Source organism: Triturus cristatus, chromosome 4_2, assembly GCF_964204655.1.
Source record: "Triturus cristatus chromosome 4_2, aTriCri1.1, whole genome shotgun sequence".
NCBI classification, from domain to species: domain Eukaryota; kingdom Metazoa; phylum Chordata; class Amphibia; order Caudata; family Salamandridae; genus Triturus; species Triturus cristatus.
The window spans coordinates 31,740,550-32,279,292 of record NC_140586.1 but is presented as its reverse complement, the minus strand read 5'-3'; the positions used below and the strand labels follow the sequence as shown (position 1 = coordinate 32,279,292).

The following is a 538,743-nucleotide window of genomic DNA, read 5'->3' as shown; positions in this document are numbered from 1 at the left end:
GAGGGTGGACCAGGGAGAGAGGGGACCTGCTGCCAGGGGTTACCGCCACATAGGCCTGTGTGCTGGGCCCTGAGCCTACCTACCCCCCCCTACTGTCCACAGGGCGAGGGAAAGATATAGTTGTGGCAACGCAGACCTGGAGAAGCCCTCGCAGGAGTTTTAGGCGGTAGGATTAGTCAGGGACCTATGCCTCTGAAAGTGACAGGGCTTAGGTGCTGCCTTTCAAGTGAGTGAGGGATCCTGACCTACCCACTGATCTGGCCCGGCGAGAGGAGAATCCAGGGACGACAGGCAGAGACTAATTAGTCCGCCTTCAGCCACCAACGCAATTTCCCCCCTCAAGAAACCCTCAAACAAGGGGCAGGAACCAGAGAGCGCTATTCACAAGCTGCCCCTAGAAGGAGAGCGCTATTTACAAGCTGCCCCTGGAAGGAGAGCGCTATTTACAAGCTGCCCCTGGAAGGAGAGCGCTATTTACAAGCTGCCCCTGGAAGGAGAGCGCTATATTTGGTGAGCGCTATCTGTGAATTGACTGTGCACTGCCCCTAAAGCTGGTTGGACTACCTAGCGCCTGTAAAGCGCTATACATCCTGGCCAAAAGGAGGTGAGGAGCGTGTGGCCAGGGAGAGCTGGGTACTTAAAACCACAACGGGAGCCTACCCCGCATGATGCCGCCTTTAGTGGGTGCCTACCCCACCTTAGGCTTGTGGGAGTAGCGGGAGCCCACCCCGCGTGTGTGCTGTACCGTCAGAGGGAGCCTACCCCCCATCGCAGGACCGAGGAGCTCACCGGATCACCGCCACCGCCGGTGTCCACCAAGGAGGGGAAGCGCTGTGCCCCGGTACGCTGCCGTGGCCCCTGAGGCCAAGGGAGGGCCGCCGCGGCTTCAGCGAAGGCCGTTGAAGTACTGGGTTTTTCAGAACCCAGCGGTGCCAGGGAACACACCCTAAGACTTCGAGTCCTTCCTGTTTCAGACTACAGAAACACAGAGTCTTCTTGGTGAAGTCAAAGATCGTATTTATTGGCTGCAGCCAGTAACAGGTATCCTAGAAGTACAACACGGTGTATATTCTCAGGAGACTGCTCAACCTTACAAAGCCAGCCTTCTCTTTTTATACAAAATATTATGCTTTAGGCAAACATTCCTTATTTTACAGTTGACTATTCACATATTTTCACTACAAAGAAAAAGCAGAGTCATGATGACAAGCCCATATTTCAGTTTGTCCAGCCCTCAATCAATTACCCGGCAAGGCTCAGTACTTTCATCAGATATCGACGGACCCCCAATAAAAACGGGCACCTCCTCCTCGTAAAGCAAGTCATAAGAAAAGAAACAGGGACAGGTGTGTGTGTAAGATTAGGCATGGTTTGTGTGTGATGAAAGGTTTTATGATATGTTGTGCCTTGATACTAATCTCATTCGGCCACTGGGAAAGGAACTGGCCGAACAGGTTTGGCTTCAGGCAGTGGAGTCAGCTTGCCCAGGTCACAGAGGAGTTAGCAAAGGTGCATGTGTCCTTCAGACTCGTTTTTGGCCTTAGTCATTGGCCTATGTGAGGGCAATCACAAAATGGCTGCCGTTCAAATGGAAACCGAGGGTTCAGGACGGAAACTCTGATTTCAGGGTGATTTCGTCACCCGAATATGACGAAAATGCTTGTGCATAGTATTCTAATCATTCTCGGTCTGCTGATACCAAAATCGTCATGATACGACGATGTTTATAATACGGGTCCAGAATTTTCAGTACCACACCGTGCTAGGCCTGAGACGCGCGAGCAAGCGTTGCCCGGCAACCGGGGCGCCGGCTGTGTCAGTGGCCGCGCCCCCTGGAAGCCGCGACGGGATTTGCTTTCGGGATCAGGCCCGGGTGAAGACGGGAGGAGCGCCGCCTACTGCCGCGACTGAAGCCCGCGAGGGAGCGGGATCCTTGCCAAAGCCCCGGGTCCCAGGAGGGGGCCCGGGTGAAGTCCAGCGAGGCGCTGCGGCTGCCGACGGGGCTCTCCTACGCTGAAGAGAGCCCCGCGTTTGTAGCAGAGAGCCGGAAGGAGGGGCTCGAGGCGCATTGTCGGCGCCTGCCCCACCGCCTGGGTGAAGACGTCAGGAGCCCGTCAGTGAGCCGGTGAGTGGGACTCTAAGGTCGTGTAGGACTGGTAGTGGAGGAGGGGGGGCAACGGGGTACATTGCCGGTGCCCGCCCCTGGTGCCAGGAGCCTGCACAGCTGCCCCACCTGACAGCGGGCAGCCTTAGTCATTGGCCTATGTGAGGGCAATCACAAAATGGCTGCCGTTCAAATGGAAACCGAGAGTTCAGGACGGAAACTCTGATTTCAGGGTGATTTCGTCACCCGAATATGACGAAAATGCTTGTGCATAGTATTCTAAGCATTCTCGGTCTGCTGATACCAAAATCGTCATGATACGACGATGTTTATAATACGGGTCCAGAATTTTCAGTACCACAGACCCTCCTTTTGCCCTTACATAGGCAATAACCTATACTCACGCTAATCTAAGTCCAGGTCTATATTCATAAAGTCGTTGAGATGTTGCTGTAGCATCATCCTATTACTTAGCTCGTCTCTTGATACAGGTTTCCTTACACACGATGTAGCACAGAGGCCACATATTGCAGGAGCACACTGTACACACAGACAGGACAGGAAAAGAATGGCTAAGATCATCCCAATGACTATCAGAATCTTCCATCCCCAGGCGGATCTCAGTTCCCAGAACCACCCCATCAATGACCAATCTCCTTTATCCACGTGAATAGATTCGGAGATCTTATGCAGTTTGGAAATGGCCTGGTAAACTGTCGGAGCATTATCTGGAATGAAAACACAGCAACTTGATTGGATCACTTTACATAACCCACCTCGGTCTGCAAGTATGACGTCTAATGCGACCCTGTTCTGAAGAGTCATAAGGCGATCCGACTGGAGCTCAGCAGTCAAATTACTAAGGGCACCGGCGGTTTCATCTACCGTGGATTCAACCACCCTTGTCAATTGCCTTATGTTCCTGCTGTTAACCATAGGCCCCCAAAACGGCAGAAAACCCTTTAGGAAATCTCCAAGTTCTTGTCCTGTAGTGTCTTCTTTACTGATGACACCTCTAACTATCCTTGTCTTATGGTAATCTGCCGCGGCCGTGTAGGTGGGAGGCAGCAGGAACGAAACAAAACATGTGCCTGAGAAGTCATGGGGCAACCATGAATAGGCTCTATTATGGCAGATGAAATGAGTACCCTTAGCTGCTAAGAACGAAGGGAAAGTCTGAGACGCAAAAACATATGTTTCAGGGCAGATACTTTTCCCTAACTGAGCTCTGGGATTCTTGCCATTACCTTGCAGACATAGGTGACCCTGATGGGGTACAATCCAAATCGGGGAGGATCTCTTTGCTCTCTGGTTCTCACTCAGAATAACTCCATATCCTGTTATGTTCCATCCAATATATGCTAGTGTTTCATCTCTCGGGATAGTCTCATAGGAAATATCTTCCCTAATCATATCTACTATACCCTTAACTAGAGCACTATTCTTAGGATTATCTTTCACAGAACGTAGGGGGTTGGCTTCATGAGCGTATATGAATATCGTTCTATATGCCCACACAGAACCATTATTGCTGAAAGGCAGGACCAGATAAGGGATACCTTTATCAGTAGTATGCGGCATAAGACCACACACCCAACAGTTAGTTGTGTTCACTACTAATTGGTGTTGGTGTAGAAGCGGAACGAATGAATTATTGACAAATTCTAATCTTCTAGCGGACTCGTGTTCAGGCAGAGGGTGAAAAGAATGTGAGGAAACAGTAGAAGGAGGTATGGGCTGTGTAGTGGGTGCAAATGTCACTTGAAAAGAGAATAAAACATATCCTATTAAAAACGTCATTACACTAAGCAACATGAAAATACATAATATCAAAAATCGTTTCTTTGTCATCATTATACACATTCTGGCTTTAAAGTCCATCTGTTTGGCAGGTCTCTCATTCTCGAAAAACTCCATCCTCTCTAATTGCTGCTCGCGGTGGTAGGGTGTTCTATGCTAAGGAATGCTTCTGTCAGTCCAGGGCAACTCCCTTAGACCGACCAGAACTGTTGACCTAACGTCTTCAGCTGCACTCCAAAGACTTGGGCAACCACGATCCTACAGCTGAACCCGGATGGCGGTTCGAAAAATAAAAATAAGAAAGTTTCTCAGATGAGAGAGCTGCACTTTCAAAAATAGCAAAGAAAAATAATTTTTATTTGTCCATAGTTCTCGGCCTCAAATTATAACGGCTTTTTCCAGGTACTGTCTGGTTCTGGAACAAGAGTTCAGGCTCTGTAGTGTTCAATCGAATTGACGGTGGCACAGCTTCTTGCAAAATATTGTCACTTTCGCGTTCAGAAAGTGTTCCTTTTACACGTGCATTGCTAAAAGGCAGAAAACGAGGCACGGTCTCAGTCTCAGAGTCAGCGATCCCCTTCTGGACCCACCGGTCGTACGGTAGAGGCAAAGGGACCCTCTTGCAGTGTACGCCGTGGATCCAGTTCTTTTTCCCTTCCACTCGAACAGCTGATCTTGTTGAGAGAAGGGCAAGGTGGGGGCCGGTCCAACGGGGTTGGTCATTCTTTGTCCGCTGGAAGTTCTTGACCAGCAACCATGATCCAGGATCGATAAGATGTCCTGGAGCTTCAGAGACCTGAGGCAGAGTATCGTGAACCTGTTAGTGTAAAACACGCAATTTAGCCGTCAATTCATACAAATAATCAAGCAGTACAGGGTGTTCGATCTCACTGAATTTTGTCGGCCTTGGCACTCCCCATATGTTGGCCGGGCGGCCGAACACAATTTCATAGGGACTAAGTCCCACTCGCGAATGCACAGTCATTCTTGTTGATAGGAGTGCTAAAGGCAGAGCGTCAGGCCATTTAAGACCAGAGCTCGCTTGTATCTTTGCCAATTTCAGTTTTAGCGTGCCATTATAGCACTCTACTAGTTCAGCTGATTGGGGTGATTTGCAGCGTGGAATTTTTGCTGGATACCTAGCCCCTCAGATACTTTTCTCATCACTCGACCCACAAATTCACTCCCATTATCACTCCAGACCATTCTCGGCATTCCAAACCTAGGGAAGAATTCTTTGGCAAGGGCTTTAGCTGTGGATAAGGCAGTGTTGTCTTTTAAGGGATATGCTTCTATCCATCTTGAAAAGGCACAAACAACAACGAGTACTTATTTCATATTGTTGCACCTTTCCATGTGGATGAAATCTAGCTGCAAAACCTCGAACGGATACGTTGGGGGCGCAAAATGACCAGCTGGAGTTGGTGTTCCCCTACCAGGATTGTATTTCAGGCACACAATGCAATTCTTGACCACATTCTCTGCACATTTAGGAATTCCAGCATTTTGCCATACTGGAGCCAACAACTTACAAATACCTTTCACACTGATATGGGCCATTCCATGAGCCGTTGTCACTACTGCAAGCACATACGCATCGGGTAACAACCATCGCTGATGTTCTGACAAGTCAACCCAACAACCATTTTCATCCAATTTACCCGTACTTTCTCTCCACGCACTCAACTCTTTCTCTGAAGCTTCAGCTTGAAGAGACTTCACACTCTCTATCGTATCTTCACACATTCCAACGTCACCAACCCATCTTGCAGGGCCTGCAACATACATTCGATTCATCACATCTTTTGCTGTTTCTTTTGCGATTTCGTCAGCAAATGCATTGCCACGACCAACATCATCAGTAACCTTCTTGTGTGCACTGCATTTCACAATCGCAACTTGTAGCGGCAAGGTCAGTGACTCAAGAAGCTCATTCACCAACTGACCATGCTGAATCTTAGCTCCATGCGAAGTCAGGAACCCACGTTCTTTCCACAATTGTCCAAAACTATGAGCCACACCAAACGCATACTGGCTGTCGGTATATATGGTCACCTTCATTCCTTTCGATAACACACACGCTCTCGTAAGTGCAATCAACTCTGCTGCTTGAGCTGAATGATGTGGTATACGTGCAGCTTCAACAATCGTATGCAAAGTCGTGACAGCATATGCTGCAGTCGTATCACCATTCGGAAGCTTGAAACATGAACCATCCACCCATAAGGTACCATCACACTTTACAAGAGGTGTATCTTTAAGATCTACTCTCCCTTTCGTTTCTTCTTCTGTCCTAAGAAAACAATCATGCTGTTCAACATCATCTGTCTCTACTGAAATCGGCAATAACGTGGCTGGATTCAACGTATTGCACCTCTTTATGTGCACATGACTCGCTAACAGTGTCAACTCGTAACCTGACAATCGAGCACTAGTTAAGTGCTGTGTCTTGGTCCTGTTTAACAACGTGTCCACTGCATGTGGAACCATCACAATCAACATATTATTCATCACTAACCCAGCAGACTGTCGAATAGAAACAGCTGCTGCCGCTGTGGCTCTCAAGCAACTCGGCAATGCTTTAGCTACCGGATCCAAAGTCGACGAAAAATACGCGCATGGAGGCTGCTTGTCTCCAAAAGCCTGTGTCAGCACTGACAATGCACAACCCTCTTTCTCATGGACATGCAGTGTAAAGGGATTACTGTAGTCGGGGGTACCCAACACAGGAGCCGAACACAATGCATTACGCAATTCGGAAAAACTTTTCTGACAATCTTCAGACCACGGAACAGGATTCGGTGTATCTTTACAGGTCAATGCTACCAAAGGTTTGGCCAGCAAAGAAAAATTCGGTATCCATTGTCTGCAGTATGATGTGATGCCCAAGAAAGCACGTACTTCTCTCTGTGTCCTTGGCACACTCAATTTTGCAATTGCCTGAATTCTTTCTGGGGTCAGTTTCCTTCCCTCCTTCGATAAGAGATGACCTAAGTAGGTCACTTCTTGTCGACAATATTGCAGTTTTGAAAGAGACACTTTGTGATGTAAATCAGACAAATGACACAACAACGACAAGGTGGCTTCTTTACAAATCTCCTCAGTATCTGCAGCTATTAGCAAATCATCGACGTACTGAATAAGGGTAGCGCCATCAGGTAAAACAATTGCATCAAGCTGTGTTTTTAAGGCCTGACTATATATTGATGGACTTTCACAGTAGCCTTGAGGAGCGCGTTTGAAGCGGAAGCTTCGGCCTCCTAAACTGAAGCCAAAAATATCCCTGCTCTCCTCGGCAATCGGGATGCTGAAGAAAGCATTCTTCAAGTCAATCACCGAGAACCAAGTGGCGTAAGCTGGAATCATAGTCAATAGGGCAGTGATATCAGGAACAACTGGAAACTGTGGCACAACTATTTTATTGACCTCTCTAAGATCAATCACGAACCTGTAAACAGGTGGCTGAGAAGGGTCAGTACGTTTCAAAACAGGCAGAACAGGACTATTACAAACGTTGCCTCTTGTCTCTTCAATTACATCTTTTTCAATCAAATCATAAATGATCGCTAGCAACGCCTTTTCACCTTCACTAGAGATCTTGTATTGGGGAATGCGTGGCAATTTAACATTGGCTTTCAATGTCACAACATATGGCGGTATTTCCAAAAGACCCACATCATTAGGACCAGTAGCCCAAAGAATATCAGGAAGAGACGACAATTCGGTTGGAAGTTTATCCTTCGACAAATACATTGGAGAGATCACTTTCCTACCCAGTGTAAGTTGTACTCCCGAAGGAGCACAATATAATGTCGCATACAATCTTTTCAACAAATCCAATCCTAACAGGTTTTCACCACAACCTGTCGTCAGAATAAGGGGTGCTTCCAATTCACAAGGTCCAACAGAAAGGGACATAGGACTGGAAATCGGGTTCCTAACCGGGGCGCCAGAAAAACCTACTGAAACATTCATCTTGCCAGACAAAGGTGCGCCAGGGAGTTTTGAGTGCATAATAGAACTCTTTGTAGCACCTGTATCCAACAGAAAAGGCTCTGACACACCTGATGTAATCACCTCAACATAAGGTCCACTCTGGTCTACTGGAACTGAAACAACTCCCTCTCTTTGTCTATGGCTGTCCTAGCAATCATTACCTTCCATATTCTCATCTTCTGCATAGTAGTCGTCAGCATAGTACTGAGCCGTCCTACCAGACGCGTTATTTTGCTGGTCAAAACTATTCATTGAATTCTGAGACGGAAGGGAACGCGCGTTCTGGGCGAAACTTCGACGTCCTCTACCTCTAGGAGCTTGTTGAACACCTCGACCTCTTGCGCCAGAAGCACCATTCGTACGCTGTAACAAAATAGGACAACTATACTTGAAATGACCCTCTTCTTTACAATATGAACACTGATTGAGACCTACAGGAACACGTGGTTGAGAAAACTCGAACCTTTGCGAGTTTCTCTGAAACTGTTGAGGTTGCTGATAGTTACTCTGACCACCACGTGGCGGATACGCCTGTTATAAAAGCACCTTCGTCTTTAATTCTTTAGTTTTCTTTTCTGCTCTATCCTTCTCATCTTTATCCCTATTTTCGTAGTACTGTGCAGTAGCCAATATTTGTGCTGAAGAGGAACCGGCCCAAGAACTCTCTGAATCTTTCAATTTCTTACACTGCTCGGGAAGCAAATTGTGCACAAACTTGTCAACGAACAACCGTTGACCACCTTCTGTACTCATATCTTGACCACTGTGGTCGATAAACGTTTCCTCAAACCTGGTGAAGAAATCAGACACTGTTTCATCTTTCTTCTGTTTACACGCAGACAATTTATCCCAATTCACACGCATCGCAGGCATTAAAGTTTTCATGTAAGTAATGATCCTAGCAGGAAGTTCTGCTACCAAAGGCTCAGGCTTGGCACCACCAACTTGTCTATCATTTGCAGTACTAATATTAGCCCATCACCTAACTCTTGCGCATGATCTGTATGGCGAATCTATCCCCACAAAGGCTGTGGAACAACATTCCCAAATAACATGTCTATGTCGGCTAAATTCATAATGCATGAGTCTGCAGTCTGTGATAATTCCTTATAATACCCTGCAGGGTTTTTACGGGGGTCAGGCAAAGTCTGCTTAAGGGCTAAAACTTTAGCTCGCTTCCAAGGAACATGTACCCAAACACGCTGAAAATGAGCTGGAACAGCATCAATTTGATTAGCGGCATCAGCCGCAACGGCGTCCTTCCATACCGGAGGGACTTCTCTCATTGGGTACTGTCGCACTTTTTTCCTAACAGAGGAGTCATGTTCAAATAGTGACTGAGAAGGATCCTTATTCCTAAAGGACAACAACGTCGCAACTGCTTTCTCAACATCGGAACCCACAATCGTGCCCTTTGAAAACTCAAACCGTACACGGCACAAATCAGGCGGATTTGTTTCCAAATCATTATCCTCCAATTCCTCACAAAGGAAAGCACACATTTTCTCAAAAACGTATCTTTGTTTCGGTGCTTCCCATTGACGGAAGACATCCATAACAGACTCCACATCATATCTTAAAGGGTAAATAACCCATTTACGCGCCATATGGTCAAACGCTTCTCTCTCTCTCGAGAGAGAGAATCAGGCAGTTGACTACGCGACTGCTTACGCTCCGAATCAGGGGTCACACCAGATGACCCAAAGAGAGGAAATATAAGGCTAGCAACAGTATCAGTCATTCTCTGTCGGACAGAAGGAGAAGTTGACGAAAGAACAGGGGGAAAAACAGAGGGAGGTAAGGCAGACGCAGATGCAAACGCAGAGTCAGTATCAGGAAGAACACCAGAGGAGGCAGCGGATGTAGTAGACAAAGTCGTAGGAAGTACAGATGGAGCAGGTAGCAAAGTCGGCGGCCCTTGAGGGGGCTGCGCCATAGGAGTAGGAGCCAACTGAAGAGGAGCTGGCGGCTGTGGAAGAACCTGAGGCACAATAACCGGAGGTTGCACAACTAAAGGTTGCGGAGGTGCTGTAGCACTCTGCGCATAAGGGGGTGGCGAACTCAACAAGTGTGACATTAAAGGATCTTTCTCAAGTTCTTTTGCTGTATCTTGCTGAAGAAGCGGCAAAACAGGATAACATTTATCGATCACCATTTTACGTAGCCTGTGCAACTTCTCACTCATCTGTTCTTCTTCATTATCTTTAAACTGCATAGCAGCTTGCATTATCGAGATACCCTTTTCTCTCTTATTTCTCTTTGCTAATTTAATTTTCTTCTGTTTGGCTTCCTTACGCCATAGGCGGAAAGAGTCAAACATCGCTGGCTGGGCTTTCTTCTTAAAAAGTTTAACCTCCAGATTATCCAGAATCTCTGTCAAAACTACCATATTGGGGCCATTTTAAAACACCATCTTTCCTGGTGTATCGAATCCATACTTCATTATATGTGATGGGGCCTACGCCATGTTTCACATATAGTTCATAGGTTGGAGTTCCAATCGGAGGAACCGGACACGAGTCCTCCAATCGGGAATCCCTATTACAACCAAGACAAAACAAATTTCCAAGTCTGCTAAGACCAGGCATCTTCGCTCTTTTAGTCTCGTGAATAAACGAGTCCCTTGGCTTTGGTACTTGCAAGTTCCAAATCAAAGATCCCAAGGGGATACCAAACTAAGAACCAAACTAAGGACTGGGAGACGCTCCACTTATACTTAACTGAGGTATCAATGACGTCACCAGAAGGCTCGTCTATCGTTTCGCTCTACCAATCATCAAGGGTCGATAGTCAGGGCTGCAGTCCTTCGTAGCCGTCGGGAAGCGGGGAACCTCGCAGGAAAGACTTTCGGACCACGTCGACATACACGGATCGATGAAGTGGCGGCCTTCCTCCAGAATTTTCACACGAAGCTCCTCACGAACCTCTGCTTGGACCAGTACCGCTGAAATTGCCCCCCGTTGGGCGCCAACTGAAGTACTGGGTTTTTCAGAACCCAGCGGTACCAGGGAACACACCCTAAGACTTCGAGTCCTTCCTGTTTCAGACTACAGAAACACAGAGTCTTCTTGGTGAAGTCAAAGATCGTATTTATTGGCTGCAGCCAGTAACAGGTATCCTAGAAGTACAACACGGTGTATATTCTCAGGAGACTGCTCAACCTTACAAAGCCAGCCTTCTCTTTTTATACAAAATATTATGCTTTAGGCAAACATTCCTTATTTTACAGTTGACTATTCACATATTTTCACTACAAAGAAAAAGCAGAGTCATGATGACAAGCCCATATTTCAGTTTGTCCAGGCCTCAATCAATTACCCGACAAGGCTCAGTACTTTCATCAGATATCGACGGACCCCCAATAAAAACGGGCACCTCCTCCTCGTAAAGCAAGTCATAAGAAAAGAAACAGGGACAGGTGTGTGTGTAAGATTAGGCATGGTTTGTGTGTGATGAAAGGTTTTATGATATGTTGTGCCTTGATACTAATCTCATTCGGCCACTGGGAAAGGAACTGGCCGAACAGGTTTGGCTTCAGGCAGTGGAGTCAGCTTGCCCAGGTCACAGAGGAGTCAGCAAAGGTGCATGTGTCCTTCAGACTCGTTTTTGGCCTTAGTCATTGGCCTATGTGAGGGCAATCACAAAATGGCTGCCGTTCAAATGGAAACCGAGGGTTCAGGACGGAAACTCTGATTTCAGGGTGATTTCGTCACCCGAATATGACGAAAATGCTTGTGCATAGTATTCTAATCATTCTCGGTCTGCTGATACCAAAATCGTCATGATACGACGATGTTTATAATACGGGTCCAGAATTTTCAGTACCACACCGTGCTAGGCCTGAGACGCGCGAGCAAGCGTTGCCCAGCAACCGGGGCGCCGGCCGTGTCAGTGGCCGCGCCCCCTGGAAGCCGCAACGGGATTTGCTTTCGGGATCAGGCCCGGGTGAAGACGGGAGGAGCGCCGCCTACTGCCGCGACTGAAGCCCGCGAGGGAGCGGGATCCTTGCCAAAGCCCCGGGTCCCAGGAGGGGGCCCGGGTGAAGTCCAGCGAGGCGCTGCGGCTGCCGACGGGGCTCTCCTACGCTGAAGAGAGCCCCGCGTTTGTAGCAGAGAGGCGGAAGGAGGGGCTCGAGGCGCATTGTCGGCGCCTGCCCCACCGCCTGGGTGAAGACGTCAGGAGCCCGTCAGTGAGCCGGTGAGTGGGACTCTAAGGTCGTGTAGGACTGGTAGTGGAGGAGGGGGGGCAACGGGGTACATTGCCGGTGCCCGCCCCTGGTGCCAGGAGCCTGCACAGCTGCCCCACCTGACAGCGGGCAGCTGCAACGGGTTGAAGTACTGGCTTAAAGCCCCTGGAGGGCCGGCTCCCCCACGGACTCTCCAGCGGCCCCGCCTGACAGTGGGTCGCTGCAACTGCACCGAGGGGGCAAGACTGAGACTGAGTCCATGAGAGAGACTCATACCGAGCCCCTGATGGGTTGGCCTGATGCAGCCCGGTTGCAACGTTAGGGGGACCTGTAGACTGTGAAGACCCCGCTTATGGCCCCGTTGTGATCAATTGGCTGTGTAGTGCCTGGGTGACATGCCATATTTGAAGCGCTGTTGATTCCCTAGGTGCAGCGCCATGTTTATTTGCCCTGTTTTCACGCGCTATTCAATTGCCATGTGCAGCGCTATGTTCCTAGGCCTGTTTTCACACGCTATTCAATTGCCATGTGCAGCGCTATGTTCCTAGGCCTGATTTAAAGTGCTAGTCATTTGTTATGTGCAGCGCTATGTTAACAGGCTCTACGTGAAGCACCATTGATTCGTTATGTGCAGCGCTAGTTTTAGATGCCAGGGTTTGATGTATTGATGCACTGCCTACCCTAATTTCTGCCTCAGGCTCAGGAGTCAATCATATTGATGATGCATACGGGAATGCCATGATGTGTTTTATTCCAGGTGTCCCGGACTCTTGCTGATGTTGTGCCATGATGCTTTTATTGCAGGATTGAGGCTGATGGATTTATTTTCATGGTTTTCTAGGTCGCAATGATTCCGGCAGGGGCCCGATTGGCCCTGCCCTGTACATAATTCCTCCCTGTAAATGTTAACCGAGCGCCAGTTGGCGCAGTACAGAGATTGCCTATTGACACCTTGTGGTTTTGGACAATACAAAAGTTCTTTTTACCTAAACTGGTGTAGTGTCTCTTTTTGTAGTGGGCCTTGTGTGTCGCCTGTGTGTACTGCGTGGATGCTTTGCACATTTCCTCCGGAGTTTGGCCCGCCCGCTCTGCCCCACGCTACCCGTTTCCAACATTGGTGTTCAACGGTGGGATAGAACTTGTGTTTGCGCAGTACCACAGCGACAACGGGTTGCACTGCAAATTGACCGTTTAAGGTGATCTCAGGTTTTGGGGAAGTATTTTTTTTTTTCCTGATTGTGATTTCCTCCTAGAAGTGTGTTTTTAAATTGTGTCCCCTTGTTGCACTGTGGGTGGTGTGTCCCGGGTGTACCGTACCAGGATGGGGTCAACCTACAACGAGGATGATCTTATGGAATACACGGAGCAGGAAGTGATGTATTTCTGCAGGGAGAGAGGGATACCCCAGTAGGCAACACGCGCAGGAAGCTCTTTCTCTATGAGGCCCTCAAAAGGGGGGCACCCTTAGAGATTGGTGGGGACCTGTCAGATTACCCCTCCGCATATTTAAAGGGTGGATTTAGGGGAGACCCGGAGGAGGACCTCCAGTGTAGGGAGGACTCAGAGAGTGAGGGGGCCGAGTCCATAACCCAGGAGGGGGGTGACACTGACGAGGAGGAGAAAGATGACCGGGGGAGACGCCAGCAGCGAGGGAGGACACCAGAGGTAGGGAGTCCCGCGCTGGGTCCAGTCCCGGGGGCACTGCCCCGTCCCTTTCCCTGTCCCCAGAGGAGTGGGTAGATAGGAGGGAAGGAAGGGAGCATCAGCTGGCGCTGGAAAGGCTCAAGGTGGAGCTAGCGCGGCTGAGGGTGGAGGAGAAGAGGCTAGAGACGGAGAAGGTCCTAGCGCAGGAGAGGATGGCGGAGGCAGATAGGGCCTTTGCCAGGGAGAGACCAGCTCGGGAGGGTAGGTTGTCCCCGGAGAGTGGTTTTTGTGGTCTGGATTCACCAGTAAGGGTGGGATCCAGTGGTGGCAGCGAGAGTGGATCCAATGTAGGGTGTCCCACTCCCAGAGCCCAGGAGATGATGCCTGATTCCCAGGAAGAGGGGGACAGGTTAGAGTTCAGGGGCAGGGGAAAACTGTCCCACCAGTCCTGGGGGGAGTTTGCGGAGGTGTGTGGGACGGCATTGGAGGATTGGGTGGTGAGGAGTGCAGTGAATGAGTGGGAAGGGCTATGCCAGGTACTCATCCGGGAGCACATGCTCAGAAATTGTTCTCCCAGGTTGCGTCACCACCTGTTACAGTGCGGGTTCTCCTACCCCAGGGAGCTTGCACAGGAGGCAGACCTCTGGGTGAGGGCCAGGGTGTCTGAGGAGGCATTGGGGAGTGACCCTAAAGGGGGTGGTGCAGGGATCTTCCAACCCAGCGAGGTGGGAGAGGTGGTGAATAGCCCAGCTAGGTCCCCGGGAAGAGAGAGGGTTGTAGGGCCTCACGACCTATCCATAGAAAGGAGTGAGACGGGGAGGTGTCCCGAGGTGCCCCAACCGCAGTCTCAGGGCCTGGAGAGTTCCATAAGGGAGCCCCAGGTTGGGAGCCTAGGCAGTCCTGATGTGCCGCCCGGTGAGGGGGAGCCCCTAGTGTTAGGAGGACTCGGGGCATCTGTAATCAGAGCTCCTGAGGTTCTGGGGTTGGCCCAGTTGCAGGGTTTAGATCCTGGGCTGGGATGCCAGGTTCAGGGGTTGCCTGACCTGGCGGGTGGGGCATCTGTTAACAGTGTCCCCCCAGAATTGACTTCCAGGGGTACTTTTCCAGGTGGGAGGGTGCGGAACTCTGGAAGGGGGTGCAGAGGGAGGAAGGTCTCGCCTCGGGCACCGGCTCAGCCACAGGGCTTAAATCCTGGGTTGGGAGGCCAGGGATGGGTACTGCCTGACCTGGCGGGTGGGACATCTGTTAGCAGTGTCCCCCCAGAATTGTTTTCCAGGGGTACTACTCCCGTTGGGAGGGTGCGGAACTCTGGGAGGGGGTGCAGGGGGAGGGAGGACTCGCCCCAGGCACCGGTGCAGCCTAAGGGTTTAGACCCTAGGTTGGGGAACCAGTTGCAGGATCAAGGCCCTGGACTGGGGAGAGAGTGGTGGTCTGAGGGTGCCTCGCATAGGAGTAGGGTGAGGAACCCCAGAAGGAGAGGTAGGGGGAGGAGAGCCTCGCCCCTGAGGGCTGGTCAGCCTGAGGGTGCGGACCCCAGGTGGGAGGACCAGTGGCGGTTTGGAACTGCAAGGAGAACGAGGAGAGTGGTCAATGGGTACTACGGGCCTGGGGTTACTGCCCCCACTCTGTGAGACCGCAAGGGCCAGGGACATCTGGAGGGCCTAGGGGCCAGTCTTGGCCACAACCAGCTAGGGAACCCCCGGGTGGTGGCTTAGTCGGTCGAGGAAGGTCTGAAAGAGGGAACCATGGGGTTCCAGAGTGGAGGAGAACCTGCGGGTGCTCCTGCAGTTGCGGGCCTGCGTCCACCTTTTCTCGCCCTAAGCAGGGAAGCCCATCAAGGCATTGATCGGTCTACCCTGGCTTTTGGCTGGAAGGGGGTTGTGTTGGACTTGGCCCTTTTCCCAGAAATTTTTCGCTTTTCTGGGGAACCCCATGTGTAAATGCAAAGATTGAATGTGTGCAGACTGAGTTTCCCCATTTTAAAAATGTAATTTAAAATGGATGCCAAAGCTGTGTGGTTGCGCCGTTTGACTGAGCTGGGTTGACAGTCTAGGCGTTATTTCCCAGCAACCCCAGCTTTTGGAGGGAAGCCTGGCACCCAGGGTGCTCTACCCCTCCCCCTAGGCCAGTTAGAGCCAGTTTCCCCAGACGCTTCTAGAAGCTTCTGGCACTGTCTGGAAGGTGGGGTGAGGGGCGTATAAAGGGCAGAGCTGGGTTGCCATGCAGTCAGTCAGAGGGTGGACCAGGGAGAGAGGGGACCTGCTGCCAGGGGTTACCGCCACATAGGCCTGTGTGCTGGGCCCTGAGCCTACCTACCCCCCCCCCCCTACTGTCCACAGGGCGAGGGAAAGATATAGTTGTGGCAACGCAGACCTGGAGAAGCCCTCGCAGGAGTTTTAGGCGGTAGGATTAGTCAGGGACCTATGCCTCTGAAAGTGACAGGGCTTAGGTGCTGCCTTTCAAGTGAGTGAGGGATCCTGAACTACCCACTGATCTGGCCCGGCGAGAGGAGAATCCAGGGACGACAGGCAGAGACTAATTAGTCCGCCTTCAGCCACCAACGCAATTTCCCCCCCAAGAAAACCTCAAACAAGGGGCAGGAACCAGAGAGCGCTATTCACAAGCTGCCCCTGGAAGGAGAGCGCTATTTACAAGCTGCCCCTGGAAGGAGAGCGCTATTTACAAGCTGCCCCTGGAAGGAGAGCGCTATATTTGGTGAGCGCTATCTGTGAATTGACTGTGCACTGCCCCTAAAGCTGGTGGGACTACCTAGCGCCTGTAAAGCGCTATACATCCTGGCCCAAAGGAGGTGAGGAGCGTGTGGCCAGGGAGAGCTGGGTACTTAAAACCACAACGGGAGCCTACCCCGCGTGATGCCGCCTTTAGTGGGTGCCTACCCTACCTCAGGCTTGTGGGAGTAGCGGGAGCCCACCCCGCGTGTGTGCTGTACCGTCAGAGGGAGCCTACCCCCCATCGCAGGACCGAGGAGCACACCGGATCACCGCCGCCGCCGGTGTCCACCAAGGAGGGGAAGCGCTGTGCCCCGGTACGCCGCCGCGGCCCCCGAGGCCAAGGGAGGGCCGCCGCGGCTTCAGCGAAGGCCGTGCTATGCCTGAGACGCGCGAGCAAGCGTTGCCCGGCAACCGGGGCGCCGGCCGTGTCAGTGGCCGCGCCCCCTGGAAGCCGCGACGGGATTGGCTTCCGGGATCAGGCCCGGGTGAAGACGGGAGGAGCGCCGCCTACTGCCGCGACTGAAGCCCGAGAGGGAGCGGGATCCTTGCCAAAGCCCCGGGTCCCAGGAGGGGGCCCGGGTGAAGTCCAGTGAGGCGCTGCGGCTGCCGACGGGGCTCTCCTACGCTGAAGAGAGCCCCACGTTTGTAGAAGAGAGGCGGAAGGAGGGGCTCGAGGCGCATTTTCGGCGCCTGCCCCAGCGCCTGGGTGAAGACGTCAGGAGCCCGTCAGTGAGCCGGTGAGTGGGACTCTAAGGTCGTGTAGGACTGGTAGTGGAGGAGGGGGGGGCAACGGGGTACATTGCCGGTGCCCGCCCCTGGTGCCAGGAGCCTGCACAGCTGCCCCACCTGACAGCGGGCAGCTGCAACGGGTTGAAGTACTGGCTTAAAGCCCCTGGAGGGCCGGCTCCCCCACGGACTCTCCAGCGGCCCCGCCTGACAGTGGGTCGCTGCAACTGCACCGAGGGGGCAAGACTGAGACTGAGTCCATGAGAGAGACTCATACCGAGCCCCTGATGGGTTGGCCTGATGCAGCCCGGTTGCAACGTTAGGGGGACCTGTAGACTGTGAAGACCCCGCTTAACGCCCCGTTGTGATCAATTGGCTGTGTAGTGCCTGGGTGACATGCTATATTTGAAGCGCTGTTGATTCCCTAGGTGCAGCGCCATGTTTATTTGCCCTGTTTTCACACGCTATTCAATTGCCATGTGCAGCGCTATGTTCCTAGGCCTGTTTTCACGCGCTATTCAATTGCCATGTGCAGCGCTATGTTCCTAGGCCTGATTTAAAGTGCTAGTCATTTGTTATGTGCAGCGCTATGTTAACAGGCTCTACGTGAAGCACCATTGATTCGTTATGTGCAGCGCTAGTTTTAGATGCCAGGGTTTGATGTATTGATGCACTGCCTACCCTAATTTCTGCCTCAGGCTCAGGAGTCAATCATATTGATGATGCATATGGGAATGCCATGATGTGTTTTATTCCAGGTGTCCCGGACTCTTGCTGATGTTGTGCCATGATGCTTTTATTGCAGGATTGAGGCTGATGGATTTATTTTCATGGTTTTCTAGGTCGCAATGATTCCGGCAGGGGCCCGATATGCCCTGCCCTGTACATAATTCCCCCCTGTAAATGTTAACCGAGCGCCAGTTGGCGCAGTACAGAGATTGCCTATTGACACCTTGTGGTTTTGGACAATACAAAAGTTCTTTTTACCTAAACTGGTGTAGTGTCTCTTTTTGTAGTGTGCCTTGTGTGTCGCCTGTGTGTACTGCGTGGATGCTTTGCACATTTCCTCCGGAGTTTGGCCCGCCCGCTCTGCACCACGCTACCCGTTTCCAACAGCAACCTATCTCCGAATGCTTGCAATATGAAGCTATTGGTTTCGTACATTTGATTTAAGCGACATACTATTAACATGACGCGATCAGTTGATACGCTTAGCATGAATATAGATTAATACGAACTCATTTCTTGACATTACAAGATGGCCGCTGAGTTTACTTACATTTTACCACAGATTATGCCGTCCTTGATTTTTACCACTCATCAGGTGTTGCGCATTCCGCAGCGGGAGTTTAAGAACGACCGCTTTCGTGAGCTCGGTTTACACTCTTGAAGAGACCGAGAAATACGGGCAACCATGCCACTTTGGTGAGTTTATTGATGATAGAAAATCCGCTGATAGCATTAAATCTTTCTTTACTTATACGTAAGACACGATATAGATATTTCCTTTACTTATATTTTGTTTTGTTTCTTATTTTCAAAATATGAGTTTGGCTACACTTATTTTACATGTTTCACAATGCGTAACAATTTTTGTCAACAAGCAAGACATTGTGATTTAAACATGTATTAGGCTCTACGGAGTCGGTCCCCTTCTTATGTTTCTTATTATTGAAACATGAATATGGATGCATTGACGCGATATGCATTATATTACGCGTCTATATATTTGAGATTATACCTCTTTTCTTGTTCAACATAACAATCGTATTTGGTTGTACTTTCAAGTTTCATTAATTTTGAAGTGATTATCGTTTTTCGTTTTTTCGACAGATAATGCACAATAAAGAGTGGAGGCTTATATATATCCTCGCTTAGGTGCTTGATTTATCTTTTGACCGTAGATACCGACGAAATAGGTCACCGCGTTACTTTGGTGAGTCTTGTTTGGGAAATCCAATTATCATATATCAGATTCTATAGAACCGGTTCTCATTGATACATTGACTCAATATGTATTGCCTTATGGTCGTCTTGTTTAATTTAATATTTAAATGTGTTTTTCATTTGCACGTTTTATTCTTTTTGTAACAGTTATCGCTTTCTATTATTTTTTTCTTTTCTTTTTTTTTTGATAGTGCACATTAAAAAATTGAGGCTTATGTACATCCTCGAATAGATGCTCGGTTTATCTTTGGCCGAAGACATTGAAAGAAATAGCTCACCGCGTTATTTCGGTGAGTTACATTAGGAAATATTATTACTCTGGTATTCACAAAACAAGATAGCGAGAATCCTTTATCAAAAAATAGGATTATGTGCTTTCTAAATATTGTAAAAATAATAGGTGACCATATATTGATCAATGGTTGATTTTGGTGGCCTCAGATCAGTATAGGATATGCACAAAAAACCTTTTGGGGTATATGGTTCCTGTTAACAAGTCTTGGGATCAATATTGATATCCCTTTGGTTTTAAACATTGCTAATAGGGTTACTTGTGATAGCGTTATGAAGATGTTGACCTAACGGTTTTGGATATATAAATTCTAATGTGTTCTTTTAGACGTTGCTCTCATTTCTGGTACTCTTTGAATCGTTCTGATTTTGAGTTTTTTTTGTAAAAGATGCAACTGTATAGTAGCTTATGCTAAATTAGATTTTTGGTTATTGTATTAAATGTACATGTGTGAGAAATAATACAGTGTTTTTGTAGAAATGTATTTATATATGGTGTAAACATTGTTTGAAGCCATTTCACTGGTTGGATGTTTAATCAACTTTTTAGATATACTCTTATAAGAAGCCTATTGAAGCTCTGGATTTTGATAACTAACCTGAAACATTTTGCTATACTGTTTCTCGAAGGTATGATTTTAATTATCATATTACTGATTTTGACAATGTTTTCTTGATAAACAAATGAATATGTACTCAGGGTGTAAATATTTGTATTGCAAACTTTTGTGACCTATCTAGTTTTATTAAAATGCATAAAATATATTCAAAGAAATCTTTCTTGTTATATAGGCCCTCTTCTCTATGATAAGAGCAAATCATTGGCCTTTGATTACATATGGCCATTATGCAGCAATCTTGTACTACTAGATTTATGGTTTTTTAATGTTTTGATTTTGTTTTTGTATATTTGTCAGTAATTCTGGGAATTAAATCACATTTTGTATATGTTTTTTCCATAGCCCTGAAGAAGTCTCGGTATAAGAGACGAATCGCGTCGGCTATGGCTTTTTCACGATTATGAAGTTTTTGATCCTCTATGTCTGTGAATACATGGAATAAAGAAAAGAATTTTGTATGAAACAACACATCTACGTTTTGGACATTCCTTTATATATTTGTTGACTCTTCATGGATAAGTGCTGAACCCCTTCAGGCTCAACAAGTTGATGAGTAAGAATAGTTGTCCGAATATTTTGATGATCCATTTAGGGGAGAATGACATGGTAGTGGAGAAGGGTCTAGCGCTCTTACAATCCATGGAACAGGATTTGAGAGAGATGAAATTGCAACGGTCAGGGTGTTTCGTAGACTGGACAGAGTTTATCCCCCAGAGGTGTTGGAGAGGATTGGTCAAGCCATCAGCCATAGATAAAGCTAGTAGAAAGGTGAATAGAAAAATGCAACGCTTTTGTAGGGACAAGGTTTTGGGAAGGCCACAGAAAGTTGACCTACAAGGATGACGGAGTGCATCTTTCGGACTATGGAATGAGATTATACTTGTTGGAGTTGAGGGAGTTTTTGGTTAGGGCCTTGAGGAGAGAGGAATGATTTAGCGACATGGAGGGAGGGGTCAGAAAAAGTCAATTGAACCTTTTTCTGGTGGCAGTTGGGCCACAAGTTTGCAGGCCTTTACTTAAGGTTATTTTGGTTACTATAGGCTAATAAGGCAGAAAGGGAGGGTCTCGATAAACCCACACCAGACACGCTGGAGTTAAAATGTTACATCATAGGAATATCAAGATGAGGCCAGATTAATTTGTTCATTGCTAAGCAGAAGGGGAAGTCTAAAGTGAGACAATTAGAATATTACAATAGGTCATGATGTCAAAGTTCAAAGGGTATGTATGAGGGGGCGGGTTAGGGGAGGGGGTATGGAATGTAGGATATTGAATGTTTAGTGAGGGTTTACTTTGGTGAGGCTTTAGGCTGAGGATGTTTCTGTGATATGCACCTGTTTCAATAAAGCGGCCTTTTCAGCACATACAAAGAGTCAGTGGTCTGCAATGTGCCACATTTAACCCATAGCCATACATTGGTTATAACTATCATCCTTCATTTTAACGTTTATGACTCTGATGGAATCTTGTTTGCCAGGAGAGTGTCTTGGGTGGGTCCTTCGCGGCAAACCATGGAAGGGGACTGTATTGTTGTTAATTTCCGTAGGACCACTTTCGTGTGTACCTTACTTGCACAGCGCAGATATCATCACAAGCACAAATTCCATATTGAAGTTCTGCCCTTGGTTATTTCTACAAGCCCCAACAAGTACAGCATGACATCAGGAAGGTCATCCCAAGATGTACGCCACCTAGTTTAATGAAGAATGGGATTGTCACAGAGAGAATACCCAATTTAATTTCTACTTTGAACATTCTAAGCTGGAATATTGCTGGCCTAAACGCTAAGGAGCCTATTAGGATGGCGGTCTGATTTTTTCCGGCTGCCATCGTAGCGAAGATTGGGTTCGACCGCCATGCGTGCGGCGGTCCCGCCCATGGTATTATGATGTGACCGCCACACGCATGGCAGTGATTGGGTCCATCTGCCATGCTTCCAGCGGTCCGTTGTATTATGATGGGCCTGCCACTGCAGCGTTCGGATTCCTCAGATTTAACATTGTGGTGGGCAGTGCTGGCAGCAGCACCGCTGCGTCGCGAAAACAAGCATGTTATGCATTTCACTGCACTACGTGGCAGGCACTGCACTGTGCCTCCCACTTGGTGCAGTGAAAACCCCCAGTTCACCCACACCACCCCCCCAACACGAGGGGGGCCCGCAACGGGCCCCCAACCACAATCCTCACCAGTCTTTCCATAGCGAGACCGCCGCGGTAAAGCTGGCTTCCGCATGCATCCTAATCCGGATGGTGGAAAAAGCTAGGCACCGGCACCATTTTGGCAGTCCAGCTCCGCCCGCCAGCCAGGCCAGGCCAGCGGGTGGATTGCTACCGGCAGAGAAGTGTCGGACGGATTTTCACACAGCTGCGGTCACCACCGCCATCATAATCTGACCGGCAGTTTTCAAGGTTACTTTCACGGTGCGGAGACCACTGCCGGCCCGGCGGTGGTGATCCAACCGCCATTGTAATGGGCCCCTAAGCTGGGTCTTGAGGAGTGGATACTTCATATAGATTCATACGAAATTGTCCTATTTCAAGAAACTTGGACTGTAAACAATTCTGTATGCAATGGCTTTGACCTCCACTCAACCACAGCTGTCCCTTCCGACTTGGGCAGGACCAAGGGTGGCCTTTCCGCATGGTTTAAGTTTTCCATGAACATATCGTGACACAAACTGCCTCTTGATCCAGGGGTTTCAGGTTACATGCTCAGAAGGTTTCGTTTTCTATTTAATTAATTTTTAGAATGATGATTTTCTCATTCTAACATTTCTCATTTTAAATTGTTGTTCAAATATGTGGACAATTTGATTGTTTCCAGGTAATCTCTGGATGGTAGGGGACACTTGCAATTTGTGGGGGGGAGGTTCCATCTTCAATTATTTGTACTTCCTTCTCAAAGACACACCTACCTTGTTGACTACATTAGATGGGAACAGGTTGGAGTGGAGAATAAAAAAACAGATGGAGTATTAAAGTATTTAGTTTGTTCATTTGGAACTTCACCTGATGCCCAAAGTTAATAAGGTTAAGTTGATCACCAGATTAACCATATCTCCCAGGGAATTAAAGCATCCCAATTAAAGCCTAAGTGCAAAAGGGCAACACTACCATTAAATGAATATGGCTGTTTACCACGCATGCGCATACATCGCATGCCATTACAACGTGGTCGTTACAACAACCGCGTTGTTAGAACGCATACCATTACATTGCAAGTCATTACAACTTGTTGTAGTGGGCGCGTTGGAGTTAGGAATAGTATTATTTACTATTCCTACTCCAGTTTGCGCAACAGCATGGAAGGTGTTGGATTTTGAATCCAATACCAGTGCGCCCCCTACAGCAAATCGTTGAAACGACTTGTGATGTAATGGTATGCGTGGTAATGACAGCGTTGTAATGGTACCGCGTTGTGGAGACAGCATTGTAAACGCTGTTTCCCCCTTTAAATGATTTGATGCAGCATGTTGTCTGCAAGAGGACGTTTATGAGAAGCATTGCAATCCAAACCAAGGAACACCAGATTATTGCCTGTCCTGCTGCTTACAAAGCAAGGCAGCAATCAAATGTAGAAAGAGGAAATTCAAAGAATTCAGGTGGAATCAAATGTTTGTGGCCTTTATCTATCGTAATTCCAAGGCTTTATGGAGCACTGAGGATACCTTATGGGACAGCGATGCTACGTCAACTAATTTAAGCGCTCATATTACATCTGATCAATGATTACTCACTTCTCTGATATATACCAACACAATCCCTGTGACAATAATTACCTGGATGATCTATTGAGCTGGGGGATGTTGGAGCTCCTCATCTATATTCAAATAAGAGAATTGCTTACAATCAGGGTGTTACAGGCCTATTTCTCTCATTGACTCCATGGTTAAAATTCTGGGTGCAGTCAATGTTAATGGGATCAGAGCATGTATGAAGGATAATGACATAATTAACCCTTGTCAGTAGAATTTCCGTGAACGCCTATGTACTTTGGAGCAATGCTTGAATATCCAATTGATTTTGGGCAAACATGTTGCCGCTAAGCGTTGTCCCCTTTACTTGCCCTTCATGGATCTATCCTGTGAATTTGATTAGGTTAATCAATCAAAACTCTGTAAAGTCCTTCTAGAGTTGGGTCTTGATGCCCCTTTGGTGTAGTTCCTTTCTGTATTACATCTCTAGGAGTCCCCACCAGCGTATTAGTGAGCCAGGGTGAATCAAATCCGCATTCCGCGGTCTCCTAATGAGGGGTGAATTTACCTGCCCAAGCCAATCCTGGCGTTGCTTTCATGCTGTGTAACAGCAAGGGAGCAGTGTCGGAATTGGCTTAGAAACGCGGTTACCAGGCCTCCTGGTGCAGTGGTGTGCATGAAGCAGCAAGGGGGTGGGAGGCTCCTGTCCATGGAGCTACATGACCACTCACGGTATGGCTTACTTGAGAAGCCATGCAGTGATGGGCCATTTTTAGGTCGAGCATTCGAGACCTCTTGTACATACTTTAGTATATACTTATTATATACTTATATGTGTATGTACTATGTGGGCTCTGGAGATCAGCCGTAGGACTTGTCTGCTTCCGCTTACGGACTTTTTTTTCTGGTCAACTGCATCTATTTAACTGTCTTGTTAGAAAACGACCAGCAGTGGTCAGTAAAATACCAGAATCACTTTAGCATTCTCTAGATTCCGGTCCATAGAAATTGTCTTCCACGAGCACCCATAGACAATAATATTTTTTTCAAATCTTGTATTTTCACTGATATGACCACCGATGGCCCTGATTTTATATTAAAAACAGACCTTTGAACTACACCTTTTTCCACTGAAAGGCAATATTTCTCTCCATGTGGTCCCATACCTGGAGTGTCACGCAGTTAGGTGCTTACTTTCCCTCCATGTTGAAGAACAGTGGATGTTTCAGCACCCAGGCTAATGTGCCGCATAGCTAAATACATATAAGGTCCCGAAGGCGAGACCGATTGCATTTCAAATGCTTGTTGTTCTTGCTGCTCGGTCAGCCTCTCAGTCTCTCCCCTCTTTGTGCACCATGTGTTGCTAATGGCACGCATTACAGAAGGGAGCGGTGGAGAGATGACAAGCGAGACCACACCTGACCTCGTGGCCTCGCACTTAAATTGTCCTGACTCTGAGCCTTGTGATTACGTAGATCTCAGCGCAGATCCCCTTTTGTCTGGAGTGGCATTGAGTGGGAAGCAGAGTGAACGCATCTACATCATGCATCCTGCCGAACAGGTCAGTACATTATGGTTTGCTAACTGCTAACGTGTTTACTGCAGTGATAAAAAAAACTATATAAGGATGTAAATAAATGAGGAATCTGTTGTGGCTGATTGTGTTGAAATTGCATGTGGCGCTGCCCGAGATTTTAGTCATTGTTGATGCAATGCCGGTGTACTTTATTGTAAGAAACTGAGGCATCAAACGTGGGGCCTGTATTTCCCTTCATTAGCCCGTTTATTTTTTATTTTTAGGTCTCGCCTACGCAGCACGCATGCGCTTTATTGTAAGAAACTGAGGCATCAAACGTGGGGCCTCTTTTTCCCTTCATTAGCCCGGTTCCTTTTGATTTTTAAGTCTCGCCTACGCAGCACACATGCGCTGCATAGGAGGTCCTTTAGCCGTCGTTCAGCTCTTTTTCGATGCACATACTCATGCTTGTGGCGGCATACACCTTGCAGGAGTGCACAGCGGCGCGCCACAAGCACGAGTATGTGGTTCGAAAAAGCAGACTGCGTGCGCACTCCCTCTCTGACGTCCCTTCATTGCTTTCACCGGGAATTCATCCCAGAGCAGACTGCGCACGCACTCCCTAATTGTTGTAAACACATGGCGGTCGCGCTTTCACTTTTGCGGCCCCGCTTGCAGTGGCATGCTAGGACACGTGCGCACTTGTTGTTTCCTGCGCTTGTTGTTTCCTGTTTCTACTTCCCACTTTCCCCACAATAGGCAAATTATATCCTTCACTCTGTAGAGAACTGTAGCCCTACCGAAGTAAAAGTGACTGATAGAGAGGCTAGCCAATGATCCTTTAGGAATCGTTTGACTCTCAACCTATGGGTGCTCTTGATCTAGAAGCTGGGTGTGTGCTTCCTGCGTTCGGGTGACGTCTAGCGGTCGTCTGGCCTCGCGCTTCATTTCCCTCGCTGGCTGTTGGCAAGGCATCATGAAGGCATCGGGGAACGTAGGGGCGCTTTTATTTTGACGGTGTTGCAAATGCTAAGGGTCGTGCAGTGTGTCTTTGAGTGTGGACCAACTTTTGTGCTGCCCGGAGTTTTCTCTCAGATGCCGGGGGGTGAAGGCGTCAGACCACGCTGTGTGCACGGGCGAGAAATCTGCAGCATGGCGGCGTACCATGAGTGGGCCAGGTGTGGTAGCGTCTCTGATCAGCTACTGGCCTTGTATGTTGTGTGGTCTGCACGTACGACATACTGCTGCACTGGCTACTGAAAACCAGTTCGCTAGCTGCTCAGGTGATCCAATGCCTCCGCTACCTTAACTGTGTTTATTAGTATGCCCGCTCGGTGTATTTCTGTTGTCCAGGCTCAGTTCTACGTGGCTGACTAGAATGAATGTCATTGAGATGATGCTTGTCTTAGTTTAACTTATTCCTGAATGTCATTGAATGAGGTGAATGTCTTGGCACTGGCAGCCTAGGTTTATGATGTGAATAGATGACTTTAACTTTCTTGGTATATGCAATTCCTACTTCAGATTTCGAATCTATTTTTGACCTATGAAATGGGCAAACAACGCTTTTTGTGCCTAACAGAACATGTTTGTAGTGCATAGGACTCCCAGAATTTTTTATCTTTCAATTTTTTAACTCCGTTCGGTCACTAGGTTGAAGTGAGGTAATTTTTGGCAAATAGAGGTGAACTTTTTCTTTATTGTGATTTAGCATGGATGAGCGGCTTATCTCATTGGCACATACAAGGGCATAACCTTGCTGGTTAATAGGGCTTAAATGTTTGACTTAAAGCAAGAATTTAATTGCAAGCATTCACTTTCAGTATATTTAACCTACAAAATACAACATTTACCGTTAAACATTTTGGCAGTATTTTGTTTATTCACTCTTAATGTTATGTACTCTTTATTAGAAGTTGGCGAGGCAGGAAAGTGATGCTGCGATCCATGCTAGAGCCAGTCTTTAACACCAATTCACCACAATGCCATAGGTAATGTGACTTTACATACCTTATGACCCTAATGACCTCGGAGACGATAAAATATGACCCCTAATCTTCCCAGGAAGTAATCACTTTAACTCTAATAACATCACAGTAATAGACATTGCTGAAGTGCCTTAATAGCTAAGCTGGATGATTAATATAACTACACTAAACAAACGTGTATTCTAGTTATCACATGTTGTAGGGTGCTTATATGGTTTTTGAATGTGGTGGGATGTTGTAATGAAATGTTTCTAGGACATGCCTCTTTTAGGCGTTTTCATTGAGAGGTGTCTTCTCCTGCGTACAATAAACAAAAATATGGGGTCATAGTGCATATTAAATCAGTTTTCCCATAGATTTGTAAATGTATTTATGTAGCCCTTTAACCTCCGAACCCAAACATTGTTGCCCATATTATACACACTATCCCATTTTCATTGTTATATATTTTTTTTTCCATTCAAACACGCTTTCGTATTTGAAAACGTGTGGTACATCATAATAACACCTCATCTGCCACTGTAAACACACCATAAAAGTAAATCTTAATTTTGCTGTCACAGTAGTAGGGCAATAACCACAAAACTAGAGATCATTTTTTATGATAATTATTCTTTTATTAAGGTCGTTCAGTTGTACAAAATGTCTTTTTGGTTATATATAAGGTAACAAAAATGCTTATAAGACTTTTTTATTCTAACTTTTCAACGTGCTGCACAGCAGCCACAATGCTCTACAACATAGCTTGAACACAATGGCAAAGCCAATAGCTCTGGCGAAACACTTATAAGGTCCCAAAGGCGAGACCTATTGGCTATGCCAATGCTTGTTACTTTAATGTGATAAGAACTTTTGGCTATTTCTCCTATCTCAATACAGATCAAAACACTGTTTAATTTCTGAGAAACCAGGAGCTGGGAGAGGATGAGAGAGGGAGAACAGATATTCTCTCAGCCAGGAGAGCTACTGTGCATGTTGACAGCCCTGCAGGGAGCAGTGCACACTAGCATTCCTGCACATGTGCAATCCTGTGCAAGGCTGCTCTGTGCATTGGTAGGTTTGTACAGCGCTAGCTCTGTGTATGGTAGCCCAGAAAGCAAATGCGCTCTCTTGCATACTAACTGAGGCAGACGCCGGCACAGCAGGCTCTGTGGACAGCTAGTTTTGTGCACTGACAGCCTTAGAGGCAGTTGTGCACTCTGCTAACCATGTGTACAGGTAGCGCTGCGCTGCAGTCCTGACCACAAACTGCACTGAGCACTGCACCCCCGCAGACTGCCCCACTTGTGCAGTAGTCGTCCTGTGCACTGGCAGCTCAGCACATTTAAGACATTGCAGCGTGCAGGGACCCTTGTGGGCTGACATAGTTAAGTTCAGTGCAACTTGTTAACATTTTGCTCAAAACATAATTTACATTTTGCAGTATCCATGCTTGTTGTTAAGATAATCAATAAGAGGAAGATTTTCAGCTTTAATTAACAACCAGATGCAGTACAGAGACAAAACAACCCTGTGTCCAGGTAAGATTATTACAAACCTTACTTGTCGCACTGTACAATTTGAATTTACACACTACACTGACCGGTAAATAATTTTAATTCAGTGAGATATGGAGCATTTTTATGTGTTTCAATATTTTAAGTCTACACTTTCATAATTGCTTTAGAACCTTCTTGGTTTCTCAAATTTGCTTGAAAAATGCACCATTTGCGCACTTCTTTTTCAAACTTTTCCGGGGGGGGGGGTGCAGAACCCCCTCGCCCACTCACCACAGGGCACTCATCCCGAACTTCTATGCCCCAGCACTTTCAAATGTGACCAGCAGCCACTGACATGCATATGAATTTGAAGGTTAGTGTGTGCTTCAAGCCTAAAGGAGAATATTCCTCTGCTTTTAGGCTGGAGTGCAGAGTCTACCAGGGTTGGGTGTCATTGGCGTAACACAGGCCCCCGCAGCCACTGCAGTGCTGGTGGGTCACAAGCTCCAGGAGCCCCCTCAGCACAGTATCCTGACCTGAGAGTTCCTGATTAAGTCTGGAGGGGGACTCCTCCATGTAACTTGGAGGGGGGGGGCTCAAGTTTTGTCTTCATATTAATAATTTAAATAAATGCCAGAGTCAGAGTGACCCAGGTGAAGCTACAATTAATTGTATGCTGATTTCAGCTCTTCTTCCTGTGGATGACACAGATTTGATTGCGCATACTCCCACGATCTTAGAATGCCTGCTGACAGCCTTCTCAGATTTTATGCGTGAGTTAGACTTAGAAACGAATTCCCTCAAATCATGGTGTGTGGGCCACACGGTTCCAGACTGAAAAAGTTGAGAACTGTAACCATTCATGGAAACAGTTTACAGAGGGTACATCATTTTCCCTAATTGGGGATGTTTTCTGGTTTATCATATTTCTGGAGCAGAAACGTTTAGATTCATAGCTAAAAATTCCACTAATTTGTGGGCACTTTATTTAACATTTCATCAGAAATTGGCAGTAGGTCACTTCCTCCCATGTTAGAAATGTATGGACATCAATGTGCACCAGTGGCTTCCTATGGGGCCGGAGTCTGGAGCTATGCTAATATTGGTACCCTACAAATGGACGTGAATCGAGGACGTTGTCGTCTTCTGTGTGTCCTCCCTTCTTGCCCCAGTTATATGAGTTATGAGGAATTGGGCATCCTGTTTTTAGGGAACTCTATCAAAATGGCTCTTCTCATCCTTTGGATCACAGTATGGCAGAATTCCCAAGCAAGCCTCAACCGTCTTACTATTAGCGATTGCCTACAACGTGAAAAGGGTCTCAGCATACCCTGGCTCTTTAATGTTAAAGGAGCTTTAGAAGATCTAGTGCTGTTTCACTTTTCTATAATCCTTCTGTTGTAAGTAAATATGACAGATCTATGGTGAAATCATCATTCTTGGCTAAAAGGAGAGTTGAAAGAGAGCAGGGGGGCATTAAAAAAAAACACTCTATAAGGAATACGTGGTGTTCCAAACATCTTCAGCTCGGAGCCTTATCTGCTTTGAGTAGATTAGCATTGGGGTAGGTCCCAGTCAAATATTTTAGACTGGGGTGGTCATATGTTCTCAACTGTGTTTTCCCCTGAGCCAATACGACAGCCCTTCCATTTGCATTTGTCCTAGTGATGGGTAATCAGCCCAATCCTTGTTGCACATGGTCTTCCTTTGTAGATTTTATTGCAATTTTTGGAAGCGTTTTTTAATACCTTTGCTGAGACGGCATAATTTTAGGCAATGGAGACCCGCCCTCTAGTTTTTACAGCTGCTGACAGTGGTACACACAGTGGCACACTTACAAGGAAAGAAACATGATGCCAAGCAATTCTTCTGGATCCACTGTCTGGTTGCCAAAGGACTCAGCTTTTGTCCTACAAGACTTCTGTCTCTGGGTTAATTGTGGCTAGAATTGCTGCCCAAAACTGGTGCATTAGGATTACTATAGCATACTCCCTGCACAGACTTTCAGTCCTCAGAGTCTAGGTTTTGTGTGGCAGAAGACTTTCACCATGTTGAAAACGTCCAAAGTGAGTAGGGTTGGCCCAGGAAACTTTTACCCTATTGGTTAGGGCATGCCTAGAAGTCATTTCCACCCACTGCCTAGTGTCAGACATAAATGTGGTCCCTCCAGGCATCCACTTCAGAACACTCCTTGACCTAGTGAAGCAGAAGAGGGCTGGACCTGCTGTCTGTGACCTGAGAGGAACCCTGAAGGACTGGATCTGCACCCTCTTGTACACAGGACAAAGAATAGTACTCCAAGGGTGATAAAGCCGCCTTTAAAACCTTCTTTTGTTTTAATTTCCAAAAAGAAAATCTCCCACAGGGAGGGGGCAGTAGACTGTTTTCACAGCCCCTTACCACCAGGGCTTTTCTGGTGGTAAGGGGCAGTGAAAACTGACCTGTATGTCCGCCCACCTAAATTAGGTGGGGCATAGAGGACATCCAGGGGTGTAGTAACTATAGCGGATACGGAGTAGTCTCCACAATGGTTACACCTACGGTCCACCCGCATCTAAATTTGGAAGGCAGACCATCATCTTGGTAGCAAGGATACTCTGCCACCATTGCAACGGAATATCATTACTGCTAAGATTTAAATCTGCTCCAAAGTCAGAAGATAAAATCTTTAACTAGGATGAGCCTGGTTGGTGTATCTGGCCCATATTCGATCGTGGTCTGCCTCAAATTGTGCCCAAGTCCTGGTCTACCACAACCATAAACTATCATTGGTGCTTTGTGGCTCTTTTTTCATTAACTTTTTAAAAATGTATAACTCCGCTTCCCCTTAGAGAATTTTTGTCATTTGGCTTAATTAAAATTTTGTTTTGAAAATGCATTAAAAAGATTGACCAAGAAAAAGAAAGATTTTTCTCCATTTGTCTACTTTAGTTTGTTATGTTTATTGTTTTGAATTCTGACATCATTACTGTTTTGGTACTACATATTAGTGCCCTTGTGGGCACTGACATGAGTTGTGATTATTCTTTGAGATGGTTAGTCACTGACCCCAAACAATAATCTAATTTCTTACGGCTCACCTTCTGGTGTCAGTTTATTTGTCAGAGCTCGGGGGGTCCTGTGGATCGAGGCGTTTCTCACTTTTTCTCGGCATACCGACCAGAAGTGACTTTTATTGCCAAATTGGTGGTATGTGTTTGGCGTCACTGGGCACACGCCCAAGTGTGGGGAACAAAACCCACATCTGAAGCAGGTTCATTTACGTGAAGAACTTAGCTGGGCCAGAGCTGAGATCTCCACAGCAAGCCACCTCTCTTGAATCCAGCTTACAATTTGGCTGTTGAACCATGAATGCTGCAGCGCCTCGTCATGCATAGGAGCTAGCGTTGAGATAATATGTGCCAATTGCATTTTAGTGTGGTGAAGAGCACACCAACACTGGCAGGGCTGAAGTGTACCGTTACTGCATCATGAAGTAGTGATCTGTATTGTGGGGATGTGGTGTGAGTGTGAGTAGTCTAGATCTGGGTGTAATTGTGGGGATGGGTATTGTGGGTGCTGTGCTAGGTACACAATGATATTGTGCTTGCTCAATGTGGTGCCAGTTGAGCAAGTGTTCTGAGTTAAGGACCTTCCTGGCTCTAATAGATAACAATCTTGTCCCTGCCCATTCCTAGCTGAGGATACCCAGGTGGTGGGACGCACTGAGCAGTTGACTAAAGTAGGGAGGAGGCAAGAAGTTTCAGGTTGAAAGCAAAGTCACTTCCTGAAGTTGTGGATGCTAGGGAGTGCAGTGATGTCACTTCCTGAAGAGGTGGATGTTTCAAATAAGGTCAGCTTCTCTGGCTTTGGAGGGTAACCAGGAATGTTACGTCAAACTAGGTGGATGCTGGAAGACCGAGTGATGGCACTTACAGCACAGGTAGATCCTCTTGGAGGCATCTGATTGATGAGTTGGGGTGTGAGACGTGTGACCCTCTTCAGTCACTGGTGATCTAATGGTGTTTTTGAAAGAAATAAGTCTTTCATGCACTTAAGGTAATTAAGTGGATCACTAAAGGATAAGTTTAGCAAATTCAAAAGGGGGGGGGGTGGTCAAGGTTTGAGGGATTTCTCTCTGTGTCCTGTCGATCTGGGTATACTTTCAAAGAGATAGGAAGCATTTTAGTCTTCACATTCATTGTAGATTGGTAGTCTGAGGCCGTTATTTGCAGGGAGACTGGACATTTTACTCAGAAAGCCATCTGTATGACACATTGTGCCCTGAACATTAAACTTTGGTGGACGTACTAAAAGCTAGCAGAGGGACAGCATAACATGTTGTGGCAGTAAATATTTTGATTCAGGCACATTCTAGACATACGATTTTGGATTTGAGATTTATTTGACCGCTTTGATGATATTGCTGCAGTTCAGTCTTGATAAGACTAAGGACCAGGGCCCACATGCATCAAGGAAGAAACCGGTCGCAAACGGGCAGATTCTCAGAGTCTGCCCCTTTGGGACCGGTATTTTTGCATTTGGGATGCATCATCCAAAATGCAAAAATCGCAAATTGCAATTGCATTTAAGGCATCGCAAATTGCAATACCTTGAATGCAATGCAAGATGCCATTTAAAATAGCAATTTCGCTATTAGGGTCTGCTAATTACCGAAAAATTATACCCGGTGGTAATTAGCGAACACTGTGAAAAATGCACTAAAGAGCATTTTTCAAAGTTACATGTTACACACACACATGCACTTGGGGCATGTGTGTGCGAAACATGGGTTCGCATTACAATTTCAGGGGTGCAACAGGGTGTCCTTTTGGCACCCTTGAAATTGCATGAGCAATTTGCGAGTACCTAATGGGTACTCGCAAATTGCGCATGCAATTTCCATGTAGGCCCATAGGAATGAATAAGCCATTCCTTAATTGCGACTCGCAATTAAGGAATTTGTAGGAATTGCTATTTTTTTTTACATTCCTCCCTGCATAGGCATTTGTGATTCCTTATTAGCGAATCCTTTTAACCTTTATTTAAGTTTTTATAGGAGCATACAGTCAATACAGCTTTCGTATAATGCACAGGTAAGACACAGTGACAAATTGAAGAGAGAGCGTGATATCAGTTAAATATAGTACGATGCCTGGATCCACATATAAAGTGATAATTACTGTAGCACTGTTCATATGCGACAAATCCACAACTGTAATCAGGGAACATAGTGATGCCAGTGGAATCCACAATCTCTACTCATAGTGTGTATGAAGCATAAAGGGGAGGTCAGAAGTCTGTCATCTCGTTACGGTGGTAGTGTCACAGATGGGTGTCGCGGCATCAACGGGATGAGCAAGTAAATATGCCTTTAAGGGGTCCCAAATATCGCCAGGGTGTGATGTGGGGAGGAGAAGTTCTGCAAATGTGAATGTTTAGTCCCGCCAAAATAACATGTCACTGATCCATTCCTTAAATTTAGGCGCCCGACCCCATCTACAGGCCACTCTCCTTTTAGCCAAAAGGAGGTCAAATGTTATGAACTTCCGATGTGCCACAATCAACTTCTCTGTGTATCCTAATAGGGCCAACAAAGGGGACAATGGGAGCTGTAGGGAGGTCATCTGTTCCAACGCTGAGAGCACCGGACGCCAGTATATGTACACAGTGCGGCAATCCCAGGCCAGATGCAGGAAATCAGCCGCCTCCATACCGCAGTGGTCACATCGATCACTGTCGCGCAATCTATACCTACGCAGTTTGACAGTGGTGTAGTAAGTGCGATGTAACAATGTATAATGGGTGATGCGTAAGCAACTACTAGATGAAATTTGCTCTGTCTGAATGCAACAGTATGTCCATTGATTGTCAGTGAGTTTGTGTCCCAACTCAGCTGCCCATTTGTCTCTAGCTGCGCAGTGGATTAAGTCCGGACTGGTGTATAAGCTATGATATGGTGTAGAAACCAAATGTGAGGCAGCGTCAGTGCGTAAGATCGTGCTTAGTGGGGCGACCTCTGGAGGCTCCAGAGGGTATGCAGGTGTGTGCTCTTTGATGCCTTGTCGCACTCAGACATATAGAAAAATTTCCACAGGAGAGGGAGGTTGTTTTGCAAACAGCTGATGTAGTGTACAGAATTTGCTATTTAAATAGAGATCCCCCCAGCAAGTGATATCGTATTTAGCTGTATTTTTTTCAAAAGGCCTTCCTGCAGGACCGGCATCTTAGGGTGATATACCAGAGGAAGTAAGGGGGAATAAAGCATGGGGGCCTGCAGACCATTGGCAATACCTTGCCATGCCTTCACTGTGCAGACGACCAGCAACAGGGCAATCTCTCGTGGCATAGTTGCAGTCAAAAGGGCACCCTCTCGAGGTATGGGATCAGACAACCAATGCCATTGGCAGGCAGACCAATATGTTGGCAGTAATCATACTCTGTCGCCGTTGGGATGGAGTATGCTTACGGTCAACATTTAAACGAACCCTAAATTTCATGTAAATTCTATGAAATGGCTAGCTTGTACTAGCAGATTACCTTTTGTCAGCATATATAGCTAATGGTTTGTGCTTTTTACAGGAATTTATCCTGGTAGCAAAAGACATCCCAGCACAAAACAGGATTACTACAGGATTTGTTTTCAGAGTGAACACTGGGGATCATCCGCCTGTGGAAGGTCATTTTATGGGTAGGAGTAGGTGGTCACTCCCAAAGATAAGAAGTCATGTTTTTTCGCATTTTTCGCATTCAGAGAAATGAAGGTTTCCTTCCTGTTGGGAAGTATACGTGTTCCAAGCATTTAGTCATGTCACTATGATCACCCAAAATCCAGTCTTGCTGGAGATGGAGCAGAGTGTTGTCAATATACATTTAAAAAGAGGATGGGGAAGTAGACAGCAGTGATCCAGGTGAAAGGACACATGCGTGCATTGATTAGAATCAAGGATAGCAGTGTTGTGCACGGATTTGAGCTGGCATTAAAGACGGTGCAAAAGAGACTGAGCCAAAAGAGCAGCCAATATATTGTTCTGGTGCAGTACCCAGAGTTGTATCTGTGCAAAATGCAGACGGTCCATTTCCAAGTCTTTGAAGTCCAATTTACATTGTAAACATGGCTAAACATGTCTGCTAAGTACCAACATTCCCCATTGCCACATTTCAAAAGTTCCATGTTCCATCGCTGGAGGGAAATCAGGGTTGAAGTAAAATGGTGTGTATGGGAGGGGTAAGTTGTTTAGGTTTCGCAATTGCTAATCGTGCCCCATATGTGCACTGTGGTGTTCACTGTGGTACTAAGGTAAATCTTTTGCAGTCTATGATGTTTGTGAAGCCCAACCAAGTCCCTCAAGGGGCATGTAACTACTGCTCAATCCATGCAAAGGCCACTGAATCTCTACTACAGCTTTGGAAAATCCGACTATAATACCCAGCTGAACCAGATAGTTGTAGAATTTGCAAACTCTGTGTGGACGTGGGTGAAGGGACGACCGTGACACCAACCGTAGGGTTTAAGGAAGGTTTTATTTTTATAGTTCTGACAGGCTTATTAACCAACGTCTTTCGAGTCCTGAAAGTTAGTCTCTCCCGGGCAAAGGTACTGGAGTCCGTGGCGCTGTTCGTCTATAGGCGTTTTCCCCAGGAAGTGGCGTTATTTCTTCGGGCTTCGGGAATCTCTCCACATGTAAGAAAGAAGACCAACAGGACGGAAAGCCGTTAGGTCACAGTCCTCTACAGGGTTTGCACCAAGGGGGCCCAGGGAGTGTGTGGTTTACACCCGGTGTGACTATTCGTATCTACAGTGCTCAGTGCAAGAGGGGTACAGTAAGAAAAGGTAGGGTGAGGGTAAGGGGGGGATGGAGTGGAAGGTCGTGGAGGAAAGATTTATATACAGCTGCGCACTACACGCTATCGTTACGCTTTCCTAGCCAAGCCGCCAAACGCCGCCGTACCTGTGTCAGCCACACTCCTCCCTCGGGAGTGTGGCACGGCGGTCCGCAGGGTCGTTGGCCTCCTGGCTCGCCTTGTGGTTCAGCTTCTCCTCCAGCTCCTCTGGAGGCTCCTTCTTCGGTCCTTCCGGTTTCTGCTTCCAACGTGCTCCGCTTCTCCGTCTCCTCGGGTTCCGCCTTCCTCCTCGCGGTGTCTCCACCCCCTGTGTACAGGACTTCCCCTGTTTTAACCAATCCAGAGCCAGGGACGTCACGGAGGGTCAGGGCTTCACCCTCGTATGCCGACGCCCACTTAAAGGGCCCGCTGTCTTCGTATTCGCTAGCAGTCTCGTTTCCGTGTACCCACTCGTGATCCTGTGGAGAAGCCGGAAATGACAGATCAGAAGAGGTCGGACTCCACCATTCCCGCCGGGTAAGGTCACCAGTTTTACACTCTGCTTGACTTTTATCTTGTTGCAGCAATTTCAATAGGACCCTGGGATTAGAACCTCACCATATAAATGTGTTTATCCTGGCTTGCAGGGTGACGAAGAAACTTTCCTCCACTAAAATTGGAAGGGCATGAAACAGGTACAAAACTCTGGGTAAAATATTAGTTGTCATCACATTGATGCACCCCGTCCAGTAGAGAAGTAGGAGCGTCCATTTACGGAGGTCATGTTTGACATCAGAAAGCAGTGAGGGATAGTTAGCCTGATATAGGTACTGAACATTTGGAGTAAAGATTCACCACCAGGTATTTTATCAGACAGAGTAGAGGTCAGTGTAAAGATAAAAGAGCTTTCAGGGCTTCAACTGTGGCCCTAAGAATATTGTTTTACACTTCCAATATAGTTTTGTTAATTTTACACCTTCTCCATGAGGAGAGAGGTGTTTCCCAATAAGGGGTCGGAATCCTCCAGGGTAAGAATTAGGTCATCTGCAAATAAGGCAAGTTTATTGGTTTCTATGCCAAACTGCATTCCCTGCACATTCTCCGAAGCTCTGATATGAGGGGCAAATGGTTCAATGCTGAGAGTGAATAGGAGGGAAAACATGGCGCACCCCTTCCTGATGCCTCTGGATAGCCGGAACAACTGAGATACCAGGCCATTAAGTGCTTTTCTAGCCTGAGGGGGCATGATAGTTAGCCCTCAGCATGGATATAAAGTGACCAAGATTAGACTTAAAAACCCCAGTCCACCTGGTCAAATGGTTTTTCCACGTCCAGGGTCACAAGGACCGCAGGAAACTGTTTCTTCCACACCTTTTCTATTATGTATATCGCTCTTCAAATATTGTCATGTGCCTGACTGCCTTTGACAAAGCCTGATCGGTCAGGATGAATAATCCCAGGCAGTAGATTCTTCAGCCTGTTTGACAAAATTATAGGGCAAAATTTGACATCAGCATTTAGCGTGTCCGTCTGTAATGCAGCTGGTGGTCATGTAAAGTGCTCTGATACCTTTAGATCGAGTTCATGCTATATGAAATTAAAAAACAAAAAATTAAATAGTCAGTATGAGCCACATTGCCTGGGATCCTTGCCTGGTTTTAAGATAACAGAAATGACAGCCTGTGAAAGGGAAGGAGTTCTGAGCCTGCAGAGAAAAAAAGAGTTAAACAGACACGTCATCTGGGGAAGTAGTCTGTACTGGAAGTCCTTGTAGAAGGCCCCAGTGAACCCATTTTGATTCCAGATCTTTAATATTTTTTAGATGCTTTATGGCTATGGACACCTCTGCCCACTGTATTGGAGCATCTAATTACTCCGCGTATGTACTTGGAATTTTGGTTAGGCGTGCGTCCTGAATATAATCCTGTTGGGAAGAGAGTATGGTGTTCTGCATTATAAATGCTTATGTAAAAGGTTCAGAATTCTTGTAATTTTTGGGAATCGGACTGCAGCATTCGACCATCGGGTGAGTGAAGTTCTTTTATGGAGGAAGTCACTAGTTTTTCCTGAGAAGACGAGACAGATTGGTCCCTATCTTATTATGGGTTTCATTAGTCTGCCGTTTGAGATGTAAGAATGGAGTTCCACTTTAGTAACCATTATGGTACAGAGTTTTCTGCTAAGCATTGTCAATTGACTCAAAAGAGGCAATAAAGAAGTATGTTGGTATAGTCGAGCTAGTTTGTATCTCCTTCTCAAGGTCCTGGGTTGCTATAAGACACAACTTTCTTATATTTGCCATCATTTAAATGAATGTCCCCCTAAGTGTGGGTTTACAAGCATCACACAGAGTGGCTGGTGAGACTTCTGGGGTATCATTGGTTTTGAAATAGCTACCTATACATTCCTTTATGTCTTGTCGGAGTATAGGGTCTTGTAAAAGAGAGGGGTGGGGACGCCATCTGGTGGTGTCTGGCAAGGCCAAGGTTGATATGGAGAGTGATAGGTGCATGGTCTGAGATTGAGATCTTGTCAATCTCGTAAGCGATGACCTGTGAGGGCAAGATATTACTGGTTAGACACTAGTCTATTCTGGAATGTGTACGATGGACGTGCTAGAAGAAGGAGTAGTCCTGGTTCTAACCATGCTGTTGCCACCATATATCTCACAGCCCCATAGAATGGAGTTTGCCTTTAAGTGTTTTAGAAATGGTAATCGATCAATAGACTTGCTAGGCTCCACTCTTCAAATCAGGTTTGTTCCTGGAAGGGATTTTTGGCAAATGTACGTTCGTTACCAAAACATGCCACCGAACTCTGGGATCTGGTGAGCTCGGAATGCCCAGATCTCAGTTTTTTAACAGAAACGTGGCTTAACCCCTTCAGTGCCACGCCCTTTCCCCGCCCTGTGCCGGGCGTTACATTAGCGGGCGGGGTTCATGACGAGATAGTCTCGTCATGGGCACAGCGCAACCGTGCTCCATGACGAGACCATCTCGTCATGGGCACTGAAGAGGTTAAACCCACCTCTCTGCCTGATATTGCCCTCGCCCTCCCAGAGCACTATCGGATCGTTAGACTTCACAGAGTTGGGAAAATGGGTGGCGGGGTTGCCATAATATACAGAGAGGCAGCGGAAGCCACAGTGATTGATTCCATCTTGGATAATACGATGGAAATGTGCATATTTAAAATCGAGCTGACACCCCAAGAAACTTTAAAGGGCGCTCTTATTTATCGCCCGCCATTAAAAGACTGTAATCTAAAAATTATGGAGAAAATTGGCCCTTAATTACATCCAAGCACTTCCTGTTACTTGGAGATTTTAATGTCCATATCGAAGAAAGTGAGAATGTAGAGGCTGCTAGCTTTTTAGCTGACATGGCCACCTTAGGCTTAAATAAGATCGATTCTGGACCCAAACACTCAGCTGGTCACACTTTGGATATTATACTTTCCACATCCTCATATATTGTTGCTGACCCCGCTTGCCCATTGATATGGTCAGATCAATTTAGGATTCCTTTTAGGATCAACAGCAGTACTAGACCCCTAATGGCTGGACGCCCTTTGTATGGGCTCAAAAGGTGTTGGCACAGAGTCACATCCGAATCATTTAGTCAAATATATATACCCCCTGCTTTTAATGAGCATATGGACAGTACCACAAAACCGAGGGTTTTCAATGATACCGTCTGTGATATGATTGACAGGTTGGCTCCCATGACACATCAACTCAGTAACTCCCATAAAAAAAGTGAAGAATGGTACAATGATGACCTACGTAGTGAAAACATCTAGATGTAAGCATCTAGAAAATTCTGGCGTAAATCCCAGCTGGAAACAGAAAAACTTAAATGTAAAGTGGCCCTCACTACTTATCATAAGAATCTAAAAAGGGCACGTAAAGATCATATTACAACTAAACTCAATCAGGCAGGAAATTCGGCAAAGGATCTCTACAAAATTTTGAATTCCTTTACCAAGCCAACAGCATGGTCGCCCCCTCTCAGGGACTGTGTGACAACATTGCCGTATAATTCGATGATAAAATCAACCGGATTTATAAACAATTCCCTCAAAACATCTGCCAGGTGCCACTTACAAAATCCGATTTAGCGCCGCTAGTAGGCTCAGGTGAAGGTTTGACACACTTTAAGGATATTGAGGTCTCTAAAGTGGAAGCTATGCTAAAAAAGGCGAAATCCGGATCTCCTTTGGATTTAATGCCCACCCACAAATTTGCTCTCCTCGCTCCTCTTCTGACCGCCCCAATTGCTGAGATCTTGAATTCATCGTTGAGTGAAGGCAGTGTGCCTTTAGATTGGAAAGTCGCCCAAATACTACCTATCAAGAAGAAAGATCAGATACCGGCCGAAGAATTCTCCAATTACGTCCCATTTCGCTCCTTCCGCTTATGGACAAATTGGCGGAGAGCTATGTTAATACTCAATTAATGGACTATCTTGAGGCCAACGGCATCCTTCATCCTTCAGTCGGGGTTTAGATTCAACTACTCCACCGAGACAACTCTCATCGGGGTCACGGATTATATAAAAATTGCTGTGGATGATAACAAAGGAGTGATGTTGGTTTTGTTGGATCTAACAGCAGACTTCGACACAGTCTCTGATCAGAAACGGATATTTCGACAGAGAGGCCGGTTTGCAGGGGATAGCTCTCGATTGGTTGGTCAGTTTTCTCGTTCATCGCACGCAAACCATCAATCTAGGCCCTTTTCGATCCCAACCTGTGAAGCTTAGTAAGGGGGTGCCCCAGGGCTCCTGTCTGAGCCCTTCTCTGTTTAACATCTATGTGGCCCCCCCTTGCTAAAGTCATCCGACAGTACGGCTTTACGCCGTTCTCTTACGCTGACGACACACAATTACTCCTGTCCTTCGATAAGGACATGGAGTTTGTCGATCAGCGCTTTGCTAATGGCATGTCTGCCATAGCAGAGTGGATGACTGAACACTTTCTGCAGTTAAATGCGGCCAAAACTGAAATCCTGCTGTTTGGTACTGCACTAACTTCCAGGTCCCCTGAGTGGTGGCCGACAGTGCTAGGCCCCGCCCATCTACCAACTTCGGCGACAAAAAAATCTAGGGGTCCGGTTTGATGTACAGTTATCGATGAAGGATCAAGTAATGACCACTGCCGGGACTTGCTATCATACTCTGAGCCTGCTGTGCAGTGTGTTCATGTGGCTACCCCTAACTGCGCACAGAACCTTAATTCAGACTTTGATTATAGGTCGCCGGGACGATTGTAATGCTTTATTGGCATCTGCGAACGAGTCTTCTCTTAGCAGACTGCAGATTGTCCAGAATGTGGCTGCACGCCTAGCTCTTAACAAACCACCCCGCACCTCCCCCGGGCCATTATTGAAATCTCTCCATTGGCTTCCAATCCGCCAGAGAATAAAGTTTAAGCTCTGTTGCTTTGCTCACAGAGCTCTTTATGGCACTAGCCCGAGTTATCTGGCGGACAAGTTCAAAGTGTGCTGCCAGAACGGGTGTCTCAGATCGGAAGCCAAAAAGTTGTTGGTGGTCCCTCGTTTTAAGATAACACGATCTGGAGGCAAAACTATTGCCTATCTGGTGCCAATATACTGGAATTCTCTGCCAGAGGATTTACGTAAATGGTCTAGTCTTCCCTGCTTCAGAAAACTCCTGAAGATGGAATTATTCAAGGCTTGAGCTATGGGAATCTGTGCCTGACTGACCTGTTTTTATGTTAGCGCGTAGATACCCCTTTGGGGGTGATTCCAGCGCTCTATAAATTCCCTACATACATACATACATACCAGTGTCTCCCCTGCTGGTCCAGATCTGTCTCTCAGACTGCCCCATACTATATCAAAGCCTTCAGTTGTAATTATTTCCCCTTGAGCAAAATCACCCAGATGTGTGTATAAGCCTAATAGGAATGTATCTTGGCCTTTATTGGGAGCGTATTCTGTGGCTAAGGTCATGGGGAGACCCTCCTAGTTTCCTTGCATGAGGATATACTGCCCGTACTTGTCTTTGACGGAATCCTCAATATGAACGTGTGAATCCTTATGGATAAAAATGGCTACTCCATATTGTGTTTCGTTGTAGAGGAGGAATACAAAAGTGTGGGGTATAATTTTTGTGTCATTGCATGCTGGTCTAATTTCAGGGGCAACTGCCATAAACGAAAGGTGGTGAGGCGCAGCCGCCGTCCGTGCAGGTAACAGCGGTGGGGCAGTGAGGCCAGGTAAGGGGGATTTCGAGGGACAACGCTGAGAGAAAATTTTATAAATAATTAATTTTCCCTCTGCATCTTCCCTTGAAACCCCCCCTTACAAGGCCCCACCACTGTTACCTGCACGGACCGCAGCTAGTGGGGAGGGTGCGGTCGCGTGGGGAGGTGGAATACAATATACAAAAAAATAAAACTTGCCTTTTGCCGCTGGCTGCTCCAGCGTCACGTCTTGTCACGCTCCCTCTACTCTTCCTGCCTGCTGGTCCAAGCAGCCCCTGGGTGAGACTCCCTGTCAAATCTGCAGTGCAGGTGTTGGTCTGAGCAGGCAGGAAAGAGACCCTGCTCACACCAGGGAGTCTGTGGGGTTTCTCTAGCCCGGCGGCTCAATGCAGCTGGGCTGGAGAAAACCTAAGTGTGTATGTGTGTTTTGGTCGGCCTGAGACGAACGGCCAAAACACATATGCGCACTTAGAGAGTGGAGTGTACATAGCACCCCTCCTTCCCCCCTTCCAGGCCTCGGCCCTGCCCCTCCCAACACCACTGGCTAAGAGCCGGCAAATGTAAATTAAAATGATGCAAGAACATAGTTTCAATTTACATTTGCTGGCTCTGAGCCAGGCAGTGGGGCGACGCTCCTCCGCCATTCCGGAGAAGCCGTCATTGTCCAATTTTGTCAGGTGTGTCTCTTGAAGGCAAATGATTGCTGGGTTATCTGCAATAGAGCTTTCCATATGAACACTCTCTTGGTTGGGGCATTAAGGTCCTGACATTGTAAGAGATAATTAGCACCATCTATGTCATTGCGGTGTCTCCTCGACAGCAGGGCAATGTGTTAAACTTGGTCAAATAGTAGTAATATCCATCAAATTTGGATGGACGAAATACCCAGTGAGCTGCGATACGTGTGCAAGAGACCAACGATATCTGGGTAGGAAAAACAAATATAGTTACAAGAAACAAAAACTTATTATACCTGGAATAATGACATACGATCAGCAGGAAAGATCTAACAAACACATACATAGATGTTGCACTATGGTCCTGGAGGAAGAGAAATATATCCCCCAGGCCCAAGCAGAGTTCAGAAAATATGTCTTAACCCCTTCAGTGCCACGCCCTTTCCCCCTCCTGTGCCGGGCGTTACATTAGCGGGCGGGGTTCATGACGAGATAGTCTCGTCATGGGCACAGCGCAACCGTGCTTCATGACGAGACTATCTCGTCATGGGCACAGAAGAGGTTAACACACGTTTAGTGACACCGTGTGAAAGAGAGAGATGAGATCCCAGAGGCCCCAACCCACCCCCTGCATCCCCAGCTACAGTTTAATGTCAGCTGGGTACCCTCAGTTTTATGAAGAACATGCTTTGGCGTGTTATCCCCCTGGACTTAAGGGAGAATAGCTGAGATGTGCGCACTAGGGTTACGGGCCTGTACAGTACCAAATTTACCTCAATTATACCATTGTAAGAATCAGAGCGTGTACCTGTAGGTGTGATGACTCCACCCAGTGATAACTGTGTCCCTGCAGGAGTACAGCAAGGCCAATATGGAACGCTGTAGCCGCCCTTGGGGAATGTCCATCAAGGCACATGAGTGTCACAGTTATTCGGTTTTTAATTTTGTCTCGTTGTTCTGTCTTTCGATGGATCAGAGCCTTAGTTTTGTTCCAAGTTGAGTCCTTGGGGAACCCAGGTGAAGAGGCGGGATGGTCATCTGTCCCGGAAGACACAACCATCGAGGAACGGTCCTGGAGGCCCAGACCAAATGCTATAATGGCCTCATCTTTATTGGCGAAATGAAAGGTTTTACTGTCTTTCTCAAAATGAATTCCAAAAGGAAAGGTCCATTTGTATCAAACTTTCTGAGCTCTCAATTTACCTATAATATGTCGGAATGTCTGCTTCTTTTGTAAGGTCTTGGCAAAGATTTCCTGGAACAGCTGGCACTCCTGGAAGGACACCTTTCTCTTGCTCCCTGCCGCCTTCATGATCTTTTCTTTGGTAGTGAAGTGGTGGAGTTTCACCAGGACATCTCTGGGCTGTGTATCAGAAGTCTATTTTGTGCGGTTCCACCCTGGGTACTCTTTTGATCTTAGGTGGGTCACTGTGTTCACCCAGCAGAGAGGAGAAAAGGCCTGTGACAAAGGCCTCCAGGTCTGGGCCCCCAGCGTCCTTGGGCAGGCCTCTTATATGAATGTTCAGCCTGTATGAGTGATTTTCCAACTCCTCGCATTTGGCCAGCGCGTCTGTTGCTGCAGCCGCCATTTTCTCAAGTTCAAGCGCCATGTTTCCAGTAGATGTCTCTTGGGTGTCCATTTTGATTTCTGGTGCCCAGGGAGTGGAGATTTCATGCGCAGAGCATGTAATTTTGGGAGCAGCTCATCTCTCAGTGAGTGTAGCCCTTAACAAGTACCCTCTTTAAATTATCTTTAAGTTCCCTGCGGAGGGTAGCCAACCCCTCAAGAAGGTCCGCTTTTGATGGCCAGTGCCATAGCCTCTGTTAGTGACAGCTGTGATGTTTCTACTGAGGAAGTTGAGGTCCTCAGGAAACCCCGTAGCTCTCGCTGGTTTGTTTTCATGGGTGGCATCTGCTCCTCCCAAGTACCCTGAGTAGGGGGTGAAGAACCAACTTGGGCAAGCAGGCAATCACTTTCGTGCAAAAGAAGAGATCAGATGAGGGCGAGGTCCAATCCCAGATACAGCGAATACACAGCTGACATCAATGTTCGGGGATCCCAACAACAAATGTCCAGGTTTTGCACTTAATGATTATAGGTCCCATCTATGGTCACCATGAGCGTGCTTAGGTACCGGACAAGTGCTGGCACCAAAGTGAGGAGGAGGTACCCACTGTGATTAGGTCTCTCCTCGAGCAACAGACCGTGACGCAGTCTCGACCGAGGCGTCCTGCTCCGGCCCCTCCCATCCATATCTCCTGTAATGGGTGCGCCTGGCCTCCTCTCCACTCATGGAACAGCCTCTTTGCCAGTCGCCATTCCGTCTATGAGGGTGGCAGGCCCAGCACTCCTTGCAATGCTCTGGCCTCAGCATGCGGCACAGACCACAGGGATCAACCCCATCGCTCGCCCCGGTCTGTCTGGGGTCAAAGGCGAGGGTATTGGCCCCAGGGTTCCATTAGGGGATCGTTTAGAGGTGACTGGAGAGGAGCAAGCGGGTGATGCGTTCGCTCGGGCTGCCATCTTGACTCTGCCCCCTAAATAGAGCACTTTTAATTGTACTAAATCTAAAGCTGGCTTTGATAGAGACTTTTCTGGGGACTCTCAGAGTCTCCTCCCATTCCTCGCCCTTCATCTTCCCCCACCTCTTTCTCCCATTTGCAATAAATGCATTATATGTTAGGGATATTGTCCTACTGGCCAGATATCCATTCAGTGATTTTCTTTTGAATGGAGAATCTCCTTTTGTTTCGTCCTTTGCTCTGATCATCTTGGTTAGTATGTGTTTCAGTCACAGGTATCTGAATGCTTAGGATAAATTCAAATCATATTTAGTTTGAAGATATTCAAATGGTACCATCCAATTGGCATCCTACACACATTTGCTGCAATTTCTAAACAAAGCAGGTGTTATTCAACTGCCTAGACTGTACATGACGTCCCAACTTTATTTTACTTCACATGACCATCGGTGGAAACTTAAAGAATTCACATAAAGTAAAATCAATAAAACCTATTACTGCGACCATATCATACCCACTATCCTAACAAAGTTAAACACTACAACAGCATGGCAGATACAGTCTCAAGTAGCAAGCAAGAGCTTGGTTAAGTCTGGTGAGTCCGTTTAGTGAACTACTTAATTAACTGATTGTGGTGATTTTTTATCTTACCTCAGATTGCTCTGCATGACGTAAACTCTCATCACGTCACACATTCCAGAACAGCTGATCCTGTGAGGAGTTCTGGAGTTGGCAGCTGCTGGATTGCTAGCTGTGGAGGAGGTGCAATAAAACTTCACTTGACATATTTATAGGATCACGGCACCTTATTTCACTGATCTAGGCATCAATTGTCAGGCCTGGCCGCTTATCCCTCAGCCGCCTCTGGGGTAAATGATAACGGCCATGAATGTCCGGATCAGCTAAAAGAGTACTCTTAACATATGTCCTTCAGAGAGAGAGCATAAAAGTAATTCAAAGGATTGTACATTTCTCATACATATAGTACATATTGTTTATTTTTTAAATAATCATCCAACAAAAACTCTAAGACATATTGCACGCCCATGGTTGGAGAGAGCGAGCCAAGGCCTTTACACTGCCTTGTACACATTCTAATGTTCACCCTCAGCTGTTAACCATGTGTTAACACACACTCTGTCTATGCACATTAAGCCATTACACGCGGTGTCTCTGGGAGAACTCAAAACTTCAAATAGTTCGCAGGTTGTATTTCATGTATTCCTATTTTAGGAAACCTGTATAGCAATTTTGTGACAAGTGTATGCAGGGCATGCATTAGATTCGGATTCTGCCACGTCATTCTGTAGCTATAAGTAATCTTTCTGTGAGGGTTCTGAATGAGGCAGTTGCTGGGGAGCTGGCTGTGGGGGAGGTGGAATAAAGCTTTGCATGAGAAACTCATCTCAATGTTGGCACCTTATTTCACTGGTGAGGAGTGACTGGCTAGGAAGCAGTTCAATTTCAGCTCAGCACATCAGACTGATTAGGGCCTGACCCAAGAGAGAGTGGAGGCAGAGCTGGAGACCTTTGACCTGGTATTGTTGTGAGGGTCTGGGTTTTTCGCCAGTTCGATGGAGGTCACACCCTGGTCACAAGGCCCGGGAGTAATGTCGTTTCCAGTGTAGGTCTTCCCAGTCTGGGTTCATGGGCGATATCACTTACGAAGTTTGGGTTATGCGTACTTAAGGCTTCTCTCTCATTCCCACGCTCTCTTCCTGCTAAATTCTTTTTACGTTTTACCTAGAGACATCGAAGACCTATTATGTAAAATACCAAAACTTAAAGCGGGTAGGCCTTTGCTTATCATTTGTTGGCTTTCTTGTCAATCTGATTTGCCTACATGTCATTAACTGAAAATAAAACATTGCTTACTTACTATTACTACTTATTTGTCGTTTGACAGCTTTCTTTCCTTTTTTGGGTTTGCTCCTTCAGTGGTGCATATCTTCTTTACCACCCTTTTTATTAAGTAAATTATAACAATTAATGGGCTGAGGGAGGGGCAAGCTGGTGCACCCATTCGGTCTGTGTTTGAGGCAGAAATGTAATTGGAAAATGTTTCTTCTCCCGTAGGCCCATAAATCTGCCTCCTGTGCTACTTCAGGCATCAAATAGCTAACGAATTTGTTCCAGTTACTAGTCATTTGGAAAGTTAATGGAATTTAAAGGAGAATGCTTACCAACACTTCGTTAGACAACTGTTATGTTCTTTAAATTACACGCAACAAGTTCTCTTTTTGGTTTTAAGCTTCATCACATGCAATAGGCGTTTTAAATTCTGTTCAGAGTTTTCGGAGTGAAAAGCATTTTACTGAGATTGAAAATATTGAATTCAAATGTTCAGTTTCAGTTACTTTAAGAAAAGCACTTACTTTGCCACCAGAATTTTTATATTTTTCTTTTACTTCTTTTTAACAATGGCTACTGTTGGCCCATGAGAACTTGGTGTATTGGCCCTCGAATTACTTACCTTGTAAGTGGCTTGCTTGTAGACTTCCTCGAAGTAACGTAAAACTTTAAAAATCCAACCGCGACTTGCTCCATTGAAACCAATAGGGAACCCGCGGCTGTGTGTTCTTACACTGCACGCGTCTCTCGTGGGTCTTATACTTACCTGCCTTGGGTGGATTAGTGAAGCCCCAGCGATTCCACAGGCCCTAGGCCTTGTCCCCTTGCAAGTCGACTTTCCTAAACCTCTTTTTTAGTATATAGTCTGGTACGCCCCTAGGGCCCCAGCCATATTTGTGCTTAACTTATTGTGAAACGTTGATATTTGAATGTGTTCCTGACTTCTAATCTCATAAAGAGATTAGTAGAGTGTGTCCAGAAATAAATACATATATATTTGATATGTATACCTGTGTGGTGTCCTTTCATTTGGTAATTCAAGAGATTATAAGGTAAAACAAGCTGCTTTACATTCCTCTGAGACTTAGCCTGAAGGCTGCTCTCCACAGCTACCACTAGGATAGCTTTCTTTAAAAGGTTGTCTTAAACCAATCTACCATAAGAGTCGAATTGGACTAGTGCAAGGTGGCCACTATAACTAGTGACCAGCATATGCCAGGCCAACTTCTCACAGGGGCACCCAACCCTCCCTGATCCATGGGCAGCTGCAGCTTGGCGAGGGCGATTCGTCTGCGTCCCGAACCCCAGATAAGGGTTCCAAGGAGCGTGTCCAATTCCAGAAAGAAGGAGCGTAGGGTTACAACCGGGAGGTTAGCAAAAAAATACAATAGCAGCGGAACGAATATCATCTTGGCAACTGCTATTTGACCAATGAGAGGCAGGGGGAGATCCTTCCAGAAAATTCACGGAATATCTGATTACAGTCATTGACCTGCGGTAATTTCCTTCATATATGTCTTGTGGCGTGTGATACAAGCGGACACCTAGGTATCGTACTGCCTGGGGGATCCACGATACACAAACTCCTCCCAATTGCACTGCCCAGGGGGGAAGATCCCCTGTGAGAGGATAGATTGTGGTCTTGGACTAATTTCCTCTGAGACCTGTCACTAATTCGAATTCTTGCAGAGAGTTAAGTATGGGGTTAGAATCAGCGTGAAGTCGCGGATGTAGACTAGCACGTTGTCCGATTATAGTGACACCGAGTGCATAGTGTCTGCAATGGTGATACCCCAGTTTTTGCACTTTGTGGAGACATATCGCCAGCGGTTCCATCGCCATGGTGTAAAGCAGAGTGGAGACCCCTGGCGAGTACCTCGAAGTATTGGTAACGAGGGCGACATAAGGTGTCCGAGTAACTCTGGATATTAACTTGGTGTAGGCAAGTGAACGGGGTCTCACCCCCATCCGCTGTATGACCTGAAGCAGATAGGGCCAAAGGAGGGTATTGAAGGTCTTTTCCAGGCCCAGGACCAGACACGCCACCCTAGGGAAGCGATACCGGATCCAATCCTGGACGTGGAACAGGCGCTGTTAGACCTGGCACCACTGGCGTGGGTCTCCCTTCCATTTTTTGCTGTTGCCTCACATTTATTTTGCTGTTATAGATACTTTGGGCACTGTGCCACTGCTATTCAGTGCCACAGTGCAAATGCTCCCTATGGTAACATGATGTATGGATTAGTGACTCCATGCTTGGGTTATTTGATTTACTTGTCAGACCCGAATACAGTGCACCATGGGTGCCCAGGGCTTGTAAATCAAATGCTGCTGGTGGGCTTGCAGCACTGGTTGTGCCACCCACAGAAGCAGCCTGTAAAGTGTCTCAGGCCTGCCATTGCAGAGCCTATGCGCAGTCTGGTACTGCCATGTTGACTGGCCAAGTGCACCCACTTACCAGTCCCTAAACCTTCCCTTTTCTTCATATCGGACACCCCTAAGGTAGGCCCAAGGGCAGGGTGTATTTTTAGTATAAGGTAGGACATACCCTGGTGTGTGTGGCATGTCCTGATAGAGAATTACAGCCATTTTTGTTTTTCATTATTGCAAGGCTACCTGTTTCCCATAGGCCAGAATGGGCCGTTTGATTATTACATCTTATAATCCTAACTGACTCCGGGAACAAGGTAGAAATTCAAGTTTAGTATGTCTGAACTCAGAATGATAAATACACCTTTTAGTGAAGTTGGTTTTAACATTCTGTGTTTGAAAATACCACTTTTAGAAAGTGGGTATTTTCTTCCCTAACTATCCAAGCCTGCCTCTGCTAGGTTGTGTATTCCATGTCTGGAGTTTGAGTGACAGGGGCTGGGGGATTCCAGGAGACAGGGTGAGTCAGCACAAGGCTGAATAGAGAGGTCTACATGGAGAGTGGTGGGAGGAGTGCCACCTGGGACCTGAATAGGGCTGTGCCTGCCTTCCACAATGCTGGCTCCACCTCCTGTGGTGCGTCTGATGTCCCTGGCCCATACTGTCAAAGGAAAGGAGGAGTCATGTAAACAAAGTGCTCCAGAACTAGGAACTAGGCAAAGGCCTCTCTGCCTTCAGAGAGCAAAGAGAAAATGAGTATAAAAGGGGGGACCCAGACCCCAGAATTTTAAGATCACATTTGGGAAACAAGAAGAACCTTTGCCGAGGAGATGGCCCAGAGAGAAACTGAGGAGGAGACTATCCCTAAGCGGAGTGCTGTTTGGGGGATTGGCCTGCAGTGGTCGCCTGACTGCCAAAGAAAGGAGAAAGGAACTTTGTGCTACTTTCATCAACTTGTAAAGGATCTCCAAGGGCTTGAAGATAGAGCTTGCCTCCTGCTGATGTCTCAGGGACAACAGACTTCACCAACCAGCTCCCCTGAATTCCCTTGCTGGGAGTTTGAAGTGCCTGCTGTTGTGCTGGGCCTTCTGAGAGACTGCGTGTCGCTGGGAGCTGGAAGCGCGACTCATGAAGAAAAAGCGTGTTGCCACCGCAACCGCATCACTGAAGAAGGGTGTCGCCGCTGCCGCATCACAGAAGCACCTCGCATCGCCTAAGAGTGTTGCCGGCGCAGCAGACACCGTCAAATCACTGGAGAAGCGTGTCGCCACCGCAGCTGCTGTCGTCACATCACTAAAGAAGGGTGTCGCCGCATTGCATCACCGAAGCATCTCGCATCACCGGAGAAGAGTGTCACCGTTGCAGCAGGCACTGTCGCATCACCGGAGAAGCGTGTCGCAGGGCCGGAAGATTCGTTGAGTCACCGTACGGCCGTCGTGCGTGCACGCATCGTTGTCGCATCAAGAAGACACCATTTTTAGGTCTCAGCTAGCGATGGCTGCGCTTGCGCAGTCTCGCTCGCGAGACATAATGACTTGGAGAAGAGGGGCTTGAACCCGCCCCTCTTCTCCATTGGCTGGCCTCTTGAATGCTGGCCAGCCATTGGAGAAGAGGTCCGTCACTCCGAACAGGCCCCGTCCTTTTCGGATTCGGGGGCGTGTTTTTTCCAACTTTTCTAATTATCTCCTCCAGCCAATGGCAAGAGGAGAGAACAGAAAAACACGCCCCCGGAAACGCCGCTGCCTTTCTCCGAGGCATTTCTGCTTCGCCTCGGAGAAAAACGGTGATGGCGTATCAGGCTCTTCAGCCCCTGAAGTTGTGTTGCCAAAACAGGTCTGTGCTGTGTGCTACGAGGCCAACCCACAGGAGTCGATGAGGTGAGCCATGTCTTTAATTTGATCTTTTTATGTTACTGACCAGATCTTAAAGGATTGCAACTTCAAAACCAGGCTTTGTCATTTCTGCGCGTTTTCATTTGTTACATCTCCATCTAACTTGCCGTAGCATCACTGCTGTTAGTTACTGGCGAATGGCTCATTAGGAGATAATACGTACTCTGTGCCCCTCGCTCCCTCTCTTTCTTAATGTTCCCTCACCGGGCTGTCGCCCCTCCGCCACCGGCCAACAGTTTCACCTGAAAGGTCACCCCGAAGGGTTGGAAGCATTTACTTCGACTCGTTCGAAAGCAGAGGGCGCCTGCTCAGATTTGCATAACTTCAGCTCCTGCCTCGATCAGCGTGGAAAAGTTTGAGACCAAGTTGTGAAATGTTTTTACCACACACAGCAGGATTTTTTAACACCACGGATTACTGTTGAGTAGTCCCGTAAAAAAACAGGTGTAGCGTTTCCCAACCGTGTCATACTTGTTTCACCTTCCGAAGCATACGAGCTCAACATACCTGGAGGCTGATTTCACATCTCAGCAACAGGTGCCTTACCCGATGTGCTGTCTCTATATCTTAATTGAATTACTTTAAAATGAAATCAATTTAATATAAATTATCTTGTGTTGTGTGTGCTTCAGGTGTTTGACAAAATCTCTTCTGCTGATGCTTTCGGTTTCGTTTGATTTGGTTGGGCTAGCGCCCCGCCCCCCCCCGCTTCCGCGCACACACAAATTGTGTAAATACCTTTGTTATTTATTCCTCGTCAACTGTTTAGTAATTATTGGTACTTTTATGTGACATTAGCTTGAACATGATTGCATTTAGTTCATTGGGGATGGCAAAACAATTTCGTTAAATAACATGAATAACACCAGTTTTTCAAGTGTAATTTTCGAGTCTATTGTGTTTTAAATGTACAGGTGATTTTCAGATTTTTTCAGTACAAACTGCTATCTTGAATTAAATCCTATAATTGTTTGTTTGTGCTTGTGATCCTTTGTGCGGTGTTGATTTCACGTGTCGGTTTAGCCCCCAATATTTGGGCCTCCGCCGCCTTCAGTCAGCCTCGTTATCGCCGTCTGTGCTTTGAAAGGACCGTCCAGAAAGTGTTTGTGCTCAAGTGGCCACTAGAGGGCGCCAGAGCAGTTGAGATTAAACCTTCCTATCTGTGCACGCCTTTCAACCTGTTTCAATAACAAACTTTTCAACAGGTCCGGCTAGGGCGAAGTTCATATTGTTTATTTCGGTTTTTAAAACCGAGCTACTATATTTTGTGGGTAAAGTGCATTCACTTTTCTGTGACTGGATACTAGTAGCTGTTGTGAGTAGTGGCGAAGGCGCTAGACCTCGGTTCGAACATCAGCCATGTCACTTAAACACAAATGTTTGACTTCACCAAACAGCCACCTCTCAGGGCTTTCTGTGTACGTGTGATAGAAAGGTAGAGCCAAGTGCAGGCCAGAGCTGTTTCAATGACGTGCCCTCGTCACCTCCTTGTTTGTTGCCCTGCCTCCGCCTCGCCCTGACTCGCACAGACCTTACCCAGCTCGTGCCCCTGGTGTTCGCTGCTAAGTGCTCGCTGTTTGTCCGACTTCGGTAACTACCCTGCCAAGCACCTATGCAGGGAGCCTACCTTGATGGTAACTAGGAGTTTTAATCTTTGCATCCTTTTTAATAGCCGCAGTAGACTGTGTGTGTGAGATATTACAGTATTACACAATTGTGGTACAGTATAAAGTGTGAGTGGGTACCTCAGTCTATTTGCACTTCTAGACTCAGGTACCCACTCATGCGTAGGGAATTGCAGGTGTGAATTTACTTTTATCATCACCGTATATTTCTTTATTTCGGTTTATAGACCTTAAAAGAACTGACGCAAGTAGGTACAAACATTGCTAAAACAGTTAACAAGGCTAAACATCATGGTAAAAACAATTATAGGTTAAAATGGTACTAGAGAATAAAGCAATGAGAAGGTCAATCACATAGCCCAGTCCGTGGTTAAACTTTAAGAAAATTCATCCGTGCCCACCACATTGAGCTTAGAAAACGTGATACCGCATAGACAATGTGCAGTTCATTGTTATATTTTAGGAGCCTGAATGCTTCTTTACAATGTGTTGTGCCAAGGTTCCTACACAACTGGATCAACGATCTGTGTCTAATTCTATGGTATCCCTGGCAATAGTAGAAAACATGGAGTTCAGACTCCTCACCCAAGCTACATGCTGGACACCCCAATGAAGTGCCACTTGACCATTTGTTGGTGAAGGAACGCAAGGGAAGGCAGCCATGCTGAAACTGCACATACAGTTTCCTATTGACATTGTAAATAATGCAGTTTCTTTAAATGTTTTAAAAACAAAAACATAAACAAAAATAATGTCATGAGCAATGCCAATAGCTCTAACTTTAACAATGCCGAGACCATTGCATTGTAAATGCTTGTTTTTCATTGTACCGGATCTTTATCGCATCATGGCTCTGCTGCTCGCATCGCCCCGGAAGCACAGTAAGAAACCGACGCATCCCCTCCCCACGCTGAGAAGAATCAACACATCATTGTCCCCTACGCAGTAGTAGGGAACAGACGCATCACCGTTCATGCGTGTAAGTAACCGACGTATCACCTTCCCTGCAACACTTTCGTTGTATACCGTTACGCATCCAAAAGGTACATTGAACTTAAAAGTGTCGCATTTACCATCTAAAGAGAACTAAGCTACTTCTACAATTTTCAAAGTACAGTATTCTGGATTTTTGTCGTTTGTGGTCGTGTTAAGTCTATATAAAAATACTTATTTTTAATATACAACCTGGGTGGTGTCCATCTGTAGTGTTGTCACTGTATTACTTTTATGTGCTCACAAATGCTTTACACACTGCCTCTGAGATAAGCCTGCCTGCTCGTGCCAAGCTACCAAGGGGGTGAGCAGGGGTTATTTTAAGAGTGTACCCCCTTACCCAGACTAGACGCAAGGGTCCCTATTTGGTCAAAGGTACCTACCTCTGCCAACTAGAGAACCCCAAATCTAACAGACGCCTTATTTTTTAGGAGGTATTTCTTCCCGGTACAAACCCACACTGATCGGGGTGAATTAACTTTGGGAGGATTGTGGCGTATCTATCCGCCAATACTTTCCCGTATACTTTATAGTCCGCTGGTAAGAGAGCTATGGGCCGGTATGAGCCCATTTGCAGCGGATCTCGGTCCAGTTTGAGAAACGTGACTATAACCGACTCGCACATAGATTGTGGTAACCCACCCTCATCTAGCGCAGCCTGGAACTGCATTACGTATTGGGTAACTAGCTGCGCAGCAAACGTACGGAAAAATTCTAGCGGAAGGCCATCTAGCCCGGGCGCCTTGCATGTGGCCAATGCCTGCAGTGCTTGCTTGGTCTCGGTCAAGGAGATTGGCTCGTTGAGGGCACATCTGTTGCTGCGCGCTATGCGAGGTAGGGGATACTTATTCAGGAACCTGGTGAGGGGCTCTGCGTCTACAGGGACCGGGGGCCTCACTTTTGTCTGCTGCTTGTGTCAATGTGGCCAGTGCACGTTCTTTTTCGTGGATGCTGCGCTCAAGGGTTTTACGTACTCCCGTGATGTGTTGTATACATGTGCCCCTAATAACGACCTTGAATGCATTCCATTCCGCCGCTCGGGTGGTGGCCGTGCATGCATTCTCACGGAAATAATTTTGTATGTGGTCTACTTGGGCTTGCCTAAATATTGGGTCATCCAGACATTCCTTGGCAGACGCCAGGTGGGGACCGGTGGCCTGGGCGGGCGCCATGCCGGAGTGATCATATGGGCGTCATGATCTGAAAGAACCCTACCTAAGTATTCAGACTCCTTGAAAGTAGGCAACATGGGGGGAGAACAGAGGAAACTGTCTAGTTGGACCTTGAGATGGTGTGAGATTGAGTGGAATGAATAGAGCTGTGTATCTGGGTTTTTAGATCGCGAGGCGTCTGTCAGTGAGCGGCCCATGCTGCAAAGCGTTTGTCTTGTACGATTATCGGAGAGGCCGGGTGGGGAATAGGATCTATCTAATATCGTGTTTTGCACACAATTATAGTCCCCTCCCAGGATCCAAGGTGCTGGAGTGTGTGAGCTTAAAGCGAGTGAGAGAGTGTCCCATAATTTGCTCTGGTCCATGTTAGGCGCATACATGCTGCCTGGGACAATCGGCTGACCATCCAGGAGTCCCTGCATAAGGGCGTATCAGCCATCGGGGTCTAGTTTCCTGGATAGTTCTTGAAATGGGACCCCTGGACGTACCCATATAAGGGTCCCTCGTGCATTAGCTGAGCATATGGTTGCACAGAATATACCTCGCCAGCGTTAGCGCCGTTTTTCCAATTCTCCGGAGGTAAAATGGGTTTCATGCAACAGCGCATTCTGCTGCTTTATGTAAGCATAAACGGAGTATCGCTTGCGCGCTGTGCGCATACTTCGCACGTTTAGTGTGAGGATGGTAATAGTTCTCTTATGTGCCATTGGGAATGTGGAGGTTTTGGGAGGATAGGCGAGGAGGGGCGCGCAGACTAGGTTTTACCCGTCCTCCTTCCCCTCTCCGTCTTTGTTTGCCTATGTCAGTCACAGCCCTCTGATGATGGCGATATGGTAGCACAGTATAGTGTTGTGTAACAACATGGGGAGGGACAACTGTGTTAGGGGAACAGCCCCAATACAGGGGACCCATTGCAACAAGCAATACGTCCAAACTTACTCTTATACAAGATGAGTGCTCTAAGTGTGGGGGTGGCGTTGCATGCCGGCAAAGTGGTGCTACGCTAGGGCATTTGTATAATCATTGTGAGGCCTACGAACCTGTGGTAAGAACATATGGCTATTGAACTGGCATCACTATACATTTCACATTGTAAAATTTAATGGTCCAGCACCCAGCCGCCTAATCCAATTACTATTTCTAGTTTTGGGCGCCATGTTTACATAGGTGACTTGTCATACCAACTCCTCGTTGTTTTACTCAAGGGGATACTTTTATTTTTTCATCATTTATATAATTTATTCGGTGCACTTATGCTCACTTCTGGAACCCAGCCATAAATAGAATTAAATGTACCTCTCTGCCTTGTTCATAAAATATTTCCATTTTTTGGCGCCATGTTTGAATGGGTCACTTGCCCTATTTAATCCTTATTGTTATCTTTATCGTAATTACTATAATTTGTTTAGTGCACTCTTATTCAGATGATGGTGGATAACACCACGAAGCCTGTGTGTATATATATACTTTTTTGTCTAAAAAGACTTAAAGAAATTCTTTTTAAAATGGTAAACAAACAATAATATCTTTTTTGTTAGATATAACAAAACATATACAGCAAATAGACTACCCACGACCGTAAGGAAAGAGCCCAGACCAGAGAAAAAACAAAGCCACTATTTTATGGTAAGCCTGAGGGAATTGATAGCACGTTTCCACTACTCTAGCCAAGGTTGTTGCGATGCTCTAATATGAGATTATGCGTTGATGTGAAATGCTTATGGAATTTTTAAACATATGAAAATACTTTAGCAATATTATCTACATAATTGTCCCTCTTTGCAATTTGGAATTCAGCAGAGTGATTAGGATCCAAAAGGAGATGTATTGTGAAATGGGCAAAAGGAAATAACTTTTTAAGAGTACTTTTGCTTTATTCTTTCATGCTAAAAGAACTGTTATAGTTATAAATGTTTTAATCATGAGCAATGATTGTCTAAACTGTACATAGTGTAATATAAAATGAGAAATTGTGTGTAAATAATGTATATTAATTTTATGTATATATATGTATTGTTTATAGCCCTGAAGAAGTCCGTGAGGATGAAACGCGTTGGCTATGGTCTGTTTTAATATGTTGAAAGAAAATTTCTGAATAAAGGATCAAAAAAAGACAAGAATCATCTCTGCTGAAAGTCCATTTCTTGAAAGATTAACTATCGACATCTATTCATGTCATGTACAAATGTCTAATATGTGTTGCTTCTTGGGTGCTGGACCATTAAATTTTGCTTTGGTTGTTTGAAGTGTGTAGCTTCAGGAGATTTAGAGGCTTTGGATCTCCGGTCATTAGCACCATTTATTTAAATAATCTCACTAGGGATAGGTGCGGTTGTGCTTTGCCCCAAATCCTCTCCTCTTCTAAACATTTCACATTGTAGATTACATCACAGTTCAGCTTGCAGGGTCACCCCGCTTGCATGATCAGCTAGTGTCCAGTTCATATCAGGGTGTCAGCCGTCTGAGTTGTGTGACCTGTGGCGGCGTCAGAGTCCACTTTTTTTTTTTTTTTTAAACAATTTTATTGATGAAAAACAAAAAGGCTACGACAATACAGGCATCATATGATCATTAGTGGCAAGGAGAATTTCAGTATGAGTGAACAGGCCATCGGTGATACAGAGTAAAAGTATACAGAACATTGTACTTTGTGCAATAATCGGATAGCATGACAAGAAACACTATTGGGACAGGGCACAGGAGACCACGGGGAAATAAAGAACACCCCCCGCCCGATCGAGTCTTAGAGGTGGGCACCCGGTGAGGCAATTTCCCCTGGTTCATCTCGCAGAGCAAGAATCGTCTGCCTCTCCCTCCGCAGTTCCACCATGGGAGAGATACATACATCACCCCTGTATTTGTTCCATTTCCCCCACTTACAATCCCACTTTTTGGGGTATCCACGCCCTTTGAACACCGTCTTTTCAGCCACCATAGCATAATCCATATCGGTCGCCCAGTCTCTCACCCGTGGCAACACCTCCGAGCCCCATTTTTGAGCGATGTTACGTTTAGCTATGGTCCAGCCCATTGTCGCCCACAATTGCTCCATCTGGGTGAGGTCAGTTGCGTCCCAGATTTTGAGAAGGCAAGTCTTGGGGGATGGGTGTATGCGTTTGCCACAGGCCCTGGATAATTGCTTGGTGAGATCCATCCAGTAAGTATGTATGTGCGGGCAGTCCCAAAGTATGTGAGTGAAAGTACAAGTCGGGTTGCAGTGCCGTAGGCAGAGTGCATCCTCCCTCCTACCCAACCGACACAGCAGTGGAGCATCAAAGTAGACCCTATGGAGTATCTTTAGTTGAATCAGTCTGAGTCTCTGTGGGATCGCCACCTCTCTGGGGGAGGCGAGCGCCTCCCTCCAATCCTCCTCCTCCTCCATCACACCCAGGTCACGCTCCCAGCTCGCTCTCAGTTTCTGCATCGGGTCCGACCTATTATTTACTAACTTTTTATAAGTGAGAGAGATTGCCATGCGGTCCTCCAGGTGGGGGAGAAATCCAGAAGGGGACAGTCTCGGGGCAGGGCCGAGTCAATCGCATGGCTGATTTGTAGGTAGCGAAAGGTCTCCGTGGGGGCGAGGTGGTATTTCTTTTGTAGGTCTTTAAATGTGGCTGTCTTCCCTTTAGCCCATAAGTCGCCAACCCTGGAAATGCCGATCAGTTCCCACTTGTCAAATCCCGGGCACGTGCTAAGGTGTTCCAAGAGATCAGGCTCCCACAGCGGAGTAGCTTTTGTGAGACGGTTATGCCACCCCAACCTGCGCTGTACCATGTGCCACGCCTTGACCGTACAGGCGGTGGGTCCTGTGAGTCGCAGTTTGCGGTGATTGGTGTAAAGAGCTCTGTTATATCCCCCCTTCCCCATCAGCCAGTGATCTGTGCGAAAGTTAGGGTCATCGTGCGGGCCGAATGCCCATCTATTGATGGGGGCGAGTTGTGACGCCTGGTAATAAAGGCGCAGGTCTGGCAAACCTATCCCCCCCCGTCATACCACCCCATGGTGAGTTTGGGGAGAGCTATTCTTGGGGGGGGTGGGGGCGACCATCCCAGAGCAACTCACGCACCACCCCTTCGATCTGAGAGAAATAGGAATCAGGGATTGGGTAGGGAGCGTTTTCTAGGGCGTAAAGGAAGCGCGGAAGAGCGAGCATCTTGAACAGCGATGCACGGCCCAGCAGGGTAAGGGGCAGCGACCGCTAATGCGCGACGTCCGACCGCAGACGTTCCAGGGGTTTCTTAAGGTTCCGTTCGTAAAAGAGATTCTCGTCGGGCGTGAGGAAAATGCCTAAATATATAAATCCTTGGTTCACGACCGGTATATCATAACCCCTCGGGCTGGGAGGGGGGTTCGCCCCGTAGGGCATATATTTGCAATTTGGACCAGTTGATCCGATATCCCGAGTGTGCCCCGAATATGTGAAAATGTGAAGAGCTCTACGTAGGGATCATGCCAGGGAGGCCAAATACAATAATACATCGTCCGCGTAGAGCGATATACGGTCCTCATGATCATGGGTCCACTTGAGGCCCCCGATATCGGGGTCGCCCCTCACCCATACAGCCAGGGGTTCCAGCACCATGGCAAAAAGGAGTGGCGACAGAGGGCATCCCTGTCTCGTACCCCGCCGGAAGGGGAAAGAGGTGGATCGGTGGTGATTGACCGAGACATGTGCCGTGGGATGGCCATATAATAGCCTAATCCACCCAATCAGTTTGGGACCCAAACCCATCCGGGCGAGCACTGCAAAGAGATATTCCCATTCCACTGTATCAAACGCCATAGTGGCATCGAGCGACAGCAAAATTGCGTCTTCGTCAATGGTATCAGCCCTTCCCAGTACCCACTGCACTCGACGGAGATTCCTGGCGGTATTTCTACCCGGCATGAAGCCGGACTGATCCAGATGGATCAAGTCAGGCAGGTAAGGGAGCAGGCGACTGGCAATTAGTTTGGCAAGTATTTTTGCTTCCACTGGCAACAGTGAGATAGGACGGTATGATTTGCAGTCATCCACCGGTTTACTGGGCTTATGGATGACTACTATTGCCGCGTCACGGATTTCAGGCGGCTGACGGCCCAGTTCATAGCACTCGCTATACAGGTTCAGCAAATGGGGCGCCACTGCCCCGGCTAAAGGCGCTCGATAGGCAGCCCATTGGGACCCATCGCTTTGCCCGAACGGACATCCGATATCGCTTTCTGGACCTCTTGCGGTGATATACAGGCCACCTTAATATTGGTGAGGAGGTCAGCTGCCCACTGGGCCTGAGAATTCGGGGGGGACCCGATAGACATCCTCAAAATAAGCCGCAAACAGGTCCGCTATCCCTTGTGGGTCCGTAATGAGCGCACCATCGGGACCCGCGATCACTGTGACCCACCGTGCCGCCTGTTCTTTGCGCTCCAGCCATGCTAGGAGCTTACCCGTATGCTCGCCGAGTTCATATATACGGTGCCGTGTGGCCAAGGAGCGCTGAGTAGCGTCCTCAAGCAAGAGCTGCTTATATCATGTCTCTTAGGACCTATAGTATGACGTGCCTCGGAATTCGGGTCTGAGGCTAAGGCCCTTTCTATATGCACAATTTCCGTTTCCAACTCAGCCACTCTCTTCGTACGTTCTCGTCTATGGCCCACCATCCGCGCCAGAGTGCTCCCTTTAATTACCGCACCATATGCCTCCCAGATTGTGACCGCCGACTTGACCGAGCCCACGTTGTCTGTGAAGTAAAATTCGGTGTCTTGGCGAAGACCCTCCCTAATATGAAGAATCTTCAAAGCCCATGGCTGTATTCTAATAGTGCCAGGGCGCCGGACCTGCGGGTACCAAAGACCGCCAGTACAGGGGAGTGGTAAGATATACCACGTGCCAGAGTCGTAGGTTCAGCAAAGTCTTGTATGTCTTGTGCATGCGTGAACAGATAATCGAGCCGGGAGTGACTACCATGGACACCTGACTGGAGAGTAAAGTGTGTGTGCTAAGGGTTCTACCACCGCCATACATCCACTATTCCCAGAGCGTCAGCGAACCCCTGAAGTGGAGAGCCCCTTTGTGGGTCGTGTCGAGGCGGGAGTCTATCACGGAGGCCGTCCATGACTAAGTTGAAGTCCCCCCCCCAATATCAGGGAGCCCACCGGCAGTTGCAGAACCAGCGTACCAATCTCCTGCAGGGTCGGGCGCTGTAAACCAGGTGGGGCGTATACAGAGACAACATTAACCACCCTACCTTCCCACAGTCCTGAGGTTGCTGCATATCTGCCCTGCTCATCAGTCCAGGTGCAAAGTATAATATACGGACAACCCTTACGGAGAAGTATCCCCACTCCTCTGGAGCCCATTGTAAACCCAGAATGAGCGCCCATGCGGTAACCCCTGTTGAGAGCCATACAGGTATTGCCTATCATATGAGTCTCCTGCATCAATATAATATCGAGGGCCGAACGGTGAATATATTGCAGGACTATGCCCCTTTTGATGTTGTCCCCCAGGCCATTCACATTCCAGGTAGCTACTCTAAGACCCTGTCTGGAAACCATAGAAGAACATCGCAGCCATCGACATCTGAGGGCAATCCCAGCCACTCCTCAGCTCCGCATTCAATTGGGACTAGAGTACCACTGACTAGCATCTCGTTGTCACATAGGACATTAAAAAGCAAGAAATTGAGATTGCCTAAAAAACATCCCCAACAAAAGGAATTCAACTGTGCCCCAACCCTTGAACACATATCCCCCCCTCCCTGCTCACAACCCCGAATTCGTGCTAACACACCCTCCTCCCTGCATAACTGGACTAGAACCGCCCACCACCCCCAACATGCAGAGCGCCTGTCGCCCACCCATGAACAAATCGAGGAAACGTGAACTGCTCCACCCCCAACACATGTACAGACAGTTCATCGGTACCCCATCCCCCAACCCGACCCCACTCTCATCTATGTAAAGGACACTTAAATCAGTTTGGGTAGCCAATGAATATAAAGCATGGTCCCGGCTCAGCGGAGCCCACGGCCACAATCCCTCAAGTAAAAGAGGACCACGAAGAAAGAAAACATCACAGTCACATTGTAAGTGAGGCAAGCAAACACCCAGTCAGTGTGACCCAGCTATGGGCAGTGGTGACGATACGCCAGGGGGGCGGTCCCCACCCACATTACAGGTAGTACCCATTAACGTCACCGTTGGATGGCCAGACTTCAGAGTTTGTCACGTGACGTGACCTAGGGAGCTTCCAGGATTCAATAGTAATCACACCCCTCTTACCAGCGTCCAGAGTCAGTGTCCCCCTGTGTGTCCCTGGGAATCAGAGTCCGAGTGTGGAGGAGATCGTCTTTGCTGACGCCAATCATCGGCCTTAACAGCCGCGGAGGATCCCTTGCTTTTCTTCTTGTCCACTGTGTGCCAGCCCTCCAGCCAGTCCCATGCATCCTCAGGGCGAGTGAAGAACCATGATTTCCCATCAGCCTCCACACGCAGCTTGGCGGGGAACATCATTGCATATTTTACTTCTCGTCGCGGAGAGCCTTTTTTACCCCCAGGAAGCTGCGTCTTTGTTTCTGAACTCGTAGTGTAAAATCGGGAAAGAACAGTATCTTGCTGTTGTCGACAGTGATGGGCGGGGCCGCTCTAGCAGTTTGAAGAATGGCATTGCGATCCCGGAAATTAAACACTCGAGCAAGAAGTGGTCGAGGGGGCGCTCCGGGCCGAGGGCGCCCCGGACCGAGGGCGGCCACCCGGCACCCGATGGGCTCTTTCAATCGAAAAACATTTGGAGAGGCCCCTGGGCTGTAGGTGCTGGAGGATCAAGTCCTCAACAAAGAGGTCCGCCGCCTGCCCTTCCGCACGTTCCGGAACACCTACGATGCAGACGTTGTTCCGGCGCATTCTGCCCTCAGTCATCCAGCTGTTGGGCCATTGCTTCATGGGAGGCGCGCAGGTCAGTGACCTCCCGCTTGAGAAGGCTAGTGTCGCTGCTCAGTTCTTTAGTAACACTCTCCATCGTACTTACGCGATCGGCGATTTTCTTCATGTTTTCGCAAATCAACCCCACATCAGTAGCCACAGTGTCAATTCTTGTTTCGAGGGACGTTTTGACAGCTGTGATCGCGTCAAGAAGGTCTTTATACGTGGGCTCTGCCGTGTCGGTCGTGTTCAGCACATTGTCGCAATCAGCACTCTGTTGTTTTTGCCAGGCAAATTTCTCAAGTTTGGCTTGTGCCACCGTTCTGCTGTTCCGTCCGGTCGCCATGGTCTCATCCGCAGATGGTGCCACCCGGCCTCTGGGCGCAACCGCTAGTCCCCGCCGCCCGCAGTGGAAGGTACCACCCGGCCTGTCAGCTTTTGTGGACTGCTCCCCAGTCGGGGGAGGGGGGGGGGGGGAACGGTCCTCCGGTGACCACCCCAGGCTCACACACCCACGAAAAAGGGGGGGCCAGAGTAGGACAGGCCACACCCCTATAGCGTCTGTCGGTTTCACCCATGCGGCTCAGGCCGTACAAGTCGTCACCTCGGCCCAGGAAGGGGGCAAACGCTAAGGTCCGGCGATCCACGGCTGCGCAGGACCGTGTAGGGATCAAGCGTGCGGAACCGTGGGCAGGCTGGGTATCCTGCGCTCCGTAGGCCGCCCAGGACTCACCATCAGCGTGCACCCGGAGTCCGTCAGCAGGCGGGGCGCATGGAGCAATGGGCCGTCTCAACAAGTTCAGTCACCATACGTGTGGGCAGCGCAGCGGGGGAGCCGGGCACAACCCCCCAAGATTCAGGCACCCCAGAAGTCCCCAGGCTATTACAGACGGGCCCACCTCTGGAATGCAGGCAGGGGTCCCTTGGTGCAGGGCAGGAGTTGATGGGACTCTGTCCGGGTCCCTCGCACTCCGTCACTGATCTGGGTATTGGTGGTCCCGGGGTCATGGCCACTGGGCGCCAGGCAGGACCTGGGCGGCTGGTAGTGGGTCGACTCCAGGATCAGGGCAGGAGTTACGGGGCTCTCCGCAGCGCCGCCCACCAGGGAGGTCCGGCTGGAATCCCCCCCCACCGCTTTTAGGGCCCCCACCTCACTCAGGGCCGGTCGTAGTGTGGGCCGCAGGGCTCCGCTGGTCCACGCCAGGCCCAGTCGCGGCACTGGCGTCCCACACACGTTTATGGCACCAAGAAAGAACAGGCCGCGGTCTCGCGCTGTTCCGCACCCCCGCCGAGGCGTGCCCCCCTCAGCCAGGCCGCCGGCGGGGACGCGGAGTATGGAGCTCACAGCCGGCACCTCCACCAATCGGCTGCAAAGTCACCCACGATGTCGCCGGGAGTCCCCAGGCCGCGGGGAAGTGTGGGTCGGATCAACTGGACGGGGAAAAACCAGGATAATGCTGGAGTGGCGTTTCAGAGCTAAGCTACTGAGCGGCCATTCCCGTCGGCAGCAAGCCACGCCCCCCAGAGTCCACTCTTGATTGTGTCTCCTCGCTTCCATCTTCACCGTCAGACAAAAAGAGGCGTGGGCCTCTATCTAGATCCGTTGTGGGGGAAGATGGTCTGAGTTCTGCCACGGTCTGCAGGGCTTTGCGGCGTTCCAATATGATTTGTTCCAGGTCCGGTGATCCCAGAGAGCGGAGGGGTGCCTCAGTGTCCTTCCTTCTGTTGAGCTGTCTTGGGCGCAGTGTCTTTGGGTGCCGAACGTACTTGGCCTCCGCGCTTGGGTGTCGTTTGCAATGTTGGTCTGCCCAATCATGGGCTTCTTCTGCATCCGTAAAAAAGACTGTGGAGCCCTTGTGTATGATTGAGACTAGCTGGGAACAGCAGGCAGTATTGTATGCTCTAACCGTAGGCGGCGCTTCACTTCTATGAACGAAGAGCACTGTCGTTGGACTGCCCGGGAGTAGTCCAGGAAGAGAATGATTGGTTTATTCTTGACGTGGGGAGGGCCATGTTGTCTGGCTGCTCTGATTCCGCGTAGTGGTCTCTGAAGTGTAGAAATGTAGCCAACATTGGTCAGGCGAAGCACCAGGTGGGGGCCTGTGGGCTGGGACCCGATGGGCTCTTTCAATAGAGAAGAATGTTGTATGGTCCGTGCTTGGCGTGAAGGATTTGGTCCATGTTTCAATGTACTCCACAGGGTTAGCATCCTCAAAGCCCTCTGGGAGCATCAGCACTCGAATGTTGCAGAGCCGCGAGCAGCCTTCCAAGTCGTCTATGCGCTCCTCCATTGTGGACATGCGGCTTAGTAGGGTTTGCAATGTTTATTGGTGTGTACTGATCGCTGGTTGCATGGTGGCTATCCGTTTCTCTCCGTCCAACACTGTCTGCCATCTTACGGTGGTCATCTCGGAGTAGGCTGATGTCTGTTGTCAGGGTGCCCAGTCGGTTTTCCATGGATACCCTGGAGTGTTCAATTGCTGCAAGCACTTTGTCCAATTTCTCCGAGAGGGATTGATCTGGTGGAGCTGCGGCTTCTTTGGACGGTGGTCTGGTGCTTACAGAGCTGTCCTGTGAAGTCCCCAACATAACTGTGTTCCTCGCGGTCCGTGGTTTTCCCATTGTGGTGACTTGGGTGTTGTGCAGGAATCGGAGTGTCTTTTACTCAGTCAATTGGCACAAGGACGTGTTCGGGAGCCCTGACCAGCGCAGTGTTCTGCTGGTCGTCCCGGGTAGTGACACTGGGATTGTAGCTGTCCGTTTCAGTGGGATAGGTTTGAGGGGGAAGAGGCTCCTTGGTGCCTGAAGTCACTTGTTTGCAATGTCCATGGCCGGCGTCAGGCCGCTCCGGTTTCAGGTGCAGGTTGTCCGTGTATCTTTTGACCGCTCTTGTATCCAAAATTGTACTGGTGTCGCTTTCTGCGGCTAGGCGATCAGCTGCCCCTGTCTCCACAGCTTCTGCCCTGCAACTGCTGTGGTGTACTTCCAGTATTGGGGTTGGATCTGCAGCATTATTGCCATAATCAAGGTTCCAGTTATGCACCTCATCTTATGCTCCTTATGGCCTTGCCTCTGCGTGCCCTTGTTAATAGTACACATCACGCGGCGAGGGCTATTCCGCCATTTCCCCAAAGATGGGAGGGTGGGGTGATGCCTGTTTACCGGGTGGGCAGCCAATTAGAGGTGTTGGTTGCTCCTCACAATACTCTTGAGAAGGCACAGGGGAAAAAGAGGGGGCCCGTTGCACTTTTTAACTGTCCCGCTGGTTCCACAAATGCTCGTTTCCACTCATGTCCAGCCTCACGCCCAGGGTACTGCTCGTTACCTCAGGCTTTAGGGTACCGTCACTGAGGCCCTGCTTCGTGGTTGCCTCTGTGCTCACTCGGTGTTGAGGTTGTGCAGGGGAAAGCACCGGCCATCTTGTGGTGCTTTGTGACTCCCGCTGGGCCTTCTCCGGGCATTACGGGTGTGTCGTGTAGACCCGCCCTCCACAGCGGTCTTCTCATCAGTAGGGATCTGCAGTGGTCGTAAATACTCGGGTGGGGGGAAGAGGATTTCCCGTCCGATGCAGTGGTCCAGTTCTCCCTGCCTGCAGCAGCCTGTCCGTGATGTGCCTGCACTACTCCTGCGCACTGGGTCTCAGTGCTCTCTCCCTCTTGAGCTATCTCTGGGAGGCACCATTTTAAGGTCAGGCATTTGCGAAGATGCAGCGCCTCAGTGGTCCCACTAATTTCTTTGGAGAAGGCCCCGCTCAACTCAGTCTTACGGTGCAGGGTCTCTTATCGTCATTTATGTCACATGCAGCAGGGATCAAAACCGCCACCTCTCTCTGCTATTTGGCAGGAAAGGAAGAGGCAAGGCCGCCATCCCAACCTGCACTTGTGCCTTGCTGGAGGAGGGGGAGCGGGGGGGGGGGGTATGGGGGGAGAGTCATCGTCGCTTTTAGGGAAGCAGCAGCCTTTACTCCACTCCAAGGTGAGCACCAGGCCCTGCGATCAATGTCGGGGGCCCAGCAGTCAGCCGCGGGCTCCACCGATCAGGAGCTGGCTCCGGGTATCGGAAGCCGCCATCTTGTTATCGGCGTCCCTCCTGTGACGGGCATCGTTCCTCTGGAAATAGCCCCGAGAGCAGGGTCGGCTAGCAGCCACTGGGTTCACTTATTTTCTGGTCACCCTTAGGTCTGTTTTGCGGCCGATTTGGCGCAGGATTAATGGAGAGTTTCATGTCCAGAGCCTCAGCACGACACGTCCGCCATCGTAGCCTGCTTGGCCACGCCCCCCCTTGGCAATGTAACCCATTCTTGTGGTATGTATTCTGGCTTCAGAACTATTGATCTATGTGGGAAACCTAGATCAAACTGTCTTCAGGAGCTATGCTTCTAGGCTGAGGGTACCCAGTTGTAGGTGGTACACCTTGTCCCTTTGGGTTGTGAGCCTTTCCTTGTGCAATTATTATCTCACTCTGCCCCATGTCATTTCCACTAAGTGAGAAAACCAGGTTTGTCAGAATTAGTGTCACCTGAGCTGGTTTCCACCTGTCAAGTACTAGTGGTATAAGCAGGAATGGTGGAGAAGTGTAGGAAAATTTCCCTGACAAGTCCATTGATAGTGTATTCCCTAGCATCTGGTGGTGTGGGTACCTGGATGTGAAGCTCTGACATTTCACATTCTCCAGGGCTGTAAAGAATTTCACTTGGGGTGTGGCCAATAGCTTACATTTTTTTTATCTGTTGCTTTAGCTCTCACTTGTGAGACACACTGGTCTGCCCTTGTTCTGGACCACTGGCAGGTAAATAGCGATCAGGGTCATCTTTCTCTGTATGGCTCATTTCGTTATCTCCTGTACCAGTCAGAACAGTGGTTGACTTTGCACAGGCCCTTTTATGAGATAAACGTTGTGCTGTCTGTTTGGACCTCAAGTGCCCCCCCCCCCCATTTAAGCTTGGAATGCCTCCAGGGATAAAGAGACTCTTCAGTTCAAACACAACTGCATCTTTCAGGCTCTAAAAACCTTGACATTGAGTTTTCCCATGTCAGCCCCCCTGCTGTGGGATGCATCTCCTGCAATGGTTGCAGTAGTTTGGAGTTTTAATGGCCTGCCCAACGCAAAATACCCTATGCTCCACCACTGTATCCACCTCTGCATTTTCATTCTGACAACCACTAGATCCCCAACCTCCCTGCTGTCTTGGACCACTGATGTTGTAGCCAGCCCTGGAGTACTGTCATGCACAACCCAGCATGGGAAACTAGTGGAAAGCAAGACACCATCAAGCTCAGTAGTTTCTCAACTGTCAGAGCTTGCCCTTTCTGGTAAAGGTGAGTCTGCTTTATTGCCCAAATCCTTTTTCCAACTGGACAAGCTTCTTTCCCCTTTGAATTTAGTTTTAAAACTTTTTTTTTTGGTCTGGAATCTGCCTCCTAAAATGTGCAGCAAGCCCTGCTACACAGATAAAATCTGCACCAACGGTTTTCACAAAGGGAAGCACTTTGACTAATGTACCTTATTTACAACAAAAGTGAGGAACATTGTGTGCGCTGCGTTCAAATACACATGCAGGTAGGTTTCTTTGAGGTCTATGGCGGCCATGTAGTCCAATTTCTGTATCGAAGGATGAACTCTTGCAATGTAAGTCTATAAGAGTTTGTACAAGTTCCTTACGTCAAGAATTGGCTCAAGCTTCTGGTCTCGCCACCAGGAAATAGGTCGAGTACACTTGGTGTATTCCTTTTCTTGGAACCTTCTGTATTGCCTGCTTCTTTAGCAGATCCTGGACTTCTTGCTGGAAGCACAGCTGCTCTTTGCTGCATGTTCTAGTCTTGGTCCTGATGTTTGTTGGCTTTTGTGTTGCCTCTAAACAATACCTGTGTTTTATGTTGATTAGCTCTTAGAATTGGAGGTTTCCTTTAAGAACGGTCTCTTACTGGCATTGTGACTAGGGTGGTACCGCTTCCTCTAACCCCGCCTCGAAAGGCGTTTTTGCCTTGTTAGTCCTAGATATTGCCATTGTGCTAATGCACTTTGTGAGCTATTTTATGGTGTGAAGGTGATGCGTGGGGTAACTGGTTGCAATCCTCCTCGTCCCTGGGTTGGTCTTCTGGGGGCAAATTCCTTCCTGAATGGCCCACTAGACTGCAGTGGGCCTCATTCTTCTATAGTGTTGTCTTTTTCATGTCTAAAGACCCTTTCAGCACTGAATGGCATATTGACCAGTTGACTATTTTGCTTTATTGGATAATACTGATTGCCCTTTGACGTGCACGGCTTTAGGAGGATGTGGACAAGTACCTGCTACTGCTGGTTCCTTAAAAACTTCACACCCCACTGGGTAGCATTAGCGGGGAATTGATTTTCTTGTTAACAAAATTGCCTCAAATAGGAAGGCATATGCTACTTACCAGTATGCATCTGTTCTTGACATGTAGAGCTGCAGATCTATACACTGTGCATAGATCGCCATCTGGTGTTGGGTCCAGATGTTTGCACTTGTTTTTGTTTTGGAAGTCACGAGGTATGCAACTCCTCCTTTGGATCCTAGTGTGCATGGGCATCTGCTCCATCCACAGATTGTTTTTCGCCAGCAGGGAAATGATGGAGCTTAGTAAGAAACAGGAAAGATGCCCATGTTTGGTGTATCTAAGAGAATACTGAAACAGATAAAGGTAGCCGGGTGGGCGTGTAGATCAGCAGCTCTACATGCCAAGAACAGATGCATACTGGTAAGTAGGATATTCCGTTCGAGGCACATGAGCTGCAGATTACACACTGTAGAGATTGTAAAGCAGTATCCACCCCTAGCGGCGACCTCCAGTATCTGTTGCAGTAGTTTGAAATAGTGTTTTCAGTACAGACTGGCCCACACTAGCCTGTTTAGTTTGCACATCAACACAATAGTGTTTTGTGAATGTGTGCGGTGTAGACCATGTAGCTGCTCTGTAGATATCTAAAGGAATGTTTCCTAAATATGCCATTGAAGCCCCCCATCTTTCGTGTAGAGTGGGCTTTAGGAGGAACAGATATTGTACGTTTTGCTTTATGGTAACAAGTCTGTATGCATTTGACAAGCCACCTAGCTATCCCAGATTTTGATATGGGGTTGCCTTTGTGTGGTGGTAAGAAAGTCACAAATAGTTGTTTGGTCTTACGAAAGGGTTTTGTTCTCTCTTATGTAGTATAGTAGTGCTCTTTTGAAATCTAAGGTGTGAAGAGCTCTTTCTGCGACGGTTTGTGGCCGCGAGAAGAATACAGGCAGCTATACAGATTATTTGAGGTGGAAGGAAGAAATGACTTTAGGGAGGCATTTAGGATTAGTTCGGAGAACAACTTTATTAAGATGCATCTGGAGAAAAGATTCTTGAATGGTTAGTGCTTGTAGTTCACCAACTCTTCGTAGAGAAGTAATGGCTACGAGGAAAGCAGTTTTCCATGATACGAATTGTAGCTCACATTTATGTAGAGGTTCAAATGGAGGCCCCATTAGTCTTGTGAGAACGATGTTTAAATTCCACACAGGGGAAGGTGGTACTCTGGGGGGGAATTATTCTCTTGAGTCCCTCCATAAAGTCCTTTATGGCAGGTACTCTGAAACGTGAGAGGTGCTGTCTATTTTGTAGATATGCTGCTATGGCAGCAAGATGCAATCTGATAGATGTATAGGCTAGGTGGCATCTTTGGAGGTGTAGTAAGTAGCCTATGATGTGTTGGGATAGACACATCTAGGGGATTAGTGTTGTTATGGCAGTATATTACGAATCTCTTCCACTTGGCTGCATAGCATGCACTAGTGGTAGGTCGTCTAGCTTCTTCGAGGACGTTCATACAGTAAGGAGGTAGGTTAAAGTAACCAAATTCTAGGATTTCAGCTGCCAGATCGCTAGGTTGAGCTGAGCTGGTGTTGGATCACTCCATGGTTCTGGGTTAAGAGACGTGGAGACAGGTGTAGTTTTTGGTACAGAACTACTGAGAGTTCCAGCAGTGTGGTGTACCATGGCTGTCTGGCCCAAGGTGGAGCAACTAGAACAGAGGTCTTCAAACTTTTGGATGCCGGGAGCCCCCTGTCAAAAGTTTCAGGCGTAGGGACCCCCTCCTCATCATTGCCAACTATCCAGCGGCGGCCGGTCAGGTAAGCGTGGTGGAGCGGAGTAGGGCGCTGTAGGGATGGAAGCAGACAGATGACGGAATAAATAGGTATTATTCCTTTATTTAATTATACCTATTCCGTCGTTTGTCAACTTCCCCACCCACCCCACCTCGCTTACCCGAGCTGGCCACCGCTGCAACTATCGACAACAATAAATGCCCCCTGTTCCCACAGCAAATCATTTTTACATTGGGGAAATAAATTAAACTATGTTTAGCAAACCAAAGGTCAATCATGGGGGGGGGGTTCCTCTTTCAATGTGTGCTGCAGAATGCAGCATACATGGAAAGAGTAAAAAACGGGGAGAAATGAAAACATTTCTTCTCATTACGCCTGCTGTGGGGAGGCATAAGGTTTTGGCGCTGCCACAGTTTTACATGGTTTTCAAATCTGGGGTAGCGTCAAAATCCATGGGTGTTGCGTGGGAACACCCACTGCAATGCCCATGGAATGCCTACTTGACATAGAGTAAGGCAACGCAGCGACTCGCGCTGCTTTGTCTTACTCCATATCTATAAGGCCATGCAAAGCCACGCAGGGTGACTTTGCCTCGCCTCATAGATATGATTGAAACGCTTGTGCCACCGAAGCTTAAAAAAAAAAAAAAAAGACACTCCGGCAGCACAAGCCTCTCATAAATCAGCTCCAAAGTAATATCAGACCATAAGTAATGCATTTCTTTTTTGCATAACAGTCCCTCAACTCCTCCTCGGGGTACTAAGCGTTCTGTAAATACAGTTATGATTAAAAGCACCCACTTCACATCTCAGTTGATAAACACCAGGCAAAAAAACTAAAACACATCTTTGCCCTCACAATGCTTGGAGTGAGCAACTAAAGCCAGAACCCCTCCCAAGCATCCTTTACATATGCAGATTAACTTCTAGCACACATTTGCTTTTCATTCAGGCAAGCAGGCACCCTGGAAAGAAGGCTTGTTAGAGGGATTGTTTAACCTGTCTGCTGGGCCTCTTCCTTTTACAGCACATGAGAGTCAAGTTACTTCAGCTGAAGTGTTTTAACGATCGTGGTGTTTTTGTCCAAAGGAAGAGCACATGTTTTGTATACCAGGCAGAAGTTAGGCCTGGAAATGCGCGACCCCCTTCCCAGGACTCTGTGGCCCCCTTGTGGGTCACGCCCCACAGATTGAAGACCTCTGAACTAGAATGAGTGTTGCTTCAGTTTGCACACCACTACCGGAATGAGTGGGAGAGGCGGAAAAGCATACGCAAATCTGCCTGACCAGTTCATCCATATCACATTGCCTTTGGACAATGGGTGAGGATACCTGGCGGCGAAGTTTGGGCATTTGGCGTTTTCTTGGGTGGCGAAGAGGTCTATCTGTGGTTGCCCCAAAATCTGAAAAAACGGTTGAAGAACTTGTGGATGAAGTTCCCACCCGTGGATTTGTTCTGTTTGACGGCTCAAAAGATCGGCTATTGTGTTTGACTCCTGGGACATGTTGGGCTAGGAGAAAAATGTTGTTCTGAGGTATAGCCCACCGCCATATGCTCTGTGCAAGTTGAGAGAGCTGCAGAGAGTTTGTCCTGCCTCTTTTTTGGATAGAATACATGGCTGTCATGTTGTCGGCGTGGACTAAGACAATCTTGCCTGATATTTGTTTTTGAAATGCTTTTAAGGCTAGGAATATAGCTAGTAACTCCAAGTGGTTGATGTGGAGTAACTTTTGTTGGTGTCCACCTGCCCTGCATGGTGTGATGTAGTAGGTGAGCTCCCCAGCCGGAGAGCGATGCGTCCGCTGTCATGACTATTTGAGGAACTGGCTCGAGGAACAGTCGTCCTTTGGAAAGGTTCTTTGTGTTCAACCACTGCAGAGAGCGATGGGTACGACTGTCTACCAACACCAGATCTGTTAGCTGACCTTGAGCCTGGTTCCATTGGCGTGCTAAGCACTCTTGGAGAAGACGCATCTGGAGTCTTGCCTGAGGCACTATGAATATGCAAGAGGCCATCATCCCTATGAGTTGCATGAACACTCAAGCTGGAAGAGTGTGTTGCGGCTGGAATCTGATGAGAAGAGCTTGGATGCTCGCTATCCTGGCGGGACTGGGATAGGCGAGCACTCTTGAGGTGTCTATTGTGGCACCGAGGTATTGTTGCGTGTGGGACGGTTGCAGCTGGGACATGATTTATTGTGAACCCCAGGTTGTGAAGTTTTTGAATAGTACCGTGTGTTGTACACACGGATTGTACGATTTGGCTTTTATAAGCCAGTCGTCTAGATATGGGAAGACATGTATGTGTTGACGTCTTAGATGTGCTGCCACTACTGCTAGGCACTTGGTGAACACTCTTGGTGCTGTGGTGACTCCGAATGGGAGTACTTTGAATTGATAGTGCTGACCGTCCACTACGAATCAGAGATATTTTCTGTGAGCGCTGTGAATGTGGAAATAGGAGTCCTTGAGGTCTAGAGTAGGAAGGAAGTCGCCCTGGGAAAGCAGAGGGAGGACCTGCTGAAGTGTGACCATGTGGAAGTGGTCTGAATGTATGTATAGGTTTAGGGGCCTGAGATCTAAAATAGGCCTTAGAGATCCGTCCTTTATTGGTATGAGAAAATAGAGGGCGTAGACTCCCTTGTTTTGTTGGTGCAGGGGAACTTGTTCTATTGCACTTTTTTTGTAGGAGGGAGATTACCTCCTGCTTTAACAGACGTTCTTGTGACATTGGACGGTGTTTGGGTGGTTTGTGGGGGGGGGGGGGGGGGGGGGAAGAGAGAAGAGATGTTAGTTCGAGACAGCCTGATTGAATGATTTCATGGACCCACCTGTCTGAAGTGATGTTTATCCAGGCAGGGAGAAATTGGTGGTCTTCCCCTGACAGGAGTGGAATAGTCGAGGGGAAGTGGAGGGAAGTCATGGGGTAGGTGTGGAGGCAGAGCGGGAGTTTGTTTTTGCCTTTGTTATTGCCCCTGTAATCACCCCTTTGGTAACCTCTAGTAAAGGTGGATTGTGCGGGAGCTTTGTAAGAGGAGGAGGGGCTATCAGAGGAGTAGCCTCGGGTGCTTCTAAAGGATGACTGACGAAAGGACAGTCTGGGAGCTTGCGATTGCAAGGCTCCCATAGATTTGGCGGGGTCTGTATCCTTCATTTTTTCGAGGGATACGTCTACATTGGGCCAAAATAGGTGTTGCTCATCAAAAGGCTGATTGAGTATAGAACTCTGTACTTTGGGTTTAAAACCGGATATACATAACCAGGCATGCCTGCGCAAAAGGATTGCCCTTGAGGCGGTATCTGCTGCATCTAGGGCACAGTGAATGGTTAGTGATGGTCTTACCCTCTTGGATTAGTTCACCAGTTGCCAGAGGCAACTAGGAGTTTTGATTCCTTGTCTGGTGGTGGTGTTTCACCTGATGTTTGGGAATTTGCCCTCTTCCTGGCATTAGAGGCTACTAGGGAGTCTAGTGGTGCGGGCCCTTAATGTATACTGGGTCAGTAGGGGCAGCTTTATATTTCTCTTCTATTCTTGGGTTGATGACCCAAGCCCTGACAGGGTCTTTAAAGATCTGATGCGTGCTTAATTACCCCTTTAAGCATGGGTAGTGTTGAGGTGGACCTTTGTGTGGTATCAAAGGTATCCATAAGAAAATCCTCTACTGGGTCTGTATGCAGGGCCCCCCCGTGGTATTGGGCAGCTCTTTGAAGGAGCTGGTTGAATCCAATATTGTCCTCGGGAGAGGGGCGGGGGGGCGGGTGTGGCTGGAGGGATAAATATCTTGTGGGTTGTAAGGGACATCTGGGACACTAATCATCCCAGGGTTCAGGGGAGCAAGTAGGAGTAGGGTCCCCAAGGGGTTGATCGTCTGCACCTCCCCCTGCATCATCTGAGGTGTTGTCATCTTCATCATCTATTGGGGTAGGTGATGGTGTGGGAGAGTGGTGTGGTGGGGAGGAAGAGGAGAAGGAATCCTCAATGGAGAGGTAGCAAAGTCTCTTCTTTAGTGGCGGTGTGGGCGCAGGCATGTCTAGTGGTCTTTTCTTGATGCTGAGCATTAAATGACCAGTCTTAGGATCCTTCTTTAGTGTCTTTTGGGTAGGATCTGGTCGAAACAGTTCATCTGTGGGAGACAGATCCTTCGGAGCCAAGGGCTTCAGTGCCGTAAGTTTTTTGGGCGTCGACTCAGTAGCGGTTCTAGGCTTGGAACCATGTAGTTTTGAAGTGTCTATCAGTTGGAACCGGTTGCTGTTTTTCGGTTCCGAGGTCTTCGGTTTGGAAGTATCGGGGCCTTTCGGCAGGCGTTTTTTAATCCGCTCCGAGGGTGTTGTCGGTGCCGAGCAACTGGTGCTAGCCTTCGACGCAGAGTGCTTCGATGTGGGAGCAGCGGTCGGCGTGGATGAGGTCGATGACGCCTTTTTCTTCGGTGCCGGATGTTGCTTTTCAGTACAGAGGGTAGGCTGACTCGAGCCCGAGTCGCTTAAAGGCTTACTAGGCTTCTTTACCGGGCACGAAGGCAGGGCATGGGAAGCAGTGTCTCGGCGTGCACCTGGGCCCGAAGGTGGAGGTGGTATCGAAGCCTTTGACGGTGTTGAGGGGGTGGGTGAGTCGGGGTCAACGTCTGTACTCAAGGCACTTTGAGCTGGAGTGATGTCTTTGACATCAGAATAATCTGATGATGGCTTCCTCGACTCGACCATGCTCTGGAATAGACGCCCTCTTGAAATATGTTGTCGGGGATCGAAGAGGATGAGCATGCCATTGTTCTTCAAGCTAGTCGGTCCCGGATGGTCTTTTTTGAGCGGAAGGAGGCACAAGCTGGACAGTCTTTGGCCTCGTGCTCCGGTGAGAGGCAGAGGTTGCACACCTCATGTAGATCAGTGTGGGGAAACTTTAACCCACATCGAGGACACTTTTTAAATGGCGTACTTTCCATGAGCTGGAGGAGAGGCCCGGGTAGGCCCGAAGGCCTTTGTCGACGACCAGAATCGAAGACTTCGAAGTTGAAGGGTCGCATGTGGCTGGAAACGCGATCGAAAACAATAACGTCGAGATGGGAAGGCTTGCACGTCTGAAGAGAAAACCGTTAACGGTTAAGAACTGGAACGCGAGAACACATCCGAGCCCAATGGCGGAAAAAAAAACTGAGGATGGAGCCGATGCCCATGCGCACTATGATCCAAAGGAGGAGTCACATACCTCGTGACTTCCAAAGACTTTACAAAACAAAAACAAGTTCAAACATCCGGGCCCAACACCAGATGGCGATCTATGCACAGTGTGTAATCTGCAGCTCATATGCCTCGAACACATGATTCCATCTGCTCATCTTCCAACTGTACCTTGTTGGGATAAGCAGCTCTTTAGATTAGAGCGATGTTGACCCCCTAAATCATCTGGAGGAGAGGTCCTCAAGGGAATACAACTCCACCTCTTACTCGTGGGACATTAGTGCCTAGGTCCTGCCACTCCCTAGTCTGTTTCAACAATGAGGTACTGGCCTTCATTCTAGCCCTTCAGGTCACCTTACTAATCAACTTCCTCTTCTCTGGAGACTCCTGCATCACAGGATGATTTACCTCTGTGGGCTTCTCAAATTATAACCAGAGTTTTCTTTACAATTTAGTAATCCCTAAAGGAGTTGCCAAAGCCTTTTTTCCTTTTAATCAGCCTCAAGGGGGCACTTATTTTCAACATAGAAGGCATTTTCTTCTGTATCGCGGTCTTTTGTCAACTCCCCGAAACTCCATGTAATCTTGATACCCCTTTTGAGTTCAGTTCAAAGGGTTTTCAACCAACAGTCTATTGTTCTTTAGGTTAGAGGTTTTGCTCAATCAATGATAGCTTCAGCACCAGGGTACTCATCGAGGGCCTCGAGTCCAAAGTGTTACCTGGTGTTTTTTTGGCTTGTGGAAAGTTTGTCCTATGCTAACTTCTATTTCTTCCTGGGTTTACTGTACAAACTCTGATCCTTAAAAATAAAAAATAAAAAAAAAAAAGCAAATGTGTGCTGGGATTACACCATTGCAGTGTGCCTGCCTTTTTCAGGTCTGGCTTGATAGCACAGCTGTCACTAGACAAATAAAAAAAACAAAAAAAAAAAAAAAAAACACACTTTCCGGAATACTATAGAAGGGCTTTGGCTCATCCCACTAGTTGGTAGCCAGGACTACGTTTTAATTGAGCAGAAGCTGTGTGCTTCCACAGGAGAAAGAAGTGCTTTCCCTTCACACAGTTGGAATTTTGTAAACATGGTACTGTAATGCGATAAGTGTCTTAGATTAGTAACAATGAAGGTGGCGGCCTGCCATACTGACTGAAAGGCATATGGTTAAGTCAATAGACATTTATGGGTGGATTGCTATTACTCTGAATTAAAAGGATTCAGAAAGCTTTTTGGTTATATGGAATCTCAAATTACGAATAGTTTCTTACCTGTCGGTGTAGTTTTGCAGCTTGAAGATCTTTCTGGATTCACTATGCTGTGCATTATTCTGCGATCTTGTGGTTGGGTCCGGATTCGTAGTCTTTTTTTTTTTTTTGTAGCCCAGGTGGGCGTCGACGTCCACCATTTGGTGCACCTCCCGTGACGTCGTCGTGCTTCCTGCGGAAGTCCCACCTTTGGGGCGCCATCTTCGGGTTCTTTTTTCCTTTCCTTTTTTTTTTTTAACCCTAGGCGATTGATTAATCCTTCTTGTCCCTTTATCTGTATGTTTTCATTTCTTTGATCTTTTCCATTTTACCCCCTCTTCCTCCAGCCTCATCTTCCTGGCGGAGGTGGGTGGGTTCGCTAGTGAATCCAGAAAGATCTTCAAGCTGCAAAACTACACCGACAGGTAAGAAACTATTTGTTTTGCAGCGTGAATCTTTCTGGATTCACTATGCTGTGCATAGACTTTGTAGCGGTTTTCCTAATTCCGTGGCGGCTGGGTGGTAGATGAGCGTTGGTCGTTGAAAATGTGCTGAAGCACCTTCTGTCCAACCTGTGCTTCCTTGTTCATCTGAATGTCCACGCAGTAGTGTTTCGTGAACGTGTGCACAGATGCCCAAGTTGCCGCGAGGCATATGTCCTGGATGGGCGTGTTCGCCAGGAAGGCCACGGTGGCCCCTTTCTTCCTTGTGGAGTGAGCCTGCGGCCCCTCCGCTAGCTCCTGTCCAGCCTGTTTGTGGCAGAATTGAATAGTGAGGGCAATCCACCTTGCGATGGTGCCCTTAGTCACTGGCCTACCCATGAAGCTAGTAGCAAAGGACACAAACAGCTGTTTCGACTTCCTGAGTTCCTTGGTTCTCTCAATGTAGTGCATCACCGCTCTTCTGGCATCGAGGGTGTGCAGTGCCTTTTCTGCGTTTGTAGTCGGGTTTTGGAAGAAACTTGGTATCTGGATACTCTGATTCATGTGGAACGCCGACACTACCTTGGGCATGAAGTGTGGGTCCGTTCTCAGGACTATTCTATCTTTGTGAATCTGAATGTAGGGTTCCTGCAGCGTTAGTGCTTGAAGCTCGCTCACCCTGCGTAGTGAGGTTATGGCCACCAGAAAGGCCGTTTTCATAGTCAACATCTGCAGTGTGGCCTTGTGAATGGGTTCAAACGGTGCCTTCATGAGCTCCGTCAGGACCACATTCAGATTCCATGCCGGCGGCGGCAACCTTTTCGGGGGGCCATCCTTTTGGCTCCTTCCATGAATCTCCTCACCACCTGCGAGCTGAAGAAACTTCCACCTTTTTCACCTCTGGTGTAGGCCACGATGGCCGCTAGGTGTACCCTTAGTGAGCTCGAGCAGAGGTTACTCTTTAGAAGGTGTGTGAGGTACCTCAGTACTGTTGAGTCTCTTGTCATTTTGTTTTGCAGGCCCTTTTTCCGGCACCACACAGTGAACCTCTTCCATTTTGCGCTGTAGCATTTTCGTGTAGTTGGTTTCCTCGCCTCCCGTAGCACTCGCATCGTGCTGGGCGGCAATCTTAGGTGTGCGAACTCTAGGTCTTCAGGAGCCATGCCGCCAGGTTGAGGGTCTCTGGCTCTGGGTGCAGGACCTCTCCGTTTTGCATTGAGAGCAGGTCCTTCCTCCTCTCGAACCTGTATGGGTCGCCTTGTGCCATTTCTTGAATTTGTGAGAACCATGTCTGCCTCGCCCACTGCGGAGCCACCAGGATCAGAGTCATGTTGCTGGTTCTGCACTTGTCGAGCACTCTGTGCAACAGGGGTATCGGTGGAAAGGCGTAGGCAAATGTCCTCGACCAGCTTATCCATAGGGCATTTCCCTTGGATTGCTGATCCTGGTTGCCTGGACGCGAAGCTTTGGCATTTTGCATTGTGGCGTGTTGCAAATAGGTCTATTGTGGGAGTCCCCCATCTCCGGAAGAGTTTCTCCGTTTCCTGGCCATTGAGCTCCCACTCGTGTGATGCTGAGGTCTGCCTGCTTAGCCAGTCTGCCTCCACGTTGTCCTTCCCCGGTAGGTGAATTGCCAGTAGATCTATCCTGAGAGGTATGGCCCATCTCCAAATCTCCTGAGCTAGGGATGAGAGTGGGAACGACTGTGTCCCCCCCTTGTTTGTTGATGTAGAACATCGCCGTGGTGTTGTCTGTTTGGACCAACACCCTCTTGTTGAACAGGTGTCTCTGGAATGCCTTCAGGGCTAGCAGGATTGTTTTCAACTCGAGGTAGTGGATATGGCGGACCGCATCTGCTGGGGCCCATAGACCCCTCACTCTGAGGTTGTCCATGTGCGCTCCCCATCCCTTCTGCGATGCGTCCGTGGTAATGGTCACTGTTGGGATTGGTGGTGTCAGGCTTCTCCCTGTTGTTATGTTGTCTCTGTTCCACCAAGTTATCTCCTCCTGCACTGCGTGCGTAACAACCACTAGATCCTCCCAACTTCCGTTTGCTTGTGACCATTGCTGTTGTAGCCATTCCTGGAACGGTCTCATGTGCAGGCGTACATTCGGCACCAGCTGGATACAGGACGCCATCATCCCCATCATCTTGCTCACAGCCCTCACTGTCAGAGCTCGCCCCTTCTGGTAGAGCTTCGCCTCCTTCAGTAGAGCCTCTGTCCTCCTGTCGCTGGGCACTACTGTACTGTTGCGGGAGTTGATCTTTGCCCCCAGGAAAATCTTCACCTGCTCCGGTTCCATCGATGATTTTCCCCAGTGGATCGAGAATCCCAGATTCGTGAGGGTGTCTGTTACGCGTTTTGCGTGCCTCTCGCACTTTCCGCGTGAGTTTGCCTTGACCAGCCAGTCGTCCAAGTAGGGGTAGACATGTATTCCCTGCCTTCGTAGGTGCGCCGCTACCGCCGACAGGCATTTTGTAAAGACCCTTGGTGCTGATTTTAATCCGAAGGCCAGGGTCGTGAACTGGTAGTGTTCTTGTTCGATGTTGAATCTTAGAAGGCCCTTGTGCCTTCTGTTTATTGGGATGTGAAGGTAGGCATCCTTGAGGTCCACGGTGACCATGAAGTCCCCTTCTCTTATCTGTGGCAGAACCTCCTGCAGTGAAGTCATTTTGAACCTTTGCGTTCTGATGAACTTGTTTAGGTAACGGAGGTCTAGTATGGGTCTGAGGTCTCCGTCTACCTTCGGAACCACGAAGTAGTTTGAGTAGACCCCTTTGTTGCGTTCTCTGAACGGCACTGTCTCTATGGCTCCCTTTTGCAGGAGTTTCCGCGTTTCTTCTCTGAGTATTGCCAGTTCTTGGGCCGATCTCAGTCTTCCCTTTGGTTTCCTGTTTGGCGGTCTTTTCTCCAAATCTACGCAGTATCCGTACTGCACAACGTTCCGTATCCACTTGTCTGTGGTTATACGCCGCCACTCCTGAAGGTAGAACCTCAGTCTTCCGCCTACTGGTGTCTTATGCTCGTAGGCTCTTGAATCTTCTCTTCCCCCTGATGACACTTGTTTGCGCCTCACCCTTGGGGTCCTGACAAGGGTAGGCGTCCTCTTGCGTGCTGAGTCACTTCGTCGAGGGCTGTTCGCCCCCTCTCCTCCTTTGGCCACGTCCGTTCCCTCTCCCGCGAAAGGACTGGCCCCGAGGTTGATATTGCCAGTTTTGCTTCTGCTGACCTTGTCCGTGCCCTTCACCCTGCTGACTTTGTTGGAACGCCTGGTGCGACGTCCCCTGCTGGCTTCCTCCCCTACCGTAGGGTCTCCTCGAGGGATTTCCTCGCCTCATTCCCCTCAGCTGTAGGGCCCCCATGGACCTCGCCGTCTCGTTTTCTTTTTTCAGCTGGGTGAGCTTGTCGTCCACTGTTGCTCCGAACAGTGTCTCTCCGTTGAAGGGGGTGCCAAGGATGTTGTTCTGCACTTCCGGTTTGAATCCCGAGATTCTTAGCCATGCATGCCTCCTCTCTGTGACCCCTATGGCCATGAGTCTTGCTGAAGTCTCTGCCCCATCCAACGCCGTCTTTATACAGGAGTTGGCGATGTTCTTGCCTTCGTCTATCAGGTGAGAGGCTCTCTGGCGGTATTCTTCGGGGAGGTGCTTTACTAGCTCCCCCATCTCATCCCAGTGCTGGTATTGGTGTCTATTGAGGAGTGCATTTGAATTCGCCATGCGCCAGTGCATTGCGGCGTTCCTCTCGACCTTTCTTCCTGTGAGGTCAATCCTCCTGCTCTCCTTATCCGGAGGTGGGCCCGAAGTTGCTGGTACGTTGGCCCTTCTCCTGGCCGTGGAGGCTATGATGGAGTCCGCGGTCACGCTACCCTTGATGTAAGGGGGGTCCAGGGAGGAGTGCTTATATTTCTTCTCTGTCCTGGGCGTGATCGACCAGCAGGTCGCAGGTTCCTTGAAGGCTTCTCTCCCCTGATTCATCACGCTTTGTAGCATGGGGAGGAACTGGCTCCTTGTCTGGATGGGGAGCAGTGTCTCGACGAGAAAAATCGGCTTTCGGTTTCTCCTCGTCGAGTTTGACGCCGAAGGCCATTGCTGCGCTCCTGACCACCATATTGTAGACCCCGATGTCGTCGGGTGGCGAAGGCCTCGAAGGGTACGTGTCCACGGGCTCCTCCGGGTTTTCGGTGTCGAGATCGTGCCATTCGACGTCGTTGCTGGTAGATGCCGCCGATTCGTAGAACGACCGTTGGTCTTCTTCCTCGGCTTCTCCCTCATAATAGGGCTCTTCTTCCTCTTCGAGATCCCTTGTCAGCCCTTCGGCGTCGAACTCGTCTTCGACCTCACCGACGTCCGCCGATGAAACCGTTGGAATCTTGAATTCCTTCATCCTGGCGTCGAACTCCTCCTTCCTTTGAAGGATGTTCTCCATTTCGGCCTCGAGCCGCCTCTTCCTTTTCTCCATCTCGGAGATGCTTTCGGCGTCGACCGCGGGTCTTTTCGATGAAACTTGCGTCGACGTCGAACGTTCTTTCTGCGTCGATCGGCCCGTTTCATGGGATGCTTTCGACGACCCTTGCCTTTCGGCGTCTTTCGGCACCAGGGAGTCCTTTTCTAAGGATCCGCTCGGCCTCTTGTCCGTGGTTCCCCCTTTGGACGTCGAAGTTTTCGGCGCCGGGGCTCCCTTCGTGGACTTTGACTCAGATTTTCTCGAGTCACCCTCGTGTTGTCGAGGTACTTTCTGTTTTGCGCTCGACGATTCTCTTACCTCGTCTTCTTTTTTCTTGTCGGTCTCTACGACCGTGAAGTTTTCGGCTGTCTCGGCGACGTTGTCCTAGTCGTCCGTGGAGAGGCCCAGATCGTAGAGCGTCGGGGGCTTCCCCTTGCCATCCATGTTGGCGTTGGCTCTTCTCTGCCGCTCTCTCACCCTGAGTGTCTTCGGCGCGAAGGCTGAGCAGGCGTTGCAGTCGATACTCTGGTGATCGACCGGTAGGCAGAGGTTGCAGACCGGATGCTGGTCTTCCTGCGCGAACTTGTGGTGGCAGTTTAAGCAGAACTTGAATGGCGTCTTGTCCATTGCACTCAGGGTCTCTGAGCGTGCATTCTCCAAGGCCGTCGAAGAAAAGGGGCGCTGGTCCTCCTTTCTTCGCGCTCCTGATGAAATCTCTTCCTTTCCTGATATCTTCTAGTGATTCTATCGACGAAACTCGCTTTTCTTCCTTCTTCCTTCGAGTGTAATTCTGGAGCTTCCCGATGACGATCCAGACCCAACGGCGGAAAAAAGAATCTGAAGATGGCGCCCCAAAGGTGGGACTTCCGCAGGAAGCACGACGACGTCACGGGAGGTGCACCAAATGGTGGACGCCGACGCCCACCTGGGCTACAAAAAAAACAAAAAACAAAGAAAAGACTACGAATCCGGACCCAACCACAAGATCGCGGAATAATGCACAGCATAGTGAATCCAGAAAGATTCACGCTGCAAAACCATGGGTTACCACCCAACAAACCAGAGGATTTGCACTATGAGAATACTTGTTAAGATTTCTAAGAGGGCATTTTGCCAAACATTATTTGGTATAGAACTGTATGCCTAATGGTTGCCTTGTGGGAAAGCTTACGCTAAATTACAGTAGTGCGCTTGATTATTGCAATAAGCCAATGATAGCTATATGCTTGAAATGTTATGTCAGATGCCATTGCTCTGCCAGTTTATATAATAAAAAAAGTATTACAAAGGCAGTAGGGCTGCCTTACTGTGAAAAGTGCATGGTAAAGCCAACAGGTCCCTAACAGGTTCTCATTATGTTACAGTCCGTAGAAAGGTACTTGGTTATATGTAATCTCAGATTGCCATAGTAGGCATAAAATTTAGCATGGTTACCCACTCCGACAAACCACGGGAGTAGAGTTGCACTGAATTTGTTAAATTGAGAGCAGGGGAATGCTGTTGTCAAATGTAATTTTGTACGTTTGTAATTTTAAACTTATGTCTGACAGATGGCAGCTTATGTACACTTCAGTAGGTCAGTGTATATTGTCAAACCACAGGCTAAGGCGTAGGGCCTCATTGGTTCAGATCCCCAAGGTATCTGTTTATAATGCAAAGCTATAATAAAAAGTAAGTAGGCCTTACTGCAAAAAGCATGTTGGCCGCAATAAGCTTTTAAGGGATTATTACTCTGTGCTAAGACTGGTAGTTATTTTGTTACATAGAATCTCGTTAATTATCACAGTAGGCAAAGGTTTTGGTGCTGGGTACCTCCTCTGACAAACAGTGGGTATAGAAGATGTGTGTGCATGGTCAGAATTCTTGTTGGAACTTAAGACAATATAATAATTTGCTTTGCCAACAGTAATTTGACAAGCAAATAAGAGGCATGCTTGGTTCACTAGCAAAAATATTCCCAGTGCTATAGGTCTGATCAGTTTATAATGAAAAGGTTTGATAAAACACCTCTGACAAAGCCTAGGTAGGATATTTGCACTGCAATCATTCTTGCTATAATCTTTCAAGCTCTTGGAAAGCACAAAAGTCATTAAATACATCCATGTATATACATATATACAGCTACATAGAGGGAGTGTTCTGTTTGAGTGTCATTTACACTTCACGCCCATCCATGACAGTGTACTGCAGGGGGGAATGGTTCAGTCATAGCCTCTTTCCTTGTGAAGGAATGCATTTTCTGATCACGCATACATCCATCTGAAAGAGTACGCTTCAAAGTAAGCGCTATTAGGCCATTCCTTCAGTTTTCTCCTTTAACAGATGTAACTTTTTTTCTCCTTCTCTGTATTTTTTTATTTTTAAGAGGATACTACAGCTCTCAAGGCACTGCTTATGGATCACTTGCTTGCAGCTCATTTTATCTGCAGTGCGCTGCATCCGACGTGGCCACTTCCTCTAAAGTAAAACATTATGAAATGCTGTTGTCTGAAGTGGATTATTTTGCCATTTGAAGATGGCCAACATGGGATGGGTCTCCATGTAACAGCCATGCTGAAACTTTTAAAAGAGACTATGCACAATACTTCTGCAGGACATACATCTACTTCTGTTTGCTTTACCACTGCAAGCATTTGCCTACCAGGATTAGACAGTGGCATTTATTTTCTACTTGCACTCTAATTTATCTTGTATTTTTGTTGAGTTGGTGTCTTGTTGTGCCAGAAGACGAATACAAGAACGAGTCAGCAGACGACAAATGGGTGCAGAGAAGATTAAAAGAGTGCATGTATGGCTTATCAAGAGCATAAAGCTCAAAAGCTCTTTCAATTGTAAGCAAAACCCACTGGCATTGCCAATGCTTGTTAATTCATAAGTTTAAGGTGTTCAGTCGCAACAACGCACATCACAGCAATCTGCAATGTTATCGGACAGCCAAGTAAGATTACACACCTCACAGCTGTCCACTTGGGGCAAAAGGCCCTTCTCTCATTCTCTGACTGACCCGAACAAATTTTGGTGAAAACCCTTAAACTTTCAGCTTTCTTCAGCGCTCTCCTAATTCCCTAGTGTAACCTCAAAGACCTTAAACTCTTTAATGCTTTCTTTTAACGTTTTACTCAAAAAACTCAATTCCCCCACTTCCAAAATTGAGCACTCAATCGTGCTTCAAGACCCAAAGCAACAAAACGAATCTGCAGGGACTATTGAAGGATGCACATGACATCAAATGGGGCCTGATATCTGTGATGTGCGCCCCCCCCCCCAAAAAAAACTGCAAACCGAACCTCTTGATGGCAGAATTATGCACAGGATGTGAATTAAGGAAAGCTTTATGCTGCAAAACAACCTACAAACTTCTGTGCCCAACACTAGGTGGCAGGAATATACAGCCACACATGCTATATTTTACTTGATGTATATCTATATTACATTATATAAAAAGCACACCGCACAAGCAGTCCCATGTACTGATGAGGACTATTCATCATGCAGATGTGCAAATTGGGCACGAGCAGAAAGCCATCACACAGACTGGCAAACCAGTGGCTGAAGTGAGCTGCCCCCTGCGGCCATACCGTAAGCTATAGTGGATGAAAGCAAAATGTGAACAGTACAGCAGACCAACGGATGAAGAGTTGACCAAAAGCCCAGTATATTTTATGAATAAAAAACTCCTCACCAACGTAAGAAGGCTACAACAAAACTGGAATGTACAGCTTGAGGAACTGCCACCCCCTCACCATCTTGATCGGCTATCCTACACATTCTCTGCAGAAGCTACAGTGGCGCAATTACAAAGGAAAACCTATCAATAATTAATTAGGCCAGCTATCGTACCAAGAAATAAATTCCACAAGCCCTACTATGCCAGTATCACACCACGTCAGCCTCTAGTGCACACACCTTGCTCAAAGAAAGTATTTACCCATTTGCGTATTAAAAAAGGTCCAATAGTATAAAATTAAACATTACTGAAATTAAAAAGAATGAACTGTCCTACTTATTTAGAGCTCCACTCATGTCCATGTGACATTCTCAAACCATTAGAGGATAGGCTTTGCGATTCATATACATCTCCCAGACAAAACACTGCACACATTAGATGTAGTATTCTGATCACAGAGACATCACTTTACAATGCCTTTATTTGAAGAAAAATGCTGGTACAATGCTAAAGTCCCATTTCATATCATACCCAACAAGTGTTTTACCCCAGCAAGTAACAGAGAAGAAAATGATTCCAACTGCACCATTTCAAAAGTTAAAAAATGTGTTTGGTCGGAGACACGTTTTTACTTTTCCTTCATACAAAGTATTGCTCGGAGTGTAAAGTTTAATCTTAACGTGCCTGCTGTGCTCTTCTGTAGACCAGCAGGTCCAGTGGCCCGGCCACATGATCCTGTAGTTGATAATCCAAAAGATGCAAATAAATCATATCATAACACACTTGGAAATAAAGCTCATTACAGTTAGGGCTGGGGTTCATTCTTCTCAGGACACATATCTAGAGAAAGGGGATTGCAAGCAACAGGTAGAAAGAACCAAAGGCACTGGTCACAAGACAACGTATCAGAGTATAACGAGTGACCGTAAGAGTGGAGGAGGTAAAGCAAAGGCAACAATGGCCATTTGTCTCACAATCTTCCATCAAAGCTTTGTCTAGATTGGAAATCTGGGATCATTTAAGCCAAAATACCATCAGCATTTCCACCACCCAGGTGTATATTGGTCAATAAAATTATGAACGACTTCCACAAGATTAATAAAGATCTGCTAAACAAATTCACTGCCCCAAGTTGGCGTACCTGGCAAGAGGTAGGTTTTTGTGATGTCTCAGATGGGACATTAGAGATTTGAAGTTGTTCTTTCTTTGAACAGCATCCCATCACATGGGTCAGCTGGGATTCCGATAGCACCAAATTAAATAGGAGCACTGTACCACCACCACAATTACCATACCACTCCCAAGACAACAATGTTTGTGCAAAGTCTTAAAACTACCATTAACAAAACACAAAATGAAGTCAAGGACTAAAATAAATAGCACGGTCGAAGAGCTACTACGTCCCTCTATAACCTTCAAATTAGGAGACAAGCGTATCAACTGCAGTAGATTTCTGATTGCTGCTGATGTCGATGTGATAGTAGAGAAATCTTCAACTTGGAACTTCTGAACAACAGCCAAGCTACACAAGTTATCGCAGATACCTAAAAGTAAATTGCTATTTGCAGAAGAGACCGGTGCAAGGAGCAACATCATCCTGCAACTCCAAAGAACTCTGCCGTTATTTTTTAAGACCACAATATGTGCAGTCATCTTTAAAAAAAAAAAAAAAAGAGACAAAAAAACGTTTCTCATTGGAAAAAAAGCTGCACCAACGCGTAATCCTTGCTCGGTTTAACAATTAGTCTGGTCAATTTGCTACCTACAGTTGGAGGAAGACTGCTCAGTTGAAATTCCAAGTCATCAGCGACCACCGGTTAGACTCCCAAAAGCCATGGAACTTAAAACAAAACACCATCTAAAAAATAAAAAAAAAAGCAGGGGCCCAAAGACAAGATTGGCACGGACAGATTCGGTTGACGGACAAAAAAGCAACACATTTCAAATTCAATTTCCTTTAATAGACTTCACCTTTGGTACTTTTATAAATGCATTTCTGTTCATGACAATGTTGCAATAACATGGGCACTGCCCATGCCTCTGAAAAAAGGGACTCGCATTTCAGAGTGATATAGCCACAGCTTGATAGCTGTTAAGTGCTTGGATTCCAAGACAAACCCTGATGCGATGTGCTGGATCAGACCCAGCGAAGGGGATAAACTGCTCCAGTTATGTACAAAACAAACAAAAAAAAAAAACAAAAAAAAAAAAAATCAAAATCACAGCAGAGTGGCCTTAAAACTTTTTTCATCAAAGACAAAGGAGGAGGGAGCGTGTGTAGTGAGTGCCTTAGTCAGTACCAGATTCTTTACACCTGTATGTTTAATTACACCCACAAAAAGGAAAACCCACAGTGCAGAGACCTAATGCAGTGTCAAACTGCCAGCAGCTGCCAAAGGACAAAGATCAGACCATGTCAATTCTATATTAAACAGCTGGAGGTTCCAAGCGTTGCTTGAAGATGCAACCGGTGAACATTTCGGAAGACTTCAATATTTAACACACTATGCCCTATTGCAATACGCAATAGCCCACTCAAAAGGTTATAGTCATGAATCATTACAGCTTCCCATCCTCTCCAATACCAAAGTGATGTCAGAACTATAATTATGAGATTAAACTTTTAACCCACTGACTGACTACTCTCTGGGTCCTTTAAATCCCTGCCTTGTGCCTACAACAGCAAATTGCTCTGAATACAGCTGGGGCTGCAAAATAATGTTCTGAAGACAAGTGGGCTAGAGCAGAACATTTCCTAGTTTCCGGGGCAGCAAGATGGAGTTGCACATCGCACAGACAAGAATTTCAGAAGGGTTCTTAAAGACAGTTGTTGAGTAAGCGCCTGAGAATGCTCAATGTGGCATTGAAAGATATATGGGCAGGAAAAGCCTACTTCACTTCTGAGAACAAGACAAGGGCTTAGGAAGAGAGCAGTTTTAGACTGCTTTTTTTTTTTATTAATTCGTGTTTTTAAATAGCCTGAAGTAGAGCCACCTCCCTCAGTGTCCACAGATGCCGACTGTACGCAGTGGGAAGTCCGAAGCTCATACGACAAAACAGGCCCCCTTTGTTGTTTCTTCGTGAAAGGGGAGAAAGAGGGACAGGGTGGATGCAAAAACTACAAAACCACTGGCAAATTGGAGTGAGGAAATTGGGAAGGGCCTCAGTCAGTGGTTTCAATCTCTTCGGCATCTCCACTGGTGGCATTTTCTGCATTCTTGGAGGCCTGCAAAAGCAAACATGCAATATCAGATAATGCAAGGCAACCAAGTACTTTATGCTGCATTTGGCTCTAGTTCGTGGTAAAGACTTTGCAGAATCTAAGCTGAGGCAGTGCAGACCTCTGGAAAAACAGAAGCAGACCAACTGCTCAAATGCAGCTTTTTACAATTAAAAAGGCATATTTCAGCATATCTTCGATTACAATGTTTTGAGCTTTCGACAAACTTGTTAATCAAATATTGCTTGGTAGAGATGGACATGGTCAGAAGGCAGCATTCAATGCAATGATTAACTAAACAGTTACTGAGTGACCATTTCAGAGCTTCATACATCTTATTTCTACAGCAATAATGCGCCTTTAGTGCACGTGCCACTTAAAGCCAACCCTATCCCTTTGACTACAGCTTATTTTAAGCAACAGTATTTGAAATTCAGATCAAAAAAGTACATTTTACCTTTCACAAATAGCCAAGGAAAAAAAACATACCTTCTTTTTTTTCTTTTTCTGGGTTTTCCGGCTTGCGGAACTCAGCAATAGTGCCTGACAGAAAGAGCAAAATTGATTAGACGTTCTGGAAGACCACAGAAGCACATAACAGCTAAGGGAGTTTATCTGGTTACCTGCGCCAAGCATATCTGCAGACAGAGGCAAGCCTGCAATTCCAGTCATTCAAACTAACATCAACAGCAGCCATAAGCAAAGTAAAGAATGTATAATATTAAAGGGCCGAATCCACAGACCTTCAGCTCGATATCCTGCACATCCAGTTCAGACTTGTATAATTCAGGCTCCTGTGGGCCGCAGGTGATCCTCATAGGGCCATTCACCATCAGCAGCACCGTGAACTTGAACTGGGCCACAAACTCCCCTGCAAAATGAGAAGTGTGTGAGCAGAATCTAACACACTGGCCAATAAGTGCTAAAGCAATTACCCTGCACTTGCTTTGTATAAGATGGCTGCACAGTGCCCGGCCCCAAACACATTCCCAGTGTGCATGGGTAGCGATTCCATGGGCCTTTCAGATCTGTGCGCATTAACAGCATCCCCCCCACGTGATGGTACTCCAATGCATTGGCTTCTTCTGCCATTAAATAAGGACACGAGAAGCCCCCCTGCCATTAATACACTGAGATCAAGTGCATAGCCTCACCTTGTTCAGTATACACGAGATCGGCTGCATGCACCCACTACTCTGCGAGTTAAAAGTTTGTCTCCAAAATCAGGTTAAATAATGAAAGTATTAAATTCCTCAAAGATAACGTGAGGGTTAGTGCAGTCTTAAAGTGGCTTACCTTCCTTCTCATAAAGGACATTAAAGGGCTGCAACAGGTCGTGTTTGGCACATTCAACCACACCCATTCGGGCTTTCTTCTCATCCTCAAACGCCCTGCAAGAGATAGGGTAACCACGAGTAAGCATGCAGCAGCCCATGTATAAAGTATGAAGACCTAAGAGGGGCAAGCACTCACGGCCCTATATAATCAAACTGACAAACTAGTTCACAGTTTGATTCGATTTGCTGTAACAAACTAGGCTAGGAGAGCTGAAATGGTCCTGCATTAGTGAGGTATGCCTGAACACAACCAGAACTTGTGGATACAACTTTCTTCTTCAGGTGTGGGGTGGCATTATGCCGTGCCAGCGTATACCTGGCTTTACATTTCGACATGCTTGACCATGCCGGTCTAGAGTGTGGCTCGCTCAGAGAATAGAGCCACCAGAGCTGACCAAGACGCGCAGTAAAGACAGCGATTCCGGAGACAGTCGGCGGGTGCAGGTAAGGCTTGTGCCAGGGTTACCCATGTTTGGTGCAGAAGTTTAGGCCAGTGCGGCTTGTGCCATCGGAGGCCCGCCCCTGCAGCCGACTGCCTAAAAGCCTGGGCCTCCGACTATTGACTATTTGACGCTCTGCAAAGGAAACTTAATTTTGTCACAATCCAAATAGCAATTTGGTATTCAAAGCCAGGTCAAAGGTTTGAGACGGTCATTTTTTTATGCCTATGATCCCCGCCCCCAGGCTGAAGTGAGTTTTTTTTATTTTTTATTTCCTGCCTCGGAAGTAGCAGAGTTGGGTGCCTGGGAAGGCACTTAAGCTCTGGGTAGCGAATAAGTGTGGTGCTTAGAGAAAGCGTCTCCCAAAACAACTGCCACTGCAAACTTCATTCTTTGAGCTATACTGCCAACAAACACCGGCAACTAATCAAAAACACCTACTATTAAACTCAGCATGCACTCAGGGAGGACAAGGGGGCTCCAGCAATTGCCCCGCGCAGACAGAAGATCGTGTGAATTTTAAATAAAGATCCAAATGAGCCAATAGTGGCCAGAACAGCTACTGTAGAACAAGCGGTGGTGGTGGTGTTCTTTTTATTCCACCAGTGGCTACGATCTTCAGCCAAAAAGCACGGGGGGGGGGGGGGCGGGGGGGGGGGGGGGGGAATGCAGACGAAACCTGGCTTCTTAAAGAACCCTGTGGATACTCTGCTTTCATGCAACAAAGATGCAAAGCCCATTACAACCATATCTTCCTGGTGCTCCCAATGTATCTAAACTTCTATGGGAACTCCAGGAGTTGATACTCATGTAAAATATAAACAAAAAAGCCTGCCTTTCAGTAGGAGGACTAGGCTACAAGGAGCATCAAAGTGCTGGAGATAAGGAGATCTCAGGTGTCAAGCAACCCGAGTTGGATAAGGTTTTGGTGGGTGGGGTTCACAGCCATAATGGTACAGAACTAGCCAAATGCAGTATGGAGCCTAACAAAGCACCAACACAAAACCAAGGACACTCGGACAGCAGTCTAGGTGCATCATTACAATAATACTAGCTACAAGGCTCACTTGGCAGGATTGGTTGGTAACAATCCCATTACGGGTCCTGTACAGCTAACAGTAAAGGGTGTATTATTCACAGCCCTGCTAAATAGAAAACCTTCAGAAGCGGTGCAGTTGGATGAGGTCTCTCCGGTGGAGTCAGCGGTGTTACAGGAGAAAATTTCCCATGGCTGGCTTTCATTTATCAGTGACCCCAGATCTCTCCACAAGCAGACACCTCGTACAGTAAATCACCCCAACAGGTAGGAAGAGATAGTAAAACATGGGACATCCTGCTTCGTACATTTCAAGCAGTAGTTGATGCTCTAACATCAGTCTAGTAAGTTAGACCTACACATCAACTTTCTTATAGCAATTGATTCAAAGATTGGCGTATTAAACTCACTGGTACAGAGGATACAAGTTACTGCTCAAATGGTTTCCTCCTGTGCATGCAGTTCAGTCCTAGATAAACTGGCATGTCTTACAGCTATTTTATAATCCGTGTCAGACATTAAACTGAAGTTAAAAACAGGTTCAGGACAGTGGATATAACAACGTCAATCAACTTTGCCAAAAGGTACCTCTAAAGACCAACAGCAGGAAATTTTCTACAGAACCATGAGGAACAAAAGGTTGTCTGGCCTACAAACCCTGGGAAACCAATGAAGCCATCTGCAATAGCAAAGCAATTTCTAACAAATCACCCGCTAAAGATTCTACAGGGGATATCGTTTAGGTGGAGCGTTTTGGATCTGAAACTGAGTAATCCAGCCATAAGGCCATCTACTAGCAAGCACCTCAGTAATCCAGATTGCAGTAACAGGACTGCTTCAATTACTCTTAAACAAAAATTCGGGGCCTAGCAAACTTGTAAAACATTGCCCAAATGTCTGTTCCACCTGTAGAGCCTGTTCAGACTACAAAAGGACAGCGCAAGAGGCTTAGGAAAGCCCATAATAAAAAGTCTAACTCTGGCACGGGGGAATTATATTCTGGACTGAATGGTCAAGTTTACAGTATAGACAAAAGAGCCAGCTGACATTATGGGAGTCAAAGAGGTCCAAACAGAGGAGACCGCTACAGAAAGATATGATTAACGTGTTACCAAAGTCAAGATGGACTCCGCAAACAAAAGCGTAACCAAGTTATGTTGACTTTCACTCCGCATTCAATGCAGTGCAGACAAATATCCAACGGGCAAAGCTGATGAGCTGGGGAATTTCTCCTCTCCTTAGAGAGATACAACTATTGTAAAAAGACGCTTGGGAAAGAGTTAGGATGGCAAATGGTTCAACATTTTCAAGAAAAATCCCTACAAGGAATGGTCTAAAAACAACCCTGTGTACTACACCCCCCCCCCCCCCCCCTTTATTCAATGTATATCTTGGCGTCATCACCCCTGCTCAGAGCAATATTAATACACATTCACCGACTGCTGCAAAGTCATCCTGTGCCCCCCCCCCCCCCCCCCCCCCCAACGTTTTGCTGACTGGTGGTAACGGACTGACTGACTGACATGCGTGGGCTCTGCCTAACCAGGCACAGTGCTATGCTGAAAACTTAGAATACAGTGAACATACACTTACGGTTGGGGTACCCCTGTGATTGGCATGACATACCCCATAGGGCCCTAGTACCCAATAGGGCAGGGGGATTGAAACTACCTACCAGTCCCTAGTATATAATAGTGCATGGCAGTTTAGAGGCCAGCATCCCTTTCTGCACTTGCATGTGTGCACTGCTGAAGCCGGAGGTCAGTTTAAATGTGGCTCTGGGCTACAGGACTGCTTTTAAAAAGTAAATTGTGCCTAAACTCGTGTTTGGGGCACTTGAAAATGGTTAACCTACAATGTTTGGGCATATTAGGTACCCCCAGGGTCTCCCCTAGGTGTACCAAGGGCGGGTGTCAGGTAGCTATAAGGTGGACCCTTACAAAGTCAGTTTTATATGCCCTGGGTAAAGTAAATTGCACATTTCACTCCCCACATTGTGATTAAGCGCTGCCCAAAATAGACTTTGGTGGTAGGAGCACTGTGGAGGGAGGATGCGCAATATTTTTACACATTCAGAACCCCCTAAAGTCTCCCCTAGGTGTTCCTGGGGTAGGGGTCCTGTGGATATATGTAGTGTACTTATTAAATATGTTTTTATAAGCCCTGGTGCTGGAACAATGGCCCAAGTCACACTTCCCATTGCAAATCCCATGCCATATGTTAACATTGGAAAAGGTTATTAGTTAACTGGAGCAAGTAAAGCCATAAAACTGGGATTAAAGGACTCCGTAGAATGGTAATGATCAATCAAACAATATGGTATTGTTGAGTTTATTGTAAAATGTACAGACAAGTTAAAATTCAACCCTGTACTGCTCTGCCCGGATCGGTCAGAGATAAGTGGGTGAGCCAGGCTGCTTTGAAGGGGTGATAGATGACCCCTGGGGTTAGGAAGCCTCTAGGGGAAGATAGTTTGCTGGGCATAGGAATGCCAGAGCAGGGGGAGGAGTCGTAAACCATGGACTTCAAGAGCAGTGGAGGAACCCAGTGCCATTTACAACCATACCCTGTTCAACTCCAGCCAGGAGTGAGCAGATGCAAGGTGGAGAGAGATTGAGATTAGCCATCCTAGGGGTGTGTTTAGCCAGCTCTTCTCTCCCTGCTGAAAATTCGGACATTGAATTTTGGAAGAATAGTGGTTTCTGGGTTAGCATTTTGCCACACTCTGCAGGAAGTGGTCAGACCTTTGGGTGGAACCCTGAAGCTCATTTGACAGGCTTGACCCCAGATAACACTGAATAAGTATCTGAATAGGTATCTGAGAGTGGTGGTGCCTCAGACCTGCTTTAGAAACCGAAGAGAAACAGAAGGGCCCATGCTGAAGAATTGGATGTGTATTCACCAGGCCTACACTCTGGAGATTACGCCTTTAGGCACCATTTGAAACTACAGCCCTGTGGCTCAAACCTGCCTCAAAAGGACCCAAAGAGCGGACTCCCTGCAAGCTACAGGTTAACAGAGCTCACCTGGATCATCACCACAAAGAATCCCCAGCCTGGAGTACTACCAGTGGATTTGTAAGGGTTTGTCCAAGTGGATTTGTAAGGGGTTTGTCCAAGTGGATTGCGGTAATTAAAGTCTCACACTTCCAAGGACCCTCTTGGAGATTATAGAACCTTGGACTGTGTTTTGGGATACTTTGGGACCCGCAAGATCTTCAGGAAGGCGTTCTAATACGACCCAGCCTGCTAGAGGGGGCTGCACAAGACTGGTGAGAGCCTCCAGAACAATTGATAAAGGTGACTGTGTCCCTGTCAGACAACAAAATGACCAAAAGGGGCACTGTTGGTTTCTAAGCACTAGAAAGTGACTAATCTTTAAAAAAAAATGAATCTCTGGTTCCCTACAGTGGATTTGTCGTTTAAAAGATACAAATATTTCCTATTTTTATAAATTGGTGTCGGATATTTTATGTTGTGTTTATTATTTACTGAATTGGTGTTTTTAAATGCTTTACATTTGAAGTTAAGCCTGCCTGCTCGTGGCCACATTTCCAAGGGTTAAGCATAGGAATAATTTAAGACCTATTCTGAGCCCTATACTGTGTAAGTGGCTTTATTGCCAGTGGTAGACCTACATTTGCCCCTATCAATAATCCACTTTCCAACACTGACAGTGGCTGGTTTTAATGTCTCCCACCTGTTGTACGCTGAGGATAGTGTCCAGATTAGCTAATCATAGGTAGGGCTTCAGCACTTAATAAAACTGCACAGTATGCGGAGGATCATGGGTTAAGTCTATCTTAATAAAACCAAAACCATGCTAGTTTCAAAGGGAAGAGCTTCCCTGCCAACATTTTATATAGACGGGACAACTCTGGAATCTGTATCAGATTACAGATATTTGGGGGTGATTTTTGATTCCAAAGGCTCATTTAAGAATTAGTGTACTGCCATTTTAAGAAGGAATAATTAATTAGTTGTTGGGGTTGCCTCACTGGGGAATTCCTTAAAAAGCTCGTCTCTTCAGCCACTGTTGCAAGTAATGGCAGATAAACATGCACCTTTTTAGACGTATGGTGTGGCAATATTAAGAGCAAAAGTGGATAAAAATTATAGACGTCATAGTAAGAACTTGTCTGTTCAATTTACCTCGGCAGGCTTCACCAGCCCAAATCAGTTTAGAGTTTGGCTTCAGGAGACCGAACATAAGTAGCCTTGGAGCATATTTGAAATTGTTACAAGTTAAAACAATTATACAAGATCTACGCTTAGCAAAATTGTGTGGGAAGCAATAATTGATCCTAGAAATTCTGCAGCACATGAACATTTTAAGTTGGCTGTAACACTTTTAAGGCAGAGGAACTGCCACAAAGGTTTTATCTTTGATGGAGCGATGTGTTAGCTAATATAGCTCATGCATGGATGGTCAAGGCTTTATTTGGCCCCTTAAAATTTCTGAAATATTTAGGAGGCTTAAATGGATTGAATCCAAAACTAAAAATTTTCTGGCTTGGAAACTTCAAATGTAGTTGTAATTCACAAGCTTGGAAGAGGACGACTAAAGAGACTTCATGCTGGCAAGCAGTTATAGCTTTTTTTAAAAAAAATCGTTCGGCCTAAAAGGGCCGATGCAACTTTGAATATTTAATGTAAAAAAAAAAAAAAACTGTCAAGTGTGAAAGTGATTTGATGTAGCAGAGCACCTGTCAAAAAAGTGGCAGCTGGAGGGCACGCCAAGAGACAGTCAGTGGGGAAAGTGTTCGGGTCATTTTATAAAATAAAGCTGGAGTGGGCGTCAATACTGCACGGGGGGAGACGGCAACACAGAGGACAGGGCGGCACAGCAATTAGAGAGCAGCAAACAAGGGAGGCACCTTGGAGCATATGGGGGAATGGAAGAAGCACACAAGAGAAAGCAATACAGTGCGCAGATACGTTGGGTGCTTAAGGGAAGAAAGTAGCGCAACAAGGGAGAGCTAGAAAACCCATGCACAGCCAGTAGTGCTAAAAGAAAAAAGTAGTTCCCTAAATGTGAGCAGGGGAAAGATGCAAGCCATACAATTGAAAGGGTGCTAAAGTGGCTATGCTTCAGGTAAAGGGCGAATAGAAGGGAAAGGCAAGCCATCATAAAAGCAATCAATTGCCTGGGAAGTAGAGGTCTTGGTATTGAATAATAGGGGCGGCTGCACTGTGACTCCCTGAGAAGGTGAAATGCTCCGACAGCAGGGAGGGACAGGAGTGCAGTTTACCAGAGGTCCAAAGTAAGCGTGAGGGGGGGGGGGAGGGCGCATCGCATAGCACAGTCACCAGGATTGAAAAATCAGCTTCCAAAGCCAGCACAGCTGAGCACGCCACGTATCAAATTGTGCACATTACCGAATGTAGCAAGGTTGGATTCAAAGCCCGCTTCGCTGCCTCATGACATTGTGTGACCCTGGACAAATAGCTTAGCGCATTATGCTTGCATCTCTTAACTGTTGCCTATGTGGAACCCTAAGAGAATAAACACCAGTATTGGCTTAGAATACAACAGGGGAAAGAACACTGCCCGTGAGGTGATAAGTAGATGGCTTGCACGAAAATAGCTAGGATGTTATAACTGTGTTTACTGTATATAGAATATGTACACACGTAAAGATAAAAGTTGATGCATTTATAGTCATACATAGAAAGTGGACATAAAAAAAATCTATTTTTTTTGTGGACATGTAGTTATTTTCAAGGCGCAGTCTTTGCTATGGTGTAATGATCTGCAATTCAGCTAGTAGAGTTGGCCTGAGTGCAATGTACCAGTGCTAGGGGGACAGCACGGCCCTAGGAGACAGAGCGGTTGCATAGCTGAAGTAGAAAGATTCACATCAAGCAATCAGCAACACGAACACGGGCGCCTTGCGAGGCAGCGTGGTGCTGAAATCATCAACAAACAAGTGAACGAGAAAGCACGTAACCTGACCCACGAGGAATGCAGCAGCCAGCCTGTGCGCCGCTGCTTGCTCCTGAGACCCAAAAGCCATGGGAGTGAACCTTTAGAGGAAGGGCGGAACATACACCCGACTTTGGCCATTTGCATGCTTTCATTATTGAAAACAGCACGCAAAGGCCAATGGAATCTGTGGGAGGAGTCCGACCCACACGGAGAAGTCTCTGGGAAGTTTTGAGTGCTTACAAGAAGCCTCCCTATAGAGCAGCGCCTGGCTCAACCTAAAAACCAAAATGTCACCAACGTGGAATGGACTTATCAGGAGGGAACAATCAAGTGTGTGCAGATGAAGACCAGTAATTGGAAGGAACAAGATTTTCCTGTATTTAGAGAAAACCAATCGGAGACTGCAGCCCAAAGTAGGATGCCATTAAGGAACAAAACCAGGTCCTCTGCAAAGGTTAAACACAAGTGTGAGGGGAAGCTAGCCCAACATAGGACACAGGAGGCATTTAATACAAAACACTGGTGGGACAACCATGGTGGCAAGATAATTCTAGCCAGGTCAGGGGGCTACAGGTGGTTTGTGTTCCTGGAGGAATTTTTTTGGAGCCTCCATACAGAGTGGGTGACATGAGTAAATGTACCCTGCTTTGTTAATGGCTGCAAGTTGTTTGAAACTAAATGGGGAGAAAACGGAGGTGACAGTAGTGGGGAACAACCTCTCCAGGTGGATGCAACTGAACTAGCCAGATTTTCTTGACGTCAACCCATCCCTAAATCGCAGGTCAAAAGTCAGTATTTGTGGCTTGACAACAAGCTTTCAATGGCAACTCAAGACAGAATACGGTCGGCAACATGCTTTGGAATGCTAAGAACTTTGATAAAGCTGCTGTGATGGTCACCTGAACCATCAAGGAGGATAGTATTAAAAGGCCTAGTCATTTTGTGACGAGATTATGGAAACTCCTTGTTCCTGGGTAGACCAAAATCCTTCAGAAAAAAACCTCCAATTCATTCAGAATGCCGCAGCCCACATATTGTTGAAAATCCCTAAATGACACTAACTGCAGCCCTGGCCAGCCCGCAGTGCTTAAAAGGATTAATTTCAAGCCACTGTGCATGGCTCATCGAGCTACGCAATAAAAGGGCCCCAGACTAATACATGACTACTTCCTCTTTACAACCGCACCAGAACGCTGTGGTCCACCGGCCACCAACTGTTTGTAGTACAGAGGACTATGAAAACCAGGAGTGCAGGACAGACCTACGCTTTCCGGGTTCCCAAACTCTGAAATTCTCTCCCATAGCATAGAAGGCAAACAAAGTCAGAACCAATATTCAGAAAGCTACTAAAAAACAGCTCTTTTCTAACCTTTGCATTCAGCATTAACAAAGTAACCTGTTAGCTATCTTGGCGCTGGGAGGACCTCCTGGTTAACAATGTGCTTTAGAAATTCCCATGAAAAGAATGGAGGGGAACCATCCTGGAGGTTGTCCACACGGGGGCTGCAGAGGAAGTCGCCCACAGTGAGTTAGTTGGGTCCTGCCCTTACTAAGAACCAAATGTTTGTTGAGCTGGCCCCAGAGGGTCTCCAACATGTCTTGGTACTGTTGTGATGTCAAACACAATTCAGGAAAAGGGTCAGGATCTGCAGCAAGTCTCAAAGAAACTCAGGCTTTTCCAGTTCGACAAAACCTTGTGGCTCTCTAATCACCTCTACTTCATTAATAGCACAGATTTGCTGCAATTTAGAAAGAATCGGAAACTGCAGTTTCCACAATACAATTTACATAAATGACACTTAATGCAGAAGATAGTGCAGGTCAGAAAAATGCTACACCTAATCATATGGCTAGACCCCTTAAAGATAACACTTAAATAAGAAGCATAATCAGAACAGATATCCAGTCCTTCCCCCATTACACTACCTGAGAGTAAACGGCATTGCATCAAATCGTCGTTCAACCTCACTGAAGAAGGCACGGGAGGTTTTCATCTTCAAACCGTATTGCTTGGAAGGATCCCTTTTGTATATGGTGGTCCTCTGCCCAGCATCCTTTGGCTGAAAAAATAAAACAGCTCCTGTTTAAAAAAAGGTTGCTTTTTTACTATGTTATTTTGGAGTTTTTAAATCGAAGTCACTTACTAGCCATTTCACAGTGAGTAAGGGGCGATGTGAAGTTGTAGTTAAGTAGATGAATAAAACAATCTCATTTATAACTGGGAAAACTACATATTTGAGCAGGGCCCGACAGGCAGCAAGAAGGCACCGTTACAACACTTGCATGCACAGACAAAAGGTCAGGTGACCTGGACAGAACGAGTCCTGTTCATAAAGTGCACCAGTGACAAAATCCAGCAAAAACAGGTGCTATGGATGATCAAGATATGTTCATTCAACAAACCTATCTCAAAAGACGTCAAATAAATAAGAATGTTTGTGAAAAGCATAGCTCATGATGTGCAGAAAGAAGAGTGCTGCAGTGTAATTGCACAAAAGTATGCCTGAGGAGGCGTCTCTAGCACTCAGGATATAAAGTACAACAAAGGAATGGAGTGTCTACTGGGACAAAAGGTCTGAGGCACAATGTGTCAGGGGAGGGGGAATACCTAAAAAAAAAAATGGTTCTAAAGATTTTTTTAACGAGGCACACAGTGCTGCAATCGGTCGTGTGTGTAGCTTCAAAGAGGCTTAAGTGTGCAGCCCCTCCTTACCTTTCCCTCTCCAGTGCTAACGAGGACATCTACGGCATAAACTTCATGCACCTCAAACTCAGCCTTTTCATGGTCCTTCCTATAATAGAAAGACAGTATAGAGATAGGTCAAAGACAACCAGACACAGGGTGAAAAATTCTAGCATGACATACACAGGCATCTTGATAGTTCAACTGGAAACCGGATTCACTTCCAGAAACTTTATGAAACATTAAGGAAACCAAGCTAAACAAAGGCCACTGTGCTAAAATATTGAAACTGAGCCCTATTTGCACTACATAGAAAGGTCTAGAGTCAAGCTAGACAACGATATTTAGATTAGCCATCAACAAGAGGAAATTACATTCAACGCTTCGGCACTTGGCATTGGCCGCCACATCTACCAATTTGCGATTACTGGAGGGACTAGCCCCACCTGAAACAAAATCAGGCCACAAACACAGGGTAAGCCTGATGTAGTACGGCTTTAAGGCTGCCCTCAATTTCTGATGTGGTCACCCTTAAGCACAACTGACTGGAGTCAAACTAGACCTCGAAAAATAAAAAAAAATGACCATAGATCTAGCACCTTGAATAAGCTACTCAACCTAACTGAAATCTACTTGACCTATAAGCTGGTCTCATTTTGTCATCCTAGGCAAATATTTTATTTTGAAGAGCCTTTATTTCTTCATTATCACATTAAAGAGCACCTTCCAATATGCAAATTCACCAAGACTGCTGTACAAAAAAACTATTTGGTTTGATTTAATACACTTAATGTTTGCTCCAAGCATAATAGAAATCTAGCTACACATGACCCCTGACTTGCCTCTTAGTTCACCAACAGCATTGCCATCAGGGGATGAATGTTCATCAGTTCATCTTTAAAAACTCTTAATAAGTATAGTACTAAAATGTGAGGTGGTAGATTACATTACCATTTACAGACAGCACATTTTGCATTGAAATAGCCAAAAGTGTTACCACTAACATGCAGTTGTACCAATCAATCTTTAGCGTATACACAATCTGTAGAAATTGGGTTTTCAGCAAACATTTATCTGTTCGGAATTGTTTCCATCCTATTAAAATATTTTCTCATCACAGAATTAGAAAACAAGGGCTTTCAGACCAGCAATTTATTTTGACATGTTTGTACAATTCACTTTTTAGCTATTTAAATGGGTGCTAGAATAAAGCATGACATCCTACAAGCCTTTCATTTCCCATTTTTTGTACAGCACGTTTGTCAGACAGTTCACTTTACAAAATCCTTCATCTTTGCAGTCAGATAAAGAAAAGTAATTTTAGATGTCGACTGCCGATTGACCCGCCTCTAAACACAGAAAGGGCGAGTAGGACCAAAATATAGCTTGCCCGGATATAATCTGACTCGCCATAACAGGTGGGCTGGCTTGTAGATTTGTCGAGGCCTGCAAACTCCTTATTAATACACACACTTGAGTAAAGAACAAGCACCATGAACATTACACATTTTTGAGGAGAATACCAAACATACTTTTGCTGGTCGGTTGGGTTTTGGATGATCGTTTTCTCGCCATCGATCACATGCTGCTTCAGCTGATGTGACAACATCCCTTGGAAGAAGAAACATAATTGCATTACCAGATTGTTCCACTGTACCACTGGAGAGCCAGATGGTTGCATATATTTTACTAGACCAGTCCATATTCACCCACAGATTTTCAATGGTGGCTTAAACCGTCAACAAAACAGTTTAAATTACTGGTCAAAAGGATTAAAATGAAGGGCAAGCAAGAGTACACCCAAAATAGAATATAAAGTGACTTTAGCCACTAATAAACACCCAGAGGGTTTAGTAACAGCGGATCATACCAATTTATGAAAAGGTTTCCAGTATGCTCCAAACTGCCAGACTAGAATGTTACCTGCATCACTGCCCCTAAACGCAGAAGGGCAGGCTTTCCAGTCATTCTTTGACCCCTCACTGTTTATCACAGAGCAGTCAATCCACATAACTATGAAAAAAGCCTAGCTTGTGGTCATTATGAGCCATATTTAAAGCGTTGTAGGACTTACCTTCAACAGCGGAACAGTTAAACGACTGAGCAATTTTATTCCAGGCCTCGGTTACCTGAGAGTTCTGTAAAACAATAATACAAATTAGTGGATCAGAGGCCACGAACAAATCAGTGTGTAAATGAAGCTGTTCTACAAACAGGAAACACTAGTTATTCTTTTTTTTTTACTGTTTTGGAGGACAGCAGAAGCAATACAAGGAAAGCAAAACTATTTGGACGAGGCAGCTCTGTTTACATGTATACAGCAAGGCCGCACTGTGACCTCAACATATCTTCAATTACTAGTTTGTCCCTCAAACCATAACTAAACAAGACATTTTTTGTTTAACAAACGGCAAAATAATAAGCTGAAAATGTATGTATTTTACTGCCAAGAGAGCTCTTTAAACAAACAACTGCCACTGTGCAGGATGTATGCATGTTAAAACGTGTCAACCAGCAGCAAGCACATACCAGACAGGTGGCCACTGCTGTGCTTGCTGCCAGTTTTAATGGACAGTATTACCCGACAACCCTTAAGAGACTGTTAGGCACTTCACAACTATTCTTACTGTTGAAGACGAAGCTTCACAGTACTGCAAGATGCAGGAGACTGCATCGTTATTTTTATCTTGATTCAAGTGACCAGTATCCCAGTTGCAGCCATGTTACCTGGTTCCCTGGTTTCACCAAACGCAATGCAGCCTCTGCACATAAGTGTGCTGCCTTCAGAACATCAGCTTTGCGTCCAATAACTGGAGTTTCCTGAAAAAAAAAATATATATATATGTATATATCTTTCAAATTACTGTCGTTGGTAAAATAAAGAAATTGGGCAAAAATGCACCCTGAAATGAAAAGCTGTGCATACACCCTGGACCACATCGTACAAGAATTATATAAGAGAAAATATACACAATAAAATTGAAAACTACGGTCACAGGGACTTTGATGGGTTCAGATTTTACACACAAAATCATAAAAATTCAGCAGTTATAGTTTTACTTATCTGAAGAAACTATACTTCATTGTGAGAAAATGGGGTTCTGTTGCGGTACCCGTACACCTTTTGCCTGGCTTTTGATCCAACTGACTGTAGAGTACTAGGTCCCTGCTGTCCAGGTTCCCAGTACCAATATTCAGGACCCCTATAAGTTCCTAGGTACCTGGGGCATTGGGACAGAAGAGGGTCCCCATGGGACCTCCTCACCTAGGCCATACAGAATGCCACTGCAGCATGCATGTCTTGGTGCAGACAAACAACAAAGTCGACATGGCACACTGCCTGTATGCCATGCCAACTAGCACCGCCTAAGGTACAAGTAAGTCACCCCTCTAGCAGGCCTTACAAGCCCTAAGGCAGGGTGCACTACATCTCAGGTGTGGGCATATCTGCATGCCTCTACAATTTGAGGTATATTCCTTAATATTGTAAGTGCCAGGGAAGCCAAGGATAGTACACTGGCTGGAAACTCGACAACTGAGTGTTGGGTGCCAAATTACTCCTCTCAAACCCACCAAACTACTCCTCATAATAAACACACAGTGATGCCAGTGTGGGATTTACTGAGGCATGTACTCAGAGGGTACCTCAGAGGTGCTCCCTGAAAATGTACCAACCCTGATGTGGATTTAGGCAGCCTGCCACCACTAGACATGTTTCTGGACCACTGGGTCGAGAGCTGCTGCTCTCTGGGACCAGAAACCAAGCACATCCTGGGCGGAGGTGTCACACCACCTCCCCTCGAACAGGCACAGTGCTCAAGCGGGAAGCTTCAAAGACCTGCCGCCCTGTGTAATGCGACCACCAACGTCTGCTGCTAGCAGTGGATGGTAGCCCCTGGTTTACAACACCACTTTGGGTAGGAAATCCGGCAAGAAAAACTAGGAAGAATATGAGGCATACCCACCTCTGCCAACTCCAACAATAAGGTGTAGGAGGAGAGGTGAGATACACCTTTCAGTCTCCGCATCTTGAAGATGAGAGGACTCCTCCAAACAGGTAGGACTATGCTCTCCCCCCCCCCCCCCCCCCCCGGAGGGTGGCCTATATGAGGGTGTAGACATCCCAGGTTAAAGTAAGGTTTCCATTGGCCCTGCTACTCTCCTAAAAACGCCCCTAAATTTGGTATTTAGGTGGCTCCCTCAGACCCTAAAGGTAGTTCAAGCCAACCTAAGAAGAGAAAGGATGAAGAAGACTGACGATGCCTACTGACTTGGCCCCCAACCCTACAGCAGACCTCGAAAATCCAGCAGGGAAACAAACAACATCTTTCAGCAGTCAGCGACCTCCACAAACCTTGGGAGGGCTGCCTGCCTCTGAAGAGGACCAAAAACTCCTGAGGACAGAGGCTCTATCCACAAAGAACACACTAAGGACTCTGGTGGCTTCCAGATCAGTTATTCTTGACCACTTTGCACCCGAAGCCTCAGGCCTGTGTCCAGGTGGCACACCGATCCAGAAAAGGTTACCCAGTGATGCAGAGTACAAGTCCAGGGTTGGCTGACCCCTTCTGGACTCCATGACGACGCACGTGGTGTGAATACAAAGGCTCCTCCTGATCGCGACCGGCAAGAAGAATGACATCAAAGGATACAACTGCACACGAAGTTCCAAGGCGTTAGGGAGCTCAATCGACTGTGTCCCTATGACCTACAGCACCTCAACTTACTGCTTTGGGTAGACTTTGCCAGACTTGTCCTCAAGTCTCCACCTGCAGCCTTTTTGTTACAGGTACCCTTGCATACGGCATCGCTAGTTTTAGGATAAATCTCAGCATTGTTTTTTAGGTCGAGGGACCGTCCGGTCTGCCGAAGGCAGAACCGAAAGTCCGGAGATCTTATGTTTCTTAGAGTGGCTATTTAGCCCGCCTATCTTTTTGCCTCTCCTCCATTGGCTGGCTTCCTAAACGGAGGCCAGCCATTGGAGGAGGGAGCCGTCCCTCCAAATAGGCTCCGTCTTTTTCAGATTCGGGGGCGTGTTCCGTGCTCTTCTTTCCACTTTTTAGCCACGCCCTTTTTAGGCGTGTTTCTCTCCTCCAGCCAATGGCAAGAGGAGAGAAAAAGAAACACTCCCCCGAATCCGAAAACGCCACTGCGTTTCTCCGAGGCATTTCTGCTTTGCCTCGGAGAAAGGCGGTGGTGTAAATGTCGTCCTCTCCCCCTGCTGTCAGCTCAATGCGTCACGTCGCAGCTTGCACGGGTATTAGCATATTATAGTTCTGGCCGTTGCGTGTTGGTAACTCCTAGCATGGGCCCAATAGCAGTCTAGCGTTCACAATATCGCACTCTCCCGCAGGATGCACTTCGCAACATGAGCGGTAAGCCCGGTTCTTGATTTGCCCTTCACAATTCCTTCCTGTAGTGTGAGCAGCAGCAGCAGCACACAGCACTTTCCAGTGCATGAGCTGGAACCCACGCTCACCCTGTGCTCCGTCTCCGCTCTGGATTTTGGTGAAGTTGCAGTGTGAGCGCGCAGCGTGTTTTCTAGCTGTTTCCTGCTCCCTACCATTTGAGCCCAGCGCAGGATGTTACGTTCAGCCTCCGTCTTGAGCTGCCTGACTCTGCACCGCACTCCTCATCCCCTGTTTAAACCAGCAAACGCGAGTAACCACGGGTTGTGGTAGCGCCTTACCCAGTGCAGGAGTAGTTAGGCCCCGTGGCACTAGTGACCATTCTAGAAGATGCCTCGAGTAACACGGGGTTGTGGTAGCGCCTTACCCAGTGCAGGAGTAGTTTAGGCGCTGTGGCATTGTAATGACACTGCCCAGTACCCTCAGACTGCCCCAGAACAGACGGTCTCATAAGTAGCATTGAAGCGGGTGATAACACCTGTTATTGACTTCACTTCCGAGACCTAGAGCTGTGACAGGAAGGGCTGTATCTCTAAATTATTTAATACAACCATCGTGTGTAGTGAGAAGGACGAACCTGCCCTTGCATCTTCTCAAGCCCCCCCTCCTCCAAAATCATTAAGGGGTGCCTCTGTGTGGGGGTGCCTCTGTGTGGGGGTGGGTGGCTCTGTGTGGGGGGGGAGGGTCTGTGTGCGTGGGTGGCTTTTTTGTAGGTGGCTCTATGCGTGGTGGGTCTGTCTGTGTGTGGGTAACTGTGTGTGTGTAGGTGGCTGTGGGTGGCTCTATGGGTGGCTCTGTGTGGGTGGGTGGCTTTGGGTGTGTGGCTCTGTGTGGGTGCAAATGCAATAGGTCTCGCATTTGAGAGTGATTAAGCTATTGACATTGTAAATAACAATGCCGTTTCTTTAAATGTTTTAAAAACAAACAAAAATAATATCATGAGCAATGCCAATAGCTTTAACTTTAACAATGCCGAGACCATTGCCAATGGCAAGAGGAGAGAAAAAGAAACACGCCCCCGAATCCGAAATCGCCGCTGCCTTTCTCCGAGGCATTTCTGCTTCGCCTCGGAGAAAGGCAGCGGTGTGTTTGTTACTCTTCCCAACTCTAAAAACGTTTCCATCTGTTGAGGAAACTGTTTTGCAATAATGCACCGCGTAACCGACGTCACGGACCCAATTTATAATATTAATTTTCTTCTGTGAAATTGAACGCATCCTCCTCGGATTGAGTTCACGTGCAACCGATTTATCAATTTTGATCAAAACCATCAGAGGGATTCGCTTTGAGGCGTGTTGGTATTTCTGCCAAGAATTGATCGCTGACCACTTCAAGCTTGAATGTTTCCACAAACAAAGTGATATTAACTTAAACAACATCGGAAAAGAACGCAGCGCGCGCCTCACGCCGAATCTGCTGAGGTGGAAAACCCCTCCCAAAAATGGATTGTAGCAAAAACGTGTAATGTTTTAGGAGCCTGGGGTATGTTTGTGTCAGAATCATAGTAAACAAACGGCTTTGCAACAAAAACACATTGTCTTCGGAAGAAGCAAACGTGTTGCGGCCCGCGAACTGCCAACTCTTGGGTGTAAAATACGCGCTAATCCTTGCGGAGGTCTGCACGTGCGCGCCGATACTGCTGCTGTTATTATACTCCGATTCATATTATTATCGTTGTTGTTTTCGTTGCTACTATTGTCGTTTTTATTATTGTTACATCAGTTCCATAGTCACGTTCTTTCTTCGTGGTCGGGAGTGAGTATTTTTATGTATTGGGGCTCTGTATTTGGCCGGAATCAGTGCACCATTGACCGGAAGCTGCGACTCAGCGGGTCCTTGGGCCGGAAGCGGTACCTCAGTGGATCGTTGGGCCGGAAGCAGACTGAGGCACAATGGGTCTTGGGGCCGGAAGCGGTACATCGGTGGTGCAGAAGGCCGAAAGCTGATTTTGGTGCAGTGTGTTCTGCGGCTGGAAGCGGGGACTTAGTGGGGGCTGGAAGCGGTACATACGTGGGGCTGGGGGCAAGAGGCGGGGCATCAGTTTGGCCATGGACGGATTTCTTATCGCTTGGATCAGTTTCCTACACACCATCATCCAGACTGCAGAGATGGCAAGCCGTGGCTTCTCATGCATCCAGCGTGAATGTGCAAACTTACCTTGCACAAACACTGCACATGAAAACAAGCAAAAGTTATACTCCCACCGGAGAAAAGTTCAGTAGCGTGTGTGCTCCTCATCTGCTCTGTGGATTTCTCATGGCCGCGTAGCTCGCCGCATGGGGCAGGGGCCCCGCTCGCGCCTGGACCTGCTGCGGAACTTGCTGACGGCGCTGGTGCGGCACGAGCGCATACATACAGACAACCTTGGCTCGCGCCGACGAGCTGCGCTTCTATGCCGAGAGGGTGAGCACGGGTCCGACGGATGGAAGCTGCAGGCTGGTTGGGGGGCTAAATGAGTGATTGGTGCACACGCGGGGGCAGGGGATCGTCTGCCGAGCTTGGAGCAGAAAGGCTGAGGCATTTGTAAAAGGCATTTCAATGTGATACATGTGCTTCGGTAAGGTAGATGGTTTAAGAGTGTGGTTATGGCGTCGGGGGTGGGGCGAGTTGCACTCGAGTTCATTCAAGTATATTATATTGGAATCGATGAGCCACACACTATCTCACTACCTCACTCTCTATCACTACATCACTATCTATTTCTATCTCACTACCTCACTATATCACAACACACTCTCTCAAAACTTCTTACTACCTCACAACTTCACTCTTTCTAAATCACTAATTCACTCTCTCTCTCAAATACACTAAGTCACTTACACTCACTTTCACTACCTCACTACCTCACTCTGTTTCTATCTTAATACCTCACATCCCTCACTACCTCACTCTCTTTCACTACCTCAATCTTTCTCTCACTACCTCACAACATCACTCACTGTTTCTATCTCACTACGTCAGAAAATACCTCTCACTCACTAACTCACTCTTTCACTACCTCACACTATCTACCTCACTCTCTCTCACTACATAACTCTCTATACAACACTACTCCCCTCTATCTATATCACTATCTCACTACTTCTCTCTCTAAAAAGATCACTACCTCACTCTCTCACTACCTCACTGCTAATGCAATAGGTATCACATATGCAAAAAAAAGCTAATGCCAATAGAAATGACAATGCCATTTATTTAGGGATACAAAAATGATAAAAAAAAAATAATGAGCAATACCAATAGCTCTACCTATAATATTGCCGAGACCATTGCATTGTAAATGCTTGTTTAATGTTGCTTTGCAAATTGCATCTGTAGTGGTAGGGCGGAGTTTGCGAGCATGCAACGGGAGAACCTGCTCTGACAAAAAGAGAGCAGCCATGTTCAAGAGGGGAGTTACATCCAGTGTGATGGACAATATCCTTTAGGAGGCTAGTCTCAGGTCATGCAGCTAGTGACCACAATTCCCAGTTTGTCACACTATTTGGGGATGACTTCCAGAGATTGTTGTCCAACCATAGTACTGTGCTCCCTGAACCCATTGTGACCAACAACTGTAGAAGAGTTTCTTAGCCAAAGGCTATGGCTAATGAGAAGCTCCACACAGATAAGTGGTTCATATTTTTTATCTAATTATGAGAATTTCCCCGAGGAGGCTATACCAATTAGATTTTTATGGTGGTTTCTTTGAAAATGCTAGAGTATTTTTTATAAGGAATCTTGTGGTAAAATACAAGCTCCTCCCAAAGACCCACAACTGTACTCTTCTGACTCTAAAAGCCAAGCAATCACTGAAAAAAGCACTATTAGGTGCTGTAACAGACTTAAGATTTGCACAATATATCGGGAATATAAGTATGCAATTGACCATGCTAAGAGCAAGTGGGAGGATGCTATCTGTCAAGACCTGCTCCATGGCCTCAGAGAGAATGATGGCCAGTCATTCTGGCATATCATTGCACATGGGACAGGCAGAAGCACCAACCCCAGAAGGAATAACATCCCGCCAGAAAGATGGGAAGAACTCTTCGACAAATTATACACTTAGGATAGCCCCACAACAGCCCTTCAATGTGGTTGATGAGTGACCCGAGGGTGATGTTACAAAATCGGGAAGTTTGATAACATCTTTTAGCTTGGAGGATACCTTTTCTGCTATTAATAGTTTAAAGGCACTAAAGGTCACTGGTCCCGATCGCTTACTTGGTGAGCTATACAAATCAGAACCTTGGTTGTGAGCTAGCTATGTGAATCTTCTTTCCAATGCAATTGCTGGGGGCGGGGTGATTCCGGACACCTGGAAAGGGGCAGAAATAATCCCAATCTTTAAATAGGGTGATGCGGATTGCCCGTCAAATTATAGGACCATAAGCGTACTAGATAACCTTCAAAAAATATTCTCTAGACAGGTCTTACACAGATTGCAAGAGGGGATGGATGATCAGAAGATCATAACACCCTTACAGGCAGGACTGTGTGCAAAAGTTAGTACATTCGATCAAGTTTTTAAGTTCACCCTACTTTATTGGAAATACGTCCTGTTGGGCAGCCAGAAACAACGTGGCATTTGTTGATCTGTGTGCCACATTCGAACGGATACCACGGGAGAAACTTTGGAGAGTACTAGCAAGCATAGAAATTCCAAGTGGGTTCATTGAACTATTGGCTAGGCTGCATGACAAGAACTATGCGCAGGTCAGTTGGGGTGATAGAGGGGAGCTGACATAGCGCATCCCAGTTGCAAGATGGGCCCGACGTACTTTTTGGCACCCATCTGGTTCAAATATACATAAATGAATACTATTCTGAAGGGGCGAAACACCCATACTCCTGATGCTGACTATTCCCTATTAATCTCCTAATGCCCGATGGGGTTGCAAAATCTGCTAAATAATTTCTGGAGTTCTGCAGCCACAGGGACCTGGATTTAAACACTGCAAAATCTACGTTTATGGTTTTTGTTAAGAAGGCTAAAAAGAGTTGTTCTGTAATGGCTGAACAGACAGATTGGAACGGGTTTTTATTTTTAACTATTTGGGGGTGACCCAGTCCACACACAATATTCCACAGATCAAAGGCCATGCTATGTTTTCAGAAGAATACATATACACCTTGTATCTCCCGTCCTGAAAGCACTCTCCTGGTACCATTTTAATTTGATATTGGCATGAACAGTTTCTGATCTGGCCCACATGAAACCATTTTTATTCTGGATTTGAATTTGAACAATGCCAGACTAGCTGAATATGGAGACTCGTTGAGAGATATAAAGAAACTTGAACATGCTTTGGAGGTACACTAAGATTTGTTAACGAATGGTGTGAAAAAAAAAAAAAATTGGGCTCGATTAATTTGTGGGGCTCCCCTGAACAAATTTATATGGCGGACAAGCTGGCCTTTAGATCAACCTATTGGTCTCGTGTGTTAAGAGGTAATAACCATGGGTACTCTTGGTCACTTAACCGAGCAGTTGTCATTTAAAACTTCCCCTGCCTTTGAAACCTATATGGATATTTTAACACAACTTTTGGCTAAGAGTTTGTATATTGGATTTAGAATAGGTTGTCTCCCCCTTCGATCATTCAGCGAGAATTCTTCATCCGATTCTTGCCCAGTGGGCGGCATGAATCCCGAGACTCTTGATCTTAGGTTTGTATATTCTGAACATCGTGGTGTGAACAGAAAATATATACACATACATATCCACACGCAATAGCCACCTCCCTGAGACATCTTAATGCCATGGGTGAATCATTAGGAAACTATAGAAACTTTGTGCTTGAGCTATGTCCACAAATGCACCAGTCCCTACCAAACTGCCAAACAGTCTCATGTTGCCAACCTGTAGCCCTTGTACCCCTTTACATGTACCTTATATTTTCCAACCCCCATTTTCTACAACCACCTCTGCCTCCTTGCAGTCCCAATTCCAAACTGCCATGTCCCAGTTCCGCAATTCTAACTCGATCCTTTTCTCCACAACGCACTGCTTCTTCGCCAACACTCATCTCCAGAGCCTTATTAGCATCTATTGGCTGAAATCTCACATCACGACTGCTGTGGCCTGCAAATAGTAAGTCATTGGCAGAAATGTTAAAGACTGAGCATCAGCAGGCCTTCCCCTCTTACACATGCCCATGAAATGTTGGCTACTTGCTTTTACTGTCCCCAGCTTTAAACCCCTTTCTCCATATCCTGCTAAATCCCTTGAGCTCCTGCTTAATCGCCCCTCCCCCACACTCTGCCAAATGTTTCCCCCTTCCCATGGCCACCCACAACTACTGCAAAGCCGGACCTAGCACTTGCCTTCTAATCCGATAAAGTCCATGAAGCCAAGTGTCAGATGCATCTCATAAGGGACTTCTCCACTTAATTCACACACAACAAATTTACTCAAAGCCAACTCTTGCCAGCCTCTGAAAATAGATTACATTAACAGTATGCCTCCACATTCCTAGATCATTCTTCAATGCTTTAACATCTGCCTTGATAACACCGAATGCAAGATACCTTCTCCTTTCACTTGAATTCCTAGATCTCCAACGAGGTTATGGTCCTACTCAAGCTCCAGGCCATAATCTAAAAGCTAGCTTGTTGAAATGGATGTTCTTGTCGCTTGGCAGGCAATTTGGACTTACCCCTGTGAAATGCCTCTCTGCACCAAGACACCTTTCAGGACCACAAGAGGATAAAGCACACCACAAAACAAGCAGAGTTGCCATTGACGCCCACGACTACCCTAAACTAGCTCCCCCAAAGACCTTGAGCCTAGTTACAAGCCATTTCTGCAATGGACTCCTCAGAGCCACTCTTCAGCCAATGGCTCTCACACACAAACCTCCTTAATACAAAGCAAACCTTAAAGGCCGTCCTCGGATCTCCCACCACGGATAAGGAAAAAATGATTTACAGAGTTACACGCAGTTTAGGATTTGTAAACGTAGATTAAAGAAAGCTAGAATCTTGAATCTCATCTTCATGAAAATCGTTGATAGCTTCCTTTTAAAGAGTCCACACTTTAAAGAGTTCCTCTGTCTGGCTATTAGACTTATTTCCAGGCCCCAGTCATCACCTACAGCAAAGCAGGACTGCCAGATGACCCATGCCCACTGACTGACTAGTAACTTTTTTCCAGTCTCCATCATACCAACACTGAGAGCCTTCTTGATCAGAACACAATCTTGCTTCATACAACATCTAAGACGAGAATAGCTAGATTACAACAACAAGCATTTACAATGCAATATGTCTCGCAATGACATTGTTCTGAGCTATTGGCATTGAAAATGTTATTGGGTTTGTTCCCCTTCCTGAAGCATTAATCAAGTAATTGCGTTGTAAATGACAATGTCCTTTACCCTCTGTTGACCCCCGCAAAGCTCATCAGCATGTGCCCATCATAAAAAGGAATATCTGACAATCGCATCTTAAAACATTTTGCAACAATTCTATAGCTGCGTAGGGTGCCATGAGCAAAGGGCTGTAGATATTACTAGTGCAGCAGGCGCAGTGGCACCGAAACCTAGAGGTCTGTGAGGGGCCCTCTGTACCTTAATGGTTGATTTTTACTATCAAAACAGAGGATGGGGGAGCAAATCTCATTTCTTACATTATTCAGTTAAAAATTAGCCACTGTGTCACCAAAAAGCAGATGATAAAACAGCTTTATGAGAGAGCTTTTTTATACCATTCTCTGCTTGGCCGAAAGGATCTTTGGCTGACAGAGGGGAGGGTTTTATTAGCACAAATTAAAACAGAGTTGAGCAGTGAGGAATGACAGCTCCTCTCCTCAGTGACGCGTGTGTAAACAAACGCCTGCATCACAACCTGTGCTTATTCTTAGAGTTTCGAAACTAGACAGCAGCTGCATCCTTCTGGATTGCTGGTAGTGTCTTCCTACTCCGTCTGGGAACCACGCAAAGGGTGCAACATAACGGGGCAGCATTTTAATGAAACGTTACAGAACAAATAGTTTACCTGTCGGTGTAGTTTTGCAGCTTGAAGAGCTTTCTGGATTCACTATGCTGTGCATTATTCCGCGATCTTGTGGTTGGGTCCGGATTCGTAGTCTTTTCTTTTTTTTTGTAGCCCAGGTGGGCGGCGACGACCCACCATTTGGTGCACCTCCCGTGACGTCGTCGTGCTTCCTGCGGAAGTCCCACCTTTGGGGCACCATCTTCGGGTTCTTTTTTCCTCTCTCTTTTTTTTTAACCCTAGGCGATTGATTAATCCTTATTGTTCATTTTTCTGTACGTTTTCATTCCTTCTGATTTTTTCCATTTTACCCCCTCTTCCTCCAGCCTCATCTTCCTGGCGGAGGTGGGTGGGTGGGTTCGCTAGTGAATCCAGAAAGAGCTTCAAGCTGCAAAACTACACCGACAGGTAAGAAACTATTCGTTTTGCAGCGTGAATCTTTCTGGATTCACTATGCTGTGCATAGACTTTGTAGCGGTTTTCCTATTTTTGTGGTGGCTGGGTGGTAGATGAGCGGTGGTCGTTGAAAATGTGTTGAAGCACCTTCTGTCCGACCTGTGCTTCCTTGTTCATCTGAATGTCCACGCAGTAGTGTTTTGTGAACGTGTGCACAGATGCCCAAGTTGCCGCTAGACATATGTCCTGAATGGGCGTGTTCGCCAGGAAGGCAACGGTGGCCCCCTTCTTCCTTGTGGAGTGAGCCTGAGGTCCCTCTGCTAGCTCCTGTCCAGCCCGTTTGTGGCAGAATTGAATAGTGAGTGCAATCCATCTAGCGATGGTGCCCTTAGTCACTAGTCTACCCATGAAGCTAGTAGCAAAGGACACAAACAACTGCTTTGATTTCCTGAGTTCCTTCGTTCTCTCAATGTAGTGCATCACCGCTCTTCTAGCGTAGAGGGTGTGCAGAGCCCTTTCTGCGTTTGAAGTTGGGTTTTGGAAGAAACTCTGTATCTGGATACTCTGGTTCATGTGGAACGCCGACACCACCTTGGGCATGAAGTGTGGGTCTGTTCTCAGGACTATCCTGTCCTTGTGAATCTGAATGTAGGGTTCCTGTAGCGTTAGCGCTTGAAGCTCGCTCACTCTGCGTAGTGAGGTTATGGCCACCAGAAAGGCCGTTTTCATAGTCAACATTTGCAGCGTGGCCTTGTGAATGGGTTCAAACGGTGCCTTCATGAGCTCCGTCAGTACCACGTTGAGGTTCCATGGCGGCGGCGGCAACCGTTTAGGAGGTGCAATTCTTTTGGCTCCTTCCATGAATCTCCTCACAACCTGCGAAGTGAAGAAACTTCCACCCTTTTCACCTCTGGTGTAGGCTACGATCGCCGCTAGGTGTACCCTTAGGGAGCTCGAGCAGAGGTTACTCTTTAGAAGGTGTGTGAGGTACCTCAGTACGGTTGAGTCTCTAGTCATTCTGTTTTGCAGGCCCTTCTTCCTGCACCACACAGTAAATCTCTTCCATTTGGCGCTGTAGCATTTTCGTGTAGTTGGTTTCCTTGCCTCCCGCAGCACCCGCATAGTGCTAGGAGGCAATTTAAGGTGAGCGAACTCTAGGTCCTCAGGAGCCATCCGCCAGGTTGAGGCTCTCTTGTTCCGGATGTAGGACCTCTCCGTTTTGCATGGAGAGCAGGTCCCTTCTTCTCTCGAACCTGTGGGGATTGCCCGGTGCCATTTCTTGAATTTGTGAGAACCAGGTCTGCCTTGCCACTAGGATCAGTCATGTTGCTGGTTCTGCACTTGTCGAGCACTCTGTGCAACAGGGGTATCGGTGGAAAGGCGTAGGCAAATGTCCTCGACCAGCTTATCCATAGGGCATTTCCTTGGGATTGCTGATCTGGTTGCCTGGACGCAAATCTTTGGCATTTTGCATTTTGGCGTGTTACAAACAGGTCTATTGTGGGAGTTCGCCATCTCTGGAAAATCTTCTCCGTTTCCTGGCCATTGAGCTCCCACTCGTGTGATGCCGAGGTCTGCCTGCTTAGCCAGTCTGCCTCCACATTGTCCTTCCCTGGAAGGTGAATTGCCAGTAGATCTATCCTGAGAGGTATGGAGAGAGGGAACGACTGTGTCCCCCCCCTGCTTGTTGATGTAGAACATTGCTGTGGTGTTGTCTGTTTGAACCAACACCCTCTGGTTGTACAGGTGCCTCTGGAATGCCTTCAGGGCTAGCAGGATGGTTTTCAATTCGAGGTAATTGATATGGCGTACCGCATCTGCTGGAGCCCACAGACCCCTCACTCTGAGGTTGTCCATGTGCGCTCCCCATCCCTTTTGCGATGCGTCCGTGGTAATGGTCGTTGTTGGGTTTGGTGGCGTCAGGCTCCTCCCTGCTGTCATGTTGTCTCTGTTCCACCAAGTCATCTCCTCCTGCACTGCGTGCGTAACAACCACTAGATCCTCCCAACTTCCGCTTGCGACCATTGCTGTTGTAGCCATTCCTGGAATGGTCTCATGTGCAGGCGTACATTCGGCACCAGATGGATACACGACGCCATCATCCCCATCATCTTGCTCACTGACCTCACTGTCAGAGCTCGCCCCTTCCGGTAGAGCCGCGTCTCTTTCAGTAGGGCATCTGTCCTCCTGTCGCTGGGCACCACTGTGCTGTTCAGGGAGTTGATCTTTGCCCCCAGGGAAATCTTCACCTGCTCCGGTTCCAGCGATGACTTCCCCCAGTGAATCGAGAACCCCAGGTTCGTCAGAGTGTCTGTTACGCGTTTTGCGTGCCTCTCGCACTTCTCGCGTGAGTTTGCCTTGACCAGCCAGTCGTCTAAGTAGGGGTAGACATGGATTCCCTGCCTTCGTAGGTGGGCCGCGACCGCCGATAGGCATTTTGTAAAGACCCTTGGCGTCGATTTTAATCCGAAGGCCAGGGTTGTGAACTGGTAGTGTTCCTGGTCGATGTTGAACCTTAGAAGGCCCTTGTGTCTTCTGTTTATTGGGATGTGCAGGTAGGCATCCTTGAGGTCCACGGTGACCATGAAGTCCCCGTCTCTTATTTGGGGCAGTACCTCCTGCAGCGAAGTCAATTTGAACTTCCGCGTTCTGATGAACTAGTTTAGGTAACGCAGGTCCAGGATGGGTCTGAGGTTTCCGTCCACTTTCGGGACCACGAAGTAGTTTGAGTAGACCCTCTTGTTGCGTTCTCTGAACGGCACTGCCTCTATGGCTCTCTTTTCTAGAAGTTTTCGTGTTTCTTCTCTGAGTAGGGCCAGTTCTTGAGCCGATCTCTGCCTTCCCTTTGGTCTTCTGTTTGGAGGTCTTTTCTCCAAATCCACGCAGTATCCGTACTGCATGACGTTCAGTATCCACTTGTCTGTGGTTATACGCCGCCACTCCTGAAGGTAGAACCTCAGTCTTCCGCCTACTGGTGTTGTATGCTCGTAGGCTTTCGAATCTTCTCTCCCCCCTGATGTTACTGCACTGCGCCTCACCCTTGGGGGCATGTCGAGGGTAGGCGTCCTCTTGCGTGCTGAGTCACTTTGATGAGGGCTGGTCACCCCCTCTCCTCCTCTGGCCACGTCCGTTCCCTCTCCCGCAAAAGGACTGGCCCCGAGGTTGGTACTGCCAGTTTTGCCTCTGTTGACCTTGTTGTCCGTGACTATCACCCTGCTGGAACGTCTGGTGCGACGCCCCCTGCTGGTTTCCTCCCCTACCGTAGGGTCTCCTTGAGGGATTGCCTCGCCTCATTCCCCTCAGCTGTAGGGCCCCCATGGACCTCGCCGTTTCGTTTTCTTTTTTCAGCTGGGTGAGTTTCTCGTCTACTGTTGCTCCGAACAGTGTCTCTCCGTTGAAGGGGGTGCTAAGGATGTTGTTCTGCACCTCCGGTTTGAATCCCGAGATTCTTAGCCATGCATGCCTTCTCTCGGTGACCCCTATGGCCATTAGTCTTGCTGAAGTCTCTGCCCCGTCCAACGCTGTCTTTATACAAGAGTTGGCGATGTTTTTACCTTAGTCTACCAGGTGCGAGGCTCTCTGGCGGTATTCTTCGGGGAGGTGCTTTACCAGCTCCCCCATCTCGTCCCAGTGCTGGTATTGGTGCCTATTGAGAAGTGCATTGGAATTCGCCATGCGCCAGTGCATTGCGGCGTTCCTCTCAACCTTTCTTCCTGTGAGGTCTATCCTCCTGCTTTCTTTATCAGGTGGTGGCCCCGAAGTTGCTGGTACGTTGGCCCTTCTCCTGGCCATGGAAGCTATGATAGAGTCGGCGGTGATGCTACCTTTGATGTAAGGGGGGGGGGGGGGGGGGGGGTCCAGAGAAGAGTGCTTATACTTCTTCTCCGTCCTGGGCGTGATTGAACGGCAGGTCGCTGGTTCCTTGAAGGCTTCCCTCCCCTGATTCATCACACTTTGTAGCATGGGGAGGAATTGGCTCCTCGTCTGGATGGGGAGCAGGGTCTCGAGGGGGAAGTCGGCTTTCGGCCTCTCTTCGTCGAGTTCGACGCCGAAGGCTGTCGCTGCGCTCCTGACCACCATGTTGTACACCCCGATGTCGTCGGGTGGCGAAGGCCTCGAAGGGTACGTGTCTACGGGCTCCTCCGGGTTTTCGGTGTCGAGATCCTGCCATTCGATGTCATGGCTGGTAGATGGCGCCGAGCTGTAGAACGACTGCTGGTCGTCTTCGCCTTCATAATATGTCTCGTCTTCCTCTTCGAGATCTCGTCAGCCCCTCGGTGTCGAATTCGTCCTCGATTTCGACGACGTTCGTCAGTGGAGCCGTTGGAATCTTGAATTCCTTCATCTTGGCATCGAACTCCTTCCTTTGAAGGATGTTATCCATTTCGGCCTCGAGCCGCCTCTTCTTTTTCTCCATCTCGGAGATGCTTTCGGCGTCGACCGCGGGCCTTTGACGGAACTTACGTCGACCGCTCTTTCTGCGTCGAGCGTCCCGTCTCATGGGTCGACTTCGACGATCCTTGCCTTTCGGCGTCTTTCGGCACCAGGGAGTCCTTTTCGAAGGATCCGCTCTGCCTCTTGTCCATGGTTCCCCCCTTGGTCATCGAACTTTTCGGCGCCGGGGCTCCCTTCGTGGACTTTGACTCTGATTTTCTCGAGTCACCCTCGGGTTTGAGGTATTTTCTGTTTTGAGCTCGACGATTCGCTTACCTAGTCTTCATTTTTCTTGTCGGTCTCTACGACCGTGAAGCTTTCGGGTCCCTCGGCGACGTTGTCCTCATCGTCCGTGGATAGGCCCAGATCGTAGAGCGACAGGGCCTTACCCTTGCCATCCATGCTGGCGTTGGCTCTTCTCTGCCGATCTCTCACTCGGAGCATCTTCGGTGCGAAGGCTGAGCAGGCGTTGCAGTCCTTACTCTGATGGTCGACCGGTAGGCAGAGGTTGCAGATCGGATGCTGGTCCTTCTGCGCGAACTTGTGGTGGCAGTTAGGGCAGAACTTGAATGGCGTCTTGTCCATTGCGCTCAGGGCCTCTGAGTGCGCATTCTCCAAGGGCGAAGAAAAAGGCGCAAAACTTCCTTTCTTCGCGCTCCTGATGTAATCTATTCCTTTCCTGTGATATTCTCGTAGTAGTTATCGACGAAACTCGCTTTTCTTTCTTCTTCCTTCGATTGTAATTCTGGAGCTTCCCGATGACGATCCAGACCCAACGGCGGAAAAAAGAATCTGAAGATGGCGCCCCAAAGGTGGGACTTCCACAGGAAGCACGACGACGTCACGGGAGGTGCACCAAATGGTGGGTCGTCGCCGCCCACCTGGGCTACAAAAAAAAACAACAAAAAAAAAGAAAAGACTAAGAATCCGGACCCAACCACAAGATCGCGGAATAATGCACAGCATAGTGAATCCTGAAAGATTCACGCTGCAAAAACAGGCTTACTGACTTGAAACCCATATCCATTGCAGGCAGCTGCGAGGAGGCGTGCTGCAATCCGACACCCAACTACTCTCATTAACAGTTTCACTCCTAGAAACGTGAGCAATAGTTCTTCCCCTACTTTTTCCTGTGCCACCCTTTCATAGGAGAAGCGGTACCTTCCGAACACAGCGTTCAGTATCTCTGCAGTCCGAAATTGATTCACAAACAGCAACAAACTGGTGCACCACTAGGACGCAGTGTCCGCTCAGAAGCTGCTGGGAGAGAGCGGGGCCGCGTGACATCTGGGAAAGGAACCGTTTTTTGGACAGCCAGATTAAAACCAGTGGTTAGCCTCCGTGTTTAGGTGTCACAGTGCTGCTTCCTAGTACCGCTGTCACCTGGTTTATGCCTCCCCTTCGCCTGTCTCACGCCCATGCATGACAGGCAGCAGATTAACCCAACCATATAGCTGACGGCCACTCTATGCGTTGTGCAATATTTAAAAACCCATGGCAGTGTGTACAGTGTATCGAACCATACTGCATTCTACGGTCGTGTTAATTCCTCTTTTAGACTAATTTATCACTTCGTGCATAGGTGCACATGTATTAACAGAAATAAAAGGCAATGTTTTAGATGCATGCTTTTACGATAGAAAGGTCGAACCAATTTTTAGTAGAAGGGTTATATAAGGAAAAACGCATTTGAAGGGTTTTGCAAGTGTGTGGTGGTGTTTTGTAGGCTCAGCCAACGCTTGTGCAGCTTTTTTTTTCTGTTTGACTCGAGCAGAAATGAGACTCCGAGGGGCGCAGCCAGCAAGGGGAGCTGAACGGTTCGCCTTATAAACCTCCATTTCACCGCTATACTTAACTTTGGAGCGCAGCCTGAGGGATGTTCACCAAGGAGAGCATGCCAGCAGTGCGGGAATAAATCCAGCTGAACTTGGGGTGTGCTGGGGGTACTAGGCACCTACGGGAGTCAGATCAAAGAGCCCGCAGAAACCTACCACAAGATCGGGTGCAAATATCCCCACGCGGGAAGCCAGGCCCACCCCACCTGTTGGTATTCGAAGCCAGTCCTTGGGCCCCAGGTCTGGGCCATGTTTGCCTGCGTCTCCACGCGCCGTAGCCTGTAACATGCGAATCGATGCCCAATCAAAGGGCCCTCGGGACAGCGAGTCTACAGCGTGTCTTGCTCACGCTGCCTGCACGCGCCAGTAGGCTCTCTTATTGGTTGATACGGTCCACCAATCACTGCTGATTTGCTAGTCGCCAACCAATCAGAGCCATCTGGCAATGATTCGGGGGAAGCTTGTTAAGAGGCCACAACAAGCATTAAAAATGCAATAGGTCTCGCCTTTAATTAAGTTTAAGCCATTTGCTTTGCTACACAATACCATTAGCAAAGCAAATGGCTTTAACTTAATGAAAGGCGAGACCTATTGCATTTTCAATGCTTGTTTTTCCAAGCATTGGCCGCACGCGCACACAACTCCCGCTTCTCCCCCACCACATATCGCGTCTCGCGGCCGCATCAATAAGATGTGGCCTAACGGCTAGAGCGTACGACCTCGAAGCTTGGTAACCAGGTTTGAGTCTCGGCGGCTCAACCTCTTGTGATTCTGGGCAAATCACTTCATCTCCCCACGCCTAACAAAACATGGATGTGCCCGTCTGGAACAGCTGGTGCTCGTGTAACGCGCCCCGATACCTCCGGGTTGAGTTCGAGCTATATAAACCTACAAGGCAAAACACGGCTCTGCGGCTCTCACGCGCCCTCACACGTGCACTCACTGTCACGTGCCTCAGTGGTACTCTTGTGCTCGTGGGGGATACACTCTCCCCTCCATAAGTGCCCCTCGCTCCCAGAAGATTCACGCACTTCCTGCTGGTTGGCGAAGAGTGAGACACAAGCTCTCACGTGACAATGTCAGGGTATAGCGCCCACGGTTGTTAAAGTCACCAGAGAAGCCAGAGACACTTCTCTTTTAGAGCCGTCCCAGTTGGACTGGCTCACCCGACTTACTTTTGTGCTAAAAGGTTTCTTATCTTTATGGGGCCATGTGTTTGGCCCCATAAAGATAAACCTTTTACGCCAGCAGTAAGTCGGGGCAGCCAGTCCAACTGGGACGGCTCTAAAAGAGAAAAGTGTACGTCACTGGAAGCTCTTTTCCAATGGCTGGCCACCGTTTACCATAAACGGTGACGCTAGCCAATGGAAATGAGGGGCGGGGCTTAATCCCCGCTAGTGAAAGCTAACCTAAATCATTAAATCTCGCCAGCGAGACTGCGCATGTCTGCGCAGCATACGCCAGGCAAGACCTAAAAATCAACTCAAGGTCTACAGTCAGTCAATCACAAAAAAAAGCAAATGCCCAGGCGGAGTTCCACTGACACCATGATCGCAAATAGTCTTCTGAACATGAGAAGACTCCAAGCTCCAGAAATGGAACACAAAGGTGCACCACACTAGTATAGGGTATCCTCTCAACACCACCGGTCTCACTTCACCAGAGCACTCTACTTCACATCTGCATTATACTGGTACAGAAGACAATGCCATAGATTGGTCTCCTTCCTCTCCAACCACACATACCATCTCAACCCATTTAAGATCCATTATCTACTCAATGAGGCATACCACAGGACTCAGACTGTTCAACATCTACCTCAAGAGACAGCAATATCTCAACAAATGTGTTTTACCTGAACTGCTTCAACTACGTAGAGCATTTGGATTAGTGCTCATTTTGGTGGTGTATTACTGGGGCCAGTGCTTCAACAGGAGAGGATCTAACGAGGTCTCAATACCCCCAATGCTCAAGAAAGGACACATGCATGCACCTCTAACATACATGTGCCATTCTTAGTTACTGAGAAAAAGATTATGCGATACTAGTTTCATCTGTACTTATTCATACAAATACCTTCTGCTTTAATCAGGATATGGTTCAGGCATGTTAACTTTTCATAACCTGCCCTTAACGCAACATTTTCCACTGCAATTCACCAAACTGCTCTAGGATTTGTTGTCCTATACGTAGACGTTTAAATGTTTCCTCATATAATCTGAAAATTGGTGATGTACAAAACAGCTGAGCAACTCTCTCTGGGTACTCTGATAAGAGTAAACTACTGCCCTAATATCTGTTCAAAATTAGAGACATCTGCCTGGAATTTCAAAAATAGCTGCACCAAATGAAAGCCTATTGCTTTGCATAATCTAGAGTACACCAGGTGCTGAAGAGGTTATGAGTTGTACTTTAACACTAAGGGGAATTAAAAATCTAAATCAATTCTGACTTCTATACAAGTCTTTGGGTCGAACCACCAAACATTTTGACTTGCACTACTCCATGCCTATGGTAGTAAAGTACGGCAGTGGTTGCTCCAAACATCTTTTGCCATTTGGGTTATGAAAACAGGAGTTTGGAGGTGGTAATGTAGAAAACTTTGTGCATATTTGTTGTGTGGAGTGCAAGTTGTGTTTTTTTTTTTTTAACTTCGAATTGCATTTGTTTTTGCAAGGTGATTTTGGTAGGTTATACTGTGATTGTTGCTCTAGGTTTGACTTTTGTGGTGTGCCTGGTTATGCTGCTTTGTGTATGATAGTCATGTTAGTTTAGATGTCCATACTACATTTCCAGCCAAAAGCAGCATACACCTGAAAGTTTCTGGGACAAGCAACAATTTACTACGGTCTTAGGTGTAAAGCAGCACAGCTCCTGTCCTTCGTCTACTTAAGATACCAGTTAGACCACAATCTGTGGCAGAGACTTAACTTAGTGCTCCCTTTGTGATACTATTTAAGGTGCTTTAGCTCAGGAGGACAAAGTGGGATTTAAAATTCTTAAGATTCCGTTTCAGATCTATCATTTATATATGGAGCAACAAGTCACATTATAGCCTTGGTGCATGTATGCAAAAATGACTCATGAACAAAGTGTTTTTCAATTCTCTCTTGCTAAAAACTATCAAAAATCTGGTTTTGTTTGGTGATCTGGATAAATTCACTAAGCATGTAAAGCATTTTCTTTAAATACTTTGCCTCTGATAGTTCCACCTACATTCCAGTTAGGTACCTCTACAGACACGCTGGACCATGCTCCAATAAATACTGTAGGACATGCATACCTTTGTGGCACCCACAACGAAGCTGTGGGCAACATTGGAAATAAAGCCATCCACGTGGACTCCCAGATCACTGCAATAGAAGCATAAAGAGCAGTCAAACAAAAGGAAGCAGCCCACACAGAAACCCATTGCCTATTCTTCCCAAATTAAAACAAGGATTGCCAAAGCTGATAGATCTGACTTTAACGTGCAGCACATGTAAACAAAGGCGTTGACAAATGCAGTTTTGATGTACAAGTGCTGTTTATTACATGTGCTGCTTTTTATCACATTCAAAACTGTCAGAAAATGTATAACAAAGATTGATTTCTTTATAGAATACACATTGAATGTGAAAAGAATGATGATCGACTGCCCTTTTCAGATGTGAAGTAATCAGCGGCGGTTCCTCCATAGGAGCCCCTCCACACTGCTGCAGAAAGAGTGAAAAACTAAATGGCAAAGGATTTTATTACCATTTTATTTTTTACTCTTGGCTGAACGGAGTGTGGGGGCTGGGCCAGGACATCACTGCTGCCGACTGGCAGCAATGAGCAGCCACTTCAGTTTGAAGTGTGAATGTAGGTTTGGCCAGCGATCTTACTACAGCCAGCCAGACATAAGCAATTCAAACCTCTCTAACCCAGATACCTTAGACAGCTGGGTTGGAGAGCAGGGGCACAGGCCTCCAGTGCCTTTCGGAGCACCGAGGCAGCCTGCTCCAGCCAGATTAGACGCGTCACTCATGCTGCTTAACATTAACAGCAAGAGAGCTGTGTCTGGACTGGATAAGGTAGTTAGCTACAAGACTTCCTCATGCTTGGAGGAGTCTGGAGCAAGGGACTGGAGAGCATAGAAGACGTGCAGCAGGAAAAGGTAAGTGAAACTTGTTTCTTAGATGTTTATTTTAATGTAATTTTAAGTATGTAGTGCCCCACTCTGTCACCAACCGCCACCTGAAGTAGTCTCTTACGAGTTCCAATAGAAGCACTTGCTGGAATGCATAATGAATACCCAATAGCATGATGTGACAGGAAGTTCTGAGTGGAGACAAAGCCCACTATATTTTAAAGAATTTGCAACATGTTAAGCAGGCAGCTGTGACGCCAGGGCTTAAAACCGGCCAGTCAATAAGCCCCTCCACAAAAAAAAAAAAAAAAAAAAAAATCTATATTACACAAATATAAACTTTTCAATTGACTGGCCTTATGATATATGGTCTAGAGCATGGGTACTCACAAACTTTCACTCGGGGGGCCAAATTTACAGTGTGGTTTCTGGCTGAGGGCCGCACCGGTGGGGGCGGGGCCAGTGGGGGAGGGGGCGGGGCTAGAGCTATGACCATGAGGTTGAACACAGGCCACTGCAGCAGACGCCTTCATCTACTGAGCCACCAGACCCGGTATGCACACCTATCTATCTATCTATCTCCCGCCCTATCTATCTATCTATCTATCTATCTATCTATCTCTGTCTCCCGCCCCATCTATCTATCTATCTATCACTCTGTCTCCCGCTCTATCTATCTATCTATCACTCTGTCTCCCGCTCTATCTATCTATCTATCTATCTATCACTCTGTCTCCCGCCCTATCTATCACTCTGTCTCCCGCCCTATCTATCTATCACTCTGTCTCCCGCCCTATCTATCTATCACTCTGTCTCCCGCCCTCTCTATCTATCTATCTATCTATCTATCTATCTCTCACTCTGTCTCCCTCCCTCCCTCCTCCGTTCTCCCTCCGTCTCCCTCCCTCTGTCTCCCTCTCTGTCTCCCTGTCTTCCCCCCTCTCCCGGTCTTCCTCCTCTCCCTGTCTTCCTCCTCTCCCTCTCTCTCCCTCCCTCTGTTGCACTCTGTCTTCCTCCCGCTGTCACCTCACCCCCTGCTCTCACTCCCTGCTGCCCTCCATCACCTCACCCTGCTGTCCTCTGTCACCTCACCCCGCGCTGAGACGGCTTCCAGGGAATGCACACGGCCGCCGCACCCAAGTACTTCACAAGTCTTTTAAAGACCATTCACTTGTTAATGAGACTTTGTTGTATTTCACCTCTTCTTAGCGCCCCTGCATCTCCACTCAATCAGAGGGGAGATGCAGGGGCGCTAAGAAGAGGTGAAATACAACAAAGCCTCATTAACAAGTAAATGGCCTTTAAAAGAATCGCCCGGCCTCACAGCTCCGCGCTGCTGTAACCGGCGGTGTTCGCTGACAAGCACAGGGCACAGGCACTGTCTGCAAGGTCCGCGGGCCGCCAAGGAAGGCTTGCCGGGCCGCCAACGGCCCGCGGGCCGTACTATGAGTACCCGTGGTCTAGAGCAATACTAACCTATTTAGCCGATTTCTTGCCTTCAACTAAATGAAATTGGTGGTACACGACAGCGTTTATATATGAATGGTTGCTTCATGTGTCTAAGTAAACTGACATGGTTGCAAAGAAACCGGAAAGATCTTACTTAATACAAATCTGACTAAAGGGGGCTTGACAAAGACACTGGTAAAACAGGGCACGTAAAGAAAAACACACCAGCTAATTAATGAACACTACAATGTCTCGGGACACAGCCTCTGCTAGACCCTTGAGAACGCAGTCTGTGCAATGCTCTGCATACAGATCTTATGCTAGGGAAGAACAAAGCCTGTTTGGCAGAAATCAACCAGCTTAGCCTTTATAGCGTAAACCAGAGAACAGACTGTTCACTGAAACTTTGACAAGTGGAAAGACTGCAACATACTCACATTTTGACCAAGTCACCTTCCTTGAGTAAATAATCTTGGTCACTCTTCAAGGGAGAGAAGTGGCAGACACAGTGATTTACAGATATACTGGTTGGGAAAGCAATACCTGTGAAGAGAAGGACAGATTGGGTAATGAAGCTGGGAGCAGGTGGAGGCAGAACTGTGCCCAACTCTGGGGAAATTAGGTGCTAGGCACAAACTCAGGCTGGAGCAAAGAAAAACATGCATCAAGCAAAACCTTTTTAACGGTATGAATTACACAGGTTGCAGATCTGGAAAGTGGACAGCACACATGATGATTACCCCACCACTCACTGCACAATGAAAAACACGCTGAGTGGCTGTGATATTTCTTTTCAACTAAGTGGCATGCTAAAAAAACAAATGAAAATGACGCATGCTGTAGAAAGGTGGGAAATGTAGTAGCATTTCCTAGTTACGACAAACTAACTCAGTAAGCCATTCCTGTGCCAGCCTGTTCTCACAGTTTATATGGAAGTGTGTGCAGCACAGATTTACTGACACACGGTTTCAAGTAGATACAAAACAGGCAATTTACATGTCAGCTTCGTTATGACCAAGAGAAGGTACGTTCAAGACAAATTTCAAAAGCACAGCGCAGGTTATATGTGGCTTGCATGAGGCGAGTCTCACCCTTTTTCATTTCCTTCTCCTTTTTGAAGATTTTACCGGTCTCCTCCATGATCAGAGCATCACCCTTCTCACAAAGACTCAGGACCGAGCACCCACAAGTGGCGGCATCAATTACAGTCCGGAGGACCCCTGAAAGACAAGAGGATACTGCTTTATTTGCAATCACATTAAAACATGAATTTGCCTCGTTAGCCACACGAAAGGCAGAACCAGTTGTGCATTTTGTTTTTGGAAATGTTTTATGAAAGGACTGGGAAAGTTTAAAATGCTTAGCGAAAGAATGCAAAAAAGCAAGTGACTCTGGGAATATTGCTAGGGATCCAAATTATCTACATATTACAGCTAATAAATGTGTCCTTCCCTACTCCTGAATAGTAGTTTTAATGCACAAAACTCCACTAAAGCCGAGATGTGTTTTTAAGCAGGCATCAGTACCTAGCAGAGAGGCAGCGTCAACCGTGTGTGGTGTAGCGGTGAAGCGCCTAAGGTGTACATTCAACAGTATAATATTTGCGCACATGAACACAAACCTGCCGCAGAGTATCTGACATGTTGGGCAGCGTTATTAGGGTTGCCTCAGATTCCAACGTTTCATTCCCAGCAATCAGAGCACGCCACATAATTAGTACGCACCGATGAGCTGCACAAATTCTGGTGGATGTATTCACACAAAAAAAGAACTTGTCTCTACAGCATCAACTGCAGGGGGGGGGGCTATTAAATGATATACATCATGGTATTAGGGAGACAATGCTTTCACACAATGCCTCCAGTGAGATGTTGAACTAAAACATGCAGTAATTACTCCAAAAAACAGTTGTAGGCCAACCACCAGGCCCACGCAAGGACCAACTTTTCAACTTCGCAGGTAGGGATCCAATCCGGTACTGGCAGCTGCCTTTTGCAGGGTCACTCCGGCATACATGCTTCGTTAAAAGAAAGCAAAGTAGTTGCTAGCATTACACCTGTAACTCGCATCCTTGTATTTCTAAAGTGCGATGAGATCACACAGGTTGTGAGGTGGGAGTACGGGTGTTAGACTGAAAGGAGTCCGATAGTCTTCGAGTCTCAACGCGAGAAGAATACATGACTGTCTGATGATGCAGACGTAACCTGAGCCATTCACAAAGGTTTTGGAGCAAGTTTCGAGCCTTTCCCTGAAGCAATGATGGGTCCAATTAAGAAAAGCCGAGCAGGACACCTTTAATTCTAGTGACGAGCAAACACTTTATGCGTCCGGTTTGGACTTGAAACGTGATGCCTGCAAGCCAGAGTCGGGCGACGGTCGGAACAAATAAAATGTTGTCCCCTGCACGCACAGGCAACAAAAGGAGTCTCTGAAACCAACTAAGGAACAGCATGGTTCCCGCCGAGAGACTGGATATAGGCAGAGAAATCCCCGCTCCAGTCGGCCATGCGGAAACCGCATGCTACTTGGCGCTACAACTTCACTTTTTTGTAACTCGAGATATTCCCCCTGATTCACTTCTTACGGGACGCTCCCTCATACACGTGCATCATTCATCCCTCTTGACCCACGACAGTTTGTAATGGCATCTCTGCATTTGTAAACTGCACCCCCCTAGGTGCGACATCCGTTTGCCATTTAAAATGTGCCGCTGTCCCATTGATCTAGGAAGTTAAAGCTAAACAAACAAGAATTTGCAATGCAATAGGTCTCGCAGTTACACGAGTTAAAGCTATTGGCATTGTAAATGACAATGCCAATAGGCATTGTTATTTGCAATGTCAATAGCTCAAACTCGCGTAAATGCGAGACCTAATGCATTGCAAATGCTTGTTTGAATTTACACTCAGCCTAGGTATACACTTTCAACATGCAGTGTATTTATTCCCTGTACACGGACACCTCTATATATGAACTGCAGTTTCTTTTTACTGTCTCTCTTCCTCCACATGCACACCCTATGTCACCCCCGCCCCCACCCCCAGCGTGAGAGGGCCCGAGTGCAGCTGTCGCTCTCACCCTGCAGACCTGACCCCCGACTCGTCGGGGTAAGCACAGCACAATGGAGCGGTAGTTGTCATGGCACAGCACCGTTCAGCTCCAGGTCTCGTGCGGGGTAAAAACATCATCGAATAGCGTGCCCACGTTGGCCGTCACCAGCAGCATCCCGGTGCCCGAACATGCTCCCTTCACCGCCATCCTCCAGCAGACAACTCGGGCAGCAGACGCGGGGAGCCCGAGCAGCGCAATCCGCAGTACACCGCGGCTCTCTCCAGAGCAGCCTCAGTGCCGCCGGGGAGAGCCCTGGGCTTCCAGGTGGGTGACCCCAAGGAGGGAGATCCCAGGAAGGGAGGGAGGCTCAAGGGGTAGGAGAACAGCCTGGGTGGTGCCAGATCTTGGAGTAGAGCAGCTGCGGTGCCCGCGGGTAGGGTCTGTCTGCGGGTCGAGGCTCCGGCTGCCCCTAGACGTCCCCAGCCGTGAAGTACCTCCCGGAGCCAGGAAAGTTCAGCCCGCTCCTGCACCCGCAGCAGCCTGCACATTCCCTGCTCATCATTGCTCCTCATCGGGGGAGGAGGAATGGGCTGTGGGGGCGGAGCCTGCCCTGCACCAAGGAAAGCCCTTCCGTGGGAAAAGAACAAGCACCGGGAGCGCGCGCGGCCCTCTGTGCACGCACTGAACGGATCCGGCCTTCGCGGAGCGCGCGCCCGCACACATCCAGGGACACCGGTATCCTTCCCCCGGAGGTAGTGCACGTGACGTCACCACAGCTCTTAAGGGCACTGGCAAAGTGCTCGAGGAATCCCATTAGTGTTTGCTACTCGGAGCCTCGAGAGACAGCACGGACCTGTTCTCCTCAGTCAGGTACTTCTCTTCCCGGAGCTGCACACCCTGATACAGCCTTAGCTTATGCAACAAGAGCTGGTAAGTGGGGCATGCTGTACGTTTAAAGCGCGCCGCGCTTGGAGCGCATGTGTGCATTTAAAAAAAACAAAATTGCATGTTGTACATTTAAAGCGCGACGTGCTTGGAGCGCATTTTTATAAAAAATTACATGAGGCTGGTGAGGACGAAAGTGAAACTGCTTGCTGGCTTGCGAGGGAAGGGGGACAGGAGATGTGCACGCCACGTGGCTGTAAGCGCGTACACCAACTCAAATCCGCCGAGAGCCTGCGCGTGCCCATCTCCTGTCCCCCTTCCGAGGCAAGTCAGCAACAATAGATCTCGCTGGCGATAGCAGCGCTTCGCGCTGCGTTCGCCAGGCGAGACCTAAAAACGTGACGTTTCCTAATTCAATTGCACACAAAGGCATCGCGCAAGGTAAATGCACTCATAAAAGTAATGTATGGCGATCCTAAGATCAGATAATGAGCGTCACAATACACTGAGCACTATATATTGCGACAGAGTGACTTTTCGGTCTCATGATATTTCAACATGAAACGAGCACTCCTGGGTCGAAAAATGCGGCAAGTCTCTGCTCCCACAACAATAGGATTAGTCTTTCGGTCAGACTGAAGGGAGTTGAAGTGCAAACTGAACGAATAGCTATCAGCAGATTAGGCCTGGGCGGTAAATTCCAATCCGCTCGCGGAATCTGCGTAATTTCATGTTCCACAGAAAGCAGAATTGCCAAAAATTCCACGACCCGCGGAATTTGCTTGTTCGCGCTTTCAAAATGCGTGTTTGCGAAATATTTCTCCCCGAGCATGCAAAGAGCGTTCGCAAACAGGAAAAAAGCATTGCGAACCATTGCAACAAGCAATTCCGCATGTTCGATGAGATTTACAGTTTTGCGGAGCTTTGTATAGCGCAACTACGCAAATTCCGCCCACCCCTACTGAGCAGATGCTCTCTACCACTGAACCTTTGCTTTGATTCTGTCACAACCTAATTTGTGGTCTGGGTGCGAGTTGCGGGTCAATGCCTGCGCAGGGTCAACAAAAAAACAGGCATGTGACAGAAGTAACAAGCATTGGCATAGCCAATAGGTCTCGCCTTTGGGACCTTATAAGTATTTAGCTATGCAACAGTTGCATAACTAAATACTTATAAGGTCCCAAAAGCGAGACCTATTGGCTATGCAAAACTGCCGCGAATGTGAAAGTGATAGCGACCAAACATCAAAGCGGCCGTGAAAGTAATCACGGTAAAACGCGGCGCGCGCATGCACTGTAGCTCTAGGCTGGCCTGGTAGCACGTTTTGGAGCCCTCTCAATAAGTCTCGCCAGACCAGCGCATGCGCGACCTAAAAACTAATGGACGCCCAAAAGATTTCGTAGACAAACTACTCGGGAGTCAGTTCTAGAGGCTCCAGCTTTCCGGTACACTAATTCTGTACTAAGGAAAAAAAGTAATGTAATCAGTCGTTTAGCCAGCTCCTCGATCCGGAGAGACGTAATATTCCAATGAACAGCGTCTTCAAATGGTATTAGTAAGCCCCCCCCCACACCCGAAAACTGTGCGTGTAGTGGGTTGAAGGACTCAAGTAGTTACCAAGTACAACACCCATACGTGATTATACAGCGTCTTGCCAAGTATAGGTCACCTCTTGCAGTGTGAAGAAGCACGCACACAAGGAGATGATGGGCGGAGCGCTGAAACTTTTCAGACACTCACCCCCACTAACGGTGAGCTGACCTATGGGAGCAGTAGGGAGGCTGACCGCGGAGCGCAGGACTCGCGGTTCGAATCCCGGCGACAGCTCAGCACCATGTCACTCTGGGCAATAGCTCACTTAGGGACATATCAACAACACCCGCGATAATTATCTCTAAGCGCACTTAGCGCTAGGATAATTATCGCCGGCTAGCGTGAATTTTTATCTCTGAGATAGCGTGCTATTAGCAACGCTTATCTCAATAGCGATAAAAATCCTCACGCTAACAGGCTAACGTGAGATTATCGCTGGAAACCCAGCGATAATCTCACATTACCTTGTTGATAGGGACAGGCAAACTTAGCCATGATATCCTCCTTCCATAAGATATCATGGCTAAGTCAGAAAAATACCAGACGTAAAAAAGCAGCGTTAACCGCGGTTAGCGCGGCTTTTTTTGTCTCTAACAGGGTTAGCGACATTGATAATAGGAGAAATGTCGCTTAGCGACATTTCTACTATTATTTTTACTCTGGAACGCCCCCTTTGCATCTCATTAGAGATGCAAGGGGAAGCGTAGAGTAAAAGGGTGCTAACATGCAAATTTGCATGTTAGCACCCTGTTGTTGATAGGGCGCTAGTTTTATCTCTCCTTTTTTGGCTTTTAAAGCCAAAAAAGCAGAGATAAAGCCCTTGTTGATATGCCCCTTAATCTCCCCGACGGCCCACCAGCGCGTTGAGACCCTTGGGGGTCTTACAAATACCGGATTTGTTTATTTATGCTTTATTCTGCAGACAGAATTGATGTTCTGGCAAATCGTGTGCCACAAACTTATTTGTGACAGCTTTGTCAGGTTCAAGCCTAGCACCTTGAAGTAGTTTTCCTCCACAATATGAAATTTCACCCTTAATTAGACACCAAGTTGACAAGTTACGAGCCACCTTTAAGACCGAAAAAAGCATCCAACTCTTGCTGGTAATATGTATGCCTGCATAGTGAATAGACCGCTTAAAACCGACTGCGCCCGCTGATTATTTAATTATCGGATCAGAGAGCCTACACCACACCTTTATATGACTTGCGCAGCTATGACTTTCCTTTTGATAAAATGAAGGCAACTACTGTCACACTCCCTCTTTGCCTGTCCTACAGGGGCAACGAGTTACTCCAGGATTTAAATGGTTCGCGTGCCCGCTTGTACTAAAGAAACCTGTTGGCATTATTGGCCGTACATTTACAACCCATACACCAAAGGAGAACCCACCCAAAGGACAGAATGCTTACTCTGATGTGTTGGATTCGAACTTAAGGCTTACAGGTCGACGCTATCTAAAGGCACAACGCTTACCTGCTAAATCTATTTAGGTCACTGCATGGGAACCTTGGAGGACTTTACCAAACAGCATCCCTCTCGTGGCGACATGTGCCCGTCGCAGATCTTGCTTACTTTATGAGCGACTGGAAGACGGCCAGTCCTGACAGCACACCCAAATATTTATTGGTTAGCAGGACCGGACAAATAGCTGATGGGGATAGGAGGTTTAGCGTGTCCAGTAATGCAAGGAACGCCAATGCAAAAGTTTCATTTATAATCCCCTCCTCAAACTCACTACTATATAACTAAACTCAAGGTAGCCCTAGCCCCAAATCTGCTATCGAAATGCATTCCATTGAAATCGGAGAGACGCCAACCCCTACGTTACATGCACCGTGGGACAGTGAAAAAAACAAAGAAAACGCGAGTTAATCGCCAAAGGATGGGGGTGATTTTTCAACCCAACTAATTTCACCCAAGACAAATTGACGCTGTATGTGTAATTTATAACTTTAACCATTTAAAAAGAAAAACGTGATCAAATACTTCATTGTTTTAAACCATAATAAAATCCAATCTGTCCACACGTTATTAACTCCTCAATCCCAGTATGTTGGTGGGAGAGATGGACTGTCAGAACGCAATTGGTAGCCATGAGTTATAAGGCTCGGTAAGTTAAAGTGTTTGGAGCTTCATGACGGGATAGAGTAGTGATATTAGGTAGTCAAGTGCGCCCTGGATGAAAGTGCTTGACGAATTAGATAACTACAGTACAATGATAAATTGATAAGTGTGCAAACATCAGACAGTAAGTAACATGCTTGGTGCTTTAACAGATTGTAAAATTAATGGGTAAAAGAGCCAAGTGCATTCAGTGCGTTAGTGGTCCCAATACCCCGCCCGCATCTGCAGCAGTAATCTGACGCTGCTGGCGCGGGCCATCCTCGCGTCTAACAAGGCGCGTGGGTAAGCAAATGTCTTGGAAATACTGGGAAGCAGAAAAAGTTAAGTAAAGAAGTCAAGGAAAGAATCTGGGAAGGAAGCGGCATAGTTCGCCATATTTTAAACATCGGGGTAGACAAGCCCTCCATTATATGAGGAACAGGGGCACACACTCGAGTCCAGAAAAAGGATGAGATCGCGACACCCTGTAAGAGACTGGATACGCTTCACCAGCACGTCCACCCCCTCTGACAGTTCTGCATCCACTTGTTACCTCTACACGTAGGTCCCTAAAAACCAGAAGGAGGCCGCCCGATTCTGAAAGAACGGCTGTCCCTAAAACATGTAGTTTCTGGAAAGTTATGATACATGCTCTACTCCTCTTTTGCTCATAGTTGCTACCTATAGGAGAACGAAAACTCACGTGGACCGCAGGAAGCAATTTAAATGAGGTTAGATAGTACAACTTCCTTTTCAGTGAGGAGACGAGGCTCTACTAAGGGTCGCAAGAGATAGATGTCCGAAAGCCACGCATGCCGACCGCTCTCCAGAAAAGTGACAGAAAGAGCATGCGGCGACTCCCACTCTCTGCCACCCAAAAGCGGCCTAGTCATCCCAGGGGATCACCGCCCACGCATGTCCCGGCACCCGTCATACCAGGAGGATCTTTACCAAGCCTGTCCAACCATATCCATTCGAGACTCACGGTTGGCGATGTCGCCGCCCATCTTGTACTTGGTCACCACCAGGTCCTCGGCGATGGTCTGCTCCTGCGGCTCATCGTCCCCCGACATCTTCAGCGAGCAACGCGAGACGGCACAGGACGGTAGTAGCGAGGACAGAGCAGCGGCGCGAGGGGCGACGTGACGTCAGCGCGCACAAACACCGACCATGCGGCTCTCGGAGAGCGCGGGAGCACAAGCACGGAGGCCAGTGGATTAGGAAGGGGCTGGGTCTTGTAGTTCTCAAGTGGCAGTAGACTCATGGTCAATGAACGCGAGCGTGGTGTCTGCCACATTACAATACCCGACATGCACTCTCTCTGACAGGGGGAGGTCGTAGTGAAAGAGGAAGCAACGTCACAACGCCATTTCTAAGCTGTCAGTAGGTGGTATGGGTATTTTAGTTCTGACTCGGTACTATAAGTATGAAACAAAGCAAGGTGGACTGCTCTACCCAGTGGGCAAACCCTAATTGTGACTGGATCTCTGGGCGTTGTAGTTCATGACAAATGGTGCTCAATGTGATAGTTAAATTAATACGGTGAAAAAGTGGAATTTAGTAATTTATATGCAAATACGGGGATGAACGAAGTGGGAAGGGACAGGGAGACGAGCTATCCTCTCACAGTTTTATAAGCTCGCCCTCCGCCGCGAAAAACTTTACTCTAAATAGGTTTTATACAGTGTTTAACATGTAGATAAGAAGATTTTCCACAATTTTGATATGTGTAGAAAATCATGATTTTATTAAAGGCACAGAGGCTAATATTATGTATTACACCTTTATTGTTCCTCAAACACAGCAGCAGCAAATTCTAGAATTAGAATACACCAGGGCTTAATTTGTGCCGGTGCTTGCCGGTGCTGAGCACCGGCACTTAATTGACAGGGCCGGGTCTACGCATCTCGCCCGGCCCGTGCCGTGCGTCATTGGTGTTTTTTTCGAATTTAGATTAAATACTCACTGTACAGTGTACACTCAGTCTCATCAGCGTGTGCGTGTTCAATCATGCAGCCTCACCTGGCAGAGCCTGCAGGTCACAGGAGCAGTTCAGTGCGGCTGTGTGAGTTCATCGACATTCGACAGAGTGACTAAGTCACACTACTAGTACTACTGATTTCAATTATTTTATTTTTAGCCTGCTGCTGTGCCGCGCACGCACCGCACGGTGCGAAAGAGAATAAATTATTGGTGCCTTGGTGTTGGTGCCGTAGTAGTGTGTGTGATCCTCCATCGATCATGGCTGCAGAGAGGCCGCAGCCTGGTAACGGTTTCACTTTCGCCGGTTTAATTGTTTAAATTTTACAGTGAAGTCAGTGAGTGGGGTGGGCTCAGTGGGCCATGCGGCGTGCGTGCACTTAACACAGTTGACTGTGCGTGCGTGCGTGCGCGTCACACTGGTTTGTTTATTGGGGCGCCAGGGGCGGGCTGGATTTGTGGGTCGGACTCGGTTCTGTTGAGTGTTCTGATGGGGGTAGGGGGCGGGGCCGCTGTACGCGCAGCGCGTGGCAGCTTCTTGTCACATGCCCACGCGTGCCACCGCCGCCACGCCCCAGCACAACTGCAGCCTGCCAGTGCCCACTGCTAACCAGTCCGGGAGTCACACTGCGGTTCGGAACCGTTCGGTGCACCACCACGCCTAAAATAATCAGTTATTCCTCTGAGCCGGACTGCCCACGGCCCACCACGAGTAAACACGGTAAGAAAGATTGAAGGAACGGCATTTTTTTGCCACTGGCACTACTGTGATACCGTGTGTCCGTGGTGCGGCCTGCGTTCGTGGCTGCCTATTGTCTCGTAACGTGTGCGGGAAATTATGTTTCACTTTCCCCAAAGATGATCACCCGTGCGGGAGTATGTACAAAGCAGTTTCAGAGCTAGAAGAAACCAACTTCGGACCCCATTATTGTTCACGAAATAATACCGAATAATCTTTCGGCAATGATGGGCTTCGATTATATACATAACGTGCCCTGAAACAATGGCTGCTGGCGGTGGTAGCTGAGGAAATCACCTGTACCGATTTCCGGCCTCTCGATTGTTATAAGGCGCGTTATATAATTAATTGAGTGATTGAATCTGCTCCTCGTAAATCGTTGCAGTGGGCGGGCCGAGATTTTGTACTTCCGCTGCTTTGCTCTGCTTTGTTGTAGACGTCATGTAATAAATAAAGTGACGAGTGCCTGGTTAGTGTATGACTAGAAAAAACTGACTGGGGAACCGGAGAGGAAGGTCGTGGGTCTTAACCTGAATAAAACTTCAATTTTACTTCAAGAGGATATCATCTTTATTTCATATCCCAAACAGCCCTTTGCATGCTGTAACGTGTGGGCCCATGCTCACGAGGGAAAAAAACTGAATTACAAGCCACTGAGTCCAACGTTCTGCACGGTATCAATTCAAGAATGCCTTAAACCCCCACGACATTGTGGCCATACACAACTAGCCCCCAGCTCACCTGACAAAAACTGCAGACTTGATGCACGGCGAGCTTTTTGTGGCCCTTGGAAGGCGCTCCAGAGGAGCCACACACAAACATTTTTTTATAGCTTTCTTTGGGTTATTTGAGTATTATTGTTTTTTTTTACATGTAAACTAGACGTCACGTTCATGAATGAGCAAGTGGTGTTCGATTTAACAGTCTAGGTTTTTATTTATAAGCATTTGCTACATTAAGAATCCATCATTATACATAACTGCTGGTAAACGTAGATAATCAGAAAGTAATAATACGTGAATTCATATTAATGCTACATTTATTATGTTATAGATGGTAATATGGAGTGTGTTCACAATCCTAAACTCACCTCATGACCGGGTCCAGGCGCTATAGACGGCAGCACTGGCTGAATTAGCGAAGAATATCGCATTCCTGAAGCGGCGCAAGGGCGGAGACGCTGCTGTCTAGGCGCTGGAGAGGAATCTAGGATATGTTGGAACCCATCACAGGTCATGTCTGGGGGTCTCGCGCCGGCCGCGGCTAATCCGCGCTGCCCCTAATCTGTACTAGATAGCGACTGTGTGCTGATTTTATTTTTTTAGCTTCAGGTAGATTGCGATGTTTTTGGGAGAGAATGATAAAAGGCTATTACAGCGCGATGTCAGAGAGACTAGAGACGTAAAGAGATATTTAAGAGCATTCTTTTCTTTCGTCACTTCATTAGGCAATGAAAATGTCTCTAGCCCATTATGATCAAAGCAAGACCTTGCCTGTGAATGACTTTTGACCATAATTATTAAAACTGCAGACACTTTTTTGTGGTTGGTCTCATCCCGGATCTTGGTTGCTGCGCTGCACCTGTGTGTATTAAGGTCTCCGTCACAAAAAACACACCCCTTAAGGGGCACATTGGCAACAATGAAACGTAGGAATGTTGAGGACGCTAGCACAGTTACCTCTCTTTCTCTTTTGGGGGAGATTTCCATTCTCTTGTCTTCAAGGGAAAACGGTGTGCAGTGTGTGTATGCCATGGCACTGGCAGTGCCAGTGGAAACAAATGTGGGCCAAAAATACCTTATTTAGTGCAACTGAATTCATAAACAACATTCACACATTTATCACTGTAGTGCAGACATCAAACTGCTTGCCATTAAAACTCCGCACCCGAGTACTTCACACTTCACAGGTCTTTAAAAGACCATTTTATATGTTAACGAGGCTTTGTTTGTTTACCCCTTCATCTCCACATGGCAAAGGCCACAGTGTTCTGCTGCGTGGATATTTCTTTTTCTATGCAGCAGTCAGCAGCGCAGGAGATAAGAAGTTTGTTTATTCCTATTCACCTTTCCTAACCCATGCAGCTGCGTATCACATCAGGCTGTGACACAAAGTTTTACCTACTCGTACTCCATTAGTCAGAGAATGTGTTACTACTAGTTTTTCTTTTTAAAAGCTGCGCAGGCCCAGCAGGACACATACTTCGTGTGTGCTTCATTTAATCAGTTTTTAGCATTATCATGGCCGATGCAGGACAACAATAAGACAATACAAAATGCCCAGATAACGCTGGTGATTAACGATCCTGCCGGAGAGCAATAATTTGTCTGTTAGTAGTTTTTAAATGCAGATAAACTGTATTTTATGTGGAAGCTCAGTGGGTTACTGCCTTTGTCACAGAGATCCCTGTGTTACTTGCAGTTCAGAAGGTACAATCCTAACATAGGACAGTGACCAATGAACTGTCACCAAAGAGCTGAATACAAACAGGAATGGTATAGTTAGAACTTCGCTTTCTTTTTTTGTGATATAGACAAGTTAGAACTTCCCCAGTCTTTCATTATTCTAATGTTGCCAAAATGAGTATGTTTGGGCAGATATACATTTTTATCAGTAAAGCTGACCCACATTGAATACTCTTTAAATCCTAAGGTTGTGTTTCACCAGCCCAAACCCTCGTAAAATTTCCGTCCCACAGGTATGGATGACACGTGATTCATACACCTTGTAATCCTCATTGGCTTATGTGACATTCCCTGTAGACTGATTTACATACTTGTATGATTCATTGTCTCCTGTATAATGTGTGAGTGGTGTAAAGTACTGACACACACTACACTGATATGAGTAGCGCTATACAACAAATGAAATGCATATGAGAGAGGGGCTACATAAAGATGAGGGGCACTGTTGGAGGGTGGCAATGAGGGAATCGGAGGAAGAGGTCAATAGGGGGAGGGGCTATGGAGCGATGAGGGACACTATTGGAGGGCGGCAGATTGGGAATCCCAGGAAGAGGTCATGGGGGGGAGGAGGGAGCGATGAGGGACACTGCTGGAGGGTGGCAGTGAGGGAGTCTGAGGAGGAGGTCATGAGGGGGATGGGCTACAGAGAGATGAGGGACACTGGTGGAGGGTGGCAGTGAGGGAATCCGAGGAGGAGGTCATGAGGGGGAGGGGCTATGGGGAGATGAGGGGCACTTGTGGCGTGTGGCAGTGAGGGAATCTGAGGAGGATGTCAATAGGGGGGGCATGGAGGGATGAGGGGCACTGTTGGAAGGTGGTAGTAAAGGTTATTTACGGAGAGAGAGGTTATTGGTGCGATGCCAAAAAAGACTTTCGCATCAGCGCTGAAGCCGGCCCTGTCATGGCCTTTCTGATTTTGTTTATTTAATTAGCAGTCGGGGTCATAAGGGCTACTGTGGAACATACTTTGAAGTTCGTGCTAATTATATTTACCACTATATTCAATGTTTTAAGTTTGAAGGTGATTTTACTATTGTTTTTACTGGGATAAACAAGCCTGTAAGGGAGTGCGTTGCAGAGTCCAGGGTCAGGGAGGTAGTAATGAAGAGGGATTCTCCCTGAAGGCTCGCACAGAGGGAGCCCGAGAAGTGTCACTTGCCTGATACTCCCACCTCAGAAACCTCCTCTTCCCATCAAAGCTACTCAACTGTCCAAAGCATCAGCCGATATGCAGGTATTCTACCACAGCACTGGATAGAGCAGGAAGTTGAGGCAATTGGGGTTGGTGAGTTTAGGATTGTGGAAAGATTTGGTTCATACAGTTGAGTTCACCAACACCACTCAACAAGCAGTGGGCTTCTAAATGCTCCACTGCAACATACCACACTCTCACCACCTCCGCCGGAATGGGCAAGGCTCATTTGCTATGTTTGTCCTTAGTGTGTGTGATGTTTGCATTTTTCTCAATCTTATGACTTCATTCAGTGATGTAACATTGAGGGCAGCACCAACACTCTGAAAATTGTTCCAGCCCCACTGGCTTGGGTACCTTTCTTTGACATTTTCATGCTTTCTGGCCGGCTGGCCCGGGTGCCTTTGTGTGACGTTTCTATGGTTTCTGGCCTGGGTGCCTTTGTGTAACATTTCTATGCTGTCTGGCCTGGGTGCGTTTGTGTGACATTTCCATGATTTCTGGCCTGGGTGCCTTTGTGTGACATTTCCATGTTTCCTTGTCTGAGTACTTGTGAGTGTGAGATTTCCATGCTTTCTGGCCTGGGTGCTTATGTCAGGTCATCATTTATGATTTACTATGCTTTGAAAGTTGATACAGCTAAATATGTAATGGAAAATGTGTTGTGCACCATTTTGGTTTTTCTTTTTGCAAAATGTTTTTGAGGGGAGAATTCCCCCATGCAAACACCTGTGGAGGTCATTACGCTTGCTGTGCTTGTGTGCTATGTTCTGTATGGGGGCTGGTGTAACAAAACTTGCCAGGGCTGCTTTGGGTTCCCAGTCCGGCCGTGAGTGTCAATTAATTAATTAATTTTTGTGAATCACAGTGTGTAACTAACTCTGCACACTGCCACCTTACCCTGCTTTTGCTATACCAGAAGCCAAAGCTTAAAATTGAGGCAAACTGTATAGACTTTGTGTCTCTTTCGAGTGAGCGCTGCAGGGCAAGCAGGGGTATGATTTGGAAAAGGCCTGAATTTGGGTGGGCAAAGTAGGAGGAGGAGTATTGTCCTTTCCCCAAAATAGCACATAGAGCACTGGAATTGTCCCTTTTCAATGCATTAGTGATTTATCTAATTTATTTCAAAATTGTGCTTTAAATGCACTTTTGATTTAATCTTTTTGAAAATGTTCACAGGGCAGGGGAACTTCCTGTCTAAACCTTACTATGAGGAAGGCAGGCTCCATTGCTGAAATTCATCTGACTTTTCGCAGTGCCAGTTGACGATGTGGGTGGAGCTAATAGAGGAAGTGGGTGGAGCCACTGGAGGAAGTGGGTGGAGCCAAAGAAAAAGTAGGTGTGGCCTCCGACAAAGATTTAAGCACCTGCACTTCAAATTTTACAAATTAAGCACTGGAATACACAAAAACTCTAGAACGTTGAACATGCATATAACAGGCAGCCATCTTCCACTTTTAGCTGCTGCGAAATAAATAAAGTCCAAAAAACACAACTCCTTCTGGTCCAGTATTCCAAACCTTCAGATCCCTCCCGAATCCGATCTCGATGCCCAACTCTTCTCCTTTAACCTACATAAACAAAATAAATAATTAATACAATTGGGCGGGAACAGTGGAGGGATAACATTAGCAATCAATCAATCAATCAATCAAAATAATCTTTATTTCGGTCGTAGACCATAAAAGATTGTAGATCATAAAAACATACATCATAAAAAGGCAAAAATGAACAATTACAATTCATATTGAATGATATTTCATTATGGATTACGTTAATTAGCAAAACAGTTATATAAAAGCAGTAAAATAAAAGAATAATATAAAAGTTAAAAATGATTAAAAAGGTACTAGTGACGAAGGTTAATAAATGTATCTATTTAGATGGCCCTAGAGATTAGATGGGATAAGGGAACATCTCCTCCGCCACACAGCATGCCAAAAGCGTGATACCGAAAAAACTATAGGTGTTGAGGTATCAGTCTCCAAAATTCTATAGGCCTCGTGGCAGTGTATAGTGCCCAAGTTCCTACAAAGTTGGGTAAGCCAACGTTTTCTGATTGATTTATATGTGGGGCAAAAGAACAACACATGTAACTCAGTTTCTTTTATAGCTCCACAGGTCGGGCAGTCAGAAGGATTGTTGATCGACCAATTTCCCGAAAAGGCCCTCAGGGGAAGTGTACCGTATCTAAATTGAATATAGAGCTTTCTAGAGGCACACGGCTCAATCTCGTCTAGAAAAGACTCTATTTTAAACTCCTCCTTTATATTAAAAAATTCTAGAGTCAATGGGCCCAACCCATTATTGGTTAGCAGTTTGTCCTTGCTATTTGTCCAAAATATATTAGCCAATTCAGCTCTAGAAAGATTTGGAGCAGTTGTCTCTGGCTGATACCAGAGTGCAGAAATTCCCAATCTCATAGACTCCTTTTTGATATATACTAGCCACGGTATTTTGGCTAGACCAGGAAGTGCCATTAGTGACTTTAGATCATTTCGATAGTTTACCAATTCCGGAGTTGCCCACAGCCTCCGCCAATACATTAGAGGCCTCAACGCAACTTCTTCTTGCATGGGTCTAACACCCAAATCCATTCTAAGTGGATTGAGTGGTGTACTGGGTGGTAGAGCCAATAAAGACCTTAAAAACAAATTCTCAGACCTACTGATGTCTCCAGCTGGACAATGCCCCCAGAGCTCAACCCCATACAAAGTTGCACCCCGTGCTTGGGCTTTATAGATCTCAATAATGGGTGCTATAGGTTTAGAGGTGGATGCTCTGTGCAATTTAAGGATCCCACCGCAGGTCTGGGTAAGTCGAAGTTTTGCTTTTGCTAGTTGGGGACCCCATTCCATTCTATCTGTGAGTATAACTCCAAGATATTCAAACACTGTTACCCTGTCCAGTATAACACCATTAAGGGAAGGATTAGGGCGAGTGGTTTTGGGCGGGTTACATACCATACATTTTGTTTTTGTAGAGTTAATCTCGAGCCCTCTTAGGGAGCAGAATTCGGTAAAACTATCGAGAACACGCTGTATCCCCATAGGGGATTTTGACACTAAAAGAGTGTCATCGGCAAACATTAGTGCCACTACCTGCTCATTATTAAGTTTAGGGGCGTCAATATCCTTGGCTCCCCTCAGGTGGGCCACTAATGCGTTAAGATAAAGGTAAAATAAGGTTGGGGCCAGCACACACCCCTGTCTGACTCCACGGTTGACGGGGAACTTGGATGTCAAATTGCCCCTCTTGCCACACCTTACTTGGGCAAAGTTGTCTTTATGGAGTCGCTTAACAATCCCAAGTAGACAAGTAGGCATCCCCATCTCTGCCAAGACCGCCCAAAGAGTCTGACGAGGGCCCAAATCGAAGGCCGCTTTAAGGTCAACGAAGATTAGGTAGAGACTGCCACCCTCTACCCTCACGGTTTTCCAATAAAGAAGTTGTAAATGAAGAAGTTGGTCCACCGTGGATATCTTCTCCCTAAAGCCAGCCTGATATGGAGTCAATATTGATTGTTCGTCCATCCAGGATTGCACTCGATCTAGAATAATGCATGCAAAAAGCTTTTGGCTGACATCAATCAAGCTTATCGGGCGGTAATTATTTGGTAAGAGTGGGGAGCCTTTCTTGAAAACCGGGACTATTTCAGCGCCCGCCCAGGTATCAGGGATAGGCGCGCCGTGGAGTACAGCATTATAGAGTGAACAAAGATAGGGAGTCCATACCTCGGGTTGGTGCCTGTATAGATCCCCAGGAATGTTGTCCAAACCCGACGCCTTGCCTATTGGGCGCCTGTTTATAGCCTTTTCTACTTCCATGAGGGTTATAATATCAACAGGTTCTACATTCGCATTAGAAACAAGTAAAGGGTCATTGTCCAGAGCTAAAGGAGCATATAGACTCTGATAGTGATCGGTCCATTGGTCCGGAGCGATATTCGGGTCGTCTGCCACTAGGCCTTCCTTTGTATCTGATCGGACAATTGCCCAGAATTCCCTCATGTCTTTTTTAATTAGGGCTCTTTTAATATCTTCCCATTTGTTATTTTCCCAGTTCTGTTTTGCCTCTTTTACGACCAACTTATATTCAATTCTCCTTGTAGCCACCATTGTCCTATCACCAGATTTTAATGAGGTCAGAAGAGCCAGTTTGGCTTTCCTGCAATTTATATTGAACCAGGAAAGAACTTTCGAAGTTTTTTTAGATTTAAAAACTATTGGGTTAAGAAGGTCGCCCAGTGCTGTAACTAGACCTGTATGAATGTGGAGCGTATAACTTTCCCTATTGTCGTTTCCCTGCTCTAAAAAATAACATAATTCAGTGAGGGCTTTATGTATGGCCACATAGACAGAATACATTTTATTCGGGGATTTAAGAATCAGTGGCCATTTAAGCCGTCTTCTATCATTAGAGAGGGTTGGAGATCTTAAATTGTTCCCACTATTTTGTGCCTTCGTGCCTTTAATAAAATCATGATATTCTACCCATTAAAACTGGAAAATCTGCATTTTATGGCAAGGCCCGGAGGCCAATATTATGCATGTTCAAGGTTCATCTAAAACTCTGTCCAACACATTTTCCACAGGTTTAAAATAGAATCTTTTAAAAGTTGTATCATTTGACCAATCAGCAGCCTTCATAATTCCACTCAAACTAAAACCCCTCATAAAAGCTTTACTAGCTATGGCCCCTCTAACAGAATGTGCTCCAAACACACTCACATCCACACCAGCCTTACACATAACCCCTTTTACCAACCTAGCCAAAGTAGGTGAAGAAACTGCTTTAAAAGGCTTCTTATAAGAAATTAACAGCTTTGAGCAACCCCTATGTCTCAACTCTAAAGTCCTCATCTCATAATCCCTTAGACAACTAACTACACACAAATTATTATGCCCCTCCAAAAGAGGATAAAAAATCGTCCTAGACATAGTCTTTGTCCTCTTCCTTATTTCAAAATACACACCCTCCGGTTGAAAACATTTCGAATTTACCTCCAAAGCTCTAATGTCAGAAACCCTCCTAAACAAAACTAAACAGAACAGCATAGCCAGCTTCCAAGACAAAAAATTCAAATCCAAACATAAATTTGCTCCTCAGCTATCCAACTCCTTTAGAACCACAGAAACATCCCAGAGTGCACCATATTTTGCTTTTGGAGGCAAAACCACTCGTACACTCTTAACCAATCTTCTTACCAAAGTATGCTGTCCAATAGGTAATCCATCAACTAAAACATGCCCTGCCGAAATCGCAGACCTGCTTAAATTGACAGTATTGTACGCCAAACCACTACTATATTGAGATGACAAAAAATGTACCACCTCAACTACAGATGCTGATACGGGATCCAAACCCCTTTCAACACACCAATTACACCATCTTCTCCATGATGACCTATACACTTTTGTTGTCCCGGTAGACCAAGATTGTGCGATGAGACCCTCAGCCTCCTTTGATAATCCCTGCACTTGCCATACTCTCCTGAAATCAACCAAGCTACAAGCCTCAACTGTCCCAACACTACCAATTCATGAGCATTCCCTTACACATCCAACAAAGTCTCTCTGAAGTTCGGCAACATGACTGGATACTCCGTCAACAGATCCTTCAGATCCGGGAACCACACCTGAGCTGTCCAAAAAGGCGTCACCAGGACTAACTCCGCCTTTTCCCTTCTGACTTTTGTCAACACCCTCTGAACCATTGAAAACAGAGGGAATGCATAATTCGTAATAACAACCAAAAGTAACCTGGGTCAGAAGATAAGAGCCTAATATTACAGTAAACAACATATAAAGGGAGAGAGAAAGCACATGTGAATGATACCATCGATGTTGAATCCCATCAGCCACTGGGAATAGCGGTTATCATCATATAGGATTCAACCATACACACAACTCTAGTGCTAGAGATATGTGTAGTGTATGGAACCAGGGAAAGGCAAACAAGTTCATAGGATTCTCAAGCCCTGGTGTAGTATGATGTCGCTACCAATAGGTTGAAGGTGGCTAATGGTCTAGAAGCAGTGCAAAAACAAACAAAAGTGAGTGCAGATGTTAAAAACAACTACTGAGTCTCCCACAATTTATTCATGAATCAGGAAGGAAGTGCTTCACTTCCTTCCTGATTTTCCTCACCTTCTCCATAGGCAACTTCAACACACATTCCAATATCTGTATCTGAAAGCCTAATAACGGCATCACTTGTTCTGGTTCCACACACGACTTCTCCCTGTTTACCACAAATCCCAAATCTTCCAGAACTTTCACAACAAACTCCGTCTGCTCCCTCGCTAAACTCTTCTCTTCCACCATTATCAACATATCATCTAGATAAACAATCAAACAAATCCCTCTGGATCTCAACCATGCTGCCACTGGCCTCATTACTTTCGTAAAACACCACGGGGCTGACGTCAACCTAAATGGAAGACTCTTGAACCTCCAACGCTTTCCCTTCCACCTGAATTGAAGGTAATCCCTTTGATCCTCGCACATCGGAATGGTCAGATATGCATCCTTCAAATCTAAACGGGTCAACCAATCTCCTTTCCTTAACAAATACTGCAACATATGAATTCCTTCCATCTTGAAATGCTTGTAACAAACCCAATCGATCAACTCTCTCAGATTTATAACTGGCCTCATTCCTTTTTCTTTTTTGTCCACTAAAAACAGATTGCTTATGAAACAACTTAGCACCTTTCTTGCAGGTTCTATCGTTCCTTTCGCTTCTACGGCCTCTACCTCCTTTGTTACTAGAGCCTCCATTTCTTTTGAAAACCGTAAAACATTTGGAATTCTCTCATGTACCGGCGTCTGAATAAAATCTATTCTGTAACCTACTACTGTCTCCAAAATCCAAGAATCCTGAGTTATCTGCCTCCATCTTGTGACAAACTGGGCTAGTCTGCCGCCCAATTTTACTTGGATAGAAATAGGGTCTGCTAAACAACTTACCTGACGCACCTCTTGTTCCTCTCTCAGACCACATGCCTCTAGATCTGCTTCTCTACCTTTGCGGGTAAAAATTGCCCTTTTCTGATCTGGTATATCCATAGTTTCCTCCATAACTTGTTCCATAGGATCTATTACCTCTACCAAAGCTTTCTCTGGTAATACCCTGTCCTCGGCTGGGGAGCCGACCCCGCAATGACCCAGCCACTCCAAATACCCTTCTTATATCTTTCTGTGCCTTCTGTAGTTGGTTAAACGTCCCAACATACTTAGCCATGTCCTTGACAAAATCATCGCCAAAGACCAAACCCTCACTTTGCTCTCCTAGTTCTTTACTAGCCAATTCTGCTAGCTTTGGATCCATTTTAAAAAGTATGCTTTTTCTCCTTTCCACACAAAGAGCTGCATTTGAGTTTCCAAGAAGACAAATTGCCCTCTGGACCTACTGACGCATTTCCTCTACGTCAATACCTGTATTATTCAAATGTGCCTCTTCGCACAAATCAAAACTTTTTGTTAACGGTCCAAGCACATCCAGTAATCTATCCTGGCAACCTTTGAGCCCTTTATCCAGGCCTCTTCTGGGATCTTTTCCACTTTTATTGAGAAAGGCCATCATCTTTTGATCCAACTCTGGCGTATACGCCACCTTACTGTCTAAACTAGGTCTAGGGCATTCAGACCTAAGTCTAGTTCTTACTTCTTTTGGTACCTCCCTCCTTATCCAGTACTTTACATACTTAGCCACGTGCTCCGCAGGAGTCCACTGCGGAGACAGAGGGTGCTGAATTAATAGCGGGTCGAACATTTCTTCCCATTGTGGTTCTACAAAATCTCCTGCTTCCAACTTTATTTCCTTTCCATCTACCTTTCTCTTCTTGAGAGGCACTTCTTCCACATCTGAATATTCAAAACTTGTGCTACAAGTCAACTCTACATCACCACTTGTTGAGCTTGAATCACATGCAGCAACACTGTGCCTTCTCTTACGCGCCTTTATAGCGCCTCCTTTTGCCTTTATAGTAGATTCCCTCTGAACTTTACGTTCACCTTCTTTACTCTTATTTTTCTCACTAAATGCTTCCTCGTTTGTGACTTCTTCAAACCCTGACCAGACACACTTGTTCCAACCTCTACTTCCTCCGTTGTCCAAAAAGTATCCTCCTCTCCAGACCTTCTCCTGGAGTCTTGCTTCATCATACCTTTCTCTAAAGTGTTCTCAATCTTTTTATCCAGAGACACAGACATCTCTGCAAACATCTTCTCCATATAAACTCTCATCTTCTCTTCAAAACCGGCCTCTGAACTCTCCATTCTAAATTATTCCGGTCTATACACCACTTCTCAACTCCTCAATCTATATTACCTTTGATATCCAAATATATTCTCCTTTTTAAAATACCTCAAACTCAATTCAATCTATATTTTCAAACAACTTAATCCAAATATGTTAAAATTACTTACAGCAACTTTCCAGAATTTAAATAACCTCTAAATGAACATTTCTAATTAACTACCTTCACACCGCTATTACTACGACCTCCTCACAAACCTTTGACCGAAGTCTGTCAGAAACTGACTCACGTTCTGACAGAGTCTCCGTAAACTTCCCAAAATATATCTGCCTTTTTTTTAAATACCAACAATAGACTTGACCCAAACTCTCAAAATGGTCGCCGTACGTAACGTAAGTACTGGGCTCTTAATTGTTCAATATTCAAACATTCTTCCTCTCGCACTTCATAAACCCTGAAGCACGAGAGAAGACAGATGGGCTCGAGCGCAGTGATCCAGCATGAAGACTCTAACGCGCGAGAGAACAGAGACGTGCTCGTGCGCCCTGCCTTGCGCCTTAAACTGCCACTCGGGACCGAAATGCGGGCCTTATTTAAATGCTAACACCTAACGGTAATTCCCTTTTTTTCCTTCCTGCATTTTCGATTAAACTTTAAAACATTAAAATGGCTGCGCTTTTCCCACTACCGATAGACATTAACTATTCATCCCGTTTCTTAACAAACAAAACCTTGTTACTACGTTTAAAATTTCCCAACATTACAACTTAATAACATTAAACACACCACCTTCTCAATCAATGATAATACAATAAAACAATCATACAATTTAAAATTACTATATATTATAATTTATAATATCTAAACATATTACATTCATATACAAGTTAGAAATGAATGGACTTATCTTGTGCTTGAGCAGAACAAAAGAGGAAGATGGCTGCCTGTTCTATGACTATATGCAGGTTCAACGTTCTAGAGTTTTTGTGTATGCTAATTCTAGAGTTTGTTGCTGCTGTGTTTGAGGAGCAATAAAGGTGTAATGCATACTATTGGCCTCCGGGTCTTGCCATAAAATCTGAAGACAGTCGCAATCTATGTTAAATGCAGACTTTTCTATTCTCGGCAGATTGATTACTCTTCTTTCTATTTTGGAAAATGTGTTATTTATGGTGCAATTTTCCTAACTATTGGGTAAAACCTGACGATTTTGTATCTCTGCAACTGTAATGTTAATTGGGTTTATATAGAGCTTCATGCCTCCGACGAGTCGCCAAAGCGCTTTACTGAACGGATATCATCCATGAGGAAGTGCCTGATTGCAATAGTTTGCACAGCGGTCTTGTGGGAAGAGGTTTGGTGTCATGGGTGACTGACCAAAGTGGCCCTGTTATTCTGTCTTTGGTCAGTGCTTACTAAGGTAGTGTAGGGAAGAAGAGTGCGTGATAGTGGTCACATGGTTTAACATTAGTTGGTTTCTAAGAGTTAATGTACATGTCCCTTGTGTCAATTTTGAGTGGCTGCCCAACCATCAACCTATGTTCTGTGATGGATACAGCCGTTAAGATAGATCCTCAGTAAAGGGATCAATAAAGTAAAATTCAATGCAAGAGTTATTGTAAAGGGTTTACAATGCTACTGCATGTTCACTCAAGATTCGTATGACAATACAATAAGCCAAGCAATTTACAGTGTTGAATTACAAAGTGGCACAATGCAATGCTACATTCATATGCAATACAACAGTATGCATGCACGTATGACATGACGTTGTGCCACTTCAGTACTATGTTGAGGTCTTGGCACTAGTCATTGACTTATGTAGATTTTTTAAAACGGTTACTTAAATCCAGTACTGGTTTGAACAAGCATTGGCATAGCCAATATGTCTAGTTTTTGGGACCTTATCAATGTTTAGTATACATGGTTGGAGGGACAAGGGCTTTTAAGATCTAGGTCCAGCATACATGCCCTTAAATGTATAGGTCAAACAATGTGGTATGCATTTCCTAGGAACTGCATACCACACTGTTTGACCTTATAAATGTTTAGCCAGAGATATTGTCTATGCCAATGTCTTTAAGCTATATTGTAGAGCAGCATAGGCAGAGGGTGCACGCTAAGGTGCGGTACAGCAACTTTAAGACCCTCTGAAACAATATGTGCTCAGTAACTGGAACAACGTGCACAGTGTAATAGTGTGGGGCCATTGGCCCCATGCAGTAATGACCACGACACAGACAATGGTACTTAGTGGGTAGAACTGGCCCAGGGCACATGCGTCCAGCTCCTTTTATTTACAGGGTCACATGTCCTGTGATGCCTGTGTTGGATGAGTGTGGATTGGGGTGTAAGCCAGCCTTCAGTGAATGCCTGGCACAGCAACAACTGGACCAGTGACCAGCAGGTCACTACATCCCTCCCAAACTTTATTTAAACTGGGACAAAAAAGTCCAAACCTGTGGCAGAGAATAAAACAATAACTGAAACTTTCACTAAGTCTATTCAGCTGCCTGCAGAACAAGACGATGGTACAACGGCAGCTAGGATCACCAGTTCTACTTAGCACAGTTCAGTGGTGCACTCCTGATCCGGTTCTCCCTGGACTCAAGGCGTGGGAGTTGACAACCAAAGTCTCCATATGTACAGTTCTCCGTGATGGTGCAGGTGGAGTGATACTGAATCTGGTAGATGTTCTATTTTCACAGATCAGTCCTGGTTGTTGTTGCGTCTTCGCAGAGGCAGCAGTGCTTCTAACTACAGAATGGCGGAGTAGTTACAAATATCCATCTCTGACCAGGATGCCCATCTCCTGGGTGTTTCCCCTCTCACGGGATGTCCCAGAGGCCCTCTTCACCAGGCTTCACTGGACTGGGTGTACTTCGCCGTCTCACTCCAACACCACCCTCTAGGTTTGTAGGGGAAGCGCTACGAGTCCCACTTTCATGTCCCTCGCCCCACCTGGAGGGTAGTTGTTTCCTGATAGGATTACTCCTGCCACCCAGACTCTGGTGCACAGACATTCATATGATGGTCTTGGAAGAACCAGCTTATGACACGAGACCTTCGTCTTCCTGGGACCTGCAGAGGAGCGGCTGTAGACGCATCTTTTGTGGCAGGACCAGCCCTTACCGACCATCCCTGAGGCCTTTGCCCCTGGATTGCCATGGTCTGGTGTGGAGTGGTCAGATCCTCTTCTAGACCTCATGTCCTAGTCACTCAAGATGTCCGAGTTTGTTTCAGCATCCAGTCTCCCGTGCGACCCCAAATGTGGATGTCACAAATGCTCCAGCTTGCTCGCATCTGCAGTCACCAGTTTTGCTTTGTGTTACCGAAGATTCCTGGACAGCTAGCCTTTCATGGTGCCACCGATGTCACCAAGGTACTGTGCTCCATTCTAGATGTTCTTGCACTCGTTCATCTTCTTTATCTTCTGGTGTGCCAGGTGTCTACTCACACACTCCTCTATTCTTTCATTTCTCTTCTTCTCCGATGGCCTGTGATGAGGCCACTCCCATCGCGGAACAACCCGACCGCTCCAGCATGGCGGCCGAGTACATCCTGACCGGAAGTGGGGTATGCGGTCTAGCAGTTTCAGCCACGGCCCCAGTGACAGCGAATCCGGAAGGCAGAGCCAAAGACCGGGCTCTTCTGCCGGAGGTGGAGAACAGTGAGGAGCCGACAGAAGCCCAGGAGTGAGTCCAGACACCTGGAGAAGCAGAGGACGCGATGCACACTTCGGGAGCAGGAGCCGTGGAGCCATCATCGCCAAGAAGCCAGCACCCAGAAGAGGAAGGCCACGCCAAGACCACCAGCTCAAGCAGCAACGCCTACAAGTCTGGTGCTTCAACAGGAGAGGTGGAGACTGTGACTCCCCACCCCGCGACCCAGGAGGGTCATGGGTGTAGGCAAGTGCTGGGGCTCTTTTCTTTTAAAGGCTGGTGGGCAGGAATGCTGGGCACCTTGCGATAGATCACCGTGACCCCTTCCTTCCGTTCAGACTCACCACGCAGCACGGGTGACGGTTGCTATACCTTCTCCCCCCCCCCTCTGGCAGTTTTCTTTTTGTTTGTTCTTCCCTCCCCCATTTTTCTAACCCTGAGTGAAAAAGGAGCGAGCACCTCCTGAAGAGCAAGCCGGACCTGGAGACAGAGGGAGCCGACGAGCTGTCAGGGGCCACTCAAGAAGACACTGAAGAGGCATCAAGAAGCAAACGAGCCTCGGAAGCGTTCTGGACTACACTACCCAGAAGTCCATGCGGGGGCGTGTCTATGACGTCAGCGCATACCCGGAAGGAAGGTATTTCCCTTTCAGCGCGGAAGCAGCGGGTGCCGGTTACTCTCGCCGCTGAGACGCTGAAGTTCCTAGAGGTCCGGTAAGGGTGCACAACGCACCAAAAAACTCTTTGTTCATTTGCTTCATGGTTACTCAGCGGATGCGGCAACTCTTGATTGGTGATAAACTTGCTACAGCTTTCCCGTTGGTTGAATCCCTTGCTGGGTTCTTGCGGGAGGGCTGTTCAACCCCGCTGGCTCTTCCAAGGGATTCCAGCTGGGTGCTTGCTCTTGGCGCTTCAGAAGGGAGGTGGCAGCCTTCCGTATACCCTGGTAGCGTTTTCTCTGGTTGTGACAAAATCCGGGTGATTGTACAGAGAAAACGCATAATTATGCATTAACACGCATCATTTCTCTTAAGCTGTTTTTACGTCATGGTGAAACTCTTGTGAACAGCTTTGTGTGGATCTTCCTTGGAGATCAAAGTAAGGAGGACAAAGAGAGTGCGTGTTGACATGTTGTGCTAAGAAACTATTTTATTTCGCGTAGAACAGACAAACATGAATTAACAAGTTATGTTCATAGTCTGAGACGTATCAGACACCCTTGAGTTATCTATTCACTTCGTAATACCTTGTTGCCTGAGGAGTGGCATATCTCCTCAGTTCACACTCCACATGTTTAAGCGCCTATGCGTGGGTCTTCTTTTGTGTTGTTTAACTACAGGGGAACGTGCACACAAGTCAGCCCTGCACCTCTGTTAAGCCAAGCTCTGCACATCTTTGGGTAGGTGTTGTCATCGGCAATGCAGTGTGAGGGCAATGTGGTAGTGCGCTCTTGGTGTTAACGTGTTGTTTTGTTTGTAGATGTGATTGAAGCCTGATAACCACTGTCTGCTGACTAGAATGTGGAAGAATTTTCTTTTACAGGTACATTTACAGAGTACGAGGGGTCTGTAGTCTATTCAAAGTTACCTCTGTATATGTGTGTACACTGTGCCTTATTTGGTGTTATTCTTTACAGGTCTCCCTTCCCGCTGTTCCCATCCTTCCCTTCCCCCGCTTGATCCCTCCATTGAGTCTGTAAATCTAACCAGACCGTGGTGGTATCAAGAGGTGGACCATAAAGAGCAACATACGACCCTGAGGATCCGAGGCTGCGACAGAGTAACTGGCCCACGTATTGACATCCTCCCAGTCGCAAGTTGAATATGGCCCCTTTAGATGACATCATGGCCGCGCTAGCCGTAGTGCAAACAGAACTCATGGCCTCTAGGGCAGAGACAGCCGCCCTACAGGCAGTCATAGATAGTATGCAAAGGAACCCCTTTAACGCAGGCATGACGGAGGCAGCACACACAACCCCTATGGTGGTTGAGATACCTACACCCATTCCCCTGGCCACACCTAAGAGATTCCATGGGGAGAGCAATAAAGTCCAGGTATTCTTGACGCAGGTGATGCTGAATTTCTCCTGCAAAATAAAAGCCTTCACGACCAATCACGCTAGGGTAGCATTCCTCATTTCATACCTGGCAGGGGATGCTGCGCAATGGGCAGTGCCTTTGGTGAAAAGAGACGACCCGTTATTATATGATTGGGACTCTTTTATCAAGGAATTTGAAAAGACATTTAATCGCCGGTCGGCTATGCGCTCAGCTGACAGGGATCTGTTGGAATTAAGACAAGGAAACCGGGATCTCATCGCGTATCTCAATGACTTTCGCAGATTGATCACCGAAAAACAGAGTGGCCTGAGGCTAAACAGGCCGCTATCTTCCATCAAAGGCTGAGAGAAGAGATGAAAGACATCTTGGTGCAAATAGACCCCCGACCTGCCTCATGTGAGGACTTGATAAGTCTAGTGCTAAGACTGGATCACCGGCTCAATTAACGCAAAGGGGAACATAAAAGAAGAGAGCGTATGCCTGCTAGATATGAGGCACCCCGTCACTCAGAAAGCCAGCCGGCAACCAAGACTGAACCCATGGACATAGTAGCGGTGCGTTCAGCGCTTACTACAGAGCAGAGGGAATATCACAGGAAGAAAGGATTATGTATATACTGCGGCAAGAAAGGCCATTTCATTAGGGAGTGCCTCCTGCGAACTAAGTATCCTCGTCCGGAACCCAGAAGGATGTTGCCGGTAGTCTCCACGTCAACGTCGGGAAACGACCGAGCTTGAGGGTGAATGAAGGGACTCCTTCAAGCCTTGCGTACGTCCCTGCTTTGGAAAAAGACCCTCTTTGTAGGATGGATCATTTTTTTTTGGACCTGAGTTTTCTGTTCCAAGACAAATGGCATCCTGGGCAAGCAATGCTGGATTCCGGTGCAACGGGTTGCTTTATCGACCATGAACACGCCGTTGCCTTGGGACCAATGCTGCATGAAAAAGACCTACCCGAAGCAGTGTATGCGGTGGACAGAAGACGGTTGGAGGCTGGTCCCATTCGGTTTTGCACAGAAGATCTGGAGATACTTCACGGCGAGGATCATAAAGAAAGGCAGGTGTTCAACGTCATAAAGGCTCCGCAGTACGGAGTCATCCTGGGATTACCTTGGCTGAAAAAACACAATTCCCAGGTGGACTGGGTGGACAAAACCCTTTCCTTCACGTCGGAGTATTGCCTTCAGTGCTCTACACAAGCAAGAAACAACCCTGCGACGACCTTGGCGGGAAGATATCACATCGCCACTGAAGCTGAACATCCGGTATCGTTACCCGACGAATACAGCGACTTTGCAGACGTATTCAACGAAATAATGGCGGAAACACTACCACCGCACAGACAATACGATTGTCAGATAGATCTACTGCCAGGGGCGGTCATACCCTCAGGAAGAGTGTGCGCATTGACCGAACCTGAGAATCTCCATCTCCGCGAGTATCTGGATAAATACCTGGCCTAGGGATTTATCCGGGTTTCCAAGTCGCCTGCAGCCTCCCCATTGTTTCTTATATCAAAAGCCAACGGCAAGCTACGCGCCTGTGTAGACTTTCGCGCACTCAACGCCATTACGGTGAAAAAAAGGTATCCTCTGCCCCTCATTAATGTTCTCCTTGAGCAGGTAAAAAAGGCAGTCATATACACCCGATTAGACCTAAAGGGAGCCTACCATCTGGTACGGATGCGACAGGGCGACTAGTGGAAGACCGCGTTCAAAACGCGCTACGGCTTATATGGAATATCTGGTGATGCCTTTCGGCTTGTGCAACGCGCCAGCAGCCTTCCAATACTTTCTCAATGATGTGCTTTGAGAATTCCTTGATCAATTCACGGTGGTGTATATAGACGATATCTTGATCTACTCGTCCACCACGGAAATACATCGTTCCCACATACGCACCATACTACAGACTCTGCGAAATCACCTGCTATACTGCAAGATCAGCAAGTGTGAGTTCAGCGTCACCACCGTGGAATTTCTCGGGGTAATGCTGACGCCTTGGGGGCAAGAGATGTCCGACCGAAAAATACAGGCAGTCAAAGAATGGCTAACTCCCAAGACGGCTCGCGATATCCAATGCTTCCTGGGCTTTGCCAACTTCTACCGCCGGTTTATCGATCATTTCTCTAAGCTGGCAGCTCCACTCACGCGCTTGTTGCAAAAGAAGGTGGTGTTTTATTGGACGGATGAAGCACTACAGGGTTTTGAAGCATTAAAGAATGCCTTTATAGCCGCCCCGGTGCTACGACATGCTGATCCCGACCAGCCATACATCGTGGAGGCAGACGCATCCGAATATGCGGTGGGAGCTGTGCTTTCCCAACGCCACCTAGAGACAGGTCAGCTACATCCGGTGGCTTTTATGTCCCGAAAGCTAAATCCCGCAGAGCGCAACTATACCATAGCGGAGAGGGGGCGTGGTTTGCCGCGCTGCGAAATGGCCGCTTACTGAGCGCGCTCCGCCGGCCGGGACAAGATCCTGTACAAATCCTGCACACCGGAGGAATGCTTGGGGACCCTGGTGCTTGAGACGCGGCGCGGAACACCCGCGGATCCTTCAGGAGTGCTCCGATGCTCGGAGACGGCCCCTGAGTGGTTGACTGGACACGGAGGCGGGGCGGCTGGAGCCTTCTGTGGAGGTGGGAGCGGGACCTGCAGGGAGGTGCGAAAATTTACCCCGCGGCTCCGGCCTAGCGCGGGGCCGTGCTGCGCCATCGGTGGAGAAGAACTGCTGACTACCCAAAGTCGAATATCTGGACATCGGTGGTGCGGGCGGACTGCGGTTGTCTGCTGGTGACCCTCGGCGCTGCGCTACGGCGGCTGGACGAACGGAGAGGACGGAGAGTACCCGAGACCCACCATTTTGTGGTGCCCGTCGGCGCCGCTGGTGAGCCACCAAGGTTGCGTTTGTCGTGTGGTCTTTTCTGCTGCTGTGGCTGCATCGGCTGACCGCTTTGGACCCCTGCTGTGTGCTGGCCGAGGACTGTGCTGAGCCCCGGCCCGGTGGCTGGTCACCCTGGGGCTGCTGCTGTGGATGCAGATACGCGGGGCCCTGCCTGCCCTGAAAGAAGATAAAGGCCTGCTGTTGGGCTGGCATTGCCTGGGGCCTGGAGGCGCTGTTGTTGATGAGCGGGTGGGAGTCCTTTGCTCGTCAAAGCGGCTGGTCCGGCGTGGGATAGCTCCGTTTACCCCCGACCGTGAGTGGCTGTGGTGCAAGTGTGGATTTGTCTTGTGGCGGTGAATGAGGCGGTGCGCCCCAGGGTCGCTCTCCGGACCCGGGTTGGAAGCTGGCGCCTGCCCTGTGACAGCTGCTGGGTCGGTCTGCCCGCTGTCGATGCCTGCCTTCTCTCTCACAGCGCTGTAGTGTGTGCTGGGCTCTGCCATTGACCCTTGGTTCTGAGTGGCGCCCGGAACGGAGTTGCGTGGACTGGAACAGCGGCTCCGACCGGGCTCGATAGGATCCTGCATGGGCTGTGTGGAGGGGCAGTGGGACGCAGTTTTTCCTCGGGGGCACGAGGAGACGGAGCATCTGTCACGCGGACTACCTGACTGCTGAGACACTGCTTGGAGATCCTCGGCTGAGTACTCCGTGCCCCCCTCATCATGGGCAAGCCAGGCGCAAGGCAGCCAAAGATAACCTTTGATAACAAGCGCACCACGCGGACTACTGAACCGGACCGAGAAGCGCATGGAGAGGGCCAACAGGGTGTGCAGACGGAAGATCAGGGAGAAGATCTGCGGTCCCTCATGCTCGAGATGAGATCCAGCCTCCGTAACATAGATACAAAACTAGACACGCTGACGTCGCAGTTGGACTCCGTCAAATCCCAGGTATCGACGCACGAGTCTCGCCTTGATTTACTGGACAACCGCCAAGCTGAATTCAACGAATTCCAGGTGGAGACAAAAGAACAGCTGCTTCACATGGATACGTTACTAGGGGTCATCAGGGCCAAGAATGATGACTTGGAGGCGAGGTCACGGCGCAATAATCTCCGCATCACTGGAATTCCCGAGACAGCCGCCATTTCCAGGATGGAAACCTATATTACTGACCTACTTCATGAGCTATTTGACCCGAACTTATCCTCTGTGTTTGTTGTGGAATGGGCACACCGCTCGCTGGGACAGAGGCCCCCGGTTGGCGCTCCACCGAGACCCATCATAGCAAAACTTCTTAACTATGAGGATCGAGATCTAATCCTCAGGTTGGCTCGTGATAAGGGGAAGATACAGTACAAAGGTAATGACATCTCATTTTACCCGGACTTCACCCCAGCAGTGCAGGCGGCCCGACGAGAATTCCTCCCGGCCAAAAGTATATTGCTGCAGGCGCAGGTTCCATACTCCCTGCTATATCCGGACAAGTTGAAAGTATCCTTTGATGGAACTGTCCACTTTTTTACTGACTCGAAATCAGCTTTATAATTTGCCAAGCACGGATTCAGGAGACCGCCTCAGCGACAATGACTGATATGGGTATCGTATGCTTGGCTGAGGTCTCACCTTGGAAGAGGATAAGGTTGACACTGTGATCTGTTGGTTGGGTGGTTGCTGCACGATATTAGCCTTCAACTATGATGTTACATGTAGTGTGTTGTATTGCGCCAGGGCCCACGGCTTCACCCGCAGTATTCCTGGCCACCTTGTGTGAACGAGGTAGCTAGCCGGTGCCACTGCGCCCCCATGGGGGACTTCCCTGTTCTGAAATGCTCAAGTTGTGGTTATGTTTTTCTGGGGTGGGTATTCTGCAACCTGATTGGGGAGTTGGAGTGGGTGGGGGAGGGAGGGTGGGGGATGGTTTGTGGGTTTTTTCCAGTCTATATGTCGCTCCTTGGATGGCTTGTGAACTTCATTGTTGGATTTGCACTCGTTAGCACTATGCATTTTAAGTTAGGGGCTGTGTGGAACGTATGCCCTCACTAATGTACTGAATTGCATTACCTGGAACATCCATGGCCTAAACGATGGTAGGAAGTCAAGACTAGTGCATGCATACCTGGCCAGACACAACATTGATATTTGCTTGTTGCAGGAGACCCATTTGAATGACATGCATTCCACGAAAATGCGCCATAAGCGATGGGGCAGTGTCTATTCATCTGTATACTCCAACTATGCACTCGGTGTGGCTGTGCTCATCAAACGGGGGCTGGATTGGAAGGAGGGAGTGGTGCGAATTGACCCAGAAGGGCAGTATTTCATTTTGCCTGGCTTGTTATGTGGGGTCTCTATGGCCATTGTGGTTGTCTATGGTCCTAACGTAGACTCTCCCGAATTTTTTGCTGATGTCTGGATGAGAGTGCGAGCCACAGGTTGCAGCACGATTTTGTGGGGTGGAGATTTCAACGCTGTGTTGAATGACAAATTGAATAGGCAGCGAACTTCTCGAACTTTACACCCTGCAGCTGGCGCCACTTTACAGGCTATCATCTCTGATGGGGACTTGGTGGATATCTGGTGCGCAAGGAAACCGTTGCTTAGGGAGGGCACTTGCATATCAGATCATCACAGTGCGTGGTCCCGTTTGGACTTTTGGCTGGTGTCCCGCGATGTTGCCTCTTGGTCATTAGATGTATTGCACATGCCACGCACATTATCGGATCATGCCCCTTGTTTGCTGAAATTATCAATACCTGGCTCAAACCCACGCGCCTTCACCTGGCGCCTCCCCCCACATGCTCTGCTCGACGGAGCGTTTAGAGAGGAGATCAGGTCTGACATAAGTGACTATTTCGACTTAAATACGGGATCTGTGAAGATGGTGGCCTCCCTTTGGGAGGCATTTAAAGTCGTGATCAGAGGTAAATGTATTGCACGACAGGCAGGGGTGTTGAAAGCTCTTAGGGAAACGCTGGCCTCCTTAGAGGCCCAAATCAGAGAACTCGAGGGGAAATTCTATTCCAATGCGGACCTAGATACGGCCGGCCTCCTGAAAGCCAAACTAATTGAATTCTCTGAGGCAGCACAACGGGAGGTCAGTTTCCTTGGGAAATATGTGGAGGCGAGACGCTATGGGGAGGGTGATAGGCCGGGGCGCACACTGGCGGGTATGATCAGACCACCCAGGTCCACTACTTTTATTCATGAAATACACACCGCACCGGACACTGTAATCAGGGGGCAAGGGGATATTTTAAAAGTGTTCTTGGAGTTTTACTCGGGGTTATATACTGCTACCCAGGACACGTGCCCCGATTGCCCTAATCTGGTTTCATAATGCCCACAGGCAATATATGGATCTCCCGTTCACCGTAGAGGATGTCGCCCAAGTAATAAAAAGCATGCCACTCGACAAAGCCCCTGGCCCTGATGGTCTAACTACCTCCTTTTACAAGGCATACATTGATGAACTAGCACCTAAGTTACTGGCGGTCTATGAGGAAGCATTTGAGGTGGGGGTATTACCTGAGTCCATGAGGGAAGCCATAATAATCACGTTATTGAAGCCTGGGAAGGCCGACATGGAAGTGCATTCCTATCGGCCTTTGTCGCTGATAAATGTCGATGCTAAAATATTAGCTCAATTGCTTGCCAATCGCATACAACCACTGATCCCTATGGTTGCACTTCCGGATCAATCGGGGTACATCCCGGGGAGGTCCACATCTTATAATTTGCGCACTATATTCTCAATCCTGCATTATCTGCACCCTGATGTACGCGCTGCAGTGGTATTCCTAGATGCAACCAAGGCCTTCGATACCCTTGAGTGGCCGTATCTGTTCGCCATACTTGGTCGCATGGGCTTTAGCCCCCTTCTAAGTAATTGGATACGATTACTGTATACCTCACCTAGGGCCCGAATCAGAGTAAATGGAATGCTATCTGACTCCTTCCCCATATCGCGCGGCACAAGGCAGGGTTGCCCTCTATCCCCGTTATTGTTCGCCATCGCGATGGAGCCACTGGCTCCTCGCATCCGGCAACACCACACTGCGAGGGGCATAGGGCTTAGCTCCAGGAGTCTACTAATATCGCTGTATGCCGATGACGTGACTCTATATTTGCTCAACACAGAGGTAAACCGTGACCCAGTTTTGAGGGAATTCATCCGGTTCGGAGGATTCTCTGGGATCTCTATCAACTGGGCAAAGTCAGTGATATTTCCGTTAACTGATGGCACGCCGCAGGTGCATTCTGAATACCCCTTGAAATGGGAGGCGGAAGAGGTCAAATATTTGGGCATATGGATAAGTCGGGACACACAGGCCATATGGAATCCAAATTATGGACGGGCGATAGTGTGGTTGGAGGAGAAGTTCAAAATCTGGTCTAAACTACCACTCTCTATAGGTGGGAGGATAGCACTGGCCAAGATGGTCATTCTACCCAAATTCTTATATCTCTTTGTAAATATCCGATCCCACTAACGACACATTTCTTTAACACTCTTAAATCGCACTTAATTTCGTTAACTTGGGCGGGCGGGCAGGCGCGGGTGTCCTGGGACATGCTCACACTCCCGTTGCGACAGGGCTGATTGGGCGCTCCGGATATGCATCTTTATGCATTATGTGCCCAGGCCCAGTTTTTGCACTTCTGGGTACACCCCAGGCCATTCCAGCCCCATGTTGCAGTGGAAATTGATGCGGTCGCACCTGTCCCACTACGAGTTGCAATCTATAAATCGTTGCGGCGCCCACATAGAGACGTTGATACTGCCGGCATGCTGCGATGGGCCTGGGAGGAGTTGCGAAGGCGGTCTGGTATCCCGTTGCTGTATGCTCCCTCCATCCCCTTAGCGCAGAATCCTATGATGCCCTGTTTTGAAAACGGAGTTGGTAAGCGCTTAATGCAGAAATTACAGCTGCGCACCTTTGATGATATATTCCCCGACAATGAATTCAGGCTGCCCCCGTCTGCAGAGGAAGGCCAGGTAGTACCCTTTGCTGAGCTATTTTTATATCATAAACTGCTAACTACATGTCGTGCGTTGTCTAGGGATTTCCCAGCGGCCCCTCCGCAACTTCACGCACTGGAAAATCTATTGAAATTCCCCTCCCCGCGTAAACTGATCACGCGTTTATATACACACATGCAGAACACAGCTCCGGTGGTGGAATCCAAATCCTTTCAATATTGGAACGTAGATCTTCCCACCCCAGTAACCGAGGCACAGTGGGAGTTTTGTTGCAGGCAACTGACTGAGCTTTCCCCCAACTACAGACTTCGCCTGATCCATTTTAAATACTTAAATAGATTATATAGAACGCCCATGAGCCTGCACCGCATGGGGTTAAAAGAAGATGATAGTTGTTGGCGCTGCAGATATTCCCCCGCTACTTTTTTACATATGGCCTGGGATTGCCCGATGCTTGTGGAGTACTGGTCAAAAGTGTTCACTTCGATTGGTCAGATTATTGGGGTGCCTGCGGTTCCGTCGCCTTTGCTAGGCTTACTGGGCTATGTTAAAGACACCCCGCCCAAACAGCGCAAATTACATGCCTTACTTTTACTCTACGCAAAACGACAAGTGGCGATACACTGGGGGAGGAAGAGGGTGCCGTAGTTTAAGAGGTGGATTGCTGATGTCACCTATGGTAATGTGCAGCTGAGTACATTCTGGGAGTTGGTGCCTCCTACCTCACGGCCTCGGGACATCTGGGACCCTTTTCTGACGTGGTTAAGGGGACAGTGCGAACTGGCTGGCGAAACTATGGGTGTGAATGCATGTCCTGAACCTTAGTTGGGATCTGGCCGGGGGCAACGCACTGAGGGGTGACCCTGGACCGTGTGGCATGAACTGTGAGCTTTGTGGGGCTCAACTGCCCTGAGAGATGTTTGCTCTGCTGTAGGTTATGATAGGCGGACCGTTTGTTTGATTTCGCAAACTGCCATCGTGAAGACCCTTCATGTATGTGATTAAGTACTGTTCCATACTTCAGGCTTGTGCTTGGCGGGACCGGGTATGGGTTTACTGTCCAATGTGCACACTGTTACTGAGCTAAAATCCATTATGATGTACCAACGTACTGGCTTGTTCTGTTGTAATACAGTTTTTGTATTTTTGAAAATGCTAATAAAAGTTTTTTTTTTTAAATACCATAGCGGAGAAGGAGCTATTAGCCATAAGGAACGCGTTCCAGGAGTGGAGACAGTACCTGATGGGTTCTAAACACGTAGTCACTGTCTTTACGGATCACCGCAACCCGCAGTTTATGACAGCAGCAAGACACCTGACACCCCGACAGTTGCGTTGGATGCTGTTTTTTGCAGAGTACAACTTCCTTGTGACGTTTCGCCCAGGGAGCGAAAACAAAAAGACGGATACGTTAAGTCGCCAAACCACTCAAATCACACCTGAAGTCCTTCCTGAAAACGCCACAGTGAATTCCAGGAACGTGATAAGCGCCACCGTCACAGATAGGTTCCTTAGGAGCGTCGCCCACAACATAAATCACGACAAGTGGAAGGTATGGCTAGGACGAAACAAAGACTGGACTATGAAGGATGGTATTCCGATGCGGGGGAACCAAGTGTTGTTGCCTATCCCTGCATTAAGAAAACAGGTGTTCGACTGGTGTCATACCTTACCCAGCACAGGACACAACGGCGTCGAGAAGACCGCGAAAAGGGTACTTCGTCAGTTCTGGTGGCCCACAGTCACAAACGATATAAAAACCTGGGTCGATGAATGCACAGTATGTTGTCAGATGAAGGTCACACACACCCGGCCGGCAGGCCTTTTACAGCCACTCCCTACTCCAGTCCGTCCCTGGGAACGAATCTCGCTTGATTTTGTGGTTGGAATGCCTCCAGACAAGGGGCATACAGTAATTCTCGTAGTAGTGGACTACTTAACCAAACTAGCACACTTCATTGCCTGCAAGAAGATACCTACGGCAGGAGAATTGGCGCAAATATTGTTGCACAACATAGTAAAATTACACGGATTGCCACAAGTCGTAGTGTCAGATAGAGGCACCCAATTCACCGCTAATTTCTGGAAGACATGGTGTTCTGCACTTCAAATCACCTCAAACGTGTCCACCAGCTTCCATCCACAGACAGACGACCAGACAGAAAGGGTCAATCAAACCTTGAAACAATATCTCAGGTGTTATGTGGATGTCACAACAGAGGCATGGGTAGACAATCTGTGGTTGGCGGAGGTAGCGTATAACAGCACGTTACACAGGTCCATTAAACACACACCTTTTTACAGCACTTACGGGTATCACCCTAGTTTCACCCCCTTCAAGCATCCTGTGGGCCAGGGATCTGTGCCAGAGGTACTGGAACGGATAACACATATCCAGACAACACTTCAGAAAGTACGTAAGGAGTTACAGAAGTCAAAGACACACAATATAAGGCGTATGCAGATAAACATAGGCGTGTAGGTCCCACGTACAAAGAAGGAGATTATGTATGGCTTTCCACCAAAAATATAAGATTTAAGAGATACAGCATCTTCAATCCACGATACATTGGCCCCCTATAAAATAGTTAAACTAATCAATCCAGTGGTGGTGAAACTAGCTCTGCCATCTTCCCTGCGTATCCATCCTGCATTTCATGTTTCCCTGCTTAAACCCTCACGTTCTGGGGTAAGAAAGAACCCAGCTCCCGTTCTGGTAGATGGGGTGGTAGAGCACGAAGTGAGGGGTATTCTGGATTCAAAAATCCATCGAACAAAGTTGTGGTATTTGGTCGCCTGGAAAGGCTATGGTGATGAGGAGAACTCGTGGGAACCTGCTACAGCGGTCCATGCCCCTAGATATGTTCGCTTGTTCCACAACTGTTTCCCTCACAGGCCTTGCCTCTGTCAGTGTTCTTCGGGAGAGGGATGTACTGTCAGGGGCCACTCGAGAAGACACTGAAGAGGCATCAAGAAGCAAACGAGCCTTGGAAGCGTTCTGGACTACACTACCCAGAAGTCCATGCGGGAGCGCGTCTATAACGTCAGCGCCTACCCGGAAAGAAATGTTTTCCCTTTCAGCGCGGAAGCGGCGGGTGCCGGTTACTCTCGCCGCTGAGACGCTGAAGTTCCTAGAGGTCCGGTAAGGGTGCGCAACGCACCAAAAAACTCTTTGTTCATTTGCTTCATGGTTACTCAGCGGATGCGGCAACTCTTGATTGTTGATAAACTTGCTACAGCTTTCCCGTTGGTTGAATCCATTGCTGGGTTCTTGTAGGAGGGCTTTTCAACCCTGCTGGCTCTTCCAAGGGATTCCAGCTGGGTGCTTGCTCTTGGCGTTTCAGAAGGGAGGTGGCAGCCTTCCGTATACCCTTTTTCTCTGGTTGTGACAAACTCCGGGTGATTGTACAGAGAAAACGCATAACTATGCATTAACACACATCATTTCTCTTAAGCTGTTTTTACGTCATGGTGAAACTCTTGTGAAGAACTTTGTGTGGATCTTCCTTGGAGATCAAAGTAAGGAGGACAAAGAGAATGCGTGTTGACATGTTGTGCTAAGAAACTATTTTATTTCACATAGAACAGACAAACACAAATTAACAAGTTATGTTCATAGTCTGAGACATATCAGACACCTTTGAGTTATCTATTCACTTCGTAATACCTTGTTCCCTGAGGAGTGGCAGATCTCCTCATTTCTGCTCTGGAGGAATTCCGTGTTCACACTCCACATGTTTAAGTGCCCATGCGTGTGTCTTCTTTTGTGTTGTTTAACTACAGGGGAACGTGCACACAAGTCAGCCCTGCACCCCTGTTAAGCCAAGCTCTGCTGTCGTACTTTAATATTTGGGACCGCGTAGGGGACAGGGCCCTACCCCTGTCTATCCCGGTATTGGCGAATCGCAAATGGTTAATGCGGTATGTACAAGTGCTTTGTATAACGTTCTAGCTATGAATGCACTGTGTACACGTTATTTTACATTACTACGCGGGTTCCATCTTGGAGCGGTGGCCATCTTATGATTGCCCTCACATAGGCTATAATGAAGCAAATACGGGCCTCACAGTACATGTGCTTCCCTTTGACTTCTCTGTGACCTGGGCAGCTGGCTCTGCTGCCCCAGGTCAGTCCGGTCTCACGAGCACCCCGTCCCCTGGCCACCTGTGATTAGCATCAGGGCTTGACACACCATAAAACCCTTTCATCCTACACGAGCCTCCGGCTAATCTCTTTCACACCTGACTGTTCCTGCTTTATGACTTGTTTCTATCAACAGGAGCTGCCCGAGTTTATTGGGGCCTACCGATATCTGATGTGGGATCTGAGTCTTGCTGTGTAAATAATTATGGGCTGGCTTAACTGGAATGTGGGATGGTCATCATAACTCTGCTCTTTCGTTTGAAATGTACACTTGTATATTGCCGTATCATAAACCTAGGAATGTATGCCTGAGGCAGGAAAATCTGTATTTAAGGAGAAGCCCGTTTCTGTGATTTTTAGCAGTCTCCTGAGAACATACACGCTGTTGTACTTCTAGGATACCTGTAATTGGTCTGCAGCCAATAAACTGATCTTTGACTTCACCCAGAAGACTCTGTGTTTCTGTAGGTCTGAAACAGGGAGAACCCAGAAGTCATAGGGTGTGTTCCCCTGCACCGCTGGGCTTAAAATACCCAGTACTTCAGTTTGGCGCCCAACTCGGGACGATTTCAGCGGTACCAGTCCAAGCCAGAGGTTCGAGAGGAGCTTCGTGTGGAAATTCCGGAGGAAGGCCGCCACTTCATCGACCCCTGCATGTCGACGTGGTCCAAAAGTCTTTTCTGCGAGGTTCTCCGCGTCCCGACGGCTACGAAGGACTGCTGCCCTGATTAATCGACCTGTTTTGGACCCTTGACGAGTTTGGTAGAGCGAAACAATCGAGAGAGTCTTCTGGTGACGCCATCGATCATCAATATTCAGTTAAGTATAAGTGGAGCGTCTCCCAATTTGTTTTGGTATCCTTCGGGATCGCTTTGATTTGGAGTTTGCAAACGCCAAAGCCAGAGGACTCGTGTATTCACGAGACTATCGTAATCGATAATCCTTTGAAGTTTGGATCTAGACTAGTGAGCGAAGATGCCTGGTTCTAGAATATTTGGTAGAATATTTTGTTTGGGTTGTGGAAGGGATTTCCAGCTGGAGGAATCATGTCCGGTTCCTCCGATTGGAACTCCAACTTATGAGCTTTATGTAAAACATGGCATAGGCCTCATTGCATATAACGAAGTATGGATCCATTGCACCAGAAAAGACGGTGTTTTAAAATTGCCCCAAAATGGTAGTTTCGATACAGATATCTTAGATAATTTGGAAGTGAAATTGTTTAAAAAGAAAGCCCGGCCGGCGATGTTTGATTCTTTCCGCTTATGGCGGAAGGAAGCCAAACAGAAGGAAATTAAGCTAGCGAAGAAGAATAAGAGAGAAAAAGGTATGACAGTAATGCAAGCAGCTGTGCAATTTAAAGACAATGAGGAGGAACAAATAAATGAGCAATTGCACAGACAGCGTAAGCTAGGGATCGACAAATGTTACCCAGCTTTACCGCACTCTAAACAGAATGAGTTAGAAGACAAGGAGAAAGATCCCCTGATGTCGCATTTGCTGAGTTCACCACCCCCGTATGCTCAAAATGCCACGGCGCCTCCTCAGCTTGTGAATATGCCACCTCTAGTTAATGTACCACAAGCCTTACCGCAGCAGCCAGCTGCTCCGCAGCCGGCTCCTGTCCCTGCAGTACAGCCCTCTCAAGGGCCGCCAGTTGTGTTTCCAGTTGCCCCTGCGCTTCCTGCGACTTTGTCTATCTCAGCAACTGCCTCCCCTGACACTCTTCCTTGCACTACTCCAGTACCTGTTTCTACATCCTCTTTTCTCCCCTCTGTTTATCCCCCTGTTCTCGCCTCAACTTCTCCTTCAGCGCGACAACGTCTTGCTAATATAGTTACTAATTTAATGTCGCCTCTCTTTGAGTCATCTAGTGCGACTCCTGGTTTACAGCGTAAGCAATTGCGCAGTCAACTGCCTAACCCCGATGAGAAGAAAGTAATAGATCATATGGCGCGTAGGTGGATAGTTTTCCCTTCACTCTATGATGTGGGGTCAGTTGTTGACGTTTTTCACCAATGGGATGCTTCAAAACAGAGGTATGTGTTTGAGAAAATGTGCGAAATTCTCTGTGAGGAATTGGAGGATAATGGTAAAAATCCAAGCCCGCAGGAGTTGTGTCGAGTGAGATTTGATTTTGGAACTGGTACAATTGTGGGTCGCGACGTAGATAAAGCAGTTGCGATCGTATTTTCCTTCAGGAATGATGATTGTCAACAGTCATTATTTGGACAAGATGTCCCTGTGGGGAAAAAGGTAAAAGCGCGACAATACCCCATGAGAGAAGTCCCTCCGGTATGGAAGGACGCCGTTGCAGCTGATGCCGCTAACGGTATTGCTGCAATGCCAGCGCATTTTCAGCGTGTTTGGGTACACGTCCCATGGAAGCGTTCTGAGGTGTTAGCGCTTAAGCAGACATTGCCTGATCCCCGTAAAAACCCTGCAGGATATTATAAAGAGTTGTCACAAACGGCAGGATCATGCGTTATGAATTTGGCAGACATAGACATGTTGTTTGGTAATGTTGTTCCACAGCCCCTATGGGGATCAATTCGTAATGCAGATCACGACGCAGAACTAGGTGCTACATGGGCTGACATCATTGCCGCAGACGCTAGACAAATTGGTGGCACGAAACCTGAGCCTTTAATAGCAGAACTCCCTGGTAGAATTATCACATCTATGAAGACCATAATGCCCGCGATGCGCGTAAATTGGGACAAACTATCTGCATGCAAGCAGAAGAAAGATGAGACAGTGTCAGACTTCTTTACCAGGTTTGAAGAAACGTTTATCGACCACAGTGGTCAAGACATGAGCACTGAAGGTGGCCAACGCTTGTTTGTTGATAAATTTGTGCAGAATCTACTTCCCGAGTTGTGTAAGAAATTGAAAGACTCAGAAAGTTCTTGGGCTGTTTCCTCTTCAGCGCAAATACTGGCTACTGCACAGTATTATGAAAACAGAGATAAAGACGAAAAAGATAGAACAGATAAGAAAACGAAAGAGCTGAAAACGAAGGTCCTTTTGCAGCAGGCTTACCCGCCACGTGGAGGTCAGAATAGTTATAGACAACCCCAAGGTGTCTATCACCAACCCCAACAGTTTCAGCATAATCAGCAAATGAATGGGTATTATCAACCACGTGTCCCTGTAGGTCCCAACCAATGTTCATTCTGTAAAGAGGAAGGTCATTTTAAATATAGTTGCCCTAAATTGATGCAGCGTAATAGTAATACGTATGGCGCAAGAGGTAGGGGTGGTCAGCAAGCTCCTAGAGGCAGAGGGCGTGGAAATGTTCCCCAGAACGCGCGTCCTCTTCCGCCTCAAAATACCATAAATAGCTTTGATCAGCAAGCCAACGCGACTAGTAATACAGCTCAGTACTACAATAATGATTATTATGCAGAGGACGACAATGTAGAAAATAATGATTACTAGGACAGCCATAGACAAAGAGAGGGAGTTGTTTCAGTGCCAGTGGATCAGAGCGGACCGTATGTTGAGGTGACTACAGCAAATGTAACGGAGCCCTTTCTGCTAGACAGTGGTGCTGCAAAGAGTTCAATTATGCATTCAAAGCTCCCTGGCGCACCTTTGTCTGGCGACATCAATGTTTCAGTAGGTTTTTCTGGCGCCCCGGTTAGAAACCCGATTTCTAGTCCTATGTCTCTTTCTGTTGGACCTTGCGAGCTAAAAGCACCTCTCATCTTAACGACAGGTTGTGGTGAAAACTTGCTAGGCTTAGATTTGCTAAAAAGATTGCACGCAACGCTGTATTGTTCTCCTTCAGGAGTACAACTTACATTGGGCAAGAAAGTGATTTCCCCGATGTATTTGTCTAAAAATACAATGCCACCTGAATTGTCATCCCTTCCGGATGCCCTTTGGGCTACTGGTCCCAATGATGTGGGTCTCTTGGAAATACCACCATATGTGGTCACTTTAAAAGCCAATGTCAGATTGCCGCGTATTCCCCAGTACAAGATCTCCAATGAAGGTCAGAAAGCGTTGTTAGAAATTGTCAGCGATTTGATTGATAAGGGTGTAATTGAAGAGACAAGAGGTAACGTTTGCAACAGTCCGATTTTACCTGTCTTAAAATGAACGGACCCTTCACAGCCACCTGTTTACAGATTTGTGATTGATCTTAGAGAGGTTAATAAGATTGTTGTGCCACAGTTTCCGGTTGTCCCTGATATAAGTGCCTTGTTAACCATGATTCCAGCTTCCGCTGCATGGTTTTCAGTGATCGATTTAAAGAATGCTTTCTTTAGCATCCCAATTGCAGAAGAGAGCAGAGACATTTTTGGCTTTAGTTTAGGAGGCCGAAGCTTCCGCTTCAAACGCGCTCCCCAGGGCTACTGCGAAAGTCCATCAATATACAGCCAAGCTTTGAAGGCGCAGCTTGATGCACTGGTTTTACCTAGTGGCGCTATCCTCATCCAGTACGTTGACGATTTACTAATCGCCGCGGATACTGAAAAGATTTGCAAAGAAGCTACATTGTCATTGTTGCGTCATTTGTCTGCCTCCCATCACAAAGTGTCTCTCTCAAAACTGCAATATTGTCGACAAGAGGTGACCTACTTAGGTCATCTCTTATCGAAGGAGGGAAGGACACTGACCCCAGAAAGAATTCAAGCCATTGCACAGTTGAGTGTGCCAAGAACACAGAGAGAAGTACGCGCTTTCTTGGGCATTACCTCATACTGTAGGCACTGGATCCCAAATTTTTCCTTGTTGGCAAAACCTTTGTTAGCATTAACATGCAAAGACACACCGAATCCTATCCCATGGTCTGAAGAGTGTCAGAAAAGTTTTTGGGAATTGCGCAATGCATTATGTTCAGCTCCTGTGTTGGGTACCCCTGACTACAGCAAGCCTTTTACATTGTATGTTCACGAGAAAGATGGTTGTGCATTATCAGTGTTAACACAGCCTTTTGGCGACAGACCGCGCCCATGCGCATATTTTTCGTCCACCTTGGACCCCGTAGCGAGGGCATTGCCAAGTTGTCTGAGAGCTACAGCTGCTGCAGCTATGTCCATTCGACAATCTGCTGGTCTAGTAATGGATAACACATTGATTGTCATGGTTCCACATGCTGTGGATACATTGTTAAACAGAACCAAGACACAACACTTAACTAGTGCGCGATTATCAGGGTATGAGCTCACATTGTTAGCAAATCACATACACATAAAGAGATGCAACACGTTGAATCCAGCTACACTATTACCAATTCCAGCAGACCTAGATGAGATTGAGCAACATGATTGTCTGTTCAGAACAGAAGAAGAGACAAAAGGGAGAGTAGATCTCAAAGATACTCCCCTGACTGAGTGTGATGGTACTTTATGGGTGGATGGTTCATGTTTCAAGCTCCCGAATGGTGACACGACTGCTGCGTATGCTATCACGACTTTACACACGGTTGTGGAAACTGCACATGTGCCACATAATTCGGCCCAAGCAGCAGAATTGATCGCCCTCACAAGAGCATGCGTGTTGTCTAAAGGAATGAGAGTGAATATATACACAGATAGCCAGTACGCCTTTGGCGTGGCTCATAGTTTTGGGCGATTGTGGAAAGAACGTGGGTTCCTGACTTCGCATGGGGCTAAAATTCAAAATGGCAAGTTGGTGAATGACCTCCTTGAGTCACTGACCCTACCGTTGCAAGTTGCGATTATGAAATGCAGTGCGCACAAGAAAATCACTGATGATGTTGGACGTGGGAATGCGTTTGCTGATGAGATCGCGAAAGAAACAGCACAGGATGTGAAGACTAGAATGTATGTGGCAGGCCCCGCAAGATGGGTTGGTGATGTTGGAATGTGTGAAAACACAATAGAGAGTGTGAAGTCCCTTCAAGCCGAAGCCACGGAGAAAGAATTGAGCAAGTGGAGAGAAAGTATGGGTAAGTTGGATGAGAATGGTTGTTGGATTGATCTGACAGGACATAAGCGATGGTTGTTACCTGATGCATATGTGCTTCCAGTAGTTACTATGGCACATGGAATGGCACATATCAGTACGAAAGGTATTTGTAAGTTGTTGGCTCCAGTATGGCAGAATGCTGGAATTCCCAAGTGTGCAGAGAATGTGGTCAAGAATTGTATGGTATGTTTGAAGTACAACCCTGGTAGGGGAACCCCAACTCCAGCTGGTCATTTTGTACCCCCATCATACCCATTTGAAGTTTTACATCTGGACTTTATCCACATGGAAAGGTGCAACAACCTGAAATATGTATTGGTGGTTGTCTGCGCTTTTTCAAAATGGGTAGAGGCCTATCCTCTAAAAGATAACACTGCCCTATCCACAGCCAAAGCCCTTGTGAAAGAATTTTTCCCTAGGTTTGGAATGCCAAGAATGGTGTGGAGTGATAATGGAAGTGAGTTTGTGGGTAAAGTGATGAAGAATGTGTGTGAGGGGCTAGGTATTAAGCAGACGTTCCACGCTGCAAATCACCCCCAATCAGCTGGATTAGTAGAGCGCTACAACGGCGCTCTAAAACTCAAGCTGGCCAAAATACAGGCGAGCACCGGTCTTAAATGGCCTGACGCTCTGCCTTTAGCACTCCTGTCCACCAGAATGACCGTACACTCACGAGTGGGACTTAGTCCTTATGAAGTGGTTTTTGGCCGCCCGGCCAACGTATGGGGTGTGCCAAGACCTACGAAATTCAGTGAAATCGAGCATCCAGTACTGCTTGATTACTTGTATGATTTGACGGCTAAACTACGTGTTTTACACCAACAGGTGCATGATACTCTTCCCCAAGCTTCTGAAACTCCTGGACACCCTATCGACCCTGGCACGTGGGTGCTGATTAGAAATTTCCAGCGCAAGAGCAACGACGAGCCTCGTTGGATCGGCCCCCACCTTGTACTTCTGTCAACGAGATCAGCGGTTCGAGTGAAAGGGAAAAAGAATTGGGTCCATGGCACCCACTGCAAGGTAGTCCCCTTGCCCCTGCCATATGACCGGTGGGTCCAGGAGGGTATCGCCGACTCTGAAACGGACACTGTACCTCGTTTTGTACCATTCAGTGATGCACGCATAAGAGACACAGCTTCAGACCAAGAGAGTAACGATATTTTGCAAGAAGCTGTGCCACCGTCAAATAGATTGGACACCACAGAGCCTGAACTCTTGTTTCAAGATCAAACAGCACCTGGCCGTCTCCGCTATGATTTGAGACCAAGGCCTATGGACAAATAAAGATTTCCTTACTATTTTATTTTTTGACATTATAAGCTCTCCCATCTGAAGGACTTTCTTGATTTTTGTTTTTCGAACCACCATCCGGGTTCAGCAGCAGGGTCGCGGTGCCAAGACTTTGGGGTACAGGCCGAAGACGTTAGGTCGACGGTTCTGGTTGGTCTAGGGCGTTCCCTGGACTGACAGGCATACCCCTTAGCAGAAGATACTCACCCGCCGCGAGCGGCATGATTAGAGGATGGAGTTTTTTAAGATGGAGAGACCCGTTGAGGAAATGAACTTTAAAGCAAGGACATGTACAATTATGAAGAGCAAATGTTTTGTATTTTTGTGTCTATTTATACTGTGTAGTATGATAATGTTTACCGTAGGATTTGTATTCTTCTCCTCTCAAGAGCCCATTGCCCCCACTGTACAGCCCATACCTCCTACTACTATCTCCTCACACTCTTTTCACCCTCTGCCTGAGCACGAACAAACCAGACGATCAGAATTTGTAAATAACTCGTTTATTCAGCTCCTGCACCAGCACCAACTAGTCATGAATACAACCAATTGCTGGGTGTGTGGGTTAATGCCACATACCATCAATAAGGGTATTCCCTATCTAGTGTTGCCGTATAGTTACAATGGATCGTCATGGGCATTCCAGACCATGTTTCTCTATGCTCTAGATACGTACTCCCCTCGACAGCCGCGTTCCATCAGACCTATCACCAATAATAAGGCCTTAATGAAAGGAGTTGCCGATATGAGCAGAGATATCGATGCATACTCATCCATACCCAAGGAGGAATTAAGAGCTTATGTAGGGTGGAACGCAACGGGGTATAGTATTAGTCTGGGTGAAAGACAGCGAAAAATCTCATCCCCAATCTGGGTCGTACCCCACATAGGTCGGTTCTGTTTACAAGGTTATGGTCAGAATCCAAGAGCTCAGCTGGGGAGAAGTGACTGTACTGAAACGTACACTTTTCCGTCACAGTTTTCCCCTGCATTTCTGGCTGCCAAGGGTACATACTTTATCTGCAAAGATCGAGCATATACATGGTTGCCCCCTGATTTCTCGGGCACATGTTATATTGCAAACTTGCTACCGCCAACATTTACCTCTGCCTCTGACTATCACAAGACCAGAGTTGTGAGAGGCGTGATTAGTAAGGAGGATACTGCCGGTCAGGAAGCAGGAGACTTCTTTTTGGGTTTTCTGCCGTTTTGGGGACCTATGGTAAATAGTAGGAACTTGAGACAACTGACTCGGGTGGTTGAATCCACTGTCAATGTAACGGCTGGTGCCCTTGGTAATTTGACAGCTGAGCTCCAAGCGGATCGCCTTATGACTTTGCAGAACCGCATGGTTCTAGACGTTATACTTGCAGACCGTGGTGGGGTATGTAAGGTTATCCAATCCAGTTGTTGCATTTTCATACCAGATAACGCTCCAACAGTATATCAAGCCATCTCCAAACTGCATAAAATATCTGAATCCATACACGTGGATAAAGGAGATTGGTCACTGGTGGGGTGGTTCTGGGAACTGATATCTGCCTGGGGTTGGAAAGTTCTGATGGTCATTGGAATGATCTTAGCGATTCTTTTCCTGTTCTGTCTGTGCATACAGTGTGCTCCTGCGATATGTGGCCTCTGTGCTACATTATGTGTAAGGAAACCTGTAACGAGGGACGAGCTAAGTAATAGGATGATGCTGCAGCAACATCTCCATGACTTCGTGAACATTGACCTAGATTCGGATTGAGATGAGTATAGTGATTGCCTATGTAAGGGCAAAAGGAGGGACTGTCGTACTTTAATATTTGGGACCGCGTAGGGGACAGGGCCCTACCCCTGTCTATCCCGGTATTGGCGAACCGCAAATGGTTAATGCGGTATGTACAAGTGCTTTGTATAACGTTCTAGCTATGAATGCACTGTGTACACGTTATTTTACATTACTACGCGGGTTCCATCTTGGAGCGGTGGCCATCTTATGATTGCCCTCACATAGGCTATAATGAAGCAAATACGGGCCTCACAGTACATGTGCTTCCCTTTGACTTCTCTGTGACCTGGGCAGCTGGCTCTGCTGCCCCAGGTCAGTCCGGTCTCACGAGCACCCCGTCCCCTGGCCACCTGTGATTAGCATCAGGGCTTGACACACCATAAAACCCTTTCATCCTACACGAGCCTCCGGCTAATCTCTTTCACACCTGACTGTTCCTGCTTTATGACTTGTTTCTATCAACAGGAGCTGCCCGAGTTTATTGGGGCCTACCGATATCTGATGTGGGATCTGAGTCTTGCTGTGTAAATAATTATGGGCTGGCTTAACTGGAATGTGGGATGGTCATCATGACTCTGCTCTTTCGTTTGAAATGTACACTTGTATATTGCCGTATCATAAACCTAGGAATGTATGCCTGAGGCAGGAAAATCTGTATTTAAGGAGAAGCCAGTTTCTGTGATTTTTAGCAGTCTCCTGAGAACATACACGCTGTTGTACTTCTAGGATACCTGTAATTGGTCTGCAGCCAATAAACTGATCTTTGACATCACCCAGAAGATTCTGTGTTTCTGTAGGTCTGAAACAGGGAGAACCCAGAAGTCATAGGGTGTGTTCCCCTGCACCGCTGGGCTTAAAATACCCAGTACTTCACTGCACATTTTTGGGTAGGTGTTGTCATCGGCAATACAGTGTGAGGGCAATGTGGTAGTGCGCTCTTGGTGTTAACTTGTTGTTTTGTTTGTAGATGTGATTGAAGCCTGATAACCACTGTCTGCTGACTAGAATGTGGAAGAATTTTCTTATACAGGTACATTTACAGAGTACAAGGGGTCTGTAGTCTATTCATTGTTACCTTTGTATATGTGTGTACACTGTGCCTTATGTGGTGTTATTCTTTACAGGTCTCCCTCCCCGCTGTTCACATCCTTCCCTTCCCCCGCTTGATCCCTCCATTGAGTCAGTAAATCTAACCAGACCGTGGTGGTATTAAGAGGTGGACCATAAAGAGCAACATACGACCCTGAGGATCCGAGGCTGCGACACGGGCCTCCTGCCCCTCAGACCTTACATTGATTGAACCCAATATAGAACGTCCTAATATTGGTCGTAGGGACAGGACATTTTCTTTGTTTTTTTTTGTGTTGCTGTTGTGGATGAAATCAAAACAATCCCTGAGATAGAACATTAATAAAGAAAAGAACCATTACCCTCGTAATTCCTGCCTTGGTTCAGATATTTACTGTTGTGCTGGGAAGGACGGTGCCATAGACCACATGGCCACATGCCACTCGATTTCCCTTTCCTTGTTCTTACACTTCGCAACGCGGTCTGGTCCCCTTTTGTCTTGTTCTCCTCAGACCAGGCCTCTCCATGTGACGTGCACTTCACACGGGTCTCCCTGGCCATGTCCTACCTCTAGGACAATGCGTTCTCCGCGGTCAGTGGCCAGACCACTCGTTGTCACCTTTTAGCTTTCACGACTTGTCCTCGGTCTTCATCCTTCGATTTCAGGTGAATCTTCTCTGACCTCTCACAGGTCACCTTCTCGGAGCCTTCGCAGGTCATCGCTTCTCTGACCTCTCTCAGGTCACCTCTTCTCTGACCTCTGGCAGGTCATCTTCTCCATGACCTCTGGCAGGTCATTTCTCCCTGACCTCTGGCAGGTCATCTTCTCACTGACCTCTGGCAGGTCATCTTCTCTCTGACCTCTGGAAGGTCATCTTCTCCCTGACCTCTGGCAGGTCATTTTCTCCCTGACTTCTGGCAGGTCACTTTCTCCCTGACTTCTGGCAGGTCATCTTCTCTCTGACCTCTGGCAAGTCATCTTCTTCCTGACCTCTGGCAGGTCATCTTCTCCCTGACCTCTGGCAGGTCATCTTCTCTCTGACCTCTGACAGGTCATCTTCTTCCTGACCTCTAGCAGGTCATCTCCTCTCTGACCTCTCGCTCTTGGGCTCCAGCCCGTACTGTCAGTGTCCAGGGTACAACCTTCGGTGCAGATCTCTCCTTGCGCTCTCCGTCCTTCATCAGAGCGTATTTCTCCTTCAGGTAGCTTGGGCACCCACTTCTTCGACTTGCGGTGGTGTCCTTTTGCCACTGGGTGAGCATTTCTCTGCCTCTCAATACTCTTGCAGCCTGGAGATGTTCAGGTAATTCTTGACATCTGGTCCACTTCTCAACTCTTGGCGGTCCACTAGGGGCATGGTGCATCCTCTGCGCCACATCTTGTCCTGGCAGTTCGGTCCTCATACCCCATTGCCACAGCAACTTTCCTCTTGCCGCTGGCAGCTGACTCTGCCAATAGGTATCCTTGACTGCTGCACTGACCACCCATGGCCACTAGGCCTCACTGCAGCTCCCCTCATAGGCTCCTCACTCAATCTTTTGTGTGTATTTCGTTGTTTCTGTCTTGGAGCCTGGCAGTTCATAATCAGTCTCTTTGAGGGGAGAAAGTAATCATGCACCTTCACACCGTATTGACTCAGGTTGTTCTGTCTTCCTCTTTCCCTTTTCTTTCATTTTAAATAATACATATATATATATTTTGCTGTGGACCAGCACAGAGCTGTCTCTCCCTTCACCTTATCTGTAGGCCCTGGGCAGGCTTGTCCATGTCATGCAAACTGTTGCCCCTAAATGTCTCTTTTCTAGGGCAGTACTACCAAACAGCCACTAGGTGACACTGCCACCTTTGTCCTGGGCCTCATCAACTTCCACATTACTGCGGACCTCTTTGCTTTCTCTTTCACTTGCCGGTCTCATCCATTACCAGCCGACAGCGAGGCCCAACCAGGGCTGCCCCCTCGGTCCTGCCGGCCACGTGCACCCTGCAGCCACGGTTAGGGCACCATTTACGACGGCCGCAACCTGGCAAATGCAGCGGGATGAGTCCTGCAGTTGCCTAGTGCTCCCATGTCAAGGTATGTGACTTCAACGTACACTAAACTTTAGTCAGAATTATTTTACTTTCTGCAATATGTTGCTTCAATCAACCAACTGCATTTTAACCTGCATTCAACTGTAATTCACTGCATAAATCTTGAAAAGTATTATTTCTCTTACCTACACCAGGCCTGGCTTTGTTCTAGAAATAAAATAACGAAATAATATTTTTTTATACAAACAAAATTTGTCTGAGTTCAGTCTTTGAGTGTGTGACATCATTTCTTGCCTGAGTGTGTAGAACAAATGCTTAACACTACCCTCTGATAAAGCCTTACTGCTCGCCCACACTACCACAAATAGAGAGTAAGGTATTATCTACTTTTACCTCTGCCTACCTTTGGGGTTCCTCTGGACTCTGTGCACACTATACCTTACTATGGTATGGTATATACAGAGCCAGCTTCTACATCAGTGGATCAGTGGTGGGTCTACAACTTGCATTTGTTGGATTGACTTGGGCAATACCTGATCACACAACAGAACTTCTAAATGGATTTTAGAAATTCAGATTTTTGAATTTGACAATTTTTTCCAAAATACTAAAAATCTTGTTAGGGCCTTGGTTAAGTCCCTTTAGAATTTTAGGTAATAAAAGCTCACTGAAGTTAGGGATAAAAGGGTTAGAAACGTTTTGTAGAATGTCTCTTAACAAGAACCAAGCTATTAGTGAAAATATCAACATGACATTGAGAACCTGGTTGAGGAACTCAACCTCACCCCTTATTCTCCACTTAGAATTCAGGGAGTTAAGGTCTCTATGTAAACTTAAACACATTAACATGGGGTTCCAACCCAGGAGACGCAGCTAGCCGGCCAAGATGGCGGATGCGAACCTTTAGTGCTCCGTCCAAGTCGCCTCGTTTATCCTTCAAAAAGTACGTGAAATCCCGATCCAAGAGCCTGAAACAGGCCAGAATCCACGCCTGATGTGCCGGTGAGCAAATCTGCCAGAGCAAAGCAGCGGCAAGATGTGGTGTTGCGCCGCAACCATATAGGTGGTACGACCCACGGAGCGTGCCGCAGACACGAACAAAGAAGGAAGTCGGCCGCAGGTGAGAAAGCACCTGCGATGCCTCCAGCCATCACTAAGTGACAGAATGCAGCACAGAAGTGCGATGGGGGCAGGGCAATTGTACCCCAGGTGCAACAGGTGGAATCAGAGCCCGGGAATACGCTGCTGGCGAAGATCTTTACCGTGGCATGATGACAAGGCCCAGCGATGGCAACGTGGAGGCCAGCAGCCCCAGCGGTAAGACGTGGAGTCTTGGGGCGGTGGGGAATGGGCCACGGTGGTCTGGCCTGAACGTACGGAAAGGCACCGGCAGAGGGGGACCCCCCTCCCTCAGACAGGAAAAGCCGAAGCCGCTGGCAAGAAGAAAGCACGCGTCACTTAGAGCGCGCTCAATGCCCGGAGACGACCTGACACAGCCGCGTGGGCCCGCTAGGGGAGGCCTGCGCAACAGACAACAGGGCCCATGTGGGGAAGGTGTACAAGCTGGGGCCCAGACCGGACCCGTGCCGCCTGAGCCCGCAATCCAGGGAACACGTGCCCCGCGTTGAGGCCACATGGGGGGAGCTCATGGCCCAGATTTCGACAATCAGGTGCCCGCAAGAATGAAGGCGGCAACCTGCGCTGCCCAGCCCTGCTAAGAGAAGTAACAAAGTAGCGATTGGGCCATTAATGTAGGACCGGGTGCTGCCAATCCTGATGCCCCAACCAGGGGAAACAATGGGATGGACAGCGAGGCACACATGCGAAGGCCCTGAAGTGGTGTAAGGCCTACCCTGACCAGAGCGCAGACTTGAGGCCCGCCAAAACAATCCTCACTTTATGGGCCCGGCAAGTAAAACTTAGGTGCAGCACTCACTACTGCCAAGGGCCCGGACCCTCAACACTCCTGGTCCCGGTCTGGCACACGCCTACCTGAAGCAGCACCGCCACACACAACTTGGTACCGCGGGAGGCCCCAAGAGGCCCCAAATCATGCCTGGCGCCAAGCAGGAGCCCAAGAAGGCGCAATATGTGTATGTGAAGCACCTAGGGCGGAACAAACGTGAATCTAATGGCAGGCCCACTGCCACAGCTTCTCTGCCTGCTGATGAGGGGCGAGATCCCACAAAGCCACAGCTACCCTAACACGTGCTAAAAACCTGAGGAACGGTCCTTCCCCTTCCAGTGGAGGACTTCGGTGCTTGCAAACGACAGTGCCAGAAGAAGGTCAGACGAAACACGAAATTGCAGTGCACCAGACCATTGCCGGCAGCCTGTGGGTAACAGGAGCTCTGATTGTCCCTTCCACCTTACAAGGTCGGTGGCCAACCTGACACAGCTAGAGCCTAATGGACGAATACCCTGTTGAACACCTGCATGCCCTCTGCACAGAAGCTAGCCATGGGTAGCTTACACACAAACACGCAACAATCCGCTGCACACTCAGAAGTACAAGGGGCTCAGCGAACGGAGGAAGGAGCAGGAGAGACCCCAAACCTTGCACACTCCACAAATCTTGACTCAGCCCTAGCCGTGGTGGAGAAGATAGGCTCTGTCCTGGACCACACCTGGGCCACATTAGAATCAAAAATAGACAAGGTTGCAGCTGACCTCACCCTACTGAGAGCCGATCACCGAAAACTACCGGACAAAGTCCGCACCGATGAGCAAACCCTACTAGAACTGAAGCCAACCACCCGCGGCCATGCAGCAGCACTACAAGACATAATGGACTGGATAAGCATGCTCGAAAACCACCTGGAAGACGTGGAAGGCCGCTCATGTAGAAACAACATATGCGTGGTTGGACTTCCAGAAGGAGAGAAGAGGCAAGACTCGGTCACATATGTTGAATGCTGGCTGCGGGAACTTCTCCTGGAGGAGGTCCTGTCACCCTAGTTTGTAATGGAGCGAGCACACCATTTTCCGGTCTGCCAGCCACCCACAGGTGCCAGGCCACAACCACTGCTTTTCAAAGTGCTCAACTACAGAGACAGAGACTCAGTGCTCAGAGAGACTCGTAAACTCGCAGAAATAAAGGTGCAAAACAAACACGTTATGCAGTTCCCAGATTAACAATGCAAGTACAGAGACACAGTGGATCATTTGCAGATGTAAAGCTCCAACTCCAGACACTGGCCATCCGCTACTCCATAATGTTTCCAGCCAGACTGTAATCACAAAAGGACATACGCGATTCTTTGATACGTCCTCTAAAGTCTGGGACTGGCTGGAAGAATCAGTACTATTAACGGGGCCCAAACCGCCGGAAGATCCGCAATTGCTGTGCTGAGGTAGGATAAACTGCCACGCGGCAGAGGAGAAGCCCCAGCCAGGCAAGATCACAGGTAGCAATACCTAATGTGGCACAGAGGATGATGAAATAACAGGAGGGCCTTCATGTGGCTGCAACTATCCGGGCCGCCTCGCAGACCTTCAAACCTGAGACATGCTCACCGCTCTCCCAGAGTTTGGCAGGGTCATTGCTGGTGCGATCCGAGGACGAGACTCCGCCCAGTTGCCGGACATAACGCCGCAGATCTCCAACGACATAATCAGAAAAATGGACATGTCATGATCCCCCCGCTGTACTGTATGCATGTGGGTAGATAGGGAGAACTACACTAACCAGCATGCATCAGGGCAGGCAGCCAGGTCTTACCTTGGAGGTTGAGCCGCTATATAGTGCCTTCCTCTAGGGGGATCCGATGCTTGACACCTGATGCGGTATCTGGACCGTGTGGTGCGGGAGCACTCGTCCTGCGGCCTGGTGAGGGTCCGGGTGCCCGTGACGGGGTCCATCGGGCCAAGGGAGGCTCCCCAGACCTGGCTGGGATCAGAAGCAGGGACCGGGCCAGGTGGGTGTGTGGCTGGCTAAGTCTTTTCCTTGCGGAAGTAGGTTTGGAAAAGCAAGCAGACGGAGCTGTTGAGAAGCGGATTTCCTTTCACGCCGCGAGGAGGACGCTGCGGAAGCCCAGGAGGCTTGTGTCTGAGCCCAATTCTTGAGGAGCAGCTTGAAAGCTGCTTGAGTTGCTGCCTTCGTCACCAAGCGTGCCGGCTTGGATTGAGGATATTCCTGCGTGGTCTGGAGTCCCGCGAGTGTGCGGTAAGCCACCAGGTCCCCTGAGACTTTTTTCGTTACTTTTGTTGCCTTTGTGTGGAGCGCACAGATATTGGGCTCCTTCACATGTTCAAGGGAAGGAACATTCCGGTTCCTATTTTAAAGGGTATTCGTTATGTTGGGGTTTTTTGGGAAACGGAACAGGCCAGAGTGTCACACAGCAGTTCAGCGTCTGCTGAACACATCATATACTTTGCACACGTGTGAGACGTATCACACCAACCTTTAACTCGTTTTCCTTACTCTTAACATAGCGCTGGCTCTCATGGAGAGAGTCTTTCCGCGCTAATTGTGTACTTACTTTTTGGCTGAGATTACCTCCAATAGGCTGTCTGCTACAAGAGGGCTTGCATGGAAGGGTTGCATCGTGCTGTGAGCTGTGATGGAACTACCCTAGTGTGAGCATATTCCAGTGATCACCAAATTAGGAGATGCGCGAGGAAGAGTGCAGCTGAGTTTCTTTTCATTATTCCTTATTTTCCCCTTTCCCTTGTGTACTGCAGTGCAGGGTGGAGTGTTTCCATCCCTCTGTGGGGTAGTGCAAAGGGGATTTGGGATCTACGCATCGCCCCCGCTCGATTTGTCTCTGGAGGTTAGTGAAAACCATTTTTTTTAACCTGACAGAGTGACAAGCCCAAGGCGCACATCCAGCCTGGGCGATGGATACCAGTGTGGTGCTAACCACACTCCTAGAAACTATGTCTGCCTTACAGGTAGAAGTCAACGCGTTCCTTACTGAAACACAAGAACTTAGGAATGAGATGGGTGCCATGCGTAGGGAAGTGGCAGGGTTAAGCAGGAAGGGCCACTCCGACCCAACAATGAGGAAGTTTATCAAGGATTGGACATTCCCGCCCCCTCAGCATAGGTCAATGGATCATCCCACGGGACCTGCAGACCCCATGCGATGGGGTGCTACAGGCACAGGGTTATTTACCTCGTCTCACACTCCCTCAGTTGGGGCGGGTGAGACAACACCAGTTCATGTGGTCCTTTCTCCACAAATACCTTTAGCGGCCCGAGCGCTTTTATGGCGACCCAAAGAAGTTTGGGATCTTTATTAGTCAGTGCAGGTTGCACCTCCTGTGCAATCCAATCCTATTCCACGATGACCAGGCGAAAACAACCCTGTGCTGTACAATTATAATGACTTCTACATGGAAATGTGTAAGTTGTTCGACAGAAAGACATCTGATAGGGAGCTGCTCACCCTCAAGCAAGGTACTCAGGATCTCCTCTCCTACATCACCTCGTTCAACCGGCTTGTGGTGGAAACAGACTGGCTCAGGATAAAAGAACCTCCTTGTTTTATCAGGGACTTCGGGGTGAGCTGAAGGATGTTCTTGCCCAGGTCATTCATCTTCCACACACGTGTGAGGAGCTAATTGATCTTACCATTCAGTTAGACCATCGGATGCAGGAACGAAAAAACAATAAGAATAAGGGTGACTTCAAATGCTTCATTCCTCGTGGTCGTCCTGCTCTTGGAGAAAGAGCCCATACTCAAGAGGGACCAGAACCTATGCAGATGGGCGGAACATGAGGGCCCCTTACCACAGACAGAGAGGGAGAACAGAAGGAAACTACGTCTTCGTCTCTACTGTGGAAAGGCTGGACACTTTAGCCGGGAATGCAAGGCCCAAACAAAACTACCGGATAGGATACCTCCAACAAAAACGTAAGCAGTGACACAGGGGCCATGGAAGCAAGGAGAAGAGTTGGGAAACCGAAGGCCCGGAGCCGGTGTGAGACCCTTAGCTCGGGCGTTCTAACGAAGAAGTGTCTCCCGTAATCGGCAACACTGTACAGCATACCGTTCCACACCTTAATGTTTGTGTTTCTTTGTGGTTGGAGGATAGAGTCCTAAAACAAGTATCCGCCTTAGTGGATTCTGGGGCCACCGGCAATTTTTTTTAATCGAAACTATGCCAAGGATATAGGCGTGCCTTGCCAGAAGAAGCTTGTACCCGAACCAGTGAAGGCAGTAGACGGAACCGCACTGATGTCTGGCCCTGTCCGATACCATACCAAGCCTATCCTTATGCAATTCGGTTCAGACCATTAAAAAACGATCCAGTTTGATCTGATTGATGCCCCACATTTCCGCCTCATTCTCGGAATGCCATGGTTGACACTTCATGACCCTACGGTAGGGTGTGCAAGTCGGTCAGTGGAAATGAACTTCCAATACTGTAAGGAGCATTGTACGAAGAAGCATGCTTTAGCAGGAGAACCCAAGGAAACCAAAGCCTTGCTACTACTAAAGGATTTACTGCTTACATACTGGGCTATGTGTACACAGTCCCTTCGGGTATCAACAATATTCTACAGTCTTCGACAAGAAAGAAGCAAGCCATCTTCCACCTCATAGGGAGTATGATTGCCGGATAGATCTGGTTCCTGGAGCAGCGATCCCATGCAGTCGTGTTTACGCCCTGACAGAACCAGAGACCCAACATCTGAAGGAATATTTGGATGATCGGTTTATATGTAATTCGTTGTCCCCTGCTTCCTCTCCTCTTTTCTTTATTCCCAAGAAAAAAGGCGATTTGCGAACGTCCATTGACTTTAGAGCCATCAATAGAGTCACGATAAAGAACAGATATCCTCTTCCTCTGATACCGGTGCTGCTGGATCAATTAAAGGGGTCATCCATTTTCACTAAATTGGATCATCGTGGAGCCTACCACTTGGTGAGGGTGAAGCAGGGGGACTAGCGGAAGACAGCCTTCCGTATGAAGTTTGGGCTCTTTGAGTATCAAGTGATGCCATTCGGCCTCTGTAATGCACCAGCGGCTTTTCAGTACTTTATGCATGAAGTGTTTAGGGGCCTGTTGCATGTGATGTGTATGATCTACATAGACAACATCTTAATCTACTCCTCTAGCATCACCAAGCACATCACTCATGTGAAGCAGGTCCTGGAACAGTTGAAAAAACATTCCCTGTATGCCAAGCTGGAGAAATGCCTGTTCCATGCCTCGGAGGTAGAGTTCTTGGGGTACATCATCAGCGCCAGTGGAATAGGTATGGACACAAGGAAAACTGAAGCTATGACCCAGTGGAAATCTCTGATGACCCTGAAGGCCTTACAGAGTTTTATCAGCATCACTAATTCTGATTGGAGATTCCTTAAGAACTTCTTGCACATACTACAACCTCTCACCCACCTACTCAAGAAAGGAGTAACCTTTGTGTGGTCCGAAAGCGGAAGACGCTTTCCGGACATTGAAGTCCTGCTTCACGAAAGCACTGATATTGAGACACCCTGACGTACAGCTGCCCTTCGTCTTGGAAACCAATGCCTCGTATCATGCCCTATGATGTATACTCTAACAAATACATCCTGATACCGGACAGCTACATCCCGTGGCTTTTTATTCAAAAAAGCTTACTCTGTGTGAGGGGAATTAAAGTATCTCCGCTAAAGAGTTACTAGCGGTCAAGAGGGCATGTGAAGAATGGAGACACCATCTAATGGGGGCTAAACACACTATCGAGATTTTCACGGATCATCAGAATTTGTTGTTCCTGAAGATGGCCAGAGCCCTTACACCTCGACAGTTGCAATGGTCTCTCTTCTTTGCAGACTAAGACTTTATAATAAAGTACAGACCAGGGAGTCAACACAGTAAAGCGGATGCTTTGTCTAGGCCTACATCTACCCTAGAAAGGAAGACCAACCGTGTACAACACCTCCTCCCATTCTGAGCAAGGTCACATTTCCTGCTCAAGAGATAGCCTTGGTAGCCAAAGAAGAGTTCCTGGAAGACCTTAAACTAGAGCTGTTGGGAGTGAATAATCAGGCCTATGTGGAGGAAGACCCCGAAAATAGAAGCGAGAGAGAGGACTTGCTTTATCGCCTCCATGCCTTGTATTTGCCTTAAACTTGATTGCAAAAACGCGTAATCCACTGGGCTCATGACACGGCCTTGGGAGGTCATATGGGAATCTATAAAACCATCAGCCTAGTAGAAAGACATTTCTGGGGGCCGGGATTAAGAGAATCAGTACGGCAGTACGTCCTGGGGTGTGCGGTGTGCGCTCAAGGCAAGACCAGTCACACCAAACCTGCAGGGTTATGGTTCCCTATCCCCAATCCTGACACTCCTTGGCACACCGTTTCCATGGACTTTGTAGTGGAAATGCAGCCAAGCAACGGACATACAGTCATCCCAGTCCTAGTGGATCACTTGAACAAGATGGGTCATTTCGGACCCATGAAGGCCCTACCTTCTTCCTCCATGCTATCCAGTGTATTCCTACAACATGTGGTGAGAGCGCATGGCATGCCAGCTGTTCTCATAACGGACAGAGGTTCTCAGTTTACACCCCGTTTTTGGCAAGAACTCTGTAGGATCATGAAAATGGATGCACGCCTCTCCACCAGCTATCATCCACAAACCGACGGAAAAACACAGAGGCTAAATCAAACTCTGGAGCAATATCTGAGGTGTTTTTCACTGCACCATGAAGCCGAATGGAGTACCTTGCTCTGGACTGCCGAGTTTGCCTATAACAACAGCAAACACACTACGTTCGGTTGTTCACCTTTTTACTGTTTGTATGGATACAATCGAAACATGCTTCCTTTCGACTGGCCAATCACAACCAAACATCCGTTCATCCAAGCTCACCACATGCATCTCCGTGCAGTATTCATAGACGCTAATAGCCATTTGCTCAAGGCACAAGAAACCACTAAACGGTTCGCTGATAGGAGGCGGTCCCCAGGACCTCTGTATAGAATTGGGGATATGGTGTGGTTATCCACAAAGAATATACAGATGAAGGGAACCAACAGGCTGAAACCTAAATTTGTAGGGCCCTATCCCATAACACAGGTTATAAACCCGGTAGCCATGAAATTGGAACCACCACAGACTTGGAGAATCCATCCCATTTTCCATATTTCCCTTTTACGTCCTTGCCTGCCTCACACTCGACTGCTTAGTGGTCCAGACCCTGTTATAGTGGACGGGGAGGAGGAATACGAGTTACAGAGCACACTACACTCAAAGAGAACTAGAGGAATGGTCTATTATCTCGTAGACTGGAAAGGCTATGGCCCAGAAGAACGTACCTGGGACCCAGTGCACAACCTTCACTGTCCCCGCATCCTCCGACGATTTTACGCCCATCACCCTACTAAACCTGGTAGTCCACCGGGATGGTGGCTGTTGTGGAGGGGTACTGTCCGTGGCGCTGTATGCATGTAGGTAGGTGGGGAGAACTATACTAACCACCATGCATCAGGGCAGGCAGCCAGGTCTTACCTTGGAGATTGAGCGCTATATAAGACTTGTTAGATGGCAACCTAGGCAGAGCCCTGACCGTGATCCGATCCCAGATTACATTCTGGAGTATGCTCCCATTGTCAGTGATAGGAAGGGTAGCCCTCACAAAGATGGTGATTCTGCTCCAACTTCTATATTTCTTCACGAACCTCCCGCTATATGTCCCCCCTCTTTCTTCCACCCACTGGAAAAACTGGTCAAAGATTTTATATGGGGACACTCCAGACACCGCATAGCGATAAAAAATCTCTATCTATCCACAGATCAGGGAGGCCTTGCGGCCCCGAATCTAGAGCAATACTACCTGGCTGTTCAACTGAAGTGGGTGGCCAGGTGGCTAGCTCATCGCAACAGAGGAGACACTGCGACCACACAGCCCCTTTTAAAGCTCTCAGAACTGATGGGGCTATTCCACCCCTGCTAAAAAACCAAGCCACCAGACTCGTTGCTTCTCAATGTAACCCACAGATGCTACCACAGAGCGCTATATATCACTCATGCACTTACCCCATATGCCCCAGCCTTGCCACTGGAGGGGTCACCCAGAGGCACCACAACCATCACAGTGGTGAAACTGCTGCACTGGCGAGAAGCAGAGGTCCAGGACATAGGAGACCTGTATCGCGAGGGTGCATTGATCCTGTACACAACTCTGGTAGGGGAAGATGAATTACCCCCTGATCAATTTCTACTTCACCGCTCCCTTTTGGCGGCGCTTAACGCCAAATAGGGCGACTTTTCCACTGAACCAGTGACTCACCTCACTGTATAATACATACATGCAATGGGACAGGGGGGACACATAACCAAATGGTTCGCTGCCTCGATAAGACTCCACACAGCAGCCGACTTGTCGCCACTCCGACAGCACTGGGAAGAAGACATGGGCCGTCAATTCACAAACTCAGTATGGTAATTGGAACTGACAAGCTCAATACAAATCCCCAAAAATGCACGCCTACACCAAATTCAGTTCAATATCGCCCACAGAGCATTTCTCACGCCCGCAAAAAGCAATCCATACTCCAAACGCCAGGATGCCGCATGCCCCAGATGCTCACTCGCGGATGTGGACCTATTACATATGATCTGGGGATTCCCTGCCCTTCTTGACTTCTGGAAAGCGGTTGCAGACACCCTGTCACAATGCACAGACTGAGTCCTCTCGCCTGAGTGGCACTCACACATTCTGCAACTGCACAAGAGAAAACCATATCAACAAAGTCTCTTCCAGATACCTGGGTAGCGAAAAGGCTGATTACCAAACGGTGGACCCCCCGCATAATAATGTGGAGACGCTTGATGCTCACCTGGGCCAAAGCAGAGAGCGTTGCACTCAATTGAGAAGATACGCCAGGCATCTGTAAGATCCTTATAGCCACTAACTGGGACATGATCTTGGCCGCACTGTCCCTCATCCACAACAACGATATGCCACCCCCAACCCCAGTGACAGCTGTGCCTTAGAAACGTACACCATAAACAGATAATGACACTGAGTAAGCCACGCTAAGGAGAAAGTGAGAAAAACACAGGCACACGCCCATTCCACAGTAGACCATAAATAACAGCCAAAATGCTAGTCACATACACTAATCCAAGGAAAACAGCGACCAGGGTGACCACGCACCAGCTTCGCAGTTCAGTTTTATACCCTATTATGTGTTAATTTGTCACTGTTTCATTATAACCCGCCTCCACAGTTCATGTGGTGCTGAACACCACGCAATCAAAACACAGAAGTAGAGCACATGCCTCAAAAACTCTAGAAGGGTTGTGTTAGTCAATAAATGACGTCATAGTTTATCAGCTGTAAACAATATTGAGCGATGCATATTAGGAGTGCAAAGTAATTGACAAACCAATGCTAAACCTGATAAATATATGTATAATGTTGAGATGTTTGCCAGAAGATCTTTGTAACAAGTAACTACGTAACACAGCAATTTGAATAATCTGTGTAGCTCATGTAAAATTGAAAAATTAATAAAAACAGATAAAAAAAACATGGGGTCCCATCCCTCCAAACAAAAGCTCCAGGAGCTGTTGGCAGGGTATGCTAAGGACCACCCCTCTGAGCAAGGTGAAGACCTCTCAGAGGGGAAAGAAGATGGAGGGGATGAAGATAACTTCCAACCCCCTCCACCCCACTTCTTAGGGAGAAAAGGGCCCCAGTGCCCTAGCCTTCAAGAATACAACTCTCAGCACCTAGATCCCACACAGGTGTGTCAGGTGCTTCTGAGTCCATTGAGGACAACCTCAATGAGGAGACCAACTTCTTAGTGAGGTTGATCAAGAGATTAGATCTAGAGACCAGACTCCTTGCTCTACAAAATGAAAGAGCAGTGATGGGATTACTCCCATCAATGGTGGCAGTAACATACTAAATAGGGACAGAGCGCAATCTTATAAACCCAAAATCCCCAATGGGATTGTCTCCAAATTTGAGGAAGGTGATAACATCACCAAATGGTTCACAGCTTTTGAGAGAGCTTGTGAAATGAGAAAAGTGAGGAAGTCACACTGGGGGGCACTCCTTTGGGAACTGTTCACTGGTAATTGCAGGGACAGATTCCTGACCCTTACAGGGGCAAATGCTGGGTCATGAAAAATACTCCGATTGAGGACTTTGGACTCACAACTGAGGAATATAGAATTAGATTCAGAGGGGCTCACAAAACCCAAAACCAATCCTGGATTGACTTTGTTGACTACTCGGTTAAGACCCTAGATGGGTGGTTAACTGGAAATAATGTGCATGATTTCAATTGACTTTACAAATCTTTTTATGAAGTAACATATTATGAGTAATTGCAATAATGAAAATTTACATCAACATTTGGTAGACCTAGGTCTAATTTCTCCCCGAGAATTGGGAAAAAAGGCAGACTACTGGGTCAATCAATCAATCAAAAAGAGCTTTATTCGATTTTAATCATGTAAAATCACAAAAGCAAACAGATAAAAACATATAAAATAACATTTCATAAAAACATCTTAAAAATACAAATGCACACAGTTACATATTTAAAATTGTCATTTTATAGAATTGTATAGAATACATATGTACACAGTTCTAATAATTCATTATATGCAACTAGGCTTATTCAAGGGATGTTATCGATGTGATACGGTAAATGAGACAGTCCTACGAAATATAAGATATTCAGATTCTACTATCAAACAACATTCAAACATTGATCATTTTCCTTGCTCTCAGTATACTTTTCAAGAAACCCACCATAACTCCAATACAGTAGTCGTGTTCTAATTGTTGTAGATATAGGAAGGCCGGTCGACATTGCCTCCATCCACCTGATTTTAATAGGGGCAAGATCCATCTAGTTCTTTCCTTAACATATAGTTTGCAGAATAAGATCACATGGATTGTTGTTTGTGGGGAGAGACCGTCACAGGGACAAGGACATAGTTCTCTGGACCAAGTATTCATTTCAGGGTAGCTAATTAGTCGGTGAAAGGTCCCAAAGCTAAAACGCGTTAAAACGTACCTGTTATACCCCCCCCCCCCCGGACAGCGTAGGAGGTACAGTTGGATGTCGTAAGTGATTACGTCCAGTTGATGTTGGATGACCGCAGGCTTGATAATCTCCATTACCAACCTGTTTGCTTCCAGGTGGGCCATGCAGTTTGCCTTAAACTCCTTCCGGTTAATACCGTTCAGTGACTCTGGGGAAGTATAATACTCTAGATGCCAAAAGTCATGCATAAAGTTTTTATGTACTTTAACCAGCTAATCTTCGGAGCGTTGTCCAACTTCATAGAGTCCCTTATTATTTCTTGGTTTAGGCCTCTACTGCTGGAATTTCAAACTTTTTGCCAAAGAAGCACAGGTTGTACCTGAATGTTGTCTGAGATATATGGTATCCCTAACTCGCAGTGACAGTTATAAATGGGGGAACTAACAGGAACAGCCAATATGAATCGGAGAAAAGCATTTTCAATCAATTGGATGGGGGAGGGATTATAAAAAACCCAAATTCCCGCCCCCAAAATGGCCACACTCACACACTTTGCTTGGTAAATTTTTAAGAGAATTTCTGGGGGTCTTCTGCCCATTTTCTTTGTAAAGTTTTTAAGGGCCGCAATTGATTTCATGAAGAGATGACTCCTGCTCTTAACAGCCTGAACCCAAGTGTCAGTACTGTTAAACAGGACTCCCAGATATGTGAACATATTTGTGGATTCTGTCCTATTTTTCCCAATTTGGAGACTCCTGCATTTTTTTCTCCTTTGCCCACAAGTCATTACAAACGTTTTGTTTGCATTTAACTTTAACCCTATGTCCTCCATAAAACCAATGTAGGATACCAGAGCTTTCTGCAGTCCTATCTGGGTACGTGCCATTAGAACAGCATCATCTGCGTAGAGTAGGGAGACTATCAGGCGTTTGTTAATGTATGGTGGGTCCCTCGTCTTGGCCACTAACTCCTGCTCCAATGTGTTAGTATATAGAGGGCCAAGACACTTCCCTGTCTCACCCCCCTCTCTACGTTAAATGATGAAGAGCATTCCCCTTTGGTTCCATATCGGACCTTCGCAGTTGCCCCCGTATACAGTTGTCGTAGGAACTGAACCAGGACCGTGTCTACCTTTAAATCGGCTAGGATGTTCCATAATTTACTGTGGACCACACAGTCGAAAGCGGCTGTGAGGTCGACAAATGCCAGGTAAAACGTTCCTGGTTTAGCCTGGGTATATTTTCCTATTAAAATACTGAGATTTAGGACTTGCTCATTTACGCCTAGACCCACTCTACAACCGTATTGTACATCACTTAAAATATTATTATCTTCAGCCCATGTTTGCAATCTTTCTAAACCAATCCTTCCTGCTGCCTTCATCAGGGAGCCTGAAAGGGATATCGGTCGGTAGCATGCGGGGTTATCACGTTACCCTTTTTTGAATATTGGTACTATGACCGATTTTGACCAGGTACTAATAAAGCCTTTCATGCAGCAAGCTTGGAGGACCCGGGTTATCATTGGTGCCCATAAAGATGGAATGGATTTAAACAAATCAATAGGCAACCTGTCTGGTCCGGGTGCTTTACCACTCTTACTTGCCTTTATTGCTCCAATAACATCTTTATGTGTTAACTGAAAATCAATAATGAAGGAAACAAGGGGCACATCCACCAACTGTTCTGCACCTTCTATTTCATTTTATGTGCCCCCTTGCGATTTATACACACTTGAGAAGACATCCACCCAAACGTTTTCCTCAATTGCCACTTCTATCGTCTGTATTTTGGTTTTTGTAAAAAAAAGGTGCTTTACTGCCTGCCAGAAGGAAGAGCTATCTTTACTTACTGGGTCAAGACTAGGGTAACCAAAACAGCCACTGGGGATGATCAAAAGAAAGGGGGTATCAAACCTCCCAGGGGTAAGGGGGTGAGAACCCCAAAGACAAAAAGCCAGAGTCTTCAAAAGGGCCCCAAAACCTGCTCAGTGAGGTGAGTCCCACAACTCTTCCCAGTCCATTGGTAGGTACAAAGGAAAGAACTTTGATCCTCTGAAGGCCTGGTGTTTCAACTGTAAGAAGTTGGGAAACTTAACTAGAGATGCTACTTGTCTTAGCAAGAAGCACTCTAGTCCTTCCACAATTACTACTGTTGTAGTCAATCTCCAGATGGGATCAACAGTGTGCCCAGAGCAAATCAGGGTTCACACTGAAGCAGTTCTAGTCACTGAGGGTGAAGTTGAGTTTGCCAATTTAGCTATGTGGCCACCCAACTTAAAGAGGTATTTACAATACCCCTGGATAAATGGGACTAGGATAGAGGCCCTGAGGTATACAGGTGCCAGTGTCACTATGGTGAGAGACACAATGGTTTCCACAGAGCAATACCTGATTGGGAAATTTTACCCAGTCACCAACGCTAACAGTGTTACTACTAACCATGCCATGGATATGGTGACATTAGATTGGGGGGGGGGGGGTACTGTCCTGAAACAGGTAATGGTCTCTCCAAAGCTTCCAGCTGCCTGTCTGCTTGGAAATTACCTGGAGACCGCAGCATGGGCTGAGGTAGAGTTGAAAACCCATGCAGCAATGCAGGACTTCCGTGAGATTGTGTGTGTCAAGACTAGAGCACAGAACTGAAAGCAGGGTGAAAAGGAAGTGTTGGAGCCTGAAACAGTGGCTCAACCTTCCAAGAGGAATGGTAAGACTGGGAAACCAGCTTCTGAACAGCCAAATACTCGGGACCCCTCTCCTCAGGGAGAAAACTTGGAAGCCCCAGAGGGAACTGAGCCAATGGAACTTGGCCCTTACCTGGTTGAGCTCTTAGACCCAGGGGGCCCCACTAGGGTTGGGTTGTCCAATTCTTGAAAGCCTGAGACAGTAAGCTGCTGCCCAGGAAAAGGGAGATGTCAGTGGTACCCACAGAGCCTATTGGGCCAACTCCTGTATACTGAGACCAGAGACCCTAACCCTGGTGCCACTAGGAGAGTGATAGTGCCTCAAATGTACAGAGAGTTTTAACTCACTTTGGCCCATGACATCCCCCTAGCTGGGCATCTTGGCCAAACCAAGACTTGGAAAAGGCTAGTCAGCCACCTTTACTGGCTCCAGATGTCCCAGAAAGTAAAGGAGTTTGTCAGCTCCTGTGTCACCTGTCAAGCCAGTGGCAAAACAGGTAGACACCCAAAGGCTCCCTTAATTCTACTACCAGTGGTTGGGTCCCCTTTGAAAGGGTAGGTGTGGACATAGTGGGTCCATTGCAACCTCCCACAGCATCAGGAAACAAGTTCATACTGGAGGTAGTGGCTCATGTCACCAGGTATCCTGAGGCAGTTCCCCTCAGGACTACTACAGTTCCTACAGTAGCCAAGGCCCTCATTGTTGTCTTCACCAGGGTAGGGTTTCCTAAGGAGGTGGTTTCAGACAGAGGGTCAAACCTCATGTCTGCATACCTCAAACATATGTGGAAAGAGTGTGGAGTGCAGTACAAGTTTACTACACCCTATCACCCTCAAGCCAATGGTCTTGTTGGAAGGTTCAACAAGACATTGAAGGGCATGAGCATCGGGCTCCCTGAAAAACTCAAAAGTAGATGGGATGTCCTCTTGCCATGCTTGCCTTTCACCTACAGATATATGTGCCTCAGAAGGGAGTAAGGTTTCCCCCATTGAACTTCTGTTTGGCCATCCTGTTAAGGGACCACTCTGTCCTGTTAAAGAGAGTTGGGAGAAGCCTCTCCAAGAACCCAAACAAGACATTTTGGACTATGTACTAGGCCTAAGGTCCAGAATGGCAGAGTACATGGAAAAAGCTTCCAATAATCTTGATGCCAGCTAGGAGCTCCAGAAGCACTGGTATGATCAAAAAGCTGCACTGGTGGAATTCCAACCAGGGCAAAATAGTTTTTGGAGTAAAGAAAAAGTTATAAAAGTTATAAGGTTATAAAAAAAGAAAAAGAAGCCAACGGGGTACCCACAACTATATCCATTCACTGCGAATCCTTCAGAGCCAAAAAATTTGCGGGAAAAGTTGAATGCCAGAAACTCCAGTATGTTGTCTGAACCTTCCATAGTAAAAAGGTATGCCATCCAATTAAGTAAGTCGAATGAGCACACATGCTCCTCATATCCAGAGGCCGTTAGCAGCATATCAGGGCAACCTGCATTAACTTCGATGAAACTCCGATCCAAGAGGTGCTGTGCAAGAGCACAGGTACTCAAGTCTGCAGTCCAAGTAGAGCAGAGGTCCTCAAACCTTTGTAGGTTGAGCCCCCCCAGATGAATTTGTTTAGATGTTGGGCCCCCCCACCACCTGACAGAAATTTCTGGAATCTGGTACACTACATAATCAACTTCCACGCGCATATCACGGGCCATATCCGGCAAATAATATTCAACACAATAAGAGTGTTTAGTAAACTGCAGGTATGTGAATGGGTGTGAGGTGCTCATATCTACCAACCGGATAGTGTTTCATGCAGGCCGTGAACTGGAAGAGTGAGATAGGCAATGGAATAACCCCATGTATTAACCACACAGCTGAATCAGTTTCTGCCACAGAAAATGGTAATTGTTCTAGTTGTTCAATATGTAGCATTGTGTATGTTGCGTCTTTCAATGACATCAATTTCTGCTGACCAGTCAAATTAAATGGTAAAAAAATGTGCGGAAGCATTTAGGTTATACCATGGTACTTTCCCACTTTTGAGTGTTTCCAAGGTCCAAACAAATTGCATTACAGGACTTAATGAATTTTGACCATGGTACAAAACAGACATATTGACCAATGTCAATGACTGATGATACAATATATCTAAAGTATATATACAAGAAGACAGTGTATTAATGCTGTTATCGACCACTGCAAGAACTTTTTGTAAATTATCCTGGTCAATCTGGCGTGGGCACACCACAGCTTCCATCTGCGATAGCTTCCAAAATTAATTATATGCTGCATAAACAAAACATTTTGCTTGAAGGGACTTTGGACCCAAAAGAAAATCAGCAAGATCGATGTCACCTGATAAAAGCAAAAGATGTTGTTTCACAGATGACAAAGGAGAATGTTCCAACCACTGTTGATACAATTTACCTACAGAATATGTGGTAACTGTATAGGAATGAGAAAAACATGGATCAGGTCTACTTTGTGTAAACCCGCTTGTCGTATTCAAAAAGCGTAACTGACATGCATTACAGCTCGTTGGCCACAACAACCACCCAAAAGGGTAACTATTGGAAGAGTTAAGTGTGCCATTCTGAAACATGACAGGTAAGTCCTCAAGTGTGTAGTTGGTGTGTGTTTGCCATGTGTCATAAGCAGCCAATAACGTGATGGAGGGAATAGTTAAAGTTTTAGCTGTGGCTAAACCAAAACATGCAGTTTGCTGTACCATCTGATTTAAAAATATTAGCTGACACGGTATCAGACACGCGCGATGCAATGATTCAGTTTCCTGCACTTGGCAATCTTTGGTACCCTAAATAGATTTTAAATCAACTGTGTCCTTCCAGTATTCATAAGCTTTCACAGACAAATCATTTATGAGGGACAAGGAGTAGACCAATTTAGTATGGGTCAGCATAAATTTGGTGCGGGTTGGCATCTTCAATTTATAAAAATAGGACAGATTGTAACCCGTAAAATATACAAATTTGCTCCGTTGGGTAATCGAACTCCCTGGTAACAGGGTTGGGCAATGTTCCTATTGGGTATAATTAATATATGGTCTCTGAGTATTGGTTTTGTGTAAAAAACAATGCCCATAATGTTGGTAACAGAATAAATCAGCATAATTTGCAGAATATAAATACAAATCTTCAGTGTCAAAAGCAGTATAATATTTCAAATCAGAAAACAATGAATAAACAGCGTTAACATCCCAGTCATCAGAATGCATTCCAGGCAAAACCATATCTCTTAAAGAAACGCGGAATACGTATGGAATGTTCAAAGTCTCGGTGGGGCCAAGGATATCTAATGGTACTTTATCCCAAACTATGCCATCCGTAATTGGGAAGGCTGAAATATTAACTACTGCCTGATCTCTTTTCATTTTATGTGATGAAGTGTGAGGGACCAGGACTCCGTTAACCAAGTTCACAGCAAAAGGTTCAGGTAAGTAATGTCCATTAATGAACAGAAAAAACACGGTCACAATCCGCATGAAGAGGAACACCAACGCCAGCACCATCCGACATATGTCCAGGGCGGGACCAGGTAAGTCTTTTTAAACCAGGAGATGAAAACACTAATACGTGTAGGGGGCTGTGCCACAGACGATGACAATGAAGATGTGTCAGAAGAAAAGCTACCACGATCCATATAGTAACCACTGGACCCCAGCTGAAATAACGGGGGCTGTTCTGAATTAGAAGGTGAATGAATGATACTTTCTAGAATGTCAATTATAATTTAAACTAGAGGAGAAGCATACTCATTATCCACAGTTGTAGATGTGGAAGGTAAAACAGGCAACAAATAAATTGAAGATTTCATCTCCCCCTCCATTTATTAGGTAGTTGTGGGGGAAACAGAAGCCATTGGATTCAGTGAAACACCCCGACGCGGAATGCTTGTAGGCATACTATTTAGTGTTGGCCATATGGTGTAGCTTGACATGTTCGATTGAAATATATCGATTCTCCTTACGACCAAGTAGTGGAGGTAGAATTACAGTATGAGTGCCCTTTAAGCCAATGACTCTGACTGGTGCACGGTATGATGGTTCAAATTCTTTCTTATTCTCCACCTTGTCTCGGACCAGATCTCCAACTTTAGGACGCCAGGGAGAAACCAGAATCAGCACCGCTGCATCTGTGGAAGAGGGTAAATGTGCTTTCTCTTGTGAATCACAAGCTTTTTGTAGTTTCTGTAACATAGCACAATGGTTATCTACATCAAACTTTGCGGCAGCCACCACAACATCTAGACCATCAAGGTCTTGCACAAACATTTCAATGCCCAAGAGCATTTCGTATGGGATACGCCCACCCAGAGATTTTCTAGGGAGATTATTAAGTGCAGGTTGAACTCCATATAGATGAGTCAACCAGCCCCTGCCAGTACCTAATACTCTAGCTGTCAAAGATTGCTTTAAGTCACGGTTCATCTGCTCCACAACAGACTTGCCCTCATGCTGATGTGGAGACGAGAATTGCACGCGCACCCCCAGAGACTTCATCGAATCCCGGTAAGCCTTAGAGGCAAAAGGAGAATGTAGGTCTGAATGGAAGGTGCCACAGGCAAATGTCCCTACAAAGACACACAAATATTTTATAACAGTTCAAGCGTCAGCACTGCATTGCAGCCAAACCCGAATGAATCTAATGCATGAATCCACTGCAACCAAGATATACTTAAAAGCATTATCAGATGTTACAGGACCACAGTGATCAAGATAAATGCAACCAAATGGTTAATTTGAAATGTAGAGTTGAGTGTGGAGTGGACGTGAAACAGTTGAAGGCTTAATTTGTTGACAAATGTCACAGGAAAGAACATATTTACATGCCTGTTGATATAAACCACGTCACCAAAAACATTGCTGTAAAAGGGAAATAGTTGCTATCACTCCGGCATGTGCAAAAGCAACGCCATCATGTGCAGCCACTATTTAAAAAAAAAAAATGTTTTATTAAACCAGCTCATTAGTCGGTAAAACACCAAAAATAAGCTCAAGCAAATCACCAGGTCAAAATTACAACCAACATATATTCTGGTGGAAACTTATTGTCACGGTTACTCTTTGGAACAAGTAGCATCTTGTATTATATGAGTCTGTCTTATCTTATAATATGAAGGATCACAACTTACGTATTTCCCTGCATCGTATAGTGGACAAAACCATGTTTTGAAATGCTTCGGACCCCTCTAAAAACCCCTGTAACTCCGCCAGGGTGACCATATCTTTTCCCATTTCTTTATGCATCCACTACTTTTGTATACCACTTCCTCTGCTCTCTGGCACCAGTCTAGGTCTCTTTCCTATTCCGCCACTGATGGTGGGGTGGACGCTCCCCATCGCCTGGCTATATTCTCCTTTGCGACGCCTGCTGACAGTGCCAGCCAGAGTTTACTGTGCTGGGGCCAGTCTCCCTTGCCCTTGATCATCAGCAGGAACCATCCGGCCTCCATCGACACCTCTCTCCCCACTACGATTGATATCACTGCTGTCACCCCTCACCAAAATGAACTGATTGCCGGGCATTCCCATATGATGTGAAAGAAGGAGTCCACTTGCTGACAGCCTTTTGCACATTGTTACATCTCTGTTTCTCCTCATCCATGTAGGAGTGTGTGGGGGCAATATGAGTGATGAAGGATTCTGAGCAGTACCATTCTAAAACGTGCTTGAATCGCAATTTGCCTGGGGCTCTGTTGGGCCTCCACCCAGTCCTGATCGTCAGTGTTGCCTAGATCGTCCATCCAGGCACCTCTAAGAGCAGTGAGGGGATCAGGCGCGTTAGTCATTATTTTCTGATACACTGTTGGCGTTCCTTTAGTGGGAATCGGATTCATGAGCAATCTGTCCTCTAATATGGAATAGTCTGGAATGACCGTGCCCTTCAGTATGTGTCTCCTCAGAGCATGCATAAGTCTTATGTATGAGAACCTCTGAGAGGGTGTCAGGTCATAATCACGTTGTAGTACGTCGAAGGGTATGGACGCATCTTCCCTCCACGCGTCGCCCAGGTGGTCAACAACTATGTCCTGTCATCCTCTGAATCCTGTCAAAGTAGTAACATCCTTCAGTCTGTCACCGGACCATAGCAGTGCCATGTTTGTCAGTCGTCTCTGCCATCCCAGGTATCTATTTGCCTCCGTTCAACACTAGTTCACCGCCGCTGTGTGGGCAGGCCAGTCCTTGCTCGCCCTTCGTGTGTAGAGAAGGGCCTGGTAGTTCCCATTCAGCATCGCACTTCTATCCACTATACAGGCCGGCTCTTCCTTGTTTGCATAGACCCAGTAATTAATTACTATTAGTTGTGATGCCCAAAAATATAGTTTAGCGTCTGGGACCACTAGGCCCCCTTCATAGTTTCAGTAGAGAAATTTGAGGTGCACCTCCCTGCCACAGCAGTGTACAAAGCTCCTGGGCTGTTTGCTTAAAAAGGATGGCGGGACTATGTATGGGGTATTCTGTAGTATGTATAAGAGGCGCAATAGTGTCATAATTTTATATAGGGCTGCTCTGCCCATTACAGACAGTGGCAGTGTGCACCAATGTGTCACGTCTGCGCTAAGTCTGCTCAGCTGGGGGAAGAGGTTCCGCCGTAGGAATATTTGTGGATTACGTGTTACATGGATGCTCAAATATTTGATCCCTGCTTCCAGTATCGGGGCAACACACCTCGCCAGTACCCTCGGGGGAGGACCCGAAGAGGAGAACACCACCGATTTGCTCCAATTAATAGTGTAGCCGTAATAGCTCCTAAACTGCTAAAAAATGTGAAGGACCCTTACGATGGAGTAGTAGGGCCTCAAGAGGTACAGGAAAATATCATCGTACGTTCTTCCCATCCCCCCTCAGCCGGGACGCCCCAAATCATAGGATCAGTTCTAATGCAGTGCACCAAGGGCTACAATGCTAGAGCAAACAGGAGTGGTGACAGGGGGCACCAGCCAAACCATGGCAATGTGTTTACCCTGATCCAAAGAGCGTTATTTTAGAATCAGCATCTGAACCGCTGTCAAAAACAATTCTGTAGAGGAAAAACGCATCTCAGCTGGGGTATACAAACGCGATTTATAAGCAATGGGGATGGTGTCCCCTTCATTGAAAGTTACGTAAGTAAATCCTAACACACCTGGTACAATCCGTATGATCAAATATGTTGTATTATCTCTCATTAACATGAATTGAGTCGCAAGCAGATCAGACTGCAAAGACCTTAGAACTGCTGTATGTTCTGGAAGCCAACTGGAATTCGAAAAAGAGGTTCGTAGCAACGCATAACGCGGTTTGATACGCTGGGCATGATCAGGAATGTAAGTCCTGCCAAAATTCAAGAAACCCAGCAAAGACTGCAATTTTTAAGGGTAGACGGAGGATGTAATTGAGCACCATTTTTCCAAAAATTCGGGGGCCAACCCCCCTACCTTCGTTATTGAGTTCATAACCAAGGAAAAGTACTGCCAGAAAGACAATATGTGATTTAGCTAAATTAAATTTGTATCCTAAGTTTGCAAAATGTGTAACTATGCAGTCCACGCACATAAGATGCGGAGTCATATCATCATCCGTCAAATAAATGTCATCTACGTACGAAAAGGCATCAGGGTCCATCTCATGTAAAATTTAAACAATGTGTGCCGCAAACATGCCCGGGCTATTCTAATATCCCATAGGCAATCTCTCATGGTGTCTCTGATTGCCTAGCACACTGAATGGGGACAAATCACGGCTTTCTGGTGCCAAAGAATGGCTAAAATAGCCGTTAGAAATATCCAAAGTGATTTTATACTTTTTCAAACAATGTTATTCATTAGCACAGAGTTATGTGTGTTCTGAACTGCAAAGGTACGAACGTGACTGTTCAAATGTCTGTAGTCTAAAACTATGCGATATGAACCATGCGGTTTCAGTATCAGAAAAGGAGGATTATTCATTGATGGAACACAGGGTTCAATCACACCCTGAAATTCCAACTGGGTAAGAATTTCACTAGCGGAGGCCTTAGCATCATGTTTAATTGTATATTGCGGTTGGGGTGAGGTGTAGAATGCACAGGAATCACGTGAACTGGGGAACCCATTTCCCAACCCGCCTGATTGCCATATAACGCTGGATCTAGGGATAGTGCCCACTTCGACGCATAAGCAAGTTTATCCACATCAGGTAGATATTGCGAAAAACTGGTTAGAATAACATCTTCCCCTCTGGAGGAAGCAAGGACAAAAGGTGGAGGCCAATCCAACTCCTCCAATAAAATATCATAAAAAGAAGTGAGATTTTCCCGATAGACTGCTTTAACGGGGCGTTTATTATCACCTTCTATTTGGAGGTTTATCTCATTAAGCCTATCCGGAAGAGCAACTCGAGTATCTGCTGTTTCCACTGTAATAAAAGTGTCAGTTGCTTTCGTCTCCAGATGCTGGTGGAGTGTCTGCCGCACTATGGTAACCCCCACGGCGCTGTCTAGGGGGTTACCACCCAACTCCTGTTGAGGATCAGGGTTTTCAACATCTGAGGCATACTTTGCAGTCAAAGCGGTGACTTTTTTCTTCAGAAATGGAGCACGATATTGAGGTGGTTCCTCCTGCTTCACTTTCACGTCAAACTGGTGCTGCATGTCATGTCTTCCTTGCCTGCAATCCTGACGCCCTCCTTCGCTGAACTGTTGATCCGATGATTCCTGAAAGGAACAAGGAGAACGGGTATCAGGAACCTAGAACCTCTTGGGTGTCTTAATTTTTGAGCCGTCACACAAATCATGTCTACGCTCAGAAGCATCAGGTGTAGGTGAACCTGCACTAGAACCAGGCTTCTGTTGTTGCTGCCGCTGCTTCTTGTTCCAAACCTTTTTAGGAAAGGCTGGATGACCCTCCTTTTCAGGAAGGGGTTTAATCTGTGCCTGTGTGAATGGCCGAAACTCCAGACTATTGCGACCCAAGGATGAATACACCTCCGCAATAATAATCTGTAACTGACGTTCCCGATCAATTTCCACCACTGCTGCTAGGCGCAGAAGCACTTGTAAGCAACCTGCTTCACATTTAATGTTGGCCAGAATCATGTCAGAGACAACGGAACATGCCCACTAACTTAATCCCCAAATCCATAGCTGTACCAGCTCCGTGTTCACCCTGAACCTTCTTTAGAACGCTCAGTAGAATGCTCATGGAGGGAGAACCAAAGCACAGCATATATACCGAAGCAAATACTGTCCCCCAGATTGTGCAGTCTGCTAAAGGAGGAATAAGACCACTCGGTAAACTCATGGTAAAGGATCATGTGTTTTTCAACAGGAGTTGTATGTGGAAAAACAGCCTCAAGCTGATCAAATTGTTGTGCAAGTCATCCCAATTTTGAGGATGTTTGCCCGTCACTGAGTTAATCATGACGTGACTAATCACAAGTCCTCTGCCCTGTCCAGGTGCCGGAGGAGCAGCTCCCACCGAAGCTGCCTGAAGTGCACGAGACATAAACTGTATGACGAGTGCAAATGAACTAATTGAGTATTAAGGATACGTAGCTTCGTAACAGAAACATTTAGATAATTTGGATGTGGTGTAAAACCTGCCAAAACCTGACAAGGGGCCCATGCGATCGAAAGAAACTGGATGAGGAAGGGCGCCATTAAACCAAATGGTATGCTCTCAGGATGTCAACGGAACTTCAATTAATGCATAAGGCCTGTATGCTGCCGGAGGCGCAGCGGCCGTGTAAGTGTGAAAAGTATTATCATTTGCATTCCCTGCAGGAAAAGAAACCCAAGAGTACAAAACTTCAAAGCAGTATGCGGGATCGGCCTCAACCACAAAAATAATATTAGCTCCAGCATTGGGGACGCCATGTTGAGTCAATAAAGCTGCTACCACTGCACGGTTAGGAGCTGCAATAGAAACCGGCTCTGCCATATTCGAGATTAAAGAGAAGAACAAGCAAAACAGTAGCGTAAAACTGGGTCTGAAAACCTTTAAAACTTCAAGCTTGAAAAACCTTTTGAAATAGGTAAAACCTACCAGTATAGGAGGTTATTACCCCTCACTACAGACATCTCTGTATAAGGGTGAGGGGTATTGTGGACAAGCACAAGAGCTATTCAGGGGTCCCGTGAATAAGTACCCGACTAAACGTTGACGCGCCATGTTGCAAGGATTCTGCTCAAAAACAGAACTATTCGCAGGATTATAGGACCTTTGTGTAAAGGGACTGAGTCTTCCTACCACCTTAATACCCATGAGCCCAGGACAGACTAGCTAAAGTGTCTCAATTGCTCTCCTACTCACTCACAGAAAAACAAATGATTAGACACTCCAGTACACAACACTCCCAGATCTCTTAGGAATCACTGTAACAAGGCACACCCTTTCGCTCACACTCTTGTACTTGTCTACAATAAGATCCGACAGAGACACGAAACTGTTTAAAATATTTATTTCAACTAACATGCCCTAACATAAAGTATATGTGCCACAATAAGCAGGAAAAAGCATGGTACAAATACAGTCAGCATAGCAGCTAGTCCATAAATCATGACGGGAGATGTCATCATGAAAAGAGAATAGAGCCTAACCTCCCTCCCCTTGCTAAGAAGCAGTATTATTATATATTAGAAAATCTCTGGGCTTTGTCAGCAGACCCCATAGCTTAGCCTATAGAGAGTAGATCTACATCATAGGTGCTGTCTCGCTCTTCTCCCTGGAAAGGTCCATCTCCAAGTGTGTGCTATCTATTCGTGTATTCCCATAAAACCAAAGTACGTTGTCCCAAACAACAGCTGCATTGAAATGTTTTGTCTAGGTCCTAAGGCGTGGCCAGAACAAAATAATAAGGAGCCTTGTTGTTCGACCTTGCTCACAATGTTCAGTCAAAATTCCAGGAACCTGCAGAGTGCGCACACAGCGATGAGTTCTCATGTGAAAACAGCCATAGAAATTATTGCAAAAATAAAGTAATGTAGTAATGTGCACAAAGCAGCGGGCAAGTTGCAGTGAACTTAGAGAAGATGACAATGTCCCCACGGGCCATGTGACACCCTCCCCTTGGTCAGGTTGTTAGCTCCGGGCAAAAACAAAAATCAGAGGTAAGCAGAGGCAAAGCGTCTCCGTGGTATCACAATTAGAATAGTTTTTGGAGTAAAACAAAAGTTAGAAAAGTTAGAAAAAGTTAGAAAAAAAGAAAAAGCAGCCAACGGGGTACCCACAACTAAATCCATTCACTGCGAATCCTTCAGAGCCAAAAATGTAGCGGGAAAAGTTGAATGCCAGAAACTCCAGTATGTTGTCTGAAACTTCCATAGTAAAAAGGTATGCCATCCAATTAAGTAAGTCGAATGAGCACACATGCTCCTCATATCTAGAGGCCATTAGCAGCATAGCAGGGCAACCTGCATTAACTTCGATGAAACTCCGGTCCAAGAGATGCTGTGCAAGAGCACAGTTACTCAAGTCTGCAATTGGTCCAAGTAGAGGATGGCACACCAGGCATCTACTCACGGAACAGTCCTGGTCATGGGCCATCAACAGACCCATCAACAGTTCATAATCCAGGGCAGCGTGTTATGTATTGCATAGGTAGACATCCAGGACCCTTGAGAAGGGCACCAGAGACAGAAGAACACAGGTTGCATGCAGGTAAAGTAGACATAACGCAAGGTCGACGCTAAGAGCTTCTAATGGCATCAGACCAAAAAGCAGCCGTATCCGATCACGGTACAGCTGCAGCTGGACCGGGCTTGGCAGCACCACAGTTCGAGCAGCCATTCCGGAGCAGCATTAGAAGTACAAGTATGCTGCAAATCAACAGGAGCAGTAGAGGAAACCCTCCAAAGGCACTGAAAAAAATAGAATTGATAAACACTGGTATTGCTCCAAAAATAGTCTGAAAGGAGGTGACAAGCCCGGATCCCACAAGTTTAAAAAAAAGTGGGCAAGGCCCTCAGTATCAAAAGCATTAAATATTTGGTGAATTAATTCTCCAAAATGGAGTGGGAGATTTGTGTTTAGCAGTGACTGAATCTCACTCGCAGTTCTTGCCACCTGCAGTTCGAAGGTCTCACGAGCTGATGTGAGAGCCACTTCTTGTTGAAACAATAGCACTTTGAGTCTGCTTAGCTTAGTCAATTCTGTTCTCAAAGTTGGAATGGAAGGCCAAAGCAAACCATCTTCAATACCATGCGGGGGTGAAAACAGGACATTGCTGCAACATGTAACACATTGTGAAACTGCTACTATATACCGAATGCCTGCCCGTAAGCCGCAACTGTCATGGTTATTTAGAATATGATGACTGCCGTTAGAAAGCAAAGTCAGTGCAGAAATAATAGCTGGGACCGGGGTCCCTTTTAAAAAACAAGCCAAAATAGGGGTGAAACGTTGCAGGCACGTGAAGTTTTATTTGTTTACAGACTAGTGAGTGTCCTACTGTAGAATCACAATCCTCCCCTGTAAGGAAAACTTCCATATCTGCTCATTGATACTGAAAGGTGAAAGGCAATGACCATAATTCATGAATATAGCTACTCCTGAGGTGCTCATATCTACCAACCGGATAGTGTTTCATGCGGGCCGTGAACTGGAAGAGTGAGATAGGCAATGGAATAACCCCATGTATTAACCACACAGCTGAATCAGTTTCTGCCACAGAAAATGATAACTGTTCTAGTTGTTCAATATGTTGCATTGTGTATGTTGTGTCTTTCATTAACATCAATTTCTGCTCATCAGTCAAATTAAATGGTAAAAACAGTGCAGAAGCATTTAGGTAATACCATGGTACTTTCCCACTTTTGAGTGTTTGCAAGGTTCAACCAAATTGCATTACAGAATGTAACGAATTTTGACCATGAAGTTGAAGTTGAAGTTGAAGTTGAAAGGGTTTTATATAGCGCTCTATTACCAAGCGTTTTCTTGGTGCTGGAGAAGGAAAACTGAAAAACTGAGGAAAGAAGGGTAGTGAGGGTTTAGGAGGAAAAGGCAGAGGAGAAAAGATAAGTTTTCAGAGCTGCCCGGAAGTCCAAATAAGAAGGAATAGACCTGATTGCCAGAGGGAGTGTGTTCCAAAAGAGGGGGGCGAGTGTCGAGAACCTGGAGCCACCCGATTTTTTCTTGCGGAATCGGGGGACAAGGAGAAGGAACTGGGTGGAAGAGCGAAGGTATCTGGCAGGAACATATGCATTGATCTTAGATCTAATGAAAGTAGGGGCAGTGCCAGCCAAAGACATAAAGGTCAGACAGCCCATCTTGAAAAGCGAGCGCTCCCTAATGGGGAGCCAGTGGAGAGTCTTAAGCAGGGGGGTGGTATGACTGGATTTAGGGAGACTATAGATGAGGCGAGCCGACTGATTTTGCTGCAAGCGACGGCACTCGTAGACAGAGATGCCGACATATAGGGCGTTCCCGTAGTCTAGGCAGGATAGAATCATTGCCAGGACAATAAGTTTAAGGGCTTCGACCGTAAAGTAACGCAAGACTTTCCGGATGGTTCTTAAAGCCAGAAAGCAAGAGGAAACTGTCGAGCTTATCTGGGGACGCAGAGAGAGGTCCTGGCTGACTTTGATGCCCAGAGTTTTAACAGAGCGGTACAAAAGGGGGTGGTGATGGACGGAGCATCAGAACCAATCAAACACTCACACCCAGTCAACAGATCTGGGTTTGATCCATCACCGTTTTTTAGCCCACTCTGCCACCCCAGTTCAGACATGGCCATATGCAAATCAGTCTGACCCTGTGCATCATGGGAACAGTCCAGCCCCAACTGCCAAGCCATGCCTTCCCTGGACCGGAAACAAGCTTCCTAGGACCGGTTTCTGACATTTCAGCCGTCTTCAGCCAGGCTTGCTTGAATCCAGTGGCAAAGTGAGCAAGGGACTCACGTCTGAGCATACCCTGCCAACTTATGGCGAACAAAGCGGTACAAAACGGGGTGGTGATGGACGGAGCATCAGAACCAATCAAACACTCACACCCAGTCAACAGATCTGGGTTTGATCCATCACCGTTTTTTAGCCCACTCTGCCACCCCAGTTCAGACATGGCCATATGCAAATCAGTCTGACCCTGTGCATCATGGGAACAGTCCAGCCCGAACTGCCAAGCCATGCGTTCCCTGGACCAGAAACAAGATTCCTAGGACCGGTTTCTGACATTTCAGCCGTCTTCAGCCAGGCTTGCTTGAATCCAGTGGCAAAGTGAGCAAGGGACTCATGTCTGAGCATACCCTGCCAACTTATGGCGAACAAAGCGGTACAAAAGGGGGTGGTGATGGACGGAGCATCAGAACCAATCAAACACTCACACCCAGTCAACAGATCTGGGTTTGATCCATCACCGTTTTTTAGCCCACTCTGCCACCCCAGTTCAGACATGGCCATATGCAAATCAGTCTGACCCTGTGCATCATGGGAACAGTCCAGCCCGAACTGCCAAGCCATGCGTTCCCTGGAACGGAAACAAGCTTCCTAGGACCGGTTTCTGACATTTCAGCCGTCTTCAGCCAGGCTTGCTTGAATCCAGTGGCAAAGTGAGCAAGGGACTCACGTCTGAGCATACCCTGCCAACTTATGGCGAACAAAGCGGTACAAAAGGGGGTGGTGATGGACGGAGCATCAGAACCAATCAAACACTCACACCCAGTCAACAGATCTGGGTTTGATCCATCACCGTTTTTTAGCCCACTCTGCCACCCCAGTTCAGACATGGCCATATGCAAATCAGTCTGACCCTGTGCATCATGGGAACAGTCCAGCCCGAACTGCCAAGCCATGCGTTCCCTGGACCAGAAACAAGCTTCCTAGGACCGGTTTCTGACATTTCAGCCGTCTTCAGCCAGGCTTGCTTGAATCCAGTGGCAAAGTGAGCAAGGGACTCACGTCTGAGCATACCCTGCCAACTTATGGCGAACAAAGAGGTACAAAAGGGGGTGGTGATGGACGGAGCATCAGAACCAATCAAACACTCACACCCAGTCAATAGATCTGGGTTTGATCCATCACCGTTTTTTAGCCCACTCTGCCACCCCAGTTCAGACATGGCCATATGCAAATCAGTCTGACCCTGTGCATCATGGGAACAGTCCAGCCCGAACTGCCAAGCCATGCCTTCCCTGGACCGGAAACAAGCTTCCTAGGACCGGTTTCTGACATTTCAGCCGTCTTCAGCCAGGTTTGCTTGAATCACCCCCTTTTGTACAGAGTTTTAACGGAGGCAGAGGGAGACGGGGGGAACCAAAGATGGGGGGCCAGAAAGCAGGGGACCAGGGATTGGAGGGACCACCGAAAAGAACCAGCTCCGTCTTATCGGGTTTAAGTTTTAGTTGATTAAGGTTCATCCAGTTGTAGATGAAAGTAAGAGTGGAGTGAACCTTAGAGACTGAATCAGGAGAAGAAGAGAGGTTGAAGATGAGCTGGAGGTCATTAGCGTAATTGAACGCCGTGACCTCCATATCCTGTAAAGCAGCAATGAGGGGGTGTATGTAAAGATTGAATAAGAGGGGGGAGAGGGAGGAGTCTTGGGGTACCCCGCAGGAGACAGAGCGGGTGGGTGAAAGAAAGCCTTCCAAGCGAACAGCCTGAGTACGGCCTGCTAAGAAGGAGGTAAGCCAGGTCAAGGCCGACCCCCGTAGTCCGGTGCCCCTGACACGGTCGAGAAGGATGGAGTGGTCGACCGTGTCAAAGGCGGCGGAAAGATCGAGAAGAACTAAGGCCTGGGGGGAGTTGATGTCGGCACTGCGCCTGAGCTCATCAACCACTGAGAGGACAACAGATTCCGTGGAGTGTGCCGGGCGGAAACCGGCCTGGTGGTCCGCCAGGAGGTGATGGGCCTCAATGTAAGTGGAGAGTGAGGAGGTGATATGGCTCTCCAGGATTTTGCCCAGGAGTGGGAGGAGCGAAATGGGTCTAAAGTTGGAAGGGGCAGTAGGATAGGCACCGTTTTTTTTTAAAATAGGGATTACCGTGGCTGCTTTGAAAACATCAGGTACAATTCCTGAAGTAATAGAGGTATTAAGCAGGGTAATAGGGGAGGCTGGACAATAGAAGAAAATCTCCCTTAAGATGTGTGCCGGGCAAACGTCAGTGGGGGAGCCAGTTTTAACTTTTCCCAGGAGAGTCCATTGTTTTGAACATTGTAGTTTCTATTTTTGAATGTGTGTATCAAAGGTTATATTAGGGGAAGAGGAGGTCTGCCACTCTATCACAAGGATGATGTCATCAGTGATGTCATTAGTGATGTCATTTGAGATGTCATCAGTGATATCATGAGTGATGTCACTGACCATGTCACGAGTGATGTAATATGTGACGTCATCAGCAGTGCATTGCGGGCGCGCGAGTTATAGTTAGCTGAACTAACTATAACGGGGGAATTTCAATGGTTTTGTACGAGTGAAAAGTCCAGCTAACTATAACGCCCCTGAAACCTATGGTTTTTTCAGTGAATTTCTAAGGTTTTTTAAATGCTAATTCCTAACTATAACGTGCCTGAAACCTATGGTTTTTTCAGTGAATATATATATATACATACACACACATACATACTTCCAATAAATTAAGCTACAAAAGTATAATCCAATGTTACTAACAGAGAAAGCACACACTTTTTGTTTAATTCGAAAATATATATTACTAAAATCATTCCTATGATCACATTTTAATTTAAATACAATACATATATTTCAAAATATATTTATTTGATTACATTTTATATATGTAGTCATTTTCATATACAAAAAAAATATTACCAGCCATCTTATAATTTATAAAAATTTTCATCAAAATGTATCATATATTTTAATGTACTATTTCTAAAAACCCATGAAATTCACACAAAAAACAAAGGTTACAAGTAAGTTATAGTTAGGGATTAATATAATGTTCAGTAATTACAACCAAATTTAAACTACATAAACATTAGAAATGAAGTAGTTATAGTTACTTATTTATGTTTTTCATCCCAACATTAATTCACACAAGTATACTACAGGCCACAGCATAACATCAATTCTCAGCATCAATCATACAGTCAAGAAACTATAACTCACCACATTTCTATTAAAGATATAAAAATATGTTTTTAATACCACATAATTGTATCAATAAACTGAAACGTTTTAAAATTCAGCATAAACAAGTAAAAACATAGAATAAATAATGAAGATGCAATGGGCAAGGACCAACTTGGCAGTTCAGGACTTTTCACATTGGATATGGCTCGGTCCAAACTGAGGTGGCATGGTGGGTGGGAAACAATGGATTGAGATGCGTCCCAGCGTGATTGCCAGTGTCTGAGATTAATTCAAGCATTCCATCCATGACCTTGTTGTCATCGTAGTTCTTGCCCTAAGTGCGATTGGTATGCCCAGAGGTGGGTCTGTGCTCACTGTGCCACTGGAATCAAGCTATACCTGGCTAGTGAGTCCTTATCAGGGTGAAACTGGTTCTACGTTGCTTGTATTCTGGTTCAGGGATGACCTGGCTTGGGAATTTGAACTGTACTGTTTCTATTGGACCAGGGTCAAGACTGATTTGCATATGACTGGGTCCAAACTGAAGTGGCATGGTGGGCGGAAAACAATGGATTGAGATGCAGCCTGTGCGATAGCCAGTGGCTGAAATTAATTCAAGCATTCCATCCATCACCTTGTTGTTGTTGTAGTTGATGCCCCAAGTGTGACCAGTATGCCCAGAGGTGGGTCTGGCCTCACTGTGCCACTGGAATCAAGCTATACCTGGCTAATGAGCCCTTATCAGGGCTAAACTGGGCCTACATAGCTTGTTTTCTGGTTCAGGGATGACCTGGATTGGCAATTTGGGCTGGATTGTTCCTATTGGACCAGGGTCAAGACTGATTTGCATATGACTGGGTCCAAACTGAGGTGGCATGGTGGGCAGAAAACAATGCACTGAGATGTGGCCCGAGCGTTTGCCAGTGGCTGAGATTAATTAAAATATTCCATCCATCACCTTATGGTTGCAGTTGATACCCTAGGTGCGATGGGTGTGCCCAGACATGGATCCCGTGCTCACTGTGCCACTAGAATCAAGCTATATCTAGCTGATGAGCGAGTCCTTATCAGGTTGAAACCAGCTCTAGATTGCTTGTACTTTGGTTCAGGGAGGACCTGGTTTAGCAGTTCTGGCTGGACTGTTCCCTTTAGAGCAGGGTCAAGACTGATTTGCATGTGGTTGTGTCAAACTGAGGTGTCATAGTGGGCGTAAAACCATGGTTTGGGATGCGGCCTGAGCGATTGCCAGTGGCTGAAATTAATTTAAGAATTCCATCCATCACCTGTTGTTGCAGTTGACACCCTAAGTGAAACGGGGATGCCCAGATGTGGGACCCGTATTCACTGTACCATTAGAACCAAGCTATACTTGGTGGATGAGTGAGCCCTCATCAGGGTGAAACCAACCCTAGGTTGCTTGTATTATGGTTCAGGGAGGCCCTGGCTTGGTAGTTCGGGCTGAACTGAACTTAAAATAGAAAGGTTTAGTCCTGGCAAGAGGTTTATTTAGCCAGGTGGTATTGGCAGTTTAAAACTGCAATACAGACTGCAATGGCAGGTCAGAGACTTGTATTAAAATTAGGGGTGGGCGGAATTTGCGAAGTTGCCTTTCGCAAAATTTCGCTAAAATGGCAAAAAATCTCAGCGAACGCGCGAAATTTCGCGTGCTCGCGGAGATTTTGGGCTGATTAATGCGTTACTGAATTTGAGCTTCAACTCGGGCACCTGCTTTATTTTTATTTATATCTGTAAGTGCTTCCTGTTGAGGTTTAATTTTTGTGACAGGAGCATCGTGCCAGATGAATCCTGCCCTGCATATTTACCCAAGAAGATGCTGCTGTTTTGTGCAATACCTCTACTCAACTGGAGTACTTTCTACTGGTTAATCAGTAAGTGCTACCTCGTTGGGCAAATGTATAGTGCTTTTCCTATGCTACAGCTGCGTAAAGGGCCAGAAGAGTTGTCTACAGCGACCATGTGTGTCTGTAACGTTGCCACCGCGCCGACGGGCGCCAGGGTCCCTCGAGTGAGCTGTCCATCATAGTGGGGCAAAGGGCGGGAAGACGTTGCACAACGCTGGTGTGTTGGCCGGGGCCAAATGGGCGGGGCTTCCATGCAGTTCCCATGCATCTTGTTTATAAAGGGCCAGAGACTGATCAGAGCAGCAGATGAGGAGATAGAATCTCCTGGTGTCAGGGACTACACGGGGATTGCGCTCGAGAAACTCATGGGTGCACAGAGCTCCATCAAGGATTACAGCAAATTGTTGACGGTAGATATGGGGAGAAAGCACACCTGCCTAGCCTCGACTGTCCTCACGAACGTTTTTGTGCTGATTAATGCGTTACTGAATTTGAGCTTCAACTCTGGCACCTGCTTTATTTATATCTGTAAGTGCTTTCTGTTGAGGTTTAATTTTTGTGACAGGAGCATCGTGCCAGAATGAATCCTGCCCTGCATTTTTCCATTCCGCCGCGGATCGTGGAAGTTTCGACATTTTCGCATTCCGCACGGAACGCCAAAATGGCGAAATTTCGCAAGTTCCGCGAGCGGAACGGAATTTGTCGCCAACCCTTAATTAAAATCTACTTTTAGTGGGTGGCATAATGAGCTCTGGTACCCACCAGTAGCATTTAATTTATAGGCCCTGGGTACCCATGGTACAATATATGAGGGACTTACAAGTAAATTAAAAGTAACAATCAGGTGTACGCCAATTGTACCATGTTTTAGGAGTAGAGCAGAAGCACTTTAGCACTGGTTGATAGGAGGGGTAAAAGCAAAACGTTTAAAGATTGACCTTGCAGAGAGAACCAATTCCAACAAGCACCGATTTAGAACCATGACTGAAGCAGATTAAAGCACTGATGAATAATTTATCCCAGCAGAAGGGTTGAAATGCACAAATATACTAAAGCAAAAGGTGTCTGTACAAAGTAGGAGTATTGAAAGAACTTACAGTAGAGATTTACAGAAAAAATCTGTAGCATCCATCATCAGTCCCCAGGACCTGGAAATTTGACAAACATAAAAACCTATAAAACTGAAATAGCAAACTTAAAATGGGAAAATCTTGAAGGAAGATGATTAGAGCTGCACGCTGCACTTAAATCCCAGGATAATAGGACATTTGGGATCTTAGTCAATGGTGGTAGTGGAGACAGGAAAAAAAACACATGAACTGCCAGCTGTAAGAAGCACAGAGTTTGTAATATGTATAACAATGGTGAGTTTAACATTACAAACCTGAGAGTTCAAAAGAATATTCGACCAATCAAGGATATTTAAAATTCAATATCCACAAACAAAACCGCAGAGTTACTAGTCCAAATGGAATACCAATAGATTTCTTAAAAGTAAACAAGCAGAATGGGGACATCTCTTGTAACTGTATTGCAACATGTGGCATGGTGGAATGGTGCTCTGTCTATGTTGTTGCTGTTTTTCCTCAAAATGTCAATACAATTTGGTTATAATAAAAAAAGTTAACTCAATGAGTTGTTACAACTATTTACACCAAAATCGTTACTAATAGCAGCTAACCTCCTTCCTGGAAAGGGTCAATCATCCAACTGATCTACAAAAAAGGCAATAAACAGGACCTAAGCAATGACAGTTTAATAGACGTACTTGACTGAAGACACATTTTTCCCTAAAATTCTATTATCAAAACTAGTAGTATAATGCAAAGCGACTTAGGGCCAGATCAGCAGTGGCCTGTGCAGGTAAGAGCGATGGGACCGGGTTGGGGTGGGGATTCGACAGACAACCACAAGGGAAAATTAAATAAATAATACACTTTACCTCCACGTCGTCTGTCAAAATCTCCCCCCACCCGGCCCCACCGCTCTTACCTGCACGGGCTGCTGCTGGGCCAGATAAGCAAAGTTTTCTTTTTGTCAGTCTCTGATTGCGATTTGTTTGAGATTCACAATTAGAGACTCACAAAATGAAATGTACTAATGTGTCTCAGACACATTAGCGATTCCCAAATGGGTTGCAAGGGACCTTTCTCATCAATATCCATGAGGCAGGTCGCAATTTACGACCCATTGGAAATGGGCTATAACACAGGGATGGTGGCCTGATGGAGACAGCAGACCCCCAGCTCTGTGTTTGCTTTTTAAATAAGTGTTATGTAAACAAATGGTGGACGGACTGCAGAATAAATCATACACTCTACCCCAGCAAGAGATCTGGGTTAAATCCATTTTATTTTTGCTCATCATGCCATCCCAATTTAGACCCAGCCATATGCAAATCAGTCTTGACCCTGTTCCTTATGGGGACAGTCCAGACCAAACTGACAAGCCAGGTCCTCCCTGGACTGGAACCAAGTACCCTGGGTCAAGACTGATTTGCTATGTCTGAGTGTAAACTGGGGTGGCCTGGTGAGCTAAAGAATGTTGGATTTAAACCAGATCTATTTACTGGGGGAGAATGTTTGATTTGCTCTCATTCATCATCTGTGTGTCTTTTGCTTTTTAACCTGTTCCGTGTGTCGGATGGCCGGGAGCTGTCCGACATCACGGTGGGCGTGTGCGTCGGACGGCTCCCGCCCGTCCTAGCACGCACGCACGGGGGAAGCGCTGTCACTCCCCCGTGTGCCGCCCTTTAAACTGCCCCCACTGGGGAAGGCAGGGAAAGCCCTTCCCCTGCCCCCCACCCCCCTCCATGTTATCTAATGACATCTGTGTGAGAGGCGCGCTGTCGTCATTAGAGGATACCGGATGCACTGGAAGCCATTTGCTTCCAGTGCATCTGGAGAAGAGGAAGTAAGTTTCTCCTCAGGGAGGGTGGAGGGGGGTGGGGCTTAAAAAGGCACCAGAGGAAATGAAAGGGTTTTGCTTTCCTCCGATGTCGTTTTAAGCATTCCTGCTGCACGATCGTGCATGGGGCGCGATCGTGCAGCAGGAATGCCCGTGTTTTTTTTTTTAAATGCCCATTGTAGGGTCGTTCCCTATGGGGGTGCAATTTTTTTTAGATGGGTCTGCCCCCTTTGGGGGTGGGGGCAGGTAGCATTAAAAAAAAATTCAGAGCCCACTAGGCCACCAGGTATTTTTTTTCATTTTTTTAAAGGGTCTTTGTGTCGGGGAGCGGCCCCTTGGGCAAGGGTCACTCCCCTTGGGGGAGTAATTTTTTTAGATGGGTCTGCCCACCTTGGGGGAGGAAGATCGTTTTTAATAATTAATTGAAAAAGCCACTAGGCCACCAGGGATTATTTTGTTTTTTTAAATATGTTTTAGGCAAGGGCCGCACCCCTTTGGGAATCAGTTATTTTGGCCATTTCTGCCCCCCTTGGGGGCACATCGGCCTGGTTATTCTAGGCCCATCTGCCCCCAAGGGGTTCAGAAGCCACTTGACACCAGGGATTGTTTGTGTTGTTGGAGAGCGGCCCCTGGGCAAGGGTCGCTCCCCTTGGGGGATCATTTATTTTGTCCGTTTAGATCGGCCTTGCTATTCTAGGTCCGTCTGCCCCCAAGGGGGGCAGAAGCCATTAGACACCAGGCATTGTTTGTATTGTTGAGGAGCGGCCCCTTGGCAAGGGTTGCTCCCCTTGGGGGAACAATATGTTTTTGGGGAGTGGCCCCTTAGGCAACGGCCGCTCCCCTTTGGGAATTATTTATTTTTGCAGTTTCTGCTCCTCTTGGGAGCAGATCGGCCTTGTTAGTCTAGGCCAATCTGCCCCCAAGGGGGCAGAAGCCGTTAGACACCAGGGATGGGTTTTAGTGTTGTTGGGAAGCAGCCCCCTTGGGCAAGGGTCACTCCCCTTGGGGGAGCAATATGTTATTGGGGATCGGCCCATTAGGCAAGGGTCGCGCCCCTTTGGGGAGCATTTATTTGGGTTGTTTCTGCCCCCCCTGGAATGGTAGATCAGCCCAAATAAACAAATATTTGTATTGTATGCCCACTAGGCCACCAGATTGTTTTAGTGTTGTTTGGAGCGGCCCCTTGGGCAAGGGTTGCTCCCCTTTATGGGGTGATTTTTGTGGCTGTTTCTGCCCTCTTTGGGGGCAGATTAGCTGTATGTTTTCAGGTCAATCTGTCCCCTAGGAGGGCAGAAGCCACTAGACACCAGGGCTTTTTAAATGTTGGTGTTGGGGAGTGACCCCTTGGGCAAGGGTCGCTCCCCCTTTATGAGGGTGAATTTTTGGGCTGTGTATTCTTTGTTTGACTGGTGGCTAGTGTGTGGATTAGTGCATTATTTGCATGTGATTGTAATGTTGTATTTCTCCTTTTTATTCTAGTGCACAGCTTTTGATTCTTGTTTGCGGTTTCGGCAGTGGTTGAACTGCAGTTTTGCGTAGTTGCATTTTTTGGTAAGAATTTTTGTTGTTGTTGTGTTTACTCCAAATGAGTATTAATGTCACGCATGAATGAATTTTTTGTAAGTGGTGTCATAATAGCAGCATATTTAGTTAGTATTTTGAGCGATGTGTTTTGCGTTGTCTTATGTGTAATTTTCTTTTCTTTTTCTTTTTTAGTGGGATACTGTTGGTCCCTACTGTGTCTGTGCAGAGTAGGTGGTGGTGAGTCTAGCTGCTTCTGCCAGGTGAGTAGTATAGTGTTGGAGTACATAGGTCTTTGTTATAAAGCCACATTTTGTTTATTACTTTTTTTACAAAGGATTTATTGTTGTTGACTTGTTTGACAAGTTACCTTTATTAGTAAGCATAATGGCTAGCCATAGAATTACTGCTCAACAGGTGATTGGTATGCTTTTTGAATCATTCTCTGAGCAGGATTATGAGACTGACAGTGCATCTGAGGGAGAGGAGGGAGTGCAAGATTCTGGCAGTGAGTTTTCTGTCCACGAGGAATCATCTGATGATGAAGCTATTCTCAGTATGGATGAAGCTACTCTCAGTGCGGATGAAGTGCCTGTTTTAGAGGAGGACACTGATGTGCCGATGGTGCAGCAAGAGACATCGGTATTGGAACCTGAGGCTGCAAGGCTTCCTACTGGAAGTGCTGGACTCTGGGTTGATCCAAACATGGTGCAGCCTGTGTTGCCTGCCTTTAGTGGGGATGCAGGGTGTAGAGCGAATTGAGAATTCTTTTTGCCTATACAGTTTTTTCAGTTGTTTATGGATGATGTATTTTTTGCTGAGATTGTTGAGCATACTAATTTGTATGCTGAACAATTTTGACGGACAACTATGGCAGACTTAGGCCCCGCTCTAGAGCTACCTGGTGGACTCCCACAAACCTGGATGAGATGAAGAATGTTTTGGATTTTACTTTTTTTGATGGACTTGATAAGGTCGCCACTCCTGGCTTCATATTGGTCTACCAGCCCCTTGATGGCAACAGCAGTATTTCCTGAGTCGTGATCGGTATTTACTTTTGCTTCAGATTCTCCATTTTGTTGATAATGCTTCGGCGTTGCCACAAGATCACCCTGACTGTGACAGTCTTTTTAAGATTCGGCCTGTTCTTGATCACTTTGTAGATCGATTTTCAGAGATCTATACTCCAGGGAAAGAAATAGCTAATGATGAGTCCTGTTCAAGGGCTGTTTGGTTTTTAGGCAGTACATTCCTAGCAAGAGGTCACACTGTGGAATTAAGATGTATATGTTGTCTGAGAGTAGGACAGAATATGTCTATAATTTCCGGGTGTACACTGGTAGGGATTCCACTATTGACCCCCTAGTTGTCCGGCCACTTGTGAAGTTTCAGAGAAAATTGTGTGGGATCTTGCTAGAGGACTGTTTAACAGAGGTCACCATTTGTATCTTGATAACTTCTACACTGCCGTGCAATTGTTAAAAAAATTGTTTCAATTGGACACTTTTGCTTGTGGCACAATCCGCTCTAACCGTAAAGGTTACCCAAAAGAGCTTGTTTGCAAAAAGCTTCAGAGGGGACAGTGTAGTGCCTTGCGTAGCGAGGAACTGCTAAATGTGAAATTTGTTGACAGGAGGGATGTGTACATGCTGACTACCATCCATGATGAGAGTACTTCACCTGTGACTGTTTGGGGTCAGGTTGCTGAAGTGCGCAAACCTATGTGCATTGTAGACTACAATAAGTACATAGGTGGTGTTGATAGAGTAGATCAGAGGTTGGAACCTTACACTGCTGTTCGTAAGGCTTACATTTGGTATAAGAAGTTGGCCATCCATCTCTTCAATTTAGCAACTTGTAATGCTTTTGTTGTGTTCAAGAAGTGTTCTACTGCGTCAAAGATGACTTTTGTTCAGTTTCAGGAGTCTGTGATAGGCAGCCTTGTTGTAGGGGAAAAGGCAAGTGTTCCTAGAGTTGGAGTGGTGGAGGATGTGGCTAGATTGAAAGATCGCCACTTTCCTGATTTAATTCCTCCCACGCCCCAAAAAAACAATCCCTGTAAGAGATGTAGAGTCTGCTTGGGAAGAGGTATGCGGAAGGCGAGTTATATGCACTGTGCCGATTGTCCTTCTAATCCTCGGCTGTGTGTACCCACATGTTTCAGATTGTATCACACTCAAAAGTGTTTTTGGGAGCAACCGTGAGTCTAATAGTGTATTGCCTGGTCTGTATGGTTTTATATAGTTGTTCAGTTTCACGTTTGGCAATAGAATGATGTCTTTAGTTACTGGTGTTGTTTTTGTAGTTATAGTTTTGTATCTAGTTACAATTGGTTTTGTTTTGTTTTTTAAAAAAATATCATGACGGTGTGAGTGGACTGGCGCTTGGCTGGAGGTATGCATGGACTGGTGCTTGGCTGGTGGTGTGCGTGGACTGGCGATTGGCTGGTGGTATGCATGGGCTGGCGCTTGCCTGGCAGAGTGCACGGACTGGCGCTTGGCTGGCGGTGTGTGTGGACTGGCACTTGGCTGGCGGTGTGCATGGACTGGCGCTTGGCTGGTGGTGTGCGTGGGCTGACTGTTGGCTGGCAGTGTGCGTGGACTGGTGCTTGGCTGGCGGTGTGCGTGGGCTGACGCTTGGCTGGAAGTGTGCGTGGGCTGGCGCTTGACTGGCAGTGTGAGTGGCATGGTGCTTGGCTGGCGGTGTGCGTGGGCTGGCATTTGGCTGGCAGTGTGTGAGTAGTGACTTGCTGCTGGTCATTAAGCACTCTGCCAGTCAAATACCACTGCAAACACTATGTCAACCACCAGCCGGTGTGATTACTGTGTCAGTCATGTGGGCGTATGAAAGTGATGGGCCCTTGAATGGCGCTGTCTATTGATGTGAACGTTGTAATGTGCTGGGCCCGCGGCTGGTGGTGTGAATGGTCTTGTGTGTCACGTATGAAAGGTGTGTGAATAGCCTGTAAAGAGGTTGGTGCCTTGCCGTGGCTTTACAGCTCACAAGCTGTGAGCCATTGGTTCAGGTTTTTAACCTTTAAAATATTAACAGTGCATTTCCTTTTTGTGAAATCTCTTGTTAATAGAATTTTACGCTCTGAACCTTCACTCACCCTCGTGCCAAATCCAACCAGTATGTGTGAGTACTTAAGGAATTGTTCATTTTGAAGTAATATTTTTCTTTTCTGTCCCTCTCTGCCAGGGTGTACATTGTCTCCACATTGTCTGTGGATGGGAGTGTTGTAATGTGCTGGGGCTGCAGCTGGTGGTGTGAAAGTGTGTTAAGTATGAAAGGTGTGTGAATGGCCTGTAAAGAGGTTGGTGCCTTGTCGTGGCTTTACAGCTCAGGAGCTGTGAGTCATTGGTTCAGGTTTTTAACCTTTTAATTATTAACAGTGCATTTCCTTTTTGTGAAATCTCTTGTTAATAAAATATACATTTTGAACCTTCCACTCACCCTTGTGCCAAATCCATCCAGTATGTGTGTGTACTTGAGGAACAGATGGATAGGCAGTCATATTTGTCTCATCTGTCTTTCTGTGCTAAGGAGTAGTCTGTCTCTAGGAAAAAATTTCCAACTTTAGATATTTCTGTAAAGTAAAAAAAAATAGGGACTGCTGGGTGGTGTGCCTCTCATGGATCCCAATACGTTTTCTGCTCACAATGCATGCAAACCTCAAAATGTGACTATAATCACGCATTTTCCTTGCATTACTGTGTCATAATGTTCTGTTGTCAGAAAAAAACACAATTTTCCTACCACCCAGCATTCGCCCCAGCTCTCCCGATAAAAATGGTCAAGTACCAGTGACAGGCAAGGGCCTATTGAGGTGACATCAAAATTACCTATCTCAAAACAACCTGGTTTTGCAAGGGGGGGGGTCCCCATGGGTTTTTGGCCCCAAGCTCGGCAGACATCTAGGGAAACCCATCAAACCCACACATTTGTGAAAACTAGACACCCTGGGTTGTCCAGGAAGGTATGGCTTGCGTGGATCCCCCAATGTTTCCCTACCCAGAGTCCCCTGCAAACCTCAAATTTTGCTGAAAAAATCTAATATTTCACAAATTTCTGTGTGAGAAATTTCTGGAATCTGCATAGATCCACAAATGTCCTACCACCCAGCGTTCCCCCAGATCTCCCAATAAAAATGGTACCTCACTCGAGTGGGTGGGTCAAGTACCAGCGACAGGCAATGGCCCAAAACCTATTGAAGCGACATCAAAATTACCTATCTCAAAACAACCTGGTTTTGCAAGGGGGGGTCCCCTGTCTTTTTGGCCTCGGGCTCGGCGGTTATCTAGGAAAACCTACCAAACCCACACATTTCTGAAAACTAGACACCCGGGGAGTCCAGCGAGGTATGGCTTGCGTGGGTCCCCCAACGTTTTTCTACCCAGAATCCCCTGCAAACCTCAAATTTTGCTGAAAACATCAAATTTGTCACACATTTCTGTGTGGTAAAGTTCTGGAATCTGCGTGGATCCACAAATTTCCTACCACCCAGCGTTCCCCCAGGCCTCCCGATAAAAATGGTACCCAACTTGTGTGGGTAGGCATAGTGGCTGCAACAGGAAATGGTCCGTTTTCACTGTGAAAATGTGGTGTGTCCACGTTGCGTTTTGGGCCGTTTCCTGTCGCGGGCACTAGGCCTACCCACACAAGTGAGGTACCATTTTTCTCGGAAGACTTTGGGGATCGCGGGGTGGGTGGAATTTTGTGGATCCACGCAGCTTTCAGAATTTTCCACCACAGAAATGTGAGTAAAATGTGGGTTTTATGACATATTTTGAGCTTTGCAAGGGATTCTGGGTAACAGAACCTGGTGAGAGCCAGTCAAGTCACCCTATCCTGGATTTCCCTGGGTGTCTAGTTCTAAAGAATGTATAGATTTGCTAGGATTCCCTAGGTGCCGGCTGAGCTAGGGTTCAAAATCTAAAGTTAGGCACTTTGCAAAAAAAGGGTCAGTTTTCACTGTGAAAATGTGGTGTGTCCATGTTGCATTTTGAGCCGTTTCCTGTCGTGGGCACTAGGCCTACCCACACAACTGAGGTACCATTTTTCTCGGACGACTTTGGGGAATGTGTGGTAGGTGGAATTTGTTGATCCACGCAGATTCCCGAACTTCCCACCACAGAAATGTGAGGAAAATGTGGTTTTTTGGACACATTTTTAGGTCGAGGACCGCCGGTCTGCCGAAGGCAGAACCGGAAGTCGGAGATTTAATGACTTGGAGAAGAGGGGCTTGAACCCGCCCCTCTTCTCCCCTGTTCTCCATTGGCTGGCCTCTTCAATGCTGGCCAGCCATTGGAGAAGAGGTCCCGTCACTCCGATCAGGCCCCGTCCTTTTCGGATCGGGGGGCGTGTTTTTTGCAGAAAGTCTAATTATCTCCTCCAGCCAATGGCTGGAGGAGATAACAGCAAAACACGCCCCCGAATCCGAAAACGACGCTGCGTTTCTCGGAGGCATTTCTGCTCTGCCTCGGAGAAAGGCAGCGGTGTTCGATGACTGCTTGGCAATATGCTTTTTACAAAACGCTGCAAGTACTGAGGTACCGAAGATTCTCTGTTGCAGCAAGGCACTGAGTGGCGGTAAAAGGAGTTTGATGTAAATATACATGCGTCAGCAGCGGAGGTGCAATAAGCGTGTATCTCAAACAGAAACTGAAACTTCTCTATCAAGGGGAAACATCACTGCCAAAGTTCAGAGCTTGTGAAAAAGCGACCAGCGAAATCACTTGCTAGTTAATGTTCGGGGGGGGGCTAAGCAAAAATTTCGGGGGGGGCTGAATCTTCAAACAGTAGGCAGAGTGGCGCTGATTTCGGGGGTGGGGGGGCTGAATCTAGGCAGAGTGGAGCTGCGGGGGTTCTTAGAAGGGGTGAACCAACAGCGAGGCCTCATTAACATGCAAATGGTCTTTTTAAAGACCTGTGAAGTGCTCGGGCGCGGCTTTGTGTCTGCCCGGGAAGCGGTCTCATCCCGGGCTGCCACACACGACGGGGGGGGGGGGGCTGAAGCCCTTTGAGTTCAATGGGTGATACGCGCCTGATCACAGGTAAATGCGGGAGAGAACGGGGTTGTTGAGCAGGGCCGGGCTGGCTTGCCCGGGCATCGGGCGTTTCCTGTAGCAAAAGTGCTTCACAGTTAACCTCCCCCATGACCCTCCAGCTGGTCCGACATAATTGCCAGGCCTACTTTGGGGTTCCAGTTCGGCCCTGTTGTTGAGTATCCTACCCAGGGCTTTAAGTGGGATACAAAAAAATGGGTGGGGGTGGGGGGCGGTGTTGCGCGGGGTCTATACGACCTGTATTTTGCTGTCTCTTTTGTCATTGCATCCAGGCATAATGATACAGCAAGTAACATGATACCTACAACAAGTTAGGACTATTGGCTTTGTCAATCGTTGTTAGTTGCATAAGATAAATTAGCAGTAACTGTGGCTTGTATATAATATTGAAAAAGCATCCACTTGAAGCCCTAGTGACACCACGACAATGTTACTGCTCCTGAGTTTCAAAAAGAGACAATATAATCATGCAGTGGCTGAACTCGACAGATTAAGAAATATATCCCAAATTATATATAACAGTCGGTAGACGCATGCCTCTACAGTGTTCTCTTATATTTTGAAACCAGAATTGGTCAAGTTCGTATCCTTTCAAAGTTCCCTTTTCAAACAATCATTATCAACGCCAAGTCTGGCCCTGGCACGGTAGTGCGATTTTTGTTTAGTATTAATAAAATTTGACACTTCAGACAGCAGTTTCAGCAGAGAGGACAAAGAAGGAATGGGCATGGAATCCAAATACAGAAACTGAAACTTCTCTATCAAGGGAAAACATCACTGCCAAAGTTCAGAGCTTGTGAAAAAGCGACCAGCGAAATCACTTGCTAGTTAATGTTCGGGGGGGGGGGGGGGGGGTGGCTTAGCAAAAATTTCAGGGGGAGCTGAATCTTTAAACAGTAGGCAGAGTGGCGCTGATTTCGGGGGTGGGGGGGCTGAATCTAGGCAGAGTGGAGCTGCGGGGGTTCTTAGAAGGGGTGAACCAACAGCGAGGCCTCATTAACATGCAAATGGTCTTTTTAAAGACCTGTGAAGTGCTCAGGCGCGGCTTTGTGTCTGCCCGGGAAGCGGTCTCATCCCGGGCTGCCACACACGACGGGGGGGGGCTGAAGCCCTTTGAGTTCAATGGGTGTTGCGCGCCTGATCACAGGTAAATGCGGGAGAGAACGGGGTTGTTGAGCAGGGCCGGGCTGGCTTACCCGGGCATCGGGCGTTTCCTGTAGCAAAAGTGCTTCACAGTTAACCTCCCCCATGACCCTCCAGCTGGTCCGACATAATTGCCAGGCCTACTTTGGGGTTCCAGTTCGGCCCTGTTGTTGAGTATCCTACCCAGGGCTTTAAGTGGGATAAAAAAAAATGGGTGGGGGTGGGGGGCGGTGTTGCGCGGGGTCTATACAACTTGTATTTTGCTGTCTCTTTTGTCATTGCATCCAGGCATAATGATACAACAAGTAACATGATACCTACAACAAGTTAGGACTATTGGCTTTGTCAATCGTTGTTAGTTGCATAAGATAGATTAGCAGTAACTGTGGCTTGTATATAATATTGAAAAAGCATCCACTTGAAGCCCTAGTGACACCACGACAATGTTACTGCTCCTGAGTTTCAAAAAGAGACAACAATATAATCATGCAGTGGCTGAACTCGACAGATTAAGAAATATATCCCAAATTATATATAACAGTCGGTAGACGCATGCCTCTACAGTGTTCTCTTATATTTTGAAACCAGAATTGGTCAAGTTCGTATCCTTTCAAAGTTCCCTTTTCAAACAATCATTATCAACGCCAAGTCTGGCCCTGGCACGCTAGTGCGATTTTTGTTTAGTATTAATAAAATTTGACACTTCAGACAGCAGTTTCAGCCGAGAGGACAAAGAAGGAATGGGCATGGAATCCAAATACTAATCATGCATATTAGTCTGGGCCACTGGCATTTTGCGATGCTGCAGCGTTTTCCTCATAATTATGGATTTGCCAAACTTCCCAAATAATGCTCGCATAATAAATCTCGCTTTTGAGAGTGATTAAGCTATTGACATTGTAAATAACAATGCCGTTTCTTTAAATGTTTTAAAAACAAAAACATAAACAAAAATAATGTCTTGAGCAATGCCAATAGCTCTAACTTTGACAATGCCGAGACCGTTGCATTGTAAATGCTTGTTAGGTTTGCAAGGGATTCTGAGTAACAGAACCTGGTGAGAGCCAGTCAAGTCACTCCATCCTGGATTTCCCTGGGTGTCTAGTTTTAAAAAATGTATAGGTTTGCTAGGTTTCACTAGGGCTACCCACACAAGTGGGGTACCGATTTTCTTGAAATACTTTGGGGGATGCGGGGTGGGTGGAATTTTGTGGATCCACGCAGATTCCCGAACTTTCCACCACAGAAATTTGAGGAAAATGTGTTTTTTTGGACACATTTTTAGGTTTGCAAGGGATTCTGGGTAACAGAACCTGGTGAGAGCCAGTCAAGTCACGCCATCCTTGATTTCCCTGGGTGTCTAGTTTTCAAAAATGTATAGGTTTGCTAGGTTTCCCTAGGTGCCGGCAGAGCTAGGGTTCAAAATCTACAGCTAGGCACTTTGCAAAAAAAAGGGTCCGTTTTCACTGTGAAAATGTGGTGTGTCCACCTTGCATTTTGGGCCATTTCCTGTTGTGGGCGCTAGTCCTACCCACACAAGTGAGGTAACATTTTTATCGGGAGACTAAGGGTAACACAGAATTGTAGAGCAACTGATATTGCCTATTGACTTTCGATGCATTACTGCCTTCCAAATGAAAGACAATTTTGAAAAATGACCTATAATTCTCATGCTAGTATGGGTACTCACAATTTCGAAAATGTTCAAATATCTACTGTTTCTAAACTCTATATTTTGTTCCAATTTCAGAAATACATAGGTGTCTTTCATACCAATTTTTTCATGTATATATTTTCCCAAATTAATTGCTATATACTCGGTACATAATAAAAAACCATTGCAAGACGCTGCTCAGTTATTGGCTTTGGGTTCGTCGGGTTCTTGGTGAACCTACAAGTCCTATATATCCCCACAACCAGAATGGTCTAGCAGATGTAACGGTATATTGCTTTCAAACAGCTGTCACAATTAGAAGAAGTTACAGGTGAAAACGTTGGCACAAATGGCTGTTTTTTTAACTAATTTTCAATTTTCCTATATTGAACTGTTAGTTTCTATAAAGAAACCTTGAAGGACCTACACAAATGACCACTTGCTGAATTCAGAATGTTGTCTACTTTTCTAAAATGTATAGCTCTCCAGGATCTATTATTGCTTTCATACCCATTTCTACCATTAACTGGAAGAAGGTTGACAGCACAAAAATAGCAAATATAGGCTATACCCTGTAAAATGCCAAAACTGTGTAAAAAATGTTGGTTTTCTGACAAAAGTCTGTCAGTCCCTAAAAGCAGGGAAAATAGTGATTTCCGCCCCACAAACCCTTTGTTGATACCATTTGCAGGGGAAAACTAGAACCTTTCATTTGCAGCACTTTTTTCCCATTTTACCCCAAAAACCAAAATTTAGCTGTATTTTGGCTAATTTCTGGGTACCCTCCAGGGGAATCCACAAACCCTGGGTACCTTTAGAATCCCCAAGAAGTTGGAAGAAAAGGACGCAAATTTGACATGGATACCTTATGTGGTCAAAAGTTACAGCGGCCTAAGCGCGAAATACCCCAAATAGCCAAAATAAGGCTTAACACGGGGGGAGCCTAGCAGCGAAGGGGTTAAATAAAACAACTTTAAAAAAGAAAATGAAGCCCATTTTCCTTGACGGAAAACGGGATGCATTTAAAAGGAAAATAATTTAAAGTTTTCATTCCATTTTTGAAGGGCAGGCAGTGGTCCATGGGACCACTGCCTGCTCTGAAAAAATGTTGGCGCCCCATTCACTAAGTGGAAGGGGTTCCTAGACTACCCCTTCCCGTATGCGAATGGCTTACCACCAACTTGAAGTTGGTGGTAACACTGAATGTTTTTAGACCACAATCCCAGTCACAAAACATCCCTACATACAAGTGCAACTCACGATTAGAAAGGGACGCCCTTAACAAGACCCTTCCTCATATTGACTCGCAAACCCCATTTTGCGAGTCGGTAATAGTTTACTGACACACAAAATAGGGTTGGTAAATGCCAAAAAGCATTTTATCGGTTGCCATTTGCGACCAGTAAAATGCGTTGTACGTCTGTGCCTAAGGGCCTGATTTAGAATTCTTCAAGGGATTTATTTGAAATACTCAATTCTATTGCTTTTGATATATATTTTTAACTGCAAGAATTATTGATAAACTCGCCAGAGAGATATTATTCAAATGTATTTTAACTAAGAAATATTTTTGTTCCTTGTGAGGACATAAGAACCAATGAACCAATCACAAAACAATAAATATTCAAAACACGGGTATATATAGAAAAAGGTTTTATCTTTTGAAATTTATCAAGGGTACTACACAGTTATACAAACAATGTAACAAGAGGAAAATAAATACAATTGTATTCTCGGCTTTTGGCTCCGATCAAGTGTAGTTCACTTGGTGGTCCCTAGAGGGAGATCGGTCAGCTGGGATGTAATCATTGCAATTTGTGTGGCAATGAAACTCTCGAGCACGATGAAGGAAAGGTGACGGTAACGTCAACGTTTTTTAGTAGCTGGACGGCTGGACTGCTGGGCGGCTCACTGTGAAGTGGGCTGACTGTCAGACTGGCTGGATGGTGATTTTTTTACGTAGGTCGGTGGGTTTGGCTGGACTGCTGTGCAGGTCAGCCAGGACTCACGGCCAGGCTGACGACCTCGGTGGAACGGCGGGCCCGAACGGCATGGCTGGAAGGCTAAGTCGTCCCCCTGTCTGGCAAACCCCTCCTAGGTCCGACCAGCGCAAGGCTGACCGGCTAATGGCTGACCGCGGATTGGTTCCCCGCAGTTCGGCTGGGCTGGTTGGCTGCTGGAGGGAGGGCAGAGCTGGACAGACCGGGGAGGCTGAAAAAATAAGCCATGCCTAGTACCCCCTGGGCTAGTACGCCGAGTGAGTTGGCCAGGACGGGAGGCTAGGCTGGCCGGTGTGGCAGACTGGCTCGACCGGCTGACTGAGGGCTAGACGGGTAGATCCGCTACGTGTTGTAGCACAGTTTTTGCACTGTGCTACGTGCATTTTGTGTAGTGCGTAGAAGTGCAAACTAGCATGTTCTGTCAGCGAAGCGTAGTACTATGCCCAGGCTTACATTTTTTACATATTTAGGAAATTGAAGGTAGTTTCAACACTGTGGTGTTTATTTTCTGTATAAGGTTAAGAACCCTGTTGTGATTGGCCCCGGGAGGTGCGTTGCACATAAGAATACATGGACACCTCAATTTTCACTCTGCAGAAAAAAAACACACCTCGCACGCTGTCCCCTTTTTAGGTTTTGCTTGTGCTGTGCTTGTGAAATCTGTTGTATTTAATATATCTTAAAAGGGGGCTCCTATCGGTTCCCCAAACCGAATTACTGTGTTCATTCGCGTTTGTGTGGAACTTTTTTTTTTTATTTCCGCTGGCTGCACTCATTTATGATACTTCTAATAAAGCATTTCACATTTTTTAAGCTCCATTCACTGTCAAGATAAGAACTCTTCCCACGGAAAAGGCAGATAGCTTCTAACAGCATGCTGGAATGCTTGCTTTTTATTACTTTGTTGTGTAAAGCAGTGCTTTAGCCTTAGAATGTTTGTTGCATTTCCTATTCAGACCTCAGTACCTTTCTGTGCACTTTGTACGGATTATTAGATTTATTTTTTCAACTTAATTAATTCGTTCATTATCATCAAATTCTAAATGTTGTAATAAACATTGCATGTTAAAGATAAAGCTAATATAAAAGAGCTGTTCTATATTTTACTACTAAACAGACAGCCACAAGTTCAGTTACCTTGCAGACAACAGGGTCATGATTTGAATTGTGCTGCAGGTGCAGTATTATCGAGCCTAAAAGTTGTCAGAACTCCTTTAAACACATAATATTGCTATATTTGACAACTAAACAAGCAGTCACAATTGCAGTTACCTTGCAGTTAAAAGGGAGGTAATTTAATGGTGCAGCAGGTGCAGTGGCACCAGGGCCAAAAGCTCTAGGGACCCCACTAAACCCAGATTTTTGTTAAAATAGAAAACTAAACAGGTAGTCGCAAGTGCAGTTACCTTGCAGACAACAGGCTCATGGTTTCAATGGTTCATCAGGTGCAGTGACACCAGGACCAAAAGCTCGAGGCACCCCACTAAACACCTAAAATTGCTATATTTTACTACTGAACAGGCAGTCACACGTGCAGTTATCTTGCAGGCAACAGCATAATTATTTGAATGGTGCAGCAGGTGCAGTGGCACCGGGGCAAAGCGTTGTCAGAACTCCTTTAAACACCTAATATTGCTATATTTTACTACTAAACAGGCAGTCACAATTGCAGTTATCTAACAAGCAATAGGGTCATAGTTTCAATAGTGCAGCAGGTGCAGTGGCACTGGAATCAAAGGCTCCAGGCACCCCACTAAACATCTAATATTGCGATATTTTACAACCAATCAGACAGTTATAAATGCAGGTATTAAGCAAGTACTAGGGTCATGATTCCAATAGTGCAGCAGGTGCAGTGGCACCAGGACCAAAAGCTCCAGGCACTTCACTAAATACCTAATATTTCTATATTTTATTTGTAAACGGACAACCACAAGTGCAGTTACCTTGCAGAGAAGAGCATCATAATTTGAATGGTGCAGCAGGTGCCGTAGCACTGGGCCCAAAAGTTGTCAGAATGCCTCAGAAGACATAATATTTCTATTTTTGACTACTAAACAGGTGGTCTCAATTGCAGTTACCTTGCAGTTAAAACTGACTTGATTTGAATGGTGCAGCAGGTGCAGTGCGACCGGGGCTAAGAGCTCTAGGTACCCCACTAAACACCTAATATTGCTATATTTTACTACCAAACAGGCAGTCACAAGTGCTGTTACCTTGCAGACAACAGTCTGAAAAGTTTCAGCGCTCCTTTCATCATCTCCTTGTGTTTGCTTTGTTCAACCTAAGTTGGCAGGGTATGCCCAGACGTGGGTCCATTGCTCACTTTGCCACTGGAGTCCAACTAGCCTGGCTGATATGGGGTGTTACCCCCAAACCGGTCCAAGGATGCCTGTTTTCAGTCCAGGGAAGACCTGGTTTGGAAGTTCGGGCTTTACTGTTCCGATGAGGACAGGGTCAAGACTGATTTGTATATGGCTGGGTCTGAACTGGGGTGGCGAAGTGAGCTAAAGAATGATGATGGATTCAACCCAGATCTGTGACTGGGGTGAGTGTCTGAAAGTTTCAGCACTCCGTTAATCATCTCCTTGTATTTGCTTTGTTCACCCTAAGTTGGCAGGGTATGCCCAGGCATAGGTCCCTTGCTCACTTTGCCACTGGAGTAAAGATTGACTGGCTGATGAGGGGTGTTACCCTGAAACCGGTCCCAGGATGCTTGTTTGCAGTCTAGGAAAAATATGGCTTGGGAGTTCGAGCTGTATTGCTCCCAAGAGGCACAGGGTCAAGACTTATTTGCATATGGCTGGGTCTGAACTGGGGTGATGAAGTGAGCCAAAGAACAATGATGGATTCAACCCAAATCTGTGACTGGGGGTGAGTGTCTGAAAAGTTTCAGCGCTCCATCCATCATCTCCTTGTGTTTGCTTTGTTCACCCTAAGTTGGCAGGGTATACCCAGACATAGGTCCCTTGCTCACTTTGAAACTGGAGTCAAGCTAGCCTGGCTGATGAGGGGTGTTACCCCGAAACCAGTCCCAGGATGCTTGTTCCGGTCCAGGGAAGACCTGGCTTGGCAGTCCGAGCTGGACTGTTCCCACGAGGAACAGGGTCATGACTGATTTGCATATGGCTGAGTCTGAACAGGGGTGGAGAAGTGAGTTAAAGAACGATGATGGATTCAACCCAGATCTGTGACTGGGGGTGAGTTTCTGAAAAGTTTTAGCACTCTGTCCATCATCTCCTTGTGTTTGCTTTATTTTTGTAGCGTGAATCTTTCTGGATTCACTATGCTGTGCATTATTCCGCCATCTAGTGGTTGGGTCTGGGATTGTAGTCTTTTTTTTTTTTGTGGCCCAGGTGGGTGTTGACATTCCACCATTTGGTGTACTTCGTGACGTCGACACACTTCCTCCGGAAGCTCCCATCTTTGGTCGACATCTTCAGATTCTTTTTTCTGCCGTTGGGTCTGGATCCTTGCCAAAGAGCTCCAGAGTTTTGGAAAAGGAATCAAGGAAAATCACAGAAAATTGACAAAAAATCAACTTTTCTGCTACACCGGACTACAGGTCAGGTAACCGGAGCGACGAGGAAGAAGGCTTACGACCAAAACCTCGATGTTCGACGGAGAATGCGCTTACAGGGGGCTCTCTGAGGGCGGGGATGGACAAGACACTGTTCAAATTTTGCACCAATTGTCACTACAAGTACGCCCAGGAGGATCAACATCCAGTCTGCAACCTCTGCCTGCTGCTCGACCACAGCAGCGAAGACTGCAACGCGTGCTCGGCGTTTACATCCAAGACCCTCAGAGTAAGGGAGAGGCAGAATAGGGCAAACCACAGCATGCAGGGGCCACCGCCATCGCTCCGAGACTTGGGCCACTCCAGTGGAGAGGAGGACAACATTGCCGAAGGACCGGAGGACTGCACGGTCGTCGAGGTCCATAAGAAGAAGTCCAAGGAGGTAAGGGAGTCGACGACCCCTAAACACTCGAGCGATACTCGAAAGGGTGAAGCTAAAGCCCCGAGCGATACTCGTAGAAGTGAAGCTAAGTCCTCGAAGGGAGCTCTGCCGCCGAAACACTCGACGAAAGCAACAGCTACCAGTGACAGTCAGCCGAGCGGATCCTTCGAAAAGGACTCCCAATCGGAGAAAGCCCTCGAAAAACAAAGATCGTCGAAGGTTGCCCTCGAAAAGGACACCTCGACGCCGAGGAAAGAAAAGGCGGCATCGTCGTCGACGGACCCGAAGAGAAGCGCTCCAACCCTCGATGCCGAACATGCCGTCGAGATGAGAGGAAGAAGAGGAGGCTCGAGGCCGAAATGGTGAGCATCCTACAAAGGAAAAAGGACTTCGACGAGAATATGAGCCAATTCACCATCCCGCCGAAACCCGAGCTCGAAGCCGAAAGGGACGACGAGGACGCGAAGCCGAAGAAAACGCACGAACCAGTCGAGGAACTGGGAGACAAAGACTACTATTTCAAGGGAGAAGGCGACGAAGATCTGCAATCCTACCAGGACTCGATGTACTCGGAGGCACAAGACATGGAATGGCAAGATCTCGATGCCGAGTCACTGGAAGAAGGGGTAGACACTTACCCTTCGAGGCCCTCGCCACCAGACAAAATAGGGGTCTACAACATGGTCGTACAGAAGGCTGCACAGACCTATGGAGTGAAAATAGAGGAGGAGAAGCCCAAGGCAAGATTCCTCCTGGAGACTCTACTGCCTCAACAAACTAGGAGCCAATTCCTGCCCATGCTCCCTAGTGTGCTGGATCAAGGAAGAGAGGCCTTTAAGGAGCCAGCAGTATGCAAAGCTGTGACCCCTAGAACTGAGAAGTACAAACATTCTTCAAAGGACCCTGCATACATCCAATGGTCAGTGCCAGCGGACTCCATAATTGCAGCTACGGCTAGGAAGAGGGCCAATGTACCCACTAATGCTCGACCACCTCCAGACAAGGAAAGTAGGAGGATGGATCTCACAGGGAGAAAGGTGGAGAGAAATGCGGCTATAGATTGGCGCACCGCAAACTCAAATGCCCTGATCAACAGCCACGCATACCAGCACTGGGATGAAGTGGGGCAGCTGCTAAAGCATCTACCAGACCAGTACCAACAAAGAGCAGCTCACCTGGTAGAAGAAGGGAAGAACATGGCGAACACATCCCTAAAATCGGCATTGGATGATGCAGAAACATCGAGCAGGCTAATGATGATAGGAGTGACCGAGAGAAGACACGCATGGCTCAGAATTTCGGGATTCAAGCCAGAGGTGCAAAGCAACATTCTAAATACACCACTTTAATAGAGAGCAACTGTTCGGCACGCCAGTTGGCGACAAGTTGACGCAACTCAAGAAGGACAACGTAACAGCAAGGTCCATGGGAGCGTTGCAGTTCAGAGGAATGAGAAGAGGCACACCCACGAGAAGACCGGGTGGGAGAGGAGGCAACGTGCCTACCACATCGCACCAAACATTCCAGCAAGGCTACCAAGGTAACAACAAAGGCCAACAGCAGCAGGGACAGCAGCAGCAGAACTGGCAGTACCAGCCCCGGGGACAGTCCTTTCGAGGGTGCGGCAACGGAAGAGGACAAACACGAAGAGGAGGCCAGCAGCCCTCAACCAAGTGACTCCACCATGGAACAGGCCCCCACCCTAGCAACACCTCGGGTTGGCAGAAAGACATAAAGAAGAACTGCAGATGAACGTTCAACGACAAGCAGTACCTCAAACACTCAACACCGGTAGGGGGAAGAATAAGAGACTTCATCCAGGAATGGAGGAAGGTCACATCGGACAAATGGATACTAAACATCATACAATACGGATACTGTATAGAGTTAGAAAAACAGCCTCCAAACAGAAAACCAAGAAGCAAGGCACACTCAGCAAAGGAGCTCTCACTCTTGCAGCTAGAGGCGCAAGAACTGCTCAGCAAGGAGTCAATAGACGTGGTACCGCAAAACCAAAGGACCAAAGGGGTTTACTCAACTTGCTTCCTGGTGCCAAAGGTGGAGGAAACACTAAGACCTATCCTAGATCTAAGGTTCCTGAACAAATTCATAAGAACTCAAAGGTTCAAAATGACTTCCCTACAAGAGGTAATAACACAAATACAACAAGGGGACTTCATGGCTACTAAAGATTTAAAGGACGCATACTTACACATCCCCATCAACCACAAACACAAGCGCCTGCTAAGGTTTGTGATCAACCAAAACCACTACCAGTTCACAGTACTGGCATTCGGCCTGAAATCCGCACCAAGAGTGTTTACAAAATGCCTAGCAGCCGTCACAGCACACCTACGAAGGCAAGGAATACACGTATACCCCTATCTCGACGACTGGCTCGTAAAGGCATGTTCGTACAGACAATGCAAACTACACATCCCGCAGGTCATGCTAACACTGACAAGACTGGGTTTCTTGATCCATTGGGAGAAATCGTCAACAGAACCAGAACAAATCGAGATATTCTTAGGAGCAGATATCGACACCATACAGGCCAAAGTGTTCCCCAGCAGGAAGAGAACTTTGGCGATACTGAAGGAAACACGTCATTACTGCAAGGGGCAAGTTCTGACAGTGAGGACGGTGAGTAAGCTGATGGGAATGATGGCGTCATGCATTCGCCTAGTCCAAAACATTCGACTACACATGAGACCATTCCAGGAATGGATACAGCAGCAATGGTCACAGGCAACTGGGAGCTGGGAAGATCTAGTGGTTGTCACACACGCAGTGCATCAGGAAATAGTGTGGTGGAACAAACAAAACATATCAGAGGGGAAACCATTCACACAAACAGCTCCAACAGTGACCATCACGATGGACGCCGCCCAGCTGGGGTGGGGCACGCACATGAACAAGCTCACGGTGAGGGGGCTATGGTCGCAACAGGATGCAGTCAAGCACATCAATTACCTGGAACTAAAAACAGTGTTCCTAGCCTTAAAAGCTTTTCCGAAGGAGCTGTACGGAAAGAGGGTGTTGATCCAATCAGACCACACCACTACCATGTTCTACATCAACAAACAAGGAGGAACACAGTCAGTAGCGCTATCGAGGCTGGCACAGAAGATATGGACATGGGCCATTCCACTGAGGATAGACCTACTAGCGATACATCTCCCAGGGAAGGACAACGTGGAAGCAGACAGACTCAGCAGGCAGACGTCAGCATCCCACGAATGGGAGATCAACCAACAGATATTACAGAAAGTATTCCGGAAGTGGGTAACACCGCAAATAGACCTATTTGCAACACACCAAAATGCAAAATGCCAACACTTTGCATCCAGACAACCAGACCATCGGTCACAAGGGAATGCGCTATGGATAAGTTGGTCAAAGTCATTTGCATACGCTTTTCCCCCGATACCACTGATATACAGGGTACTCAGCAAATGCAGGATCAGCAGCATGTCACTGATACTAATAGCACCTCAGTGGGCCAGACAGTCATGGTTCTCACAGATAGTGGAGATGGCGCAGGCACCAGCACACAGATTCCCAAGACGAAGGGACCTGTTAACAATGCAGAACGGAAGGGTGATACACCCAGAGCCAGAGAGCCTCAGCCTGGCGGCATGGCTCCTGAGGACCTAGAGTTTGCACACTTCAAACTACCGGCAAGCACAATGGCAGTGCTCAGGGAGGCAAGAAGGTCTACCACAAGGAAATGCTATGTAGGAAAGTGGAAAAGATTCTCAGAATGGTGCATTAGAGAGAAACTGCAAAGAAAGATCACAAGCGAGTCAACAGTACTAAAATACTTAACACATCTACTGCAAAGTAAACTCAGCTACACATCCCTAAGGGTACACTTAGCGGCGATTGTGGCTTACACAAGAGGAGAAACGGGGAAAAGTTTATTCACCTTACAAGTAGTAAAAAGATTTCTAGAAGGAGCAAAGAAGATTGCACCTCCAAACAGAATGCCAGCACCAGCATGGAACCTCAATGTAGTGCTGACCCAATTGATGAAAGCACCTTTTGAGCCGATGCACAAGGCTACACTGCACATGCTCACGCTAACGACGGCTTCTTAGTGGCTATCCCATCACTACAAAGAGTAAGTAAGTTGCAGGCTCTAACACCTCAAGAGCCCTACCTACAGATTCACAATGATAGGATTGTGATGAGAACAGACCCACACTTCATGCCAAAGGTGGTGTCTCAGTTCCACATCAACCAAACCATCCAAATACCTAGTTTTTTCTAAAAACCAACCATAAGCACAGAGAGGGCGCTGCACACACTGGACGCCAGGAGGGCGGTGATGCACTATATAGAGAGGACAAAGGAGTGCAGAAAGACAAAACAACTCTTTGTTTCCTTCGCAAGCAGTTTTTTGGGACGACCAGTTACCAAAAATACCATTGCACGATGGATTGCACAAACCATACAATTATGCAACAAACAAGCAGGGCAACTGTTACAAGGAGCAGCTCATGCTCATTCGACGAGCAAGAAAGGAGCAACAATTGCGTTTCTGGCCAACACACCAATTCAAGACATTTGTCAAGCTGCAACATGGTCTTCAGTGAACACGTTCACTAAGGACTACTGTGTGGATATCCAAATGAACAAAGAAGCGTAAGTGGGACAGAAGGTCTTACAACACATATTCAGTAACCAGTGATTATCTTCCACCCAGCCACCACAATAAGGACAAACCGCTACAAAGTCTATGCACAGCATAGTGAATCCAGAAAGATTCATACTGCAAAACGTATAGTTTCTTACCTGTTGGTGTAGTTTTGCAGCTTGAAGACTTTCTGGATTCACTAGCAAACCCACCCTCCTCCGCCAGAAAGATGAGACAGGAGGAAAGGGATTAAAACTGGAGAAAGACTTACAAGATTAGAGTAGAAACAAAGTTACACAAGACAAGAAAAAAGAATCTGAAGATGGCGACCAAAGGTGGGAGCTTCCGGAGGAAGCGCCTCGACGTCACGAAGTACACCAAATGGTGGTATGTCAACGCCCACCTGAGCCACGAAAAAAAAAAAAAAAGACTACAATTCTGGACCCAACCACTAGATGGCAGACTAATGCACAGCATAGTGAATCCAGAAAGTCTTCAAGCCGCAAAACTACACCGACAGTAAAAGAAACTATACATTTACTACTAAACAGGCATTCACAAATACAGTTATATTGCAGGCACTAGGGGCATGATTTGAATGGTGCAGCAGGTGCAGAGGCACCGGTCCCAAAAGTTGTCAGAACTCCTATTGCTATTACATCAATTAATTTTATTATTTAACTCTTTTATTTCATTTTTCAAAATTTTGCTTTTACTTACCCGCACTATACCACTAGTAACAGAACAATATATTGCCTTTTTGTACACAAACAAGTCATAACACTTTAACAGACTTTCTGTAACTTATATTATACAACTACTCAACAAGTTACAACTTATAACAAAAGACAGCTTATTATTAATCACATAGGCGAATCTTAATGCATTTATCAATGCACGTTTATTCAGTCCCCTACATCTCCTGGACGTCCGTTGGGTACATAGAGAGGTGCAATATCCCATTACTCATCATCCCCTTGTATACTATAAACGAGGGGCCTCATTTATGAGGCTTTGATGTAAGCCAGCGCCACAAGAAATCGCGCTGCGATGCCCTACCTCAAAACAAAAGAGCAGGAATGAAATGCGGTGCATTCATGTCCCTTTCCAATGCGCTGGCGCACAATGGGGCACCATGCACCAACTAAAGGCTTCCTCACATCGTGGTGTAAGGGTGCCTGTGTTGTGGGACTGATTGATGATTTTGTGCAGGAAAGCACACCTTCCTGCACAAAATCAATCAATTCAGGCGATTTCCTCGTCTTATCTGTGCTGCAGAATGCAGCACACATAGTAAAAGGAAACAAGCATTTGTAATGCAATAGGTCTTGCATTTGCAAGACTTTAAGCTATTGGCATTGTAAATGACAATGCCTTTTATTTATCTCTTTTGATATTTAACACATAAATAAAAGGCATCGTCGTTTACAATGCCAATAGCTCAAACTCTCGCAAATGCGAGACCTATTTCCTGTCTAAGGAGCGAGCGCCATTCTCCCAGGCTGCTTGGAAAGTGAAAGCACGCATGCACGCTGAATGTTGTAGGAAAGTATGTCATGCCTGTATTAGAAGAAACTTATTTAAAAAAAATAGTGTTTACTGACTAAATAAGACCTACCGTGTAACAACAAAAGTAAAAAGGCCAGTCCTCATGGGAGGTTACAAATGAAGATAAGGCAGTAATAAGGAGGGACTAACAAGCCTATTAACGAATCAGAAGCCAGCATTTATAAAGACCAATGACACAAGCCAATGAAAAATATAGGCGGAGAGTGGGCAGAGCTTCAAGTACACACTCGAATACAGCATGCGTTGCAGGGCATGCGCTGCCTAGGCTCGACCTAAAAATGAGGAGAAATGAAAGTATTTCTCCTTGTAGCGCCTCCCTAATGGCACCCCTGGGGTGGTGTTAGATTCTAACACATTCCCAGGTTTACAATTTCTTGTAAATATGGGAATGCTTTAGATTCCATGGGTGTTGCGTGGGAACACCCACAGCAACACCCATCGAACGCCCCTTTCACACAGTGTTCTGAATGAAAGGGGCACATATTTACGTAAAGTGGCCTTGTAAATATGCTGGGACACATTGAGCCACCGGAACGTCAAAAAAGTGATGTTCCGGCAGTGCAAAAGTGCTCATAAATGAGGCCCTCGTAACCCACAACATTACATCCCTCCCTTTTTCAGGATTAAATAGGCAAAACAAAGCTTCAGCACATGAATAACACTGTCCTTGTATATTTTTTTTGTGGTTCAATTTTTTATTGAAATTTACAAAAGAATACACATAGTATAATAACTGTTTGCATTATCATACAATAAATATATAAGAAAATTGTTATATATAAGCATATAATAAAACTTTCTGAATAATTAATCATATTATATAATTTAATAAACACATAAACAGATCCATGCAAAAACAAATATTTGACTTTATATTGAGGCCATAAAAGATGGAATTACGGGAAGGGGGGGAGGAGAGAGAAAGGGAAGGCAAAGAAGGGAACACAAAAGAAAACGATAAATGAAAATGTACACAAATATAAGACATAATGCTATATAAAGCTATATAAATATGTTCCTGAGAAAAGAAGACACTCTAGAAAACCAATAAGAATAGAGAAAAGATGAATATAAGGGATAATAATTTCACTTGATGTATAAATATATATATTAAAAGATACAGAATTATATGTAAGTGTTCTGGTGAGTAGCTATTAAAAACAACAACAAATAGGTAGACACAATATGTATTAAGATTTATTAACCACCAATAATGAATGATGAATGAGAATGAAAAGGGATAAGAATTAAATTACTGTGTAGATGGGTCATTAATATTAGCATCGGTATTTAAAGCTAGAAAAGGTGACCATACTCGAAGAAAGAGATCAGATTGATCCTGTATGTTGTATATAATACGTTCGTAGGAAGCTGTTTGAATCATGGCCACCATCCATATTTCTTGTGATGGTGGTTGAGGTGACTTCCATTGCCGTAGTATACAAATTTTGGCTGTAGCTAAGGCTGTGTGTAAGAGTCGGGCTTGTGGTTTAGAGAGTGATTGTGATTGACGTGTATCATGCAGAAGAATGGTAGCATGCGAAAGTGGAGTTTGTAGAGGCATCGTGGAATGTAAGGTTTTACCTATATAATTCCAAAAGGGTTGGATCACTGGACATCCGCAAATGATATGAGAAATGTTACAAGACGTACTATCACATCTCCAGCAGTTTGAATGGGGAAGCAAGCCAGCTTTATGCAGTTTTGTTGGTGACCAGTGCCAATCATGTAAGATCTTGAATAAGCAAAATTTCAATCGTGCTTCACGTGCACCCTTGTTGAGATTGTTAAGAATGTCAGACCATTCATTATCAGTATAAGAGACTGACAATAAGGTTTGCCATTTAGTACGTAAAGTTTGCGATAAGGGTTGAGAAAAAAGATGCGAAGTGAGAGTTTGGTAAAAGCCAGATGTAGCTCCTTTCATCTTACCCCAAGTGTGGAGATATGTTACAATTGGTGAGTCAGGCAAGAGCCATGGTGGAGGTCCTAGACTCCGCCGTAAGGATTGTCGTAACTGGTTGTATTTTGAGACTTGTATATCAGGCAAATGGAATTCTTCCTGCAGTTGGGCAAATGATTTAATATCTCCGTTTGAAAAAAGTTGATCTAAGGTAGAAACACCTGCTGTTTCCCAAATAGGCCAAGATATTGATTGTCTATTAATACGAATTGCAGAATTATTCCATAATGGGGCTTTTCTATGAAGACGAGGATGTGAGCCCAGTAAGCGGTGTGCCCTTTGCCAAGCAGCACGCATAGCCGACAAAATAGGATTAGTGGTGGAGTCTCGGGGACGAAATTCCGAGCCGTATAAAACAGAAAGACCTGCGTTTGTTAATGAAAGGTGGCGTTCAAGATGTACCCACTGTGGTGTATCCGATGAATGTGAAAGCATATATGACATTTGAGAAAGCTGTAATGCCAAAGCATAATGCTCCACTGAGGGTAGACCTATTCCTCCATAGGAGCGATGAGCCTTTAGTTTTGAAGCTGAGACACGGGGTTTGGCAGAGTTCCATATAAAGGATTTTATCTTAGAATCAATTGAACGTAGCGTGGTTAAAGGGATTTGAATAGGAAGCATCCCGAGGACATAAAGAAAACGGGAAAGAGTAACCATTTTCACGGCTTGAACCCTTCCCCACATTGAGAGACCCAGTGCCTTCCATTTTTCAAAATCACGTTGCATTTGAGCGATGAGGGGATTGAGATTATCCGTAACCATACTCTCTAGGCCTTTGTTCACTAGTATGCCCAAATACTTGAGATGAGAAGATTTCCATTGAAAAGGAAAACCTTGAATGGCCGCTATTGTGGTCCCATTCGAGATGGGCAGTGCTTCGCTTTTGTTCCAATTAATTTTGTACCCAGAAATGGAGGAGAAGTCATCTATTATTTTTAACACAGATGGTAAAGAGATGGAGAGATCTGTGAGTGTAAGGAGAATATCATCTGCGTAGAGATACATTTTGGATTCTCCTGTCGGAAGAGAAATGCCCTTAATATAAGTACATTGTCTTAAGGAGGCAGCCAACGGTTCCATGGCTAGAAGAAAGAGTAACGGGGAGAGGGGGCAACCCTGACGAGTACCTCGATTGATAGAAAATGGATCTGAGATAAAGCCCCCACAATTTACCTGTGCCGAAGGATTTTTGTACAACAAGCGTATTTTGTTTATGAATTGATCTCCCAGGCCGAATTTTTGTAACACCCTAAAAAGATAATCCCATTCAATTCGATCAAACGCCTTTTCCGCGTCAAGCGACAAGGCCAAAGCGTCATCCGGAAGATTCTTGGCATACCATAGTGTGTGGGCAAGAGTGCGAAGATGGTTCCTAGAGGAACGCCCCGGAACAAATCCTACTTGGGTATGATGTATGAGAGATGGGATAACCTTACGCAAGCGAGAGGCCAGAATGCTAGCTAGAATTTTGATGTCACAATTCAATAACGATATGGGTCGATAGCTGCTACATAATAAAGGGTCTTTGCCAGGTTTAGGTAACACAGCAATAATAGCTTTATTAGATATAAGGCCCAAGGAGGCCTCACCCTCTGCCTCTTGGAACGCGAGTAAAAGAGAGTCAAGCACATGCACTCCTGCCCAACGATAAAACTCTGCAGGAAAGCCATCCTCTCCTGGGGCCTTATGAGATGGCAAGCCAGCAACTGCATGCGATATTTCTTCCCTGGTAATTTCACCTTCCAATAAGATTCTACCTTCATCTGACAAACAGGGTAAGTTTACATTTGTAAGAAAAGAATCCAATTTGTCAGTATCAAGTTGAGTTTCAGCAGTGTAAAGAGACTGATAATACTGGGCAAATTCGTTAACAATATCTTGGGGTTTAGTTAGAGTAACACCGTTCATTGACTTAATGGCCGGTATGGCCATAGCTGCTTGCTGCTGACGTAGCTGGGCTGCTAATAATCTTCCCGCTTTTTCCCCCTGCTCATAATGTCTCCCTTTCATTCTATGCAAGGCGTATTCTGCCTTAGAGGTAAAAAGGTTATTTAAAGCCATACAAGCTTTTTCCAGTGATTTACGATGTGGTATCGTTGGATTAAGTGTATATAATCGAGTGTAAGACACAATATCTTGCTCCAATTCTTTTTGCCTCTTAGCATTTTGTTTATTAAACTGCGCTGCATCTCTCATAAGCTGCCCGCGGATAGTAGCTTTTGCCGCCGCCCAAAGAGTTCTGTTGGAGTCAACGGACCCTTGATTGATTGACATAAAGTCTTGAAAATGGGATTGTAATAACATTTTGTTTTTGGGTATCCTATAACGTTGAATGTTTAGACGCCAGGGTTTGCGACCTGGCTTAGATAAACCAGTTTGTAAGGAAAGTAGAACTGGAGAATGATCAGAGATCGCTGCCTCCAGTATCTGAGAGTCCTGTGTTATTTGAACTACATTCTGGGAGATTAAAAAGTAGTCCAAACGAGAGAGCGTGCCATGCGTAGGGGAAGTGAAGGTATAGTCCTTATCCATCGGGTGAGAAAGTCGCCAATGGTCTACCAAACCATTATCTGCCACCACATCGTTCATTAGAGCTCTATCTGCCGCATTTGTCTTATCTAGAGGGCCTGTCTTGTCAAGGACTGGATCACGTACTAGGTTCCAATCTCCACCGATGAGAAACTGGGAAGCACCTATTTCAGTTAAAAGGCGGTTTAGTTGAAGGAGAAATGATCGTTTTGCCCCCGTGGGAGCGTAAATTGAGCCAACACATATATGTGTTTCACCAATGCGAAGTTTGGCAAATACATATCGTCCATCTGGATCTATCCAGGATTTCAAGACTATCACTGGTAAGGATTTACGGATAAGAATCGCAACTCCACATTTGCGGGTAGGTGTCGCATCTGGATCTGTTCTCTTCTGTATGCTGCTGTGTATAACCTTTCCCACCCAGTCTCTTCTTAATTTTTCAGACTCTTTAGCGTCAAGGTGGGTTTCTTGAAGGAGAGCTATATCCACATGTTTGGACTGTAAATAAGAGAGTGTCTTTTTTCTTTTAATATAATGTGTCAATCCATGAACATTCCATGTTATTACTCGGAGATCGTGTGAAGTGGCCATGTCAGATAAGAAATAGGAAAGATTAGCGATACGAATTTAATACAAATGCCAGAATGTGATATAGTAAATTAAGAAATTGATATAATGGTGCTGTATAAGTGAAAGGAGTGAAGTAAGATATGAAGAAAGGAAAAAACAAGAAAAAGGAGGGAAAGGAAAATAGAAGAGGGGAAATAAAGGAGAAGAAAAAGAAAAGAGAGGTAAGGGGATAAAAAGAGGGATAAAGAGAGAAGAGAAAAAAAAAAAAAAAGGAGAAAGGACCTTGGACCGTAACAAAGATCAGGTAAATAATAAATGAACCAAATGGGTAATGCTGTTTGATGATGAGAGAATATATGTGTGGAGATAACTAGAAGTGTGTTCAACAGAAAGAATAGTATGTAGTATAAATGACAAAGGGAGAGGTAGGGAGGAAAGAGTGCCAAATATAAAAAATGGCACAAGGGACCTCAGGACTTTTAACCACGGGTCCAAACACTAATGGACTGCTGCCACGAGGAGGGGCCCCATCAGGAGAGTGAAACAGTGGTTGACAAATATAGATCCAAATATGTCCTTAAAACGTATATAATAACAGATATTCTTATTATGAATAAGAAATATAACAATATATTGTAATATTGTAACATTAAAAGCTATGGATGATCTCTTGAATTAAGGAGGATTACTATGCTTATAAATAAATAAATAATACATAGAGATAAAAAAGTAACACTACTAACAATTAAAATTAATTATTTGATTGAAAAGTATAATAATAACAATCTTAAAAAGCATTAATAAATTCAGAGAATATATACTATATGTATGGGAAAAGGTATACCAGTAAATTTGGATTTAAAAACAGTATTACTAACATTACGGAATCAATAAAAGAGAAGAACTAAACAATATAGACCTATCATTAATCATAAGGCTCACGTATCGAATGTGAAATGTAAAAGCAGGAAAATTATTATAATTCATTTAAAGACATATCAAAGTATTATTAAAGAACATAACTTCATAGTATAATTGTGAGACATATTATTGAACCATTAGAATATTGAATTGAAAATAAAAAATAAAATAAAGATGAAATAAGGGAAGAGGGTGTTGTAACCTTGTAGATAAATAGGTAATATGTGAGGAATTAAAAGATTGAGATAGTCAGCATGAAGAGTTGTAACAGTCACAATCCTAAAGTAAATTAATAAGTACCAAGAATGTCAATCAAATATGTGTAAAACAGTGAGAGGGATAGACCAAATGTTTAAAGGCAATATAATTAATATAATAAATGTGATGAAAAAAAAATGGAGAAAAAAGAAAGGAAGAGCAATAACAATAAAGAACAGTACAATAACTGTATTATTAAACAAACTGATGACGATATACCTTCTGTTCCCCATTTGTATCATGAGTTCTTTAAATTTGATCTAACACCTAAAAGAAAATGGGTGTGCAGACAAAGCTAAATCTGAACAAAAGTATATTTAAACATTAAATCATCCACATTCTGCGTCTTAAGTAGATTTTAATACTCATCTGTCCACAGGCGAGGTATCATCTTCGTTTCTCTTATGTTATGAGTTCATTAAGGATGATTAATCATCTAAAAGGATGCAAGTATGAGCATAGATTAATGGTGATCAAAATTGTAGAGAGGTACTGAATCACCCACATTCTGCATCCAAAGTAGATTTTAATGGCGATCGGGATTTATCTCTATGTTGTGCCTTAGTCAAGGTGGATACATTTTGAAGAGCAGCATTCTTGTCCTCATGACTACGAATAGTCCTTTCAAAATCCCTGCCTCTCTGTCGAGGACTGCTGACATTATGTCGTGGATTGCTTGATGCTTGAGGAAAAGAACTGTGATGTGATAGTTCTGGAGTGGTCTGCTGAGTTTCCATTTGTTGCGGTTTCCAATTGTCTAAAAATAGACGGAGATCCTCAGGGTTATAAAAGTCTTTGGATATTCCATCCTTAGAAATTCGGAAACGAGCAGGATCGAACAGACCATATTTAATGTCTAGTTGACGTAATTGAGGTCTAAATGAAAGGAAGGCCTTGCGTCTCTCGTTAGTTTCTCTGGAAAAATCAGCTGCAATACGGATTTCATACCCATTGTATGAGAACGGACCATGAGTACGTGCTGATAGTAATATTTGCCTTGTCTGCTCATGCCTTAAAAAACAAGCAATGAGGGGACGTGAGTTTGTTGCAGATTCCTTGCGTAATGGACCAATTCGATGTGCGCGCTGTATCTCCAATGGAGGGTCAAAAGCGATGTTCATAATTTTTGAAAGGATATTTTGTAGGAATGTTCTAGCATTTGAACCTTCAATCCTTTCTGGAAAACCGAAAAAGCGAACATTATCCCTCCTGCTTCGATCTTCCAAATCTATCGTCTTACTTCGTAGAAATAACAGCTCTTGATCTCTGTTTTGTATTGAGTCTAGGCGAGTTTCTACATTTATTAGTCTGTGATCAAGCTCCTCTGTCTTGGCGTGAAATCCTGCAATGTCTGCTCGTATTGTTTTAGTTTCTTCTGTTAATGAGGAAATATGGGAATCCATGCATTCAAGTCTATGACTGACTGCTGATATCTCTTTTAGAATGCGGTCCATAGTTTGCCCTTGCATTTTAATGTTAGTTTGTAGAGAATTGTCTGTTGTAGAGGAAGAGCTGTTGGCATCTGAATTTTGTGACTGCTTAACTACATCCGCAAAAAGAGGCTGTTTAGAGTATTTATCTCCATACTTGGCAGTAGACATTTTGATTTCTGCTTTATAGAAAGATGGCAAAGCAATGTGTTGAGTCAGTATAGCAGTGTAGAAACACAAAGCAGAAAAGTTGTTATATGCGTCTTATTTCCTTGAATTATCAGACTCTCAATGTCCAGGATTTACTAGAGTATTTTCTTTATAACACACTGGAGAGAGTTCAAATTAAAGGTCCAAGCTGTGTCAAGATAATGTAGAGAAGAACTCCAATATCCCTCAGTCACATAAAATAAAGTAGACGATCAAGGATTGGTTCCTCTCCATCCGGTAAAAAAAGCTCCACTTTTAATTTGCTAATCTGCAAGATTTAGACTATACTGGGCCAACAAAACATGACACAATTGCCAGTGTCAGAATTATGTGGCGCACAGCCCAGGTATATTACAGAGAGATCGGGAAGTTAAATTGTAAAAAATTGAGCACTGCACGCAGGATACCTTCAAACTCTGAGCTTGGTGTTGCAGGTAGGCTCACAAGCTTGAAGTCTCTCAGAGTTTCTTAGAAGTGGTGCTTCACAGTTGTTATAAAAAAACTAAGCAGAATATCAGAGCTAGCAGCAAATAAAGCACTTATCTGCTACATGGCTGCCATGTTTTTAAATTCAGACCACACCGGGCCAAGAAAATATATCTCAAGTGCCAATGAGCAAATGTGTGTGACGCGCAGGCCCTAATGCGCCCAAAAACAAAATTCCCTCTGAAACAGCGCTTCGCAATAGCCAGAGTGAATTAGCAGGGTGCTGAAGTTAATATCAAACAAAGCACTCACCCACTGTAAAGCTGTTGTTTTTTGAAAATTTCGGTTTAATTTGTGTCCTCAAATCACTTCACAGCTGTCAGCTAATAAGCGTGTGTGGTGGACAGACCAAGGCGCATGAGGAAAAGCCAGGAAGCTCAGGTGTGACCAGTGGAACGTTGCGATCGGGAAGCTGTGGAACTCCAGGCTCAAGTTTGTAGGCAGGCTGACAGGACTAGAGTCTTTCAGCACATAAGTTAAAAAAGCAAGGCTTATTATACAAAGTTGCGTCCTGCACATATATCCAGAGAATTACCTTAAAGACAGTTGGTGCATTTAAACAGTTTAACTGTGTGCTGAACAACACTACAGCTCAGTCTCATAGGGCAGACTTCCCAACACCACATACACTTCCACAAATCCTTATTGTAAATTAGTGAAAGCTGGAGAGGACACTTTTCCAAAACAGCGCATAAACTTCTCCAATGTCAATTATATTTCAGCTGGGATTGTTCACTTTGATAAAAGACACCACCATCTCTCTCATCAAGGAACTCCTGTCGACATATCAGACCCTTCACAGCAAAAAAGGACAAGCCCTGGTGTACAATGTTTCAGCCTGTGCGGATATTATTCACATTTTCCTCATGAAAGGGTAGAGCCTTTGTTCAATTACAGATCCTTATTGTAATTTAGTTAAAGATGAAGAGGACACTTTTCCAAAACAGCGCATAAACTTCTCCAATGTCAATTATATTTCAGCTGGGATTGTTCATTTTGATAAAAGACACCACCATCTCTCTCATCAAGGAACTCCTGTCGACATATCAGACCCTTCACAGCAAAAAAGGACAAGCCCTGGTGTACAATGTTTCAGCCCGTGCACAGATTATACACATTTTCCTCATGAAAGGGTAAAGCCTTTGTTCAATTTAATTACGTAACTCAGCACCACAAAACAGCCACATGTAATTCCTCAGAAGAATGCAAACTTCACATGCATAACTACAGCTGGAGCCCCTCTCAGCTTCTTGAGGTAATTATTTTAGTGAGCGAGTATATGAACTCCCAGTGAACTTTACCTTCATTGAAGTCAGCTGGAGTCCTGTTTCTCTTTCAAAAGTCTGTATTTCAAATCCAGTCAGCTTATTTCTTCCTCCAGAATTAGCAAAACTCTGTTTTCAAAATCCAGTCAGCTTTTTTCTCTTCCTTCAGAATTGCATTGCACATTCCACAGGTCATGAGCAGGGGCAGCTGGCTTCTGTCAGGGGCTGAAATGTTGGTGCCTTTCCACAGATCACGAGCAGGTGCAGCTGGCTTCTGTCAGAGGCTGAAATGTTGGTGCCTTTCCACAGATCACGAGCAGGTGCAGCTGGCTTCTGTCAGAGGCTGAAGTGTTCCCGCCAAAATAAAAGCATCCACATATCCTCTGAAAAGATTCATGTAGTTTCCTTTAAGTTTCACATCAGTGAGCACAGTTATTTAGGCAGTGTTGTCGACAGAAGAGGGGACCCAGGGGGAGCGGAGCGCGAGCCAGTCTCCCCCTGGGTGGTTTCGCACAAGGGAGCGGCCACCCAGGTGCGGGGTAGAGTTAATTAGGGAGGCGGGAGGCGCGAGGCAAGAGGCAAGAGGAGAGGTGATAAGTAGAGGCGCTGTGGGGCGGGAAATTCATTGCGATCAAGGGAGTGGGGAGGAAGGGTTTTTGAATTTGCCCCACCCACCCTTCCCCTTTTTTGTGTTTTCCCTTTCCCTCTACGGGGTTTTTCTTCCAGGTTTGGCTACGGCCAGGCCTGGGGTTTTTTCTTTTTGCCACGATAAGACAGGTTTTTTCGGTTAGCTAGTTTTTCTGGTAGGCGGGTTTTTGCTGGGGGGGTGGGCAGACTGGAGCGGGATTGCCCATCCTCCAACGGGGGAAGTGGGGGACGCAGTCATGGGGACGGGAAATGAGAATGAGGGGGATCTATCAACAGGAGTCATTGAGTTGTTTTTGCTTGGGGTCTACCTTGGGGTTAGGTTTTTATAGATGTCAGAGAAAATTTGGGGATTTGATTATCAGATAATGGAAAAATAGTGTTTAGAGAAAAATTATATTTTGGCACCTGTCTTAATAAAGTGGCCTTTTTTGCTAATAAAGAAGTGGTGGATTGTGAGTTATTGTGTGAATAAGCTTCAGTTTAGAAATAGTGTTGTCCGGGGTTCCTCTCAGCACGGAGCTCCGGTGTCAGTTTACATTCCTCAGGAACCGAGTCACTCATACTGAAGAAAACCGGCTCATCTGCTCCTCGTTGACTTTATGACCTCCAGAATGCTGAAATAATGTCAAAGGTCTTGCATTTACTGGGTGCCAACTCCTTTTGAAGCCCCACTCGCAGCAGAGCTCACAGGTTAGGCGGCCATCTTCAGTCGTGGCCAGACCACGCCCCCCACTGTCCTTGTATATTAATAAGGAATAAATGTTGGTATGTGGTTTATTAATATACAAGTAAATAGAAGGTGACTATGTACCAGTCAATAGGTTAATTTGATGGAACCTATTATTAATATGAATGTATCCATTCCTCCACATCATTGTTTTGTATAGCTTGATATTTCTTTACCCAGATGGTGGAGGGGTCTTAGGGCAAACCCTAGAGCGTTTTCACGTTCCTATCTTCGGCTGTCGCTATCCTGATGACTTTAGTCACAGTTCGCTCAAATCTTTCCACCTCCTCATTTGCTCGAGGCCAATTTAGTGTAATCTTCCTGTGATTGGTATTGTGGGATTGAAGATACACTGCCCACTCACAGCTGTTAAATGGGGCCCATTGTCCGTGCAGAGTTCTCCTATTAGCCTGTGGGTGGCCATGATTTTTTTCAGTTTTGGTATCACCACCAACGCTGAGGTGGAGGTGACTATCTCAGGGCCGGACTGGCCATAGCGGGCACCGGGCATTTCCTTAGTGGGCCGCCAGGGTGGGGGCCGGTTTGGGGCCCCTGGGGGGCAGTTTTTGTTACAGGGCAATTTTTGCAGCATAGCTGCAATATCGCCCCCTGTTACAAAATCACCGAAAGCGGCCCTGGCAAACAGCTCGGCCGCACCCCCTAACCCCGGGGTGGGGGGGAGGGCGGCTGAGCACTTTACCAACACCGGTTTTGGTTCCCAGTACGGCCCTGCGCTATCTCCAATTCTGTGTAGCGAGAGTAGTAGTCAATGATGATAAACATGTAAGTGCCATCCGGGAGGCTCCCAAAGTCAGCACTCACACACTGCCACAGAGATGTGGGGCCTTCTTCTGTGATAACAGATGCTGGTGGTTCAGAGGAACTGCTTGCTTGGCAGGTTGGACAGTTTCTCACAGCAACTTCCACACTTTGATCCAGCCTCTGAAATCAAACTTTGTTTCGGATCCGACTCTTTGTCCTTACCATCCCTGGTGTGCCGCATAAGCCAGCTGAACTGCTTGTTGTTGGAGGCTACCTGGTAGGACTAATCGTGGCCCTCTTATCAGACAGCCTTTGGCTTTTACAAAGAGTTCTTGCCTCACAAGGTAGAGGACTTGTAGTGTCAGCTTCGCTTGTTCCATCCTTCGGGCTGAGTAGCTGTGCATGGCTTTCCAGTCACTGGCTTTCAATGCAGGCAGTAATCTTGTTTGGTGGCCACCACAACATCTGACAGGGACATAGGTAATGGCTTGGATCTCTCCACTACCAAACGAACATATGCTTCTGTGCCATGATCTTCCTTGGTTTCTGGGGGGTGGCGGACCTAGCATGTCGCAACAGAAAATTGGCTGGATTTCGGATGCCTGGCTTGTAGACTACAGTGAAGTAGAACTCCTGCAACTGCAGGATCCATTTTTCGATCCCTGGGGGTGAATTTGATGATGATGCCTTGACAATGGGAATTAACGGCTTATGGTCTGTACAGACAGTGAAAGGATGGCCGAAGAGGTATGCATAGCAATGCTGTCACCCCCAGTGTATCATGATGGCCTCCCTCTCAATCTGCGAGTATCGCTGCTCTGTGGATGTCAGGGTTCTGCTCGCAAAGGAAACTGGAACCCATTCACTACATCTTTGTCGCTGCAATAGCACATCCCCCAATCTATGGATAGTTCAGATTCCTTCTTTGGGTCAAAATACACCTAGGTAGTTGTGGCAGCTTTTGTTCCACCTTGGGGTGGAGGTGGAATGCCATGAGCTGGTGGCAGAGAGCTACAGGCTCGATTTTCTGTTGATGTGTAACTATATGGCTGGGCCTTTCAGGCATCCTATTCCTTCAAACAACGGGGCAAAGTCTCGCAGGAGATTGTCAGTTTTCGTGATATGGACACTGAATACAAACTGTATCAAACCTAGTTCTTGGGCTATTTGGAAGCTTATTAGGAATCCGCTGCCTTAGTGAGAAACATACACCATGGCCAAGGTGGTGGTGTTGTGATGGTCAATGTCAGTGCAGAAGTCTCCAGCAAAACCAAGAGGTTGTCAGTTACCAAAAGCATAGACTTTTATCTTTGGTGGGTCCTAGCTTGGGTGGAGAAGGCACTCTTTGGTATAGATCGGCTGCTATAAGATTTATATAGGCTTCTGCGTCGATGAGGACAGTGACTGCACAAGTATGGAGAGTGACTGCATGATTCTGTATTTTGATAGGACATTTGGGGGCGGTGCGAGTCGCAGAGAATAGTGTTTCTATTGCATGTATTACATAGACAGTTTCTTGTTCATCTTCATCCATGTCACTCCTATCTGCTGTCTGAGAGTATGCTTAGTTCCACACATCCTGTAGCATCAAGGAAGTGCGTGACTTTAGGGTAGAGAGGCAGACTTTGGAGAAATAGTTCAGTTTCCCGCATGCTGTGCATTTATTTCTCCGTGCCGGGCAGTCACCTTGATGGGGCAACAGCCCTCCACACCATCGACAAGTTTGGTTGGTCTGATTGGGTGTTTATGTCTTTGTTTTTTTCGGCTTGTGTGGTTCTTTGCTAATGGTATTCAAGGGCTCCACTTTGACCGGTTGGAGACTTACCGTGTCCATGTGTGCTGCACGTGCTTTTGACAGCTCTTTGGACCAACCCAGAGCAAGGATGTAATTTATGGACCTGTTTGCCTCTTGCGCGACCTGTTCTTGCAGATTTACTGAGGCACACCCTTGTATAAATTGCACAATAATTTCATCTACCTTGTCTGGCAGGGTGCATATGCTAGCCAGGTCTCGCAGCCATGAGTAGAAAACATCTACGGGTTCATCAGGTTTTTGGTGTGCCTGCTGGAGAAAGAACCTTTCATAGTCCGTATTTTCGTATGGTTCAAAATGAGCAGTGATGGCATTTTTGAGTTTCATATACATGCGTGGTGGCCCAGCCTCCGCTACTGTTTTGGGGATTTTGTGCACATCCACTCCACGTAGGTGGGTGAGCAGCAGTCCCTTCTTATCCTCTGCTATGCCAACAGCTTAACCCACGCATTCCACCTTGCTGCCTGAGTTGGCGGAGGGCCAGTGACTGAGAAAGGCTCCAATGCAGGAATGGACGCCTTCCTTTCAGATAAGCAAGAGCCTGGTGGTGTGCAGAAACTTCAGACAAGATGGTGTAGGTGCCAGGTGTGGGTAGGCGGTCATTGGGTAGCACTGGTGTTGGATACGTGGGCATTGGAGGGGTGTAGTCAGAGTGAGCAATTCCTCATTGCTCTGCAAGGAGCAGAGACAAGGACCTTCCTGGTTGAGATGCTAGGAAACAGCTCCCAGCAGCATGAGCCCATGTATAGGGCAGCACTGGGGTTATGTGCGGTTGGAGGTGAAGCAGGGCCGAGGCATGCTCTTCCTGTCACACCCACATGGTTGACTGCAGGTAGATGGAGGCATGCGGAGTAGGTCTCAGGGCCTCACAGCTGTAACATGCGCACAGGTGCTGTGGGGGGGGGCAGTACAGCAAGTGCTGCATGTGCTGATTAGCTCAATGCCACATAGACATCAAAAAAGGAGTCGCTCCAGGGAGGCGTTGGATGACTGCAGCTGACTTCTCGGCTTTAATCTGGCAAGTGGGAGAGCTTCTCACAGTCCTTCAAGGGCCAAAAAAAGGTCATGCGAGGTGTTCTCAAACAGCAGAGGGGCGACTGAGGCATGCAGAGCTCGTAGAGCCCTTGTCGCCATTGTCGTGATGAGCCCTGGAGGTTTGTTGCACTAAAGAATACTCGGACTGTTGGACACCTTTAGTTTCGCTCTGCGGAAAAGACCATGCCTTGTGTGCAGCCCCCCTTTTTAGGTCTCGCGTGGCGTTGCAGGGCAGAGCCCTGCCCCGCCTCCGCGAGAGATTTTGTAAGAGAGGACTTTCAGAAGAGGGCTTTAAGCCCAGCCCCTCATTTCCATTGGCCGGCGTCACCGTTTATGCTAAACGGTGGCCTGCCATTGGAAATGAGGGTTTTCTGTGGACGCCCTTTCTCCCCGAGCCGGACTGGCTCACCTGGTTTGTGTCTGTTGTGAAGACATTTCTTATCAGCTTGTTAATTTAACAAGCTGATAAGAAATGTCTTCACGAGAGCCGTGAAGAAGCATGCGCCAGTCGAGCTCTGTGATTGGCTGCTCTGAGAATGCTCTTCATTGTGTTAACGGGCTTCTTTTAGTAGGACTCCCGCATTTTTGGCCGTCTTTCCAACGTGTGCATCTCTTTAACTGCGTGGCATCCCTTTTAGGCAAGCCACGCACGTGCTCCTTTGTTTTTTTAAAAGCAGCCACGGTACTATCCATAGGCAACTCCAGCCTGAGCAGTGCGGTGTGTATGCAGCGGGGGAGCTGCAAGGAGCTCGGATGGGGGAAGGGCCGGCTCAGGATCCTCAAGTGTAAAGTTAGCAACAGATGCCGCGCTCACTGCCCAGGCTCCGCATCATCTGCAGCGGAATCTCTGCAGATAGTTAGAACGAGCATTTCTCGTAAGTGTTTGTGTTTTATTGTTGTGTCAGCGACTCGTTGCACTCGTTTGACTTCTTCCTTATTCTTTGCCGCCCTCAAAAAAGTCATGCCCGAGGATGACCTCCCCCTACACCTCCCTCCAGCTACGTCACTGTCTGAGCGCTGGAGATGCTTTATGTCCGCTGCACTATCCAGAAGTCGCGTGACCCCCCTCTCACCTCCCCACCCGCTCATCATGCCGGCCGCGACTAGTGTGCCACATTGAGGCTGTCACTCAAGCTGGTAAGTGCCTGCAGCCTGTACTAGCTGCTTGCCATGACTGCACTTAACCTTCACCTTTGGCCCCTGCTTGTCCTTTCCTCACCCTGCTGTCCCCGTGCACACACAGCTGCACCAGGCCTTGAGCACTAAACTCTTATGTCTCGCACATAGGTCAGGATTCCGCACCCTCAGTAGCGCTACAATTACCGTCAGCATGACAGCTCGAGTGCGCTGTTAGTGACCCTGCCTCACTGTTCATGTGCCAGGCTGCACGTCTCGGCACAACAACACAGCAGGTAATGCTGGAGCCCACGGAAGTCGAGAGTTATACAGACGCCAAAGTGCAACACCCTCACATTTCACAAAGCAGGATTACAGCCCGTCTCCTATTGCCCTGAATGTCAGTCAGAGGAAGTGTCAGGATCACCACATACACAGCCCATGGCTATTGGCTTTGCTGAATGAATGCCCCTTCACTAGAAGTTCCGTACGCAGCGCACCTAAAGTATGTCAAGAATCCAGCCACACACCATTCTACACACTCCGCAGCCCCTGCCGAGAGTCCCCAAACATGTCCACAGAGTCGCTGTGTAAGTGCAAGAGTGTGTAAGGAACCGTGCGATAGCAACATCCTGCTGGTCACAGTGCAATCCAGCTTTTCCGAGTTGTTTCCACCGCCTGACCCTTTTACACTTTTGAAACGCCCACCGCAGTGCCTTCAAAGCTGTGTGTGCTGTGCAGGTCTCTCTCCGCAGTGCCTCCAGGGTATGTGTGCAGGCCTTTTCCCTATCACTTCAACCTCGCCATGAAGTGCATCCTCGGGCTCATCCTGGCCTTCCAACTGGCCCTCTGCCTGTGCCTGGCTCAACAACAATGTGAGTTTATCAGCTGCGTGCTCTCACTCAGGGGGTACTCATTCAGTGGGACACCTAGAGTGCCAGGGGCGCGCGCTGCTGTCATTAGGGTGTCCACCTCACTCCATGTCCTGGTGATCACTGTTTACATTCCTTTGCCTTCAAGACACCGTGATCCATTCTGGGTGTTGCCGTCCGGATTTGCTGCCACCAGTCACTGCTCTCACTAGAGGTTGTGTTTTTTCTCTGTGCTGGGGTTCTCTTGGTGCTCTGCACGTGCACTCAAGAACCGTCACTTCTGTCTGTCCACTCGCAGGTACCGTCACTACTGTAGTGTCCTGCGAGACACGCTCTAGTGTCTCACAGGAAGCTGTAACCCCAGCCACTATCTTGAGGGCTGGACACACTGCACCCCACACCCATCCATCACGGGTGTCACGAGTGACGTGGCCCCGCTAATAAAAAGGCCCGGGTGCACGTGCTCGTGGCCAGTTACTATACCACAGATCCAGCTGGCCGTCTCTGTCTCTACCATAATGTGATCATTACAAAAAATGGGGTAACCCAATATGGTCAAGGACCTGGGTAATGTATGTTACAAAAAACAGTGGTCCTAGACCTATACTTAGAAAGAATTTAATCAAAATGCTTTGTTTTTCATGATTCAGTTAACCATATCATTAAATGAAGTAACCAGAAAAAAGAGCAGAAAACGACCTTGAAAAGAATTCATCATATGTTTATTCAATAATGTTTTGGATAAAAGCCATACATGTTATTTTAATCACATGAATCAATCAAAAAGAGGTTGCACCAGAGGAAGATGTGCAGTGAAAAAGGAGAGGGTGCTCAAGTGTAAGGAAATCAAGAAGGAGAATACTTCAACATATTATCTGGAGTTTAATATGTCAAGGCAGGGAAGAGCGGTTGCAAGTCACCGTCTTAACTAGTCTGTCCCAATGATATTCATATAAACTTGACTTTTGTTTTATTCACAGAAATCAATTCCGAAGCAGCACATTAAGAAGGGTATTTCGGGTACAGACTAAACACAAAGGGGGCGTCGACGTTTCGATCCGACTTGCGACCATAAAGGAATCTTCATCAGGACTTGGCCTGGGCAACCTAAAAGGCAATTGGCGCCGATTAGTAGGTCGTTGCATTAAAAAGAGGTTTAAAATCAGGTTTAAAATCAATAAAAAAGGGTTTACAGGGGCTCACCTATCAATTATAGGTGATTGGCGAAATCCACGGTTCATTCATGGAGTCCAATAGAATGAATTCTATAATCAACCTTGAAAAATAAATGTAATCATTGTAGGGTCAGCTAAAGTGATAAGCTTCTAACTATTACAAGGGGATACGTTGAATTAATTAAATTGAATACCTTGACAGTGAATGTCCAAAAGTAAACCACCAGAGGCTTCAAGGGACGATTACAGCCAACTGTGTAAACAAAGAGGGAGCTGAGTTGTAACCTCTGTGCATGTGGATTACTACGATTTGATTATGTTACTCAGTGGAAAAACAACAACAGTAATGCCCATGGAATCACACTGCCACAGTAAAACAACCGGACCACAATTTTATTGGCCACGGGGTCAGATAGATAATAAAAGCTTCCAATTGGAAGGTCGTCTGTCTCATAACGCTCGACACTGGGTGTATACAGTGTTCAGAAGGCGCCTGAGTGCCAATTAGAAACGGTATACTGAGGCCAAAGGCGGGGGAAGTATATCGGTTATATGTCATGCAAGGAGCCGGCATGTTCAAGCTAAGCGCATTAAATACGAAGGTCCTACGCGTCACGGCCGCGTCTATAACAACGGAGTGATCCAAGGGTCGGGGTTTTTTTTAACTTACTGTTTCAATTCAAGAATAAGCGGTCAACTGGGGTTCCTTAGATTATTTAGTTAGAGCGCGCCTAGCCAGTATGCGGTCGTCACCATGGAGTCAGGCACAAATGAAGCGGGAGGTGGACGGTGTTCACGTTAGTTATAACGTTACCGGCAGCGTCAGGCAGTACGTGACCGGTGTGAGAATGGGAAGGGAGGAAAGACTCCCGAAATGATAGCGAGTGACAGAGCAATTTCAAAATATTTACAATTACATATAAACTTAATAATAGCGATATTACAATAGAACATACCATGTTATAATTATGAAAAACATGAGCATAGAATTATACACGTATTAGATAGACATCATAATGAGGATGATGCGACAAAACACACAGTCTTACAAATACATGAAAGCCACAAGCCTGGAATATTTTCAACAGACAATGAATAAGCCGGTGGTTGACACCAGAGCCCTAATGTCTAAACCGGTCAGATGTAGTACAAGGATGATACAATACAATTAGATTAAATTAAATTAGTAATTTGTGAGTACTGAGACCTGTCTGCTGATCTCTTCAAACTCGTTAAGGCCTCGGGTTACTGTATTCAGAGAGTGTATCCATTTGCACTCGCGTTTATTGAGGGTTATGCTGAAATCTCCCCCTCTGGGGTTGGGGCTTACCTTTTCTATGACCCACCATTGAAGACTATTGGCCGCATGGTCGAATAGCGTAAAATGCTCCACTAAGGGGGCACCCTGTACTCTACAGCGAATACGGCTACAGTGTTGTAGTATACGGCACTTGACTTTCTGTATGGTTTGCCCAACATAGATGAATCCGCAAGGGCATTGGATTGCATAAATCACACCGCTCGTATTACAGTTACTGTGTTCCTTTAAGCTGTACGTGCACCCATTGTATGTGAAATCAGTCATTTCTTTGGACATAGAGCAGGCCTTACATGTACCACACTTATGGTGACCACTAATAGGTGGGAGACCCCATAGAGTTGTCTGTGCATCGATCCTAGGAGTGTCTAACATAGATTTGACCACATTGTCCCTAATATTTTTGGCTTTTTTAAAAACATGTAGGGGGAGTGGTATATTTCTTAACTCATCGGAAACCAGGTGCCAATGTTTGTTGATTACCTTCTTAACCCCTTCGATGCTGCGCAGATTCCGCCGCTGTGCTGACGGAATCTTGCGCGGGCGTGGTCATGACGGAATGGTTCCGTCATGAGCACAGCTCAACCGTGGGTCATGACGGAACCGTTCCGTCATGAGCACCGAAGGGGTTAATAGCGTTACTCTTTGTATTAAAGGTGGTAACACACACCAGGCGCTCGTCATTATTCTCCATTCTGACCTTTGGGCTTAGCAGGAGGTCCCTAGGGTTGTGCCATGCCCGTTTGCGTGCCTTTTTAAGCAAATTAACGGGATAACCTCGTTCAATTAGTCTCGCGAGGAGACCCGCAGACTCCTCAAAGAAGTCCTCCTTTTTAGAACAGTTTCTCCTAACCTCTTTTTGATTGATTCATGTGATTAAAATAACATGTATGGCTTTTATCCAAAACATTATTGAATAAACATATGATGAATTCTTTTCAAGGTCGTTTTCTGCTCTTTTTTCTGGTTACTTCATTTAATGATATGGTTAACTGAATCATGAAAAACAAAGCATTTTGATTAAATTCTTTCTAAGTATAGGTCTAGGACCACTGTTTTTTGTAATCTACCATAATGTGGGCCTGAGGCCCGACTTTACAATGGCGACGAGGCGGGTCTGACCCCGCGTGCCAGCCGCTCAGCGCTGCATCATCCCCCATGAGGAGGGAAAGAGCCTGCATTGCGACACCGCCCCTGTCGGACAGAGTTCACAGCCTCCCTGCGACTGCCGCGAGGAGCGAGCCCGGCGTGCCACCCAGCTGTCGCCTCCTCAACCCAGGAGAATCAGCGTCGTCTGCCGGAAGGTTTACACAAGCGCATCACCAGCGCGGCGGTCGAGGCAGTGCCGAAGTGGATGAACATCACCCGAGGTTCGTACCGGCACTGCGACGCCGACGGACTGCCGCCGCTGCTGTGCGCTGGCTCACCCCATCGCCGAGGGAGGAAGGAAACGCTAGCCATACACGGCACAGCAGGCCTGATCCCGGCACGAGCAGCAGCACAGAAAACCTGCACTCTCCTTTGGGCGTGAGTAGAAGTTGACGCGGTGCAACGGCCCGGGGGGGGGGGGCTCCAACCCATGTCCTCACCGCCGCGGCGAGCGTGCAGCACCTGCAGCGCCTTGAGTGGCGGATCACAGCATGGCATCGCAGCCCAGAGGAAGCGAAGGGCTGTCACCTAGTCGCACCGGCAGGATCAGCTCCAGTCTCCGCACCTGATCCCGGTGACTCCAGAACAAAGCGCCTACAGCGCCACCTGGCGGACACGAGCGGCACCGCACCCCCTACGAGAAGTAGAAGAAGCTGCTGCCTGTCGTCTCGCTGCCCCCAGAGGAAGTAGAGTTGGTGGAGGCACCCGCCTGTTGAAGCCACTGTGCAGCGCACAGCACGAAGGGAGAGCTGCCGCGACCCCAACCGCAACACAGGCGAGTCGCTCAACGGACGATCAGCCAGCCTGACAGACGGTGGCTGCAGCGCCACCTAGCATCCCTTTGCCAGCACCGCAAGCCCCAGGTTGCACCCTATGCCCCGGCGCACTTCATGACTGCTGGAAGACTGCCACCACCCACCAGTGGATCGCACCGCACCCTCAACCCACAGGACGTGCTGGGCACCGCCCGTGTTGGACACATCCATGCAACCAAAGCACTTGGCCTCGCAGCAGAGTGACAAAACCGCCGTGAGCAAGAATCTCCTGTCTAGGGTCGCACCCTGCCCAGCGAAGGAGGAGTCAGACAGCACGTCGTGCCTCCATATAAGTAAGTGGTCTCTCCGCTCCATCGTGCTGGTCCCGGAGAGTCCTGTTTGTCTCCAGGCTGTCTGCGGGTACCGTAGCCGGATGAGGAGCTACGTTACACCGGGGTAGGGGAACCAAGCTAGGACAGTGTGAGAACACTGAGAAGTCCCTATGCTACAACCCCACACTGGCATCCACGGAAGACTGCAGCGTTGGCGACCACAGCGCCACCTGGTGGCCCCTACCACAGTGTGCCTCACGAACCTCAGCAGGAGCTGCGTAACAACGTCAGCCACAAGAGCCCGGTGGCTACAAGGAGAGACTGCCAACCCTGCAAAGGAGAACAGGCCCAACCGCCAACCACAGCACAGGCACCCCAGTGCCAGAAGGGGGCGCCCAAGGCGAAGACGGAGCGCACGTGGTCCGAAGCGCGCAGAAGGCTACACCAGCGAAAAACCAGCATTATATCAGCCAGAGCACAACCTGCCACCTCGGCAAGGTACGGGAAGAGGCTGACAAACCCCGCAAAGAGCGGCAAGTTACTTGGAGCTACACACAGACAACCACCACCACTAGCAAGAAGTGGAGGGCCTGTAGAGACAGCAACGTCTCCAGGGAACTGTTCCCAGCAGCAACGCAAGAAAAACCGGTGCAGAGCGCGCACCACACGTGGCTGCCCAACGCCACCGCCAGGGAAGAGATCGCATCACCTGCCCTACTGGTGAACAGGCACACTCGCCAACCATGACACCCAGAATGGCGGAAGAAAGCGTCCAAGAACGAGACATCTCAAAAAAAAAAAAAAGAAACACAACTGAACGCAGCACAGAGAACGACCACGTCTCCACTGCACCAGCGAAGCCCCGCAGTGGGCCGAAAAGCAACAGGGTCCTCCTCAACACTACCTCAAGATGGAGTCGGCGGTGACCCACGACAGGCAAGAAAGGAGTCGCACCCGAAGCCCCGCAGTGGGCCGAAAAGCAACAAGGTCCTCCTCAACACAGCCTCCAGATGGAGTCGGCGGTGACCCACGGCAGGCAAGAAAGGAGTCGCACCCGCAGCCCCGCAGCGGACTGAAAGCAACAAGGTCCTCCTCAACACTGCTTCAAGATGGAGTCGGCGGTGACCCACGACAGGCAAGAAAGGAGTCGCACCCGTAGCGGCCTGAAAGCGACACAGTGTCCTCCTCAACACTGCTTCAAGATGGAGTCGGCGGTGACCCACAACAGGCAAGAGAGAAGTCGCACACTCCACGTGGTGGCCGCCAAAGCAACAGGCGCTCCAACGCCAGCGACACGCGACTGGACGTCATGTCGCCAAGCAAGGAGCGCGCCGGAGCGAAGGCAGAAGCCGGCGCCATGACAGCACCGCCTCGAGGTCCAAGCGCAATGCCCTCGAAGAAAGAAGAGTGATAGCCCTGTCACCCTGGAAAACCGGAAGACACAGGTAGACTTAACAGACCGGAAAAAGGAGAAGACCAAGGGCTCACGGCAAGCCAAGAGCTCACCCTGACACATCCGACAGCCACCAAGGCGGACCACCGTCCCTGGACACAGCCTCACAGGAGAACCGAATGTAAGCCGCAACAGTCGCGAACCGCGTCTCTCCACAACGCCTCCCCAAGAGAACAGCCACTTTCCAAGTGTCGGAAGTCCGAGTCAAGTGGCATCCCTGCTCCTGTCTGCAGATGCCTCGGGTGAAGATCTGCTCGGAGTGTCCGTCCTCACACCGTCTCGAGATGGAGTCGGCAGTGGCCCCAAGCCCGGCAAGAGAAGATCAACACACTCTACGTGTTAAACCGCCACGGACGCTCAAAATCAGCAAGGCGGAGGCACGTGGCTGCCCAGGTCCATCCTGACATCCGAACTCTCTCAGCATGCCACCACCACCTGTCATTCCGACTCACCACATGGCTGGCAGCCATCACCATGCCAGCCATCAACACATGCGTCAAGCACCACTCCCTGAGTACCGGTGAACTGGAGTCCGAAACCATTGCCACACAAGCCGACTAAATGGAACCCAAAACCACCTGTGAACCTGGCCTACACCGGAAAAGCGACAGCGAGTGCAAGTTTTGACCAATAATAATGATAATAATACGGAAGTTTGTAAAGCGCGAACAGCTACCTCACATGGAGGTGTCCCGGCGCTACAAGAACAAGATAATTTGACCAAGAGGGCTAAAGGTGCATTGTAAATGCTTGTTATTCAATTCAACACGTCAGGACGCCAGGCAGTGCCATCTCCTGGACGCCTGCAGGTACACAACAAGCATTTACAATGCAACGGTCTCGGCATTGTTAAAGTTAGAGCTATTGGCATTGCTCATGACATTATTTTTGTTTTTAAAACATTTAAAGAAACGGCATTGTTATTTACAATGTCAATCGCTTAATCACTCTCAAATGCGAGACCTATTGCATTTGTACCCACACACAGAGCCACACACACAAATAGAGCCACCCACACACACACATAGAGCCACCCACACACACAGAGCCACCCACACACACAGAGCCACCCACACACACAGAGCCACCCACACACACAAATAGAGCCACCCACACACACAGAGCCACACACAGAGCCACCCACACAGACCCTGAGGGTCCCTGAAGAATTGGAATTCCTTGTCGCTGTGGAAGTGGTGATCTGTGGATATTTAGACTAAAGCTAAGTAGTGCTTACTATGGGTACTGGTAAAGAGTATGTGGAAAACCAACTGTGGTGGAGTTAACAAAAACTGTAAACACTGATCAGGAGACTACGTCTACCATTTAAGTCCAGATGTGGTTCCCTGCATCTTCACAAAATATCACCAAGGAGCACACGAAACTCGTGAAAGCGCACAAGACATAAGGGTGCATGATGCGATCCCTCGCCTTTCAATATGTGTTTTTTGCTTGCTGTGGCATGAATGTAGCACATCTCTGATTGTGGGGCAGATGACCTGCACACACACAGCCTACCTCTCAGACCTTCAAACATGCATGACCAACCTCCTGGGAGCATGCCCACTACAGCGCTATGATCATCCACATTGTCTACAGTGAGACGAGTGTCAAAGTGAGTTTCTGCAATCCCTTATAAGACCGTGTGGGTGATGTCCCTCTTACAATTCATGTTTCAACCTATAAAATGAAAAAAGATAGGCGCAGAGTTCTGAATGCTCGCCTTTAACATAGCTTCCCTGTAAGCTATGCAGGTGCAATTTACCAATATGCTCATCTATATTGAAGATTAAACAAAAATAGTTGGAGGTTACAGCCCCATAAACTTGCTAAAAAGAGTTAAATACCACCAATCACCTGCACATTCGCATTAGACCAAGCCAACGCCCTATAAAAACCAATGCCAAAGGTGAGCTTTGATGTGTGCACTTTGTCAGTGACGTTCCTCTGAACATCTACATTGGCGCCAACACTGTGAGCCAAGGGTTGAATTGACTGCTCTCCTATGGCGACCTTGTCTCGCTCGCCTATGGTGACCTTGTCTCACTCGCCTATTGTGACCTTCCCTTTGGCAATGTTATGCATCTGGACCATTAAACTGGTGTCTTACAAAAGCTCTGAAGGGATGGGGTTCCGTTACAGCGACAAGTACCCCTTAGTCACTCACTGTGAAAAGCCACAGTTCACCTAAGCAGGCCAGCAATGCATGCCTACATAAAATCCTACAAGTGGCCTCTATGCAAACTTCCCTCACACTTAATACCGTTGCTGTTCCGAAAAGCGCCTAGAAGCATTTGAATTACGTTGTGTGCGCATTAACATAACAGACTTTCCGGCACACTAGTCACACATCGTGAAAAGCTGGATTGAACTCACCCTGCGATTCCTTCAGCCTCCTCCGACCCTACTGCATGTTTAGAGAGCCTGGGGCAAGCAGAGAGCACAGCCACAATGCCACGAGTGTCCTGTGAAATAAAGAGAGCTTACCAGCCTACGCGCATGTGAAGTGCTGCTGCGTCCGGGTCCAGTGAGTGCACGCGTCCTGAGGCTCTGTGCATCCGCCATTGCTCAAGGGCAACAACCCGCTAGTGGTGTGGTGTTGGCCACCATTATTAAACAAAAGCGAAACTGAAAGCATGCACGGCGTGCTGAAAATCGAAACAGAAAAGCGTCCGCCATTGCTCAAAGGCAGCGTCCCGCGAGTGTTGTGGTGGCGACGGCCACTATTGCTAAACGAGGGGTGGGTGGTGTAAACACCAAGGGTGGGTGGCGGTGGAGGGGGGGGGGATAATCGGAGGGACTGCAGCATTATTTGCCTTTTCTTGCCACATTAATTAATGCGAGCCACGGGCGCCATTGTTATATGTGCGCACCCGCGTTTTAAAAGTGAAAGCGGGCTTGTGCTGCTAAATTAAGCATGGACCCCAGGGAGCAGACTTAGACGAGGAAAGAACAAACAAGGAGCGAGGGGCGGGAGGTGGTGGGGGCTGACAACACAGAGGGTGGGGGGGTACAGCACAGACATGCATCGAGCACTGACACAAGAATGAATCTAACAAGGCGGTAACCGGAGGAGCCGCTAAAAAGGATTACAGCACAGCTCCAGGGAACTGTAATGGGAAACTTCAACACGATACGAACAAGGTACACATGAAGAATTCTAAACAAGAATATACGGAGACACCGCCGCCTTTCTCCGAGGTGAAGCAGAAATGCCTCGGAGAAAGGCAGCGGCGGTTTCGGATTCGGGGGCGTGTTTTTCTTTTTCTCTCCTCTTGCCATTGGCTGGAGGAGAGAAAAACACGCCCAGCGAAAAGTAACGAAAAAACACGCCCCTGAATCCGAAAAGGACGGGGCTTGTTTTGCAAGACGAGCCTCTTCTCCAATGGCTGGCCAGCATTTAAGAGGCCAGCCACTGGAGAAGCGGAGAGAAGAGGGGCGGGTTCAAGCCCCTCTTCTCCAAGTCATAAAATCTCGCGAGCGAGACTGCGCAAGCGCAGCCTTCGCTAGCCGAGACCTAAAAAGGTGCAGTATCCCAGTACACATTACCCCCCTCTATACTGTAAACTAGATGGGTGGGCCCTCGTGGCCCACAACACTATGAACTCCATTAGGAATATCCAAGTAGATCACAGAAGAAATGTTTCTGAGAGGTCTTTGTGACCGTATGTTTTTCAGAAGTTTTCTGACCTGTTCGCATTTGGTTTCATTCTCATTTCGATGGTTATTTTTTTTAATTCCTTGGGGCACAACCCCCTCCACAAAACTTCCACCTGGGTTGGTGTTTTTAAGCTTGGAATCTTTAACACAACGGTGCAGTAGAATTGTAGACTTAAGGCCTTATTATGAGTTTGGCGCTGCAGGAGCAGGAATGCCCCGCTCAACCACCACCGAACCCATGTGAGGTAGCCCGCCAGATTTTGATGTTTTTTTGCCACTGGCGGGCGGTTCTTTTGCGGTCTCATGGCAGTGCCTATAAAAACGGCACCGCAATGGGAATGCCAAAGCAAGTCTGGGAGTGCATGCACACAGGGGGGAACCCTGCATATATCCCCAGGGATTGTATGACATAATTTCGAAAGACAAAAATTCGACCTACAAAAATATTGCAACAAAAATATCGTGGTCAAGAATATCGACATCCTATCTACAACATGGTAAGTACAAAAATATCGATAATTTAATATCGATGTCAAAAATATCGTAATTCAAAAATATCGTTTTTTTTTAGTTTAAAAATATATGTAAAATAAACCAAATAATACTTATAAATCAAAGAAACATAATTAAATATATTGTATAATATGTAAAATTTATAATAAATATATATAATTAAATGAAACTTTAATTAAACATATATATAATATATAATATATACACTTACTTAATAATTACTTTTAATAATAATTTCTGTAATATATAAATTATTAAATATTTATTTAAATTACCAATACATCTATACACATAAAACAATAACATTAATAAATATTAAATAATTACATATAGCAAATAATAATCAATAATTTTAATTTGAATAATTTTTATTATTAATTATCTATTACAATAGCTAAAATATTACAAAACATATTTAATATCAGACACAATAAAACTACTAGTCCAACTTCAACAAAAACAACAGTAAGGAAAATGTTGGATAACGTAGGGGTAAAAATATCTATTCCAACTCCCGAGAGTGCAACAGTAGGGAAAACATTGGATAGCGTAGGAGTAAAAATTACTATTCCAACTCCAAAGAGTGCAACAGTAGGGAAAGCGTTGGATAGCGTAGGGGTAAAAATTACTATTCCAACTCCAGAGAGTGCAATAGTAGGGAAAGTGTTGGATAGCGTAATGGTAAAAATTACTATTCCCACTCCAGAGAGTGCAATAGTAGGGAAAGTGTTGGATAGCGTAAGGGTAAAAATTACTATTCCCACTCCAGACAGTGCAACAGTAGGGAAAACGTTGGATAGCGTAGGGGTACAAATAACTATTCCAACTCCAAAGAGTGCAACAGTAGGGAAAACGTTGGATAGCGTAGGGGTAAAAATTACTATTCCAACTCCAGAGAGTGCAATAGTAGGGAAAGTGTTGGATAGCGTAAGCGTAAAATTTACTATTCCCACTCCAGAGAGTGCAATAGTAGGGAAAGTGTTGGATAGCGTAAGGGTAACATTTACTATTCCCACTCCAGAGAGTGCAACAGTATAGAAAACGTTGGATAGCGTAGGGGTAAAAATAACTATTCCAACTCCAAAGAGTGCAACAGTAGGGAAAACATTGGATAGCGTAGGGGTAAAAATTACTATTCCAACTCCAGAGAGTGCAATAGTAGGGAAAGTGTTGGATAGCGTAAGGGTAAAATTTACTATTCCCACTCCAGAGAATGCAATAGTAGGGAAAGTGTTGGATAGCGTAAGGGTAAAAATTACTATTCCAACTCCGGAGAGTGCAATAGTAGGGAAAGTGTTGGATAGCGTTAGGGTAAAATTCACTATTCCCACTCCAGACAGTGCAACAGTAGAGAAAAGGTTGGATAGCGTAGGGGTAAAAATTACTATTCCAACTCCAAAGAGTGCAACAGTAGGGAAAGCGCTGGATAGCGTAGGGGTAAAAATTACTATTCCAACTCCAGAGAGTGCAACAGTAGGGAAAGCGCTGGATAGCGTAGGGGTAAAAATTACTATTCCCACTCCAGATAGTAAAACAGTTGGGAAAGCACTAGATAGCATAGTGATTCTATTAACATTATAACCAATTCAATAATTTCTTATAAAAAAATTGCATGTTAACAATGTTTTAAAAAAGAACAATATTATTAAATACCAATTATGTAAAATAAATATTTAAATAAATAAATTTTAATTACATCCCACACTATTCCCCCTTTAACACACAACACACTACACATAAAAATTCACATAATTAATTTAATTATGAATTAATCACTTAATAAAATTAAATCACCAATTAATTACTAATTAACAATTAATTAATTAACTATAACAATAAAGAAATGTTATTAATAAACTAATTATAATTTATATAATTAACCAAATAATAAAGTAATTTTACAATTAATAATTAATTAAAAATTAATTAATCTATTAATCACATTAATTACCAATTATTAATTGATTACCAATTAATTAATCATAAATACCAATGAAACAATACATATTAATTCATTAATTATAATTACATTACTTCCCACCCAATTCCCCTATAAACCCACAACCCACTACACATTAAAATTCACATAATTAATTTAATTATCAATTAATCACTTAATAAAATTAAATCACCAATTAATTACTAATTAACAATTAATTAATTAACAATAAATAAATATTAATAATAAACTAATTATAATGTATATAATTAACCAATTAATAAAATAATTGTACACTTAATAATTAATTAACAATTAATTAATCAATTAATTACCAATTATTAATTAATTACCAATTAATTCATCATAAATACCAATTAAACAATACATATTAATTCATTAATTATAATTAAATTACTTCCCACCCTATTCCCCTATAAACCCACAACCCGCTCTGATACTAAAACGCTAAATTAAATGTAAAATAATTATAAATCTCTAAACATTTATTTTTAAATGTATTAAAATACATTACAATAATCTTTAACATACAAATAAAATACATATTAAATAACATTACACTAAATAAATATCGATATTATTGACATCGACATTTTTACTTACGATATTACTTACATCGATATTAATTACTTCGATATTATTGACTTCGATATTACTTACCTTGGGATCGATATTCTGTCCATCGATATTCTTGACTTCGATATTCTGTACCTACGATATTAAAAACACGATATTATTGTAGGTCGAAATTTAAAACTCGATATTTTGGCTAAACACCATCCCCAGGCCCAGAGGCACAAGGGGGCCTGTAGGGCCCCCTTTGTTTCCTCACCGCCAAACTTTTCATGGCAGGCTCACTGCTGTGAAAAGTGAGGAAACTCGTAATATGCTTGGCAGGCCGCAGCGGCTCCGCCAAGCATATTGCGGCCTCAAAACCGCTGCAAGACCGCCAGGGATCATTAATCCCAGGTGGCAGCAGAGGTCCCATAGCGTCCGTCCGCCCTACCGGTAATAGGGCAGTCGGACTACCGGTGTGGCGCTAGCCGCATTGCCATCGTGAGTGATCGCCAAACTCAAAATAAGGCCCTTAGAAGTGAGTTTTGTGGTTATATTAAAGCACTAATGTGCCTTATGCTGGACTGGCACAAGTACATTTGTTCTGCCTTAGACTCAATATTTTGACCATAATACATTTGTGATTGTTTTTAGTTCTTGCAGAGGTCGTTCTAAGGAAATGTGTAGATATAAGCAGTTAAGTGGGTCGATCTTTAACTGTGTATCTCAGGTGATCATTAAAATTGGATTACACTTGTGTACCAGAATTAGGCTGTATCTGTTTTAAGGAGCTGATCATTTTAATTATAAAACCTACCCTCTTTTTTCTCCATTTAAAACTCTGGAATCTAGGATGCTCTTATGTTTAGAACAATCCTTCAAGTCTCTAACCTCGATGTGTGGCAGTTTTAAATTTTCTTCCATGTTATTATGTCATTCTTATTGATGGCCTGTGGGGTATACTAGCGAAGTGGCAGAGCGTGGCGTTAGCCTCTTTGGCCTAATGCAGCGCTCCGCAACTTCTGAAACGCAGGGCTGCACCACATTTACAACAATATGGTGCAGCCCTGCGTTACCCCTGCGTTGCGCTAAATTTAGCTGCCTAGCGCCAACGCAGGCACCCTTGCACCTTAGTGCAAGGGTGTGTGTAAGGGGTGTCTGCGTTGAGGGGAAGATTGTTTATGTGCAGGAAGGTGTCCCTTCCTGCACATAAACAATCCTTAATTGGCGTTTTGAAACCTCTATGTGTGCTGCTTAATGCAGCACACATAGAAGTTGCAAAACATCATTTTCTTTATTGATTGTTTATGTGCAGGAAGGGACACCTTCCTGTACATAAACAATCAAAGGCCTTTTGCTGTGTCTCTGTGTGCTGCACAATGCAGCACACATGGAAACCGCACAAACAAGGAGAAAGGAAACATTTCTCCTCGTTGCGCCTGTTTAACCCCTTCGCCGCGGCAGGAATTCCGCCGCGGCGCTGGGGGGGTTTGGGGGCAGTTGCGGTGGCGCTGTGCTCGTGACGGAACCACTCCGTCACGAGCCACGGGTGAGCTGTGTTCATGACGGAGTGGTTCCGTCACGTCTCCGCCCACTGCGCTAATCGCCCGCACAGGCGGGGAATTAGCGCCGCGTGGGCGGAACGGCCGCAGCAAGACGGAACCACTCCGTCATGAGCACAGCGCACCCGTGGCTCATGACGGAGTGGTTCCGTCATGAGCGGGGAAGGGGTTAAGACCAGGTTTACCCTGGTCTTAATTTTGGCGCTGCCCCATATTTACGCTGCCCTTGTAAATATGGGGCAGCGTAAAAATCAATGGGTGTTGCGGTGGAACGTAACACCCATTGCCCACCCCTTTCACGTTAAATGTAGCATTAAAGGGGGCCTTATTTACAAGGCAATGTTAAGCCATGTTAAGTAGCTTAACGTTACCTTGTAAATAAGGCAGAGCACATATCGCCATAGGAACGTCACTACAAGTGACGTTCCTGTGGCGATAGGGGCTTGTAAATATGCCCCTTTTTCTTTTAATCTAGTGCTTTTGTACATATTTAACAAAAAAACATACATTTCTTACTTAGTACTTAGCTGAGATTCGAAAACTAATAAGTTCATTTGGGTAAATTACAAATTGTTCTCTTTTCTAGAGCCCTAATTTGTGTACAGCCACCAATATGGGTGTAGGGAATTGTTTTTGAGATCATAAATGTAGTGCTGCCCCTCTGGAAAGCCCTAGGATTGCTTACAGGTAATCATCAGTACTCCACGCTGTGAGAAAGTGGGTTTCTGTTGCAGTAAACACCCCCCTTTTTTCTTTTTTGTTGCCAGGCTACTGATGCTCTTTGACTTGGTGTGCCCTGGGCTCCTGCCAATCAGGTGCCCAGAACCTGTGTTCCTTCCTTAAAACTGCCTAACAGCCTAAACCCAATTGGCATCTCTGGCCACATGTCAGCCCCTGGTAAATGGTACCATAGGTACCCAGGGCCTTGTGACCAGAGAAGGCCCCTAAGGGCTGCAGCACTTATTGCGCCACCCTTAGAGGCCCTGTGCCCTGACACACACACACTGCCTTTGCTGGCTGAGTGTCTTGGTGCAGAACAAAACAGAGAGTCGACATGACACACAACCCTGTGTGCCATGCCCACAAACACACTGCCCTGGCATACCTCAGTCATCCCTCTAGCTGGGTGCACTATGCCAGTGATGAGGGTATAGGTGCATGAGCCATGTACCCCTACAGTACCCAGGTCCATTTCTGGGCACTGTAAGTGCAGTGCTGCCATTAACCCCTTCAGTGCCACGCCCTTTCCCCCTCCTGTGCCGGGCGTTGTATTAGTGGGTGGGGTTCATGACAAGATAGTCTCGTCATGGGCACAGCGCAACCGTGCTCCATGACGAGACTATCTCGTCATGGGCACAGAAGAGGTTAAAGAGTATATGGTGCTGGGAGGTCATCATCACGAACTCCACAGCACCATGATGGCTACACTGAGGACTGAGAAGTTTGATATCAAACTTCTCAGCACATTAAACCCACACTGATGCCAGTGTGGGATTTAATGTAAAATGCACGACAGAGGGCATCTTAGAGATTCCCCCTGAAACTAACCAACAACCAGCGTCCTACCTGAGAGGCTGCCTAGGATGCCACCCAGCAGACATGTTGCTGGACCCCTGGGTAGAGAGCCATCCGCTCTCCAGGGTCTGCAACAATGCACATCCTGGGCGAGGTGCTAGGTCTCCTCTCCCAGGATGGGCAGGGGAAGCTTCAAAGGCATGCCACCTTTGTGAGCTTCCCCAGGCCACTTGCTGTACTCAGCAACTGGCCCCCACCGGTTCTAGCCCCCACTCTGGCGGGAAGACTGGCGGGAAAGCCCAAGTGAGGAAAGGGGGTGTGCCAGCCTCTGCCAACCCCACCCCTCAGGTGGGGTGGCAAGGTGAAGCACAACTCCAGGCTCTCGCCATCTTGAAGATGGGAAGCTCTACCCAATCAGGACTAGGCTACTGTCCCCCTCCCACAGGAGAGTGGCAGGATAGGGGGTGTACCCACCCCAGGGTAGGGACCCCTTGGTCTCTGCCCTTTACCTACCTGTAACGCCCCTAAATTTAGTATTTAGGGGCACCCTGAACCTTCCATCCTCAGATCCCGAATCCGAAACAAGCAAGAAGAACAAGAAGAAAGAAGTCCTGCCGTGCAGCTGCTAACAAGAGGAAGACACCAACTGACTTGGCTCCAGCCCTACAGGCCTGTCGACCCTCGAACCTGCTCGTGCTAAACCCCGGCGTCTCCAGTGGTCAGCAACCTTGAAAACCCCGGAGGACCTGACTGCCTTGTGACTCAAAAAGACTGGGACTCCCACAAGCAGTGGTTCTGCTCAAAGCAAGTACCAAACCCCTGGTGCCAGCCAGGAACCGCGACTCCTGCACACTCTGCACCCGCCAAGCCCGGCCTGTGCCGGAGTGGACAAAGACCACGAGGACGTCCCCCCGGCGACTGTGACCAAGAATCCAGCACCCACGGACCCTCCTCGGCGCCCCTGACGATGCCTGCAGCCTTAGAACCAGGGACCCCTCCAAACGCGACCAGTAGAGGGTAAGATTTCCCGATGCCAAAAGGCACCCCTGCACCCAGCGCCCTGTGGCCCCCTGTGCCCAACTCCTGGGTGCCTACCCATCCTACAACTTCCCAACTTACCTCTCGAAGTGGGGGTCGCACCTGAAGAATCTTCGTCCTTGAGCTTGCAGCCTTTGTTCGTCTGGTAGCTTCTCCATTGAAATCCATTGAGCGCCCGACGGCTCAAAAGCACCCTGCACCCAGCCGCCTGAGTGCCCCTGGAAGTGCAACATCTATCCTATTCTACTTCCCCACTTGCCCTGTGTAAGTGACCAGGAGCCCAGCTCCCACAGCCGCGTGGCCTGCCTGCTAGCAACCACCAACCAAAGGCCCCCTGCCCGCCACAGGCTAACATTGGGCCTAACTCTCTCTGTACCCGGCTGCCCCTGTGCTGCTGAGGGTGTAATACCTGTACCTACCTGACCCTGGGAGACCCCTGAGTCTATGCCCAGATCCTTAACTTTGCCAGCCGAGTACTTACCTGAAAGCCGATAACTCACATTTTCTCCATAGGGTAACATGGACTGGTTTCACTTGGAAATTCTTCTGTGTTGAGTTTTGAAACTTTAAAATATTCACTAAAAATCAGCCGAACAACGAAGATGAAATTACTCACCTGTTATCAGGAGAGATTCCAGTGCTGGATCTTGGTGCCCAGCACTGACCATGAAAAGTAATTACAACCGTACTTACCGATAACTTGATTTTCCTCCATATGATAACATTGCCTGTTTTTTACCAGAAATTCTTCTAAGTGTCAATTTTTGAGACAAACAAATATTCCTTAAAACTCGCCTGTATAACAAAAACGATTTCTTTCAACTGTTTACAGGAGATGCACCAGTGCTGAATCCAGAATCCAGCACTGAGTAAGAAAAAGTAATGAAAACACTACTTACCTGTTAAGTACATTTCCTCCCATAGGATAAAATTGATGATTCTATGTGAAAAAGTTTCTAAGTGTCTACTTTTGAAATACAATAATATTCCTTAAAAATCATACCTTTAACCAAAACACATTTAATCACTTGTTTCTAGGAAATGTCCCAGGACTGAATCTAGGATCCAGTCCTGTGGTTAGAAAAGTAATCCAAAAAGTAATTAATTGCATTTACTAAGAAATTCCCGTTGAGCTCAAGGTTATAATTGTGTTTGAATTGTGTTGCCTATTGCAACAACTGTAACTACTGTGTGCAAAAGTCTATTGCCTATTGAAAGTATTTAACTAAAGCATCTAATTCTGAGAAAGTATATTTTGATACCTACTTGTGGTTCTAAAATAAAACAACTATATATTTGTATATACAAACCATTTGCCTAGAGTTCAGTTATTGAGTGTGTGAGACCATTTGCTGACTGAGTGTGTACAACAAATGCTGTACACTGTCCTCTGATACTGCCTTACTGCTCGACCAAGCTACCACTTTAGAGAGTAAGGTTATATCTAACTTTAGCCTCTGCCAAACCTCTGGGGACTGTGGACTCTGTACACCCTGTACCTATTTGGGGACAGTATATACAGAGCCACTTTCTTACACACGCCCTCCTCTTTCTTATCATAATCCTTATACATAGGACTCAAACCACCCTTTGATAGGTTCTTGGAAAGCATAACTATTAAAAAACAAACAAAAAAACTTTAAAACCCACCCACATAAAAAATACTTTATTGCAGCCTAGGTTGAAAATATAGCAACGCAAAATGCAACTCATGGCCCAATGAATAGTGCCTCCTCCAGGGGAAGGTGGGTGCATTATTACAGAACTGTCATGCGGAAGAGCAGGACTCAGGCTAATAAATACTACATGTAAGTAATTCAGGCATTACTTCCTTGTTCTTCTTCCTCATCTCAGTCTTTGATTATGAGGATATATTTAGATAATCAGTTGGAATCCATAAGAAAATATTTACAGAGTCAAAGAGTGCAATGTAGTTTAATGCAGGACTACAGCCAACTGAAAACAAACACTCTAGTACCCCGGGTAAGGAAGGGCTGTAGCCAGATATGGCAAAACAGAATAGATAGGTGAAAAAAGACAGAAGCCTCTGCCACACAAAGGACGACAGTCCTAAAAGAAACTGAGGAATGAGGAAACAAGCTATCAATAGAAGCTCAGGTAGCAATCCGGCAGATATCTGCACTCCCTTACACTCTGCCGGCGAGCACCCGCTCCCTAGTGGACCTTCCATGAACACAAAAAGGCAGGTGAAACCCACGGGATTCGTAAGTCAGCAGAATGACACATCACATCCACTCTCTCATCATGGAAACTGGAGACTTACCAAGATGACCAAAACCAAAGCCCACAAACAATACATCAGTTTTGTGGATGGCTTCCTAACAAAACAGGTAAATCCTAAAAGCCAGCCCCACATTCATGGAATTAAAATCTAATCCAGCCGGATCAAACCTATGAGGTATCTTGGGGGGGAGATCATTATGCTGAGCAACATGAAACCTACACAGCGACAATTCCCCCGAACGCTTAGCCAAAGTAAATAGGACCAGGAAAGCATCATTAATAATACAAAATGTAAGACCCAGTAAGAATAAGGGTTAAAAAGGTGCAGCTCTCAGAGCCATAAGATTGAATGGTAGATCCCCAAAATGAAATACTGACCTATGCAGAAGATGTGACATATTTATTCATTACAGCCAACATCACCACCTAAGGGATCTCTAAACACCTATATAGCTGCAAACTAGGATTAGAAACGGCGTAAGTGAACATCATACCTCACGAATTCAAGGACTCACAAAGGAACACAAGATAAAGAAGAAAAAGAATGTGCCTTCCACCAAGTACAATAAGACTTCCAATGCTTAGAGTAGACTTTGAAAGTTGCAGGGTTTCCCGACTGCTACAAAACACCACCACCTTCACAGATAGACCTAAACACACCAGAGGTAGCTTCTCAACCTACATGTCTGATAACTGGACAACAAGGACCATGGAAGTGTAAAAAGAGACGGAGGAAGATTCCATGCCGGACACTCATGTGGTCAGGATTTCAGAGACCGTTTCCGGCCTGACCTTCAGAAGAACACTTCGAAGTAGCGAAAAAGGAGGGGAAGCAATTAAACTCTTAAGCTAATAGAAGGGTGTGGCATCCACTGCCCTAGCTCCCGCTATCTTCTCCTGGAACAAAAACCAGGTAGCCCAATAATTTTCAGCATCCTACTGATTCCTGAAAGAGCTAAGGAAGATTAGAAAAGTCAACAGATGATGGGAATACCCAACTCTGTGCATTCACCTGAATGTTCTCGAGTCCTAAATATTGGATGCCCTGATGGAATGCTGAGGAGTCTCATCCCAAAAAAGAAGAATGTGCAGCTGTTGAACCAGGGCAAGAGATCGGGTGGGAGTTGATGTAACATTTAGCCACTTGATTGTACGTCTACACGAGACGAGCCAAACCCTGAGCCGAGTAGCAAAACGTGTCCCTCCAAATTGAAGGACATACCATTCTCTGGTGGAGACCACAGACCATGAGCTGACAGGGTTTCTGACAGGGTTTCTGCTGCTGGCATCTATGGTCTGGATTACAGGAAGAAGATTCAGGTCCACCCACAGTTCAGATTGTTCTTCTTCAGCCAATGCTGTGGAGACATTTGAACACTGTATAGGATTGGGATTAAAACCGCTGGTGCCCGTACTGAGGATCCCAAAAACTCATGACGTGGAGGTATTAGGTACGGCCTGTTTCTAGAACATCAAAAATTCAGACGGCCATGTCCCACTGAGCGCTCAACCACCGACAAGTTGAAGTTTCATCCTGACTCAGCAGGATTTCTCAGATGAACTGTCAATCAGACGGCCCTGCTTGGAGGAAGAAACACTTACCTTAAGAGGGGGTTGAAGAGATCCCATTCAAATTCCATTTGCTGACATTAAATCACAAGAGATTTCTTCAGGTTCACAATCAACCCAAATTCTGAAGCAATGAGCAATGTTGTGTGTGTCATAGTTAGGGGTAGTGTTAGGTCATGGACAACACAATCATTCATATAGGGAAGGAGAAGAATATTCGACACATGCAGAAACCCACTGGGAGCAAGCACCTTGTAGCATGACCTCAAAGTGATCTCAAGCCAAGGGGCAGGACTTGGAATTGGTGTTGCCCCAAAGGAACCGCTAACCACAGAAAGCATTAAAGGGGAAATCTCCACAGGCACTTGGAAATTAGCATTTTCCACATTTATGAATGTTAGATAATCCCCAGGAGCCACCATAAAGAGAATGCCCTACAAAGAGATGATTCAAAACCTGACGCACCTGATGAACGTCTTCACCCAGTCTCATTAGTGATGGATCAAAAAGTCTAGTTCTGTTTTGGAACCAGAAAGATTGATGATTACAATCCTATCTCACATTCCTCCTGGGGAACTGGCACTATTGGTGCCAAGACAAAGGGAACTTGAAAAGGTTGGGCCCACACCCAATCACAGGAGACCCCACAGACAAGACTCGCTTCTCTGATATTATGGTTGAGTTGACAAGAACCACTGTCTCCTGGGGTAGAAGCTAAGAAATTAGTCACAGCGGTAACAGAGCTGACAAACATAAGGGATACTTTTTAGCCAAGGCTATGAATAGTAAACAAAAGTAAAGTCCTTTGTAGTATTAAAGAAACAGAATTAGTCTCAGTGTGGTTATTTCAATGTTGCAAAGACATTGTTCCCCAAGTGCATATGTCTTTTATTCTGGCAATTGACAGGAAGTTCCTAGCTTTCCTCTCATCATGCACTGCTTTGAGAAGTGAACCCACAGCATCAGGTGATCTGCTCAGGGAAACAAAGCCACTCCCTTTCTGTAAGGCACTCTGTGTGATAGGATGGACAGCAGTGGCTAATTTGTAAAAAAAAAAAAAGAAAAGTGCCAAGGCTCTCATCAGGAGGCAGCTTACACCAGCCCATTTCTCTTGGTAGTGCCGCCTAAAACAGAACTAACTACTAATCATGAAAGTGGGGAGAGGATGTAGCGTAATGGGCAGAGCTGCCAACTTCGGCTCAACATCTTGTGATTCTGGGGAAATCACTTAGGGGCATATGTACAACCCCCTGTCGCCACGGGAATGTCACTTTTTGTGACGTTCCTGTGGCGCTAGGGGCTTGCCTTATGTACAAGGCAGCGTTAAGCCACTTAATGTGGCTTAAGGCTGACTTGTACATAAGGCACCCTTTCACGCAATGAAAGGGGCGTGCAGTGGGTGTTGTGGTGGGCGTTCCACCGCAAAACCCATTGTATTTGACGCTGCCCCCTATGTACAAGGGTGGCGTACATAGGAGGCAGCGCCAAATTTAAGACCCTGAAAACCCTGGTCTTAAGGTGGCGAAATTAGGAGAAATTTATTATTTCTCCTCGTTTTTAGGTCTCGGCTGCGAAGGCTGCGCTTGCGCAGTCTCGCTCCGAGATTTAATGACTTGGAGAAGAGGGGCTTGAACCCGCCCCTCTTCTCCCCTGTTCTCCATTGGCTGGCCTCTTGAATGCTGGCCAGCCATTGGAGAAGAGGTCAGTCATTCCTATTAGGCCCCGTCCTTTTCGGATCGGGGGGTGTGTTTTTTGCGAGAAGTCTCAGGGAGGAGACAACAGCAAAACACGCCCCCGAATCCGAAAAGGACGCTGCGTTTCTCCGAGGCATTTCTGCTCTGCCTCGCAGAAAGGCGGTGGTGTCTTCCGGTGCCCTCGGAATCGACCCAACCTTTCCTAATTAAACTCACGAAAATCTTCACATGGATTTCTGGATTTAAACTGTAATCTCCGCCGCTTCTTTTATGAAGATGGAGCGCGCTGGTAAATAATGCATGCGTGATTCACTGGCGCGCGCCTGTGGCGCAGTTCGACGTTGTCATGCGTGGATGTGGCCAGCGCCCTGACAGTGATGATCCTCGTGATGTATTCCTTGGGCTTCCCAGCAGGTCAGAGGATCCACAGAAGGTTACCACAATAAACGTCGAGCCTCACATTTGAAACTTCCGTTGATTAATGGAGCTGGAACCCGAATGAGCAGGAGCAAGGCTTTCTACTTCATCATCACGTTTTGTTCTTTCCACCTCCACTCTTTTCACCCCCATTATCCTCATTTTCTTTCCCTTCGGTTATTCTTCCCCTTCCGCATTCTCATCCGGTTCCTTCCTCGTTTCTTTCTCTGCTCCCATCCCTTCCGTTTGTTTCTACACGTCATTCTCCTCTAACTTCCCGTCGATATTTTCGCCATCTTACTTTCCCTCCTCTCTCCGGCCTTTCTCGCTTTTAATTTTCACGGTCTGTCCCTCCCTGCGCCCCAGTCCTTACTTCATCCCTCCATTGTCTATACTCCAGGTCTCTATGCTTCTTCTCATATTCGCACTCTCCCTTCCTTATTCCCCACCGTCCCCATCTTTTCCGTTCTACCCATCTTCCTACCCTTCACCTCCACTTCATTTGTTCTTACACACCCCCTTATATTCACTCTATCACCTACCCATGACCCATCTTCCTTCTGATGGCGTCTCTCCTTTTGCACCACTCTGAATCCTTTCCCTTCCCTCTTCCCCTTCTTATTCAGAGAGAGTTGTAATTGTATTTATCTAGGCCGGGCTTACTACCCCTGACGAGGTGTCGAAGTTAGTTTCTCCGTTTAACCTCCACTACTTTTTTTCCTTTTCTGTCTCCTGCCTGGATCTCTTTCCCTCCACCTTTCTGTATGTTTCTTTCTCCACCACAGGTGTAACGACAGACCTCTCCATATTTTCCTGGCTCTCTCGACATAAAGTGTATTTACATGCAATGAACCCAAAATGTAAATCCTTGCACAAAGTCAGTGGTTATTCTGATAATCTGGCATTGATCCAACCCTCCTGCACCAATTTTGGACACCCCAACACCAAAGGTTTATTTTAAAGGCAATTGATGGAACACCTGATTTTTTGTCAATACTGTGTTTTTCTGTATTATTAGGTACCTGTTTGTCAATAAGGGGCAGTCTTGGTAATAACTACGGCTTGTCTTTTAATACCCGTGCTAGTCAGTGTCTTTGCCATCCCTTGTCTTGGGGGAGCTCATGAACAGACAGCCAAAAAGGAATTATGGGTGGCATAGGGGCCATCCTTATAATGTCATCATTGGTCGAAGGGTGTTTAGTTTCACTTTCACTACATCTGGCATTTCTTTAAATTGAGGTCCACATGCGTACAGTGCTCCGATGCCCGAGGGCTCAGCGCTATAAATACCCTTACTAAATAAAGCATAGAAAACCCAGTCGAGGCGTGGTTGTTACAGTAGCATGCAGACGCGCTGCCTGGCAGTGCCAAGGCCCTACTGATTAAAGGCGAGCCTTGAAAAGCGAAAAAATACTTTCATTAGAGTTAATCCGCTGTAATCCACTTTGGTATTAAGAGATTAAAACCAGGCTGGCGAAATGGAGCGCGGCCTCGTGTCAGGCTCCTGGGCAGCGTGTGCCAGCCTCCTCCAGTCAGGTACCAGGGGCATGGGTGTCAATTAGTGGTAGCTGTTACCCTTGGCTTGCTCTTGGGTACCCCTGGCTGGCACTGCCCTTGCGCCCTTTGTTCTCAGCAGTCATGGCGACAGCAGCAGGAACAGAAAGGGCAGACGGCTGCCGATCGGAGAGGCAGACATCCCGCCCACCCCCTCTCTGCACTTTGGTGAACTGACGCCATATATTAGGAAGATAGATCACCCCAGGGTCAAGCCAGCAGAAACTATAAAGTGCTTTTCCGGAAAGGCGACATTTTTTGCATGTATTTGAAATTAATATGACCGCCATCTGAAGCAAAACACGTTTATTCCATGTTACAATGCCTCGGCAGCGTGTGCTCACCCCAAAGCAATACCGTAATTGTGGGGGTATTTACAAGCCCTTATTTGTGGCATCTAATCAGTGTTTAGTTGATATGGGGAGGCATGTGTGAAAGTAAAACTTAATTACATCTTGTGAGATCTTTGCAGTGTCATAGGTGTATGGATGGGTGACGTCTCTGTTTTTTTGTGAATTATAAAATGTTTATTTCTTTAGTTTTTAGGTCTCGGCTGCGAAGGCTGCGCTTGCGCAGTCTCACTCCGAGATTTAATGACTTGGAGAAGAGGGGCTTGAACCCGCCCCTCTTCTCCACTGTTCTCCATTGGCTGGCCTCTTGAATGCTGGCCAGCCATTGGAGAAGAGGTCAGTCATTCCTATTAGGCCCCGTCCTTTTCAGATCGGGGGGCGTGTTTTTTGCGAGAAGTCTCAGGGAGGAGACAACAGCAAAACACGCCCCCGAATCCGAAAAGGACGCTGCGTTTCTCCGAGGCATTTCTGCTCTGCCTCGGAGAAAGGCGGTGGTGTCTTCCGGTGCCCTCGGAACCGACCCAACCTTTCCTAAGTAAACTCACGAAAATCTTCACATGGATTTCTGGATTTAAACTGTAATCTCCTCCGCTTCTTTTATAAAGATGGAGCGCGCTGGTAAATAATGCATGCGTGATTCACTGGCGCGCGCCTGTGGCGCAGTTCGAAGTTGTCGTGCGTGGATGCGGCCGGCGCCCTGACAGTGATGATCCTCGTGATGTATTCCTTGGGCTTCCCAGCAGGTCAGAGGATCCACAGAAGGTTACCACAATAAACGTCGAGCCTCACATTTGAAACTTCCGTTGATTAATGGAGCTGGAACCCGAATGAGCAGGAGCAAGGCGCGTGGCCCTTACTGATTCCAGCTCAGATTAAATCATTAATCTTCCTGTAATTAGAAATCACTCACTGAAGGAAAATATTTGGATGCTGGAAATATTGTTTTTAACACGCCTCTTTCTGAAATAAATGGTCCTTCTAAAATGCGACTCTGCAGAACTAATGAGACCCCAGGAGTAAAGGGTGAGACATCGGTTTGTGCCTGTGAAATATGGGTTAGTATAGACTGTTCCTGCGCGCTGGCATAGCTTGACTCCAGAGGGACAGGGCGTGCTCTGAGATGTGGGTGGCTTGTTCGATCTGCTACTTTTATAGATTTCGTTAAAAACAAAAGTGATTTGTTACTATTCGACCTGCATTCATGCAATAGCAATTTACTTCTCTTCAAACAATTGAGAACGCTTGTTGTAATTTTGCTGCCATTTTCGCTTCCTCCGGGTTGGTTACACGCCCCCTCCTGGACCGCTCTGCCCCTCCTCTCAGCCCTCCCCTTCTGCTTGTGTTTGCCTCTCGAGCGCCTCTCTCCCTTTTCGTGATCCCCTCTGACCCTCCCCTATCCTGCTGTACGCCGCCATTGCTTCTATCGCTCTCCTCTTCACGCTGTTTGCAGCGCCACGCTGTCTCCCTTCCATAGGCATTCTCCTTTCCCTTTCTGTCCGCCTGTAACCCTCTCTTTTTCTATCCCCTTGTCATAGCAGCTCCCATCTTCTCACTCGCGCTATTGTATGTCCTAATTTCTAAGGCCCCCTTTTTTCTCTCCTACTTTATTTCCCATGTTTCACCTTCTATTCCACCCTCCCGGGCATGTCCTCCTTCGGTCTTATTCTCATTACCCCAACCTCTGCGTAAGTCTCACTTCCCTCCTTTACTTTCGCCCAGAGAGGACTTCTCTCCTTTATATTGCATTTTTACACCACCAAAGTAAGAAGTGAATATAGAACTTCGAAAAGCTACTGCTGAGGCTCGTTACACGAGGATGTATTGAGACCAGCCCTGCCCCTTCTGAGTGAGTGTAGATTGGTGTTTGTTGGATTTTCTCTGCGGTTGGGTGTTAGTGAGCAGAGTCTCTGAACTAGTGTGTGATGTATATAGGTTTTAGGTCTAAGGAGTAGCCAGAAAATTAAAATTCTCCTCCACAGCTCTGAGGTCACCAAGCACGTGAGGTTGAACCTCCCTGGAACAGCTCCACTTTCTCCTCCATCCAAACATCTGTCAGGTTCAGACTGGGACAAAAAATAGGCCAGGGAACCAAAAAAAAAGCCCCCCCCCCCCCCATTAGGGAACCAAAAGAAAAGTGCCCCCCCCCCATTACCGACCCAGAGAGCTAACAAAAATGGTAATTTCACTGAAATCAACAATAACAAGCATTTACAATGCAACGGTCTCGGCATTGTTAAAGTTACAGCTATTGGCATTGCTCTTGACATTTTTGTTTATGTTTTTGTTTTTAAAACATGTAAAGAAACGGCATTGTTATTTACAATGTGAATAGCTTAATCAGTGTGTGTGTAGGTGGCTCTGTGTGTGGGTGTAAATGCAATAGGTCTCGCATTTGAGAGTGATTAAGCTATTGACATTGTAAATAACAATGCCGTTTCTTTAAATGTTGTAAAAACAAAAACATAAACAAAAATAATGTCATGAGCAATGCCAATAGCGCTAACTTTACCAATGCCGAGACCATTGCATTGTAAATGCTTGTTGCTTTTTCCATGTGTGCTGCCTTGTGCAGCACACATGGAAAAAGCAAAATGCCATGGTTTGTTTATGTACAGGAAGGTGTCCCTTCCTGTACATAAACAAACTTTTGTTTTAAATGCCATTTTGTAACTTACATGTGTGCTGCATGAAGTAGCACACATGAAAGTTACAAAATGGCATTTTAGGATTGGTTAAGGGACACCTTCCTACACGTAACCAATCCTCCCCTGCACACAGACACCCTTGCACTCAGGTTGTGAAACTTGGCGCCATCGCAGAGGGAAATGCAATGCTGCACCACATCCTTGTAAATATGGTACAGCCAAGCATTTCCGAAGTGGCGGAGCGTGTCTTTAAGCCCAGGAGGCGAACGACATGCTCCGCCACTTCATCGTACATATAGCCCTTAATCTTCATATGCCTATCATAAATGAACGTGTCCTTAACTGGTGCTCATGAAAAGCTCTAGTGTTAATGATTAAGTGCCAGTGCTGAGTACCGGAAACCACCAGCTCAAATTAAGACCTGATGGACTGGTTCTAATGCCATCTTCACCCCTGAATTCTAGAGAACACTGGAGAGCTCTAGAGTGTAGCCATTGTGTATCACTAACAACACCCAGTCATTGTAAATAGAAAACTTCCAAACATCGATGAAGACCGTAAGACAGTTTTTCACCAGGGATGGAACAAAGCAAATGCTCCTGAGGTCACAGGCCTGGTTAGTCATGAAGGCTTCTTCTGAGGGAAGCATAAATGACTTCTGAAGGAAAAGTTGGAACCCAGTCCTCAACCTCTACTGCCAGATGAACAAGCATTGGAATAGCCAATAGGTCTCGCCTTTGGAACCTTATAAGTGTTCAGCCATGTAACAGTTGCATAACTAAATACTTAGAAGGTCCCAAAAGCGAGACCTATTGGCTATGCAAAGCGGCCATGCGGCCGCGAAAGTGATAGTGATCGCGATCACGATTAAACATCAAAGCGACCGCGAACGCGAAAGTAATTGCGGCAAAGCGCGGTGCGCGCGCGCACATGCACTGTAGCTCTAGGCTGGCCTGGTAGCACTTTTTGGAGCCCTCCCAATGCCTGGTCTCTCCAGACCAGCGCATGCGCTGGGTCAGGCGAGACCTAAAAACAGGATCTAGGAGTGAACCGAGTCTAGGATTATTGAGATCTGGGAAAGGAAATGCTGGAGTTCTTGTTCGAAATGGCAACACCAGCTTGTCATTCTCCTCAAACTCCCCTAACTTCTGTCCAAAACCCTGTATCTCAAAAAAGGAATGCATTTACTACTGCACACACATCTGTCAGAACCACTGCTAACTTCTTCGAAAACCACATCATATGCCAATTTTAGGTGCTTCTCCACAATTTTTAGCAGTGGGCCACATTCCTCTCCCTCTTCTTTAGCCATTAGCAAAGCTTGAATTATGCAGCATAATTATCACAGTGTAGGGCTAAAATGGTTAGCTCAGGTACCCCTCCAGGGACATCTCTATGTGTCTTTGCATAGGATCCGAAGGGACTCAGGGCCAGAAGTACAAAGCTTTTTTACCAACCACAAAAAGCTCAAATTAGGTAGATAAGAGGGCTAGAGACAAATGTGTTTAGAAATAGCTACCTACTCAGTATTTGGAAGAGGCGTGTTTGCTCTTCAGTTCCATAAAACAAATTGGGGTATCGAATGTATCAATTATAGGTTACTGACTACCAAGTTGGGTTGGAGACTTATTCACTAAAGTAGAAGGGGTCTTTTGGGAACCCTTTCCCTTTGTAAATTGAGGTGGCAAATACAGGGAGAGTTGGCAGAATTCCAGGTGACCAGTGACGACTCTCGATGAAGTTTTTCTAAACCTTTGTATAGGGTTGCTTTGAAAAACACAAAAGGCTTTTGGGGTTTGAAATGCAAAGACAGGCATGGTGGCCTGCTGTCCCCTGCAGACCACTATCCTTGTCTTTGCAGCTAGTCAGAGGGAGCTACATTTTGCGTCCTAGCTAATTAATTTTTGGCAATTTTTTGCGACCCCAGTCGAATCGTTTTTTTACAAACTGACCAATTAGTACATACGCTGGTTTGCAAAATAATTCAGTGGCTACAAAAGTTTAGGAAGCCAATTGCGTCTGCTTTTGGCGATCAAAGATTTAGGGGCAGATTTACAAGCCCCTTGTGCCTCTTTTACGCCGCCTTTGTGTCACTTTTGTGACGCAGCGGCGGCGCAAAGCCAGCGTCATGGTGCGGGGTACTTACAACGTGACACATCTGGGAGATACATCACGTTGTAAAGCCCTGTGCCACATGTAGGTGTTCCGGCGCGGGGGGGGGGCATTCTGGCACAGGAACGCCTCCTAAAAGTGGCTGAGTGAAATCTACAAGATTTCACTTAGCCACTTTTAAGGCCGTGCTGCATCAAAACCCTGCGCCCGCTTGAAGCGGGCAGTAAGGATTGACGCAGCATTTAAAGATAGGGCACCCCCGAGCCTTGCTGGAGCTGCGTCACGCTTGGGACGCAACTCCAGCAATGCGCCGCATTTACGGCAGCAGATGCGTCACGCATCTGTCCATTTTTTCCCTATGGTGCGCCACATTGTAAATGCGGCGCATCTATGGTGGCAGAGCCGTGACTCACAATAACTGGCGGATCCCTGCTGATATTCACGGATGCGCCAGTTATTGTAAATCTGCCCCGAAGTACATATGACCCCAAATCTTTAGACACCATATCAGTAAAACAGTACACTCAGTCGCAAGACCCAGTCCCTGACTATATCACCTTTTGGAATATATACAGCGGAAATGGTATCTGCTCTCCCTGGCATTAGGAGACCGGTAACTATGGTTAGTAGTGTGTTTTCTGCCTTCCTTAGTTTCAACAAAGAAATACACAGACCCAGGAGTAATTACATACTCATCCTCTTGTCACAGCTGCTACAGACACAGAAGTCATGTCTCCAGCTGTCCCACCAACCCGGAAGTACATCACACTAACACCGGAAGAGAAATCAATCATCCAAAGATGCAGCCGGGGTCCAAACTCAGGGCCTTATTTATGGGTTTTTTAAGCCGTAGGGTAGCGCAGCAGGCATTGCTACTGCGCTGCCCTATGGCAAAAGGAAAGGGCAGAAATTCACCGTTTCTATTACATACGGCACATTCCTGTCCTTTTCCCCTGTGCTGGAGCTCAGTGGGTTGCCGTGCACCAACGCAGGCACCTTTGCACCATGGAGCCAAGGGTACCTGCGTTGCAGGGATGAATATTTTTGTGCAGGAAGGAAAACCTTCCAGCACAAAAACAATAACAAGAGGCTTTTCTTTCTCTTTCTATGTGTGCTGCAGAACACATAGAAAGAGGAAAAACGAGGAAAAATAAAGATATTTCTCCTCGTTGTGCCTCCTTTATGCCTCCCCTGGGTAGGCGTATATTTTTGGCGCTGCCTCAGACTTATGATTTCTAATGAATCTGGGAACGCCCCTTTCATGCAGATTTCTGTGTGAAGGTGCACATATTTATAAGGCCATGAAAAGCCAGTTAACGTGGCTTTACGTGGCCTTATAAGATATGCCAGTGGCACACTGTACCACCGGAACGTCAAAAAAGTGACGTTCTGGCGGCGCAATAGTGCCGGTAGGGCCTCATAAATGAGGCTCTCAGATACCAATCCCAAAACATGAAACAGCACCAACCAGGGGCTAAAGGGGGCTCAGTGCAAAATCCTTGAACCGTCATAGAACAGTGATGGACAGGCACCCGCTCAGCCAAGAACCAAAGACCCCCAATGATTCTGATCATCTGAGCTCCCACAATGCAGCAGCCATCAGATGAAAACATCTGTAGATAAGATCTGTAGATAAGATAAAACAAGACTTATTTGCCATATCTGCCAGTTGAACTGGACATAAGGACAGTAAAAAACAGGGAAGGCTGCAATTAAGAGGATCTTCTGTAAGGTAGGTTCTACAGGGGAGAAGTTTTAAAGGTTTCTTTTTGAAAGATGTTCTTGCTTGCCATAGGCCTGTCAATGGAAAATGTAACCTCATTTATACTCATTGTGATGAGGAAGAGGGCTGAGGAGGTTAAGCCTGGGACTAATTTTAATTGTGCTTGAGTAATCGGAGTAATTTTGATAATTTCATGTGACTCTTTGACGCCGAATTACCAATACTTTAGCGTTTACACCAGTTTGGGTAAGAGTAATTTGTGGGCGGGGGAGAATTAGCACAGAAACAATTAATTTAGCAAACGCGAGCGACTGCTTGCAGTGCTGTTCATGTTGTTTTGTATTTAGCGCTGTTTTTTAGCACAAAATGCATCCACGCGTCCATTTTAGATGCAAGGGTGCAATTTTGTGCCAAGAAACTAGTGCTAAATGCCGGAAGTACATTAGGGAAAATCCTACCCCAAAAGCACATTTAGCTAGCGTGAGGGACTGCTCACTCTGCTCATCATGTTCTGTTCTATTTAACTCTATTTCTTAGCGCACAATGCAACGTTACTCCATTTTGGATGTGAGCGGGCATTGTTGTGCTAAGAAAATAGCGTTAAATTCAAAATCACTCATCTTGTTTAATTCTGCTTAATCTGTCTAAATTTTTCTGCATTTCCACATGATTTAGAATTACACTAGTTATTCCCACCCCTAGAGCAGGCAATGGATTGTTTCACTTGGAAAATGAGTGACAAGGGACCTGGCCTTTATCACAATCTCCATGAAATATTTCACTTGTTTAAAGCCATCCTTTATCTCCAGTCAGAAGCCTCAGACCATCAATGGTGAAGATCATTTGCCAATAAAACTTTTTGCAAGTACAGCATGGGGACAGGACCTTGGGAAACCATGGGATGAACTTAATCCATCTCAAGGAGTCAAGTTAACCTATAGTAAACTAGTTATGGCAGTTTCTGACCAAACATCGGCCCTCAAAGGTTAGTGAGTAAAGCAATCTCGGGTAGAGACCTACTCTAGTGGGTTCCCAGAGTAGCGTGCTACTCGCCAAGAAAGTGCCTCAACACCAGATATGGGGTAACATGCGCTATATAAATGCAACCCTTTTTCCCTCCTCTATCCCTCCTCTGTCCTTCTGAATCCAAATAATTGACTAACCTATCCACCACTCAAATTAATGTCATATTTCACTATACTAATTCAACACTAATCCTTTATAGGTTCCGTAGTAGCGTGATACTCGCCGAAAAAGCGTTTCAACGCCTCGTCAAGGGCAGTAAGCACAATATAAATGCAATTACAATACAATACAATATGCTAGGCTCCCATCTGATCCGTCTTAGAGTGCTATCCTTAGGCTACGCACATCCTACCTTATAAACTTTCCTCATCTCTACAATCCTACCATGCATGCCTAAAATCCTTTCACTTGTGTATTTTAGCATCCCAGCTCTTGCGATTCCTATTCCCAACCGTCATTTTAGTCATGTGTCTGTAACTACATTAACTACATGGGACAGCGGCCTGAGGTAACCTGGTGCTATTGATAGTTAGTCAAATAAAATATTTTAATATATTTAGGCCCAGATTTACCAAGGCTTTGTGCCATTTCTTGCATCCCGCAGTTTGCCAAAAAGTGATTCATGTCATTTATAATTTGAGTGCAAAAGATGTATTTTTCACAGCGCAAAAATAATTTTATGACGCTTTAGGTCAAAGTTATAGATACTGAGGAGGGGGGGGGGGGGGGGGGGGTAACTGAAACTCCAATAGAGCTTGATACAAAACCTGATGTACTAAGATGGCAAGATTGGGTTTTGCGTCAAACACTAATGCCCAATTGAGCCATGCACAAAAAAGGGCAAATTTATACGTTTATCAAAAAAAGACACATTGGAAATGTGTTGCATTGCAAAGCATACATCTAATACGTGCGAACCTTCTGAGTTTGTCTGTGCATAGAAATTTGTATTGCAAGTGTAAGACTTGAGTACAATTCCTGTGGTAGACAGCACACAATCACCTATGCACGATGGTGCCAGGATGTACTGTTGCACAGCTTTCTTTGAGCACTAGTGCAGTGCATGAAACCAGCAGCAGGCTAATCTTTTTTTTTTTTTTATCTATGATGCTGTGCTGTTTTTTCTCCCTTATGCAATGCAACACAGCACATTTAGATGCTGGACAGCATGGTATAAAAATGTGTAAATATAGGGGTTTGATTGTCTGAAGTTCTAACCAGCAGACTAGCCCTGGAGGGAAGAGCTGAGGGCAGAGGGCTTGAAATATACCTTGTTGTTTTCAAACACAGACAGAAACATATTGTACATCCAGGCGCACTCATTCTACTTCCAAAAAAACACCTTATTGAAATCACATTATAAAAAGACACTTGCTATTTACCAAAACAACTTTTATTTTCATATAAAAATAGAATCATACAACAGTTTCAATTCTTCTTCCCATACACTTTGGACTGAGATGAAGTGGGGTGGAGGTGGAGAGAGCCCTTCTTCTATGTCTACTGCACCTTGATCGCTGACTGCCTTTAGTCCAATTGTCCCAGAACAGTGTTAGACATATTTAGAGCAAGAATAATTAAGGTTAAACTATAGAGGCTCATGAGAAAATATAAGATCACCAAAGGACACTGCTCAAATTATTGGACGGAGTGTACAGTTCATTAGAAAACTGCTGTCCATATGAGTCGAGTAGTGTCTGCTGATGTTTTTGTTGCCTCTAGAGGTAGTGGCCAATCAGTTGAGGTCCCGCACGGAAAAGATCGATGGTGTGTGGCAGATAGAGTCAGTATGAAGGAGCTAATGTCCTGGATGAGCTCAAAGTGTGCTGGTATTTTAGAGACAACAAAGAAAATGGATGCTAGGTACAGAATTCCAACCTGAAGACAAACATAAACCAAGCATTGGCAAAGCCAACAGGTCTGGTATTGGTTGCCAACCTTTTGGCATTGTCAATGCACATTTTATTTTGTCATTTTATTTTAAATAAAACTCTGTTTTTGACTGCGATTCCGGGCCCTTGCCAATATAAACAAAAAGCACTGGCTGAAAGCAGAAATATTATTTTGGATCTCCAAAAGCACATATTTCCATGCCAATTTCTAGCACTGAAGGAAACCACTCTGTGTGCGGATGTGCTCTTGTGAAAGAGTAGAATGCAGTCACTCACAGTGAAGTTAGCCAATGGCTGAAGTAGGCTGTCCCACATGCTGTAACAGGCAGAAGAAAATGTGAATGACAACAGAGAAATGGACGAAGAGAGCTGAACAAAGACCCTCCAGGTAGCTATATTATATCTTTAATGTTAGTAAAATCAAAAGGTCTCGGCTAACAACAGACCTAAATTGGAAACCTGTATCGACTGAATGTGGCAGATAATAGAACGTGTGTGAAACAGTTTAAATATATAACCCTGCCCACCTTTATCAATCAATATTGGTACCAAGTTCTGAATATTAGAAATAGTTTGACTAAAACATATGTGGTACTGCATTCCAGGTGCTTCATCCAAACCAAATTGGCTGCCTTATCCCAAGGCTTAAGGGGCACCTGAATGTATTTCTTTTATAGAAGAGCTCTTAGCGAGATTGATCAAATCGAAGCACAAGGTAGACACGACTCGCAGTCAGCAATCCATTTTCCAGTTAAAGCCCCATTTGTCACAGAGACTGAGCTCTTAATGTTGGTGGAAGGAAAAACAAAAAGAAGAGACGAGAAAAGAAAAGCAAAGAAGGGAAGAAAAAAAGAGGAAGAGAGAATAAAAGAAAGGGAGTAGAAAAAGTAACTAAGAACGAGAGATGAGGTAAAAACATATTAAGAGCGAAAAAAGGTAGAAGAAATGAAGACAGAAAAAGTGAGGAAAAAAGATATGAGCCTCACAGAAAGGAAAATGTGGAAAAGATCCACGTATGGAGAGGACTGACGAAAGAAAGACAGAAATATAGGAAAGAGAGTAGAAGAGAGAAACACGCAGAGGTCATGAAAGCCAGCATGCTAGCAAACTCTGGGAGAAGGGAAGGTTCATGTTGAGAATGTGTCCGTGGGATGCATGATTGACAAAATTGTTCATCGGTACAACTCCCTCAAGCTTATTCCAGTATAAGAGAGCATTACATTCTTAAATCGTAGTTGGCCCACAAACCCCTCCAAAGCCTCCAAACTCAACCCCACAAACACTGGCTTTGGAACTCTGTAACCGCTGTGAGATACAGATCCTTCCAGTTGCGTTCACTTTAGAGAGTTATTTCAATGTCTTTTACACTCTATGCATTGTCCACACAACTAAATAGTGCTCAGTGTTCTGCTACAAAATAGACACCATTCCATGGTTTGTGTGTGCAAAATCGGACTCTGGATATAAAATTAATTCTATACAGACAGTGGCGCCAACAGTATTTTCTGGAAGCGGGGTTGCAGGGTAAACAGTCCTGCTTCACCCGTAGGAAATATTTCAATCCCCCCTCCCTCCGGAGATTTTTACAAAATGTTCACTTGATCTACATAAAATCATTTCATTCTTATAAAAAAATAACATAAGAAAATGCCACAATAATCATTGGTGTAAAAACAAATGAAAAATATGTATATTTACCTGGTATCTGCTTTTGTTATACAATTTTGATTAAGCTAAACACATGTGAGAACTAACAAACAAACAATAATTAGCAAACATGTACCGGGGAGGAAAAAAGGAAAAGGTTTTTGGGGTAGCTGGGGTGGCTCAGTGCTGCCTCCTTTGGAGAGGACAAGTTGTGCGCTGAATGCTCGCGCAGACCAGGCTGTGCAGCTAACACGCTATTTGTTCGTGCTCCTTTGGCAGTTTATAAAAATACAAAAAGTACAGTGCAACAAAAAATTATAAATTTCAGTGAATCGAAAGTTCAAACTCATTCTTCTTCACTTCATTCTATCCATTGGGTTCATCTGTCACTCCTTCCGCGTGATGCCCGGATGCCGGAGCCTGTAGGTGAGAGGGTACCCATGGCGAAGGGGGGTGTGCGACTCAATGCCTGAGTGGCAATCAAAGTATTGTCATTGATATCTACAACTATCCCAGCTGCTCCAAGCAATCTCTTACTTTGGGTACTCTATCTTGTGTTATGGCATAGTTAAATGATGGCTCTTCTTGCCCTATTATCTAGTGATTAATGTTCATTGAGTAATGACTGTAAACTATTCATATCCCTTCAAATCCTACACGTGAGGTGGAGGTCTTAAGAGATATTTTGCTTTTATTTTCTTTCAAGCAAGAAATAAGGCCCCTTAGCAGTTTTGAAAAATTATACTTTACGGTGTTTTGGGATTAAGAAAGCAACCACTGTTTAACCTAAAAATGAATATACATCTTACAAAACAAGTTTGCACCGATGCAAAGTTACATTTGCTGCCTCTTGTTTCCAAATAGAACAAGAGTAAGAGCAAAAGCCATATAGTGCTTGTATGCCAAAAACAAGCAAAGAAGGGCCTGCTGGCACGAGATGGGGCTCTTTAACGGCCGGCACGTTACGTATAGTGTGTTGGGATCTAGAATGCATTCACTGCGTAAAACATTACCAGGCCATACTTGGGTACTAAACTTATCCTATCCAAATTGTAAACTATGCTGAACCAGATGCAGAAGGGCAGCTTACCTACTATGTCACAGTTTTTTTTTAGCATTCTTAAAAGCAAGATGCCTCGGAACTTCACATCACTGGAAAAATAATAATATTATCCCGATTGTCAAAAATATTACGGTCAGAACAGGGACTAGTAAAAAAAAGTTCTGCAAATATACATTTGTTTGGCAATGTTTCAATCTCATATAAAATCCCTTTTATTTTGTATACCTTAGAGAAAGGTTAACTCCCGCTCTATTTCTCCATAACTTGTATGTTACTGTTATTGGTCACTCCTGCCATTGATATCTAAGATATTTGATCAGCATTTTTATCCTCCTCCCATTTCCCTTCCCGTGTGTCTCTCTCTCTTCCCCATGAGCCTTTGTCCTTTCATTACACTTAATCTCCGCTCACCCATTTTCCTTTTCCCAGCCCATGGCCATCTACTTCCTTTTCTGACAAAGGGTGGCAGGCGGCAGGTATGTAGTTTAATTTCCTCCTACCCATAACTGTTGAGAACAGTGAAAATACCAAATAAGTGGGAGCACATCAAGAGGATTTTCTGTTGAGCTTCTGGAGGGGAGATTTTTGGAGCTCACGGGGCAGGGGAGGAGATTCAATTTCATCGTTATCAGAGGGCGGTACTAATTCTTCTATTACTATGCCATGAATAAACTTTTAGATATCTTCTGTGGGTCAACGTCGCATTTCCATGTAGCACACCATCTATGACATTTCTGTGCTCTATGTACATCTCTTATGGAGTCTCTAAAGACTTTTATTTATTTCCTGCAAAAAACATTTGAGGGTTCCAAACATTTTGTATAAAAAGACAAAGAGGTCTACGGAGGTTTGTATACTTCTGTAGGACTGTGGAGAAAACTCTGGATTACTACTGGACTACTCAACAGATAATAGACCTACTTCAGTGTGAAATGTCCATGTAGTCCCTGAGAAAAGTTCGATAAGGAATAATATTCCATTTTATAAGCACAGACGCCCCATTTTAAGGATTCAGTGCCATAAACCAAGGGAGCCGTGCTCGGACAGCTCGTGTGCCGCCCCTGGATTTTGGTGCTTATTCTGCCCAGCAGTGAGTCAAACTAGGTAAAGGCAAATGGTGACTTTGGAGAAAAAATAATTCCTTTTAAAAACCTCTGTTCCAAATTGTGCGGAATTTTTAAATTCACCATCCTCACTACCTTAGTCAAAATCCGTGGACCCCAGTGATTCTTTAAATCGCATTTGAAAACCATAACAACCTCACTGCAATTCAAAATCTAGTCCTGTCATTCTATGAGGCTTAATGATTTTTTTAGATAGATTCAGGAGCAAGAGGCATGTTTTTTGATGGAGTGCGCAATGAGAAATTCTCTTTAGTAACATTAAAAGTACTGATCAGCTGTGAGAAACCTGGGAGAAAATCAATTTTTTGGGATCTGAAAATAACCATGTTTCCATGCCATCCTTCCAAAATCCATTGTGTCCAAAATATATTAAACACTTCAACCTAACAATGTCCCTCATTTTAGGTTTTAACGTTAAAATCTTTAGAGTTTATGAAGGCTCTTTCTGTAAAAGTCTAAATGATTACAAGTGCCTCACCTAAAACAATGTCCACTTTTAATGTCTCCTAGAAATAGAAGACATACTTAATGGACTTCCTTTTGTGTCAAAATTCTGTTTTTTAACTAGCTTTAAGTTAACCTGGTGTACATACCTCTACTAGGTGTGCTTTCCAGCTCAGGGCAAAGATTATTTGTTTAACATTTTCAACAGATGGAAAGTATTTCCTATATAATTCAATGAAGGTCTAATTTTAACTTTCCTATTCTGGGCAAACCCACAAAACACAGTCCTAAACATATCGGAAATCCAAAATGGTTGCTACATTTGTTGATAATGAAGACCAGAATTGCTAGTGTAGCCTTTCTTTTTCCTTTTCTTTTTGTGGATTCTCTTTCTGCAAAGAGCTTTCTAACTTTTCTCAACCCACCCCCTTCCATGATTGTTCTTCTAGACGCTCAACGTGATTCCTCACATGCTTTAACTCATCATATCAGTTATGTTTAAGGCAGACACAACAGACCTAGTTGGCACTTGCTACCATCATTGTGGCTACTGGCCGCATTGTCCTGGGTCATCCATTCGGACCAGCTCACAATACGATTTTCGACCTGCTCTTTTTTTCCATTTTGAAAACAAGACATAATGGGCCTGGTGTTTGAACAGAACAGTGCTAAACCTCACTGTCTGGTCAACAATCAGGACAGTTACCAAGCCTGGGTGTGGGCCTGTTGATGCTGATCTGGCTCTGTCAGTCCTCTTCTTCATTCACTGAGTAGCTCCCAACATGCATGCTGGTCCTGTGCTTTGAGCTTGCACATGGGGCCTTTACAAAAATGTTGAGAACAGAAAAGCTGCCTTAGGATCCAACCTCACCATTCTTATGGTCCTTGTGTGTTTTTTTTAGCTATGTTCGCACTGCGTCAGTCTTTTGGAAGAGATTGCTGTGCCAGTAGTCTGGGTTGTCAAAGGCACCATTGTTAGCTTCGAGCGTCCTGAGGGACTTCATGTACCCACTGGGTAAAGCCTCTTTGTGGCACGGGGAAAGGATTTTTGAAGGTAAAACGGCATAGTTTGAGACTGTTGGGCCCACCCTGGAATCCATCTCCTCATAACCCTGCTCCAGGAGAGATCCACGGACCGCTGGAGTCACAGTCCGCAGGTTGGAGTCCCGCTGAGAACTATTGCCATTCATGCTTGTGTAGTCCTCATGCTCTGCCTCTTGGCTCCCTATGGTGCCACGGGAGCCGCTCCTCATTGGACGTTTGTTCATGTACTCGTACTCCTCTTCGCCGTTGTTCTCTGGCTGGCCCCTGGCTGGCTCTGCAAGGAGGCTCTGTGGTCGAGAGCTGTATCTGCTGCCATTGGAGGTGCGTCGACTGGATCTTATATCCATATATTCATATTCCACATGCTCTGGGGGAAGGATAGGCTGTGGGGTGGGATCTTGTGTGGCCACTTTGTTCATGTACTTGTATTCGCCATTGTCTTCAATATCGTCCTCCTCCATACCCACACTGAAAGCAGGCCGTCTCTGCCGCTCCTTCGAAGTTCCCTCTCTGGAGGCATCAGGGATGGCTTCTGTTGGTTCTGAAAGGGAAAACATGCATTTAACAATCAATTCATAATTTACATATTTACATTTTCCAAATGGGGCATGGGTTCTTATGCAGAAACTAAGGGGCTTACGCAAAACTCAGTTTATTCATTAGATTTAGCCTGTGAATGAACAGAAAACCCGGAAAAGCCAATCTAACGTGAGGTATGCCTCACACAACTGAGTCTGCTCAGCTTAATACAGGTTTCTGCATTCTAATTTCTGAGATAGAAGGAAATATCTTAAATGAGGGAGGTGAAATTAACAGGGAGCTCAGAGAGACTAACCTAGGCTAGATGCCTAGTTTGGTTTTAGCTTGGAGGTCTGCAACCATGCCCTCAGCTTTGTATTGCACATCCCCTGATCCCCCCATTCCTACCTCGGTTGCCTTGTTTGGCTAGGACGTAGCCGTTGATGTCTTCTTCTGTATCAGGTGTAGTAGGTACGGTGAGGAGGCTTTCCCGCTGTGAGTGATAGGCACTGTCTTGCCGCGAGCGATGGCGACTGCTTAGACTGTCACACACAGACCTGTCCTCATTCATTTCCCTCTCAGAGATGGTACCACGGCCCTCAGAGGATTCAGATAGCGTCCGGCCTGTGGATTCCTTTCGGATGCGCAGTGTTAGCCGAGATCCCAGATCGCTTGGTCGTGAGGAGTTCTATGTGGTCACAGAAAATGGAGTGGGAACATAAAATGATCTATAAATGTGATGAGCTCTCAGGGGTGTAAGTAGGTCCCCTAGTGATTGTGCATGATACTTTACATACCTCCTTAATAGTGAAAATCCCCATCAGCTTTAGGGAGCAGTGATCTGCTTCTAAAAGTTCCCATATTGAAGTAACTGTTTTCTTCTAGGGGCCTCATCTTTCCCACAGTAAGATGCTCCACCCAACAGGTGACCCCAGGATTCCAACCACAGTCCACCCATATCCTGTTGTGCATTGCTTACGTCCATTTTTCCAATTACCACGTTCACACTGAGGCCTTTACACAAACCCATCACAAACTCGCTTGCAGGCACAGCACATTCTGTTTTTGCATAAATGCATCATCATCCCATATGCAGGAGGAGTAGGCTCTGCACTGTCTAGAGAGGTGCGGGTCTCAGTTATTCCACCACCCTAACTCCCTATCCTCTTTGTGCTACAGAAGCTAACATTGGTCTACAAATACATGAAGAATGTACATACCTGACGAGATACACTGAAAGGGGTCTGGTTCATAGGGATGTACCCAGCATCAAGACTAAGCTGGGTTTGACTCTGCAAAGAAAGACAGCTGTGAAACACAGGCCTGACAACAAGGGAGATTCACAATTGCACACCAAATGCACACAACACAAAGACACACTCTATCTCGCTCTAAATAAATAAATAAATATATATATATATATATATATATATATATATATATCCTTCCAGTACCAATTATCCAATATAAATCGGACATCACACAAGAGGCGAGACACTTCAATAGTTTTCCTCAATTATTTTAATCTCGCTGTTATGCGTTTCGGCATTATTGCCTTGTTCACTATTGTTTTTTTACTTTTATGCTGAGTGCGGCTCCCACTTCAGGGACACCACGCTCTGTTTAAGCTTTTATTTTTCTTTACTGCCGAGCGCTGCGCCCACTTCAGGGACACCGCGCTCTGTTTAAGCTTTTTTTTTTTTACTTCAATGCTGAGCGCCGCGCCCACTTCAGAGACACCGCGCACTCTGTAATGCAATAGGTCTCGCATTCTTCACACTTTGACCTAATGGTATGGTAAATGACAATGCCTTTTATTGTTCCCGGTTTTTTAAACACATGAATGAAAGGCATTGTCATTTACAATGCCAATAGCTCAAAATCTCGCAATTGCAAGACCTATTGCATTGCAAATGCTTGTTAGCCCTGGGGGTCGGGTACCTTGCATCTTTAAAAGAGGTCCAGAGGCCTTCTATATGTTTTGTAAATGAGGGTCACAGGAGTTTACGAACAGGCGGCTCCCTATCTCCGAGGAGTAGAATACTGTGTAAAGGGATTTCAAGTTCATTTGTGTTACTAAAAGAGTGTGTGACCCTTCTCGCTCTTTTTAAAGATATGCCTGGTTTTGTTAGGTGCACATCTAGAAATATGGGTTTCTGACTATCACACGCTATCTTCAGTATATTAATACCTTCTGCTGGAGCGACAAGTAATCTTGGAATCTCCACCTAAAATATAAACTGTTGCCTATGTGAAGAGAATCAATGTTCGTCCATTCTCTAAGCCCAACCAATCATCCCTTCTAAAGTGTGCCACAATGTCATTCGACTGATCTCTACTGCTCCCACAAACATCCTTTTGTTTTCCTCTACCAGCAGAGCCATGATGGGAAATGACATTGCCACTGAGGGCGGTGGTAGTAGTAGCCTTACTTTATTTTTGTGTACATTTTAAAATTCTGTACAATAAATAACAAAATCTAGATACATTGCCATTGAGGGAGGTGGACTCTCTGAATGGAGTTGCCTTCTCAAGAACAATGCTCCCTCCACTCAGAGTTCAATTGGAGAGAAAACCTAAAGTTAGACCAGTTACTTCCATGACCCATTTCTGCTTGCTAGTGCATGAAGCACATGTAGAACATGCCCTGCTCTCTTCTCATTGTTGCAAATGACTGGTACAATGGGAAAGTCTCTGATTGGATTTCGGGAGGGCTTGAAGTTTGAAACTAATAGCGGGATCTATTTACTCTTGTATTGCCAGATTATGCGCCGACTTTTGAGTTTGCAACAAGAGCCACCAAGCGGTCTTTTGAGCTAAGGTTTATTCTTCTGGACAAAATAGCTTTTCTCCAGATGAGTTCCAGTGGAATGTATGTGAGCCCTCTTGTACTTTCAGTCACTGTTTGCCAGCCACTCATTTTCATCTGTGTCGCTTTGACGCTTGCGCTTAGAAACAAGTGTGGTAGTTAAATAAAGATAGACACACGCATACATAGTCTTCCCCTTACCCTGGAGGAGTCGATGCGCTGGCGGGAGGTCAGGTGGTTCATGGACATGTTGAAGAGGGAGTTGACTTCCTCATCCTCCAGCTCAGACTCTGGATCCACCATGTCCATGTCGTCCAGCTCCATATCTGCTATAGATCCTGGGGTCTCCGCATTTGGGGTGGTACTGTGGGATCGGGTCTCTCTCTGGGAAGAAAGAAGACAAAAGTAGGTAACGGTTTAGGAGACACTGGAGAGTGATGCTTCACAACCCATACTGGTTGCAGCAGTATCAGGTTCCCAGTCAGCAGCGAGTGGACTGCGAGGACATTGGTAGGCCCCAGAATTCCATCTAAACATCAAAGGGTTAACTTTTCCATCTCAAAGGGAAACACAACAATTTCCACACAACCCTGCCTCCTCCAAAGTGGCATCTGATTAATTAGTAAAAGCAGCATTATCACGCCCAAGCTTCATTTCAAAAGCTCCTAAATGCAATCATACCACCTCCATAACATCATGAAATTAGCGCCTTAGTGTACTCTTACTACCTCCTAGGTAGATGAGGCCTTCTCGCCTCCTCTTTACTATTTGACAGTGTTCTAAATGCAGCTTTAACACCTTTCAAACCTCACGTCCAGTGGCGGCTGGTGACTTTTGAAAATGGTGGGTGTAAACTTTTTGTCAGAGTGCATCATGGCGAGCGAGCGGAGCGAGCGAGCCTGAACATCTTAAGGGGGGTTCGGGAAAATTTTGAAAAAAGAGTGGGTAAATGGTGCATTTTCAAGGAAATTTGAGAAGCAAGAATGTTAATAAAGCAATTGTGAAAGTGCAGTTATTACATTAATAAAGGGACATCATATAACAACATGTAGATAGAAATGTTTCTGAAGCTAGACCCTGCCAGTGCCACGCACCTCTGAGCAATATATATGCTGTGTACCAGCAGGGCCTAGTGTCAGAAACTTTTCTATTTTTATGTTTTTTAAGCTATGCCCAGTGCTGGCACTCAGTGTGTATGCTTCTCAGAGGTGCATCACGCGTGGCAGGGTCTGTAGCTTCAGAGTATAAATGACTTGGATGCATCGCATATGACAGAAATGCACAATACTTTACTAGAAAGCGCTGTAAATGACTTGGATACAAATGTTATGACAGGGGTGCAGAATCAAAGCGCTGTAAGTATCTTGAATGCATAGCATACAACAGGGTTGCAGAATACTTTAAGGGCAAAGAAAGTTTTGTACGTGGTTTGAATGCACAGGATATAACTGGGATGCATAAAACATTACTGCGAATGACTAATGAACATTTAAATCATCAAATGCTGTAACATGCTTTCATTCTATAAATATTTTTATAATTCCTATCAAAAATACACTAGAGAGGAGAAATACATTGTCACTTAAAGGCCTGGGTAAATGACGTACTAATTATCGAGCACGCATCAGCCTCTTGTAATACACAGTCCCTGATTTATTTACCACATCCTCGGTCATAAAGAAAACCTCCAGTTTACATTTCTGCTGCTCAACGGTGTGCCTTTTATGACGGACACACACACAACCAAGTACTTCGATGGTTACACAATACACAACCTACTTTATCCACATGACATGACATGAGGTCTTTGAAACCTTACTTTGAAAATAAAGAATTTCCATGACCATCTATTTGTAGAAGATTAGGGAACAGAAAGAAAATCCAATAACATATTTAAAGTTTTGAGGCACCTATATTCGGTTGATGGTAGACATTACATTATGAAAAACAGGTTACTGAGAATTTGCAAATACCCTCAATTCTGACACACGTTTACGGGTTATTTGCTGATATATGCTGATTCCAATTACTTTGCGCCACTGGTAATTGCAATCCGTGTGCAAACAGGTGTTTGCAAAGGGGCTCCAATTATCTGGCCCACTTGTTATTATGGTTGACAACTGGTAAAGAAGACAAGCCCCAGACAACAGTACGAGACAGAAGCCCTCCACCCACAAACTTCACGGATAACGTGGTACGCAATGCAGATCTTCCACTGACATTTCTGTATTTCAAAGACTGCACCGGTGAAATTTGGAGCGAGAAGATGATGAAAAATAAGAATTATGTACTCCTCAGCCAGTCCAAATGTTGTTGAAAGACTACACTTGCATTCCTGCAACCTATTCTACCAGGCCCAAATGAATACAGTTCTAATAAACATTGTGTGCAAAATGCGAAAGCGTAAATGCTGTGTGCCGCTAGATGTCACCCTCTCCTCTCCCTGGGTAATGGACAGCACGCTGCTCCTGCAGGCTGGCATGCCGCATCTGTATCGAGCAGGAGGACCGGGTTTGTAACGGTGTCTGAATGTTAAACACCCACTTTAGGCAGGGAAACAGTACATACGACTAGACACGCCCATAATCACAGCACGTCACAAGCACAGTCACAACATTGCACTTTCACTAACACACAAGTACGGCGCTGGCGCTGCACACAATGAAACACAGCACTGCAGTGCAGACACACGGGCAGGCATGCCCCGCACTGCACAATCACAAATGTGCACAGACTCCGCACGCATTCTTTTCCCTTGCCTTTGGATGGAAGCTACGATTCTCACACTCGTGAGCGGGGGCTTGCCTATGTAATGGAAGAGCCCATGACGTGTAGCACGTAAGCCCGCAGTAGGTGGCAGCGGGAAATAGCCCTCAACCTATGCATCCAAAATGACTTTGCCGCAAGATACCACGCGCCCGTGCCCAGGGCCGCAACTTCCTTTGGTGCAGCAGGCGCGGGCACCGGGGCCCAGAGGCAGGACCACTGAAACCTCAATATTTATGCATTTTATCTTTCAAACATCAGCGAGTTCACCTCATTTTCGCGCTCAGTAGGGTTTTGGTGGAGATAGTTAAAATTTCACTTCAGTAGGAAACTGTTTCCGCACAGACAATCGCCACAGAGAATACTGCATATATTGAAGCACCGTGGCACACTGCACACACACAGCCGTGGTACTCCATAAAGAGAACAAAGACACTTCAAACACGTAAGTGTAAACACATCATTACTCACAACCATGGCGCGGTAAACATACAAGCACAGCACTACCCACATACACAATCACAGCACTCAGTCCATACACAAACCACAATTTTACGATAAAAAGGCCATAGCACTGTATGCACACCAGGCGCAGCCGGCATGACTGGAGAGGGTAGGGGGGGTAATTTAATCAATAAAAGAACTTACTAGGCATCTTCTCCGGTCTCGCATCACGTCTGCTCTGCAACGCGGTGGAAGTAACTTCTCCCCGCTCTTTTCTTTTGCCAATTAGGAGACTGGGGGGCCGGGCGGCTGAACCTTGTTGACTCTCCTGGTATTTGATAGGGCATGGGGCGACTTTGCGCAAAACGCATCACCGCCCGAGCAGGAGCCTATCTTCAAACTCCTGCTCTACACAGGGCATGCGCAGCAAACCTAATGGTTTGTGAATGTGAGTGAGGGGCTTTGCTCCTCTCTCACATGCGCAGACCATCTTTTGAACTCCTGCTCGTCTCTGCCTGCGTGCGCTGTGCGTGACATGCGCACAGCGCACTTTCACCATGAAGCGCACAGGCGGGCCCGGAAATGTAAACAGACGAATTGTAAGCTGTCAATTCGTCTGTTTACATTCCTGTTCACCTGCTGCCCGTTTCTTTTGTGGGGCGCTGCCCCAACGCCCCTAATGGACCAGCCGCCACTGCTCACGTCCAAAGCTCTTAAACACAGTCCTATTACCTCTCCCAAGCCCACATTCCACTCCTGCCTTGCCTCCTTCCACCTCTACACCTGTCTCCCATGGTGGGAGGATACTAACAACCGAGTCATGCTCGGCCAGACTCACCTTCACCACTAGGTATCGCGGGGGATCCCGTGCCATGCGGGTGAATTCGTTGGCCAACTCCTTGAACGTTGGCCTTATGTTCTCATCAATCATCCAACCTGCAATTTAGGGAGATTGTGAGATACACTGGGCAATAATGCACACAACACCATTTGGTAAAGTTGCGTTTCTGTTCACCTCTTGGAAGGTATATCGCTTTAAGAGCATTTATGTAGCACATTTCTGAAATGTATATGATCCCATATCCCTTTCGGTGTATGCCCACCCATTACGGTTCTAGGATTCTCATCCACCGAAGTCAAGGTAGCCGGCAGACATTGTTTGTGATTGTGTTTAGTATTATTTAGTTATGATTAAGGCTCCCTGTTTTCCATTTTTACAGATTTTTACGGATAAATACAGACCGAAAACATTTATTTTCTTGTCGGTGTTTATTTTTAAATGTGGACAAAAACGGAAATTGGGTTGCTTTTTGAGTAATTATAAATACTGTCTGTCAGGCCAATATCTGTGTGGATTGATAGGTAAGGGTAGAAAAAGAAATTAATTTTAGTAAAGAGGCTTTAGCAGAGGCAGATATACACAAGGTTGATACTGAAATTTGCATATTTTCTTCTAAGCGCATTGATTTATCTTCTGTGGATGGTTACAGCATTGAAACCTGGGAGACATTCAAGCATGAGTGCATATTTACTGGTTAAATAAATGTGGAAATATACAAATTTCTGCTTAATTTTTCCATAAACCCCAAAATGAATATGGATAAATGCAGATAAAATTAGTAAAACATAAATATGAATAAATACAGACGGATATATCAAAAAACATAAATACCATAAACCCGGGAGCCCTAGTTATGATTCATATTGGACAGTGGCTAATTAGGGTAGAACTTCTGGCTACTATCATATTAGATTTAAGCCAGCTGCATCCTGTTTTTAGTCTGTGATACATTCTATGTATGGATGTGTGTGCTGGATAAAATAAATTACAGGGTACTCACATTTCACCATAACCATGTAGACCTCGATGGTGCAGATCTGTGGCTGAGAGAGGCGCTCGCCCTTTTCAAGGAGGTCAGGCACCTCGGACAGGCGTACACCAGAATAAGGCTCCACCCCAAACATCATCATCTCCCAGACCGTCACACCTGCATGAAGAAGAGTGAGCTTAAGAGGCAGTACCTTAAAGGGAACTTCAAAGTAACTCCTCGTTTGGATGACTAGATGGCTCAGGGATATATGGTGAGCTATACCAATAACCTTAATTCTAATCAGAGTTCTGACTAGTAAAAGGTTTTTCATCCTCACAAAGCCCACGCTGGGCAAAGTCGCAGGCTGTGAGGGGAAAAGAGACACACAATGTAACAAAGTGAAACTGTGATTCACAAATATCATTGTGACTCAATGTTAGCATTGTTATTCCTTGTCAATCAGAGGCAAAAGAAGGAGGTAAAGGTAAATTCACATTTTTCTTGCAAAATCTAAACCAGTCTTGGGGTGTAAAATTTATAGACTAGACATGTCAGTTGGTCAACAGTCTCAAAGTTGACCTCTCCAGAGGACTAACTTGCACTGTTTGAATTGCCATGGCTGTTGAATACCCGGTCACCTCGATAGGCCTTTCTCAGAGTGCCACTTTTTTAGATCTGGCATTAGCCAAGAACTCTTGATTATACTAAAATAATATGTATAATATATGTCCTTGAGGTGGCCTTTAGCCACCTGTCTACATCCACTGGTCAGTTATTTTTTCATTCACATTGTTCTTCTAACCACTGCAGCATACAGAACAGGGTAGTGGGTCAATATTAAGGATAATGGGGTAACCCAGTTATGTGCAGAACCTGGGGATTTGTGCATTAAAGAAACAGTGGTTCTGCCACTTATTAGCTTCAAAAAAGCTTATGCTCTGTATTCATTTTTATATCCCTCTATTCTGATGGGACTCAAATCTAATAAAAAAATATATGTATCTTAATTACATCAACACCAAACCAGAATCAAAAAACCTTTTGTTTCTCAAATATGACTTTGTAATAAATTCATGTGAATCATGTATTCAAAACAGGAGTACATACACAGATAAACACTGTAAACTTACAAAAATAAGTGACATGAAGTGAACACAAAACAATGACTCTACTAATCACAACACCATATATAGGAGACATCAACAAAAATTCAAAAAAACATTTTAGACAAAGTGTGAAATATTTTAGAAAAATATGTCATCCCAGAGTGAAATAAATCTTGTTAATCTATCTTGATCTGGATGATCATTTACACTTGATATTGATCTTCGACGTTTCGACCCCTGAATGAATGCGAAATTATACTCGTCTGTGATGGGGTGTTCCTCAGGACTAAAAGAATCTGTGTATGGCCTTCTAGGAAGCTCCACCCTGAATTCTTTTGACAGCATGACAGCTTGTACACAACTGATGACCTGTATCAGGCGTTAGTCCTCACAATTTGTAGTAATAATTGGTGCAAGGCATGGCCATGCCTCTGTATCTCCGGCGTCTGGTGCTCGGGGTTCGAGGAACGAATCACTAGTAAATCCACATTGGATCTCATGGGGCCATCTGCCTCCTGAAAACTGTTACATGTAAGGAAAAGGCTATTTACTTGCCTTTGAAACCTCGGGCCTCTAAATGTGCCGTCTGAAATCGGTGATCAGCCAGATTCAGCCATAGGCTAACTTCACTTTAACTGACGGCATCCTACCCTTTCACAAGGAGCACGTCCACACCCAAAGTAGTTCCCTTTAATGAAAGTAACTGCTATAGCAATATGTGCGTTATGTGAAGATAACGAAAAAAGTACAAAATGCCAGAAAAGCATATGTTGCATATAACAACATTACAACAGTGCATTTTGAGACCAACAAAATATTTTTGCTTTTAGCCAAGGTTTGTTTCTACTAGATTAACGGGTGACCGGCAGCTACCCCAAAATCAAGATTTTCAAAAAAGCATGCATGACAAAACAAAACAATGACTGACAAAGCCAAAGGGCTGGACGGCTACGCCACACCTATTGACTTTGCCAGTGCTTGTTTTTAGCTGTGGTACCAATCTCTTTAAGAGACAGTAATCACAGTCTGGGCACACTGAGAATGTGAATGCAGGTATAAAGTCTACTCTCGCTTGTGAGCTTACATCTTTGCATTCACAGTCATCCACAAACATTTGCAGAGCATATTAGCTCTGGAGGCATGATTGTGTGAGTGACTGCGAAGAGCCCCTTTGGCGCTTTAGTGATTAGCGATGTCACACTGTAGATGTTGTGCAAACACAATGGTGCAGATTTACAAGCCCCTTGAGTCACTTTTGCGTCACTTTTCCCATGTTAAAAGTGAAGCAAAAGTGGGGCAAGGGGTTTGTAAATCTGCCCCAATGTTGTGAACCGGCCCCAGATGACTTTTTGCAGTGCCAGTTCACTGTAGGGAATATGAACCACTGAGTTTCCCAGGTCCAGGTGTGATGTTCTGGCCCAGTCGAGGTTTTTTTAATTTGAATTCTGGGACCTGTAGTCCTATCTGAAAATGGAATAAACAAGACTACAAGCCCCAGAATTCAAAGAAAAAACCTGAACTAGAGCAAACATCATTCAAGGAATTGGGAAACTTGGCAGGGCCGGAAATAACATCTTCACACATGGTTGCTCTCTCTGGCTGTAGGAGGAATGACAAAGCTATTGGGGGAAGACTTAAGAGCTGAGGCTCTGAACATAGGGGCAGGAATAAAACTGCTGGATGTGGTGTGCAGGGTAAAACCGGAGACATGGAGGGGGTGTAGTATCTGGGGCTGCAAGAACAGGAACAGAAAAACCATGCTTGAGACTGGGGTGGTCACTCACCGTAGCTCCAGACGTCGCTCTGGTGCGTGTACTTCCCAAAGTGAATGCTCTCCAGGGCCATCCATTTGATGGGAGTCTGTCATGAGAAAAATATATATATAATTTTACAAATTCATATAAAAGTAATTAAAGGTTGCTGACTCCTCTTTAATAAACAGTAGGGAAAAATGCACCACCCAACAAATAAAACCTGTCCTTGTATGTGTTACTACTCTGCATGTTCCCCTGGTATTTGTGGAAGGGTACACCTGCAGCAGACCCTCCCTTTCATGGTGTCTGCTCTGAGAGATGCCTCTGTTTATGTACGAGTAAATGTAATGTAAATGTAAATGTCAAGGTACTTATAGAGCGCACTGTCACCAGACGGCCACCTTGCGGTGTCGCCTTTTGCGGTTTCCTGGCGCTGATACTCATACCGCTGTGGAACCCCTCCTGGCTTTCCCTGTGAAGTGTCCACTCCTGGGCACCCCCAGGGTGAAGCCAGGCATCCTTAGCGCTGTTGGGGCCGGTGTGGAGGCTAAGCAAGCTATTGCCCAGAGTTGCAGCGTGGGGCCCATGATTAGAAGAGGCACTGAGGCGAGAATAGACAGGTCCGAGGAAATTTGAGCCCGAGCCCCGCCGAGGCGGGAATCGAACCCTGGTCCCTGGCCAGAACTCTGCTTCAGGGTCTGCCGCTCTAACCATTGAGCCACACTCCTCCACTGGAGGAGTGGTATATGTGTTGCATGCCCTCTCATTTTTATGCAGTTTTATATAACGCCAACTCAGTCCATGGGCCTTGGAGCACGGTACATGAGCACTAGTTACATTACACAAGGTCAGATTCATTTTTTTAGGCACAGGGAGATTAAGTGATTTGCCCAGAATCACAGGATGTTGATCCAATACCGAGGTTCGAACCTGGTTCCCCAGTTCCAAAGTTGCCAGCTATGGCTCTTAGGCCACATCTCCTTGTATCAACAAAACCAGTATGTAGTGGGAACGGAAGGGTGAGCAGAAATATACAATGCAAAACACTACAGTTATGACTAAAAGAAACTGACTTAAAAAACAGTTGGCAAACTCATGTAAGCAATCAACAAAACCGGTGGAAACAATGTGAGTTGCATGGCACACTTGGCATTAGGCGGGAACATCTGCACTTGGTTTCCACCAGCAGGAACTGGTTAGAGGGTCTAACTCGTATGGCTTTAGTAGGTTGAATTTCAGATCCATGAAACCTGTTTGGGGGTGCACACCATACACCGGTACACACCTTCACCTCATTGTAGAAGTACTTCTTGTCGTCAGGGTACAACAGGTCTGCAATGCCGAAGTCGGCGACTTGCACAATGTTGTTGGACTTCATCAGAACGTTTCGGGCTGCCAGATTCCGGTGGACCATGCGGTGCTCTTCCAGGTAGTACATCCCCTGAAGAAGAGCAAATGGCATTAGGAGAGTGTGAACAGTGGTAGGGCGTAGAAGGCAGAGTGAGCAGAAAAGCAAGGGGGAGAAAGAGCGAGGAGGGAAAAGAATGAAGATGAGAGAGCTCAAAGGAAAGAGAGAGGAGGGAGATGAGAGCAAGAAAGTAAGGAAGAAAGAAGAAAAGAAAGAAAGAAAGAAAGAAAGAAAGAAAGAAAGAAAGAAAGAAAGAAAGAAAGAAAGAAAGAAAGAAAGAAAGAAAGAAATAGGCAAATAAATAAATAAAGGGCAGACTGTAGTGAGGGGGAAGATAGAGGGTAAAGAGAAGGAAACAGTGAAAGAATGGAAAAGGGTAGCAAAAAGGAGAAAGAAGATAGAGGAAAAAATGAAAGAAATTAAGAAAAAAACGAGGAAAAAAGAGAGCAGGCGAGAGAGAAGAAAGAAAGAAAGAAAGAAAGAAAGAAAGAAAGAAAGAAAGAAAGAAAGAAAGAAAGAAAGAAAGGAAAAACAAACAAAGAAAAAAGAAAGAAAGGAAAAACAAATAAAGAAAAAGTGAGACAGACAAGAGAGTTGATAGAGAGGAGGAAAGAAATATAGAGGGAGAAAAAAAAGGGAAAGAAAAGGAAGAAAGACAGAAAGGAATGAAAAAATACAAAAAGTTATGAGAAACAAGAACAAGAGATGAGATGTATGTAAAAGGACGTCAACTCTGCTATAATGTTAGATAAGCTGTGCAACGGAGAGGGTTCGCGTTGCTGTCTAAGGCATGAATGTGTCCATAAGGGATCATTTGGCTGTCTAAGGCTCGAGCCTCAAAGAGCTCGGCAACTGAAGGGAAACAACCACCCTCAGTCATTGCTATGTAACCTCATGAATACTGCAGCCTTTTTTTCAGCACATTGAAGACTAAACAAGCGAATGGCCAGATTGCTCATGGTTGTTACAACAGGTGGTCCATTAGTGTTAAAAACTCTGTCCCTAAAAAACTGACCTACTTTGGCCGCCATCGAGACTTGTGACCATCTGACCTTTCATAAATGGGGACATTTGCAGTTCAGATTAATGAAGATATAAAATACCATGGGGCAGATTTATGACGACTGGCGCATCCCTGCATATCAGCAGGGATGCGCCAGTTATTATGCGCCACAGCTGCGCCACCATGGATGCGCCGCATTTCTAATGCGGCGCACCATGGGGCAAAAACGGCACAGATGCGTGACGCATCTGTGCCGAAAAGTGGCGCATTGCTGGAGTTGCGTCGCAAGCGCGACGCAGCTCCAGCAATGATCTGGGGGGCCCTATCCATACAATGCTGCATCAATCCTTACGCCTGCTTCAAGCAGGCGCAGGGTTTTGACGCAGCATGGGCCTAAAAGTGACTGAGTGAAATCTTGTAGATTTCACTCAGCCACTTTTAGGAGGCGTTCCTGCGCCGGAACGCCCCCACCTGCCCTGGAACGCCTACATGTGGCGCAGGGCTTTACAACGTGACGCATCTGGGAGATGCGTCACGTTTGTAAATACCCCGCACCATGGCGCAGGATTTGCGCCGCTGCTGCGTTACAAAAGTGATGCAACGGCGGCGTAAATGAGGCGCAAGTGCAACATAAATCTGCCCCTTTGTGTGAGTGATTTTTGTTCATTTTCCTGCTCCTAGTCTGCCATCCTTGAAACCCGTGATTTACTGCATCTCTCATTGGTCTCGCGGTGCATTACTGTTCTGTTGGCAGTGATAAGAAGCTGGGCACCAGTAGGCTTGCTACAGGTTTATGAGATCATGGCCCCATCATCAATGACTCTAGTGCCAACTTTATTCAGGAGGGGGGTGACTTCAGGTCAATCAGATGAATAATCGACACCTGTAAAAGCAGTTCATACATACACAGAGTCAGCGTTTCGAGTCGCGGCGAAACCAAAAAGAGGCTACACAAACCACAGTGGGGCAGCAACACAAAGCTGCTTCCAAACACATGCCTTTTCATTCTTATACGCAATGATTCACCATTAAATCATGTCTGAAAGGCACCTTCTGCCCTGAAGCCGAGCTTCCTCCTGGCTTTGTCAGAGAGCAGTGTGTGGAAGCATGCCTCTTTTTATAAGCTATTAAAATGGAATGTTCTTTCTAATTCTCAATAGTCTTTCAGTCCGCTGGAGTTAACAACAAAGGTTCAAAGAGAGATTACATTTAAGAGGCGTGTTGAATCCCAGATGGATATATATTAGTTAATGTGAAGTGTGCATCCGCGTACACAAACCAATGAAAATTTGTTTTGAAAGGATGTTGCCTAGAACAAACTAGAGATGCAGGATACAGAAAAAAAATTAGAACATTGGGGCATATTTAGAAGCCCCTTGCGCCACTTTTGCGTCACTTTTAACATGGTTAAAGTGACACAAAAGTGGCGCAAGGGGCTTGTAAATATGCCCCATTGGGTGCAGGGTTCCCTGAAGATTTGGGCTGGAGCAAGCTTCACAGGCCTGTAGTCATTTTATAAAGTTTACATATGTTTATCATGAGCCTGGTCTTTCACAAGCCAGAGCCTCATGGGATCCACACTCCTGCTTCAGCCATGAACATCTTTAAAGGCTGTAAATGTTTTTATCCTAGTTCACTCTGGGTGCTGAGGTCTGGTCCTCAAACCCTTCCCTCTCTGCACCTCCAGATTCTCACTCCCTGGTGGGCGCGGTCCTGCTCACCTTGGCAATCTGAACACACCAGTTGAGAAGCAGCTGTGGCGAGATCACGTTGGTCTCCTTGTTCTTTCGGACGTACTCCAACAGCGAACCCATGGGCAGGAGCTGCGTGACCAGCTGCAGCTTGGTGCCCGGGCAGATGCCCAGCATGCGCACGATGTAGGCATGATCTAGGCTCCCCATGGCCAACATTTGCTGGAAAAAGAAGACGTTTCTAAATTGGATGTCAGAGCAAAACTGGCATAGAATCTAAATATATATAACCCATGCAGCTGTATCTTTAAAGTCAGACAGAGAATGGCAAAGAAAGTAAACCTAATGGGAACATGAACGTGTGCAGATGATCAACGACAACACAGAATCAGACAAAGCCTGTAACATACATTTTTGAATGTATTAGTGTCAACCAAAGTGCTTTGGTAAGGGACAAGTTATTTACCTGTAACCATCAGCGTGAAGCTTGTTATGTTGTCCATTCACGTGCTGTTCATACTTATGGCAGGTTGGGGTTTGGGCACTGCTTAATTTGAACTGGTTGTTTCCAGTGCCCAACACCGACACTTAATTGTCAACACCGGCACTTTTGACAGTCTGCCACATGGTGGCGTGGTTTATCTTATTTAGAGGTGAACACAACAGCAGTTGTTTATAAATTCAATATACATAAAAAAAATGAATAATACCAACCGCCCAACCCATTCTTATAGCTGCGGGGGCCTGGAATAGTCTATATTGTCACACTTGTAGGAGTGTGATGGTTGGTAGTTGTGTTTGTACTGTCATTGTCAGCACTCACAGTGGCAGAGGGTGGTGGTATAAGCTATAGGAGCCTCCTGATGACATGGACCGCTGGATGGAGGGAATCTGCTCCTAAAACATTGATATATTTTTTTTTAAACCACATAAAGGTGAAAAGCAAGTGGAAGAACTATGAATAATCAAGTAAAATAATAAAGGTAACTTACGCAGTCTGGCTAATTGGAGGAAGACCTAGCCACATTTCGTTGTGCTTAAGGGGAATAAGACGAAGCCCTTTTTTATACCTCAGAATTTTGCCCTGAAGAAGTCCTTCTGGGACGAAAAGCGTCGGCTACACTGTATGTGCTTTTTATATGTGTAAAGAGAGGAAGAACCCATTAAAGAAATAATTTTGAAACAACACCTGCTGAATGGACAGACATATTTTATGATTACGAAACAACTTTGTTGGAGTGCTGGATCACATTGATATGTTGATAAATTGTAGGGTCTTTTGATCCTAAGGGGGTTTAGGGGTATTTAACCCCACGATCCTTGGCACCCGAAGAATATTCATACCTCTGACCTGACCGAATGATTCGTTGCAATCAGCTTCTGCCTTATACCCAGTCTCTTTTGTGTATTGTGCCTCCTGATGAGGGCCCTGGCACTTTTTTTTTTTTTTACAAATTAAGCACTGGGTTGGGGTCTGATTTACCACTTGCTTTTCTGTACAGAATATTGTTAAGTCCTTAGATTTGGGCATAAGTGTGCTTTTGCACACACCTCCTCACAGTGTTGTCAACCTAGAGCCCACTGCTCTCTGAAAGTGCTGGCTACCATTTGCCTCCTGGGACTCGCAGTAGGATTTCTTCTGGAATGAGTTCCAGGACGGCTCTCCAGCAAGTTAATTGAGGTGACAACCCTTCAAAGTGTTCTGCAACAACACTGGGGCTTAGATCTCCAGTCGCCCCTGCATATGGGTGACATGTCTGCCGAACAGGTCAAAATCCCAGGAGTCAAACTCTTTGGTGTACTGCACACGCAGGAGAGTGTTAGGGTAGTGTAAATGTTAGTGTAGTTTAAGGGTTAGGTTAGTGGTAAGATAAAGGAAAGAGTCTGCTAATATATTTTTATTGGTTGTCCTCCTAAATATCGACCCCTAAAATATTGCGGTATAAGAATATTGTGGATAAAATATCTTTGAGACAAAATATCAAATGGTAGTGCATATAGGAAAGTGCAGATTTACTATTCCTAACTATACATCTATGTACATTAAAGATATATATATCGCTTTGGTACATATATGTGGTGTTCAGTACAGAATATCTATACTTTATTGTCAATATTTCCAATTCAATATTTTGTTCTCGAAATTCTGTGCCATCAATACTCTGTTTTTGACATTTAGGGTGCACACCCTTTAGATCAATTATAGGTTTAACAAGTGCACCCATTCATCAATTACATTGTGACATTGTTAAAATAAAAAATTATAGATGGGCAACAGTAAATTATGGGGATGATTTTCACAGCGGAGTTCTGAGTGACATCAAATAGACAATGAGAGCGAAGCTCAAATTGTCTACGATGTCACTCAGTACCCCAAGGTAAAAAAGCATCCATGTAGTTCCCTTTTTTACCCATCTACAATTTTATGTTATATATGGCCCCCACGGTAGGTGTGTGCCGCTATTACCGAGATTACCTCCGCGACGGTGCATCCCGACCCTCCGCTCTGTCTACTAGGCTTTGTAAAGTTCTGCCCTGATGCTTCCCGTCGTTTGATCGCAATGTTGCTTGTGTTGGCTAGGCGTAGGGTGGCCATGTGCTGGGGTCGTCGACCAGCGCCCAAATTCGCTCATTGGCTTGAGGATGCCTCGCGATGTCAGACCTTGCTTTCAGAATTCTGGGACCTAATGCCTGTGAGGTCGCGCCCAATAGACATATGGGGCCCCTTGGTGACATATCTCCGTACCTGAAGTCCCTCAGGTTGTGCTGCCCCCCCCCCCCCGCGCTCCCCGCCGGCACTCCGCCCACGGCCGTCGCCGGTGCAGGTCAGTAATCGCTTCCCATATCCCTCCCTCCTCCCTTGTTCGCTGCACTTGACATCCTCATAGCCGTGTTGCCTCCACCCACTTCTTTGTGACGCTACTCATGTTTATCTTATAGTCACACCAAAAGTACTGGATCGTTGTTTGCTGTATTTGGGGAATGTCTCTGCATGGGTTACAATGGACTTGGAACTCATTGTTTGTGTTGATTGGATCTGTTGCAAACTATGCTCTGACTGTTATGACCCTGTTAAAAAATTAATTTAAAAAAAATATATATATATATGGCCCCCAAAATCATATGCCCGTGCCTTCAACTACTGCGCAGGAGCAGAGGATAATAGGGGAGCGATATATAACATGCCCTCTCATCCCTGATGTAAATGTGAAAATAAAATACCTTACCTGCTATCCTTAACCAAAACCCACTAGCTTTTCCACGCCTTCCTTCACCCTCCTGCAGCTGTTCTTTCTGCTTTCAGTCAAAGCAGACAAGCAGAGAGCCAGTCACTCGGCCTGGAAGGCCTCTATCACATCACAAACGTTGATAACCAGTTTTGTTATCAACTGTTGAGATGTCATAGCAAGGAGTAATGACTTTCAGAAACTGAAATAAGTGATAGAGGCTCTCTACGCGAGCCATACACAACACAAGTTATTCTGAAAAGTATGTGCTATGTCCCGTAGTGTAGACAATCGGTTAACAAAACTTAGTGTAAGAGTAAGGGAATGGGTTATGGCTGGTGGAAGGCTTTCATAAAGAGATTTGGAAGTACAGCCAAAGTAACAGTAAGGGTTTGACATTTTAATGTTTTGGGTTAGGAAAAGTGTACCTGAAGGATAATGGAGATGTTTTAGGAACATTAATATAATCTGACATAGTCACTGGATTTACAAAAGTTAAAAGTCCAAAATTATTACAAAAAAATAATTAGAGCTAGGATAGGACCACAAGGTTTATAACCCGAGATACATCTCCGGACATTAATATTAAAATGATTATTACTCTAACAAAAATGCATGGTACTCTGCAAGTGATGTGTACTAGAAAGAAGAGCCAATATCGTCCTTTTTAAATCTTACGCGATGCATTTGTATACCGGGTATACATGTTTTATAGAAAGACACTATAAATCTACATAAGAAGAGGCTAAGGAGTGGATGGGAGTGAAAACTCTCATCACATCGAAACCCCTTTCAACACTCTGTGAAAAGTGGCTGGCGTGCGGAAGGTACTCACATCAGTGACTGCATGGAAGGTCTGGTGGCCCGTTCTGTCCTGAATCACTTTAATGCTCACAGGGATCTTAACTGAATCTCCTTCTGGGATCCACACACCCTGTGGGAAATACAGCAAAGAGATAAGATGAAGGAAGTAAGAGGGAGGGACGGAAGAAGAAAAGAAGCAAAGAGGGAAGGAGTGGATGGAGGCAGGAAGGAGAGGAAAGATAGGAGAAAAAGAAAAGAAAAAAGGAAGGAAGGAATGAAAGCAGGAAAGAAAAACAAACAAGAAAAGTAAACCAAGGATAGAAATAAAGAAAAGAGGCCAGCTTGAAAAGATAGAGGAAGAAAGAAAAGGGGAAATAAAGAAAAGGACATGCAAGGTATAGAGAGAAAGAAAAAAGAAAAAAAGAGAAAGCAAAAACGAAAAATCAAGCTAGGAAGGATAGAAAATAAGGGCCATATTTATCATGGGGTTGTGTGCTTTTGCGCCAGGCAACAGTGTGCAAAAGCAATGCAACCCTCAAGATGCGATTTATCATGCCACACACCCCTTGCATGGCCCTGAGTGGCTTGATAAATCCAGAGTAATGCAATACAGTGCAAATTGCTGTGTTACGTTACTCTGCCCCAGGGAGGCGTTCCATGGTTGAAGTGTGGATGTTCCCATGCAAAAACCAAGGATTTGTACGCATTCCCAGATTTACCATTACTAATAGACCTGGGAATGCACCAAACTGCTACACCTTCCCACGTGAGACATAACGAGGAGAGATATCTTTGTTTCTCCTCGCTGCTTCCTCTTTGTATGTGTGCTTCAGAATGCAGCACACATAGAAAGAGGAAAATGTCTCAGGGGATTGTTTTTGGCAGGAAAGGGCCCCTTCCTGCTTGTAACGCAGGCACCCTTGCACCATGGTGCGTCAGCACAGGGAAAAGGCAGGAACGCGCCATATGATGTTAAATACAGCGCTTTCTAGCCCTTTCCCTGTCAAGCAACGCAGCACGGTGACTTGCTGCGATGCATCACATCTTCATAAATATGGCCCTAAAGCTAGTAAAAAAGGACGTACAGCAAATAGATAAAGAATGCATATTGGAGAACTTGCAGAAGGAAGAAGACTAGGAAACACAGAGTCCTGTGGTGCACTCCGTGTCTGCACCCATTGGTGAGGCACCGACTCCATCTCCTACCTTATGGACGGTGCCAAAGACTCCGGAACCCAGAACCTTCATCTTCTTCAGTTCAGTCTCCTTGAAGATCCGTGCATGTACTTTGTTTGCCTTCTCTCTGGGATCCAGGGGTTCAAGAGACTGGGGACAAAGACAGGATAGGTGACACTCACGGTGTGGAACAGAGGCATGGGCTCACATTCACAGTCTGGGAGGAGCAAAGAAACCTGATCACATGCACAGTTTGCTGCAGGTATAGGGCCTCAAGCGCATTATGGGCATAAAGACTGTGGTGCACATTCATAATGATGCGCAGAGGGAGTGCGTAAACTTCACAGCGGGGGCAGAGGCAGTAGATCGCCTGGGGTTGAGAGCGTCAGTAGCTCTTAGCCCCAGTGATAATGAGCACTGGCCCTTTCACTCTGCTGACGTGCATCACTCTGCTCTTCCATATGCCTGTGTTGCGTCACACCTAACCAATAACGCTGCACCTCACCTCTTCCAAGGCCCATCTTATCTCACCTCAGCATCGACTCGCCACTATCTAATCCGTTAAGCTGACCAGCTTTACTAATACTTCCCAAAACCTGCATTACCCCAAATCCTAGCCTCCCCTCAGCTAAAACAAGCTTTGCTGGACCCAGTAAATTGTTGCAGCTACCTCGTATTACTAATATACCTTCGCTTTTGCGAATACTTTACATGACGACTGGACCCCAACTGTGAGAACTCCTCAAACCTAGAACATTATAACGCTTGCATGATTAACAGTTCGATTACAGACCTAACGGGGTGCTGAGGCAGCCCTTCAAGATGTCCACTTTAAAGACTTTGACCTCATACATGGATTTAGGATAATGCAGCATCACTTCTGATTTTGTTGCCCTCTCTGTGGCTTTCAACATCCTTCTCCACCCACTCTGTCTATGACTGAGGAGGTGGCGGCATGTTATGTAGGGCTAGAGAGGGGTCCTCTTCTTTAGTGACTCTGCATAGATAATTCACCTCAATTGACCTGCGGTATTTTCTGGGCTTACTAGAGGACTTGACCCTAGCTAATAAAGCAATGATTGAAAATCAGCAAATAAATCTTAAAAAGCCAGGCTTAAAATCTACACTCTTGGTGGAACTCTAAGGGGACACATCTGCTGGTGAACTTTCTGCAGGATCACATTGGGCCCACAGAGGACAGTTCTTCATTCAGGAACTCTTCGCTCATGTTGGGCTTACCCCAACACAGTGATACTTTATTCTGAAGGCTTTACCTCAGTCTCGACCCAAGCTTGCCTATTCTTACATTTCTTCTGGCTGGTATTACCGCACTCCTTCTCTGGACAGGCCTTATCAAATCTTTTCACCACTAACTCTGTCCTTGCCTTACCCTTTCCCGCACCCGGCACTGGCTCGTCAGTTCCCCAGTGTGCCCTTACCTCGCCCTTCTCCAGGTACCGCCTCATGGCCCTCTTCTTTTGGATTTTCAGGCCACGCCAGTACAGCAGCGCCAGGAGGACTGTCGAGCAGAGCACGAAGAGGCTGCAAACCACGGACACCGCAACAATCGTAATCAACTTACTACTGGAAAAGAAGAGGCAAAGCATGGCGTGAGTCATGGTCTAGTATCAGGCTAAGGCCAGACCAAGCGATATGGGCCCCATCAGTGGGAGCCAAAGCTGTGCACAAGCCACACATACTTCTTGGCACCTCAAGCTCAACGTTTGGTTTAGCAAGTTGATTTATGACCATGATAAAAGATCTTCTGGGACACCTTACCCATGGACAACTCATTGGGCAGTGCGCATGCTTCAAAATCCCCATCCCCCTTCCCCCTCTGGCTCATTCAGGTCAGAATGTGCAATTTACACGGTGAGAAGGGTGTGTGTGAGAAGTGTGTGTGGTGCAGGGGGCTGCTGCTTCTCCTCTGAAGCTCCAAGTGGAAATGAAAGAGTTGTCTTCTCTCCGTTTTTCTTTCCAAGAGGTAAAATATCTTTTGAAACCAATCTACGTTTCAATGACATTAAGCCTGCTTCTCTGTACCTCCCTTTTTTCATTTACAGAGGCCACGCCCCTTTAAGAGATGCCTAGTTATGTTTCATGGCCACGCCCCTTCAAGAGATGCCTAGTTATGTTTCATGGCCATGCCCCTTTAAGAGATGCCTAGTTATGTTTCATGGCCACACCCCTTTAAGAGATGCCTAGTTATGTTTCATGGCCATGCCCCTTTAAGAGATGCCTAGTTATGTTTCATGGCCACGCCCCTTTAAGAGATGCCTAGTTATGTTTCATGGCCATGCCCCTTTAAGAGATGCCTAGTTATGTTTCATGGCCATGCCCCTTTAAGAGATGCCTAGTTATGTTTCATGGCCATGCCCCTTTAAGAGATGCCTAGTTATGTTTCATGGCCACGCCACTTTAAGAGATGACTAGTTATGTTTCATGGCCATGCCCCTTTAAGAGATGCCTAGTTATGTTTCATGGCCATGCCCCTTTAAGAGATGCCTAGTTATGTTTCATGGCCATGCCCCTTTGGAGTCTCCCACCTTTCCATCCCACTCAAAGCACTGCGGCCTGCCCCGTAATGTCATCAGAAATGTGACGCTTGCTCTGCATGCAACACAATAATAACATATTTGTAAGGCTTCCTTAAAAAGGCACAGGGAGCAAAAGTGTTATTGTAATTGTGTTTATATAGCGCTTACTCCCTCTGACAAGGTGTTGAAACGCTTGTCTCTACTCTGGAACCCAAAAAGGATTAAGTGGTGCATTAGTATAGGGAAATATGAAAGTAATTTGAGCAGTGGACATATGAGTCTGTTATTTGGGTTGAAAAGGACAGTGGAGGGATAGAAAAAGGAGGGGTTTGCATTTATATAGCGCTTAGTACCCCTGATGAGGCGTCAAAGCGCTTTTCCTTTGGCATGTCGACTGCTGATGTCAAGCTCGCTGAGAGTGACAGCTGGCAGTGGTGGAGATCTGGTGGAGGAGGTTTGCTGTGTGTGTAGGCTTTGGCAGCTTTGATTGAAAGTAGTCTTATCTGTTTGAGCAGCCACTTGATAGTGTTTGTGTTACCTTTACTTGACTCACTCACTCTGCAAACCTCAGTTTCTTCAAGGTGCAAGCATGAAATCTGCCTGCATAGCAAAAGAGGTCCCGTTATATTGGAGACAAACTGTTCTACGGTTACATCGACCATGCCCAGTCTCCGTCAGCAAGACATACATGTGGACGGGTCACCGCTCAGGCCAACAAAGAAGCAATGTGAACTCGATGAGCTGAATGGACCTCCGCTCTCAGTCTAAGTGGCATCTCTAGAGCGTCCCAGCAAGAGTGGGCTGTGAATGGCAGCTTATTTAAAGGCTGCCTCAATGTTTGCTTCTTGGCCAGTTTCTGCCTCATTTACCAGCAGACAAAGACATTTTAAGACTCAAAAGACTTGGTAAACATCCTAAAAAACTGTGACTTTGTCCATCCTATTATTTATAAATATTTTTGATTTATTAAATGCTTGCAGTGTGATGCTTAGTTTCTGTGTAGTTTTTAAAAAATACTCCACTGGTTTGTTCTATATCTGTAGTTGCCTGTTCCATAACAATACTAGTTTCTTTTCACGTTCTAACAAACTGTACTTTTGTATATCGCTCGAAAAAGGGGATGCACATCTCAAATTAGTTACAAGTGACATTGCATGCCCCTTTTAGACTGAAATGCATAGTGAGTCAAGGGGGAGAATCCCTAGGCGCTCTCTCATCTCCACAATGGACAATGTGAAAACTCCAGGCACTATCCTGTATTCCGCGACTTGCAGCCTAGAACTTAGAATGTTATTAAGTGGATTATCCCAGAGCGGGGTGCAAGGTTCTATGGAATAGTGTTTCAACGCATGGGGAACTGTGATACCCACAGGCTCCCCTTTTTCCTGAAGTTGCTTCCTTGGCCTGACGCCATATTACTCAAGGTACCTGGTTTTGGACTGTAGCATCTATTTAGAACCCTGTCGTCAGGCTCTAGCGATACTCTAGGAACCTGGTGTCAGATTGGGACATTACTTTAGAAATATGGCATCAGACTGCGACACCGCTCTAGGAACCTGATGTCAGACAGTGACATGGCTTCTGGAACCTGACATAAAACTGTGATATCACTCCATGGACCCAACTTCAGACTGCCGTATCACTCTAGGAACCTGGCTTCAGATGATGGCATCTGTTTATATCCCTTGTCAGGCTATGACTTCACTCTAGAAACTTAGTGTCAGTTTGGGACATCACTTTAGAACTATGACATCAAACTGTAACATGACTCTAGGAACTTGATTTCAGACTGTGACATCATTTTAGAACTATGGAATCAGACTGTGACATCACTAGAAACTCGATGTACACCACTTCAGTCTATCCCATCACTCTATGGACCTGGTTGCAGATTATGGCATCTGTTTAGATACCTATTGTCAGGCTATGAGATCACTCCAGGAACCTAGTATCAGTTTGGGACATCACTTTAGAACTATGACATCAAACATCACTCTAGAACCTAGTGTCAGTTTGGGACATCACTTTACAACTATGACATCAACCTGTAACATCACTCTAGAATCTAGTGTCAGTTTGGGACATCACTTTAGAACTATGACATCAAACTGTAACATCACTCTAGAACCTAGTGTCAGTTTGGGACATCACTTTAGAACTATGACATCAACCTGTAACATCACTCTAGAATCTAGTGTCAGTTTGGGACATCACTTTAGAACTATGACATCAAACTGTAACATCACTCTAGAACCTAGTGTCAGTTTGGGACATCACTTTAGAACTATGACATCAAACTGTAACATCACTCTAGGAACTTGATTTCAGACTGTGACATCATTTTAGCACTATGGAATCAGACTGTGACATCACTAGAATCTCGATGTACACCACATCAGTCCCTCCCATCACTCTATGAACCTGGTTGCAGATTATGGCATCTGTTTAGATACCTATTGTCAGGCTGTGAGATCACTCCAGGAACCTAGTATCAGTTTGGGACATCACTTTAGAACTATGACATCAAACTGTAACATCACACTAGGAACCTAGTGTCAGTTTGGGACATCACTTTAGAACTATGACATCAAACTGTAACATCACTCTAGAACCTAGTGTCAGTTTGGGGCATCACTTTAGAACTATGACATCAACCTGTAACATCACTCTAGAATCTAGTGTCAGTTTGGGACATCACTTTAGAACTATGACATCAAACTGTAACATCACTCTAGAACCTAGTGTCAGTTTGGGACATCACTTTAGAACTATGACATCAAACTGTAACATCACTCTAGAACCTAGTGTCAGTTTGGGACATCACTTTAGAACTATGACATCAAACTGTAACATCACTCTAGGAACCTGGATTCAGACTGTGACATCCCATTGGAACTATGGCATCAGACTGTGACATCACTCCTGGAACCTGTCATAGGAATGTGATATCACTCCATGAACACCACTCTAGGAACCTGGGGTCAGAGAGATAGCACTTCAACAGCCGGATGTCAGACTGTGACATCACTCCTTGAACTTGACTTAAAACTTTTATATCAACCAGGAATCTAAGTCAGTCTGTAACTACACTACAGGAACGTGGGATCAGACTGTAACATCATTGTAGAAACCTGGCAACAGACTGTGACTTCAGTCTAACAACCTAGTGTCAGGCTGTGAGCTCACTATAGGACCCTGAAGTCAGAACGTGATATCACTATAGGACCGCAGAGTAAGACGGTGGCGTCACTCGAAGAACTCGACGTCACACAATGATGTCACTCTAGGACTCCGAGAACAGGTTTCACCACTACATGTAGGTACATTGCACCGAATAATACTCAGGGATGGAAAATACAATTTCCAGTGCTTGTGTTCACTGAAGTCAGAAGGTGTGAATATGTCCCTAGAGCCTCCTACTCTCTCTGCCCCACAGCACAAGCAGAACGCAAGAAGGAGAGGGAAACGTTTGATTCGAGACTCATTTCACGATACCTGTCTGACGCCCTGGAGCCCAGTTCCAAGCAGTCGTCAAGAGCCGGACCCTTGCACCTGGGGAGGAAAACATACAGGTGAGAAAAAAAAGCCAGTACAGTAGTGTGGACGGGGCAGGGAGGAAGGGATAGGTCATTGGGCCATAGACGATGATAAAAACAAAGTCTAGAGGTAAGAGAAGGGACAAATGTGCATAGAGAGGAGAGGTACGGAATGAGTAGGCAGAGAGAGAGGAATACAGAGAGGAGGGGCACAGAATGGGGAAAAGACACAGAGGTGCTGAGGAAAATATTACTCTGTGATCTTACTCAGCAGCAATCAGCGAAAAGATAGACACTGAGAGGGGAGCGCAGACCGACCGTCACCCATAGCGAGGCAGCCCTCTGCTTCCCTTACCCTTGGGTGCAGTTCTCGTGGCAGGGGTGGCATTCATTGCTGGCGTCCGGGTACTTAAAGATGGGGCCCCTCTCTCCCATGATGCCATTCAGGCACGCCGCCACGCAGCGCGGCCCGTCCCGGTAGTTGGCGCATTTCACGCACCTGTCAGCCTTCTGTGGAGAAAAGAGAACTGCCTCAGCATCTACGCATCGCTTTGATGTAGAGTTTGGTTGAGTGTGCACCAGGTCACTCCAAACACATGGGCGTGGTGCAGATTGGTGCATCAGGCCGCAGGCGCGACACCTGGGATTGGTTCGTCGTGCGACAAGCCATGCTGAGCGTTTCAACAAACGAGAGCTCTGCTTTGGCTTGCAGGGAGGCCTTGTAAGGAGAAACATTGGGTCCGTGCGCACTGGAGTCTGACGCCCCCTTAACAGTACACCTCCGCCGCACTCTACGCCGGCATCAACAAGTCCCTACTCCACAAACTCCAGACAATACATATCACCGCCGTCAGACTCGTCCTTGGCACCCCCCAACACAAACACATCAGCCAAGACCTACAAAGTCTCCACGGGCTCCCTGTGGAGAAAAGTGTCACTTTCAAAATCCTCACACGCCTACAAATGCCTACACAACAACGGACCCAAATACCTCAACGATAGAATCAACTTCCACGTACTCAAAAGAAACCTCAGATCTTCCAACCTCGCACTGGCCGAAACCCTGTGCGCCCACAGAGCCAGAGCAGGCGGAGGAACCTTCTCTCACATTGCAGCCAAGACCTTGAACGAGCTATAGGCAGACATCAGACGCGCCCCCTCCCTGAACACCTTCAGGAAGACCCTCAAGACCTGGCTCTTCGGCTAAACAGATCTGCGGACCCCCCTCAGCATCTTGAGACCCTCACGGATGAGTAGCGCGCTTACTATTCCCTGATTGATTGATTGATTGACCTTGCACTGTGAACATGTGCTGGCTTTACACATAACCCAGCAGCTTCGCACACTGCCCATCAATGCTAGCTTACCACACTATGCACCAAGGCCGGTAGCACACTGGCTACCAGTTCTAACGCCTTACACTGCCTACCAGTGCCTGTATCTTATACTTCCAATCACTGCCAGCTGCCCACACCACCAAGGCCGTGCTCTTACACTATCACCCAGTGCCAGGATCTGACACTGCCCTTCAAGTGCCGACTACTTACACTATGTCTCAGGGCCAGCTTTTCATTCTGCCCCCTGTGCAAACTGTTCACAATCCTCACCAGTGAAAGCTCTAAACACTGCCCACCAATGCCAACTTCTCACATATTCCGTCAGTGCCGGCTTTTCACACTGCCTCCGGACATTGTGCCCAGTGCTATCTCTTCACACTGCCCACCTGTGCTGGCTACTCATACTGTGCACCAGTGCCATTTTCTCATACTGCCCAGTGGTGCTATCTTCTCACACTGTTCACCAGTACCATGTCCTCACACTGTGTCCTGTGGTAGCCTCTCACAATGTTTATCAATAGTAGCTCTTCACACAACCATACATGTGACATGCCAGTTGGTTTCGGGCACATTAAAGTACAAGTGAAAATATGGGTGGCATATTTTAAAAACCTCATACATACCGAGCCATTGCAAGTCAAGCCACCATCCATCACCTGGCACTGCGGATGGCACGGGAGGCACTGGTTACTTTGGGTGTACTCCCGAAACTCCCTGCGGGGAAAAACAAGAGGGTGCAAAAATAGAATGGTCAGCTCTTGTGCATCATTTGTTCAGCACGCTCCTTTTAGGCGGAAACAGAGGGAAGCGCATGGCACGCACAATTATTGGCATGGTGGCAGCTTCAGCATCGCCCGAACATTCACAAAATGAGGATGGAGCAGTGAGGTCCCTTCAGAACAGCAGAAACATAAAGCTGTTGCAAATGGACATCCGGCACTACAATCTCTGCTCCCCTGTTACCACTAGGGTAAGCAGTTGGCATGGAGGCAAATTCTGGGCAGTGACTATGACAATTCAGGACAAGTCCTCAAAATTCAGGACAAAAAAAGTCAATTTTATGGACACTTCAGAGTAGGTCAAGAAATAATATAAAAGTAAGTAAATAGACATCTTATACAAGTACAAGTCGACACAGGTTTATATTCTTTGGTGCATATAATACAAATGTATAATACACAGCGGTATTGAGCAAACATTCACATGTAACTGGGCTTATTTAAAAATGAAAAATCTATCAAACATAGGCCCATTGAGCAAAATTCGACAGCCTACATAAAGGACAGTTTCACAAAAAGCACAGGCATATACAGCACACCGTTAACTGTTATTGAGATTCTTGTGAAGTATATAATTCTTCGTCACAGACAAACACAGTTCAATGAGATCATTCGAATAGCAAGAGGACCGTCTGATTCTTCTGGAGCATTGTCTCGAAAGATCTCATTGAACTGTGTTTGTCTGTGACGAAGAATTATATACTTCACAAGAATCTCAATAACAGTTAACGGTGTGCTGTATATGCCTGTGTTTTTTGTGAAATTTGGTTGCACACCTAGGTGTGCTGTTAACACCTTTTGGTAGTAGGTGTTTTGGGCCATTCTAGCACCCGTATAGTGAAATTTCTTTTATGACCTTTTTAAGTCGAAATAAAGATAATGAAATGAAATGATATTTTAAAAGAAATAACGATAATCCCCTATATATTATAGGTCTTATCATTCTAAGACGATTGTATACTCAGTGAAGGTGCGGACATTTTCCTTTTTAGGAAACACTACTACCTGTCTCGTTTGTGTCAAATACATAAAGGACAGTCTTCACCCAGTTCTGTCCATTACCATGAATGATAGTGCCTGAAACAGTGTCCTTCTGATGGAAGTGGGCTTCCAGCTTATAGGCAATAGTAGTGATACTTCTAAAGGCATTGAGGGAGCGAAATGTTGAGTACGTGGTTAGAACAAAAATGAGGTCGATAGAGCATGTGTGCCTTTGTATTTCACTGTGATTGTTTCTGACAAAACTAGTGTAGGGTTTCAGCCAACCTTCCCTCAATGCTCTGGCTCTACCTCTGCCTCCACCAGCCTAGACTTAGGGGCATATTTACAAGCCCCTATCGCCAAAGGAACGTCACTTTTTACAACATTGCTGTTGCGATACAGTCTTTGCCTCATTTACAAGGCAGCGTTAAGCCACTTAACATGGCTTGATGCTACCTTGTAATAAGGCACCCTTTTAAGCTACACTTAGCGTGAAAGGGGTGGGCAATGGGTGTTGCGGTGGGTGTTCTGCCGCAACACCCATTGGTTTTGACGCTGCCCCATATTCACAAGGGTAGCGTAAATATAGGGCAGTGCCAAGATTAAGATCAGGGAAAACCTGGCCTTCACATGGCGAAATAAGGAGAAATTATTTATTTGTCCTCGGTTTTTGCAGTTTCTATGTGTGATGCATTGTGCAGCACACATAGAAACAGCAAAACGCCATGAATTATTGTGTATGTGCAGAAAGGTGCTCCTTTTTAATAACATAGTAGGTTTTTAATGAACTTGGGTATGTTGAGGTTTCTATTATTATTGGTTGAGGTGGATAGGTGTAGGGATTGATGAATGTATGAATGAGAAAATGGATGAATAGTTGACTCGTCTAATGGATGGATGGAGAGTGTGGGCATGAATAGAGAGGGAGTTAATGGGAGTATGCCTGAACAGCTGGTTGCACAGATTGGAATGGATGGATAGACAAATAAATGAATGCACATGCTTGCATGAATGGACAGAGAGACAGGTGCTTTGGGGATGGATGAATGTAATTAGGTAAATGGATGGATCTTGGTGGGTGGATGGATTGATGGATGGGCGGATGCATAGGCTGACAGAGGGATTTTGGCAGGTGCAAAGATGGATGGGTGGGTGGATGCTTGGATGGTGGATAGATTAGGGTGTTGTGGTCATTCAGTTTTATTGTTTTTTAAAAACAAACTCCAGCTTTGAGAGTTTGATTTTGTGAAACAAAAAAAACTTTAAAGTTTGGTAAATTGTCAACAAAACCGACGGCGCCTGTTCACCAAACCTTTAGTACATTGAAAGGAACCACCACGACAGCAGTTCCTTTCAGTGCACTGTGATTACCACTAGGCTGGCAGTCGTCCCCAAAATGTGGCATCCATTTGCTCATTCATACATTCATCAATCCCTACACCTATCCACCTCAACCAATAATAATAGAAACCTCAACATACCCAAGTTCATTAAAAACCTACTATGTTATTAAAAATCTTATTGACAAATTATCTGAGAGAAGAGAAATGAGAAAGATAATATTTTGGAAAAACATAATTATAGAAGCCGGATAAGCAGCAATCTGGAGCTTTCCAAAAGGCCCATTATGTTATTGTGTTCTGTTAAAAATATCACTCAGTTCCATCCTATGCTCCATGTCCTTTGATACTGCACTGTAGGCCAGCTCTGATATCCCTTCTGCAGTTGGTTCATATTACATCACGAAGCTCCTGGCTGCATATTACGCCAGAAAACTGTAAAACTCATAGTGTTGAAATTACGGACGAACGCTGCCCGTGGTCAGATGAATACTGGACAACGGCCCTCAGTCTAAAAGCATGGACAGGCTGGGTCATTTAGGGACTGGTGGTCAGACTGGTACCACAGCTCCTCTCATCTCAGGCCAGCCAAGCATGAGGAAGACTCTTCGCCATGCAGGAATCAGTGCTGCAAAATCCTTCCCTCATGCCCGGGTGAGAAAAGCCCTGCCCATCGCCAACCAGTTACCATGCCTGGTACCTGGTAATGCAGTCACTCAGATTCCTATGGACCTGGGGACAACCTCAAGTTCTTGCAATAGAGAGCATGATCACTGGTTCAACACCTACATTTGCTTGAAATGCAGCAGTTCTTTTTTGAAGTTTTGCATTTGGCTCATCTTTCTATCTTTCTGATCTTCCAGTAAGTACCACGCAAACACGGTGTCCCTTTGTTGGGTTTTCCTTGAGGTTGAGTTCAGTAAGGGGGACGAGGGACCGGGCAGGCTGCAAGCCAAACCTATGTGGGGTTGGTGTAAATTTGGGTTGTCTGTGTGGGATGCAGAAGGGATGAGTGTGGATCTTGTGGCCCTCGGCCTATCTCAAGTAGGCTGGGGAAGTGTAGTCGGTCCCTGGGGTCTTGTTTGGGCCCCGGACAGCACAGAATGGAAAACTGCTCCTTCCTGTGTGTGAGTGGGGGTTATGCTGATGGTCAAAGACCTCCCTTCCAAACCTACAATTCCAGACTGGCTGGGCAAACAATGTGCTCAGAGTTGAGGCGACCAGATTTTGAGATGCAAAAACCAGGACAGGACAGAAATAAAAGTAGTACTAAAGCCTTTCCTGTTACTTCTACATCTAGCCTGTCCCACTTTTTGTGTAGCCTTGTACATGTGGGTTTGTGTATATATATATATATATATATATATTATCTACTGGCGGTCGCCAGTAGATAGTTATAGTTAGGACCATGTTTCCATAGGAAATCTCAAAATTCTATTTTGAATAACTTAGGCGCCGGTTGACGAATCTTCGCGAAATTTACAAAACTAATGGGGCGCTCCTACCCTGAAAGTCTCGGGGTGATTCGTCAAGCGGGGGCCGAGAAAAAAGGGGGGTCCCAAAACGCGTTTTCCCCATGCATTTTCCCATTGGACCTTTAGTCGAAGGTACAGCCCGAACGGCTGAACAGAATTACTTGAAATTTGGCAGAGACGTAGTCCTCAGGTCAGGGAAGTGCCTTTTGCATATATGGAGTCAATCTGTTCAGTAGTTCCTGAGAAAATTGCATTTAAAAACACATACATATCTATAGCCGCGCACCGTGCGCGCAACGTGCGCGAGCGTAATTCTGATTGGTTGTTACATGTCAGTCAACGTTCGAATCGGTCGAAATCAGGAAGTGTCGGCCGCCATTTTGTTTGTTTTCAGTGCGAGAGTGGAAAAGGAAGGTGGTGAACGTGAAAAGGGGGCAGGGTAGAGAGTTCCTGACCCCCTAGCCTTGGTCAGGGGGTCTCTGAAGGACCCCGAAGGCAGAATTTTTTTTTTTTTTTTTTTTTAAATCGCGGGGGTGCGCGCACCGGGCGCGCACGGTGAAAAACCATTAAAAAAAAATGTAATATGTAGTTTATTGAAAAATAAATATATAAAAAAAATAATAAGACATACATAACTTAGCATTTAAAAAACCATACAAATTCACTGAAAAAACCATAGGTTTCACACACGTTATAGTTAGGAATTAGCATTTAAAAAACCTTGCAAATTCACTTAAAAAACCATAGGTTTCACACATGTTATAGTTAGGTGGATATTTCACTCGTAAAAAACCAATGAAGTTCCCCCGTTGTAGTTAGTTGAGATAACTATAACTCGCGCGACCGCCACTCTATCACAAGGATGATGTCATGAGTGATGTCATGAGTGATGCCACTGACCAGGTCATGAGTGATGTAATATGTGACGTCATGAGCAGAGGATTGCGGGCGCGCGAGTTATAGTTATCTCAACTAACTATAACGGGGGAATTTCATTGTTTTTTTACAAGTGAAATATCCACCTAACTATAACATGTGTGAAACTTATGGTTTTTTAAGTGAATATATATATATATGTATGTAATATATATATATATTTCTTTTTATATACACTCTGGAGTGTACCTAAGTACGCATCATGTCCAATTTAGGGGGAGTCCTGATTAGCAGGATCCCAGACAGACTAGTCAGTAAAACATAATGACACCAGTAAAGAGTGGAGGTAACCATGAAAAGCAGATCCTACTTTCCTACAGGTAGGAACTGTAATCTGTGTTTGCATCACGTTTAATGAAATACAATTTTCATGACAGCAGCAATTGAAAACATGCCATTCAAATTTCTTATTATTGCAGGTGCCATTGAAATTGAACTGGAAGTACATTGCAGTGTTGAAAATGTATTTGGACATGGCAAATATGTCACTGCATATGAACTGGATTATGGGACTTGTAGTATTTCACTACTTGTTGGCACGTGACATTGGAACTTAAAAACACCTGGGCACTGTGGGCTGCGAGAATTCATTTCCTGCGAACAAGGCGTCACTGCTGAAACACGTCAGGTTTAAATGGATATAATTTTGCCCCAGCCTGTGTTTTTATCAGTAGTTAAATGCTACTTGATTTCAGTTCTCGGCTTTGTCAACTTTCTTTTTGTCGAATTGCACCATGGGATCCTCCGTCCCCGTTTGCCACAGACGCTCTGCAGAGTCGGAGCCCTCAATGATGGAGACTTTATTTGGAATTATTTGTGGGGAGGGGCATGACCCACTTGTCAAACTGTGGATATCTCAGAAGCTGACTCTCTTGCAGTGTTAAAAAAAATGCTGAAAACATGGCCATCTCCCTGAGCCACTGGAACTTCTCTGTTTTTTGATTGGTATTGGTTGACTTTCCGCTAGTGCTTTGACGCTTTTGGGTATAGTGCGCTCTATATGTATCAATTTATAAAACATAACATAGCGCTATCCCTGGAATGGCTGTATCTGCTCTCTCGCCACACATACAGGCAACATAGACCGATGGATAACTTTGAAATGGGCCTGTAACTTGACATGTCCAACTTCTGTTTTTTTAAGGGACTCAGGAAGACATTGGATATACTGCCTGTTGCAGCCAGGAAGACCGTAGTTCACGCACTCGTGACTTCCCGCCTCGACTATGGGAATGTCCTCTATTTGGGTGCTACAGAGAGGTGTATGCAGAGACTCCAATGCGTGCAGAACGCAGCGACCCGATTAGTCTTGATGCGTCCGAGGAGAGCCCCCTCTAAACCGGCTCTTGCCTCCCTTCACTGGTTACCTATTCGGGAACGAGTCCGGTTCAAGGCGCTATGTGTGTGCCACCGCATTATGCATGGGACCTCACCGGACTATTTGCTGAACCTCCTCACCCCCTATGTTCCCACTCGCCGCTTGAGGTCTGAGAGGAGGGGATTGGTCTGTGTCCCGGCGGTAAAGAAAGCCAGGATGGGTGGTCGCTCTTTTTGATTTTTGGCGGCCCAACTCTGGAACAAACTTCCAGTGAGTCTCCGGCTGGAGCCCTCTGAGGGCATTTTTAGGAAGAAACTGAAGACTCTCCTGTTCCCTCCTGGATAGGTCTCAGTAGATTGCCTTAGCTGCTCACACCGTAGCGCGGGGACACACTGTTTTAGTGTAACCAGGCGCTTTATAAGCCCGATTAACTTAACTTAACTTAACTTTAAGTGGAGGCAGGCACTATATCAGTTTGAAGAGAATTATTCAGGTCTTCCTGGACTTCCAGCTTAACGTGAAGAAGACAGGCAAGTTCTTTTAAGGATACCTACTTTCAGGGGGACCTGGTGGTGTTTTCCGTGAGATTAGTCTGCCTGGTGATTGTAAATTTGTAATGTCGAAAATTAGTTTCTTGAGTTTTATTTGACCCAAGTTCTATCATCCCATGCCGATGTGTGCAGGCCTGTTCTATTTGCATCTCTTAATAGCTATTGTTTTTGCTGTAAAATATGAAGTTGTAGCGCTAACCTGCTCTTCTTTGAGCTGGACTTGTGTGAGTATATTGATAATTCTATAGTTCAAACATTGCCGCAGCGTACAGGGATTATATATTGTGTACATTAGAGGAAGTCAGTAAGCTGGATATTGGTAGAAGGACAAAGGTGTGTCTTAAGCTAAAGCAAGGGGGAGAAGGATCCTCTGGGTCATTAATGATGGTTAATTCACATAAAACCTGGGAATAGCACTTTTCCTCAAAGTCTAGTGTAGGGCTGAAGTTCGAACAGTAATTTGAACACTGTAAGAATACTGCGAGGGGAAGTGTTTTCTGGACATTGTTGTTTAGGTCTGGATAGAGACATTTGCTATGTCATTGTTTATTTCAGGGTTCTCCAATGTCGGTCCTGGAGGGCCCGATCCATGCCTGATTTTGAAGATAACTACATTTATCTAAATGTGGATATGCACAAAATCTGGCATGGATCTGGCTCTTCAGCATCAACATTGGAGAACCCTGGTTTATTTCATAGAAAAACATGAAGAAAAGAGTGTACAGAGAGATGGCTTTCCATGCTGAGCACTCTACAAAATCTCAGCATGTTATTGTCCACTGAGACGTTTGAAGGCATGGGCAGAGTGTGCAATGGCACAGGGCCCTCACCTTCCAAGCAGCCCCTGAGAAAGTTATCTTTCTCTCTGAGTTGACCTTTGTTTATTTCATTATCTAAACTTTTCTGCCTACCTTTACTTCTGACTCTGTCTCTCTCTACCCAGTGTCATCTTAAGGATGTTTAGGGGGGGTCTAGGCAAGACATATTTAGGGGCTTTTTAAAAAGCTCCTTGCACCGCCGCGGGTGTCGCTTTTTAGATGGGAAAAAGCGACGTACCGGTGGCTCAAGCGGCTTGTAAATAAGCCCCTGAGAGTTTTGGTCTCATGTCGGCTTGAATTAGCAGGACACTGGTAATAAAATTCTCCGAACCAGGGCCCCCAAAGTATGGCTTGCCCGGGTCCCCCAAAAAGCTTATGATGACTCTGAATGTCAAGCAGCCTTGTTAGTCCACCAAAAGTGAGCTTCGATTGCAGCGCACTGACTGCGAAGTGTCCTTGCATCACAATGGAGGCGCACCTCAGAAGTATACATGGTGGCGGCTGTGGCCTCCTTTCTGTCGGGTGCAGGGCTCAGGCACTCATGTCAGCCAAGGGAGCAGGTTCAGAGCCCCGGCCAGGGGCAGCAAGCAGGGGAGCTGGATGGTATCCGTGATGCACTCCGAATGCCCAGCTTTTGCAGGAAGCTCATGCTGTGTTGTCTGAGCCATCAGTGTTTCTGGTGCAGTGGTTTATGTCCTCTCTATCACACGTGTGAACTTTACGACTATACAGCACTACTGGTATGCACATATTGTGCCCTTTTCACATATTTTGAACATTCTGGGGAATATTATCTAGGAAGTGGCGGTGAGAGGCATTGCCTCCTTGGCTTAACGCCTCTCATGGCCACTTTGGAAGCGCCAGACTGCACCATATTACCAAGGATATGGGGCAGCGATGGCGCTAAGTCTCATGACTTTACGCCAATGCAGGCACCCTTGCACCAGAGTGCAAGGGTGTCTGCGAGCAGGGTGGTTTGTTTATGTACAGGAAGGTGTCCCTTCCTGTACATAAACAAACCTAAAAGGCCATTTTATAACTTTCATGTGTGTTGCTTCATGCAGCACACATGTAAGTTACAACATGGCATTTTAAAAAAAAGGTTTGTTTATGTACAGGAAGGGACACCTTCCTGTACAAAAAGCAAAAACGAGGAGAAATGAAGCATTTCTCCTCGTTTTGCCACCTTAAGACCAGGATTTTCCTGGTCTTAAGTTCGGCGCTGCCACCTATTATCACCTCTCTTGATAATAGGTGGCAGCGTCGAAGTGAATGGGTGTTGCGGTGGAACGCCAACCGCAACACCCACTGCACACCCCTTTCACGCTAATTTTAGCATGAAAGTGGCCCTATTACCAAGGTAGCGTTAAGCTACTTCACGTGACTTTTAGCCAAGTTATGGAGTATATTATCTAGGAAGTGGCGGTGAGAGGCGTTAGCCTTCTTGGCTTAACGCCTCTCATCGCCACTTCGGAAACGCCAGGCTGCACCATATTACCGAGGATATGGTGCGGCCTGGCATTTGCCCCTGCGATGGCGCTAAGTCTCATGACTTAACGCCAACGCAGGTACCCTTGCACCAGAGTGCAAGGGTGTCTGCGAGCAGGGAGGTTTGTTTATGTACAGGAAGGTGTCCCTTCCTGTACATAAACAAACCTAAAAGGCCATTTTATAACTTTCATGTGTGTTGCTTCATGCAGCACACATGTAAGTTACAACATGGCATTTTAAAAAAAAGGTTTGTTTATGTACAGGAAGGGACACCTTCCTGTACATAAACAAACATTGGCATTTTGCTTTTTCCATGTGTGCTGCATACAGCAGCACACATGGAAAAAGCAAAAACGAGGAGAAATGAAGCATTTCTCCTCGTTTTGCCAACTTAAGACCAGGATTTTCCTGGTCTTAAGTTCGGCGCTGCCACCTCTCTTGATAATAGGTGGCAGCGTCGAAGTGAATGGGTGTTGCGGTGGAACGCCAACCGCAACACCCACTGCACACCCCTTTCACGCTAATTTTAGCATGAAAGTGGCCCTATTACCAAGGCAGCGTTAAGCTACTTCACATGACTTTTAGCCAAGTTATGGAGTATATTATCTAGGAAGTGGCGGTGAGAGGCATTAGCCTTCTTTGCTTAACGCCTCTCATCGCCACTTCGGAAGCGCCAGGCTGCACCATATTACCGAGGATATGGTGCAGCCTGGTATTTCCCCCTGCGATGGCGCTAAGTCTCATGACTTAACGCCAACGCAGGTACCCTTGAACCAGAGTGCAAGGGTGTCTGCGAGCAGGGAGGTTTGTTTATGTACAGGAAGGTGTCCCTTCCTGTACATAAACAAACCTAAAAGGCCATTTTATAACTTTCATGTGTGTTGCTTCATGCAGCACACATGTAAGTTACAACATGGCATTTTAAAAAAAAGGTTTGTTTAAGTACAGGAAGGGACACCTTCCTGTACATAAACAAACCTTGGCATTTTGCTTTTTCTATGTGTGCTGCACTAGGCAGCACACATGGAAAAAGCAACAAGCATTGGCATAGCCAATAGGTCTCACCTTTGGGACCAGTGTTTAGCCATGCAACAGTTGCATAACTAAATACTTATAAGGTCGCAAAAGTGAGACCTATTGGCTATGCAAAGTGGCCGTGAAAGTGATCGCGATCACGATCAAACATCAAAGCGCCGCGAAAGTGAAAGTAATCACGGTAAAGCGCGGCGCGTGCGCCCGTGCACATGCACTGTAGCTCTAGGCTGGCCTGGTAGCACTTTTTGGAGCCCTCTCAATAAGTCTCTCCAGACCAGCGCATGCGCTGGGTCAGGCGAGACCTAAAAACGAGGATAAATGAAGCATTTCTCCTCGTTTCAGGATTTTCCTGGTCTTAAGTATGGCGCTGCCACCTATCAACGCCTCTCTTGATAATAAAAGGCAGCGTCGAAGTGAATGGGTGTTACGGTCGAGCGCCCACTGCACGCCCCTTTCACGCTAATTTTAGCGTGAAAGGGACCCTATTACCGAGGCAGCGTTAAGCCACTTAACGTGGCTTTTAACCATGTTATGTGGTTTAACGCTGCCTTGGTAATAGGGCGCTGACCCTATCGCCACCACAACGTCACAAAAAGTGACGTTGTGGTGGCGATAGGGGCTTGATAATATGCTCCTCTGCCTTTCAGTTCTTATGTAGCATTGGAGCTGTTATATTCTAATATGACCGTCACATTTGCAGCCTTGGGGTCACGTCTGGGGAAGGACGCAGACCGCTGCCATGCTGAACTGCTGCTGTGAAGGTAGAGAATGTGAGGTTTGGATCTGAGCTGCGGCCTGCTTGCCTGTCGAGCTTGATCTGTGTGTGCCTGCGGGGAATGCATTGGCGTGGGGTGTGAGGGGGAAAAAAACGAAAGTTTAGTGGGTGCTGCTGCTGATGTGAGGTGCATTGTGCATATTTGCCAACATTTGGGGACACCTAAGAAAGAAATATAGAAAACAAATTGAGTGAATTTTATTTCCTTGTTTACAATCACTGGAGTGGGAAAAGAATGCGAGAATCTCAGCAATATTTGTTGAAAAGAATTGTATTTGCGTGTACGAACAGGATCAGCGCATGGCATGGGCAACTTTTAAGGGCAGGCCCACCCTATAGCAATTTTTAATGCATTCCCCAGGGACTGTAGGCTACCAGGTGAGTGAGGCTAACCAGAGGCATGCTGTGTCTACTGGCAGCAAGTCTCTGAGGAAATCATTGGCTCTGAGGTCTTCTGAGACAGACCCCCACATCTACTGCAGCTGCCCGCCCACGACTGCATCCCCATCCCAACTCCTTCTCAGCTGCTACTCCTTCACCCAGACCATGGTAGTGACCCAACTGCATGTTACTATGTCCACTGGTTCCACTCCTTTGCTTAGGTCAATAGAAGCAAGTCAAGACTACAATACCCAGAATGCTTATATTGTCACAGGAACACCGCGGGCTGAGCCTAATGGCATGAACTGAAGTGGGAACCATGTGACTAGACAGTCTATGATGTTCTTAGAAACAGCCTCTACCTAGCCAGTGTTTCCATAGGACAGCCAATCGCAATCAATAGGGGTATTCTCTCCTACATCTTAAGTGGAAAAGTATTCAATATTTGTACAAGAGACTTTTTTAATGTTGCTATATTTTCCAAAGCCACTAAAAACTGTTAGCACGTCCCCCACATTCGCCACACTACGGTGGAGGTTGTTCATTCTCCTACCTCACCGCCAGGTCCTGGAACGTCCTATCGCTCCACCTGCAAACGTCAGCCTCACTCGTGAACTCCAGAAAGGGACTCAATACCTAGCTCTTGGATTGCGATCAGTGAGAGCACAGCACCTGGATACCCTCCGGGGTGAATAGCCGCACTATACAAGTACTGACTGACTGACTGACTGATTGATTGACACCAGAATTATTATGCGCTAGCACAGTCACACCGGAATTATTGGCTTTCCCAGTCCTTGTTAACTGTGATTGTAACCAGATTTAAGCCATTCTGTCTAATACTCGGAAGCAGGCTTTGAGAGGAGACAGAAAGGTTTGAACACATGCTGTTGTTTGCAGACTTTGTCCGGAAGGTATTCTGCGGAGAGCTCTTACCCCTCGTAAAGGTTGCAGGTAGCCACACAGGTTCCTTCACGGCTGTAGTTCCTGCAGGACACACACTGATCTGGGTCAGGGCCCCAGCAGCCCTCACTGGAGCACAAAGGGTGACAGATATGGCCTGCAGCCACTGTGGGGGGGTCAAAGAAACAGGGTTGAAAGGTCAGAACTACAACCAGAGAAAATTGTAACATGCAAGAAGTGGGAGATTAAGTACAGAGATAAAGAGAAAAGACTGAGAATATGTAGGTCCAGGAGGGCTGGATCTGTGCTGGAGTTTTGAAGTCACCACTGCATACCAATTAGTTTCACTGTATGTAAATGTATCTTATGTGGATATCCTGAAAATCTGACCTTCTGGGACCGATAGGAAGAGGTTTTGAATGAAGCTATGGGCAAAAAGACAGCTTATATAGAGACACAAGAAAGATGCACCCTAGAGATGCTTGGTAGACACAGAAAACAGACACAGAAGACAGATAGAGACCCACAGCAACACTAGGTGGAGGAAGACAGAGAAACTGAAGAGATGCCAATTGACAGGCCATGTAGAAAAAAACCTAAACAGAAGGTGCCCTGATGCCCCAGTCAAGATTTTGCTGGAGGCTTGCAAATCCATATAGCCCACAGCATAAAATAAAATAATAAGCTCTTAAGGAAGCGTAGCATGACATGACCAGAGAAGGGGAAACAAAAGAGACAGGCACACAGAGATAGATGCCCAGGGTCCAGCTTGGGCAGGCTGAGACTCCTCACCGCATTCCTTCTCAGGACGATTGTTCTTGATGTCAGTGCCTTGTTTTCGGTCACGGAAGATGGCGCTCCATCTCACGGTGTGGTAGTAGCACAACTGCCCGTTGTCTGTGATGTACACCTTGCCTGCACTGATTTCCCGCAGGGACCGGAAGCCGAGTGACGTCAGGTTCTTGTTCTTCATCACCAGCAGGGAAAAACCACGGCTGCAATGCAATGTGGGGGGGGGGGGGTTACCCTTGGTCTACAAATGCAACATCACTCACCCAGAACTAGGATGGCCAGACGTCCCAGATTTCCCCCGATAGTCACTGTTATTTACTGCCCGTCCCAGTTTCCCAATGCCCTGACCACAATAAAATGCATGTTGTGGATTTGTGGGGAGGTTCATGTGACCGCCGTGACCACTACAAATAAAATATCGCCCATGCTTACTTCTACAAAGGACTCTCTCTCGCATGAAGCGAGGTAGGACATCAGGTGTCACTCTGGCAGCATAGCTGCTGCTCTTCAGAGCCGGACTGGGAACCGAAACCGGCCCTGGCAACAGGGCCGGACTGGCCATAGCAGGCACCGGGCAATCCCCCGGTGCGCCGCACGGGTGGGGGCCGGTTTTGGGCCCCTGGGGCCGTTTTTGTTACAGGGCCATTTTTGCAGCTATGCGTTGTAACAAAATCGGCCGAAAACCGGCCCTGGCAAAGTGCTCGGCCGCCCCCGTGGGGGCCGGCCGAGCACTTTGTCAGGGCCGGTTTTGGTTCCCAGTCCGGCCCTGCCTGGCAAACTGCTCGGCTGGCCCCTGCCTGGGGGATGGCCGAGCTATTTGCCAGGTCCGGTTTCGGCTGATTTTGTCACAGGGGGCTGATATTGCTGCTATGACCCCCGGTAACAAAAACGGCCCCGCAGGGCCCCAAAACTGGCTCCCACCCTGGCGGCCCACCAGGGAAACACCCGGTGCCTTCAACGGCCAGTCCGGCCCTGCTGTTCTTCCTCACTCTCCGCGAGCTTGACACGCAGCACAATCCTTATGCCTTTTTATGAACGCCTTACAAATAGGTTACTGTTTTGTTGCATACAAAGCAAGCGTCACATTTCTGGAGAAATGACAGGGCAGGCCACAGTGCTGTAAGTGGGATGGAAAAGGTGGGGTCTCAAAAGGGGCATGGCCATGAAACATAACTAGACATCCCTTAAAGGGGCGGCGCCTCTGTAATAGGGCCTGACCTAATAGAGGGGACTAGAATTCTATGCTGCACAAATACATAAACAAACACTTCTTTCTCCAAATCGTAAGCAACAATATATTTAAATTTATGCAGAAATATTTTTCTGTGCCATTGGAATGGTATGTCTGAAAAGGTTTTTATTTAGGGAAAATACTGGTATTTTTCAACAACTGAACACATTTTATGAGCTAGTTACTACAGACTGCCTATTTTCATACTCTGGATACTAAAGCATAATAGATAATGTTTGTGTTACTTTTATTTATCAGTGAATAGATCAGACATTTGGTTTGAAAACATTATGCAGAGCTATGATGCCTAACAGCCACCCTAAAGATTATATTTCAGTCTGAAAGTCTTGGCAGCCATGGGAAGGTGAGAAAGCGGTATTACAGAATGAAGGGCTGAAAAACTCCACGAGGGGCAACAGCAATGACAATGAACCTTATCGTTACAGGCTGGTGGGGCCCATCTGCACTTTCCGCCACACCTGCTCCTGGCTGCTGGGGTGGGGCTTGGTCCCCCAGCGTTCTTGGCGGCAGCGGCACGGGAGGCGTGGCCAGTCCTACCGACGCCATAAACACTTCTGGGTGCTCCCGCAGCGCAGGACGCTTATCGTTACGGGCTGGTGGAGCCCGTCTGTACTTTCCAACACACCTGTTCCTGGATGCAGGGGTGGGACTCGGTCCCCCAGCGTTCTTGGCGGCAACTGCACGGGATGCGTGGCCAGTCCTACCGAAGCCATAAACACTGGACACAGGACGTGCGCGGGCAGGCCCGGGCCATGCCCGGGTAAAGCCCGGGCCAAGGGCATGCCTTTCTGCTCCCGTCAGCGGCTGACAGAGGCCGGGCTGGGCCCACCCTATTGTTTTTTCTTTCTGTGGTCCTCTATTAGCATTTTGGAACACTTCTACACTTCTACCACCAGCTGGTGCGAGCTAATGGACCCGGAGGGACCACTGGGAAGTAGGTTTGTTTTCCCTCTCTTTTTGCACCTCATACAAGCCAGCTAGTGGCCTGCAGAATGAGTAAACGGAAGCTTGGGGGCACAAAGTCTTCTACTGAGCCAACTATTACACCTAAGCGATCCACCATAGATACCTTTCTTGCCCGTGCCGTGGGGGCCCTATCCAAAGAAATCGACCTAGCTGAGCGGCGTATGTCCCTTTGTATGACTGGCCAAAATGGGGGAACTGAATGCATAACATCTATCAAAGAGAAGTCCGGCCCAGGTAACTATCAAGATCCCCAGAGCTCAGGATGCACTAATGGTTCTGTGAACTCTACAGCTTGCCAATTGCCTACTGTGTTAGATCCTATTTCCTCAGGACATAACAGGCACAGCTAAAGCTGCAATTACTGTTCCAACTACTGTTCGCCCCCCATCAGCTAAACGTAAAAGAAAGACCCAGAATGAAATTCCTGTCAACTTGAGATACCCGGATATACCTATGCTACAAGGGGCAGCTAATAATAACCCTATCCCCATGGACAAATCAGCATGGACCCCATTTTGGGAGAAGCTAACAACTGTCATCAATGGCTTAATAATGCCTCTTAAAAAAAGACTGGGCAAGGTGGAGCATGAATTGAAAAATGTTACTAATGCGGGTGCAATGCCACCAGATAAGAGGCCACGACGGCGAGACTGAATAATGTTACAGGTGGCATGCTCCCCCCTGTCGAAGCTGTTGAAGCTATTGCTCGTACCAGACTAAATGTAGAGTGTTACTTGGGCGACAGTGCCCAAGAGATTAATAGGGAATCTGTTAGGGAGCCTGTCACTATGATACATGCTGTGGACCAACCCTCACGGTGCCTAACAAATACACATCCTCTCAATATTAATATGCCCCCACAGGAACAAGTTACCATTAATTTGCCACCTGCCAGCTGTCCATATGTTGCAGTACTGGTTAATGTACCCCCCCCCCGGTGAAGCCAGGGGCTCGGAAACCACAGAATGTTTAAAGAACAAGGTTGTCCACTGGCTTAGCACTAAGCACTTATTTTTGCCTGTTAGAGCACATGAAATCCTGTTCACAAGGAGAGTGGGGTGGATTGGGCCGCTGGAAAAAAACTTTGATGGGGACTGTGCAGTTAATAACTTCAGGAATCCTAGAGTTGCTAGAGGTATCCACAAAAAAGATGAGGGAACGTACCTTGGCTACCCAAGATATAGGCATATTCCCATTGGGGTTTTTTTATCGACATCTACCGAGTACAGGTCAATTACTTAATGATACATCGAACCCGCAAGCACTAAGGGTGACCCCAAGACCGTATCTGCCATATTGCTCCAAGTTCGCAGTGTCAAATAGATACCAGGCACTCAGTACTTTAGATGATAACGAATAACTCCGTCTTGATCAAAGCCATGCCGGGGACTCCAGGAGCTAATGGGGAAGGGACCTTATAACTGTCCAGGCAAGTCAACTATCCCTTAAAGATCATAAATCTAACCCTGGGACACACCTAGTTTGTAGGCTAGCTGTAGCGAAGCCCACCATGGCGACTGGCAATGATAATTCTAGTGCCTGTAATATACCCATTCATGCACCAAGTACGGCCCCTGTATGCCAGCCCTTCGAGGGAAGGTTTAACCTTGCTACATGGAACGTGAATGAGCTATTGAATAAGATAGGGAATGCTGACTGGATTAATATTATATCTGATTATGATATCATATGCATACAAGAAACCTGGTGCATAAATCCAGTGAATGTGGAAGGGCATTCCCCCAAACTATGTAGAAGCCTTAGGGTCGCAAGCTGGCCGTGCTAAAGGGGGACTACAGATTCTTATTTCCAGTAAAATTTCTATTAATGTCAAAAAGGTTGCATCAGTGGGCCCCTAAGCACAATTGCTGTGGCTAAATAAAAAAGGAGGGCGAGATATGATAATCGTAAATTTCTAAAATAATAACTTTGATCCAACACGTAGTAGAGTGAAAGATTTGGAATTGAATTAACATTGACAATGAACCTCCAGGGTGGCCGGCAGCCAGAGAGACACAGGCGGCTTTGTGATAGTTGTGTGAGAGGCTAGGTATGTTTATGCTTTTCTTCTGACTTCTGAGAAGTAATGGCATTTGTCTGCTCTGGATGCCTATAGTGTTAGCTTTCTAACTTGTTTGATGGAGTTCTCCCCTCCCTGCAGCTCTACACAGGCATGAGAAACATTTCATTTGCCACCCACACATTTGCCACCTTGGCAAGTGCCACCTCCACAGATAACATTCCCATTGCACACATGCATTATCTTGTGGTGGCAAACATCTGCAATATCCTCTGTCAGTACAGGTGGAAAGAAGGCTGTGTTAGTGTGGATGGGTGGCTCTGCAGTCATAACAGTCTCTTTGAATATTACAATGAAAGAGGCATATACATCAGATTTAACAACACACACATAGGGCCTGATTGCAGGTGGGTCATTATTTTCCAACCCCTTCATAAACCCCTGTTTGCGCAGGGCTTGGAATTATGAGTTGAGTGTTACTAACCCATAATTATCAGATGCGTTAAATACCTCAACCTTCTTTAAATTTCGACAAGTGAAACCGGATGAAATTTAATGGAGAAAAGCACAACGTAGTTACTGTATAATGCGTATTTTGGTGCGTTAAACACCAAAAATCTGGACCGTAATAGGTGCTATTTATCGCACCCGATAATTAACGTAACCTGTGGTATCGTTATTAATCAGGTGCGATAACTAGCCCCTTCACTCGTAATCAGGCCCATATTAGTGAGCCGGTGTGTGTGGTATACTGTTGGGCCACAGGGTTGTATTGGACTGGAGACCAATGTGTCGTGCATTGAAGTCTAATAGTAGCAAAGAAGATGGTGGACTGCTGAGGGAAGGGGTCACTTACTTGTAAAGACTGCGCCCCCCAATGATGGTCAGATTGGAGAAAACACCCAGGTCCGTCATGTTCTTTGGCCACGCCTGAATGTTCAGGTATCCTGAAAAAGAAGTAAGAGCATCTCTGAGATGAACAACAGGTAGACCCATCCCTTCAGGCTCCGTCATTGCCACCCAGAGAGGGTGCAAAACCTACACACTTGTAAACACCATAACTCTCTGATCGTAATCCTTCCCACATCTATCCTCCTTTAGTCTCCTTCATAATGATTTACTTTCACTTTCGCTATCTCTTGCTTTCTCTTCATTATGGGTGGCCACAAGGCTTTGTGTCACTAGAACACTATGCTTCCGGTACAGGGTTTTAATTTCATAAACCATTGTCCGATACGTTAATTCACCTGGTTGACAAGAAGGGAATCGAGGCTAAGTCAATGGGAGAGGTGTGGTGCAGCAGCCAGAGCGGCTTACTTCAGAGCGTGGGGCTCAGGGTTGGATCGCCGGCGGCAGCTCAGCTCAGCATCATGTGACTCTGGGCAATAGCTCACTTAATCTCCCCAACTGCCCTCAGAGCCTTGAAACCCTAAAGAGGTGATATGTTTGCGCTTTACAGATAGGAATTATTAAGTCTCCCATAAAATATCACTTCCTTAAACGAAATATCAGGACTGGGAAAATAGTGCATCACTGGCATGCAGATAGATGGTCCCTTTTTTTTCTCAGTCGTGCTTCATTTAGTTTTCTCTGTCTTTCCCACCCCAACATTTTATCTGCTTATGGCTGGGTCCAAACTGGAATGGCATGGTGAGCAAAAAAAACGATGGATTTAGGCCCAGATCTCTGTACTGGGGGGAATGTATGACATTGTTCTGCATTCTGTCCATCAATAGTTCTTTTTGCAAATGTCACCCAGAGTGGGACGGGTATGCTCAGACGTGAGTCCCGTGCTCTCCATGCCACTGGAATCAAGCTATCCTGGCTGAAGAGGGGTGAAACCCCGAAACCGGTCCTAGGATGCTTGTTTCCAGTCCAGGGCGGACCTGGCCTGGCAGTTCGGGCTGGACTGTTCCCATTGGGCACAGGGTCAAGACTGATTTGCATATGGCTGGGTCCAAACTGGAATGGATGGTGAGCAAAGAAACGATGGATTTAGGCCCAGATCTCTGTACTGGGGGGAATGTATGACATTGTTCTGCATTCTGTCCATCAATAGTTCTTTTTGCAATTGAATCTCACCCTCAGGCCTCTTCTCCCTCTCTTTATACCCCTGCGTCTCCCCAAAAGCCTCTCTGTCTTCAGCGGCTTTGATGATCCGCCCACCTACCTGTGATCTCCTGCACACTCCTGAAAACATTGAGGTTTTCAGGATCCAGAGGCAAGATGTTATAATGGTCGTCACTGCGGGACACAGAGAACAATGGTCAGTAATGTAAGGGGGTTCAGGCCACACACTAGGGCAACAACCTTCACAAAAATATGAGGGTGGGGGAGCCATTTACCCATCAAAGCTTGTTCGGAGAAAGTCCAGGTTGCCTTTAATTTTGGTACAGTTAATGAATCGGTCAATATTGCTGGAGTCCACAATAGCGTATTTGCTCCCAGGGCCAGTGCCATCACAGGCTGCAAAGAATAGAAATAGTAATAATTCAAATTCGCTTCAGCCCTTAAGTTATTTTTTACAATTTCATCAACATGCAAACTTCACAAAGTTGGCAAAAACTAAAATTTATTGCGTGCAAAAATTCCTGCAAAACTGAGGCATCACTGAAGGAAACCCAAGTGAAACATTCTTTAACAGGGGAATTCTCCTGAAAAAACTCAAACAATTCTCTAGCAAAAAAATAATTTTGCCATGAAAAGTCACCCACAGAATCTTTTTTTTCCAGGAAACTTTGCCTGCTACAAAGTTGTGCAAAATTCACAAATTGTGCAACTTAATAAAGTTTTGAAACTCACAGCTTAAAAATGACTCGCAGTCCTAATTAGAGGGTGGTTTCAGCTGAGAGATGGCTTCAGTGACACTATTGTTTTTTAAGGTTTTTCGTTTCCCGACCTTAAAATCAACAAAAAATAATTAGAGCATTGTATATGGGCCAAGAGAGTGGTGACAGGATGCAAGAATGTAGTATGGGATAATAACGATTAATTACCTTTTATAAAGAAAGACCATACAGTGCTTAATTTGAGCCAGTGGTTTCCGGTGCTCGGCATCGAGACTGAATTGCTAACACCAGCACTTATTACAGTCTGCCACATGGTGGCACTGTTTGTTTTATTCAGAAATGAGCAAAACAATAGTTGTTTATTAATTCAATACATGTTAAATATAGCTAATACCTAAAACCCAAGTCATTCTTATAGTTTTGGGGGGCTGGAGCAGATTGAAGTGTCAAACTGGTAGGAGTGTGATGCTTAATAGGTGTGTTTCTACTATCACTGGCAGCATTATCAGGGCCAATGGATGGTGCAAGCTGCAGTACACTTTTGACGAGTACTCTGGCACTTATTTTTTTTTTACAAATTAAGCACTGAGACCCTATGTTGAAAAGTAGTTCTAACAAATTTATACAAGGCCATTATAATGAAATTTTTATTACAATTTACATTTTTTTTCCAATAATAGTAAAAAAAAACCAATGTGATATAAAGACAAAGGAGACACAGTGTTTAAAGAGTTTGGGTTACTAGTAGGAATATGGTTGGGGTAGGAGTGACAGGAAGAGTTAATGTTAAGGTAATACCATAAAGTTGAGGTTAATAATTAAAGTTCGTTTTGTGTTTAGGACTGAGGGTATCCTTATTATGGGTGGGCCTGGTTGAAACACATTTCTTCATAGTGGGATCTGTTGTTGAAATGGCATATTTGCGATTCATTTAATGTTAATTGAAGTTTTGGATTGTCAGAATTCTTCATAACATTTATTTGTAAAGCACATGTTCATCCGTGGGCATCTTGGCGATTGACAATAGATGTTTATTATAACTCAACAGTACTCATTTTGTCGACCGCAGAAGGATGAAAGGCTGAGTGGACCCACCGGGATTTGAACCTGTGACCTTGAGGTCAAACACATGCGCCTACAGTGGCTGTATTAGCCCACTGAGCCACCAGACCCGGCTTTATATCAGCGTTTCTTCCCACAGAGGTACTTCATTGCAGCATGGATCTACGAGAGAGATGTCGTAGGGTAGATGAGGAGAGACGGAGCAAAGAAATGGTGGTGCTGGTGGTTCTTTATCAAGGAGAAAGGGCATAGATAGGAGAACAGAGGGAAAAGGAAGCTGCACAGGAGCATCAGTCGCGATGAACTAACTGAGAACATTAAAAAAGAGAAAAAGATCCAGGGCAATGCGCTTCTACACATGGAAGCAAATGGGATACTCCTCTCATAGCTGTGTTATTCGCCACATTATTTCACTTTCTTGAAATACTTGTTTAATACAAATCAGTGCGAAATGATTTTGCCACTGCCTGTTGGAAATAGAAGTGATGTGCAGAGGGATGATGCTATAAGGAGAAATGAGGAATGCAGCAGCAGGCACCCTGGGCACAGCAGTGTTGACTCCAAGCACAAGCCGTGGGTGCAAACAAAAGTGACGGATCCACTCCACATGCGTGTCCATGAATCCGCACATTCCGAACCATGAAGCCCAATAGTGAGCGACGGCATCCAAGGAGTCTGATCTCGGCTTCTGTCAGGCCCTTGATGGACCCCACGCTAAGACCTTGTGAACCCATCCATACCACTATCCCAGTTATATGCCTGAGAATTGAACTAAGATATCCCATGAGCCTCCTATAGCGTCAGATTCCTTAGTTCCAGGAGTGGAGGCTAGGCTCGAAGGATCAAAAAAGCCGCGGCCATCCTTTCGTATCAACCGACTGAGAGGCTCTCGACTCACCTTTGGGACACAGTCCAGAGCAGAGCTGGCACATCTTGACCCCATTCTTCTCCCTCTCCATCTTGTTGTTGGGACAGGCGCGCACACATGAACTCTGGTCCACCACAAAGTTATCTGTGAAAAGAAGCACATTCAGACCTGGCAGGGGTTCAGAACGAGAGGCTCATGGCTCTGGAGGGAAAGCTGCCTCCTGATTTTCACTTTCACTGAGGGCACCCATTCCTTCTCCATGGATCTGGCCAGCAATGCTCAAAGGCGGAAGTGGTGCACCCTCTGTAGCAACCTATGGGAATTTTGATATGAATCAGATTTGCCAACTTACACACTGCTACTGCGTGTTACACAATACCAGAACGCTCCACATGGTCATCCGTAAAAAAACCTTATCACAAGGTGGACACAGGCTGGAAACCCAGTCAAAGAGCGGATTTCCAGTGCATATGTGGAGGTCCTCAAGAGTTGGTACCCCCAGGACAGGGGAGGCTGAATTAGAAGCCTTTGTGTTTTGGTTTTTGGCATGGGGCGGCAGGGTTGAAGTTGCTAGCGACCGCAGTGCCGACATGAAAGGCCGCCAACTACATATGGCTCTGCACCCGCCAATTACTCTATGATAGAGGTGTGCAGAATTTGTGTAATTTACTTTTTTGTAATTATGGGAAATTTTGTAAACATTGATTGAAATTACACATATTTACACAAAATCAACATTTATTGATACATTTTAGCGTAAAATGCGGAAGAACGCATTTTGCTGTTAAAAAACAGGGCAAAGAACACAAGAGACGCAAACAGCAGCTGCTCACATTCTGGTTGATTGTGTAATTCCTGTGTGCTCGTGCTAAATCTCTGCTGCCAATCTCAAGTAATTATGAGAAGTGGTATCATAGCATAATCTCGGGCATTTTGCTTAATCAGTGTAAAGTGAAATTAAATAAAATTCACAAGATTACATCCATGTAGCGGAAAATTCGACTGGGCCTGCTTTATATTTGAAAAGATAGATAAGGGCTCAGGGTCCTGCACACTCCGAGGCCAACTCGCCGCATGAGGAAAGTTTTTTCAAGGTTGGCAGGTCTAGGACCCTCTTTTATGGAACGTATCAGCTCACAATGTCAATGGTAAATCCTATGGGGCAGATTTTCAAGCTCCTTGCGACACTTTTGCGCTGCTGTTGTGTCACTTTTGTGATGCAGTGGCGGCGTAAAAAATGCAACCAATTAACAACGTGACGCATCTAGGGAGATGTGTCACGTTGTCAAGCCCTGCGTCACATTATACCTGCGTCAGGTATGGTGAATGCAGGGTGGACGTTCCCAAGCTGGGAAGGCTCATAAAAGTGACGCAGTGAAATCTACAAGATTTCACTGCGCCACTTCTAGGCCGCCACTGCGTCAAACCCTTACGCCTGCTTAGGGAGTGATGCACTGTACTGGGAATAGATCTCAAAATCCATTACTGGAGTTGCGTTGTGCTTGCGACACGACTCCAGCAATGCGTGAGTTTTGCCCCAACAGATGCGTTAGAATTTCTTGTAAATCTGCCCTTTTGAATTTTACAAATCGCCCTCATGATGCAACACTTTCGCTGGCAATATTGCAGGTCATTGGTTTCACACTTGGGACGGAGTAAATTCCCTCTGATTGATTTCCCTCTCCCAGTATGCCATTGACCGCAGACTAGGAGACATTCCTAAAAGAGGCGTGACCAACAAAGTGCAAACCCAGACAACTCCCTTCACTTCCATGAGCACAGGTTCGATATGGCGCTCTTATCTGCCACAAAGGAGAAATCTTTGAAAAAAGAGAATCTGACATTTCACAAAATGGAAGTTTCCATTTACTGTTATTTTCACCTTGGTATGCTGCCACCAGGTAGCCACAATAAAACAAAGACCTGTTGTCCAATGTCTGTCAACTCCTCCGACAAAACAACGTTTTAGAAAGGGTTACAAACTTTTTCAGTGGGACAAAGCCAAGAGAATTTGATTTCTCTACACCATTGTCCCCTTTCAGAATATTTTGTGCCTTTATGCCTCCCAAGCCTTGCGCAAAAAGGGTTTCAAAAATGTTTTCTAAAAGTTGACATCACCAGCCAGTTCATGTGCTAAGGCCTCCATCCCAGCTTCCTCCTGTCCTTTGTAAGTCCTTCTGCTCTTCCCACCTCTTGCCTTCTCGTGGCCAATCAAGCATACTTACGAGGGCATTTTTTGACACAGAAGCTTCCGTACTGGTACTTGGTGTCAGGGTTGGGCTCCAGCTGAAAGGTCAACTTGTTGTAGATGAGTGGCCGGGGGCAGATGGGCACACAGGCACCGCTGTCGTTGAAGTGCCGACAAGCCTGCAAAGAGAAGACCGAGGCAAAAAATGTGGGTAAAGAGAAGAAGTAGAAAAGGGATGCCCCTGGTGGACGCTGTAGAAACAACCCCAACCACACTTCCACTTCATTTATAACATACCGCCACCCTAACTCCAGCTACAACACCATGCCCGTCCTCATATGACCCTAATCCCAACATTAGGCAGACCTCACAAGTAAACAGTTGCCTTTAGAAGGCCTTTGGGCTTCCCACTGTTCTTATGGATTATTACAAAACAATTCACTTTTGCCCATTTACACTGATGGAATTATAATTTTGCCTATCCCTAAATAAGTTGTTAGTGACCCTTTCAACTCAAGAATGTGGGGTCCTTCTGACTGTTATCATGCGCTGGTATTCATTTTGCCATTAAACTTTTGATAAACAACAAATTTGTTTGATCAGGTAATGGTGCTTCTTCGCGTTGATTTTTGCCAACAGGAAGATGGGAAAATAGATACTTCCGGCCAAGGGAGGAGGCGCCCAGGGTAACTATCTGTCAGAGGGCACTTAATCCACCTCATATCTCTGCATACCCCCAAGGAAGGGGCATGCAGTGCTTAATTTGAGCCAGTGGTTTCCAGTGCTTAGCATTTAATCAGCAACACCAGCGCTTTTTCATGAGCACCAGTTAAAGACACATTAATTTACGGGGATATTAAGTGATTTGCATAGAATCACAGGATGTTGAGCAAACACCGAGACTCGAACCTGGTTCCCCAGCTCCGAAGTCGGCAAGTCTGGCCATTACGCCACATCCATCTCTCCACGTTCATGGTTAGTAGTTGATTCTGTTTTAAGCGACGCTAACAGGAGAAATGGGATTGTGAAAGCTGCCTTTTGATGAGCCCAGTACTTATTTTTTTTACAAATTAACCACTGGGGCCTATGACCCACTACCTCGCACCTGACTGAAAGACCATACCCTGATCTCAACTGAGCTAGCCCAACCAATCCTCAGATCTCATTTAGGATTGTAATACTGGAGCACCTCATGACCCAGTGCACATAAACCTACCAAGTTAAGACAATTCCCAATGCATTAACTCAACTATCCAACAGCCCATACCACTCCTGGGGCACAAAAACCGCTGTTTTCCTGGGAGTTACTGTCTGTCAGTATTGGTATAGACAGCTGCCATCAGACTTTAGCAGACTGTTTGATCACTGTGCGTGATCATAATTTATTAAAGCCGGTTCATAACAAACATTTATTTTTATAAAAATGTCTCGCCTACTGTGTCTTTTTGTTCTATCCTATGATCTAGGAACTTATATGTTTGTGACTTTATCCTAGATTTGGTTGTCTAGACTTGTTTGACTTCACCTCCTGGTGTAAATTAGGGGTGTGTGAAATCTGCGTAATTTACGTTTGCGTAATTATGCTAAATTTGGGTAAAATTATGCAAAAATCAATCTGGTGCTATATGTTAGAATGAAATGCATTCTCACCTCAATTTGTGAGGCGAAGACACATTTCAACCAAAAAAAAAAAAGAGCAAAAAACACAAGGGCCGCAAACAGCAGCCGGTCATGTTCTGGTCGTTGGCGTTTTGTGAAAAGCTTTTGCCTACCCTTGTAGGGTTCAGTGGGGAAGACAATAATGCCACCCCTGTGGACTGACACACTCCCCTTCACACCTCTCATCCAGGCAGGCGCTTGGTACGTACGAAGCAATTGGTCTCGCGAGGTCCAGTACAGCCCCCTGCGCACTCGTCATGGCAGCATTCGTTGGGGTTCGTGCCAAAACAGCGGCCATTACACTGCTCAGCACAGATGGTTTTTGTCACTGATAAGAGGTAATGGAGGAAACAAAAATAAGGTAAATATATCCAAAGGCATAAGGAACAAAAGACACATTTAGAAATGGAAAGATTGAAAATTCCGTTGTGCTGTGGACTTCTCTCACAATCAGATAATATTAATCAATAAAACTAATTGATTTATCCAGTTAAATTCGCGATCTGATTAACTTAAATATGTTGAACAAATAAGGAAATGCACATAAAATAAATGTTATCAACGTAAAAAGACGAAGGCAACCAGTAGTCTTGAAGAAAACACTGCAAAGAGCGAACTCAGGGTAGAAATATGTTATTATGTTTTGGGATTAACGTACTTCAAATATTCGGTTAAAAAGGGCTAACCATTTTTTTCCTCAAAAATTTTACCTACTTTTCATACATTTGTAATGCATTTTCAGGGTGAATATTCTTTAAGAAAAAAGCTTTTGTCATACTTTAATAAGAGGTTTGGTAAATATTTATTAGAAAATCTATTTTTTCTCGTGTAAGATAGGGTCTTTTTAGTTTTGACACTTTGAATAAGGGGCAAAGAAGCATAAGCAAACACTAAACATTATATCAAATCAACAAAGCTGCAATAAAAGGGCCCACACAACATGAATGTGGACAAATATAGCAGAGACAGTGTGGACTGTCTGCAGCGAGATTCCATGAAGAAACAACAGCGCTATTTGTAAACTCGTTATCACTTCGTGAGTCTCCAGCGAAATGCGTGAGGCAAGCAGTGAGGAGTACAGGGGCTGCTATTAAAGTGTGAGAGGGGACAAGTGAGGCTCTGCGGTGTGGAAGGCAGTTATGATGAAATAAGTGAGTTGGAGGAGGTGATGGAAATGAAAATGAGCTTCCGGATGAGTAAGCGAGATCCAACTGAAGTAAACAAAGCAGCAGCTGTCTGAGACTCTAATAAATGAGGGAAACTGCTCAACGTAGGGAAGCCATGATGTGAGGAGCAGGCGAGCCTTCACCGAAGTGTGCGGGGCAGGTCTGTGCGTGGACTCTCTGTTGGGTGCCTTGGATACACCACGGAAAGTTTCTGTCTGAAGGCTGGAGTAGAAATACATCCTTTTCTTCACCACAAGAGGGCGCACTTGCCTAGCGGACAACCACAGCCACACTTTAAAAGTCAGAAGGGCCCCCCTGGCCTGAGATGTTGTTTGTTTACAGAGTCCAACTAAAAATACAAAAGTGTTTACCACTGCCAATTACATTATTGTTGTGAGCTGATCCCAAGCGTGCTTAATCTGTTAATAAGAATAAAAGAACCGCGAGTCGCGGTTCTCTTGAAACCCGTCACCGAGGCTGCGAATGCCACGGGTTGCCAAATACTGTCTGTCTAGTTTTGATTTCACCTCTCGCCTCGTTCTTCCATCGCCCTACGTTTCTTGCCTCGTTTTCTCCCTCTTACAGGTTCGTTTTCATTTCTGCTTTCGACTTTTGTTAATGTTTTCAGTGTTTCTCTTTCTCCTTTGTTCTCCCTTTTCGGCCTCTCTTTCCCTTGTTCTGGGTCAAAGTCTGATGATGAACTGATTAAGTCCCTGTGCACAAGAATGAAAGTCGAAGCTCTTTACCAGCAGCCATTCGCACAAAGTAAGCAGAGATCATAGGGAACGGCAGAAAGATAATAAAGAAACGCTGGACACGGGAATGAACAGTTGTCCCACACATGCACACAGCATCGGATTGGGAAGGCGGGCAGTCGGCCATTGGCCGATGGGCCGGTGCCTACGGGTCGCCAGTGGGCCGGTTTTTGTCAACCGGCCCACAGAGCCTTATTGTCTTCCCCAACAATATGTTATCCACAGTGCTCAATTGCTGCTTGTTGTCAATTCTTCATGGGCTTCGACTTTCTTTGTTAGCTTCTGCAGTCCGTCCTCACTGGCTCACTCTCTTCTCCTCTGAATCCCTGTGTGATCATGGCCAGGTATCTCTGACCAATATTAATTTTTTTCTGTCCCTAGATACACGCTTCTGAAAGGAGGTTGACATAGACACAGGTGCTACCAACGCCACAATATTACACCCAGTGGAGACTGGATAGTTGCGTACATTCACGTAACATCTATTGAATGCTAAGAATTACTCCTATTGGGAGTAATATTGCGGGGTTGATTGACTTACTTATACACTTAAGGGGTGACAGGGTTGCCCTGTACGAGTTACAATTAAAATAAAATAGCTGTGGTATTCACCATCTAGTAACAGCAGGACACGCGATGAGACCCTGGCCCAGTCGCCAGTCACAGTTAGACACTGATCGAGGGCTTGGATGGACCAATCTTCTTATTGGCAGTGTGCTCATAGCCCACAGCATTTACCTGGGTTGGCCTTATGTACAGATTTGATCTGAACAGTTCAGGAGTTATGTGATCTCTTAGACAGAAAGATCACCTCTCTCAGGGAACTGTGGTTTGACCAGGTCTGCATTAGCCTCTGTGTGGGTCAAAGAGCATGTGCCCTGCTGAGGGCTGCAGTGTGTGGCTTGAGCTGACGCCGGCAATCTTAACCTGGGGGCAGTAAAATGGCAAGGGATGAAAGCTGGAAAGGCCATTGGACATGAAGTTAACAAGGAGGTCAACAGGCCCTGGGCTGTCAGCACAAAGATAATTACAAAAGCATCAAATGCAAGGATTAATGGAGGGTAGGCTACTCACGTTTCTGACAATTGTCCTCTCCAGGCCCCCAGCATCCCTTTGTACACGTTGGGTGACATGTAGAACCTGGTGAACAGGAAGTGTACATGTTACCAAGAAATAAGGTCATGCGTTGCAATAAAAAAAAGCAGAAAGATATGGGCCTTTTATTACGTAAATGACACCAATAATCAGTAAAACAGATCACACTGTACACCAATAAATTACTCCAGCTCAGAACCAGAGTAAGTCCAGCACCACACATGGCCAGCCACTGGCACTGAAACATACTCCAACAGAAAATAATGGATGTAGGGACTTAAAATAAAACCTCATAGGAAATAATGTTAAATAAAATCAAATGATTTGCAATTGTTAAAGTAGGGGTGGAGATCTCCCTATGAAAAAGTTAAGGGAAAATGAAAACTCATTAATTAAACTTTATAATACTGTGGTAAAACATGTTTATGTTAAATGTTAATTTTATATAGTAAATAATGGTATAAAGGAAAAGATACACAATAAATTCTGAGTAGAGTACATTTACTTACCCTCTCTTCAAATAATTTCTTCTTGATGAATTAAATCAATACACGTTTTATATATCATCTACATTAACAATGGCTCCTAATGTTAATGCAAAATAATTTTATATATTTATTTTAAATGTAGAACAAAATAAAAGAATGCTACAGCGTTATTAACTTAATTTTGAGGTAAATCTGTAATTAATTTAATGATATTATATTAAAATGATATTGCTGATGGTAAAAATAAATTCCCAAATAAAATCAAAAAATATTTTTTACGATGCGATAATCATTATTAAAAAAGTGATGTATTGCATTAAATAAATGTAATTTTATTACGTTTTAATTAAAAAATAATGTTACATTGATTTTATAAATTCAAAAAAAGTTTCAAACATCTGATTAATAATAAATATGTATTCGTTTTCATTTTTTCAAACATTAAAACATAATTAGTTTCCGGGAGTTGGAGGGGGGGGGGGGTCGGGGGTTTGTTTTTCAAATGTAGTGCATCTTTAAGTATTCTACTAATGTAAAAGGTCAATCATATCATGGTTGCAATGCTTTGGCAGGTACCTCTGGGACTTCAGGGGCCTGCACTTTATGTGTTTGTTGACGAATAAAATCTATTTAAAAAAAAAAACACAACGTAATTAGTTATATATTTTGTACTAATTTATCTTTCTTCAATAAAACTTTGATAAGGTGAAAGTGATGAATCCCTGCAAATATGGCATCAGGAAACCCCAGCAGGGAGGATGATTGGATAACAAATTAATTTGAATGGCAGTCCTCGCATACTGAGGTGTTTGCGTAAAGACCACCCACAAACTTAGGGATGACACTGTGCAAAGTCTCAACTGCTGCAGCACAGAACCTGACAGGAAGGGCACAGGAGGAGGCATGAGAGTTGTGGTTTGACCTGCCAACTCATGCCATGCCACAGTATGTTACACAAGTCTCGCTCCTTTCACACGGTCACCAGGTGAGGAGCCCAAATCACTCAGAGGCAGGGAAGACAAGCTCTAAATCACTGCACAAAGTGGCTTTCCAGCTTGTCCTTGGAGACTGTAAGCAACCAATGTCCTTTAAGGGGTGTAAAAACACCCCAGGATATTGGCAACTCCCTCAGGGGCTGCTCTGTGAGGCATGTTGTATTTAGGTAGGGACTTGAAGCGCTGTCTACTCTCCACCCAAATTTTTCATTGGCTTGTGTCATTGTCCTTTGTAAACTGTAGCTTTTCAATGGTCAATAGGCTTAGTAGTCCCGCCTTAGTTCCACCTTGTCTCATCTTGTAACCTCCTGTAAGGACTGGCCCTGTTACAAGTGTTGTTACTGGGTAGGCTTTAAATACAGCCTCTGGGCACTATTTCCTTAAATTGTTTTCACCTGGCAAGACAGCTCTCTCCTAATGCTTTATTTTAATTTTTTTATAGCACAGCACGCCTCAGTGGCGGGCGCGCCTTTGGCTTATTTGCGGCACTAAACGCGACTGCATGTGTTTTTTACTAGTCAATTTTTTGTTGTTGTTGTTTACAAGTGCCCCATGATGCACGTTAATAGAGACTGCACCCCTTTCTTTAGACGAGCCACGTTTAAAGAAAGGGTCGCGGCCGCCTTTAAAGTGAAACCACCGCATGGGGCGCTTTTACAAAAAATGCACTTGTTTGTCAACTTGACTCCTAATAATGGCGTCCACGCCCCTTTTTTAGACACGGCTCGTGTAAAGAAGGGGGTGGTGGCCTCTATTAGCGTCCCTTGCTCACTTTGCCACTGGATTCAAGCAAGCCTGGCTGAAGACGGCTGAAATGCCAGAAACCGGTCCTAGGAAGCTTGTTTCCGGTCCAGGGAAGACATGGCTTGGCAGTTCGGGCTGGACTGTTCCCATGAGGCACAGGGTCAGACTGATTTGCATATGGCCATGTCTGAACTGGGGTGGCAGAGTGGGCTAAAGAACGGTGGTGGATTAAACCCAGATCAGTTGACTGGGGGTGAGTGCTTGCATTGTTCAACACTCCGTCCATCATTTCCTTTGGTTTTGCTCTATTAGCGTGAAAGCGCGGCACGGGCGCTTGTTAACTACAAAAAATATTTGCAATGCAATAGGTTTCTCATTTGCAAGAATTTAAGCTATTGTCATTTACAATGCTCAAACTCTCGTAAATGCGAGACCTATCGCATTGCAAATGCTCGTTTTTTTCGGAGGGGGTGGAGGGATTGATAGAAGGCAAAGTGTCTCTTAGGTAGCTCTTTGAACAGGGCCCCGTCCCTCCAAGGACCCGACCCTTCCTTATACGGTGAAATATATTGATACGTTGGCAGGTCTGGTGGTGGTATCGAAGGAGTAAGACGAGGGTGGCAAGGACTTGTAAAAAGGCTGAAGGCCAGGAGCAGCCTCTCAACCTAACCTGATTGTGTTGGTTTGCACCCACCCCCTAAGCTTTGTACGAGTGGTCCAGAAGCTGTGCGATAGAGACTGCTTCATGGCAGCTACAGGCATAGTACCGCCAGGGGCACCCCTCTGTCTCCCCTCCCCCAAAATGCATACCCAATAACACACACACAGATTGTTGCGTTGGGTAAAATTGCTACAGGTTTATTACATAATCCAGATATGTAATGGGTGGGTTATCTTACGGGCGATTCAAGGGCAGGCAACCAACTGGGCCGCCTGCCCGCCTGATGAGCCGGGCAGCGCGGGAGCGAAACCCGCCGTTGCTGCCATCCAGGTGATTCTTTCTAAGATCACGTGCCGTTGGTAACTTCTACTCACGCCCCCCCTCTCGGGGCGGAGCGTCGCATAGCAAATCCCCCGGTTGGTCAGGCCCACAACCGCCCGCAGGACTAGTGGGGGCGCTGACATGGCTTCCGGGACCCTCCCCTGAGGCTCCTCGGTTTTGGCTCAGGCACCCCCTATGGTGCCGCGCAGAGGTACTCTTTGTACCGGCCTGCTTCCAGATCGCCCGCCCTGTAACTCCGCCTGCAACGAAAAAAGAAACATTACAATGCTCAGAAACCCCCCCACCCCACCCCTGCGCCGGGTAAGCGGTAGGGAGGGATACGGCGTGGTGGGCGACAAAGAGGTCGCCAGGAGGGTGGGGGAAGGCTAAATAGCCTCCCCTTCCCCACAGGGGCCCGGAAATGACGCGCTTGGGCGTCACATCCGGCCGGCACAAGGAGAGAGGGACACCGGTCGGTGTCCCCGCCCCCTCCCCTAGGGAGGGGGCGGGGAGGGGTGACCGGTGCCCCGACGGCACTAGGGCGCCGACCGCTGTAGTGGCCCCCTGCGGGGGCTGCGGTCGGCGGCATAGTACCGCCAGGGGCACCCCTCTGTCCCCCCTCCCCCAAAATGCATACCCAAATAACACACACACAGACTGTTGCGTTGAGTAAAATTGCTGCAGGTTTATTACATAATCCAGATATGTAATGGGTGGGTTATCTTACGGGCGATCCAAGGGCAGGCAACCAACTGGGCCGCCTGCCTGCCTTATGAGCCGGGCAGCGCGGGAGCGAAACCCGCCGTTGCTGCCATCCAGGTGATTCTTTCTAAGATCACGTGCCGTTGGTAACTTCTACTCACGCTCCCCTCTCGGGGCGGAGCGTCGCATAGCAAACCCCCCGGCTGTTCAGGCCCACAACCGCCCGCAGGACTAGTGGGGGCGCCGACACGGCTTCCGGGACCCTCCCCTGAGGCTCCTCGGTTTTGGCTCAGGCACCCCCTATGGTGCCGCGCAGAGGTACCCTTTGTACCGGCCTGCTTCCAGATCGCCCTGTAACTCCGCCACAGCCCTGGAGGTGGCTCACCGTCGCAGCCAGGGCCCCCCACCACATCTTGCTCTTACCTGCACCCTCTCATCTCTAACACCTCGCTTAAGTCTAAGAGAAAGAAGTCCATGCCCACCTGGGACAGGTGCACCCCATCCAAATCGAAATATCCCTTCACGCTCCCCCTGATCATCTCATGGCGTATAAAACCTAAGCCCCTTCGCTCCGTAAACTTCTGCATAGCCCCGTTGATACGTCTCCTAGACTGCTCCACTGCCTCTGCTGATTTGGCCCCCCGCCAAGACCTACGTGGGATAATCTCTGACCAGACGACCTCGCACTGGCCTAAGCGCTTGCAAATCTCCCCCAGGTCTCTCTTCATGGCTAGCAGCAGCAGTCTCCTTCCTAGGGTGATGAGGTCTTTCCCCCCCAGGTGAATCACCAAAGTGTGGGGGAGGGTGGAGCCTTGCGAGATCAGCCTCTGCTCCAGCTTGTTCCTGAGCTCAAACCATCTCATGCCAGGGAAACCCATCCACTCCACCTGTGTCTGTGGGAAGTGCCGCATCCAATTTCTGTGCGACGCCCATTGAGCTGCCCTGGCGATAAATGAATGCCCGATCACCCACATCAATCGCCCTAGTAAAACAAGAGACATGGTGTACACTCATGGTTATTTAATCAACAGTAGATTATCTACCTAGTACAAATTCACTACAAATCACGGCAAAAGCACAAAGGAGGGAGGGGGGGGCCACTCTGTCAGGGGCGAACATAACGTTTGTAACAGTCCGACTCCCACCGCCCCACTTTTTTCACCTTGGCGGGCGCCAGACCAGCTAGGTGGGCCGCTGTGGCCGCGCCAATCCTAAAAGAGTGGCTGGAGTACCTCTTCTCCGGTTGGTCCAGCCCCGCCCTGGACAAGCTGGCCCTGATCATACGCTCTAACTGGTATCTGGTCACCGGAGCCTGGTCCCTGTTTACCAGTAAGTACCCCGGGGCGGGGGGGCGGCACCCCAGAAACACCTTCACCCAGTGGACTGGGCAAAACCTAGGGTCGCCGAGGGGCCGGAGAACCACGTCAATCCCCCGCCCCGCCTGATCGGTCTTTGACCTCCGTAGGCGGATGGACAAGGAGTCAGTGACGGACACATCTGAGATGGCTAGGGCATCCCCCGAGCTGTCATGCTTTGACCTGGCCACCAGGGGGCGGGGAGGGGTGACCGGTGCCCCGACGGCACTAGATTGCCGACCGCTGTAGTGGCCCCCTGCGGGGGCCGCGGTCGGCGGCAGGTCTGGTGTCTGCGTTCCTTCTATCAGTTTCGCAGCTGGGGGGGGGGGGGTTGTGGGTCTGTTCCTTTCTTTGAAACACACCTCATCGCTATGTCACACCGCTGCACCTCACATTTCTCTCATTGGACACAATATTCCGAAAATCCAACGTTTTGAGAGTGGGTGAATTCTGAATGTGATATGTGGTGTGCAAGTATACGTGTACTACCGCTCTGCGCAGTTCCCTCATTGTGCGCAAGTGTACATGCCTGTAATATCAGGCGTGGTGTGCACGTGGATGAGTGCCTGTGAGTATGGTGTATGATACGACCCCTGACCAGGGCAGGTAGTGGGTCGGGGTGTCGCCCCATGGTGTGTCAAAGGCCTTACACCCCGACAGGCATATGCGGGAGGCCTCACAAGTAACCGCTTCATCTGTGAGACCAAGAAGCTCACACTGTGGTATACTCTCGACGGAAGACCTCTGCGATCGTGCACCAGTTTATTTCCGCTCTCGGCCGGCGCAGCCACGCCGGTGCGTACTTGCGTTACTACGCGGCCACGAGGGGCCAGGTGATCTACATCTTACGTTTGTGTGTGTGTGGCATGTCTTGCGGGGAGGAGACTAGTCCTAAAGGCTAGAAGTTCGAATCCGGCCTCAACTCAACCTTCTTTGATTCTGCGCAAATATTTTAACCTAGCCGTGCCTAAAAAACTGTTGTAACGTCTGGCTCTCAACTAAAACGTGTGGTTCTTATAAAATACGCACTCATGCCCTTGGACTGAGTTCGCGTTATATAAAACTGCAAATAATAATGTGTGGTGCGCAGCACACACATGCAAGTGTGCTGACACCTTTAGTGCTAAATGTCACTTTTTAGGCACTCCAGGGTGATATGGGGAAATGAGGACATACAAAATGCAGGTAGGGGACTGTACAGTCCCTCTTTGTAAAGAGGCTGCAGGAAGAGGGGCGCCTGGAAAGTGAATTAAAAGCTGTGATTCGAACAGAGTTCTGGCCGTTAGGCATGTGGTCACCACAGGTACTCACAGTTCTTCCCGTTTTCTATGATTAAGACCTCCGCCTTCTCGTCGCGGACGATGTCCTTCCAGTCCACGGAGTCCACGTGACACAGCATTGCATTCTTCTTGATGCTGACGCCGCCAGTGAGGATCTCTGTGAGACAAACAGTGAATGAGGGTCATCCATTGGCAGCCTGGTGAGAGACCCTCTCAGGGTTCCCCTCACTTCATCCGAGGTGGCAAGCAGGCCAGAGAAACCCCGAGATCCCCAACATTATTCAGCAGTACTGTCTCCCCCTGAGGGATGACAGTACTGTCAGCTCTCATGATTGGCAGGGCCACTGTAATTGTGCCTCAGGGGTAGAACAGTTTAAGCAGCAAGATTAACAAAATGACCTAGCAAGAAAAGGCAAGTTATGTGGTATAAGACAGCACATTTTATGATAGTATTACTTCATTATTTTATCATATTTACACGTTAACACTGTCGGGGCAAAGGTTTCACCTCATTAGCAGCAGTTTAATACCCAAAGACACAGGGCCACTGGAGTTAATTGATGCTGCGGCGTTTTCTTTTTTTTGAATTTTTTTTATTAATGTTAATTGTACACCTCATGTCGATACAAGTATCACTCTTGCAGATACAATTGTAACACCATAGCTCATCTTACAACACCATTGATAGTACAGTTCTGTATTTAGATCTAACATTCCCACACCCCTCATTATACACCAGAGAGTCGCCACCATCCCCTGGTGCCATTGCCCCATATAGCGTTATGTTGCCAATGTTCTATTCGCTCAAGTCCGAATCCAAGTCCGCTAGAGGGGGTTCACATATATTGCCCCTAAACATGTTCCATTTTCCCCAAACCCGCTGCCATTTCCGGGGGCAACCCCTGTTGATACAAACCGCACTTTCCGCAATCATCGCACCGTACAGGTCTCGGCACCACCGCAAGTGGGAGGGGATTGACTGCGCCCCCCAGTGTTGTGCAATATTCCTCTTCGCCAACGCTAGTCCCATGGCTACCCAGGTTTGTTCGGTGTGGTTAAGATCTGTAGCGTCCCACACATTCAGCAAACACATCCATGGCTCCGGGGGGACATCGTGGCCGGTAACCCGGGAGATCGTTGCCATGACCTCCCTCCAATATACAGTGATGCCAGGGCAGTCCCATATGGTATGGTAGAAGGAGCCCTGGAGGCCACATCCCCGCAAGCAGAGTGGAGTATCCGCCCTCCCTATTTTGTGAAGTGTGGATCTAGTGTAGTATATCCGGTGAAGTATTTTAAGTTGCACCAGTTTTATTTTCGATGGGGTCGCCACCTCCCGCGGGGACGCCAGCGCCTCCTGCCATTCTTGTTCGTCCATTTCCCCCACCTCAGCCTCCCACTTTCTTTTAAGGATCCCTGTGGGATCTTTCTGGTGGTTTACCAGTTTGCGATATGTCAGCGATATAGCTTTTTTGGCTAGATGGTCCATGAGCAATCGATCCTCAAGCGGGGAGGATTCGGGTAGGACGGTCCCCTTAGGTATAGCCTTCCTAGGTGCGTGCTGTATTTGCAGAAATCTGAACTGCTCCGTCTGTTCCATCTGATACTCCGTCTGCAACTGCTCGAACGGGATCACCCCACCCCGCTTATAGAGGTTTCCGACCCTGGAGATGCCAATGAGGTCCCACCCCGCAAATCCTTTACTTATGTGTAGCATACCTATCTTGGTGGAGACCCACAGCGGCGTCTGTTGAGTGATTACTCCCTCCCAACTCAGCTTTCGCTGCGCCGTGTACCATATCTGTACGGTGTGCACTGTTGGGCCTGTTATCTTATTTTTCCAGGATTTATCGTACAAGGCGCTGAGAACTCCCTTCGACCCCAGCATATGCCTGTCCATCCGCAAAGCCTGGTCGTCTTGCGGTGCGTGAAGCCACTGATTAATTATAGTGAGCTGGGAGGCCCAATAGTATAGACGTATGTTGGGCAGGGCAATTCCACCATCATACCAACTCCGCACAAGCTTACAGAGAGCTATGCGGTGCGGCTTACTCCTTCACAGGAGATAGCCCACCTCTGCCTCAACTGACTGGAAGTAAGAGTCTGGGACCGATATGGGCGTGTTTTGCAGTGCATATAAAAACCGAGGGAGAGCCATCATTTTGAACAAAGCTGCTCTCCCCAGTAGCGTGAGTGGGAGGGAGTGCCAATGCTTGACATCACTCCGTAGTCTCCTCAGGGGCGGAAGCAGGTTGCGTTCAATGAATTTTACCGGATTAGGCGTAATGTTAATACCGAGATATTTAACACCATCCTCCGCCACTGATATCGTCACTCCTCTGGGCAACCGTGGTGTGGGCCCATGTAAAACATAGAGCACTGATTTCGCCCAGTTGATCGAGTAACCGGAGACCCTGCAGTAGGACTCGCAAATGTCAAGTAGGCTACCTATAGACCGTTCCGGTCGCGTCAGGTATACCAATATGTCGTCCGCGTATAGCGAGATACGGTCGTCCTAGCCCTCCGTCCACTTTAGTCCTGTTATCACTGGGTCCTTCCTTATCCATGCCGCCAGAGGTTCCAGCACCAGGGCGAATAGCAGTGGGGAGAGAGGGCACCCTTGTCTAGTCCCCCGTCCCAGCGCAAAGTCCCCAGACAGTCACCCGTTCATCGCCACCTGCGCCAGAGGTCCTGTATAGAGCAGCTGCACCCATGCACAGAATCTGGGCCCGAAACCAAAACGCGCGAGCACTGCAAAGAGAAAGGGACACTCCACCCGGTCAAAAGCCATACTTGCATCTAGCGAGAGAATGACTGTGTCCTCGTGAATGTACGGCCCACTAGCTAGTATGCCGTGCAATCGTCTGAGATTCATTGCCGTGTTCCGCTCAGGCATAAAGCCTGATTGGTCTGGGTGAAGGAGTGTCCGCAAGTGAGGCTGTATACGGGTCGCTAGTACCTTCGCCAATATTTTGGCTTCCACATTGAGGAGCAAAATTGGCCGGTAAGAGGCACACTCTTGAGGGGGTTTCCCCGGTTTTAGTATTGCTACCAATGTCGCGACCCTTTGGTCACGGGGAAGTATACCCTCTTTCAGACTGGCTTCCTACATTTTCAGTAAGTGCGGAACCAACGTATCTGTCTCCCTCTTGAACAATTCCACTGGAATCCCGTTCGGCCCCAATGCTTTCCCCAACTGGAGGCCTTTAACGGCCAAAGCAACCTCCTCTACTGTGAGGTCAGCCTCCAGTGATAATGCGTCATCCGGAGTCAATCTTGGAAGTTGTATGTCATTTAGGAACGCTAAGTTTTCCTCGATAGTAGTCGTTGCAACAGAGGTGTACACTTTTTCATAGTGATTCGCAAAGGCCATCACTATGTCGTTAGGGTTTGTCACAACCTCCCCTTTGGGCAAACTCAGCCACGCCACCCAGCGGCTGGCTCTCTCTTTTTTTTCTAGCCATGCTAGCAATTTTCCCGCTTTATCCCCCACCTCGTATACCGTATGCTGTGTTTTCGTGAGGCGTGCCCCGGTCGCCTCCCATAGATGGTCTCTGTAGGCTTGTTTAGCAAGGCTAAGTGTGTGGGTGTTTATGTCGGTGGGGTCCCTGGCATGCACTCCTTCTGCCTGGGCAACTGCTTTCTCTAGCTCCGATACCTGGCGTGCCATGTCACGTTTGTGGGCCGTAATCACTGCAATGGCTTGTCCACACAGCACCGTTTTATAGGCCTCCCAGAGGACAATGGGTGAAGACACCGACTGTATATTTTCTTGAAAGTAATGCTCCAAAGTTTTATGCAGGGTCTTTCGCACGCCAGGGACATTCATGTACCCGGGATGTATAAGGAAAGTACGTCTCCTACCTAAGAGGCATGAGGAGTAAGTTAATAACATTGGCGAGTGATCAGATATACCCGTGGGAAGGTGTTTGATCTCCTGTATTTTATCAGTACATGTAGGGGAAGTGAGGAAGTAATCTATACGTGAGAGACGGTTGTGCGCGCCAGAGTGATGTGTTTACTGGCGTTCTGTGGGGTTTCGCATGCACCAAATATCACGCAGCCCCAGTGCGTCTGTAAAGTCTCGTAGGGGTGACAAAACTGTACCCTGTCCTCTCGGGGGGATGCCTATCCCACTCACCGTCTAATGTGGTGTTGGAGTCACCCCCTATTATCTGTTCTCCGGGGGGTAAGCCCAACAAGAAACTCCCTAAGGCCGGAAAAGCAAGCGAGTGCAACGCCGGGGGGATGTATACCGTGACAAAATTGAAATTGCACCCTTCCCACTGCCCGGAGATCGCTGCAAAACGTCCTTGGTCGTCTGTCCACATCCCGGTCACCACTAAGGGACAACTCTTGCGGAGGAGGATTCCAACCCCCCTGGAGCCAGAAGTGAACTCCGAGTGCGCTATCATTTTAAAACCCCACCTATCAAGCACCTTGACGGCCGTGCCTACTAAATGGGTCTCCTGTACGAGAGCCACTGACGGAGCGTGTCTCTTAAGGTGTTGTAGCACCAACCCCCTCTTAATCTTATTTCCCAGGCTGTTCACATTCCACGGTATCACGGCCAAGGGGGCGCCCGGGGCGTGGCAATCATCTAGTTGCAAACGCGCAGCTGTCATGGTAGTGCTTGCGGTGTGTGTGGGAGCAAACATATGTCGTGGTCCATTCCCGTGGTGTGTCTAACATATCCCTCGCATGTCTCGGAGACGAACCTGTCCCGCGTGAGTGTACTCTCATTTTTAACTCAAGGTGACTGATATACAATGATGAACACAAAACCTGACAAACCAAAGATAAAAAACAACCCCACTCAACCACCCCCCTCCCTGCTCCCCTGCCAGATGGATCCCCAACTACCCGCCACCCCAACATAGCAGAGTGCTTCAATCCCATAGAACAGTACTTGCGTGTAGGGGGGAAGATGTCCGAGAGCCGTCGCAGATCTCCCCAACCTCAAAGACAGTCTTGCAACCATTGGAGCTGTACATCTCCCTGATAGATCCTGCTGCCCTTATCTGTTGAGAGCATCACATGGAAGGGGAGGATCAGAATGGCCGAAAACCCATCACTCAAAAAAAAATTCACCTCGCGGAGGGCCCAGCTCACACCCACGTCTCGAGGTTTACTGCAATTTCCAGGCACATCACTCCCCATTGTCAGTACTCTGTTGATATTGCTTCTCTTGCTCCTGTCCGGATTACCTGGGGTCCTCTTCTTCTCTGCCTTGTCGTTGTTGTCTCCTTGACCGTCCAGTTCCCTACACCCGTCGCCATCCCTCAAGCCAGTCGAGGGCCTCCTCTGGTGTTTCAAAGAACCACGTCTTTCCATCCGCCACCACCCGCAGTTTCGCCGGAAACAACATCGAGTACGGTAGTTCCTTGCGCCGAAGTTCTTTTTTCACCTCCAGGAAGCTTCTGCAACGTTTGGCAACCTCCACCGTATAGTCCGGGAAGAAGGATATCACTGAGTTCTGGATGCGCAACAGTGGCGCCACCCTCGCTGTTTGTAAGATAACATCCCGGTCTCGGAAGTTAAAGATGCAGGCCAATATTGGTCTGGGGGAGCCCCAGGCTTGGGCTTACCCCCGGTACTCTGTGCGCTCTTTCCACGGAAAAGAAGGTGGAGAGCCCCCGGGGCTGGAGTTTGGTTTTTATGAGATCTTCTACATAGAGGTCCATGGCTGGGCTCCCCTCGCTTTCGGGAATACCGGTAATTCGAACGTTATTTCGCCGGGAGCGCCCCTCCTGATCGTCCAACTTTGCCGCCATGAGTCTATTCTCGGCCTCCAAACGACCTTGTGGAGCAATGAGACGGTGTCTTTAGAGAGGAACTTTGCACCTGTTCTACTTCTGTCACCCTGGCGGTCATCTTTTGAAAATCAGCTCGCAGGAAGGAGACATCCGTGGAGATTGAACCCACCGTAGATTGCACGTTGGTGAGAGTTGACATGATATCCTCTAATGTTACTTTGGTCGCTCCCTCCGAGTCTGGGGCCTTGTCCGACACCCCTTTGTGTTCTGGCAGGGCTGGAGAGTCTTTCGCAAACACGTATTTGTCGATTTTTTTGCTGCGAAGTCGTGCATGGGCCCTTGCCCCCATCTTCTTCTGGACAACTCAGCTCTGACTGGTAATCCCCGCCGCCTGCCGCTGGACCTGCTGCCAAGCGCGGCCTGTCGGTTTTCCCATCTGTCTGACAGTAAGTGGCTTGTGGGGTCTGAGGCCACCATTGTTTACTGCATGCCTTGAGAAGCAGTTCCTGCCCTACAGTGGACCCAGCACCTCTATATTGGGGACCCTGGGCGTTGCAACACGCGTGGGGCCCATGCACCCGCCGCCACCTGGGCCGGTGTCTGCTAGGGGTTGAGGGCTCCGCTCTCCTTGATCTTCCACCAACTTACTGCAAGCCGGTAGTGGCACTCCCCAGATCAGCTACGGGGCTTCCAGCACATCCAAGGCCCTCCCAGCGCTGTCTCCATGGAGGGTGCTCTGTGCTCTAAACTTTGCTTGCCTTTGATGGGCCTCTGCATCTAGGAACGGACACAGGGGAACCGGGCATCTCCTGTCACTCTCACCTTCAGGGCTCTCCAAGCCCCGCGTCCGCTCTGTGCAGCATGTTTCACTGCACCGCGTGACTCGGCCGCCCCCTCGTCTCACCGCTCCGGGGCACGCCGAGTGCCGATGCGGGAAAACCCCGATGGGAGCTCCGCTCTCCGCCGCTGCCTCGATCACTCCAGGGGCAGATCTGTGGTCCGCTAGCGTTGGGCGTAAGCAGGCGCTTTCCGCCGCTGCTGCCGCTCTCCGTCCAATTTCGGGCCCCCACCACTCGTCACCCGCCGGGCCTCACCTCGGTTACTCGGGTTGGTGGTGAAACGCAGTCCCCGGCTTCTGGCGTGCAACGAAGCCGCTCCCTCTCATGTGGTCTCCTCGGTGTTGCGATCCACGTCCCGGACTCAGGGCTGGATCCATCGATTCTGCTCACCCTCCACACGTAATATAAGTCTTTGGGGCAGGATAATTAGTCGAATGGATTGCCGGATGCCTAAGGGAACCTCCGCCGCTCTCGGAGCTCCTCTAAGCCGCGGTCATCGCGGTTGGCTGCAGGCCACGCCTCCGCTGCGTCGTTTTCTGCAGAATTATGCACTTCGTGCAGATGCCACATAATCGATGATATGCTGCATAGTTTGAATATTTTGCCCATAAAAAAATGGTTTCTAGCTCAAACAGATCAAAAGTTACTAAAAATGTGGCAGCATGTGTTGCCGCGCAGTGGAAGCCCCTGTGCAAAAGTCGACTGGTCCCCTTTCAATTGCCTTCTGAGGTGGAAGCTGTGCTCAGGCAGTGTTAACAAACCTAAACAGAGAAAATAATGCAGTAAAACTATGGCAAAATGTGCTGCATAATTTGCCAAGAATCAGGTGCCAAGCAGTGAAAACCGCTACACTTCCAAATCAGCCCTTTGACCACAAAAAGGAACGACTGCACTCCATGAGGTACAGTTAAAACGTTAAATTAAAGGCTTGACAGAATGTCGACGCAATCTGTTCAAACTCGTCTTTTTCAATACAGGAAATGTTACAGCACATAGTCTTTCCTCCATCTTTATACATATTAAGGTAACGTGTCAAAAATATTCAATGTAAAGAATGATATACCAACGTGCATTGTATATGATTTGTATTGTTGAGTCCTCCTGTCGAGCTTCTGTTGTTTGGACTGTGGATAGCTATCATGGTCAAGGGACACAACCATTCTATCTCTGCTGCTGGTGTAATTGTAATTGCATTTGTATAGCGCTTACTACCCCCGACGAGGCGTCGAAGTGCTTTTTCGGCAAGTAGCACGCAACTCCGGAACCCATAAAGGATTAGTGGTGAATTAGTATAGTGAAATATGAAAGTAATTTGAGTGGTGGATATGTTAGTCAGTTATTTGGATTGAGAAAGAGGGTATGTGCTATTGAAGGGGATGCTGTATGTTGTTTCACATCAATATAGAAAGTAACATTCCAAGGTGGCCACTCATCGATGCTGGCTGTGTCGATGCTTGCAACAGAATTATACAAGCATTGGCAAAGTCAATATCTACAGCGGTGAGCAAAAGTATGGGAATTTCAGGAGGTGAAGGGAGGCAGATGGGGAGGAAGGAGAGAGACACGGAGAACAGAGAAAGAGGTACTGAGCGGCAGCAATGCTGGCAGAGGGAGGGAAAGAGAATGAGCAATGCCGAGGCAGTGAAGGAGAAATCTGAGGATAATTTGCAAATGGTAAGAGGGGAAAGTAAAAGAGAGGACGGAGCAGGACAAACAATAAGTGCAAAAAATGAAATGCCTGTGAAACTTGAAAAACTAAAAATAGTTCCCTTTTGTCAGCAGTGGAATGGTGTACTCAACCTGGGCTAGAATAGTGGGGGTGTGGCAGCAAAAAGCAAGGAGCAACAAACAAAAGCATAGAGAGGGAAGCCAAAAAACCAAAAGCAGGGATTGTAAGCTAGCAAGAAAGTCATGCATACAATAATGAGCAGGGGGTAGCCCTCAAAGCCACATCTAAGTATGTGTTGATGTACTGGTTACAATGCTGTCTGCAACAAACAGCTACATAATCTGTAGCGTGACCTTAAACAAAGGAAAAAAAACAGCAGCTACCAGAATGTAAAAAAGGACAACTGGATGAACTACTCCAACCTGACACAGGACAGTTTGCACCTTGTTACTGGTGATCCGCCCTCTCCTGTTATGAGTCATACTGAGTTAACATACAACCCTTTGGCAAGGAGACAGATTGAACCATAACAGGAAATTGAAAAACAAACTGTTAGGGCGTGAGGGAAAAGTGGACAGGAAGACATATGGGAATGTTGTGTGATCGACAAGTAAAGTGAAGATGCATCCTTGTGTGGGGCACCTGAACAATTTTCAGTCCCTAAGTGAAACAGTCTGCTTGAATGTGTTAAGCTTCTCTCTAAGAAATCCCTGAGTGAGGCAGTTTGCTCACAAATATATTCCAGAAGTATGGCTCCACTATTCTCAACCCAAGAGCCAAGGCCTCCACAGGAGATGTCTGGAATCCCATGGTAACGTGCCTTGTACCCTCTCCTCAATGTCTCTGCATCAGAAAGTGAGGTTGGCCAATCAATCAATCAATCAGAGTCTCTGACTCGAACTGCGTGAGAGCATGAGGTGTTGTCGAGGAGTCACATCTTGTTGGCCAATCGGAATGCAGGGCCGCTATCGCCTCTCTCTGGCGATAAAACAGACAATAACCAATTCTTGGAACTGGATCAGATGGGTGGGGCCCAAAAGCTAATCTCACCAGGGCCAACCTTTGCCCTGCTCCAAAACAGAGAACTAGGCGATAAAAGATTGCTAAAGTAAACAGGTGTGAAAGTCCAACCCTGACTGCATTCTTGCAGAGGAAAGCTCTCAAGTGGATAAACTTGAAATGAGTAAGAACAACATGTTTTGTAGTTGACATGCCAAAGTCTCACTGAAAGAGAGCAATTCCAATCACATCACAAATCCAACAAACCACAAAATTGTGAAGTACAGAGCACCTGACTTATAAAAAAATGTTTATGGTTCTTCAAAGGGCCTTTGTAGGATCCCTCCCCATGTGCATATTTACAGTCCCCTCTTTCTGAGGCATGGGGTCCTTTCCTTTCACTGGCGTGGACTGGAGCTGGGGTGGGGGTGGGGGGTACTCTACCAAATAAACTTTAAAAACAGCTTGTTAAGCTCCCCCCAAAACGTTTTGCTGTCTTTTGGTGAATGCCAGCTAGCAAGAAACACTTCCTAAGATATCCTATGTCGATATCCTTACGTTACGCCAAAATCCGAGGAACTGTTAGTACCAATATTTTTGTAAGATTGTAAAATGTTATGTCGACCCCCTGAATATTGTGGTACAAGAATATCAAGAATAGAATATAAAGGGGCAATATATCAAAATTTACATACATACAGGGGAGTATTGGTTTACTATTCCTGACTCCACTATGTACTTTAAACATGTATGCACCACGTAGGTACATATGTGTGGAGATAGGTAAATAAAATCTAGACTCACTTACCCGTCAGTATTTTTAAATATATTTTATCTACAATCAGGGGTGGTGGAGGAGCGTCGCCCCACTGCTTTAACAACAGTGAAGAGGAAAAATAAAATGATAATAACAATACATTTTTATTATTTTATTTTCCCGTTCGTAGGTGCTTGGAGGGGTGGGGTTGGCCAGAGCAGCGACCATTGGGAGGAGTGTTAAGCACACTCTACGAGCGCATGAATGTTTGGCTGGCCGTCTTGGCCCGGCCAAACAGTCATGTGCACTTTGCATGTTCTCCACCCAGGCTGCATTACAGCCTTGGTGGGAAACATGCACAGGCTCCCTGACCCCATCTCAGCGCCAAACCACGGCACTTAGACCAATCACAACGGTGCATTGCAGCATTGTGATTGGCTTAGGGGAGCCCAGGTGCTCACTGCGACAGAGAGGCGAAGGAGAGGTGGTGGCAGGTGATACGACCAGCAAGTACGTTTTCTTTATTTTTTATTTTCTACCTCCCCACCGACCACCTGCCACCGTTTCCTACCAACCGCTACTGTCCACGATACTGTGTCCCATAGATTTTCTGGGGTCGGAGTGCAGATCTTTTTGTAAACTGCTTGCTAACATGCCAGCAGAGTGACCCCATCCACTGAAATTGTTGCTCCTCCTCAAGGGATTTGCTATAGTTGTTAGTTTCCTTTAAATGGGCGAGTTCACATAGGTTCATGGCTCTGACTGGAAAGCACAATACCTCTAAAAACGAAGGAAGTCTGTGAAAAAACACCAGTCGTGAATAAGATAGTGATTGGGCCATTAAAATAGCCAAGTCTTTGATAATTTTCTCAAACTGAGGATTATTAGTTCCTGCATGTAAGGTATTGATGGTTGATGAGGCATGGGATGTAGTTGAGCTTCAGTTTTTTACTTAAGAAACCTGAACGCAGCAGGTTAAACACCCCCAAACTCAAAGTGCTGTCTTCTGGCGAATGCCAACTAGGGTGAAATGCATGTCAAAAGATGCCCTACCATGCTAAGTTTACCTTTGGTGGTGTAAACCTAACATCTGTCAGTACAAATGCTTTTGTAAACTGCATGTACCATATTACACTGGGAGGATTGTTGGTAATATGCTGCAGCGTGCTCCCGCCCTCTGAAAGTACTTGTCCTCTATCTGGCCTCCAAGCAACAGCGTATGATGGTCCAGCACCCATTAAAGCCTATGGCTTTCAGGTGTTTCTTGAGCCATTTGTAGGCTCCTGGCCACATTCGAATGATTTACCTTTCTTTGCTGCAGGGGTGCCCCCTGGAAGAGGATGGAAGTTGGGAGGTGTGGCTGCAGCCCCCTTCTAGATAGCTTCTGAGTGCTTGATTCAACACAACGGCCAATCGGAGCACTGTGTGCCTTCTTTCAGTTCCAACCTAGGTTGTCTTGTCTGCAAACTCCTCTAGAGCAAGGTAACAATGTTACCCGGAACCTCTTTCTCTTCATGTGGGCCCTCATGTATCAATGCATTACACCATAGACACAAAATGGGAAAACCCCTTTAACACATCAGGCCTGTGGCTGTTTGCTTCTTTTCTTCAGACAGACAGAAAATAAGCCACTTTACTTAAAGACATTGACCTCCGAGGGCTGTTCACAGCCAACGGAAACCTACATTTCATTATTTTTGTGTGTAAGAAAACATAAAGTACTTTGTCAGGGCCAGTTTTGGTTCCCAGTCCGGCCCTGTGGAGGCTCCTTCTCTCTTACAAGAAACGAAGGAATCCACCCAGGATTTAGTACATAAAGTGATTCATTGGCGCACTAAAAATGTCATTAATAGCCAGAGCATATCATCTGACATTATCATGGCCAGAAGAGTGGGGTGGATAGGTCATCAAACTAAAAAGATTGGTGCAGGAGACTGCATAGTTGTTAATTTTCAGGACCCAGAGAAAGCTAAAATGTTAATAGGCAGGGCATACCAGAGCAGTTAAAAATCCTTAACCTCTTCAGTGCCCATGACGAGATAGTCTCGTCATGGAGCACGGTTGCGCTGTGCCCATGACGAGACTATCTCGTCATGAACCCCACCCACTAGTGCAACGCCCGGCACAGGAGGGGGAAAGGGCGTGGCACTGAAGGGGTTAATTAGAGTAGTCTTGCTACAACATTTCTACCCCCCAAGCCAGCGCAGTCGCCCTACGCTATGGCAATGGCAGATAGCCCGGAAATCTGACAGGTCTGTTTACAAAACTAATATAGATAAAAATTTACATATTACCAACAGGTTTCAACCCTTAGCTAGTCTCCAAAATCTGGATGAAAATGATTGACTAGTGTTAGAAGATAAAATAAATCAGGGTACACCTCCAGTTAACATAAACCCAAGACACTCACCTATCATCAGTCCTGGACCATGATGACCTTCCCACCACAACCCTGGGAACCCTTCCTATTCCAATTCCCACTATGACTACGCATGAAAAGGTTCTTTCCTGGAACATAGCGGGAATAAGTTCTAAAAGAGGTAACCTTCTCTGGGAATTTTTTTTTCCGATGCATAATATTAGCCCTCCAGGAAATGTGGGATGCTAATGATTGTTTTTATTTAGGTGGTTTTATTTCGTTTTATAAATGTGCTATTTCATCAAATATGGGCAGAGCTAGAAGGGATCTACTCCTAATGTTTTCACTAAAGCTCCCCTGTAGGACACGTCTGGTTGATTGTAAATCTCAAAATGTTTTGGCTGTTGAATTGTCCTTTAAGAAACGTGCCTCTATGTTAGTGATACATTTTTACAATTCCTTTTGTAGAAGGCACGAGCTGGAACATCCGCTAGATCTAAAGGAGGTTTTGGAATGTTATGAGAAGACCAAACAATCTTATTATGATGTAATAATCCTAGGGGATTTTAATATTCACCAATGTCATTTAAATTGTTTTATAAACCAGGACCAGGGGGAGTTTCACTCTTCATCAAACCATTTTGAGCATACTCTTTCAGGTATTTTGTTAGAAGGTATTCCTTCAAATCAAAATTCATGTTGCCTCCAACAAACAGACAATTTGGCGCTGATACCCACGTATGTTGGGAATGGAAGATCTAGCATCATTGATTATATTTTAATGTCTGCTCCATTAGTTTTATTTATTGAGGATTTAACGGTTACTTGGTCAGGTCTTAGTGACCATAACCCACTCACTGTTGCCATACTACCCCCTTTGTTGAAATTGTAGAACCTTCTACTTGTTTGACAAACACAAATCTTAGTACCAAAGATCAGGCCCGCAGGCTAAAGTGAGAAACTATAGTCCCAGATAACTTTTAAAAATAATTATACACAGCCTGTGCCCCTGATATTGAGTCCTGTTTAGACCCCGATATGCAGGACCGCTCTATTTTACAGCCTTTGGGAAAGTAACAAAACAAATACAATCTGATCTCACAGTTATCGGTGGTACCAGACGTACGAAGGCCGCAAGATGGTTTAATGGAGCATGCTCAGCGACCCATGAGGAGCTTGTACAGGCCCTAAAATCTACCCCTAGAGATAAAGCAGAAGTAAGGGATAAAAGAAAGGCCTATAAGATAACAGTCTAGAACAGGAAGAAAGAGTTAAGGCAGCAGGCATGGGATGCTCTACAACAGACCAGTGTATTGAAAAATAGCTCCAAATTTTGGTTGGTAGTTAATAGTCCCTTCCTCTCCGAAACTCCCAATTCTGATACTGATTGCTTAATCCCAGCAGACAAATGGGTATCGCATTTTGGAAACATTTTTAGTGATGTAAATCTGGCTGAAATGTTATGTTATTTGTTATTTTTATTCAGCGCACAGCTACTCGGAAGTGTCCCAGTGCTGTAGACAGCTGGGGAACCCGTCCTGGCTATCCCTGTGAGATGGTCCCTCCTGGGTATCTCCAAGGTGAAACCAGGCATCTCTGGCGAATGTGGGGGGCCGTTGTGGAGATGAGGCAAGCTAATGCCCAGAGTTGCCGAGTGTGATCCCTGGATTAGAGTAGGCACCGAGGCGAGAATTATCGAGTCCGCTGGCCCTGGTCCAAGACCCTGCCGCGTCGGGAACTGAACCCTGGTCCCAGGCCGTCCTCTGCTTCCGGGTCTGCTGCCTCTAACCAGTGAGCCACACCACTCCACTAAAAGATAATAGTGAAGGTGGACAAACTAGTACACCACTCCACTTCAGCGTAGCGGAGGTCTACGAAGCCATTGTAACCACATCTGGCTGTAAGGCCCCAGGCCCCGACGGGGTTCCCGCCGATTTATATAAAGCGGACCCAAATGTATGGGCTAGTATTTTGACAAATGAGTTTATATAGCTACCCAGTGTCCTGGGGGAGGGCAGTCATCGTCCCGATTTTCAAAAAGGGAGTAAGAGATGAGCCCACATGTTACAGGCCGATTTCACTCCTAGACTTCGCAGCTAAAATAATGGGTAAAGCTGTACTCAACCGCCTAACGACATGGCTGGATGACCAAAATGTTATCTCCGACCTGCAATTTGGTTTTAGGCCAGGTAAAGGGACCTTGGACCAATGTTTAAATTTACACTTAGTGGTAGGGAATAAACCATTGCCAAAAAGGGCATAATACATCTTGCATTCATGGACTTGACTCAAGCTTTTGACTGTGTGAATAGATCAAAACTGTGGTTAATTCTAAGTAATATGGGTCTCGAACCTGAGCTCGTGAATTTTTTACATGCTATTCATGAGAATAACACAGCAGCTGTTAGATAAAACAGCAATGGGGATTTGACAGCCGCTTGGGATGTGAAAAGAGGGGTACGCCAAGGTTGTATCCTGGCACCCCTCTTATTCAAATTATATACAAATAAGTTGGAAGATTTTTAACAGCTAGTTGTAAAGATATTCCAACGTTTGATGACAAAAAAATTCCCGCACTTTTATACATGGATGATGCAGTCATACTAGCTAGAACGGCAGTGGGCCTCCAATCATTATTAGATGCTTTTATAGCTTTTATGGACTCCTTAGATCTCTCAACAGATTTTAAGAAATCGCACACTATGTCCATTGGCATTGGTAAGTCCCAAAAAAAAGATCACATTTTATTGTAAAGGTGTAGAACTAACAAAGGTCCCACCTTTCCCTTACTTGGGGGTACTTTTTGATGATCGTGCATCATGGCACCCACATATTATGCACGAACAAAATACTCTTACTAGATCAACTGGGGCAACACTAAACTTTGCTAAGAGACTAGGGTCAAAACCTATCTTGGCATTGATGAAGATATATAAGGAAAAATGCATCCCAATGGTAACCAACGGCAATGATATTTGGAGATATAAGGAAGGAAAAGACATTTAGTATGACGAAGATAAGTTCTTACGTAAAATTTTGGCAGTCCCGCATTCCACCCCTGCTTATATAATACATAAAGAATTAGGGGTGGGATATATATCAGATCAGATTGCAGTAGCATCTTTAATGAGCTGGCTAAGAGTCTGGGCAAGTCCTACAATAAATTTAAATCAAATAATAATTACTGAATGTCTAGCGTTAGACAGAGCCGAACACATTCCCTGGCTAAAGTACCTAAGGGATCTGACAAATTGGCTAGGTTGCCCTGCCCTATTCTTCAGCCCCAAACATCTGGACAAACTCAAAATTAGAAACATCAAATAACAGTTTTTGCTTAAGTGCCAGGGATTAAGGGAAGAAAAGGAGTTGCTAAAACCAACGGTGAGAAGTTATATTACATTATCTTTACACCTCCAAGTTCAACCATACCTACAAATTGACAGCAATCCCTTTCACCGCTTTGTATTAACGAGATTTCGTCTGCTAATGGTCCCTTGGCTTTTATCGGTCCCTCAAGGGTTTTCTAAACTTGGTAATATAAAACCTTGTCCCTGTGACAACTTCTCCAAACAGGATACCCTTCATTTTATCTTCTTTTGTGATTACTATGTTACTTTACGTAAGAAATGTATATTACCATTGCTCAGAGGCTGTCATTTTGCCCAAGTTAGGCCTGCCCTACTGGACCTTCAAATGTTACCTTCCTCCATTGTTTGTTTTGAGGTTGCAAGTTTTTTAACAGGAGCCATTAGGTGCAGGAAAAAATTGATTTTTTTAGCTATTAGTATGCTTTTATAAGTTTGCTTTCTCAGGCTCCCTGGGAGGCATAAGCAGGGATCGTGTCGGCCCTATTCACACTCTGCACTTTATATAATGGTTCCATACTGTATGGCTTTGGGCCTTCGGTCCTTTGGTTAATATCAGGGAGGAAATAAAAGGGGACTATTGTGCTTGACCGAGTTGTCTCTACTATTGCACTTTGCACTTTATATATTGTATTTATATTGTATGCATTCTAGATTTTAATTCTCAGGCTGATATTATGAACAACATAAGTGGGGATTATTGTACTTGATTGTATTTGCTTATTTGCACTTTACATTTATGCAACGTTTTAGTTTTTGTGTATTTTAGGCCTTGGATTCCTGGTCGATATTAAGAAGGCTTTTTTTAAATTCTTATTTATTTTTATTTTTTATTTTTCAATGAAATGTATTGCTGTATAGTATGTTACTTTTATTACATTAATTAGTCGAATAAAGCATTCTCGACTGACTGACATCTGACTTGTGCATACCTTCTATGTCTAGATGCTGCACCACAATATGTAACCCACAAAGTGAATCAGTGAAATGTGTTTTTGTTTCCCAAATGTTATACACTCTACTTGTGTATGTACAGTGGTCACTATTGATTTGAGCTTTATACCTACACACCTTTGTCTTAAGCAGTCCCTTATGCTTTAAAGCTCTCTCAAAGCCGCCTGGGTTATGTCAGAGCTATATGAAATAACTAAAACCGACTGGACCCCTTACTTTCATCCTCAGGACTACGAGGTTTAGCGCTGGGATACTCTTGGGTGACTACGCGCTGTACAAAATCCTAAATAATAATAATAATAATAATTAAAAACATAAAATATAAGACTCGAATCAGGCGGCATGTGCTTTCTCTATTTTCTAATGTTGAAGGGAGTCAATTAGGGTAATCCTGGGGGTTTTGGCATTGAGTTTGCAAAAGGGTGAACTCTCCACCAGCACGCTGCATCTAACTTAGGCAAAACCAAAAAAGCATAAGCAAAAGCAGCACGTTTGACTTACATTCTCAATTTATGGTGGGAACTCACACAGTAGACTACACAGTGGCACAATTAGATCATGCCTATTAAATTGTAGGCACTAGTTTCTGTCACGACAAAGCAATGTTATGTCACCCGCGATATGTCCGTGCCCTGTGTAGTTAGCAGATGGCATATGGGCTGCCTATAGTTGGACACTGGAAGTGCATTTGTGTGTAAGACTGCCCAGAACAAGGGACTGGACTAGCAGGAGTGGTGCAGCTCTATGGGGCTCTCAGTGCTCCAACAACAGGGCAACAGTGTTGCAGAATTCAGTAGCATGAGAAGAGTGGTGTCTCAGAGTTGCAATACCAAGGGAAGCCTCAGGTCAGGAGTGAGGAACATTAAGGAGCATTGACGTTCACTGGGCAGCCCTGAGGAGCCTCAACGTGCGCTGACCCCTCACCTGTCAGGTGGGTGAAGCCCAGCTGGCGAAGACCGTGATTGCCGTTGACCTGGGCGTTGATGGCGATGAAGAGGGCAAACTTGCCATCGTACACGTGGGTCCCCCTGATCACTCGTAGGTTCTCAAGCGGCAGGTACTGGAATGTGTTCATCACGATCAGCACATACCCCGTTACCTCTCGGATGGTCTGAAATGAATGAATGAGTTAATGATGGATGAACAGATTATGGCAACAAGTAGAATTGCATCAATTTGCCTCATTACGAGATGAGCGGTAATTAGGAGGGGAAATACTAAGTCTGAGCAATCACGCAAGACCCAAAATAGCCTGGTTCTATTCTGCTTTTTTCCACAGTTCCAAGTGTGCACCATGCTTCTTTCCCTCCTACTTTCTGCAGGACGAAAGGTTGTGCAGAAACTCAGTACATTTTACCAGGTGTGTTTCCGTACCCCTTAAAACGTGTAATCCCACCAGCAAGTCTACCCCTGGGGCTAAAGCTCGGCCTGACTTGTAATGGAGCAGAACGTTTTTAGTGATGGCCGTATGGACCTCCATGTTTTAAAATATGAAGAAACCAAATTGCCTTCAATACTTCTCTGAAACAAAACTCCCCTTTTTGCCTAAGGCCCAGGCGGTGACACACTTTGGGCCTCATTTAAAGTTTGGAGGGAACTAATAATTCTCCTGTGTTTGAAGGAGACCTAAATATGGAGTAGAATCCACCTTCTGAATTTCCTGCATAGTATATCCCTATGGCGGTGCAAATTCATTAAAAAAAAAAGAAATCTTCAGAAAGTGGAGAATTTTCCGTTTCATCCAAACTCTAAGGGCCCGATTCACAAAGGTAAACTCAGGCCTGAAGTCTAAGTTTAGACCTGAAGTCCAAACTTAGACTTCAGGTATAAGTTTACCTTTGTGAATCGGGCCCTTATTAAGGCCCTTATCCCTATCCCTTCTGGCAGTACATTGAACGGGTGATCGTTTGAGGGTGCACTGAAAGTAATGATGAGGCTCACATACGTTTTCCATTCTGTAATTTATAATAAAAGTTTATGGTTCCTTCTGCCACACAACAGAATCCGCGATTCATACAGGAACGTCATTCCTTTAATTTATGTCGCCAATGAAACTGTCTATGGTTATGTTATATTATCTGCTGTATTTGTCAATTGCACTAATTCCCTAAGGTCTCAGAGTGCTGCTGTGTTGTACATTCTGTTTGAAATGCTATAGATCCTGCTTGACAAATAAAATAATGATCTCAGATCTCTAGCTTTTCTCACGCTTTTTCTTACTTTATATCCCCTCCTTAGTCTGACTCAGAAACAGCATAAATAAAGAATGCAAACATATATACATTCTTAGAAGGGCTTTGGGTAAGCCCTCTTCATCCATTGGTCTATTCAACTGCCATTCACATTTTGATTCCGCCCACCGAAGCATGTGGCATGGGACAATGTGCCAGTCCCCTTCATTTCTTCACCCACTTTCACTATGAATGTCGGCATTTTGCTTGGCCATGTGTGCACATCCACCAAAAAGTAATTGCACATCAGTGCTAGGCTGTATTGGCCAGTGTTTTTTTCTTTCCATTCTTTAAAAAGACTAAAAAAAATAGCTTTCTTTGCATGTTTAAACAATGTATTCAAGTTACAGTAACTCAAAGTCTACATTACCTTTTGTTGCCAGTAAGAATCATATTTTCCTGTGCGGTGTATTAAAACTAAAAAGGAAATACCTGGCTATGCGACAACATGCAGCGATTTTGCAGTCGGGATCCAATTTGAGTCCAATGCCACGCGGAGCTCTTTTGTGGTGGACTACGCAAGGTTGTTAGTGGCTGAGTACCATTGTTGTAAATTAAGGCAGAATGTGATTAAGCATTTACTGAAAACATTAATGCTTCCCTTTTATCGTGTTTTCCTCATTATGTTGGCCGAAGTCCGGACTCCATTTTGTATTGACATGCTGCCATGTGTTCACCACGAGGAGAGTCCGACCTCTGTGTTAGTTGCTCTTGCAATCTGCCTAGCAACAGTTTATAAATAGCTCTCTCTTGTCCGTCTGGCGCATGCCCAGACTTGACCACATCTGTTATAATTAGCTTTGCTTGACCATGTGTTTTCGCGGGCCCAAAGAGCGTGTTGGCTCCGCCCATGTATTGATTCAGTATCGAGAATGACCCTAAATGGTAATGTTCTTCAACCTCATGTGGTATCCACCCACTTATGAGCCCCTCTGTTGTGTATAAAAGGGGACTGTGTATGCAAGTTCTTTGTGCTACTCCTTGCAATACTGAAGAGTGTTGTGTGGATTGTAGGACCACCCTTAAGGGTTAATAAACGTTGTTTTTGTACTTTGCAGTTTCCGTGCCAACTTCCTTATAGATTTCGTTACAGAAGAGCGAACCCTTGTCTCTTGCGGGCCTAGCTGGGGCTTGTATTCATCAATTGGCGCCCGTCACGTGGGGCTCATCGGCGACTCGGATGCTCGAAGGACTGGTCGCGACGAAGGTGAGGAGTTTGGCCGGGGACGTGATCACTGCCAGCGGCGTCTTAGCCCTGGCATCCCGAGGTTTTTCTTCCTTCCCTTCCGAGCTGACCGTCTGGGTGGCGCCGGTCATCGACTGAGACCTCTTCTGTCGGTCCTGCCGTGAGAGCCGTTTGGGCGATTGTGGAGCTTGGCAGTTGGAACCTGGACTCTTGATTGGTAAGAACCGTTGTACGGTACTTGCTCCGAGTTTTGAAGCCTGGTCTGGCTATTTGAGTTTGATTGATGGTGACTAGTCATATTTTGAATTTGTCTTTGTGAAAATATATGCGTTGCAACACATATAGGCAGGTAATGTGGAGAAATTTCTCCGGAGCTGTGTAAACTTTGAACGGCGCAACGATTAAGTGCCATTTTCTTTATAATATTGCATATTTTGCATTATTCCTAGCATGCCTGCTTTTAGCGCACTCCGTAAGTGGTGCTGCTGTTTTGGAAACCGGTTGAACCTCGAGGAATCTGCTCCAGCTCCCCCAGAGGGGACTCCTAATAGGGATATGTACGTGAAGCATGGTCTTTCTTCCATAATGTACAGCACGTTATGGAGGAAATATACGAGGAAGGATCCTGAGTTGCGATGGCCTTTGTATGGATCGTTTGATATACGTAAGATTGAGTATGTGGAACAGTGTATGTGTAAGCGACGTGCTCGTCAGGATATGTTTGAGTGTGTGCGATTATGGGTGAAGGAAGTGCGTGAGCGAGAGAAACGTGAGAAAGCGCTGTTTGATAAGGAGCAACGAAAGAATGATCATATGCGAGCGCAGGAAGCGAAGCGTCGGGAGGACAAAGAGCAAACGGACAGACAAGAGAAAGAGCGTAGGCTACAAGTTTCGGGTCAATATGTTGTTCGTCAGCCACTTTATCCTGTCCTTAATAATCCTGATGACGATTTTTATTTACTAGATCGCTCTCCGCCCCCTTATGTTGGCGCATCTGCTCCGCGGCCGCAAGATTCTGGCCCGGCTTCGGGTAAGGTCGACACACGGTCCATGTTATCGACCGAGCATATGGCTGATCTTCGGAAACTTTCCCTCCGTGCACTTAAGGGCAAGATGTCTAAGGATGAGTTGTTCCATACTTGGGGGTCGTGGCAAGATAGAGAGAGGGTGTATTTTCTGTCTCATTTCGCGGATGAAGTAATTGCTGCTTTCCGAAAATATTCTAGTGTCCTTGAGCCTGACGAAGTGTCTTCGGATGCCGGAGCATTACGTAATGGTGTTTTTTCTCCCCCTAAGGCTTCTGAGGCGGCTCGGCGGCTGTTCGCTTTACGGGACGAGGTGCTGGCCCTTAGAGAGAAAGCACGTCAACAAACGGAGGAGGAGAAGCAGTCGGATTCGTCTGCAGCAGGGGGCCATCCATCCGCCTCCCAGTCAGATAAGGATGACATAGTGCATGCTAAACCAATGCGAGAGGCGGCGCCTTTGTATGTTCCTCCCAAGGGAGCAGGGACTAGCTCGGATATTAATTCTGTCGATGCTAGGGGATATTTTGTGTATAATTGGGTTTATACTCCATGGCATAGGGCCGATGTTATGGCATTAAAGAATGCGCTGCCTGACCCCCGCAAGAATCCAGCGGCCTTCTATGAAGAAGTCGAGGGGGCCTTGAATTCTTGCATTATGACCTTAGCGGATATAGACTTGTTCTTTGGCCTTATCCTACCGCCGGATACGTGGCGCTCTGTCCGAAAGGTAGATGATGCGGTTGCCTTCAAGGCCCGGTGGTCTGACCTTGAGGATGAGGATAGGGAACGGAAGCCCGCACAGAAACCACCCCAGAATATTTTAGATCTCCCTGCGGCTATTGTGGCCAAGTTGAAGACGATTATCCCCCCTAAAAAGATTGATTGGAATATGTTAGCTGCGTGTAAACAGAAAGTTGACGAGTCAGTTGCGGACTTCTTTACGCGCTTTGAGGAGACGTTTCATGATTTTAGTGGCCAGTCGCTTACTGACGACACGGGCCGCCACCTTTTTGCGGACAAATATGTGGCTAATCTGCTGCCGGCAGTTGCGGCCCGGTTAAAAGCGAGTGAGAGTTCTTGGTCCTCCGCGACACCGACGGCCCTTCTGACCATCGCCCAGTATTATGAGCGTCAGGAGCACGAGGCGAAGGGCCAGGAGGAGAAGAAATCGAAAGATCTTAAAACCAAAGTGATGTTAGCACAAGTATATGGCCCGCCCCGCCGGGGTAATAATAATAGGGGAAGGGGTGGATCTTATGGTCCCCCTTCGGGCCGATCTGATTTGAATAGGAACCAGTGTGCGTATTGCAAGCAGTTGGGCCATTGGGCCAGGGATTGCCCAGCGTTGCGTGCTTCGCGTCAGGGGCACGCTCCGGGTGGCCCGAGAGGTAGAGGGGGCTTCTCGAACTTTAGAGGAAATTCCAACGATAATGCCCGTTTCGATACTGCCGGACAGCACCGAGATAGCTCAAACGTTTTCGATCGCCAGCACCAGTATCATGTATCGGACATCGATCGATCGGGATATCATGATTCTCAGCATGCATAGGAATGCGTAGGATGGGGGTCCGAATCAGTTGAGGTGCCGGTCGATCAGACGGGTCCTTATGTATCGGCTGAGGTTTTAGGTTCTACTGATCAGTTCCTAGTGGATACAGGAGCGACACGTAGTGCATTGTCTAGGTACTTGGTTCCGGGGGCTCCCCCATCCGGCTCAATAGTTACATCGGTAGGGTTTGACGGTACACTCTCCCGAAGCCCTCTTTCACAGCCCCTTGCATTTAAAGTTGATTGTTTTTCTGCGCCCTGCCCGTTTCTGCTTGCTCCGTACACACCGGATAACATTATGGGCCTTGATATGTTAAAGTACTTTAGGGCTACAATCCGCTGTTCCCCTGAGGGTGTGAGGGTGATTTTAAATGACAACTACCCCCGATCTGGGCGGATGTGTACGATATCAGAGGATGCGTTGTTGGCTACCCTCCCCCGAGCTTTATGGGCGACGTCGGACACAGATGTCGGACAAATGGTGATTCCTCCGGTCCACATTAGTGTCCAGGAGGGGGCGGTACTACCGCGCCTCCCACAGTATCGTATTTCCCAGGAGGGCGAGGAGGCTCTCATACAGATTGTGCAAGACCTGATCGCAGTAGGAGTAGTGGAAGAAGTTCCCTATAATATCTGTAACAGTCCGATTCTCCCTATTCTGAAAAAAGACACGGATGCAAAGGTCTATCGGTTCATAATTGATTTGAGGGAGGTAAACAAGATCGTGATACCTCAGTACCCGGTGGTTTCTGATATCACGACGTTGCTTACCTTGGTCCCGCCTACGGCGACCATGTTCTCAGTGATTGATTTGAAAAATGCCTTCTTTTCTATTCCCATTCACCCTGATAGCCGATTTCTTTTTGGGTTCACATTAAACAATAGATCTTATCGTTTTTGTAGAATTCCCCAAGGCTATACAGAAAGCCCTAGTATTTATAGTCAGGCTTTGAAGCGACAGTTGGATTCCTTTGCCTTACTCGAGGGGGTCGCCCTCATTCAATATGTCGATGACATCTTGTTGGCGGCTGACACCCTGGAGTTGTGTGAGAAAAGCACGATAGCCTTACTTTCCTTTTTAGCATCCCACAATCACAAGGTCTCTAGGAAGAAGTTGCAATTCTGTAGACCAAAGGTGACTTATTTGGGTCACCTTTTGTCTAAGGAGGGGCGTGCACTCACACCAGATCGTATCCAAGTAATTTTGGACACACCAAGGCCATCCACGCAGAAGGATGTGCGTGCATTTTTGGGTCTTGTTTCTTTTTGTAGGCAGTGGATATTGGGGTTTTCACACATAGCTAAGCCATTACTAGCTCTTTTGACAAAAGACACGCCTATCCCAATCCCTTGGTCAGATGAGTGTGATGCTGCTTTTCAGCAACTGCGACAGGCCCTTTGTTCAGCACCAGTGTTAGGGACCCCTGATTATGCAAAACCCTTTTCGTTGTATGTGCATGAGAAAGATGGATGTGCATTGTCAGTTTTAGTGCAGATGCACGGCGACAAGCAGCGCCCTTGTGCATACTTTTCGGCTGTGCTTGATCCTGTCGCCCGAGCATTACCAGGGTGTTTTCGCTCGGTAGCGGCGACAGCTGTGTCAATACGCCAAAGTGAAGGAATTGTGTTGTCCCATAAATTGTTGGTGTTAGTTCCCCATGCTGTGGATGCCCTGCTTAATCAAACAAAGACGCAGCATTTGACCAGTGCCCGTTTAACGGGATATGAGCTGACGCTTTTGGCTCCTCATATTACGTTAAAGAGGTGCGTGACATTAAACCCGGCCACATTGTTGCCATACCCCGAGACCCAGCCTGAGGCGCAGAAAGCGCATGATTGTATTCTTGTGACTGAGGAACAAACAAAGGGTCGTATTGATCTCCAGGATACGCCCTTTTCAGAGGTAGATGGAGAGTTGTGGGTAGATGGATCTTGCCTGAAGCTACCAGATGGTACGGCTTCAGCAGCGTATGCAATTACCACGTTACAGACGATAGTGGAGACAGCACGCATACCACAGAAATCAGCTCAAGCAGCGGAACTGATAGCGTTAACACGAGCGTGTGAGCTCAGTACAGGATTGTGTGTGAATGTTTACACAGACAGCCGCTATGCCTTCGGAGTAGCGCACGATTTCGGCCTACTCTGGAAGGAGAGAGGGTTTCTAACGTCACATGGGGTGCAGATAATGCATGGGGAGTTAGTCCACAACCTTTTAACTGCATTGACATACCCAAAGAAAATCGCCATTGTTAAGTGTAGCGCCCATAGGAAAGTGGTTGATAAGGTTGGAGAAGGGAATGCGTTAGCGGATCGAGTAGCACGGGAGACTGCGATGCAGCCCGGTACTACTGCCATGTATGTAGTGAAGTCACAGGTGGAGAGATGGCATGATGCGAAGGAGGAAGTGCGAGAAATACAAAAGACCGCTTCTGACAAAGAGCGGGAACAATGGGCTAGCGAAGGAGAACTGGATGACGAGGGTTGCTGGAGAAATTAGCAGATGGATAGATGGAAATTACCCACGGCTTTTGTACAACCTATGGTCCAGATGGCACATGGGCTAGCACATGTTGGAGCTTCCGCAATTGTGAAATTGCTTACCCAAGTCTGGGAGCATCCAGAGATTGCTAGCACAGCAAAGAGGGTGGTGCAGACCTGTATGATCTGTCTGAAGTATAACCCAGGGAAAGGCACTCGAACTCCAGCAGGAGGATTTGCGACACCCACTGCACCCTTTGAGGTTCTGCAGATGGATTACATCCAGCTTGAGCGCTGTAACAATTTGAAGTATGTTCTAGTAGTGGTTTGCGCTTTCAGTAAATGGGTTGAGGCGTACCCTACGAAAGACAATACTGCAATGACCACGGCGAAGCTACTGCTGAAAGAGTTTTTCCCCCGATACGGCGTCTGTAGACTTCTGTGGAGTGATAATGGCCCTCACTTTGTAGCGGATGTTATAAAGTATGTCTTGAAGGGCCTAGGCATCACCCAGAAGTTCCACGCCGTGTTCCACCCCCAGTCTGCAGGACTAGTCGAGAAGTATAATGGTACACTGAAGCTTAAGATCGCCAAAATTCAAGCTTCAACATCTTTGACTTGGCCAGACGCCTTGCCACTGGCGTTATTGTCAATTAGGTTGGTGCCACACTCTCGAACCGGCCTTACACCCTATGAGATAGTATTTGGACGCCCAATGAATATTTGGGGTCCACCAAGGCCTAAGGCTGTGTATGATGTACCTTGTGTGATGATGAGTGATTATCTGGCACAGTTAACGGATAACTTGGTTTCTATTCATCAACAGGTCCGAGAGGCGCTCCCTGATCGGTCTACTGGCGAAGGACATGGTCTCCGGCCTGGAGATCATGTGATGATAAAGGTTTTCGACAGATCGAACAGTTTGGAGCCGAGATGGGTCGGACCTGAGCAAGTCCTTCTTGCAACGAGGACGGCTGTGCGAGTCTCGAACAGGAAGAATTGGATCCATTCCTTGCACTGTCGAAAGGTACCGCCCGGATTGGTGGAATCTGCCGTGCTGACCGATCAACGAGACATCCTAGCAGCAGAGACAGGCCGTGCTGCAGAGCCAAACGACACTGAGGAGCTCTTTTCGGACCACACGACTTCTGGAGGAAGGCGATATCATCTGCGACCAAGGAAGTGAGATTTCCAGTACCGGGACATACTGTCAGAACGGCCCTTGGGTTAGTGAAACGGAGAGCCGATGAGGCAAGGGGGGGGGATCAGCCCTGCATTAGTGTAGCGACACCCGTCTTGGCCCGCTGGTGAAGAAATCAACCGCTGCCCAAGGGGAAGAGTTCTGACAGACTTTTAGTTTCAGGAAGATATCAGGGTATTGTTTCCTTTGACATGGAGAAGAAGAAAATTCTTTGTGCATTGGGGTTCATGCTAACAGTAGCTATCGTTGGTATAACCACATGGTTTGTGGAGGAGGCAACTCCTGCTCGAAAGACACTTGTGTTGACGACTCCAGTGCCTGCGGAGCACTACTTTTATACATTGCCATATCAAGAGTTGAAGCATCGACAATCCTATTTGAATAACACTTTCATTCAGATGCTGCATCACACCCACGTTGCTACGAACGCTACGAACTGTTGGATATGTGGGATGATGCCAGCCCATCAGAAGAAAGGAGGTACGCCATTCATACCACTTCCTTTCTCTCACAATGGCTCTTGTAGAGCTTGGTACACTTTGTTGTTTGCCACTCGGAAACCGACAGTGGGACGATTGCTTTTTAGACTTAATAAAGAATGCCATCAGGACAAGAATGGATATCCACAAGCGAATGGGACAATTTGGGAATGGGAAGAGTACCGACCGGACAATGAATCCATCCCCTATATCTTCACAAACACCAGAGACACTGAGGGGAAGGACAAATTCGTAATTCAAGTAGCACAAGCCCAAGCGGACCTGTGTGTCCAGAGTGTGGGTTTTATTCCTGTGGGTGTCAGTGATTGTATAACCGTACTAAACATCGATGGGTTAAACAACAGCACCTTCTTAGCGTCCCATAATACCTACTTTGTATGTGGAAATAAAGGTTATTACCGTTTGCCGGCTGGGTGGTCTGGGGTATGCTATGTATCATTCCTATTACCTCCTGTATTCTTAGCACCTGCGTCATATCATAAGGATTTAAAACTGTTGAATAATGTGACTGTAAATAGATATAAACGTACTCTATCAATTGATGAGGTGGATCAAACAGATACCAGCTTGCAACAGTATATTGATTTTAACTTAGGATTGTTCTTTTTTGTTGGAGCTGCTTTGAATAGTAGGAAGATCCGAAGATTAACAAGAGTGGTAGAAGCTGTGACTAATCAGACTGCTGCTGCTCTTGGGAATCTTACGGAAGAATTACAGATTACCAGAATTGTTGCATTGCAGAACCGTATGGTATTGGATGTAATGCTAGCTGATCGAGGAGGAGCCTGTAAAATTATTGGAAGTAGCTGCTGTGTGTTCATTCCTGATCATACGCCATCCGTTTATAACGCCATTAATAAGCTGCATAAAATAGCAGCTGAAATCCACACAGAAAACGGCACTTGGTCCTTTTCTGGATGGTTTTGGGCGTTGGTTACTGCCTGGGGATGGAAGGTCTTAACTGGCCTCTGCATTATTATAGCAATTCTGTTCTTTCTCTGTATGTGTATTCAATGTGGACCATTGTGCTGTTCCGTATGCATTTCATTCTGCATTCCAGATAAGAAAGCTATTGCCGATGTTGCCCGCCAGAAGGGTCTAGCTAAAGAGGTTAAAGGAATGATGATAATTGACATATACGATGATTATTCTTGGAGACCAGATGTCCTCAGTAAATGCTGAAAGGGTCGTCTGTTGTAAATTAAGGCAGAATGTGATTAAGCATTTACTGAAAACATTAATGCTTCCCTTTTATCGTGTTTTCCTCATTATGTTGGCCGAAGTCCGGACTCCATTTTGTATTGACATGCTGCCATGTGTTCACCACGAGGAGAGTCCGACCTCTGTGTTAGTTGCTCTTGCAATCTGCCTAGCAACAGTTTATAAATAGCTCTCTCTTGTCCGTCTGGCGCATGCCCAGACTTGACCACATCTGTTATAATTAGCTTTGCTTGACCATGTGTTTTCGCGGGCCCAAAGAGCGTGTTGGCTCCGCCCATGTATTGATTCAGTATCGAGAATGACCCTAAATGGTAATGTTCTTCAACCTCATGTGGTATCCACCCACTTATGAGCCCCTCTGTTGTGTATAAAAGGGGACCGTGTATGCAAGTTCTTTGTGCTACTCCTTGCAATACTGAAGAGTGTTGTGTGGATTGTAGGACCACCCTTAAGGGTTAATAAACGTTGTTTTTGTACTTTGCAGTTTCCGTGCCAACTTCCTTATAGATTTCGTTACAGAAGAGCGAACCCTTGTCTCTTGCGGGTCTAGCTGGGGCTTGTATTCATCACCATGTTGGCTTCTTCTGTGAGCATCCAAGAGTGCCTTTATTGAAGTTTGCCACTATCCCCATCCCTTTCTCTTTGGACTACTCACACATCTCGGTACAGTCGTATAATGCATGCAATACGCCACGTCCACTACATCGACCTAACCTTTTGCGTGCATCAAAAGATACATTTATTTATGTTTCACAATATCTCCAGCCCTTTCTCTTTGGAATACTCAAATACCTCAATACATGGTCATGTATCACATGCGATATATTACATCCACTACATCGACCAAACCACTGCAACCTGGGGCTGCTCCTTGCTAAACGTGAGGTGACCAGGAACTGGAAGGCACGAGCTGGTCCGACGGGAAGCCGGTGGCACAGCGAACTTTTGAAGTGGGCGGCGGGGGAGAGTACGCTCAGATACCAGCTAGCTTGGAGGCAGCGTAATGAGAAGGCACAGGAAGCAGCGCTAGAATGGGAGATGTTAGTGCAGGCCCTTAGGGATTATTGCGCCCCCAGCGAATCTGAATTTGAGGTAGAGGCTCGCCCCGAGTCCCGATAGACAATTGCACTTTTCAGATCTATTGCTTTCCCCGTGGGTCCTCTTGTAGATCCTGTTGCGGTTGGTGCCGCGCGCTGATGGCGGGGGGAGGGGGGAGGGTTTTCCTGGGTTTGGGGTTTTAAGAGTGGGGTGTTCTTTTGGGTTTATAGGCTTGTTTGGAAAAGCAGATGACGGACAGCGGGTCCTCCGGGCCAGCCTCGACATCCTCCGGAGCCCCCATTGAATTTCGCCGCCCGACCCTAGGGTTGTGGGCTGAATGGCTGTGTAAGGGACTTACGGTGGGGGGACGGAGGGTTGTATCTCATTGAACGAGCTCTATATATAATGGTGGCCGATTATGTAACGATTTACTGATTCCTGCAATAAAAATATTTTAAACAAAAAAAAAAAAAAAATCGACCAAACCACTGCATCACAAGATAAGTATAGTGCAAGCAGATGTGGAAGAATAGCAAACATACACTCACTGTGGCAATGCAGTGGATAAAGGGCCAGATGTATCAATATAGTTATTTGCGATTCCTTACTTGTAGATCACAAGGATTCACAATTGGGGAATCACAAAATGCCATGTATGAAGGTGTATAGTACACCTTTTGCGATTCCTAGAGGGTCGCAAATGACCTACCTCATGAATATTAAGGGAGTAGGTCGCAATGTGCGACCCCCTAGGAATCGCAAAAATCACGGGGATGGTGGCCTGCTGAGATCAGCAGTCCACCATGTCCGTGATTGCTTTTAAACAAAGAAATCTTTTTTTTTGTAAAGTTGCCCGTTTTCCTTAAAGGAAAACAAGATGCTTTACAAAACGAAAAATGAAAAGATTTCTTTTCATTTTTAAAGAGCAGGCAGTGAGTGGTCTTTGGGAGCACCGCCTGCTCTTAAAAATGCTTTTGCAAACATTCACAAAGGGGAAGGGTTCCCTTGGGGACCCCTTCCCATTTGCAAATGCGTTACCACCTACTCAAAGTAGGTGGTAACATGCGAATGTTTTGCGACCGCAAATGCGGTCACAAAACATTTATACATACCGATGCGATTCGATATTAGGATGGGACGCCTCAAACACGCTTCTTCCTAATACCGAATCGCAAAGCCATTTTGCGATTCGGTAACAGGTTACCGAATCGCAAAATTAGGTTTGCTGCATTGGAAAAGCAATTTTTGAGTTCGCAAATGTGCAGATTCTACGAATCTGCCCGTTTGCGAATGCAAAAATGCTTGCTACATCTGCCCCAAAATACTTTGCATGTCCATATTAAGTGCGGTATTTTAATGTCATACACCCAATAATACATGGCGCTGTTGACATAATGCCTGTCCCTACTCCTGAAAAAGTGATGGGATATTGGACGCGTCCATCCGGGATTGATGTCATACACGGATTCCTTAGTCGCCGCCCCCTCTGTACATTATATTAGCTCAGTGGCTGCGCCTTCACATATTTATTTAACTTTCGAACCCCCTCCAACTTCTCCCCAGCAAAAATGGTGCTTCCTCGGTGCATAAGACGTAGCGCTGCTGGTCTCGACTCCCTCGGCCTCTGTGCTGGTTTGAGGCGTAGGGCACATCTACCCGCTGCATTTGATGGGCGCCATTCAATTTAAGAATGCCCCATTATGTTTATTTACGCAGGGATAGGCCGCGTCTTCTGTTTGACGTGCATTGAGGCGCGTGCGTGACGCACGCATGGCCAAAGGGTCAGTGCTGAATGACAGGGCCCTTTCATGGTGTCAAGCAGGGGCGTAACACAGGCCTGTACAGCCCCTGCTGCGCAGACATTCACGGGACCCTTCAGGGGAGCCCCCAATCAGCCGAAGGCCAGTGAACATTTTTGAGATAGGAGAGTTTCAGGGGGCCCTCGTCACATTCTGCAGGGGGGCCATCATTTTAAGTTATGCCACTGGTATCAAGGACTACACATTCAAGGCCGTGTGTCATCCTGTAAAGGTTTTGTGTTAGGGGAGAAGCAGAGAGGTACTCAGGCAGCTAGTGCAAAGGTGTCCAGCGCAGGTCCATGAGGGCAGTACTCACACCAGATTTTTAGAGTATCGGCATATTACATTCCCATAAGTATACTCGCACATCTGGGGGTGCAAATTGCACACCGCAATTACCCAGCCCCAAATTCTGCACCCCAGATTCCGAATCAATTCTTTATTCGATGAAATTTCATCATAAAAGAGCAATATAACAGCACAATACAATATATAAAATACCAAACGTAAAAATAGAAGCGACATTTTACCAATACCCTACTAAGGATAAACACAAGTCACATATCAGACATGATAGAAATCCTAACCAAGAACTTTTAACTAATAGGTGGGCAAGGGTAGGTTTTACAACACCTCATACGGGATCGCCAAGCACTGCCCAGAAATTTTGCAACTCCACAGACCATAGCAATAGAGGAAGTATCAGTGCTGAGTATCCGCAGGGCCGTTTTATGACATCTAAGGCCCAAACCCCTGCATAGCGGCTTTAACCAAATCCTCCTGGCAACCCTATAGGCTGGGCAAGCAAAAAAAAGATGTGCCACGGACTCTGTAGGGGCTGCACAGCCTGGACATGAATTCTCTTGGCCATCATGCTTTTTCCACCCCGAAGTGAAATCGTTTACTGGGAGGATCCCGAACCTGACCTTCAAGTAAAGTGCTCTATCCAAGGGCAACTCGATATAGTCCAAGAGTGGTTCGAAACTCCTAATCCATTTGAAGGACAAGAATCGCTTAGTAAGGGGACCCCCAAAACTACTGGAGAGGGTCTCTTGCTGGACTAGATCCCAATATAGCTGTTTAATCACCAGCTTGGGTGGAGGTGATTGGCTTTCCCAGGAGTCGCTCAAACCCAAGAGAATTACCAACCGCTTCAGGTTGCTCAGCCATTTAATCCTATTGTTGGAATTAAGCTGGATTAATTCGTCTAGGGCGGCGGCATAATCCTGAAGCTCCCTTGTCCTTCGCAAGCGAACCCAAAAAAGTAACGGGCGCAAGCGCACTAAATCCTTGAGAGGGCGCCTGCCCATATCTGCCCGGAGAGGAATTAACGGGGTAGAGACTGGGAGGGCTACCGCGTCTCTCAAAAACGTATTTTCAGCTCTGTCCAGCTCTATAGTATTTTCAAACCCCCATAGTTCTGAGCCCTATAGGGCGGATGGGAGAACTTAGCCCTCATAAATAGTTAGGAGCGGTGATAAGGGCTTGCTCTTAGATTTCCGGTGTTCTCTCATAACCGCCCCAGAAGCTCTTTTATAATTTAACATCATTTTAGCCAAGTTGTCCTTCCAGCTCATGCGATTATTAACCCTAATATTCCGAATCACGAACAGGGCCTGCAGACTATGGGAGGGGTCGGCAGTGAGCACAGATGCAGGCTCACATTTCCAGCCCAACCTTTGATGCATGCCAAATCAGCAGGCAGGTGAATGCTGCTGCGTTATGCATTGGCCCCCATGACCCACACGAGCATGGTAACTGGGACTCCTCATGTCAACAGGCTCACGCCTTCATGCATATGATACTCAGTGCCTTGAATGGGCCCTTAGGCTTATACGTGTGGATGCGTAGATTTCCATTTCCTATACTAGGTATGAGATCGTAAATCTGTACTCCACTGCTCTTGCCTTTCGTGAACGGTGGAGTTTTGTGAATTTGGCCCAATGAAAACAGCTGGAGTGCACTAATATAGTGAGGACATTTGCAAGCAATATTACATGGCTGTGGTTGTTCTGGACCCACTTGGACACCCCAGGGCTGCCTCTGACTGATAGGCTGAGCCTGGGCAGAATAAATCATGTCACTTTCACTCCCCCTTGTAACTTAATTCCTATCTCTCCTTTCCAAGTTACTTCTAGATATTTCTGTTTGCAGCCCTATGAAGAAACAAAGAACCCTTTAAAGACAGCTTTAGCTATCTTTTGAGCCTCCTGCAATGCAGAAACACAAAAAACAATGAAAAATGCACGCAGGCATAAATACACAGGAGAACTGTGGGCCCTCTTCATTCATAGGCTTTTTTAGCTGTCATTCACATTTTACTTCCGCCTATCACTTGCTTCTGCCAACCACAGCTAACAGCAACGAGCATTGGGTCAACCCACCGAGGGCAATGGCATTATTTTACCTGATCACGCATGCAAATCTGCCTAGAAGGTGGTGTGCTTCAGAGCCAAGGCAGGTGGGCCCATACTCTTCTCTGCCAGTACTTTTTCCCTTCCATTTTTTATCCTTTTGATATTTTATCAGGCATACTACCAGGGCTGTAGCCATGGGGAACCCACGAGGGCTTAACCATCCTATGTTTATTTTTGGCCCCGCCATCCCCAAACTCCTGACGGCTGTCAGGGCGGGAAGGTTAAGCGACCTGCTATTGAATTAAATAGCTGATTTCAAACATCAAACATCTCCAATTAAAGTATGCACGTTAAAGTGAGAGATTTTCCCTGCATTGTAAAGCAAACTTTTCCAAAGCAACACATGTCCATTCCTTTAAGCAAGGGGGGATGTGACACAGTGGGACTAGAACCCAGGGCTTCGAGGCTCCCACTCAGGGGTGTAGCTATCACTAGTGCAGCGCACATAAACACATGTCCATTCCTTTAAGCAAGGGGGGATGCGACACAGTGGGACTAGAACCCAGGGCTTCGAGGCTCCCACTCAGGGGTGTAGCTATCACTAGTGTGGCGCACATAGTAGCACTGTGTGTGTCTGTGGCCCAGGAGAGTGGGGTGCACACGGCACCTCAATCATGGATGTTTTTGCTAGCCAACCTATGGGGGCACATACATTTTCCTTGTTCGCATAAGGGTCTTTGGCACCCTTACTATGCAACTGGGCTTTAAGTGGGCCGGGTCTGGCTGGTGCAGAGCACCGGCACTTCTTAAAAGCAGGTGCTGAGAGCAGGGCCGGACTGGTAACAGAAACCGGCCCTGGCAAACTGCTCAGCCGGCCCCCCCTGGGGTTAGGGGGTGTGCAGCCGGGCAGTTTGCAAGGACCGGTTTCGGCCGATTTTGTTACAGGGGCCGATATTGCTGACCCCCGTTAACAAAAACGGCCCCCAGGGGCCCAAAACCGACCCCCACCCTAGTGGCCTACTGGGGAAACACCCAATGCCCGCTATGGCCAGTCCGGCCCTGGCTGAGAGAGGTTCCTTTCGGGCTCTCCATTTTCATCCCCACTCTCAGAATGGAAAAAAATATCTTAACTCTGCAGCAGTTCACTGTTTTTGATGTAACTTTTCTTTTTTTGCAGTTCTATATTGCAAAACTATAAGTGCTTTACATGAGTACCAACAAGGATATACTCATTTTTTTTGGGTAGCCACTGGAGATTAAGTGATTTGCCTAGAAACGCAGGATGTTGAGCTGACGCGGAGACTCAAACCTGCTTCCTTAGCTCCAAAGTTGGCAGCTCTAGCCATTACGCCACAACCTCTCACACAAGAACTACAGCATTTTCAATATTATATACAACGAAGCCATAGTTGTATGTATGCATGTAGTAAGTTTATCTTATCCAACTAACAACCCCTGACAAAGCCAATAGTCATGACTTGTAGGTGTAATGTTACTTGTATTATATATATGGAGGCAATAACAGAAGCAGCAAAACACCAGTCGGGCGGCACATTATGCTGAGCACATATATTTAGCATAAATGTGTTCAGCCACGCCCTTAATTATATCAGCCACGCCCCTTTGAGAGAACACCCCAGTTTTTTCGTCCCACTTAAAGCCCTGGTTAAAGCCCAGTGGGATCCATGGCTTGTCTGCTTGTAGTTTTCGAAGACGCACCAGGAACGAGGGAAGTGCTGCTGAGGGAAGTGTTGCTGAGGAAAGTGCTGCTGAAGGAAGTGTTGCTTGCAGGAAGGCAGTCAGGACCTTTGAGAGCTTGACAGGCTGGCGTGTGGTAGAAAGTCAAGAAAAAAGGTCAGAATATTATTAATTGCCCAGCAGCCAGGGATTCACTGAGGGGAGGGTGCTACGAATCTCCATTATCCAGCATGAGACTATGGGAACACACACACACTGGGGTTAGGAAGCTGCAACAGCCCTCGCCAATTCAGCAAACCTCACCAAAGCAAGCCTTCTGCAAGTGGCGGACATCTTAGAAGGGTGGAAGCCTGCGGTAGCCTTGCTAGGGTTTGATCAGGGTGCCCAAGGTCACACGTGGCCTCTACCACAGGAGCATCAATCCACTGTCCTATATGAGCCTAATACGTTGTGTAAAGGTTTACACTGGGACGGATACAGCCGTCCAAGTGCCCCATTGTCTATAAATGTAAATGTATCATCTAAGTTGCTAAGTTTATTCTGATAAAGCAAAGTGCTTATGGGTAGAAGGGGTAGAGCGGGTCATGGATCTTGGAACACAAGGAGAAGAACAGCCATAACAACTGCTATATAAAGAGTTTAGAAAACCAGATCTGAGGCATGATTCGCAATGAGGCACTATATGTGTGGTTTCCATATCATCAATGTTATTACAGATTTTTCACAACATGTTGATTACAGTGTTGTAGCTAAGGAGGGCTGCAGCGCTTTCAGAACTTAACTGATAGCGCAGTCTTACAGCCTGTAAGATACCTTCCTACCTCCTAAACTTCATTTAAAAGGTTAAAAAAATAAGGTTTAAGCAAAGCGATGTTCCCATAAAATCAGTGGGATTACAATGTTTTAAGTAACCCATTGATATTCAGGCCAACTTCTCTTTCTAATATTGCCCATCCTAAAAAAAAAAATGATACGCCCCATCAAAATACAGAGAAAAGGCTTCCTTTGAACAAAATCCGCCATCTCAGAGCAGTCAGCGAATAAATGTGCACCCACAAGAAAAGTGAAGAGCTTAATTCGACCTAATACCACAAGATCCCTCTGACGGCACCTCAGAGAGCGTTTCACCGCTTCCGACAGTAGTTTCCCGTCTGCTCCAGAGAGAGATGAGAGGAACTCCTCAATTACTTTGTCTGAGAAAATCTACTTGATCAGCCTCAGCTTCAAGCTGACTTTCCACCTTCCCCCACCTCCGGCTCATATGTGTATACAAACATGGGAATCCTTCACCCCGCTTACTACTGAAAAACTATCCGATGCCATCAAGAATCTGGAACCCACCATCTACTTCTGTGATGTCAGGCCCCTTCGTCAAGTACAAAGTGATGAAGGAAGCTTCAACTTGCACCGGGTTAATTCCGGCAGCAGGGTGGGTAGGTGTGCTACAGCCTGTGGCCAACGACACTATGAACAGGGGCACTGGTATTATGCGATAGTGAGGCCCCTGCGATTTTCGCATGATTATAGATTTGCCGCATTTGCCACCTACTCCAACATCTGCCACATAATCTGCAGATTTCATCAAAAAATATTTTTGCTTCTTGCTCAACGTGTTCAATAGTTTCTAAAAATGCGACAACACGTGTTGCCGCACAGTGGAAGGACCTATGCAAAGCTGGACTGGTCGTCTTTTTGTTGCTTATTTATATATTTGTATGTTATATTTGTACTAGTGTAATGCAACCAAGGCCCAGAAAGTGTTACCGAATTTAGAAATAATGAAAAACTGCAGTAATACTAATGTAAAATGTGCTGAATTATGCCGCAAAATTTGCCTTTTCTTGCCGCATAATTTACTCAACCCTGCCACAGAATTTGCCCCTCTCCTGCCATATAATTCCAGTGGCCCTGACGATGAGCCTTTTGTTAAAAGTTGGGTTCCGCCCTTCCTACAGAGATGTAAGCAAGAACAAACCGCGGTGATCAGGCATGACCACCGCCATCTTGGATCTTGCAAGACTTGATTTCGAGAGGGACCTAAAAAAGGAAGCCATGCCAAGCATCAACTGCTAGTCAATGTGGTTCACAGGCAGATAAGGAGCTATAAAGGCAGTGAATATCACCCAAACAAGACTCCACAAGGTAAGTGCGGTACCTTGGGAAAGAGCCTGGATTATGTATAACGACTCAGCTAGTGGTGGTTAATATTGACTAGCGCATATCTTCACAAGAAGACGTGTAATTTGAAAATTCGCATGAGCAAGTGAGAGATGGATCCAAAGTAGAACACACCTGAGGGCCGGGCTATCTTCGAGAAAGAGGTGCATGGAGAGAGCGTCTAGCCTTGCGTGCATGATCCCTTGAGTTTTTAATCTTGGATGAATGGAATCCAGAAGGTTGCCTAATGATATTGTATGTTGATGTAACTGTAGGGTGGGATTTAAAAACACGGCGAACAGTTACAAGGGCATTCTGAACAATCATCTATCCAGTTCGGAAAAGCAAGTGATCATACCATAAAGCCATTTCTTGACTTTTTCTAGAGTGAAAGAAAATTAAGAACTTGAAGAAGAATTACTATCGAGAATTGACTGATCGATGAAGATTAATGGATCGATAAAATGCAAGTAAGGAAGGTGAACGTGTGAATAACATGTGTTCCTAGTATACTTAATGAATGATTAACCTTGATGTTATTCCTCAATCCAAATAGCTGGGCGAGTTCATTTCCATCAATTGTTTGCTGCTGTTCAACGCAGACATCTCCTCTGGTTCAATACAAAGTCTCCACAGGTATGAACTGTCGTAGTGTGTGTGTGTGTGCGCGTGTGCCTACGCGGTGCAGTGTAGAACCATCTCGTTGCAGGATCCACTCCCCGGTGTCCCCAACTTTAAGCCCCCCCTCCCTGCTTGTCATGGTTTGCTGCAGAGTTTCTGACAGCTTCCAGATCAAGTTGGGGTGGTGACGTGTGACATTCTGCTCCTGCCTAGTATCCTGAACACTGGCACGCGGACAGAGTCACTGATAACCTGACCTTGGAAACTGACTGATGGGACAGACATGTGGAGACTCGCAATGGCCACTGGCGGGGACCGACTGACACGGGGAGGCAACACAGGTCAATGAATATGGAAAAGGGACACCGAGACGCAGGCCAGGTGACTTGTACATGAAGACAGGCGCACTGATATGGCGGTATGTGCATGGTGTCACCGTCATAGGGATGCTGCCGCTGTGACATTGGCATTGACTATGAGACACTGCTATGGGGAAACTGACTTGGTGCAATGAACACAATGCACTGGGATAGGGACCCTTCCAGTGCCAAGGCGGCAATGTCAGAGGGACACTGGCATGAGAACACTGACAAGGCAACACAGTAAGACAGGCACAGAGCACAGCACAACAGGCATAGTCAGGGGGACAATGACATTGGGCACTGGTATTATGGGCTGATATTGGAGCGTGGGGACAATGCGACGTGAGGACAATGACACAGTTAAACCAAAAATGACACAGAATGCCAATGAGATTCAGAAGTAGGCAGTGCTTTAAATGGAAAATGAGAAGTGCCGGTACTCACTAATTAGACTGGGTGGGCCGTTAGAGGCGTGTCTGGGGGCGTGGCTATGAGCCAGGAATGTAACAATAGCCACATAAGTAAGCTTTAATACAAATGTTCTGATAGTCATGTAAAGCACTTGAACGCCCATGGGCCAAATTCGCGCAATATCAAATTGCCTCTTTACATAGGAGACATGACAAGCATCAGCTTCTATGTCATAGGTGCAGGGCCTAATTTTTGGCAGTTTGAGATTGCGCGAATTTGGGTCATGGGCATTTAAGCACTCTACATGACAGTAGGAACATTTGCATTAAAGCCTACATTTTTTTAAGCACCACTGGTTAAGTGAGTTGCCCAGAATCACAGGGTGCTGAGCCGACGTCGGGATTCGAACCTGGTTCACCAGTTCCACTGTCGGCGTCTCTGGCCACATCCTCAATTCAATTCTTCATCTTTATTCGGTCAAAAATATATTAGACCATAAAAGCACATTTGGCAATGACAAACACATATAGTAATATTTCATCAATATTTCGTTATCACTAAAATGTACACATATAATATTTAAAGGAATGCTAAAAAATGTTAAATCATATATAGAACCAGTTCATTCTGGCTACATCCTCATTCTTGTTGCGATGCCAATTAGAACCTATCACTGCAGGAGCACACCAGCGCAGGAAAACACTACCCGCTGCCTGCCAGAGCGCACATAAACACGCTCCATCTGAAAGGGTCATTATCAGTAGTTTTTGCGTTGCAAGTACCCGTACTTCAGGGCCTGAACCCTGCTGCTTCTGGGAGTACTGGTACTCTTCTTGCCCGAAAACAAGTTCCGGTACTCAGGGGGAGAAAACTGAGAAGTGCCGGTACTCAGTTCCGGTGCGTACCGGCCTATTTAAAGCACTGGAAGTAGGGACATTGACATGGAGCATAAAGACCTGACTGTAAAGACACTCACTGCTATTGCCAGATAATGAGGGCGGGGGTTATAGAAAATCAGCATAACAAAAGCTGTGGCTCAAACTAAAAAAACTAAATCCTACAATAGCCTTCAAATTCTGTATCAATGCCAGATCGCACTTTACAAAACAAACACTTTATTTCTTAAAGGAATGAAAATTGAAATGATCTTTTGTGTAAAGACCTGAGGGTTGGCACATTTCTCATCGCCTCGTCCTGCGTGCACAGCCAGGCTCTCCCTCTACCTCCATGCACATGTCTGTACTGTACTAAATTTCAGCAACCTTATTAGACAAAGTGGCATTAATAAATGTCATTTGTAATAAATGTCCTAGCCCTATAGAATGGGAGGTTTGGGTTACTGTGCTCAACCCAGACTGTGCACATCCTGTACAGCAGGAGGGCACGATTGGTCAATATTGCAGCATGGATGCTGCTGTGTGGCAAATAATTCAGCTTCCCTTTTCCAGGAGTATCTACCTACCATGGCCAACCAGACTCATGCCATGGAGCCAACTTCAGCCAGTGCAAACGGTTGGATTTTCAACCGGTGCTACTGATGGCAAAAGTGACTGCCCAGAATTCAAAGTGTTCGCAATCAACGCCGTGATCATCAGGGGATCACCGTAATAACACGAGCCAGTTGAAAGCTCTGTCCATTCCCTCACAGAGTTGTTCGGTAATGCGAATATTCTGTTCTTCTGAGAAAACATGAAATCATATGCCTTTTTAATGTTCCTGCAACCCCTCGGGGCCCTTCAGGGCCTATTGATACTGTTGACAACTTTATGCTGTTGCTCATGAATGGTACTCATTTTGTTGAACAGAGGAGGATGAAAGACCGAGTGGACATTCAGGGATGTAAACCGGTGACCACTGGATCAAAACAGATGTCAGCATTAAAGGCGCCAGTCCACTCAGCCATCAGAAACTGGCACCATCCTATAGCATTATGGCATCCCTGCTGGTGAGCACTGTCCTAGTCCTACAGCCATATGGACATTGTGCTGGAAAGTACTGGAACTGTTCGTGCAAAGTATGACAGCCCTGCTGGGAAGTGTGGATACTGTCTATGGAAGGTGTAGGAGCCCTTCTGTGAAGTTTCGGCCCTGTCCCTCGAAGAGCATGGCAGCTTAACTGAGAAGCACTGGTGTTGTCTACCTATACGTCACCATCCTGTTGAATCCATGCAAAGAGTAGTAGCCATGCTGACTAGTCTGTTTAATGCTCAATAACTGTATGGCAGACCTTCTGAGGAGCGACTCTACTGTCACAAAATGGACATGGCAGCCATTTTATGATGGGCTAATACTGTATTTTAAAGAGTAACAGATCTGCAAAATATAACATGATATTCTTCAGTAAAGGTAAGGCAGCCCTTCTGAGGAGTGGAGGTACTGTTCATGAAGAGTATAGTAGTACTAATAAAAAGCGCTGATCCTTACAATTATTGACACGGTAGCACCGTCAAATGCGCGCTTACTAATATGGTGGTCTCAATGATCGGTTCCTGGTCTGCATTTCACTCACGCAGTCAAACCACTGCCTAATACCAGGAATTCTGTAACCCGCGCACCCCTCAATGGCGATTTCACGGATTCATTATTTTACTTTCCAGAACTGATTGAAATGTAGGGCAGTTATCTACGCTGTTTGGTAAACTTTGCTTCATGCATCCTTGAGGAGTGAACCCCGAAATTATAATAAAGTTGTGAGAAACGTCTGTCATGCTTTGACTTATGTTCATGCCACCAAATGCACCATGCCCCATTAATCCTCCAAAATATTATCTGAAACAGACCCATATGTCCTGCCTTATAAAAATGTATTTAACTTATTCCAGCTTCCATCAATGGTACTGAATTAAACTGCTTTAAAATTTAATATTTGCCACAAACTTCCTAATGTGGTAGGTGATACCTCTGTAAAAGTCTGCGCTCTTTTCAGTCCTATTTTTTACTCACTTACAGGCACATGCATCAACGTAGACTTTTGCGATTCCTTAATTCCGATTATTAAGGAATCGCAATTAAGGAATTGCAAAAGCCTATGCATGTAGGAATCGCTATAAAAATAGCGATTCCTACACATTCCTTAATTGCGACTCGCAATTAAGGAATGCCGTCCCATTCATTCCTATGGGCCTCCAGGCCCATAGGAATGAATTGGAGATTGCATGAGCAATTTGCGAGTACCAGTTGGTACTTGCAAATTGCTCATGCAATTTCAAGGGTGCAAGGGTGTCAAAATGACACCATATTGCACCCCTGATATTGATCTGTGCACATATGTTGCACTCACACATGCTCTAAGGGCATGTGTGTGCGCAACATGAAACTTTGAAAAATGCACAAAAGTTCAACTTCATGGTAATTTGCTCCCCCTATTAGCGAAATCGCAAATTTTTTTACTTTAATGCATTGCATTTAAGGAATCTCAATTTGGGATTCCTTAAATGCAATCCCAATTTAAGTAATCGCAATTTAGAGATTCCTTAAATCGCGATTTTTGCATTTGGGATGATGCATCCCAAATGCAAAAATACCGGTCGCAAAGGGGCAGATTCTGAGAATATGCACGTTTACGACCGGTTTTTCCTTTGATGCATGTGCCTGAATGTTGCTTAATATGTGTAACAAACTTTCTTGGACAACTCACTCCAACCTCCCCCAAATTCAATTTTGCATATTTCTCATTACCATGGACGATGCCACAACAAAGGCATTCTCCTTGCTAAGGCTTAGCTTGCGTGCTTGTATGTCTGAAATCTCTCTTTGGGTTACAGTAATTCAAAGCCCGGTGCAACTTTTGTTTGCATCAATAAAAATAATTTTTTGTGAGATGCAAGTGAAAAGGCATTTCTAGATCGGTTCTAAGAACACCTGCCTTCTAGGAAGCACCCGTTCTGTTGTATTAAAAGGATATGCCATTAAAAAAAAAAAAATTCTACTGCATGTGTATGGCCATCACGTTTTGGTGGCAAAGGTCTTTTTTTGTTTCTTTTCTTGCTTGCTTTTATTTTTGTGCATGTATCCTTGCAGTAAGGTATATGTAATTGCCTATTCAACCATGATGGTGAGGCTTCTACGTACACCTTTGCCAATGCTTGTTTATGTATGTTATTTAAAGCACATGCACTCCTTCTACACATACTAGTAGATGATTGCAGAATCATGATCCTGTGTCAATCAAGTACTGAACTCCCATGTCTGGCCGAATGAATTTGTACGTGTTAGTAAAGCCGTACTTTTTCCATTGCAACAAGATCTGGATTGCTGGTAAAAAACCAGAGCCTGTTCTTGATATTGTTTGGTAAGCAACCATGTGAAATGAGAAGGAAGTGAATTGTTTTATGGAAGCCACTGGAGCCTGCGGAGAAGGTGGGTCTTGTCTGCTCTCAGAGGAAGTGCCTGAGCTTGTTTTTAGATGGTTCGTCATTCTGACTTCTCCGTTTTCGGGTTAGGGTTGAGTTTTAGGACTTTCCTACATTGTTTTGTGTGTCTCACTTAGCACAAAATCAAACAACAACTAGCTAGAGTCACCTGTATGACACTGAACACTTCTGTGCCCTACATTGGACATGATAACCAAATCAGGGACTCTCGTTGGCAAATAAATCACATTTGAGTCTCACCTTGAAGGTATTTTGCATAGTGAGTTTCAACTTGGTCTTGGTCGCATTGCTCACATTGGGCCATTAATCTGGCCATATTGGGCATGTCGGGCCTCATGTTTGAGATACTATGCACACTGGGGTCTCAACCTAGAGACATTGGGCATGCCAGAAGCTCACTCTGGTCATATTTGTCACATTAAGGCCTCTTCCTTGAGATAGTCTGCACATAAAGGTCTCTCCTGAAAAATGTTGGGTACACCGGGCTCTCACCTTGGCCATATTGGTCACACTTGTGTCTGGCCCTGCCCATATCTAGAATTTGGACTCTCACCTTGAAGGTATTCTGTATGCTGGGATTTCACATTGGAGATTTTGTGCACAGCAAATACGCAAGTTTGGCCGTATTGGTTACATTTGATTCTTACGTTGGCCATATCGGGTACACCGTGGTCTCACCTTGGAAATATTGTGCAAGCCAGGGTCTCACCTTTGAGATACTGTGCATGCCCGAGTCTCCTCTTGGAGATATTGTGCATGCTGGTGTCTCACCTTTGTTTTATTGGCCACATTGGTTTCTCATCTTGCCTTTTTCTGGCACTTTGGGTCTCATCTTAAAGGAATTGTGGGTGCTGGCGTTCTCAGCTTGATCATATTAATCAAACTGGGTTCTCACTTTGGGCCATTTTGAAGGGACACTGTGCTTGAAACTAACAATGGAATCTTTCTATGTTTGGATTCAACAATTCTTGATTAAAAAATGGTCTCAGAATTGTAATTCATGTGGTGTGCTAGTCTGTATTTGTAAGCACTGGGGTCTCACTTTGGCCATTTTAGCCACATAAGGGTCTCATGTTGACAATATTGTAAATGTCAGGCCTCACCTTGGCCGTATTGGTCAAATTAGGTTCTTACTTTCATCATAATAGGCACATCGGGGGTCCTACCTAAGAGATATTGTTCACTCAGTAGTCTCACTTGGTCATATAGACTAAACAGAGGTCTCAACTTATAGAAATCATGTACCGTGGGTGGTCTAAACTTGGAGACATTGTTCTTGCCTGAGTCTTACCCTAATCATAGTAGCCACATCAGCATCTCAGCTTGGGGATATTCCACCCACCGGGGTCTCATCTTGCATGCTGGGTCCTCACCTTGGAAATAATATGCATGCCGAGGTATCACCTTGGAGACATTGTACGTGAGGGATCAAATGTTAGCGGATTGTACTCTGCTTCTTCTAACTTATCTTTATTTTTTGGCGTGTTTTGGTTCCACCCCACATCCATCTTTTTAGCTGCCGTCCCGCATCTTCTTCTAGCCTTGCACGACTGTACTGTACCAACCCCCCCTACCCTCATATGGTGGGCCCACTCACCCGCAGAAAGGACAAGTCGCGCTCCGGGTCCAGCATGCTGATCTCCAAGTTACCCAGGACTATCTCACAATTGTTGTACATCTGCACCATGGCAAGAAACTGTTCCGTGGAGCCGCCTGAAATACTCATGTCATTGATGGTTCCGGCACAGACTGTGGGAAAAAAGCATCAAGACCACATGAAAACCAATTCCAAAGAACAGACATTGTATATTATAGTTTGTAGAGCTTTCTAGGTACCCTAAAAAGGTTTCTAGAGCTTATTGATAACTTCTCGAAGACATGACGAGGGACGCTGCAGCTTTTAGTACCTCCCGGAAATCTGGCAACGCAACAACTTCCAAAACTACCCAAGCATAGAATGTTATAGCCAGCTGCAAGGACCTCCCACAGCTTTGACGCACTATATCATGGCTCCCAGGACTTTCAGAGATCTGACACTGTGTTATAACTTATACAAACTTAATTGCGCTTTTTACCTTCTAGGACCTCCCATTGACTCAAAATATATGTCAAAGCTTTCAGGACTGGATCTTATATTTAGGTTCCAAAGGCCTGATACAATATGTTATAGCTTTCAGAATGTCGCGGATAATATATTATAGCGGTTAGAACCTTCTAATATAGACATAGTAAGCTATAGCTCGAGAAACAACTAAAGATAGGACATAGTATGTTATAGCTTCTCAAATCTTCTAGACAACGGACACAATGGACCTAATGCAGCCAGTAATCCCCCCCTGGTCTGAATGATACAGGGGGAACCGGTAACTCAGAGGGAGGAGAGAGTTACTAGCTGATTACATTTGGGGCCACTAAGCTCGCCTGAGAGACGCCTGAGAGACGCCTGTGGAGACGCATCTGGACTTCCCCAGACTTAAGCCTCTTTGCTAGGGAACTAGAGGAAGTAAGATCTATTTGGGGGTCTAGTAGTATACCCTGGCTTCGTGAAGTGAAATTGATCTTGGATGACATGGGTCTTAATCAGCTGTGGGTTTCCCCGGGTTCAACCACCTTTCCTTCAAAACAGGAATTTAAAGCACTTTACTGGGCTTTTGTTCGCCAAGCATTAGTTATCGCCTAAGATTCTACTAGCTTAACAGGAAGGTTCTTGTCCCACAAATTGGACCCTTTCCTGGAGAATTACTGGGACGTTATAACTAAGACACTTGACAAAAAGCTCTACCACCAGTTCCGAGTAGGGTCTCTGCCCTTAAGATCCTTCACCAAGAACTGGTCTAATCGAGCGAGTGATTTTTGCCCCTGGTGCATTGGTCACAAGGAGAGTGTTGGCCATCTCCTATTTGCATGTCCAGCTTATTATGCTCCAAGAAGCAAATGGATTAGGCCCATTTGCCGCCATCTTAAAGTCAGAGGGAGTGCTGAGGCTATATGGGTGCTTCGTACCAATACCTCTAAGGTGGTAGTTGTGGGCGTAGCCAAATTCCTGGGGTGGGCATGGGTGATTAGAGCAAGATATCTGCAGGCACCTTGATCTTGCTCTCGTTTTTTAACTTCTCAACTGGTTTTTTCATGTATTAGGCCTTTATCATACTGTTTAATTCTATTTTTAACGTTGAAATGTTTTTTGAAATTTATGAAATTGTAATTGTGATGGTTTTAAATTAACTATCTTATGTATGTCTAATTTCTACTGCTTTCAATCGTCTTTTATGATGTAAGAATCGAAATAAAGACTTTAAACAGTAAACAGTTAGTAGCTGATTACATTTAGGGCCACTAAGCTCGCCTGAGACATGAGAAATCATCAGATGACTCAGTAATTCCAGTCCTGATTCCCCTGTTTATTCTTCTAGGTAATTCACAGAGAGACTCCATCTGCTTCTTGAAGGAGTCTCTGGGTGCAAGAAACGCTCCAAGGATTTACTGCGGAAATCATAATAATTCTGATGGACATTTTTCTATTTCCAATCATTCTCTTTCATCTTCTCCAGACAGGAACAAGTACCCTAGTTTTGTTGATACACATAATTCTGATGGAGCCATTTACTCCATTACCAGCCCCATCAGAATTAAAAGGGCACCCAGAATCTTAAAGTTTTAGGAGCTTCCCAAGTGCCAGGGTCAGTCAGTATGTTAAGGCATCGGGGTATCAAACGTAGACCCAGCAGGGTGGAACCGGTGCTCGGTTTGCAAGGTGTCCTCTGGGTATGTAACAGTTGCACAATTATGGTCACAACATGTACTTGTGTGGGTATTCTGAAAATCTGAGACACATCTAGCACTCCATGGCTCTTGGCTGACTTCTCTGCCAAATCTAGAGCTGGGAAACCAGGTTCGAGTCTTGGCGTCGGCTCAACATCCTGTGATTCTGGACAAATCACTTAATCTCCCCACACCTACTAAAAATGAATGTGTAATGCGACTGGGGCTTATGAAAAGCGTTCCAATACCTTCGGGTCCAATTTGCGCTATATAAAACTGCAACAAAAAAATGATGATTGTTCTGTAGGTCTGTCCTTGACAAGCTGGGGTGGTGGTAACTTTTTTTTATTGCAAGTTTTTGTCTTCAAAAAATCATAAAGAAACCATGCTGCCACCTAAATGTGACTTCAGTATGCTTCCAATAAAAAATGTAAATTTAAAAAAAATCATTGATGAGGCTATTTAACTAGCGTTGTTTTTAAATATTAAGCCTTTCCGTTGTACCATACATTGAGTTATTATTATTTTTTGTGAAGGAGACAATTCAGATGTAATCAATTCCCAGATTCTCCGGCAGCTACAATGTTGTTATATCACTTAAGTAAATTACACCAACACAAAAAAAGAGACAGAAAATAAATGTAACCCGAATTGGAGGCAAAATAAACAGCTGGCTGTTAAAATTAATATAGAATAAAAAGCACACTTTAAACCATCTTTGTCACTAAAGAGAAAATAACTATTGTGGGTGGATGTGAACCATGTGACAGGCTTTGTGCAGTCACTCAGAGGGAAGGGGGTTATAGAAAGACTGGGCGGTCCCGCTGCCCCGTGCTTTATGCTGTGGTGGGCGGACCAATGTGTGAATGACAATTTAAGAAACCAATGACTGAAGCCCGCTGACATAAATCCCCATCTATATATGCGTATTTTATATGTTTTTGAATTTTTTTAAAAAAACAGAGGTCTGGCGAGACAATTAAGCTGTCTGAAAGGTCAGACCTAAAAAACACAAGAACTTTGCTAATACCAGCAACTTGTTGATGGCAGACACTTGAGGAAACATGTTACGCTAGATAGTTTACACCTTCGCCCATGGTAGCTCTTTGAAGTACAAGAGTTTTGTATAAGGTGCATTTACAAATTCAAAAAAAGTATTCATTTGAAGTCTCATGAGGTAGAAGGTGGTGGCCCGGTTTGGAAAACAGAGGCAGGCTAAAGTTGGAATTAAAGAGAACAGGTGAGAGAGAAGAGAGGCGTAACAGCTATGGAAGAAGGAAAAGAAGGAAGGAAGAAGGAAAAGGACAAGCGCGAGGTGTTGAGGTTCATCACGCCAATGTCAATTAATTGGGAGGAGGAAAAACACAAGAGGACAAACAAACAAGTGTGCCATGGTTATTTCATAAAAACACTTCCTTCTGGAAACGCCCAAACAAACAAGACAGGTCCCTGCCCTGAAAGTGGCTCGCGCTGCGTCTACACCCATGGGTGGATTAACGTAAAGGTCCTACAGGCCCAGCGGCAAGTTTCCTGATGTTTACGTTTGGTAATATATGCCCGGCTCTAGCACACATATGTTTTTTCAGCCAGGTTGGTAGATATATCCAGGGTTGGACTGGGACAGAAAGTAGCCCCGAGCCAAAATAAAAGTTGCCCAGATAGGTGAATTAGAGAGCTAAACAAATAGGGTGACCAGAATTTTAAAGCCGAAAAACAGGACATTTCACAAAAATAGAAGAACGACTACAATTTTACTTTCATCGATCGCACAGAATGACAGCGGAGAATTACAGAACAGGCAGTTAGACCATACATAAAAGGCAATTTTTAAACCCAGTAGCTGGCCTGTTAATTAAATTGCTTTCTTGAAACAACTGCTGACTATCCCTGCTTTGTAAAACATAACAAGCATTGGCATAGCCAATAGGTCCCGCCTTTGGGACCTTATAAGTGTTTAGCCATGCAACAGTTACATAACTAAATACTTATAAGGTCCCAAAAGCGAGACCTATTGGCTATGCCAAGCGGCCATGTGGCCGCGAAAGTGATCGCGATCAAACATCAAAGCAGCCGTGTGGCCGCGAAAGTGAAAGTAATCGCGGTAAAGCGTGCCGCGCGCGCCCACACACATGCGCTGTAGCTCTAGGCTGGCCTGGTAGCACTTTTTGGAGCCCTCTCAATAAGTCTCGCCAGACCAGCGCATGAGCTGGGTCAGGCGAGACCTAAAAAAGCACCTCCCACCGTTTGCAGTCTACCCTCTTTAAAAGCCAGAACATGAGCTACATTTCTTGAAATCTCCCGGGACAGCTTGTGAAAAATCAGGACCGTCCTGACAAATCCGGGACGCCCGGTCACCCTATAAACAAGTGACCCATGTTTGTAAACTGGGGCAGTTTCAAACTTGTAAAGACACACTGTATGTTTTTTGCAACTTATGGAAGTCTGCATGGGTTTGAGCTTGCTACAAGCAATGTTTTGTCGTAATATCAAGGAAATCACCACTAAAAACCACCGGCCTACCAGACTATAAAACAGGTCCACAGCCAGACAAAGCAAGATTGGGCAAACCTAGTAGGTCTTGCCTTTGCAGATGGTCTTTAGCCAAGATGTTCAGCATCCACAGTGTTGTGCAGCGTGACTAAAGTTAGAAAAAAAAAAAACTAAAGCCTTTGATGCAGCTCCCTGAATAATTTTGTGTGCACACCACACACACCTACAAAATGATGTGGGTCCATTTTTATTATTTCTTTTTAGGTACCGATCCACGTTAGATCTGTAACTAAAAATAAAATGAATACGTAAAAGTGATTTTTTTTTTTAGCGGGCACTTGAGGGAAGTCAAAGCGACTCAGGGGGAATGGCAGGAACAGCAAAGCAACACAGGAGAGGGTGGAGGAGTGGAATGGCGAAGTAACAAGGCAGGCGGAAGATAGGGACGAATGCCGGTGCAACATGGGAGGTGATGCAGAAGAAACAGAGGGAAGCTGGAGAGGATGCAAAAGTAACCGGGGCAGGAGCAAAAGCAGGACAGTGTTGTAGCAAAGCAACATAGAAGGTGCAATTGGGGGAAGCAATGGGGAGTTGGTGCGGAGAAGCAGTTGTGCAACAGAGAGCAGCATGAAGTGCAGCGGGAGAGACGTGGACGAGGGAGACAGCGCTAATGGAGTGCTTCACACAAAAGAAAAAAGAAGTGCTTGAAAAGCAAGCAGCGGAAGCAGCAATCCCATCCACGCAAAGAAATTGTAAAAAGGCAATGCTCTATGTGAGGGACAAACACAAGATTGACAAACTGGGACACGAATAAGAATCAGGCAAATGAGAATGACACGGAAATCTTGTCTACCCCAGAGATGAAGGCTGTTAAACCGATACACTCAATCCTTCGAGGTACCATCCAATTGGTGGCTGAACTCCCAACCTTTTACCCAATGATAACAGGCTTCACCCTATCAGTAGAGAATTCGTATACCCTCATAACGAGCCGCTCCGACTAATCGAGAAGGGCCAGCTGTTTTTGCACCCAGTTTTCCTGAGTGCAGGAACACTTCATCCAATTTTACAGGTCGGATAAACCAGGCAGTAAATTGCTTCATGCTTTGGCTGCCACTGAGAGCATTCAATCCAATCCTTCAAAGATTCAGTCTTTGACTGGACCCTACAGTGACACATACAACTGTTAAGGCTTCATCCAGCGGTAGTCAACCACTCCACAGTGCACTCAACCCTGCCATGTTTCACCCAAGAGTTGTTGACCTCCTCATCACGCATTAAATCAACAGAGAGGTAGTCCACTCCGGAAACTTGTTCAGAGTATGTGTTTGCTGAGACAATTTATGAGTATCAATATTACCGCTCATCACCCGTGTCTGCATCGCTCAGATCCCTGTTGATTTGATACAATCACGTTGGAAGTGGACTGAGCCTAGCAACATAAAGCGTCTGTCTCCCCATAGATATTGACACTTCTTGTCACACAGCCAACTCTTTCCATTTACACTCAATTATGAGGATGGTGCTCTACAATCAACTCATCTCTTTGGGTTTCACACCGTTGTGGAGGGACTAAGGGAGCTCCCTAGGATGCAGCCAATTCCATCGTCTTCCACCGAGTAGTAAGAAACCTCCCAACTATGTACGCAACTCCTCAAGGCTGTATCCTTCACAGCAGAGCTCCTCGGAATGCACCCTGCTTTTAAGTGTTCAGCCAACAATGGAGAATCCTTCGATGATTCACCTTTAACTGTGGGGCTTCACCTAACAGCGAAAAGACCTTACATTGATGCATCCAACACTTCAAGGCTTCCCTAAGGGGTGAAGGACCGCCGACTGATGCACTCAACCTTTTGAGATGTCATCCAATGGTGCGTGAGGCCATTACAACACCCTCAACTACAACATGCTTCACCCAATGGGAGAGAACGCCTGGAGTGCATCCTCCTCTTCAAAGATTGATCCATTGATGGGCGATGCACTCAACTCTTCGGGCTTCACCTAGCGGTGACGGCCCGCTCTACAGTGCACACAACCTTGCCATGTTTCACCTTTGAGTGGTTGACTGCCTTGTGGTACAGGCAACTCTGTACGTTTGCACTCAATTGCGGAGAACTTGTATACAATCCACTCATCTTTTAGAGGCGTTACTCAGTGGTGAAAGACTTCTCTACGATAGTCTGATTCTTCCTAGCTTCACGTCATGGTGGGGGCTCTCTATGTAACATGCAATTCCTCAAAGAGCCACTCAACAATAAGAGATCTCCCAGTGTCGCACCCAACTCTTGCTTTCTTCACCTAGTGTCACCCAAAGGAGAAAGACCTGTCTTTAAGGCTCTTACAGACATTAGGCATCATTCGATTGTGGCAGTCCACCACTGTCCCAGACTCCACCCACAGGTAGGGGTCTCGCCACAAAGTGTACCAACTCTCTTTCCTTAAATGATGGAGACTTTTTCAGTTTCCTGTCCAGCGATGTGAGGGAAAGTCAGCTTTCTTGGGTTGTCTACGGCCACAGAGAATTGTAAACAGTCTGAAAACCAGCTTTAAAGACAGGTTGAAGCTGTTGAAGGCAGTGGCGGCTGGTGACATTTGAAAGTGGTAGGCGTAAAAGTGACGCCCAAGTGCACCACAGTGAGCGAGCCCAGCGAGGGTTTGAGGAGCTTCTCCCCAAGATTTCTTTTTAAAAGGATTCGGCAAATGGTGCATTTTTAAGCAAATTTGAGACAGCAAGAAGGTTAATAAAGGAATTGTGAAAGTCTAGTTATTACATCGCACTTCCCCATTCTGGAACTGAGTCCAAGGCAATGGTAGTAATGCGCAGAGTTAATAAGCCTGCTGCAAAGAACATGTACCATGCAGATCACAAAAGTGCATATAATGTAAATAGTTCAGTGGGTTACTGCTTTTGTCAGAGTCATGCTTTTGTTAATTGCAGTTTAAAAGTTACAAACCTAACATAGTGAATAGAGCTAGTAATTGTCATCAGAGAGCTGCACACAAATTGCAAGGCATTCGTTAGATCGTTATGATTTTCATTATCCTAATGTTGCTAAAAAGGGTTCATTTGGCTAGAAATTAATTCTTATTTGTAAAGTCAATACAACCATGGTATTACAACTGGTTTTAAATTAGACATTTGTGCTGCTCCAGACCAAACAGTCAGCCTTAAACTATACTGCCTATGATTATGGATGACATGTGACACCTGCACCATGTAGTCCTCTTTGTTTTATGTAACATTCCCTATGCAATGATTTACACATGTATGCCATTGTCTCTGTATAATGTGTATGTGTATGAGATGTAAAGGGCTCTGAAACCCTACACTACACAGCACTATAAAACAAAACAAATGCATGTGAGAGAGGGGCTGTGGGGAGATGAGGGAGGAGGGTCTGTAGGAGCATAGTAGATGCATAGAGACAAGAGAGTCCCAGGTAGATTCGCCTTACAATGATTGAATGTAAAGATGCAGCTTGTCTTAGCTCACTGTAATTCAATGTATGCCTCAAAAATACTATTTGTGCTTTTTATATAGGTCACAGTGTGACCTATATAAAAATCGCTGGAATTTATGGCCTGACAGAGAAGTACATAGTATAATTTTGACCTTACTGGCGACACAAGTACCACAGACAGTGCGTGGCTGGGATAGTATGTGAACACTGGGGCATACTATGCATCTCACACAGTGCAATACTGGGATAGTGCGTGAACATTGGAGCAAATGTTGCACCACATACAGTGCAATGTACACCGGGGCACAAGGAGTTAAAACAGTGCATTGCAGTAATAACCTTTGGGCACAAGGAGCACACAAAGGGCATTACTGGGATAGTGTGTAAACACCGAGCCTTTGGGCACAAGCAGCTCAAACAACGTTGCACAACAAGTAGTGGCGGTGCATTTACTGAGGCAGCCTGAGGCACAAGGATAACAGCACGTACAGCCCGTGTGCAAGAGAGGCTTAACAGGGATACTGCTGCGACAGCTAGCGGGCACGAAAATGCGCACCACTAGAAAATGTGTTGGCACAGAGAGCACACACCGGGCATTACTGCGACAGTCTGTGGGCACAAGGTGCGCACAAACAGGGAAGAAAGAACACGCTCGGAAGCAGTATAATCAGTACAGTGGATGCAAGTTTCTGTGCTGCCTACACACCAGTCAGTCGCCTTATTTTGCGCAACACGCGGCCTGCTATTGAGTTCCTCGCCAAGTCCCCCCCTTTGCCCCCAGTGCCCAAACTGGAACTCGGGCGAATGCGATCCCCGGCTCAGACTTCGGTTCTGTGCGCCGACTTCAAACACCCGGATGACAGGACCCCGCCTGAGCCTTCCACCAACATTTTTCCAGTATTAAAATAGCTTATTCCCAAACGTTTCAGCTTCGTCACGTTTGCACATCCTTAAAAAAATACTGACTTTTACATATAGTTTTGCCCTACTACGCCCAAAAGTTACCACTCTGATTCAGTTGCGGCTCCTGTCATGTGGGGGTGTGGGGGGGTGGGGGGGGTCGCGCGGGGTGGGTTTTTTAAATAAAATCCTACCTGAGCAGGTCCGGGTCCGCGCCGCCTCGGGTCCGTTCTGGCGCCTACACTCACTGGAACAGCCCATCACTGCTGGCAAGACCCCTCTGAGCCAATCCTGGTGCTGGAGCAGCACCAGGATTGGCTTAGAGCAGGCTTACGCTCCGCCCGCCTACCCGTTAGGAGACCGAGGTTTAAGCCTTGGCTCAACCCTCGCTCTCCTAATGGGCATGCGCCAGCCTTTGGCAACACTAGTGCGCATGACTGGGCACGGTGCAAAAATTGCCCTCCGTCCCCACTCATGCGCACTTGTGTGCTGCTGGCTGCCTGTTGCCCCAGACAATGCCTGTCAGTCAACATGACGCCAGACCACCCACCCCCTTCAGACTCTGAAGGGGGTGGGCGGTCCAACGTCATACTGACTGACAGTTCTCCCTCAGCATCTCTGAACTTAAGTAAACTGAGAGTTTACTTAAGTTCAGAGACACCGAGGAAGCTGCGGGCGCGGGCGGTGGGGCAACGCCCCAACGCCCCCATTAGACGCACCGCCACTGGTTGAAGGGCTGCTCTGGCTGCCGTAGAGTCAAAGGAATTAGGGCCTCCACATGCGAGCTGGAAAGCCTCACTGCAGTGATGGGCATTATCATTCAAAGGATTTGTCTTTGCATTCTGAGACTTGTATTCTTAAACTGCTCCAGCTCATGTTTTTTTCTTTGCATTCTGGGACCTGTAGTCCTGATTTTATAATGGGCTCAACAAGACCACAAGTCTCAGAATGCAAACAATAACACTGTACTGGAGAAGCTAGTGACGCATGGGCCTGGGAATCTCGGCCATCACTGGGGAAAGGAAAACCTCCTCCAAGGATAACTGCAGCAATGGAAACCCCATAAGCCTTCCAGAAAGGAGTGTGCCAAAGGCAGACACCTGTAGTTTCCAACTCAAGGGACATCACTTGCTCCTTCAAACAGTTCAGCGGGTTCATGCACCTGCTGCAGAGATGTCTCTTTAAGCAGCCTTTGGTTCATATCAAGGCAATGTGTCTCTGCATGTTATCCTGATGATGTAATCAGCACCATTGAGATGGGTAGCGGTACCACCTGCCAAGTATCTAAATAATATTTATGTTGTTGTGAGCGTCATAGGAGGCCTGGTTCTGAAAGCTCGCTGCATTTTGAAAACCACGTCATGCCCTCCCAGGGAGACAACCTGCAAGCCCAAAGTGATGCTAGCTACCTCGCGAAGACAATGTTTTACCTGTTCTCGCGCCCTCCCCCGCATCAAGCACTAATACCCGGGATTAGGGCCTACACTCCTTGTTGGTGACCGAAGAGCCCGTGATTGGTTTATCCCGCCCAACGGGTTTCACAAAACTGGTGTGGCTGTCAGCCTTACGAAACACCTCACAAGATGTCAGCACACGCCCACATTGGTTGCAGAAGAGAACAGTCACTGAGGTTGTATGCAGCGCACAAGGAACAAATTGCATACCTGCCAACTTGCAAAATATTTTCACCGTAAGAGGGGGGGGCGGGGCCTTAGAGGGGCAGAGTTTTGTGCCTAGATCTAACTAAGAGGCACTCTGCACCTCATCAACCTCCCCCATCCCCTCCCAAGGTCATGGAGGCTGTCACCCATGTCATGGGGTGTTTTCACACCTTTTTAGGACATCGGCTGCTTACAGCCTCCAAATAAGAGCTGGAAATCCACTGTTTATAGTGGTTTTCATCTCATTTTTTCTGCCACCGTGTGATTTCAGCTCCTCTCCTGGTGACCGTGTGAGAGGGCCCGAAATCGTGCGACACACAGTGGCACAGCGTGAGTGGGCAGGTATGTAATTGACCTTTACTTTAGACACACTGGATGACTCCATGTCGATTGTATGGTTGATAGTATTTATACCGCTGATCATAGCGCATCGTTAACATACTCCAGTACTGGGCTTTCCTGTTACACACCATTGTAATACAAATCTTCAGTCCAGTTTGTTCGGTTGAAGTGAACCATGATCATCACTTCCAAATTGATTCAGGTGGGTAAATGAAAGCCTGGGACTGGAGGCAAGGTGACTATGGGGCCCTGGAGACATGTGGCAAATTTACCACATAAGATCTTTGTCTTGGTGACATTTTAATAACAGCAGCAAATTTGCGTAAGTCCCAAATTTCGCATTACATTTGTGAACTATTGCAAAATATCACTTTACCCAACTTTTTTATATTGTTTTGCACGTGGGTAGCCTTGTTCACCCAGAAAATATCTTGCCGAGAGCAATTCTGAGCAAACCTGTCTCCTGCCGGTATCTAGCAAGAATTTTTCATGGTAAGTGTTCATCTGCATGATACCTGCAAACGTAATTTTGTTGTACAAGTGTAATTTCACAACATTTTCAGGTAATTTCGTCAAATTTCATTTTTTTTAAAAATATTACGTTTTCGCATTCTGCAGTTCCTAGGATGAAACTAGGATTCGACTTTGGTGCGGAGGTCGCGCTGTCCTCTGCAAATTGCAATCCAGTGTGCACAAAGGCACGATTTAGCCAGGCTAGCATTTTCAGAGGGCCCTCGCCCTTTGTGGAAACCCACCCAACAGGTAACAAAACGCCGTCTTTAAAAAACTGCGAAAACCGACGGGAAGTTTTTTAAATAATGGGAAAACGTTTTCAGGGCACACCCATGTGAAGGTTGGCACTCCACAGATTAGAAAAATCAGAGCCAGCAACTCAAAGGTGATCCATTCAACACAGATTATTTGGGATTCTGCATGCAGCAGCTCACCAGGGGGCTCGATTTTTGGTAGAATCGTGAGATTAATAATCAAGTGGGAGGGTACTCCTGTCTCGCGAGATCCCTAACACTCATGTTCTTTTAAAAGGGAGATGAATCAATACCCCCCCCCCCCCCCCACCCCCTTTACTAATCTAATCTGAGGAAGGATATGATTTCACCCCCCTCCGTCCTGCGTCACACTCTCACCTGTCCACCAATACCCGCCCTGACAACTGCAAGCGAATCCACGGTGCAGACTGCATAGGGGGTTAGAAGGAGACAGCTGGGTCCGAAGGGGGAGACTGAAGGGGGAGGGGAGCGGAGACAGGCGGTCTGGCAAGGGCGCGAAGGCTGCTGGGTAGGGTCTACGGCCACAATAGCTCAGGGGTCGGAGGAAAGATGGGCCCGGAGCCTTGGAGAGCAATCTCTCGCGCTCACTAACGCCCTCCCTCAGCGGGCCCGCGATTGGTATGGCCCACTCATATCACCCATCTTTGCCATCCTTCCAGGTCCAGATGCTGAGGCATGGCTTGCAGCTTTCTCTGCCTGGCCCTACCAGCCTCTTAGAGGCTGAGACCTGAAGCAGGAAGGCAGTGGTTGAAGTAGGTCAAAACACAGACTGCAGAGTGTTGGGCGAGAATGAATAATGGACTGTTCAATTAGTAAAAATCTTATCAATATCAGCACTGTCCAATGAAAACAAGTACAAATATAACAACTTTACATCAAATATTTATTTCAATTTAAAATAAGTGCAACATAATTATATGTTTCTATCTTAAAATGAGGCTTCGTCCTACCCTCTTATATAGTAAATGAAGTTAATCAAGGTAGGTGGCTATCACTTGATAAGATTATATGGCAAAATATAATCAATTTTCCTAAATTGTATGAATGCGCTGGCTAATTGCGTACCAGAGCTTTTAAAGAAAGCCTGTGACCCTTCATGACATGTAACGAGACCCCGAGCAACACAACAATCAGAAAGTAAGTACAAAAACAGTTCTTGTTCCTACCTTGAGTTTCTTTGTTTCCTCATTCCTCCTTTTCCACAGGAGATATTAATCATTCATGAAATACTGTGTACATCTCAGTCAATCCTGTAGCCAACACGGACCGTAGGAATACTCTTCCGACATACGGAAATTATGGATCAAGGGTGATATTATCGGTTTGAATAGATTCCAGATGTACCTCAGAAGAACAGAGGATATACTTCCTTTTCCTTATTATTGAATATTGGGGACTGTTTTTGTGCGGGTCTGAGTACGACTATATTATTTACTGTGATATTTTCAAACAGCCCTGATGAAGTCGATTTGGTTTAACAACCAATGACGAAACACGTGTTGGCTACAGGATTGGCTACAAGATTGACTGCAGGATTGGCTACAGGATTGACTGGGATGTCCTCTGTATTCAATGAATGATTAATATCTCCTGTGGAAAAGGAGGAATAAAGAAACAAAGAAACTCAACTAAGGAACAAGAACTGCTTTTGTACTTACTTTTTGATTGTTGCGTTGATCGGGGGTCTCATTATTTGGTTCCGGTTAAGGGCTCTCTCCTTAACATATCTTAAGGGTGTACGTGGTCACCCTTTCTCTCTGGAGCACCATATAATTACTATTTTACAGTTACATGGGGATACTGATAGGATGGCGCAAAATATAACCCATACCGCTGACAACCCCTCACGCTACCCTTCATGACATGGTTAATACAAAGTTTTCCAAGTGGGATCCTTAAAAATAAGTCTCTTTCCTGCTGGAGACCCCTGACATGCAAAAGGCTTTTCAGAGCCTGCAGGACTCAGGAGGTGGAACGAATCGGGTGATTCCATGACTGCCAGGGTGTATGAAGAGCCCACACTATAGAGTCTGGGACGGGTAGTCCTTAGCTTGGCATTAGATGTCAGGAGTTCAGTTTAAGAGCATGGAGGTAAAGGGTCGCAGAGCCACTTGATGAGTGAAAACATGTCCTTGATCTGCCATAAGCAATATCACTACTACTGTACCCCCCCCCCCCCTGCATAAGCCATAGACTCACCTGACTCAGACAAGTCAGAAACTGGAAACTGGCAATGACATCTAATTGCAAACTACTTCATGAGTGGACAACAAGATACCTTATTTTTTAGCTGTTCAGTGGTCTTGGTAGCAGCTTTCGCCAAATGGGGTACGTTTGCCAACACGACCACGTATGGGCATGCTTCTGGTGGCAAGTTAATAATCACATTGCTATCCGCTTTGTATGAACAATCTGGAGGAGCTATGCTAGCAATCCTTGTCTTACCCATGCCACCGGTACAAGCCCGGTCAGGCTGAAAACCGTTTCCATGCGTATCTTGTGCCAGGCTGCTAGCTGACCCTTCTGTAGCCTTCAACATTACGGCCCTCTGATTGTGGCCCATCGGGGGAGGCAAGGCTGTGTCTGAAAGTGCGTTGCCAGGTGATGCCATGGTTAGATCTGAGTTAAACCCTTATGAATAACTTATGCTTTGTAAATGTATTCCATGAGGGATTGGCAGGGCCACTGGAAATATGCAATTTTGCGGTTGTGGCATTTTCCTCATAATTATGGATTTTCCGCATATTTAATCATTTGCTGCATAATCTATCGATTATAACAAAAATTGTTGTTTCCAGCACAAACAGATCAAAAGTTCGGACAAATGCGGCAAAGTTTGTTTCCACACAGTTGAAGTCCCTTTCCAAATATTGACTGGTCACCGTTCTGTTGCTTACTGTTGTATTTGGGTGTCAAACTGGTACTAATGAGGTAAAACGTTTGTCCGGATAGTGTTAACATGTGTAAAATTGACAACATAATCAGGTAATACTATCACAAAGTGTGTCTGCATTGTGCTGCATAATTTGTTTTTCCTTGCTGCATAATTTAGTCAAACTTGTTGTAGAATTTGGTCCCCTTGTCGCATAATTCCAGTGGCCCTGGAGATATGGTAAAACTTTAATTTGAAGTAGGACCTCACGGTCCTGTGAACATCTGTCTTTTGGCTAAGTCTAAACCTCGCCTTCAGTTGAACCCGGACGCTAACCCTAGGGTTAACCCTGCCCTGAAACTTTATTTACTACTGATCATAAGTTAAACCTTCCCCATGGCTGATGCTACCTTCAGGCCATGAACCCAGGCTACCCCTAGTCTCAGACCTACATGTCACCCTAGTCGGGAGCCCATGCCTGACACTAACCCTGAAGCTAACTCTTGCTCTGTGGCCGCGCTATAAGACTAACGCTAACTCGTAACCCTTAACCCTAACCTAACGCTAACTTAAAAGTTTTTCAAACTTACATTTCCACTATTTGTGTTATGTGTGTTTTTTTATCTGTAATTTTCAGTTTTTACTGATTTTTAAAGATAAATACAGACAGAATACCATTTACTTTCCTGCCTGTATTTATTTTAAAATAGGGATAAAAATTGAAAATGGGTTGCTTTTGAGTGATTCTGAATGCTGTCAATCATAACTGTCAGGCAAATAGCTGAGCGGATAGACAGGCAAGGGGGTTAAAAAAATAAAGGAATTTTAGTAAAGAGCCTTAAACAGCAGTTTAAATCTAAAATGTGGAAGTTTTCTTCTAAGTGCATATTTTATCATCTGAGTGTGTTTATATCATTCAAACATGTTGGGTGTTCAGGCACACGTGTAAATTAACTGGTTAAATACATGTAGCAATATACACATTTCAGATGAATTTTTTCACAAAACGTACAATAAATATAGACAAATACAGATAAAATGAGCAAAAAAATATATGGATAAATACAGATAAAATGAGGGGGAAAAATATGGATAAATACAGACAGAAATGTCAAAAAAATAAATACCATAAAACCAGGAGCCCTAATTACAAGCATGACCCATTTGCAGGTCAGTGAGAAGTCCAAAATTACACAGTACACAGTGCCTGAGCTAAGATTTGAAGCAACAAGTTGCCCGGTTACGTAGCGTGTGATATTTACAACAGAGGAGACAATAACTCTAGCTTTGGCTGCCAGAAGCACGCCCAGGAGGTAGGGCAGCTTGTGTTTGCATTTTGCACCCTTCATTTGCCTAGGAAATCTGTGTAGGTCGCTCTTCAAGGTGCGCATTGCTACCCTATATTTTCAAAACTGAATCCATTCCTGGTAGAGACAAAGGGCCTCTCGCGTGTCTAAAAGGTCCTGTCATATTACATCTCAAACATAGCCATGGAGAAACAAGTGAAATTTGCCAACAAAGACATTTTCCGCACAGAATGAATTTGCAAAATTTACTGAATTTTGTGTGGTCGGTATTCGTGGCGATTTCACCTTTCGCCCCAGGAGCAGTCACAGTATCCATTTTGAATCAGTAACATTTCTAGGCCTGGGCGAAATTTTAATTACGCCGGAGTAATAGGAGTAATTTTAGTAATTCTGCATTACACCTGTGATGCAAAATTACCAAAATGATGCCAGCTTGAGTAATTATGAGCAATTAGAGGGCAAAAATCGTACTTCAGGAGCACAGGAACAACAATCTAAGAGAAGGCAAGCGGCTGCTGGCTGCGGCTGATCGTGCCCTGTAGCATTTAGTGCTATTTGTGCATCTGCCCATTTTGGACGCAAGCGTGCATTTTGCACTAAGAAATAGCACTAAATATTAGATTATGCTTCTTACATAATTATGAGTCATTTTGCTGTAATTACAAGTAATTACACTCAAGTATTTCGCCAGCTATGCCAAACCCCTAGAAATGTCCCTGTTTTTTGCGGTTATGCAAAAATGTGAGAAAAGGCAGCTTATGACATATTTTTGGGGGGGAAATCCCAGGCTTACTCAAACATTCATCTGCATCCATCTTCTGTATTACATCACTGACACAAACCTGCATTGTCTGGTGTGTGACACCACAGTGAAAGGATTATCTTCCTACTTTGCAGTTCGTATAAATCCTTCTCATGCAAGGGACTGTGGGATGGGTGAGGTAAAGTAGTGGGAGTTCCTTTGCTATACAGAGTGGAGCTGTGGAGGGTGCAGCGACGGCCCGTATAGGGCGTGTTACCGGGGCGCTGATGTGGTGCAGAGGAGGGGCAGGGTGGGGTGGTTGCAAAATGCGTCATACGGCCGATTGCAGGTAAGTTACGAAAAAAATAAAGAAAACGAATTTCGGTGCGCGCGCAGCATCGCCAAATGTGATGCAGCGTGCGCAACAAAATTCGTTTTCTTTATTTTTTTCGTAACTTACCTGCAATCGGCCGTATGCCGCATTTTGCAACCCCCCACCCTGCCCCACATCAGCGCCCCGGTAACACGCCCTATACGGGCCGTCGCTGGGAGGGTGGCCCATGGAAAAGCACTAAAAGAGTACCCATCTGTAGATGGACCTTGATGTAGCTACTACACCTACCCCACTGACCCTACCACTGCGAGGACCTGCAGATCTACTGTCACACATGTTCGCATCAGCAAATTGGAAAGCTAGGAGTAAAACCTCAGGGTCCAGTGTCTTTTTCCAAATAGTACCAAACTCTTCAAGGACACTATTATGGTTCTACTCCGTGTCCTGCATTATCCATGTTTGGAAAAGTCCCTGTCTTGGTAATAGTGGACTATGCTACCAGGTATCGGGAAGAGGTGGCCCTGTGGCCCTTTACTGATTTTTGTGCGGCTATTAACCGGGCAGAGGTCTTCATGCCAATGGGTTTTCTGCTGACACCATAAGGTAGGGAACTGTTCTTCAACTGTATCAGAAGCCATTCCCACAGGACGTTAGTTTTCCCAGCAGTAGTAAGCGGCGGCACCTCCGCTATGGCGGAGGAGCGTCGCCCCTCCCAAAGAAACAGCAGGAAAGGAGTAAAAAACAACACTTGTTTTCTTTCTCCTTTCCTGCTGAGTCTTGGGGGCGGGGCATGGGTGGTGACAGCACTGAGGGGAATGGTAGTGCACTCCCTTCACTCAACATGATGGTTTGGCCGGCTGTATCAGGATGGCCAAACCATCATGCGCAGAGAATCTCTCTCCAACCCCAGCTGCATTGCTGGGGTTGTAGAGAGCAGGCACAGACTCCCAGTCTGTCCTGAAATGCTGATCAAGGGCACTCAGGCAATCCCGAAGCTGCTCTCATGTGAAAGCAGCCTCAGGATTGGCCGCCGGGCATTCTGGGAGCCTGTGCCTAAAGAAGAGGAGCGGGACACAGACGGCTGAAGCTAAGGTTATTTTGCCCCCTCCCTTTGGGACCCCTATGCCCTCCCTCTCCCACCCCTCACCCCACCACCTGCCTGCCCGCCACGCCACTCGCCCCAAACACTGGCCGCTACTGCCAGTAGCTATCATTCCCAATTCAACTGCCTAAAGGAGCATTCCAAAATGTCATGCTGTGTGTCTTCATGCAGGAGGAGGGTGAGCAGTAGGAGAGATACCTTCCTCACCTTATATTTCCTTGGTGTGTGAAATTCATGTAATTAGACAAAATTACAGATAATTACATGAATACAAATCAGTCATTTTGTGCTATATTTTAGCACGAAATGCATCGTCACACCAATGTCTGGTGCTGGAACGCGTTAAAACAAAAGGACTGTGAACAACAGCTGCTCGCGTTCTGTTGTTCCTGTGCGTTTTAGGTACATGTTTACTGTAAATTGTGCATTCACTCTAAATTTTTACCACAAGTGGTGCATAACTATGCAAAGTTGCATAATGGCATCATTTTGAGAATTTCGAGTAACAAGCGTAATGCGTAATTACCGAAATCACACGAACTATGCCCTGTCATTTAAATTTCACCCAGTCCTAATTTTGAGTTACCACAGGCGAGAACATGGCTTGGTTCAGTCAAGGTCTTTCCAGTGTTGAGTACGAGCAAATCTTGGGGGCTGTGCTAATGAACTTTTACAGGACGCAAAGTGGAGGTTCACTGGCACGTGTGAGGAAGCCTTCCAAGGCCTTCAAAAAGCTCATGCTACATGTCTCCTAGATCCCCAGCTCCTCCCATCAGCCCCCCAGGAGTCCCTTAGGTATACTCTGAGGTCACAGAGGGTGAAGAAACCCCCAGGAGTGAGACAAAAGCGATAGGCGAGACACTTGAGCTGAGACACTGCTTCCCCATGGATTCAGTCTCTGAGAACAAGTGAGCATCTGTAGGATGGTAATTACAGGGTATGATGTACAGACCACAGAGTCTGGGGACCCTGAAGCAGTGCTTAATTTGAGCTGGAGGTTTCCGGTGCTTGGCACTTAATTGTCAACACCTGCGCTTGTGACAGTCTGCAACAAGGTGGCGCTGTCTGCCTAATTTGAAGAGGACCACAACCACAGTTAATTATTGATTCAATATGCATTAAAAAGGACTATTACCTGCTGCCCAATCCATTCTTATAGCTTTGGAGGCCTGAAATAGTCTGATTGTCACACTTGTAGGAGTGAGGTGGTTAGTAGTTACTGTCATTGGCAGCATGGCAGGGGCATGCTGTGGTGCAAGTTACAGTGGCCTGCTGACAAGAGCCCTGGCACTTCTATATGTTTACAAATTAGGCACTGCCCTGAAGTCTGTAACGTAGTGCCACCGTTCTGATCCATCCCCTGGCACCAGAAAACACTATACTGCAACTGACAGAAACTGAAATGTAGGGATTTTTAGATCACTCCTAGCTGCAATCAAACAAACTGTGTACCACTTCATTGTAACTATAAAGGAATTTCTGGCCTATAAATTCCTTTCAAGGATTCACAAAGCCTGCCCCTAGGTGACATTGCCTTCATAAACGATGACTGACATCTTTTTTAGGTCTCGCCTGACCCAGCGCATGCGCTGGTCTGGCGAGACTTATTGAGAGGGCTCCAAAAAGTGCTACCAGGCCAGCCTAGAGCTACAGTGCATGTGCGCGGGCACGTGTGCCGCGCTTGACGGCGATTACTTTCACTTTTGCGGCCGCACGGCCGCTTTGGTGTTTGATCGCGATCACTTTCGCGGCCGCTTGGCATAGCCAATATGTCTCAATTTTGGGACCTTATAAGTATTTAGTTATGCAACTGTTGCATGGCTAAACACTTATAAGGTCCCAAAGGCGAGACCTATTGGCTATGCCAATGCTTGTTTTATATGTTACTCTTTGGTATGGTAAAACTGTTCAGAGTCATAACTTGAAAACGTGCAGTAGAGCCCTTTATTTCGATAGGAGTACATCATGTTAGACGTTCTGTTAATATAAAAGGGATTAAAGAGAATTTGTAACAATTATTTTGAAAAACTGTACCTCTGATTGGACATTGAGCAGGATTAATTGTGATGGATGTGTTACACCTTACCTGGTGCCAGCCTTCAAACTGCCTCCGCGTGAGGCTGGACTGCTCAACCATACCTACCACTGGAGACTGAGGGAATCTATGGAGTTCTATCTGACCACTGAAGACTTGGCGCGTTTTTTAGCATATGGCGAGCTCACCTGTGGCACAATGTTCAGCATTTAGTACCATCTGCTTTTTTTAAATTATTTTACCGAAGCCGCTTCTTAGGACATGCCTGCAAACCAGGGTTACTACTTCGCAACATCCTTGAGTGCCAGGAGCTTTCTCCCGGCAGAGTGGACATTCCTGTGTTTTCCCTGTGCAGAGCTGACAGGATGTATATGGCGGAATCTGGCGTGGGAGAGCTGGCTCCACCATTGCCCCTGGAATGCCCCAGAGTTGCCAATTTTCTCTTTGATGAGCCCCTTTAATGCCTAGATTCTTGGGCCTGTAGGGAGGCCGCCTCACCTTGGATACGCCCAAATGACAAGTACAGCCAACAGGAATCAGATCTCAAGTAAAAGTTTGTCTTGTGATTTTTTATTATCTTTTCCTTCTCTTGCCGTCCGTTTCTCATTCCCTCAGACTGTTTTCTTTCTCTCACTCTCTGTCCGCTTCTCTCTATCACTGTTATGTTATGTTAGTTGGATTTGTATAGCACATGGCTGCCCTAGCAACAGGGCGTCCCATCGCTGGCAGACCGGAGGCCGGGGGGGTGAAGCTAGATGGAGGCAAACAGCCAGGTTTTGATCAGTTTCCTGAAAACCCAGTGGTCAGGTGTGAAGCGGGCATCCAAAGGGATGGAGTTCCATAGTACAGGGGCCAAATATTTAAAAGATCGACCCCCGGCTCTACATCGGCGGACCCGTGGGATGCACAGCAGATGCTGATCAGTAGAGCGCAATGTACGCAGAGGCGTATAAGGGAAGCAGAGTCCCTGCAAGATTTGGGGGCCTTGGCCATGTACAATCTTATGCGTGGTGCAGAGGGTTTTGAACTGAACTCTCTGTTTAATTGGCAACCAGTGTAAGCGGCGAAGGAGGTTCGAGGTATGACATTTCCTAGAGAGGGCAAACAGAGTGCGAGCAGCTGCATTCTGTACCCATTGGAGTCTTGCAGTGACCGTTTTATTTACACCAAGTAGAAGGCCATTGCAGTAATCCAGGCATGACTGGACCACTGATTGGACTATCAGTTGGCGGGTGGTGGCATCAAAAAATCCTAAAATGGGCTTTAGGCCGTGCAGAAGACCAAAACAGGTGCCAGCCACTTTTTTTTCTTGGGGCTCAAATGAGAGGACGGTGTCAACTAGGATCCCTAGGTCTTTAACTGTGTTTTTAGGCGTGGGAGGGGTGCCCAAGGTCGCAGGCCACCACTGGTAATCCCACTTGTGTGTGGCTCGGCCAACCACGAGTAGCTCAGTCTTTGCCGAATTAAGCTGTAAATAGTTGTTTGTGATCCAGTCTGCAATGGCCAGAACATCGGCACGAAATTTCAATTGGTCCAGAGCAGGGTTGTTGGAGAAGGTAAATACCAGCTGGGTATCATCCACGTACGATACCATTTTGATGTCTCCCTCTTTAGCCAGGAGGGCCAGAGGGCGGACATACACGTTAAACAATGTGGGGCTTAAGGTGGAGCCCTGCTGGACACCACAGCTAAGAGGGTGATTACAAGACTGGTGGGGGGGCATGAACCTGGAAGGAATTGTCTGATAAAAAAGAGGCAAACCAGGCCAGAGCCGTGCCTTTGACACCGATCTCCTCGAGTCGTTGGAGAAGGATTTTGTGGGAGACCGTGTCAAAGGCCGCGCTAAGGTAAAGTAAAAATAGTGCTGCGGTATTGCCTTAGCCTAACGTGGCCCACAGCTGCTCCGTGACCACCAAAACGGCTGATTCTGTGCTGTGCATGGGACGGAATCCATTCTGAGATTTATCTAAGATCTGGTTGGTCTCCAAATATTTGGTCAGTGTGATATTGACATGGGCTTCCATAATTTTGGCCAGGTAGGGAAGCAGGGAGATAGGCCTAAAGTTCTCCGGCATAGATGCGTTCAATGTAGGTTTTTTTAACAATGGGACAACTTTGGCATGCTTCCAAGAGTTCAGAATTACTGCCGACAGAAGTGAGCCATTGATGAATTTGCGACCCTCCGTCATAAGGCAGTTATGGAATTTCCTGAAAATAACAGGTTTTATGGGGTCATCGGGGGACCCAGATTTGACTTTAGCCGAAAGTATGGCTAGGTCTTCGAGAGACATGGGTGGCAGAGTTTGCAGGGTGCAAGGGAGTGCTCTGGGGATGGGGGACACCCTGGCTTCAGTGACACTCGGTCTCATTTCTAGTGTGTTGTATATGCATTCCGCTTTGTTGATAAAGTATTTTGCCAGTGAGTCACAGTGAGTATTGGAAGATATGGTGTTGTTTGTGCCTATGGGGGGAGTAGACATATCTTTCACGAGGGAGAAGATAGTTTTGAAGGGGTTGGAGCTAGATGAGATCAGGTACGATTTACAAACTTTTTTCTGTCCTAAAGCCAGGAGCAAGTCCCATTGAAGTCTAGTGTTAGTCACATCTCCTCACAGAAACGACTTTGGCTTCCGTTTGTCACTACGGAGTAGGGTGAGATATTTATCGCACCTGATATATAATAATAATAATAATCTTTATTCGGTTTTTTAGCATTGCAAAACCATAAAAGATATCATAGCATACAAATATTCGCAGTAAAGTTTGTTTAAAAAGTATAGTTGAATATACAGTTAAAAAGAGAAAATGCAAACGGTTAGATGGTATGCGAATTAGTCCTCTGTTTTACAGGTTATTTCTGTGCCTCATGATACACTTTAGAAAATTCAGTACGTGGTAAACAGTACATTCGGAGTCCAAAGTTTGAAGTGCCAGCATAGCTGGACGGCATTGTCTGTGGCCCCATTTTTTTAGTAAAGGGATTAGCCAGATTTTTCGGTGGGTATGGAAAAACTTGCAAAACAATATTGTGTGCATGGTGGACTGTTGGGAAAGATCATCACATGGGCACGGATCCATCTGAGTATTCCAGTTATTTTTTTCAGGAAATGTCACTAGTCTGAAGAAGAGATTCATTCTGAACCTTGTTAGGAGCATCTTTTCATATGTTGTGATCTCCAGAGTCAAATATGACTGAATTTTCGGGGACTGCTGTGTCATAATTGCGTGAGTAACAGATTTTTTCGCAATCAGCGAAGTCAGTCTCAGGGATTCCAGATGGTTCAGCGCAACTAGTTTCAGTTCTTTTTTGGATATTTCTTTCAAATTTTCTGGCGTGTGGTAATATTTTTGTAGACCCAGGTCGGAAAAAAAATGTCTTACATAGGAGAGCCAGGCTATTTTGTGAGCGTGGTCCAAATCCATAGTGTCGTGTAGAATGCTTTTAGTCAGGCTATTTTTTTCCGACAACCAAACTCGCCTCCAAAGTAAAAGAGGTTGGATTTTCATTAAATCTTCGATATGTGGGATTCCCAGTTCCATGTGTGAGGCATAGGTGGAGGTACCTCTTGGAGTTGATAAAAGGAATCTCATGAAGATATTCTCCTCTTTTTGTATAGAGCCGGTGGGTGTATGTCCCCAGATCCCTGCACCGTATAGTGCGATGGCTTGGCATTTCGCAGCATAAATCTGTAGCAATTCTACTGGTGGTCTTTTCCCGAGTTTATTGGAGAATTTCATCAACGCCATGATCGCTCGTTTGAAGAGATGTCTCCTGGCCTCAACCGCCGCTTTCCAGTTTAGGGCGTCATCGATCATAATGCCTAAGTAGGGATATTGTGAGGTCTTTTCAATTTTTTGATTTTTCAGAAAGATGGACTTAGTTACTTTTCTTGATCCACCGACTACCATGACAAAAGTTTTTTTGACGTTAATGTGCAAGTCCAAGGCACCCATGAAGTCTGCGTATTTAGATAAAGATTTCTGCAGTTCGATGGGGGTACGTGCTAAAATGACTGCATCGTCCGCGTAAAGCAGCGCGGGGATCAAGCGATCTTTTGCTCTAGGGAGGTCCCTCCCCCCTCTCAACATAGTCTCTTCTAGGCCATTGGTGTACAAAGAGAAGAGGAAGGGGGCCAGGACGCAGCCTTGCCTCACTCCCCGCTCTACCCTAAATGGTGACGTCAGTTCTCCTTTTGTCCCGTACCTCACTCTCGCCGTGGCTTCACTGTATAGCTCCCTCAGAAAGTCCAAAAGAGGGGGGTCTACCCCCATTGCGCTCAGCAGTGACCAGAGCTTCGCGTGCGAAACGCAGTCGAATGCGGAGGACAAATCCACATATACCATGTAGATGGGACCAGGTTTAGCATGGGTATATTTTGATGTTAACAAGCTTAGATTTAGGGCCTGTTCGACAGTTCCAAAGCCCTCCCTGAACCCGAACTGTAAGTCCGAGAGGATGTTTTTGTCTTCTACCCATTGCTGTAGCTTTTCAAGAAGGACTCTGCCAACTACTTTGCCCAAGGAGTCGAGGAGCGAGATTGGTCGGTAGCACTTAGTGTCTTGTCGGTCCCCCTTCTTAAAGATTGGGACCATGATGGAAGATGACCATGACTCTAACAGGCCGAGTTTCGTTGTTGCTATGCAAACTCTTGTGAGTATTGGTACCCAGAGGTCTGGAAGATGTTTAAATAAGTCGACTGGGACCCCGTCAGGGCCGGGAGCTTTCCCACTCTTACTTAAAGATAACGCCATTTCGAAATCCTGCAGCTCAACATCCATTGAAATTGGGTAAACTACTGGGTAGATGTTAGGATGGTGTTCTTCACTAGTAGATGTCAATTTGAAGATTTTTGAAAAGTGGTTCACCCACGAATCCTCGTCGATGGCCACGTCTATTTTTGGGCCGTTGGGGTCCGTTAGCAAGGGGGATTTAACTATTTTCCAGAATGCCTGGCTGTCTTTCAGAAGTGCACTCTTGTGCAGAGCGATCCACAAAGATTGTTTCAGTTCTTTTTTCCTTGCTTTTCTAGCAATGTTATACTCCCGTCGAAGAGCTTGGATGTTTGTTTTGTCTCTATTTGGATTTCCGAGAGCTTTCTTCAGGTTAGTCTGTGCCTTGGTACAGTCTTGGTTAACCTCTTCAATGCCCATGACGAGCTGGTCTCGTCATGGGCCGCAGTTGCGCTGTGCCCATGACGAGACCAGCTCGTCATAAACCCCGCCCGCTAATGCAACGGCCGGCACAGGGCGGGGAAAGGGGCGGGCACTGAAGGGGTTAAACCAACCTATGGAGCTTGTTTTATTTTGGTTAGGTGTTTTGGTTAGCAGTTTTTTGACTTGCTCTATTATTGTCTTGAAGTTTTCCACGATTTGATTCGGCTCCGCATGAGGGTCGAGACAGATCAAAATGTTATTATAGGCAGATTTTACTAACCGTTTTGTGAGAATATTGGGATCCACTTTTTCCCATTTTATGGTATATCCATTATTTTTGCCCAGTTCTAGCCTGTTCTGTGTTAGAGTTTTTGCTATAATTGCCATCAGTGTTCTTGGTTGATTTGTTTGAAAGTTTAGGCTTAGAGCAGAATGATCACTAAGATTGTTTTCCAAAATTTTAAAATTATTAATTTGATCTTTGAGGCCTTCTGAGACTATTACGTAGTCAACGGTGGTCTCGTGGCCCCTTCCTCTGTAGGTGGGTTCTAGTTTGTTATTTGACTGTTGGATGGGGTTTATAATTTGTAGATCCAGATCAGAAAGTATTTTGTTCATGGCTAGCCCCACTCCTGAATGGATAAAGTGGACTATAGAGTTCTCATGTTCATCCACCATTCCACAGGTGTCGTTGTTGGGGCAGGGATGTAGATTGAAATCTCCCCCCCAAATTATATGGGCATTTTCGATTTTCTGTTTGGGATGCCAATGTTCGGTTATTTTTTCTTGAATTAGGGAAAGAACGTTCAAAAAGTTGTCATCCTTTAAGTTGTTATATAAGTTGATTATTGTGATGAAGAGTTTTTTCCCAATTATGAAGGTGAAGATCTGGAAATTTGATAATAGGTCTACCTTGATGATCTTCATGTCAGAAATTGTATTTGCTAGGTAGATTACCAGTCCCCCTTTAGGTCTACCTGAAATGCTAGGAAGGGCGGGGGATGTAAATGTCCTGTATCCCTCAAGGTGTTGGGGCGTCGTTGCCCAGGTTTCTTGTAAGCAAATGATTTGGGCGTCCTTCAAGAAACCAGCGGCCGAACCGTCCTCTATTTTGTTTCGGAGACCCGCCACGTTCCAAAAGATCACAGGAAGCTGTGAGGATGTGTTATCTAAGGCTGAGATTTTCATTTGTGGAGGGGCTGGAGTGGAGATGGATGGGGCCAAGGTTGTTTGTGGGGGCTCCGGGGATTTGATTATTGGTCAATCGACCATTTCCAGGCCGCTGAACCGATTCATAGTCGATATACCTGGCCAGTTTTGCCCATTGATGGTATCTCTATAGTTGGATCTGTATAGTTGGTGGGGTGGTCTCTCCCACTGCTCCCAGTTTCTAGGTCTGTTTTGTGGGCCCATAATCTGCCACGGGACTTCTCTTTGCTGGTGGTTCTGAGTTACTGACCACCAGGAGTTATCAGGGTCACTATGTCGTGGCAGTAGTTTTGGTCCAGCGACATCTAGCTCCCACGGCTGTGGAATAGGTTTCCGCCAGATGTTATCAGTGTCACGTATGTAATTGTTGTTATTATATCTTTTTGGGTAGAAGTATGACAAAGATCTTGTGGCGATCCCCCCTGTGGTGTTATTGTATTCCCAGGAGCAGATATACTCAGCTATACTGGGGTCCTCAAACGTGATTACAACGCAGTCTCCCCGGATAGTTTTTTTCCTATGGCCCACCCACGAAGTCCTGCAGACTGATGCTATTCTGCTTTTCCAGGGTGGCGGGACGGGGCGGTTTGTAGTCAGCCAATACTGGACTTTGTTCTTCAATGACCAGTTGGGTTCCGTCCCCTCACCTGTAAGTTCGGGGACCCCCGTCATGGCTACCACGTATGGACATGCCTCAGGTGGCATGTTTAAAGTAGGTCTTTGATCAGTAGTCCCTCTCGGGGCTCCTTTTGTTTTTGGTGGATTTGTGTTTGTTATGACAGGGGTTTTAGAGGCAGGTGTGTTTATGATTGAGGTATTTACTATTGGTGTAGGTTGGGAATTAGTCTGTGGGGGAATGGTCAGGGGCTTGGGGATCGGTTTTTGTACAGTGGGAGGGTTTGGTACTGTAGGGAGTTTTACTGTGGGTTGTTTTTTGGTCTGCGGAAGTGGTAAGGTTACAAGTTTCTTAAGTATAGGAAGAGTAGTCGTGGGATATGAGGCTGGTTTTGGAAGGGCTTGTGGGGGTATAGGTTTAAAAGAACCGGAATTTTTTGTTAATTGAATCTCGATGTTACTAAGTCTAGTTTCTAAAGGGCGAATATAGGAATTTAGGAGGGAAGCTATCTCCTTGATTAATCTCGCTGCTTCTCTTTCTTTGCCTAATTGTTGTGGGCTTGGGGGATCTGGAATAGAGGTATCTTGAAGGTCATGTGGTGGCTGATGTATTACTACTACGTTGTTATTTGGGGGGGCAGAGTGATGGGGTAATACTGCTGGGTTTGTATCACCAACCAAAACTATGTGCTCAGTTGCTTTAGTATTTTCAGTGTGGTTTGGGTTTTTCCTAGCGTTCCTTTTCTTTATGGCTCCCTCCCGCCTCCCTCTCATTTGCCTTACTTCTTCAAAGGTTGGATCAGGGAAGATGTCTGGGGTTTTTTCTAGGTCACTTTCTGTGAAAGTTACAGAGAGTTGGGAGGCTGAAAGGTCTACATTGTTTGGGAGGCTAAGTCTGTTTGCGGCCACAGAGGTTTGGGTTGGCGGTGACTGTATATCTGGAGTTCTTGCGGTTGCTAGTAGTCCCATTGAGGATCGACGTGCGATTGCAAGTTCGGTTGAGACCCTCCCCTCAATTAGACTTATACTTTGGTCAATGAATGTATTTGCTTTGGCGAGAAAATCATCCATTGGGCCTAGCAGTTTTTCTCCTATCCCGTTTTTTAAAAGATTTTTTGCTTGCTAGATCTCGTATTCATTTTCCGATGAGTGTTTATAGGGAGAACTTTGTGTGGCGACTGTTAGCTTGTAGGAAAGGTCAGAGAAGTGATAGATACCTGTATTTGGATGTCCAAAATATAGAGCTTAGGGGGGTGGGCCGGACCGGACTCTCACGTTCTCGAACGGCCTCAAACGGCCCGCTCTTTGCCCGGTCTTCGCCCCGGGCTGCGACCCGCGCGCGTCCCGCGATGCGCGTTCCGGGGATCGCTTTTAAGATGTGATGGATTGTGGGGGCGAGGCACTGTGAGGGGGCGCGGCTCTCGCAGGAAGAGGACCAGCTGGAGCTGTTGTATGCTGGTCCTCGCAGTCCCGGGGCCAGCGCCTCACCCTCCTCCGCGGCCACGCGGTGTTTGCCGGCGTCCTAGCCGATCCAGCAGCGCAGGGTAAAGGTGGTTTTGCTACTCCAGTAGCGCAGGCGGTAATTCAGGGCTCCAAAACAGCAAAGGCAACGGAGTCTATTACGAGTGGCACCCGCGAAGCGGGTGCCGCGAGATGTTAAAGGACTTGGCTGTGGGCGTGGCACTGTGAGGGGGCGCGGCTCTCGCGGGAAGAGGACCAGCTGGAGCTGTTGTATGCTGGTCCTCGCAGTCCCGGGGCCAGCGCCTCACCCTCCTCCGCGGCCACGCGGTGTTTGCCGGCGTCCTAGCCGATCCAGCAGCGCAGGGTAAAGGTGGTTTTGCTACTCCTGTAGCGCAGGCGGTAATTCAGGGCTCCAAAACAGCAAAGGCAACGGAGTCTATTACGAGTGGCACCCGCGAAGCGGGTGCCGCGAGATGTTAAAGGACTTGGCTGTGGGCGTGGCACTGTGAGGGGGCGCGGCTCTCGCGGGAAGAGGACCAGCTGGAGCTGTTGTATGCTGGTCCTCGCAGTCCCGGGGCCAGCGCCTCACCCTCCTCCGCGGCCACGCGGTGTTTGCCGGCGTCCTAGCCGATCCAGCAACGCAGGGTAAAGGTGGTTTTGCTACTCCTGTAGCGCAGGCGGTAATTCAGGGCTCCAAAACAGCAAAGGCAACGGAGTCTATTACGAGTATATATATATATATATTAGATATATGAATAGCAACAGGGATCAGGATTTATCAGGTGCGATAAATAACAGCCATTTATGGTTTCTGCCATCAAAATGGCCATAAAGTGCAGATTTTCATATCTATTGCACCGAAATCCGCCAGTCCTCGTATTTCGAGGGCATTTCCCGCCTTATACATTCCAACAGCTTTGATCTGCTGACATTTTCCTGGGTAAAAATGCTGAGGTGAGGTGCTTATCACGCAACTCGTTATTGCGATATACCAGGCGCGCAACACCCATTGGACTCAAAGGGCTTCTGCCTCCCCCCCCCCTCCCCCCCCCTCCCCCCACCGTCGTGTATGGCAGCCGGAATGAGACAGCTTCCAGGGCGCCCACACAGCCGCACCCGAGCACTTCACAGGTCTTTAAAAGACCATTTGCATGTTAATGCGGCCTTGCTGTTTCACCCCTTCTAAGAGCCCCTGCAGCTACACTCTGCCTATTGCTTAAAGATTCAGCCCCCCCCCCGACATTTTTTTCTTAGCCCCCCCCCCCCCCCGAAATTTGGCTCTAGTTGCGCCTCTGCGATATACGTGGTAACAGGAGTTAATGCCAATATCACAATTAATCGGGCCCTTTGTGGAGTGGCTCGTTGCCTCACTCTGTCCCCTCACTCCCTCTTCCTGCCCATCTCCCTCTGTATGTTTCGTTCTCTATTTCTGCTCCTGTCCTTTCTCTGCCCTCGCACTCCCTCGGCGTCTCGGGCAGGCGTCCCGGCCTCCCCTGGCAGCCACTCGCCCCCCTGGCTGGCCCGAAGGGTCCCGCCGCTCTAATCTGAGCCTGTGGCAGTCAGAGACAAGCGGCAGGGCAGGCGCGTGAGAGACCCGGTCCTCAGAGACAGCCACTGAACAGGCGCAGTGTCTGACTGAGGGTAGAAGTGGGGAGAGGGACGCTCGGGGGCTGGAGAGAGAGGGGACAGTCACCCGCAGACAGCTACTGGAGTCACAGAGTCCCCCAACAATGCAGCAGTTATAAATGTGTGTGTGATTCATGCTGCGGAGTCCCTTCCTGCCCTCGGAATGCCATCTCTGGGGGCATCAGTCGTCAGCTGCTTTCATATCTGCATCACCTCCCCTCCTCCCAGCCCCCTGCAGAGTGGCTGTTCAGGGGGGAGAGCAAAACTTGAGTCTAATACCAGGCCTCGCGCCCCCACGCCCAGGACAACGGATTAATCTATTTATGGGACAGGCCCAGCAATATTCCATGGGTGTGGCCTAAACACTCGACCCCCACTTTAACCATCGGATAGAAGAGAAGCCATGCATCACCACCCCCACCCTACCCCAGCCCCTATGCTGTCCCACAGTCACAAGCTTCTGTCCAAAACATGACAAACGGCTCTCGTCTTTAAATAGCAAACACTACAAGATGATGAACGGAGTGCTAAACCTTTCAACCACTCAGCCCCAGTCACAGATCTGGGTTTAATCCATTTTTCTTTTGCTCACTGCGCCAGCCTAGTTTGGACACAGCCATATCCAAATCAGTCTTGACCCTGTTCCTCATGGGAACAGTCCTGCCCGGACTGCCAAGCCAGGCCCTCCCTGGACCAGAAATTAGCATCCTGGCACCGGGTTCGAGGTATTACCCCTCATCAGTCAGGCTAGCTCAAATCCAGTGACACAGTGAGCCCCGGACCCATGTCTGGGCATGGACCCTTGTCTGAGCACACCCTTCCCACTTAGGGAGACAAATGCAAAAAGAACAGATGATGGACAGAATGCTGAACAAATTAAATATTCCCCCCCCCCCTGTCACAGATCTGGGTTTAATCCATTGTTCTTTTGCTCACCATGCCACCCTAGTTTTAGCCCAGCCATATGCAAATTAGTCTTTACCCTGTTTCTCATGGGAACAGTCCAGCCCGAATTGCCAGGCCAGTGGGTAAAACCCTGACACCGGTTCCAGGATGCTTTTTTCCAGTCCAGGAAGAACCTGACCTGGCAGTTTGGGCTGGACTGTTCCCATTGGTTGCAGGGTCAAGACTGATTTGCATATGGCTGGGTAGGGAAAAAACGATGGATTTAGGCCCAGATCCCTGTACTGGGGTGAATATGTGACATTGTTCAACAATATTTCCATCGATTGTTCTTTTTGCATTTGTCACCCCAAGTGGGATGGGTATGCCCAGACGTGGGTCCCGTGCTCTCCATGCCACTGGTGTCACGCTAGCCTGGCTGATGAGGGGTGATGCCCCGAAACTGGTCCCTGGATTCTTTTTTTCCAGTCTAGGGAGGACCTGGCCTGGCAGTTTGGGCTGGCCTGTTCCCAATCTCGTCTTTAAGGCGAACCAGCAAGGACCCTGGTTCTGCACTTATCATATCACCGGGACGCCTCTTCGGAAGCAGCTGTGTGCTATATAGATTATTGTATTGTATATGATGCTGCAGTAACAAATTTTGGATAAAGGAATGCATCCAGCTGGAATATTAATACCCCACCTCCAACCGAGTTACTTTAAAAGGGGTATCTTCTTGAGAGCTAAGATCTCCCTTCACAACATTGTCCATTATATATTTTCTAACTTAGCCAATAATAACCATGCTGCTGCCTCAATGTTTCGACCATGTGCGGTTCAATGGCATTTTTCAGCAGCACTCCAACATTTCCCAGAATTTCTTGGTAAATCTGTTCACGCCAGTCGTGGCTACTGCTGCTACTCTTTTGTCTGCAAGTCCTGTGCTAAAGAATTACAAACTAGGAAACTCACGGAAACATAATTAGAGACATTCCAACTGAGCTTAGCCCAGGTACCAACCAACCCAGGTCATTTTGTCCCTTATGACCATCATCTGTGTCTGATCCTGGTTCACCATCAGTTTATTTTTGCTGGTATACTGCTTGGGCACAAGTTGTCCATGTTGTGCCCTTAGCTACGAAGCCACTTAATACCAGATGGCCTGCATAAAATAGGACAGGGATTTGTTCCTTAGCCGACCATCTTTAAAGAGCACGTCTGACTGTCCACGCTGCTTCTCCACTCGCCATTGCCAAAAGTAGTTAGTGGATGTTACTGGTTCTGTTGGACCTCACAGTCCAAGACGCTATGCATCTACTCTAACGACTGCAAGCATATAGGGTAGGGACGGACAGAGGGCGAATCAGAATAAAGAGATACCTTCCACAAGGACAGTCGCAGATGTGGATGAGGGAAACCCTTGTCAGTCATGGGTGCTTGACACTGCCTAGCTCCTTGACAGGAAGTCTCTCCTTGTCATCATTTATCTAGATAATTTACTACGTCACACTTAAAGCACCTTATGTGCGTTATGTCAAACTCAGTTTTATCAAAGTTGGACTAACCCAAAGATGTTGGTACGATCACTGTCAGACAGTGCTTGGGAACCCACTAGGTAAGTTAAAAGACCCCTCACACACCAACCTAGTTGGTGTCATGCTTCATCATTGGGGTCCCAACCGGGTGGCCGAATGCCCCCCGGTTGTGCTACGACGCCTGACTACAGCGTAGCTGGTGTGGTGCAAGGGTGTGGTGTAGTGAAGGTTTAAAAATATCTCTGAGAATCCTTGCCGTGGGAAATCTTATTGTTGGCGGCTCAGGATATATTAAAAATAAAACTATGTGGTGCAACTACGAAAGAGATTAGTTTCTAATAGTTGTATGTGTTGTAGGTCTACATGTTTCAGCCCTCATCGAGGTGTCAGGGGCTTTCGTCAGGAACAGTGAGTGCAGTGAGTGGCAAAGTGAAGGGTGCCACGTGATGGGTGAAAAAATTAAAAAGGTTAATTACCTACACACTCGCTAAGGTGTGTGGACCAGGTGTCTACACAATGGCGGACACCGCAGCGAAAAAAGACACTAAGGCTGAGTATGATCGCTGCTCAGGATGCGGGAGGAGTGCGCTCCTCGAGTCACAGGTTTTGATCGTGGAGCTGCACCCGCATGGCACCTACTGAGGTCTCCCGGGTCCCGGATGTCAAACTACCATAGACAGAAACATCATCTTACTTCATACGCTGATGACACTCAACTGGTCCTAGCCGTCAAAAATGACGGCCTTCAGAAAGCCAACATGTTCAACCAGGGCATGTCGGCCATCGGGAACTGGATGTCACACAATTGTCTGAAGCTAAACTCCGACAAATCGGAGGTTGTAATCTTCGGCAATCTCTCTCCGGAGTGGTCCCCCCGTTGGTGGCCGTCATCTATGGGCCAGCCCCCAGTCCCGGTTGATAAAGTGAGGAACCTGGGAGTTATGTTTGACAACCGTCTGAACTTCCTACCACACGCCAATCAGATATCCTCTTCAGCCTTTCATAAACTTAGGCTCATCAAAAAAATTCTGCCCTTCTTACCTGAAAACATGGCGAAAACGCTGGTAAGCTCCCTGGTGCTCTCCACCCTAGACTATTGTAACGCTTTGTTTCTAGGGGCCCAGGAGAGAGTGTTAACAAAAATGCAGTCCATACAGAACGCGGCCGCCAGGCTCCTAGGGCGAATCCCCAAATTCCATCCGGTTTTACCCACCATGAAACAACTTCATTGGCTTCCGGTGAGGAAGAGGATCATGTTCAAAACCTTGTGCCTGGTATACAAGGCTTTACACAACGCTGTCCCAGCGTTCTTCACTCAGAACCTTACCCCCTACTGTCCATCCAGAGCACTGCGCTCTTCCAGCTCCCTGGATCTGGTGATCCCCCGAACTAAATCTGTCAACTGGGGTGACAGAAGATTTCTGGTGGCTGCCCCAAAATTGTGGAACACACTGCCTCACTTCATCAAGACCAGCACGTCCCTCTGGTCCTTCCGAAAAAACCTCAAAACCTGGCTTTTTAATCATTGATCTCCCAGTTCCCTTCTGGCTAAACATTGCAGTTACTTAGCGCCGAGATGCCCACGGGCCTTCGTTTCGCGCTTTACAAATGTCAAAATAAATAAATAAATAAATCTGACATAAACATTGTGCCTTAAATATCGTTTACAAAAATATCTTCTCATCAGGTGCAGATTGTCTGTTATTAACCCCATGGAGTATTATGTTTGTAACAAATGATTAGGACACAATATTTACTCCAGCATTATGCTTGTGATTATATTCCCGTACCACAGTCTCTTTTGTGTTATCTGAGAGATAAAATGTATGCCAGAGAGCACAGAGAAGGTGGCAATCCAGCCACAAGCATCTACTCTGTCAGACTGGGCTCTTTGGGCAAGACACCTTTGTTTCAATAAGAAATGCCCACCACCCACTTGGGTGTGTCCTTCTCGCCCTTGCTCTTTGACCCCTCTTCTTCTTAGACACTTGAGTTTAGCGAATGGCGTGCTGTGACTAGCAGGCAGCATGAGCAATCCAAAATGGCCTCCGCGGAACGATGTGCCATCTTCCTACACAAGTTGTTAGCCAATATGGATTCTTGAGCCACCTGGTCCACTCTGTGCACTGTCTTACGCGGTAGTGAAGCTTCCTAGCATAATATCTCGCACACTACATTTGATAAAGCTCCTAGAGGAGATTCCGTTCTCAGTGTACGTTGTATGCAGTATACATTTTACAGTCTGGGGCTATCCTGGATGGAGAACTGTATCAATTCCTGACTGCCTAAACGTCCATTTGAGGGACCAGGGAAGGGAGCTCTATTCAAATGAAAAACAACTCTTGAATCTAATAATATTACAATGTTGCCACCACAATGATCTATAGCCTGTTCTCAATATTGACTTTTATTGGACAAGTAACATATATCTTTATGTTCTGCAGTCTTTGCATTTGGGGTGATTAGTAATAGGTGGGGGCACCATTTACCTGGAGTTATGTTTCCCATATTGTGCACACCATCAGTAAGTGATACGTGCAGCATTAACCCCTTCGGCGCTCATGACGGAACGGTTCCGTCATGAGCGTCGGTTGAGCTGTGCTCATGACGGAACCGTTCTGTCATGACCACGCCCGCGCAAGAAACGGTCAGCGCTGAGCGGGAATCGGCGCCGCATCGAAGGGGTTAAACTGAACATGCGAGCAAAGCTTATTTGAAGAAGTCTTCTTTTGACAAATATTCAAATCAGTCGCGGCCCGCGCAAGTAAGAGTGGAGGGGCCAATTGGGGGGGTGGGGAATGGGGTTGACCGACGACCACGAGGGAAAATGTAATATTTATTTAATTTACCCTCGTGGTAGTCTGTCGAAATACCCCTCCCACACACACACACACCTTGCTGCACTGCTCTTACCTGCACAGGCCGTGGCTGGTTCCAATGGAAACCTACTATAATTAAATGGTGGGTTTTGCCGAATGAGAGTGGGTGTGAGTTACGAGAATGAACTGACAACTCAGATATAGTCTTTACAGAGAATCTGCCACAATTAAAAGTGATTACAAACAATAGGGGCATATTATCAAGCACAGCGTTAAAATTATCGCCGCTTTAGCGGCAGAAAACTGCCGCTAAAGCGGCGATAATGGGCTTGATAATATGCTCATGAGAATTCCAATAGAAGCCCATGTTGACACCAGAACATGGGCTTCTATTGGAATTCTCAAGGGCATATTATCATGCCCATTATCGCCTTTTTAGCTGCAGTTTTCTGCCGCTATAGCAGCAATAATTTTTACACCGTTTCTTGATAATATGCCCCAGTAGTTCCTGCAGGCTGTTGCCGTATATCTCTGTTAGTTTGATATTAGCATCAAGGCCAGTGGGCCCATTTTGTTGGAGTCGAGGTTAAGTACAGAGTAACGTAAAGAGGTTTGAGTTATGTTTAGGCTTACACAGAGATTACATTTATTGTAAGTTGAAGAGTGATGGTTCTTTTAGGTTTCGGTAGAGTTTGGGTAAATGTTTGGGTAGCGTCATAGTTACCAGATGGCGATAGTACGAGTTACAATCAGGGCGAGTAAAAAACATTGTAATTGTAGAGGAGTTTGTTGCAGCAGCTTCATTGCAGCAGAACAAGGAATATTCGTTTAATAATTTGCTGTAGTGGATTTTGTTGCTGAAGATTGTCTGTAATGACGTAAATCTGAGCACAGGCCTAAATACAACAACAAATCTTATGAGGTTGTAGATTGTTCAAGGCTGATGGCCAATTGGGTCTGTGTCCCCATGTTCACCTCCTGTACTTCTGTTCTTCGCTAGTAACCTCCAACAAAACTCCAGCATTGCAGACAGACCTCCTTATACACGATGGGGCATCTTTGTGAAATTTTCATGCAGGGCAGCAAGCCACCTTGCTGTGCTGTGTGAAAAGGGCAGGAATGCTCAGTAGACAACATAATATGATGCATTCCTGTCCTTTTCTCGCAGTGGCGCCCTCTTGGCTGCCTAGCGCCGTGGTGCAAGGGTGCCTGCATTGCAGACAGGATTGTTTTTGTGCAGGAAAGGACACCTTCCTGCACAAAAGCAATCATCTGAGTTTTGTTCCTCTTTCTATGTAGAATGCAGCACACTTAGAAAGAGGAAATAACGTGGAGAAATAAAGATATTTCTCCTCGTTATGCCTCCTCTGGGGAGGTGTAGCATTTTGACGCATTCCCAGGTTTACCAGTGTTGGTAAATCTGGAAATTCGCCAAATTCCATGGGTGGATACGTGGGAACACCCACGCATAGGGTGACCAGGCGTCCCGGATATGCCAGGACGGTCCCAGTTTTACACCAGCTGTCCCAGGAGATTTCAAGAAATTTAGATCATGTCCCGGTTTTTAAAGAGGGTCGGCTGAAAACGGCGGGAGGTGCTTTTTTATGTTTTACGAAGCAGGGAGAGTTAGCAGTTGTTTCAAGAAAGCAATGTATTTAACAGGCAAGCTACTGGGTTTAAAAATTGCATTTTATTTATGTTCTTACTGCCTGTTCTGTAATTCTCTGCTGAGGAGCGCTGTCATTCTGTGTGCTCGCTTGAAGTAAAATTGCAGTCCTTCTTCTATTTTCATGAAATGTCCCGGTTTTTGGCTTTAAAATTCTGGTCACCCTACCCACGCTCCACCCATGGAAAGCCTCCCTGGGGCAGATAACACAACGCAGCGATTTGCATTGTGTTACTCTGGATTAATAAAGCCATGCGGGACCACGCAAGGTGGCCTTGTGTGGTAGGATTATCCTGCCTTGCCCTTGCACCCACTTGTAAGGGCGATGCAAAACCTTCATAAATAGGTCCCTACTGGCGACTAGTACTTCTCTACTAGTCACCCACGAGGCTCAAGTAATATTAGGACTGAAACATTCTTTGCACCTGTGTTTACTGTGTATATAAAATGCTATGTGGTATTTGTGCATTTCTTTATTGTTTCTTGTGTTTTATGGTGTTTTTGTTCATAGTTGCCTATTTGTGTTACCTATTTGGTTTTAATAACCGTGAAAGGGGATTGTGTGCTATCCAGCCAACATGTAAACTGGTACAGTATTGGTTGGGTGAGAGATTCTGTGATGGAATCTTATGAGGCAGCAGATTGTGGGGGAACAGCCATTACAACGCAGTTTTTACCACGCATTGCCATTACATTGCATGCATTACAACGTTACAACACGTGGTAAAAACCACGCATACCATTACATCGCATGTGCTTTTACAACGCATGCGATGTAATGTGTAATGGCGGCGGCGGCTATCCAAGTCGTTGTGAGGAAACTGAGGCTGTTTCCTCACAACGACGTGCACCAAGCAGGAAGGAGGAAGCAGGAACCGGGAGCAGAGACGGCGATGCGGGAGAGGTAAGGGGGTTTGCGCTCGGGGTGGGGGTTACTTTTGTAGGGTTTAGGGTAGTGTAAAAGTAGTGTTGTAATGTTTGTGTTGTGTGGGTTTTTTTATAACGTTTTAGTGTGTTTCTTTTGTAGTGTAGTGTAGTAGTGTTTGTTTAGTGTAGTCTATTAGGGTTTAGGGTAGTGTAGTAGTGTTTATGTAGTGTAGTGTTTTAGGGTTTAGGATAGTGTTGGAGTAGTGTAGTATTTTAGGGGTTAGGGTAGTGTAGAGTTTTATGGTTTACGGAAGTGTAGTAGTGTTTGTGTAGTGTAGTGATTTAGGGTAGTGTTGTAGAGTTTGTAGTGTAGTGTTTTAGGGTTTAGGGTAGTGTAGTAGTGTTTGTGTAGTGTAGTGGTTTAGGGTAGTGTTGTAGTGTTTGTGTAGTGTTTTAGGGGTTAGGGTAGTGTAGCGTTTTAGGGTTTAGGGTAGTGTAGTAGTGTTTGTGTAGTGTAGTGGTTTAGGGTAGTGTTGTAGTGTTTGTGTAGTGTTTTAGGGGTTAGGGTAGTGTAGTGTTTTAGGGTTTAGGGTAGTGTAGTAGTGTTTGAGTAGTGTAGTGTTTTAAGGTTTAGGGTAGTGTTGTAGTGTTTGTGGAGTTTAATGTTTTTGAGTTTAGGGTAGTGTAGCGTTTTAGGGTTTAGGGTAGTGTAGTAGTGTTTGTGTAGTGTAGTGTTTTACGGTTTAGGGTAGTGTAGTAGTGTTGGTGTAGTGGTTTAGGGTAGTGTTGTAGTGTTTGTGTAGTGTAGAGTTTTAGGGTTTAGGGTAGTGTAGTGTTTTAGGGTTTAGTGTAGTAGTGTTTGTGTAGTGTAGTGTTTTAGGGTTTAGGGTAGTGTTGTAGTGTTTTAAGGATTAGGATACTGCTGTAGAGTTTTAGAAGTGTAGTGTTTTAGGGCAGTGTTGTAGTGTTTGAGTATTGTAGTGCATTAGGGTAGTGTTGTAGTGTAGTGTTTTAGTGTAGTGTCATGGGGTCGTGCAGGGTAGTGTGGTCTCATTGTAGGGAGAGGACTGGGTGGCGGGGAAGGGTTGTGTAGGGGTAGGGTAGTCACTTACCTTGCACACTTTCACCACGAGTATAGCTTTACCACGCATGCCTTTGCATTATAATGGCATGCGTGGTAAAAACACACTTGTGGTAAAAGTTTGCGATGTAATGGCATTTTGTTGCCATTGACATTGCGTAGTAATACTCGCGTTGTAATGACATGCGTGGTATTACTATGCGATGAAATGACATACATCCCAGATTGTGTGTCTAAGCTCATGGTAAGTCGGGGATGGATTCCCAAGTTCATCTACTATTCTTCGGTTCTTCGCTAATGAACTTCTACAAAACCTACAGAGTGCCAGAAGTAATAATGTGCACGTATGTATGCATGTGATATTTCTATAGCTCCACCCTAGCCAAAAGGCAGTGTAGCTCTGTACAGAGTCAAAGCCAACCACATGAATGAAAGAATGAAGAGATATTTGTAGACACAACTGCTGCTTCAGAAGAAGCGTCCGGGTGCTTGCGTCAGCCAAGTAGGACCGAAAGTTGAGGCTCACCAAACAGCACTGATTTCAACTGTGCCTTGAACAGGCTTCCGCTGGAGAACCAGAAGTTCTGCGAGTGACGGGAGAGGTCGCAGCTTTGCCGACTGTTCATGCTTTGTGATGTTGTGGTCTTCAAAGAGTTGAGTCTTCAACGCTTTCCTAACTAGGAGCGGCGTTGGGGCGTCCTGATGGAGACAGGGATGTTGGTCCAGATCCTGGGTGCATAGATGGAGACAGATGTCATAGATGGCAGGAACTTGTTTGGCTGTTGGTTTAGATGTATGTCTTTCCCCCCCCATACGAAGCGCTTAGACACAGGTCATTTTGTATTCAGCGCTTCGTAAAAGAACTGGACATTGCCATTCCTGGGCAGCAGGCGGGAGCTGAGACCAGTCCAGCCCCAGACCTCCAGTCGATGAATCGTCTTTTTGTTGATAATTTCAGAGCCCTAATGTGACTTTTCCACTATTGCTGTAAAGGCCACAGCGGGGGCTGCCCCCCACCCCAGGAACAATGCGCTCTTTCTAGAGGGGTTGAAAATGAGGGTGGGACGGGCGGACACAGCGCCTATTGTCCGGGCAGGACGGAGCCCCCACCAAACCCAGAGCTTGGCTCTTCAGAGCCCTAGGCCTTGTAACCCCCCAAGGGGAAAACATTAAAGGGGTGGGAGGGCATGCAGAGACTGGTAGGGACCAGCAGGGAGCTGTGCCTCCGGCCAGGCAGGCCCCCACAGTGGAACAATGCTTAATTTAGGAGCTTTCGAGTGTAACCTCACTCCCCAACCCCCCCCCCTCCCTCCCCCCAGCACGTACACTGATGCAACTGATGAGAGAAGGTCTTCCCATCCACAACAAAGTTTTGAAATGTCCCTCTAGGGACACCCCACTCTCCAGCAGGGTTCTCAAATGTCCCTCCCAAGGAACCCCCACCCACTTCAAATGTACCTCTCTGGGAAGCACGCCCCCCCCCCCCCTTCTATGACCATCATCACTACCTGGACTGATCCCCTCGGAGCCCACCACACCTCTAAGGTCCGCAGGGAGCACATTTAACCCCTTCCTGTCCCTCTGAAGGCACCCCATCGCAATGCCCTTGGGGGGGGGTTTCGAATTCGACCTCCCCCTCCACATCTCGAAATGTCCCTCTCAGGGAGCCTTATTAAAAATAGAACGTTGCGCACCAGCCCCTCCCCCTCCCTGAACCTTATTCTGGTGATAAGTTGACCGGAGCGAGGACAGCTGGAGTGATGGAGCGAGACCCGCTCCGCCTCAGATGCCGAGAGGCCGGAGGTGGGGGGGGGGGGGGGGCAGGAGAGTGGCACCGGCCTGCACGCGCAAGAAGCAGAGGACTGTATCATAGACGGACACTATGACAACCGCGGGGGATGCGGAAAATGCGATGGTAACATTTGTATTAGATGTGTACAAGGAAGCATTGAACATATAAAGCGTTCTGACGCTTGACAAGTCACGGTCTGCGCTATTAAAAAAACTATGACTAAAATAGATGTAAGAATAAATAACACGCACACACCAAGCATGAACTCACCCACACAGCAAGCATGACCTCACCTCCAGCCTTGAACCCTTGGCAGAGGGATTAGGGGACAACCACCCAGACATGACTCAAGTTTTGGGCTCAAACGAAAGGTAAATAGGTTCTTTGTGTAAGCAGATAAGAGCACCCCCTCCCCCCTCGCACAGAGCTGGCAGAGACGGAAAGCTGACGGGGACACTGTGGAATGCCCAGACACCCCCACTGCCACGGGCTGCACTACCGCGGAGCCATGCACTCTTGACTCGGGGCAACCAGTTATACCGCAGAAGGGATACAGTCGTGTTTCTGCTGAGGAACCCCGCTAAGGCGGAGGAGCGATGCCCCACTGCCAGAAAGCAGCAAAAGAAAGGAAAAAATAAAATGATAACCCCTGAATGTTATTATCATTTTATTTTGTCCTCCTGCCGCAGCAGTGCGTGAGGGGGCAGGGCAGAGCTCCTGTGCGCAATGACTATTTGGTTGGCCAACTCCGGCCGCCCAAACCAGCCATGCGCTCTTTCCCCTTCTCCATGCAGGCTGCATTACAGCCTGCATGGAGAACATGCCCACCCCTGCAGCCCCTCGATGGGCGTCGTGTCACGGCGCTCAGCCCAATCACAGCGCTGCATTGCAGCGTTGTGATTGGCTTAGGAATGGCTCACTGGGTCACTGGAATCAAGCTATCCTGGCTGAAGAGGGGTGAAACCCTGAAACCGGTCCTAGGATGCTTGTTTCCAGTCCAGGAATTACCTGGCCTGGCAGTTTGGGCTGGACTGTCCCCATGAGGCACAGGGTCAAGACTGATTTGCATATGGCCGGTCTAAATTGGGGTGGAATGGTGAGCAAAAGAATGATGGATTTAACCTAGATCTCTTGACTGGGGGTGAATGTTTTGATGTGGTCTGCTTTCCGTCCATCAATTCTGTGTCTTTTGCTTTCTCGCCCTAAGTGCGCCGGGTATGCCTAGACATAGGTCCCGGGCTCACTGTGCCACTGGATTCAAGCTATCCTGTCTGAAGAGGGGTGAAACCCCGAAACCGGTTCCAGGATGCTTTTTTCCAGTCCAGGAAGGACCTGGCCTGGCAGTTTGGGCTGGACTGTTCCCATGAGGCACAGGGTCAAGTCTGATTTGCATATGGCCAGGTCTAAACTGGGGTGGAATGGTGAGCAAAAGAATGATGGATTTAACCTAGATCTCTTGACTGGGGGTTAATGTTTTGATTTGTTTTGCTTTCCGTCCATCAATTGTGTGTCTTTTATTTAAAAAGCAGTCACAGACATGGTGGTCTGCTGACCCCGGCAGGCCACCATCTCTGTGAGTGCCGGCCATTCCCAATGGGTCGCAAATTGCGACCACCCTCATGAATTTTGTGAGTCGCTAAAAATCGCAATTTGCGCGTCGTAAAACCTGACGATCGTAAATGTAGGCCATACAGCTTATGATGAAAACCATGCCCCGTTCCCCAGAAATGAGTGCAGGTGAAAACCCCTACTATAACCAAAAAGGTATCCCACCTAAGATCACAGGAGTGGTCCTATCCAAAAACAGAGGGGCGGAGGATAAAGGAGTGGGTCACCCCAAGAGGGTACAGTGGCTCTGTATGACTAGTGCGGGGAAGGAGAAAATTCCTTTTTTATATTTCAACCTCACACACTCTAGTAGTGCCATGCTTCATCATTGGGTTCACCCCGACTCCTAAAGGTCAGGGTGGGCTCACCCGTATTCCAGGGAGCACTTAAAGAAGGGTGACCAGACGGCTTAACTAGAGATTAAAAATCCTTCACCTTCTCCAAGGCATCCCTTTATTAGCGGAGAAGATGGGGAAGGTGAAAACAATACCTAACGGGTAGTGTGGACTATTATGGTCCCACGACCCTGTATTAGACTGACATATTTCAGCCCTACTCTAAGGCCCAAAAAGGTCAGGGTTATGAAATGGTACCTCCCTGGGTTAGTGGTAACCTCAATAAGTGGCTAATTTGTGCCAAAAAGGTGAAATGGGGCAGTGATAATACTTGCACACATGCGGCCTTTTGCGAAGATTCGCCCACAATTGTTGGGTGTCATGTACCTCAGGAGCGGGTCGCCCTGTAGTCACACTTTCATCAAGGGTCCTGCCCCGGCTATTAGCCTAGTTTCTCTCCGCGTCTCCCGGCTTCCGGAGCCCCTGCTAATCACCCACATAATTTAAAGACTGAGGCGACAGTGGGGGAGATGTCTCCCCATTTACTATTTGGTTAATAGTAGGTACCCCAAGAGAGCACTGGGTAGAAATTAATCCAGATTGAGTACTCGAGCAGACTGTGGATTTTAAAGAGATCAGAGGACGAGCTCACAGAGAAGGGCCCCCAAATAAACCACTTGTTTCATAACTCAGTCAGACTGTGTTAGCTCTGAGAATTGAAGTGGTGTTTTGAGCCTTTGGGACCCTAGTTTGAACATCTTTGACAGTGCAGAAAAGGACCGTACTGTCTTATGTGAGCAGAGGCAGTGCTGTTTCAGATAGTCTGTGCACTGCAGGTGAGTGCAAAAAAAAAAAAAACAAGCATCGGCAAAGCCAATAGATCTTGCCTATCAGAGAGCCATTGTCTTTATCAATTTTTTTTTAGCCATGTGCTGTTGTGCGCCTGGGTGAAAGCTAAAAAAAATGCTAGGAATTGGCCAGCACAGACCACAAGTGTAAGTGATATGTTTTCTTAATATGAATTATTCTCTATCTTCACAAAAAAAGTTTAATTATCTTACTCTCAAACTGACGTTCTAGGTGTTGGCCCTGCATGAAGACAATGCAAAAAAGGCCAATGCGGAGCAGGGAGCCACGGGGCCAAAATGTATGTTTCGGAAATTGATGACATGCCACAAAGTTTTGTTATTGCTCGTTGTTTGTGTTCACTGCTTGGAAATACCGGGAAGCACAAGCTTCCACTCGATGGTTTCAAGTTGTCTTATAAAAAAAAGTACTACAATCCGAATTCGAGCAGCGTGGAAGTACCCTGCTCAAGAAATCAATCAGAACATTGGTCCACGCTTCAGGAAAGAAAAGAAACACATGCAAAGTGAAGCCCACACAGCTGACAAGCGTCCACCAATGAAAAGTAAGAAAATAAGTTTGACAATAAAGCCAACCAATGGTAGTCATGGGTGGGGTAAAAGACCCTTTTTAGAAACCGAAGATTGTTGCAAGCGCAGCGTATTCAGTGTCTCGGACGAGACCTAAAAATCAGACTGCAAGGGTCAATTTGGCTTTCAGGTCAATAGGGCTGGAGAAAAGGGTAGCTCTTCGTAGACACAATCGCCATGCCAACCCATGCCATCCAGCGGCATGTCATTCTATAGCTAAGAATGCACTCCATAAAGAGCCCCTTCCCATCACAAAGCATACTCGCATCACACCTAGAGCAAAGGGTGGTGCCTGTACCACAGCCTCTACCAATGCATCTCAACATACATCCTCCCACAGCAATGATCCTATCTACTCCCGTTTAATCTATCACACAGAAATTCGAGTAAATAGATGGACTGATGTTTTTTGGCAGCACAAGGTTAGTAATCCCATCAGTCAACAATACACGCTAATCAGTAATTACAAGTAACAACGATTGACCACTAGTACCTTGGGTACCGGGGCATCTTGTAACCCGTCCTAAAGCGCTTCAACGCCTCGTCGGGGTTTTAAGCACTATACGAATCGAATTACAATACAACAGCACAGCAGCGAGTTGTAACATCACACAGTGCACTCTAAACTAGCAGAGCATACGATATGGCGCCTTGCATTCTAGCTTGGAAGTGCACGCTGCAGCACAGCGTGCAAGGAGGGCACTGTTGCACTTTCCCTCTCGGGCCGCGCGCTAGTTTCGGGGCTGGAGGAGGCTATGACGGGGGCGCCTCGCATTCTAGCTTGGAAGTGCACGCTGCAGCACAGCGTGCAAGGAGGGCACTGTTATGTTATTCGAGATTTATTAAGCACACGGGCACCCAGAGGTTTCATGGCGCTAATGGTGAGAAAAGATGGTAAACAGTAACCTAACCGTGCGCTTGCTTGAATAACCAGGTCTTCAGTGCGCCCCTGAATTCCGTCAGATTAGTGCATCTCCGGAGTGACAAAGGAAAAGAGTTCCAGATCTTTGGGGCCAAATAAGCAAATCGGCATCCGCCAAGACGTTTCTTTTTAAAGGAGGGCAAGGTGAGGAGGGACACGTGGGCAGAGCGGAGATTACGAGTTGGTACATGTTTGTTTATGAGATGGTTAATAAATTTAGGGCTTTTTCTATGGAGAGCCTTAAAGACCAAGCAGCCTACTTTAAAAGTTACCCGTTGGGCTATAGGTAGCCAATGAAGAGTGGCCAGCAGTGGTTTCGCCGAGCTCCTGCCGTTGCTTTTAAAGATTAGTCTGGCAGCCTGATTTTGCACGATTTGCAAGCGTTTAGACAGAGTCAGGGGGAGGCCTAAATAAATGGAATTGGAAAAATCTAAGCGGGAGAGGACCAGGGCGATTACCACCTGAATGAGGGCAGAATGCGTGAGCAAATGAGCAATTTTCTTAATCTTCCGTAGCTGGAAGAAACTAGATGAGATCACCGTTCCCACCTGACTTTTCAGCGAGAGATCGGAGTTGAGGGTGATCCCGAGGCTTTTCACAGAAATAGATGGAGACGGAGGAGATCCCATTGATGACGGCCAGAAATGAGGGCCCCAGCTGGTTGCACTCATACCCGGGAGTACCAGCTCGGTCTTTCCAGGGTTGAGTTTTAGGTGGTTCACCTCCATCCACCCTTGAATGTGCAGCATAGTGGCATGAAATTCCTCGACAGAGTCAGTTGAGTTTAGTGGGAATATAAGCTGCAGGTCGTCCGCATAATTATATATTGTAACCTTCCTGTTTTTTAAAGAGTGCAATAGGGGTTTGAGGTACAAATTAAACAGGAGGGGGGACAATGATGAACCCTGCGGAACGCCGCAGGTGGTGGAAAGTTTGGGCGCCGTGAAGTTCTCAAACTTGACCGCCTGGAATCGGTCATTCAGAAAGGACTTGACCCAGCCGAAAGCCGCGCCTCGTAGGCCGGCTTGTTCGACACGGTGTAATAAGATGGTATGATCCACCGTGTTGAATGCTGCCGACAGGTCCAGGAGCACCAAGGCCTGATGTATGCCCTTATCAGCATTAGACCTCATTGTGTCCAGGACAGCGAGGATCACCGCCTCGGTAGAATGCGCCTGGCGAAAGCCGGCTTGGTTAGGCTCCAGGTAGTCAGATGTCTCTATAAAATTAGAGATACAACCGGCTACATGGGCTTCTAGAATCTTTGCACCAAAAGGGAGGAGGGATATGGGCCGGTAGTTCGATAGATTAGATGAGTCGGCACCTGTTTTTTTAATTAATGGGACCAGCGTAGCGTTTTTAAACGAGATGGGGACTATACCCTGCAATAGGGACTCGTTCAGGAGGGGAAGTATTCCTCGGGGGAGTGTAGAGTAAACTTCCTTTAGTACATGCGGGGGACAGGGGTCATTGGGAGACCCGGACTTTACGCGATTCATCAACTCAACTAGCCTGGATTGGTCTATAGGAGGGATAGCCTCAAGTTCGTAGGGGTTTCTGCGGATATCCACTCTGTCCGCCGTAATAGAGCTGATCTGGATACTTTCTTTTATAATGGCGATTTTATCCTTAAAAAAAATCATTAAGCTGATTGCACATCATTTGAGTGAGGGGTTGAGAGGGGGAGGTTCTAACATCATTACAAAGGTCATTTACGACCCTAAAGATTTCTCTGGATTTGTTTTGAGCATTGGAGATTTTTTCGGAGAAGAAAGCTGCCTTAGCAGATAGGATGGAGTTCTTATACTTCCTACGGGCAGATGTATATGATGATCTATCTTCGTCAGAGAACCCGTGTCTCCATTTTCTCTCCAATTGGCGCACTTCTAGTTTTTGTTTTTTTAGGTCTGCAGTAGACCACCTATGGGCGTCCATGCGGCGAGCACCTGAGAACTTGGTTAGTGGAACGTGCTCGTTGCAGGCAGCCAAGAGCCATTCCGTGAGATCTTTATCCATAATATTAATATCTGGGGAAGGTGCTGGGATGGAATTAGCCAAGGTGGACAGAAAGTCTTGGTTATTTAATGAATTCCATTTCCTTACTAGCCCCCCCGCGAAAATGGGGACCTTTGAGTGGCCGTAAAATGTGATAGAGAATTGCAGTAGGTGATGATCGGACCATATGCAAGGCATTGTCGTCGGGGTGGATAATGGGACATTGTGTGACCAAATCTGGTCCAAGATGTGTCCCTTTTCATGGGTGGAGGTCAGTACTGATTGAGAGAAGTTCATATGGGAGAGAAGCTCAAAAAGTTCTATGCCTGGGGTCCTGCTTCCGGGTCATTATACCAATAATTCAAGTCCCCAATCAGCATAACCTTATCATAATTAACGACTAGGCTAGCCATTTGCTCAGTCAGAGAAACTGGGAATGTAAGCATAGTTTTAGGTGGGCGATAGATCAATGCCAGCACCATAGTTCCTTTGTCTGTATCAGATTTAATTACAAGGTTTTCAGCGTCTGGTAGGTCCAAGGAAGGTAAGGTGGTGAAGGTGTGATCTTTATGGATAATGGCGGCAACGCCACCCCCAGGCTTTCCTGGTTCTCTGTTAGCTAACAATATGTAATAGTCTGCCGGTAGAGCTGTAAGAATATCCGGTAGGGAGTCCGCAGTGAGCCAGGTTTCAGAGACGAATAGCATGTCTGGTCTATCCGAGTTAAGCAGTAAGAAGATGTCTAGTTGGTGTTTTACCAGAGATCTGGTGTTAAGGTATAGGCAACGAAGTGTCAAGGCATTAGGACTTGGAGTAGAACTAGTGGGGTTAGAGCCTTGAAGCGTGGTAGAAGAGGGCTCCTGCATTAGGTGGAGAGGATAGATGTTATTAGCCTTTAGGCAGGCGCGTGAGGCGGGATCGAGGAAGGGGGTGCCAGAGTGTTGCAGAGAACGGAGTTCAAGGGAGGTGTAGCTATAATTTTCTCCATTCTGCCTAGTCCCTAGGCCCGGCCAGGCGCGGACGGGCGCAGACGGGCTTGCCTTTGAAAGGCACATGATTATAAGGGGGCATGGCCTAGCGATAGTGGGCGTGGCTTGGGCGTGGCCCGGGGAGATGGCGGCAAAAAGAAATGAGCCCCGCGTCAGCGCTGAAATCCGCTGCACGGGAAGCCCAGAAAGTGCCCTGTCACCGGATCAAGGGCCGGGGGGAATAGTGAGTTTAAAACACAAAGTATCACAATAATAGGTTAAAAAGCAGTGGCAGCGATTCTCCCGGCTTTCCGCCTCAGGAGTGTAGGTGTTCTCTGAGCGCGCTCGCAGTCAGCGCGACTTATATACGTCAGAGTAAGGGGCGTGGCCTAACGATAGTGGGCGTGGCTTGGGCGTGGCCCGGGGAGATGGCGGCAAAAAGAAATGAGCCCCGCGTCAGCGCTGAAATCCGCTGCACGGGAAGCCCAGAAGGTGCCCTGTCACCGGATCAAGTGCCGGGGGGAATAGTGAGTTTAAAACACAAAGTATCACAATAATAGGTTAAAAAGCAGTGGCAGCGATTCTCCCGCCTTTCCGCCTCAGGAGTGTAGGTGTTGCACTCTCCCTCTCGGGCCGTGCGCTAGTCTCGGGGATGGAGGAGGCTATGACAGGCCGCACCAGGCACCTTGAGTCAGAGCTGGTGAGAAATACTTTCCAGGGGTCACGCCCAGCCCAGGAACACAGCGGCACCTGTTCGGAAAACAGCCCTAAGCAGACATAAAAAGCTGCACCCTGAGTCCCCCTCAAGCCGTCCAAGCTCTTTCACACACTCCCTTCTGCCAGGGGCGCAGCTATTAATAGTGCAGCAGGTGCAGTGGCACCAGGGCCCAGAGTGCCGACCTCCCCCCAAAGAGAGTTACTTTTCACTACCAAACAGGCTGATGTGGGGGTTTCGTGTATCTTGCTTGCATGGGGGATCCGCTGCACTGTCACACCGCTGCCTGAACCGGGGGCACAGAGTCGGAGCACAGCTCAGGGCACGGACGGGCACTCTGGCTACCACCCCCGCCCTGCTACAGGGCGGAGGCCGAGCCATATTTGTACTAAATGTGCTTGAAGCAGCGGCTCGCCTCCAAAAAAACACCCCGAAGCCATAAAACGAACCTTTCTGAAACAAAAGTGCGCCAAGTTCCTTTTTATTTACGCTGGCTCTCGTGAGTTGGTGAGTCCGCGACGCGTTCGCGACTCCTCTTCGAACTATATAGGGGTTTGTCTGCCGTCTATTAAGGTGGACTTTTCAGGCTAACTGCCCCGCCCCGGGGTACATGAAACACCGAAATGTCCGGGAACAACTGGGAGGAGGAAGGGTACGGGGGTCGCTCTGAAGACTGGGGTGACTTGATAGTTACACGGAGAACGCCTCTCAGCGCTTTGCTGCCCACAAGCCAGAGGCCTCAACATGCCCCTCGCCAGGCCTAAGGTGCGCACTCAACCCCGTGCGTTGCTTTACATGCAGCCTCTTGTGGGTTCGCATTCTCTGTCACTCAGAGTACCGGAATGCACAGAAAATAGGAGTGGGTGAGCAAATAACACCAGCTGCAGGGCAGGGTGATATCTCCGAACTCAGTGAAATACACCAACCAACCACGGGGCAGGCTGGTCTCTTTGAAGTTTGTGAGATCCACCAATCACAGCCAGGATGTTATCTTTACATGTTAAGCAACTAACAACATCTGACCAGGAACCGAGTGAGATCTCTGGTCAGGGTGAGCCGGGCGCACCTGACCTGACACGTGGAGAGTGGCTGAAGGCAGGCCGAGCCAACCAGGTTTCCCGGGACACATTCTACTTTTTCGTAGTGCTCAGAAGCAGTTAGAAAGTGCCGCTCGTCACCTGAAAAAATATTTAGAAATTAAAATAAATACCATTCCAAACTCCCGACGTTGTAGGCAGCTAATCACCAAAACATGAGCACAACAGGCGTTTTCATGCAAGTATAACCACGTTGTTTAGTCAGCTTAACTGTACTGTGGAATCACGGCCTGCCCTCCGCATTTCTGTATTTGATGTCACATTTCAAACATGGCCATTGGGCACATTTCCTTCCTTACACACTAGAGCCCATGACACTCTGGGTAGCCAGTGACGGAATGCACAGGTTGAATTGGGTTTGGACTCACTTCCGGTGGTCTGGTTGCTGCTGTAGTGTCTCGCTCTAGTTCGCAGGTTCGTCGGCGCGTGCCCGTGTCACGTCATGGACAGGCCTCTCTACCTCACCCCACTGTACTTCTCAGGCGCTCGTGTTTCTTATGCTCAGGCATTCTGTCGAGACCCAGACACCACCAGTTCTTGTGCAGAAAGAAATTAGCATTTACTCCTCCTTAATTAATAGTACTATTTCCTCTGGTCAAGAAAGACTCCCAGTTGGTTTGTGTTAATTTAGAAATCTTTATTCTTTCTTTAGAACAACCTTTTAGGCTGCATCCTCATATTCCAGGGTGTTATAAAGATACATTGTTGGTGTTGCAGCAGCCGACACGTGTTTCGCCCTAAGTGGGCAATAGGACCAGGGCTTTCTCAAGGCTTTTGATGACTTAGCAAACAGAGATTGTTGCATTTAGCCAACATTAAGCAGTAGGTCATTCATCAGACAATATAGTTAGGTGCAGATATTTCTGCTGGAATGGTAGGCGGATGCGCTTTGGGAAATCCCTCGTACTAACGGCGGCCACGACAGGCCACGTCCGGACTTACCGTGTGGGCAGAGCTAGCCTTTGCATAGATAGCACCAAATTTGGCACCACCTCCCACCAGTCATCTTTTGTAGGCCTGGGCTAAATTTCCGTTCCGCTCATGGAAATTGCGATAATTTGACATTTTCGCGTTCCGCGGAGAGCGCGAAAATGTCAAAATTTCCGCATTCCGCAGCTTAGCGATAATTTGTTTCTTGCTCGCGCTGTAAAATAATACATTCTCTCGCACGCGCGATCGCCTTACCTGAATCCCTGCGTTCGCCGACAAGTTTTCCAGATCCGGTCGCGTTCTCCACGAGATGTTGGATTGTTGGTAGCCATTCGCGCTGTCTCGTGACAGTTCGCGCCCGCAGTAATGTCATTGGTCGCACGATCACGTCTTTCTTCTCGCGATCATGCACCGCGAGAAGAGTGAAAACAAGATGGCCGCGCCCGCGAGCAACTGCATGGGTAAGTTGGCGAGCCGCGACCACGCAGAAAATACCGCGAACGGGCGGGAAAAAAACTTCTGCATCTTCGCGATATTTCCGCGTGTTTGCGGAGATTTTTAACATTTTCGCGATAATTTGCGAAGGTCACTTTCGCAAATTCCGCCCACCCCTAATCTTTTGTTGGTGTGTTGGAAAAATAGGAGGGGGTAGCGGCAAGGTGAGGGGGGCCAGTGTTATGAGAGCCAGGAGAAGAAAAGACACAAAATGTAGATGCGTGTGCCAGCAGCCTGCAGAAACAGTGGTTAGCATACTTTTCTTAAGAGCCAGGTCACAGAGAGACTGCTTCAGAGGCTCCAGCGCCCTTTCAAAGGTTGGCACCCTGGGCTCGGACATAGCTAGAACATGCTAAAGGCTGGCCCTCTGTGTGGGTAAGCGCTTCAATGCCCTCGGTAGGAGTAGTACGCGCCATATAAATGCTTGTGTACCCATTCAGAGGGGATGTGGCCATGAAGGTCCGGCTGGACAGTCTCTTTTCAGGAGGAAGCACGACCGAGCTGTATATTCTGGGACCCTTTCTGTAGCAGCACAGACAAGCTAAAGACAATGGAACAGATTTCAGCCCAGAGTTACTGCTAGTAGCTGTGATTAATGTAAGCATCCAATCTCTCGCTATATCCACCTGTGAGGACCTCACCAAGCTGATTCTGTCGGGCTTTGTGCCTTTAGGTAAGCCCCTTGTGTGACATCATTTCATGGGAGTCCAACGCTGGTCCATCCGTCTGGATCTAGGCCAGATTTCCATGATCTGCAACATGAAGTGCATCTAAAAGGAAATCTTTTACTTACTCGGGTGGTAGCTGGAAAACCTGTCCTGGGCGGGCTCAGCCCTCGTGCCAACGCTTGACCCCATTTTGGGTGCATAACACTCAGAGTAGAGAACTCTGCCTGTCAAGACAGCTACATTCTCAAGTTTATCTTTAACGTGCGCTTCAGGCAATGTGCTCGCTTTTACTTTCATTTGTAACGTGTGTTTCCTGAGATCCCACACACTTTTATTGTGCCTTTTTAAGCGAAAGCAACATTTCTTAAATGTGTGTGTATGTAATATAATCTAACAGAGCAACACCCACATAGTGCTTTACATGAGCACAGTGGCTCAGGGAGTTAAATTCTTGATACTGACATCTGTGGTCTTGTGAAACAAGTTGAATCCTGGCATGGCCTTTAATCCTTCCAAGGTTAGTTAACCGAGTATAAATATATTCGAGGAGATGTGGCTTAACGGCTAGAGCTGCCTACTTTAGGACTAGAGAGGCAGGTTCAAGTCCTGGCTTCAGTTCAACATCCTGTGATTGAGCGCAAATCATTTAATCTCCCTGTGCCTAAATAAAGTGTGACTCTGACCTTGTGTAATGTGATCTGGTGGTCATGTAAAGCGCTCTCATGCCCTTGGGTCAAGTGTTGTGCTATATAAAACTACAACAACAAAAATTGTGTAGTAGCGACACCTGTTATTTACAGTGTTTTGAATTGGCAAAAACATAGTATGAGGCACTTTATATAAACAGCTGTCATTTTGACTTGCAGTTTTGTGAAATTACCACTGTTGCTCTTTACCTCTGTGAGAGCCCAAACCTTTTCTTCTTCCTACACACTCATGTGGGTTAAAAATGCAACTTAATTTGGAGAAGGTGTTATTGAACTTAACTGTACCTTCCAGTGGTCAATGTGTCCTTCATGAACACTTCCAACGAGGCCTCGATCTCAGGTTCGCCATCTTGGACCATTGTCAGGCATGTACTGGTTTATAGGGACAAGGACGAGCGGGGCAGTGCCACATCTCCCTGGTACCACAGTCATTCGTTTGCTGGCAGTGTCTCACACCAAAACAGATCTCCAAAATGTTCTTAGCTGGCCCTTAATAGAAGTGGTTGAACAACAAGGGCAAAGCGCAGGAAAAATTAGGGGTATTAAAGTGCGACACAATGTGATGCCCTACACCAACAAAGGCTGTCAAACCAGAGGTTTGGAAGAAATAACTAATAATTGTTACAAAGGGCACAAATAAAATAAATAGAAAAAAATATAACAGTGAAGATACAACCCCGATAAAGTACAGTAGCTAAAGGTAGAGGAACTGGACCCGAGGTTATAAATGGGATCAATTTTATCGACGCATTGAACACCCTACAACCTGGCACCACAGGCATGTGGATCACTCATCGCAGTATACGTACAGGTGGCCTTGATGTGCTGCTTCTAGGGGAGGCGTCGCTCAGAAAAGGGAGCTTCAGGAAGGTGTTCCGAGCAGTGGTGAAACGCAAATGAATGCCCCCCCTTCAGAATGCGAAGAGGGGCTCCTTAGTCTTCCATATCTCACAGATATTCATTGGTCTTGGGCTAAATGAGGCCCACCCTGAAGGTCTGAGGGGCCCCTGAAGAGTTAGGGGCCCCGTGCACTGGAGGGTCCTGCATTACGTCCCTGCTTCCGAGCACCACCTTATTCGTGGCAGCATCTGCATGGGCCAGGGACATTCAGAGCAGGGCTGTGTCTACCATTAGGCAAGACTAGGCGGCTGCCTGGGGCGGCATAAACCATGAGTTTGGGAATATCTAATGCATTCATTCTTTTAGCCTGGATGACAGGGGGAGAGAGTGCTGGTAGTAAAAAGGAGAGGCGGCATTTTTCGATTCTCGCCTAGGGCCGCAAAACACCTAGAAACGGCCGTGATTCAGAGTATAGGTAGACTGGCACCTGGTCCCACGAGCATGGGAGAGAAATGAGAGCTCGTCTTCAGGAACAGCGAGATACACAGGCAGCTGCCGAACAGGGCTCCTCTACTGCGATTTTTTAATCGCTATGTAGCTGGCGAAATATTGACCTATAAAAATACAGCAATCAGGACATCATCTACCACTACACCATCAAGGTAGGATATATTTACTATTCTTAACTCCACAGCCACTTACCTAAACTTACCTTGCAACGTTATGGTACAGTCGATACAGTGGATGCAATATTTTAGTATGTTGCTGTTTTGACCCTGATAAAATGATAGGACTGCAGTCAATGATGATTCTCAAAACAGAAAGGCATTAGGCCGTGATTACTAGGCCTGACTCTGGTAGTGGCAGAGTCTGGGCTCTGCGGATACCTTTATGGCAAGTACAGAGGAGGCTAGCATGGGTTTTAGAGTAGTTCTGCTACTCTTTCAGGAAGCGGGCACAGGTGAAGTATAGCCCAAGAACATAACAACATCCTCTGCGGAAGCTGAAGGGCCAACAGCCCCTGCAGGGGAAATCAAATTACTGCCCATAAAACAGCACAGTATACATGCCGGATACATTTGTAACACCTTCAGGGGTAGCAAATGATACACAGTGTAACATTTTTTGATTTATTTTTTTAAAAAGTGGAAATACCTCTAACTTGCAAATCTCCCTACACAAATGCAGTAAATTAACCCAGACCTAAAGCAAGTTGAAAGTAACTTTGCCTGGATTTCAGCTATCAAATACAGGCCGAAGTATCTACAGAAAGATATTTATGCAAGGTTGAAATTTTGCTTGTCTATATTTTGAAGTCGATGTTTTTATAAAATATATTATATTCCAGTTACATGATACCCCTTCACATAACCGGTCTACGAGGGAGAAGGCAGCGTCAATGGGAGGAGGTGGTGTTAAAGACTCTTGCTGGAAATGGCATCTATGACCGGGGGTTGGCTGCCTATGAGAAACGTAGAAGGACATAGTCTTATCTGAAGAGATATAAAGTGTTGATTGCATACCTACAGGACACTCATGTATGGGGGGATACAATTCCGTGTATGAGGGGTAGATGGAAGGGCCGGATGGTAAACAGCCTTTAGTGCGCGGCTGCTACTGCGCATACCATTACTTCGCAAGCATTACTACGCTTGCGATGTTACAACGCGTACCATTAGTACGCAAGTTGTTACATCGCAAGCGCTGTTACAACGCATGCGTTGTAATGGTATGCGCTAAAAACCTTTTTTTTTTTAAACGATCCATGTCGTTGTAAGGAAACAGAGGCTGTTTTCTCACAACAACGTGCACGGCCCCTCGGAGATGACGTGAAGAAGGTCCCAGGAGGAGAGTGGAACCACGAGGAGAGTGAGGTAAGGGGGATGTTGTGTGTTTTTGTAGTGTAGGTTGTGTTGTGGGGTATGTGTAGTGTTTAAGGGTTGAGTGTAGTGTTGTGGTGTATGCGTAGTGTAGGGGGTCGTGCTGGATGTAGTGTTTTTGGATTTAGGGTAGTGTTGTGGTGTATGTGTAGTGTAGGTTAGTGTTTTAGGGTTTAGGGTAGTGTAGGGGGGTCGTGCTGGGTAGTGTTGGAGTGTAGGGACAGGCGTGGGGGTCGGGGGGTTGTACTGGGGTAGAGTATTAGGGTTTAGGGTAGTGTTTTGGTTTATATGTAGTGTAGGGGGTCGTGCTGGGGGTAGTGTTTTAGGGTTCAGGGTAGTGTTGTGGTGTTTGTGTAGTGTAGGGGGTCGTGCTGGGGGTAGTGATTTAGGGTTTAGGGTAGTGTAGTGGTGTTTGTGTAGTGTAGGGGGTCGTGCTGGGGGTAGTGTATTAGGGTTTAGGGTAGTGTTGCGGTGCATGTGTAGTGTAGGGTACGGATTTAGGGTTTAGGGAAGTGTTGGGGGTCGTGCTGGGTAGTGAATGAGTGTAGGGACAGGAGTGGGGTTGGGGGGATCGTGCTGGGGTAGTGATTTAGGGTTTAGGGTAGTATAGTGGTGTTTATGTAGTGTAGGGTGTCGTGTTGGGGGTAGTGTGTCAGGGTTTAGGGTTAGGTTATTTTATTTAAAAATTATTAAAAATGGTCCATGTATGCGTAGTAGTGGTGTGCAAAGTAATGGCCTGCGCTTTAAAATACATTTATTATATTTTTAATGCTTTTGCGAAGTAATGGTAAGCGCAGTAATAATATGCGTACTAATGGCATTTGCAATGTAAAAACATCGCACTAAAAGCATGAGTAGTAATGGCATGCTAAGTATCGTCATACATTCGGGCCAGATATTTGCCACATCATACTCAGGATTTGCAAGAGGTGTCCTCATATGGGTGGCACCATTCAAGTGTCTCAACCGACTAGCAGACCCTAAAGACATTGAGAGGCAGGAACGTAAATTGTCCAGGTTACAGGAGAGGCTACATGTCAACCCACAAACACGTGAGGAATGGCACGAAGAAAAGGCTGAACTTTTGGAAACATGGAAACGCCTAGAAAAATATGACTACACGGTGTATCGACAGAGGTTACACTGAGAAGGTGATAAGTCAGGAGCCCTGCTAGCTAGATTACTGAGATGTGAACTATCGACGGAACCAATACTGCAATTGCAGGATGACGCCAGGAAAATTGTTTATACGCAAACGAGAATTACCGAAATCCTAGCCGGACATTTGGCAAAATGGTACGCCAAGTGAACCGAGCCTTTGAATACTGCAATAGCTGAGTTCCTGGCCTCAGTGGAATTACCCCAAATAGAACGAGAGATGGAAGAAATATTAGGGGATCCGATCACGAGAGTAGGGATATTGGGGGCTATAAAACGCTTAAAGTCACGGAAATCACCTGGGAACGACAGTTTCCCGTCAGAATTTTATCAACTATTGCACCGATATTGGCAGACAGATTAGTGGAGGTATATAATGAGGAGCTACACACACAAAGGTTGCCGGACTCAATGCGAGAAGCCCTGGTGATAATGATCCCAAAACAGGACACGGACCCAAGCCAACCGAATTCATATAGACCAATATCACTCTTAAATATAGACGTGAAGGTGCTGAGTGGCATTCTGGCAAACAGACTTCTCCCCATATGAAAACACTTGATTCATCCAAATCAATTGGGATTAATCCCACGTCACAATACTATGCTTAACCTGAGACGCTTAGCTCATGGCATGACCTGGGTATAAGATAGGAAGAGCACGCCCTAGTCCTCTTAGACATCGAACAAGTGTTCGACTCCATGGCCTGGCCCTTTGTATGGGCCACAATGCAAACAAGCATTGGCATTGCCAATAGGTCTCGCTTTTGGGACCTTATAAGTATTTAGTTATTGAGCACAATATCCTTGGTGCAACAACATCAACTGTTGCATGGCTAAACACTTATAAGGTACAAGGTTTAGCCATGCAACAGCTGATGTTGTTGCACCAAGGATATTGTGCTGCAAAACGAAATACTTATAAGGTCCCAAAAGCGAGACCTATTGGCTATGCCAATGCTTGTTTAATTGGTGTTTGACCTGACTTAGGTGACCATGTGGACACACATATGGGTATCCAAGCAGTGTAGTACCAAAGCCAGTGCATGTCACTGCTACTCAAAGTGTAGACCGATTTGCTGGTGGCAGTGGGGCGTAAGTGAAGTTGTGTGGTATTTACTCCTTTATTGACGATGTAATAAGCAAACGTAAGGAAATATTCAATCAATGCCTTCTATGCAGTATTACTGCCACTACACTTTATCGTTTTGCTCATCTTTAACCTATCTTTACAGAGCCATATCTCAGTGTTTACATGTCCCAACCGTCTGGACAATGTCTGTGAAATACCAAAACAAGTCCATAGGTTTATCATTGCTCCAGGTAGCAAAGTCAGAGCATGGCCACCACCGGAAGCAACTCACCCAAACACTGAAAAACTGGGGGCCTGGGGTAAGAGGACTGCACCAACGATGCAACTCGAAAGGCTCAGCCGTCTAAGATAGACTTGAAAGACAGTCCAAACGTCTGACCCGGGGCAGATCGACATCCACAGCCTCCATGCATCACACAAGATCCTGTCCTTTGGCATGGAAGTTAAGCCTCCATTATGGCCTTCCAAGCAAGCCGTTGTCCGCAGCTTTATGGGCCAACTGACAACAAACAGGGGAGTGCTCTTTCAATGCCCTAAAAATGTTGTAGTCCGTGAACCACATGGATGCCACAGTGGAAAAATAGCGTCAAGATGTATAATCTTTGGCTTGCCTACAACCTATAGAGTTCTAGAAATATTAAATTGTTTCGTTAGTTCCAGAGAGAGAAAAAATAACGCATTGCCGAAGGCACAGAAAAACGGCAGCTGTCAGTGGATTCGAAGAACAAAAATATGCTACTTCCTGGTTACAAAGACAGGAAATTGTCTCTGGAGTCCACAACCACACATAGAGTTAAGAGCTAGAAGCAGCTCGAGGCTTCAACTTACCAGATGAGAAGAAATTGGATGCTGAAGTTGGGCAAACGCGTGAGGGGCAACATTCCACGCCTCATGCCACAAAGTGAACAAAAGAGGCGCCGAGGCCATCAGCCACTAAAGAGTGAATTAGTACTGACAGACGATCTGGCGTGTTCATTAGACTAGAAAGTAGAAAACATTTGGCTGACCGAGACAAATTAATCAACATATAAAGAAGTCAGGTTCATAGGAGGTACATGCCAAATGCTACGAAAACAAGCATTGGCCGCGCGGTCGTAAAAGTAACAGCCGCGTGGCCGTGAAAACGAAAGTGATCGCGATCAAAGCGAAAGTGATCGCGAGGACGCGCTCTGTGGGAAGCATGCGAGTGGTGCGCGCACAGCAGTGATCGCGCTGGAAGGGAGGCAGATGGCGGCTGCGCGCGTGAACACAAGCGTTAGGCCAGAGAGGTCTGGTAGCACTCTGAAAACCCGTATACTAAATGTCTCTCAGAGCAGCGCATGTGCTGGCTCAGGTGAGACCTAAAAATGACAGTGGGCCCGGGGTTCATTAAATGGGTTCAATTACTTTATGCATTGCCCAGGGCCAGGATAAAAGTGGGAGGTAGAGTCTCTGGGGCGTTCCAACTGGAGAGGAGCACAAGGCAGGGCTGCCCCCTGTCGCCTCTGATATTTGCTATGGCTATGGAGCCATTGGCCTGCGCTCTCAGAATCCAGTTGAAAGAATTATTATTATTATTATTATGAAATTTGTTAAGTGCGCGGCTACCCCCAACGGGGGTGTCCCGGCGCTGAGGACAGCAGCAGCAGAGAACATGAATGCTAATAGCTGGCAAACAGCCATGTCTTCAGTTAACATCTGAACTGAGATTCTGAATCGATCATTCGGATGTTAAGTGGGAGGGCATTCCATAGCCTTGCAGTAATCACTGCAAAAGCTCTGCCACCTTTCCTAGATCTGTAGAACCTGGGGGGGAGCAGAAGACGGAGGTGATTGGATCTGAGAGCTCGAGATGAGTGGACTAGTTTCAGCCTATATCTGAGATACCCTGGCCCCTTACCATTCAAGTCCCTGAACGTCAGGACCAGGGCTTTAAACTGAATGCGGGAGGAAATCGGAAGCCAGTGAAGGTTGTTTAGGTGAGGGGAGATCGAATGGCGGTAAGGGATATTACAGATCAACCTGGCCGCCGCGTTTTGAACCATCTGCAGTCGGTGTAGGAGATATGTTGGTGCACCCACATATAGGCTATTACAATAGTCCAGGTGGGAAGTAATAAGAGCATGCACGATAGTCTTCAAAGAATCCGTGGGCAAATAGGGGGACATCTTTTTTATCATGCGCAATTTGCCAAAGCAGGCAGAGGTGACTTTATGAATTTGGGTCTTACCCAACAACTCGTTATCAATTTGAAAGCGCAAATTACGAGCAGTTTTAACAGGTGACGGGGGAGGGTTTAATTCAGACGGCCACCATAAGGATAGTAGTAAAGGAGATTTTTGGTTAAAAAAAAGCACCTCGGTTTTGTCGGTGTTTAGCTTCAGGGTATTAGAGGTCATCCATGATACAATGTTAGAGAGGCAGGTTTTAAAATTAGAGAGTCCAGTGTCAGAGTGGTCTCTGAAAGAAAAAATAAGCTGTGTATCATCAGCATAAGAGACCACTCTGACTCCAGAGGCCTCCACCACCTTTGCCAATGGTGACAGGTAAACATTGAAAAAAAGGGGGCTGAGAGCCGACCCTTGCGGGACTCCGCAGCTGAGGGTTTTTTTGTCTTTGGACATATAGGGATGACACCACACCTGTTGTGTTCTATCCGTTAAAAATGATTTAATCCTGGCCAGAGGAGTGTCTCGTATCCCTATATTATAGAATCTGTCCAACAGTATAGAGTGCGAGACTGTGTCGAAAGCTGCGGACAGATCGAGGAGTACCAACATGGCTACCTCGCCTCTGTCCACGCTTTCCCTAATTGTCTCAGTGACCTCTAATAGTGCTGTCTCAGTACTATAACCGGATCTGGGGAATGGGAAATAAAAGAGGACCGCACCAACCATCTAGTCTCAATGTACGCCGATGATACGCTGGTGTATTGTGGACAGCCAAATGAGACAATACCGGTGCTTCTGATGATTTTGGAAGAATTCGGGGGTGGTATCGGGTCTCTGGGGGAACCCCGAAAAATCGAAAGTGCTGACTCTGGGATGCCTGGTAAAAAAAAAATGAAACCCCTTCACATGCACTGACAAGGAGCGATGTGTTTCCAAGCAAATTTTCAAATGTCTCCAACTTTGAATAGATCAATGCTTGTAGAGAAAGGGGGAAATGCCAATTCTCAAATTGTTACATGGGTTACTTGTTGCCTGCATGGGCAGTGAGGCCTATTGGTGGTATTACAAAGGTGAAATGGTTGATAAAGCAGGACTCAAGCAACCCAACATTCTGGAGCCCTGCTGAGAATCCCCTTACCCTTTCAGAAAAGTACCTCTGCTTCCCTTTCACCAAAGCAATCTATGTGGAGTCCACATTTATGAGCAAGTTAGCAAATACCCACTCTCCTTCCTCCCAAGGTCGACTCCTGACCCTGGTTATAATATAACTTTCAGTTTGAATTTAAACAGGAGTACGCAGATATGCTTACCTATTGTTGTAAGGATAACTTGCCCTTTATTGCCCTCACATTCCATTCCATTTCTCCCACTGCCCCCTATTTTCCCCAAACTAAATATTTTCCCTCTGCAGGTTTCCCGACTCTCGCCGCACTGGTACTTGAGCCTACCACTGAGACTGAGTTTACCCCATAGACCCTTTACTGAGGTACCTCCTCCGATTGGGTGTGGTATACCACAGAACCTCTAATGTGATGTTGGTGAATCTTCCTGAGTTCGCTTCCAGGGTAGTACCTCAAGGGTGTGCTACTGAAAACCAACATCATGAATATAGTGCTACAAGAATATCGAAAACTGACCTGAAAACTGACCTGCAAGGGACAAAATATCAAAAGGTAATTGCATATAAGGAAGTATAGATTTACTGTTCCTGACTCCATTTACTTGAAGCTATATGTGCTGCATAAGTACATATATATGGAGTTAGGTATAGAAAATCTAGACTTAACTTTGTCATTTTTTCCCGATATTTTGTCCTTGATATTCTATTTATTGTGGGTTCGATATTCAGGGTGCTCACCCTTCTACTGAGGCAGCTGTCTTTCTTGGTTTTTGCACTCGCCGCCTCGAGGTAGCACAGCGCAGACACGCTCCTCACTTTTCTGAGAATTTCCTAGGTGGCATCATCATTGTCTCTGACTAGACCCCATAGACTATTTAATAAGGATAATCCTTTTCATCTCCCTCCTCCACATCTGGGTTGACTCTGCAGGCCCATTACCGTGGCACCTATGGTATTTCGTGGTGAATGTTATTTGTATGATCTGGGCAACAAGCCATAACCGCCTTGATTTGTTTTGTTTAGTTTCTCTAGATTCTTTATTTGTGGGCCTGCACGCCTTTCTGTGGGCTTAGAGGCTGTAGCTAATGCGTTCCTGTGGATTACCACTCAATCTCTCTTCGGTCATTTCTGAGGAGCATTCACGAGAGCTGCACGCCGATAGGTGACTCTTCAATGCTCCTGAACTGAATGTTATATATCATTTACAATGGGTATAGAAAAGGATTAGGAGTGTCCTAATCCTTCTTCTATAACTCTTACACTGGAGAAATGAAGGTCCAAAGCCCTTAGAGTGGTCCACCCGCACAAAATGAGGGCACCTCGACAACAGGAATAGAGCGTTGGACCTTGTATTCTACCATCCTATAATTTACAGTGGCTGACTGTGGCATCCAGTGCAAGCTTGTAGGTCTCTCTCCTGTCACTCCTCTGTGGACCCCCTGGAGCATATACTCTGATTGCCTATAACAAGGGTGCTCATGTAGATCGCACGTCTGTTTTCCCATTGTGTACCTCTACCCGGGCTCTCTGTAAATAGTGCAGTCTGTAGGGCCTAGAATGGGCTTCCCCTTTCTTTGGGTCAACTAGCTATGGAAAGTCACAACCCAAAACGTGGTTATTTAATGATTAACGCTGTGATTGTTCTGTGCTTCACAGTTTGCCTTCAGTGCCCGGACACCCTGTGGGCATCTGTGTGCTGATTTTTGTTGTTGCTGATGCCATGGACGACTCCTCTGTTGCTTCTGGATGGACTCTATGCAACATATTTACTGGCTGCTTGTCACCACTGTACTTTTGTGGGTCACTTGTCTGTGGCTCCTGGGTCACCCCAACAGCATTTCTATGGCTGCCTTTATTCTGCATTTGCTCCTCGTCGCTCTGAGGCAGACTCAGATATTTTAATTTGGCTGACTATATTCATCGCACAACATAATATGTATGTGTAAAGTGGATGTTGACCTATTGAGGCTGATTATCAGAGGTTATCCAAATCAATGGTACTTGTTTTATCTACCCCCAGAAGGATCAAAAACTGAGAGAACCCACCAGGATTTAATCAGTAACCATGGGGTCAAATGGCTTCCTGGAGTGGATGTGACCCAAACTCTACGGCCCGTCTAGAAAACCTCAGAAACCTTGGCCTCACCCAGCACACTACTGAACCCACCCACACCGATGAACGCCTATTTGACCCAATTTTCTCTTCAATTAGTAACATCACAGTTGATCCGCCAGCCAACATGACCTGGACAGACCATGCCCTCGTCAGTTTCAGCATTCCCATCCTGCACCACCACAGACCTTCCACTACTGAAATCGCCACCACAGCTCAAAAACCATCACAGAAGAGGATTGGCTTCCACCCTCTCTGTTTACTGGCCCGAGCACACCAGTAACTTGACGAAAGTCATCAAGAACCTCAACAGCTGGATCACCACATGTGCCAATGCTCTGGCTCCTCTGATACGTAACCCAATGGCAAGAGCCCGAACACAGGCCGGTTGGCACACAGAGGATCTCAGGCTGACAAAATGCCACTACAAACAACTGGAAACTGGAATGTAAATAGAGAACAAATGAAGACACCATAGATAAAGACAACTTTAGTCCTCAGATGCTACCACCAGCAAGTTCTGAACACCAAGCGCACAAGCCTTGCAGATCGCATTGACGTCAGCACTAATAGCAGAAAGGAAATCTTTACCATCATCAAAGATTTTACTGCGCCTCCTGCCACCTTCAGCAACATCAGTCCCTCCGAAGACCTTTGCAACAAGCTCTCAGAATTGTTCTGTAACAAAATCACCTCCATATACAACAACGTTGACCCTCAACCGAACCCTGCCACCATCGCAACAGAACTTCCAGTTACTGCTGAAGAACGAACCCTTACTTCATGGCCCACCATTACCACTGTCAAAATCACTGCTACCATGAAGACCATCCACTCACAGCCCTGTTTGACCCTTGTCCTCACCACACCTTCACCAAAGGACTCCTACAGATCAGCGAAGAACTAATACCTATCCTCCATGCCTCTATCCACTCAACCACATTCTTTGACACCTGGAAACATGCCACTTTCAAGCCGTTGCTTAAGACACAATCCACTGACCCAGGGATGCTTTCCAGCTACAGACCCATCTCCCTCCTACCATACCCAACAAAGTTCGGCTCAACTCGGACTCACACCAGCACCCATGACAACACAAGTCAACGCCATGAACACCATCACTGCATCAAGCTTCCACACACTGAAGATGTTGAGGAATATCTTCAAATGACTTCCAAGCAACAATAGAAAAACCATCACTCACGCCCTAGTCACCAGCACATTGGAGTGTGGGAACATCCTCCACATCGGGCTCACCAATCAACTTACTAGTAGACTGCAAACTATCCAGAGCTCTTTCACCAGACTCACCCTCAACCTCCCACACAGAATTCACACCACACCTCAAGGAGCTTAACTGGCTCCTGATACACTTGTTTCAAACTCCTCACACCTACATTCAAGGTACTACACATATTAGGCCTGACCTCCCTAAACAGTTGCATCTCCTTCCACCACCCAGTCAGACTCCCCCGCTCCACAGGACTCCTACTTGCACACATCCCACACAAACACAGAACCAGATCAGGAGGATGGGCATTCTCTTACATCACGCTTAAAGCGTGGAGCAGCCTCCCACTCCACACCAGAGCCCCTTCCTCTCTTCTTGAATTCTGTAAGAAGCTGAAGACCTGTGTTTTCAATGAACCAATCTACCATAGTCAGGACTAGGAACACACACCTGATCAGTGCCAGGATACCCTCGTGGGTAATATTGCACTTTACAAATAAATATAACATAATATACATTAGTCACCTGAACCACCAGGCCAGGCTTCCTGGAGTCCCTAACATGTTGCTGCAGGAATAAATAGGGCATCTGCCATGACTGCTTGTACCTAGTGGTTGTCGCTCTTGGGTGTGTGGCTCCTCAATATAGAATTCAGTATATCATGTGAAACTAATATTGTGGACAAAAAACTGAAGGACAAAATATCGAAAGATAAAGATGGTATAAATGTTATATACTTTACTCCACATCTTTGTACCTTGACAATATATATATATATATATATATATATATATATATATATATATATATATATCCAAGATAACAGACGAAATATATCGTGCGCTCTCAGTAAGAAACAGGCAAACAACCAGGTAGCGAAGTCCAAGTGTTTAATTCACACAACGCGTTTCGGCGACAAGCCTTGTTCACGTGTGAATGTGCACGTAAAAGCAGCCATTAAGTAAAGTATTCAAGAGTTGATACTGGTGATAGCCACAATCAACAAAGGACTCACAGCAAGGGTTACATAGCTGTATACACATCAGCCATCTTGGAACGGTTAGCATAGATAAGGAATATCATGAGGAATATCAACCTAGATGGATACGGAACATTAATATACATATATGCACAGTATGTACCCGCATGTAATAAGTCTGAAAAGACAAATGAATTTATCTTGATACCACAGTTAGCAGTCAGTACATTTCAAAATAGAAATCATAATGTAGGGGTAGTACAGCGGTTAAAATAACTGTTAATAATTGGCAAGTGCACCAATTAATAAACTTCACGTGAGGATACTAGAAGAAAAGATATTGTCGTTACCGGCGTGCTCCGCCGGGGTGTGCGCCACCTTTCTTGGGTCACAGCAATTCCGGAAGGAGCAACTGACTTGTGTGGATATATATATATATATATATATATATATATATTTCCACAAATGTGCTCCGTTCAAGGGCCCCCTGGCGCTTCATTAGTCGGTGCGACGCTGAGGCCGAGCTGTGCCATTATGAATTCATCCAAAAGGTTCCCTAGCCAGGAAACCCAGTTAGCACGCACTCACAGTTTGCTTGGTTCAATCCCAATTCTTTATTTTTCTTTGCAGGTATCCAGTCTTAAAACGAACCAACGCGTTTCACCATCCACCGATGGCTTGATCACGGTTGTCATTGTACATTAAGATAAGCCAATAAAAACAAACATTGTTGGTCATGTGATTGCTGATGTCATAACATTATCAGGCATGGAATTCTGGACCTTGTGGTTTTCCAACCCTATCTTAGTAGCATGTCATTTAACTTTATTTTAGTTGATTTGTAAATGATTTTTAATTAACAATTCGATTTTGTGGAAGTCTGTTCTGGAAATTATTACACCTTTGTTTTTATCCTCTACTCGCAGTGCTATTTGTTTCACAGGATTTAAGAATAATTATTTGCATATTGGTGTTCAGATGTATATCATTATATTTTGAAACACCAAGGTGGAACCGGTTCTCACCAACTTTTAATGTGTGTGCGAGCAGATTGATAGCGACAAGCATGATTGACCAGCATTTAATTACATGCAGTCGCCAGTGATGATTATCGTAAAGTGTTAACCCTCTAGTGGGTTACTAAATTCCAGTTCCTAGAACCTTGCCCTCCAGTGGGCTCACAGTTATACTTTTACTAATCTTTTTTACTAATATTTTTACGTCTGCCTGGTTGGAAACCACTTAACAGGTTTTATGATGCTTGTATACTTTATAGAAAAAAGAGAAAACATTTTTATATAAACCATTTTTTTACGATTTTTTGGATTTTTTATATATATTTTTTTAAAAAATTCAGTTAATTGCCTATAACTTCCTTTTTGTCAGAAAATTCATCTACAAATGAATATACAATTCCTCACTTTGATTGAGGCCCCATGGTGTGAAAGTTCTAAAGTTGAGAATTTGCCGTGATTCTCTTCGTCTTAAAGTCTTTTCTCGATCCCCCCCTCTTTCATGTAGGGGTATTGTTTCCAGAGCATAAAAGGCCAAAGATTTCCAATCTCCTCCCTGATTGGTTTCCATATGTTTGGCCACTGCATTACTCCTGTCTTTATTGACTGTTGCTCTGACGTACTCCAGAATTCTCTTTTTGAGTTCACATTTTGTACTTCCTATATACTTCAAAGAACACGGGCATTCAATTACATATACCACAAATTGGCTTTTGCAAGTGATGAGTTCCTTTATCTGCCATTTCTTGTTGTTAGGTAGTACAACTTCCGTCGTGTTTTTAGCAATTTGACAGACCTTACACATGTGACACTTTTTGAATCCCTTTGTTTTTAGCCACTGAGTTCCCCTTTTTTTGGTAGTATGGTCTTGATGGTGGCTATGTATTAATTTATCTCTTAAGTTCTTTGCTCAGCGAAACGTGATGTTAGGATGTTTGCCCATGATTTCACTCACAACCGGATCTAATTGTAGGATTTTCCAATTCTTTCGGAGGATATCCGCTATTTGTTTTGATTCCTTCGAGTGATCCAAAATCAATCTGACTGTGGGTTCTTCCGATTGAGATTTTTTTGTTGTTATTGTACCAAGTTGGTTGTCGTCAAGAATGTCTTGTCTTTTCTTTCCATTGGCCCGTTTCCAACATTTTTGGATAATATTTTTTGAACATCCCCGGTGTTTAAATCTTTTTGCTGTTTTTTTACTATGCTCCTCCCATTCTTTCTGTTCCGAGCAAATTCTCCGTAATCTCAGGAACTCACCATATGGGATATTATCCTTGACCGATGATTTGTGAAAGCTGGTTGCGTGTAAAGTTGCATTTGTTGAGGTCTCTTTTCTATGCAATGTCGTTTCTAGTTGGTTGTTGACAATGTATATCTCTGTATCTAGGAATATTATTCTCTCATTACTGATGTTGTAAGTGAATCTTATGTTTGCATCCGTTGAGTTTAGAATTTTAAAATATTCCTCAAATTCTTGAATTGTTCCGTCCCATATTATTAATAGGTCGTCGATATACCTCAACCATTTCATCACTTTGTTTACATATTTATCATTTTCCGGGTGCCATGCTACTTGTTGTTCCCACCATCCCATGGTGAGGCAGGCATATCCTGGACTGAAAGAGAACCCCATTGCACATCCTTTTGTTTGTATATAGAGTTCCTCTCCAAAAAGAAAGACATTTTGCGTTAGGCACATTTGGATCATATCCATTAGCATTTGGTTGTGGTGTTTGAATTTAATGTCTCGCTCTTTGAGAAAATGACTGCATGCCATTAGTCCGATATTGTTTTCAATGTTCGTATAAAGTGAAATGACGTCCATTGTGATTAACATATAGGAAGTTTGCCATGGGAGTGCTTGTAAATGTTTTAACAGATCCATAGTGTCTTTCAAATATGAGCTCAGATTGAGAACAAATGGCATCAGGAAATAGTCAATGTAATTCGCTACCGGTTCCATAAGTGAACCTTTTGCAGACACTATTGGTCGGCCTGGTGGTTTGATTGGCTTTTTATGTACTTTCGGTAGAAAATATATTGTTGCCATTGTGGGATAATCTGTACTTAGGAATTTTCTTTCATTATCGTCGATTAGGTTCAGAGATTGCCACCTTCGAATCTCCTTGTCTAGATGTTCTTTGAAAATTTGCGTGGGGTTGTTGTCCAATTTCTTGTAGTATTCTTTATTCTTCAATTGAAGGTGCGCTTCTGCTACATAATCTGCGGTGTTCATTATAACGATGTTGCCACCCTTATCAGCCATTTTAATGGTTATTGATTTATCTGCCATTAATTCTTTAAGGGCTGTTCTTTCCTCTTGTTTCAGATTATCATGAAATTTTTGTCCTCTTATTTTATATATTTCCTGTACTACTGCTTCCTGAAAGATATCAATTTTATTGCCGGGGGGCAGTTGAGGGTAGAACCGTGAGGGGGGTTTCTTTCCACTTAAACCTGCACCCATCTGTGGACATACCGTGGATTCGTCAATGATATCCGTCTGTTCTGTTACATCCAAATTAACTAACATTAGAAGGGCTGGCATGTCAGTTGTTTTCAAATTGGGTTCTTCTGTGTTGAGTAACCTTCTTTTCCCCATTTCAGTTGTTTTTGCCCATTCTTGATTTTCTTTGAAGATTTTTGCAAGTTTGATTTTTCGTATATATTTGTATATGTCGATCCGTGTTTGCGCTAGATCCATCGATTGGGTTGGGCAAAAATTGATACCATGTTTTAACAGCGATATTTCATTGTTGGATAGGTGGCGTTCTGATAGATTCATTACGACTAGTTCCTCTTTGTCTTCTGGGTCATCTGACCAATTTATTTCGATGTTTTCTGGCGCATACTCCTGGTTTTGGTTCCCGTTTCTTCGGGTCCAGTTTTTCCTTTTGCCTCTTCTTGTTTGTTTCTTGATGGTGGTACCGGAGTTCGGGGGGTCCATCTGCGGCCTCTTCCCCTTCCCCGTGTGTTTCGAAATTGGTTTTGGTTTTGTTCCCATGATCTTTGTTGTAGAACCAGTCTCATGTCTCCTAAAAAACTGCTTGTTGTTTGTTCACCACTTGGTTCTCCATCATTATCGCTTGCTCCAGTTGAGGTTAGGGATGTTACACTCGAGGAACTCTGTGCCTCCATTGCCACTCCACTCTGACTTTTAAACATATCAAATTTCCTAGCATATGTAAATATGCGTCCTTGTGCATAATCTTCTTTGTCCCTCTGGAATTTGGACTGTTTTCTTGACTTAACAATTTCTTCATGTTTTTCAACATACTTTTCTAGGTCCTCCCTTAGTTTGATCATTTCGGTATTCATTTCCACAGAAGCCAGATCTTTTTCTAATAGAGACAGTTCATCTTTGATTTTTGATAATGCCACTTCTATGTGTTTAATCAGGATCGCTATTAAGCCTAGCGAGGATTTTAAAACGTAGTCTCCCCATTCTTGTAATAATTCATTACTCGCATCCTGTTGACTGGGCATTAATGATATTCTAAGTCCTCTTGGGACCCTCCGTACCTCTAAATATTTTTTCAGTGTTGTCAGTTCCCACCATTTGTTGATCTCTTTTTTACTCAATCGCTCCCACATTTTAAGTTTACTCCTAGTATCTGTTTCCTTGTTTTTATCGCCATTTTTTTCTTTTGGGTTTGCCCTTTGTGACGTTATTTCCTGATCAAAGAAGGAGGTCAGGCATTCATTGCGTTTTGCATCGCGTTTCTCCATTTTTGTTTTACTTGAGGACTGGTTTTAAACCTTGGTATTTAATGATCGTTTAATTTTGTTGGATTATGCAAACTGTCCCCATAGAGAGAGATATACGTTCTGCTACTGAGGAATTGTTTACCGCTACTTCCCGTTTGGGTGTCCGTATTGCGGTTCTAGATCAGTGCAGCTTAATCCGCTCTCAAACAAGGAAATAACCAGCTTTAAACACAGTTCATGTGATTTGTGTATTGTGGTTCGCTGTGGTGACGCGCAAAACGCGGTTAGGAGAAGGCTTACCTCCACCCTCCGATGTTCGGTTGCCGTTTCCGCCGCCTTAAAGCGCTAATCACCGTTCCGCAACTCCACCGACACGACGAGTAGCTGGCGTTCACCGGGACCCAAATTTTGTATTTCCACAAATGTGCTCCGTTCAAGGGCCCCCTGGCGCTTCATTATTCGGTGCGACGCTGAGGCCGAGCTGTGCCATTATGAATTCCTCCAAAAGGTTCCCTAGCCAGGAAACCCAGTTAGCACGCACTCACAGTTTGCTTGGTTCAATCCCAATTCTTTATTTTTCTTTGCAGGTATCCAGTCTTAAAACGAACCAACGCGTTTCACCATCCACCGATGGCTTGATCACGGTTGTCATTGTACATTAAGATAAGCCAATAAAAACAAACATTGTTGGTCATGTGATTGCTGATGTCATAACATTATCAAGCATGGAATTCTGGACCTTGTGGTTTTCCAACCCTATCTTAGTAGCATGTCATTTAACTTTATTTTAGTTGATTTGTAAATGATTTTTAATTAACAATTCGATTTTGTGGAAGTCTGTTCTGGAAATTATTACACCTTTGTTTTTATCCTCTACTCGCAGTGCTATTTGTTTCACAGGATTTAAGAATAATTATTTGCATATTGGTGTTCAGATGTATATCATTATATTTTGAAACACCAAGGTGGAACCGGTTCTCACCAACTTTTAATGTGTGTGCGAGGAACTGGAATTTAGTAACCCACTAGAGGGTTAACACTTTATGATAATCATCACTGGCGACTGCATGTAATTAAATGCTGGTCAATCATGCTTGTCGCTATCAATCTGCTCGCACACACATTAAAAGTTGGTGAGAACCGGTTCCACCTTGGTGTTTCAAAATATAATGATATACATCTGAACACCAATATGCAAATAATTATTCTTAAATCCTGTGAAACAAATAGCACTGCGAGTAGAGGATAAAAACAAAGGTGTAATAATTTCCAGAACAGACTTCCACAAAATCGAATTGTTAATTAAAAATCATTTACAAATCAACTAAAATAAAGTTAAATGACATGCTACTAAGATAGGGTTGGAAAACCACAAGGTCCAGAATTCCATGCTTGATAATGTTATGACATCAGCAATCACATGACCAACAATGTTTGGTTTTATTGGCTTATCTTAATGTACAATGACAACCGTGATCAAGCCATCGGTGGATGGTGAAACGCGTTGGTTCGTTTTAAGACTGGATACCTGCAAAGAAAAATAAAGAATTGGGATTGAACCAAGCAAACTGTGAGTGCGTGCTAACTGGGTTTCCTGGCTAGGGAACCTTTTGGATGAATATATATAAAAATAAAATTTGGTGTAATTCCGTTCAGCAGTTCGGGCAGTAGCTGCGTCAACAGGTCCTATGGGAAAATGCGTTTTGGGACCCTCCTTCTTTCTCGGCCCCCGCTTGACGAATCACCGTGAAATTTTCAGGATAGGAGCGGACCGGAGCTGGCCAAAAGTTTGGAAAATTTTGCGAACATTCGTCAGTCGGCGCCAACATTATTCCAAATAGAATGCTGCGGATTTCCTATGGAGAATAGGTCCTAACTATATCTACCTACTGGCGACCGCCAGTAGGTAATATATATATATATATATATATATATATATATATATATATATATATATATATATATTGTAAAGGTTGTACAGTCAAGAATAGTACATGCATACTTCACTCGGTAACTTATCTTTCGATATTTTCTCCCTTGATGGCGTGTCCCTCAATATTGGTGAGCCATGAAATTCTTCTACTCGATATTCAAGAGCAAAGTCCTCTTGAGTGGATTCCATGGAGACCCACTCAATCAGACAGAACAATACATTAATGTACATAGCACACGTTCTGTCACTGGTCAAGCAGCCATCTTAAGCCTAGCCACAGTGCTACGATAATGCTCTTCTAATGAAGCATTACCCCACGGGTTAGCATGCTACCTATTTGCTAATATGCTTCTGCACCTTTCAGGCTATGAAGCACTCAAGAAACACAGGTAAAATGCAACACAAAGCATGTAAATCCAACATGATAGACAGCATAAAAGGCTGCCATTAACTAAAGTTATTAGTAAACAGTGGGACAGATTACTTCTCAATGAGACGAGATGTAATGTATATCTTGAATTATTCATAGTGTAGAATACGGGTGTCCAATGTCAGAAGAGGTTGTAACACAACTGGTGCTCATGTAAAGCGCTCTGATACCATTGGGTCTAGTTCGCACTATATACAACTCCCCCCCCCCCAAAAAAATAATACAATAATCAATACCAGATTTTCAAGATAACTATGCAGCAAGATATCACACACATCAATTATAAATGGAACTCATTAAAATGGTGAGTGACAGTCCTGTCACTGATTTGTTACTCCTGGGCCTGCCATGGACATGCATTGGGTTAGAAGAACTTGCTGAGGCTCTCCGTCCATTTAACGGTAAAAATGAAAAGCTATTAACCCCCAAGCTCTCTGTCTTTGACTGGAACCTCTGAATAGCAGGCCGCAAACAGATCAAGTTCACCAAAAAACAAAAACTCTTAAAACTACAGGTACTTTATGGTGAGCAATACTTGTCGTAACAGAATGCTTCGCCCGCGGCCCTCAGAATTGTATATGCGGATACTGCATTCTACCCAAGCCTGGACTCTCTTTCCCACTGAGTGACAAATATCAATTTCAGGGAGCGCTAAATCTGGAAACAGAGGGAATAGTACGCACTGCAGACCAAGACACCTTTTGGTGCAGAAGGACAGAGCAGGATGTTCCTGTACAAGAGGTTCCAAATGAATGTCTGGACATGCTTTAGGTTTTTTTCCTTTTTTTTCTGGAGTAAATTCCAAAACAAGGTGTGCAGGGTGAAGATATTTAATTGATGATTTGTTCGTGTTTGTGACTCATTTGTACAGCTTTGGGTCACAGGGGAAAGAGAAGAGTGACAGCCAACACGTGTTTCGCCCCTTTTACATGGCCATCCGGCTTGGGGCTTCCTCAGGGCGTGGTGAATAGATTTGTCGGTTGGATGGTTCCTTGGTTGGGTATATGTAACTTTCTTTAGTAAGGTCTTGGCATAATGCCCTCGTAACCCGCATCAGTCCGTCGGCATTCAACGGGTAGTAAGGGTTTGGGACTGATTACCCCTCTATTTCTTACTGTTCCTGTACAAGAGTAGTGCCTGGTCGTGTTTGGCTTTTGGGTAGCGTACATTTTTAGCAACACTTTATTCTGTGTTGCTAAAAATGTTCTCAGAGGCAGGGTGGAGGTATGCCTAGAGAGTAGAGCTGCAGACTTTGAAGCAGCACTTTACAAGATTAGAACCAGGTTCGAATACCAGCTGCACCTCATCATCCTGTGATTCTGGGCAAATTACCTAACCTCCAGCGCGCCTAAAAATGAGTAATACTTGGTGCTCTAATGCCCTTAGGCTAATTTCACGCTTTATAAAATTGCAAAGAAATGTGGTGCATATACAGATGCCAGTGTGGAAGACTTTGTGCTGTGCAGCTGCCAGGCCAGGCCAGGCAACCTATTGGCTGGAGAATGTTCAGCTTAATCGAAGGGGAATGTTGAATCCATATGTGTCCAGTATGAAACATTCAAATACAGTTCAATATCCATATGTGTCCAGTATGAAACATTCAAATACAGTTCAACAGTAATAAGGACCTCATTTCCAGTTCAGCTTCCACCACCTTCAAAATGGCGCTGGTAAACCACTATGCTGAGGAAGCGTGTGGGCGGGCCACAGCACAGGCCACTGACAAGGGACGGTGCACGTATGCAAACGTGGGAGAGTCACCACGGGGCTCGTGCGGACTCACTCACCAGGCTCAGAACCGTCTGCGAGACATGGCCCCTCCCCCGCGCAGCTACTAAATGACGGAAAGGCAATAAACCTGTTTTCATTGTTTAACAGTTTTGACTTGTGATGATGAAGGCGACGTAAGACCCCCGCCCCCCGAACCAGTCAGTCGGAGTCACTTCCCAGCCTATAGTGCCAATATCGGCAACCGTTATCATAGCATACATCAGTACATACTCATAATAAAACACATGACACTGAATGTAAGTGGAGAAATATTGCTGCAGGTTTATTAGCATAATAAATATGCAAACACGGTGGGTTATCTTACGGGCGATCCCAGGGCAGGCCAGCCCCATGCCGCCTGCCCGTCTGATAAGCCTAGAGTCACCATGGCAACGCCAATTGGTGACCACCAAATGTTGGGAGGGTCCACCCCTCCCATCCGTGGACCTCCAGTCCACATGCTTCACCACGCCCCCCCGTGATGGGTGGGCGGAGCATACATGGCAGCCCCCGGTTGCTCAGACCCACAACCGCCTGTCGGTTAGCGGGGCGCCGTAGGTCTTCCAGTGGACACGCTAAAAGATCCCTGGGTATCCTGGCTTAGCACCACACGGTGCTGCTGCATGCTATACCCCTTGGTATGTGCAGACCCTGGATCGCCCTGTAACTCCTCCTGCAACACAAAAGTGAAAGTTGTTAGAAAAACCTTCCCCCCCCCTTCTTGTCCCTCCTGATGCCGGGTAAGCGGATGGGCGGGCAAGGCAAACGAGCGGACAAGAGGGCGAGGAGGGGGCGGGGACCGAATATGTACCCCCCCCTTGGCTCCTCCCCGCCGGAAGCAGCTACCTGACTGGGGTCTCCCTAGGTCAAGCCCAGGGACACGACCTCCCACCCCTGTGCCTTCCTGTGGCACTAAGGCGGCCGCCCTCAAGGGGGCGGGCCGCTGCGCAACCCCCACCCCGGGCAGCCTTACATAGTGCCAATATCGGCAACCGTTATCATAGCATACATCAGTACATACTCATAATAAAACACATGACACTGAATGTAAGTGGAGAAATATTGCTGCAGGTTTATTAGCATAATAAATATGCAAACACGGTGGGTTATCTTACGGGCGATCCCAGGGCAGGCCAGCCCCATGCCGCCTGCCCGTCTGATAAGCCTAGAGTCACCATGGCAACGCCAATTGGTGACCACCAAATGTTGGGAGGGTCCACCCCTCCCATCCGTGGACCTCCAGTCCACATGCTTCACCACGCCCCCCCGTGATGGGTGGGCGGAGCATACATGGCAGCCCCCGGTTGCTCAGACCCACAACCGCCTGTCGGTTAGCGGGGCGCCGTAGGTCTTCCAGTGGACACGCTAAAAGATCCCTGGGTATCCTGGCTTAGCACCACACGGTGCTGCTGCATGCTATACCCCTTGGTATGTGCAGACCCTGGATCGCCCTGTAACTCCTCCACAGCCTTGGGAGTGGCCACCGTCACTACCAGGGCCCCCCACCAAGGTAGACCTATTTCCTTACAACCTGCTGCAGCCAACGCTTCCCCTAGGGCCACTAGGAAAAGATCCATGCCTAAACTAGGACTTCTCCCAGGTCCAGCCAAGACAAGTCTCCGCCCAACCGGGCCGACGGCCAGCATGTACCATCAGGACAGGTTCCCCCAACCATTCAAAAATCCCCCGTGGAATTGACTGAAATGACCTTAAACCTTGAATAGGCGATGGTCCAAAGTTGCCTTTGCCTGGCTAAAGAACAATCCCTTTGACAAGACACTCCTGCCTGGAGTGCCAATGCGGGAGGAGGTAAGCGTTGCAAGCGCCCTTACTTCCTCTTCCACTCAGCTGGAGTACGCCCATCATATTCCATCAGTCACCACCACTGTAAACCCTTGCCCTCCCAAAGTTCTGCTAGTATACCAGGGAGAGACAGGACAGGGTGCCCACAGCGGAGAACCAACGTGTAAAATTCTTCTCTATTTTGGATACTGTGAAAGCCAATTAGTCTCCTGCTAAATAGTGGCTATCATAGTGTCACCCCGGGGTTTCCCTTGATCATATGGACCATAAGCCCCCGTTCTGCTGCTTCACCTGATTGCTAACATGAACCCCAGCGCAGACCACCGGCCTATGACCCATGTTTGGCCAAGCCTGAGCTGAAACACTTCTGAACAGCATGAAACAGGCTAACCACCAGCATTGCATTCTGAATGTTCCTGACGCGGCCCAGAAACATGCGCATGACTAAAGCAACTGGCACCATGCCATAAACGTATCCATTCAGCCTTCTATGAATGCAAAATGTGCTCCGTATTAGTGTTCCCTCCAAACCAGCCGCCCTAACCAGGCAACCCGCACCCTCCTGGCACTGGCACACTCCCGCCCCAGCTGCCCTAGAGTGCCTGGTCGTGTGTGGCCACAACCTGCGTTTTATCACGGACGTTATATCGGGGTGTGATGACACTCAACTAACTCACTGCTGAGTGCCCCTTGCACCATCGCAAGTAAGTCTTTGCACACTTAGTGGCCAAACGAGGGCCCGCCGCCTACATCCCTAGCTGCCAAGGTTTCATATTGCTATGTATGACATTTACATAATGACCGCGCCCCTGTGGGTGACATTCCCAGACTATAAATGACACTACAGTGGGAGCGAAATCCGTCACTGATACGGCGCATGTCCAACCTACCCATGCACATTACTGAAACATGTTAGGGCGGCGGGACCTGTGATGCTGACTGCCGGTATAGTTCAAATTGTCTCGCTGGCTCCAGGAGTCAACCCCATAATGGGAAAGAACTCTCCCTCAGACTGTGCCCCTAACTGTATTTGCATTGAGTGGTCCTATAATGAAATTAATCAAATTGTGTGCTTGGTGAGGCGTCTGCGAAGCATGGCTCATGTCGTGGCTGCTCAAACACGTGACGTATCCTGTGCTGACCTCGACACTGTGGGACTGAGTTCAATGGACATGCTCATCTGTGGCCTAATATTGGTCAAACAGTGCAGCACACGACAACGGAAATAAATTCCACTGTATCACACCACACTTACTATAGGCAGTGCATAATTAAAAAATAGCTGTCAGGCCAGGGCACCCGTCAAGAACCACTCCAGCTTCCTTCACCTATTCCCAGTGCCAACGCTGCCAAGTACCTGTGTGTAAGTGCGACTATTCGAGGTCTTCAGAAACCCCCAATTAATACAAACATCATGGGCAGTGGTCAGCCCGGTAGCCACTGGACCAGTATGTGGTACCTTCAGTGAGCTAGAGCTATCATCTATCTTCAGCAACGAACCGTGACCTGCAGCGCAGAGTGGTTGAGGTACTGCTCAGTTACTCTTTGCCAACTGTGGAAGTCTGACCTGATGAATTCTGAAATTGGTGACTCAGCTTGGAGCAAGGCATTAAGACAGAATTGGGACCTCTGTGGAGGGGAAGGGGACGTGAGACCAAACATTTGCTCTAACACTAATGCATCCCGCCTATCAACTGCCCACCACATAATGCACCTACCGTATGTGCGTTATTAAATATAGCAGTAAAGCAGAGGTACGTGTGGCTACTGTACCCAAGGCTGTAATGTGCCCGTAAATAAGAAACCATCAACGTGATTAATGGCCCAAACCATGTCCCGGGGACCAGTTCCCGAACCTGACCTCCCTCACCATTTCTGCAAAACTTCTCAGACATTCCCCACAGACTGCTGCAGATAGAACAATTATACTGATGTATGACCAGTAGGCAAAGATTGGGTGCTATGCAATAGCCGCCTCAGCCAAGCCTACACAGATGATCTTGGTTCAAAAACACAGTGAACAGAGCATCCAAAGTTTAGACTGCTATGTGTGACCGTTCCCTAAGTCAGTGTAATTCGTGAGAATGCACCTATGAGTGACACTTTATCGCGAGCGTAATCCAAAAAAGACAACGGCGAAAAATTCTCAGCACTTGCATCAGTTTGAGAAACAAAAACCCCTCGAGGATCGCACCCCTGCCGCAAGGCACCAGAAGCAGGAGGGCCCTTGGTGCGAAAAGTTCGCTGTTTGAAAGGGCAGACTGACTGTGGTATGTGATCAGCCACATGGCCGACATTCCTTTTAGATACCATTTTAATCACACCTTTAATGAAGCTGCAACTGTAACTGGAAAATTTTCCTCACAAGAGACACAAAACTCCATCTCTCAATTGTGCCAGTATCGCAGCACATCTTAAAGCTCAGAATTGGGCCAACAATCCCTACGCATTATCAACACTCATCTCCTTGAACCGAATGAAAGCCGATTCTGTGTGAGACCCAGGGCATTTTCCCTTGCAGTTAGAGGCGGACACTCGTTCCCACACATACAGCAAAGTACCTCGGCTACAATTGTTTCCTCAAATCACTCTGCCTCCCAGGCCCGCGCGGGGCCGGGCACCGGCCCGCCGAGATTATTGCAGCGTTACTTAGACTATAAAGAAGAGTTAGAAATTTTGCCAATTTATGACACTTTGACAGCTTTTGCGGAACTCAAACCCTTGTCCTATGTGGCCCGTACAACCACCGGTACAAGACGTACCATTGAGCAATAGCTCCTGGTAAAGCGCGAAGCCATATACCTTTGCTCGTGTTGCCAGCAAGCGCCACGCTCGATTCCCCGTAAATGCACCTCACGTGCGGGGCGGCCATTACTGCGAACAAGCACATCCGATGAAGGATAAAAGTAACGGGTGGCAATTTGGATCTGGTCATGCAACATAACTACCCGATTATAGGTCACAAAATTAGTTGCTTGCCAAATTCTGTCCCTAAGGGACCCCAACCTTGAGGAAGGGTACCGCACATCTGGTGGTGCGGCACCTGGGGGAGGTAATGAAAGCATGAGAAATGAGTGGCTAGAGGACTGGAGGATGTACGAATATTGTATGTCTCCCACTACGTCGTGCCGTCCCAACTGGCAATACGTTCAAGAACTGCATCAACCAGGAGCTCTGCCCATGTGACTGCGCCCATCCTTTGAGACCCGGGCATGAAGGACCGTGACCGCCCCAATCTCCTTGCCCTAACACCGGCCCAGCTGTGTCAAAAGACCTCACAATTCAGCGCGTCAAGGCTTAACTCGTATAAAACTCTGTCAGGGCTGACACTAGGCGGCCCCTTATCTTGCGCCATACATAATCCCGCCGTGCTGCCTTTATTAAAGCACTCTACTAGCTAAACATAGTGACGTTACACTCCCAGCATGCCCTGCAGGGGGGAGCTACACCTAGCATGGTAGTGTCCAATGCTAGAGTGAAATGTGCAAAGATTAAGAAACGCTTAAGATATCCGTCCAGTACCGAGCGAGACCCACTGGTCTGCCGGACACCTGGCACGATCCAAGAGAGAAGCGAGAGGTTAAAACCTTTTTTTTTTTTTTTTTTTTTTTTTTTTTAAAAAACGATAATGGAAAGCAGCAGGCTGCTGGCGGTGTGCACCTAGTGCTGGCAAGTGCGGGCCCGGGGAGATAGAGTGATTTACCCAGGGACACAGCGCGAATGCGAAGGTGTTGGACCGCTGTACAAGAGCACCATACTTACATGCATATTCGGGCACTGGGTTAAAGTGATTTGCCCAGGGACACTGCACGACTCAAACCGAAGGTGTTGGAGCGCTGTACATAAGCACCGTCTGTACATGAATATCTGCCGCGGGGAGATAAGTGATTTGCCCTTGAGACACAGCGCGAACACGACCCGAAGATACTGGAGCGCAGTAAATGAGCACCAAATTCCGCACAAGTACAGGCGCAGGGAGAGAGTATACACCGCACGAACGCGACCCGAACTGAGTAGGAGCGCTGAGCCTGAGCGCCGTCTTAAGTACAATTCGCGCACTGGGAGAAATTGAATCACCGCCGAACCCGCCCCGGAAGAAGTCGGAGCACTGTGCCTGAGCACCGTATAGACCTACATTTTAAATAAATGCCCGCAAATGGCGGCGGTGGGGTCGAACCTACGGCTCCCGAGAGACTTGAGCCGAAACCAGCGCCTTGGACCGCATGGCCGCGATAACCCAATACTCGGCCCCGGGGACAGTCACCCCAGCCACCGGCCGCGTCCCCGAGGCGCGTCCAACTCAAACCTGCCGAGCTGTAGTAGCCCCCCCTCACTCCCGCCGGTCACGTGCACATGAGGAACTCATGCCTGGAGGCCAAAAGGGGCACTACTAAGAGTGCCCCGGCGTGACAGGAAGCAGAGCTATGGGCCTCGACCGCCTGGCTAAAGTTATTTCACATTGATCTAATGCATAACAAATGTACAAACCAAGATGGCATTTCCCTTACTGCCTAGACGCTAACCACGAACCGCGGGACCCCTCCCACACAGCGTCAAATGTAGACAACTCCCGAACGAGTGGGAAATGCGTAAATTCCCCCCCTCACCCGGATGCGGACTCAAACCTGGAGCTGTGGAACACACCGCATAATTCGCTTCAGTGCCCCTTGACCCAGCACATGCTGTGCTGACCCAGAAAGGAGGGGGTCCCTGACCCGGCCTCTCTAGCCCACAGTGGAATTAATAAAAGCGCGCATCATGCCTGCTGTGCATAAAAACATGGTTAGACGCCACGTAGTAAGTGACCGTGCCTTAAAGTCCGTATATTCAACCGTGAACGATAAACGTTCCTCCTATGACCGCATACACACCGCTAACCATACATAATAGAACATGGATTACTGTTGTATAAAGGTTAATTTTGTGAGGCGGGAGTTTGCATAGCGCGAGCTTGACCCTGATCGGGCAGCAAGCGCTTTCTTAGCACCAGTTACCTCCCATGCTGGTATGTACACATAGTATTGTATGAAAGGGGAGGTAGCATTCCCCGTCACAAAGATGGAAGAGGTCCTAGTGGCCTTTACAACACATATACGGACTTAAGTTATAACTTGCACGTAACAAGGGGCGCCTCCTTTGAAAACAGTACCTGCTGACCTATTTACATCAATGCACTCTGTAATCTACTTGGCATACGTTCTTATCAGGGACATCGACACTCTGCACTAACTTCCCCTCAGTCGAAACCTCCACTCCACAAAATGCTGATCTCTCTCCCGGAAGAAAATTAATCACAAGTTATCTTGACCCACATGTGAGAGACCTGGTAATCGCCGCGGTAAGCGGCGCTGCCTCCGGTGCTTCAAAGGGCTAATGAACTCCCAAACCCGGCGCCCCCAAGTAGTTAGCACCACGGTCGCACCGTCCTAAATCCAGCCCTGCCGGGGCTTCCTCCACGAAATCCCTGAGCTGGGTTTTACTTGGGGTGTGAACCGGGGCTAGGGTCAAACCCTCCGGACAGCAGGCTGGTGCCTGTGCGAGCCCCCACTAACGTTTTGGGCTGTTGCTCTGGGGGGTGGGAGTGGCAGGTGAGTTGCGTTCCGAAAAAATAATGCTATGCGTGATATTAAAGTGTGGACACCCAATTTACAGGTACTTTTACAAATCCACAGCCCACCAAAGCATGAGGTTCCGGATATACTCTCCGAACCCCGTGCGGGTCGTGCCAGACTCCTCGAGCCGTAAGGTCGGACTGGTGCCTAATTATAGACTGCAGGCGGCACGAGTGGGCCGATAACTTTAAATGAGAAAACCCCAATTTACAACGTATTTTCAAGGCGACGTCTGACAGATTAAGCGGGGTCCTCCACCCATATGGAGAACCTATCTCTTCCTTCCTCGTGATACCAGCCTAGCTCTCTGCCCAAAAACCCAAGACACGCATGGCAAAAAATTTCGGAGATGCCGGAAACTGATCCCGGGCCCTCGTACATGCAAAGCATGAGCTCTAACACTGAGCTGCATGCCCCCGACTCTCGCTCTCGTCACCACCAACACTCACCGGGATACGAAAACCCGACGCCAGACCAGGCAGAACGAACGGCATCAAGGCAAACGAGCGGACAAGAGGTGCTCTTTCTTTCGAATCACTTGGCCCGAAAAAACGACAGAGTAAGATTGTCTTGGTGCCTGAATTCTATACACAAACAAGGCTGGGAGGAAAGATGCGCATGCGCTCACTCTCACACCTTGCGGGCGTGAATGGGCAGAGCCATTGGCCTCTCCCAGCTGAGGAATTAGTGTCCGCGCGCCCTACAGGCCCCAAAAAGTCTAGCACGCATACTTGACACACGCGTAGGAGCTACAGAACCGCTCCGAGCTGCTCCTGTTCAGGAGCCTAAAATAAACACGGCCAAAAACAGACCGAACCCTACACCGACCAGACACAAACCTGACCAGCGAGGAAACCCTGCATGCATCACGTGGAGGAGCTTAGTGACAGAGTAGTCAGCACCCAGAGACGCACCAAAGGCATACATGTGGCTTACAAATGATAACACACGGGAAGACACGACAGCTAAGAGATAGCTGTATATTTGTATCAGGTATCAGCGCGCTCATGCGCACCGTTACCAATGAAAACATTCATTTTTGTTGGGCACAGGGGGGTTAAGCGATCTCCCAGGAACTCGCAGGATGCTAAGCGCCGTTGCCAGGCTCGAACCTGGTTCCCCAGCTTGGAAGTCCCCCGCTCTAGCCGCAACGCTAAATCCTAATACGATGGCCTGCCGATGCCCGACCGATACTAACACACGCGCGCCCCAACCCCGCAGCCCCCGCAACCTCTCTAGCCGGCGCTTGGGCCTGGCTTTGTGCCCGCAACCCCCCCGCCCGTGGTATTCCGACCACAGGGCCCCGTCACCTGGTGCTGCCCAGGGACAGGGCCGGGGCGGGGAGGGAAGACAGGCAAACTCACCGCGAGCGAGAGGCTCCGAGGCTGCTGGGCACGCGAGGACCGAGCTGCAAGGCAAACGAGCGGACAAGAGGGCGAGGAGGGGGCGGGGACCGAATATGTACCCCCCCCTTGGCTCCTCCCCGCCGGAAGCAGCTACCTGACTGGGGTCTCCCTAGGTCAAGCCCAGGGACACGACCTCCCACCCCTGTGCCTTCCTGTGGCACTAAGGCGGCCGCCCTCAAGGGGGCGGGCCGCTGCGCAACCCCCACCCCGGGCAGCCTTACAGAACAGCAGGGACCGCAGCCGGGCACGCGCTAAGAATGGGCTGATGGGAAGTGGTGGAGAATACACCTATTATTCAGACACAAAGAAGGGGTGTAGAGGGAGGGGAGAACGAGGGTGACTACTAAGGAGGAGAAAGGGGGTGACTAAGAATGAAAAAGGGGGTGACTAAGAAGGAGAAAAGACCGTAGGTTGGCGGGTACGCAGAGAACCAAGAAAAGAAAGTTGTGTGCGGACAACCAGCGATGGGAGAGAGTAGCAACGAAGGATGGTGGTGGGGCGAAGAGGGAGAGAGGGAAAGGAAGAGACAGGGAGGGGAGAGCGCCGGGAGACACTGAACGGAGCAGGAGAGATCACTAGAGGTGGAGCGGCCAGCAGGACTGCACTGGGAGCCAACCAACCACAGAGCACTAGAGGTGTGTGTGTGTGGGGTGGGGGGGGGGGGCAGACACTGTAAGAGAGAAGAAAGGTCCAGGAACGAGGAAGAGGGTCAGTGCCACACATATGGGGGAAGTGAAATGTTGAGAAACACTTGGAGAGAAAAGACTATCTGTTGACAAAGTAAAAGTTCAAGAGTCATATGGAGAGGGAAAGAGCATTGATAACGAAAGGTAAAGTGTGAGCACAAGCACGAAAGAAATAAGAAGTTAAAAGAGAAGAAAGAAGATTTCGACAATCATGTAAGGAAGTAGAAAAATATTAAAACATGGAGAGACAATGCGGGCATAAAGATTTCCAACCTTACACATGTGCGCAAGTCCACGGCTCTAGTGCTAAGTGTGTTGAGCTTTTTTTTACCCTGGCCGTCTCAAGCTGCAGGCCTCTGCTCACCTTGAGGGCCTTGGCTCTCTTATTCAGCCCTCTGGTATTGGCGCTCCTTCTCAGTACACACTATTGGTTGCCTCATACGCAGGGCCACGGGAATTGCGCAGCAGGGGTGAGTAAATTATGCGGCAAGAAAAGGCAAATTATGCAGCAGATTTTGTGATAGCATTACTTCATTATTTTATTATATTTAAACAATATTGTCTGGGCATTTGTTGCACCTTATTATTACTGGTTAAACACCCAAATATAGCAATAAGCTATCGAAAGGGGACCAGTCAAACTTTGCAAAGGGTGTTCCACTTCGCTGCAATATATGTTGCTGCTTTCTTAGTAACTTTTGAGCCGTTTGAGCGAGAAATTAGTTTTTTGTTAAAATCTGCAGATTATACGGCAGATGATGGATTATGTGGCAGATGCAGCAAATCTACAATTATGCGAAAATCGCAGCGGAGGCAGAATCGCATAATTCCAGTGGGCCTGCTCATGCAGAATGTGGGACCTTGCTATCTGGCTCACTGCGCTTGCATTGAGACTCTTGCCCAGAGGCACGCAGGCCTGTGCCTCTTTTCCTCAGCAGCAGTCCATGTCACTCCTGGTCTGCATCCAATCCTCCCATCTTTTGCTCCACGGGCTGGCATAGGCTGCCTCACTCAGCTCAAAGACCTTGGGTCTGTTGCTCATCGTGCAATAATTCATTCTCGTGCTCAGCATTCAAACTGAGGCTATTTTGCGGCATTTGCTCACTATGGCTCTCTTGATGATTACTAGCAAAAGAGACTTTCTTGTCCAGCACATAGGTAGTGGCTTTCTTCGTCAACATGTGAGCCTTGGCCGCCTTCTGCTGCAGTGAGGCTAGAGTTTTCTTGTTCAGCCTGCTTCCTGAGACCTGCTATTTCAGACCACCACTCTCTTGCTCTTAAAGACCCTACCTCTCCACTCAGCATGTGAGCCTTGAGATTCTTTGTCATCAGACAGGCTATGCTTCTTTAACTAAGCGCACAAGCGGCAGCTCTATTGGTCATTGCACAGCCTAGGTTCTCTTGCTGAGAGCACAGGTGTAGACGGTCATTCTCAATGTATTTGGCAAGGTTCTCCTTTGGATTACTGTGGCATTTGAGCATGGTTCTCCCCGTCAGAATGTGAACCTAGGCTCTCTTTTGCTATATTCGGGTCGCCACCCGCTTTCTCAGTCTATCTGCTGAGACTTTCTTTATCAGTTCACAGACCGCGATTCTCTTGTGCAACACGGCTTGAGACGCTCATACTCGGTATAGGTATACTTTTCAGCATCGAAGCATCGGCTTCCTTGCTCATCAAGCTCCTGTGGTTCACTTGCCTTCCATGCAAGCATTTGCTCACTTCAAGGTCCTGGCTCTTTTGATCAGTGCTCAGGAAGTAGCTCTCCTGCTCAAAACGGGGGTCATGGTTCGCTTGCTCAGCGCAAGGCCTTGCTCTTCTTGCTCAGCATGCATGTGACGTGCCATGGCTGTCTTGATCAGCGTTCAAGTCACAGCTCTGCTGCTCAGTACACCACCTTGACCTTCTTGCTTCCTGCCTAAGTTACTGCTCCCTTGCTCAGTACATGGCCTAGGTTTTCTAGTCAGCGCATAGGCCAGCACGCTCATGGTCAGCACAAGGCCATGGCTCTCTTGCTCAGCACAAGGCCTTGGCTTTCTTACTCAGCCTATAGACCGCGGGCCTACTGCTAAGTAGTTTATGGCAGACTTACTATGTGCGCATGACATGGCTTGCCCGCTCTGCACATTTAAGGCAGCTCTAGAACTTTGCACAAAATATACCGCTATGTTCCCCTACATGGAAGAAGTGACTCTCCTGTACAGCAAACGAGACACGCTTTTGTTCGCAGCACTCAAGACGCAGCTTTCTTCATGAATGTATGGGTCATTGTTTTCTTGTGCAGCGTGCAGGTCATGGCTGTCTTGCTCAGCATGCAGGACATTGTCCTCTTGTTTAGTACAAGCTCTTAACTCTCTTTCGAAGTGTCTATCTGATGGCGCTCTTGCTCAGCGTGCCATCGTAGTCCTCTTGCTCAGCTTGCATCTCACAGTTCTCTTGCTCATTACACAGCCTTGGCTCTTTTGCTCAGTGCACAAGCTACTGCTCCCCTGCACCGTACGGGGCCTTGGCTTTTCTGTCAGTGCTCAGGCCACAGCTCTCTTGCTCACTACAAGAGGTGTTCGTACCTGCAGACGTGCCATGGTAGTCTGTTTTAGACCAACGGACATTCAAATGATTTCCAATTTTACTAAATTTTTAATACTTGCAAAAAAGAAGTTGGATGCTTGTGAGTCGGACACAGGAAATCTGGAAGTCCAAAATTGATAAAGACTAAATTTACGATCTCATGCATAAATTACAGAAATATTAATTGACACATTTTATACTATGGTCTGAAAGATGATGGTCTGATGTAATGTTTATATACTGTATTTATGTTTAAGAAACCTGTTTTTTGTTTTTTTAACTTTTATAATTCTTTTAAAAATTTGAATAATATTTCTAAACTGTTGCGTTTCTGCAATGAAAGTAGTAATTGTAAGATTTTTATTAATTATGCAAATAAAATTTACCTTACCTTACAAGATCTTGTCTCTTCTGTTCAGCATAACGCCTTGGCTTTCTTTCCAGGGCCACAGACCTTAGTTCTGCTGCTTAGTACAGGGGCTAAGACAATCCTGCTAAGTGTGCTCGCTTGCTCTTCACATATCGGGGAGCTCAAGGACTACGCACACATGCTATATCCATCTTCCTTAACATATGTAAAATCTCTCTCTTGTATGGCACACAGCAGGGTTGTGTTGCTCTGCACTTAAGCTATGGCTCCCTTTCTTACTTTCAGGGATATTGTTCTCTTGCTCAGCATGCAGGTCAGGGCTCTCTTGTTTACCACACGGGTCATGGCTTTCTTGCTTAGCATGCAGACTATGATTCTCTAGCTTACGGCATATGCCGCGGCTCTCTTGCTCAGTACACAGACCAAAGCTCTCTTGCTTAGTGTGCAGGTCATGGCTCTTGCCCAGTACACCACCATAACTCTATAGCTCAACAATCTGAAAACAGCAACAACCTCCCCAAAGCCATCAATAATTTCAACAATTGTTTCACCTCCTGCACAGACTCCCTGTCCCGCCTCAAACACAGCAAGACAAGATACAGTCCCAAGGCCAGTTGTTCCACAGAGGAACTCAGACTGATGAAACGCCACTGCAAACAACAGGAGCACAAATGGAGAATGAACCAGGACCATGCAGACCGGAGCAAGTTCAAATCCACCCTCAGACGTTACCACCAAATGTGGCGCTCTGCTGGAGAATTGATGCCAGCACCAACAAAAGCAAAGTAAACTTCACCATAGTGAAAGAGTTCACCTCACCATCTGCCGCCTCCAACTCGACCAGCCCCTTGCAGGACCTCTGTGACAATCGTTCTCAATTTTTCAGCAATAAGATCATCACCATTTACAGCAACTTTAACCCGCAACCGGAGCCAATGGACCTCGCCAAATGCTTCCCAATCTTATCTAAAGAACCAATGCTGAACACATTACCCCAGAAGATACCGCCACCGTGAAGTCCATCCATTCAAGGGTTCCATCAGACCTCTGCCCCCACCATGCCTACACCCATTCTGAATGCCTCTTCTGTCACCTTCCCAGCTGATTGGAAACATTCAACTGTCCTTCCATTGCTGAAGAAACCCCCTGCAAACCCTTCAAAGTTTGCAATCTGCAGACCAATTTCCTTGCTAACATTCCCGGCCAGGGTCGTAGAGAAAATCATCAACAGGCACCTTACCGAATACCTCAACAACTCCTCAAAACCTCTCAGTCCGGTTTCAGGCCCAACCACAGCATGGAAACTGCCCTCAACTCCACCACAGATGACATCCACATGACTGGACTGACAGACACGGCAACCCTCACCCTCCTGGACCTCTTGCTGCGTTTCACAGTCTTCCATCCCGTCCACATCGGCAGTTCTTGGCATTTGAGCCTTCTCCTTACATCGCTCCTATAGCATGGAACGGTCTGCAGCTACACTTAAGAGCCTACTCCTCACTTCTTGAATTCCACAAGAAGTTGAAGACCTGGCTTTTCGAGTATCCCCACTAGGCCCAAGGTGTGGCGAGACACACACCTGCTCAGCACGAGGATACCTTCCTAGGTGATAGTGCGCTCTACGAACCTGCGTAACATCACTGCTCCTTTGCTCAGTACGTGGCCTTGGCTTTCCTGTCAGGGCACAAGCCACAACTCTCCCGTTCAGCACAAGGCATTACCTTTCTTGCTCATCCTGCGGACCGTGGGTCTATTGCTAAGCGCCCAGGCGGAGGCTATCATTGTCTTGCACACGCTGCACGTGGCACGGAGATCTAGGACAAAACGATCATGGTCCATTTGTCCTTTCTTACACGCAGAAAGTGCCTCTCTTGCCCAGCACATATGACAGGGCTTTGGTGCTCAGAAGTGACTCTTTCTTACGATATGTGTTGTTCTTTTGCTCATCAGACGGGCATTGCACCTGGGTCGCCCTACTAGTTTAGGCCCAATTACTCCAAGTCGGTGCCAATACTTTCATCACCATCCAGTTTGTGCCAGGTGCAGGAAGGGGAAGGTTGGTATGCCCAGCATTCCCACTGCCAGGGTCATTAGTGATGCCACTAACCAGGAAATGTTTTGTCTTTAATAAATCCTGCAGCTTCCTACTTCCTTCTTAGGGGCAGCATATGTAGCATGAGCCAAGACCCTGGGCGGTGTTTATTATTGCGGGTTCTGTATGGAGCAGCGTTCGTCTTTTGACACCGTTGGCAGACTTTGTGTCCAGCATGTCCTCTCCAGGTTGTGTATTCACACCGGGGTGGTACTGCAATATCTTTGCCAGCATATTGTCTGACAAAAATAGCATACGCTAAATATTATTTACAAAAAATAATTCCATTGGATGTACGTTTTCAATGATGTACTATAATTGTACAATATTTAGGACACATTATTTATATCTGGTGATATTTTTGTATGCAGTTCTGACATATTACCTGCACAGGCGTGGTGCCAAAATACGGTTGTCAGAATATAATATTAAGAATAAATATTGTCTCCAAACATATCGCCCCATTTCAGTTATTAATAGAAAATCTATATCCAAGGGGATGATTTATGTCAGAAATGTATTTTTGTAGACGATATTCTGACATAACCACGGGAGGCAGAGAGATTGCACCAAGTGACTGCAGCAGAGACTGTAATGCCTACAAGGGGTACTGGAGAGACTGTACTGCCTACAAGGGGTACTGGAGAGACTGTACTGCCTACAAGGGGTACTGGAGAGACTGTACTGCCTACAAGGGGTACTGGAGAGACTGTACTGCTTGAAGGGGGTACAGGAAAGACTGTACTGCTTGAAGGCGGTACAGGAGAGGCTGTGCAGCCTAAAGGGGGTACAGGAGCGACTGTAATGCCTAAAGGGGGTACAGGAGCGACTGTAATGCCTAAAGGGGGTACAGGAGCGACTGTAATGCCTAAAGGGGGTACAGGAGCGACTGTACTGCCTAAAGGGGGTACAGGAGCGACTGTACTGCCTGAAGTAGCACAGGAGAGACTGTACTGCCTGAAGGGGTACAGGAGAAACTGTACTGCCTAAAGGGGATACAGGGGCGACTGTACTGCCTGAAGTGGTACAGGAGAGACGGTACTGCCTGAAGGGGGTACAGGAGAGACAGTACTGCCTAAAGGGGGGGGGGAAAGGGGCGACTGTACTGCCTAAAGGGGGTACAGGGGTGACTGTACTGCCTGAAGTAGCACAGGAGAGACTGTGCTGCCTGAAGGGGGGTACAGGAGAGATGATACTGCCTGCGGGGAGTACAGGAGAGATGATACTGCCTGAAGGGGGTACAGGAGAGATGATACTGCCTGAAGGGGGTACAGGAGAGACTGTACTGCCTGAAGGGGGTACAGGAGAGACTGTACTGCCTAAAGGGGGTACAGGAGAGACTGTACTGCCTAAAGGGAGTACAGGAGAGACTGTATTGCCTAAAGGGGGCACGGGTGAGACTGTACTGCCTGCAGAGGGTACAAGGAACGCTGTACTACCTACAGAGAGTGCGGCAGAAACGTTACTGCCTGAAGTGAGTGCATGAGAGACTGTACTATCTACAGGGGGCACAGTAGAAGCGGTAGTGCCTGTACAGAGTGTGGCAGAGTCTTCACTGTCTGTAGGGAATACGGCAAGATCTGCCAGTGGAAGCAGTGTGGACTGCGGCCTCAACGGCTGGACTGCGTGTGCCATCAGGGAGCAGGTCAGAAATGCACCCTCTGCAGGGGCTGCTGTGGACGCTTCACCGTCTGGAGGCATCGTGCAGTGACTGACAGGACCACCTGAAGAGAGCGCCACGAAGACTGCAGCACCAGCAGGCAGTGTGGCAAGTACTAGGCCACCAGCAGAGCGTGCCACCGGAAGTGAGATCCCGGAATGAGTGCATCGTCTTTAAGAACCCTAAAGAAGGTACCAACTGCAGGGGCTGCAGCGAAAGCTCCACCCCCTACATGGAGTGCTGTCCGGCGAGCTGTCCGTCACAGGTCACTCCGAGGAGGCTTCTGGTACCGGGATGGGTGCATGGGCGTGTGGGCTGTGTGGTGTTTAGGGGTGGCACGCAGGTGTAGGGGAGGCCTAGGGCATGGGGGACTGCAGGGACAAACAGGACACGACAGCCAGGGTCACTGTGGTGGGCCGAAGACCACGAGCGGTCTCGCGCCCGTTTATTTATACCGTCGGGCGTGCCCGCCCTCCGGGTGCGTGGGTGCGTGACCAGCGTGCTGGAACGGGCCGGGTGGCTCCGTTACCACATCCCTCCAATCTTTCAGATACAGAGATCATTTCTCGCTGAACAGTTCGGTTCTTGCGCACACCACGCAAAGTCTCTGAGTCTCTTACTTGGGGCCGGGTTTGGCCGAAGTCCATACGGCCGACTCCGTGGAACATCTCCTCGGCCTGTTCCTCCTGCCCCTCGGCCACTGGGCGCCTCGGCCTCGGCGGAGGGCCCGCCTTCTCGATCGCCCGCCCCGGGCAGTGGGGGTGCGCTCCGCGATGGGCTCGCCGGCACTCCTGGTGAGCCGCACCCTTCCGGGGCCTCAAACTCTTCCTCCTCCTGGTCGGTCTCGGGGACGCCAGATGTTATTCGTTTAAACCAAGACGCATTTCGCGTTACCGTCCGCGTCCCTCTCCTGGCGGACACCATGGTGCCCTGCACTCCGGTCACTTCCCACACCTCCGGTTCGAATGGGGTGCGATACTTCCAATTCGGGTACCGGTCTTTCAGGATAACCCCGTCTCCCACCTGGAGACTCCTCGCCCGGGCTCTTCTCTTCAGACTGGCCTTCTCGTTGGAGGTCCGCCTTCTCCCTTGCGCCGCCTCTGGGTCTAGCGGCGTGGGCTGCCACGCATGACTCGCCGGGATATTGTCCTTGGGGGCCTTCTTGAACAGAAGGTGCGCTGGCGCACACCTGGTCGTACAGTGGGGGGTCCGTCGGTAAGCACTCAGGAACTGCGAGAGGCACTGATCCGCGTCTTCTCCTTGCTCGACTCCGATTCTCAGCGCCCGGTTCATCGTGCGCATGAAACGCTCCACCTCCCCATTCGCCTGGGGCCACTGCGGGGTAATCTTCCTGTGTCTGACCCCTCGAGCTGCGAGGTATTCCTGGAACTCTCGCCCTTGGAACGGGGGCCCGTTGTCCGACCGGACTTCCTCAGGTAGGCCCATCATGGCAAATATGCGATCCAGCGCCGCTCGCACCTGGTTGAATGCCGTCGATGACACCACTTCCACCACCGGGAACTTGGAGTGTGAATCCACCCCCACTAAGGTGTGTCGCCCATCCGGGAACGAACCAAAGTCTACACTCAACTTGGACCAGGGTTCCAGACAGGGGTCCTCCGTGATCACTGGGTGAGGCGTCGGCTCCCCCCCCGTGATGCTGCACGAGTGACAGTTGCGGATGGCTTCCTCAACCAGCGCATCCATCCGAGGGAACCACACCTTGCTCCGCAGCCTTGCCTTGGTCTTAGAGATGCCTTGATGCCCTTGATGCGCCAACCTAACCACCTCTCCTTGGAGACTCCTCGGAATGACGAGTGTTGCTCCTCGCAGGACCACGCCATGCGGCCCCTCGCTGAGTTCACTCCGCGCGTTCCACACCTGCTGTCGATACACTTTCTCCTCTTCTGTGAGGGCTTGCACTCCATCCAGGAAGTTCCGCCAGTGGTGGGTCGCCAGCGTGCGCTTCACTTTCACGAGGCAGTCGTCCAGCTCCGTGGCCTTGCCGATGTCTTCCAACGTGAGTGCCACCGGGCATGCCGCTTGCGACACCAGTCGGACGAACTCCTCCGTTTCCGCCTCATCCGCCTGATCAGGGTGCATCGGCTCCGGGTGGCGGGACAGGAAGTCCGCTGGGTTGCTGGCCCCTGGTCGGAACACGACCTCAAATCGGTACGCTTGTAACTGGACCGCCCATCTCTCGATCCTTGGGGGCCCTAGCCTCGCCGTGCCGGCAAAGAGCGGAACCAGGGGCTTGTGGTCGGTGACCACCCGGAAGTCGTGACCATAGAGGTAGAGATGGAAATGTTGACAGGCCCACTTGATGGCCAGCGCCTCCCGCTCAATCTGCGCGTACCTCATCTCCGTAGCCGTCAGAGCCCTGCTGGCATACGCGGTCGGGACCCATTCTTTCGCCTCCGTCTCCTGCATCAGGACCGCGCCCAGCCCCACGGGGCTCGCGTCCACCACCACCTCTGTCCGCCGGTGGGGTCTGAAGTACGCCATCACCTTGTCATCTATCAGCGCGTCCTTGACCGCTTGGAACGCCATATCTTCCTTAGCCGCCCAAGTCCAGGGATGACCACTCTTCGTGAGAAGCCGGAGCGGCTCCGACAGGGACGCCAGATTGGGAATAAACCTCCCGCAGTAGGTTGCCATCCCTAGGAAACTCCTGACCTCGGTGGCAGATGTGGGCCTCGGGGCAGCGCGGATCGCTACCGCTTTCTTCGGATCCACTCTCAGGCCTTCCCTCGAGAAGATGTAGCCGAAGAATTCGACCGACTCCTGGTAGAAGGAGCACTTGGCTTCGTGCAGGGTGAGGCCACTATCCGCTAGCCGCTGCAGCGTGTCTCGCAGCTGCCGATGGTGTTCTTCCAGAGTTCGTGAGAACACCAGAATGTCGTCACTTAAGTTGATGACTCCCTGGAGACCCGAGAGAGTCTCCCTTATGGCGTTTTGGAACACTTCGGCCGCTGACGATATTCCGAAGCTCAAACGCTTATATCTCCGCAGGCCAACGTGGGTGGAGAAGGTGGTTATATTGCGGCTGTCGGGGTGGAGTTCAAGCTGGTGGTACCCCGCGTTGAGATCCAGTTTCGTGAACCACTGCGCGCCGTTGAGGTCGGCCACAATATCGTCCATGGTGGGCGTGAGGTGCCTTTCGCGCTTGACTGCCTTGTTTGGGAGGCGCATGTCTACACACAGTCGGATGGCGCCGGGCTGCTTGGGTTTGGGCGCCACAACCAGGGGGGACACCCACGGGGTCGGACCCGATACCTTCTCAATCACCCCCAAGTCTTCCAATTTTTGTAACTCCTCCTCTACCCGTGGTCGCAGGAGGAATGGTATTCTCCGGTGACGCAGCGCCGTGGGCCGGACTGTCGGGTCCACGTGTAGTTTGAACTGCTTCCCGCGTAGGCATCCTAGACCTTGAAACAACATCGGAAAGTCCTTCAGTATCTCCCTTGCATGCAGGTCGTGCACCTGATTCGCGAAGAATACCAGCGCCAGATCTTCGGCGGTGTGGCAGCTCAGCAGGGTGCCCCTCTTGCCTTCCGCCACGTGGAATGTCGTGGCCAGCTGCCGGCCTTCGCTGACGACTTCAACGTCGATCACCCCTCGCAGGGCCAGTGGCCGGTCACTGTCATACGTGAAGATTTGGGCTTTGGAGGGTCTCAGGGGTGGGCGTGGCGACAACCTCTCATACTGGCAGCTGTCCATGACGTTCACCGACGCCCCCGTGTCGATGAGAGCACTCACCGGGGACCCGGCCACCATGATGTCACACATGGGTGGCGGTCTTCTCCTCGTGCCTTCCCGGCCTACGAACGACACGAAGAATACTTCCTCTTCTTCCCCCTCTTCATCGAACTCTGGCTTGGAGTTTTCGCGCAGGGCGGCGGATTCCTCCACTGTCAGTTGGTGTACGCGCGCCGCGGCTCCACATGGGCCGGACGCACATCCGCGCCCCCTTCGGCCACCTCTGCAGACCTTTGCAAAATGGTTCGCTCGGCCGCACTTCAGACATGTCTGTCCCATTGCGACGCACCGGCCGCCAGGTGGGTGACCTAGGCCGCAGTTGCCACATGTGCTACCCTGTGGAGCCCTCGCGGCTCCTCGCTGTTGGTTCGGTCGCTTCTGCAGCGCGTCCACTCTCTCTTCCTTGATCGCTGGCGGTTTCGGGGCAGCCGCTGGCCGATTGAGGGCCGCCTCCATCGCATCCGCTCGAGCATTGGACAGCTCGTGAGACCGGCCCAGGACCAGGATGTTGTCGAGGGAGATGCCTGGCTCCCGTAGGATGAGACGCCGCAACGGGACCGACCTGCACCCTTGTATGAGTTGAGCCCGAATCTCTGCCCTCTGGTCCGGCAGCTCACAGGACAGCGAGAGTTTCCGCAGGCGTGCATAGAAGACGTCGATGCTTTCATTTTCTTCTTGTCGCGCCTGGCGAAGCTTAAACCACTCAAAATCGGGGTTCGTTTGGGGGTCAAAATGGCGGTTCAGGGCCCTTATGGCGCCCGCATAGTCGTCGTCGTTCCCCCGGTCCGGTAGAGTTTCGAAGAGGTCGTACAGTTCTTCACCACCGTAGCACATGAGGAGAGATCTCTTGACCGTGTTGTCCGTCTCCCGCACTCCGACAAAGTAGTGCTCCAGCCGTCCGATCCATGATCGCCACCGCACGGCCGCTGTGGAGGGGTCCGACAATTCACTGAACGGCGGCAGCGGGACCACCGCGCTGTGTCCAGGCGCGGCGGCCGCGGGCTGCGCGGCGGCTACTGGCTGAGGCTGCTGCGCCGTGCCACTTCCGCTGGGGGCAGGGGTCGTCATACTCGTCACCCCTCACTGCTCACCTCCCCGACCGTGGCTGCTTGGCTGGTGTCCAGGCGAGACCACCGTTGCACTCCTCCCTTAATTGGGCCGCTGCAGGCCACCCGCCTGTCGCAGCGCGCAGGCGAGACCTTTTCTTCTGCTGGTGCTGCACGTGGGCGAGACCTGTGCTGCTGTTGGTGCTGCGCGTAGGCGAGACCTGCTCATTCACCGAGTGTTTTTTTTTTTTTTTCTGAATGCTTTATTGTCCGCTCTCCCCCTCAGGCACCGCTGAGGACGCCCTCGGGGCCTTCACCGGCAGAGCCAAAGCCAGCTACGACCTCCCGGACGCTCACGCAGCACACGAGGGCCGACTTCCCCCTCCGACGGAGCTCACCTGCAGAGCGTCTGCTTCGAGACCTCCAGCGCGAGGACGCGCACAGCGAGGTCCTCCTCGTTCCGCCTCCGCGGAGAGCGCCGGGCACCTTCAGGCAAGTTTGTAGAGCGCCGGAGAGGCGAGGCGCGGGTAGGCTCCGCCCTCGTCGCCAATGTGGTGTTTAGGGGTGGCACGCAGGTGTAGGGGAGGCCTAGGGCATGGGGGACTGCAGGGACAAACAGGACACGACAGCCAGGGTCACTGTGGTGGGCCGAAGACCACGAGCGGTCTCGCGCCCGTTTATTTATACCGTCGGGCGTGCCCGCCCTCCGGGTGCGTGGGTGCGTGACCAGCGTGCTGGAACGGGCCGGGTGGCTCCGTTACCACAGGCTGCAACATGTTACGCCTGTGTGCCCGTATGGCGTCCCTCGACGTCCTTCCCGTGCCCCCCGAGCTGCTGGGTAAACGCCCCCTCGCCCCTCCTCCTTCCTCTAGTTTTGGGACACAGCCCAGGACGTGCCGTGGAGAGCCTGCTTGTTCCTGGAACCCGGACAATCTTCATTACTGATTAACCCGAGGCAAACTGTCACTGAGAGGCGCTGGCAGCGAGATCATGGGAGCAGGAAGCGTAACCCCGGTTCAGGGGACAGAAGACAGGTGTGGGGGGCGCTACGAGTGCATTCCAGTCATGACCTAATGCAGCGCTACTGGAGCCAGGTGCGGGGTGTCCTAGGCGCTCAGTAAGGAAGTAGGAGACGGTGCCCCACAAGATGGAGGCATCTGCAGCTTTGTGATGGAAAAGAGGGCGGTGCTTGCTGCAGGTGAGGACGGAGGTGCATTGACAGAGCTGTACATCCATCACTCTTAGTGCTGGAGCAGCAGTTGGTGCTCTAGGCAAGGTTAGGTGCATTGGCAAAGCTGCGTGCACAGATCAGGGTGACTGAGGATTGGAACTGCACGGGGTGCTGCAGGTCAGGTCTGAGGTGCATTGGCAGAATTGTGTGGGTCTCAGTCCTGACTAGCAGGGGTGCTGCATCCATGGGGGCTAATGCCCTGGCTGGTACTGCCGGGGTGCAATACCCAGGACAGGCCCTGGCAGGCCCTAGCTCAGTGTGTGTGCCCACACCTTTCCCACACAGGGTGTCCTCCACAGACGCTTCCCGGCAGGTGTGGCTCTGCCCAGCTCAGCACTTTCTCTTTTCCTGGGTGCACGCACGGCGCGGGTGCAGAGCAGGGTTCTGAGTCACAAACCTGGGCCAGGAGACACTTCCACTGATACCCCGGAAACACTTCTGACCCGCAGACTCCTGCACTGTGGAAACAGTGTAGGCTGGGATCTAGAAATAGCCCTGGAAAAAAATGGGCATGTTGTGCAGAGAGATTATAGCAAGCACGTGTGACATTCTCAAAGCGGAATAAGGGGAAGGACACATTATATGCATGTCTACGTGAAAGTTGTGTGCATTCCCTCAGGGCTGTTTGCCAGGTTGGTTAGCCGATGACCCCCTCGATCATCCGAAGTGGATCCCTGGTCATCAGCCAGCCATGGGATTTTGCTGTCCCATGTGGCTAGTCTAGTTCTGCTAGGATACATCTCTCCAGAAATACCCGAACTCCTCAGACATTCGTGCTCAGGAAATACTTGAACCCCCTGACGTACTTAATCCAAAGAAACTACAAAACAGCCAGGTGAGGGTGTGATTGGGAACACAGGCCCTTTAAACCTTGGAATTTAAACCATCATCGATAGAGCACACATAGACATATTGATGCCTAAAAAGGTCTCCAGTCCTTAGCTTCTCCGGCATAAACTGCTGCTATCAGACGTGTTTTGTTAATGGAAGCTAAATGAAATACTACAACTCCCAGAATGCATTTTTCTGGGAAATGTAAGTCCAGATCTTGTCTAGGTGTGGCCTCATGAAATGGAGGAAGGCGGCAACCCTAGTATTCGCGAAAAGACCACCACATTGAGCAAGAAGGAATGTCCAGTACAGCCCCTAAATCTAAGGGTTTCTTTAACTGCAGGGTTGCCAGAGGCAGTGACCGGTGATGAGACAGGAAGCATTCTCCATAGACCAGGGGACCGGTGCTGAGGGCCGGCACTAGCTGAAAGCATGCCCAAGGAACTCTCTGGTTCCACCAGACATGGACCAATGATGACATATGATAAGATATTTGTCTTTTTTTTTTAACATGTCCCTTCACAAGTGTAGGAATTCAAGTGTGTGGGCCTGTGTGTGTGCTTGCATATTGTGTTTTTTCAAGTTTAGTTAGGAAATTAGTTTCATTTATTAGTCGTGACCTAACTTTCGCTGTGTGGACACCACAGATCGTTACATGTGGAGGCCTTTTTAGTCGGTTCTCTGAACATGCATAATTCAGCACTGTGTGCATTATAAAATACACATATACAACTATCCGTACACATCAAACAGATGGACAGCGTGGGTCAGATGCGGCTCACAGCTCAAGGAGGTGATGGTATTACATACAGACAAGTCCCGTAAAGAGACAAAGAAAAGGATGGACATATAAATGTACGGACCGTTTCCGGCCGATTAACAGTTGGCCTAAATAGTTATGTTTTTGAGCCGTCATCCCAGCAGACAGGTTAACAGTCCTATCCTGGGCAAGTTGCTCAACTTTAGCAAAGGCCTGTGGAAAAATCTGCAACATCACAAAGTGTGCACAGTTTTTCAAAATTCACAGTCTGCATGAACATTGTGATTTTTTCATTATTAATGGCACATATATATTTGCTTAACCCTGAAAAGTGATTCTGCAGAAGAAATACATAATAGACAACAATTATGGGCTCATTACGAGTGTTGCAGTAACTTTCAAATTGGGTACAGCACTTACGCCGGATTTGAAATCGAGTCCCAGATTTAGCAACACAGTAAGACAACTTGCTGCGCTGCGTCAAATGGAGACAGCAGGAATCTGACATATTTGCTAACTCAATACGCATTCCTGCTTTCTATCTGCAGTGTCGCACCTGTGGTCACCAAGTGCCAATGCTGGTACCGACGCACCACTCATGGATCGCCTTCCCAACACAGAGTAACGCAAGGTTGTGACTTGTGCTAGATTGCCTTGAACAAAAGGAGGGACTAGGAGGGCTTTTTAACGGGGTCCAGCGTACAGTGCCCAAATACTGAATACAAAGGAAAGTACGCAGTTCCCCAGAGGAAATGGAGCAACGTGAGAAGGAGGAAACAAAAGGAGGGGGGTATCCTCCTTAACGGAACTAGAGTCCTCACACACCCAGCAAGCTAGGTGTCATGCTTCATCATAGGGACTCGCTCCTCGTCGGGTCGGCGGTGCAATACCCGACGGGCACCCATAAAAGGGCTCTTTAGCGGAGATCTTCTGTTCCTGCCATATGGTGCAGTGGGTGTGAGGGCCCTAGGGGGAAGTGTAGATGTGAAAAAGTGATTCCAAAAAAGGTTGGATAATCCACAGAGGGAATTTTAATGGAGTGGTTATCCACCTTATTAAAATAAAAAAGAGAGGCTGCTCGCTGGCCCAATGATCCAGGGGAGCAATGCTCTACTCTACAATGACATCGCCGACCTGACGACGAGCGAGTCCATATGATGAAGCATGACACCTAGCTTGCTGGGTGTGTGAGGACTCTAGGTCCGTTAAGGAGGATCCCCCCTCCTTTTGTTTCCTCCTTCTCACTTTGCTCCATTTCCTTTGGGGAACTGCGTACCTTCCTTTGTATTCAGTCTTTGTGCTCGATTGCGTCACTCCAAATTTTCTAAGTTGGCTCTGCATGGCTTATTGAATCTGACTTAAGGGCTTCCGTTGCCTCAGTGTCATCTTGCGTGATCCAAGGGCAACACAGGCCGTTGATGAATCCGGGCTCAAGCGTTTTCTGCAAAATGCGCCTGCATCTGAATCTATGCACAGAGCTCACGCATATACAGGGTGTGTGTCGTTAGTCCTGGGAGCCCTGTGGGTCCCAGCCTCCCCCTGCTCTCGAGACTCTTTGGCCCAGGTTAGAGGAGTGACCTGTGGCACACACTACAGGTTGTGAGACTTGGCCCAGGGCATGAACCAGGAAGTGCAGGGTGCGATCAGCATGTCACATCCATTCCTGTTCTCACAATGGCAAGACAATCTTGTATCCCCCTTCTCTGGGCAGCCACTGTGGCAACACGCGGGATTTGGATCCAGCGCAGTCAATTCAATGCGCAGCTGTGCAACTTCATTCCTGCAGGCAGATGCATTGTCAGCTATCCTCATTGTGCGGCACACAACCGCAAAAGATTTTCAATTACATATACATTCTCCATCAATTACTTTTCAGGACAGCACTGAGATGACAGACAGCAATCTTAATTCTGCAATGAAACTCACTCTGGGTGAGGGCCATAGGCTCACAGATCATCAGTGCAGGGCATGGGCTGGGGCCCCTGGTCTCTCAGCATAGTGTGGCCCCCTTTCAGGCCCTCGTGTTATAGAGGGCGGGCCATGGCAGGTGCCCAGTGGTAGAGAGATATTAAACCACACCTCAGGGATGCAGGTGGTTTCACCTGTGTGGTCAGAGTACAATGAAGGAAATTCTGAACCCAAGTGTTATCTTCTAGGGAACATAAAAATATAAATAAATGTATATTTCTTTGGACAGATTATCATTGTTAGACAAGTGTGCACTCGCTGCAGGGCGATAATAATTTAATGATGTAATCTAACAATTGTGTTATCATTGTGTTAGCTCTTACATGTGTAATGTTTCTTAAAATGTTTCTGTTTATGACATTTTGTTGAATAAACATGAACGGTGTGTACCCGCAGTGAACTTGCCATTGGTTTGTTTGAGTCGTGGGGTCCAGACTGGCGGTCCCCAGGGCATAACACTTGGAGAAATTTGCATGGCCCAAACTGTGCAGAAATAGGAAGGTCGTAGAATAAGCCGAGTCACAAAGACCATTTCAACACGTTATTCCCTTTATCCCGTGGGAGCACCTTGAACCAGGTTAAACAAGCATTGGCATAGCCAAATGGTCTCGCCTTTGGGACCTTATAAGTGTTTAGCCATGCAACAGTTGCATAACTAAATACTTATAAGGTCCCAAAAGCGAGACCTATTTGCTATGCCAAGCGGCCCTGCGGCCGCGAAAGTGAAAGTGATCGCGATCACGAAAGTGAAGGTAATCGCGGTAAAGCGCGGCGCGCGCGCGCCCGCGCACATGCACTGTAGCTCTATGCTGGCCTGGTAGCACTTTTTGGAGCCCTCTCAATAAGTCTCGCCAGACCAGCGCATGCGCTGGGTCAGGCGAGACCTAAAAAAACATAGGGAGGAATATACTGTTTCTATATGGTCATTGTATTTCTTTGGGGTATCTTTACTGCTGATTTCACCAGGCTTGTCCGAAACCATTATTGTGGTATCCAGCTGTAATGCCATTGTCCATAGAAAAGCCCAATAAATCATAAAGCTGCAGAGAAGGATTCCAGCAGATTTGCCAGCATGAATTGATGACGCAATTATATTAGCAGCCAGGAACGTAGCTTGGTCAGTAAGATAGTGGCGGGGGTGAGGTTCAGATTTTCCAACAAACACACTGGGATTTAGTATTAAATACATTATACGACAAGCAGGGTGCATGAGAGGGGCAGTGGAAAGGGAGACGAATATGGTATAGGGAGAGGTACTAAGTGAGCGAAAACACAACATTTTGTAAAATAAGCAACATTTTTGAAGACTTTTAAAATAGAGGGAAAGAGTGTGTGTGCGTTTTTGTCTGCATGCATGGAACAATTCCTGGTGAAATTCGACATATACCTCACCATACCCAACTGAAAGCACCTCTACCCAACTATTTACCAGAACATAATATACTAGGGGGTGTAACTCCCCTGAAGCTACACCCCTGTTATTAGTGTGAATGACACTCCATGGGCCATGTTTAGCTTGGCTGGGTTCTCTCTGGTTGAAAATTATCTCACTGTGTGAAACACAACCTTTGCATGGGTGGATGGAAACTGGAAAGTTCTTGAAACTCCGCAAAGGCTAAGAATTGGAAACTTAAAAAAAAAAAAGAAAAACACGTTTGCACACCTCTAGTTTGAATGAGACACCTGACTTTCTCCTGCTTTTCCATCCTTCCAGCTAACCCCTGTGCACCCCTTCATAGGAGTTCTGGATGTCTCAATGGGCTGTTATGTCCAATTGATGAACAAATGGAGAACTCAGAACCAACTGCTGCTGTTTTGTGCAACAGAGGATTTAGAATGCCAGTGTATCGGTGGTACATGTAGGGATACTAAGGCCTTAATTACAAGTGCCTCAGGCGGACAGGTGCTCTTTAAAGCAAGGATTGAATACCAATACATTGCGGTTCGTAGTTTAATGGGTACCATAAATAGCATCTATTTCGAGTTTCCCATATTGCTTTGTTGAATAACATGCAGATTATGGTGTTTTCTGCACCAAAATCAGCATGTCCAGTTTTTATCTGAGTTTTTCATCCATCAAACCTGACGAGATTCACAAAGGGCAAACACCGAGGGGTCCAAAGGTATGACTCACTCATAAATGTGACACTCTTGTAAACGTGTTTGCACTGGTGTCGCAGTTTAGTACGACACTGGTAATCAAGGCCTAACAGAAGCCTGTGTGCTGATATGCTTGGGCAAATGCAAAGTCTGTTATTCTTGCCAGATGGTGTGAGATGAAGTGTGGCACCATGGGCTATCACCATGTAATTGTATGTGGTGCTGCACCACTTGGGTTAGATGATGCAGTTTATGGCCCTCTTTACAAGCTGGGTGGAATAGATTGGGGTATTGACCTAGTACAGTGCACCAGGTGTGCCCAGGGCCTGTAAGGCGATTGCTACTAATGGGCCTGCAGCACTGATTGCGCCACCCACATGAGTAGCCCTGCAAACATGTCTCAGACCTGCCACTGCAGTGTCTGTGAGTGCAGTTTAAACTGCCATTTCGACCTGGCAACTGCACCCACTTGCCAGGCCCAAACCTTCCCTTTTACTACATGTAAGGCACCCCTCAGGTAGGCCCAAGGTGGGCCCATGGTCAGGGTGCAGTGCATTTAAAATGTAGGACATGTACTGTTGTGTTCTACATATTCCTGCAATAAAAAACTGCTAAATTCATTTTTCCCTACAGCAAAGTCTATCCCTCATATAGGTTAGCATTGGAGCTGCCTTGTAACATCTTACACTTGTATCTTCCAATTGGGAGCTGATAGAAAATTGGAGTTTGGTGTCTCTGGACTCACAATTTAAAAATACATCTTTTAGTAAAGGAGTTTTTTTTTTAATTGCAGGTCTGAAAATGCCACTTTTAGAAAGTTGGAATTTTCTTACTTGAACCATTCTGTGCCTCTGCCTGTCCCTGAAGACACGTCTGGGTCAGAATTTCAGTTGGGCTGTTTGTGCCTTCACTCTAGACAGTCACACAAAGGAAGCTGAGGTGTGCCCTGCATTTCCTAATGGACGATCACCAGGCTGATGGGCCTTCCTAAGCTAGAGTGGTGGGAAGAGTTGACACTGACACCTGAATAGAGCTGTGCCTGTCCCCACACTAATAAGACTCCCCCTGTGGTGTGTCTGGAGTCAGGGCTGGGTATTGTGCACTACAGAGACCTTTCTTAGAAGTCTGCCTACTTCAAAGGCTGAAATGGATATAAGTACTGGACTTGTGACACCATATACTCAAAACACCTCTGGATTGAGGACATTTTTCCAAGAAGAAGACCTGTGTTGCTGTCAGGAGGGACTTCCACTTTGCTGTTTACTTTGCTGTTCTGGCATGCTGCTTATGTTGTGGGAGTGAAAGGACTGGACTTTGCGTTCGACATCCTGCTTTCTAAGGTTCTACAAGGGAATGAGTTGAGCTTGCCTCCTGCTGGGAGTCTCAGAGCCAGGGTGGGATTCTATACTTGCAGTGCGCATGATGAGTGTGTGAGTGCTATATGGATGTGCATACATCCATGTATTCATTCAACATAAAATGGATGTGTGGTGAAGTGCACATCTGCAAGTGCTGAATGTCCCAGAAAAGTGTCTTCAGCAAGTGTGGGACAGTGGCTCGTGTGTTTGATATTGTGCATGTGTGTGTTTGTGTGTGTGTGCATTGGGCCTGCTCAAGTGAATCAGTAGCCTAAGGATGTGCACACAACTAGTGTATGTGCAATTCTGTGTGTATGCACAAGTGGCGGGATGTTGTACAGATGTTTGTGGAATCTTCATAGCGCAGTTTTTTGGTGCAGACTCTAAATGTTGTGCCGATATTGGTTGAGACTGCCTGGACCAAAAGATCATGTCTCGGACTGACGAGTGTTCAAGTACAGTGTCCAAAAGGCAAGCGTTTGTTAGTGGAACAGAAAATCATGCTTCGGACGAAGAACTGCTTAGGTGCAGTGTCCAAATGTCCTGCAGATGTTGCTGGCGACTGCCTGACCTAGCAAATCCTGTCTCAGACTTAGGACTGAGGAGTGTTCAGGTGCAGAGATCAAATGTTCTGGAGATGTTGGTGGTGACTACCTAGACCAGCAAATCATGTCTCGGACTGAGGAGTGTTGAGGGGCAGTGTCCAAATGTGATGCAAATGTTGGTGGACTTTGCGTGGAATAGAAGATCATGTCTCGCACTGAGGAGAGTTGAAGTGCAGCATCCAAATGTGATGCAAATGTTGGTGGACACTGCGTGGAATAGAAGATCATGTCTCGGACTGAGGAGTGTTGAGGTGCAGTGTCCAAATGTCCTGGAAAGGTTGGTGGAGAATGTGTGTAACAGAAGATAAAGTTTGGGACTGAGGAGTGTTGAGGTGCGGTGTCCAAATGTGATGGAAATTTTGGTGGACACTGCGTGGAATAGAAGATCATGTCTCGAACTGAGGAGTGTTGAGGTGCAGTGTCCAAATGTCCTGGAGATGTTGGTGGAGAATGTGTGGAACAGAAGAGAAAGTTTCGGACTGAGGAGTGTTGAGGTGCAGTGTCCAAATGTGATGCAAATGTTGCTCAACACTGCGTGGAATAGAAGATCATGTCTCGGACTTAGGAGTGTTGAGATGCAGCGTCTAAATGTTTTGCAGACTGGTGGAGACTGTGGAACAGAAGATCATATTTCTGACCAAGGAGTGTTCATGTGCAGTGTCCCAAATTCATGCAGATATTGCTGGAAACTGAGTGGAACGGAAAATCATGTTTCGGGCTGAGAAGTGTTCAGGTGCAGAGATCAAATATCCTGCAGATGTTGGTGAAGACTGCCTGACCCGGCATGCTCAGGTGCAGTACCCAAATGTTGGGCGGATGTTGGTTGAATAGATCTGTGTGAAACTGGACAATGTGTGTTGGACTGTGTTAATGTGGGGGACGGGTTGGCATGTGAAAGTGTCAACGTACTCCTAATGATCCAGACAGATCATATCACAAACCTGCTGTCAGAAAACTGAAAACTAACAAGAGCCTCTAGTAGTTATACAATTCATTCCATTTGACCGTTTTCCTTGATTTCGTCTTAAAAACTGCAATTCCAGTCTCCGCTCCCATCCCTCTTCCTTCAACTATCTCAAACACAACACATTATCTTGAAGAGGACGCAGGCAGGATTTTTTCACATGGTGGTGGAGTGCCTGGCGGTACAACGCTCCTTGGGGGAGGTCACCGGAATTACCTCTGCCCTGGTCTAGTGTATAGTAGTGGGCGCACCGGAATCAGGCCTTCTGGGCCACAGACCAAGGGCTAAGGGGGGGCAAAAACCTACACAGAGTCATCGACTCAGCTGTTGAACTATTCAAAAGACAAATAGGAATGTCCTGGAAGTCCCATGAGCTCTCGACATGCAGTGTTGGCTAAACGCTCTCTTACAATGGGCAAAGACTGAGCTAGACGTCCTCACCATGGCCCGGACCGGGGTGGAGGGGGAGCAGGAGTAATGACATGAGACGAGTATATTAGGAAGAAAACAGATGATGGACGGGATGCTGAACAAATCAAACATTCACCGGAAGTCACAGATCTGGGTTAAATTCCCATTCGCCATTCCAGTTTAGACCCAGCCATAAGCAAATCAGTCTTGACCCTGCTCCCCATGGGAACGGTCCAGCCTGAACTGCCAGGCCAGGTCCTCCTGGACCAGAAACAAGCATCCTGGGACCAGGTTCGGGGTATCAGCCCTCATCAGCCAGGCAATAATCCTGCAGTAGCCCCGCCCCCTGCCTCATGCTCTCGTTGTACACAGCGCAAGCTGGTGGCAAAATAAAATGGCATTATTATTATGCCACTTTATTTATTGGTGTTGGCCTGCTGCGCTCGCAGCAGGCGGGGCGATACTCCTCTGCCATTTAGAAGTAGCCGCCCCTGCTAATGACTCAGTAACCCCACTGTATATGTTCTTGACAAATGGAAAAAAAACCTGAAGATGACGCTTGGCCTTTTCTCCCTGTGACGTCAATCAATGTGCTGCAACCTGTAATATTAAAATCATTTAAAACAAGTTACAGTCATCCCCACGAGACTATTGACTACCTGTGAAGCTGATGTCCCCCGCTGACCCATCCTACAAGTGGGCAGGAGAGGTGCTTATGTAAGGGTTTTATGTATGTATTTGTTGTCCTGTAAAGGCAGAGATGTTTTAAAGCAGGGCCCCATTCTTTCAGGGGCCCCCCTGATAGAGGCAGCTTTGTTCTGCAGAGAATCTTGCCCTGATGACTTTGAACAATTCTTAAACAGATTGTTTTAAATACCGTTTTTCTTTCATCTATTTTATATGTGGGTGATGTGTGGGAGTATTGCTGCAGGAAAAGTGTTGATGTTTCATGCAACATCCATAAAAAAAGTTTCTTTTAGATCAAAACAGGATCTCACATTTGAGAAATGGGTGAGTGTCACAGATTATTTGCAGTAATATTAGTGAGCTGCTGCTGTCTTACAATATTGAAAACACACATCACTATCCGCGAATATTAGAACGTAAACACATTTAGAATTTGGAGTGTGCCTGAAAGAGCTGAAATTAGATTATAAACTCAAAGCTGTTCTGAAAAGAGGACCCCAAACAACGTTTGGACCTGGGCCCCCAAAATCCTTAAGATGTCCCTGTGCAAACTCCATCCAACTGGGTTTCAGAGCGCTGTACAGAAGAAAAGTGTACTAACACCAGGCAGCATGCCAACTATGCATTGACTGGGACCATAAGCAGCCAGATTGTTTACAGTACAACATTAGTCATGAATTACAGAGGTAGAGAAGCTTACATTACATGGAATGTGAACGTAGGTAATGGGAGATGTGTACATAAGTAGCTAGAGATACATGGTTGCCAACAACATAGGTCACAAGTTTAATACCATTGAGATCAACTACTGTAAATGACTTAGAGTAATAGGTACTGATGCAAGCGTTAACCTTAGGGGCGCTGGAAATATGAGTCAGGGGAGGAACAAATTGTGCAGCTCGTTTAGCTAAATTATGCATCAAGAAAAGGCAAATTATATGGCATAATGCAGCACAGTTTGTGGTAAAATATCAAAATTTCAATTTTATGGCAGCATTACGTCACTATTTTATCATTTTTACAATGTTAACACTAGCTGGGCAGAGGTTGCACCTCATTCATGTCAGTTTACACCTAAATGCAGCCATCAGTAGAATAAAAGCGCATGGCAGCGACACGTATACCAACATGTAAGCAAGCGTTTTTATTAACGTTTGATCTGCCTGAGCTAGAAACGCTTTTTTTTTTTAATCTGCAAATTCTGCAGATGGTGGTGGATTGTGTGGCAAGTGCGGCAAATCCATACTTTTGGCGAAACCATCACGGCCGCAGATCCGCATAATTCCAGTGGACTGGGTTAGCCTGAACGAGAAGTAGGACTAACAGAAGATCCACTGGTGTAAGTTAGAAGGTAACAGGCAGACACCGGAAAAGGCAGTGGAGCTGAACATGTAGCATGGCAGAGGGGACAGAGTACAGAAAAACATACGCCATGGACTACAGAGGTAGAAAGGATTACAATACATGGGAAGCACACATAAGTGAAGAGACACGGATGGAAGGTGAAAAATACATGGGGGAAGATTTACAAGGAAGTGACGCAGGGCGGCAACGCAAGCCATTTGGTTGTGCCACGCTGTGGCACTTTCAAAGCACAGGAATGAGACATATTTACAATAATAGGTCCAAATCCTGTGCTCTCCCCCTGAGCTGGTGCACAACCTGCTGCCATGCTCCGGCGCAGGCACCCTTGCACCATGGTGCAAGGATGCCTCCGTCATGGGGAGATTGTTTTTGTGCAGGAAGGGGCACCTTACTGCACAAAAACAATCACTTCAGGCATTTTCCTCTTTCAATGTGTGCTGTAGAATGCAGCACGCATTGAAAGAGAAAAAAACTAGGAGACATGAAAACATGTCTCCTTGTTGCGCCTCGCTACACCACCCCTAGGTTGGCGCAGCATTCAGACGCATTTCCAGATTTACGATTCCTCGTAAATCTGGAAATGTGTCTTGTTCTATGGGTGTTGCGTGGGAACACCCACAGCAACAGCCATGGAACACCCTTTCACGCAAAGTGCTGCGTGTAAAGGGGCTATATTTACAAGGACTGAAAATGCCACTCAGGGTGGCTTTTCCTGTCCTTGTAAATATGGAGCAGTAACATGCGCCACCAGTACGTCACAAAAAATGAAGTACTGGTGACTCCGGGGGTTTGTAAATCTGCCCTATGGATACCAACAACATGGAGTAAAGGTTCAGCTTCATCGAGAATAAATCAATAACATAGAACAACTGGTACCCTAGAGCGCATTAGTTGTAGGCAGTAACATGCAGGAGCAAGAGAAACATGTTATTGTATGACCCTGGGCTGATCTGTGCTCTTTGAGTGTGAGGAGGTAAAGCCATACCTCGAGAATGTATTAGTGAGCAGGCTGCCCACTCAGGGATTTGTTATGTCATGTCATTTTACACTATGATATGTTATGCTATGCTATGTTATGTTATGCTAAGTTAGTTGCGTGCAAAGTCCTTAATAAGGCCCTGAGGCATCTGAAAAGGACCAGAAAAGAAAGAGGGATCGAAGGAGCAGTAATAAGCCCTGCGAATAAAATAAGGAGCCACAAAACACTGGATGCAGACTGGCAGGCAGAGCAGTACTGCAGACGGGCTAGTGTATTGTAGACGCTTGGCCAGCTGGACAGAAAGAAGACCACAGATGGGGAGGGGTGGAGCAGAGCCTACCAATTATGACAGTTTTTTTCCTGTCACAAATTCTGTTTCACCTGCATCAATGCCACTGCAACACAATGGAATACGGTGGAATACAGTGTACATTTTTTACATGAAAAAATCTACATTTTGAAGTGTCACACATGAAAAATGGGCTGTGCTTTTTATGCTACATAGAACCCAGGACCACCAAGAAGTGACAACAGGTCACTGTGACTTCCCCTCAAGGTCCACAGTGCCCACCCCACCGTGTCAAACGTTCAAAAACAAAACTTAGAAAGACCAAAAACTCTAAAACTACAAGTTTGAAATAGCAAACGTTTGAAAACAATTTAAAAAACAAAAAAAAGTCTGGAAAAAAAATGTACACTTTTTAAAAAAAAAATATTGGGTTGCCATAGGTATAGGGAAAGTGGAAAGGCAATAGAACGTGTTAGTGTGAGAGTAACTGCGCACACAAAATCAAGCATTGGCAACACTAACGGGACTGGCCTGCATTTTGAGTCCTTACTGAAGCATGAAAAGCACCTCCTGCACTAGCAAAAAAGGAAACACAAGGCAATTGTTTTCTGTATACAATGCATCTTTGTGATAAAGAATTTAAAGTGGATAGTTCAGTTTACTTTTGAGAATAAAATAGTTCCTTGTGCACTGCAATGCAGGCACTCCACAGAATAACTGAAGGTGAAAGAGGAGGGTTAGGGTAGTTTCCTGCACGGTTATTGTTACAGTCAGAGGGCGGCATTTACCGTTAGTTTAAGGGTTCAGGTTATGGGGTAGGAGCGAGGGCTAGGGAATGGGATGTGGTTAGAGAATGTATCTGATGGGAGAACATTGTGAAAGACTGAAAGCAATAATAAAAAAGAAGGGTAAAATTAGCAACTTTTGGATTTCGAACTTAATTTAAAATCTCGAGTCAAAAGTTTCAACTTTTTTTTTTTTAACTTATAGATTTTAACACTTACAAATTTGAATTTTCGACCAAAACTCGAGTGAGTGTGCATGCGTGCACACCCACATGCAAAAACTCACACACGTTTCAACAATGATGATCACAGAAAGACTTGGGTCTGCATCAGGCTTAGTATATGGCTGACTCTGGGAGGGGTTATGGCAAAAAGAAGAGATGTTATTTTTAGAACAGCAAATGTTCCATGTTTCTACAGGAACATTGAACATTGAGACTTGGGCATGTAACATAAACCTGTGGCAGAATATTCCATTATGAAAAGAAAAGGCTCGGGGGAAATGACCCTTTTAAGCACTGACTACAGATTGGCAGGATATGGTGACGAAGAAAACAAGACCTCTGGATTACTGGATTTATGAAAATAGATGGTGACGTGCAATTAATGCATTTGGTTAAATGCAAAGACTTTGCTGCTAATGTTTGTATGTTTTTTGTTTTGTCATTTTGAAGCCGAGACTTTAAGTGAACCACACTCATTTCTTCATCACAGAATTACCACCGTTGTACCACGGAAGGGTGGCTAAAGCATCGCTCCGAAAGTTAGGAACGACCAGCCGCTACACATAAGCTCCTCCTCTTCCTCCTCACTTCTTGAATTCTGTAAGAAGCTGAAGACGTGGCTTTTCCAGTAGTTCCACTAGGCCTTAGGTGTGCCTAGACTCACACCTACTCAGCGCCAGTATACCCTCCCGGGAGCTAGTGCACTCTACAAACCTGCATAACATCACAACATGGTCCGAGCCCTTCTTCACACCAGGGCCGGATTGGCCGTAGTGGGCACCCGGCGTTTCCCCGGTAGGCCGGAGGGGTGGGGCCCGGTTTTGTGGCCGTGGGGTCGGTTTTGTCACTAAGCAGGAGTGGTAGCACCTCTCCACCGACCCCCCTCCGACCTGGCTCTCAGAGCCGGTCGAGCAGCAATCTGCCAGGGATGGTTGCTGTTCCTAGTCCGGCCCGCTTCACGCTGGGTAGAGTGTAGGGTGCCTTTCACCAGGTTTGCCTAGCAGAAGAGGACCCTTTCCAGACTTTGGTACATACCCCTGACCATGGACTTTCACATTGGGTAGAGTTTGGGTTGTCCTGCACCAGGCTTCGCTGGAAGAAGACCCCTTTGGGCAAAGTGTTGCATACCTTTGTATCATGGATGATTAGCATTAGGCCATACTGTGCCATCTGGTAATCCCCTACACCAGGGCTGGCTGGTAGAAGAGCACATTGGGCAAATTCTTCCATGCAACTGTTGTGCAATTGATCTGACTTACTGAAGGCCACTTTGGGCAGTCTGGGCACACCTGCACCAGCCCTGGCTGACAGTCGGTCTGGAGCACCTCTGCACTGTGGCCTAGCATACCCAAGTAGAGTGTACAAAGGAGATACATGAGATACGGCTCCTTTGTTGCTACCCACCCCTCATCACATTCATATAAAAACAAAATTACTTCAAAAAATGTTTTGGGAGATCCTTGCAGCTGAAAATGGCTGCCAGGCCACTCCTTTTTAAGTATGCACTCTCATGTACATTTAACTGTTGCTTTATTCACTGCTGCAAGATTGGCATCCACCATCTTGGAAGGGGAAGTAAAAAAATGTAGGCTCTGTTGTGCCGTATGTGCACGCACATGTGACGATGCATGCACACTTCACACATACAGACCACCATGCTGGGTTGATGTAGAGTCATCATGACATATATGTGTGCATGCGTGATGCAGCATTGACGCATGCATGCACACATCATGATTTTTTAACTAATTTTATTGCTGACGCCTCACAGCATCATCAAAAAGGAGTTTTCACGACTTTTTGATGACTGAACAGCATTGGAAAAATTATAGGCAACGTTAATAGGTCTGCTGAAGGCGAAACCTCTTGGCTTTGCAAAATCCTGTTGTAATGTTATGGACTAACACAAGTTTCCTGGAGTGATGTCACAGTCTGACGTCCACTCCTAACCCAGTGTCACAATCTGATGCTGGTTCCGTTATGCGATCTGACGTCAGGCTTGTGAAGTCTTGTAGTAGTTTTACATTAAGTTCCTGGCACGCTACAACAATCAGGCATCAGATATCAGCAACAATATCACAATGTGACGTTCGATTACAAAATTAATGTCACAGTGTGACGTCAGGTTACTCAGGTGATGCCACTGCCTGGCACCCTATTTCTGGAGTGAAATCATGCTGTGTGGGTGGGTTTCTAGAGTAATGTAAGATTTTGATGTCACAATGCAATAGTACTGCCAAGGTCTGACATCAGGTTACTTTGTGATGTCAAAGCCTGACATCAGGTTCTTTGAATGATGTAACTGTCTGGCGTCAGATTCCCGGAGTGAGCTCATCCATCCATCAGGTCCCAGTTGTGATGACGCTGTCTGAAGTCAAATGTCAACAGTAATGCCCCGCTTTGGCTTCAAGTTTCTGCAGTTATATAAGGAAGAAATGTAAGCTGGGGGTTTCCTTCACAGCATACAGAGTACAGACAGAAGCAGGGTACAGCCTCCCGTCTGTCGGCATCCAGGGACCTGAAACTCGACAAAGTTCAAGCGATGATCTTGTATTTTCACACTTAGACACCATTGCACTCAACAGCTTGGCAAGCACTCATCTTCTGATGGTAGCTGCTAGGTGCAGTAGTTTAGCAGGTCCCTGCACCTGCAGCAGAGGTGTGTTGAGTAACATGAAAGCCTCAAGTGTTAATCCCTACTAGAGTGAATCACTCTTTGGAGATTTAATTGGCATCAAGTGTGTTGGGTGGCAGGTACTTCTGTTACAAACTTGGGAAGGCTCCAAGAGGCTCCGCAGCAGCCATTGTGTACCATACAACTACAGCTATCGCTATGTGGAATGACTCATCTCGTGAACTCTGGAAGGCTGGGTGTTGAGCTACGTGCGTAGGCACCAGGTCGGGTAGGGCACAGTTTCAAACACAGGCTAAGCCCGTCGCACACACAAAGGCCCATCACACAATAGCCATCTTGGTGCAAGTTGTTCACTACAACCAGTTTTTCTGCATTTGGAAACAGTTCGTCCCCCTTGCCCAAGCCCCTGGCACCTGATCGCTACCCTCAAGCTGGCAGCAAGACTCAATCTATGATGTCATGTTGTGTCCCAACGACATGGGAAGCCCAGACAGGAAGTGATGCCGGAGGACGTGGGCACGTTGTTTCAACAGGACCTATATGGAGTACACTAAGCTTGGAACGAGACGCAGAGCACAGATGCACACTCGCACATCAGCCCTTCATGCAGGATCCATCACAGCATCCATTTTAGGACATCCATTTTCCTCACTTCTCATCCGTACTTCTTATTTTTACTTCTCGTCCTCACTTCTCATTCCTAGTTCCCATCAACCATCCCTACATCTCCTCCATCATCCCTACTTCTGATACATCATTCCTTCTTTTCATCATTATCTCTGCCTCTCATTCTTCATCAATAAATCTCATCCCTCTTTTCCATCATTCCTACTTCTGATGCCTACTTCTCATCCAGCATTCCTAGTGCTCATCAACCATTCCCAAATCTCATTCCTACTTCTGATCCATCATCCATTCTTGTCACACCTACTTCTCATCCATAATCCAAACTTCTCATCTGTAATCCCTACTCCTCATCCATCATCCCTTCTTGTCACACCTACTTCTCATCCATAATCCAAACTTCTCATCTATAATTCCTACTCCTCATCCATCATCCCTCCTTATCAAACCTTCTCATCTCTACGTCTCATCCATCCTCTCGGTTTTTCATCTCTACTTCTAACCTCTCATCCCCAGTTTATAATCCATCACCCCTATTTCTCATCCCCGTAATTAATCCATTGGCCTTACTTCTCATCCCTATTTCTCATTCATCAATAATTATCCCTGCTTCTCATCCTTACTTCTTAGCTGTCGCCTGTCAGTCTTCATCCCACAGTTATACCAATACACTTTCTGTGTTCTGAAACCTCCCGTTGTACTGGTTGGTTGCCAACAGCCAATCAGAGTTAAAACAATGGGCTGCATTCCATTAATCTATCCACTGAAAAACTGTTTTCTCAACTTCTCGCACTGTTTGAGGACAGAGGAAATGGAACCATGTGTGTGCCTCCAGGGAGTCCAATGCTTTACACTTAATTTTATTAAGTGACTTTCTGTTTACACAGGCCTCTGGTGAAAGTGCTGATGGTTTTGGGGAAAACAATGGGCCTACATGATGTAGTATATAAATCAACCCTTGGAGAGAGGCTATATGAGCTTTTTATCTAACAGAGGAAAGGGTTTGGTCGAATGTTGCTTACACCTGTGAGAATTGTTTTTTTTCTTTCCTTGCCGTTTGCAGATTTCAAGCTTGTTTGTCCTTCCTGTCCTGACTATATCTACAGCTTTCAAATGAGCTTCACTTGCAAGGAAGAACAAGATTTGGACCGAGAGAAATTAAATGCTGACAGATGAGGGACAAGAAGTAAGGATGAGAAGCAGTGATGAGGACTGGTGGATTAGAAGAAGGGATGAGAAGCAGGGGAGAAGGTTGATAGATGAGAATTAGGGATTAAAAGTAAAGATGATGCATGAGAAGTAGGGATGATAGATGAGCAGAAAGGATGTGAAGTAGGGGTGATGGATGAGAAGTAGGGATGATGAGTAGAAGTAGTGATGAGAAGCAGGGAAGAGGGATGTTGCATGAGAAGTAAGACAGAAGTCGGGATTTTCAGGAGCTATCCCCACAGTTAACCAAAGCGCAGGCCACAGATCGAACACTTGCTTAAACCCACGTAAGGCCTCAAACAGCAGAGCTATCCACAAGTTACAGAAGTCGCAGAAAGCACAGCTACCCCTCTAGTTACACAAGTCTCAAGGCACATGCTAGCAGTGTCGCTGCACTGCCTCAAATGCTCTACATTGTTCAAAGAAGATGTAGGTCACAGGCAGAGCCATGGCTGTTCCCTAGGGCACCCCATTTGTCCTGTCGCGCTTTCTAGAAGGCACACCCCATCTCCGCACCAGACCCTTGGGCTGTTCAAATACCACAGGCAGGGATCGAACCCTTTGCCCTCAGTTGAACTTGATAGCATAAAACTTTATAATAGACCACTTTTGGATACAAGAGAGTAATCGCAGTTTTCAGCGCGACCACAGAGCTGCAGACTACAGTCTGTCTGGTATTAAATAAGGGTGTGAAAAATATGTGCAATTTTTCTTATACATAATTAGGCAATATTTCAGAAAAATTACAGTAAGTTATGCATAATTACGGAAAATGTAAAACCAGAATTTGCTACTATAAATGCATCCACCTGTCACACATTTCATGCTAAAACTTTGAGCAAAAAAGACAATCACCGCAAACAGCAGCTGTTCATTTTCTGCTTGTGCGTATTCCCATGAGCTTGCGCATAGCTATATAACGTAGGCATAATAGAAGTAATTTATGGAAATTCACATAACAAGCATACAACCAATTTATGTAAACTACAGATATGTTGCCAGGGCCTAGTATTAAATTGGGCAGAGAAATGAACAGGCCGAATGGCCCTTGGCCACTGTTGTGCCAGGCTCAACCAATCACATTGAAAGTAACCAAACAAGACAATAGAAATAGAGGGTTTCATGATTTCAAGCCTCCCCTCCTCATCGGGCGGGTCCACCTCTGCAGCCTGTGAGGTACTTAAATTGGTATAATCCTGTGCACCAGCTGCAAAGAATCACACAGCATGTCTTATTTCTGCACACCCAATTGAGCGATGAAAATCGGTTGCACTGTCCCTCTCACCTACACCTCAATTCTCTGTCCACCTGGCCCTCTCTTAAAGAATGTTTATTTCACCATCACATCGTTATATAAACTGTAAACTGTTTGGTGGCTATTTTATAGATAAGGTGGAGGGCGCCCCCTTCAAAGTTATCACTCACGAGTTATAAAATTAATTTAGGTATATTCACGATATTTGAGAGTAATATCGAATTACGCGTATGCAAATTAAACCTCCTTTCGGTGTGTTTTCTGCATCTTAAAAATAATAACTGATATTATCATTAAATTATGAAGTAAAGTTATCGGGCTGCCGACGAATCCCATCATTTCCCGCCATGGGCCTATCTGGGTTTGGAACAAGGCGCGATGCCGGGGGAGGGAAATCTCTGGTATGTGTCGAGGAGGGTGGCGAGCTGGCTATCGAACATTCCGCAGCGCGTGAATCACTCCGGCATGAATATAGTTCGAATGCTACGGTGCTACCGATGCCCGCGCGAGGCGGAATACTTGTATTCATTAGAGAGCGAGAAGGGACTTCAGCCGAGAGGGTTTAAAAGGCCCCACCCAACCACTTCAAAAATGATGACGGTTAAAAGGCAAACATGCACTTGTACAGCGCATACGACTCTTTAGCTCAATGTACACAGTTTGTGCAAGATTTGCTACAGAACTATACTGTTTTTCATTTTAAAAACAACGAGATTCCCATGTTATAAGCCACTAGGTTACACTGATGTTTGCAGCAAATGCATTAAGGGGGTCATCCAGTGACGAGAACAGAAGACTTCTCGTGACCCTACATGCTAATTGGCCCGATCTAGGCGGGAGACTCCCGACTTTTAAAGGGAACATATTGCTTTGTTTCGGCAGGCCCCCTATCTTCCGAAATTGCCTCCCCGTCAATAGAAGGCAGGGCGGAAATCCGTTCTCCCGATTATTTTTTAACACTCTCACTTTCCTCTCCTAAAAGGTTGCATGTATGCTTGACCCGGCCTTAATCACTAACACTCATCAGCAACACGCACTCTAGAATGTTCCTTTGCTTGTTGACGTCTGTTTAGGTTTTGAGACCCACTGTCCTAGAGATGCCAAGGGCCCTTTTGCAAGCAAGGGAATTAACAACGCCCCCGCCTGCTGTTTGGATATCTCACTTTCCTCTGATGAGAAAATTAAAATTAAACTCCATTATTAAATTCTGGTATCTAGCCAACTTTACTGTCGTCAGGAAAATAAGAATCTTGAGTCGCGGGCCCCTTACGAAATATTCATGCAACAGAAGTCTGCTCTCGAGTGACCCTGGCAGATACACTTTTGGGCTTTAACCGCCAGTGCAATGCATTGTGGGAAATGAAATCTCAAGGAAGCAAGGCCCAGAGTGGACTGCTGTGGCAGTCTTCCAGCGTGTCCCAGAGATATTCTGCCAGAGTCCTACTGAGCGCCTTAAAGCACTGGCTGTTGGAAGAAAACCTTCCAATGAAGTCATGGGCCAGTGTGTCTCTGGGTACACAGCGACGTGTGCTCTTAAAGAGTAACAGAGAGTTCTCTGTTCTCTGATAACAAGACGCCCTGACTACCACAAATTTGAATTCTCTTCGCATAAAGATAAAAGTTAGGTGGGCAGTGGCGGCATGAGCTCTGTGGCGTGCCCGTGGGGACAGGGAGCCGGAGGCGTGTAGGCTCTGAGGTACCGCATGTTCCTGGTTTGTAAACAGCAGTTTATTAGCTGGCATCGCGATGTTTCCAGCTTCTCGTATGAACCCACAGTACCACACTCAAAGGTATGGCACGTGTTTTTCCCTGGTAACGGCTGCCGCAACAACCTTTCAAAGGCCAAGGGCTTCATTTGGAGTTTGGAGGGAGATGAAGATCCTCCAATGCTTGGAGGAAACTTAAAAAGCCTGCTTTAGAGTTTGGTGGACAGGATACTCTGTCGCAACAGCAATGGAGCACCCTGTATGCCTAACTCTCAGGCTGCGTGCTCAATTTTGAGTCGGGTGGACTACCAGGTTACGCCGACGAAGTACAAATGTACTCTATAGGCTTGAACCCAACTCTGGGGACCAGATGAAGTATGGGTCGTCGGAGGTAAGCCATCTGATCGTCTGCCGTTTTTAGAGTGGGCCGTTGGGCGACTTTTTTTTGCTGGTGGGGAGGGAGTGTAAAGATAGTGCCAGCATTCTAAGTGTTCTGATTGGCTGAGCCAATCTCAACCATCCATATAGGGCGATAATTGTGCTCATTTATCTCCATGTGCCACAACACGACAATGCCATGTACCACGACAATGGAAATAATGTGTGCTTGAAAGTGCCAGCATTTTAAGTGTTCCGATTGGCTGAGCCAATCTCATCTGTCCACACAGGGTGATGATTGTGCTCATTTATCTCCATGTGCCCTAACACGACCATGTCACATACCACGACAATTGAAATATTGTGTGCTTAAATATCTAAAGCCACGTACCACAAATATAAATATCTAAACAACACAAAAAGATGTTGAACCTAAAGCTGAACATTGTCAAACATTCACCCCCCCGTCACAGATCTGGGTTAAATCCATCTTTTTTTGCTCTTAACACAACCTCAGTTTGGACCCAGAAGTATGCAAATCAGTCTTGACCCTGCTTCCCATGGGAACAGTCCAGCCCAAACTGCCAGGCCAGGTCCTTTCTGGACCAGAAACAAGCATCCTGGGACCGGTTTCGGGGTATTACCCCTCATCAGCTAGGCTCGCTTGAATCCAGTGAACATGTGACCCACTTCTGAGCATATACCCTTTCCACTTAGGGTGACAAAAGCAAAAAGAACAGATGATGGACGGAATGCTGAACAAATCAAACATTCCCCCCCAGGCAGGGATCTGGGTTTAATCCATTGGTTTATTGCTTACCACGCTACCCCAGTTTTGGACCCTACCATATGCAAATCAGTCTTGACCCTGCTCCCCATGGAAGTAGTCCAGCCCGAACTGCCAGGCCAGGTTCCAAGCTAGCTATCCTGGCTGATGTGGGGTGCTACCCCGCTACTGGTCATTTGCCGAAAATTTTACATGAAATGAGTATTGATGTACAGCTGCTTTTATTGTTTTAAATATTTTTCTGCATTGTATTTTTAACATGCTCTTTATGGCTGCTGACTGACTGATATTTGGTATTAATATTTTTATCCACAACATTGGTCAGAGAGATAGGCTCTGTAGGACAAATGTAAGCACACAATAGCATTACGATCACAAACAGAGGCCAGGGCAATAGGGTGGGTAGAGGAATAGAAGACATGTTAAGATCAACACCACTAATACAGGCTGGAGTGATCAAGTATGTGGAGCTATAGACGCACAATAAACGCCCTGGCCCTCATTTATGAAAAGTGTCGCATCGCTGGTTGAAAACAGCGATGCAACACTTTTCATTGCGCCCTTCTTGCGACACCTTGGATGTGCCATATTTACTGTATGGCGCTCCATGTCACAAGAATTGACCAGATATGTCAGAAATCCTGACATATCTGGGGGCGCAGTAATGACGTATTGCTGGAGTGTGTCGTAAAACAGATGCAACTCCAGCAATGTGTCATTACACATGGGTGAGTCCCATGAGCCTGCGTCAGTCTTTACGCCTGCTGTGAAGCAGGCGTAACGATCTGATGCAATGACGCCCTAGACATATCCCAGTGAAATCTCATAGATTTCACTGCATCACTTTTACGTGGCTTTCCTGCATTGGAACGCCCACCCTGCATACATTATATACCTGACACAGGTATAATGTAGCACAGGGGTTTACAAAGGGATGCACCTGCCTAGATGCGTCATGTTACTGATATTGGGCTGTATGGCACGTTTTTTACGCAGCTGCAGCATCACAAAAGGTGACGCAACTGCGGTGTAAGCCCTTCATAAATAAGGGCCTCTGTACGCATTGCTGAAATTGGCCCAGCCAATCAGAATGCACAGACTGCTGGTCCCTTCTACTGTTGTTTGCCTGCGTTCGAGGTTCAGTGAGGGTGCGATGCAGGGGCACAGTGCAGCCAGGTCAGACGGCCTGTCTGTCTGTCTGTGGTAAGGGAGTCTGGGGGGGGCAAAACAGTCTTGGTGCCCACATGTTATCGGGCATCAAAAGACGTTAATTGTCCTTCCTCTCTTTACAGACCCTTGCTTTCTTCTTTGGTCCTAAACTGCAGGCGGGAAATCAACCTGTGTTAATGCCCTGAGCAGAGGACAATAACACTTAAGTAATGTTATCATCACTTACACAGGGCAGAGCAACAGGGTATGTGGAACACCCTTAAAGCAAGTTGTTAATGTTATCCCCAAAATTAGCAATGGTATCAGAGTTCCTAAAAATATGTATCCCCTCATAATTATTGTCATCAATAACACATGCCAAGGTGATAGGGAATGTGGAAAAAAGTGAGTTAGTATTACATCCCCAAAACAGGCGAGAGCAATAGGGGTGGGTAAAGGAATTTAAGAACAAGTTAATATTGTCATCACAAACACAGGCCACAACATGGTGTGTGAAGATAAAACATCACAATGAGTGCCCTGTGTTGAAAGCTGAGGTCTTTTCAGCCAATCAAAAGGCTTAGATTGCAGGTACCAACAACTGTTATTAGCTGAGACTCTAAATCCAGTGAGAGTGTGAACCAGGGGCAGGGACTGCAGGCGTCTTTCCTGTGATGGGGAGGGAGGCTGGTGCCAAGATCCCTCCTGCCAACATGCTAAGCATTGAATGTTAAGGCCCCTCCTTCAATGCACGCTTTTGCTGGTCCCAAAGCCCATAAGTACATAGCAGGCAATTAACTAGAGTTAATACATCAAGCTAAGGGCAATAGCACCTACGTGATATTATCCCACTAATAAAGGGCAGAGTGATAGGGTATATGACGGTCCATAGAAGAAGTTAGCGATGGTGTCGTCAACAACAAAAGACCAGAATGTGGAGATATATCTGCACAAGTTAATGATACTGTAATCGCCAGCACAGGCCAGGGCAGCAGGGTATGCCGTGGAATCCAAGCACGCGTTAACACTATCAGCATCGACAGAAGTCTGCGCGATAGGACATGCAACTGTATAAAAGTTCATGTTATTAATATCACTGCCATTGACACGGGCCAGATAAGATATATATAACCACACGATAATATTAGCCTCTCCGATAAAGACCAGAGGGCAGAGGCAGAGTGTATGCGCGTGGAGAGGAGCACTGGATATTCTCATAATACACTCACAGAGCTCTCAAGTCTCCATGAGTGGATAGCTCATCCAAGCCCAGTCCTTTATTGCATTCTGGGTCTTGTAGTTCAATGAAGGTGGTACACTGGAGCACAAGTACCAGGATAAAAGGGAAAACCTAGACTGGATCAGATACTCAAGCATGAACACTTGAGAGCTCTGCAAGGATGAGATAGGCCAGGTTGACAGGGTATGTGGACTGGAGACAGGGGCAGAGTTAATGATGGCAGGTTACCCACAATGCCCTTTCTCTCCTCTGGAACCCAGCCGCTCGCTCAGGTCGGGAAAGAAATCTAACTTGCTTGTCCCCACACCAGGTTTGTCAATTGGGGACGTAGGGCATTCTGGGCCCAGGGCTCCAATCTGTTAGAATTCCATTGGACATTCATTCCATCCCTCAACTGATAAACTTTCGGAAAGTATTAAAAACATGGCTATTCCGCGACTACATTCCTCGACTCTTTTCTCCATCTTCTCCTCCAGGCAATAGTAAGACCGCAAAAAGATTCTATTGAAATAATAATGGTGCTTAAAAAAATGCCCCAAAAGAAATGCATTAAAAAAGTGAAGTAGTAAACCTACAAACATTTTGTATAAGACCACTCGACTCACAAACCCTCATCCTGATTCCTTCTGTCTAGTCCATAATCCTCTCAAGGACCCTATTTTCTTTCTCCCCCAACCCCTCAGAGCTTACAGCAGAGGGTACGTTGGCACAGAGGCGTAGCTACCAATATTGCAGCAGGTGTAGTGGCACCGGGACCCACTGGTCTGAGGGTTCAATTGCGCCCCAATTATAGCAGGTTTTTTTTACAGCCGAAACAGACTCTTTGTTGCACTAGGGCTCACAGAAGTCTACCTCTGCCAGTGGGGTGGCATAAAGCGCCATTCAAATAATGGACATATCAGAATGCGTATTATTATTCTCAACAGAGGCGTGGGCACACAGAAGCACACGTCTTTAATGTCAAGAAAAAGCAGTGACATCACTTCTGCCTGAAGTAGCGTAGCGATAGGACGAGGCTTTACCAAAACAAAACAGGAATGAGTGCCCTGAAAAGTTCAGGCATCTTTTGGGTATGTGCGCTTCCGTTGCAGAGCTCCTGCTGATGCCTTGAATAAAGTGCACGTTATTTGGTGACAGATCCTAAGAAGAGACACTAGGGTAAACAGTCTTACCTGCCCCAGGGGCGTAGCTAATAATGGTGCTGCAGGTGCAGTGGCTCCCGAGCGCAGAGGCCTTACCTTGAGTTTTACTGTATTTTACCACATGACCCGTTGTTAGGGGTACGTTTTTAAGTCTCAACTCTAGACAGCATGCATGCACTGTCTTGAAGAGAGACCTGCTGTATCTACTGTAGTAGGCTTCAGCCCGCCCATAGGCTTGCCATTTTCTGCCTCCCACATCACTCCGTTATCCCTTCTCCCTGTTGGTCCATGGCATGCATGCTCCATGCCTCTTCCCGACTCAAGCCTTCCCCGAGCTCAGCGACCAAGTACTGCTAAACATACGCTCCGCCCCGGCACGCAGCTTAGTTTCTTTCAGCGTTTCTTCAGGTACTTCGTTTTGTGGCTTGTTTCATTAGCAAAGTCATACAGCCCATCACCCGCCATTGTCACTTCCAACCCACACCTTTCCTCTCCTCCCCCGAACTCTGCCCTCCCCCGTGCCCTGACTTGTAACACTTTGCCTGACTTTCACCTGCTCATTGCTTTAGTTTCTCTCTCATTTACAATTTCTCGCCATTTTTTAGAAATCTTTCTCTTTTTTGTTCCAATATCCTGTCGCTCATTAACAGCCCACCAACTGACAGCAGCCTGAATCAAAGCACACCCTCAATACTAAATTCGTTTCAGGATGCTTGGAAATCATCTTCTGCAATGGACCCCACCTTGAGCTCTTGCAGGCCCCGTGGAAGAGGTCCCTTCGTGTACGCCATCCGGCACCCTCTACATCAATCTCTTACTCTGCCACAGAGCACTCACTTGCCATGGGATAGATAACTCCAGGACTCCGGTCCCTCTCTGAAACTACTTGAACAGCTGAGGAGACAGGCTGCACCGGTTAGAGGTGTCAGTTCTAGGTTGTAACAGCGCTACCCACAAAGCGGGAGGAGAAACTGCCAGGTGGGGGAAATGAGAGGTCACTAAAAAACTCTCAGGTCCCCAAACAAGCATTTCCATGCAGGACTTCAGACACCACTTGACTTCCCGCCAGGCATAAGTCATCCACTTTAGCTGAAGAACCAACGCAGGATACATATTATTTTATTTTGTTAGCATTGTGTAGTGTAAACAGTACAGACGCAGTTGCATCCTCGTTCTCCTTCAATAACATGGCTTATTTACAAATATGACCAAAGGCCCCCGCTGCCAGAGGACGAGCCGAACCTTCCAGATCCAGTCCCGGGATCCCTCTGTTTCCTACTCGTCAGTCGAGGTAAATTCCACACATGGACTGAGCACTAACCGTGAAGGAGTGCATGTAGAAGACAGGAACCTGCATAGGAGCTGCACCTAGGAAACTATTGCACAAGTCAGCACTGCACGGAGTGAGCAGTGCCTACTACTTGCACCCCCGTTAGCCCCGTTGCTTTAAATGTCCACTCGCTGTGAAAAGGCAAATGTCTCCCCGGTCCCACACCTCTCTGCCCCGTGGTATACTTGGCATATTTGCACCCTGCCAGAGTTCGCTTTCCCTTCTCCTCCCCACCAGCTGTGAGTTTCCTGTCTCTTCTGTAGTTGTCTGTCATGTCTCACCTGTGTCCAGGATCGCCCTTCTATTCTCAGCGGTGGCTCTGTCGTATCTGATTCCTGCCCCTTGCTAGCAGTGGCATTTCGCCCCTCCCTCTCGCCTCAAGAAAGGTTTTGCTTCCCTCTGCCCTGGCAGATGGGACCTTCCTGCCTCTACATTGGGCAGCTTTAATATCCCAGGTGTATCAGGGGTCTTACCCATGCCACATGCTGGGTTTTGCGTTACTTTCTACTCACTGGCAGGTGTGGGCATATTGCCCTTTGATTTAGGGGAACTTTTCACTTCATGACAGGCATAGGTACACTGCGTTCGCTCATACTCTCTACCAGGTGTCGCACTCCCACCAAACCATGTTTTCAGTGTTTTTAATCTCCTGCCATGGGCTGCTGCCCTGCACTTCGCCAGAGTACTTCCACTTACCGGTATTAGCTCGTCTGCACCCCCTTACTAGTTGTGACCCACCAAAATAGTAGTCCAGCTGGCACTGCTAAGGATGGCGCTCAGCGGCGGCTCCTCCATTAGGGTGGGGGAACGCTGCCCCACTGCTTTCTCGCAGTGCGAGAAGCAGAAACATAAAATGGTATTTTAAATACCAATTTATGTTTCTGCTTCTCTCGCTGCGAGAAAGCAGAAGGCAGGGGTATGCCTGGTTGGGGGTGGGCGGGAAGGTATGCCTAGTTAGGGGTGGGCGGGTGGGGGGTTCCGGGAAGAGTTGATTGCACCACTCTGAGTACCCTGACTGTTTGGTCGGCCCTCTGGGACCAACCAAATCAGTCATGCGCACTCTACATTTTCTCTATGTAGGCTGCATGCAGCCTACAAAGAGAAAATGGCCTCCCTACAGGCACCCGGCTGGGCGCTGTCCACACCAATCACAACGCTGCCATTGCAGCGTTGTGATTGGCTTACGGGAGGAGAGGCATGCCTGTTTCTGTTCATATTCAGGAGCAGGAAAATGCAGGACCCGGCCCAGGGGCAGAGGCAGAGCGGGACCCAGTTAGGTAAGTTTTCTTTTTCTTTTAACTGTAACCCCCCCCCCGCGTGAACCTCTTTGTGCGCCCCCCCACCCAAGAGTATTGCGAGCCGCAACTGATGGCTCTCCATCCTGCGCTTTATACTACATTCAGGGGTACCTGCCATGGAAACCTGTCTTCTGAGCCCCCTTCTTTACCTGATGTGGTAGACCTCCTCCCCCATGCAGGGATGACTCCTCTTCACAGCCACCTCAAGTAGTGCCTCCTAGTCACATGCTGCTGGGGGGCTCTTGTTTACCTCTCATGCCCCCATCCCAACCATCGTTGGCGCCCTGCACTGCCTCGCCCGTCAGATTTGCATTTCCTGTGCCACCCGCACCTCCAGTTGTCTTTGGCAGCTATGTGTGAGCCCAGGGGTGCCCTACCACGCCCCTTTGCTGTTGTATGTTTTTTATAGTTATAATAGCTGGACATGGTTCTCGGGAGCAAGAGTCTGACACATACATGGCCAGGCAAGTGACGGCGTCACCCACAGGCACAGGCTGTGCTCTCACAGCTTGAAGCCACTTTGCGTGGTTTAACGCCGCCTTGTAAATGGGGCCCTCCTCGCTGCCGTTTTCTGCGGCAAAGGGGCATGCAATGCGTGTTGCTGTGAGCGTTCCCACGCAAGACCCATTGCTTTTTGAGACTGCCCAGGTTTACAAGGATCTGTGCATCTGAGGCGGCTACAAAAACGAACACCTTTCAAATAGGAGGCGTTGGAGTGGCGCAACAAGGAGAAATACTTGTATTTCTCCTCATATTTTGCTCTTTCTATCTGTACAGCATTCTTCAGCACACATAGAAGGAGCAAAATGCCATTAATTGTTGTTTTTGTGCAGGAAGGGAACACAATCATCCCTACAACGCAGGCACCCTTGCCCCATGGAGCAAGGGTGCCTGGGCTGGCGCAAAGCAGCTTTTATAGCGCAAGGAAACACACAGTGGTGAACCGTATTCTTGTAAATACTGTGCATCCCTGTGTTTTTGAAAGGACACAGCGTTGCTCAGCTAAATTGCTTGCAGCGCCACACTGCGCCATTTCGTTGTAAATATGCCCAGGGTTTTAGGTGTTCAGTGGTATTTTACATGCTTAGAGGATGCAGTGTGTCAATATATTGAGCATGACAATTGCACATTTAGCAACAGGCACCCCCTCAATCACATTTGAACACAGGCTAAAAAACAGTCTCACTGTCAACGCCAAAAGGTCGGAGCTCCGTCATTGCCGAGACCTATTGGCTTTGTTAATGCTTGTTTCCTTCTTGTACTGGGGCCTATGGCACACTTGCTACGCCACTGGATAGCCCTTAACTCGGGATGGGGCTTATCCTAAACTGGACTCCGGCACTGCGTGTCGCAACGCTCCTTCACGCTAGTCCCCGGGCTGCGTCCCGGCGTGGCAGGTCCGCGAGCGGCTGCGCGAGTGGTTTAATAAAATAATAATATCTCTAATCCCGCGAGGCCGTGCCAGGAGGAGCAAGAAGTGCCAGCTCTGTGCCCCGAGCACAAACTGCAGCTCTCGGGACACACCTTTCAGAAACTGCACAACAGACGTACACAATAGCTGACATCAGCGGCCGTTAAACCCTGTACAAAATGCGAAAACAATCACTTAAGTGCGGAAACGCCCCCAAACTGGTTCCGCGGCTCCGTCAGCGGGTTCGCGAGGCGCTGGCCTGACAGGGCCGGGACGGTCCTTTCATCGCACGCCCCGGTGACTGACAGATGTCAAAGCGACTTCAGGAACAACACCCCTTCCTGGAAGGGAGGTTTGCACCCACGCCTTCCCTCACCCAGGCATCTACTAGATGAGCAGCAGCATCGAGGGCCCCCGCATAAAGCGCCTCGAGGCAGGTCCCAAGGATGAGATGCTACACAAGCAACGCACAGCACAGGCACCTGCAGAGCTGAAAATCACGGAAACGTGTAGTGTTTGCACCCGCCGTGGAAAGGAGCAGGTCCTCCCCGAGTCCATGTTATGAAATGATGATTGGCACTTTTACTGTTTATTTACAAAGAGATGACGTCATAGATAGGGATACCAAAGGTGTGTCTTTTGCTTTCTCGTCATAGATAGGGAGGCATATCATACACCGATAGGGGACGTCAGACCGATGAATGAATAGGCAGCGAGATAGACAGGTGGGCAGGCTGACAGGTATGCACATGGAACAGACAGGCTACCATAAAGTCACACTTCTCTCGTCTTCAATTTGCAGCTTCATTTCTTTTGCAAATCGCACTTTGCCCCGTCCCAGGGATTCCATCCCCTTCTGAAAATTAACCCATTAGAGTCAATCTTAGGCGGCAACCTGCACTTGCACCTGGTGGGGGCAGTGCTCTGACGTCCGAACTACAAACGCACGCTCATCTGTGCACCTGTGCAAGTGCATACGAAAAGTAGGCATTTCATTTACGGAATTCCCCGTATCTGCTTTCCGCGGTATAATGCCCCCTCTGCCCTCCCCCCCCCCCCACCCCAAACACACACACAAATAGCTCCCTCCCACAAATACACAATTCTGCAGTCAAGTTGAGTAAGTGAGGGGAGGGACGTCCCTTACCGGCCTGAGAGAGGACCTGGTCCAGCCAGGGCAGTAGCAGCAAGCCGCACCAGAGAGCCACGGGGCCCACCCGCAGCTTCATCCTTCCAGGCCCGGGCTAGAACCAGTGCATACCCGGGAAAAACAGCCTTGAGTCCTTTACGAAATATATATATTCCGAAGGGACAAATGCGTTTCAATAGAAGACCACACAATGAAATCCTGGGAAAGAGTCCAAGGTAAGCGTGCAAAAAAAAAAGAATCACCCAGCTGAATAAAGTCCTTTGCCTCTACTTTTCTGCTCTCGGACAGTTGAGAAAGTTGTGTTTTTGTGAAAAGTGAAACATTGAAAAGCAAGAGAAAAATAAGAAAACGCGGAATGTGGTGAAAACAATGCGATGCAGGGCCGCGGGAGGAAGAGAAGAAGATTAGATGTTCCCCAAGAGCGCTGTCCCTGCTCCCTCGGGCACCCGCGGTAGACTGAAGTCCGATGTCTTTCACACACGCTTCATTCAAGGGAACTGTCCGCGCTGCCTCCGATTGGCCGGGTTCCGGCGCGTCGCAACCAATCAGGCCCGTCAGACGCGCACACAAGCGGCACTAAACTTTGCCCTGATTGAGAAACGTTTCAGCTTTTCAATTCTTTGTAAAGTGATGTTTTTTTCACTCTTTCAAGTTTTACAACATTTTTTTTGGGTGGCGCCAGAAGAATGTTCACCCACGGGAAGTGGAACTTTTGTTTATGTAGGGTGGTGCCCAGACACGAGCATTTTTTGTACCTATTTAAATGCACTTCTCAAATTTATGTAAAGTGATTTCTTTAATCTTTCTAGTATTACAACATTTTTTGGGTTGCGTTAGAAGAATGATCCCCTACTGTATGTAAGTGGAGGTTTCGTATTCCCAGGGTGGTGCTTAGCCACTAGGTTTCTCTTCCATTTACAAGGTACAACTAATAACTTTTTAAAATGGTAACTTTTTAAAATGCTTTTTACACATGTATTGATCTTGTTGTGAACCTCGGCTAGCGATTCGAATTTGTGTATGCCTTATTGAAATTTATTCATTTTAATGTCTAATAGAAATAGTATACGTTGTGTTTATTTGTATGCATTTATTTTATGTGGATCTTTTCGGAGTTCCGAGCCACGAATAAACGTGACTTGACAACAACTAAAAAAGGCCGTTTTTTAATTTTAAGAATTTTTATTTCAACAATTTGCATTTTGAATTTAGGTTCAAATACAAGTTTTATTCCACTGGGTGCAAAACGAGTTTATTTTAAATGAGGAACCTAAACGGTTATGCATTATATATTTTGAAATAAATATCCTGCTTTGTATTGATTTTTTGGGAGCACCACAGATGAATAGGAGTAAAATAGATAGCGAAGCTGTCCTTTTACTCCTGGCAATTTGTTAACTAAATCTTAAGAGCTGCACAGACATCTCACCATGGTGCTGGCTTGCAAGCAGATGCATTCCCCGAGATGAGACTGTCCTTTGCTCTTTTGATAAACAGATCAAATATGTCTGATTGCTTTTCGAGGGACACCCCTTATGCACTAGGAAACCACCAGGTAAGCAATGTCCTAAACTATTATACTCCGAATAATCAGACACATGTTCCAAAGAGAAAGAAAATAGGGAGTAGTACTTGTGTTAAAGCCTGGCTTGCTGGAATTCGAGGGTTTGCAGTTAGGTCCAAACCTTAGTCTTACTTTCAAATAACTCTCCACATGCTCTGTGTACACAAAGAAGGAATCTGTTGTATCATGCTGCCTGTTTGCAAGTACATATGATGTAATCAGGGCTTGTAGACTACCTCCAGAAGCAACAAATTGGGCCCGCAGTGGCCCACCCGAATGCGCCCTTGGCCCCCCCAAATAAAAACTCCTGGAGCCGGGCCTGGTAGGGAGTAACATATGGAGAACTTTACACGAGTCCCTAGTATGTCCGAGCAGTACGAACCGACAGAGTAGCGTGCTACCTGTTCACAAAGTTCTTGAGCGCCGCGTCACGAATATCATGCGCTATATATGAAAGCAAGACTCGTACAACACACCCACACACACCAGTCACAAGAAGCTGTTTTTCAACTGTTGCTCCCTTACTTTAGTCTGGCTTTAAAGTGGAGCTACGTTGTTTCCTGTAAGTCAGTTTCTATCTACAAAGAAAACACAGGCTACATAAATTATTACCTATGATTTAAAATCAACAGGCACACTTTTAATTCGTTACTCTTTTAAAAATACTCCAGCAGTGAATAGACTTAGGGCCTATTTATTACTTTGGTGGTGTGGGAGTGGGGCCGAACGCTGCCACCCCGCTCCACACCGCCAAGCCAAAACAGGCGCCAGACAGATTACGACTTTTTAAGGCGCTGGCAGGTAGTTCTCTGGTATTCCCATGGCGGTGCCTTTAAAATGGGCATCACAATGGGAACCTCAAAGCATGTTCCTGCACGGACCGAAAAGCACAATGCTCGAACATGGGGGTACATTGCAGACAGGGGGGTACACCATGTGCTCACCTGCTTCCACACTCCATGACGAAGAGGAACAAGTGTTTCCTCATGCCACAGTTTTCATGGCGGTCGCATCGCCATGAAAAGTGCGGCAGTGAGGAAACGCCTAATATGCTTGGTGGTGGCACAGCGGCCCCATCACCCTATTAGACACCTTAGACCGCTGCAGGACCACTAGGGATCGCGGATCCCTGGCAGCAGCAGCGGTCCTGTGGCGGTCCAACCGCCACAGTCCTAATGCAGCGGGTGGACCGCCAGTCTGGCAGTCCCCGGACCGCCACCATGGGTTCCGCGATCCATTGGACAGCATACTCATAATAAGGCCCTGATTTTTTTCCGCCATTAGAAATCATTTCACCCTCACTTCTAAACCCTTGCTGAAGCACTATGAACTTAGTTTTCCACCAGCAATACAGTTATGGACCCAAAACCGATGGAACTGGTAGAGTGGGAGAAAGGGCTCCATATGCAATCAGTAAGGTAGGGCAAGTCCTTGTGTAATTATGTTTGGAGAATTTGCTACTATTTATCCAATTTAGAGTTAAAAACTAACATCAGGATGTGAAACAGAGTAGAGTTAGAATTACAGCAGAAGACAACCAGAACCAAGCGGACAGAGTTCTAGAAATATTAAAATAAACCCAGAAATAAACAATAAATAATACATCAAATGCTAATCTTGAAGAAAGCCAAACTGTAGGAAGCTGGCTTCGTATACACCATACCATAGTAAGGTATAGGGTGCACAGAGTCCAGTGGATCCCCAAAGGTAGGCAGAGGTAAAAGTAGATAGTACCTTACTCTCTATTTGTGGTAGTGCGGGCGGACAGTAAGGCTTTATCAGAGGGTAGTGTTAAGCATTTATTGTACACACTCAGGCAAGACATTATGTCATACACTCAAAGACTGAACTCAGACCAATTTGTTTGTATACAAATATTATTTAGTTGTATTTTAATACTACAACCAAGCCATGCCTGTTGCAGGTAAGTGAAATAATACTTTGCAAGAATAATGCAATGGAATACAGTTGCAATGCAGTAGAATGCAATTGGTTTGTTTACAGGTAAGTCAACAGTAAAATTACTTTTCAGTTGCTATTGTAATTGCTTTACAGTTACTATTGGGATTACTGTTTTAGTTACTTTTCAGATTACTTTCTTACTCAGTGTGGTATACCTAGATACCACACTGGGACATTTCCTGGATAAAGGTAAGTAATGAAATTTGTTATCACAAAACACTTGTATGGTTTTTCATAGAACTTCCAACTCTACACTTAGAACTTTTTACTGAAAAAAAGTCAATGCAATCCTATGGGAAGAAATTAAGTTGTCGGTTTCATGGTAAGTACTTTGTTCAGGGAGTTGGGTTTTTGGGGTTAGACCAAGGGTTCCCCCAGGGTCAAGGATGCATTCTCAAAGCACCCTCAGTGGCACTAGGGCGGCCGGATGCAGAGTGCGGAGGCCCCGTGTTATCCAATGGGGGATAGGGGGCATCCGGTTGGTGGCTGTTTACGAGCAGGCCACAAGGTTGTGGGAGCAAAACTCCTGGATTTAAGTTTGGCAGGAACCCAGGGCACACCCAGTCAAAGTGCATCAACATTAGGCAAAAAGTGGGGAAGCAACCATGCAAAAAGGGGCACTCTCCTCCACAAACCAAAAGCAAAAACCCAAACCACTCCAGGACAAAATTGAGACTGATTCAAAACACAACTAGAAATAAACGAAGAACATTCGGGACATTAATAACCTCAGGGGTCCATGAATTTGAAATTTAACAGCATCCCACGCAATCCCATCTAACACAGGCCAGGTAGTAATATTCACAAAAGTCTGGTCCCTCTTCATGATGTGCGATGAAGTGTGGGGGGCCAAAGTTTCATCAATTAGTCTAATTGTAGATCTTTCTTTAAGGTAGTGTCCATTCACAAGACGAAAAAATACCACCACAAATCCAATGGACATGAACAAAAAAATACATATGAGCATCAGCCAAATGTAAGTCCAAGGGGGAATTAAAAAATGTCTTTTAAACCAAACAGCAAAAATAGAGACTTTTGATGGGGCACTGGAAGTCATAGAGTTAGTATCAAAGGAGAAACGTGATTGTGTAACTGCGGTTGATTGTAAAATAGGCAATGTCACATCTGCAGGATAAGCATACTCAGTATCTTCAGGTGGACCACCAGCCGGTGGTAGCAACAAAGGATCAGTAACTGTCTGCATCTCGATGGCAATATCAGACATGGTGGTAGAAGCCTGAGCCTAAACAGAATTTCTCAGCATCGCAGGGCAAGAAACCGCTGGAGTCATACTAAGAAGAATCGGCCACTCGCTGTAGTTTGACATTGTCAATGGAGATGTACCTGTTATCCTTGCGACCAGGAAGTGGAGGTAAAATGACTTTTCTTGTACCCTGCACGCCAAGCACTGGAACTGGGGCACGATAAGAGGGGCCGAACTCCTTCTTGTTCTCCACCTTCTCACGGACCAGGTCATCAACTCGAGGTAGCCAGCCGACTACCGGAATCTGAAGCGCAGCATCAGATGTGGAGGACAAGTGTTCCTTCGCGAGACTGTCTCTGGCTTCTTGCAGATTCTGTAATACAGCACAGTGATCATCTACGTCAAAGAGTGCGGCTGCCGCCGCCATGTCTAGGCCATCAAGGTCCGGGACAAACATTTTTATGCCAAAGAGCATCATGTATGGGGTCCGCCCACCCAGAGACCTTCTAGGGAGATTATTAAGTGCACTTTGAACGTTATACAGATGGGCTAACCAGTTCCGGCCAGTGCCTAAAACACTAGCTGTCAAGGATTGCTTTAAGTCACGGTTCATTCGCTCCACTACACTATTACCCTCAGGTCGGTATGGAGACGAAAATTTGACTTGGACCCCCAAAGGTTTCATGGCTTCTTTGTGCGCCTTAGAGGCAAACGCAGGGCCCTGATCAGAATGAAAGGTACCACACGCAAAACTTGCCACAAAGACACGCAAATCCCTGATGACAGTACGGGCATCAGCACTCCTTTGTGGCCATACCCACAGAAAATGTGTGCACGAATCCACTGCAACTAAGATATACTTGTACGCAGTATCAGAGGAGAAAGGACCGCAGTGATCTAGATAAACACACCCAAGTGGTTTATTAGATATGTACAACTGAGTTTGTGGTGGGCGCGCTGCAGTTGAAGGTTTAATCTGCTGGCAAACGTCACAATCAAGAACATAAGTGCAAGCCTGTTTATATAACCCGCGCCACCAGTAGCGTTGTTGTAACAGAGTAACAATTGCTGCAACGCCGGCATGGGCAGAGGCCATACCCTCGTGAGCCGCTGTTATCAAGGACGGTCTGCAGTTCGCATTGGGAATCAATCTGTCACCAACGTCGTTAATTCTCACTAATGGGACGTTATCAGGACTTACGTGATAATGGTACAGAGAAGGGAAACCTCTCGGGTAATTACTTCCCTTCTCTGTAGCAGCAATAGCTGCCAAGATGTCATCATCGATCTTACTTTTGGATCTTGTAACTGCTGCTACTAGATATTTCACCACTGCTGTTTTCGCTGCCTCGTCAGCCAAGCTGTTGCCGACAGCGTGGACACCAACTCGCTGGTGACCAAGAGTGTGAATTACATTCACGAGAGGGAGATGTTCTTTAAGTTCTGCCACTCGAAACCAAAGCATTTTATGCTTAATTGTGCTACCTTTGGAATCCGATATTCATTTCGAGACCAAAAGAATAGATTGTCGTTAAAGGATTGAACACAGTAAAACGAGTCACTTACTATAAGAGTAGTAACCCGAGGATCAGCAAACTCCAGTGCAAGCACCAGAGCACGGAGCTCTGCCAACTGTGTGGTACAATCACCCAATGACTGCGTATGCACGACATGAGACTGGAATTCACCATTCACGAAAGTACCCGCCACAATTGCGCAGGCTGCCGAATAGGCATGCTTCGATCCCGTCGCCGGTTGCGCCAAACCGTCAGTGTATATGACACAATGGTAGTCTTCGAGCGGGCGCAAAGACAGAGGAGCCGGATGAACTAATTCATACTGCAAAAACTCCTGAGTCTGCAATGAGGCATCAAAGATATAGGTGACATCAGGCGATGTCAAAGAAGTGGCCCATTGTAGCCAACGTGGATGCAAAGCTTTGGAATTAGGTACACTGGCCTTCGTCACTGCCTCTAGAGCAGGATATGGTGTAACCACCAACATGCGTTTTCCTTGCGACAGCGCTCGTTCTTTAAGAATCTCCATCTGCACTGCAGTCAAAACCTTTTCAACTGTGGAAAAGCGCAGTTCAGCCGAAGTGTACAAGTGTGATTTGTAGACAATAGGGAAGGTGTCGCCCTCATTGAACCTCATTGAACGTTAAGTACGTGAAACACACTTCGCCTGGCACAATTCTTATTACCAGGTTAGTGTGGTTATCACGTGTCAGTAAGTATTTCAAAGCAAGAAGATCAGCCTGCAAAGATTGCAAAATAGCTGAATGCTCTGGCAGCCAGCTTGATTTGGAAAAAGTAGGTTGTACCAAGGCATAAAGCGGCTTGATACGCTGGGCATAATCGGGAATGTACGTATGACCGAAATTCAGGAAGCCCAGCAAAGATTGTAATTTTTTTCAGTGTTGTTGGAGCACACAAGCATACGCACTTCGCCAGAAAGTGAGGAGCTAACCCTCGACCCTCATTGTTGAGCTCGTAGCCCAAAAACAACACTGTATACTCTGTAATTTGTGAGACTTCCCAAAGTTGAATTTGTAACCGAAGTCTGCAAACATAACAATGATGCGATCAACACGACACAGATGCGTCCACAACTCGTCATCCGTGAGATAGATATCATCAACATACGAGTACGCATCAGGGTCGATGCTCTCTTACAGAGAGACAACACGTGCGGCAAAGACGCCAGGGCTGTTTTTATAGCCCATGGCTAATCTCTTAAACTGTTTTTGTTTGCCGCCAGAAGTAAACGTTGTCCACTGACTACTAATAGAGGACAGGTTATGGCTGTAAAAGCCATTGGATATGTCAAGTGTGGTCTTAAACCTTTTCCTCACGAGACTATCTACGAGGGCAGAACTGTGGGTATTCTGTACAGCACATGTCCGACAATGAGAGTTCAAATGCCGGTAATCCAAAACTAGGCGGTACGACCCATCAGGCTTCGTTACAGTGAATAGAGGATTATTCATTAGTGACACACATGTTTCAATAACACCCTGATATTCCAATTGCTCAAGGATTTCCGCAACGTGAGATCTAGCTTCGCGGCGCATGGGATATTGGGGCTGTGGCTGGGGCATAGACCGTAAAGGAATCTCATGGCTTGGAGACAATTTATCCCACCCAACCTGAGTACGGTACAACGCCGGAGCAAGCACCTGAGCCCACTCTTTGGTAAACCTTTCAGCTTGCTCCTTTGGCACAGTGTGCGCAAAGGACGGGAGGATTACCTCCTCCCCTCTAGGAGCATCCAAAATGAAAGCCGGGGGCCAGTCCGC

General features: G+C 46.6%; 2 protein-coding genes and 1 non-coding gene across 4 annotated transcripts; 1 reads left to right on the top strand and 2 right to left on the bottom strand.

The window, feature by feature from the left end:
- Positions 1-88,743: 88,743 nt before the first annotated feature.
- Positions 88,744-136,013, bottom strand: PA2G4 (proliferation-associated 2G4). The gene is made up of 13 exons (XM_085600290.1): positions 135,676-136,013; positions 128,147-128,275; positions 127,493-127,598; positions 124,779-124,848; positions 104,176-104,268; positions 103,523-103,586; positions 102,981-103,059; positions 101,479-101,557; positions 100,692-100,825; positions 91,321-91,415; positions 90,768-90,895; positions 90,514-90,567; positions 88,744-90,030 (listed from the first exon to the last, which is right to left on the bottom strand). Exons 1-13 carry the CDS (start codon positions 135,761-135,763, stop codon positions 89,968-89,970), a joined length of 1,182 nt encoding a protein of 393 aa, XP_085456416.1. The 5' UTR covers positions 135,764-136,013; the 3' UTR covers positions 88,744-89,967.
- A 153,415-nt stretch (positions 136,014-289,428) lies between these two features.
- On the bottom strand, positions 289,429-531,168 carry ERBB3 (erb-b2 receptor tyrosine kinase 3). Of its 2 annotated transcripts, none has more exons than XM_085600288.1 (28): positions 530,713-531,168; positions 403,640-403,791; positions 376,759-376,945; positions 359,168-359,293; positions 352,570-352,635; positions 349,784-349,902; positions 347,953-348,094; positions 345,758-345,871; positions 343,354-343,474; positions 343,179-343,252; positions 341,865-341,955; positions 336,771-336,973; positions 336,012-336,144; positions 323,819-323,909; positions 322,214-322,368; positions 321,818-321,874; positions 317,225-317,369; positions 315,816-315,935; positions 314,641-314,739; positions 310,609-310,800; positions 307,762-307,917; positions 306,507-306,582; positions 303,647-303,793; positions 302,644-302,741; positions 298,797-298,979; positions 297,007-297,078; positions 296,195-296,474; positions 289,429-295,808 (listed from the first exon to the last, which is right to left on the bottom strand). In XM_085600288.1, the coding sequence occupies exons 1-28, from the start codon at positions 530,792-530,794 to the stop codon at positions 295,126-295,128; spliced, it is 4,164 nt and encodes a 1,387-aa protein (XP_085456414.1). In that variant the 5' UTR covers positions 530,795-531,168; the 3' UTR covers positions 289,429-295,125. The 2 variants fall into 2 exon arrangements, with proteins under 2 accessions (XP_085456414.1, XP_085456415.1); XM_085600289.1 differs by having other exon boundaries at positions 317,225-317,366.
- LOC146832864 (U6atac minor spliceosomal RNA) lies at positions 484,663-484,784 on the top strand. The gene has a single exon (XR_014960871.1). It is a non-coding gene; the product is annotated as a U6atac minor spliceosomal RNA (small nuclear RNA).
- Positions 531,169-538,743: the final 7,575 nt, after the last annotated feature.

Bases quoted from the DNA above. Each gene is read 5' to 3' on its own strand.
- PA2G4 (XM_085600290.1), bottom strand. From the start codon at position 135,763: ATGTCGGGGGACGATGAGCCGCAGGAGCAGACCATCGCCGAGGACCTG. The intron at 103,060-103,522 runs GTAAGTCCTACA...TCTTCTTCCAAG, and splicing joins TAACTGTTCCGCTGTTGAAG to GGATGTTGTCACATCAGCTG. The intron at 90,896-91,320 runs GTAAGCCACTTT...CTCATTTTGCAG, and splicing joins TGTCCTTTATGAGAAGGAAG to GGGAGTTTGTGGCCCAGTTC.
- ERBB3 (XM_085600288.1), bottom strand. From the start codon at position 530,794: ATGAAGCTGCGGGTGGGCCCCGTGGCTCTCTGGTGCGGCTTGCTGCTA. The intron at 343,253-343,353 runs GTAAATGGCTCC...TGTGTCCCGCAG, and splicing joins CTCCGAACAAGCTTTGATGG to TGACGACCATTATAACATCT. The intron at 296,475-297,006 runs GTATGTACATTC...GTGACCACATAG, and splicing joins CTTTCAGTGTATCTCGTCAG to AACTCCTCACGACCAAGCGA.